The sequence below is a fragment of the Anas platyrhynchos genome, chromosome 1 (genome assembly GCF_047663525.1).
Source record: "Anas platyrhynchos isolate ZD024472 breed Pekin duck chromosome 1, IASCAAS_PekinDuck_T2T, whole genome shotgun sequence".
NCBI lineage: Eukaryota > Metazoa > Chordata > Aves > Anseriformes > Anatidae > Anas > Anas platyrhynchos.
The window spans coordinates 115,238,530-115,756,328 of NC_092587.1; the positions used below are offsets into that span (position 1 = coordinate 115,238,530).

A 517,799-nucleotide genomic window follows, 5' to 3' on the forward strand; every position below is an offset into this window, starting at 1 on the left:
GTTGCGTGCTGTTGACAAATGAAAAAGACACCCACAGGCTAACTGCATAGAAAGTTAAAATACAATATTGAACTACTGGGAAAAATTGTGCCTTTTCAAGTATGTGCTGCCACTTCAGCAGTGTTTGTTCAAAAGTCATTACTAACCTTTGGCATCTCATCTGGGCTACTGAACACTTGCCACTAGGGTTGCATTAATATTTGAACAATGGCAGAATATTAAAAAAGAGCCAAGGAGTCATGATCATGAAATGGAAAAAACAGCCGAAATCTATGGTAGTCATCAGCAAAATCAGTAGCATATTTCAGACAGGTATGAAAAATAATGTGTTTACTAGTATGTTGCAAAAACTAATTTTATGACACTATCTTAACATCAAATTAATCCTTGTGCTAAAGTTCTTTTAACTTTTAGCTTAACTTTTCTTTTGAAAAGCTGTTTTGTTTCTCAAGAGATGAATAGCGTAGAAGATTATTTTTTTTCCAACAGGAAAAATCAGTTTTTTTCTTGAAAGATGATTTATTTATCTGTAAAAGCAGAGAAGTCTACATTGTAGGCCACTAATCTGACATCACTGTGTACGTTTCCCATTAGAACCAGTGGAAAGAAATGGACGCTTTTGCTGTAGGATTATCCAAATATATTTCAGAGCCCCATCCTTAGGATGGAGGGATCAGACCCTCAGTGTGTTTGTCTTTCTCCGTGGGCCATAAAGGAGTCCAGTCAGCTAGCTCTGAGGTAAATGTTCACAGTGTAGATATTTCCCTTTAGAAGAATAAATACTTCCCTTATCTTCTAACCATTTATAAGTAATGGGGAACTATTTGCAAAAATGTGGCTGGAACATGTTCCCAAGTTAGGTATCAAATTTTAGAATTGCCAAAGAAAGCCATATTGCTAAAAGGGTGTTTTTCACTTATGTTTCCTTGCTTGTTTGCCTTCAATGACTGTCATTCAGGCTGGATCACAGAGATCCCCTTTCCCTGTTCAGTTCACATTAAGTCACTAAGCATAACTGTCTGTTTGAGACTAATCAGTATTTTTTTAAAACTGCCCCAAATGCTTCCTGTGTCCTAGAAAGGTGTGGGTAGAGAAGAGCCTCAGTAAAGCAGCTGGGGCCCTTCCCACACAGGGAGGCAGTCCAAGACATGGTATGGGCTGAGCCTTCAGCACATCAGCCATGGAAACAACCAGACTTACAGGGGCAAAAAGTTTACACTTCCTTTAAGATTATTTATTTTTAGAAGCACAAAAGAGACAGGAAAGACTTCAAAGGAGCTTTGTCTTACAGTCCAATGTTTAATTAATGGCAATTAGAGTTGATAGAAGGCAGGACTTACAAATTACACTAAATGAAGTTAGGATGAACTGGATCCTACCACTGGCCATAATCCAGCAGGGAAAGAGTCTGAGTTGGCCCAAAAGTCAGGGTGCATTTTTGCCTTGTATTTCCAAACAGAGGTATGGTTAGAACAGAGGACCAGGAGGACCAAATCCCATTTCCCATTCCTGTGACTCAGGACAACAAAATTCCAGAATAAATATGGTCTGTACCTACAAAGGTGCCAGGACTAGAAGAACTGGTCTTACAAGGCTGAGATTCATTGTCAAAACTGGCTACCAAGGAGCCTGGTCCCCTTTTTCACTATAGCCTTCTGTCACAGTCCTTAAGGATTTTGTCAAACTCAAGTTAGCACAGAGACTCAGGGATCTGGCTTGTGTTTCCCTGTATAGGCTATGTCAAGAGTGTTGGTGTTCCCCATACAGCAGTGTTTGCTTGCATTTTAAAGCATAAGTAGGAAAAACCTTCTTTGCTATACCTGTAACAGAAAAATGACATTAACTTGTCAGTCATGTTATGAGGTCAGGTCAAACCCATAATTAAAGGTTGAATTTCACTACTGTAATTTGGAATTTTTCTACAGTACGTAGGCATATTTAGGATGGGTAGTCAAGACTAATTTAAATTGTATGTTATTTTAAGATGCTTCCTTTGGAGTTTATGAGTTTACTTCTGTTGAGTAATCCAGGACAGAGGCAGCAGGGCAAAGGAGAGGAGGGAAAAGAAGAGGAGAGGAAGGGGAGGGGAGGAGTTGCTATTCTTTCCCTGCTACCCCACTGAAATGAAAGCTGTTTTCCTTTCAGCACAAATGCTGAAGTTACTCCGTTGCTTGGGGACAAGAGGGTCCTTCTATGTCCATTAATCCTCTTCTACATTTGCAGACCCGCAGCTGAAAAAGAAGCTGGCTGTATACCCATCAAGTCTAGATTTGGGGTAAAAGTGAAGTTAAATCCAAATGCTAAATTAAAGGTTTAAGTCTTGAATTTGTCACCAAAGGAACTCTGATAAGTGGATCTTCCACTGGATCTGAAGAAGAAAAGCTAGTCTTGTTGTTTACCTTTGCTGGGGTCAGGGCTAGGAAAGTGTATTTACAAGTTGAAGTTATCCACTCTCTGCAAGTTCTGATCCTGCTTTGACCTATTTTCAATGTGGAAAGATTATGGTTTCATTTTTATCTATCTGAAGACACTCCTAGGAGGTATAAAGCACCACTGCAGCACTTGCAGCTTGAGATAGCCATGGAAACAGGAGACTGGGAGAGGCAGTTGCAGCAGGCAAGAAATGTGCCAGGGTAACAAGCGAGAGATTTCATTTCTCTGTATGTCCTTGCTCCTTGTGTAATGGGTTCAGCTTCAGGAACAGATTCTGACTCTGTTTGTATCCTAATGCTTCAAGAATTGCATATTTACAAACAAAGGAAAAATATGAAAAATATACACATGTAATCTTTACTTCATGTAGTAAAAAAAAAAAGTGATGGAAACCCCTTTTACTGATGATAAAAGTGATCGCAAATACTCCTTTTTGTGTCAATTATTGATATTTATGCAAATTAATGGTGCTTAAATATTACATTAAGTGAAACAGTTCATAGCAAAATACATTGATAAAAAATGTGTGTCTATGGTACATCTATGTGCCTCAGTGCAAACTCTATCTCATTTTTATACACGCAATTTGTAAATATGTTTTTATATATACATTATTCCACACAGCAAAAATCTGATTTCCAGTGATGAATTTCTCCCTAACTCTCACTTTTAGTTTTAAAACTTTGTGTTTTAATTGTTTTCAGAGTCAATATTACCTTAGCATTTAACATCTTACTGAAAACGTTTCTTTCATTATTGCTTGCCTTGTAATGTTACATATTTATTTAAAAAGCATATATCCTTAAAGGTCTTTAAATTCCTTTTTATGAAAAATAGGATTTTTGAAAATTGTCTTTAGAATTTTGTACCTACAGTAAAGCTTAGCTAGATAAATTTTTGCTATAAGTCCTGGAAATTTGACTAGTAAGAACAAAATATAAAGATGATCAGCATCTCAAAGTTTTTACATAACCCCCAGAATGAGTATGAATGTAGAGCATTTTGTAGCCCCATATGTAAAATGACTCAAAAGTCATGCTTCTATTTCTCTCCTAGCATAAACTATTCATGACAATTTTCTTAGTAACCCAACATTGTGATTAATGAATTGCACCTTATTTTGTTCCCATTTTACACGTTCTGTGTCATTCACATCTGAGGTTGGGAATGAAAAAGCACTTGGAAGATGCTAACTGCAGTGTTGGTGTCAGGGTGGCTGGCAGCATTCTGCAACAGGGAGCAGTCGGGTGAGGTACAAATGGCTGCTGCCGGGGCTGCTGCATCCTCCTGGTTTCCACAGGGAGAGGTGTCCCGTGTAGGTCATTGCATCTGCAAGCCTTAACTCTTCTGATCTGGATAAAGAAAAGTATTTGTGGTTGCACAACAGGTGTTTTGGGTGAAGCTCCAGTCCTACCACGATGACTTGCAGACCCCCTGCTCCTGCGTGGGCTCTTCTCCATGGGCTGCAGCTCTGGCCCGGGGCCTGCTCCTGCAGGGGCTCTCCATGGGCCACAGCCTCCTCCAGGCCACATCCTCCTGTTCCACCAGGGGCTCCTCCACCCACGGGGGGGCTGCAGCGTGGAGATCTGCTCCATGTGGGACCCATGGGCTGCAGGGGGACAGCCTGCTCCACCAGGGGCCTCTCCACAGGCTGCAGGGGAACCGCTGCTGTGTGCCTGGAGCACCTCCTGCCCTCCTGCTGCACTGACCTTGGCATCTTCAGGGCTGCTTCTCACTCCTCTCTCCCAGCTGCTGTCACACAGAAGGTTTTGTTGTTGTTGTTTGTTTGTTTGTTTCCATTTCTTAAATTTACTCTCACAGAGGCACGAACAGCATCGCTTATTTGGCTCTGTTCTGTGCAGAAGTGGGGCCTGTATCTAACACGGGGCAGCTTCTGGATTCTTCTTGAAGAATCACCCCTATGGCCTCTGCTACCAAAACCTTTCCACGTAAACCCACTACACTATGACAGGGGATGCAACACTGGCCACTGTTGGTCTGCATATGTTTGCTTCCTGGGGACACAGCAGTAGTTCAGAAAAAGACAGGCTTGTGCATTTTTTCTAGAGTTATGTGCTGATAGAAAGCTATGGAGGATTTTATACTATATCTAGCACAAAACACAAAGAGGTAGGGTGTCTAATACTGCATTTAAAGCTAGGGTGATATTTTTTCCAGGACCAAGAACTTAAAGGTTTTTTTTTTTTTTTTTTTTTTTTTTTCCTTTTCAGAAGCTGCAAATATTGGCTGATATTAGATGATATTTATTGAATACATATTAGGGATATTTCTATGCAGTTTATTCATGAAGGGAACTCATACCCTCTTCAGCTATGGAGAAAGAATGGCAGTGAGTTTTTCGAGCTACCTGTCCCTTGTTTCTGAACTATTCATCTACCTCTGTGTCTGGGCCAATTCTTCTGCCATGGCTGCAGATATAAATCTCTGCTGTCATTGAAGCTAGGCTGTTGTATAAAAGTAGCAAGAAGGGAGAGGAAATAAAGCCTGATCACTGGAGCTGAAACTGAGTCTCTTTCTTTCCCCTTATTCTATATTTGCAATCACAATTTTTAAATTCAGTGCAACAGACCACATTACAGAAGGGTCATGAAAAGATATTTTACGATTTCGAAATGATAAGTAACGAAATAGAGAAAATTACTCCTAGAAAAGATACTGTTAAGCTGGAACAAGCAGTTCTTGGTTCCCTTTCCAGTAGTCATTTCATGACTTGGACATCAATTTATAAGATTCATAGCTGTATTTTAGCACAGATGACAAGACCGTTCTAAATTTTTTTAGAGCATATAGGGAACTCTATAAGCAGAAGTACTTTCCCAGCATAAAAGGAAGGGACCTTGCACCTTGTAAGATTTGTGTCTGCATGTAGGCAGTTGCTATGTTGCCTTCCCCTCCGTGGAGCAGAGCCAGTGTTGGTGATGCAGGGAGGCCTTGTGGAAAGCACGACAGAGGCAGAAGGCCACGCACTCTCCGTGACTCAGCTTATCTTCTTGCTCACAGTGTCCTTGCACCACAGTCACACTCTTTAATTTTTTATTATTCATAGTGAGACCCCTCTTATGGAGAGAAATACAAAGAAGTAGGTTTTGATTAAAAAAAATCAGATAAACTTAAAAAGATAAGGAATAATAGAAGTCCATTGATAAAAGAGAAAAAGAACCATTATTTTACAGATTAATTCCAGGTCTCTCTGAGAGGATAAATGTTCCCCACTGTACATCTTCATTGCTCAAGCCATAAAATTAGGATAATTTCATAATACTTCAGCTAATAGATATTAGTGTTTCTCTCAGAAAACAGCAAGTAATACTGTCAAAATAATAAAGGTGCTTAGAAGGTCACGTAAACCAAGTGAGCTGTGCTTAACTTCAGCATTTTGTCTCCGGAGATTTTGTCAGACAGTCTTATTTCTCTTGTTATCATTTTGCTTAGATAGCTTCACAGGTATCCTATAATTCCCACTTGATCACACAAGATTACCTAGTGTGAAGCTGCATCCAGAAAGCCTTGCTGACAATCCAGCACAGGAGTCTTACGTACAGTGCATATCCCAGAGCTCATCCAGCAGCTTCTGGAGAGGGGTGTGCTCAGTGCTAGTCGGTGGGTTTGGTTAGGGAGGTGGTCCCGGAGAGTATAGGACATCCTGGGGCAAATATCCTAGGGCATCCTGGGGCAGGTCACAGGTTGAGGAGTGCCAAAAATGTATCAATTTATCTACTTATTAAGTATGAAAGAGAATATGTACAGACCTCAGTAAAATGTGCAAAAAGTTTTGTATTCAGTAACGGACACTTGAAAGATTTATAAAGCCTCACCCAGCCTTGAAGAGAGAATCTGAAGTACAGATTATTCAGTTTGGATGATAAGAAGTTCACAGTACCAGCAGGTTATAGCTTCAGTTTCAAGGAAGAAGATTATCTTCTTTTTGTCCATACTGAGAAATGATACTCAGTGGTAGCTAAACTCACGTCAGATTCCTTGTGATGTTCCTCTTGATTTCCCTTGGCTTCTTTGAATCTTCCCTCTCCTGTTTTTATTATGACTTCTCTCTGCTTTCCAGGGCATTATTTTATCTTTCCTCTGGCTCTTATGTAGGGGTCTCTCTATACTTTCTGTCTGCATCATACTCTCCAGAAAGGTTCCTGCAGATAAAGAATTGTCTTGGTTGTGTGGATGGACAGAAAGGTTTGTGTATTTAAGAGGCTAGGGCATATGACCTAGAAATTTAATTCTCTGTCCTAGATCTGGCCTGCCTCCCTGTCATCTCTTGGGAACTTTCCACTGACATTCCAAGCTCAGTATTTTAAAAACAAATTTCTTAGTTCTCTTCCTAACTCCTCTCCACTGCCACTTTCTAACTTTCTTTGGATGATCCCATTATCCTGCATGTCACTTAGCCTTGTTAACTGGCTGTTGCCTGAATTTTCTCTCAGCTCTCACATCAAGACTATGCAAGACTTCTCCCCACAACATGTCAGAGATATAGCCTTTTTTATCCATCCACGCAACTGAAATTCTTGTCTAGGGTCTAAGATGTCACTTCACATCTCTAGCAAAGGCAGCCTTTCTACCTCTCAACCATCCAGAATGCTGGTGTACACCTGATTTTCCCAACCTACCACCTTAACTCTAGTGCTCTTGTCTTTATAAGTCCATGTTAACCCTTTAGTGTACTCTTTTTCCACTTTTTTTTTTTTTCAAGGTTCCTTCTTGTGACTTCCCAACATCTAAAAGTCAACTTCTGATTGGTCCCACTATCACTCTCCATCACCTGTCTTTTACCTTTTCAAACAAATATTTTTGTATTATTTTTTCTTTCCTTCTTCTGGTCTTTGGAAAAGGCTGCCTCGTAAAGGTCCTTTTTATTCCCCTTCAATCCTTCCTCAACATTCTCCTTGGCTGAAACATCTATAAAAATTGACAATGAATACACTTCTACCATTCTTGTACCACTGCCTGTGTTAATTGTCTCCTGAAGTCCTTCCACACTTCCAACTAACTGCATTCATTTCCTCTCACATCTTAAATTGTAGATCCAACAGGTCAGAAATTATGGCTTTATTCTGTGTTTGTCCAGCACTGTAATGTGTGCTCAAAAAGTAATTGACCCTTGTGTCAGCATCTTATCAAGGCAATTTTAAAAAGGGCACTTTCAGTCCATCCCTTATCGCCAGGATTTTTGCTAAAATTAATAGCTGAGATAGACAACTGCTAAAGCAAGGACTGAAAATGGAGTTGGAGTTCTACAATGCAGGCTCAGACAGCATTGAGGAACAACAGATATGTCATTCAATTAATTTTCCTACTGGAAGCAAGCTAGGTATACCTAGGCCAGCACTAGAAGACAATTCTCCAATCAACATTAAAAGCTCCCAACAATGCCACCTACATCAATGAGGAGATTCCACAATACAGCTCTGAACTATCATCCATTCATTTCTATTAATATCATCTCTGAACATCTCTTTCTGCAGATTAAGCCAGCAGCAACTTTTCCTGTCTTCTTCAATTGGCAAAACAATCCCTTTGATTGTGGTTTTTGTAAAAAAAAACTTTGAAATATATTTTTAAATGATCTTTGTTTTCACAAAAGATCATATAGATTGCATTCTACAATTCCCTAATCTTTCTTGTTTCTTTCTTCTGGACTGTTTTTCACTAAATTTGTTGTCCAGGGAAGAATGCAGCAGTCCATCTGTGACCTGACCAGTACCAAGTAAACGAGAATAACATCTTCCTGTAATGACTTATATTAATACATCTGTGAATGTCATCAGCCTTTTTTTAAGGCAGGATCATATTGTTAATTCATATTCATCTCACGGTATACAATGCCCCCAGGGCCTCTTCTCACAGACCTGCTGCTTCACCAGTTATTCCTCATTTTGTATTTGTGCATTTGATTTCTCCTTGCTAAGTGTATCACTTTGCACTTGTCTTTATTTAATTTCATCTTATTGATTTCCATTCCTTCAATTTGCAAGACCATTTTGAATTCTTATCTCATCCTTCAAGGTGCTTACAACCCCTTCCATCTTGGTACCAAGCTCAGATTTTACAAGCATCCAGCCTATCCTATCACGCAAGACGTCACTGACAGCATTTCATAGAATCATATTCAGAACAGACCAGAAGCCACCGAATGGCCGAGGTTTGAAGGGACCTCTGAAGATCATCTAGTCCAACTCCCCTGCTGAGCAGAATCACCTAAAACACAATGCACAGGATGGCATCCAGGCAGGTTTTGAATATCTCCAGAGAAGGTGACTCCACAGTCTCTCTGGGCAACCTGTCCCAGTGCTCTGTCACCCTCACAGTAAAGAAGTGCCTCCAGGTATAACCTCACCAGGGCTGAGTAGAGGGAGAGGATCACTTCCCTTGACCTGCTTGCAACACTTCTGAGTGCAGCCCAGGATACTGTTGGCCTTCTTGGCCCCCAGGGCACATTGCTGACTTGTGGTCAGCCTGCTGTCCACCAGGCATCCTAGGTCTCTCTCTGCAGAGCTGCTCTCCAGCAGGTCAGACCCCAGCCAGTACTGGTGCTTGGGGTTATTCCTCCCTAGGAGCAGGACCCTGCACTTGCACTTGTTGAACTTTATGAGATTCCTCTTGGCCCAGCCCTCCACCCTGTCGAGGTTCCTCTGAATGGCAGCACAGTCCTCTGAGGTATCAGCCACTCTTCCCAGCTTTGTGTCATTAGCAAATGTACTGAGGGTGCACTCGGTTCCATTGTCCAGGTCATCGATGAATAAACTGAGCAACACTGGACCCAGTACTGACCCATGGGGGACACCGGTATCTACAGGCCTTCAGCTAGATACCACACCAGTAAGCACAACCCTCTGAGCTCTGCTACCTAGCCAGTTGCCAATCAACCTCACCATCCACTCATCTAGGTTGCACTTCCTGAGCTTGTGAATACCCTCCTATACTGACAGAGAAATATCCATGACTGCTCTTTCAAGAATGTTTTTCAACTAGTCTTGCATCCATTTTAAAATACTATTATCTAGACCATGTTTTCCATGAAAATATCATGTGAGACTGTCAAAAGCTTGAACAACTTCAATACTGCATTTGTGTTTTGCTTAGGACCCCCTTCAGGGAAGAAAGTTAAACCAGTCTGAAATTGTTTGTCCTCATGAAAATCCCCTGGCTCTATCCTGCCATCTTATTCTTCTCTAAAAAGAGAAATGGACAGTTTAAGAGTTCATTCAGAAACTTGTGTGAATGTTTTGGGTGTAGCATTGGTGTGAGGGCCAGTCCTTGCCAGGCAGCACTGTGTTACATGGACCACCAGTGAGGCAGCAGTCCAGGAGGCTACAGCATTGCTGATCCCATGTTGCAGGAACCCTGCTCTCAGAAGCCCTTCAGAGGCATGACACAGGACCAGAAATTTTAGCACATCAGTCCAAGGAAAATGAGACTCACCTTCATAGCACCAGAAAAGCTACCAAAAAAACCCCACCCAAAACCAAAAAACCCTACCCATTCAAAGATGCATTTCAAGAGTGACATTACAGCCATACTGCACTGGATTGATGCATTGGTTGTTGTGACACACGTGTACCGACTGTGTCACAGTTCCATCCTTGATGCAGACCTGCTTTCTTAACTACTGTTTGTGACTTGGTTTACTTTTTCCACAGGTATCAGACTGGCTGCTTTATCTAATAATGTGCAGAACAGGATAGAGTCAGGGCTTCCCTTATCCATCATTCCTTTCTAGAATTTCTATTGAGAGCAGCCCTGAGGAGAAGGACTTGGTGGATGTTAGTTGATGAGAAGCTCAACATGAGCCAGCAATGTGCGCTTACAGCCCAGAAGGCCACACGTATCCTGGTCTGCATCAAGAGACTACCTTCTAGAAGGTTAAAGAAAAAAAAAAAAAAGTTCTAAAATATAATTAGAAGGAAAATGTAAATAAATGGCAATGTCCATTTGCATGTGATGCGAAATTTCAGAAAAATAATATCCCAATTGAACTGAGATGAATTAGAAAGAAGAAAAGGTCAAGAAACTGTTTGAAGCTGCACCCTGTTGCAGCCTGTTGGGAAGAGTGTAGGGGTAATTAAACAGACAAGCAGATAGGCTGACCAGAGCATTAAAAATTTAAAGTAGTGAGATTAATGTATTTCTGAGATTTCATGTATTATCCAGCTTTGTGAGATGTATGAAAACAAGCAAGCAAACAAGAAAACAAAAAACCATCCAGCTTTGTTGTTAGACGTAAAGCAGAAATAATCTAGATATTAAACCAAGATAACTTTAAGTCATAAATAATATTTTTCAATTTAAACCAAGCACTTCTGAAAACACACAGTCACTTTATGATACACGTATTTAAAGGGAGGGGAGAGTTAGTCAAAAATAAGTAGAAGGAAATTCCTTCTAGACCTTGTCCTTGTGGACCCAGGAGTTGGACTTGATCCTTGTGAGTCCCTTCCAACTCAGGATATTCTTGGATTCTATAGTTCTGTAACATTTCACACAGACACAGAAATGGCCACAAGAAAGCTCTCAGGCAGATTCACAGAAAATAGACCTGTCAGGGCTACAGGAGGTCATCCAGAGCATCCTCTGTCTTGAGGCAGAATCTTCTACCAAAGCCCATTTTGAGACATATCAGCCTAACACCTTCTCAAGCCCCTCACCTCATTGTGGGGTCTCTTTTGGTTCCCCCAGCAATTGACTGCACTGTAACGTTATAGAGGTTTTCCTAATGAATAGCCCAAACTTTCCTGTCTGTGGTTTTCTACTGCTTTCAGTCACAGTCACAACAGACATTAAGAGCAATTTGGGCTGGATACAGCTGCTAGCCCCTACAGTAGCTGTCAGTGTTGTGCCTTTCACAGACACGCTGTCAGAAGGAGTGCTGAACGTGGAGTAGGTATAAAACCTATCATCACAGGCACACAAAGCTCAGTAGATCAGTGATAAATGCTGCAGTTGCTCCTATTCTGGATCACCCCAGTCTCAAATGCTGAAGCTAATTTGATGACATGGGAACAAAAACTCCTTTATTCTGGTCAAAATAAGAGACATGATACTACTGGGGTAGTGTGAGCTTTATTATTATTATTATTATTATTATTATTATTATTATTATTATTATTATTATTATTATTATTATTTATTAAGTGGAACATTTTGCCCTTGTGAAATCTCATTTTGCTCTGTCTTATCATTGATCCTTCTTCTTGTTTTTTCACCATGGTAACATTTTATCCCCATTACTGAGCATACAATTAAGATTTTAGATTTCTAATTTCAGACTGCAGATATACTGATGGATACAAAGCACCCACGCCTGAGATGTAGTATGTGTGTTACACAGGCAGATCCTCTGCATCAGAACAGTATATTTGCTTCCTAGGTGATTACACTGCCATGACAATATTTTCCTCAAACACTGAGAAAGCCAGAAGAGAAGTGGAGGGCAGTGAAGCAAGGAAGAGCACGGGAGTGGCAGCAGAAAGGAAAATGGGGTGGGAGGTCAGTTGTGGGTAGACGTAAGTTAGAGGTAAGTTAGAAAAGAGAAAGGCAAGCAAAGACAGGGAGAGTGGTAGAGGGTCCAGAGAGAGCAGGGCAGAAATGGAGCAAGGCAAAAAAACTGGGACACGAGATGGAATCTACTGGGAACACAGCAGGGTGGAAAGAAAATGGTGAGGGCAAGGTAAGAACAGTCTCTTTGAGTGATGGAAAAAAGGTGGCTTCAGAGAAGGAATGAGAAGAAGGAATGAGGCTGGGAGACTGGGCAGAGAAGAAGGTGGAGGGAACAGGCAGTTTGGAGGAAAAGAGGCTGTCAGGTATGGGAACAGAGCAGGGAGGTAAAGAGTGAGAGTTTTCTCCTCCCAGCTATAAGCAGAAATTAAATGCTACCAACATCTGAGTAGCCAGTATCTGCCTAGGCATCTGACTTTTCAACCTGAGATAATTGGATATGATGGTGGCAGGCTTCCTCAAATATCACAACACTTATGAAATATAACTCTTTGCAATTTAAAAATCAGCCACATGTCTTGAGGGACAAGCATTATCCTGGAAGTTTGAAAGATACGATGTTGGCAATAAGACTGTTGGCAGGGAAAGTATTTCTACCCTGCTTGAATTCTCCCTTAAAAAAAAAAAAAAAAAAAAAAAAAAAAAAGTAATAAAACGTACTAAAATGCATGAAACCTAATCACATAGCTACTTATTTGTATTCAGCAACCAAATCCTTCTGTGAGAGCCATTATTAAGTGCACAGAATCCCATAATGCTCTTTAAATATCATGTGCAGAAGAAGCAGCAAAGCGCAGAGGACGCAAAACTGCTGTCTCATGGTTCTCCCTCTTTTTATCAACCCACTGCCTGGTACAGATTGCAGTGGTGGTGTTTGAATTTTGCCTGTGGATTCTAAGCAGCAGGAGACTGCCTTCTTGCTGTCCTCACTGTCCATGGGGGAAGACAAGCAGACAATACAGGCAGCTCCAGGGGAAGTCTGGCTTGTCAACAGTGTGGTCACTTTCAGGCTACACTTTGGAAAGCAGTTTATTAGTAATTCAGTCACACCATAGCAGGATCACTGAGGGACAAGGAAGACTGGAGGCAGAAAAGAGGAAAGGAAAATTAAAAACAATAAAAAAATGGTGTTGGTTGTTGTTTGCTTGGTTTAGTTTGGTCATTTTTTAGTTTGTTTGCTTGTTTTTATCCCATACAAAAGCTCAGGTTTCTTAAGTCCAGAAAGGAAAGAAATATGGGAACCGTGGGGTAAACTGTGTCCATGAAAGCCTGAGTTCTAATTAGACAGGATTTCACTGAGTTTCACCCTGCATATTTTGCTAAGGCAGTCTATTTTACCATGAATCATTTTGATGCCATGACATTGCCATGATACATCCCAATACTTCATTTTTCATAGCCGTGTCTTAGACAGCAAGGAGCTTCCTGGGGTTATGCTGAGGCTGTCTCTGCACTGGGGGAAACGAGCCAGCTGTGGTCCAGCCACGACTTGGACCCCTGCTATGACTTGGGCCCAAACATCTGCACTGTGCTTAGGAGGACAGTGGGGCTGGCAAGGTCACGGTTGCCACTGCCCCTTTTCTCATGGCCTCTCTGATCTGCAGTTGAAAAACCACAACTGATGTGCTCTCCCTGTGGAGACCCATGGGGCATGCAAGAGACAGATCCTCATCCTGAAGGTGTTGGTGGGTCCTTGCTCTCCCAGGGTGCCCAGTGCACAGGTTTCTAAGTCACCAGAATCTCTGAACAGTGGAGCTGAAGGTAGAGAGAAATGTGCAGGGCCAGGACAGGGGATGTTCCCCATCCTGAGAAGCCTGGCTGTGCCTTAAGAAGTGCATGGGTGGGGGGCTTTGCCAGCTGCCCCTCTTGTGTCTGCTTTGTGAAAGGGAAGGATCAAGGGCAGTCAGCATCCCTGGGATAATCCCCGGTGCAGCTTGAGGGGGCTGGGACATGGCTCCTCATGTGTGCTGTGGGTAAGAAGCTGACAGCTGTCTACTTTGATAAAGCTGAATTTCATAAAGGAGCCATCTTTCTGCAGGTTACTGCTTTGTATATGAAAGTGTCAACAGCAGCTAAGAATGCTTTGCCTTCCAGACATAAGAAATGCTAGGGCTTCCACATTTACATGCTTTTAAAAAAATGGATTTTGATGCATAAAAGAAAGCTACAATCCATGAAAATTACTGCCCTGAATTTTGTGTCCCCATATCCTATTAAACTTAGAGATACACAAGAGCTTCTCTTGGGGAGGGTGGGGAAAACCCAAACAAACTCAGACTGCCTAGATGTGAATTGCATTTTCTTTCTTCTTTTTGACTTTGTGAAAGCCTGCTTGTCACTGGGAAGAGGAATAGTTTATCTTCAGCTGTCCTATTTATGTTACAAGAGTGTGACCAAGAAATCAATGCACTTAGCAGAAGAGAAAGGTACCAAACTGTAACTAGGTCATAAGCACACTATCTCTCTTTTGCCTTGAAGCCCTGCTCTTCTCTTTTCTATTTTGTTTTTCTGCACCAAAATGCATTGCTCTTTGAAAAACTCCATCCCAAACTTCTCACTGATGTGTACTTTTCATTTTCATTTTCATTTTCGTTTTCATTTTCATTTTCGTTTTTGTTTCTGAGCACTGGTGCATTGGCTATTACAGGTTGTATGTAAAATCCATCAGAAAATGAGAGAAATAGTGAGTATTAAGTCTGTGTCTTGCATGCCTCCTCTTATAATCCAAATAAAATATAATTCCCATGATTCTTGTTGAACATGTAGGCAAGGATCAGATAAGCCTTACTGTGGTAATCATAATCCTTATTGATACTTATATATAAATGTGCTTGTTGTTTTAAAGGGCTGAATACACATTCAAGTCGTACAATCTAAGGCATTGTTGATGAGGAGAAAGACAACTTGATCAGCAACAGAACAAGACACCTACCAATGCCCCCAAATTCTCCCTCTCCCAAGAGCTTTCACAGCTCCAGCACAAGGCAGTAGATGGGTATCAGTTCAGGCCCTGTCATACTGTTCCCCCCAAACCACCCCCATGATCATTCCCCCTTGTGTAACTGCCACTGCTGGACATAATGCAAGGTCCAAGGAAACCCTCTGTGGACAGTGAGATAGGCAAACAAAAATATTCAGTCATTCCATATATTTTGATTCTTCCAATCATTTCAAGCAAAGGTAGCGGTAAATAGTGTGATAATTAAATTCCCAGAATGTAGTAAGTCAAAAACTGCTGCAAAGGACTGCCATGGTATCAAAATGCCGCAGCAGTGAGATCAGAGATTAGATATTACTTCCAGAATGTAAAAAGTGAAATTCATTTTTGCAACAAGAAATCTAATATGTCTGAACAAAACTAATCACAAACAAGGATATTCAGTGCAAGGAGAGACCCATGTTTTGCAGCAGTAATGACAAAGGGGAATTGAAAGTTAATGGGCAGCTAATCAGATACGAATTTCTACTGTAAGACATCAGCAAGAAGGCTGCAGCTGAATTTAAAAATCCTTGCTTTTTTCCCACATAAAGTCTTACAAATTCCAACAGTAATTACAACTTTTCATGGGCACATGGCTTGGGTGGTGGGCACAGCACTTTGCATGAAGGGGTAAATCACATTGCTTACAGGAGATGTTTCAGATCTTAATGACCACAGCCTGATTTCTGCCAAAGGCAGGGTTTGGGGGGGGGGGGGGGGGGGGGCTAGCAGTTTAGATGATAAAGTCAGTATTTCCTAGCAAAAGGTCCAACACAGGAGTATCTGAGCACATGAGTATCAGAGAAGTCAGCAGGTGTGTAGGGAGGCCTGTTAGTGCTGGGGGACATGGAGGGGATAAGTGAGGGCAGGGCATGAAAGGCAGGAGAAGGGGGAAAAACGTGGTGCTTCTGACTGTTAGTCCTGGTGGTGAGCTGTTAGGCTGTGGCTTTTTTGGTTTATTCTAAAGAACGAAGAACTTCCTTTACCCGAACTGAAAGCTCAAAGGGAAAAGGGTTTCTTTCTCTTCCTGAATGCATGTACAACAACTTTGATGGAGAATATGTTTCTTCGTAGAAGTTCCCAGGCATGGAAAGAGGCAAACTGATGTACATGCACTCTTTCAGTCATTGCTCATTGCTACAGTTTATGATCAAGTGCACACAAGCTGTTCTTATTTTCACAGCGGAGGCCATCAATGAGTCCTGCAGTTCAGTGAGGGAAAATATATTTCCCTTCATGTGGCAAAGCTCTGAGGTATTTTGATACATTCTTATCTTGAAACTCTTCCTTCTTTCCTTCCTTCCTTCCTTCCTTCCTACAGAAGTATTTATTGCTGCAAAATTAATCATACTTGACAGGAATTTCTATAAACCTGCACAAAATAATTTTTTTCTCCTTGTTTATGTCTTTAATGGAAAAATTCCACTGAAAGCAATTAAGTAAATTTTTGTGGCTAAAAGTACTGGAGAAAGTAAATTCTGGCTTGATCTAATTTAACAGCACTACAATTATAAATGTTTAAATAAGGATCATTTTGAAAGATCTGTTTTGTCTACAGTAGCATTCATGCTGTCCTTGTACTACAGTGTTTTTTATGGTACAAGTGCTGTTCCTACCTCAAGTGTAGAGCAACTGTGTGCCAGATCACACAGCCTCTCCTCAGCTGGTAATGCCTCTGTCAGGTCAATAAAACTAGTGGTACAGGGGGAGGCAGCTAAAATTCCTGCTTGTCTGCCTTTGGCCCTGTACTTTCAATGTCCATTTATTAATTTACTGCAACTCAGTTATGGCTGGGCTTATTGGAACAGGGATTTCAAGCATGGGGACCCATAGCAAGAGGCTACTGTATACTTAAGATTAGAATAAAAAGAGAATGAAGTTTAATATACATATATTATAAAATTGCATAATTGAATTGGGCTATGTCTTAAAGCTTTTCCCAAGAAGTCTGTGAACTAGGAACCTGCTTTAAAAAGTGAGAGTCCTGCAGACCAGGGGCCTCTTGGAGCAGTGGCTTCAAAGAAACGCTGACCTTGGAAGAACCATATCACACATTACCTAAAGGATTACCCAATTCAGCTCATGTTTGATTATGTTCATGTAATTTTCTTGGTGCATATTTTCCTTTGAATGGGCAAAATGGTTAACTAAAGCTTTTCTTTTTGTTGTCTGTCTTAAAACCCAGGTGATGAATGCCCTTCAAAGGTGAGTGCTTCTAATTCACAGGCTCACTTTCATCATCTTCAAGGGCTTTCAGCTGTCCTTTGTCATTGCAAACCATGAAGGTGGAGATGGAGGTGCTGGGGCAGGAGGAAAGGCAAAGCTTAACCTTGCACATATGTAACCTAGAAATAACATTAAAAAAAAAAATCAAAACAGATGCATACCTTTTGAAACTACAGTTAAAGTGGATAAAGGACTTTTTACAAGGTACATATAATATTTTGCTGGCTGCTACAGATGGAAGCTGAAAGAGAAAAGAAAATAATGCTTGATAATAGAAAAAAATAATCTATATTCCATGCAAAGAAGGTGTCTGAAAGAAGCAGAGGACATCACACTGATAACAACAAAGCAGAGTTAAGAAGACCTGCCTATAAGGATCAAAGGAAAGATCCCAATCCTAAGTAGGTATCCTAGCGCTATCAGAATCTAACCTTTGCTTCCCACAGATTTTGTGTGAAAACATGACTGATACATCTGACCCTTTTGGATTTTAAATTGGAAAGCTGCCCTGAGTCAAGGTTATTTTGTCTAATTTTCAGGTTCCCCTGCTGGAGTATGTATAGAGGGTTTGTGAACTCCACTCTCACCTGTGTTTGAGCAGGGTGAGCATATGGTAAAGAGCTGCTGGCACCAGTCTGAAGCAGCCCTGGTCCCTTCTACATCAGATTCTTTGAACTTCCTAGGAAAGGAGGTAGGAGACCAGATTACAGCTGACTGATATTAAACTACAGATACTTAAGGAAAGGAAGTTTCTGAGATCATACTTAGTAGATGCGCATGCATGCACACTTCCACGTGTACCTTTCTCTTCTATGGCTTGGCTTCATATAAATCTGACATTGCAAAGAAGAAGCTCCCAGAACCTATTAATGAGCATAACAACAGAGGAGGAAGTGTCCCTTCTGAAGGAAAAATTACAGTTCCTCACATACTCACATCTCAAGCCCTTACCTACTGAACAATCTGCACAGGAAGAAAACTGTAGCAGTGCTGCAATAAACGATGGAACCCTGAGAACCTCTAGACCCTCTTTGACACTAGAGAAGTCACTCCAGCTATATGGCAGTCAGAAATGTCTCCTGTGGCTCTTATGTTCCATGCAGAAAAACCTGCTTTCCTCTGCAAAACAGGAAATGGTCCAGGACAGAAAAAAGTCTGTGAATGTTTCAGTTCTTTTGCTCTCCTCCAATGTCCTTTATTGCACAGCAGCAGCTCAGCAGCATCTCCATGGAGGACTGTCATGGCATGACAACCTTCCACTATGAGAACAGTAAGTCATGCTTGTACACTGGCCAAATACAATGAGATTTGTTCTCTCCAGAGATTTCACTTATGCTGTCTAATATGTTAAATAATTGCCCCAAACCTGCTGGAATTACAGCTTGTTTCTGCATAGTTTTGTTTTGTTTTGTTTTGTTTTGTTTTGTTTTTGGACAGTGAATTTGTACACATCCTCTCCTTGCTTTCAGGTGCCTTCACTTTAACACCTCCAAACTCGGAAAAATTAGACCAGTGTTTCCATAGCAACTTTAACTCTAATCCTTATTTGTATTACAATAAAATTATTCATTCAATGTTCACTAGGCCCTACAGTTAAGCTCAGCATAAAGACTCTTTGGTCTGTTGAAGTCCCAGTCCTTTACTCAGATCTCCAGACACGGTTAGGGATATTGCACATATATATATATTTCACAGAATCACAGAGTCATCTAGTTTGGAAGAGACCTCCAAGATCACCTAGTTCTGACCTAACACTAACCAGTCCTCCACTAACCCATATCATTAAGCTATATGTCTAAACATCTTTTGAAGACCTCCAGGGATGGTGACTCAACCACTTCCCTGGGCAGCCTGTTCCAGTGCCTAACAACCCTTTCAGTAAAGAAATTCTTCCTAACATCCAACCTAAACCTCCCATGGTGCAACTTTAGCCCATTCCCCCTCATCTTGTCACCAGGCACATGGGAGAATAGACCAACCCCCACCTCACTGCAGTCTCCTTTAAGGTACCTGTAGAGTGTGATAAAGTTGCCCCTGAGCCTTCTCTTTTCCAGGCTGAACAATCCCAGCTCCCTCAGCCACTCCTTGTAAGACTTGTTCTCCAGACCCCTCACCAGCTTTGTTGCCCTTCTCTGGACTCACTTGAGCACCTCAATCTCCTTCTTGTAGCAAGGGGCCCAAAACTGAACACAGTACTCGAGGTGCGGCCTCACCAGAGCTGAGTACAGGGGGACAATCACTTCCCTAGCCCTGCTGGCCACACTGTTTCTTATGTAAGCCAGGATGCTGGTGGCCTTCTTGGCCACCTGAGCACACTGCTGGCTCATATTCAGCCAACTGTCAACCATCACTCCCAGGTCCTTCTCCACCAGGCAGCTTTCCAATCACTCCTCTCCCAGCCTGTAACTCTGCTTGGGGTTGTTGTGCTCCAGGTGCAGGACCCGGCACTTGGCCTTGTTGAACCTCATACAATTGGCTTCAGCCCATTGGTGCAGCCTATCCAGATCCTCCTGCAGAGCCTTCCTGCCCTCAAGCAGACTGACACACGCACCTAACTTGGTGTTGTCTGCAAACTTACTGAGGGTGCACTCGATGCCCTCATCCAGATCATTGATAAAGATATTAAAGGGAACTGGCCCTAGTAGTGAGCCCTGGGGGACTCCACTAGTGAGCGGCCTCCAATTGGATTGAACTCCATTCACCACGACTCTGGGCCCAGCTATCCAGCCAGTTTCTAACCCAATGAAGCCTACACCAGTCCAAGCCATGAGCAGCCAGTTTCTTAAGGAGAATGCTGTGGGAGATGGTGTCAAAAGCCTTACTGAAGCCAAGGTAGACCACATGCACAGCCTTTCCCTCATCCACCAGGCATATCATCTAGTCATAGAAGGAGATCAGGTTCATCAAGCAGGACCTGCCTTTCATTAACCCATGCTGATTGGGCCTGATCACCTGCTTGTCCTGCAAGTGCTTCATGATGACACTCAAGATAATCTGCTCCATGAGCTTCCCTGGTACTGAGGTCAAACTAACAGGCTTATAGTTCCCCTGGTCTACTCTCAAGCCATTCTTGTATATGGGTGTCACATTTGCTAGCCGCCAGTCAGCTGGGACCTCCGCCGATAGCCGGGACTGCCGATAAATGATGGAAAGCGGCTTGGCCAGCTCCTCTGCCAGTTCTCTCAGTACCCTTGGGTAGATCCCATCCAACCCCATCGACTTGCATACATCGAAGTGCTGTAGCAGGTAGCTAACCATTTCCTCGTGGATTGTGAGGGCCACATCCTGCTTCCCATCCCCTTCCACCAGCTCAGGGTACAGGGTATCTAGAGAACAATGGGTATTGCTGCTAAAGACTGAGACAAAGAAGGCATTATGTACCTCAGCCTTTTCCTCATCTCTAAATTTCCCCCCGCATCCAGTAAAGGATGGAGATTTTCTTGTATTGTATTTCCAAGGGACAAAAATTGTCCCTTGGGCGAGTCAGGAATGAAATTGGTTCAATGTTTAAATAATTATAGTGAAAAGGTATGTTTTGTAGAGTTAGTTCTGCTTTTTAACCATTGAGGAGGAAAAGGAATTTGTTTAAAGCTGTAATTGCTGAGGAAGTCTCTGGAAAGAAAACAGATATTTCTATCAGATAATTGGTTTTCTTCATATACTGAGGTAGTTGGAAGTTTATTGGAGCTAGTAACTGTCTAATTTAGTCAATTGTCTCATATTACAACATGTATTAGTTTGATAGTTTAAGATTATTATTTTTTTTTTACTAACCACACTGTCTTCTCAATTGACTATATACCCATCCAACACATCCAGAAATATCTCCATTTTAAAAGTATGAACTGACTGAGCTGAAAAATGTGTGTTTTCAGAGGCAGTCTCTAAGCGTATAGTCAGACACTTCCAGAGAGATCTCTTTTTCAAAACATTTAGTGGCATTTTAGCTACCAAGCTGATGCTATTTGCTTCATTTGAGCTGATAGGTGTTTAGTGCTTTAGAAAATTAAGACAGTTATTTGAGTGCCTAGCAGGGAATAAACAGCATAATTTTAGACATCCATTTTTAGAATCTTGTATCTTGGTTTGAATCTTATACTGAATATAGGAGGGGATATTAAAATAAACTTGTAGCTTGCCAGGAAACTGACTTTTTAATGAGGACTTGTAAATTCAGAAATTACCTATGTCTTTCAGAAAATATATATATATTTAGATATTTATTAAAAACAAAAGTGATATCCTACAGAAACAGGAACACAAATTCTTATGTCTTAGAAAGCATCTTTGGCTGCAGAGGTGAAATCAGATCATAGCAAACTGCTGTTGCCTAAGAACTGAATAGCTGTTCATGGCAGGGACTCTCCTACTGATTGGTTGGTAGGTGCACAGAAAGAGGCAGCCTTCACATGTCCTGCAGAGGAAGTGTCCCTCATTTTGCTTGGCATTGGGGGTTGTTTCCACTGACACTCTCTTACTGGCTCCATCTGATGAAATGCTATGGCGGCCTGTGCTTTCAGCTTGTCAGGAAGGAATGTACACTAGACCCTGTCCATAGCCATCATGCCAGTTCCAAGGATAGATTTTAACCCATTCATTATTCACCTGTTTTAGCAGGTTGTCATGACAATGATGGTTGCTAAATGCAAGGCAAACAAAGCAGATAGTGCTGGAGGATGTGTGAATGATGAGATGCCTGTATGACTCATCTACAGTCATTCCAGTGGCCTAAAGTGTCCAGAGACATCGTTACCTGATGCTTTCTGCAATGTGTCTAGAAATATACAGTCTTGACTGCCTTGGTGGTTGGTCTTGAATCATGGCTGCTGAGGAATAGCTGCTTGATTGGTTTAGTTCTTGCTGTTTTGGTCAACTGCCACACAAAATCCTCTCTGAACCAAGCTATGACAACCTTCACAAATTTGTTGGCATTTTCCATGCCTTGGGCTCATCTTTCAAATGTAAAAATAAAAATGCTCTTCCCCCCAACCTCCCCAATTCAGAAAACAGCTTTATGCAGGAATATTGCCATGTACTAAGTGATCATGGGATTGCTAGGGATGCAGCAACAAAACTGCCAGCAGTCAATCTAATAACACATCCCAGCAGGCTATGGAACCTAAAGAGCCAGCTACAAATTGACAGGATAACATTCAGCTGGCGAGGAACCGAAATTGTTTTGGGGCTTGCCATGATGGTAGTGATTTATATCGTGTCTATGCAACTGCTATCAACTTTCCAGACAGAGCTGAAAATAAAACCCTCACAGGGAAAGATCCTGCTGAGAGCCACAAATGGGATAGGAGTGGGCTCTAGGGAAGGAAGAGAAATCAAATGCTACAGCATTTTAATTAAGTTTTATGCAAGTACTAAACAATGAGAATGTACCTTATTTTTTGCAATATTTATTACTGTACTTTCTGATACCGGAATGGGTTGGGTTGATCTTGGCCAGCTGCTGGGCACCCACCCAGCCACTCTCCCACTCCCCCTCCTCAGGAAACAGGCATAGAAAAGAAAATGAAAAGTCTTGTGTGTTGAGCTGAAGGCAGGGAGGCCACACCTCACTGCATTGCAGAGCCAACTGGAAGCAGCTGTGTCCAGCACAGGGCAGCCCCAACCTCCTCCCACAACGGCTATCCCTGCAGCCCACCTCTGCCAAAGCCTTGACAACAACACTCAATAAACAGTTGTTAAACTATTCCTTTTTAAATAATATTTTTGGCTTGGTATGCAGAAACCTAATTTACTTGCTATTACTTCTCCCTCTCAAATGCACTTAAAAATGCCAACCAGTGTATCATATCTTTAAGTACTTGTGCCAGCTACATTTCTGGAGGGTTGCACTGGCAAATGTTTTTTTGTTGTTGTTTGTTTGGTTGGTTGGTTGGTTTGGTTTGGTTTTTGACTACTTATGCCATGTGGTACACCAGTTTAATAAGATATATTTACATAGCAGTGCTGAAAACAAGGAAATTATCAGAAGTGTAGCTAGATAAAGGCCAATTTCTGAGTGCTATGCATGTAATCAGCTTTTAATGTTGCGTGGTGTCTTCTACTTGAACCTCCAGGACTTTGTCCTGATTTCTCTACTAACTTAAATGACAGGTGCTTTACACCATTTCTTAGTCAAATGAACCAGGTTGTACAAGCTGACACAGGTCTGTAAAGACCATAGATCAGGAAAGTGACTCTATAGAATTTTGTATCTTCTCTGCAATAGGAGTTTTCAGCATTTTTCCCTTTCCCTTTCCCCTTCATTTCTCCTTTTCCATTTTCCTTTTTCCTTTTGCTTTTCCTTTTCCCTTTTCCTTCCCATGATTTTGCAGGTTGCAGTTTTTCATGATTAACTTTAATGAAATGCAACATGGCAGGAGATGAAGAAATTCACTGCAGCATCCACATCAGTCACAGTATCTTGCTCCTCAGCCCTGTGGTGAATTTAGGCCAGGAATAAGACAGCAAGAGTAACCAGAACTCTCTCTAGTAGGCTGACTGCAGGCCTGCTCTGCAGAAAGTCTGCACTGGATAGGAATTTGAGCCGACAGTCACAGAAATTGAGTCATTCTGTATATCTTGTGATTTGTAGTGCAAGTGGCATTGAATATTTTGGTTTTTAGTTAATTGTAATGTCAAACTTAACTGGTCAGTGAACTAAACTATGACCTAAAACTGCCAAGCAATACCTTAATTGGACACCGACTTAATACAACCACATAAAAAAAAAAAAAAAAAAAAGGCTAAATGTGTAAGGGAAGTTCACTGAGGGAATATTCTTTTTAAGAAGACTATATGTATTCCATATACCTTAACAGTATTCATTTCTTCTAGCAAAATATCTCTCTATCAGAAAGCAGTGAAGTCGTCTTTAACTGCATAAGGCATCTTTCAAGCTGTGGTGGATTAGAGGAAGAGTTTATATGCTTGGTAACACTGACTAACCATTGAAGTAGGCTATCATTTGACATAGTAGCTATAGACCCCTGCCAGCAAAAATGCCTAAAACATCAGCAAGCTTCCAAGCGTGGTGTCCAGAAGTGGAAATCACCTCATGACTGCAAGCTGCATGTAGCACATTGCTATGAAAATACTGTTATAATTAACAAAACACAGCTGCCAGCTGATGTAGATCCAGTAGATCCAGCCTTTCAGAGCTTTATTTTTTTTATTTTTTTTTTCTTTGAGGATTAAAGTTTAAAGAACCAAACCTGGCTGTCAGAAGAATTATTGTTTTCTTCAACTTGTGTGGATGTTGTCTACCTAGACTTCAGTAAAGTTTTTGACACTGTTTCCCACAGTGTTCTTCTGGAGAAACTGGCTGCTCATGATTTTGGTGGGCATACACTCTAGTGGGTAAAAAAGTGGATGGGTGGCTAGGCCCAAAGAGTTATAGTGAATGGAGTTAAATCCAGCTGGAGACCAGTCAATAGTAGTGTACCCCCGGGCTCAGTACTGGGGCCGGTACTCTAATATTTTTATCAATGATCTGGATGAGGGGATCGAGTTCAACCTCAGTAAGTTTGCAGATGACACCAAGTTAGGTACAAGTGTTGATTTGCTTGAGGGTAGGACAGCTCTACAGAGAGATCTGGATAGGATGGATTGATGGGCCAAGGCTACATGTATGAGGTTCAACAAGGCCAAGTGCTGGGCACTTGGGGCACTACAGCCACATACAATGCTACATGCTGGGGGAAGAGTGACTGGAGAGCTGCCCAGTGGAAAGGGACCTGGGTGTTTGGTCAATAGCTGGCTGAATATGAGTCAGCAGTGTGCTCAGGTGGCCAAGAAGGCCAACAGCATCCTGGCTTCTATCAGAAATAGCACGGCCAGGAGGACTGATTGTTCCCCTGTACTTGGCTCTGATGAGGCTGCACCTCAAATACTGTGTTCAGCTTTGAGCCCCTCATTACAAGAAGAACATCATGGTGCTGGAGAATGTCCAAAGAAGAGCAACAAAACTGGTGAAGGGTCTAGAGAACAAGTCATATGAGGAGCAGCTGAGGGTAATGGAGTTGTTTAGCCTAGAGAAAAGGAGGCTCAGGGGAGACCTTATCGCTCTCTACACTAACTCAAAGGAGGTTGTAGCAGGGTGGGGGGGTCGGTCTCTTCTCCCAAATAAGAAACAATAAGACAAGAGGAAATGGCCTCAAGTTGCACCAGGAGAGGTTTAAGATGGATATTAGGAAAAATTTCTTCACTGAAAGGGTTGTGAGGTGTTAGAACAGGCTGTCCAGGGAAGTGTTTGAGTCACCATCCCTGGAGCTGTTTAAAGGATGTGTAGATGTGGTGCTTAGGGACATGGTTTAGTGCTGGACTGGGCAGTTATAGATTAACCACTGAACTCAATGATCTTAGAGGTCTTTTCCAACCTGAATGATTTTATGATTTGTGAAGAAAAGATGGACAATGCTTGTGCTACTAAAGCTGCAGCCTACAAAAGGGGGACTAATGAGTTACTGAGGCTTACAGCTTTCCATCTTTTAGCTTATAACTTGGCGAACAAGTTTTCTGCAGCTGCTCCTCAAGCCTCTCATGCAGTTACCATATGCATTACATGCATATCAATGTTGCTTCCACTACAACTCAAACTTAATTTATCCTGAAATTGAAGCAAGTGCTAAATTAATCCTTTCAATGATTTCACTGTGCTATAATGAAAGTGCTCATTAGTCCAATATTTGCAGATGAGAAAACACTTAGCACAAGCAAATGTTTTTACTTATGCCTTGCACAGGTAACAGTTAATGTGTGGTCATAATGTGCCCTAGTTTCATTTGCAAAAAGTAAACAAGACAAAAAAATATAATTTAACAAATATTAGAGTATTCTGTTTTCATTAAGGTATCCTTGAGTGCATTTTAAAGGGTTTAACCAACAGAAATATCCACAACTTTATTCCAGTGCTTTTGTACTGGATACTGGCCCATCTTGAGAAGCTCAACATGATCTCAAAATGACTTTTTGCCCAATGAGAAGCTCAGCATGAACCAGCAATGTGTGCTTGCAGCCCAGAAAACCAACTATATCCTGGGCTGCATCAAAAGAAATGTGGTCAGCAGGATGAAGGGAGGTGATTCTCCCCCTCTGCTCTGCTCTCATGAGACCCCACCTGGAGCACTGCATTCAGCTCTGGGGCCCCCAGCACAAGAAAAACATGAACCTGTTAGACTGTGACCAGTGAAGGACCATGAGGATGATCAGAGGGCTGGAGCACATCAGTGGGGACAGACTGTGGGGACAGTCTGAAGGAGTTGGGGTTGTTGATCCTGTAAATGAAAAGGTTCTTGTGAGACCTTATAGCGGCCTTCCAGTACCTCAAGGGGGCCTACAGGAAAGCTGGGAAGGGACTCTGTCAGGGAGTGTAGGGATAGGACAAGGAGCTATGATTTTAAACTAAAAAAGAGTAAATTTACATTAGATATTTGGAAGAAATTCTTTCCTCAGAGGCTGGTGAGGCACTGACACAGGTTGCCCAGAGAAGCTGTGGATGTCCCATCCCTGGAGGTGTTCAAGGCCAGGCTGGATGGGGCTTTGGGCAACCTGGTCTAGCAGGAGGTGTCCCTGCCCGGGACAAGGGGTTTGGAATTAGATGGTCTTTAAGTTCCCTTTCAATCCAGCCTGTTCTATGATTCTATGATCTTAACAATGAATAATTTTACCTTCCACAGTATCCAAACTAAATAAACAAAGAAACCTCAGAATCTCATTTTGTTAGTGGTTTTAATGATTTACCTTATTGCAACAGCAGACGTTACCTCATAAATAAGAAGTCAGTACAAAATTTCACTTTTAGACTTCATTTTACTCACAACTTCATGGAAGTTGTCAGTGATCTGTAGATAACCTTTCCACAGCAGGGCTAGGGGCTACTGTTATGCCTGATGCCAGTTAGGACATTTCATATATCACTGGATGACATGAAAGCGGCATGGTCTTGAGTGGAAAAATGAAGCAGACCATGGTGCTCTAAGATGTCCTGCAAAAGCCTGATTGTTCTCTAGGCATCCCCAGTGTCTCCATCAATGTGCTTCTTCCCTGGTCATCTCAGTGCACTGAGGTTAACTTTCCATTTATAGTGGCTCTCAAATGGAACCTTAGATAAATTTTTTCCAAGGCACCCCAGATGCAGGCTTCTCTACATTTCTTATATGCAATTAGAAGTTGGGCATTGTTCTCAGACCTCCAAAGAGATTCAGACATGTGCATGCTTACATCCCACCAAAAAAATAGAGATTGAGTGTGACTCAGTGTGACTGTGGTACTTTTCCATATTTTTTGACTTTTTTTTCCCATTTAAATGCTATTTTAAAATGTTAGAATGACCCCTGGATACTGATATATGATGAGAGATAGTGGTCTTGGGGTTTTCTGTAAGATACCTGGACTAGAAAGTTAAGGCCCATACATTTGTTTCACATGTAGATTAATGTTAATCATTCATTGCAGTTCTGAGAACAGAGTCCAGAAAGTCATCTGGCAAAGTGTTTCCAAGGCAAGGCACATTTCATGGGGTTATGGACTGTCTCTCCTAATGAATGGCTGAGTGGCTTCTAAGTTTCCCTTGAAGAGATCAAATTATATCTTCCTGACTGTGATGGAAATCAGAAGATTTCTTCCACTGGAGGAGAGAGTACAGCATATTTTAGCTTTCTTATTTTAATATACAATTATACAGCTTCACAGGAACAGGAATGACAGGATGAAGAGCCAAAGCAAGACAGGCTGCTTTTTAACATAAGGGAAAGTATGAATTCCCTTAATTGAGTGCTCCTTAAATATGAGGCTTTTAGGACTTTTGAAGAAAGCAAGTTTTATCACAAGTAAGACTTTTCCAAGGTCTTATTAAACAAATTAAGATTTCTTTAAGCCCAGAGCCGAGGTGAGTGGGCAAGTATTAGATATGACTACTAGAATAGCCAGGCTTCATTCAAATTTATTATGACTCAACCCCCTTTTGCATAATGGAAAAGTAAGGTAGTTGCAGTAGTAGAAAAATGTTTAATGATGTAATACTCTACAATTTAGAGCTTGGTCTATTCTTGGTTTTCATTCTGGAGTTGCAACACATTGGTGAAAATGGCAACATAAAGTCTTTTAAAAATGCTAATTTTCACAATATATTAACGTGCTTATGCAACTGAAAAGCATATTGATTCCCATGCCCTCTTCTTCTACTTCAACTACTGCTATTTAAAGTTTTGATTAAATGCAAAGCTTTTGCTTTGATTTCTTTAATGTTCTCTAGAAAAGGTGGAGCAATAAAGCAATTTATCATCTGCATTTGTGATAGAAAAGAAGCCATGGGTAGCCTTTCACAATGGAGGATCTTAAGAGGCGAGGAAATTAGGTTGATAAACTTTTCATACTTAGGTCTGTCATTTATAATTGTATCTGCAAGGTATTTAACATTCAGGGGTTTATATTCTTATTTGCTTCTGGGCTGTTGTTTCTCAGTCTTTTCTAATGAAGTTCTTCCTTTCTAGGGGAAAACCATGTCATTTGATGGGACAGTGGAAGTGTGCCAACATATATACCCACAGATAGAACCATGACTGTTGATGGTAAAAGATAAGGTAACTCGTTATCAGCTGGCAAACAGCCAACTGTATAGGAATTCCTGTTTTGTTGGTATGTGTGTGTGTTTGTTTGTTTGTTTTCCCTTTTATATGGGCTATCACCAGTTACTGGACCACAAGTGGGAAAACACTACCCTAGTGATGCCAAAGTGCAAGTATTTTTTTTATATAGAAATTGGAATGATGAAAAACTAACAGAAGAAACAGTGGAAGAAAAAGAGAAGATAAATTGTATTCTACATTTCTGTTCCCTTTCTAGTTGCAGTCAAATACCAGGTTGGGATGTGGTGCTGGTTTGTCACCAAAGACCAGCATTAGCTGGAAGAAATTGCTAAAACTAGTAGTTGGGAAATACTGTAAAAAAAATACTTGGCAGAACTATGCTCCAGAGTAAATGTATGTTGCTACAATGAATGTCTGTATCCAAACATGTTTTATCTGGCCTTTGTCCGAGATACAGGGAAAAAGCATTGCACTTAGCTTTGTTTAAAAGCTCTGTTTTTCTAGTATGAGCACTAGGAGCATAATTTATTTATTTATTTATTTATTTATTTATTTATTTTTAATAAAAAACAACCTTTCTGAGAAAATATCAGAGCATTCTATTGTCTATCAGTATTTGTGCAGGCTTCTGAAATTTACTCATTTAATTTCAGTGTAAAAAATGCCTGGAAAATGTTGCCACTTTCACATACAAATAAAAGAGTTCAGAGGCTGAATATAGTACTGTCCAGTTCCATAGCTTCTTTTAGTTTCTTTTAGACTTGTGTACAAATATCTCCACTAATATGTGTGGTTTTTTTTTCTTTCTTTCCTTATGATCATTCTTCAAAGTTAGACCAGACCATATTGATATGTTTCACAAAGCTTATTTTCTCAGGCTCCAGGTCATGTTTTTTCCTTAGTAAATAGTAAAAATCATAAGGTGGCAGTCCCTGCAACAGCACAGAGAGAATATCCTTTGCTTTGCAGTATGTCTTCATCTAAATTCATTTCAGGAAAAAATCAAATAAACGTGTATGAATGATAAAACAGACTCTTAGTTTTGTATGTAAGCACACAAAAAAAAAGAACTGCAGTGTTCTCAGTAATCTGTTCCACAAACTACTCATTGGAATTGGAAGCAGGTATCTTCATGTAGTTATATGAACTGATAAGATACAGGGGCTGTCAGGGCTCTGACAAGTAAATCTTAATTTCTTGGAGGAACCTGGAAAAAGAAGGTTATGCCTATACAGGGGTGGTGGAATCAGCAGCCTGGGTAGTAAACCCACTGTACTGGGAGGCTGATGCTTCCGACTGACATTGGAATGATCCTATGGCTTAGCCAGGATGGTGGTTGGGCAGCTGGTGGGCATGGCTGGATGGGGCTGTGACGACCCTGAGCAATCCCAGAAGGAAAAGGGAAAGAGACAGAGGCAGTGGATTTCTTCATTTCTGCTCCCCTGGTCCTGTCCCAGCAAAGTGGGTGCCGAGAAAGTCTGAAGAAGGAACATTTTACAAAATAAAAGTCTGAAAATATTCCTTTTCAAAGTGTCAGTGGTGTATGATTGACTGACTATCCACTTTGGAGATTTTGATGAGTTTTGTTACAACAATTTTTATGCTTTTTGAAGAGCAGAGAAGAGAGGGGAAATCAAGAAGATGGAAACACTTTGTCAGTATATGTTGGTTTTCACTATACGCATCCTCTGTCATGAATTAACCAGAAGATCACAAAAGCATCATGCAAAAAAACCTGTCACATATATTTTTTTTAATTAAAATGAAATTTTCAAAAGATGTTTTAAAAATCTGAAGCCCACGGTCTCACCCAGAAAAGTTTGTTGTAGGATTTCCTTTTCAAGTACATATTTAGTACTGTGACCAAAAGTAAAGTATTTCTGCACTGAAGAGTCAGCATTCTCCAGTCTCCAGGAATTAAATTGAAAGTGAAAAGGCATTTCAGGCAAAAGGAAGCAAAGGAACAAATATCTTAATAGGTTTTCTCTTGCTTTTTTTTTTTTTTTTTTTTTTTTTTTTTTTTCAGAGTCAATAAAATGATTAGGAAACTCGGAATTTATCAGTTACAATTAAAGTCAAAAAGAAAAGAAATAATATATGGATGGGGTATTGGAAAACTCATTCTTGATACCACTTACCATGAACTGATGAAACTGAGGAGTATATTGGAAGAATATCAACCCCCTTTTTGAAATTCCGCATCCAGATCATTACCACAAACTATGAGGTTTATTAAAAAAGTATTTTAAAAAGTTGTGTAGGTTTTTCTTTTCTGTAAGTCTTTCAGCCAAATATAAAAAACAAATGTCAAGTTTCCCACTTACTAATTATGAATGAGTGGTATTCACCTGTTGCCCTGCCCTGCAAAATCCTACGTCTGTATCTGCAAGGAGACAACTGCAGCCCAAGGAGCAGTGGCCTCTGTGAGAAAAGTTCAGCAGCTACCCCATGTTAGATAAAAGCCCAATTCAGCCAGCTCCAAAAGGGACCCACTGCTGGACAGAGCCAAGTCAGGGAGTGACAGTGGTTGGGCCTCTGGGAGAACAGACTTAAATAAGGGGAAAAACTGCTGTGCAACATCAGCTGGGAGAGTGAGGAGTGAGAAGCAGCTCTGCAGATGCCAAGGTCAGTGCAGCAGGAGGGCAGGAGGTGCTCCAGGCAGGCAGCAGCAGTTCCCCTGCAGCCTGTGGAGAGGCCCCTGGTGGAGCAGGCTGTCCCCCTGCAGCCCATGGGTCCCACATGGAGCAGATCTCCACGCTGCAGCCTGTGGAGGAGCCCCTGGTGGAGCAGGTGGCTGTGGCCTGGAGGAGGCTGCGGCCCATGGAGAGCCCTGGCAGGAGCAGGCCCTGGGCCGGAGCTGCAGCCTGTGGAGAGGAGCCCACGCAGGAGTAGGGGGTCTAGGGGCAGCTGCCACCCACCCGTGGGGAACCCATGCTGGAGCAGTTTGCTCCTGGGGGATGGATGGACCCCGTGGGACGGAGCCATGTGGGAGCAGTGCTTGAAGAGCTGCTGCCTGTGGGCACCCCTGCAGGCTCAGTTCGGGAAGGACGGCATCTCAAGGGAGGGACCCCACGGGGAGCAGGGGCAGGGAGTTACCATGAAGGAGCAGCGGAGATGATTGTCAGGGAGTGACCCACAGCTGCCATTCCCCATTCTCCTGCGCTGCTTGGTGGGAGGAGGTGGAAGAGGGTGGATGGATGGAAGGTGTTTTTAGTTTCTTACTGTTCTGTTCCACTAGTGATAGGCAATAAATTATATTAATCTTCCTATACTGAGTCTGTTTTGCCCATGATGGTAATTGGTGAGTGATTTCCATGTCCTTATCTCAGCCCCTGGGACTTTTTCATTGTATTTTCTCCCCAGTTCCTTTTGAGAAGGGAGAGGTGAGAGTGCGGTTGTGGTAGAATTCAGGTGCATAGCAGGGAAAAACCACCAACAATCTACTTTATAGAAAGTGCAATGCCTTTGTTTGTGAGGCTGAAATGACAAATTTGGATTATTGTACCTCACTTGTATTCAATATGAGATTGTTTTTATCTTCTTAAAGTATTTGAGTTTCAAAGAACATGCATGAAATGAAGGATACGATGGAGGACCAAGAGGACTAATACAGAACAATACAATTCAGTACTTTTGGATTTAATTTTTATTTTATGTAATTCACTAAAAAACAACTAGACAACTAGTAATAGCTAGATAGCTATAGAAATATATGAATACTCTCAAGGAGGTACTCATTACTTGATACTTGAAGGGAGAGGGACTGAAGGAAAGACGATCAATAAGAAAAGTGCATAAAAGCATTCCTGTTCTCAAAATCAGACCTCTTCTTGGTGTGTCAAGCTGTATACTCACACACTTGTCATGAAAAAAAATACAGTTTATTTTCTGAAAACCAAAGCCACAAAAATCTCAGTCTGGATATAAGTCTTTTAGAAAGACTTAGAAATCCTGCCTTCTCTAAAATCTGTGCCATTAGTGAAAATGTGCCATTACACCTCTGAAACTATGATTTTGGTCATGATGTTATTTGCATTTTACGGGAACCCATTTTGATGATATGTACTAATTGTTTCTCTTTGCTGAATGTTTGATGGCAGGGAAAAGCAATTTACCTTTACTCTGAAAATATGCTTCTGTGCTTTAATGGCATGCTTACCAGTGGGGTTTTTGTTTGTGTGATAGCTGACTGCAGTGCTGTTTGGTTTGGGGAAGGGGTGACAGAAGAGGGGCTACTAAGTGGGACTGGTAGGGAAAGAAATTTGGCGTGTTCTGAAGGTTGAACATTGAGGTTAAAAAGTGGAAGGTCATTCACTACTGCATACAGTAATGATGGAGGGCCTACATCTCATGTTTTGCATTGGAGAGTTCAGTGGAAGATACCTCAGTCAATTACAGATACTACTGAAGCTGTATGGACTGCTTTTTTCGTGTGTAAAAATAGAGCTGCTCTACAACACATAGAGGATGGTGGGCCTGGATACCTTACGTGTGGTTTATGAGATGGCAAAAGTCTTATGACAGACACAATCATTGTGAACATTGTTTTAACCCTTCTGACACTTCTGGCTTAAGGGAAATCCCCTATCTCTTTTTGCTCACATCAGTTATTCTAAACTCATTTTATTTTTTGGATCCTTTCTCCTTGGAAAAATACAGTATTTTTTATGTTACATCAAACCTTTTTTCTCCTGTAACCTTTTCCCGTAAGGAATCAGGTGTGGATGTATTTTGCTTTTCACAAAGCTAAGGCATGCACATGCCTTTTGTGATTACCTTATGGAAATGTGAGATGACAACAATTAAATTTTAATCTGACCCCAGCATATACTAAGACAATAACTGCTTCTTTATTTTTCTAATTAGGATATTTTGTAAAAGGCTACATTAGAAAAGAAAAGCTTTTAAATGCTCAATCAAATCCAGGTCTCTACTTCTCTAGCTCCACAAACTCATTGCTCTCTCTTCAAGAAACTCCTGCACCAATAACTCAGCTTTGATATTTTTATGTGTCTCTGGTCATGCACAAAACAGTCTGACCTGGTCAAGATGATCAATCATATAGTGTAATAAAAAATCTAATGCAAAAAATGGCCACAGTCTATGAACAGCCTCAAAGCTAAGAGCAGTTTATAAGACTTCAGCATCACTGAATTCAGCAGAAGGAACTAAATACCTTCTGCTGGGAGAAGGTGAGGAAATGGGATAATTAAATTATCTAAATACACTGACTGCAGATTCTTTCTTCACTCAGTAAATTAGCTGATGATAAAACATTCATGATAAAATTTATCTATGAGGTACCTAACAGTGCATAGTTTATTTCTCAGAGATTTGCTTATCATGGAGGCAATCTGTAAACCTGGTCACATTAAAAAAAACAGGTTATCTGTCTAGTTCCTGATTTTATTGCAGTAATTACTGTAGCCAAAGACACTTTCCATTTTCATGATACTTCCTGTAGCAGGATTACATTTGAAATCTTAACAACATTCTATTTATCTGTAAAATTGTTAAGCAGCATCTATCCTAATAGGTGAAATCTGTCTGCTTTCCAGAAACCAGATACTGAAAAAAGAAATCTGCCTGGGGCAAAGAGTCTCAAGCAGGGTCTAGTTTTGTAACTCTGTGAACTCAGGCAGTGCTCCCTAGGGCAAATTGTGTTTGTGTTAAAATAACGCTATATCCAAGCTCATTTGTTCTTCAACAGGTTTGCTGTATTCCATCTGGAATCACTAGCTGGGGTCAGCAATGTCTGTATATAATTGTGTGGTCTTTTGAACAGCTCAGAGCATGAAGTTCACTTGTGTTCAGGATGTATTGACAAAATCTTATCCTTACATAAAAATGAAACAAAGCAAAACAACAACAACAACAAAACTTGTACAAGGGCTTGGAAATAGCATTGTAGTTAACTTGGCTGCAGGGTTCAGTTGTCTGTCTAGGAAAACACACCTGAAGATTATCAGTTGACATTTTGTACAAAACACAATCTGTCCTATCTTTGGACATATGTTTTCCTACTGGTAGATACTGGTATATGTGATGAAATTGTATGAGAATGTGAGTGTAGAGAGTGATCTGGATTGTTGCAGTTGGTGTCCTCAGGATTTCAGCAGTGAAGGATGTATTCAAATCAGTGTTTTTAATATTCAGTGATAGTTATTCTCCAGTTTGGCCCCTGCTTGGTCCTGTGGGAATGTGCAATTAAGCACTCTGGGAAGTGTGTGAGTGGAGGAAATCTTTTGATTTGTTTTAAACCTGTGGCCTGAAGATATTAATTTTTGTACTGTGAGAAATACTTCATAATCATTCCCTTTTCACCTTCTTGTTCACAGAGATATGTGTGTAGCTACTACACCATCCTCCTCCCTATACAGTCCTCTCATTCAAGTAGAAGAATCTTTTTATTTTTATTTATTTCCTGTCAACATGTTTGACTTCTTCAGCGGGACCTTTCACTGTAGTAAATCCACAGAATGACACCTTGCCCAGGTAAGAATCATTACTTATGCCTCATGAAATGCGAAGATCAGTTCTCCTTAAACCTGGCTTGAAGACGTGGGTGCCACAGGAGGCACACAGAGGCATCCTTTCTAGGTTTTTTCCCAATTCTTTTTTCCTACTGTTCTTTTTCAGTCTTGACCCCTGCTGACTACCAACTCAATGTTTTCATTGAGCTGACCTCAGTGATTCCTCCCTCTCTGCAGTTGTAATTGCTTATTTAGAGTTCTTAATTACGCATGTGAACTTATTTTTCACAGGTACATCTCACTTATCAACACAAAATTTAACTAAACATTTTATTGCTCACCAATGAAATCTTGCTTTCATTCTTTACAACCAGCTTTAGTTTTTTATTACCCTACATAATTTTATAGCACCAACAACTATTTGTCACTTCACTAGCTGCCCATGCTTTCAGATCTCTCAGGAATATGTTGCAAAGCACTGATGTTATCACGTATTGCTGTAGGATCCCATCCCTGACACTGACAACAGAAAGGCTGACCACTAGTGCTACCCTTCCTTCTCTACCTTCCTATCAGTTAATAATCAAAGTAAAATAAGCTCTTTCAGAAACCTTGCCAAAAGCATTCTGAAAATACAGGGGTGTTGTGGTGGTTTTACCATGCTGGGCAGCTGAACTCCACCAAAACTGCTCTCTCATTCCCCCTCCTCAAAGGGAAAGGGGGAGAAAATGCAGCAAAAAGGGGTCAAGGGCTGGGATAAGGACAGGGAGATCACTCATAAATTATCATCATGGGCAAAGCAGACTCAGCATAGGAAGATTAATATAATTGATTGCTTACTGATAACAGATTAGAGCAGTGAAAACTGAAAGGAAACTAAAAACACCTTCCTAGCCATCTTCCACCTCTTCCCCCCAAGTGGTGCAGGAGAACAGAGAATGGGGGCTGTGGTCAGTCCCTGACGCTTCGTCTCTGCCACTCCTTCAGGGTCACTCCCTGCTCCTGCTCCCCATGGGGTCCCTCCCACGGGATGCCGTCCTTCCCAAACTGAGCCTACGGGGGCTGCCCACAGGCAGCAGCTCTTCAAGCACTGCTCCCACATGGCTCCGTCCCACGGGGTCCATCCATCCCCCAGGAGCAAACTGCTCCAGCACGGGTCCCCCACGGGTGGGTGGCAGCTGCCCCCAGACCCCCTGCTCCTGCGTGGGCTCCTCTCCACAGGCTGCAGCTCCGGCCCAGGGCCTGCTCCTGCGGTGGCTCTCCATGGGCTGCAGCCTCCTCCAGGCCACATCCACCTGCTCCACGGGGGCTCCTCCACAGGCTGCAGCGTGGAGATCTGCTCCATGTGGGACCCATGGGCTGCAGGTGGACAGCCTGCTCCACCAGGGGCCTCTCCACAGGCTGCAGGGGAACTGCTGCTGCCTGCCTGGAGCACCTCCTGCCCTCCTGCGGCACTGACCTTGGCATCTGCAGAGCTGCTTCTCACTCCTCACTCTCCCAGCTGATGTTGCACAGCAGTTTTTCCCGTTATTTAAATCTGTTCTCCCAGAGGCCCAACCACTGTTGCTCCCTGACTTGGCTCTGTCCAGCAGTGGGTCCCTTTTGGAGCTGGCTGAATTGGGCTTTTATCTAACATGGGGCAGCTGCTGAACTTTTCTCACAGAGGCCACCCCTGCATCCCCCCACTACCAAAACTTAGCCACATAAACCCAATACAGGTGTGTCTTGACAACATTATAACTCTCTCAGTCCCTGATTTGTCTAAAGAGCTTTGACAGGTTTGTGCAGCACAACTTCATTTCACAAAGCCATGAAGCTTCTTCTGTCAAAGAGAAAGATTTTCCCATGCTTTCTCTATTTCTCTTGTTTATTGTAGATTTGCCCAGGACAGCCATCACATTTGCTGCACAAGTAATAATAAGCCTAGCAGTAGTAGTATTTTTCAGCTATGGATTTTAAAGCATTTCTTAAAGCAGCCAGCACTCATTACAGATGAGGAAAATAGAGGGCAAAAAAATTAAAAGTGTTACAAGACTGGCAGAAATTAACTGTTGGGGGTGGACCTGGAAACAAGGCTCCCTTTTTTCCCTGTGTTGGTCCTGCATTTTGTTGCAGTGTAGCTAAAGAAGGAGCTTTTCAGCCCCGCAGAGCTAATACTATGGGATTCGTACTCATTCCTATTAAAAATACTTTAAGAGTTGAGCTCTAATTTTTGCTTGGGAAGCGGTATCTACTCAGGGCTATTTTGCTCTTCTTTTAAATGTTGGTTCTTTGTTTGTTTTCTGCCAACACTGTACCTCCCTAAAAAAGCAATATCCAGCGCAGTTTCCCCACCCATAAAATTTGACCTTTGTCCAGCATAGATTTCATGTATGACTTGCTGCTTGTTCCTGATGGTTCCACTATCTGACTGCAAAAAACAAGCTGAATTATTTCATACTTTTGTCCTGAATGTCTTTCCCCCCTAGCAGGGGTATTGACATTTCACTCATTTATCGTCATGACTAGTATGAGACTGATGAAATGATGCATTAAGGTGACAGGCAAGTTTTATATTAATAAATTTAGGAGAGCATGTTACCAAATGTAGAAAGCTGAAAATAGACAATACCAAATGGATGCCTGTAAATTTTATGCTGCCATGATGTTATATACTCAAGATATGTCAGAGGTCACAGTGAAACTGGAAATATTTCGTAATTGTAGAATAGATTGATGATATTTCTCATGTCTTGTCTGGCTTACCTACCAGAGTTCAAATGTACAAAAAGCAAATAATTTTTAGAATTTTATTCTGTAATCATATTCTGTAATCAAAAAGAAAAAAAAAAAAAGAAAAAAAAAAAAAAAGAAAAAAAAAAAAAGCTTTTCCATAGGCTCCAAAAATTTGGGACCCAAAAATCCCAGAAGAAAAATGTAGCATATATAACTAGAATTATAGGAACCTTCTTTTATTTCTACATACATGCTAACCAGAAGAATAAATGTTATGAAAATTTCAGATGACATTTGAGAGAGAACAGAATATTTTCTGTCCTAAAATGATGTCTGTGAATTTGTTAAAAACACTGAAGACTATTTCCTATAAAATAAGCAATCTCTTCTGATATCATTTCAGACTTCAGACATTTCAAACTGAAATGATAGTCGCCTTTTTATTTTCCAGTTTCTTCAGTTTCTTAACAGTTTTTAATGTGAGCTATTGGAACGAGGAAAGAGGAGCAGCTTTCATCATGTTTTCTTTGTTTTGATTTCGAGAGAACAATGGAAAGAAAATCACATATCCAAAACCTTTTATGAAAAGAAAGATAAAAAATTATAACTGCCTACATAAATACACACCTACACACACATAAGTACACCAGAGCCACTGCATTAGAAAAGAAAACAAATCATTTTTGTTTTGTCCTCCCTCTGAGACATGGAGTTCAAAACCTGCTCCCAATTTTTTTTTCACATCATCACTCTGTAGTTGTGGCCACTCAGGAGCCTTCAGGGGTTTGGCAGGTGCTGCAGCCAGGGCTGCTGCAGCTCTGGAAAGACACCTGGGCAGGCAGGGCAGTGCTGAGATGGAAAAGCAGAGTATGAAGGAAGACGACACAGAAGAGAAGTCTCTTGAGTGCAAACTGGATGTGCCTCTGAGATCAGGTCCTTGCCCTCCAGACCTCAACCCACCCTGGAAAACTACTTAATACACAGTGCTGACCTAGAAGTCCTCCTGGGCTATATTTAAGAATTTTCTAGCTTTTTTTATTTATTTATTTTTTTGTCTTTACTACTAAATCTGGTGGATCACATGCATAACTTCAGTAATTCATCACAAATCCATTTACTTTGCTAGCTCTGCATGTCTTCACCTCTGCAGCAACTTTTACTCATTGCTTTTCAAAGGTGCCTTCATTTGTATGCTTGTGCTTCAGAAACAAATGCAAGCTGATTTTCGTATGGACTTGAGAGAGTTGGATTTCCAACACAGGAGCTCTTTCATAACATAAAATAAGAAAAACATAAATGTATCTGACAGAAAGTCTAGCTGACAAAATGTGAGAGGGAAATGAAAGGAAAATGAACCAAAAGTACCTACTACCAGGGGGTAAGAAAATCCCAGGTTTCACAAGGGAAGTTTATTAAGAAACAGATTTAGATCCCATTGAAAGCAATGGAAAGACTCCTACAGACGTTTGTGGTCTTTTGGTGAGGTTTTAAACCCTTAAACTCTCAGTATCCTGTCAGCTTCCCTGTCACATCAAAATGTACTGAAAAATCTATCATAAGAGTAGAAAATACTTCAAAGAAAGTATGCACAGAACCCCATAGGAAAAGGTATGTTATAAATGTGAATGCTCAGTCTGATTTACTCCTTTCTTTGATATTAGAAATATACTGTAGCTGAAGACCTCCATTAGCATACCCAAATATGGAAAAAAAATTCCTTTAGTGGTCTCCATGTCCTTTGGCTGCTAGTATCCATTGCATAAAGGAATTCTGCTAATCACACAGTTAGAAATTTACTATCGTCTTTGTGCTTAAGATGGAAAGAAAAAGCCATTATGATGTTTTGCTTTCATTCTCCTAAAGAAAGCAGGCTTAATCTAGAAGGTCAAGCTTCCACTAGATTGGAAGGAAAAGCTGTAAAGCAGAGGTAAATTTCAGTAATCAGTTTCCCATACCTGAGGGACATTATTAAAACACTTTCATGTGGAAGATCTAGTTCATTTGCAGCATTTGGACACATTCTCAGGGCTTGTAATAGAAGCCATGGCACGCTTCACTAGCTGTACACAGGAAGGTATAAGGCACACAGAAAGTTACACATGGAACAGACTGGAGATGGAATTAATGATGGAAGACGTTCCTTGTCGTCACATAAAAAAAATGAAAAACACACCAGAAAGTCAGCAAAACAAGTAAATGTATTGCATAGACAATGATTTTTCATGTGTTCACAAATAAATACTAAAGAAATGGGGGAATCTCTACAACATGAAAACACCACTGAATGAAAACGTCACTGAAAGCTATAAAAGTGAATATCTCCTTGTTATGGAAAAGCTAACCTGTAAGAAGAGAATAAAGGCATGTGTGTATTTAGCTCAGCAAGATGATTTTTTTTTTTCTGTGCTCAGAGATTATTATTATTATTATTATTATTATTATTATTATTGAATAATTTAGTAGACATTGGATAACATGATCTGGGATAATACGACCAGTCTCTTTGATTTCTCATGTTTATCCAAACAGTGCTGTTTAATCCATTGTTAAACTGTAGTAATTTTGAAAAGAATAAAATTTAAGACAATTTCCCCAAATAACTATACCCTCTCTTAATTCAAAATTGTTAAATAACTTTAAGGTACTACTACAAATACAAAATAGTATTAGTGATTCACTGATATAATTCCTTATTTCCTTAGAAAATTTATGAGTCTTATCAAAGTTTCTGACTATTTTGAAGGAAAAAGTATCAATTCTGTCAGTAATAAGGTATTTCATTTCAAAGTTCCATGACTTGCCAAAAATCTTTCTTCACTTCTCTAAATAAAAAGAATTATTTATATTTCATGGCAGGGTTATGCAACACAAAACATGTTAAGAATAGCTAACATTTATGGGAGGGGTAATATATGGTGAACACCACTATCAGTGGATCAAAGCCTCTGCAACATTTCTAACATGCCAGAGGTCCTCTTGTAAAGTTACTGTTCTATGTGTATAATGCAAGCAAATCGTTGAGGTTTTGAACGCAGAAATGTTTGAGAAGCTCCATACAAAAGAGGGGAAAAGTAATGATAAAAGGCAAACACAAACAGGATAAGCTCTTTCAGCCTTGTTCTTGTGGACAGCCAAAAGCTATTGTGATACAAAAGACCAAGAACAATGACAATATACATAAAATAAGTTAATCTGAACAATTTTAAAGTGTTTGCAAATGGTAAAGGAGATTGAGGCTGGCTGAACAGCAGCCTATCTCCAGCTCCACAGGTTTCAGAAAGCTCAGCAAAACCAACATTTTCAGAAATATGAAGCATGGCAAGATTCTGGGAACTTTGCAACTAGATTGGTAACTCTATACCTTGCCTCACCACAGGCTTCCTGTACACTGAAGGCACTGAAGAAGGCTTTGTTTCTGAAGGTAGCCCAGGTAGAGAACAGCACACAGATAAACACATATATCTATGTATACATACGTACATGTATGCATGTATAATATGCACCTATGCATACAGCCTGCCATAGTGTGAGCAATTTGACTTTGCAGTGAGAGAAATTAATGGCTTGCTTTCAGAATTGCTTGCTCCTTAGAAATAAGAACATGTGAAATTAGTTATTTATCATTAGCAAGATTTGTAGACTATCTTGTAGAACCTAAACTGTAATGTTTTGAATAATGGTTTATGCATACCCATTGACAAGATAAACATGTTTTGTGAACCCATTGCTGAAGTCTTGTTGCACTCCAAATTGCTCACCTCCACACAGTCATGGTAAGTACCATGATGTGAAGCAGAATGCCTCATTCTGTTATGAAATTTTATTTTCCTCCTTTCCTTAGAGGATATATGAGGCCTTTTGGATTTCTGTCAACAGCTCATTGGTGCCACAAGAGACTAATGATCTCTCACAAGTAGTCTGAAACAGAGAAGAATTTTTCTTCCTTTGATAAAGCCTGTAGCCTTAATTTTTCAAAGTTGCTAGTGTGAGGTTTCTTTTTCAAAGTAAGCAAACTGTTTCAGGTTATTATTATTTTTTTAGTCAAACTGGAAACAGGAAAGAACTCTGAAAAATATTTTAAGAAAGTTTTATTTTATTTTATTTTATTTTATTTTATTTTATTTTATTTTGTTTTGTTTTGTTTTATTTTATATTTTCCAGCTTAGTTGTTAAGATTTACAAAGTTTGACTGGACAAGACAAAAGTCTTCACTCACCATCAAGTTTATCAGATTAATATTTTGTGCTCTAACCTCCCCTTCTAATGACCACAGAGTTGTAAAATGGTTTATTCACTGTGCATCTTAAAAATATTTATACTTCAGTGAGCTCTAGAAAAGGCTCTGTGTAAATAATTTGTGATAATAATTAAACTACACTTCTTCCTTTCTATGAAAATACGGACACATTTCAATTATGAAGCAAAAGTTATATGTAACATTTACATATAACTAGCAAGGTGCTGGGTACACATTGCAAAACAAATGGAATGGAAATGGGTTTGCCAACCAGTTTCCTCACCCTGAAATCCTTTTCAGTCTTCCTGAATAACAAGTAGAGCATTCAATAGGGAGTACAGTCATTTTAAAGCTAGGATTTAATGCATAACTTTCAAGTGATTGCTTTTTTGAAAGTGTATCTTGAATATTCAAAGGCATTTTTCTCTGCAGAGCAATTTTTAAAAAGATTAGTATGCCAGACACACTTATGTTGTCCTTATCTTTATTTAAACAAATTCCCGACTTGGTGTTCTAAAGCATCAAACTAAAATTTTCTCAGCTGAGCCATGCCACAAAAAGATCTGTTTGTACATACAAATAGCATCATTGTAGCAAACACAACAAGAAACAGCTTACTTGTAAATATATTCAACCATAAAGTAGGATTTTTTTGGCAAAAAGTGATCTACATCTAGGAATGTTTTGTCCAGAAGAGTCCAGTTTAATTAGCACTACCTAAAGAAATCAATCCTGTAAAGAATATCAGTTTGATAGCATGCTCATTTTGGGGGAAAAATGAGATTGACAAAAAAATGAAATCTGAATATAATAGATCCAACTCAGACATATGGTGACTAACTAAGGAGTTGTACATTAACTTACAGAAAAAAATCTGGAGCACAAGACAACACCTTTAAACTCCAATAAGCCAAACAGGAAATTATTTAGGTGCTTAACTCTGCACTTCTTTGATTAAAAACTTAGGGAAGAATATTAAACATATACTGATCAAGTCTGTAAGTAGGTCATAGGAGAGCTTAAATCTAAGCTTAAAAAAAAAGAAAAAAAAGAAAAAAAAAAAGAAAACCATACCATTTCAATATGCCTACAGTAATTCTAAAATTACATTTTGTATTTTATTTAATGAGGGTAATAAAAAGCAGATTCCTTTCCAAGATTTCTTTTGATCAACATACAATAATACCATAAATAGGAAACAGCGCAACTGATAGTGACGGATATAGAGTACCTTGAATTCTACATGTTCATGCTGAATAGTGACTATAACATACAGGCTTTGATCTAAGACCTGGTATTAGGGGAAAGACTCCCACTAATTTTAGTGAATTTTGAAACTACTTCAGAGTGCTTTTTGTCTCTCTTTTTGTTAAAATTGGATCAAGGTGATCCTTGTGATTGCCTATCATTGGCACTGGTTAGTTGACATATTCCTATAGATCCACATGCAGGGCAGGGCAGGGCAGGGCAGGGCAGGGAAGGGCAGGGCAGGGAAGGGCAGGGCAGGGCAGGGCAGGGCAGGGCAGGGAAGGGAAGGGAAGGGCAGGGAAGGGAAGGGAAGGGCAGGGAAGGGAAGGGAAGGGCAGGGAAGGGAAGGGCAGGGAAGGGCAGGGAAGGGCAGGGAAGGGCAGGGAAGGGCAGGGAAGGGCAGGGCAGGGCAGGGCAGGGCAGGGCAGGGCAGGGCAGGGAAGGGAAGGGAAGGGAAGGGAAGGGAAGGGAAGGGAAGGGAAGGGAAGGGAAGGGAAGGGAAGGGAAGGGAAGGGAAGGGAAGGGAAGGGAAGGGAAGGGAAGGGAAGGGAAGGGAAGGGAAGGGAAGGGAAGGGAAGGGAAGGGAAGGGAAGGGAAGGGAAGGGAAGGGAAGGGAAGGGAAGGGAAGGGAAGCTGACTGAATGTACAATTAAATTCTTGCTTTAAACCAGTGTTTATAGAGATTAAGTCTGCAGATTAAATGATATTCTGTAAAGTCATAAAAACCATAGTGGATTATAAAATTTACTTAACTGGTTCTCTGCATCTCATAGTCTGCAAGGCATCTTGAGTGTATAACTTGCTTGTTCTTAAGCTTCAGAGACAGCAGGCTAAATAAGGTAAAATATATTTGAAGTTTACTCAGCTGAATTTAAGTCATCTCTGTGTGTGTTTATTGCATTTCTGTGTAGGAATGGTGAGATAGATCTGGAAAATGCACTCCAGATCACCCAACGTGTGAACTCCTCAGGAACTATGTTTATCATGTAGTTTGGGGAATTCAAAAGAAGAAAAAGATACAATAAGAGTAATACTACCCATGGCTACCCAGATGCTATTGTAAATGATATTATGAATTGTTAAACCATACTGGCATATGACAATAAGAATGAATCCACCAAAAAGACATTAAATTATTTTAGCAATCTTTGACCTGTAGCACCATATACTATTTTATCACCAAGCCCTTCTTAATCTTTTTTTTTTTTTCTTCCCCAATTGTCAGAATGGGATAAAAAATGAATCTTCCTTTTACATACCCTAGAAAAAACAGCACTTTCTCATCCAACATACAATACATTTTAAGACCTATAGTTGTTGTATAACGAGCAAATTATTACCATATTTAAGCAGATGTCAGCAGCTATTATGCTGTGAAGATTCTCCTGGAAATGCTGAATGAGATGCTTAGTGCTTTCTAGGAAGAACACAATTATGCAAGACACATGACAATAAAGACACTAAAAATAGTTTTGTTTCAGATTCAAACGTTAATTTTCAATTGTTTACTAAATTCCAACCAAAATAGGGTCCTCACTGTGCTATGTGTTTGTACAAATAACTAGCATATAACAGCCCTTGACTGAAAGAGCTCAGTGACATGAAAAAATTAACTTATTTTCATTGTTTAACAGAGAAAAAATCAAATCATTATATGGAGGCATCAAACTTGCATAAGAAGTACATAGTGAAGTTAAGGGCAGAATTTGAATCATCATAGATTCAGAATGGCTCAGGTTGGAAAGGATCTTAAAGATCATCTAGTTCCAATCCCCTTTCCATAGGCAGGGACACCCTATATTGGCTTGGGCTTTTTAACCATAAAGCAATCCTCATTCTGAAATAAGAAACTAAATGATACAATATCAAGGGAGACTCTAAAATGTTGGGGGGGGAGGGAAGACGAGGAGGGAGGAGGAGTGTGTGTTTGTTTCTTTTAGATTTGACGCTGAAATTTTCATAATAATAGTAATATACCTGGCAAAAACTAATGGAAGCTGAAAGAATGATCAGAAGGCCAGAAGGCCTCAAAAACCAAGACTAACAAATTTTGGGCATACATACAGTAACAGAAAAATAATTTTTAAAAAAAAAAAAAAAAAAAGATTAACAAAATTCATCAGAAAAGCTAGTATCAGGATGCATATACAGTTAGGGGAAAAGTTTAATTTTCATTTAAGAGAATAAAACCTTCAGAATGATTTCATTCATATTTAGTCTCAAGAACACCTTGATGTAGTTAGCATGCTAGAAATAGTAAATGCAATCTTGTTTCCATAGAGGCTAGTGAGTGGCTTTCCCATTGACTTCAAAGGCAACAGGATTGAGCAGTAGATTATTGCAGAAGATGAAGCAAAGATAGATGCTACTTTACTAAAACAAAATGTTTGTTTTGTGCCAGTGCCAAAGATAATGCCAACGTTAAAGATGATACAATATTGATCAAAACTTCATTATATCCTCTACCGCCTGATTCAAATTTTGCTTAAAATTAAATAGCATCTAGACAAATTCTTCTAGCACGGCAGTATCAATAGATTTATCACAGATGATTTTGCTTCTTTGATATTGACTACTTCTTTTATACTGCCAACTAAGATGGTGTTCCCCTGACCAAAAAAAAGAAAAAAACAAACCATGGAAGAAACAGTAAAAAATGCACAAAAATCCATTTTTCTTGCATCATATTATTCTTATGATGGCTAATTTTCCTTGGGACTCCATTGTCTGTACTACCCAGCAAGCAGCATGAGTCAAAAAACCTTCAGCATTAGAGGTGACTGTAAAGGACTGGATTTATAGAAGCAAAACCTGTAGCAATCTATCAAAAATGTTTCATTTTCTTAGGTCCTAGACATTAGACTCATGACATTTTAGTGCTATGCTCTGAGGTACGGGTATCTGTAATGTCACAAACAAGGGAAATGAATGACTTGTTGAAGAAAGTCTATGATATATCTGAAAGCTCCCCTTTCTAGAGCAAGTAACAGTTGTAAAAAGAGTCATGTTCCATGTAGTCAATGTTCTAAAGTAATCATCACACAAAGTATTTTACTGTGAAGGAGACAACACACACAGGAGTCAAGCTTCTGTATAATAGCAACATAGCTGTTGCAGTCAACAATATTTGACACAAGTTGCCATATTCAACCCCAAGTCTGCTGCTGGCCCCATCCAGCACTGTTGTAAGCTGGCAAATCCATCCTTCCCATCTCCTGAATAAACAACACCCCTCCAAAAAACACAGACCTTAAGCTGTACATGAGGATGCTGTGTCCTAAGAATTTTCTTATCAGTTCAGAAAAATGCCACATGATCTCTCTCCTAGCCAAGAGGTCTTTTCATGACTCTTCTCCCTGCAACTAACTGCAGTTGGAGCATGGCAGACAGGACAGCAGTCTTTTTGATTCTCAGTCCAAAGACTATCTTTGCATTGGATGGCTTGACAATATGGAGTGGAGAATTTACAGAGGCAGTTTTATGAGCATGTACACTCTTTCTCTGTCTGACAAATGAGTTTTAGTTTGTCACTTGACTTGGGAGACTGAGTGCTTCTAGACTGAGCTTCTAGCTCAGTGCATATCAAAGCTCTGTATAGAAAACCAAGAGGGCAGAAATTTAGGAATGGACCAGCTCTCTTTCTGCCCATCTGTAACCTAGCTCAGTTTCTTTGTACCTTGATTTCTGCAGAAAATAAACCTGGACAGGACCCGCAGCTGTGGAGTTCTCCAATTTTATATATGGTGTTGGAATTCAAGCAAGATGAACTCTATAGTATTCCTCTGTGTATTACCATAGAAACGGTTTCAGTATTAACTGGTATGAAAGCTGTTTTGGTGTTTTTAAAGGCTTTTGTATTCTTAAAGTATTGTCTTGTACCTTGACATCTCTTCTCTGTGCACTTAGGAACCTAGCTCTTAAAAACATATTTTCTAGGAAGTTTGTTAAAGTTTGACACCTCTTTTACATTACCATAATGTTTAATCAAAGATGTTTCTGTATTGTTCTCTCATAAACTGTTCTCTCATAATGCTGTATTTGATGCCAAGACAAGCAAACTCATCTTTGTGAAAAGTTTATACTCTGTATTAAGAGAATATCCCACTGTTTCCTGTACATCTTTTGAAATACCTGCAGTCCCCAAATCCATTTGAACAAATATATATATTTATAATATCATACTTTATTTCTTTATTATGGAATGATAAAGAACAATTGTAGAGAATGGTTAGAAAAGTAAAATCTGTGTTTGAAATCTCCTTTGGAGACATCACATGCATAAGCAGAGCACTTCTCTGTGTTACAATGAAACATGGTTCAACACTGCCATATTCCACTTTCTGCAGAGTTGAAAGCATTTTCTAGCATACTTTCTTTCTGACTTGCCCAATGCAAGCCATCAGAAAGAATTAAGGGTATTATAACAGCCTTAACTCAAGATCACTAACTTAATAACCTACCTCAGTAACTCAATCATCTGCCTCGTTTACAGTTACTCATTTTCACTTATTCATTAAGTGAACTTATATTTTACTTATTCATTAAATTTACTCATTTTTGGTGTAATTTCACTAACTTAATTTCCGATGTATGTGTTTCTGATATATGAGGATATTGGCAGCTCAAAATGGTGGTTCAGAAAGTGCCAGTGCTCATCTTAAGAATGTTCCTTCTCCATAAATTCAATATTGCAGTTCATTTTGTCAATACCTAGTCAAGTCCCCTTGATCAATGTACTGGCCTTTTTATAGACTCCTTAGTTCATTCAGGTTATTTCCCTCAAGAAATGTAGAGCAATAGTTGATTCTTCTCTTTGTTTCCTTTTAGTGTTGTCACGTTAAGGGGTGTAACTGATTAACCGTTATGGGCCCAGTCAGATTCAGGGTACTGAACCAGTCGCACATTCACCAACAACACGTTAACCGTCTGGGGGTCCGTTCAGGCATTCACCAACAATGCATTAACCGTCTGGGGGTCTGGTTGGATTCAGAACACTGAACTATCACGGATAACCACCCTTACCCTAGTTGCATTAATGAGAGCTATCACAATGCAATCAAGTATGGTTTATTACAGCAACAGATAATCAGGTTCTTTTGGATTGCCGGCGATAGTGACTGTCTGCAAAAGCAAGCCAGCATGCATGAAACACACAGGTGTTACAGGTGTTACAGGCGTTACAGGTGCACGGCCTAGAAATAAACACGTTAAAAAGATCAAAGACTCTAGAGAGATTTATAAGCAAGTAATCAGATCTCACCCAAAGGCGTCCCAATGGGGGGGGAAGAGAGCCTCAACCCATCGACTGATCCCAGGAGTCAGGAGGTCCTAAGGATGTTGTATTTCCTCGGGATGGTATCTCCCCTGACGGTGGTATCTTTCCTGACATCCCCTCTCTCTTGGGCCAATTTATATTATTTTCTATCTTTTAGGTGGATCTTGAGTGGCTCTAGACAAGCATATCTTAGTTATGATTGGTGAAAAGTTCTCCCGTCTCTGTTTAAAGTAATAGGCTCCGAGAAATTCAGAGCGCATGCTCGGTGAGGGGTGGTCGCACCTTGGAGGTGGGTAGCTTTTGGGATGGAGGTGTGTTTTGGTATTATAATGATATTATAATGAGCAAAAAGTACACTAGGGTACAGCATTTGTCAAAACATGACAGGTCTTTGGCTCAGGGTGGCAAAAAGTGCAGCTTTGTGCACAAAAACAATCGATTCCCACCTGGTCACAGAGCCTAGCCGTGGTGTCTCCACTCCACTCTATGCTCTGTGCTGTTCCTTAGGGCTAGCACACCAAGTTTCCCCAGCGCGATAGCATCTAAGGTTGGGAGCCTAGGGAATGCTGAGGTAATGCAGTTATGCCCTACCCTGAAAGCCTCTTCAATGCTGTACCTTTTCCTTAAAAATGTGAATGTTAGTTTTATTTTCCTAGTTACTTCAGGCAATTACACCATAAGTGTCAATGTAGGTAGACTGTATGTCAGCCAAAGTAAGCAATACATTCAAGGTATCCCGAGCTGTTCTCAAAGAAATGTTTTGCTGCAAATACAATTTGTGAGCTCCATCTCATCTCCTGCTATATTTGAGCTTACACTAATTTAGAATATAAACATTTCATTGTTTTCCTTCTCACCCTGTGCTGTCTGCCTCTAGTGAATGCCAGTCTCACCAAAGAGCTGGTATTATCGGCATAAAGCTCTTCAATGGGGTAGGAAGTTTTATGGGAGTTAAAGGAAGGCTCACAGCATGGTTTCTCCTGTTTCTGCAATCACGTGGCACCACGCTACCATTTTTTCATCATAATTTCTTTCCAGTTGTTTGCTGATGGGGAAGATACATTCGCAGATAACATTAGCTCAAGGATGGCTATTTTTCTTGGGAATATAGACCTTCTTTATGGCAATTTTTTTTGCTGATTTTCCTGGACAATAAATAAGGCATACTACTCTGTTTATTGATTAAGACAAAAATAAGCATCTTAATTGCCTAGCATTAATCTGATAATTTCAGATTATAATCTCTTCTATTTAAATGTACACAAATGTGATATAGCTGACTGAAGATGAAATACAAAATCCTTATGGAGGTATTGATGATGCTGTTTAAATGATGTGCAGACTTCTATGGGACCAGATATTCTTAAACATCAAGAATAAGGTGGATTTTTTTGGTTTTTTTTGTTTGTTTGTTTGTTTGTTTTTTGACAAGGAAGAAGATTTGGATAAGGTCTATCTTCTTGTTATTTTGTTTACTGATTAGGCTTAATCTACCACACAATGATTTTTGCTCATTGCTCATTGATCATTTGCTCATTGATCACACACTTCTCATATTTAAGTCCAACACTGTGCTTGTTCTGTATCAGTTGCCTTCTTTTTTTTTTTTTGACCAATTGAATCTCTCCATCTTTAATTTTGTATGATTAACAAAATAATTAACAACATTAGATGGCTTCTGTTAATTTGGATAGCTTCAAACACAAGTTTCACAGATGATGTGAATAGATAAGTATGAAATGCTGCTTTTTTTTTCAAGCAGCCTTTTGACTGTGCTGAATGAGAAATGAGTCCACACTGGGATGGATAAGGTCACTCAGCTATGTAAGACAGCATTGTTGGCACAGAAATCTAAGGCCTTGCTAAAGAAAAAAGAGAGTAAAAAATCTCGGTCCATACTATTTTAAAGTTATTTAGACTATTACCCTATTTTACCGATGTACAAAAGAGACAATCTCCCTTTTCCCTCTTTCCCTGTTTAAGCCTAGATCTCAAATGAGACCCATTCTTCTAAATGTTATGTTTTATGTGTTAGTTTCCCAAGCCATCCAAAGATACTTTTGATATCTGCTTTTCCTTCATTTAGGAAGTAAGGATCAGGATCATTGAAAAATTGATATTTATTTATATAAGTGCTTCCCATAGAATTTGAGATTTGCTAGTTTTATAATTTCTATTTAGCCTATGTTTGGCATTTTTACTTTTTGTATCATTTAGGTCTTGGCATGTGGGCATCATATGACAGGTTAGATTGTGCTGAGATATATTTCAGTCATGGTAGAAATAGTATGTTCAGAGGGAATGGGATAGCGAACAGCTTTGGCCAAAAATTTGTCCAGTCTGGGTTTAGTTTTGGGTCCCCAGTCCTTCTGCTTGTCACTAGTCCCACTTGGCACTGTCAGGTAGAAGCAGCTTTTGCATCCAGACCAATTTCTCATCTTCAGCAATAGTTTTTTTTTTTTTTTTTTTTTTTTATAGTCATTTTTGGCACCCTCATTCTCCATTTCTCACAAAATTCCTCTCTGACAAGAATATGCTACTTATTTATTTGTTTGTTTGTTTGTTTGTTTTTTATTGGCCACAACGATGGGGAGAAGACTACTTAGAGATTTTTGCTGCCCACCTGTTTCTGGGTGAAACTAGAGGTGTTGATTTAGCAAGTGCAGTCCCACGTGGTTGAGGTCCCAACTCTTTTGCAGACTGCTTCTTTCTCTAAAACCCATACAAATAATGTAGATTGTCTGAGGTATTTTGGTGAATAACCCCTCACATTGTATAGCAAGGGAGGCAGGGGGCCACAAGGGCTAAGGGGTGGCTACCCTCCATTGGAATTTGATCCCTTCGTTGTTCTTTCCCAGCCAGAGTCTTTTGCCCTTGAGGGCACATTATAAATCTCTGTTATTTGCTCAGGCTTTTGCTCTGGAACATTCAGTGTGGAGAATGCAGCGGATTCTGTGCAGTTTGATGAAGTTACTCAACCTTCTTTAATTTTTCACAAATGAGTATAAAGTTTATCACATGAAAATATTTTATTCACTGGCAATACTGTACAAACAGTACATTCTGATGGTTTTAAAGGTGCAAATGGGTTCTTATGGGGTCTTATCCCCATTTGCACAATTCATAGAAGCACAGCTAAGTACCCAAATTAAAATCATTTAATTAGCATACTGGGTGTCATTCCTAATTTTTGCTGCGAGACGCTTTCCTATTTTTTATCTAACTAGAACTAGAGGCAGACACATAGTTTGAGTCAATCTCTCAGACCTTTTCTGTTTGTACTTCTTTCTTTCTTTGCCTCTCTGTTTCTCATAAGGACACACACACATACATATATGCATGCAGAGCTTGAAGCTCTGTGAATTTGAGTCTTTTTATTTTTTAAATTCCTCTCTGTGTTGTTATTAAACTAGAAAAGCGTATATACCTTTTTTTTTTTTTTCTCCCTGTTTTTCTGCATTATTCTGTTTGTATTAAGGGGTTAATGGAAAGTACACTGAATGCTGAAAGAAAGAATGCATACTATTGTATAATAATGCGTGGTTAAAAGGCCACCTGCAGGCTTACAACAGCTGGAATGACTATAAAACAATATTAAAAGTAGTGTTTTATATAATTCATGAAAGCTACCTCTGTGAAGTCAGGAAGATTTACCTCACTAGGGGCCAGATCTGCCATGTTTCTCATGGCTGACCTTAGTCCATAGTGTCCTACTGAAGACCACAGAGAGGATTCTTAGATGATGTTATTGTTTAAACAGGAAAACAAAAACAAACAAAAAAAAAAATAAAAGAATTTGTCCCTATACCGACAAATTTAAAGTTTTAGAAACATGGTTTACTGAGACTGTTCATGGTTTCTGGAGGTTTTATGGAATAACCTGAATTTAATAAATGCAGCAGTTAATCAATAGCTACTACAGTGACTTTGCAAGCAGTTCATCACTTCTGCGAACACGTTTTGTAACAGTAGGAGTTCATAGAAAGCATTATCAGGGATGCTAACCTGCAAAGAGTTTGAATAGTCTAATCCTGAAGTAACATAAGCATGGATAACGATTTCAGGCTCTGGATAAAATACAACTGGCTGAAAAATGGTGATTTTTTTTATGCGCACCCAACAGGATTTTGATTAAACCCAGAGAATAAACAAAAACCCTAGGCAAATTACTATTAAAATACAGACAACATCAAAGACAATAGAAGGGAAATAAAAAGATTGAAATGAATGTTTTGGTGTAAGGATTGTTTATATTCATTTTATTAACCTCTTCATGTAACATTTTTTAGGTTTTAGGAGTGCACATTTGACAGAATGGATTTTATTAGTATTAAAATGGCAGTCTGTTTTTTTAATTTTCATTGATCCTAATTTCCTTCTGTTTGCAGATCAATTAGATGCTTCTCCACTAGAAGGGAAAAAAAAAAGATATTCTCCCACACAAGTTAGAAGACAACCAGAAAAGCAGAAAGATAAAATTTATTTTGGGCATTTACCAAGAGAGAAAAGATAAGTGAAATAATTAATTTTTTTTCATCCAGGGAGAAATACAGATGGTTAAAAGTAGATTTTGCCTCTTTATATAATGGTTCTCTCAAAGGATATTTGAGAGCACCTTGAAGTCAATCACACCATATCTTAACTATGAGCAAATACAAACAGATCAGCTCCAGATTTGAAGGTCCAGATCTTCTATAGAAAATTACCAGTGACACAGAGCCTCATGAGGGTATCTTGAGTTAATATTTATACAAAGATGATCAGAAATCACACTATGTTGACAGTAGCGCTGATGCAAGAAAAGAACAAAGTCTGATAGATCAAATACCAAAGTAGCCAGTAGGATCATAACTAACTGAAATAAAGGATTTTAAAAATATAGGTCACTCTGGGATACCATAGTTAAAAATGAATTGTCTAATCATTGTTAAGTTTATTCCAATGCTCTAATGAAATCTAAGGGTATTTCATACTTTCATACTCTCTAGTTACTAGCTGCAACTTTTAAAGACAACTAACCAACAGATAATGGACTAGATGACTAGTAACCACACATCTGTAGAGAAGTACTAGTTTTTAATTTTAGTCACAATTGCTTAAATGAAGTTTTGAGTTTTGATGAAACTAAAAATACGAACACTCCGCTAGCTCTTTTTATGGGCCAAGTATTTATACAGTTGATGTACAAGTAAAAGGTTCTCATGCGGTTAAGGTGGTAAAACATTGCTCTATCACTTTGAAAAAAAAAAAAAAAAAAAAAAAGTAAAATCTGAGCTCCATGGTATTTGGTGACAGAATTCCCATCATCTTAAAAAGAACCAAATCTCACTTGATTTTTTTTTTACATTTAAATTGATGACGTCCCAAGAGTTTCTCCACTCCTCTTACTGGCAGGCAAGTATTGTTAGGATATTTTGTGGGAAAGGTTTAATTTTGGCATGCAGAGCTCCAGACTAAGGGCTGGCTGTACTGCTAAACAGGTCTTACAGAAACTGAGAGACATCATGTTGTCAATACCCTATTCCTCCTTCTTCCCACCCTGTCCTATGCATTTAGTGTAACAGTTCTTCAAGATGTGAAACACTTTCCTTTATATCTGTCCAGTTCTTGGCACAAGTGAGACCCAGATAGTCATACAATCTTTTAATTGCCACTGTGAAACAAATAATTCATAAGACAAGCATACTTTTAGTTTAGCAGTCCAGTAAGTTATAGTAAGCTATAATACTCTTTCCTGAAAAATAAAGAAATAAATCAATAAATAAAATGAAATAAATAAAATAAAAAAGCAGTTCAGACATGTAGTAAAGGGTTTTCACATGCAAGGCTCCAGTATGGTTACATGACCACACAGAATAAAAAAAATAAGGGTTTTATATATAAAAGGTTAATAATTTATCATTAAACTAAGGCAAGCATGGTATCAGTTAGAACTGGGGAAATCTGTTTGAAATCTCTGGTTGCTAATTCTTGTCAGAAATGACAATATCATTTTTATTGCAAAAACCCTAATTTTTATTTTCACTGAAATACACACTGGGGGTTTGGCTAAATGCTGACTGTCAGAACAAAGGGTCAAAGCTTAATGCATATGCATAAATATGATGTTCTAATACTTTTAATTTAATTTGCTATGCAGCTACCTTCTTCCATCTGTCTCACATCTGCCATTCAACAAAAGTGTCAGAGTAAAGTAGGGAATCCCCTTTCTTCACGCTGTTGCCAGTATGCCCTCCTTAGTCTAACTTCTAGTAAGGAAACTGTAAGATTCTTTTATTGATTTTCTGTTGGCATTTTTTGAGCAGAGGAAATAGACTAACTTCATTAGCATGTGTTTGCTGACACCAGAGTTAAGTTGTGGGAACTATCATCCACATCATCCTGTAAATCTATTTCTGAAGTAAATTTTAGTTTTTATGTTTCTGGAGAAAAAAAAAAAAAAAAGACATTTTTTTTTTTTTTTTCATGGTAGAAAATAGGTTGGATGCAAGAGGAAACAAATTCCTTATCCTTAAGAGTTTAAGCCCCCCAAAAATAAACCAAGGTTTAGGAACCCACTGTCTAACACGAGGTCCCATTGCTTTCAAATCCAACAATTGCTTCATGCTAAAACAGATTAGCTAAATCTTCACAGTGACCTATGCTATGTAACTTTCTGTGACAAATCAACAGAAGACCTGTGAATAAACACTGGTTTGACAGGAAGTTAGACAAATCCACTGCAACATCTTTGGCATTTCAAACAAAGGCAATTATTTAGAGAAAATTTTGAAAAACAAAAGCAAAAAACAATTGTGCAGAGTTCAAACAGACACAAATCTTTACTGTAAGGGACCTAGTGCAATGGAGTTTTTAAGATGTACGGGACTGAATCCTAACACAAGCAGTGGGCTTTAGAAGGGCTAGAGGGGCAGTCTCCTGAACACTGACATCAGTGGGTGACTGTCATGCAAACCTATCTGTTTTCCACAGCCATCCATTGCACTTTACTGAATAGTACTTACAGACCACTCTGCTTCTTTGAAGCTACAATATGAATAGCTTTTATTTATTTATTTTTCCCCCAATGTATTTTCTTGGTCCTGTTTTGTTTGTGTAAAGGAAACAGAAATATTTTGGCAGTTCTTAGGAGATACTTGGGTATCTTCTAAATGTGCTTATATTTACCCAGACATCCAGCCTGTGCCCACAGCATATGCTTTTCTGCCCAGTGAAGGAGTGTTAGCCTGAATTCTAGATGTTCCCCCAGTGCTAATTCAGATGGCTCCACATAGCACGGCATTCTGCAATTCACCATTGCCCTAATCTCCTATTCTTAAGTACTACAGAGCTCCATCAGGCAAAAAGGGCTAGGCCAAGGGCAAGCCAGACAGTTCACAATAAAAATATCCTCCTGGGACCCATCCTTCCCCAGTTCCATCTGTGCTACCGACCTGAAATTCCAAATTGTGAATGTGATGTATATAAAAAATAAAGGATATCTTGTTCTTTATAAAAGTACTGATTAGATGATTTCCTTTTATTAATTAGAAAATAAATAAATATTTGAAGTGAACAGAGGGAAATGGTACCCTTAAACTGGTTCACATAGGCTAATCAGTTGCACATAAAAAAAAGTGTATGCAAATTAAGTTTTTGCATGAACACATCTCTTCAGTGACATACTCATGAGGTCATTTGTCTCAGATTAATAAATCAGGCAGTTCTAGTAGCACCATACTTGCCAACATTAACCTCTTTAATCAACAGTTCATTTGTTTCATGGAGTAAAGCTATCCTCCACATGATTGCTATTTCCTGATTAAGAATATGCTGAAGACATTGAGAATAGGATATAGAAGGGTTTCAAGAAGAGCTGGTGTTTATTCTGCCCAGTGGAGCATGCTGAAACCCTTCCCTTATGCCCGTAAATACTGTGATTTTTTGAAGTAATTTAGTGATAAAATATAGGTAAAATACTCTCTAGTCTAGGTATATATATACTAGGTATATATATACATGTATACTACGTATATATATACTAGTATACTAGGTGTACTAGGAAGTAAATGATCAGGACCAGCAAGCGAATGTGGGCATGTGTTCCTCTATGCTAGAAAGTCATGAAGATGAAATGAATATATCTTCATTGATATGTGAGAGAAATTAAGTTTCTTATTTTATTTGTGTACTGATTTGTGTACTCTATTTGTGATAACCACTGATCTAGTAGATCTAATCATACAGATATTTTATATGTTAATTACATCCTTGAAATTTTAGAGATTTTGTGGATGGTAATATTCAAAATAACAGTAAGAAAAGAGGATGGAAGTTGGAAGTCTGCATTTTCCTACTGAAGTCAGTGATGAGGCTGATATGGGTTTCAATACTGTGGCCTCAGATTTTCAGTGATGCTCAGAAAGCATGAATAACCTGTAAGATATTGCTTTTCAGCCAAGCCGATCATATGACAGAGAGTTTCATTATTACTGGAAAGATCTCATCCTATGGTAAAAATTCTTACAGCCTTTTTATACTTGAGGGTCTCAGTATGTGTGACTTGATTGTATCCTGAACATCCCAGGCTGAAACGCATGTGTTCCATACCAGCCTGCCCCTCACACACAGATGTCCGTCTAGAGTGTGGTAGTACAGCGGTTTAATCATTATGTATGTACCCCTGTTTCCTTTGGCTAGTAGGGGAGACATATTTCAAAGTTAGTTAGAGGCTGTCTTCCTTCTTTAGTCAGTTCCTAAACACGGGAGACAATCATCTGTTTATGTGGTCTATTTTGGTCTACTTTAATTGTGTGGGTTCTTTACATGTAAGCACCAAGAGGTCTATCACAAGTTGAACTCTTCATTTTCAAAGTTGCTACAAAATGAGTTGTAAAAGCAGTCCTCAGAGAGGGAGTTTATAATTGTACTGCATAGTTCTGAGCTCAACTTTTAATTCAGTATGCAAACAACCCCAATTAAAGAGGACATCCAAAGAGGAAAAGAACAAGTTTCTTTTAATTTCCATTGCCTTGACATGTGCAGCTCAAGCACTTTCCATAGTGTGTCATAAAAAATTATAACTGCGTGTATAGCCTTCAAAGCAAAATACATGCTTTCATTTAGCCCTGATCCCAATTACCTGGTCTGTATCACCAGGTAAATGATAGGTATTTGTGCACATTCTGTCACTCATTCCTTTGTGGCTTTTGAGAAGGTAAGAAAGTCTCTTTCTAAAATGTCTTTCAAAACTTAACATCTTGTATGTCTTACACTTTTTAACCATTTAGTTACTGTGAAATTCAAAAGAAAAATTCAGAAAGTTCCTGTGATGCAATGGATTAATACCTGAAGATTTCCTCTACTAGGAGGAGCAAAAAAAGGATAAATCCAATGAATTATTACTTATGCTTAGGCAAATGTTAGAAATCAGAGGAATGCATTATAAATCTTGTAACTGGACACTATTAAAACTGCCTAAGAAAAATAATAATAATTTAAAAAAAATCAAAATCAAAACAAAACAAAAACAACAACAAAGAAACATTATTTTGTCTCTAAGTGTTAAATTCTGATTTATAGGTAAACTGCAGTGAAGGCAATTCCAGTTTAACTTTGGTAAGCTTTGAGTCTTCTGTTGCTCTGAACACTCCACTTAAACACAAACAAGCAAAAAACAGTTCGTGCTCTAGAGAACATATGTACATTTTAGTGCTGTAAACATAGATGGAAAATATTATAAAATAGAATGGAAAAGGAAGAATGAAAAGGGAGAGGGGGTAGTTAAATACACTAAAAAGAACATATAGCTAAAATTGATGGCATCAATAATTTCAGCTCACCTCACACTGAATTCTTTAGTCTTTCATTTCCCGTTTCATGAAGGAAAAGGAAATAATGAGAATGCAATGAATAATGCATATTCATATGTCAGCCTGAGAGTACAGACTAGCATTTTTGCTAATTTGTAATTTAACAATATTCTGTGGAATGAACAATGAAATTCTCTTAGTCAGGAGTCTGGCTCTGAGTCATTATGAGAGATGCAAGCTCACAAGTCAGCTTTCTGTTCAATATTTAGGAAAGTCCTTCTGTTCTCAGACGTTAGATGCTCTAGTACCAGGCAATTAAGAACACTGCTGAGCTTTCACAGAAGTCAGTTCCTGATTATTTCTTGGCTTTTTTGGCAGAGCTCTTCATGCAGAAGTATTCTTAATGGAAGGCTACAATGAACTGGCTGTTTAAGAGAGATTATAATGGACAAAAGGAAAATATGCAGGTAAACAGCAGCAATAATAAAAAACAAGACTGTCATGCAAGTGATTTTTATTTAAAAGTTTCCGTTTCAGTCAAAATTGATCAAAACTTCAGAACAAGTTTTAATATTTTTATTTATTTATTTATTTATTTTTGTCTCAGTGCAATAACTAGAACTACAGGTGAATTTTTTTTGCCTTTTAATTTACGTTTATTCCCTTTCTCCGGTGAAATATTTTTTTCAAATTATAATGTTGAAGATCTTCAACAGCAAAAAGAACCCAAATTTTCCCATCAAAACAAACAGTCAAAACACATTTTTTTTTCTTTTTTTTTTTTTTTTGGCAAATTCCTTGTCTTGACTAAATCAGTGATCTTTAATAAATCTCTGTAATCCTGAGTATGAAATGCCAAGCTCTCCTGTGTGTTGGGAAGAATTACACAACAGGTAGCAACCTATGCAACTACACATAGTCAAAGAGAGTTAGATCAGGAGTTGGAGGGAGACTGCAGCGTGTTTGTAATTCATGTGTACCATTTTAAACAACATCAAAAACAAAAACCAACAACAACAACAAAACAATGACCTTTTATTTGTTGGTCAAGCATTACAAAACTGGGTAATATTCTTGAACCATGTAGCATGGTATCTTTGCAGGATGAAGAACTAAGGGCCCCTCGGCCAATTTTATTGTCCTCCTCTTTCCTTCAGGCTGATAGAAACCTCTACAGCTGAAAGTTATCTCCCCAGAGCTGGCTTCTGAGATTAATTAATGCCTGTGCTCACTTCTTGCAGTCTCTAACATAGAAAAAAAAAAAAGTGTGGGGATCATAAAAGTGACAAGCCAGAGAGCATGGCCCAAAGCGTCTCTGTGTTTTGTGCCTCCCTTTGATCCTATACCCAAGACAGATTAGCTAGATTCAAGGACTGGCACCTTGCCTGTAGCACAATAGAAAAAATGATTTGCAGATAAGAACATGAAGGACAAGATCTCCAGTTAGTGGAAACCATCACTGCTCCACTGTTTCATTTTGATTCACGCCTGCCTATGATCCAGATTTTCAGTTTTAGGAAAGGTAGTCTAACCATGTAATACCAATATTTGTATTGACAGGCTTTTAATTTACAATACTCAAACAAGAATGCATGTAGTTTCCACATATGTCTTTTCAGTGTTTTGGTTCTGACAGAGGAAAATGTGCTATTGCAAATGCAAAGGCCCTTTTTGATACATTGCAAAAATTCAGGGGGCATCACCATTCATGAGCTACTGCACCTCAGATCTGATATAACTTTGACAGTCCTTGTTCTCTGGATCCTACAATTTCCATTTCAAAATGGATGCTGTCTTTTTATCTGTGAAAATACTACCTGTGGATTGTAAACTGCTGTTCAGTTTCAAAAAAAAAATCCATACTGTAATACCTGGGCACAGTTTCATAGTAGCGGTGTTGCTATCCTGATGATCTCAGGCTCCGAGGAAGAACTCGTATCCCTTGTGAGACACAGACACCTGGCAAGAGCTGACAGGCTTTCTGTCTTGGACTTTAATGCCTTTTGGCAGAATCATGAAAGGATTCTTGGCCCCACAGCTTCCTTCTATACATTACATAGCTTCCTACTGTCCTCACAGTGTCATGTACATTTTTTAGGTCCAAGGCATGCCCTGGAAGGAAAAATGTTGCTTTCCCCTCAGTTAAAACTCCCTTTCCATCCTTTAATTCAAAGCTTCTGACTGAGCTGTCTGAAATTGTACTACAACACCAATTTAAAACCATTGAACTTAAAAGCTGATTACCACCTCTATTGAGTAACATCCCCCAGCTCTCAGATTTCAGCCCTTTGTTCCCTCCACACTGCAACTGCTTGGCTGGGAAGAAGAAAGAGTCGGGGTTAATGTTTGAGGAATGCAGGACTGGGATTAATGCTTGTGGCAATTAGTCACTCAGGGGAGTTGCATGTGCACACCAATTTTCCTGAGGCTTGACGCAGCCAGTACTTAGGCATAAAGGGAGTTTTACCTACTTGGAAATTCTCCTCTTCCCTGGGTAGGACTCCAAACTTCCATAAGGTTGGCCACATTTATAAGGAGCTGACGTCTCTAACCCTAACATGGTAAAATGAACTCCATTAAGGAAACCTCACTTTGAAATGTAATCCTGAAACGTTGCTGAAATAAACCAAGTAGAGCACAATCTTGCTTTGAGCTTGAGAGAAGTCAAAACCCCAAATCCCTCACTACAGACCTAATTGCCATGCAATGGTAGGTCCATCATGACATAAGTAATCTGATACAAAAGATGATATTGCAACATGCACAAGGAGTATTTCTGGAATGTTAACACACAGAGAACTTTCAATATCCGTTTTATGCCTCCTTCATGCAAAAGTAAACTGTATTTAAAGGCATTATACATGCTTGCGATGTAATTACATTAATCAGAGAAAGCTTCTTCTCTGTGTTCCTCTGGTGTTGCCATGGCAGCATCCCCATGTTTGCAAAGTGCAGAGCACCCATTCTTAATTATACTTACAAAGCAGCTACATTTCAAAGGAATACAATAAATACAAAGTTAAAGTGAGGATGCTGTACAGAAGTGATATGAACAAACACGTTTTTATCACGTCTCAATCTCGTGCACACTTCACACCTGCTATTAGAAGGTTCTGCTTAATTCCTATCTTCCTTTTGTGCACTTATGAAAAACTCCAGATTTCTGCCTGCCAGAAAATGCAGTATTTGTTGCAGGCCCCAGAGCTAACTCTGCTTCTAACCTGGGAGCTGATCTTTATGAAACTGTAACAGTTTAGAGTTTGCACCGAACAACATATGGCAGTAAGGAGTGTGTGCTCTTGTTTTCCAATAACCAACACAAACACTAGTGCTGCTCTTCATTCCCACCACTGCCCCAATCACCCACACAGCACACACCTGGGGAGCTGCTCCTTACCCATCTCAGTGCCACCACATCGTTTTTGGTGACAGATTGAAGGCTTCACCACAACAGGTCTGAGATGTCAGCATGAGGTTAATCGAGCAGAGTGCATTTCCTATAGCACACACAAACCACTGGCTTGGTGCATCACACACTACTTACACAGCCCTTGCTTCATTGTGGATGAATAACATGGAAATTGCAGTTTGCATGGAAATTTGCATTTTTACCCTTGTAAAGAAACAAGGGATTCCCTCATTCTGAAATTAATGTTCCCCCCTGAAGATGAACAGAGCTTATACAGATACTGGATTGCAGATATGAATTATGTATTTTCTGGGGGTGGAATGTCATGCAATTTCAGTGTTATTAAAGCCACAAAGATCCATTGGGGGAGAAGTAATTAGAATATTTCAGAGCCCCAGATTTACATTTCTTAAGCTTATGAGCGAAATGAAATTGGCTGCCTCCAATTTACATGTCTGCAATCACAGCATGAAAAACCTGTCAGATCTCAGCTTTTGGATCTGAAACCTCTGGGGAAAAAACAGGTGTTCTGGCAAATGGTGGTGTTGGTTTGATGTCACTTGCACACAGCTAATTCTGAGATAATTCTGTACTGAGGTCTAGGGGGCACTGTGTTACTGCACGTATATGAGTGTGGATGGTAAAAGCCATTGGATCTGACTTACAAGGCAGAAGCTTTATATTTTCAGCTTATTTATTTCTATTCTGTCTTGCTTTCCCCATAGATATTTATTTTTCACCTTGTATGTAGGAAATTGTGCTGTTTTCACCTAGGTGTATGCACTCAGCCATAGAAAAGGGAAGCACTTCTGCCTTCTTAATGAACCATTCTCTGACTTAATTAACTGGGTAACCAGCATGGCTTGGACATGGCTGGCATATAAGGATGTGTGTGCAGTGATGTTTCCTTTATTTTAAAAGTGAAAATCATTATACATGTTAGCCTGTGAGCTGTAGCCAGATATTGTGTTCTTGCTGTCTCTGTTTGCCCTGTCCAAATAGATGCTGTAGTTCTCTTAAAATTGCAGTGAATTCTAGATTCCCTTTCCATCTCATCCAATTCCAGCCTGACCAGATGGGTTGCAGAAACCCTTAGGTTGCCCTGGCTGGGGCTGGGAACTGGACAGGAGGCCACAAGGTCATTGCAAGGCAGAAGCCAGTTGTTTCTTGCGGCATGTGCTGATTCCCAGCACTGGGCTCTGCAAAGGTATTTGCTTTGTTTACTCTGCCCAGAGAACAAGAATAATGCCAGGGTGGTTAGGACTACTTACAAGAGGACTTTCCTTTTGCTCTGACTTGTGCAGGCTCACATTTCCAGAGCTTTTGGTCTGTGATAAATTTTCCCTGTAGATTTGAGTAATGTACTGCTGGAAACAGAGACTACATAATGAAGATTGATTATTCTCTATAAACATTTGAGAAAATGCACACACACACATGTATATGTATATAAGTATAGGTATACATATATATACGTCTGTTCATATGCATATATGAAGGCTGTTAAGCTACTGTCCTTATGTAGAGCACAGCTGTTATATAATGCTCCCAGCCGGGAACAGAGAAGCAACTATATGACTAAGCAACAGAGTGTGACTTATGAATAACAAATTGTGCATATTCCCGAAGATATTCCTCTAGCTGATCTCCAAAGAAAGAAATCTGCAAAATGAATACATCTGAGAATTCTCCCATCTCCTAGAGGACTATGAGGAGACACCCGAGGACAACAAGCTAATAGAAAAGTAGACAGAATTTATTCCATATATTTACATTGTTCCTTGTAGATTACTCACTTGGCTGTGGCAATGACTTCATATATTGACTCAGATGATTAACATGTGGGTCAAGAGTTTTCACCCCCTGTGCCACAGTGAGCTTGGTGCTGTTGAACTCAGATTTGCAGCTGAAAGCAGAAAGCGAACCACAACATGCAGCAGAGGACAGTGTGAGGCAGGTTCAAGGCTCAGCAGGGTGAGATTTGGGGAATTCGCTCTTCTCCTCCTGCTTGACCAGAAGCCTGCATGTAGACACCTACACCTCTGTCACCTTGTGGAGTTAAAAAACCTCTGGCGTTGCCTGTTTGTCAGTACTTGCTATATGAACTCGCTTTTGAAGAGGCCTTTGAACATATCGGGCTGCACAGCAAAGACCCTGTGAAGCAATGGCATCAGCAAGGCAGACACTCCTAAAATCTTTTAGCCAGGTCCTCGTCTAAAAGAAATGGGCAGAGATACAGTGCCACCAATAAAGCTGTGCCAGCTGACTCCTGCTGGGGCTCTCAGCCTCCTAATTCTCAAGGAAAAAAAATCTAATTGATAAAATAAGAGGGGAGGAGGGAAAGCTTTTAAATGTCTCAAAGATGATTTGGAGACAGAAAAGGAAGGGCCGGGGGCAAAGAAACAAGAGTGCGTTTGAAATAATTCAATAAGCAAATGGGGGAAAAGATGAAAGAAATATCAGAGATAATGAGAGAAAAGGGTGATCATTTTCTATCTCCTCTCTGAATCCACATTTTGTCAAAGCTATCATGTTTTTTCCATGGAGACAACATGACCGCCTGATCCAAGGCCCTGTGATTTAGATAAGACATCTGCCTGCAGTATCATCCTCCCAGCCCCAGGTTTCTTGCTTGGCTTAGAGCTGATCGGGTGATTATACAATGCCCTTATCTGCTGAATTTCTAAAATGCTCCCCTTAGAGCGGGTGTGCCTACACAAGCACCTCAGGACAAAAGGGACTGCTGAGCCCCAGCTCTCCTTTCCTGGTCAAAGCTGAGTCAGTAGAAAACACTTTCCAGTTTATTGCTGTCCTTACTCAGCAAAGGGGAGCACCCAGGGAACGATGCCATCAGGGACTGGCTCTGGAGCACTACATCTCTCTGGACAGAACTCTTAAAATCCTGTTCTTCTCAAAGGTGCATCGAGGCCAATTTTTTCTGCTGACCTTTTCATACGCTCACCAGCAGGGCTGCTCTGTATTTCCAGATCAGCTCTCTTGTCCACACTGGCTCAGTCTGCCATTCCTTTGTATTCTCCCTGGGACAATGCTGTATGAGCAATTTTAGGGTGGCTGAACACTTTTGACCTAAAAAAATACCTTCCCCCAACCCAGCTTGCTAATGAGGGTTTATTCTTTTATTTTTTTTCCCATTCCTTTTTGCGCTTCCTCTTCTTTTAATTCTAAAGTTTGTTTCAGCCTGTCAATTTCATAACTTGCTATGGCCTTCCCCCTTTACCCCCCATCAACACACCCACATCCACAGCCACGTGGAAGGGACCACTCCTGGACATGGACAGACTTGTTTTCGGGGAACCAGAATTGACCCCTCCGTAAGAGCAAGCTTGGTACAGTGCAATGGCCTGCCCAGTCCAGTATGATGCTGCTCTGAACAATGAGGGCAGAGTAACTGCTGCTGATGATAATTTTGTGGCTGATTGCAATCTGGGTGGACAGGTTTTGACCAAATCATTTGGCTATACTTAATGTATGCTAATAGTTTTCACAGTATGGATACAACTTTGATTGTCATATTAAGCCTGAATGTAAAAAAATGGAAATCAAATGAAAGCCTATAGTTTGCCCAGTAATATTTCAAAGGTGTACCAAGTATTTGAGGTCCACCATCAAGGGGGAAAGGATGCATGTACAGGCAGGCTACTGAAATCATCAGTTACCAAACATCTACTACCTGATTTGGAAGGACTTCAAATATCTGGAAGATGAGCTCTGTGTGCATTCAGCATCCAATTATCCGAAGAACTAAAATGAGTGCACCCCATAAATCTTTCCTCAATGATATTTTTGTCAAAACTGATGATAAGGCAACAGTACAGAGACAACAATTTGGACAACTCTTCTTTTTTATGCCTCGTTTCATGTCTCAGACCAACTCTTCGAGCTTCCCTGCAGCTGTCAGCTCTGGTGAGATTTATTCACCAGCAATAAAGATTCCAGGCATTCCCAAGAAAGGAACACGTTCAAACATTTACAATGACCTGTTCCCCTCTTCACATTAACATTCTCTTCTCATCTATGCCCATGGCCTCTCTTCCCAGATCCATTCTTCTGTGACTTCTCCCTTCCTTAGGCAGAGTTGTGATTCCACTTTCCTTCCATCAAATATTTTCGAATGTGACCAGTCTCAGAGTTAGCAGTGATGAAAATGTGTCATATCAGAGACAGCAGAGTTTTTTCCTTCGGACTAATTTATTTTTCTCAAAGTGTGATTGCACTTTGTGGCAGAACACAGTTAAATTAGCTAACATGGAGCATAACTAATACCAGCTGAAGGAGCACCCTAAGTGGCACAGCAGTGTTAGCCTGGTGCTGCCACAAGATAATGAGCCTTAAGAAGAGGACTGCACAAATGTGGCTGTCTCGAAGACTAAAATACTTCTGTGTGGCTCTGTATAATACTTACTAACTGCAGGGGCTCTGAACACACATCTCCTGCATGGTATGGGGATATGCTTCCCACCTGAGAGCAAAAGTGAAAAGCCACCTTTTTCCCCTGAACAACCAATCAAGCAGTGGGTGCTGCAATGCAATGAAACAAGTCAGTTGCTCGTTATTGGTGAAAACCAATTACCTAAGCATTTCTCTCTGACAGGTGGAACCCACCAGGCACCTCTGCCATCTGAACCCCCAACATACGGCAGTGCTTTCCCTTCTGCAAAGCAGTGGTAGGTTCTCTGTCCTCTATCCAAAGCCTGTAGAAGTTAACCTCTAGCACATCTGTTAGGTTTGATTCAAAAGGGTCAGCAAAAGCTGTCAGAGGACAGACTGGTAGACATGTGTATGCACACATACATGCTGATTCCAGCAGACTACGATAAACTCTAACCAGGATAAAATATCAACATAGAAATACATTGCATGTTCTGTTCATGTTTAGTATAGTTCAAAGCAGAAGAAGTTGTCCAAATATCCATTTAATAATGCTAACCAAGAAAACAAGTATAATGACAAAGGACATGTAAGCTCTAAGGAACCACAAGATCTTGCACATACGGTATTCTTCTCCCTTCTGTTGCAATCGTAATTTCACAAAATTCATGCAGTAAACATGTTTTGGGGAGGGATTTCAAGTAGTTCACCATATTATGAACTGAGCAATGAAATGCAGCCATGTGCTGGAGTTCTATTAAAGAAAAACAGGTTGTAACACTGCAATTTCCTTCCTACATGGAATTTGTTTCCTCTTTCCTCCTTCTTATATCCAGGTCTATAGGAAGTTAGCCTCTTGGGTTTGGTCATTTTTAATGAAAACATAAAAATTATCATCAAACACTCCAATTGCCATTTGTGTCCCAGTCTCATCTGTGACTCTTTATGTACTCTTTATGTCAGTTAGTTTTAGCCAGGACTGTTCACCCTAGGGCAACTAACAAGTTGCAGCTTTTCTGCTATTGAATTTTTGGCTTTTTGGTAGAAATACGAGCATTTCCTAGATCTTGTACATGCTACTAAATGCACTGATATTTTATGACCTTTCTGTGCACTAGCATTCTTGTTTAGCCTGTGTCTTATACTTTGAAGAGTCATTTTAATGAAGAACTACACGTGAGAATATTTTTCTTTAGTTTCAAGCACTGTAACGCATTGCTAGTTTTAAGGCAGGTTGTACAACTTCAGATGTTTGCTTTCTTAAAGTAAACAGGCACTTCTGGTTCTACTGTTTAGTTTGGTCCCAAAGTATTACCAGCCTTCCCCAGCATGATATTTACACAGAAGGAATGCAAACTCTCACCCAGCTCAAGTGATTTTTATGGTCCAGTGAGTAACAAGATATTAGTCACCAGAAGGTCTTTTGACCTCATTCATTTTTACCTTCTTTTCTGCTAATAAATATATTCTTGTTGTTATGAACTGCCCCATTTTTATGCAGGAAAAGTCATCTTCCTGGAAAAGTCTGCCAAACACAAGTCTCTTTCAGGTCATTACCTTGGAAGTTAAGACAAATGTATTGTGTGTTAACTCAGATACAAAGTTTTCAGAGAAACAAACAACAACAACCCAAAAGCCTGCAGTATAGGAATATGGAAGAAAGGGCATTGTACATACTGGCCACAAGAAATGCTTTAACTCTTGTATCCTTAATCTGTGGATTTGGGATCTCCAGGCTGCTTGCAGGAATCACCTCAGACCTTTTCCAGCTGAAATACAAAGAGAGCCATCTGGCCCGGACATCCCTGGCAATTGGAGGAACCCTGCAATGTTTCCACAATATGAACAAAGTGTAAAGATAGGCAGGTTGCAAACTCCTTGGAGCTGGCATGGGGGAAGACCTTTTTTACTTGTGAGACACTGTTAAACAGGCTACTTGTATAATCCCAGCTTCTCCCAAGGCCTCTGCTGGAGCAAAGGTCCAATCTGGAAGCAGCGTCCTGCTATGTTAACAGATGGACATGAGTAAGGCAGCCAAAAGACCAGAGAAAAATAGATTCTTGCAGAGAAGTTACAGAAAAGGAGTTCATCAAAACTGAAGGATGTAGACAGCTGTTAACAAGTTTGTAGACTGCAGTGAAGAGACGTAATTATAACATAACTGCACATAAACAGGGAACTAGGATTAAGATTTCAACAACAGAAAAGCAGGTTGTTGTTGTGTTTTTTTTTTCTAATGTGAGTCACCAACAGGCATCTACTGTTTTTTGTGAAAGCAGGTTCATTACCCTCCATGGACAACACTGTGTCTTGTCGCAAGAAGAGTCTAGGGTGAGATGCTTTTCTCTCCAAACTGGTGTATTATCCTTGCAGAGACCATATGCAGCTCTGTGCTACTACTCAGCGTGAGCACAGCCATCAAAATCTTTCTCAAAAACAGCAGAAAATGCCTGAAAAGATTCAGCTCCAAAAGCTTAGCTCTGCAGCCTCTGCAGTGCAACAGAATATTGTTGAGAGCCTCTAGCTATATGTTATACAGGAAAAATGGTAGAATTAGTTTGTTTGCCAACTGGTAGGGCCCAATCTGCCAATTTAGCACTCAGCTGCTATCTATAGATAATATAAGTTGCTCTCCTGCTGCAGTAATTGTACATTCTAATAAAATTGTAAGCTCCACTCCTGAAACATGCTATTTTGTATTTTTATATGTTTATTAGGAACTGTGATATTTAATTAGATGTAGTACAAGCATTTCATCTTGTCACTTTTGCTGACAGAGATTGGAGATGCATAACTTCATTGTGTATAGGTGCTCTTCCCAAAGAATCTCTTTTTTGCCATCTGTTAATCTTGCCACTTTTCCTCTAGTTTTTGGTATACTTATGTTTAGCTGGAAATGAAGACTTTATGAGAGTGCTTGTTATGGCATATCAGCATGCAGTGTATTCTGAAGCCTTCTTGTACATGTATGGCAATAGAGGCTTTGCCACAAGCAGCTGGTAATCTGTGAAGGAAATGAGAACTTTGATTTAAGTGCAAGTTTGTGTTTCAGGAACTAAGGCAGACAGGTTACACAAAATTGTTGTGTGCAATCCTCTTCAAGAAGATGATATGCAAGCTTACAGAATTACCAGGGGAAGGCCAACAGCATCCCGGCTTGCATAAGAAACAGTGTGTCCAGCAGGACTAGAGAAATTATTTTCCCCCTGTACTCGGCTCTGGTGAGGCCGCACCTCGAGTACTGTGTTCAGTTTTGGGCCCCTTGCTACAAGAAGGATATCGAGGTACTCGAGCGAGTCCAGAGAAGGACAATGAAGCTGGTGAGAGGTCTGGAGATCAAGTCTTACAAGAAGCAGCTGAGGGAGCCAGGATTGTTCAGCCTAGAGAAGAGGGGGCTCAGGGGCGACCTTATCACACTCCACGGGTACCTTAAAGGAGACTGTAGCAAGGTGGAGGTTGGTCTATTCTCCCATGTATGTGGTGACAGGATGAGGGGGGATGGGCTAAAGTTGCACCATGGGAGGTTTAGGTTGGATGTTAGGAAGAACTTTACTGGAAGTGTTGTTAGGCATTGGAATGGGCTGCCCAGGGAAGTGGTTGAGTCACCATCGCTGGAGGTCTTCAAAAGATGTTTAGATGTAGAGCTAAGTGATATGGTTTAGTGGAGGACTTGTTAGTGTTAGGTCAGAAGTTGGACTAGGTGATCTTGGAGGTCTCTTCCAACCTAGATGATTCTGTCATTCTGTGATTAAAGATGCTCCATTTCAATGTCTTGATAAAGCCCAATTTATTTAGGGTGGTTGACTTTCATTTTCTGGTGATCCAGATTTACCAAGATGTTCCGAAACAGATCCCAGACAAGCAGAAGAATCCAAGCACTAACATCTCTTTTGTAAGTTTGAACTATATATGTTATCTTACTATAATATCTTGCCCACTTTTGAGCCTTTTCTGCCTCCACTGCTAAATAAGCTACAGTAAACATTTCCTATTCTGCCTTTGTTTAATAGGTCCCATTATTTTAAAAAAGAAAGAGATTCAATCTAAAAAAGTTTATGCACACAGGCAAACATATAAGCAATGCTGTTGAGGTGAAGGAGGAATACCAGAAACTTACAGTCAAAGTGGAGTGGAGTGTTTTGGTAGAACAGGCCTCACGAGGGCTGCTGGTGAGGTAGGCTGGGAGATGACTGGATTTGCTCAGATACATCCCACCACTGCCTCTGCAGTGGGAAGGTGCAGCTGGAGCTGCTGGTGCTGGGGCAGTTCTCTCTGCAGAGCCAGAATGTGCAGAGGTCAGCCAGCAAAGGGCTTGTGCCGGTGCGCAGGCTGAGCTGGTGGGTGAAATACTCTTAAAGATGCCAAGCTGTGATATATGGAAACTCATGATTATTTACATTTTAGACTGGCTCCACAGAGGGATTAAGACACAGCACAGCAATGCTGCAATGCTACCCTTAGCCTGAAAGCAGCAGTCATACTGTGGCACCTCTGTCCCCTCCACAGCGCAGGGCAGGACACGCACATCCAGAGGGCTCACTGCTAAGCTGCTGAGGGTCTGGGCACCTAAAGCAGGGTTCAGAAGACACTGGAGCCACCAGAATTTCCAAAGTTACATGCTTCAATGCCTACATCCTCTCCAGATAGATCCAGCCTTAATATAAGTGGCTGTTGGTTGTTTGCTGCAAATTCATGTGGGTGTTTCAGTATTCACCTGAAATGACTGCTTCCAAAACAAGGCAATAATTCAATCTCTGTGTCAAGCCTCTCACTGCTGATCCCACCAAGAGAGGGTGGCAGCTGTGTTTTGTTTGTTTGTTTGTTTGTTTTTCAGTTTGTGCTGTTCTAGAAATTGAGATGTAATTGCTGGCTGACAGGTAGGAACTATTTTTACTTGTGATAAACCTCAGTTAATTTAAAGAGAGAACATTCATAAAAGTTTCTATTGTCCAACACACTATTTTCTGAGATATTCAGACACCTCATAACTATATTGTTAGTTACTTTTCCCTTCCCCAAACAGCTCACATCCACTCTTTTAACCAGCAGTATCATTTATCGAATGATGCAAGACACCCACCCTTAACGGGTAATAGCCTAGAAAAAAACATGTTGCTAATAATAGTACCCTGAGACCTTGCTTCACTTTTTGTTGTCATGGTTGCTGTTTGGGGAGTCCCACTGAAAATGAAGCAGAGTCAGAGCATCCTTGTCAGGGATGGGATTACAGAGGAGCTCTGGGAGTGTACTGCTGGCATGGGGACACCCCCAGACTGGTAATAAAGTACTATGGTTATAGTCACTGATGAAGAGGAGAGCAAAGAAAAATAATAAAAAAAAGAAAAATCAAAGAGAAATATTAAGCCACTGTAAGCAAACTGAATTATGCAGGAGTCATAGGGATAAGACCAAGAGACCTGGATGGGAAAATTACTGAAAAATGTATAGCAACATCTGTCTTGTGTCTGTAGCAGAAATGAGATTGAGCTGGGAAACCTGTTTTGATGACATGCTGGGTGAGACTAAACCCTTCCCTATCCCTCAAGGAAAATACATACGTAAAACACCGCTCACTCTCTCTCTACGCTTTCAGCCTTGCCTGTGTGTTTCTGCAGGTCCTGCAGTTTCAGAGGGGGCAGCACCCCGCAGTGCTGATCCACCGGGACCCCAAGCACCATGTTGCCAAGGAACAGGCATCCTGGTGCCGAAACGGGAGCAGCTGCCCTCACACCAAAATGTTCCCGACTCACGGCGAACACCAAGGCCCCGTGCTGAAGCAGCAACTGGTGGGCACAGAAAGGAATGGCTGTGGCCATGGCTATCTTCCCCCAGCTGTGGGGTTGGAAGGGCTGGGCCAGAAAATTTCATCCTTCAGCCCACAGAAAGTCCTCATAGGAAGCACAAAGATTACAGAGAAGTTTTGCTTATTCTGCATCTCCTTTTTTTTTTTTTTTTTTTTTTTTTTCTGGAAATTCATGGAGGAGGGACACAGAAATGCCTCCTCAGGTGGCTCTGCTTTTCTCATTAGCAACACAATTCATATCATGAAGGGTGAGGCTTAGTCCCCCAACAGGAGCTGTGTCAGGCCCTCTGTGAGCTCCCCGCACACCTCTAAAGGTGGTGTCATATGTGTGTCATATGGCTGCATGGCATTCACACCATTTGTGATGATGTCAGGAACCAGAACACTATCCAGATCACATTATTAAGCAGAAATGCAGAGCAACATAAGTAAGGTAATAGTTTAGTTGTCCAGGACACTGGTATTACTGTCAACTAATTATAATTTTGAAAAGACACCATATAAAAGGCTGGAGGGAACATCTTTTGAGGGCTCCTGAGCAATGCTGAAGGGTTTTGAGGAAGAAGTGAGAAGATTTGGTGCCCTTTCTTTTATTTTTAACCTTTTCCTTTTTAAATAATTTTATAAATCTCATTCCATTTTTTCTGCCTGAAGTACATTAGTTTCTATGGAAACATTGTAGTCCCTTATGTTCATGGTGTTTTCTGACATCCATATGTGGAGTATAAGGACAAGCTATGTCACTCTTGTGAAATGTAGGCATTTATGTGATGCTTATCAAGACTTTATGTGCAAGAGAGAGGATACCTTTACACTGGCATATAATAGATGCAGAAGTCCGGATACAGGGAGGCAGCAGTGACCTGTGATGCAGAATTTAAAACACTCAATGCATCAATAAACACACTGAAGAAAAATGAAGGATTCGCTGAATATTTTGATTTTGCCTATTGGTGCGGCTATGTCTGTCTTCACCATATAGTGCGACACTGCAACCTCAGTGAATTAATCACTGCAGAGTCCAGTGATGTAACTCATTCTTCCTGTGACAACATGCAATACTGCTGAAGGAAAGATAAATAGATGAATCATGTTGTTTCTGTCTTCATGAAAAATAGAAAATTATGTTATGACAAAATGTGTAAATAAACCAAAGCCATTGGTTTTCCAAGTATCTCATTCAGTAACATAAAACAAGCTTCTAGTGAATGATTTTTTGTTGTTGCTGGTGGTGGTTATTTTTATGTTTTAATGAGGCTTTTATGAATCTATATTTCGTGTCTGCTGAAGGATTAGTGAAATCCTTCCTATTTGAAGTACATTTTAAAAAGCACTGCTATGACAGTTTAGGAAATTTAGAGAATATAATCATTGCTGCACCTTGGGCATACTGTAGAGTGAGAGTGCATCTACAGAAACCCTCTGGTTGCTGTGCATGAAGAATGCAGTTTGCAAGGTGGCACTCTGCTCACTGAAATTAACATAAAGTAGCTTCTTCCACAGTTTTTATTTTTTATTCATAATATTCAGAACCATAGTTTGACAATTTCATATCATTTCTACCATTAATTTCCTCTATCAAGACATGGAAATCAGCTTCCTTGCACATGCCTGTGCAATGCAAATTAAACTATCACAGGAACATTAACCTCTGACGTACAAATCAGTTGTGCTACATATGATACCTCCATACTAACTATCAGCAAAAAGATGTAGCAATATGGCAGATAGGATGAATTAACCCTAGAAAGCAACTGAAACCATGGATATTTCTTTGCTAAGAAGATATAACTTTGGTAATACTATCACTTGTTACAGACAACACAAATAAAAAATTGTTTTCTCATACTCCTCCCATTGATGCATAGGATTCTGCGTACTCATTCTTTTTGAAACATATATAGACTTCACATTTATTTGATTCATCCTGCCACACAGCAAGAAGCAATATTTCCTCTAAGAACAGAGCTGGGAGTGACATAAGGTTTGCTGTTATCCACATTTCCCTGTCAGACCACCTTCGAGTGCCCTTCTAGTGGATTTAGTAAGGGTGGCCAACTCTGACAAGAGCTTGGGATGAGGAGACACAAAGAAATATCCTGATGGCATGTGGCGTGACAGCTCAGCCTCTCCCAAAGTATCCAGCCCTCCTCGGCAGAGCTGGGCGGAGCAAGGCAGAGTGGAGATCTTGTTTAGCCAGATGAGAAGGTAGGGGCAGGGCTGAGTTCCCAGGTGGTCTGATGCCATCAGGACCACTTGTGCTGAAACAATGCCTTGCTGTCAGTGTAATGAGGAAAAAAGGGAAAACACCATACAGGAAAATCCATTAGCACTCTGCAGTTCCAGCTTACTTTTTGCCATATCCTCATTAGGAGTGCTTTAATGCACAGATTTTCAGCATAAAACCAAGGAATCCCGCAGTACAAACAGGCCCTTGCTATTTAAGGTCAATGTTAACGGAAAATAAATAAATAAATAACAAGTCTTTTAATACGGTGCTAAATGAATCTAAATGGCTAAAGATATGGGGTCGAGATACTAACAGGAACAAGACTTATTTTCTTTCAAGTTTTGATGTCATTAGGAAAACAAAGACCCTGGTCTGACTCCCAGGATAAAGCAGACTGGGCTGGTGCTGGCAGCTGGGTAGTAAGCTGAATACGCATTTTTAACTAACAAGATATAACATTACCAGCTAGCCTTGGTTCATGAGAGCACTGGCACCCAAGCTGTGGTCAGCCAGGAAAGAACAGTACTGCGAATCCCTTTAAAATCTTCAAAGACTTTATATTGCCCTTACTTTGCCCTGAATCTCTCCACTAGGCAAGTTCTCACTTACATGCCAGACTTAATACCACTCTTCATTAAGGTTTTTCTGGGATATATCATAAAGTGGATGTTGATGGAGCACTGACCTACCATGGTTGTAGGGAAGAATATGATGAAGAAGCCATTATGTTGTATCTGTACTGCCCAACATTGCATCTGCAGTGGGGTAAACCTACTGTAAATGCATCTTAGGTTGAGAAGCTATTTTTCAAGGGGAATGGTAAAATAGCTGTCCTGATGAAGGGAAATCCAGCCCTGAAGTATGGGGCTTGCAGTGCTATGGGATATAACTATTGCTGAAAGTAGGAGTTATTTTTGCAATACTTGGTACAGTAAGCTTCAACCTCACCTTTTTTTTTCTTTGTTTTGACCTTCCAAGTAGAGCAGTTTCTCAGTGGTGCAATGGGTCAGCTAGGAAATAAAAACAAACAAACAAAATAAAAGAGAAATGAGAAATACAGAAGGAAAGGAAATGCTGAATATTTATCTTGGTGTTGTCTTTGGGAACCGTTCCAGATCTCAGCTACATGACGTTACATCAGTAGGGGAGATAGATGATGCATCTACAGTCTTTCTGAACTATTCCTATTATCATTGCCTTCCACTTTCAACCTAGGAATGATAACTAAAAAATTTCTGGGGGGTGTGACTTTATCAACATCTGCCCTGAATGAATTCCATAAAATGCCATAGGTAACGTTACCAGATGTTCCATAATATCCCAGAGCAAGGAAGGTCAAGTATATTTGTGTTTATGAAACAGTGGGTTGTCCCTCAAGATCATCCTGTTAACACTCGTTGCTTATGGCTATAGAAAACAAACCACATCTCTGTCAGAACTGAGGATAATTCATCCTATTTAGTTTACATTTATTCAACTATCTGTAAATAAGTCATTTTCAATTTATTTACTTTTAAAGGTAGGTACCAATTTATCCTATCTTAGAGCTTTATTCTGTCACTTACTGCTATAACATATGCAAGCGCTTCATGCAAAATCTGTAGCAACAGCAAATTCCCTGGTGGACTTCAGGGAATCTCTCACACATTTTAAAGCTAGATCTGTGCCTGAGGAAGCTACTTTGGCTGGTGATTTTGCTCTGTTTCATCCTGGGAGAAGTGAAAGGAGCTGAGGACTAAATGGGGCATTTTATTTGCTAGCACTACAACTGGAACAGAGGTTTTTCCTTGGAGGATGGCTTCTTAACATCAGGCTCAGCTCTCTGCACTGAGACATGGCTCTGGCAGCAAACACCCTTACACAAGGCTGGGGTTCATCCCACATTTCCTCTCCAGCCCTCTCACCCCTTTTATCCCCCAGGGCTAGATCTGTCAGCACAAATTATGGCATAGTTGGGGCTTAGTAGATTCATTAACTGATTCGAAAACTGAAGTCTAGGCATATCAGTCTTGGTGCTGGGCATTGACTGAAACCAGAGCCAGGCTGGGGTGTTCACAGCAGCTGCAGGCAGGAGGTAAGTGGGCAGCAGGCTCCCAGCTGGAGGCAGCCTGTGGAGTTGGTTTGGTTTTGGCAAGTTATTCTGTGTCAGCAGGGGTGAGGCAAATGACATGTCCAAACCCTTCTCAAGATTACTAGCAATGAGGACATTCAAGAAAGCATTTTTTATGGTTTATTCAACCTCATAACCCATGCTTTGTGGAGAACCAGATGGAAACCTTGCACCAGGTAGCCAAGTAAGAGCCTGGTGCTATAGGTAGCAACTAAGAACAAAGCCTTGCTCTTTTAAAAACATCTCTTTCTCACCAGTATCACCTGAATCTTGCCTAGGGTCAGCTTCAGCTAATTGTTCTTTTGATGTTTTAATAGCTTTTGTGGTATCAAATATTATCTATATATCTATGTATGTCTATATATCTGTGTCATCACCAGATTATATATATACATATCATCACCACCATCCCAAGGTACTACAGTATGTTGTCATTTCCTAAGGATTTCTATAGCTTATGATGGGAAGACAGATTACTATAAGTATTTTTCGGATTTTTAATTCTAAGTACAACTGTTTTTCAGTAGTGTGTTTTCTTTTCTTTTTTTTTTTTTTTTTTTTTTTTTTTTTTCCCCAAAGTCTCTGTTCTAGAGGGTATAGCTCTAATGTTTTTCTCAGAGTTTTGCAGGTGTGCTCGAAGCAATCTCAGAGAGAGCCAATGTGGCACAGAATAAAATCGAAGCAGAAAACTTCTTTTCTCACTCCTTTTATATTATGCTAATATTTAACCATAATTTATCAACAAGCTTGCACAGACTGACATGTTCTTGGAAATGTGATTGTTTTACAATATCCTTTCAAAGTAAGGAATAATGTTGATCAGCTAACAGCTGGGGATTAGTCCCTCAGAGAAGGCAAGTGCCATCATGACCACACTGGAAGAAGCTTCAGACAATAGTAGTAGAAGGTTGTGCCCTAACTATCCCTAAATCCTTTTTCTTCTAAATGCAAGAGATTTGCAGGGTCACTTTCTGAGAGATGTCTGAGCTACTGTGCAAGCAGGTGCGTATAAATGACAAACACTTAGCCCTATCCGTGCCTCTCACCACATAGGTTCTTAAAGAAGAACCCTCACCAGTCAGTGCTGCAAAACATACAAAGAACAAAGGAGCCACTGAGAACCCAAATATCTCCAGTACCAAGTGTTATTTTGTATTGATTCAGCCAAATAGCCTTACATTGACTTAACAGGATTTCAAATATGGGATGAGCTTCTCTAGAATATAGGGTAGAATTCTGGGCATAGAAATACTATTTTTACAAGCAGCTATTTGTTGCTTTCAAAAGGCAGCAATATGTGTTTTTTCTTTGCTGGACAACTGTATTTTAGGCACAATATTATGAAAGCATCAATTTTTACTGCTTTGTGGTATATGGGAATTTTCATCTCCTTGTCAACATAAACCTGAATACTTTGCTCAAGAATTTTGAAATATCAAAGAGCCTGGCCTTTACTACCAGGTGCTATATGAATATGATGACTGCTTTCTAGCAAGTATATGCTTCAGTTGACTTGATTTTCAGCTATTTTTTTTTCTGTCTCATGGTAAGGCAAAATGTATATAAGAATATGGGTTTCAGCCTATGTGCTTAGAATTTCTTTTAGTGGTAATAGATGCAAAAACCCAGCATCTCTAGTAGAGAATCAGTAAGCAATACTCAGAGAAGTCCAATACCCACAGCCCACCTAAAAAAGAAAATAGCATCTAAATCAGTATTCTCCTCAAAACAGACTTGATTTTTTTTCCAGTTCTATTTAACTACACTTCAAACCCAAAATGCTAGCTGTTAAGTTTGCTCTAATGCCACAGTCTGTGAGTAGGAGATGGATCCTTTTGCAGTCTCCAGCATAAGCCTCCTTCAAGCATGAGGCCAATGCTGCCACTTGTGTTGTGCATGTGCCCTCCGCTTTCTATTTCACACATCAGTGCCAGCTGTGAAACTAAATTGACCAAAGGTCTGCTTAGGAGCATGGCTTGGCTGGCTACAAAGCAATGTACTGCAGTAAATACATCTATGCATGCAGTCCTGCCTATGCTTGTTACTTCCTGAAGCCCCTGAGTAGCAGCAGCTTCTTGTTGGTGCCCTCCCCTCATGGAGGAGCAAGTCAGGGCATGATGGTTAAAGCATTCTGGCTTCCCACCAGCCACTGGTAGCTTCCTCCCTGCCCCACTTTCCGCAGGGCAAATCTTTTGGCTTGCTGCTGCCTTTTGATTTCCAACTTGGAAAACATCTTGTCATGCAGCTGAGCACAAGGTGTGTCTTCCACATGGCTCTAACATATGTTGCTTAGTCTGAGGGTTTTAGGGAGGATCCTTACCAAGATATTGTGCTTCTTGCTTGTATGGTGACCTTATATACATCTTTCCCTGAGTCTATGCTAAGTAACACCAGAATAATCATCCACACATCCTCCATACTCATAAGTATATTGTAGACTTTTTTCCAAGTTATAAATTCTGTGCTCTGTGAGGATACCAATTTCAAATAGAGAGCATATACACAGTCACTAGCTCTATAAACTGATTTCTACCATGGCCTAACAAGCACCTTAATAAGATGACACAGGAGGGCAAAGAAAGAATGGCAACATCCCGAAAAGAATACACTTCTACAGGAAAGTAAATGTTGTTCATTGCACTGTATATGAAATATTGATGAAAAAATTGGATAACTTTTTTATATGGTGCTGTTCAGACAAATGTAGTGCTTCAGGTACTTAAAGGATTTAAAACACAAAAATGCTCTCAAGACTTCTAGCACCTGGACATGTCAGATATAAGCAAGACAATCTTGGCAGGTAGCTGAGATCCAGGACTGGGGGTAATACGTGGTACATTTTTGGAAGTGCATGAACATTTAGCTAGAACTTTGCATCTTTCTCCATATATTGTTCCTTCTGAAAAATGTCCTGTTTTCCAGGGCAGGTAGAATAGAATAGAATAGAACAGAACAGAACAGAACAGAACAGAACAGAACAGAACAGAATAATTGGAAAGGACCTACAAAGATCATTGAGTTTGACTGCCTGGACACTTCAGGGCTTACCAAAAGACAAAGTATATGATTGAAGGAATTGTCCAAATGCCTCTTGAGCACCAAAAGGATTGGAAAACAATCACCTCAACAGTGCATCAAACAGTGGAATGAGGTGGGCATATTCCAACAGATGAGCAGAACCTTATAAAAATACATTATTGCAAAGAGAGTTTAAAGAGAGAAATCCTTCTCTTGACTACAACAGATCTTTGCACTCTCCTTGCTCTGATGCAGACTCCCACTGATTTCAGCAGGGGTAGAATCAGGCGCTCCCTGTACTTTTTTTTTTTTTTTTTCAATCATTTGCTCATCTTCAAACACCTCAGTGAATTTAGACAGCTTTAGTGGTACAATGGTCACCAGCCGTGAAAGAAGTCCAGGCAGCATCTTGCAGGTGAAGGTCCTCCCCAGCAGCTGCCAACCCCACAGCACAATAGTGCAATAATGTAATCATCTGCCCCACAGCATAATGTTGGGTAGGAAGCAGAAAGTACTGCAGCCTACTAGAGAAACCTAGTTAGGTAGAAGGAAGTGTTCTGGCCAAAATTAGGTCAGAAAACTTTTCTTAATTGCTCTTGCTGTGAATTGTATGTGAAGTGTGTGGTATTTCAAATGCCTTACTATTCAAAATGTCATGAGATTTGTGCTGACCAGTAGCAGCTAGAAACTCAATTTTACATTTTTACTGATTCCTGCATTATTGCTGTTGTCCTTAATTACTTGCAGTTAAAAAGCACTGAAGATCAGCAGTTTATTATATAAATGTACATGACCTATTGTTCCAAGGGGCCATCGTGTCCAAGTATCCAACATCCTCTGCACCAGTCTCTGCACTGCTACCAGTGGCAGTTGCATGACTGTGAAGAGGATTCACCTGCACATGCCTCTGCGTCTTCTGGCCACACAGCAGCTTACACTTACCTTTGGGGTGGGATTCACCTCATCCAAAGCTGGCTGTATCAGCAGGGCATCTAGCCTGAGCTTGTCCCTCTGCAGTCCATGAAGACAGAGGGACATTCAGAGGGCAGTTTACCTCATCTGTCTTAAACGCTGTTTCCAGATGATGAGTCATTCTCCAAAGGACTTTTTTTTTTTTTTTTTCTCTATAGACCACAGGAGTCTAAGGGACTGCCCATCAACCCTCTGTGTCTTTAGAAGTACAAAAACAAAACAAACAAACAAAACAAAACAAAACAAAACAAAACAAAACAAAACAAAAAAACCATAACAGAAAGATCTATTGGTAAAGAAAACAGCTAGATCTCTTACTTTTCTCTTGCTTTCAGGCAAGAATGAGATCTTACAAACTTGTTTCATACATGAAGCCAAAGCCTGTATTTAGCCAATGGCTTTTGGAGCTTTGGTTAAAACATAGCAAAATTGCAGTAGAGAGGAACTGAAAGATAGCATTTTGTAATGTTAAAGGGACATATTAAACACTGAGGAAATTTTGGCACAGTCCGGTAATGTAATTTTCTATATGCTAAGTAATTACATAAATGGCTCGTTTTGTGACTTACACCTGTTGAGAGATACAAATGTACTTGTGTGTGGAATTGGGGTTGTCTGTCATTTTGTTCATGTCCTTTGGTTTTCTGGCAGCTCTCAGGCATTGCATTGATAATATGTCCCATTAGACTCAAGATCGTTTTCTGCTCTGAACAAAATCATACTCATTGTGTTTACACAGAAGAATCGAGGTATAATATTTTTGTTTGAATAAACAAATAACAAATGCATGCACAGCACAGACTTTTGATGAATGACACTCTAAAGGGCTCTGTTACTGACTACAACACTTCAGTTGTGATTTTCATTGCTTTCCACAGCTGGAACTGTACATATTAAGTGTTTCAAACAGGACATCTTAGTAAGAAGGTATACCTCCTCCAGTGAGTTTCTAAGTGAGCTGTGATGCAGACACATTTGCAGAAAAATGCACGTGGACATCTGGAGAATCAGAGATGCTCCATGTGTCCAGGCCAGCAATCAAACTACTGAAAAATGTGTCCTGTTAATCTTTTGCAAATCACTACTAATCTTCCTCCTGCTGTTTTTGAATAATCTCTCTGTCTTTCAGATTCCTTTGCAGCATTTGCTATCTTGTTAACCATTTGATCAAGCAAAGGTAATTTTGCTTGGTCATCACAGCTATTTCTTCATACTTCAAAGAGATGGACGTGTATTTTTTCAGGAAAATTATTTTCCAGCACTTCACGGTGTGATTTATTTTTCATTAATGAGTGGGTGAATAGAATGTTCTGTCCTAGCTACAGACTGCAGGAGTTTCCTTTTTGTTTTATCAAATAAGAAAAAATGTTTATTAAGGGGGTTGTTTTTCACATTTTCCTGAGATAAGAACACAGATTGTTGAACTGTAGTTTCCGCATAGGTAGATAGAAAGTTGGTCTTTTTCTCTTTGCAACAGAGTACAAAGAAAGTACATGGCCACATCTAAAATATTCTAGTATCAGAAACTTAAAAAGTATACTAGTTATTGTTCCTTAAATAACAAAAACAACAATATAATATTATTTTGCTTCAAAGACTGTATACCTATGGGTGTTTAAGGAATGGAAACTAGTCTGTATGTGATATTTGATGGAATGGATTCCTTCTGCATAGCACTCAGTGACAGGGAAACAAATTGCAAACATGCCTATAGCTTCTGAATTACCTCTTGGGTTACACAATGAAAAAGTACTGTGAGATGAAGTATCACTGTCTTACATTATGAATAAGTATCAGAACATAAAGCATGCAGTCTATTCTTTAAAACAGTGGCAGCAATCCAGCAGTACAGCTATGCCTGTGCTCAAAGTTATATACATGAGCATTTCTTGTGATTTACAGCAAGAGTATGCTTAAGTGTTTTTCCAGGTTGGGGCCATAACCTCTGCTCATTCGTATTGCAGCAGAGTTGCTACCTCGCCATGTTCTGTGCTCCCATGCAAGAATTCATGCCAGATGTCACACATTCGTGTCTTTCAAGTTCTGAAGATGGGAGGTTAACCAAAATTAAATTGTGCAAATTAGCTCAGATAGAAAGGAGAGAATGTTATTTGAAGCTGACAGACAATGTGGCTGCACTTTGGGAATGAAATACAAGTTTAAATAGGAAGCAGTAAGAGGAGATAAGAGAACACAGGTGTGTTGTATGTTACCTAGCAATGAAAGACCTCTGTGGTATGGGAATAGAGAATTTATTTGGAAAGGGTGAAAATATGTAGAGAGGCATGTACTGAACAGTGGCAAAAAAAGTCATTGCTTTTCATCACAAATAATCCTGGAGTTCCTTGAACATTCAACTGATGATAACTGGACAGCTCAGAACTGCAGTCTGGCCATGGAAGAAGAGATTAACACAACAATCTATGCAAAACGGCATGGCATCTTCAGAACAATAAAGCTGGGGTTGAAGTCCTGATTCTGCTGAAAATATGTAAGTCTATGACTTTGACTGGGCCAAGACCTTCCCTGGGACTGTATGTATGGACTGAAGGTCTGGAGACAATGTCGGGCAGCAGCCCCAAATCTGCAGGAGTGTGCTGAGCAGCAAGGCTCTGGTGCAGACCCACATGACCAGGCTGCATGGTCCCCCATTTCCATCCACATATTTCATGCAGGAGAGCCCATCCTGGGCAAGACTGCCCAAGTGCATCCTTGGTGGATGTACGTATGGATATCCGCTGTAGCCCTGGCCAAGCTTGAAGCCACAGAGGGTGGAGTTCACTTTCCAGGTGTCTGATTCATGTGCTGGCCTCATCCCAGGCAGGGTGTTGAAGTGAACTTCATGGGGAGTCTCTGGGGAAGGGACCAGTTCAGGCAAACAGAGTGGAAATGCTGCATGGCATTATCCCCAAATTTACCACCAGTAAATTCTCCTTGGCTTCTTTGGGACATCTGGGAAAGGCCAACCACAGACTATCTTTGAAAATTTCATTACTGTGAGCTGAATGGTTCATTAATCACGTGGTGCATTTTTTCTTTGCAAATCTGAGACATGTAAAGTGGTACTGAAAAGGTCACGCTATTTAATGTAGGATAAATAAATATGATCTTATTTTAGTAGGAGTCAATCATATTTTGGTGTTTTTAAGGCAAAGACTGTGTCAAGTGCCAGAATCTTGTGATCAAATAAACAGAAGTGAGCACTTCTGTTTATTGTTTTATGTATCACAAGGAGAGTAGAGAATGACTTCACTGAAAAGAAAAGTACCAATAATATGTCAAAATAATATTCACGTCTTTCTCAGATATACCAGTTTTTCTTTTTCGAAGTAAGTGAGTTTATAAAAACCAACCCAAAGAAATCAATAAAAGAGAGCTTGATGTTATGAAGTCTGAGACAGAAGCAAAATACTCAAAGAGAAGTAATACAGCTTGGAAATAATATAAATATATATTTATTTACAGAAATCCTTTATGCTATTATACCATGAGTTAAAATGTGCATAACAGGTAACCAAAAAGGAGAATTTATTAATACATTTATGAATTCATTCCTTCCCCTCTTTCAAAGTCTAATTATATAACTGACTATTCAAGTTGGAATATTCAAGGCGCATGTGGTACAAACTTTTTAATAAGGTATTAAGAGACTTTATTCAAAATGCCCAGCCTAATTATCAGACTGGTCAGCTCAATAAACCAGATACAAATTGCTTTTGAAAGGAAGTTGTCAAACTAAACAACTCTGGAAAACCAGAACAGATGCTCTCTGGGATAAACAATCTGGGTCATTTTTGTAATTACACATTTGCATGAGAATCAAATCATTGTGCAGAATAAAATATTTTTCAGACTGTATACTTTGTTAGTTATTAAGTCCAGTGACCCAAGTGGCTCTAACAATGGGCTTTTTGGCCTTTCTCTTCCACAATGTTTCTTCAGTGAAGTGTTTAATTATTCAGTTAACCTGCAAAAGATAAAAAGGGCAAACAAGGCCTATATGGTTAGCATGTAAGTAACATGCTAGCTTAGTAAATAATGAATAATATGATTTTTTTTAAGAACCCAGGAAACTTAATGTTCACCTCCACAGGTTAGAAATTGCTCATCTAAACATTTTATGAGAGTTATTTTCTCTCAAAATCTACCAAAGGAAAGTAAATAATATATGTGAAAATTTAGATTGCCCCATAAGCAAAATCACACTAAGAAAATACTCTGGCTACTTTTCCTTCCCCAATCCTATCAATAACACAAATAACCACAATTTTTCCATATTTTCTATGCACATATCATTCTATATTTTTGTCCATATGGGTAAATCACTGTAAGGCGGACAAGTAAATTACTAGTGTGCCTTGTATTGACTAGCAGTAACTTTCCTTTCCACAAAGTATCTTTGGTATTCCAATATCTGATAGATAGGGACAGAAGGGAGAGGAAAGGTGGAGAGAGAAGAAAAAGGAGATGGGTAAAGAGAAAATATATAGCTGAAAGAGACGGGGCAAAGATCTGAATCTAGTGAGGCTTAATATTCACTTGAGTTTCACCTTATGATTGCAGACTAAAAAAAAAAAGTATTCTAAATGTTAATATTTAGTCCATTCCTACAGTACTGTAGTATTTAATTGGTGAGAAGATGTAATGTTCTTCTGCTTTCTATCAAAAACTTATGTGCTTTGCCCCTATGGGACACATTCAGACATTCATTCTTTTATAGAAATGCTTGCTTTCATGTTTAGTCAATATGGCATCAAAAAAAAAAATGCTCAAATGTTGTGGGTGTTTAGTTTGAGTTAGTTTTCAAAAAGGTCAGTATGCAAAAGTGCTAAGAATATGCACTGTGTTTGACTGAAAATACTGAAAATGTGGTGGAAGCTCAAAAAAAAAAAAAAACCCACAACACAACAACTTAAAACTGCTTCTGTTGTAGAAGTTATAACAACTTAAGAGTTTGAAGAAATAAAGTATTTTAAAATTCTATATCTAACATTCAAAAAAAAAGTAAAATTTAGTAAAAAATTTGCAGTCATTGATTCATTCTATAAAATTTTTTTTGAAAAAAAAAAAAAAGTAGGACTTTTGAAAAGTACTACTTTTCATTTGCATTTCCATCCAGGTAGAAGAGGGGAGGAGGGCAGAGGAACATAAATTCCCCTAACTTCAAAGTTAATATGTCAAACATATCAAAAAGCATTTTCATGATTTTTCTAAAAGCAGTATTTCCCCATAAAACTCTGATATCAAGATATTTTCAAAATATTCAAATTTAAGATGCCAGATCTTTCAACTAACATTTTTAATGTTGTGAGAAGAGTTCACTTGCATGCCTACCACTGAACTATCACACCTCAAGATTAGAGACTCCAGGGATTTAAAATGAGAATAAGATTCCAGCTGAACCCCTGTGAGCAGTAGTATGGTCATGAAGCTGCCTTGGTAGCCATCACCTGTCCAGAGGTAGCCATTTCCCCAGCAGCACTTCCCTGAGATGGGGTACCACTGGCTACATAGGTGCAGGGCAGCTCTTCTTGCTGGGGCTGAACATTGAAATCTTCCCAAGTTCAAACTGCACCAAGCTGGTTTAGTTTGTGGCGCCAGTCTTACATGCTGGGCAATGCTGCAGCCTTGGCTGGCCCTTCAGTGGTGGTGGTAATGGCAGCACAGCCCTACTGCTGCATTGGCTGCTTTTAATACATTCTGGTCATCTCTCCTCTTTCTGCTCAGTCCTTAAGCAATTTGTTGGGGTCAGTGGCAGAAGTAATGCCTGCTAGGGAAGGAGACTCCATCACATTGCTTCTGTTGGTTTAGTCCTAAAACAAATTTAAACAGGATTTTTAATGATGTGAAAGACCTCTGTTAGAAATACATTATGATAATACAGTATGATGAACTGCCTCCACCATGCATACAAGTCAGAGTGTGAAGTATTTTATGAGCTCTGCCACTTTTAGGTCTGTGTGAAAATACAGTGATCTGTATGCATGCATGATGATCTGGGCTGCGTAAATAACCAAACTGATTCTTCAGGGAAAAGTCTGAAGGTACAAGTAAAAAGAAGGCTGAGAATATAAAAGCCATATGAAAATATGGGATATACTGTTTTAGCATCACCTGTATCTAAAGTAACTACAATAAAGAAATAAATACAGCTGTGGCAAAAAGATACTTGGAAGAAGATTTCTGCATGAAAAAAAAAAAAAAATTAGTAAACATATATCTGAGGAGATATTTAGATATAACTTCTATCCTTAAAGAAATTGAATTCTTCCAGTAAGTACCCTCAACATCTTCTATACATTTGATAGAAACATCCCATCTCTCCCTAGATTAAGTAGTACACTGAAAAAATTTCTCTTTTCTTCATCAGAGCTAAAAAAAAAATCATTTCCGAGATGTGCCAAAAATCCCATTCTTCCATAGATTTTCTTTTCACCTACCATCAGTATTGACCCACTCCGGGGGGGGGGGGGCTCTCTCTGCATACCCATGCAGCCCTGTGGCAGGACACAGTCTTGGTGCTCAGTTGGCAAAGGCTGGCAACTAAAGCCTGTTGATCCTGCTTGTTCTGTACTCTGACCAGCCCACTGGCCAGCCCACAACTTTACTTTACCTCATTTTAGCAGGCTTTTTCTCTGGCCAGGTAACTGTGGCTTATTTGCCTGATGTTGCTTGTCACTGTACAGTGCCAGCATAACTGTATGGCTGCAGCACAAGGAGACAGGGAGAGAAGCATCCAGTGGGACAGCCAAGAGTGCAACACGAGGGGTACCTTGGGGGACAGGAGGTGGTGCACAGGTTTGGCACTGGAGACCACACAACTGTAAACAACCCACCAGTGAGCAGCTTAAAAAATGCAGACCTGGAGCTGAACCAAAAGGGCTTTAGAGATAAGATATGGTTTAGTGGAGGACTTTTATTGTTAGGTCAGAGGTTGGACTCAGTGATCTTGGAGGTCTCTTCCAGCCTAGATGATTCTGTGATTCTGTAACATAAAGGACAAAGAAATGGTATCTAATATAGGTAAAAGTCTCCATGCATAGCATATTTGGAAGTGATGGAGAGCTCAGACCAATTAAGAAAAAGCAAAGGTGTAAAAGCATGTTAGCAAACATACATGTATAAAAATGAAAGCAAATAGTTCCTAGAGCGAGGAAGACAAAACTATCAACAGGAAAAACAGATTCCTCCCATGAAGGATTCCAGATGCCAACAGCATACATAGGCATATTCTTCCTTTTTCTGTAACAGCTATATCTGGTGTAACAACAATTCCTGGATTGGTCTACTAAGATTTCAGTTATACTAACAGTAACTTCCTGTTCTTATATATAAGATGTGTTACACCTTTGCCTGTAGAACAAGATACTGAGTATAACAAGTAGCTTCGCTAGACCTGAGCTAAGCCATTAAAATGTCACTTGTTAGCAAGACTGAAACCATTTCTCTTCCTTGTTAGTTTAGTAGGAAAGACTAAACATTTACAGCTTTTAACCTAAAACTCGTATCAGCTGACATTTCTTTTGCATGTGACAAAACTGAAAGGAAATCAAGGGCTCAGATTGTCAGGGGAGCAAGTGGGTGTTGCTTTTTAATTATGTGAAAAACACAGAGCCCTGATTTCAGGCCCTGTCTCTAAGACACGCAACTGCCTTAAAAGCCTGGAGTCTGGCAGGGTGACAACACTTACCCTGAGGGTAGAACCATGCTGCTTCTGAAGTCAGTGGGAATTTTGCCACTCATTAATGCTGAGGTTTCATTCAAGAAAATTTCACTCCAAAAGATACATTTAACCCTCAAGAAAATGGGGAGGAGATGAGGATGAGGCACAGCTACCCACTCAGGCTGGAACACCCAGCCCACCATTGGGACTGAGCATCCCTATTGTCCTCTGATCAGGAGGAAAACACACAAGCACCAACCAGGGAGGTGTTACAGCAACACGTAGCAAGCTTGAGCTGTTGTCAGGATTTTCCAGCCTCATTATAGTGACACATCTGGGTGCGTTAGATCAGCTGATGCTACAAAGCCCACTTTAAATAGAAATGGGAAAAAAAGAAAAATAACAACTGCAACAACAGCAACAATAAAACCAACCTCGAAACAAGCAAAATATATCACATGCAGCTGTGATAAAGGAGAGTGAGATTTGATGTTCCAAAATAATGTTAAATCTGTGGAAGTGCCTGCAGGAAAAAGTAGAGATAGTTGTGTCACAGAAGGAAAAAAATCCACTAGGTATGTATGTACACGTACACATCTGCCTGATTAATTTCCTTTAGATAATGTGATATGCAGGAGTAACTTTAATTAAGCTTCAGATTAAAACACATATACGAGTACATATACATAAAGACATTTTCTATCTATTTACCATTAGCAAAGCATTTTAGCTCTCTATGGACCATGAACATAGTATTTTAGTTCCCATTAAAAATATATTTTTTAAAAAGGGGAGGTTGCTGGCCAACTTCAGTCAAGCTACATCATCCAAAGATATAGAGAAGAATGAAGGGAACATGGTTGACCTCCTCAAAAAGGCACACTTCATACTGCAAGGGAAAGTTCTCACATGGTTCTGGGGATAACTCTAGTGATTGTGGGGTCCCAAAGCATGCAGCTCCATACTGTACTTTTCTACATTCTACTCAAGCACACACAAGCCCAGAATTACTTTTGTTGCTTTGTCACATGAGACTCTGTTTATGGTCATGGAGTATTGACTCCATCTACCCAAGCTTAAATTTTCACAGAAATTAAATGCCTGAGTCTGAGTTATTCACAAGTGCATCCCTTTACAGTCTGTTGAAATAATAAGTCATTTTCAGAGATCGGTTCCTCTTCCTTTAAAACAGGTCTTTAAAGCTAACCACCCTCCACCAGAAATGCTTGCTTCTCTTAACTGGAAATTGAAGGTGACCAGCTCAGACTGTGATGTCAGGAGGTTGTTTCCTTAAAGCTAGGTGAGACGGGGGCACACAACACAAGCTTGCCTACAGCGTTGCATGGGGTTGTTGTGCTCCAAATGCAGGACCTGGCACTTGGCTTTGTTGAACTTCATACAGTTGGCCTCGACCTATCAGTCCAGCCTATCCAGATCCCTCTGCAGAGCCCTCCTACCCTTGAGCAGATCTACACTCTTGCCCAAGTTGGTTTCATCTGCACACTTACTGAGAGTGCACACAATCCCCTTGTCCAGATCATTGATAAAGATATTAGAGAGAACTTGCCCCAGTACTGAGCCCTGGGGGGCACCACTTGAAATATCATGGGTTGTGTACAACTGCGATGACGGCTGTGTATTGGACTGTTTAGCATCCTCTAGCTATGAAGTTTTGAATTTATAGACATACTGCTGTAGTCAGTTAATGATTTTGGAAACTCAAATTATTTTTATACATAAGACGTTCTGAATACGTTTTTTATTTCCTAATGATAAAACTTCCAATTTTCTGTGAAATTTTCCAAATTTATTTTAAAACATTTGTGTGATAATTACAAGAAGTTCAATTCTAAACAAGTTATGTGACATGTTGCAGCTATTTCACACTTACTATTAAAAACCCTCCAGCATCTGAGCCTTTCAGTGGAAAATAAATCTGCACGATCAGTTAGAATTTTTAATGATAATTTTAGTTTCCATTGATTTTTATTATTATCATTATTTTTTTTTGGTAAAAAATTGCCTTTTGTTTTTTAAACAAACATAAGAATGCTTTCATACTACTACTAATAACAATAATAAACAACTTATTAGCTGTACTATGAAAAGCATAGAAGAGACTCAAACCAGATTACAGCTCCTGCCTTCCCACCAGAGGACAGGTTGTTGCAGCAATGGGTGGTAAAGAGGAAGAAATACCAGTGCTGTGTTTGTGTGTAAGAGGAAAGCAATGGACAAAGTAAGGAGCAGCTGAATGTGGCAGGTTCTGACAGAGGCAAGGCTGCCACAGAACCTCAGGTCCAGCCAGTTGTAAGGCCAAGCAGACGATCCCCACAGCACACACATATATACCAGGCACATATGCATATAAACATGGACAGACACACAGATCAACATGGACTGGAATGTTCACCATTAGTGCAAAGAGCACCAATAGCCTCATCCCGTTTTCCTGTGGCAAATCAGTATGGAAATCCATCAGGGGAAAATTTATATACACAGAATCACAGAATCATAGAATGGTTTGGTTTAGAAGGGACATTACGGATCACCTGGTTTGAACCCCCCACACACCATGGACAGGGATAAGTCCCACCACACCAGGTTGTTCAAAGCCCCATCCATCCTGGCCTTGAACATTTTAAGGATGGAGCATCCACAGCTTCCCTGGGCGTCCTGTCCTGGTGCCTCACCATCTTCACTGAATAATTTATTCCTTTCATCTAAATCTACCTTCTTTCAGTTTAAAATAATTATACCTTGTCCTATCACTGCATGCCCTTATAAAAAGTGTCTCTCCATCTTTCTTAAAGGTCCACTTGAAGTATTAAAAGACCACAATAAGGTCTCCCCAGAGCATTCTGTCCTCCAGGCTAAATAACCCCATCTCTCTCAGCATTTCTGCATAGGAGAGGTGTTCCATCCCCCTGATACTGTTTGTGGACCTCCTCCAGATACTCTAGCAGTTCCGTATCTCACACAAGGACACCTCCAGTACTCAGATCTTCACAGACACATGTAGGCACACACATGCACTATGGATCCCCCCAGTAATGGACCTTAGATACCTGGTGCATTCAGTTGCTGATTCCTGGCTCCCTTGGTCCCCCTGTTGCCTCAAGCCCAGACACACATGCACACACACACACAACAATGGATCTTTCTAGTGGCTGGCCCAGGCTTAGATCTACCAGTAGCAATCCCCCAAACACCACCATTTCTCCAGTAACCATCCTGTATCCCCTGGTCCCTCCAGTAGCCAATGCACAGACCCTCTAGTCTCTCCAATATCCAACCCAGGCCCATGACTGCTCCTATACTTGGCTACCAAGTCACTGGAAGCCACTGCCCATCCCACTGGATAGTCTAGCCTGATGTTCGCTAGCAATCACACATTGACATGCTCAGCCTCACATACCCCACTTGTGACACCACAGACACACATGGTCTCTCTGTCCTATGATTCTGCTCCAGTTGCTGGAATTCAGACCCCCCCATACACACACACATGTATGCATGCAGAACAGAGAGTCCCTCACCCAGAAAAATAATCATAAGTTGAGTTTAATAAGGAGATAGGACAGACTAATTTGATTAGGTGCAGGGCATGGACAGACAAAATAACATGTAACCAGCCTCATTTATCCCTCTTCCCTCTTCTCTCCTACATCTGTTCCCTAAACAGTGGACCTTCCATTCCCCTCCTTTGGTTGCTCCCTTAAGGATCCCATAATAAGTCTTGCACAGTCCCCAGATGCTCCTCCCCTGAATCCCATGAGAGGTCACACCCAACCACAGGCAGTGACCACCTCAGTCTCTGAGGGGCTCTGAAGAGCCTCCCCCAGGTCCCATGCCCATGGCTGTCCCCTCAGTCATGGGGCCGGTCACGTCCTGTGGCAGCCTGGGGAGCGGTGGGGACTGGGGTCTTTTCTCTGGTGAGATTTCTGGGGATCTCCTGTGTTCCTGCATGCTTATGTGTGCGTTTGTGTGTGGGGAGACAAGCGTTTAGCTACATAAGCTATCAAACATGCCAAATTAATTCAAGATAAGTGAAACCACTGGGAGCAACTCTCTAAAGAAGGAGAAAATACCAACACAGTACCTTCTTCACTTTTCAATTAGATGAAATTAAACTGGAATGTGGTCTTTAATTGTAAACAAAAAGGAAAAGGTATATAGAGCATGGCATTTGGCACACAGGAACAGAATGCATTCCTAATGCTAGAGTTAGTCCAAAGAAAACCTAAAATTTGTATAGTATGCAAAATTTGTATACACTGCAGTGTAAAAGCTGGCACACCACACTAACTGCTAACACCAACATATCCCACATAAGGCAGAGGGAGACAAACCTGCTCCAGGCTGATCCATACTGCCTTCCTAAAGAGCTCCCCAGAGCAAAGCATCCTCAGAATCACAGAATGGTTTGGGTTGGAAGGGATCTTACAGATCATCCAACTCCAACCCCAAGAAAGTATGCACACATCCTGTTTTGGAGAGACCTAGCAGGGTCATACCAAAAGAGAGTGTGAGACTGGGCTAACAGGGATGGTATGAAGCAATAATCTGGAAATAAGTTTTGAAATTAGGTTGTTTGACACCATAGATGTGCCTGATGGAGTTTGTACAGTTTGGAACAGAAAAAAAAAAAAAAAAATACAGAAGTACTTAGCTACATTCCAATAAAAGCTCATTTCTATTGGAGAACTAGTCGTAGTATGGTAAGTCTTTTTATTCTTTTTATTTTTTTATTTTTTTACTTTGAAAGCAGAAATATTTAATCTTGTATATTTATTAAGCAACAATTATAGTAATTATAGTGTAATTACAGTTTGCAGTAGATTCCATATTAGTTTATTAAAAAGGAAAGTTATTTGTAAAAGTAGCATACTGTAGGCTTCCTGAACTAAATGAAAAACTGTAGGCCATGCCTATTATGAAGGCATGCAGGAGAGTTAATCAAATAAAGGTGGAAAGTAAGCAGGTCTAAACTGAAGGCTGATAAATGCCATATGGGTGCTGTTATGCAGGAGTAAAGTGGCTTTCATTTTCTGTACTTTAATTCTGTTTAAATTGCTGCAAACTCTGGCCTCTTTATCCTGAATGAAAACACATGTCCAAGGAGTTTAACATGCTTGACCTTATGCCTGTTAACTTCACCACTTCATTACCCATACCTTTCCCCAGTCTCCCCACCCAATCTTGCCATTAAAACAACTTCTTGCTCTTACTAACATGCAAGTAGCGTGCTCCAAGCAACGCACAAGCCATGCACTAGTCACACAGCATTCTTCTGATGTGCACCTTCTCCCATGTTTGCACATGTTTTAAGAAGTTTAACTCCCAAAGAGAGCAATAGAACAGAGAAAATGTGTTCAAATGATTCTGGCCCCTTTCTGTTCACCTTCTCTGAATTTGTCCCTACTGACTTTTTCTGTTACATAAAAAAAGATTCCATATTGGCAATGCACATCAAAAAACACCATGACATCCTTTAAGATGATGTCAAACAGCACTAAGTTCACTGTTTTCTGGCCCTTACCTATAACAAACTCCTCAGGAAGACAAGCTGCATGTTGTTCTGTTCCCCATACAGGACTGCTGCACCACCTGGTCTTTTTTTTTTTTTTTTTTTTTCCCTGGAGATGCAACAATAGGACCCAAGGGAACAGCATGGAGCTGGGGCAGGGGAGGGTCAGGCTGGGTGTTAGGAAAAGGTTCTGCACCCAAAGGGTGGTCAGGCACTGGGACAGGCTGCCCAGGGAAATGGTCACGGCACTGAGCCTGCTGGAGTTCAAAGAGCATTTGGACAAAGCTCTCAGACACACAGTCTGATTTTTGGTGATCCTGATTGGAGCCGGGATTTGAATTCAATGATCCTTGTGGGTCCCTTTCAACTCAGGGCAGTCCATGTGATCTTACCTGCACAATGCCCTTCAATGTTCAGAGGGGAAACACTTTGTGATACACTGCTTCTCATTTAATTTTCGTGTTTAACATTGTATCATACTTCTCACCATTTAAAAGTATAGGAAGTAATAAAAAGAAAAAAAAAAAAAAAAAAAAAAAAAAGAATTAAAAAGGAAGAGCAGTAAACACAAACTGATTCATAGCTGAGGTACCAGCATATTGCCCAAACTGTCTGGCATGTGTTTGATGTACAGGATGATGAAAAAAACTCATAACAGCCATTTCATTTGCGTGCCTTTAAATAGGGCAAGAATATTCAGAGAATGTGCATCACCACTAAATAATTCACTCACTGCAGGTCTTGTTCCCTGGAGTACAAAGGTAATACTGCCTTGATCTATTTTGGTGCAGGACCAGCCATAGTTCCCCACCCATGGCAGGAATGCCAATGGCATCACAAAAACCACTTCCAAAGCCGTAGCCAGGCGGCCTCCCTCTTCCTATATGGGTGCTAATTTGAATTGCTGAGGGAATTGCCTGCTCAGAGGCAGGCACCAGGAGCTGTTTATGCAGGCATCCACCCCCTGGCTCAGCTCCAGCCATTTCTGCCTGCGGCTTGACCCTACATGTGGACAGCTGCTTTGGGAGATGGGGTGGTAGGCGGGGTGGGCTGGGAGGCTGGTTCTACAGTGATGCATCCAGGCTGATACCACAGTCTGCTCCAGAGGGCAGGTACTGGGAGAGGATGTGGACAGAAGGGGTAGAGCCAGAATTCGGTGTCAACACCAGCAGCACCTACCCCCATCTGAATGTGAGCACCCCATACTACGCAGCAAAGATTTCACAGCACCTTTGAGTGACTACTTAGAAAAAAAAAATGTAAAGATGAATGATAAAATCTCTTCCTCTGTGTGACTCTGGTTGCTACACAGCTCCATATTTTCATTGCCTTTAAGGAAGTTTTACATTTGCTATGTAACCTAGAGGGGAAAAAATCCAATCCTGCCTTGTTCGGATGGAAAAGTCTGAGCTCCATGGATACTGTTGCTATAATACATCTTCATAACTCCATAGCTGGACTCTAGCCTCCCTTTGAAAAGCCAGAAAATCTGGCTTTTTTGGAAGCTCCAGAATTATATCAGAAGAAGCACAGAGTTTCAATTTCTCTCAATAATCCCTTGGGTTACATTACCACACCTTGCATCTCATAGCAAGTTTAGATTATTTAATATAAATACATAAAATATCTTAAGCTGTGCCAAACTGTTGTAGGTGACCTCAAATTCAATCTCTAAGGAAACAGAAGCATGCAGGGAATTTATGAAAGAAAGCAAGCATCCAGCGTCCAAGCATCTTACAATCAAGAGGCTGGAAGAGAAGAAAAAAGTATAAAAATGAGATGGAAGAAAGCATTAAGAGTTAAAAATGTTTGCAGTGACACCAAATATTTGGAAAAAAATGAAGACTTGGAGGAGTTCAGAAGTGTTGCATATCTTATGTCTTTAGTTTTAGATTTTTTTTTTTTACACTTCTACAGATAGAAACTGTAAAAAATGAAGACATACTTATGAACTACTTAGTGTATACTTGCTGCACATTGTAGCTGATATATGGGTCAAATAGGCACACAGTTTCTGGTGGAATGAAAATTTGTCTGTGTGTGTGTGTGGTAGGGAGGGCTAAGCCACTGTACCTTCATTTCACACAGAGTAGAGGTAACTGCAAGCACCCCTCTCCCACTTCTTTGTTCCCTGTGCACCATGGTGACATTTTTAGGGGCAATTGGCCTGCAAAGGCAAGAAGCAGTCAGCTACAGGGCTGAGAGCCAGGGCATGGGTGCTCCCAGCTGTGCGTACTGCACAGCTTGCTTAGCCTGTGTGTGCCATATTTTCCTCCTGCACAAGAAGAGGATTATAAATATTTCAGATGAATATCATACATTTTCTTGTATTAATGCTCATACTGCCTGAGATCCCAGGATGAGAGGTACTACATAAATATGAAGACAGTGACAGGTGGTTGTGTCAAGCACAAGGACAAATAGAGTAAAAAAGCTTTTAAAGGCTGATTCCAAATATGCATACGTGCGTGCATGCAGAAAAAGAAAACCTCAAGTTGCTCAAGACATCAGTGTACCTCTAAAGAGTCGATGGGAATTAAACAAGTTATTCACATGAATACCATGAAGGAATGCAGACTGGAAACAGTTAAATGAGTCTGCCTACTCTGTTCTGTGGCAGGAGCATAAACTATGTGCTCCCTGCATTCAAATGTCAGGTTAAAAGATCTGGTGCATAAATTTGGATACGCAGTTATGGAAATATGCTTCTGGAGTCCAGAAATGGTAATTCACTGGTCAATCCTTCCCCAACGCAGCACTGAAAAAAAATAACCTGCCCCCAACGCTAACTTGCTATTGAATATGTGATTGATAAATGCCAGCTTTATGGAATTTTTAACTCCTGTGAACTACTGTGAGTGCCTTGAATTGGGTGGAAATGCACACAATCCTTTTTTACAGTCTGACATAATTTTCTCTGATGCTTTGAGCTCCTTTAAGTTGCCACTTGACTACAAATTATAATACACTTGACTTTTCGTATATAAAGGGTAAATACCTTGAGATATTTCGAAACTTTATTCAAAATGCAAGCAGTGCATGGCATTAATATCAGTGGAAAAATAATTGAAAAAAATCCAGTATTTTTGTATCATAAATGTTTTCTTTCCTCTTTTTACTCTCTGAAAACATAAAGTAAGAGGATAATATATAATATTGTTGTTATACTACTGGATTTGCACAATGTTTTCATACATATTTTTTTGTTGAAGTTGTTACTTTAGAAAGACCTGATCTGACTGACAGTGGCTTCTGACGCATTATGACGAAACTAATTGACTTTTAGGAGAAAAAGAGCAGAACAATTTATCCTTCTACTATATATCTTTTTCTGGGCAGAAAGGTCATGATGACAAAGTAAAAAAAATAATAATAATAAATAAAATAAATGAAAAATGATATAACTTTCAAAAACATGCAAAACCCACATTACTCTTCCCTATGACAACCTTGTGGCAAAGATGAGACTAAAACAAACCTCAAGATACTCAATATTAATAGGCAGTGATGAACGATGGGGTTGCAGCTCTCCACGCAGGTGTAAGGTTGTTCTGGGGAAGGCAGGGCTGCTGAAGCCAACACACTAGATTCCATCATCCATAAACTTAATGCTCACTTGCGTGGTGCTTTGAAGTTAATGGAGTTATTCTGGAGTTAATTAGGTTTAACTCAGAGGACAATTGGACTCACTAGAATGAGTGCTAATGCAAAAGGCTCTGGAGTCAGGCCTGCATTGCTTTTCAGAGAGATTAATAGCTCAGAGGAAAAGGACCTCGCAAGAAGAGAGAAGGACAGAAGGTGATGCAGAGGAAACATGCCCCCTCTTTTGAATTGGCAGCTGTATCACACACGGTGATGAGAACAGGAGGCACTCAGCACCCCTAATCCACTGGTGCCAACCAAATATTTCCTCAGTCTTTCATCACAGAAGCGATGAGTATAAGCTAGGATGAATAAAAGAGAACAATCTAAGTGCTTAGCACAAGTTACCATCTGAGCAGATGTGGGATAATGGTTACAGAGATCAGAAATAGTCCTGTCTGATGCCTAGAATTTATATGTGCTACTTTGCTAAAATAGTAGACCAGAAAAACAACAACGACAACAACAAAAAACACATTTTATTATATGTTGTTTAAAAATCTCTCTCTAAGTTAAAAGTTCACATCAATTGTAACTTCTCGTAGTAATACCAAATCAGTTGGTCAAAATTATTTCTATGATCTCAAATCAAGAACAATGCCATCAGCTATACAATAAATTCTTTCTGCGGTTACTGCATGCATTTACATAGTAATTGTATTTACAGTACAGTATGCAAGCCATATAAAGTACTCTGAATAAAATTCATCCCTAAGAATTTGATATCCTTCGAATACATGCATATTAACCAGCAAGGTTTTATCTTTCACATACTGACTCATTTCCTCCCTCAGTAAATGATCACTGTGTAGCCCATTGAGTTTCTCCATGATTATTGGCAGCTATAAGAAAGATTTCTTGCACTAACAATGAGACAGGTGCCATGGAAATTGGGATACATTCATATTGCTTTATCCATTTGTGAAGAATTTAGCCTGTAATTACTGGAGATGGTTATGGAAATTTTCTGTAGAGTGCAGAAGGACATGTCAGATGTAAAACCTGTTCAACATCCTCCCCTTTTTAGCTATTACTTTTCCTCTTCTGGACAGAAAGAAAGAAAAAATCCCATGTGATTGGTAATTTTTCACATACAGCACATTGAGTTCATCTTATATTCATTGTTAGCATTACCAGCAGGGAATACGTTTCCTCTTGGTCTGAACTGTGGACAAAGGCCATACTTTTGTTTGTTTAAGGCACACTGTATGCTCTTGATTAGCAAATACTGCTGCTGACTGCCAAAACTCGTTCATCAAAACAAAGATGCATCTTGGTCATTCAGGTCATGATGACCATCTAAGTCATTCTAAAATTATCTCTGAAGGCTGGAGAAGCCAGCCTTTTCTACAGAAACCTGTACCTCATTCTCTAAATCTTCAGTCAAATTGCACAGCTTTCCTCTGTTGTTCGACACCTGAGTATAATACAGCGTGTTGCAGCCACAGACTGGGTATAAGTACCTGTAGTGTGAGGGTGGCGCAGGTGGGATGGGGGGATGTAAAACAAGCAGGGGGTTCAGTGGGCAGGCAAAGACTATGAAGACTTTTGACCCTCCCAGAATCACTGCCTGGCACAATATGTTACCCCTGTCAAACAATTGGATCTGGGGGCAGGTGGCCATGGGGCTCCTGTAGAGAGACTCCACATGGTCCTAAAATGTTACTTTCAGATAAAGGTTTCAGGGAGGATTTTTAGCTGTGGAATCATTGTGGACTTTTCATCGCTATTGGATTTTCCAAAAGTCAAGATTGATAGAAATGTATTTTTTTATCTAGGGACAGTAGACCAAGCCCATTTCTGCCATACGCTGACTTAGTTCTGAGATTGCTGACTTCCAGAGTTGACAGATACAGTCCACTGAATTTACAAATAATCTCAGCTCCAGAGAGAAAAATGTAAAATTCTGGCAGGTTCAAGAGACAGCAGGTGACTTGCAAGGAAAGGGAAAGTATACAAATAAATTACTGTGGTGCTTCCAGACTCTGACCTGACTTTCAGCAGTCCCAGTAGGCTCATTCCAGACTATAGGCAGAATGACCTCTTTCTAAAAAGCCATATAACCACATTTGCACAACTGGAATTTGCATCAGTATAATGCACTATGCAAGCTCTGATGTCAGCCTGATCACAGATACAAAGCATGTCTTAGATATGATGCAACTCCATTTGGGTATACAACCATGTACGTTGCAGCAGTGCAAACATAAATATTCACCTGTGCTACACATCTACTGTTGGAAAGCTGTTTGAACAAATCTGGATGTGCTAGTGCAGTTTTCCAGTGTAGTCTGATAACATGAGAGGAAAGCTTTCTTTGGAAAACCCTCCTTCAAGAGACTGAAAGAGCCACAGATATTGATGACATCTGGCTAAAACACAAGACTATTTTCTATCATTGCTTTCTCACAGTAATAGCTTTAATATTAATAATAAAACTAGATGACTTATGTGCTTTCTTCTGCCTGTGTTGAGCAAGAAGAGAACCTAAAATCAATATTAATTAGATTATGTGGTAGACTCATTTAATTCTCTAAAATGCTCAGAATACTACACAGAAGAGCACAATGGAAATGCCTTATAAGATTAGATTAGATAGGTGAGATACCCAGCTGACAGTGGGATTAATAGAGTTTTTAAAATTGGGATGGTTGGAGGATTCTGAAATGAGTCTGTGGTTTACATTTTTGCTGAGCAATTATTCTAACAATGCTTGAGAGCTCTGCCAAAGTTTCCAATCTGTGACTCCTATTTCCTGACTTCCCAGTGCTCTTCTTCGCTGACTATAGACAAAAGCTTCAGGAGATCTCAAGGCTGGGGCAGCACTCAGGATCAACAACGGTCTGTCTGGGCAGAAGGATGGCCAGATTTCAGGTGGAAATTTTACGCTGTGAAGCTGGAGGCAGCTAAGAAACGAAAGAAAATGATTTTGCCTGTAGTGTGGTGCTATTTGTCCTCCTACTTTGTGAAGTACAAGTGTGTAGAGGTACCTTGTGGGAAAATGAGCTGTTGTGATATTTCTAGTTGATTATAAACCCTTTCTCTGAGCCTGTGCTTAGATCACCTCCTGAGGTTTGGGATTTATGACACCTTCATGACATCCTTAGGTGTTGGTTGCCAAAGTATAGGGATTGGGAGACCACTAAAAACTGCCCAAGCCCCTGCCCAGCCCTGGTTCCACTGCTGAAGCACCATAACAGGTGTTCCCTGCCCCAGTACAACATTGACTCTCCAGTCAGAGCATAGCAGAGCATGAATCTAGGCCCAGCAGTGCCAGAGCATGCGGTATGAGTTTAGTCTCTGTCACCATGTCCCCAGTAGCAGATATATCAAGGTTTTGGAACATTTCCAGGCATGAGAATGGCTGTACTACCAAACTGTTCAATTGATCCCTGGCACAGCTTGGGTATTAGCATGGCCAGGAATCATTCAAAGTTTGCATGCTGCATAAAACCACTTGGTTTTGGAGGCAAAGACTGTGTAAGGCTATGAGCATGAGCCATTCTGCAGTAGTTGATACTAGTGCTAGAGAACGAGACATGTTTAGTTTAGCAGAGTTCAATTCAGTACCCCTAGTCCACCAAGGAGCAAGAAAAATAGCATCAAGCAAGCTTTTGTTTAGCATTTGATCCAGAAGTGTTCTGTGAGGAGCTTTCTTGCCTCACTGATTAATTAAAGTTATTTTGACTTCCTCTCTATGGCTTAAGTTCTGTTGAGACACCTCAGGTATTTCAAATCCACCCTGTCCAATCTATCTGCCTTCTTAAAATCCTTTTCTTCTAAAGCCTGTCCATGTTTTAGGTTTCTTGGCTTTGATGATAATATACTTACATTTTCTCACTTATTTCCTTGCAATTTCAATATACTTTCATATCTTCCCACTTCTCCAGTTTCTCACTCTTTTCAACACTGTTTTAAAATGTCCTAGTCTTAATTTCAGCTCTATCTACAGATTGATCCATATATACATTTCCTCTTATGCTCCCTGTTTTTCCCAATTTATTGTAATTCCTTGTGATTATTGTCTTGCTTTCTGTAGCCTATTCCCTCTCATTCTGCTTCATACCTTTTATAATACCACCCATTCACCTTGACCTATAAGTTCTATGTGGTTACTTTTCCTTCATTACTACAATTCTTTGACACTAGAAATGTTCCTTCCCATTCAAAAATAGTCCCTATACTTCCTTTTCAGAAAACAATATTACTTTGCACTTTTATTTGTTTCTTACATTTTAATCATGTCCAGTTGTAAACAGCAGTACAAAAAGAAAGCTAATGGCATAGTGGTATAGAAAATTCCAAATTTCAACACTACCATGATATCTAAACATTTCACATATATAAGTAAGTCTAACACATACTCTGGTTAATACAAATCTCCAGAAGTCCTTTAGATTTGACCACCAGCCTCCCTAATTTCCCTTTGGTTTCAATGTCACACCCTGATGGATAGGCTTTATGTACAGGCCCAGAATAGTTCCAGTGTGGATGTGGGGAAGGATAGGATGTTTCATAGGAGTAGAACTTTAGGTCACAAATTTCTGAAGTTGCAAGCATGAAGCTTTATGTAAATGTATGAAATCTCAAATAATGTCTAATCATAACAATATCAGGGCACGTCAGACCATATTCAGTTGTAGCCTAGATATGCTGCTTTATGCCAGGAAAAATTGAAAATAGGTGTCCTTTTTTTTTTTTTCCCTTCCTTTCCCCTGAAACACATTTGCAAGTAGTAAATGCTTCTTAAGGCTGGGAAATTCGGGACTATTTCCATAACAATGGGTTTTAGAGAAAGTTGTCAGGTCTGAGAAATAAAGCAAACCTGTCAAGTTTCCCTGGTCATTAACAGCCAAATTGTTCCTGCCCACTTCATCTACAAAAGCTGAGTGATATGAAGTCTTGTGACACTGGAAGATTTATACTCTCTTTAATTTATTCAGAATAAATACTGTCCATGCAGGATAGAAGCCATACAGTATGAACAAAGAACATGCTATATTTAAGAGGACATTACTGACTTGCAAGACATATGGCAATGCTTCCTGAAGTCAGAAATAAAATGTAATACTTGTAATACAGCATGTAATACTTTCTGTACTCCACCAAATTACCAGGGAGACAGATTGTGCTTTTCTGAGTATACTGACAAATGTCCCTTCTCATTATGGTTTTGCCCTTTTTATATTACCATATCATTATTCTTTTTCTTTTGTATTACAGTGTGCAATTTAGATAACTGCATTCTTAGGCAATTCCAGAACATTGTTTTATTTTCAGAATTGTTGAGAAAGTGATCAGATATTTATTATTCTTTTGCTAATACAAATTCATCACTAAAAACATACACGTTAAGGGGAGCAGCCCATTGCATTTAGCCAAGGGTCACAAAATAGCATTTATAACCAGAAATATGGTGTGACATTTCTTTCTAATAAGATTTCAGAGCTGACTCTTATTGGCAGCCATTTTACATTTGTGATGCTAATAATGAGTGGGAACCTGATGTTAGTAATTAGTAGTTGTTTTCTTTTATAATCTTTTCTAACAAGTTTAGCACAGAATCATGCTTTCCTCAGGTTTCTTGTTGTTTCAGACAGGTGCTTGTGTGGCGGTGGCATAAAAGCAACTGTAGTCTGGCAAGGTAGCGGAACGAGAAAACAGCCTCCTCTAGTTTGTGCCTAAAAAAAGAAAGCAGTGAGGTCCACATAATACCTGTGTGTGTTTATTTCCACAAAGGACCAGAGAATGCTCTGAGCTCCAAGCTGTTCTTCTGAAGTGGCAGCATCCCCCCACCTTTACCCAAAATGCTCCCTCAAAGACTCTACACCCACAGGAGACACATCCATTGCCCCCCTTCTTCAGGTGCGCACCTTCCCTACTCTGCTCCTCAATGGAGCTTCATGGACTGCTCCACCATGAAGCTGCCCACAGGGCCACAGCCCTGCACTCAGGGGCACAGAGTGAGGATATCTGAGGTTGTGGGATGACCAAACCCATCCTTTCTCTCAATGGGTGCCACATGGGGCTCAAAGGTGTGTTTGCTTCTGGGGTGGGCTAGTGAGCTTGAGCCTGGAAAAGATGCAATGTCTCTTCCCTCAGAGCAGATGGACATGGCCTGGCTTATTGTCAAAGTACCTTCCCCAAAAACCTGCAGTTAAACCTGCCTGGCGTCATGCTCACCTCAGCTGGGAGCAACCACAAGATGCAGATAGAAATACAAGAGTCTGCACCATTGACAAAAATTCCCATTTTTTCAGCCACAAAGAGAAACAGCCATTTTACTCTGTATGGGAGGAAATGAGGAATGTATACAATTTGGTACAAAGGAGAGATATGATCAGAGAAAAGATATTTCTCTTTACCACGAGAAATGCTGGGTGAAAATCTTTGGCAAGCATCAATGTAAGAGACAAGTCAGATGATCAGGGTGGTTCCTCCTAATCTTAAAAATCTATAAATCTTTTGTATGTCCCCAAAAACCTGGGGAAGCAAGGAGTCTCAGCAGGTAATTACTTGAGTCCACTGCTTAAGAAAGGCAGTAGGGCTCAAATTATGTACAGAAAGGTTTCTTCTTTTTTATTATTATTATTATTATTTTTTATTTATTTTAAATGAAGAAATCTAATTAAAATGATAGAAATTTCCTGAGGAAATTCTCAGCCTGCTCATTTTTTAAGATCCTTTGTATTAAAAAGGTGTTTGAAGTCCTTGAGTTTCTACCCTTTAGACACCTTTAATCTAATTTCTAATCTCTTAATAGCCTTAATTGAGTTCTGAATACTTTATTAAACATCTTTGGGGGATTATGATTTGTATTTCTGGTTATACAAAAACAATATCAATTGCACAACACCCACCCTCCAATATTTATGTCAAATTAAACCATCAGGGATGTAAAGCATATACTCTAAGGGTAAGACATTTGCCTTTGAAATCCTATTTTGCTTGTGCTTTCAAACTGGTTGAAGGAGATGAGTAATGAGAAACGAGGAAAGAGAGATCTAAATGTGGGCCTAAAATTAAGCATGCACCATTGTCTTGTTGGCCTCTTCACCCCGTGGGCAGCGCCAACGCTGCGTGCCAGCCAGCTGCAGGGCCTGCAAGGGTAGGGGTTGAAGGCCCCAGGCAGCCCCTACAGCTCTGAGTGAGCCGGAGATGGGACTCCGCACTGCCGTCATGCCTCCGTGCTCCTCTAGCACTGAAAGGGTTTGTTAAGAGGTTTTGCTAAGCCCTGCCCACATCCTCAACCTCCAGAGAGGGACTTATCACAGCCAGTGGTGGGGTTCTTCCTGCAACCCCGATCCCAGATGCCCTGGAGTCCCCCTTCTCTCCTAGACCCCATTGTCTCTTCACATTCACATGGTCCCAGAGCTGCACCGTCCTGAAGGTCTCACACCCAGGGACCCTCTCCCACCCCACTGTCACTTGCCTACCTGCATCCACAGAGCCCAACGGACAGCCCTTCAAGCTGGCTTGGGTCTCCAACTACATCTGAGCCCTCTTGTTCCTCCAAATTTTCCTGATCTGCCCTGCTTCTACAATCCTCCTTTTTCAGAAGCTTATTACCTTTCCGCACCTGGACCTTCCTCCTCCTCTTCTTCCTCTATTTGCCTATAGATCCTGGCATGAAGGCCATTTGTTATTTCCCCTACACCTTGTCATTCCAACTTTTCCTTGGGAGACATCTGCCCTGGCAGGAAGAGAAAATCTTGCACATGTTGGGGTCAGCCCTGACAGCATTCTGAAGATGAAAGGATTTGGGAAAAGAGGACAGAAGGCAGTCCTACCAGCTACAGGACAAACCCAGTGCCCATATTCAAGGAGAATAGCAACTTGCCACTCTTTAGTGATGTGGGTACAGCATCCAAGCCAGATATTTGCAGCGTAAGCTAATACTAATGGAAGAGTTCAAATCTTACCAAGTAGAAAAAAAAAAGCTTCCCAAAATGTGCATCTTGTAAAAAAAAAGTTTTTTTGTTTTTTTTTTTTTTCTGATCAAAACACAAAAGAGCTTTCTTAACCTACATAAAGTATTAGTTTTGTTTGTTTGTTTGTTTGTTTTCTGTTTGCTTGTTTGTTTTAATTTGAGTGAGTTTATTAGATCTCAGCTTTAGTTATTGTTAGGTTACCTGCCACTTGTTTTCATCTTCCTTCCTCTAGAAGAACTTGTTTTTACATCCAGCATCAGATACAATCGTTTGAAAGATGAATTCTTTTCCCTAAATTCAGGGTAGGATTTCAACTTGTCATTGCTAAGCATCTTGTATGTTTTCTAGAGACACTAGCAGAAAATCCATGAAATTTCTGAGAAATCCAAAGTTATGCTTATATCCATTGCTTGTAGCCACTGTTGAGTCTATCTTCTTCCAAATAAAACAAATGCCATTTACTATGCCATTGTTAGAGCTCAGATCTAATTTTGTCACCTTTATTCAGGCTGAGTTGTCCTATTAAAAAAATAGGAACAAAAATAGATTATTGGTCATATCTGGACTATTACCTGACATTATTTACAGTCTGTATTACCATAGCAGCTATGTTTGCTGGCCAAACTCTAGGGAGCTGTGTTTTTGACAGTGCACCATAACAAAAAGGCAACACCTTCTCCTGTGAGCTTGTGAGCTGAGGTGGTGATCCAGAAGGTGTGTGTGTCCAAACTTACCTGCTGGGGCTGTCCATCCATGCCCAAGGACATTCAGAGAAATGAATTCTAAGCAGATTTATATAGTCCATACATCCAGGTTTAGGCTTGTACTTCAATTGTAAACTCACGCTTTTTATTTTTATTTTTCGTTGATTATTGAATTTTACTGTCTACCTCTACATTTACTACATATTAAAGTTACCTAATAAAGACACATATATCTAGATTAAAATAACAACAATGATGACAACAACAAAAACAGTCCTTTTTAATGCACTATGTGTACCAGAGTAATTATAAAATATGAGTTAGGACAATTCTGCAGTTCAGCATCTGTGCAGAAGCATGCCCCATATGCTTTACATAAAAGGCCTGACTCATGCAGGTGTGACTGCAAGGTGAGGGCCACTAAAATAAAAAATGAAAATAGCTGAAAGACTTTGGTTAAGGCACATTGGCTGAGATACTTTAGTTTAAGAAGGTCAGTGTGAAAAGTCATTCAACTCTCCTTTGGACTTCTTACCCTAGAAAGAGAGAACAATAATAAAATCAGGCAGTAATAAATTTAGAGCAAATTAAAAAAAAATACTTTTATGTAGTGCATGTCCTGACTATAGAATTCATTGCAGTAATAGGTCATTGAGTTAAACACTACAGCTGGATAATTTTATCATCACTCATACTGATCCAAATCCTCCTCTCCATGGTCAAGCCAATGGTCTTCAGTGAGACTGAAACAAGAACATTTGCCCGAGTAAAAGCAGGATTTACCCTAGTACTTATGAGATTGCTATGCTCAATGAAAAGAACAATAAAGGTAATTAGAGCCTGTGCTCTACACATCCTCTATGTACTGAAGCGGGGGAGTAAGCTCCCTTTTACTGTTCCATAATTTGCCAGAACAACTACAGAGGGGATTTAAAGTAATAGGTGCTGACCACTGGTACAGTACTGGGTCACAGATGCTTTACTGAAAAAAACAGCTCTAGCTCCAGATTACTCTGCCAATCTGTAGGGATCATTATGCATTCTGTAATTATGAAGTATAGGATCTGGTACACATGCTCTGAGAACTTACTTCCTCTCTCCTCACCCATAAAGGACTTTTCATCACAATGAGAATTGCACAACGGTGTTATAAATTATATGCCAGGTTTCAGTCTGATCTTAGGTATTCATTTCTAAACCTTTCAAAACACAGGTTTCTAATTAAAATTATGACACGCTCTTTCAACAACAATAACCCAGTATGCAAGGACCTGCATACCTTTCAAGCCTTTCATAAGGAAAAAAAAGTCAGCCCTAATTTGCAAGAGAAGTTTATTGTTTCAGTGGCTCTGGGTAATGAAACCTTAGAAGCAGACTGCCATGTCAGTGTGCTGGCAGGGGTATGACACAAGAGACACATGGCTAAGGCCAAATCTGAGGAAAGTTATACTGTCAAAGCCTCGTTTCTCCGTAGAAGGAACTTTCTTCTCAACTATAAATGCAGTCTTTAATGTGTAAATAATGCTGCCACAGGTGACGTTAGGGAACCCCTTCCGTTGTCTCCAGGGGGAGGTTACCATCCCTGCTGGCCCTCGCTGCCTCAGTCCCACCTAATGAAATGAGAGAACTCGTGTCGTTGCCCATGCTATGCAGAGGGATGCCTTTACCATTGCTTCAGGGCTGAGGGAATCCTCATTTTTCCCCACGTACGGATATTAAATGTCAGCGTCAGCAGCTGGCATTCTGCAGCCGACGCCGGCAGAGGGGACATCTCGATGGCTGTCGCCTCGGCGGGAGAAGCAGGGGGAATACAAATGTAGGCAGAGCTCTGCACTGACCAAGTCACAAAGAGAATACCCTTTGGCGGTGTTCCTGCTCCTCCTGGAGCTCTCTGGGAGGGGAGAGGCTCCTGGAAAGGGTGCCTGAGAAGCACCCACGGCCATCCTAGGAGGAATCCCCCTGTGCTTGGGAGCGGCTCCTACAGCCAGGCGCTGTGGCACGGGGGCTGTGGGAACTGCCTTTCTTGAGGGGGGGGGACACAGGCCAAGCCCTCGTTCCTCCGGGACGACACAGCCCATGGGGGGGTGGACGGGACACAAGGAGGAGAAGGCAGCTCTGAAGCTCCCAGGCACTGCGACTGTTTTTTCGCACCTGCAGCCACCACCCCTCGGTGCTGCACCTCAGGGGCCGCTGCTGCGGGCTGAGCAGCCCCATTACCTCACCCTGGGGGCGAGGCAGGCAAAGTTAGGACCTCTCCTCCTCTTTCTCCTCCCCGAGCAGCCAGCCACCCCCCATCATCCGCACCCACCCGCCAGCGGGCCCATCACAGGCATTTTAATAGCCGGGCTTTCCTTAAAAAAAAAAAAAAAAAAGAAAAAAGAAAAAACCCTTCACCACCCACGCGGAGATGCTTTTTTTCAAGGGGAAAAATAAATAAATAACCCCCAAAGAGCATCACCGCCATCCTGCAGCAGGTGCTCGGCGCTGCCACCGCCCCCCCCCCGCACCTTGCGAGTCATCCCGGCCTCCCCCCCCCCCGCCGCTCCCCCGCCCCGGGCGGCCGTCGGGTGCCGCTTGCCATCGCGCTGGGAGATATTTTCGGGTGGCAGGAGCCGCCTCGTCATTTCCGCCAGGAGGAGAAAAAGACACCGGTGCGGGCAGAGCCGCAGAGCCGCAGTCCCCCGCTCGCCGGGGAGCGACCCCTCGGCGGGGCCGGGCCGTGCCGAGCCGGGCCGGGAGCTGCCGCCGCCGCCCGCGGGTCCACGGGGGCGGGAGGCGTCGGAGCGCGCTGCTGCTGCCGCCTCCTCCCCTTCCTCCTCCTCCACCTCCTCCTCCTCCTCCTCCTCCTCCCCCTGCTGCCGAGCCGGCAACATGAACTGAAATCCCCAGAGAGGCACAGAGGCGGCGAGCGAGCGGAGCGGAGCGGAGGCAAGCGGGGATTTAGCGGCTTTCTTCATCCTCCTCTTCATCATCCTTCTCCTCCGGGGGCAGCCCCGGCTCCGCGCAGCGCGGTCCCGGCGCCCCGCACAACCTCGCCCCTCGCCCGGAGAGCGGCGGCCGCTCGAGCCCCGCGCCGCCCAAGCCCCCCATGGCCCTCATTATGGAGCCCGTCAGCAAGTGGTCGCCGAGCCAGGTCGTCGACTGGATGAAAGGTGAGCGGCACTGCCCCCCGGTGTCCCCCCCGTGTCCCCCCATCCCCGCAGGTGCGGGGGGCTCCGCGGCTTCCCCCGTGCCGGGGTCCCGCCCCCCAGCCCCGCCGGCTCCCCCCGCGGTTTTGGGGAAGGGGCTGCCTTGGGGTGTGGGGGCAGCGCACCCCCCCCCCCCCCCCCGGCCCTTGGGCGCGGAGATGGGGGCCGCAGAGACGGAGGGTGAGCCCCGGGAGCATCCCCGCCGGGAGCGGTGCGAAACGGCTCCCCAAATGTAAAAGTTTAACCTCGTCCGTGGGGATGTGGGGTACGGCGGCCGCCGTCAGTGCTACTGGGGGGGCTCCGGGCCGGCTGTGCCTTGCCCCCGGCGGAGGGCACCCGGGTCGGGGTGCCTGGGGTCGGGGGTCGGCTCCCAGCGATGCCCGGTTGACGTTGACCTGGGTGCCCTGGGCTGCCTTTGTCGGGCTGGGACTGCTCCTCTGCCTTCTCCCGCTCCCTCACCTGTCCTCCCATCTCTCCCCCCAAATAAAGTCTCTGGAGAATAAAACTCGGACTTTCTGGAAATGCTTTTCTCGCATTCTGCGTATGCTGCTTTGAAACTGTAATTTAAAAGGGTTTTCTTTCCTTCTTTTTTTTTTTTTTCTCCTCATTTTTACATTCAACTTAGTCCACAGCTGTGTTTTGGATAAATCACCATCTAGTATTATATATCTTTTTATAAAGATAGAATGACCGGATGGGTACAACTTTTGAACAACTGCTACATTGTGGGAGTTCTTTATAACATGCTGCGTGCTACTAATGTGACAGTTTCACCATCCTTAAAATTTCAGGCACATAGCATATGTTTTCAGTTATTCCATCCTGGCATTTATAGCTGTTGAGTTATAATTACGTTAAGTAACGCACATAGTTCTGCTCTTTCTGAAGTGCTCTAATCCACAGAGTTATAAAAACAGAATAATGCGATGCTTCATATTCAAAGAAATTAGCAAACATCAATAAAAAAAATTGAAGGAGCTACACATGATCAGCATTAAAAGCAAGCCCCTTTCAACTTCAAACTGTTTTATTACAGCCATTTAACTTCCAACATTTTTCCTTCTAAAAAAAGACTGCGTAGGAGTTTTTTTCAAATCAATGTCTGAGATACCTCCCCCATATTGTGTGAACACACACGAAAAATAATGAATTTGCAGATACACTTCTGAAGTGTTTGCAAAATGCAGTAACACATCAAATGCTTTTCATAAATGACAGGTGAAGTGCATTACATGCTCTGTTTCTATATTGCATCAATATAAAAATCAGTTATTTAAAAGCAGGAGGCTGAGTAAACGAAATCCAATATTAAAAATTTGTGGGGCTGGAGGAAGGCTTGTAGTTAAAAGCCTGTAAATAATGCATAGAGCTGTAGGTCTGTTTTTAAAAATAATTAAGTAAACTTCACTTAAAAAAAAAAAGTTAATGTAATCACACCTACAGTTTGGATTACGAAGCTTGCGTTTAAATGTTTAATCTGTTTATTTTGGTGCAAATGCTCTGTTGTTTCTCTGAAGCACTTTCATTCTTACTGAGCAAGCAAATAGATCTTACTTCAAGCTTTCATTTCTTTATTTTGTATTCTGAATGGCAGATGAAACTTCATCTAGAATGACGTGCATAGAGATAAACCACCTGCCTTTGGCTAGAGCTCTTTGAGAAAAAAACGCCTAGATATGTGATGCAATTTCAGAAACTGAGCCTAGAAATGAGTAAGACCAGCAGCTGTGTGCAGGTCCTGTTCTGCCTGGTGGGCAAGACCTCCCAAAGTTTGGGGGAAGGACTGTTAAGGGCTGCAGCAACTTCGTCTTCCTCAGTTATCATTTGAAGTTTTGCAGAACATTGTTGCTGAAATCCAGGTGAAAAGAGGTTCTTCTACCTCTTCAAACACATCATCTCCAACAAATTACGTTTCAGAAAGTCTCAAAAATAGCTTATTTATGTTTGTAATTTGAAGAGATATCCAAGACAGGTAAATGTGTGAAGTGTGAATGGATATATCTTTCTCTTGAGAACTTTGGGGTGAGTGCATTAGTGGTTTGCATTAATGGCAGTCAGTTCTGGTCTGCATAAATTACATTCAGCTTCAAGACACGAGGATATTTTGCTGAGTTACTAGGGTTATTTTACAGAATTATAAATGCTGAACTTGGTTTTAACCTCTTTCTTTAAATAAGTGCCCCTTTATGTAATATGCCTGCTAAAAGCAGCTCTTTAAAGAGCGTTCTTCAAAACAGATTTCAGTGTTCAAAGCACAATCCTTCCTGCAAAAGGAAAATCCTACTGTTTAACATTGTTTACAGTTATCTGAAAGCAAGGGGAAATGAAACACTTTAGATTTTATTGCTCTCAGTGCTTTTGTGATGGTCTTGCTGGTATGACCTGAACATTTGCAATGAATTCCCTGTCTGGAATTCTTTATTTAGGCAAAACAGCCATTACATCAGTGGCATTTTGTTCAGAGCAGTGATAAAGCATTGGAACTAATACTGAAGATGTGAGAAACGAAGACAGGGAAAGTACTCCAACCCTGAGGCGTTACATAAAAGTGCCGAGCTCCCGGCCGGATGGCTGGATGGGGAGTCAGCTCAAGACGGTGGATGTTCTCTGAATAAATACAGCCTCCCCAGTGTGCTTTCATTTTTTAATTCCTTAGTATCCACAGTTGTTTTCTGAATCCGTTATTGCTCTTTGGACTCTTGCTCTGCTTCGTAGGTGGAGTTGGGCATGGAGTTGGTTAGGTGCACAAGTAAGCAACTATCTCAATTTTAACCTATGAAAACATGTATGATAGAAGTTGTGGATTAAGTATGTGAGCTAGTTGGTGTTAACTAGTTAAAACTTCACAACTGAAAATGGCAAAACAAATGGAGCTTGTGTTAGCAGGCGAGTTTCTGTATATTTTTGAGGTGAACCCACAGACTCTGCATTAACTGTCATAGAGCTGGAAAAAGAGCAGATGAATTAGCTCATCGCTCCCACAGGATGGCATATTATATGTGGAGGGTAAAATTAATATTTAAGTTAATTCAAGATGTGCATTATTTTGCTTTTCCATATATTTAGTACTAATTATAAAGGCCCTGCATGGATCAGTGAGCTGCAGCTTTGTCAATCAACTCCTCTGCCTCTCCTTTTGAGGACATACGTGGCTTCCACTCCACCGTTGCAAGACGTTGACAAGTTGCATAGGCGAGTGCCGTTGAACGTCATGGCTTTCACTGAGTTGTGAAAGGAACGTGTCAATGTGCTTTGGATTGCTAAGGCTCTGAGGAAACTCAAAGGCAAGACACGCAATTACTTCCCAACCATCATGAGGTTTTTAACTGGGTTTTGTAATTTTGCTTCTTTTGTTTGAGGCTATTTATAATGGCTGTAGTTCAATAAGGGCTAGCAGCTTTTAACAACATTCTAGTTTTAATTCAACACTGTTTTTGAATGGCAGAAACTGTTCAAAAAGCCAATCCACCTGGAAAAGTCAAAATTACTTTATCTAACAAAGCTTAAATATTTATTTTTTGTTTGTTGAATGATGGCTCATAGACATTATACTAAGCTCATAGAGCTTAATCTGTTATAATGGTAGTCATACTGAAGAAACTGAGATCTGAGGCAAGGAGGTGCTTTAAAGGCTCTTAATGCTAAAGAATTTGGCCTTTTTACCTATGTGAAGTCTACTTTATCAGCATTGAGAAGAATGTAAATCTTTAGGAGGACTGGGGAAAGAGAGAGTGGTGTGAATGTGTTAGCGAAGTAAAAGTGGAGTGCAGAAGTCCCCCATTTGGATGATGAAACATTACATGGACTTAAGAACTGAGCTTCTGTCTACTCTTTATGTACAAAGGTTCACGTCCATTTTCAGCAGCATGTGTTTGCCCGGAGTTGTTGTGGGCTGCTGACAAATGTGCACCAGTTGGTGTAATGGGAATTACAAATTCTTCAAGAAAATGCAAGAGTTTGTGGAAATGCTCTGAAACAAGACTCTAACACTTTAAAAAAAAAAAAAAAAAAAAAAGTGTTGCTGTGGGGACCCTTTCAGTCCTCTTTCTGTGTGTGCACAGCCCTAGGACTTCTGTGGCAGTACCCAGGTCCTGCTGCAGTCTCTGAACTATTAGGGTAGCAACAGGGAAGCTCATCAGTGAAGGCACATAACCTTTCACAGCACTGGGGTCTAGAAAGTGGATTTAAGCTTTATAAATGATAAAAGTGACCACTATATCCAGGGTTGCTGTCAGGCCTACTTTAAAAGATGTTTTTTTGTTGTTATTGCTGTCTTTTGTTTTCTTTAGCTTCTTTTGAAGAACACTGTTATGGACAGAGGTTAGGGGAGAGCTTTTTCTGGAGTGTGGGATGGACTGTGGTACCACAAAGGTCTATGAGCATCTGCCTTACGCTACCATGCACACCAGAGGTGGTATGCTTGCCCATAGTTATGGGCCCTCATTTTCGGCTTTCAATTTTATCTCCATTTTTATTGGTTTACCGAGTTAGAGGTTCTGTTATATGCTACTTCCCTTCATGTTGCTTTTGATAGCAAATGCAAATATAAGAAATAATACGAAAATTGTAGAGTTGTATCAGGGAAACAAAAATTGAAGAATTGAGTATGAAAAATACTTGCATTCTGAAACTTTAGTTCATTCTAAGGGTTGTGGTAGATGACTGATGAGCTGCAGAAGAGTCATCAGCTCGAATAGTCATTGCTTATTGCCATATGTAGAATACATCGGGTGTTTTACATTTTGTCAGAATTAAAACTTTTTTTTTCCTTCCAAGAAAAACAAACTGAAATTCTGCTGTATCAGAAAGTACATATAGTACTCCATTAGCTTTGAAGCGATGCTATTAAATGGAGCCATGAATTTCACTGTAATGTCTAGCAAGAAAAGCTTTGGAAAAGCTGTGGAATAATATGAAGTAGTGCCATAGTTGGAGCTTAGTTTTGATGGACTCCTGAACTTGTTAACTTGCATGTAGTTACTCTGTTCATAAGAAAGTAATAATAATTTCAGTAAGATAAGGCCTTTGTGGAGTTTTTACAAAGACTGATCATCTCCATCAAGGGTTAAACTGCTATTCCAAACTTAAGTTTTAAGGACCCCAGTTTTAAAACTGCAGTGAAAGCACCAATGAAAAATCTCTCTCTAGCTTTTTTTTTTCTTTCTTTCTTTCTTTTTTTTTTTTTTTCCTGTGAATCTTTTACTTCTTACTTGCCCTTACGACATTAGGAATTTTAATAGCATCAGTGGCTACCACACCAGTCACAGCGATATGTTTTAGAGCATTCTGGTTTGTGATTAGAAAACCTCTCCTGTCATTGTTTATCAACAGAAAATAAAACTGAAATTGAAACTCCTGTGTGACAATGCCTAACAGCCCTGGTGTTGCCATAGCAAAGGCAACGTTACATAAGCAGCCGCTCTGCAAATAATTCACACAGCCAAATTTTAAGCATAACAAGAACATCCATTTCTAAATTAATGATATCTCAGAAGGGAGCTTTCCTAGATGAGGTGATCTCACTCATTGCCAAAATTAATGTGCTAGTTGGGAAGCTCTTTCAACACTGCCCCTTTACACCTTTATTTTGTTTGAACATATTGTTCTGTTTCTGAAACATCTGTTAGTTTAAATATGGCCTCACAATATGTTTTCTCAAGTGTTGTTTTTTTTTTCTTCCAACAGTTCAGTGAAGTTCTGTATTCTGATCTTATTCAGATTTATTTGCATGTTGCTGAATTAATCCAAACAATTTACAAATGCCTTTTCTGGTTAAAGGCTGTCAAGCAAGGCAGTGATATAAACCAGATCATTTCTCAAATGAGAGTTTTGAAATATGTTTACATATGTATTTTTAGAATCGTTGGAAGTAGTCTTCGAGCACTCTGATAATAATGAAGGAGGCAGTTTTATTTTCTAAAACCCAAACTGGCAAAGGATCTGTTCTTCCTGACTGATCCTGCAAAGGGTCAGCTAACCATTTAATCTCAGTAAAGTTACTGTAGCATTTGATTGTACTGCATTTCTCAGAGTCAGGTAGTAGTATTTGTTACTGATTTCCAAAGGAATATGGCAAAGCTGTTTCCTGAGAAAATTCTTCGTGTATAGGCTTGCATTCAGGGGTATGCTACTAGGAGAAAGAGGAAGCCTTTTCCTCAGGCTCTCGTTCTATGTGGCTTCTGTTTCTTTTTCAAGAGGTTAGTATTTCCTAATTAAATCATAGGATAACCGGAATGGTGGTCATCTGCAGCAAGCACCCTTAGCAGAATAGCTTTAGATTCCTTGATCCAAATAAAACAAATTTGTACTACTGTCACACTTATTGTTTAAATAATTCATTTAATGAAACATTTAAACATTCAGTTTAGAAGCTGAATGGTTATCAAAACAAATGCTGTTGGGTATGGACTTCCATGTATATTACTGAACAATTACAATTCTGGAAGGTCTGTGTTGTGAAACTATGAATACCATATTTTCTTCATTCTAGTCTCCCAGCTTTTCAAATGTATCTCCTTTTTTTTTTTTTTTTTTTTTCCCTGAAAAGGTGAAGAAGTATGGAGATGGAGTTCAGCTGTTTTTCTCAAGAAGAAAAATTGGGGCTGGGGGGCTAATATTTGACCCATGTTACAGACAAAATACAGAGGAAAGGAACTGCCGTATGAACGTCCTTGCAGCACTGAGCGGGGTATTTATTTTCTTATTGTGGGACAGTTGGACATATCAGGACACTTACTCTTAAATTTAAGATAACTTCCTCTCCTGGAACAAGCATCTGCTGCTTCTGACAGTATTCTTGCAAGTGAAGTGTTGGAAGACACAGCTCCATCAATCTGTGGCACCCAGGATGAGCATCATTCACACATACATTTCTCCCTCATTGTATATATATGGGGGTTAGAAGTGATAGAAGATAACAGGTAGATGAAGTGACTTTTTTTTTCTACTTTATGTGCAGGGATCTCTCAAGTCATTTTAAAGCACTAGAGGCTTGAAAATCTAGTGGTGGTGTTTGTTTTTTTTTTTTTTTTTTTTTTTTTTTTTTTTGTTCTGCCTATCTGCCAAATAATGTCATCTCTGAGAAAATAGCTGTGGATGTGATCTTTTAGGGTATTTGGCTTTTTTTTTTTTTAAGTAGAAATTTAGGGCACTTGATACCTCAGATGAAGTGCCTAGAACAGTAATTTCAAAGTGTTTGGCCTTACATGATTAACATCTGCTACGGTGCCATATGGTAGGAATTTCCAAGTAAACTGTTAATTAATATATGAGTGTACCAGAGTAAGCTGTAATTAAACTATATTCAACTGAAGTGTATTATTTTAATATAGTGGGAAGCAAAGTGCTGTACTTCTGTATTATATCTTTTCTATTGTGTGAAAAAGAGGGCAAAAACTTGATGAGAATGAACTGAGTCTTTAAATCAAAGGTTCAAGTGCTTTTTTTTTTTTTTTTTTTTTTTTATTAAATGGTTTAAGACTTGCATCAGCATCAAACGTCCACTGATTTAAGTGGAACACGGTCTTCCTCTTGGTAATGATGAATTTTAGATTGCTAATGCTGTGGAGACTCCTCTGCTAGGGTTTTACTGGTGTTTGGACTCTAACACATGGGGCCCCCGTACTTTCATTTGGTGAAGCCAGTATGTTAAACGTGGCAGTGTGTGCTGTGTGGGTAGTCAGTGGATGTACAGCTGAGCTGTGCAAGCATGTGAGCCATGTTGATATCACTTTAGATATTAAACCATCAGGCTTTTATGAATTCCAGAAATGGCCAAAAACATACCATTTTTCTGTTCTTTTAAAAAGGTACAGACCTGGCTGCTGGGTGACACTGACTGAGTCATGCCTATGCCACCTGCACTAGTACCTCCAGTGGGACAAAGTCATGTTTGAGCTGGCCAAAATGATCTGGAGAAGTGTTGGGTGGGAGCTAAGGATGAACATGAGCAGGGACTCCTTGTCCCTCTTCTGTAGAGCAGGATGTAGATACTACCGCTGAGGAGCTGGCTAGGTCACCTCTTGCTTCCCTCAGAGGATGGCTGTTGGTCCTATAGAAGTTTATAACTGTTTTTGTTAAACTGTAGAATTTATTTTTAGTTTGGCCAGATCCACCAGTTGCCAATAGCTACAGCTATAAATGACCTATTTTAAAATAGACTCTTCTTCTCTGGCCTCCATTCTTTTTCTCTTTTCCTTCTCTCCTGATAAACTTCATGTCAGTAGGAAGGTAAAGAAAATCTTCCTCTCCATAATGAGGCCAGGTAAATATAGGTGGACATTTCTGTGTTGAGTAATTCACTAGATGGCATTCTTTCCTCTGAGTCAAGGCTGAAACCATTCCTGGGGGTGCCAAGAGTGCTCAGTGTTTTTTAGTGACATTTGAACCTGAAGTCTTGACCAGGAGTGGTTCCTGAAGGTCCAGTGGCATTCTTCATTTATTGGGGTATTTAAGTCTAGAGCCCTGATTAAATTCCATTTTAGTAATTGAAATTTTTATAACTGGATCCCCCTCACTGGTATCCATGACTAAGCTGTATCTTCCTTACTTTCTTTAATTGCTCTGTGGTTTTGCTGGGTGCTTTCACACAGGTGATATTTTGACTAGATATAAGGCTCAGTGCAATTCTTGTCCTTGTTTTGTTTCAGCTTTTCAGGAAACTGTAGTGGAATAACCTGTTGAATGTGATGGAGAAGTTGCTCTCAGAAAAAAAAAAACTAACTTATATTCACAATCATATACAATATACATTTGTCTTGCATGTGTAAACCTCCTTTAAAAAAAAAAAAAAAAGGCAATTTTCTTCTTGTTTTTGTCTTACTAAAGCACAACTGAATTGTGGGATGAAATATCAGAAAACACCTTCCTGAGCATATAGCACTGACTGACTTCTAGCTGACTTGTTTAGTGTTCCTTTATTGTCATGGACAGAACCGTAATAACTTTGTCTACATTTCTCTGTAGAGATCAAGTATGACTCTTTTTGGTTTGTTTCATTAGAGACAATCTAATCTTTAAAAATAAAAATAAAAATAAAAATGCCAGGGTGTTTTTATTTTTGTAGTCTGCTTGTACTTGTTTCCAAAACTTTCTGTAAGTGCACTGTGATGAAGTGATCATTACTGCTTTTCAGAGAGGTGCTTATTGCCTTTTTTCAAATATTGTGGTCTTACTGTTAGTTTAACCTCAAATGTGGAGGCTTATTGTTTCTTAAATTTCTCTTTATGTCTTTTAGTACAGTGCTGAGTGTTGTGTCCCATAAGTCCTCTTGAAAATATCTGTGGTCAGTAATTTCACTGCTGGGTACTGGGCTTTAAATTAGATGTAATTTTCATTACTTTAGCCATTATTTCATTGTATGTTTTAAGCCATATGGATCTTAGCTGTTTAATGCAGTCTGTGGTCAGAAGCCTATTTCTGGAGCCCTGATAATTGAGTCCAAGAGCACAATGTAGTGTGAATAATTTGTCATGCTCTGTATGTGGATTTGAGAAAGGTTCAGCCTGGAAGGATAATCATTGCACATAAGAAATTTCCATATAAGTGTCAGTCTGAACATTTGAAGGAAGAAGTACCATTTATTATGAGAAAAATAAGAGAGTTAGGTGTATGACAGTACTCTTAAAGAGGGGGAAAACAAACAAACAAACAAACAAAAAACTTTTTTTAATAGGGCTGTTTACTTCATAGCCTTCAAAGTATTGTTTTAAATATCTGCTCTAGCAAATTATATTGATAGCATAGCATTTGAATGCCTGTGTGTGTTATGAGGCTACCCTCAGCAGCTGAAGAAAGCAAAATGGTGCATCATTAAACTTCTGTATTCCTGATTAGTGTTTCTTAACTTTTTTGTTTTGTTTTGTTTCATTGTAAATAATGGATTTGGTGTCCTAATAACTATCTTGGCTTGAAGAAGATATCTGAAGATTCATAGTAAAGCTAATGAAGGTGCACTATCTGTTTCCTTAACGGAAATGTCAGCACTTGAAAGTGGTTTTACAAGCTCAGCCATCCAAGGCCTTGGGAAAGACAAAATCACTTCTCTACAAAAATATACCCCATATACTATTCAGTAGATGAATAAAAGATACAATTTGTTGTGGAAGGCTAAAAGTAGTTTCTTTTTAGTAACTGAAAGTTTTCAAAGTTTAGAGGGAGCTCACTGATTTTTTTTTTTTTATTTTTTATTTTTTGCTTGTTCACTTTTGGTCAATAAACCCCTTTTCAGTCGCTTTTTTGGGCATGGTTTACTTTATCTCCTTCATTGTAGCCTATTGTCCTTCAGATCCCTCAAGGTCACACTGAACTATTCAGTTATGAACAGGAGGTAACTAGTGCTAATGAGACATGGATGAGTAAACCTGAACAGACTGGACAATTAGTTACTGCTTCTGGTGCTGTTATCTGATCATGGGATTTTATCTGTGTTCCTAAGATGATGCCTTCTGAAGGAAGGTGTGGTGGTACACTCTAGGTGGCTGCCTGAGCACCTGAATGCAAGGGGTTGTGGAACAGGGACTTGAATTTGCAAGATACCTTGCCCTGAATAATTTTCATTAATGCAGAGCAGTGCAAACTCCTGTTTAGGAGTGTGAGTGCTGTTTGTGTAATAGAATAACTGAAAATATAACTTCAGTGGGTGGAGTTCCTTCAAAACAAACAAACAAAAATTAACTGAGAACTTGCCTTCTAACTGAAAAGAAGGTAAAGCAGAATAAAAATAAAATAAAAATTCTGCCCAGTCACTTATAAGAAAAAAAAATGAAAGAACCTCACCTTAGAAAATGTTTCTTTTTCAGTTGATAGTATATCACAGGCTGTGGTGAGAGTAGTGACATTGTAGAGCCAAAGGAAAAATGAACACGCTCATAACTCTTCAATTGCATATATATGAAATTAATTCAACTAACAGGCAGAATTAAATAACATCTAGAAATTGTAAAACCATCTTGTCATTTCATTAGATTTCTTCACTTCATATATCTTCAGTAATGTGGTCTATCTTTTACAAGGTAATTGACTTAAAAGCAGACAGTTCTATTTATCCGAAGCATTAAAACTGTAAATCCTAAGCCTGTACCCCCTCTTTTGTTGTGCTAAAATACTGGAAGCAATTTCTTAACAGATTGATTAAAAAATAAAATTTTACCTCAAGAAAGAATTAAAATGAGACTGTGGTTTCTGAAGGGAAAGATCAATGCATAAGAATTTAGTTAAAATTAGTAATAGATTTGCAATTTTCCAAACAATTTTATCTAATTTACTTCTCTTTTAATAGATGGAAGGAATCTTTGGAAGTATTAAGGTAGTTCATAAATTTGTGGCTCAAAGTTTTTAAATTCAAAACATTTCAGTAATGTACAATGTCATAGACTGTATTTCCTGGAAAGAAAATGGCTTCCAGACTACAGTAATCTAAAAATGAGTAAATATATAGAAAGAGCCTATAAGTGTTATGATTAGGTATTCAGATCTTAAGAGATCATTTGTTTCTGTTTATACTGCTAACTATTGTAGGATTTTTGTGCCCCTGTGAAACAGCACAAATTGATTAAAAATCAGCCTTCGGTGTTGAGATAAGTTAATACATGTGGATCATCTAGAAGAATACACCCTTTCATGTAATAAAACACCATCAGAACAATTGACTTGAATGAACTTGTGATGAGTACTTAAATGTGCTGCTTATAAAGTTATCATCATATAGCAGATGGGAAGTAAACAAGATAGGAGTTCAGAGAGGTCAGATAAGGCCAGCTATAAAGAGTTATCTGACTGCTTTTTTTTAACCTTTTTTCCCCCTTCTTTTAATGATTTTTTTTTTGCTGTGGCATATGTGACTTATATTTAAGTTTTCTCTGTGCTCTTTAATCCAATTGCCTTGTTTAATAAAATTAATTTGTTTGTTTGTTTGTTTTTTAACTTTGTTTTGAATTTTGGCTTTTGTTTTTAGCATTAAATGTGCATATGTAATTAGGATATGTATTAAAGATTAGATTCTTACAATGGGATGTGTGCCAGCTCTTGAAATGAAGTCATGCTTGTCGGGAGATAGTAAATAATAAGCTTAGTAGGGTTTAAAAGATGTGTCTTGCAAAATATTAGCCCCTGTAATGAGCACAAAGTGACAACAGCACATAAATATCAATTGTTTTTCTCCAATGGATCTGTCTGAATACGAGTTTTCTTAATTTGAATTAAATTTTCTTTTGCCAGCTTAATGAAACAAGCAAGAAGGGATGTTTGTCTTTTTAGAAACCACAATTTCCCATCCCACAACAATGACTTGTTTTGAACTGAGGGGGAACAATCCAACATTCATACAACATCTTGTAATCTTTGTTCACTAGACCACATTAAAATAAGAAACTGCTGTCCAGCAAGTCCCTGTTTAGCTGCAAGGGGGAGTCATGGATTCCTAGCTTTGCTTTTGGCATGCTTCATATTTTGTTTTTCATTTTATTTAACATCATTTCATATTCCTGGGAACAGGGGTTTGAAGCTTAAGGTTCTCCATGCTCTTAAATATCTTGAGCTCTATGGCATGTGAGCATCATGGTGTGTGAGTACATGTGGTGCTGGTGCACAGGTGATCATCGAAGGTGGCATTGACTGGAACAGGATCTGGAGACAAGGATGGATCTGTCTCCATGCTAATTTGATCAGCCAAAAGTATGCAATCGTAAGAGTTAGTGTTTTTTGATGACTGCAGTTTTAAATTCAGGCAATTAATTTCTGTCTTTCAGTGCATGAATCTTTCTATAGGTCAAGGCAAAGTAACTCTTCTGCTTGTAATCTGGGCAGTTGTGTTTCTGATGTGTTCCCTGACACCTGTGGGAGAAGGGGAGCTGGTGTAGCCCTTCTTTGTGTGAGTGTTTCTAACCCAAAGAAGGGAGAAAGTGGTAATAGTACATTGGGGCATTGTATGACAGAGAAAGTGGAGTAATTTAAGTGTAGAGGAGGAAAAAAAGGGCACAGAGCACACGTTCTCAATCATTTTGCCTTTATGTTAAATTCATTTTTCATTTTTCAAGTTATGTTCATAACTTTTTATTTATACATGCAAATTTTTTTAAAATGTTTGCTTTGGGAGACATGGTATGAAATGGAACTGTGAAAGAGAGAACTGCCTGTTCTAATGGGCAAATATTTCACATAGATTAATAAAAGAAAAACAAAATCAGGTAATGGAGAAAATGTTATCTAATTAGTAATATGGCTATGCTTACCAAGGAACCAAACCTCTAGTATCTGGTGCTGAAATTAAGTAGCCATTATACAAAGTAACAGTATACTGCAATGGGTGTCTAGATCTTAGATGCACCATTTTTATTTTTTATTTTTATGGTTTGTTTTTTTTTTCTTTCTTTGTTTTGTTTTGGTTTTGGCTAACACATAAAACTTATGTATTCAGTGCTGGAAAGCCTTAAAAATCCTACACTGCCTTTTGTAAGAAACCATTATCTCATCTGTCTGTCTCAACCAAATTAGAGAAAAGAGTTCGTTATCACACACAGAATCACACAGAATTTCTAGGTTGGAAGAGACCTCAAGATCATTGAGTCCAACCTCTAACCTAACACTAACAGTCCCCACTAAACCATATCCCTAAGCTCTACATCTAAACGTCTTTTAAAGACTTCCAGGGATGGTGACTCCACCACCTCCCTGGGCAGCCTGTTCCAGTGCCTCACAACCCTTTCAGTAAATAAGTTCTTCCTAACATCTGACCTAAAACTCCCCTGGCGCAACTTTAGCCCATTCCCCCTCGTCCTGTCACCAGGCACGTGGGAGAACAGACCAACCTCCACCTCACTACAGCCTCCTTCAGGGCATTGAGTGCACCCTCAGTAAGTTTGCAGATGACACCAAGTTAGGTGCGTGTGTCGATCTGCTCGAGGGTAGGAAGGCTCTGCAGGAGGATCTGGATAGGCTACACCGATGGGCTGAGGTCAACTGTATGAAGTTCAACAAGGCCAAGTGCCGGGTCCTGCACCTGGGGCGCAATAACCCCAAACAGAGCTACAGGCTGGGAGATGAGTGGTTGGAGAGCAGCCAGGCAGAGAAGGACCTGGGAGTGATGGTGGACAGTCGGCTGAATATGAGCCAGCAGTGTGCTCAGGTGGCCAAGAAGGCCAACGGCATCCTGGCTTGTATCAGAAACAGCGTGACCAGCAGGGCTAGGGAGGTGATCGTCCCCCTGTACTCGGCTCTGGTGAGGCCGCACCTCGAGTACTGTGTTCAGTTTTGGGCCCCTCGCTACAAGAAGGACATCGAGGTGCTTGAGCGGGTCCAAAGAAGGGCGATGAAGCTGGTGAGGGGCCTGGAGAACAAGTCCTACGAGGAGCGGCTGAGGGAGCTGGGCTTGTTCAGCCTGGAGAAGAGGAGGCTCAGGGGCGACCTTATCGCTCTCTACAGATACCTTAAAGGAGGCTGTAGAGAGGTGGGGGTTGGCCTGTTCTCCCACGTGCCTGGTGACAGGACGAGGGGGAACGGGCTAAAGTTGCGCCAGGGGAGCTTTAGGTTAGATGTTAGGAAGAGCTTCTTTACTGAAAGGGTTGTGAGGCATTGGAACAGGCTGCCCAGGGAGGTGGTGGAGTCACACTGTTAATACTGTTACACTGTCACACTGTTATACCACAGTTTGTTTTTATTTGTTCCATTTTTTCCCATGTGCTGCTACCCTCTGCATTGTTTGCATTTCTTTGGTATTAGCGATATTTCAGTGGCAGGTAAAGAGGCTGCTCATCACCCACTGTACTGCAGGTCCTCCGGGTCCTCCTCATTACAGGGGAGGGAGGAGGTTAAATGCATCGTGTGATCTCTACTTTAAGTGCACTAAAGCATTTCTAACTGACTGGCTTATTTTTTTAATGAAAGAAATTTGTCTTGTAACAGCTTTATATGCCCAGCTAATTAAAACCACTCCATTATATTGCTCTCTATATATCCTGTTTGGTAGGCAGAAAACGTTTGCTCTTTGACAGATTCATTTCTTGCTGGTGTTGGTTTTGTAGAACAGCACTGTCTTGGCCTTTTATAACTTAGAAATAATAAGGCATTAAGGCACTTTATGTATTTGAAAATACAACGATTTGTTAATCATTAATACAGAAAGCATGTTTGGTCTTGTTTAGCACCATAAGATACAATTTGTTCACCATGTATAAATGCCTCAACATTATGGCAAGACTAAGTTGAGGGACATTTAGTTTGATCCATTAGGCTTGGGAATGTATTTTAAAATAAAAATAATAATAATAATTACAACACATAGTATGCCTTTGTGAGCAATCTTTTTAAAAGCTGTCAGGCAGGAAAAATGCCTTGTTTTAGTGAAGAGGTGGAATTGTCTGAACTTAGGCACTTAGTTTTGGTTGATACCCTTCAAATTATGTGAAGACGTGTATATTTTTCCAGTGGTCTTGTTGCAGTGCTTTGTCTTCTGTACAGATCTGAGCATGCACATGTGGGATTTGAAGGCTTCCACACCACCTGTCACTCCTGATCCTAGATCTGGAGGCCTGGGGAACTGCACCCAGCTGGAGAGCTGGATTGCTGTAGAGATAGAGCCACCTACTAAACAAATCAAATATAGCCAGCTTTTCCTCCTATCTTTTACTTGTGCTAAAAGCTCTGGGATAGTCTGAGGATTAACAACCTTTTGTTCCAGATGTCAAGCAGTCCCTTGACAAATTCTTTGGTGGTAATGTTGGTGCAGATTCTGTAGAATGGTGAAAGAGGAAAAAAGTCATTATTCATTGCTAAAAAAATTCACAAATGAGATTTCTCTGTAGTGTATTGCTGCTGATCCAGTTGACCAAGTCAGCTGGATTCTTTTTGCAAATCCTGCAGTTATAAAAATGAAAGCCAACTACCCAATGCAACATCCCCTCACCTTCCAACAAGGAAGGGCTGGAGAGGGGCTTGAGTAGACACCTTCATATCTGAGTAGAGAGTCCCCTTGCAACAAGGACACCACAGCATGAATGGCACAACAGAGGTGAAGTGAATAGGAGCCCAGGTTATTCAGAGGGAAAGATCTAGCAGCCAAATGATAATTGTGCATGCTTGTGGCCAAGCAGTAGAAGCCATCACAGTTTGCCATCTGCTTCCCTGTTATTCTTCTGACTGAACATAGAATGGGAGAGAGTTTGTAATTCATAATATGGTATTTTGGGAGAAGTTTGGTGCAAGAAACCAACTGGATGGAGGCCAGTTGTCTTAGGCTCTGTAGAATGTAAGGCCTTGGAGCTTAACTTGTCATACATGGAAAGGGAGAGGAAATGTATGAAAAGGACAAAGAAGAGTAATGCAAGCTTTTGTTTTATATAGTTTATCTGGTTAAATGATTTTTGAGCAATAGAAAACCCTCCTGTCTGCTATAAACTATAGGTCCACTTTGATATAGTACAATGCTTATCATTTTTACAGTGATAAGCAAGATGCTACAAAATAAATTTCTACTGAAGATAACTAAAGTGCACCATCAAGATCTATATCAGAAGTTTCTTGAAGCTTTCTGAGAAACATCGGTGCTTTGACAAAAGTACTAATATGCTGTGTTGCTGTGGATAGGAGCTGGATTTGCTTCCTATTTGTTACAAGGGCAGGTGGGGTTTCAATGCATATTGCTCAGTAAGTTATGAATTATGAGTCAGGTCATAATAGGACTGTAAAGATTTTTAACAGGGCTCTATAGATAAGGTAAATAGATCGTTTGGGGAATCTGTGCTAAAACAAGTTCAAAATGTCAGTTGGGGTCCTGAAGAATACTCATTATTAATAAAAGCATAGGAAGTGTTAACACTCATGTAAACTCTAGCTTTTATTTTCACCAAAATTTGTGATGGCTTTTAAAGGATTGTTTTCAAGGCTATTTACCGACATTCACAAGAAAAAAAAATAAAATGCCATCATCTTACAGCTGGAGACTAAGCCTCTTCTGTTTTAAAGTTTACATAAAAGAAATGGTACTAAAATGTCAAGGAAAATAAGCCAACCAACTCTAACATAAAAATAACAGAAAAAAAGAAGTAATTAATGTAATGTGTATTAAATATATAAATGGTACATAGTATATATATATATATATATATATATAATTATTATTTTTTTTTGGAATGGTAATATATCATGAAAAATGTTTATGGCATTTTGCCATGCTCTCAGTAGAAGGTCTTTCCTGACTCTTGTTGTGGCCCATGGCAGTGTGGTTGTGCACTGGCTTGTGTGGGCAGTTAGCAGATGTGCAGCAGGTTAATGCTGGCGGCTCTGCGGTCTGAGGCATCTCTTACATTAGCCCTGTGCCTTCCTGTGGCATTAATGGATTATTCATGTGCTCACCACAAGTGACATTACCTGGCTTGTGAGAGAGGCCTGAATCTAGAAAAAGCATGTGGTGTCGTGTGGTAAACTCATGCTAACAAAGAAATCTCTCTCGGGTTGGGTTATCTGTAAAAGGCAAGGGGGGGCTAATACTGTCTTTTTAATTACATTTCTTAAATTGGCAGCTGCCTGTGGACTGAAGTATGGGCTGTGTGGAGCAGAGGGAGGTCAGAAAGCCTCCTCTGTGGGCAGGCAGGCTGAAGGAAGTGCCTGTGAAGTCCTACGCAGCTGTCATGTAATGAGTAATGCCGTGTGGCCTGAGCTTCAGCTACCAGCCCTGTAAGGCTCTGCTTCTGACTCCAGCAAAACAAAACAAAAAAAAAGTCAAGTGCATTAGTTGCTTTACAGTGTAGCAAGAAACTTTTTAACAATTGATGTTTTTGTCATGTTTTGAATACTCATTAGCACTTAAGATTAGCTATTAAAGGACATGAAACGTTTAATCACCATGTCTTTTCTTATTAGCAGTAGTCACTAGTGCAAAGCTTGTTTAAAAGAATTGTAATTAAGCGGGGGGGGAAACCCTGCCATTTAACTGTTTTACTTGGATTGCTGCAATTTCAAGTGTTTGGATTACTGGCCCAAGCAAGCTACATTTTCTTCTCCATGAAATAATATTTTTAAACCCTTAAAATCTCAAAGTAGCAATAAAATAATCCTAAATGTCAAGCAAAAGTCTGGAAGATCCACTTACCACCTCTAAATGTTTAGGCGTTTTTAGTGTTTAGTGCAAAAGTGAATAATTTTACTCATGACTGAAATTAATGATTTCTCATTTTCTAAAGGTCAGCTATTTCATTGAATACTATGCATGTAAGTATGATACAACATTGGCTGTATAAGAGCTGCACGTTTGTTGAATTGCTTTTTCTTCCCCGGTAGTAGCTGGAGACTTAAAAAGCTGATTGGAGTAAACTGTTGACTGACTTGAACAAGATCTTTCAATTATAAATTTAAGGAAGATTTATCAGCCTTAGACCTCCTCAAAATACTGAAACACAGCCTTTGCTTGTGTTTTCAGCCAGATACACACACACACACAAAAAAAAAAACAAAAACAAACAAACAAACAAACAAAAAAAAAACAATAAAATAGCTAATATTATCGGGGTCTGTAATTGTAGGACCTTTTTTCTTAGGTAGAAATCTAATCCCTTGGACAAAATGGGCATCTAATCAAAATAATTTTTGTGTCACTATATTCTAAAAATACAAAATGTGTAAAGGATTCAAAGAAAACACTCATATTTAATGGCATATTCTGGGGAACTCTGACTGGAAAACATTAGTGAAACTTTGCTAATCAACCTGTAGCCTTCCATGTGCTATTGCAAAGACCTGCTAAATTACAAAGACCTGCTTCCGTCTGTGGTGGGAGAAGTCTTCATAGCAATCTCAAGCTCTGGGGATTTCTGCTAGCATTGGCAATAATGAGCACACTGACAGCTCTGTACCTGTGGAGATGCCTCAGATTAAATATTGAGTGAAAGCCAGAAGAAGGGAGACATGGATGCTTGCAGCTTCTCCCCCAGCCTGGTGGAAGCATGGAGAAGCTCAGGTGCTGGATAGACACTGGGGACAGCCCCACTAAAGTCTTCCCCAGCTGGAAGCAGCGTGATGAAGGGCCCCAAGCACCCAGTCTGCAAGACGGGTGGGGAAGGTGTTGTCTGGGAACAGCAGTGGATTAGCACAGGGGAATTAAGGATGAGAGAGAGGTGACTTTTGTGCTTCAATGAGGGCTGTTGTTCCCCCTTGCACTGATAAAGTCGGGACCAAGATGAGACACACTTCTTTCTCCTTGCCTCAGCCACCTGTGGAGAAAGGCAGTGGACCCCAGGGGATGAGTGTTGCTTTTAAAGGTCCTGGGAGAAACAGAGATGCAGGAAAATAGACTTTTGCTTCCTACAACCGCTGGAGGGTGAAGTTTTCTTTGAGAGGTAACTGTGGAAACCTGACCAGGAAAAACAATACCTTATTTTGTTTTTCCTGCATGCTGATGGAGTAAATTTTTCTGTTAGCATTTAGAGGATGCTGAATGATGACAGCTTTGTTTGCAGAAGAAAATCTTCTGCTCTATGCTGGAGCTTAGCTTCTTTTGTACAGTGAAGAAAAAAACAGCTTCTGCAGGCCTGGCTGAAGTGCAACCTTGGTGCTAGGCAGTGGGGAAGGAAAAATTGAAGAGTAAGATACAAATAAAAAAGGTCAGCTAGAACTAAATAGAGTGGAGGGGGCCTGACAAAAAATTTTATTGAAAAAGAAAAGAAGGATAGTATGTGCCTCCTAAAAAGATTTCTAAACTTTTTTATTTTTCATAGAAAAAATATTAGAATCCTAAAAAATATATTTGATCTTGGCAAAGTATCTGAAGGTCTCAGAAACCTTTCAGATACTACAAGCATCTCATGGGTAGGTATCTGGGACCCTCTTTGCCTGTTGAAAAGAATTTGGGCTGGAAAGCTTCTTCTTGTGGGTAGCATGTTAGATCTTGAAGTTCTGTGCAGAGATTAACTCCTTGAAATTTAAGTGCCAGTTGTTGCATGTTCAAAACACTAGCTGATATTGTTTTTTTTTGTTGTTGTTGTTTTTTTTTGTTTGTTTGTTTTCTAACGTATAATGTAGGAAAATCATTAGACGAAATTCATAAATAATGGGAACTGAGTTATTCTACCAACATTAAAGAATTTAATGATAAATACCAAAGTAATGATAAATACCAAAGTAATGATAAATACCAAAGTAATGAAAGGCATCAATTAAAATCAATAAATCAATAAAAATGGTTAGGTCTTATGGTTGTATAAAGCTGTTAGAATTACTTTTGGAACATGTTCATATATATTGTGCTAGATAATACAATGTGTATAAAGGAAAAGCTTTTTTTAAAATCTCCAAATGGTGACAGTTTTTGACATTTTCACATTATTCTAATGTAATTACTTTAACTTCTGAGAGACACTGTATAGTGCATGCTTAGGTTTGAGGTTTCCAAAATATCAATTAAACTATTTAGTCTCTGCCTACTAACAGGAGAATAGACATAAGTAACATCAGCTTTCTGCAGCTTTTCTGCAGCTTTCCAGTAGAATTAGAGCTTCATTGCCTAGCACATGTGCAAACTCACACATATATGAAGCATGAGTGAGCTGCTCATTCACATCTGTTGTATTCACATGCTTGAAGTTAAAAATCATGCATAGTCTCAGAAATGAGGCCCATATTTGTGAACTACAATATAGCTCAGATATGTATACCTTGGAAATCTTACTCTGGGGATTTTCTGAATTTGACTTTTCTATTTTTGCAGTGTAAATATTGCATTTTTGATAGTATCTAGCATTAAATTGAAGTGTAGTTAGTCCTCAGTTACTCTATTGATTGTGGTATGTTTTTGGGTTGCCAATGGCTGTGAAAATAGTATAATAATGAATAGTCTGCAAAACTGCTTTTATACTGACACCGTTCATCTGTTTTATCTGGGATGAAAGGTTGACTCTCAGAAGCTAAGAAAAGCAATTTATGTTTTTTTTTTTTTTGTCTGTGCATTCAGAAATTTGTTCTATTTGTTCTAATCAAAAAATGTTTTTAAATAGTTACTTTTTCATTGGTTTTCTTTCTTTGATTGCTTTTATTTGTTTTTAAAATTTTGGACACTCGGTGCTTTCCTCCCTACCCCCTCCCCCCCCCCCCCCCCCAAGATGGGTGTAGGCCTTCTTGAGATGGTTTAGAAAGTACTGCTGCTACCAGCTGTCTTAAGTATAAATTTAAACCTGCTAGTTTACTTTGTACAATACTTTCAAAAATGTTAGTATCTACAGATTTAAGTTTGACTAGTGAAAGCCTATAATCCTCTGTGTCCAAATTAGCCTTCTTCATCCTATGTGTAAAAAGGAAGGGAGAGACGTTTTGGGATGGATTTCAATAGCATCAGGCCAAACACTGAGAGATTGTTTGCACAGCTGTGTCTAAGCAGGGACCAAACTGTTAAACAACCTAGTGGGGGGAAAATGAATAGAAACTCCTGTTGGCCAGAGCACTGAATTTCCTGGACAGTGCTCAGGATGTTATGAAGTCATTGCACATGCTGGGTCAAGGCTTTTACCCATATTTTCCCCTTGCACTTGGGAATAACTCCTGTTTTGCTTTTTCATAATTATATAATTGGGTTCAAGCATCTAAACAAAATTCTGTATTGATGAATGATACACTGTAGTGTACTTACCTATAATTTCAATTAGGGGACCTTTCCCTGACAGTGAGCTGCTTCACTGATGTGAGAGGAGACAGTGTCTGTGTATCTGTCTTGCTTCCTTGCAAATTGTAGATTATGAAACTGGACTACTGAGCAATAATTTAATCAGTGGCATCAGAAGAGCATTAAGCTCCATTAAACATTGGGTCACCATCAATGTCAGATGAGTATTAAATTATGGCTTGCAACTTAGCAATACTCATCCAAAAGGCAGTGCTTAGGTTCTTGGCAAGCATGTAACAGTTTATTATGGAACAGATGCTTCAGAGCTTAACATATGACTGAAGTGTCAAGTTGTGTCAGAGAAGATGGGCCCAACACTAATGTGGTGCTCAGACTTTGTGGGACACATGTTAAGGGATCGCTCTCTACCTGAACAATGTTGGTTAAAAGAGTTTCATTAACAGGATCTCCTGTTGAACGCTTGGAAGTCAAAGCGTGGCTCAACTGCCAAGGACTGGCTTTATGATGTGAACATAATAAAATTTCTTTGCAAATGATGGAGAAGCAGCTCTCCTCCTGATGCAGAGGGAGGATCCCTGCAGGCTGCTCAGAGGTTGAATTTGTATATATGTATATATATGTAAAAGAAATGTGGGTTTCTGGGGCACCACAATATTGCCAGCCTGATTCTTGGAGGATGACTTTGAAACATCTGCTGCTAGTCACGGATTTTCCTGGTAGCAGCAGTAAGGTGGAAGTAGTAACACACTCTTCAGGTGGCTTCACTGATGTTAACAGCAGCTCTCTTGCAGCAGTTAAATCCTCAAGGGTCTTGTCAGTCCGCTCTGTGGCTCCTGCCATTTATGAAACTGGTGTGCTGCAGGAGACTCTGACCTTGGCTCATGCACGGGGAAGGAGGAGGGTGAAAAATGGCTCCTAGAATAATATTGTTTTTCCCATTTACTGTGTAGCTGCAAAGAGAATAAGTAGATGAGGAAGAAAGGGAGAAGGTTGAGCTGGTAATGTAACAGATGTGCTGACGAAAATTTTTGCTGGTGGTGGCACTAGAAAAAGAAGAAAAGAGAGCTGTTTTGATACAGGCAAAAAATACCTGGTCTTTATGCAGCCTCTAGCTTGGTGGTAAGACAGATTGTCCTATTGAGAATTCTAACAAGATTTCCCTTCCCATCTGCTGAAGATGGTGGCTAGTGTTCTCACCAAATCTTGCCTGTGGCTAAGATTTTTTTGTCATTCTGTAATCGCAGGTTGGCCATGTGGCCTTCCTGACAGAGTATTGTGGCAGGGTATTTTGAGCCATGTGAGAGGTTTTCATTTGTTAAGGGTTGCATCACTGGTTCACAGGAGTTGCCAGCTAAATTCTTGCTGCTGTGCAAAGCTCCCAGTACTTCTGCTCCTCAGGGAGTGGGCTGCAGGTGGGGATGCTGTACCTTCAGGTGAAGGAGCCTGGGCAGCTGGGCAGAAGGCCATGGTCTTCAGGGAGGAGTTGAATCATCTGGCCGCCAGCTGACGTGCTGGGGCAGTGTGTTGTGCAGAACCACTCCAGTGAAGGGAGCTGCCTTCTGCCCATGACTCTCAACTTTAAAGTGCTGCCTGAGAAACTGGCGTGTCCTAAGTTGTCATGCTGTTATTTTTCTTTTCAAAAATATAACAGCAGTTTGCCTGAATTTTAATGTGAAGATATTAAAGCTTCAGAAGCCTCTTCCATTTTCCACTTTTCTCTGTTTACAGTCATGAAACTGGCCATTATGCAGAGAACCAGCTCTTTAGCAGTGCAGAACCTGTCATGAGAAGCAGAATGGCACTGTACCTTTATAGATATGAGATTTTTTTCAGTCCCTGCCTACCAGTGCTTAACTGTGTATGCTTTATTATTAAAAGGCCTGTTATTTATGAAATAGTTGAAGTTAGCAAAAAGATCCTAAAAGAACTGAAGAGTGCTAAGGAATTATAGGAGGCTGAAATAATATTTAAGCATGAGGGTGCCAGTGCAAGATCAGAATATAGCTGATAGATACATGTCCAACAGACTACTTGGCATTTGGAAACAATGGTCAAATGGTACACTTGATACCTTAGAACAGGTACTTGGAAATAAATGTGTCCTCTGTCTCTCAAAAATGCCTCCCTTCAAGTCTCACTGAGGCTCAGAAATTTTATTTTTAATGAGACGGGAGAATTCTGGGGCAGGTAACAGGGACAATTGTTTCCTTTACTCTTTAGTGACAAGGAGGAAGGCATGTGAAGTTAGACAGAATTTTTATGATCAAAAGGCTATTAATTTATTCAGCTTTTATGACTACTTGAAATATCATCTAACCTATATTTCAGGTATGCTTTTAAGAGTAAATATGGAATAAGGGATCTCATGCAGTAAAACAAACAAACAAACAAAACCCCAGAGCGTATAACAAGTTCTTTTAAACTCTGCAGGGTGAAAATTCTGATTTTTTTTTTGGTACTTTTTTTTCCAGCTTTAGATTAGGTCTTGATCATTTATTAGCACAATACTTGGTATTTTATACTGAGTACCCTTTCTAGTACTTTTCAACATAAAGTGAACAATGCTTGAATGGGCAGGAGATACTCAACAAGAACAAGTGTACTACCACTGGCTACATATTGCTAACACAGGAAGCATTTAAACACCATTTACCTCTTGGTGATGTTTTGGGGAAATAGGTAGGGATATCCACAACTGAGAAACTTTATCCCATATTGACTGATACGAGTATTTAGTTCTGCTGGCTGGGGATGTTGCAGAAGAAAGGATGAAGATCACTCAAAGAAAACCAAGGTCAGAATGCATTCATGACAAAACTCCTTATTTAATAAGCTATGGCAACAATATATGAGAGCATGTGGAACTGCAGTCTCTCTAAATATGTTCTTGGGTTTAGTTTGCCATACATCCCATGTGGCTTGGTGCCAGGCTGTTTGCAAGTACATCTAAGCAAAATGTGCAAAAGCATCACTTTATCTTGCATTGCCTTCTGTATGGCTCCATACAAGTAGGGGTCTAGGAACCTTCATTGATGACTCATTTTCTGTGATGCTTCTGGCCTCTTTCTACATTAATTGCTTGGGAGGTTGAGAGTGGCGTTCATCCTCCACCTTCCCATCAAAGGTTCTGAATGTTCCCTGCAACAGTATCAAAGTGTGGGAGTCTCAATATTTTTCCTGAGGTTTTCCCAGCATTAGGCCTCTACACTGGCTAGGTAAATGTGTGCATGTATATTTAGCAGCACTAAACTGCAGTATTTTTCACAAATGTATATACCATGTAACATTAACATTTAATGAAATACCTCATCTTGTCTTTGCACAAATCTTTGGGGACAGAGGTCTCATGCCATTGATTTAGTGCTATGTGGTTAATAGTTAAAAACAAACTGTTATTAATTTTGTGTGACGCATGCACACATTACTTTCCACGTGTACATTCATTTCTCTTTCCTGGGGATATAACATTGATGAGACTTGAAAGAGACTAAAATGTCACTGTAGATAAATTCAGTCTGAAGGATCTAATTCCTGCTTACTGCTTTTTTCTCATGGATAAATCGTATGAGCAATTAATGTGTGATTATGCAAAATGAGAAACTAGAAAAAGTGTAGCTTACAATGTCACTATAACAGATTTTGGTTGAGTTTTTATGTATTTACAATTTATGCAAAGATGATGACATTATTTTAAGTGTATTGCCAAATAAAATAGAAAACCAGCAAATGTATTTTCCCATGATCGAGTTATATGGGTTGCACTCCCAATTTGCAGGTTTACAGTTCCTATTATAAATTTTACATTATGGTATATGTTATTCTCTTTTAATGAGAGAAAGAGAGTTGGGAAGAGCAGGCACTCCAAGCTGTCCTTGCATGTATTTTTATATAGAGGTTTCTGCTTTGGATATAATTTGTAGCAGGTTGTCTTAGCCAAGAAGCTCAAAACTGAAATAGTTTTTGACTTCTTAACATAGATGGGATTTGTGCGTATCAGCATGTAATAAAGTTGTAAGGCTGTTTGTGAAGTTATTTGTACACGTTCTGTCCAGTTACAGGTAATGTCACTAGGGTTCTGTCTTAATCCTGAAATCCCTTCTGGGGTAAAGCAGACAGAGCCTATGTACACTGGATGGTCTTGCTTCTGTTGGAAGGCAGATCAAATGTTGGGAGAGGTTCCCTTGGAGCGTGGATGGAAGCCATCCTGTAAGCATTCCCAGTCAAGCCTAGTATCTTATCTACCACTGCTCTGGAGAGAGGTTGAGTGTCAGCAGGACAAAGTTGAGGCATCGCTTGCGTTGCAAAATTAATTGCTTTGCTTTTAGCCAAACTGCTGTGCTTTATGAAATCCGTAGACTGTCTGACAGCATCACCAAATAAATCTTGAAGGCTTATCTAAACTAGTAACTGATTTCTGCAATGGTGGGAAGCAGTCTACAATATTGAGGTAAAGTATAGCTCTGACAACTGTTGTGCTATTTCTTCAGGGACATGATGTTCCAGCTCGCTCCAAAAAGATGCATTGTAGCTTAACAAATTCTTGGCAGCAAAGGTGGCTTTCATGGTGAAGAACTATAATAAAGGCTGTGGCAGAGCTTATTTGACTATTTTGCGTAATAGCATATATTAGCCCATGTGAGGGAGGGAGAAAAGGAGGGCCCTTCTTGTGACAACAACAGTGTGTTTAATGTGGCTGCTCCAGAGCACTCTGTAAAGATGCAAACATGCAAAGGCATTTGAAAGAACAACCAGTACTTATTTACTTACTCGGTTAATGTCAGGGGTGTGCTTGGCTTAAATAAACATCTTTTGACTGTCTTACTTGTTATACTTTTTTTTTTTTTGCCCTTTAATATATGATTCATTTATATTTTGTGGAGATGTAGGATGCTTGCTGAGACATCTAAAGTATTGCTGTAAGGAAGTGATGAATATTAGAAGTATAGCTTTCTCTTTTCTTCCTTAAGGCACTCCTACGCATATCAAAGTATTCGACCAGTGATTTTAAGTTACAGATGTTTCTTTGTCATGTGGAGGGGGATGTACAGCTTTTCTGCCCACAACCCTAAAACCGTCCCAAATCTCACACTGTGCTGAATTGTGCGAACTTCTGCTCAAGAAAGCTTCAAGCCTGGGAATTGCATGGGCGTTGCAAGAGTTCACTCGGAGTTTGGAGAGACTTTCACTCCTGCGTGCCTGCTGTAGGCTTGGACACTTGACGGATTTGCACTTCCTATAGTTGTATGTGATCATGTAAAGCACAGCTGCAAATAATCATGAGAGATGGTGAAAAAGCTACGGAAAATTGGACTTTCATATCTCAAGTCCTGAGGGGGTGTTTGAGCCCCACAGTCCCTTCGAGCTGCTGGAGAAGCCAGTACCACACCTATTTAGACAAAGCCTTCCATCCTTGGGGGACACGGTGGTTGCATTTCAATACTTGCAGTCATGTTTGGGAATTTGTTAATTTATCACCCCTGCATGGTGCAGAATTCTTCATTGGGCAGGGGCTGTGAATTAGCGTAAGTGTGGTCGCAGCTGCAGCCTTGGGGCTAGACCAGATGGAGTGTGAGTTTGCCTTGGGCAGACTGCGCCCTCGCCCTCAGCCGCTCTGGCACCAACATGCTGGTGCTGGGCTTGAACCAGGTGGTACTGCCTTCAGTGTATTTTAATATCATTACTCTTATTGCATCCTTGAGAGATGTACTGAAGAAGTAATAAAGGCACATGCTGTCATTGGATGGACAGTTGCTCTCTTTGTAAACTTTAATCTTGCAAAGTTGCTTTGCACCAGTGTAAACAGAAACCTCTAGGAAGTCTAAAGTCAGAACACATACTGAGAAACTTTGTTGTGCTCTTTCAAAAATTGCTTTGTATTTTAGGGGAAACCAATTAGCAAGGAGGTTACTCTTTAGAGTTTGATGTATGGTAGCAAGTTCTTAGAAAACATCGAATCCCTGCAGGGCTAGGGATACAGGCAGATGTACAGGGAATCATGGGGGCAAAAATGGGAACATTTGAGGGTAAAAATAAAAATTCTTATGAAACACAAATAGATAAAGTAGATTTTAGTGAATGGTATTTAGGACCATAATTTTATAATGCTGACTGAAAAAAATGCCAGAACAGTTGCAATATATTTTAGTTTGCATGTGAAATTTAGAAGAGAAAAGTGGTACTTTGAGGAAGAAGTTAAAGATTGATTGGGCCCAAAAATACTTCCCTTTTTGAGGTTATCTGCAAACTGGAGTACACATGATGAAAGGGGAGTAGAGAGATTGTGTGAGAGTGAAAACTGCCAAGTGAAACAATAGAAATAAAGCTAGCTGTTCAGGGATCTGAGTTCATTAGTAAAACAGCTTGAATTTCATGGAGGGAAAAAAACAGTTTATCAAGGGCCTTGTGTCAGAACAATGTCTCCTTGAGATGATGGGATTTCCTCTGAGAAATTTCATGGAAGTATTTCATTTACTGTTTCTAATTTCATAATATTGATGATTCTTGGATAACTTGTTGGAGAACTTCTGGTTCTGGTACAGTACAGTATTCAAACAACCTCCCTGTCCTCAGTCAGCCTAGCTCCTCTTTGTTCTGAATACAAGTGGGATTCCTTCATAAAGAAAAAGAAAGATTCCTTACAGTTCAGATGTTTCTAGCTTATCCCTAGATGCCTCCGAAATTGCACTGAACTTCTAAGTCTGAATTTAAAATCTGTCATTTTATACATTCAATTATGAGGATGAATGCACACTTTCTACTATCCTCATTATGCCTGCCCTATGCCCCTGCAGTTGGATGTAGTAGTGTTTATCAGGAGTAATGCATGCTTTCCTTTGATTAGCTTCATTTGAGGGATTCCTGATTTTTAATGATGCTGTGGGTTGTTTGGCAAGCTCCTCTCCCTTCCACTAGCAAAGAGATTTCCGCTACCATTATGAGCCACACTAACTTTTCAGCACACTTCAGCATTTCTGGTGTGCAAAGGCCACAGCTGGAGTTGAACAATGTAATCGTTGTAATCCAATAATAAGAGTCCTAAATATAACAATAATTATAACCTCTTACATGGAGAACAATATTGATAATCAGGGATACTAATCCTTGAATTTCATAAAAATATAGCCCAATGTTGGATGTTGCACTATTATCCACGTTTTAAGATTTCAGATATTTAGCAAAACTCATATGTGCTTGTGTAAAGATTTGGCTTTGGTATACAGATGGTCAGAATGAAAACAAAAACCACCCAGAGAAATATGAATGATTACATTTATCAACAGATAAACACAATGCTGGATATTGTTCTCATAATTAACAAGCCTAACTTTCCATAATAAGCCCTGATTGTAAGTAGTCTAACAGCAAGGACCAGTTTTATTGAAAACTTGGCCTATTAGACACTTGTGGTCATTGCACACTGAAGGGCAGCTGAACTCCACCACAACTGCTCTCTCACTCCCCCTCCTCAAAGGAAGAGGAGGGGGAGAAAATATGATGGGGGTGAAAAAAAAGCTCACAGGTTGAGATAAGGACAGTGTAAGTAAAGAGAAAAGAAAGAAAAACAAGCAAAGGCAGTGCAGAGCAAAGAGAGAGAAAACAAACATTCTCTACTTCCCATTAGCAAGCAATGTTCAGCAGGGCCTCGATACGCAGAGTGATTGCTTGGGAAGACCAGTGCTTCCCTAACAAGAGCCCCCCCTTCTCCTTCTCCTTCCCCTTGCCCATTCATAGCTTGCTACCCTTTGGCTATGGCCTGGAGGGGGCCTGGATGCCGTGCGTGTGCTGATCGGCTATAGCTGGACATGGGTGGCAGTAGTCAGGACATGGGCATGATGCCAGCACTGTGCTAGCCGCAGATGCAGAGCACAGCGCTGTGTGGGCTGCTCTAGGGAAGGTTAATGCCATCCCAGACAGACCCAGTTCAACACTGCACCCAGTTCGGTCTTGTATATCTTTAAATCATGCTTGTAGTCAGTCTATATATATAGTTTCTGCTTCTCCTCCTCCTTGTTTTAATTTACTTTTTTTTTTTTTTTTTTTACTCCAATAAAACCCTTTAAAAGTTGTTCAGCACACGTTTTTTTAAAGCAGAGCTATTGATGAGCCAGGTACGATCTGTTCAGTTTTGATGTTTCTGCAGTTTTTTGATGAACAAAATTGCCATTTATTACCAACACTCTCATATAATGAATATTTATCCAGGTCTCATAAGAGCTCACGATTGTGAAATGAGACTGTATCTGTAGGCACAGAAACTGCAGACATTTAAGAGTTAGATTACTAGAACTGGATTTGTTTTTTTAATTACAGAATTAGTACTGGCTTGGGACAGTAATTCTCTCACCCCAAATTGGGTTTCAACCCAGCACCTTCATGAATGCTCTCTTTGGCTTCCCAGTTCTCGCCTGGCATAACTTTCTCCTTGTTTACTGGCACCTTTTCACCCTTCTCCTGACAATAACCTTAAATGCAGAGTACAGTGCAAGATCTAAAAAATAATTCAACTTCCACTTGATATTTTGTGCATCTCTTCAGGAGCCCAGTGCAATGCCTTCTGTGTTTACCTCAGTGCTGTATGCAGTACCTCTTCTCTGCTAGCCAGGATCTTAGCATTTATAATACCCTCAGGAGAGGCTACATTATGGTTGCTTGTTTTCATGTCCACATATTCTGCCTAAAAGTTCACATCTGAACTAAAAGTTCTTCATTGCTTATTATTTAAATTTAAATAATTAACAAATTGAACATGCTTTTCTGGCGAGAGTGGTATATGTCTAGTGGATATAGTGTTTTTTTCTTACTGTTTTCCTTTTGTTACTTAAAATAAATTGTATATATTTCAGTTAGCAGCATCTTTTAGCTACTGCTTTGACTATCAACAGTTAGCTCCTAGTTTATAAAAATAAATAAATAAAAAATCAACCCAACCCTAAGCTGCACATGACGAACATATACTGTATTCCATGAATAAGTATGTTATGTTGGAAATGATCCCAATAATCACTCCTTCAGTCACTTTTAATGTTTGTTTAAAATGCTTTTTGAGTTTTCTTTGACTAATGTAGGGAGAGGGAGTGAATAATTCTTTGCAGTAATGGACAAATACATCTTACAGTTAGAGGATTTTTGCCTGAAATTGCAGATAACCAGTACACAAAGTAATTGGCCTGCTGTTTTGTAAATATTCTTGTAATTCAGCAACTTGGCATTTTTTTCATTAATAAATCCAGTGCCTGCAATTATTATTTTTTTTTTTCAGTTTTAAAAATAAGATACTTTTTCCTCAATCCAGAATGAAAGCTGCTTCTCTTGTTTCTTTTGCCATTCTACTTGCAGTGCTTCTCTGGGACGGGACATTACCTTTTTGCTACTATACAATCCTCCAATTTACCATCTATAGCACTTAAATGGATTCTGGTCTCTGCTTTGTCATTTGACACTGACAGCTGTGACATCTGCTTGTCACACATGAGACCTGGGAGGTGCTGCAGACCCTAATGCAGGAAACATCCCTGAGGTGGGGAGTAAACATCTCCCATCTACAAACTGTGGTGAAACCTGCCGTTTTTAATCACTTTCCTTATGCTGTGGTTCCCCTGTGGAGGACACCTGAGTGTGTATCCCAGGTAAGAGCTGCTGGAGAAAGGATAACTGCCTGCTCCAGGCTGCTGGCCGTACCCAGGAGCAGATCTGTTCTTGACCTGGAAGACAGGAAGAAATTTTGGTTTACTGTCTTGCTCCTTGGCATGAGGAAAGCCTCTTTTTGTATAAAGAAAGCAAATACATTAGTAGCTCACCAGCCTTAGATTGATAAAGCCTAGTTGCAAACCTGTGAGTGATAGCACAGTTTTAACTTATCAGGAACTCAATTGGACATTTAAGTTAAAATGGTGTGTGACATGAGTGAACCCACATGGAGTCAATCCTTACGAGTAGTTCATGTTTTGGCAGTTCCTTCCATCACACTAGTTTGAGTAAAAAGGTAAAACTGTAAATGTAGTTTACAATCTGAAAAGGCATTGTATCTAAACTATCTAAATGCTCAGTTTACCTTTAACTCCATTTTAAACTTTTTTCTCCTAATGACTTGTTAAATTCTGTGCTACAGTCCATTGCCTGAATTTACATTTGTTAAGGTGTGAAACTAATGGAGTTCAGGTAGGGCACAGTCTTCCTGTTACCAGATTGAAAGATGAATTTGTTTGCTTCAAATTAAAAGCAAAGAAAGTCTCCAAACCCATCACTTTAAGAAAGCTGAGTGTTTTCCCCTCCCATGCAAAATATGTATTGTCTGCACATTATTGCTGGGATTACAGAACAAGGACATACCAAGGGAAGTTGTCAGTTTACATCCTCATTCTGATTTACCAAGGGAGCATAAAAATATACTCCTCTGTCAAAGTTTCAGGCATGATGGCTACACCTGTAATGTTCATAATATTTCCCTTAACCCCAAACTGGAAAGAAGACTAATAAGTACACATACTCTGTCATTTCATTGTATTTTTCCAATCCTAAGAAAAAATTCCTTTGTCACCAATTTGGGGAAAAATATTCTACCTAGTTGCCACTATTTTTACAGCTGTATTTTCTCATGTATATCTGAGTAGCTGGTTAGAGTAGGAATCTAGTCGTAGAAAATGATGACTATTTTTTATCATACTTTGAAATACTTTTTTTAAGAGTGCACTGATCTCTTAAAGAGCCACTTACACACATTATGGGTAATTTAAATTGGTTGGATTTTCAGAAGAAACAAATTTGCGCTTTTGCTGTAACTAAGATGCACTGCCACTGTGCTTGTGTACATCTAATCCACATTTTAGACTGTCAGAGTCCTTACCCTTGCTTCTGTTACAGGTTCGGCAAATAGCTCAGTTTTTACAGAAACAGTCCCAGAGAGGAGGGAGGAAAGACTTCTTGCAGAGTAGATAGTGGGATTAGAATTGGAGGATGTATTTAATGGAGAGGGTCATTTAACTGACTTACTACAGATGTGCATAACCTGTTCTGGTGCTGAATTACAGGGTTGTTTGTTGGCTTGCTTGTTTCAAAAGGTAACCTATTACACACATGGAAAATAATACCTCAGGGGGATTGTGAAGTGTGCAATTGTGTTATTAGTTAGAAGACTGCAAGTATGGAAGATTTCCCCTGAGGGTAGCACTGCATCATGCAATCTTATTCCAGAAAATCATATGAGTTATAATAAAAAAGAGTTAAATAAATAAATAAACATTTTCTTATCAGTTTCTATTGTGCCATTGTAAAAATGGGAATTCACTGCATAGAAATCTGCACAATTTCACATCAATGAGCCATTAAAAACTGTTAATGACTTGGTGAACTCTGGCCTGGCTCACAGAAGGCAGAACTCAATGACAGAGTAGGGAAGAAAACATCTATGTTGTGTTCTACTTGAAAGAGAAACTTTTCTAGGGAAGTTTTTTCTTTTGATATTAAAAGCACAGACTTCTTAGCAGTTTCCTCTGGAGTGGCTTTTTTATTTTATTTTTACCTTTGTTGTTGCTTGTTATTTGTTTAGTTACACAAGATAGAGCTTTCTTTAAACTTAATGAAGAGAGTGCTTCTTCTCTGTTAATGCAGAGAACAGTATATCTGCACACAGAATACCTCAGTGGGATGCTGGTTGACAAAAAGTGCAATGTATTAGTTTCCCACCTTAATTGCTCTCCTAGACCCCCGTCAAACTGTCTGGGTAATGAGAGTGCAGTAGTGGGATCTAGGTAGCATTGCCAAGCTCCCTGGCTGGAAAGCTCAGGTGGGAAGCATCCCACATGGGGGATTGGTTCTTGAAGAGCTGGACTCCTGGGAAGTCTGTCATATTGCTGGAGCATGAGACTTGAGGACTCTTTCAAAACAAAAACAAAAACTCAATAACTCAATACTCAATATCTTAGGGTTAGTTTGATGAGGAGGGGGGCTGTTGTATATGAGACTGTTACTTGTTCATTGATGTCACAAAACCTCTCCGATATCCTATGGGACCTTATACATCCATAATAAAATAATGAACCCAATTTTTGTAGAAAAACTGTTGTTCTTGAAATATCCAGGACTGTTAAGTATTTGGCAACCTCAGTTGCACCCATGGCTAGGAACAGGGAATAGTCCATCAAACTGAGTTATTTGCTGGGATTCCTGTGGTATGTGAGTCGTATGATATCCTTGAATATGAGAGCATCTGGGCATAGAAGAGGAGCAGAGCATGACAGAATAATTTCTATTACACTGAAGTTGGGTGGATGCGGTTAAGACAGTATTGCAAAAGAGAAATCTGTGCTTTCCACGCTGGCTTCCAGGGTGTCTTGATGGAGCCCAGGTGCTTGATGTTTTTTTGGTATCTCTTGTCCTGCCCCAAGTCAAATGGCATCATAAGCCAGGAATGCCAGTTCCCTGCAGTTTACTTGCTGCTGGAAAATAAGGCTGTCTGCCGTGGCTCTGGGAGGATGAAAGATGCGGGTGAGCAGCACTGACTGCCCTTTTGTATTGTTAGTATCTCCTATCAGTGTGCAGTTTTGTTTACAGAAAGAATTAGTGGTCTTTAATTAAGAAATAAAGCGACAGAAATGACTTTTTATAAGAATATTCTATTTAGGGAGTGAGGGGAAGTAATTGTGGCAAGCTATTCTGAAAATGTCATGCAATCTACAGTTAAATTATTTTGTTCTTTCCTGGATCTGTTTTTTATGAAATTGGTGAGTCAAGCAATTGTCAGTAATATTTTTGTTTTCTTTAATTTTTTCTTACCTTATATGAACTATATGCATCTGTCTATATTACATCTGAATGACAAAAATACACAGATAGCAGGCAGAGGAAGAATACAGGCTTTATTTAGAATTAATTTTCCGTAAGTGTTTATTAAGTGCATCTGTCATGTCTTATTCTGGATTTGTGCTGCTAGTCTCTTACTGGGAAGTCATTATTTTTTTTTTATTTTTTTTTTTTTTGAAACCTGATGACGTTGAATACTCTAATTGCATTATTCTCATTCAGAAGTCTATGTAAGCAGTGTGGGACTTATGTTGAGGCATATCTTACTTACTGCTGTCTTTTTTTAGTCATTTAGCAAAAGCACATCTACAGTCTATTTTTAATATATTTTAGATGAACCATTTTGTTCATTGTCAAGAATATTCAATTTCTTTCAAAAAATAAATGTCATTGTACAAGAGACGGTGCTTGTAACATAGGTCATGCAATTAATTTCCCAAATGGAAAACTTGCACTTAAGAGTGCTTTTGAAGAAAATAGGTACAAATATGAATAAATCAAGAAACCTCTTATCATATACTTCATGATGGTGGTATCCTGTGTATGCGTGTAAGGGAGAACAAGTCAAATGGATTTAAAAAGGCTTGAAAGAAAATTATTTTCTTTTGAAAGTTAAATGTTTAAGTGAGTTCTTATAGAACTGGGACTTGGTAAATAGCCTTTCTTCCAGGTGTCAGGCAGAAAAGAATAACTGATCTGTATTGCCACTTACCTGTTTGCTAATAGTAGTGCACATTACCTAGTGCGTAAAATAAATGGCAGCATACGGATGAGTTGAGGGTGCCCATTGAAATGCTTTTGGACTCATACTCTTTGACATGTTCAGAAGCAGTGGTGTCTTAGACATTAAGGTCTTCGTTGTACACCACACGGTGTTTGTGTGTATTGTGGTGTTTTACAATGAAACAGTAGTTTCATTTAAAAGCAGTTCTAAGGGCCAAAGCCTGAGTATTTATTAGTTAAGTACAAAGTGGGGAAAGGCACTTCACAAAGCATTAGTGTTCCTGTCTTCTGTTCTGTGCATATGTTTGGTGGCAAAGTCCTTTTATGGATCAAAGTTGGTGGTTCTGGTAATTCATAGCCAAGTTTGTAGGGGGATGAAACTAAAGAGAATAAAAGCTTTTGTATGTCATTGCTCTTAATGAGAATTTAACTACTGGTATTTCTCATTATTGGTGACTTACGGAACAATTTTTAGCTTCTCTCAAGCTGGTCAAGCACATTTGAGAGCTGCGTGGTAAGGTGTAACCTGATCATAGAATCGCAGAATGGCGCGGGTTGGAAGGGACCTTACAGACCATCTAATTCCAACCCCTCTGCTGTAGGCTGGCACACCTACCACTAGACCAGGTTGCTCAAAGCCCCATACAACCTGGCCTTGAACATTTCCAGGGATGTGGCATGCACAGCTTATAGAGGCAACCTGTTCCAGTGTCTCACCACCCTCTGAGTAAAGAATTTCCTCCTTATATCTAACCTAAATCTACTCTCTTTCAGTTTAAAGCCATTCCCTCTTGTCCTATCAGTTCAGGAAAGTCCCAGGAAAGGGCAGGTTCCTAGGAGAGGGCACCTCCAGTACTGCCTCTTCATCATGCAGCCTGCAATGGCAGAGGTAGGCTGGGAGAGAGGTTAAGAGGCACTGACAGCTTGTTACTCCTGGATGCATTGCATTAAATGTATTCACACTTCTATTTCCTCTTAGAATTTTTTCTCTGGCATAAATGTTTTCCCTCGTTTCTGGACTCTTATAGTACTCTAATAACTAATGCAATAGCTTCTGCAGCACTCAGAAAAGTCTTCCTGTCCTGTGTTCCCACTTCTCCTCTCCCCTTCCTGATAGAGCCATTGCTAATATACCTGTTATTAGAGACTGTCAGATATGCATTCATAATGCAGTATACTGTAAGAATTCAGGGCTCTGTTTGGGTTTCAGGAGTGATTGGTGTTGTTCAGAGGTAGAGAAGCCACAGCTGCCACAGCTCTCCAAATGTTATGATTTATGGGCAGCATAACATTATATTACTCGTGTTAGTAACATTTACATATTTATTTTGAAGATAGGACAAATATCCTCTGTTGGCTTGATTTTCGGTTCCAGTCCATTTTGATTTGATTTGCTATGGCAGGATAAGATGTTGCTAACTTTTCTTTCCTTCTTCCTTTCTGTTATTGCAGGTCTTGATGACTGCCTGCAGCAATATATTAAGAACTTTGAGAGAGAGAAGATTAGTGGCGACCAACTACTACGTATTACACATCAAGAACTGGAAGATCTTGGAGTCACGCGAATTGGCCACCAGGAACTTATCTTAGAAGCAGTAGACTTGCTCTGCGCACTGGTAAACTTCTTGGGGCAAAAGGGGAGGGAGCGAATAGTACTTGCATATTGATCACTTGTATATTCAGATTTCTAGACCTAAAAACTATAAAAAATAGTTCAAGAAACTCCTGACATGCAATGTATGAACAATTTAACATTTTAAAATACAGGAAAGATAAAGAACAATATCTATTGCTAAGGTAGTCCTTGTTAAATAACTTGGTACCAAAGATTTAAGAGTTCCATATCTGTCTTTATAGGAAGAAAAAAAAAAAAAAAAAAGCCTGAAATCACAAGACTAGACTGTGTTTGGTTTGGAATGTAGAATAATTGTATATTTTAAAGCAGTAATTGAGTGCCGGTTGCCCTTTACAAACAAAATGTCCTGATATTAACCATGTCATTTTTCACTGATCCTTCATGCAGTCCCTCAGAGTATAGCAAATTATTTTTTAGATGATTATTCAAGCTTGCTGAAACATAGCTGCTTGTATTTCACAGTAGAAAGGATTAAATACTGAAATAATTATCTTATGTGTAAATAATACATACATCTATGATGCAGTATACAGAGGGATTTTGCAAATGGTCTTTTCAGTCACATTGTGTCACGCAAAATTTGGATTATCCCCTCAGTGATGGGTGTGGTGCTGGCTTTACCATTCTTATAAATTTTTCGTGTGTGATTGTAAAGATCAATGATAGATTGGGTACACTGTCTGCATTCTCTGCTGTAGGAAGGATTGTGAACAGCTCTGCTAAGATCTACTTGACTGCCTGAAGTGGTATTCTGTAGATTTTTAATGCATACTACTTCTCCAAGCTTCAGAAGCAGCTTTAAGGAAGCTGAATCCCAGTAGAGGAAATCAAAGATGGTACTCTGAAAGGCTCTTCAGAAGGCCTTGTGGGTTCTCAATATGCAGCAGCTTTTCTGAATATCCTATTATTGCAACTTTGGGAGATAGATGTGAGGAGTAATGAAGAGAGTGAAAAGAAAAATTAAAAATGTAAAAGGAAAAGTAAAGAAGGGGAGAAAAGACTTTCTGTGCAGGAAGATATTATGTTTTAAACATTCCTTAGACTTTCTTCTTTAGAGTAGTATTCGTAATACATGTATGTGTTATGAAGTAGCTCAGTGTGATAAGTTAACTCATTTATTTTGTTTGTGTGTTGTTGATTCTTTAAATAATGGAAAGGCTGCAATCCATCATTTAAAAAAAAATGTACAGACACACAAGGAAACAGAGTTAGTCACAAAGTACTTTTCTCATCAGAAAATGCAATGGAAAACAAGAAAATAAATACTTAATTAACGGTAGGGTGAACACTGAGGACAATTCCTTCTAAGCACACAAGGGAGACAGATTGTGGCTTTTTCAAATATATCCTATTTTCACAGAAATAACTTTGTTTGTTAGCTGAAATTTCCTTTTGTTTTTCTGGTTACATAATTAGAGATGTTATCTTTAGACAAACAAACACATCTTGTATTTGAAGCTGCCTTATCATAGACAGTGTATGGAACTAAGTTGTATATCAAATAAGGAATTTGTAGTGAAGACTAACACTGCCTTCTTAATTCACGCAATAAGTCTCTACCTTCCTGGTCCATGTTGTATATAGTGTATGCTTTTCTGAGTTGGTCTTAAAGAAAACTCCATCACTGAAACATGATAACAGGCATTCAGATCTCAACTTCTAATTTAAGTTGAGGCTTTTTCAGTCTCACAGTTGGCTGCTGATGGCTCCTCAGGGACACAAAATGTGATTGTTAAATTGATTTTGGTGGACTTAATTTGAATTTATTGTTCACCAAACAGATAAACCTCTTAGGAAATTTAATTCAGAGGCAATCCTTTTGGCTATACTACTCCTATACTTACAGCCTTTCTTTTTTTTTATTGCATCAGTAAGTATCTGTCCTGGTCAGTGCTTGCCTGTTCTTCTGATTAGCCTCTGAAATGGGCTGTATGTTCAGGAGAACTGTAAGCCCATGAGTGTTCAGCATAGAACAACTGCTCATGCAGGTAGTCAATGTGCGAGTTTTTGAAATGAAAGTTTTCTGCTTATTTCTTGTTACACTGGAGTTTAACAGGATTCATGATACAATTTGCATGAGTTACAGGTGTTGGATCCAACTGAATTAAGGTCTAATTGGATGCTGGAAATTATCAGTGGTAAGATGAGATAGGAATAATAATATTAATTTTGCCTTGCATACATAATCTCTGATTTTAAGCTAATCGTTAAAAGCCAAAGGGATTGCAGCTTCTCGTTCATCTCCCCATTCTCTCTGAGTCAGTGAGTGACCACCTAAAGAGTTTTTTTGGTGTTGAGGACAAAACCACTTCCCACCATTTATTCCTTCTCCCACTCTGCAAAGAGAGGTTTCTAAGGCAGAGGGGCTATCAGTGAGGAAAGCTGCTGTGATAGTTGATATGCTTTAGGAGATTCCTTCTTTCTATCCCTTTCCAGCAGTTTTTTGGGGAAGACTTCTGGTGATTTCTGCTTTTTAGCTGTGTTTATGGCAAATAGCAAACTATATTGTTGTATTACATGTCTGTAGCTCATGGGCCAGTATTTTCTTCCTGGAGGGAAGTGGAGGACCTGAATAAACCATGTTTGACAGGTATGGAGAATGCCTGGGACCTCCTTAGCAAGCAGGCTGTGAACAGTGCTGAAAAGGCAAACTGCTTGGTGCATTAACAGTGGGAACCACTTATGATTGATAGCCTTATTTAAAGGAATTGGTTTGCTGACATTTGACAGAAGGTGGGTGGCTATGGTCTCTCACAGTATTTCCATCGTGTCATAAGCACTTGCAACAAATGGATTCTCCAGTGTTTGCTAGCTGTTTGGAGGACAAATGGTGGCCTGTGTCACTTTCTCAATTGAGTCTCTCTTGGCTGCCAGCTGCCATACTGTGCTGTTGACAGGACAGCAAGTACACGGGCTGAGATTCACAGGTTTTCTTTTCCTGTGCTGCTACAGAGAAGGTGGGATAAAGATTTTGCCCAGCTGCTACTGCTGTTACAGGTCATTCCTGGTGATGATAGTGGGGGTGGACATGTATCATACCATCACTGAAGCTGAACGTGCTCCAGGAGAGAGCGAGTACTGTAACCAATGTGGTATGAGTCTTCACTCTCTCCTTCAGTCTGTGAAGGTGGGAGTATGTTCAGTAGATTATCTTGCCATTATGTTTTTGTTTGTTTGTTTGCTTGTTTTGTTTTATTTTTATTTTTTTTAACAACTTTGTCAGAAAGGGCAAGATAAATGAAATGCACTCTGTGCTTAAAAATGCTTAAAAGCAGGAATTAAGGAGGTATGTGATGGTATTTAATTGCTAGAGTTTGGTGCATGGTTTTGGACGAGTTCTTGAGAAAACACCATGATGGAGCTACTCCTGTAGAGTTTCTCTGTTTCCAGTAAGACATGTCTTACTTTCCCTTTCTGTTCAAATTGGTACGTGAAACCAAGACCATGCTGTTGAAACCAACAGATAGATTCCTGCTTGATGTAGAAATGCATGTTGATTCATGCTGACAAAATCTCAGAACTGGCTGAAAACTGATAAACCAAGAAACTGCATGCCCAGTTGTGGAGAGATGGGAGAACTTCTACTGAGTTAACTATCACGGTATTTTTTTTACCCGAACTACTCCCAGTTAATAAAAGATACACTTGCTCATCACTTATAAAAATTATCACCTAGAACCAGCCCTAACTTCATCCTTTCCTGATGCTCATTATAGTGAAGCTAGTGTAAGACTACTTTACATTCCATAAGTAAACAAACCAGAGCAGCAGACCTTCATCCACACAGAAAATGCCAGGAGCCTTGCTTCTCAGATGGCTGCTTTAAGAACCCAAGCTTACTGAACAATGCCAACTGAAAATGAATTGAGGAAAGACAGAGGTGATGCTTACAAGAGGAATGTATATTGAAGAACAGATTACTTAGGTAATGCCATCAAATTGCTGTAGCAATCTTCAGTTTTGAAATGCATCAGAAGGTCTTGTACCTCCTGAAATACCTAACTTTGCAGGAGGAAAAAAAGAAGTCCATAATTCTTGTTCCATCTTCTGTTTGTCAGGAGATGATGTTTCAATTTATCAAACTGGGTATGACCATATTTTGTGGAGTGTCCTTGGCCTCTGATCTTTGTCTCCTTGGCATCAACTTTTTCCCAGAAAATGTTACTTTCTGCCTTGCTGTCTGGAGAATAGAAAGATTGCACAGCCAAAGATTTCTTCTTCCATCTTTAAGAAAATGATCCAATGTTCCTGACATATCACCACAATATATTGATGCTTAAGGGTGGTTTTTTTTGGTAGTGGTGTTTGTTTGTTTGTTTGTTGTTTTGTTTTTTTTTTTGCTTTGCTTTTCCAAATTATAATGTACATTTTGTTTGAATGAAGAATATTAAGTTATCTTCATTTCATCGTTAACACTTTTTTTAAAAAATGAGAACTTGAAGTGGAAATTATTTTATCTTGAGATGATAAGAATATTTAGAAAACTTCACAAATCACATTTGAATGCTTTAAAATTTTATTTAAGCAGATGTGTTAAAGCCCTATGAATTTACAAAATATTTTTCAGGGAACCTGCATTTGTGTAGAAGAGATTTTTGTTTAAAAGAAAAAAATGTTTTTGCTTTGTACAGAATACTGATTTTAGTACTGGTTTCATGCAGGTTACTTAAATTTGCTGTGGCTGTGCAGGAATTTATTATACACTGTACATTTGAATCTGTAAAGCTAGAAGACTACAGCAGATGAAATAGCATTATTATTTGGCAGACAAAATGTTGGTGTGTGTGCTAACAACATGAAATTACTTATCATTTACCACTAACACACATTCATTTGCATATAAATGTTTTAAAAAGTGGATCTACTTTACCCACGAATGATTCAATTCCTCTTAAGAATTATGCCTTTTATCTTAATTTCATCTTCTTGCCATTTCTCACACACATACTTTCCTTTGCCCTTATGACTACTCAGATCTTAAAAATACTTTTGTCAGTAATAGTGAATATTACACTTAATCACTGTAGGCTGTGAGGAAATGAGGAAGGCTTTCATTCTAGAATGGAAATGTGTGTACTGAAGTTACAATTTATTGTTAATATTCTGCATGCTCACAACAGAAAAAAATACTTACCCTTTTTACTCTTGCCCTTTGCAAGTTAAAATTCTACTTATATATCATCTGCCTTCCTGTCTTCAGCCTGAGCTAACTTACTGCAAAGAAGGAAATCCTCAATCAAAAGACCATAACCGGATCAATAAAACCAGAGACCTAAAGGGTGTGTGTTAGCTGATCACATTGAAAATGTTTGTTGCTATTAGTAGATCTTTTCTACAGAACTGCAGTAAAGCCTGTGGTATGCCAAAGGCAGTAAATATGTCCATATGCAAAGGGTGAATGTGAATGCCCTTCCTCTGACCTATCTCAAAAATTGGCTATGTAGATAGATACTTTTCTTAGTTGCTTTTTTCTTTGGGCTGTTCTGAGTTGCGGGCAAGTGCAAAATATATGCCCTGATTAAAAGCAGACCAATTAAAAAAGGCTGTTGCAATGTAAAATGTTTTAAAAGTGGTAGTATGTTCATAACAATCTGTTGTTGTTGAAACTGCTGATAAGCTGCTTAAGAATCTGTGAAATGCACTTACCTGACTATATAACTGGTATTTTGAATTCTGGAGAAATAACAGGACCTGGCTGACAAAGGCCAAAATTACATGAGGGAGTAGAATAAATAAATAAATAAATAAATAAATAAATAATGAGCACTTGGTCTTGCAGAATCTGCTGCTTGAATAAGAGTAAGATGAATAGTTATATAATTGCTCTATTAGTACTACAAAGCATAACTAGGGCTTGGCTTTTTGATGTGTTACTTGATTGTGCTGTGGAAAAAGAGCTGTTTTTTTTTTTTTTCAGGAAAGGGGAGGACGATGATTATTATTAATCATTACCAGGCTCTGCAGGACTGTAGCCGTCATGCACCTGATTTTTTTCTGACTGCAAATGTTTAGGACAAATATATTATTTGAAACCATCTGTCATTTAATCAGTATATATTTAATAATAACTACAATAAATTATAAGTGCAATTTGAACTATCTGTCTTTATTTCTTATTGACTAACTCTGTATTTATGAAACAGATATGTAAGGATCATATGTTGTGAACTTCTAAATTATCCCATATGTCAGTGCTATTTGAAGGAGAGAGAACCCTAGCGTTGGCATTTCATGATGCTGGAAGAAGGGCTGTTAGGACTATATGTTGTAGGCAGAACTGATGAGTTATAAAGTTACATAAGGCACCTTCCATATGACAAGCTGTGTTCTCAAGCCGCTCACAACTTTAAACTGGTAACCTGGTTTGCCTCATTCTTTGTGGGATGTGTTCAGACAAATGTTTTTGAGAATGAGATTCAGAACAGGATGCATTTTGTTTATTTCAAAAACAATGCTGGAGAAAAAGGTTGGAATTTTTCAGAAGAAATTTTTAGCGACCCCAGATTTTGAGGCATGGTTTTGAAATGGCTGCTAAGCACCATAGTATCCACATGATGCTGTTTTGATAATAAATTAAAAAACTTCCTCAGGCTTCCCAAGAACTGAGGGCTCTAATCTTTACTGTTTCCAGTTTGCTTTTTTAAAAGCAACAAATATTACATACAGAAATACTGCTTAAGAATGAAATTTGGAAGATGAAAGCACTGAAAAACAGTGAGGAGCAAAATTAAGCTTGCGTGAGATTATCTTAAGTCCACTGCTTTGCAGGCATATGCTCTTCTCACAGCAGTCTGTGAACAGGTGGAAAAAAAGCCACAACTTTTTGAAAAAATGCTAGAAAGAAAACTTGATTTCATTCTTGTGATTATCTGTATTTCTGTGAGATATCAGGCATAACTGAGAAGTTATATTTCTTTACACAGATATTACTACACAATGCACATAATTTATTACACAGTACAGCTGTCTCAACTATGATATTTGTCTTTGCAAAAGGTTGCCACTTTTTTCTTCCATTAAAAAATACTGTTTGTGAGTGTGGTGTCAAATATTTGCCAAAGAAAAATAATCCTTTACCTTCTGTAGCTGATACAGTCATAGTAGCCTTCTCCTCAGGGGCAGCAAAATTAATCGATGTAAGCACTGATATCTGCTGTGCCTGCCTGGAGAAGCTGTTCTTATTTTTCTTTTACCCCCAAGCACCAGTGTTGCAGCAGTAGTGTCAGTTCTCATCTTGTGTTGCTTCAGTGAGAGTCAGCACTGGTCACGGCATGCCTTTTGCTCCACATGGTTTCCAGCAGATTTGTGGGCTGAATGAGAAGAAACAGTTGTCTAGGGAGATAGGCAAAGGGGTCCATATGCTTATTTCTTCATCTTGGGTTATTTGTAGGAGTCATATGATGTCCTTGAACTTAATGTGCCTCTGTGCTTGGAGATGTATAGGCATTTGTGGTTATATAAAAAGTTGTGATAAGGATATATGTTTTAAGGGATTTATGGATTTGTTAATGGGACTGCGCATGTCTGTCTTCCGCATTGTGGTGTATTTAGATTTGGACTTCTTTTAGTGCCTGAGCTTGGCTTTTTAAGATAGATGTGTTGCATGGAACAGGTAGTGTAGACATACCCTATAGATGTCAGCAGCCTCCTTTGACTTGAGCAGTATATGACTTTCCTTTCTAACCCATGCTAGTAGTGTGAGATGCACTTGCTTACTAGCAAGGGCTAAGTGAATTTAACACAGAAAATTTTGAAAAGAACTCTGATTTATTTTTTTTTGATAATTTTTATTTGTGTGGTGAAGGGTAACTAATATTCACCAAACTAGTCCAGAAAGGTTCACTTCACTCCCAGTTTGGTGACTGAAGTCTTTTCCTACACTATGGTGCTTATGCAAGGATGGGCTGGCAGATGGCCTGTCTCCCCCCACCAAAAAAAAAATAGATATCAAAACTCATCAGTGATGATTAGACCTGCTGCTTGTCAGCACGTGAAGAAAAGAGCTACAATTCATCACTCACACTGTCATGTGAAGCCACAGAAAAGTAATTAGCAGGTAAAATGTCTATTAATAGCTTCCACCACCTTTTGCTCAAGCACCTGCTGACAAGCTATTACTCCGTGTAGCTTAGCTTCATCAAGTTCTTGTTTTGTGATTGCTAGAAAAGATGCCATTAGAGCCATTTCTGTTGAGGTGGGGTGTCTCTGAAGAGACTCTTCCTCTGTGGCCCCTTGTTGATAAAGCAGATGTGAAGACTTGCCTTGCTGCTAGTAATCTCTACAAGCACGCAGAGACTTCTTTGTGCTTCTTTCAGTGACTGTAAATTTATTTGGCTAATGACAGCACAACTTGTGTTAGTGCAGGCTAAATGCAGAGTAGGGAAAAACAAAGAATTGTCGTCTTTGCCTGCAATTATCTTTTTACGTTGCTTGGAAATAAATGCAGCGTATTTCTAAGAAAACAATATTGTTAATAGTATACTATCACGTATAAAGTATGATTGAACTTGGCAGTTATTATTTGAGCAAGCTTTTTTCCAATATTAAAACATGCAACTCTTTGTTTCGTTTTTAATGTGGGCCAGAAATATTAGTGATAAACAAAGTGGGAATTTTGTTAGGTTGGCTGCTGTTGGATCCCTTCTGCTTGGAGGCTTTGATAAACACAGCTGCCCCAAAATATATTCTGCCTGAAATTTCTCTGTATTTTACATTTCTGGCTATATCTGTCTCATTACAGGTAGAGGCTTTATCAAAATCAGTGCCATTCCTAATGTATGACTGAATTGTATGTAGCTTGGACATCAAGTAGGCCCCTTCATTTTTTTTATGTTAAAGAAAATGCACACAGTTGACAAATGTACCTGGAAACAGACTGTGTCCCTTCCTTTCCACTTATCTGGCAGTGAAAAAAGGCATCTGAAAAAGAATATGTATGTAGTCGTCACTTGAATTCACAGAATCACAGAATTAAAGGGGTTGGAAGGGACCTCAAAAGATCATTGGGTTCAACCCCCCTGCCAAAGCAGGTTCTTTAGAGCAGGCTGTCCAATGTTAACAAGATTCCACTAAGGATGGATAGGAGATGCTTTTCTAAAGAAGCATATATGCACCCTGTTATTCAGTCACAGAATACTGTTCTGATGATCTTCTTGCTCAGCATTTCCTTTTTACTGATGATTTGCTTTCTGGTGGGACTTGAGGCCTATGTGTTATCAGCATAGGCTTCCACTGCAAGGAGGCTCATTGCAGGCTACTATCTGCTACCTGCCTCTCTGAATGGGCAAGGTATGGGCCAAGTAAGTGATGGAGAGGAGGATGAAGGAAGAGGTAAAGTACTTTGGAGCTGTCAAGGGAGAGCCTTGGGATGGAGGTTGGGCCTTGGCATGGGTCCCAGTCATGGGTCTTGTGTGTGGCCTGGCTGGCAGGATGGAGGGTGCCCTGGCTCATCTGGATGCCTGGTGATCCTGCTGGTGCCTTCCCTTGTGTTGAGGAAGGAGAATGGGTTTGGTGCTGAGGGATTTAGCAACTTGAAACACAGGCCCCATTGTGGAAGCGTTAGTAACACTGAGACACCTGGGGTGTGAGAAGATTGAGAGTTGCTTATATGAGTAAACTGACTCTGCTGAGAATGAGCAAAGGATTTAGATAACCACATTCAGCTTCTCACTGACAGCCTTCTTGATTAAAAAATTCAGCATTGCTGTATATTGGAAAGAAGAAGGAAGTCTCATGAGGAGATGTGGCGGAGCTGCAGTTTGTGGTCGTTCCCCTTGGTGTTTGGAGACGTGAGCACCATGGTAAAAGTGTGTTGTTATGGGTGTCCCTTGCACTGTGTTTTGGTTTGCTTGACTGCTTGAGACTCCTCTCCTGAATTTGCTCAGGGCAAACTGATTTATAAGAAAATTCCCATGATAAATCTTTTGTCTGGAGTATCCTTTGTTTGTTTCTTTCCTTTTTTTTTTTTTTTTCTTTCCCCCAAATAAGCTAGATGCTCAAGAAGTAGAATGAAATAAGAACAAGCCTGATTTTTTTTTTTTCTAGCTTATTCCTATGGAGTTGTAGATCTCCATCAAGCTCTCTTAACCACAACAACCACAGGGGAGAAAAAAAAAAAAAAAAAGATAAAATTATTTGATGTTTATCTCTTTAATTTGGACAGATTTAATAAGTTATTAGTTATGAGCTGCTTAACTGCATAATAAAGTATGTTTTACTTTTCCATCTGAATTTGTTGTTTTCATCTTGTAATTTTTTATTTATAGCCTATCTGTTGTATAATTGCTATAGAATATTTACATGGTGAAAAAGTCATTGCCCAAATGTACTAACTGTCTAATTGTGAATTGAGCAAAGTGGCAGCACACAGACCGCACCTACGCAGAAACCATGTGGTTGATAAACATGTCACAAAGTCTTTGCTGGCCAGAATAAAGATGTTCTCAGAAGTTGCTGTAGAGGTTTTAAAAATGCAACCTTAGCATATGTTCATTTCCCCTTAAGCTGAGTCCCACATCTTCCGCTGTGGAAAGACAACTGTCATGTTAGTGACTCCTCATTAAGTGTATTCAGTTTACAGGTGTGAAGAAGATCTGGCTGGGAGATGGCAGGCAAGCCATATGCTGAACTCTCTCCTTTCTGTAATATTCCAGCATTTTCTCAGGATTAGAAATTGTGGGAGGGCTAGGGGCTGTGTGTTTACTCAGGTTTACATCAGCGGAATCTTCCTGGAGTCCCTGTATAATTAAAGAGGAGATAAGTTCTTTTAGTAAATGCAGTAGCTGGTTTGGATTAGGAGAATGACAACTGCTGTAAATCTCTCTTTTTTTTTTCCCCCTCTCCCTCCATCACCAATTTAAAAAAATAAAATAAAATAAAATACAGTAAGTACGCTTCAGCAGTCTCAATCTTGATTGGTGAATGTATTCTTTCTCCTCATGGACCAATTAGCATGGTGAGCAAATTTTGGGTAGTTTGGGATGAGACATATTTTTAAGAAGTGGATTGTTCTGTATGCAGATGAGGTGCTTTCTGCACCCTGCTTTGTCGTTTGTGGTAGGAAATGGTCCATGCTGGATAGTAAGCAGCCCTTTACATCATCCTCAGAACAAGTTGTGGCCATGACCCTACGATGTGGTTAAGGCAAGGAGTAGTTTTAGCAGTCTCATCTCTCCTATGGAAATTATAAGCGCAAGCCTCTGAAATCCCTTATCTCTTTAAAATGGGAAGAAAAAAATCTGTTGAAATAACTCTATTATTCTTTGAATTTGTGAGGAAAACAAATCTATTCCAGAAGCAACAAATTCACAGAATCACAGAATCATCTAGGTTGGAATTACAGATATTACTATAATATATTGTAATTAAACGTGAAATTATGGTATTCTCTAGTGCCATTTCATCACCATTTGTATATTTGAAGGATTTTCAAGTACTATTTGTTAATATTTCTGCATGATTATTTCTGTCTCTGGTGCATAGCAGAGGACCATATTTAAAGCTTAAGGGACTGACTCTTAAATGGAAGCAAAGTTTATAACTTGACTTTAAAAGGGCAGCACAGACACTGTGCAGACTAGCACTGTGTTCTCTGGTCTGTGAATCTGCTGGTCCTTTGCTGCTAAAAAGAATAAAAAGATAATGGACATGCTTCCAACAAAAGCAATCTGGTATTATACCGTGTCCATACTGTGTAATTCTACTAGTTGTAAGGCCTCTTTGCTTAAGAGATTTTAGGAATCAGGGTGACAATGGGCACAAGGGACTGATCTGTAAGCATCAGATCTACAGAGAGAACCATTGGATCTTCTGGAAGTGATATACTGCTTTGAAAATCGATCTGCCAGATTAGGGTTTCTCTTCATTTTGAGGTGTTTTTCTCAGTGCACTTAAAAACAGCTAAAAGATCACTCATAATTTTTCTCTTCTTTTGTTCTATTTTTATGCACTTTAGAAACAGAACATGCCATCCATTTAAAATCTAATGAGTGGGTGTATTTCTACCTTAATTATTAGGAATGGTTAAGTTTTGAAGCAGAAGAGCAGTCTTGCTGTTCTCAGTACTTCATGTTCAGCAGCAGAGCTAACTTTGTCTTCTTTGTCTCTTTTTATTTCAGAACTATGGTTTGGAAACAGAAAATTTGAAAACCCTTTCTCACAAACTGAATGCATCTGCCAAAAATCTGCAGAACTTCATCACTGGGAGGAGGAGAAGCGGTCACTATGATGGAAGAACCAGCCGCAAATTACCGAATGATTTTCTGACATCAGTAGTGGATCTCATTGGAGCAGCTAAAAGTCTGCTGGCTTGGTTGGACAGGTAAAATCTCCCAAATGTGTTACAGGTAACCAGTTCATACTCATGCACAAAACCCAACCTCTTTACAAAATCTAACATAGACATGGAAATTGAAGCAGAATTCATTTACAAATCTGAGGGAGAAGCTTGTAGCATTGTGGTTTTTTTTCTTGTTAATTGGCTGTCATCATGAAATTCAGATAGCATCCAATAAAATACATCTAAATTCACTGCAGCCTTACGCATATCTGGAAATACAACACAGCGACAGGCTGACATCATTAGGTTGTATATATATTTTATTAACAATATAGAACAATTTGACCTGCGTAAATCAAATTTCTTGCTCTGATAGTATAAAATTGACAAACCTGTGAACATTCTATTCATGATATAGGTGTTAGTATATACTTCTGTGTGTGTGTGAACATGCATTTTGCAGGTTAGTTTTTTTAATTGCAATGTAATAACTCTGAAACTATAGATGCAGCTGGAACTGGCACATACTCTTATCTCTGTGTATACGTGTCAAGGTTGGGGGGCAGTGGGGGTGCTGCAGGGGTGGCCTCTGTGAGAAGAGTACAGCAGCAGCTGCCCAGCAGCTGCCCCGTGTCAGATAAGGGACAGTTTCAGCCAGCTCCAAAAGGGACCCACTGCTGGGCAGAGCCAAGTCAGGGAGTGACACTGGCTGGGCCTCTGTGAGAACAGGTGTAAGGAAAGGGGAGGGAAAAAAACAACAAAAAAAAAACAAACCAAAACAAACAAACAAACAAAAAAACTCCTGGGAGAGAGGAGTGAGAAACAGCCCTGCAGACCCCAAGGTCAGTGCAGCAGGAGGGCAGGAGGTGCTCCAGGCACACAGCAGCAGTTCCCCTGCAGCCTGTGAAGAGGCCCCTGGTGGAGCAGGCTGTCCCCCTGCAGCCCATGGGTCCCCCATGGAGCAGATCTCCATGCTGCAGCCCCCCCGTGGGTGGAGGAGCCCCCGGTGGAGCAGGTGGATGTGGCCTGGAGGAGGCTGCGGCCCATGGAGAGCCCCCGCAGGAGCAGACCCCGGGCCGGAGCTGCAGCCCATGGAGAGGAGCCCACGCAGGAGCAGGGGGTCTGCGGGGAGCCGCCGTCCACCCGTGGGGGACCCGTGCTGGAGCAGTTTGCTCCTGGAGGATGGATGGACCTCGTGTCACAGAGCCATGTGGGAGCAGTGCTTGAAGAGCTGCTGCCTATGGGCAGCCCCCGTAGGCTCAGTTTGGGAAGGATGGCATCCCATGGGAGGGACCCCACGGGGAGCAGAGGCAGGGAGTGACTGTGAGGGAGCAGCGGAGACAAAGTCTCAGGGACTGACCACAGCCCCATTCCCCTTTGCTGTTCAAGGTGTGGAGGTGGAGGAGGATGGATGGGAGGGAAGGTGTTATTTGTTGGCTTTTAAATTCTCACTCCTCTTGCTTGTTACTAATAGACAACAAACTATATTTATCTCCCTATGCTGAGTCTGTTTTGCCCATGACAATAATTGTTGAGTGATGTCCCTGTTCTCATCTCAACCCTTGAGACCTTTCCATTGTATTTGCTCACCCTTTCCATTTGAGGAGGGGAAGTGAGAGAGCGGTTGTGGTGAAGTTCAGCTGCCCAGTTGGGTGACCACACTGTCACCTAGGAAATATGTGGGATCAGGACATAAGTGCTCTCCTTTACTTCTAATGATAGCAATAGCAATGTGCAGGTATTTAAGATGATCACTGAAACTCTTGAAGTGGTTAAAATGAATCTACCTGTATGTCTTTTTAAAATATATTGCAGTGTATTTTTATCAGCAAAAATAAAATCCTTATCTTTATTTTTAAGGTTTAGCTGATCATGCATCTTATTTTGTATCCAGAAGCTGAAGTTTTTTCAAAGTATGATTTTTGTGTAATTCTTAAAATCGAACACAATTGTTTGGGTTTACTGCTCTGGGTTATGTTGTGTTTCATTTTCCTGAGGAAAACTGGCTTCTGTCCCATAAATGATTTCCATATGAAAGGTTTAGGTGAAGCACGAATCTTTTCCATTTCTTCAGCTGAAGTGTAAGCTCTTTCTTTTGTTCAATAGACTGCAGCTACCACTGCTTCTTCTTTTCTTCCCTCTTTCAAGCCCTTCCAGAGATTTTGAAACTGAAGTTGGGCTCCTGAATTTCTATTTAGACAATTAACATTAGACACACGGAGAAGTGATTAAGTTTAATGGAAAGAGCTTAATGTTGAAACTTGAAAAATTGGGAGTATGTTTTTAGCTCTGTCTCTAACATACTGCTGTGACTTGGAAGAACTATAGGCCTCAGTTTTTCTCCCTGCAAATCTTTTTTTGGCAGAGAACATCATATCCTTCTGCATCTTAAAACAGAAAAATTAGCGTGAAAGCATGTTACACCTAGGTGGATCAGTATCTGGAACTTCCTTCTATTTAGAAATAATCTTGATTATTTTATCACTGGAATTGGGCATAATGGATAAAGACTGTTAGTTAATAAGTGGAGATAGTATTTTGCAAAAAATAGTTTGAAATTTAAAGAGTAAGCTTTCACATGTATGTATATTTAGCACCGAAGAACAAGCTATGGTTTTGGCATCTTAATGTGAATTTAGTGGTTGAACTTTAGAAAGAAAGTAATCATTGGTATTAGGAAATATACAATTATATATCTTTGAAATATATATATGTGTAACACTACTGGCATATGTTCTTACAGAGAAGTATTAAAATGGTGTTGTCTGTCTACTGACACTTTTGTTTTCCTGCAGTATTGAGTTGTAGTGGAGAACTGCAAACCTTTCACACTTTTTTTCCCTCCAATTAATTGAATAGTAAAATCTTTAAATAAATAAATTTGAAGTGCCTGCATCACAGCACCAATGTGTCAGTCTATTACTGCAAACTGGGCCAAAATTATGTACTTCTAGTATTAAAAGACAAACCCAATCTCTAAAACTTGTTTGTAGCTCAGAAGTCTGTGGAGAATTACCTTAGTAAAATTATACTTAGACAGTTATACTGTGTTTATCAGAGAGAATTCTGTTAGTAGGTTAAAGTGTTGGTCAGGGAAGATTTATTTTTTAAAATAACTTTTAAAAATGTGTATGTCAGTTCTACTCTCAAGTAAAATGCAAAATGACTTTTACATTTATCTGAAGTGTGAGCTGATCAAGTGCAGGAGCTCCAAGAAATTAAAAATGAGAGCAGCCATGGTGGGAGCTCTCTTTTAGCAGTGTTGTTGTTAGCATCCAAATAAGGCTTCCTTGAAGCGATATGTTAATTTCATTCAGATTTCTGGAAAAGCACTTTTGAAGATCTGCGTAGCTTAAACATGTAGTTCTGGCAAATGTTTTCTGTAATGTTTTAAGAGTTTTCTGATTTATGAGGGTGTGGAATTTTTTGATTAGGTTTGTTCTTCCTTCTTTGTGAAGCCCCCAAAGTGGGGTGAAAGCAGGCCAATGAATGTATTTTTCTCAGGAAGTCGGAACATCTGGAATGCAATAGGATTATGCTTATTATATTTATTCTAAGCAACTATTGGGGCCACTAGAGGGAGATAGAAAGATTTTAAATATTAAATATTTAAAGTCAGGAACATGGATTTAGTTTTATTCTGCACAGCTGTTACTGTTAAATCTGGGCCCCAAATCTTAATTCTTTTGGTTGGTTCCTAATACTAGTTCCATCTCTGGGGTGTGAGAATGGGGAGAGAAAACCATTAGGAGGAATATAGGCTGCCCCTATGTTGCCTTACAACCCACGCTGGGGAAAAAAACCAGTTAGCAGCAGCTACAGCTTGCCTAGAAATGCCATGATGTGCGCTTTTTTTTTTTTTTTTTTTTTAATGTATAGAGAATGGCGATGTATCCACAGGACTTGGGCTTCACTTGCTGCTCTAGAAAGTTCTCTCTTTGCAATATTTCCATAGTATGATTACTGTCTGTAAAGACCTCATCAGGCCAGGCATAATTATCAAATGGAGTGTAAGAGTTGTGATTTGCTGAGTTACTGTCATTGTGGCTCTTGTAGTGGCATTGTGCAGGGCTGGTCCAAGGACGCTCTTTGTTCCAGGTCTCTGCCTGGAGCAGTCCTACTTCCAGATGTATGCCAGAGATTGACGTTTTTATTGAAAATTAGAATAGCTTTTATTGCTGGGGCTTGAAAGTCATTAAGGAACTGGAAATTTTAGCAGAAAATTCTAGCTGTTTTCAAAGGAGGTTGGCTGAAGATTTTTAGGAGCATAAAATAGCTCTCCAGTAATTAAGTCCTGCAAAGAAACTGTCATCACCCAAATAGATTATGTCCTTAAACTTTTAGACTAATTTTAACTTCCTGTTACTTTTTCAACCTACAAAATCTTCCAAAAATGTTTCGTCTTAACAGTGTTTTATTTAATGGCCTTTCCCTAATCTTCAACTTTTTGCAAGCCATTTTGTTGGCAAACTTTCTTCAAAACCTGAATCTTTTGTGAAAGCACGGTGCATCTCCACTTGAGATATAATTTAGATCTTAATCTGATAGAAAGACATGCTTTACACTGTTGCAACAAAATAGTCATTTGATGTTCAAATCAACTTGGCATCTAAATGTCTCCACTGAGAAGTGATGCTTCTCAGGAATTAGAAAATAATATATACAGTCATCCAGGTGTTCTGGACTTCCACTTAGATTGTAGTTGTTACTTTCAGTCTTTATTCCTGTAATTTTTGAAGCTTGTATATTTTGGAGTAGTAATTGATGCCATCGTTCTGAATCTTTCTTCTTCACTGATGTGCTGGGTTCCTGGAAATTATTCTGTCTTTTACAGGGCTGATAAACTACTCCTGAAGAGGAAACCTCATTGCTTTTTGTGCAATGTGCTCCTTTGCTTGTGATTATGTACAACAGTTCTTCTGGGTTTATTGCTCAATGTATCCTCTGAATGATAGTGAAAATACACATGCCTTACCATTAAAATTCATGCAACTCATTTTTTACAAATTCATTATTTGTTATAAATTCAGGAGGGAGACAAATACTGTTAAGCAGCATTGTTATCAAACAAGGAAAACTCTCTGCCTTGTATTCCTGATCACAAAGTATGTTACAGTCTGGAAATCAAGCATCAAAGGTATAATGAGTACAGATCTCCTTCCCTCTCTCTTGTTTTTTTCTTTTTTAATTGCTGTGTTCAAAAATATCAAGTAGTCATAAATCTGGGAAAACTGGTATGCTGACAATTCAAAACAATTAAACCATAGTTGAAAGAAAAATAACAAATAGTTAAAGAAAACCATTAGAGGGCACACAAAGAAAAAACGCAATTGAAAAATGCATGCAGGTTATCTAAAAATAAAATTTGAGGTAAAAGTCGTATGTCCCTCAAGCCAAACATAACCTTAAGGTATACCAGAGATAATTTTTAATGTATGATTAAAATAGATTTACTGTTGCAAGTCCATTACCGTGAGTTTACAGCATAAATACACTGCAATTGTATGGCATAAAGCTATCTCCAACCTCATAAACAGTATATTTTTCTGTACGGTAGTGTGTCCAGTAATAGCTGCACACTTAAATGGAAATTAGATATATTTACTTCTGTTATTCCCAGGTAAGGTTTTATTCTTAGGTATTTACAGTCCTATGAAAACAATTTTCTAGAAGTGTTGCTTTGTTTGTGAGTGTGTTAGTGTTCTCTGCCTCTCTGAGATTTCTGAATTAAGTATGTATCATTCATCCATGGCTTTCTTGAAGTGAAAGCACTATGAGCTCACGCAATGTTGAGAATCAAAGTACTTTTTTCATAGTTAACAAAATCATGTTAGTATTTCACCATGTTACTTAAATCTTTAGTGACATCAATGAAAAAATCATAGTTTTTGCCCAGAAGCAAAGATGATCTGAAAAGCCATTAAATCATAGGAATCCAAGAAAATTTATCTGATCTCTTCTGAGTTGGGAGTGTTAAACACAATTTATAAATAAATTTATTTCTTCATAAGACACAGCTCTTGTGCTGTACTTGCATCTCATTTCTTTTCTATTAATTTGCTACAACCTGTTAATTGTGCTACTGAATTTGTGGTGAGTCCTGTTAGTGAAGGGCACTCAGATTCATCAAACACTTTTTCTTAGAAAAAGTGCAGAACTTACCAAGCCAGACAGACCGAAAGCTGTATTTTCCTCAGAATCTGGTCTCTCCTCGAGTGACAACCTTGAGTGGTGTTTATTGACTCTCTAATGAGTCAGAGGCTGCTGCAAAATGAAGGCAACCTTGTGAGCAAAAGTGCCTTTCACACATCCTTTAAGCACTCAATTTTTTCCCTTCAGATCCTACTGTACATCGTACACTTTTTTTTTCCCATGAGACAGCTAGATTTAACAGGTAGGACTCATTAATTTAGTCTGAACTAGGAAAGACTATAAAGCTCATCATGGAAGTTGAAGGATCCTGAGGGAACCTCGCCTGGAGTCATGTTTGGTGACAGATTCATAAGCTTTCTTGTCTCCTTGCTCTGCCAGCACAGAGCTTAATGTATTCCTTGCTTCTACTGCTGCCTTCTTCCATGTTGATCTTGGTTTGGTATGCTCTTTTCATGGTTTTCATGGTATGCTTTTTTCATGGCCCACCATGGTTTTATCTTCTTTGGAAACAAATGCTCTGGATGTTCCGAATGAGAAATAGTTCATAGTTGTGCTTCTGGGCATCCTGCACATGCCTGCTATTTAATATTTGTGTTGTGTTCTCAGAAGCAAAGACTCCTCATACTATACATCTCATGCATCAAGAAGAGCGATATTGGCTCCCTCCTTACAGTTTATACAGATATTGCTAATATTTGCAAATGTGGAATTAGAGACTAGGATTGGAGGAGAGCTGGTTGTTCTTAAAACTTTCAGTCTTTATTAAAGACACATTCAAGATATCATGGTAGTTTATTTTTCAATTGAGAAATTAACAAAATATCTCATAGGAAGTTGTTATAACTACCACAACATTTTATGTCTGTTACCATGTCATAGATTTTAATGGTCATGAATTAGGATTTGTCAGGGAATACTGGATTTTCTTAGTATTTTCTTTGACTCAGTCATCTGTGTGGGCAACGATTCAATATGTCTTTCACAGCAATACTCTTGTATCCCTTGTTTTTCACTGCAGTTCCTTATCCCCATTTTGGAAATAAAAAATTGCTGCATGGATTAGACTGAGGTCTAAGTAGTAGGAACAAAGAGGTCTTGTGGAAATAGCTTTTGTATTCCAGGCTTTTAGAGCTGTGGCCAGAGAAAAATTAGCAGGCTGACAAGTGTGTCCCAGTTTGATTAATTTACCATTCTTACCTGTAGTCTGATACATGAGCAAAATGGCACAAGATGAACAACAAGCCGTACTGTAAATAGAAATTTTTGGTCTTCTAAAAGATGTGGGTCAAATTGCTGACAGTAGTAATGGAACTTAAAATTTCAGATTAAAAGGACTTTCTGGCAGGTTTAGATTTGCTTTTCAGGCCAGTCACAGAATTCTTTTCACTTTGAATCCCAGGTAAGCAAGTCATTTTGGCATGGTCTTAAATGTGCTAATATTCAGCAAAGCATGTGCATGTATACTTCAATTCTATTGAGTAAGGCTCAGATCTGTGCCTAAAGTTAAGGATGTTTGGATGCTTCAGTCTGGACAGCACAACAGGACCCCCAAGCCTTCCTGTGGGTTCCGTGAACTTGTTAAATGATGGTCTGTTGTGCACAAAGAGCAGCCTGCAGTGATGTAAACACTCTTGTTTATATTTGAACAATTCAGGTGTTCAGATTCAGCACATTTTTTAAATGTGCTTTGTATGAACATACTGTGGTAGCAGAATGCATTTTCCACTCAAATATGGATCTCCCTCTCTTCACCATGGTGACATACACAATGCATGCATTTTCTTACACTGTAGGTAAAATGTGGCCAGCTGGATTTCTTTGTCTCATTGTCTCCAGTGAATGAGCCTTGGTGATGTTTATTGTGTGACTGTTTTGTAGTTTGAAGTAAAGTGGAGCCATTCGTTGGGAGAATTATGCCTGAATGTTTGCAAGCCCATAACTTCTTACTTACCAAAAATGTTACTAGTTTGAAGTCTCCTTTACAGGGGACTTAATACAGTCCTGTTAGCTGTGCTTGGTTGTTGCTTGTTCTGACAGGGTAGTCCTGGTTTGCATGTAGGATGGTGGGGGAAAACAAAAGGGGGGGGAGGAGGAGCGGAGCTAAAGATGGGAAGAGTTCAGTGATTCACCACACAAATAAAGTACTTTCTGTTCTTCACTCATAAACCTGTGAATCTTGTTTCCTTTATATATTTCCCTATATGCTTATTTCAGTGGTATGCCAAACCTGTCAGTAAATGCTGCCGAAGAATGCTATGGTACTTAACAATATTGTGCTACTGGAACATCCGTAAATGTTTAACTGAGCACTCATTTAAAGAATCCCTTTATTCAGTGCAAATTTTACTGCATTCATCCCTGTTTTTACATAAAACAGTTTCATTACAGTAATACATACTTTTTCATGAAACAAACCTCTTACTTGTATGTAAAGCCTCAGAATTATGAATCTTATAAGGATTCTAGCACAAATACATATGCAATAAGATTGTATATTCAGATTTTTATTTGAGCTTAATGTGTACTTTTGAAGACTGGGTTATTACTGATTTGTTTAGCTATCTCTCTAAAGATTTTGGACTTTTGTGTTTACACAAACTGCCCTGAGTATGTTTTCCCTTTTGGGGATGCTAAAGTAAGGATAATATGGGCTTTAAAACCCTCACTTTGTCTATTGTTATAAAATATCTCAGTACTACAAGCAGTGGTGAAATATGATTAACTTTTGTTTTGGGGCAATGCTTTTACTAACAGCCCATTGGGCCAGATCATAACTCTTTTCAAATGAAATATCAATTTCTATATTTTAGAATCATTTCTCTCATATCAAATGTAAGATGAAGATAAATGAGGCTAAACTATATGAGGCCGTAAACACTGATAACCTAAAAATAGCAAATGTATGCATCTTCTTCACAATGTACATCTTTTAATTGTTTAGGAAGGATTTTCCCTCACATGCAGTAATTGTGAGCATGAATAACTGTTGAATAATATTGTTTCTTAATAGAAGAACAGTTACATGTGAAGGAAGTAGCTCTACTGTACTGTTGTAGCTACTTGTCTAACAGAAAACCTTCAGAGAGGCTGTATGAATTAATGTTACCTGATTGATTTTTTTTTTCTTTCCAAGAGATGCTGATACTGCTGATAATTTTAATTAGGTCTCGATTCCTAAAAGGGTGTGTACATACATCCATATGTATGTGTGTTACAGACACATTGCACACACATAAATATAGTCATGTTTCAGACTTTAATATTTATCTCAAAACAACACTTTCAAAGTATGAAAGGAACCAGTAGCTCCATGTTGTTTGGCTTTAGGAAAACCTTATTTTCTGGAAACCAGTCTATAAACCAGTGTTTTGAAGTTGATTGACTGCAATGTTAAAAAAAAATTAAGACCGGTTGTAAGGTGGCTGTTTTTTATTATTATTTTTTTCCTCCTTTGAATTAAATATATAGAAGCTCTTCATTTCACTGGAATATGTGGTGTCTAATAAGATGCAGGTTCACACAGTGGAAAAATTAAAAGGCTCCCTAGTCTCCAGCTGCATGCATGATCACAAAACATACATGAATTTAATTATTCTTGGAACTTTTTACCCACCCATTTGTGAAAATAGTTTGCAAATGGGTTCAAATGTTGGAAAGAAGGTAGAAAAAAGGGGGAAAACAAGGGGAAAAACAAACAAACAAACAAAACACCATGCATAAGTTTGCAAAAGCATTGGCATGATTGCATAAATCTCCTTCACTTAAGATGCACAGCTAGAAAGGGTAGATGAAGAGTGGAAAGGAGAAATCAGCAGAGGTCTGGAAGAGGAAATGAATGGAAAGGGTATGTGGTCAGATAGGTGCACTGTGGAGTTCTAAGGGTGTTCCATGTGGGTGTTGCAAAGGAAAAGAATCACTGGTTTTGAAGGAAGAAATAATGAATTCCAAGAGGAACTGAATAAAAGAGGTTCCAAGAATATGGAAATATATGTGGAAAAGATCTTGGACTGAGAGGTGAGACCATGGAATGTATAGGTCTGTGTCATAGCAGGAAGTGGGGCAACATATGGCTTCAGCCCAAAGTTGTTTTTAGTTCTTTAAAGAATGTTGAATTAGGCAATGCACATGTCAAAACTTCACAGAAACTTTGCTTCTCTGGAATCAGAGGATGAATCTGAGATTTGAAGGTCCAAGGCTGAGAAAGATTCAGCTCTGAAAGAAAATAATAGAAACTGGAAGATAATAGAAATGGTTCAGGCAAGTCAAGGAAATACCTTTTAATTAGACCACTTCTCTCTACTTTTCAAGCTATTCCTATTACTTGGTATGTTTTTGGTGACTTGACAAGAAAGGTGTTGCCAAATGAGAAGATGCATGTAGGGTTTATTTGCATCTCATTTTTTTTCATCTGTTTTCAGTCAATTATTCTGTTCTGTATTAAAATTATACATTCTGCAATCAGTGGATATGTTAATGAAGAGGATTTTTTGTCAGATGATTGTTTCACAGAGTGTCTATTATGAAATCCAATTAACGATCCTATAATGATGTTTCTATTGACATTTATATTGAAATTGCTGGCATGTTGTTATACCAAGTGTTGCTGTACATTCACTGTTGAAATTGAGGCTCAGGATGTAATACCAAAATGTGTTTCCTTGGGCAGTAAATATATAGAGAAGCTTTTGTCCTCGCTGCTTCCCCAGCTGCCCATTGCAGTAGTCCATGTGTGTGGAGATTGCCTCCAGTGACATGGGCTGAACTGGGGAGGAGGAGAAAAGGGAATTTCAGTTTTAGTGGTCCAGTTTGTAACAGCACCTTCATGGAGGCACTGGCAGAAACTGTGATGTGAGGGAATCAGTTTATAAGCTACAGAGGAGGTAGCTTGAGCACCCTTTACATTTTCTGCAGGAAACATCTTCTTATCCCTCCAAGTAATGAAGCACTTCTCAAAATATCAGATATTCCTTATTGATTTTTACGAGTCTTCTCCCTCTTGTTGCCACCCATGCTGCCTGCTTCCCATGCTGTTTTCAGTAAATCTTCACAGTGTAAACAGTAAAAGAGTAATGTCTCAGTCCCTTTGCCTGTTCTTAATGTCAACAAAGTTTATTTGGGGCATTTCTAACGTTCTTCACTAAGAGCAATGATGGTAAAAATGTCATTATTTTCCCCGTGAACTGTGAAACCAAAATAAATTGTGAAAGTATGAGAGAAGATCATGCAGTATTAGAAGCCAAAGCCTACCATGCGATTTTGTTTAGAGAAATGCTGGAGGCTTTGAAATGTCAAATAGATTCCAGTTGTATAATTTGAGGATCAAATTGTATTAACATCCATACTTAAAGTAAAAGAATACCATTTGCTGGCTTGATTTCATTCATTTTAAATAGAAATTAGTTCATAAATGAACATGACCTTTTAAAATAAAGGTTTCAGGTAGATTTCAGAACCTCAACAGTCATAATTTTAAAAGAGTAATAACAATATTTTTGTACATTGTGGCTAATGTACTATTTTTTTAAACACACTAGCTGTTAATAACCAGGTAGTTGAACTGACTTTTATCCTTTAATATGCTCACACATCCCCTGAACTTTGCTAATACTGTATGCGTATGTCTGCAGGTAGGTCTACTATAGTTTGTATACATAGTGCAATTGCTGTACACAGCATAAAACTTAAACTGTGATTTTTGATTATAGCTTTTGTCAGGCTCCTTTAGAACTTACCAATGTTCTATCTACTAAGTCCTCACTGTCTACTTGTTTCTGCATTTCTTAAACTCCGCCTTGCTTCCAATTTCTGTAGTTTTATTTTATAATTCCCTGGAAGACACAGGCAGAAAAATATGTTTTCATTGTATGATGTATTACATCAAATTAAAGCTGCTAGATTTGAGAATGCACTTCACAATTCATGTCTTCTCGTGAACCATCACGACTGGATTGAGAATACTGGAGAAGAAGGAGGGCATTAGAAGAAGAATACAGAGAAGTCCACATGAGCATATTAATAGATGGTTCCAAATCTACCTATACTGAAATTTCACTAATTCTGCATGCAGAAAAGAATTTTAGAAACCTATTAAGATTCAGTAAAACTATATTTGTTGTTATCATTTGGACATGCATATAGCAGAGTTCTTTGTACTGACCACTTGTCTTTAGGCTTAGATGAGGAAGGTACAATATCAAGTGCAAAAATTTACAGGTGTATACAAATATACGCTCCAAGATTTGATGGCAGTTGGGGGAGGAATGAGCGACCCAGCTTAATTTAAATCCACTACTCTTAAAACCGTATAGAGATCTTAGCACATTGCATGATATGTTAGGGTTTTTTTTAGATGTTGTAACCCTTGCAGTGATTTGCCAACTTTTTTGGTGTAAATGTTTGAAGCAAGTATATTAGGGAGAAATGGCATATTTGTGATGCTAATAATGTCCATAAAAACCTCATTTGCAATACTGATGAACAAAAAATCTTTGCTGATCCTGAAGAAAATATGCCAAGTGTTTGGCTACTTCTTGAATATAGAAAATAGACCATGTTGAATTTATACTTTGATAGATTTGTAAAACAGAAATCAGATGACTGACACCCTCACTAACCAAATACATGTATGTTTTAGCAGTGCCTCTAGATAACAAGCAAGCTTCTAGGTAGCCAAGCATTTAAAGCCTTCTGACAGGTTTTAAGGTGTAGGATGTATGTAGGTGACTTCTTTAATTGCTGGATTATACTTTTCATCCCACTAATTACTTCTGACTGTAGCACAATGTGGGGAGATGTTAGGTTGTGCCTCTAGCTTACCCTTTGCATCTGTTTCTGAATATTTATCCATCCCTGATTCTAAACGCCATTCTTCCCATTGGATAAAGTTTTTACTTCTTCTAAGTTTCTCCAATAATTTTACCAGATATTAGATCAGGTCCCAGGAATTCCAGTGAATCAGGCAAATGCTATTCTAATGTGGCTCACAGCTGGACACCATACTTAACACAGGTGGAAGGGGTACATTTGTAAGGATGTTCTCAATTCCAAAGGAAAAGTTGTGGGGGTTTTTTGTTTGTTTGTTTGTTTTTCTTTTTCTGGGAGAGGAAAAGTAGTCCCTAAATAAACTGGAAGACTGTGAGAAATAATACTTCAATAAATGGAACTGCCTAAAGAAGAACTTAAACATATGAAACCAAGGAGAGTTGAACATTTTCCATGGATACATACCCTATGTTTTACAATGTTAATAGTAGATTTTAGATACTCTCTGTGCTTTTAATATCACTAGTGAAGAAAAACATTTTAAAAAGCCCTATGCGTATTAAGTGCATTGTGAACCAATAAAGCAAGTGGATATATGCCAGTGCTGTTCAACACTTTTTTCTTTTTCATTTTTTTCTATTTTTTAGATCACCTTTTGCTGCTGTGACAGATTACTCAGTAACAAGAAATAATGTCATACAGCTCTGTCTGGAACTAACGACAATCGTACAACAGGTATGAGACAATCTACCTAGCAATTTGTTTTTTCCTAAGAGTAAGTGGCCATTACCTTGTTCACACTGTTTTGCGTTACTCTCTGTCTATATCATTGACAAATTAAGGGAACAGTAGTGCTTAGTCAAGGCTTTATAAAAGTCCTGCTTCCTAGTTTTATAATAGTAGTTGGTCTATGCTGTACATATGTTTCTGCATATCTCAGTAGAGGAATCCATCTTGGTTTCTCTAGTTGAATAACATCACTATAAATTTGTGAAATCTACTTGATAATTTGCATATCCAATTTCATATATTTTGTCTTTGAATTAACTCTTTGGTTCAAAAGGTGTGTATATATTGGAGCTTTGTCATATGTTCTAAACAGCAGTAAAGATGACACGTCCCCATGAGGCTAGAATACTTTGTTTTGGTGTGTCCTACCTGCAAGAAATTCAAAAGTAAACACTGAGAAGCACTTGCTTAATGGGCTTCATTTTGGAGTGCAATTTAGAGAACCTTTCTCACTGTTTTGTTTCTTCTCTGTAAAGTGGTTTGGATCTGTCCCTATCCTTGTCTGTTGGAAAGTGAAAAGTCTTTTGCTACAAATTCAAACTGATGTTGATAACACAGAATCATTTAGGTCAGAAAATATCTCTAAGATCATCAGGACCAACCATTAAGCTAGCACTGCCAAGTCTACCACTAAACCGTGTCCCTAAGCACATCTACATTTTGTTTTAATACCTTTAGGAATGATGAGTCAACTGCTTCCCTGGGCAGCCTGTTCCAATGCCTCACGACCCTTTCAATGAAGGAATTTTTCCTAATCCAACCTAAACCTGCTCTGGCACAACTCAAGTTCATCTTGTCTTATCGCTTGTTGCTTGGCAGAACAGACTGACCCCTGACCCCACTACAACCTCCTTAGAGGTAGTTGTGTAGAGCAATTGCTCCAAGCCTCCTTTTCTCTAGGCTTAATAACCTCAGCTCCGTCAGTGAATCCTCATAAGACTTTTCTCTAGATCATTCACTGTATAGTAGAAATAACCCAGGAAGTTAACATAGTTCTATTCTGTTGAACATCATCCTGTACCCTGGTGCAAGCCTTTCTGAGGTTACTATTCATCTGTCTACCACTGATAACTGTGAAAGGACATAGCACCCTGATGAAGAAGGGCATATATCATCACTTGACCATTTTTTTGGTCTTCCATTTTCAGCAGAATCAGAAATGTTTATTGGCACCAAATCCTTCGGCTTCAGCTGAGGTTGTGCAGCAGCCTGTTGGCTTCATATTCCTTTCCTCTAGAAAAAGGTCAGGAAAATTTCTTCTGTGCTGGCTGTTGCAGGGCCAGGTCACAGCCATCTGTTGTGAGATGCTGGCCCTCCTCAGTGTGTGTGCCTGCTCGCTTTGGGCTGCAGTCTGGTGCTGAGGCAGGCAGTGCTTTAGGGGAAGAGGAGATACATGCGGTGTAGTTCCCATCATGGAGAGGGATGAGGCTCCAGAGAAGGTTGTCTGTCCTGGTGGTTCAGCAAACACAGAAGGAATATGTTGCTGCCAACAAGGAGAATTTTGAGGGAGTATTCACAAATGAGAAGGTGGAACAGATTAAAGGGAAGAGGGTAGGCAATGTAGGAGAGCAGGGGGGATTTTTTTTTTGTAGATTTCAGAAGTACCAGTCTACCTTGACTGAATTGAGCAATGCTACATTTTTCCTATGGTCCCTTGGCATGACTTTGTTTGATGATGCTCTCCCTTTTGTAAAAGAACTGCATTTTTCTCTGATGGTTTCATAAATGCATACAGTACCAAAGATTAATTGGGTTTGCGTTCTTCCTGAGTTAGAAAAGAGCAATATTGCTAGTTCTGCGTGTTCAAGTATTGGAAACAAAAGTTTCTCACTTGCAGAGAGGAAAAAAAAAAAAAAAGAAAAACTTATTCCTGTTCATTATTTTTCTTCTTCATTATTATTGTTTTTATTTTGCTGTGGAAATGGAGCATGGGATGTTCCCTCCCCATGGGCTACACAGTTAGGGTGCATTTTTGCCACCTAGGGCCATCCTGCACTCCGTGCCACACTTCTTGCCTTCACTCTGCCTCAGACTGCACAGAGGTGTCAGCTGTAGTGGCTGTGGAAGAAGAGCACAGACCTGTGGTTTTGTGGCAGGCTTTTGTGCAACTGTGTCTTAATCTGTTGACCCATGGTGTGTTGTGCCCTTGTTTGGCTGTGAAAAGGGGTTGGTACCTCAGGAAAAAGAAGCACACAGGACCTCCCTTCTCCTTGACCAAGCAGCTCATTTTTCATTGATGTAGCAGTGAGTTGCTGTCTAACTTTCTAAGTGTGGGGGGGAAAGAGGCACCTGATCCATTTTCATGTGTCCACTATTAATAAAAAGGTGGGTAAAATATCAACTACTGCAGTATTTCTCAGGAAGTAGATCAATATCAGATCACTTTCTTCTGGATTCATCCTTATTCATGGTACTACTAATTTCCTATGGTCTTAGCTCAACTATTTTAAAGATTTTTCAGTGTGCAGTGAAATAGACCAAACATTACTTTTAATACTTTAAAAAAAAAAAAAAGTATTTTCGCCAAAACTGACATGATTTCCCAACCAGGAAGCAGTTCAGCATATGAATCCATACTTTGAAGTCAGAAGGAGCATTTATGTGCCCCAGTGTAAGCACACTCTGGAACTGAACTGGGCTGTAGTCAGAAGAATGATAATGAAAAATTCCATTACTAGTCCCAAACACATGTGGATTGATCTCTGCTTAAAACAAATGCATTCCAGTACAGCATTTCAAAATGGCTTCACTGGGCTTTTATTTTATATGATCACTGAACACACTGAAAATCCCCATTGTGCTTTCTAAAGTCTGTAAATTGAATGTTTCAGTATCACCTTATCAAGTGTTTTTTGCTGTCTTAGAACCCGTTTTATTTTGTATGTGAAGTATCTCATAGTACTTCACTACCTTATAGTAATGTAGTTTATTTTTTTTTCAGTTTACGAAAGACCTGCAAAAGGCAACACTGCAATTTTTTTTTAACACTAGTTAACAGATGATGTAAAGCCTAATGGTGTATTAAGAAAAAACATACAGTTAGTACATTTTCTTATAAATTTGACTTTTTTTCAAGTCATTCATACAATATAAAAATAGAACTCTAGTATTCACTTCAGTAGCTGAGTACTGGGAAGATTCAGAACTGATTTTTATGTTGTTTACGCGCAGCCAACATTCAGAAGTTTTAACCAAAAATGATTCCTTAGTCAAGAGATGGGAAGAAAGCTAAAAATTAGGCTGACTTGCTTGTATTATTTTGCATGCTTTAAGGCTAATTGTTAGTATTTCTCCATTGGATGAAGGTGATTTGTTCTGTCCCCTCCCATCAGCACTAAATGGATAATGAAGGAAAAAAGGCAGAAATACTGTTCTGTTCTCTCATCTAAGTATGAAGTCTAAGAAAATCTATTGAGTGTCTTTGCTTTAACCTTTAAATAATTAGAGAAGTTGGATTTATAATACCTGCTTGGAGACCGACTTTGGAATAAAAAGCAAAATGGCACATACTTGGGTTTAACCATTTCATTTTCTCTGTGCAATGCACATTGCCCAGGACCCAACTAACAGGCCAGTGCGCAATGGATATTTGCCTTTGGAAACAGATCCCTCAAAGCGCTGCAAGTTATTATCATAACCTGTTTTGCAGTCACACTAATCATATGCTTCTATGCATCTGCTTTATTTTGGTTTAAGGTTTTCTCCCCTCCTGCCCCACCCCTTAGGACTGTAGGATATTGTTTCATAGGCACTTCCTGCAGGTTTTCAACCTTCATACCATCCTCCTTGCTGATGGTTTATTTAATTCAGAGTTTACATTCTTGTTTTATTTTTATAACCAACTCTTTTCCTTGCAGCAGAACACTGGGGAAGAAAGAAAAAAAAAAAAGCCCATGAGACTATCATGGTATTTTCTACCATCCCTTTGCACTCTCTCCCTTTCTTCCCTATGCCTGGCTGTCTATTCAGAGCATCCCCGTAGGAACTGAAGGGTGTGCTGTACTCAGTTTATACTGCAACAAGTAAAAGAGCCTTTTTTCTTGATAGTAAAAGATTAAAGGGATAAGAGCATACAGGTGAGTATACACATACATGTAAGGAAGGACATAAGTGACCACTTGTCTTGTCTTCTATGTAAGTCAGATTGCTATTGATGGTTAGGCAGGGAGTCCATCTTCAGAAGATGCTGGAATGTGTTCCTTTCCAGTCTTTTAAGAAAGTAACATTAGCTACAAAGCTAACTGTAAGAAGCAGGTTTATTTATTTGTTTTAAGCAATCTGTAGGCAGCTTTTATTGTAATTTTAATGCTCTTATTCCTCAGGAATCCATTGGAATTTCACTTTAAAAAAAAAAAAAAAGCTTTCTTCTTTGGGATTAAAATTCTGGTAATTTTGGGAATATCTGAGAAGTATAACTTTGTTTTGTAAGTTATCAGGCATTTAAAGAAAATATTACTGCCAAACACCATATTTCCTATTATTGCTGTACAGTAGCAGTCATGAGTTTTTTCACTTTCCTTTATCAGCTTTCACAATGATTTGCTGTGTTTATCTAGTTTTAAGACCACTGGTGTTTGTCTCCCAGCTTTCATGTTTTGTAGGATTTACTTAGCAAGATGTTCTAGTTCAAGCGCAGCTGTAGGCCTATAAACCCTAATTTTCAAGAGCTTCACTGCAATTACTTCTCTGCCTAAATACTTTTTTTCTGAAAAGAGCCTGGCTCTGTCCTCTTGTACTCTCCCTTCGGGTATTTATAGACCTTCAGGTCCTTTACTGCAGGGCTGCTTTCCAGCCTGGTGCTCCTCTCCCCCCGCCCCGCCCCAGCACATACTGGTGCCTGAGGTTGTTCCTCCCTAGGTGCAGGTCTTTGCACTTCTTGTTGAACTTCATGAGATTCTTGTTAGCCCACCTCTCCAGCCTGTCCAGGTCCCTCTGGTTGGCTGTGTGGCTCTCTCAGCCACTCCTCCCAGTTTTGTGCTATCCACAAATTTAATGGACGGTACACTCTACCCAGTCATCTGGATTATCTATCATCTGCAGATATTCTACAGGGCTGGAATCACTGTTGACCCCTGGAATACTCTGCTTGTTTCTGGTCTCCAGCAAGACTTTGTGCCACTGACCACTATCCTCTGGAGACAATCATTCAGGCAGTTTTTGATCCACCTCACTGTCTGCTCATCCAGCCTACATTTCAACAGCTTCTTTATGAGGATCTTTTTGCGGACAGTGTCAAAGACCTTACCTGTTCAGGAAGACAATATCTGCTGCTCCTCTCCCTTATTGATCAGGATGGTGATTTCATTACTTGGCAGTCAGGGACCTGGATTGTCCCAGGGTTGTTCCAGGATATACTTCTGACTTCATCTGTCCCACGGCAATATTTTGTGGTAAACTCAGATTTCAGATAACATGGAGCGAGAATTTGAGTGATGCAGTTTGGAAAGTGGTGGCCAGAGTGACCGATAGCTAGGAAAGACCAAGACAGCCATCAACAAAAACTTGTACCTATAGGCCCCTAGGACTTTGAGCTAAAAGCCCTAACATAGAGCACAGACAAAAGTGCCCTGTTCACTGACTCAGCCAAATGATTTTGAGCTTATTCAACATCTAAAGATGTCTGCGATCCTAAAATGTACGTGTCCATGTACTCCTTGCCCCAGTGGAGTCACTTCCTGTGCTAGGGGGTAATCCGTGTTAGGCTTCTAGCCATTGTTATTTTTCAGATGAAAGGTAATGAAAATGATCATAAATGATTTCTTGAGTTATGAAGTATTTATCTATGTCATTACATCTTTTATGATCAAATGGCTGTAACTTACATGTTTAATGTTTCAAATACTAAGCCATGCTGAGGAAATACAGGCTTATTTTTGCATCTGAAGGTTAAAAAGGGAATTTACTGTTTAGGCCCTCACTTCCCTGAATCATAGAGATATTATTCTATTAAATTTGTTAGCACAATACCAAATATGTGAATTGTGAAGAATAATTAATATAATTGCTAGTAGTAATATTGTTACAAAGTATCACTCTTCTATTTTCTATTACAATTTCTCAGTTGTTTTTTTTTTTGAAGTCCTAGTTATTAAGGACTTTAAGGACTTGCTAAATATAGCTTTAAAACTTCAAATTTAAGGTCATACTAAGTAGCTAATTACCTCAGGTATCTTTACCTAATAAATGGTTTTCAGTAGTTTAGTGGCATGAATGTTTGAGTGGTTCCTCATTAAAGCTGCTTTTCATTCCAGATTGTTGGGATTTTCAAAGCAAGAGGTGTTTAATGGAAACAAATTTGTGCATCAAAATGTATATTTTTTAATTTAAAATTTTGAAGATCTTCCTTCTGCCCCAGCGTTATCATATACCTGTGCTTGCAGCATTTATTAGTCTCTTTATTAGTCTACTACTTGTAATTCTCGCTGTTCCCACCCCTTTTTTTATGTGAACGTATAAAGTTAAATGTTAACTAGATGTGAAAGAAATTATTGGAAATAAGAAACTGTTTTTCTTTACTAGAAGTTATCAAAGCAATTATCAAATTATCAAAAGCAGTTATCAAATTAATTTATGCTCTTTAGCAATGTTTTCCTTTTTTTCGCAGTAGAGTAGATTATTTCTCCATAGTACACTTTTATTGAAAATTTCATATATAGCAATGTAATGTAAAAACTGCTTAATGTGCACGGATGCCCTTTTCTGATTACGGTAGCTTTTCTGTTATTTTCCTGTACCATTTTTTTTTTCCTTGAAGTATCTTACTTGTAGAGATACTGTTGTCTTTTGATTTAATTTTTGGGGTAATTTTTGGAATAGTATTAGGCATGGAGTACCTCAAATGATAAAACATTAATAACAGTCTAGATGTATGTGAGCTGCTACCAGAAATAACTTGATGCCTCATTAATTGTTATTGAGATATACGCTGTAAAGAGTAATTTTTTACTTAAACTTGAGAAGTCCATGATGTGGCATTTTTAAAATAGCTTATGAAGTCACTCCATGTTTTAAAAACCCACCCTGAAAAGTCCTGTGAATTTGTTGCCTTTGTTTTCTTCTCCATTATTGGAGAAAGTAATTTCTTTTCACCATAGTTGGAGGGGGATTAAAAAAAAAAAAAAAAAAAAAAAAAAAAAGAAAAAAAAAAAAGATTGCTGAGTACATAAGAAGTTACCAGAAAGCAAAAATGGGCTGGTGTTGGTTTGTTGTTGTTGGAGCTTTGGTTTGGTTTGTTTTTCTTTAAGATGTTTTTCTTCCAGATTAATGATTGACAGCCTCTCACAATGGGGAAAATGAAATACAAAGCAGAATAATTTGAACGGAAAAAAGAGTACACTTTTTGATTCAATATATAATGGTAAACCAATGCAGCTGTTGGGTTTTTCTAAGAAATGGAACCTGAGTGGGTCAAGGTGATGGTGAAAGAGTGTCAGGGACAGCTTAGTTTAATTCACACACTGAATGGAAAATAATTATAGGAAGTAGCAGAAAGTCCATGGAAACTGAGACCAAGTGTAGGCAGAGGGGAAAAATGTGTTTCATACATTTCCTTTAAATAAAACATGTATTCTTTTCTTAGACTGGTTTATATGGGCACTGTGTCAGTGCTTGTTCAGGGGCATCATGATTTCCATTTGACTAGAGACAGACAGTGGATATGCCACACTTTTGTAATTCTTTATAAATGTTAAATTTAATCATTAATATAATCTTAACCCATCATCATTAATCATTATCAGCAGAAGTTAAAAATGAGACTCTGAATTTCTTTTACATAAGAAATTCAGATTTCCCTTTCTAGAGTCAGTGTAGTCAGTATAATCAGGTGCAGTGAAGCAGGATTTCACTTCAGTGTGGTGAATTACAGAAATTGTGTGTTGCTAGGTAGCTAGTGGAAGCTTTGATCATGAGAAAGTGTAGGGTCAAGCGTTATTGCAATTGTGTTTGATAAACAGGATTTCTTTTTAATGACAATGCAGAAGGAAAAACAGAAGGTAAAAACTAAGAGGTTACTTACCTCCAAATGATGTTAGAGGCAACTTTGGAAACTTAAGAACTGCACAACACCTTGCACTGCAAACTACATTTTGCATGTCAGTAATAAAAGATTGTGAATGCCTGACAGTATTTATTATGGGTTAGAAGTGTGGAAAAAGGTGTACTTTATTGTTTCTTTTTCCCTTTAAATGAAATATTTTTACTTCATTTCCAGCCTCTCATCTGTTGATAGTTTCAGTGGATTAGTTTTTTTTTTTATCTGCTGCATGTCTCTGCATAGAAAAATTATCTGAAGTATTGAAATTCAGTTTAGATTGTGTAAGCACTTGGAATCTAGCAAGATATCTGAGCAAGTATTGATGTGCTTTTAGCCAATGCTGAAATACTTGCTGGGGTTTCTAACGAAATAGTGCACCATCTCATTTTAGAAAGAGTGTATTGGAAGAAGTGTGACTCTCTGTATGCAAATTAAGAACTAATATGTGACCAGATCCCAAAGGAAAGCAAAACGATGTCTTTCACACAAAGGAGGGTAGAAATAATTGGAAATGGAAAATGACTTCAGAAAGAAGAAAAGAGCTTAGTGCCCACATTGCATCTCTATTGATCCAGAGAGCAATTTTTCCCAGTAGTTGCTTGATCTGTGGGTGATTCATGTAAGTTATGTTAAATTTTTACATGAAGCATTCTGTTACTATGGTGATAGGTGCCACTCCACGCAAATTGTTTAAATAATATTAAGGCAATTCTTTGTACGCAGTAAGCTGGATAATTGGTATTAGTTTGTACACAAGGGTTGTGAACTTAAAAAGTAAAATAAAATAAAAAATTATGGTTTCATTAAATGATCATGGAAAGGCTCTAGGTTTTTAGACGTATTTGTGTAGGTTGCATAGGAAATGTCTTTTTGTGTAGCATTTATTTAATAGCTTGCATTATATTTTTTACAATAGGGATATTTTTCTCTTCCTTTAGTATCTTAAATGGCGTGTGTTCACCATTCTGTTTTCTCCCATCTCCGTCGTTTCTTACGTATGTTTCCGATGGGGGAGGACAGAGTGGGTTGCTGCAGATACAGATGAGTTCTGGCTTAAAAGTGGAGGGGCAGGGAATAATAACAGAGTGAGGATGCTATAGACCCAGAATCAAGAAACTGCAGGAACTGAATAATTGTAGCATAAGTGAAAAAGAAAAAATATTTCTGAACGGCAGTGGGAAGAAAATCGACAGGATTTGTGTGGGAAGTGAAGAGTAGTTGGAAATGGCACCCAGGTTGTGAGCTTGTGGGACATAAGGTGGTGGAGTTGTTGACAGAGATAGGGAAAGAAGGGGGAAGTGGGGAGGGTTTGGGAAGAAACGTGATTTCAGCTTTTCAGCATACTGTGTTAGGGCTGGTGGCAAATATCCAGGAGGAGACTAAACTGTGAATGCGAACAGAAGGGACGAGAGATCTGTGACTCATCTGCACAGAGATGATAATTAAAGCAGCATGATTTCAGGAGGCTGCTGAGCAATAAGGAAGAGGTTGCAGAAGAGGGGAGAGCTGAGGATAGAGCTTCCAGGGACTGTGGCAGTCTGGAGGAGGAACAGCCACAATGGGAGACTTCTTTGGAGCAACTCAGTGGGAAGAAACTCAAAGAAAGCATATATGCTAGGAAGTCCACTTATAAATAAAATACAGATTTTTAACAATGACTGTGTAACTTTAAAAATTAATTTTGTATGGCAGCAGCCAAGGACAACCTATGCAAATGCGGGATTCTTGCATAGCTTAAGAGCTTTCTATTGCATTTAGGTAGTGCAACAAGGGAAAGGTATCTTCCTTTCCCCTGCAGCCCTGTCTTTATTCCAGACATTTATAATTGCCAGTGTCCCAAAGTCCACATCTTTTTCATCCAAATCCCTGCTAGACCTCTTAAAATCAAAGATGCGGTAAGGCATCACACTAGGAAAGCTCTAACTGTGTCATGTTCCTAATTCTTTGCCTGTTGGCAGAGGAGAATGTTATTTGCTTGCCAGCTTCTGTAGGCTTGGGGGTATTTAAAAGTTTTATATTCTTGGTTTTTTTTTTGTTTTTTTTTTTTTTTTTTTTTTTTTTTTATGTGGAGAGAGGTTTGGAGGGAAAGGTTTTGAATAGATCTGTATATCTGCCAATTTGTATTTTCTTATGACCATAATTACTCAGACATACCTGTAAATCACATATCAGGAGTTCTCTAATATCCTTCAGTTTCTAATCATCTTGCTCACAACACACAGCGACATTTTGCCGTATAGCCTGTGCTATATTGATAAAGTTTACTGTTTCAAAGCTGGCATTGCTTAATCCTACAATCAGCTGTATTAGATATATTGTCCATGCATTTTCTACCTTAAGTAGCAAAAAAAAGTAACTTGATTACATCTACCTTATCCCTGCATCAATTTCAAAATTAGGTACTAATGTCTGAGCCTAAGAAAAGTGATGAAGGGTAATAATAAATAAATCTACTATGAAAATTGTGAAGCTTTTTTGTCTTCATGTGTTGGCAGAGCTTTACACTTTGTCATCATTAAGAACTTTTGTGAGAACCTCCAGTGAAAATTCCAGAAAACCTCACTCTTGTGTGGCTCTCTTGCCATAGCTGAACTGGGCAGAATTCAAACAAAATGAGCCTTCCTCAAGCCAATGACATAAATTTTCTGGAGCTGGGGATACTTGAAGAGACTTAAAGAGGGCTTCTTGAAGACAGAACAACTTATTTTTGAAGGTGTTGGGTGGGGGGAGGGCTGAAGAGCCTGGGAGTTCTGATATGAGCATTCTCCAGTTAATTATTTTTTATTGTTGCTAAGTAGCAGGGCTGACAGACCATCCATTTGACATAGACTGGTATTAAAGGATTCAGTTACAGTTGTAATCAATTTGAGAAGCAAAGGGATTTAGAGGGTGGCTTGGCTTACTTCCAGCCAATGGCTGCACTGCTCAAAGAAGGTTTTATACCAAAGGTTTGGCAATGCATGAGAGTCTGAACCCTCTTTTAGCAATCATGTAATTCATTATTTTTGTTACAAATAGAGAACTGGAGTTACATACTTTAGAACATTTTGCGTGACTTCAAAATAATAGTGATAGCAATTCTATCAGACATCTGTTTTTAAGTAGTACATAAAATCTAGCTGTTGCCCTCTTAAAACTAGACATAGAAGATGTGGAGAATTGCTCATGAAAGATGCATTTCCCAAGCGATTTCACCACCATTTTAAAGATTACGTTCCTAATCTTGCCTCTATTTTATCAACAAAAGACTGGTTAAAAAGTGCAATGCAAGCACATGAGCACACACAGACACGCACACACAGACACACACACACACAATTGCCTTCCTGTAGATTCAGTTGGATTGCAGAGAAAAACACGTGAAAAAACAGTGAAGAAACTCTGCCAGAAGCAGCTCAAAAGCTCCCTGGAGAATGAATGCTCTCATGAGAAGTCCTTGTTTTTCACTGGTTTCTACAGTTGACTCCACCTCTGTAGCACCACACGGCTTCTTTTGATCAATGCTACAATAGTATGAATTCACAAAGGATGTGTTTGGGCTAACATGTTACCTGAGAATCAGGAGGTTTGTTTTTTGTCCTTGGCAAGAATGTAACCTGCTGATGTACCAACCCTACCTAGGAACTTTCTCTGCCGTGGAGGAAAAAAATAAATCAGGATGACTAAATACATGAACAACCAAGACATTCTTCTGGGCAACAGTGAAATACAATGAAACAACAACAACATAGTGAAAGAAGTCCTTGCTTTCTCTTGAGCACTCTCATCTACAGATTACTAGGAATGCTGAGCTGTGGCTGAGTTGTTGCTGGAAGAATCAACAAACATTTTTTCTGCAATTCTCCATTTTCTTATTACTTGAATATTTGCATGTATATTATATTTTCTGAACTAGTGTATCTTTATTCTCAAACTAAGTTGTGGGGTTAAGAGGAACTTGAGGCTTCCAAAAAGAATACAGTACTGTAGATGCCCAGAATGTGGCCAAACCAATAATAATAATAGTAGTAATAAGAAGAATGATGGCGGTTTCTGGATGGTATTTTGCAATTGCCCTGGGAAGTGTTTGACAGGTAATTGCAATAGATACTTTGACAGGCTGCTGACTCAGATGTGTAATCCACATGATATATATGCAAAAATAGAAGTGTTTTCTGCTGAATATTATCCTATAGTTATAGTACTGGAGAACTGGATGCTCTTTTTCTTTTTCCCCTATAGGATCTGTGATCATTATGTTGATTTGGCATGTCTTCTAGACCTCAATATTTCACATTTTGAGTTGAGATTTAATCAACTTGGGTGGAAAGAAAAGAACCAAAGCATAAGGAAAGTGTTGGTGTAATTAGCTGACCCAATTCCCCACTTCTGTGACATACTAAAATAGAGGTTTAGAAATACAGTAATAAGAAAATAAGAAATACAGTAATAAGTAAATAAGAGGAGAAGAAAATAAATTAGAAAAACAAAGCAGCGTAAGCATTGCTTTTGAAAATAAAAATCTACAAATATTTGTATTTTATATATGTTACTTCAAGGGTGAATTGTTCTAGCAAAGTGGGGGAACAGGGTGACTTTGGCAGCATTGTCACCAGTCAGTGCTGTTGAATTCAGTAGATCTAATTCTAAGTGTATTCAGTAATTCTTATTAAGGGGAATTATGACAGGATATTTGCAGATAAAATTTTTAATTTTTATAGAAACAACACAGAATTATGCTTATGAATCTGACTTCTGGAAGAAACACACTATAAATAATGCATTTCAGTTGGAGTGTAACGTCAGTCTTGCTAGTCTTACAAATAGATTTTAAAATTATACTTTTTTTTTTTTTCTGAAAGTACAGGAGACCTCTCTCCTTGATTACTGAGGTTTATTCTTGCTCTTTTTAACTTCTCCTACTACATTTTTTTTTCTTTCTCTTCTAATTTTGGACTTTATTCTTCCCTTTTTATTAAGATCTTAGCTTAGTCCCATCTGCATCTACAAAGGAAAGGACCAAAAGGACCTTTTGCCTGTTTTAATACACGAGGTAGAGCTGCAAATAGTGACCAAGAAAAGCTGATGTTAGTAGTGAAGTTGTGCCACTGTATTGCCCTTTTAGTTCTCTTTCTTTGTGGACAGTACTGTCTCATGTTTGTCTCTGAAACTACTGTTGGCCAATATTTGACTACATCTTTAGAAAATATAAATTAACACAGAGTTTGGAGTACAAGAAGAAGAACTGCATTTATTGCTTTATTAGCAACCTGCTCTATTAACATTTTAGGAAACAATATACATTGAGAATACAACCTAAAGCTGACTGAGCTCAGGTTTTGGTCAGTTGGGTATATAGAGATAAATATCCTGGCTTTTTTTTTTTTTTTTTAATTTGTTGGTGAATATTCATGTGAAGTTCAGACAACAAACAGATAAAAGCAGAACTCTTCTTAACGATATATGCATATTTCAGTTCAGGGGTAATCATAGTATTCTTTCACTAAATGAATAGCCAATTTTTATCTTGTGTTGGAGGAAAGCTTGGTTGCAGGTTTTTTGCATATTTCCTGGTTTCCTGAAGCAGAAAAATAGTTGAAGTTAGATTTGTGTATTATCTGTTTCTTACCTTAATTGTAATGTCTTGGTACTGTGGGTAAACAGATACTTAAGATTTTTCAGAAGTAAGATGTATGTTTATAGTCTAGGTATGGAAGGAAGAGATGTTTTCCAGCTGTAGATGGTATGTTATTAAGAACAAAAAAATGTTCCTAATTGCATAAGTAGTGACTCTCTTTGTGCTCTCAAGTGCTTTAAATTCTTTTAAGCTCTTTTATTTGAAATGAAATAGGTATGTAATAGTAGTGGTGAAAGTCCACAGTAAAAAGCATTCAGTTTATCATTGTACATAAAGCATATCTGAAGAGCGTGGGCTCAATTATCCTCAAAGTAGTGGAGTGACTTAAAAGATCTAAGGGGAAATAAACTGTTGACTCTGAAGAAAAGTGACATGTAGGTTTTGCTCTAGGGATCATTCAAAAGCATTCTCAGCCCCTATCTCCAGGGATGGCTGCGGGAAGTTAAAACAAGCTTGCTACAATGCAGGGATTGGCTTTGGTGACCTTTTGTAGGTTTCTTTTGAGTCCTAGACTTCAGGGCTGCTCTAGGCTATGCTCGCATGTGTCTCTGCACTCCTTCACATCTCCCTCAGTTGAGGTTTGAATAGTTGCATATCATTCCTGTATGGAAAAAGTATATTTTGGATTTTTTTTTTTTTAACCTAAGCATTGTTTGCTTTCTTCCAATTTCTGTCTTTTATTTAGTAAACTGTTTTTCTCTTGCCTGAATAGAAAATGCAGCATCAACCTTTCCTGTGTGTGAGGATCTCATATAGCAATTCCTCTTTCCAGACACTTAATTTGTAGGTAGTTGTGTGATGAGGAGAGAATTGGAGGGTAAAGTCACCTGTACCAATACACAGAGGGTGTATAGTTTTCTACTTGCTTTACTGTCTTTGGTAGATTCAGAAATGTATTTTTAATTATACTCTGAGTTTGTCAGAAATAAGCTTGTTTCTTTAGCTTCCTTCATGATTGTGTCAAAGAGTTTCGTTTCAAGGATGTAGCTGTGTTTCTTCCTTACTCATTTTTTTTCCTGGCTGTAACGAACCTCTATAGTATTTAAAAACCCAGAATCCCCTATCCCTTAGCAGTGAGAATTCTCAGTGTCCTCTGTAAGCCGAATGTTAAACTTATAGTAAACTCCTCATTATAAATGAAATAATTATGTCTGCTTAGAAGCATATTTTTTTCAATATAAATGTTGAAATCCCTTCCTGATATTTTTGCAGAATGATTCATAAGAAACCGTGCAGAACATAGATGTACCCAGATTGAAAATGTTATATGCCTTCCCACATATAAAAATGAAATGTGTGTTTTGCTACTAAGATTGCAAATACTTCATTGATGTCTGCATATAATTAAACGTGTTAAATTTTCTTTCCGGCTGTACATACTTGCAAATGTTTCCTGAATGCCAACAGCTGTTATTAGGAAAATACTCCCTGATAAACCTGCTGCTTCTGCAGAGGTTGTTTTATATAAAGCTTAAGAACACAGTGGCTGTTCTTGCCCAAGTAACGCTAGAAATATTTCATGATCTAAAATTTCATTTTTTAAAAAACAGTTGCATATAACAAAGTTGTTTTCAAAGAGGATAAACCAATTAAAAAATGAAAGGACCTAAAATGTGAAAATTTAGTCATGTTTTTCAAGTGAGTTATTTAGTAGGTTATAAAACATCTATTCCAAACTGAACTTGTGCTAATTATCATACAACTACAGCATTTGGTGAACTTAGGGAAGAGTGGCTCTTTCACCAGTGTTGGTTGCATTTCACATGCTCTCTACCTTACTAATTCCTGTACTTCTAGTTCTCTATATCAACTGAGATTTTAGCCTGTCAGGAAGAACTTTCACAGTCCCCAGCTTCCCATCTGATAGTCTGTCTTATAGAGACTGCCTCACATTCCAGGTAAGGTGGTGATGATGTCCATACGGTCTCCACCAGGCTTCATGGAATAAGATGGTCCAACTCAAGTTTCCTGTGTGTTTTTTATTCCATGTTTCTCTTCCCTCCTATTCTGTGGAGTGCTCTAGACAACCAACATTTCGCTTTTTTTCTTCTTCTCAAGGTTTTCCTTCTCTTCTTTGGTGGGGTGTGCAAAAATGACAGTGCAGCTCACTAGGAATTGTTCAGCGTAGTTTTCTGACTCTCTTGCACAGCTTTAAATGGAGGAAAAATTAGGAAATCAGATTAGTTAACCACAAGTAAAGTTGAAACAGTGAGGGAGGGAGACAGTCTTGTACAGTGGCTTCAACCCTTTTTGTTTTGCAGCCTTGCAAACTTTTCAAGGGGAGTGTCTCCAGGAGAGTGTATTTAAAACAATTCTGATTTTCAAGGTGACCAGTAGAAGGAGGCCATACTTTTCCCCAGTCAGGTCCTGCTGGTTGAAGCCACTCAGCTGACGTGTTTGACTAGCTGGTGTGTACCAAAATGATGTAATGTGGAGGAAGATCATTACCTATCTCAAGGAAGGAAGCAACAACAACAAGTAGTGAATGGACATAGGCATTTACCAGTAGTTCCTTTTGGTGCTAGATTCACACTTTGTTTACATAAATCTATCCATTCTAGTTGAGACTTTGAAATCTATTGCTTTATTCCAAAAACTTTGATTATATTTAATTATTTTTAAGGATAAATCTCAGAAAGTTGATTGATTAGATCAATTTAGATCAATTTTGTCTTTTCTGCTTTACTTTTTCAGGATTGCACAGTATATGAAACAGAGAATAAAATTCTTCATGTGGTAAGTAGTTTTTTGATTTTTATTAATATATTTATATCGAATTCATAGGATTCTATCTCTGTGTGTTTTTGGCTTTTTCTGTGCAATACCAATGTAATAATGAACTAATCTGGGTATGACTGACTGCTGAATATATGGAAATAAGTATGAGTAGTAATGACTGTTAGGAAAGCCAAACTTGGCATGTGAGAAGTCTGAAACTTCACAAGGGCTTGTGTTTTACTCTAGTTCACACCCATCTGTTATTTGTAAAACATGGTTAAAAGAATGATTTTGAAAAATGGGATTTTCTTCTAGAGAACTGTTTGCTCGGCTTTTATGAAATCGTATATATTTGTCAGTAATATAGCTTCATTTATACAGCTTTATTTCTCTTAGGATTGTGGAGCTAGTCCAGTGATATGATTAATGCAATACTTTCCTGCTGAATTCACAGAATAAATACAACTGTTTATTCCCAGAATCCATACTGTTATCTGTAGATAGCAAATAAAACAGGTGAAATTCATGAGAACTTAACACCAGAACATAGGATGCGTTGGAAGGGCTGATACTTTGGGGGATGGAGAGTCAGAAGCTTGACCACAACTTGTCTGACACAGTACCTAACTTTCAGATGTTAAATTGTCTTTCATGTTGTGGCTATGGTTTAGTGAGTATTTAGTTAACCCTGACCCTGCTTCTAAACTTTCAATATGAAGTTGTTCTTCATAAGAGTAAATAATGAAATTAATCATATTTTATATCTCACTTTGCTTCACTTTTAGGTAGGTTTTCATATCTTATTTTTCTTGTTATAGTTTAAGCAAGAAAAAAAAAAAACACTTTAAAATATGATCTTCCCAATTACTTTTGCTGTACTTTTTTATTCAGTTCTCCCATATCAAATGCATGGCAAACTGAGTTCTGTAATCTTTTGACACTTAGATTTCACAGTGATGTGCAATAAAAAGTCTCCTTGTATTTTTAAGTTACACTGACATTTTTTCCCCCGTGGGACACAAGGAATTTGCATTTTTAGTCAGATTGACATCATCGTCTTTGCTAGGCTGAGCTCTGCAAGCATTTAAGTAATGAAGTTTTTAATTACATAATCTTGGCAAAAGTTGAAGTGCTGTAAGTTTGAAATCATTATATAAAGCCTGGTTTTCAATACATGCTTGTTTTGTGCTGTAAGAGCCAAGAGTTTTGACATCTGCTATATACAGCATTTATCATTTACAAATTAGCAAACAGGATTGGAAAGAGAGCTGGCAATGTTTAGAGCTGATAAAGCATCAGTTAATGTAGTCTTCAATGGACAATTTTGAGGAAACCAAGGGATTCATTTAAGATATGTGAATGGAAAAATTTGAGACAGGTTTCATTATAGTTACATGAAAACTAGCTGTACATGATGAAGTTATATTACCTTACATCATTCAGATTCACACAGGCTTATTTCTTTAATCTACAATAACCACTTTGTGGTGACAGGTGGACATATAAATTATTGTTGAGAGTTTAATTAGGGTCTATGATTAGCGCTCAAGCTTGCAAGGAAACATGAACAAACTGTTGAACTGATTGCAAAAGCTTAGGATTAAAGACGACTGTAGGTGTTGTACATAACTTGGATCATTTCTGAATGTTTCTGAACATGTTGCATTTCAATTGATGGATGGGATTTCATGAAGCAAAAGCAAACAAGGAAAGAAATCTGTGGCTGAATAATTAAAAGATGGGATTTGAAATCATATTTTGAATTTGAAAGGGAATATTTTAAAAGTGCAAATTAAAAGCTTGAGGAAAGAACTGAAATTGGAAGTAGTCTCTGTTCCCTGTAACTCCTCTCCTGGGAAGACAGGAAAAAACGTGCTGTGGCCTTAGCTAAATAGACAGTTAAAAATAAAAATTAAAAAAAAAAAAAAAAAAGAAAAGAAAAAAAGAAAAAAAAGAAGAAGAAAGGAAAAAACAAAAGGATATCTCAAGATCTTGAGTGAGCATGGTATGTTTTATGCCAGTGTAAAACAAGACCAAGGGCCACGTCCTGCACCTGGGGCATGACAACCCCAAGCAGCACTACAGGCTGGGAGATGAGTGGTTAGAAAGCTGCTTGGCAGAAAAGGACCTGGGAGTATTGTTTGATAGTCAGCTGAATATGAGCCAGCAGTGTGCTCAGGTGGCCAAGAAGACCACCAGCATCCTGGCTTGCATAAGAAACAGTGTGGCCAACAGGGCTAGGGAAGTGATTGTCCCCATTTACTCGGCTCTGGTGAGGCTGCACCTCGAGTACTGTGTTCGATTTGGGGCCCCTCGCTACAGGAAGGACATCGAGGTGCTCAAGTGAGTCCAGAGAAGGGCAACAAAGCTGGTGAGGGTTCTGGAGAAGAAGTCTTACAAGGAGCGGCTGAGGGAGCTGGGATTGTTCAGCCTGGAAAAGATGAGACTCAGGGGCAACCTTATCCAGTCACCATCCCTGGAGGTCTTTAAAAAACGTTTAAATGTAGAGCTTGGTGATACGGTTTAGGGGAGGACTTGTTAGTGTTAGGTCAGAGGTTGGACTCGGTGTTCTTGGAGGTCTCTTCGAACCTAGATGATTCTGTGATTCTGTGATATTAGTTGCCTTTTTAGATATCAAACTGGACTGTGCATCCTAGAGGTGAATGTTACTAAGAAGGTTCTCTGATATGAAAAGAATAGTAGTAAATTTTAGTAAAGGCATAGAAAGAATCTTAAGTGAGAAATGTGGAAAAACTAGCAGATACTGGGGGGAGAGGCCACACAAACAAGTAGTATCTACAGAGAAAGTAAGTTTTCTCTACTTAAATTAAAAGATGAAACTATTTTAAGTCTGTTCTCTGAATACATTTCCCATTAGCAATCCGTGCACTCTCGTTTGGGTAACAGAAATATATCTGGCTAGCATTGGATCCAGCTACCTCTGAGTGATCAAATACCAACGTATAGCTGTGTTAGCTGGGGTGACTTACAGAGGAACTTGAATTCAAAGCCATGGGCTCTTCCTTTCATGTACCACGTTCTCTTCATGACAGAAGAAACCACAGTTCCTCATGAAAGCAAAAGGCAGTGACTTACAACTGATTGGCAATTAATGTAATTAATCTGTGGAAGTTATTGTTGCAAGGTATTGTTCTCACTAAGGACTGAAGTAAAATTTTAAAAGCTCCTTTTTACTAAAAAATAAAAATAAAAATAAAATCCTACAACTATGGCAATAAAAATAATCTAAATGGCAAGTACATACTCTTATTCTTTCGGATACCAAGACATTTTCCACCTTAGGATCATTGGATCCAAGTAGTTGATTTTTATCCACATCACCTATTGGTGGTCCAGCAATTTTACTTCAGAGCAGGTGTTCTGAAGGTTCTGGGTTGAACATCCCCATCATGATGGGGATAACCCATCACAAAAGTGTTGTTTTGGACTGGTTCAGGGGCTGGAGCTGAGCAGGCACACGTCTTCTGTGGGGATGCTGCCCCATGCTCAGCAGAATGAGCCTACTTTGTGTTCACCCAACCTGCCATCTGGGCCAAATCAGGGGGCAAGAGGGTGTGTGGGCACAGCCGGGGGATGTGAGACCACTTTGCTGCTATCACAATGCATCTATGGATACCGCCAACGTTAGCGAGTCACTCATTCTTCACACTTCCCTCTAAAGCATGGTGAAGGTGGCAACATCCCGCACCAAAGGCAAGATCCTCAGTTAAATGACAGCTTGGTTTGCTTTAATTAGGTAGGGTCAAAAAATAGTTAATGTGCTCAGATTCTAATGGCAGTAATTTCTTTTGAATGCCCTATTTTTTCTGAGATCACAGTGTAGGAGTTCATGTGGAGAGACTGCTGAATCACCTTATCCATAGATAGTATGTTTTAATGTCAACAAACATATTCTGAAGTCAGCTTTTTGATGAAGACACGATATTCTGTGGAGACAGAACTGAATAGCTTCAGCCCTGTATTCAAGAAAGAAATGTTTTCGTTTACTCTTCAAGCAAGTGGAGCTTCAAATGCTTTATAAAAGCATTTTGGATGCCTCTCACAATGTTAGTAGTAAAGTAGTAAACTAGTTTGTGTTATTCAACCAAACATAAAATGTAACTAAAGGAAAAAGGTCTTATAGAAAGATGATAAAATTTTAAGAAGAAATTGCTAACTTAAATTTTGTTTATTTCTTCTAAATGGAACTTGCAGATTGTGTCTTTGGGGAAGAAAAAATGTCTCAACTATAATTTTCTGCCCTAGAATTGTAGGTGTTTTGAAACAATTACTTTAAAGTATATTTCTTAATGTTAAAATGTATTTCTTAATGTTATTTTCACTGTGAATTCATTCATAGAAACACTTGGTTTCTGTGCAATAAGAAGCGTAAAACCACACAAGAATAATGTGTTTTGCTCATTAAAATGTTGATGCTTCTGAAATAGTCATGAAAACAGAGAAATGCTTCATATTTCTATCGTATTCTCAGTATGTTTTCTACCATATTTCTCAGTGTGTTTTTTCCAGGTTACTTTTTGCTTATGTCATAAATAAATAAGTAAATAGTAAAATTGTAATAATTTATTAATATCATCAGAAAATAAATATAATCAGAAAATAATACCAGCAGAAGTAGATGACAATATAAAAAAGAACAGGTTAAATATAGTTGGCCTAAATATGAAGTGATAAACCATGTCTTGGTGTCTACTTTAAAACTGAAAAGTAGTATCTTCTTGCTAGCTTATATTTAGAATCTTTATATAAATTTAACCCGAGATGATAAAGTGCATGGAAAACTGCTCAACTTGAAAGGGCATCAGTTCTGCTTATGTGGGGAGTTAAGCTAATGGTTGCAAAAGTCTGAATGGAGATTTAAAATTGTTCAAAAATAATTCATTGATTCCTTCTAGCTGTTCCAGGCTGCATGTGATGGAAGTATCTAGTTCAGATTAATCCAAGTGAAGCAGTATAGTATTAAAGTGAGAGCAAAGCAAGAATGACTAATTATAGAAAGCAGAAGCCAGGCTTCAGTCAGATTAATAAGTTTTTTTGTTTGTTTTTGTGTTTTGTTTTTTTTTTTTAGTTTAACTTTCTTAAAATTATGTTGCTTTTCCTGAAAAAAGTGGGTTTCTTTGTTGTTTGTTTTGTTTTTAGAGTTGGAAAACTGTAGAAAGTAGAACTGTAGAGTGCAGTTAATATTTGGAAGCTTCTAAAAATGTGAGCTTTTTTTTTTTTTTTAAATTACTAGATTGAAAAAGAAAAGAACAAGTAATGGATCAGGATGTTCTCTTTTTACCAAGAGCCTTTCAGAGAAACCACAATGATAATAATTCAATCCTTCTCACTTTACTTGAATATTTGTTACAGAGCTATAATGGACTAAGAATGCATTGTCTAAAGTATCATTTTGATAATCTTATTAAAGAAAAAAAGTAATCACCTGCTTCTTTTCAAGAGTCTATACCTTGCAAAGGTACCTATACCTAGCAAACTCCACTCCAACAGAAACCTTTCTGACTTTGGATGTCTTTGCATCCAAAATAAGATTGAGTTCACTGATTAAACTTTTATGTACATAAAAACACTAGTCCAGGCCCAGTCAGTTCTAAGATTGCTGCAGTTTCTGTGGTATTCCTTACAATACAAGGAATTTTTTGGACCAAAATTAATTGATTAATAGTTATTCCATGTGACTTAAGCTAAGTGGTTAGACTTTATAACTAGTTAGACTTATCTGAATGCTCATGCAGCAAGTTGCTTTGTCTGTCAGTTGTAACTAAGCTTTTTATTTTTTTTTTGTTTTTTTTTTTTAAATCCCAAACATTAAACTTAACATCACAAATACATTTTTCTGACTTCTCTTCCCCTCAGCCCCAGGAATGTGTTTAAGCCAGGGTGCTTCCATATTGCAAACACTTGGCAAAATGGATTTAAGCTTGTTCACTACCCTGGGTAAAATTAAGGGCAGGATTGAATAGAAGTCTGTTTGTTTTACCCTAGAGCTGCCTGAAATGAACAAGTCTCTTTGAAGGCAGCCATGTCCATGACTACCTCCAGTATGCTGCAGAAGGCATATCATTTTGCCAGTACAAAGTAAATTACCCACAGAGAATCAGGAAAGATGCAAGTAAAATGTAGATACCCTGATGTCCTCATCCCCTTAGCTGAGAGAAGGAGCAATTGTGGAAAACCGGTTAGAAATCAGTGCACTACAGTCCAAAAGCATGGGTAAAAACAGTATGATCTTTCATTCTTCATGCTTTGGGACATGAGCTGGCTGCCTACAGAGTAAAATAAAACATTTCCCCTTGAATTTCTACCACACAACTAGATGCTTTTTAGTGATATTTTTCATCCTCCTTTAAATCATTTAGTTTTGTACATAAAGACTGTGGTGTAGGTACAATATGCAATTATGAGTTTGTCACTGAATAGAGAGGAAAATTTATTATTTAAATTGCAGTGATTAGTTACTGCAAAAGAGAACTGTAGGCAACAGCGTAAAGCTAATACTGAGAACAGGGGCTGCATAACAAAAGGAGAAAATGTTATCATCTGCTGATTTCTCTCAGTTAATCTTTTGTAACTTGCCTTTTTTTTTTGGCTTTGCCAAACCCTTTTCCTTTGTCCAGATGGCCTGCATGCTGAAAGCTAAGTGCGGCTTGAGAAAGGCCAGGCATTTTTAATGCCTGCTGATATTTATGGGAGCAATTGGATGCTCATTTTCCTGTGCATCTTAATGTATCTAGTAACTCATACTTGCTTATCATTTTCATATCTGCTTCTGCAAATGTATAAATGTAGCACATGAACACATGGAGATACTTAGAAAAGTTATTCTTCAGTGGACTTTCACTGCATATCAGAGAACACCCAACCCTATTATTTTACTGGAATATTTCTTTATGAATTGCTTAAAGATGTACAGTATTTAACTTTACCACTGAAATGGCATTGTTCACACAAAGTTATTTCGTAGAATTATATCTTAATCATTGAGTAGATTCTCCTCTTATCTGCAGTACAAGTAACAGCAGCTGTGCATGTTATTTTGACAAGGATAATGAGCAGTGGGCATGCTAACATACTCTTTATTATGCGGTTGTTTCCTCTGCAGTATTAAAATATGATATCTGAATTGCAGACTGGTTGAGGTTGGAAGGCACTTCCCCCCACATCTCCTTTTCTCCAGGATGATCTGTCCCAGCCCTCTCAGTCTCTCCTAGTAGGAGAGGTGCTCCAGTCTCTTAATCACCTTGGTGTCTCTCTGTTGTACAGCCCCTAGTATGTCCATGTCTCTTTTTTACTGAGGGACCTGGAACTGGAGGCAGTACTCTAGGTGCAGCCTCACCAATGCTGAATAGAGTGGAAGGAGCACCTCTCTTGCCCAGCTGGCAATACTTTGCCTAATGCAACCCAGAGTATCATTAGGCTTCTTAGCAGCAAGGGCACATTCAGCTTGGTGTCCAGGAGGACCCCCAGATCCTTTTCTGCAGAGCAGCTTACCAGCTGGGTGCTACATCCTCCATAAAGTTCTGAGACAGTTCTCCTTGGCCTTTTGCTCATCACCATCTGTTGAGAAGTACAGCCACTGCATACGAGTGTGCATCTTCTCTGCTGAAGTCAAAAAATGGCAAAGGGACAAGTGCTAGATTAATTTGGGTAACATTCCTATTTGTACCTTGCAAAGGTGAAAGAAAAGATGTCCAGCCCAGGGCAGAAGAAAAGCTATAGCCTCCAAATTAATTTGCTATATTTACAAATCTATAAGGTACTGAAGGACCACACAGGTGTTTTTAAATTGCATTACAGTAGGGAATCAGCAGTTACAAAAGTATGGTAAAGCATCCTGATCCTGTTAACAACATTTTCATAATCAGAAATGTAGTTCTACAAAGTAACAAAAGGTAACTGCCATTTGAGAGAGAAGGTGAACTGTACTGTCATCACATTTTAGTGAAACTAAAATACATGTCTCTGATACAGCTTGTGCTGGATAGTTATGATGAAAAAACAGTCTTTGTAAATTGTTTGGAACAAAATGAGTAACACATGTGCACTGTTGGTGTGCTTTTCTTCCACTTAAATTAATTGGGTAGCGTATGTGCAAAATACTATGTCAGTCCATTACTTTCCATCAAAGGAAATATTAAAAATATTAATAACAAAAAACAAGGTATTTCTGTCACCTGCATAATTTGTTCCATTTGCATCTGCCAAGGTGAAAGCTCCAGTGAAGTCTGGAGAGCTTAGGGGAAAATTTAGTAAAGCACTGAATGTGATGGTGGATCTAGACATTTAGAAGTTGCTTGAATGATGAGCTCCCAAGCAATGCATATGGAACAAACCTGATGAGCTGCTGTGAAATGTTTAGGAAAGCCACAAACCAGGACTGAGATATTTCTGCACTGACTACAGTGCTTTACACTGCATGGTGCAGGTCTATCTAAATCTATACTGTGCATCTACAAATTTCAATATTCCAGGCTTGGGCTTAGTAAATGTGGGCAAGTTTTCAAAAGGAAAAAGTATTATATCTTCAGCCTGTACTTGCTGAACTTCAGATCCTTCACTCTGATGTATGATAGTATTAGAACTTCTATTTTAAAAGCTGAAGTGAAATAGCATCCCCAGTATAGGTAGAAGGCTGAACCTCTCTTGCTAATTTCCTCCCCTCTCTCACAAAAATGGAGAGGAAATAATTGTTTCAAAGTGGTTATCCAGATTGAAAAAATAATATACAAATGACATGTGTACTTCAAGATACAAAAGCTGTGCACACCACCTTAAACTGAGAAATTCAATTCAGCAGAAAAGGACTTGAGGTAAATGCATTCTGCATTAGTCAGTGTACTGTCCTTTTATGTCTATGGACTCTTGGCTAATAACTAAACTAAGCCTCACAATACCTTCTATAATCCATTCTGGAATTATTTGTGCTACTTGCATTTGTGTCAGGAAATGTATAGTTTTGGCAGTGTCAGCCTCTGGTCATGTTTTCAGTGACAGCCTGTGTACCCTTTCCTTGCACTGGGGTGAAGACAGCTACTGCGTGCCAGTGTGCCCCATGCTGTTCTTGTTCTTTAACCATAGAGTGATAATGAAAAATATTTGAATGTATAACAGTTAAGGGAGACTTTTGAGATTCTATAGGTATTCCAACACAGGCAAGCTTATATATTCAGAAGAAAACTGGAGGAGTTGCTAGATATTTGCTTATGGCAGCCAGAAGTTTTGGGTGGTTGATCCATCATCCAAAGTTGCTTTTTCTTCCCAAAGTCTTGAAATTATCTTGGATCAAGAAAACAGAAAGAAAATGCATGCTATTCTGAAATTAGGTGAGCAGCTTAATTAAAAACAAATCATCTACTCATTCATTTGGTGCTATGCAAATATATGTGAAATATAGTAAATTCAGGCAACACAAATATGCCAGTTTATTATGTAATAGCAGTGAGTCTTACATTCAAAATCTTCCTACAATAAGCTTCCTTTTCCCTCTAAAGAAAAGGGCAGTTCTCATAAGTACTAAACATATTTTAATGAAGTTAGGTTGCTGGACAGGGCTCTTCCATAATTACTAAGCAAACAATGTAGTGATTAGGTCTCATTATCTGAATTGACCATTTCTTAAGAAAGTCTCTGTGGGTTCAATTAGTTGTCTTACTGAATCACTCAGGTCCTTTAGTGCTCTTTCAGACGGAAAAGAGTTAATTCTGTTGGTCAGAAACTGAGAGAAGCAATTCAAGAATTTTCTTGTTTGCTTTTCTGTACCTTCCATTTTCTTTTGCTGTTTCCTGTCACCTATGATACTAACGAATGGTAATAAACCTGGTAACATTTAATGAAATTTTAGAAACTCTCTGTCTTCAACCTGGTCAGATCTGGATATTCATGAAGTGGAAAAGATTTTATAACAGTGCATCAGACTTTTGCCCCTTAATTTCATTCTTTTGGGAAGGTAGATATTCATGCATCCTCACATGTTGAATGAGAGCTTTCATTTTGGGAGGGTCATAGAACTGGAAGCCTTAATCTGAAAGTATGGTCTCTAACTCTAGGGTCTCCACTAGGGACTTTGCTGTGGTTCATGTACTGTGCTTGGTATGTGTACCCTGTTGGACACCAGAATGATATCTAAGGTAGAAATATCTAGATAGATAGAATAGAGAACAGAGATAGAAATATCTGAGATAGAAAGTTACAAGATCTGAAAGAGAATAATCTTTAAGGAATGCATAGAAGAACATTGCTTTTTTTTGTTTTGTTTTTTATCATAGTGACATGGTAATTTTTGCATCCAGTTTTCCCAGAGCTCCTTTTGGTGAAAATTCATACCACCTTGTTCCACAGTTGTACCTTATAGAGACATATTGGGATGCTGACCTCCTCAGGCTTACAGTACAGACCGTCTGTGCCCCCTCTGACAAAGAAGCAGAGGGAGAGCAGCTGCCCCAGCAAGCTATGTAATGCCTCCCAGACAGGCTTCTATTCAGAGTCACATCATGGACTTGCCTAACTCTTCTCCGTCATCTGCCAAGGCAGCCAAGGTCTCTTGTTTGAACAAGGAGCCACATCTCCAATCTCTAAATTGGCATACCTCCTGTTAGGTGGTAGGAACACTCCTAGGCATTTTGGCTATGTGACAGTAAGGAATAGGAGACAAAATCATATATTAATTCTTTATAAATGGAAGTTGATCTGAAGCTGCTAGGGACTCAAAAATGTAGTAGTTTTTGAAGAGACTGACAGGAAGACTAGGTGGGTGAATACAAGTGTGCAGGTATATGAAAAATTCAGTTTTAATCATCAGAATGTAATTTATAGTGTAGGCCTCTTCTTTGCATGTGGGGAGCAGAGTGTTCTGTAAGTCTCTAGAAGTGATATTTTTCAGTAATTCTCAGTACAATTACAAGAGAGATGAAAATACAAATAACAAAACAGTATTGTATTTAAAAATAGAACATAAGCAAAAATACCTATGTTTACATTTTTAATAATGGAATTTTATATCATTTTTACCTTTTTAAAAATTTCAGCTCAAAGTACTTGTTTAGTATCCCAAAAGCCACAAAAATAACATTGTGATCAAGTTCATTTTTATCACTTTTTCACTTCTCCCTAATTCAAACAAAGCACAAAGCATTCTTAACCTCATTTTAAATGTCCCTTGACTTCCTTTTTTTCAATAATGATTCTGCATCATGAAATAAAGATAAAGCAGAAAGGATTTGTGTGTGTGTGTCCATGCTTAAAAGTAATATCTCTAGAAGAAGGTCATGTTGGTTATATACATTTTGTTATTTTCCTTTTGATTTTAATTTGTTTATTCATTTTCAACATCATTCAGTAAATATATGCCATCTATATCCTATCACAATTTATTGTTCACAAGTAATTTAAAGAGGAGAAAGTTCCAGTGTGATGGTCTGTAACAGGATCAAGGCACTTTTTTTTTTTTGGCCACTGGGGTTTTTTTACTTTCTTTTCTACATATATGCAGTTTGGCACTAAGAATTCTAATGGTGATTTGGCAAGGGCATTATATCCATTTTCATGTTTTATTTCCATATGTTGTTGTAGACACTTTTACTTGAAAAAGTATGCTTTGCAGTCTTGGAAGAGCTATGGGCGCAGCAGTTGGATGTAGTTGTGTTTCAGTCATTTGAGGAGACTGGTGAGCTTTAATCTTTTAAATGTGAGGGCAATTAAGCTGGTTCTTAATTGCTTTTGCAGTTACCCACGGTTGTGAGACCAAACGAATGTTCTGATCCCTGAATTTGCTGACAAAACACACATTTGGAAACCTGAACTGAGAAATCAGTTTTAGCTGCTGAAAGAGGATTCCACAGAAAATACTGAAACTCAAAAAATGCTAGCATACAGAAATATGAGAGAACGCAAGAAAATAAATTATCACTCTGCCGCTGACAAGAGGGAGTTAGTGAGGAGAAGATACTAAGTCCCCATTTGACAGCCCCAGCCCTTTTAGAAACTTTTTTATTTCTGTCTTGCTACAAAGGCTGCCAAGGATAATAGGTTTAAGAATTATTCCATCATGAAGGGGTTATTTATTGTAATCTTCATGCCTGCAATGGTAAATCATACTTGGCACCAGCAGAGCATGTGAAATTCAGACCAAGATCAATTAGCATGTTTTATTAGCACAGAATAAACTTCAGAGTTAATGGGAGTTGCCTGTTGTTAAGAGCCTGATTTTCATCTGTGCTGAACATCTGCCCTTTCAACTGAAATTAATGGTGGCATGGGGGCACTTAAAGTCTGCAAAGGATTTGGAAAGTGGGGGTCTTGGGGGTTCCCTGTGCTCCCCACATGCCTGAGCTCATGGGTAGGGCACCTACTTGTGAGAGTGCATTGGATCAATACGTGTGGTCTCTTCCTGTCTTTACTGAGAAGCAAAAGCTTTGCTCCTTTTTCTCCTCTGATCTGACAGCGTGTCAGTTTGGTGTCATCACAAAAAGCATATCTTGTGTTGCATTGCTGACTAATGAGGTCTTTCCTTCTTATTCCCCTTTGCCTTGTAGATTCAACAATGTGAGCGAGTATGTACTTACATGTAAAAATGCGATGTTTTAAGTTGTAGGCTGATACACAGTTAGCAATGGTATGTTTATTATATTTTGTTTTGTTTTTTCCTTCCTAGTGTAAAACGCTCTCTGGCGTCTGTGATCACATTATTTCACTCTCTTCTGATCCACTGGTTTCCCAGTCAGCTCACCTTGAAGTGATCCAGCTTACAAACATCAAGCCAAGTGAAGGGCTGGTAAGAAGTACGCAGTTAATCAAACCCATCATCCAGGATGAGAAAGTGTTGTTGTTTGTTTTTGTTTTGTTTTGTTTTCTTAAATAATTTGTATATATGGAAAGGAATAGGACCTTTCAGCCATTTGTTTTTTAAAGTCTGAAATAGTTCAATTTCTTGTGCTAGTTTGATTTCTTATGCAGCTGGGCCAACTGGGAAGTATTTTGTATGGCTGACCAATGTATGCAAAAAAGTTTAGTGAACAGGAAGAAATGAACAAGAAGTTCTTGCAATTTATACCAGCTCCTGAGAAATGGTTCAGATTGTTCTAGCATCTTGAAGTCTGAAGGGATTTAAATTACTAAAATCAACTCAACCAAGAAGTTTGCGTGGGCTTATGCACAAAAACTGTCAAATGCTGGAATATGCTTCATAGTATCTCAGGGATATAAAGCTGTTTTATAAGTTTTTCATATGCTATGCAGCACTGCTGAGAATCAGCTTATTGAATTTTATTGCAAGAACTCTGCATGCTTAATCAGGTGGTTGTAAAGTCCCAGTGCAGCCAGTCTGTGTTTGCTGCTCAAGGGTTGACCACAGATCTTTTGTTTGCTCAAATATCCAATTTCCACTGCAATACAAAACAGACAACAATTACAGCTCTATTAATTTACATCAATACTAGAATCTCTTCCCACAAGCCTTGGAGAGAGCAGAAGGTGATCAGAATGCAGTTAACCATTTTTTGCCTAATGAAAACATTTGCAACCCATGCATAAGTTTACTGCTACTCCATTTCCTTGAATAAGAAGGACTATTGCTGTGCTGCTCTCTGCAGCAGGTTTCTAAAGTTGTTTGGATGCTGTAGTTTTGGAGAGTATTTTGGCTTGTGGGTAGGTTGTTGTTGGGTTTGGGGTTTTATTAGTTTTTTTTTGTTTGTTTGTTTTTTGTTGTTTTTTTTTTCTTTCCATCTTTTTTGACAAATTCAGTATGTCAAGGTATTTAATTATGTACTAAGTTAATTTTCTGTTCTTCTGGTAAATCACAATTACAGTACGAGGGGAAAAATCTTTTGGAGAACTACATAGTGCCTCATATTTTGGTCTACTATTTGTTTTCTCCTCCACCACTGGCTTTTTTTCCCTCTTTGAATACATTTCAGACTATTCCTCAAGGATTTCATCTTTCTACAGGTTCTCTCCTCTCTCTCTTTTCTCCTGTAAATTTCTCACTCTTCTGCCAGCCCACTGCAGTAAATTTCTAAATACTGGCTTCTGCTGTAATGAAGAAATTTTCCCCCTTTCTCTCAGACACCACTTTTGGAGTTTTGTCCAATTTTAATCTTAGCTTTTCCTTTGTCTTGTGACTGTTATTTTTTCTTTTTCTTTTCTTTTTCCTTTTTTTACTCTCCTCATTTAAGTCTTTCTGTAGGGTGGTGTTAATACCCACTGACTGAAAAATTAAGACCATTATTTTTGTAAACAAGAACATGTTTTGTGGGTCTGTTCCTGCTTGCTAGATAATCAGATAAAAAACCTCTTCCTCCTGTGTGCCTCTGTTTTCTACCCTCTGTCTGTCTTGTTTGTTTAAACTGGAAGTTCTTGAGATAGCACTTTCTCTTTTAATATGTATTTGTGAACCAAATGAACAGGGTCTTGTTCCTGACTGAGAAGTATCATGTCATTGTAATGAAAAAATAATTATATTTATTTTTGAAAAATGGATAATACCCACTATGCAGTATATAAGCCTTAGAAGGACTCTATGATGCTTTGATACCATGATATTTTTTCCACTTTGTCCTTGCCTGTTTATCACCATTTCTTTTGCTTCTGTATCAAGCTGGCTCCATTAGATTGTGAGCTCTCTGGAGCAGGAACCCAGGACTATGTATTTGCACCTCATGGTGCATATTGTACCTTCCAGTTTTTACAATGCCAGTCTTACTAACAGATCATCTTTGTCAGGTTGTCCTTGGTATTTTGTATAAAAGCTTTGATTCTAGGCTGCTGGGATTTTTTTCTATTTATTCTTTTTAAACTAATATTTTCAGCTGAATATATAGTGAATGTGATTCAGTAAGTGTGTTGGTTTAAGAAGTGAAGGTGGAGCTTGGAGCTTTGAATAGCATCATCAGGAGCACTTGGATGAATGTGAAGCTCAAAAACTTCTGGACCTTCTTCTGGGATTCATGCAACATTGGAGGCAGAAAATGGATTATTGTCAACTTTCTTCTACATTTTGGACCCACATGACAGTTCCATGCTGGCTTTAGCAGTCACTAAATAAAATCCCCTGTAAAGATGGAAAGACTTCAAGCAGAAAGGAAAAGGGCATAGTTGGCTGCTGACTCGGAAGATGTCTTTTCACCTAGCTTAAACAACATATTTTAAGTGTCTCAAATTCAGTATCTAAGAAGCGGAAGTAGATCAGGGAGAGAAAAAAAAAAAAAAAGAAAGAAGAAAAGGGAATGTAAAACATGGTAAATATATGATAAACATATGGTGGATGGAATTGAGAAAATGATTGGAGCTTTTACAACATAAAACAGATGGAAGCACTACCAAGATGTTTTAATTAACATGCATAATTTCTTCACTATATTTGACTTTTTTTTTTTTTTTTTGGAGGGGGAACGTAAGTATCACTCAGAGGTAGATGTAAATGGTCAGACTAATACCTTCATGCAGAATGAGTAGACATATTTTACAGGGATTGCAATGTCTTATTAAAAGTAGCTATTGCTTATCAAAAAAAAAAAAAAGCTAAATAATCTGGTAAGGAATTTGATAAGGTGCAATGTGGAGAAACTCCTATGTACTGGGTAAAGCTGGAATGCAACATCATGGGTGAGTCTTGGTTTTTCTTTTTCTTCTTTTTTATCTCTAGTGTAGCCCATGTGGGTATTACTACAGAGAGAGACATCCTGCAGCAGTTGTGAAGTAAGGGTGAAAAAGGAGCTCTCAGAGTAGAGAATTATTCTAAAAAGCTATAAATTAATTAATGTGGTCATTTTTGCAATCACGAGCATGCAAATCGTAATAATTCCAACCTCCCCCCCCTTTTTTTTTTGAGGGCTTGATAAGAGTTTCATCCATCTCACTAAGTAGAATTTAATTTTGTGTGTTTTTCCACTATTGATGTTATAGAAAGAGACAAAACTGGTTAGCTTAAATAGCATCTTTTGCCAGGGGACAGGCTTAAAAATACTACAGTTTGAAAACAGAGAGTGTATTTAACAAAGAAGCAGAATACTGTATGCCTCTTAGATAAAAAGCAGGTTACTAAGTTATAGCTGCCCTTTTTCCTTGGGAAGTTTTTCTAAACAGTATCTTTCTACTTATTCATATTTTTTTAATATAGAACAGAATATCAGAGAACTGTGGAATTTCAATTTCTCCTGTTTATATTTTCATTTAATGCTATTTCATGTATATGATGGCTATAGTTGTCGTATAGTGAACCTAGTCAGTTCTGTGATAGGATTTCAAGTTCAAGCTATTCACTTAGCTTGCTAGATTCAGAAATGCAAAGGTGAATATGTTTGAACATTAGACTGATTGTTCTTGGTTCCTCTTTTCCTGCTGAAGTGAACATAAAATGAGCCTGTCACAAGAAAAAGTACTCATAAAATACAAGTTGTAGATAGAGCACAATGTGGCAGCTACTTAAAGGGGCACTGCTGAATGCCTAGCCTAGCTAGAAAGTAATTTCCATGAATCTAGTATTAGGAAAAGTATTCCTAATACTTTTCCTTTGTTACTTGGCTTGAAATGCTGGAGAAACTGAGGAAAAAATGTTAACATTGTTTTGAGACCTTGGACCATGGACTTTGGTCATCTTAGTCCTGTCTGAGCTCTAAGGCTAAGTTGAAGAGACACTCAAGTTTACTTTTGAGCTGTTTTGCAATTTTGGAGCACATTCATGGCTAAAGAGGCAAGTGCAACTTTGGGGGACTGCATCAAGATGTCACAATGAAAGAGTAAAAATTCAGTAAGTATGTGATAAAATGGAATTAGTATCTTCTTGTATTTTCCACCCAACATTGCGTAAATTATATTAAATGTATATCAGATCCTGTTCTTGCATTTTTTTTAAATGTCCAAGGTCTCTTTTCTAACCCTTAACTCAATAATGTTTCAAACCAATCAATGCACTTTATTTTTGTTTAAACTTAAACTTCTGCCCATAACTAATCAGAACAATCTGTGGTGTAATGAAGCATGAGTTACTTGGTCTTTAATCTAGACTTTTTTTTTCTTGATTCCCAGGGTGGTTACTGTATGGTTATTCTAGTCATATTAAGTGCATTATCTTTCCTTTTCCTTGACCTCATAGGGACTTTGGCATTATATTTTGATATTTAAGATGTGTATCTTCCAATTTGTTTTAGTACAAAGGAACAGCACACCCTAATCTCTGTTCTTGATCACTAAATATAGTGTTGATATTGTGCAGCCACAAGGCGGCAATGAGGGGAAAAATTGTAAATATTTGTGGTATTCTTATTTTCATTACAGGGGAAACAGTGTACCCTAAAACATGTTTTGTATATACCATTTATGATATATAATTCACAACAAGCAGTGGAGAAAAGCATGTGGAGGGATAGCTCATCTTTCTGTTGCATTTTTATTTGTAAATGGCAAAATGTTACATCTGCTTATTTAACAATTGCTTTATAAACAAAATGGTGTTGGCTCTTACAAAACTTACGCTTACTGTGTAGTATCAGTGTAGCATTTGTTAATTTTGCAGGTGTGGAATAAATATATCTTTTTTTTTTTCAGCTTCCCTCTTTGATCTCTTTCCCAATGTGTGCAAAATCTTGATTTTTGGCTTTAAAAGATTTTTTTTTTTTTCCAGAAATTTTCTCCTCTTTTGCATCTGGAAATTGTTTTAAATTTTCTAGAAAACACTAGATTGGATGCAAACTGTACTCCACAATAGTATATTTGGATTCTCTTACTATCCTTCAGAATAATGCTTTGCACAAATCTAAACACTGAATAGCTATTAAGTAACTATTTTTCCTATGCTTTCTCCCTTACATTTAAGTTGGAAACAGTAGCCCATTGTCAATAAAAGCAAAGCTGTGACTTTCTTCAGAAAGTATTCTATGTGGACCTGACTCATAATTCCTGCCACCACGAAGTCACTATGGTTTCAGCTCTTGCCACAGTGCAGGTTGTGTGGTCGGGTCACTTAGATTTAAACAGTAAGAAGGATTTATGCCCTGGTTTTTGTTGGTTTCAGGTAGTTATTAGGTGCCAAAAAAAGATATCAACGTGTCTCAGCCTCTTGTGTGGCTCATTATTCTGTCTGTAAAATGTGTATATATTAGTGTTTCCCTACCTCACAGGGGTGTTGTGAGGATAAATGTACAAGAAATTGTCATTCTATATCTGAGGTAAATGAGCCAAGCAGAAAACTGTATTCATAGAGCCAATCAATTGAAAAATTATTTAAGGTGGATAGAGGAGCTGGAAGTGAAAGGATAATGTTAGCGGGTTCCTATCTTCTTCCTATGTCTGTGTAAGAATGAGTAAATCCTTGCTTTGTGCTCTTCAAGCTGTGGCAGCCCAACATGATAACTGCATTTGATGCTGCATGCTATGCAGGGCAAAATAGAAGCCTAGTTTTGAGTCCCCTTTCCTAGGAAACTCATGAACTCTCCCCACTACCAAAATGTCAGAGTTCTGGTCCCAAATTAGATTAGTGCAACTGGGTAAGTCTTCTTTGCCTCTTTACTGTACTTCAGTAGTTCCTCAGCTAGTAACAGACTTTTTTTGTAACACTCTGATTAAAAAGAGAAAAAGGAGGTAACATTACTCAAGATAATTAAAAGAATGTTTACTCAAGTTTCATTATTTACCTGCTTTCTATTAACTGAATGGAGGAAGGGAGATTCCTCAAAAGTTGCTTAAATGTGCAGTATATATCAACTATCTCTCTTTTTTCCTTCTTTTTCTACCTTAGTGGTTGCTATTAAAATGTTTGTATTTTGACTTGATGAAGAAACAGATTTGAGGTACCGAAGTTTTTCCCCCCTTTTCCACACTTTTTGAAAAAAGTTGCAGATCTAAAAAAGTTGATGTTTAAGTTGTCATAATTGAGTTTTGTAACTGAGCTGTTCACTGAGATGAGTGAGACAGTCAGAAAGTCTTTGGGCCATTTTACAGGCATGCTTCAGAGCATTGGTTATCAGTTTGGATGTCATGTCTCTGCTAGAGATTCCAGGTCGTTTAAAGCCTTCTGTTTCTTCCAAAACAAAATGGAAGTATTGATCATCCTAAGGCAATTCATAATTTTTTATTATTTTTTTTTTGTCGCCTTAATCAGATGCTACTGTTGTTACATTTGTAGTTGAAGCAGTATATAAGAAAACTGGGAAGCATTTGTGGAGGTGGCTATGGTAAAAGTTTTAGGTTACTATTGCTAATTACGGCCAGAATCATTTGGTCTGTTGTTCTCTAGGTATGTCAAAGAGCATTGTTCTATCCAGATACAAGTTCCTCATGACGTATATTAAAAGTTTGCAAAATTTGGGGAAAAAAAAAAAGAAAACATGCTTTTCTTTTAGAGATATGCAAGTTATGTTTGGTTGGTGATCGTTTGTGAAACACTTTAAAAATTCTTTCCCATGATGTCTTTTTCTTAGGGTATGTACATTAAATCAACATATGATGGTCTCCATGTAATTACTGGAACAACAGAAAATGTAAGTATTGTTAATACTGTATGTTCAGGCCTGGAAGCCTTTTTGACCTTACCTGTGGTTTATGCTTTCCCTTTGCTATAGACTACGTTTTGCTTGCAGAAGTGTGCTAGTTGGCTGTTGAGGACCAATAGCATGTTGGACGGCAGAAACGCTTGTGCTTGTTTATTTCAGAATTGAAACAGTTGTTCCCAGTTGAGAACTAGGAGAATCAGTTTTGATTTGCTCTTGCTAGACACCTAAAATGATTCAATTGATCAAGATAGGGGGTAGCTATCTTGGAGTTACCTTGCTGTATGAATAAAAGATAAATCTTGGTTATGTATAGACTGACACAGTGATGTTTGCAGCAGTATTAGAAAAACGGCTTTCATATTTGCCATCTATTGAGCTTTATTTAGTAATAAATAAGTGCATGAAAATGAGGACATCCCTTCACGTTGACAAGTAAGCATATGTTTCTGCATGAACTGAGCAATGCCTTTAGAAAGGAACACATTACTGTTGTACTAATTCTCATTGAAAGTATTAAACAGCAAGCAAACCGTAATAGACCACTTTTCAATGACCCTTGAAATACAACCTCCTTTCCTTGTACACCATATACAGAGAACTATCTGTATGTTAGGAAATGAGCAAGATGATCAATTTGGGAGAAAAAGTCTTCTATCCATAATTTTCAATGAACACAGAATAACCTACTGAACAATACTGAACCATTTCACAATGGCTTAAGCAATTCCTTTTGAAGATTTTGATGTCAGTTTCCTAAGATGAAGCTGTCAGAAATGTTTGTTTTATTCTGCTACTGTGTCATACTGTGCAAAGTACAAACTACCTACATGGTATTTACAGCTGCTGCATCTAATCTGCAGTGAGGTTCTGTTAACCTCTCAATAAAATAGGAATACTTTTTTGTCCCTTCACAAGAACTGCAGTCTGATAATCTTTCTTTTTTCTTTTTTTCTTTTGCTGCGGGCAGGATATCCATGTGTTATACACAATAGATGATATCTGTTGCAGAACTTCTGTCTCAGAATGCTGCCTTTCTCAGAATAAGGAAAGCATAAGGAATTCCACCCTTGAAATCAAAATCTTAGGGAGCCTACAGCTCAAAATATCTTGAGTAAAATTAGCAAAACTAAACAAAGACAACAGAACCATTGTTGAGCCAACTGTAGAAAAAATATGAAAGAAGATATTTTTTACAGTTGAATTTCTCTCAGATTGTAAAAGGAACCATTTCTTTCCATGAATTACTAATATTGGATTTAATTTCCCAGGGGCAAAGATAAAAATAAAATCTTAATGCATTCCCTCAAAATGCTTATCTTTTGTGATTCATGAATATAATTTAAACCCATGTCAGGAAGCTTCAGTCATTATGACTTTTCTGCTTTTGTTACTGATGCTTTCAGTCACTGTAACAGCCTTAAGGTTCTCACAGCAGGCTGAGAAACTGCAGTCTGCTATCTAGGGAAAATCCTGTTGTGTGCTAAAATATTTGTGAAAATGAGTAGTGCCTTAGAGAAAGTAAGGTGTCTTCTGGATTTAAACACACAGTAGCTAGCCATTTCCTTTGATAGATGGGAAGAGAAACATCTAAGCAGCATGGTCAGAGTAAGGTCGTGGTGGTGCAAATGTGATCTGACCCATTGCTGTTTACCACTTACGGGACAGCTAAACTTCTAGGAAACGGCAAGAATCCAGATTATCTTCCCTTTGAACAAAAGTTTATAGCCTTTTTCTTTCCAATTCTGCTCCAGAAGAGAAGAAATTGGCACAACATTTTATCTGACACCTTCCTGAGAGATCACAGAGAAGCGCTTCTATTTTTAATAAACACAGTAGCATAGCAATGCTAGACACCTAATCTACAGTTCTGCTTTATCTGTTGGCAATTTGAAGTGCTTTGGCTAGCTCCAAAATCTATTAGTCTTCACCTTGTAGTTTGGTATTAGGAGCCATCTTTCCCAACACATGAGTTCTGCAGTTCAGATTATCTGAGCACTGAACCTTGAAGTGTGAGAGAGCAGGTTTCATCACAGGTCACTTCCCTGGAAGATCTTCTCTCTGGTGGTCCTGTAGCGTTAGAGGAACTTGAGCTTTCTGGTTCATGTCTTCCCTCTCTTGATTGAAAGCAATAATTATAAAGGATGCATTGTTCCAGCAGGAGATTACAGCTTTCTTATTGAGTAGCCCTTTTAGACCATGTTGGAGAGAGGCTTTTCATTCACAAAACAAATGTATTCTTCAGATAAGGTCATTTTGTAATTTGGTTTTCCAAATGAAAAAGGTATTTTCTGAATAATGTTTTGGGCTGCATATACAGCAGGACTGTAACTTTAAAGGAATTGTTCCCAGTGTTCCCACTTAATGTGCACTAGTCAAGTTTGCAGGTATCCTTAGAGCTCAGGGAGGAGAGACCTTAGAAGAAATAATACCCAAATCTGTACATGCAGATTTATATGCATGCATTTATATGCTCCATCCCTTAATGAGGGCAGGGTGGTATAAATTGATCTTTTAGACAGTTTGGGTATACTGAGAAAATGGGACAAAGACAACGTTTAACCTAAAGGACAAAACTAAATCTATTCTGAAGAATAAAATCTGAACACATTTTGTTTACCTTGTACAATATGAATGTGTGAACCTCAGGAACAGGTACTTCCATCTGTTGTTTAAATCCCTTTTAATTACCCCTCAAATTACCAGCTAATGAAGATACAGACATGACAGGACTTTGTTCATAGAATCATAGAATGGCCTCATTTGGAAGGACCTCAAGTATCACCTAGTTCCAACTCCCCTGTCATAGGCAGGGACACCACCCTGAAGATCAGGTTGCTCAGGAACTCATCTAACCTGGTCTTGAACACCTCCAGGGATGGGGCATCCACAGCCTCTCTGGGCAACCTGTGCCAGTCCCTCACCTCCCTCTGAGTGAAAAACTTCCTTCTAACCTCTAATCTAAGTCTCCCCTCTTTTATTTTAAAACCTTTTCCCCTTTTCCTATCATTATCTACCTGAGTAAAGAGTCCTTCTCCATCCTTTATATAAGATACCCCCTACTCCCCCCCACAGTATTGAAAAGCTGCAGTGAGGTCACCCCGGAGCCTTCTCTTCTATAGGCTGAACATTCTCTGCTCTCTCAGCCTTTTTTCATAGGAGAGGTGCTCTGATAATTTTCATGGCTCTCGTTTGGACCCACTCTAACAGCCCCACATCCTTCTTGAGCTGGGGGCCCCAGACCTGAATGCAGCATTCCAAGAGGGGCCTCAGCCAGGGTTGAATAGAGGGGGACAGACACCTTCTTTGACCTGCTTGTCACATGCAGCCTAGGATGTAGTTGGCCTCCTGGGCTGCAAGTGCACACTGCTGGCTAATGTAGAGCTTTTCATCCATCAGAACCCTTTGTTCCTCCTAGCAGAGCTTCGCAAGTGGATGTTTTGCTTAAATATCATCATATGCATCTTAAAAAAAAAAAAAAAAAAAAGAAGAGTTGCAACTTCTTCACAAGACCACAGCCTTGAGACTCCTGTATAAATGATTTTTACATCATCTTGCAGAGTATTCCAAGCATAATTTGAATTATTATTTTTTTTACAATATACTTTTCCAATTTGAAGATTCCCAGACCCTGCTTTACTTTGCCAAGTGCTACACAAAAATACCTGTTTTGTCAAGAAAAATTTAAGCTGTAAATGCTGAAGTCTGTACAGGATAAAATTTTATATTATAATAAAGACCCATTATGTTAAATGGTGGCAACATGGGATTCACTTGCATAGACGTTTTGAAAGTCTTGGTTGTAATAACATCTGAGCTAAAACAGCAATGCTACATAGCAAGACTATGAAGATTTTTAGAGGGATGAATGAAGAGATGTGAGTAGTGAAATGTCAGAAGGTAGATCACTGGAACGTCATTTTTCCCAAAGTCAACACCTTTAATGCTGAATAGTGCCAAATAGTCAAGGCAGCTTTTCTTATCTAACTAAAATTACACTTTTACCAGCCCAGCTTGATTTAAAATGTTCTGAGCAATGCCTCCTAGAACTGAGTTGTGAGTGACCCTTCTGTTAAACTCACGTTTCTCTTGGATATCTTCCATTTAAACACTGTTTTTAGGTTAAGCCATGACATGTGGAACTGCACTGGAAAGTCATAGCACAGCTATGGGACACACATTTTTGGATAGGGATATAGTACATAGGTTATCACAAAGAATCCACACTGCAGTCCTGGAGCATGTTCTCAAGACTGCATGTTATCTCACCTGAAAATTAATTAAACTTAATTCCATCATTTCTGTAAAATTCATGGCAGCTTTTTGGAAAGCTGATCCTGAGCAACTTGTTGATTTTTTTCTTCTTTTTTTTTTTTTTCTTCAAACTGTCAGTCTCAACTTCTAACTTTAAGTTGACTTAAGTGACTTCATAGAGTGGCAGCCACAGTATTGAGAGAGAAATCATAAATTGTCACTCTATGAAAAGCTTAATGAACTTTAACTCCTTTAAACGTAGGTGTTTTGTTTTTGGTTTTTTCCCCCTATAAAACAGTTGGTCTACTGTAAATATAGGTGACCAAAGAGGAGAATTTTTTTGTTGTTGTGTGCATATGTGGGTGTGTGTTTTTTGAGGCAAAAACAAAGAACAAAACTACTTTGCTTTTTGAAAGTGTGATCTCAGTAGGATTTTGATACTGATTGCAATACTTTTGCCCTAATAATGACCTAGAAACTAAGTTACCATGTAACTTGTATGATCTTCCTAGCCTAGTCCTCTCTCCTTATGTAGTCTTCGAAGAACGTTGATTTACTGAAGTTCTCTGGAACCAATTGAAATATTAGAAAATAACTAAAAAGACAATGTTATGATTTTTGTTTATGAAGCAATTTCAAATGAGTCTTGATAGGTTCAACATTCAGGCAAAGATGGGTTTAAGAGATGTCAGGTGGCTTAAAGCAGTCCTTTGGGGGAATGAAATTAAAAATAAATCCTTAAGATTTGGTTACCCTCTCTAAATACATATATTCATACCATTCTTACCAGTTTATTGCATTGTATACCATAACACAGATTATTTTTCTCCAACAACAATGAATTAATTTACCAAATATTTCTTAAATTCTTCATTTCACAGTGGAATGTAATTATCAGTCTAACCTGATTTACATACCTTAGCAACCATACTGCTGAAAGAGAGATGATGACCAGTAAGAACTGTATTCTTTATCATCTCTTTTATTTTAAATTCAGTCACCTGCAGATCGGTGCAAGAAAATCCATGCTGGGGATGAAGTGATTCAAGTTAACCACCAAACTGTGGTATGTATAACTATGTTCTGTGTCAATTGGAGATAGAGATTTCATGGCACATCAGCATATGTAGAGAAGAAATGTGTAGAAAAATGTGTTGTTTATAAATCTTTTTTTTTTTTTTTCTAACATCTACATTTTCCTATTCTCTTCTGATAACTCATAATTCTCAAGCTCTTAAATAAGCCCTGAGCATCTGAGTATCATTGGAGATACGAAGTCGGGTAAATAACAGCAGCCTGGGAGATATGTTAGGGTGTTTTCTGTTTATCTGTGCTCTACTAATAAACGGTTGTTTTCAGTGTGATAGATGGGTTGGGTTGAAGGCATGCAGGGAAGATGAACTGTTGCACCCTTGCGGGTTTAAGATCAAGACTGCTTCCTAAAAACTGGAAGCCTTGTTACTTTCTAAATCTAATGGAATATTTAGAACATGTTTTTCAAGAACAAAAACAGTTAAAATTCCTGAGAGTATATAAATACTCTCATGCTGAGAGTATTTAGCCTAACATGAATATAGGTTTTTAAACTTGGAAAGTTAAGATGAGACAAATCTTTTAGATATGATAGGCAAGCACATCTAATACCATGCAAATTGCTCTCTCTGTTAGCAGATACGCGGTAGTTCATGATGACTTATTTAGGACTGGTGAACTGTTAAAGTAAAGCTACTTTTTCTAAGAAAAGGTAAACAGAAAAGAGTAGACCGTCAGTATAGAAAGCAACTATTCTTTTTCCAAAGCATAAGCTTTCTTAAGACTGGTGAAAGTCAATACGTGGTATTAATTACATATGTCCTCACAAGCAATTTAAATGACAGAAAATGATCCTAGATTTCCATTATTAATGCAGCAATCATTTGATAAAAGTGTTTCATCATTCCCCATAGGGTTCCACTTAGAGCTTTAGGCCACTGTACATCATGTCAACTCCTCTGCACAAATTAGTATAATATTTCAGCTTACCCTCCAGCTAAGTTTGATATCAAATATACTGTATATGTGTGGAACTTAACTGATGAGAAGGTATCTTTTGAGCTAGGCAATGTAAATTGATAAATCAAACCCAATCATTATGAATTTTTTCCCCATATGGATTCTTCATAAGTCCTGTATCCCATAATTACTTACTTTTATGGTTGAAGACTGATTTTTTCTTCTGCATTAAGAAAGCTTTTGATGTCAATTTAGTATGGCAAAAAGTTATAAAAACACTGTTACCTAGGCTATCGAAATGTGTATGCATCTGAGGAAGCCATCAACGAGCGCTCTGTCCTTATGATAGCTAGTTTTTCCAGCCAATTTTGATGGTGCTATATAATGAAGCTTACTTGTCAATTTGAAGATTTTCAGTCAACCAGGTATTCTAGTTTTTTTGACACTTCTGTACTGCATTTGGAAAGATCAGGTTCTTACTCTTAACAGTACTAATAAAAATGTTCTGACATGTCTTAATATGAGCTTTCTTATGTGGTTAGATAGAATTTTGAATGTAGGGATTGGGTGTATTGGTTCTTGTATCAGTTCAACTATGAATTTTGAGAGGAAAAAAAATATAGGAAAAAAAAAGTTGATTGTGGTGCTAGAAGAAAGGAACACGGGAAGTTTAGACAACCTTAATTTTATATTTCAGCAGTAACATTTGGTGTAAAGGATATGTATAGAAATAGGCTAAATTATACATTTGCATATTTTCTTGCTTTGTTGTATCAAAAATCTAATTAAAATAATTGGCATATTTGATGCTATATCATCCTTGTATTTTAGTGTTCCATTTCCACAGTGAAGTCGACTAGCATTTTCTTAGAAACTTAATGGAACCTTCCATATTACCTTTGCAAAAGTACTCAGCATTCTCTTTCCAATTTATAGAGCCTAAATATTCAACCTTTTCTACAAGTATCGAAGCACTTTTTAATTTTTTTTCATCTATTTATTTCTTTTGGCAAGTGTCTTAGTCAGTTCTTTTGTACTCTGGCCCCTATCATGAGAAATTTACTGTCCAGTTCTAGGAATCTATTTTTCTGGGAAGAAGTTTAAATATTCTTACTTAAAGTGTTTCTTTCTTTGGAGATAAAGGATTCTGAAGATGTTTCTTTATACCTCTTCTGTTTATTAAATTATTTTTTTGAATTTCATACACTGCTCAGCAGTTGAAATCATAGGATCTGTTTTTCAGTTTGCTTCTTATAACTTATCATTCACTATCACTTACAGAGTTCATAGAAATAACTATGGCTAAATCTAATGAAGATTTAACTCTCAACTGTAAAGTATTGTTCACATATAACTGTTATTTGGGTCATCTCTTGTAAGTGGAAAATCAAACTAAAAAAAAAAAAATCTTAAAAAATATTTTGAAGTACTCTTTTTCCATATTCAGTTATTTCAGTGTATTCTGTCTGTCAAAATTAAGTTAATACCTGGATTTTGGTGCTATGTATTTCAAAGAATGAATATAGAAAAGAGAAACTCCCATGTAATTCTTTTAAAAATCCAACTTGTTTACTAGCACCTTTTACCAGAATCACATTTTAATCATGAAAAGTTTGAAATTAGGAGAGTAGTTAAGTGACTTAAATTGATTCTTAGTATAGAAGTTCTAATATTGGATGTCAAATAATTTTTAATTCATGATTGACAACCGCTCTTAGCTTATGGTGGTGCTCTATATTTATGTTATTTCATCTGGCAGTGAAGTCAAAGGATTTCAAATGATTGCCTTGATCTTATGCTATGTTAGTAGAAAACATGTAACAGTATTTATTCCACTTGTTGCTGGCAGGAAGTCTGGAATGTAAAAATATTCTGAATTTTTTAAAATAAATAAAATTCAATAAAACTAAAGTAAATTTAAAGATAATGTTCAGAAAAATGTTCCTTTTAAGTTGTAATTTATTGATGTTAGATAGCTATGTGAATCTTCTGTCAGTTTTGTCTTAAAGATGACGTGTGGGGTTTTTGTTTGGTTGGTTGTTTTTTTTTAAATAACTACGTAACTAGAGGCATGACTCCCCCCTTTGAATTCAAAGGTTTTAGTCCCTCCATTCCCATAAACTTCCAGGTAAATTTCATCCTTAATCTCCTCTAAGAGTCTGCCTGTCCAAAACAGTTCCAATGTAAACAAAAAGGGCGATACAGAATTTGCACTGTATTTCAGGGCTCATGTTTATTCCCATACATAATTCAGGAGTGTATTTTGCCTCAAGATAGTATTCCTTTTAGCCAACTGAAGGTGCAGGAAAAATATTATTGTGCACATGAGTCATTAATGCTTGCAGTATTCTTTCTGGTTTCATCAGTGCTGAAACTGTGGAGAAAACACTCAGAGCAGAAGTGAGGTATACACTGAGGAAGCAGGATTCTTGAAAAGCAGGTTGTTGTTGTGTAATCTCCTGTGAATAGTTTGTTTTGGAGGAATTTTTGGCACACTGCATACATTTCTAATGCAAGTATGATTGCATACATTTCTAATGCAAGTATGATATGACATGGATTTCATACATGTATGATTTTGTGTCTGTTAGCTAAAACTCATTAGAGCATATGTAAGTGTAGATAATGAAAAAAATGGCTTAGTTTGGTGAATATACTAAGTGAATATAAACAGTTATTGATCTGTTTCATGTAGAAGCTGGTATGCTTTACAAGTATTGTGTTTTTGGACTCCTGCAGGTAACACCTAACTTCTGTATGCCATATTCCTTTAAAGTGGTCCTTTGGTCTCTTGTGAGATAAGCCAGGTCCACAGAAGTTAGTTGTTTTTTTTATGTATATATATTTTTTATTATTTACAGTACAAAAACTGTGAGGAAGTGTTGCTAAAATTAATCTGAGACACAATGTATATACTTACCTTTCATTTCTGTAAAGTCACAAATTTAGAAAGGGCACGATGCCTTTCTGAATCTTACTCTAATTTAATTCTTGCTTAGAAAAAGAAAGGAAGAGGTTTTTAAGATTCATTGTGCATGAGTGAGAAGAATTCAAATTTCATCGGATCTCTCAGGCTTTCTGGGGAGCTGGCAAATTCCAGCTGATGGGGAATGCTGAATTTGAGGTGCATATGAATCTCTGCAGTGCATGCATCTGAAATTGAGTTTGCTGTAAATATCTTTTCATTTTGGGAGAAACAAACCAAAAAACTATATTGGAATTTTACAAAAATATTGGAGATATTTCTTTTTGTTCTGGTTTTCTACATTGTTTTGCTAAGATCTGGGATGGATTTTTCTGAATATGGATATTTCATTTAAGGCCTTATTCAATTGGTTTTGAAGAAAACTATATCTAAAAGTGAAAAAAGTAAAAAATTATAAAAGTTCAAAAAAAAATATGCCTTGTCTTCAGCTCCCTTCTGTTGTTCTTAAAAGCTATGTGCTTTTAAGGAAGATGAGCTAGAATAATATCTACTGGATCATGATTTTAATCCTTTCCAAATCCTTGAGCTTCCTCTGTTTATAGTGATTTATTAAATGTTAACAGGAATACTTGATTTTAAGGGTAGGTGGGATTTACAGCTAAAAGCCTTTTAAGTACACTTAGATATGTCAATGACAGTCTTCATGGAAGTAATCTAGTTCTCTGCAGGTCCCTGTCCTAGGCTCTCTATAGTTTGTCAGGATATGAGGACCATACTGTGACTTTGGCAAATGTAATATCTCCTCCAAATTCTCTCTCAAAATTTCAGTTCAATTCTTTATTCTTACTTCACAGTCTCCATAACTATTGCATAATACTGATAAAGGAACTAAATTGTCACGTTCCTCTCAAATAGAAAAATCCGTTTTGCAAATTTGCAGTTCACTTTAATATGGAATTTATACCAGATTATGTGATGTTATTTATGATGTCCTTTTTTTTTTACATAGTTTTTTTGTTTGTTTCTTTATTTTTTAAACATAGATATGCAAATACACACAAATGTTTTAGTTTGTCCCATATCTCAGAGACGTATGATATTGAAGAAATGGAATGTATGAGGGAAGACGATCTTTTGTTTTCTCATTGTGAGTGCAAATGTTTTTACATGAGTGTAAGTGAGAAAGAGAAACAACTTGACAAATTTGACAAATGCAGATGAATTATGTTGGCTTTCCAAGAAATACTCTCCAGGGAGAAAAGAAAGGATGCTCAGGTATTCTGAAGAGGAGGTAGGAGTGAAAATCTTTTAAGGAGTTAGGAAAGTGTGTGTGTGTGTATGTAGATAGATTTCATTTTAGTTTTCAGCAAACAAATTTTCAAATGCATTAGATATTTGGGAAAATAAAATTGGTGCAGGTGATTGGCAGCAGCTCCATGAATAAAGCATCTCTGCTTTCAGAACTTCCCCATGCTTGTTTTGAAATTGGTGGATTGGAGCAGTGAGGGCTTTCCTGTCAGTTCAGCAGCACAAATGCAGGATGTCCAGCAAATCCATCTTCAATTTATCCCCAGGGCTTGTTCGAAGCTAATGTCTGAGACACTTTGAGTGCATACTACTTTGAGTGCAGGCTCATTTTTATGTAAGCAGTGTGCTGTGTCACTGTGGGCATCCACTTGCACTTCTGACTCTTGCATGACAAATCAGCTAACAAACAAGTCACAGTCACATCTGTTAGACAGAGCACTGTAAGCTTGGCCAGCCCACGCTGCTTCATGTTTCTGCCAAACTTTAAATAATTTCCCTTTGTTCTTTCCACATGAAATTTTCATGCTTAACTGCACACCTGTGTCACCAGCCAGTGCAATTAGTTCAGTTGCAGCAGAAAGCCACACTCTGCTGCCTTTCAGCAGCTACCTGTCTCCTGGATGATAACAAAGCTGAACTATGTGAGCACTTCTGCCTTACTTAAAAGTCAAACTGCCTAGCTTAGCTGAAAGCATTAAAACTGTGCCCTGAAATGGAAAGGGAACACGGGCAGAGTTAGTCTTAAGCATTGTGGAAATTGCTCCTTACTGCTTCAGGCTTTGTGAGTGACAAGTTTGATCCTGTGACCTGGGCACCAACATCCCACTCTGTGTGCTCTTTGATCCATGCTCCAGAGTACCTGGTCAGTACCCTCTGCCATGTAGTCACAACACATGAAGAATGTATGCTGGGCATGTTAGGCATCAGCTATGGGACCAGGATGCTTTCGATTTAGCTGTGCAGCATTCCAGCTGCAAGAAGCTGAAATTACTTGGATTACTGGAGGAGGTTTTTGAGGAAGTAATCGAAGAAATTGGTGCAAAGAGAGATGCCTGTCCTCACAGAGGACTGGAGCATGGTTCAGTGCCAATGCATGGTGTTTGTAGAAGTTTTTTTCTGCCAGATGAATTGCAGTCATGGACAACTGTAGCCATTTGCTGTATCCCAGAGCTCACTTGAAAACATAGCTTTCTTTCTGTCCTGGTTGTACCCTGGAATGGACTGAATTATCAATGGGACCTGGTAATTTACTCAGGTGATTAGATGAACAAGTACAAATAGCCATTCAGCAGACTATTGATTTTTTTTCCATTATTTTTCTGTGGGGAAAAAAAAAAATGTTCTTTTGTAGTTGATAGCACAGATTGACCTGTATGGCACTGACTACAATTCAGGAATATGCACCTGAGATGACTTTGAAAGCACCAATGTCTATTTTAGAAACAGTGTAACTGTAGTAAGAATTCTGCTGCAATAGCAGTTGACTTTTTCTGTAGATGCTTTTGGTAGGCCTTCAGAGTTTCACCACTGATGATAACCAAGTTATTGAGTCTATAGTGAAGTTAAGTCTTTTTGTGTAAGCTATCTTTATGACCATACCAGTAAGGGTATATCTAATAAGAATGGGCGTGGTATTCTGTGGAGTATTCTTGTGTTCTAATTGCTAAATTCATCTTTCAGTACATAACTTACTGGAGGAATATGCATTTTAATTATTTCATTTTGTACAGTTGTTTTATGTTTTGCTTTTTTCCCCCATATGACACTAATAGTATTTATATTTAAAAAACAACAAACAAACAAAAACCCCTTCTTCTAATGTTGCTACAAGTTATATTTCCAGGAGATTTAAACTACGATGTAAATAGTATGTTCTCAATAGTGAAAATAACATAAATTCTGCAGTTAAAATAATACTTCCAAAATTTCTTAGTCTCTGGTGTGTGAAATATATGATAACAGCATAGGTTTTATGTCCAGGTAGCAGATATGTACAATCAGATTTTCCTGTGATAGCTATGTTGATGCCTATAAAACAGAACACAGATTATACTACACTTTCTGTCCCATTAGAACAAATTAAAAGGTTTACTGTTAGTATAGCTTCTGGTACGTGAATTTGGAAAGAAGGGTAGGGATTATTCTGCTGCTGATAATCTTCATTTTAATTACGATTGCTGAAAATTGAAATACACTGTAGAAAAGCAAATGAAGGATACAGAGACGTGTCTTCAAAGTTGTACAGTTTACTTGGCTGATACTACAGCTGTGCACAGCCTGCACCAAGTATGCATTAGGGAATACCTCTGTGCAAGTAGCATCTGTGTAAGTTACACAGCTGATTTTCAGGTTCCAGCCCAATCTTCCATTGCATTATTCATTATCTTATTCTGATGAAGTTGGGAGGTGATTGTGAGAAAGTGCTGAGATGGTGATTGTTCTAAAAGTGGATGTCTAAGTAAGAAAAGCAAGTTAAGGCTGTCATGAGGAAGGGAAAATTAAAGTGGAGAAATCCTGTGCCTGATTTCAATTGATGTACTCTGAATATGAAAAATTTTCAGAAAAAAAGTCAGTACTGGCTTAGAACACCTCGATGACTTGAACACTGCACTTTGTCTATGACTGATTATTTTAATAGCAGTAAAATGTAACAAAAACACGAAGAACTCTCATGGCTAAATAATTACTGCTCTGTTCTGACATTTTCTTTTAACTCCTCCTCCCTGTCCTTCCCTCCTTCCTTTAGTTTAGCTAAATAATGCTACATGATTTTTCAGCATCATTTAAATTCTTTTTTTCATTTTGCTTGATTATTAGTAACCTTTAAAAATTAACTTTTTAATTACAATTTCTTCATAAACATGTTTATTTTCATTATATGAATTCTGTTTCAAGCACTACTTATCCGAGGATCTTACGGACTTTATTTTTACATTAAAAAGAATGGAGGCCAAGGACTTTTGGAGTTAGTGACTCAGTGGTAGTGGTATCATCCTAAATTATTAAGTTGTGATAATGTGTATTTAATCTGAAAAAATATTTGTGTGTGTAAGCATGTATGTTTATATGCATTTCTTATTTTAATTCCAGGACAACCATTTGGGTAGTTTAAATATGAGAACATGTAATGCATATGCACATATCTGAAATTCCCATTATGATATGTAAGCATAAAGCAGCATGAACAAGTTACCATAAGTGTGGTGTATATATATATACATACATATATATATATATATATATGTATGTATATATATAGTATACGATATACCCTATCTTGAGGAGCACCTTCCATATGCCACAAGAAACAGAGAACTTAACTCTCCCCTCCATGAGGGGTGAGACCACCAACATACCTACTTCACCTTAACATATGAGAAAGTGGGGTGTGGTGCAGTCTGTCTAAATCCTTCCTTCAGCTCATACCACTAACCGTATGCACCTGCTTAGGCATTTATCAACACTTCCCTTCTCAGCCTTAAAATTTCTTTAGCCCTCACCTGTGGCTACCATGGATGTCTCTTCTCAGGGTGTGATGGCCTGTCTCTCACGAGGAGACCCTCTGAAATGGAGTTAGACACCTGGGCTCTCCACACATTCCCTGGAAGCATCTGGAAATGAGGCCAAGTGAGGATTCTGGTGGCAGCATCTTTATTCATAATAGTTTAATGTCTGTGCCCTTGCTGAAGAGAGGTAGGGCCCGTAGATCACAGGCTAGATTTCAGACCCTGTTCCCTGCAGTATGTGTGTAGCACTTATATTGCACAAAAGTGGTCATCGGGAATTGGAACCAGAATCCTCATTTCCCTGCTCCCAAGGAATGGCACTGATAGTTTCTTGCCACTTGTATGACTGGGCTTCTTACCCATGTATTCCCATCAACACAGTGCTCCCTCGCCTATGGGGAAGGCCTTTAACCTGTCACTGTGTACATGATGCTTGATGCTTGAGACACTCCTCTAGTGTTTCAAAGACCACGTTTATCCCCCCAGGGTTAAATAATGCCAAGATCAACATTACCCAAGTGGGTGGAAGATGGGATGAAAACACTCTGAATTGCCAGTACCCATGTGTCGCTACTGGTTGTCCATACTGCTGGTTGAAGAGAGAGGTGCCTTACGGCCATTACTCCAGGGTGTAGCCCATGTATCCAAGTGAGGGTGGGTGCTTCAGACTTCAGAGAGACACTAAAACTGAGACAACTGAAATCTGCCCCAATTTATAGAGTCATACCCTGAAACAATGAAAAGAGACCCTTTTTCCTCAAAAATCATACCTAGTCATTGACCTTACATCTGTAAAATACATCATATTCAAACTCATAAAGTTGGGGTCTTTGCTATTCCCGACAAATATCCTCATTTATTTTGTTCTAGGATGCTGTTAGCAATGGCTCAAAAGCAAAACAGTGAGGTAATTTTGAACTGAAAGGTAAGCATTATTATATAAATGTCCAAGCTTCGATACCAAACTGTTTTTATGTTCCTTGATAATTCAAGTTTCAGTTCCCCCGTGAGTAAAACACTTGCTTGTCTCCATAACAGAGGTGCTCTATAGTCATGTTACTAGAATTTGTGAAGTTTGTTGAATTACGGTGGAGCTGAGATTAACAAATACTTTAAAAGATCAAGATAATAAAATTAGTCAGAAGCTATGCTGTGCATCAGATATGTTTTCTGAAGGAGAAATGTGATTAGAGCAGCTTAATAAGAGTTTATTAGGACAGAAAAGAAGGAATTATAAAAATAGTAGTAGTAATAAAGTATACAAAACAAGTGAAGCACAATGCAATTGCTCACCATCTACTGGCCAATTCCCATACCATTCCCAAGCAGCACCTCCCCTCTGCTTCCCAGTCAGCACCCCATATTAATTGCTCAGCACGATGCCGTATGGTATGGGGATACCCCTTTGGCCAGTCTGGGTCAGCTGTCCTGGGTCTGTCCCCTCCCAGCCTCCTCGTTGGCAGGGCAGTGTGAGAAGCTGCAAAAATCCTTGGCTTAGCATAAGCACTGCTCTGCAACAATGAAAACAGTATGTTATCAACATTATTCTCATCCTATTTCCCAAACAGAGCACCATACCAGCTACTAGGAGGAAAATTAGCTCTATCCCAGCCAAAACCAGGACAATGACTTATTTCATAGTTTAGTGATAGCAAGAAAAAGTTTTAATGAAACTTCAGGATCTTCTCAAGTAAAAGATGTGATTTTCTTTAAGGTAATTTATATACAAACTCGGTTGTTGTGACTTTGGACAATGACACAGTGTGGTGTGACCAATAGCAATCTAAGAATGCACAGAACTGACTTTCATAACAATGGATAAAAGATAAATATATATATATATTCAAATAATAGTATAGCAGAGATGCTCCTTAATTACTATTACAGTAAATGCAATCACAATATTATGAATCTCTCCTCTCTGGGAGAAAACTGTTACATAAGCATGGATGTTCATTACTATGCTAGCCTAAGAAGCTGGATTAATCCCTGAAAGGCATCTGCTGCTCTCCTGACCCTGCTTCTCTTACCGCAGACAGATATAGCTTTCATCTCTGTGGTAGTCCACACTGTAAACAGCCTTCTCTGGTCTCCTCACCCCATGTTTTCTGGAAGTGGAAGACCTATGGCCTTCCATTATTTTCTAACCTTTTCAGGCATCCACAGCTGGGAGAAGGGGAGGAGATGCTTGCTACTAACATATTTGTTTCACAGGGCTGCCAGCTGACCATCCTCACTTCTGGCCAGTGTTCACGAAAATCAATCTGTTAATTTAACAGCAAGATGCCAGATAGTTTATTGTCATTTTTCTGACTTGCTTAACAGCAGGCTAGGTTTGATGGACAGTGATTTGAAGTGCAGTGTTTTTTGTTGTGTGATTTTTTGTTGTTGTTTTTATGTTCAGATTTTTATTTATAAAATGCAAGATATGTGACAGGGAATTCCTTAAAAGATAACAACCATTTCTTAAGGTGAATATGCGTTCCTCATAGAAATTCTATTTTTATTAGCTCAAAAAATTATTAAAAGCTTGAATATTTTAATGGTTGATAAGTCAAAGAGCTCTGGCTGCAATCCACTTACAACAAGCAACACTGAAAGAATAATAAGTTTGATTATCTCCCTGTTTCAGTAACTTTTTAAAATTAAATACTAGAGTGGATTTTGCATATTTATTTAGCAAGAAAATAGCTGACTGCTTTACAGTTTATATTAAGCAGAAAAATATTACTTTTCCTTCAAGAGTGCAAAGGTATTTGTACTTTTACCAAAGATATTAGCGTTTTACCATAATTGTGGGTATTTATAACAATTTTCATAGAAACAGAAAGTCCATCGTTAACTTTCATGGGACTCTGGTGACCCTTTGAACAGGAATATGCCTCTAAAAGTGGCATATGAAAGTGGCATATAAAGGTATGGACTCTGTTCTATTTATCATTTGACTATAACTCCACCCCTTAGATGATATAGTTTTGTCGTGTATTATACTTGTATACTGCTTTTAAATGCTGCTGCTGCTCTGTAATTTCATTGAGAAATCTGCACTGAATTTCTCAGACTGTAGGTTATTTAGTAAGGCATCTTGTAGCATCCTAAAAATACTTGATTTGAGTCCATCCAATTGTATTTCAGATGCCTGCATGTTAATATTTAAATGAGTTCTTTTGTTGCTTATAACATATATTAGTGCTCGTAGAAATCAGGAATGAACCATGGAATTTTCGAACACTGCCATGGGTGCGGCTAATAAATAAATAAAAGCAAGCAATGCTTGGTCATGCTTTCTCCTGTCTGTCAGGCAGAAATAGAGTAGATGGCTACAGTTTTCCAAGATTGTCATAAAGGGAGTGATAGATTCACCTGGAGGAAAAAAAAAAATTACTTTAGGATACTTTAGGAGTAACTTTTTAACATTTATATGTTAATATTCTTGGCAACTTGGGATAGGAATTCAGAATAAAAGTTCTATGTCAGGCTGCTGTAGTATTATTATCCACTTGTACTTGCTGCAAGCCAAAGGAAAGTTGGAGTATTTTAAAATATGTCTTATCTTGTTCAAAGGCATCTTCTTTTCCCAGCCAATTGTTCAGGGAGCAGACCTCTGTAACAGCACCCTTCTGCTAAAGGTTTCTATTAGTAGGGGTAATGGGTGAGGAGATATCCTAAGATTCAGAAAAAACAGGCAGAAGGTTGTGGAGAGATGTAAGGGAGATGAGGAGGATGTGTCAGAGTAGAGAGCAGTGGTACAGGTCTCCTACGTGCCCATCTTGTCCCACTGAAGCAACCTGTGTGGCCCCAAATGTCTCCGGAGCTCACTGGTGAGCCTCTGGTCATGTGGTGCTGGGATGAGATGAGAAATTTGGAGATGGCCTAATGCTGATGTTGAAGATACTCTACCTGCAAGCTTGCTTCCCCCAGAGCTTCCCTTTGGAAGGCTGGTGTCCCATCTCCTACCTTCCCCCAGTGGTGGTGTTATTCTGGCCTAGGTGTATCGATCTTCTGGTGGCATGGGCATGAACTACACTTTTTATCCTTCCTTTATCTTGGTAGCAGACTCCTCCATCACAGGTTCTGTAATCTTCTTGTCAGGAACTGCTCAGCACAACCCCACCACCACCCCAGGTCACCTACTCTCAGGTCCCCCCACAGTGCTCATTCCTCTCCTTCTTCTCCTAGTTCCCCCATCTTTGCGTGCTTACTTTCCCTTGCTGTTCCTTGAGTCCATATTCCTTCTCTTTCCTTTCCAAAGCCCTGCACTGAGAGCTGAGCTGTTCTGATGGCTTGGGGGATACTTAGGCTCTGTGTAGCAAAACCCAAGGCTGGGTTTAGGCTCTGCCACTACAGAGACTTCTCCTGATCACAGCTGGTTAAAGCAAGCAGCAGGGACTTTCTTGGCCCTTAAAAATGGGTACCTGGCCAGTATTGTGTACTGATTTAAAACTTAATTGCTTGGGTTGGTTTAATGCATGTAAAGTAGATTTTTGTAGTAGTTGTCTTACTTTTCAACTTCAAAACCAGTAAGGAAACTTTCTTATTACTGTCTGTGTTTGCAGTGCATGGAACAATTGATATGGCAGAGACTTTAAAAGCTCTGCCAAAAATCTTGATGGATAGAAGTTGACAGTAGACAACTGTGATGGTAATGAGAAAGGGGAAGATCCTGAAGAAGAGGCTAGAGAGAATAAATTCAGATAATACTTAGCAGAAATTTAGATTACATATCTCTGAAGCAGATTTCTGGAAAATCATTTTCAGTTCCAGATACATGCACTGCAATTTTTTTCTTTAATCCCCCTAACTCTCATAATGAGACTAGATAATCTTCCATTTATTGCAGTGTAAGGCATAGTTGAAATACACAATTCAGTTTATCTCTGCAAAGTATGAACGTGTATTTAAAATAATTTCAAAGCTGCTAGTGTAACCAAGAGAAACCAATTTTATTTATATCACTCTGCCTATTTCAGTGATAAACAGATGCTTTAAAGCACAACTTTTCCATGCAGCATCCTACCAACTTAAATGGCAAGAACCTTGCAGCCTGACTCTGTAGCTAGGGCCACATCATGTTCTCCTCCAAGCTCCATGTGCTCCATTATTTAGTAGAAAGATTCCTTTCCATAAGTTTGTCTTCAGTTATTACATTAGACAATTAGTGTACAGTAGCTTACATGGAGAGATACCTTACATGAACTGTAGGCATCCCTCTTTCCAGTAACACAGAGCAGTTGAAAACCTATGTATGCCTAAGGTAACATTATGGAACTATGGGGAATACATTGTTTCTTATAGTGGTGGAAGTCTCTTTGAGTAGGAAAGCAGTATTGTGAATAGCATGGTATGTTTTTTTATAAAATTGTGATGTTAAGACTTAAAGCTTGTACTTACAGAGACTTGGTTTTGATACTGTTGAAAAATAATGGAGACTTCAGGAGGATGTGGGTATGAAGCTTAAGTTGACTGTGTTCATATTTCATTTTATTCAAAGTATAACGGACGTACTCAAAATACATGGGACTGAAAATAAGAATATGAGCATGTTGGGAAATCTTCTGTGGAAGCTGGAAAATATTCAATAAAGATAACCATTGTCAACATCCTCTGACTTTGTTTACAATAATATTGCTGTAGAAGTACATCCTTGATATAATCAAGTTTGCTTTGGTAGAAAGGACAGGTAGGTTTACAGTAGATGAGGAAGAGTGGTGAAGTTGAAACCATGTCTGTGTACAGGATTGTTGATGCAAGCATTGTTGTTGGCTAACGTGGCATGGTTATATGGAGAGTATCAGCTATTAAAATCAGTGATGTTAAGCAAAGTGAGTTTTGATGTAACAGTGAAAAAGGTAAAAAGTAAGTAGCATCAACCTATGTGTGAGTACCTTGTTAAAAAATAGGTAACAAATATACACTTGTTTCATATAATGCCATGCTACTAATAGGGAACATCTGCATTTTGTTTGTTCATATTGCTTATTTGATTATTTTCAAATACAGGGACATGACATAGACTAACCTTTTGACAATGACGTCACAATTTCATGCTTCTGGAAGTTCTTTCAAAAACTTCCACATCTCAATTTGATAATTTTCTTTTTAATGCTTTTCTTGTATAAATTGTGAAAGAAGGAAAATATTTGCAACTGTGATCCTTTAAACAACAGGAAAACACGCTTGTTAATTAGGGGGACAGAGAAAGGTAGAAAAGCTGTCAAGTTTACTGAAATAATAATTTTCTAAGTATGCAGGCCAACATTTTCAAGGGATATGTGATTGTTTCTTGCCAGTGTAGGTGCCAAACTTGAAAATGCAGGGATACAATATATTAAATAATTTCAAGATGCCAAAAATCAATCTTTATTTAGACATAAACCTTTTTCATTAGTTGTACTGTTTTAATATTTTAAGTACTTTTGTTCAAAAACACAAACTGAATGATTCAGAAAGTTTTAGTTTCTGCTTGGAAATAAAGACTTACTTTCCACGTTAGTCAAGTTGGTAATTTTAGAATATTTCAAAATGCTATAATTCAATTAGGAAATTTTACTTTGGGCTAATACTCAAGTAGAGGAGAGACTATTTCTGTCATTAATTTGCTGTCTTTTGGTTTTTGAAATCATCATGGAAGAAATACTATTTTAAAAAGGCCTTGTGATTCTGGTTTTATTTTTATAGTGGTGTGAAGTGTAGAAGATTGTCTTGAGCATCTTTGTGCTTGCATAAGCTGCTAGGAATAGAAGTAGTGTGAGTACATGTGGTTAGTGGATTTTATATAGTAACCATGGAGTATAAAGTGCTCAGTTTTGAATTGAACAATAGAGGTAGGAGCCAGGGCTTTTTAACCTTCTAGTCTCTAAGGTCTATGTAACAGAGCTTATTTTAAACCACTTTGAAGTTTTACTGTGTATTTACAGTGGAGTAACAATAGTTTATTAATTCTAAAACCTGAAGTGACACATATCCATCTTAATGCATTATAGTAATTATTTTAGTTGACATGATTTTTATGCAGTAATTTATTTTTGCCATTTCTAGAGTTAATCTCCTTTAAAATATATATACACTCCTATTGTGTTATTTTACTAATCATGTTTAAAAAGGGAACATTACATATTGAATATTGTACCTCAATTTTATTGTAATGATTTTACTGGTTACCAGGTGGGGTGGCAGTTGAAAAATTTGGTGAATGCACTACGAGAGGATCCGAGTGGTGTTATCTTAACTTTGAAAAAGCGACCTCAGAGCATGCTTACCTCAGCACCAGCTTTACTGAAAAATATGAGATGGAAGCCCCTTGCTCTGCAGGTAATGAAGCTTAATCATAAGTCATACACCATCATTTTACCTATAAATTATCTCAGTGATGCTTTATTGTGCTTCATCTCAGCAGCATATGGATTTACTCTTGTATGCTTTGAAAAATTGTTTCTGAAATGATTTCTCTGTAGTTTGTTCTCATAGGATCAACTGAAATTAAACCTGTTACTAGAACTTCTCAAAGTTAGGAAGTAATCAGCACAATGTTTTGCAAAGCAAAAATAGTAGCCCCAAAGAACTTTTCTAACCATGGGAAAGCCATCATACCTAAGAAAGTTATAAATTTTAGTTTGACTTCTTATTAAGCTCTCCATGCAGTATAAGCTCAAAGAAAGAGAGGAGGAAAAGATCTGTAGTTCTCAGTTTGATCATGGCACTATAGGAAAATTTATACTGTGATTTTAATCCACAAAGCATGTGACAATCAATATTTGCTCATGTAAATAAAGTTGTATCTATGTTGACGTTTTACTTGAGATTGAACCATTGCACATAAGAAGGTGTAGGACAGGATGTCCAGCTGGATCTTTAATTTTAGGATGCCTGTAATGGTTTGAATGGTTTCATTAAAGCTTTCATATTTCACTCCAGGACAAAATGTCAGTGTGATGGATTACTCTGGGAAATAAAAGTTATCTCCAGACTGATGAAAGCGTGTAACCAACAGATGGAACTGAAAAATACTTTTATTTTTTTATTCAGTTCAGATAGAATAATGTTTAGAATTCTATTTTCTTTGCATAATGAGTGCATTCTTCAGTACATTTTTATTACCACAATAAAAAGTCTAATTTAAAATTAACTACATTTGAGAGAGAAAATACTTGCATAGTTTGTGCAAAAGGAAAATGAGATGTAGAAATGCTACTGCTAATGGCTGTGGTCTTGTCCGTTTAAAATATTAACAGGTTCATAAAAAGTATTAACAACTTGAAGAATCTCTCTCAACTATATATATTTTTATATATAAAAATATGTTATAATGGTTAAATGCCTCATTGTCTTTCAATCTGAGTAAGTTCCTAAATGACTGAGGTATCTTGGTCTTTCAGATACAAATTACTGACAATAGATGCAACATAAACTTTCAACCAAAAATATCGTATTAGTGTCTGAACATAAAATTTCAAATCTGTGTGCATGATAAGAGTGCATAAATGTCCATACTTGAAGGCTGTGAAAATATAAGTACAAATTAAAAATGCATATATATGCTTCATTGTTTTAAATGGGGACAAATGCTTTCACTCTAAATCCTTTTTGTGTGAGTTTTTTATTCCTTTGGTGAGTTGGGTTCATTCCCCTAAATATTCCTTTTTGTTTCACTTTATCATTTGTCACTAGAATAATTCAACTGGAGAATGCACAAGAGAAGTTTCTGAGACAGGCCGTTGATGTAGATTATAGCAAATAGGTGATAAATTTAAGAGGGTGGGAAAGAGTGGGAAGAAATGGGATAGAAACCCATTTCCACTGTCTAAAATGAAGTCCAGTAAGAAAGTGAGGATATCTGTGGTCCTGTTACAGAGAATGCAGTCATGAGAAGAAAATGTGAGGATGTTTGAAACTCCATGCTCAGTTCCAGAAACAAAAATCCAGTTGTCTTTTAGCATGTTCTATTTCACTCTGATTTACATATCAGCATCCTTAGTTCAATACAGATACTAAGGAGTGCAATTCATATGACTTTATATATCTGCTGTGTGTATATCTACATTCGGGTTTGTCATTTTTACCTTTGACCAATGGTCATACAGAACATTTATGATTTCATACATCTTGACCTATTTTAGACTGATTGACCTTAGGTAGAGGTGAAATGAACCATATGTATGCCTCTTTCTCTCCATTTGGTGATAAAGCAAGTGTGGACATCTAGCTTGAATATAAATTATGTCTGTAAAATGAGATTGATCTGACAATATTTAGAGGTTTTCTGTAATCTTACAGGTTTGGGTGGAATGGTAACACTTTTGTTTATTTTTTTCCTGATAGCATAGAAAATACGTTTCTATGATAGACTAATGTGAGTACAAATAGAGACATTGTTAAACATGAGAGATATAATTCCAGTATCATGATGATATTGTTCTGATTTTTATCAATCATAACATCCAGAAAAGGCCAGAACCTCATTCAACACTTGGGTGCAGTGCACATATGTGCATCTGTTATAATTTGTGATGTCACAAATTGTGAGAAGCAACAGTTTTCCTAAATAGACTGAGTGACAAAAAACCTTCAAGATGACATAAAGACGAACTTCCGAGGCTGCATAATGTGGAGATTTCTGTTGTTAATTTACGCAGATCAGTGGTGAACAGATGTTAAAGTCCACTGGTGTTAAAGTTGAAATGCAGACTAAATGTGAAAATGGTGCTGTACATTTGATAAATAAAAAGCAGCAAAAGCAGAGTGTAATTTTATAGCTATCAAAATATGAGATAATGTTTATTTTTTAGTTGTTCCATTTCTTTCTATATTCCAGTATTTATCCATTATAAAAGACAGAATGTGCTTTTTTTTTCTTCACATTTTCTGGGGAAAAAAAATAATAAAAACACTTCTGAAAATCTTTTTGTTCCAAATTCACATAAAAGTGCTTTTCTGTAATAGGATCATGGGAGTTAGTGAGAGAGAATGGGGTAAAGTGATAGTAAATAAGAAAAAACATAAAGGAAAAGCAGTACTTCCATCACCTTTGGAAGTAAGGGAAATTACAATACAATGTTTTTCTGTATCAGGATATCATGAAATAACTAAGAATGTTATAACTGTGCTGTCATCCCAGAGCTAAGTTAATTGAAACATATGTATTATTCAACAGACACAAGCTATGAAGATATTATGACTCAGTAATAATTCTGTTAAACTACAAGATATGAGCAAAAGCCTCAAAAGACTTTGGAATAAGATATAGGGATGATGTTCTAATAAAATGTGAATCAGGATCTGCAAACTGGCTGATGTTTTTTTCTTTGGTTCTGCAAATGGTGTGAACTAAGGAAAAACATGGTGTCACAAATTGCAATGAATGAGGTGGGAAAGTGGAAGTTTACCCTAATGTAAGGAGGCTGGCAAATGGATGATATCAATGAGGATTTTTAATAGCTGTTGTAGGAAATTCAGAGGGTAAATATTTCAGTTATTAAAATAAGAGAGTAATTTACATTGAGATTTACGTTGGGATGTTTTAACTGAAAAAAAAAAAAAGATTTTAGTTCAAAGTGAGTAGTGTTGAGGCACTGATAAAATGCATTCTGCTTGTTTTGTTGATAATTCTATTTAAAAACAAAAGTTTGGCATTTGCAGCTACATGAAAAACTAGGCTTCATGGAAAAACAGTAAGTATACCTGTAGGTTGGGATAATGCTAGATAAGTCTTCCGGTTCAGGCAGTAGGCAGGTGCTATCAATCAATTCAGTGTGTGACTTTTACATGGTATCCTGGTCATTGAACTATGCCTCCCATGCATCCTGTGTAGCAGTCCCGAAACTGATATCCAATGGCTTGATGTAGAAGAAAATAAAACTAACTATGGCTATACTTTATATATATATTTGTGCACCATTACATAATGACTTTGTATTTACAATTAATTGCATTAATTCCAGGTATAAGGTCAATCTGTACTGAAAGAAAAACATCTATTTTCCCCCCTCTTGTGTCCCAATTAAAAGTGCTTTGGATTTTTTTGTTTGTTTGTTTTGTTTTGTTTTCAGTCACTTGATGCTTGTCTGTTTTAATATCCATCAGTATCCAACTTCTTGCAGATAATCAAAGTCCTCCCTTAACACATTCTGGAATTATATCAATTTGGAATTTGTGAAGTCAAAGGATTTTCAGCCTGAGTTTTTTGTTATTGCTTTTATAAAATTTGAATTAAGCAGCTATGGCCTTGGGGGTTTTTTTGCTTGCCTTTGCAGTTGAAGGTATTCATTAATATGGTATTGTGTCACAAATATTAAGATTTCATGCCTGCAAGAGGAATCTTACTATATTTGCCTTTCAGTTACTTCCTCTGATACTCTGATCCATTGTGTGAAAGCTTAGAATGATATTTCAGATTGCAATGTTGTAACTGAACATGTTGAACAAAACAAATATGATTAATCTCTTTTTTCCTCTATTGACATAGAAGTGATTTAATTATCTTAGAACTCTCCTAATTTTTGTCTGTCCTCAAAGCAATCAACTGGTGGTTCAAAACCTAATAGAAATAAACATAATCTACTCTATTTTGTCTGTTTCTCCTTGCCATTTTATATTACTTTTGGGAGTTTTCAAACAAAAGCTCCCTAAAGTGCAGTTTGAACCAGGGTGGAAATTTTGCTAAAGAAGATTCTTGGAGCATAGGAAACCTTAAGTAAGTCACTATCATCATGTTAGCAAGAAACTAGCTGAAAAGTCCTCCTTTGTTTCTGGAAAATGCTTTGTTAATTAGTCAAAAAGAAACTGACTACAGTGTGAAGACTCTTCATCCAGTGCATTTAACGTACAGAAAAGGAATGGTAGAGCAACATGTTGCCAGGCTTCAGCTAATTTAGAAAGCCATTCTGGTATCAGTGAAAAGGCTGTTACTAATAGTGTGATTTGGGGCAAGTCCACCTGCTAGCCACATCTTGTCTTGACTTGGAAAAAGCCTTCTGACCCCTCTACATACTTGACATTCTTCACCAAGCTTATTTAAATGTAATCTTTTGTATATTTAAAATAGTTCACTGTACTGTTTTTTATGTGATTAAATTTTACTGTTAAAATCACCAAGACCTCAGTATCTGTAGTTTTTTTTTGTTTGTTTGTTTGTGTTTTTTTTAATAGACTTTATTTTAGATTAGATATTCATCATATCTCCACTATGCTACATTCAACTTTTCAGACAAAACAGCAACAATAACAGCAGAGTTTTACAGAAAATACTATTATTTATATTGTTATTTTTCTTTACTTGACTATATTGCCTCCTTCATTCTTCTAGAGACAATGTTATATTCTGTTTTCATAATTTATGATTAGAATTAATGACCTTACACTTTTTAATCATTGCATTTGAATAAAATACTTGGTTCTTCAGTTGATTATTTGTCTTTTAACTACATGGGAACTGGGCATTTTTTGCAGCATTGTTAAAATGAATTCTGACTGGGTTTTCCTACAGTGTCTGAAATAGTTATAGTACGTCATAACTTCATGTCATGGTTCATCTTATAAAAGGTTTATTTTATTGAAAACATTTTGTTCAATAAATTGTGATAATCTTGGTTCGATATGAAAATATATTAACAGTAAAATATGTTTAGTAAACAGTTAAAAATGTTTATTTATGCAAATACTGTGTAAAGATATTACCAGTTAAAAATCATGTATTGTTTTTTTCTTATATTTTTAAAAATCGTATGCCTTTGTCTGGAGTAATGTTTCTCAAACTATATATTGCAACTGCCAAGGGATCTATCTAAAGGTTCACAGAGCTTTTAAAAACATTAAGCAAAACTTCAGATGGTACATAATTATTAATTATATTAATTGCTTGGGGCGGGGAGGGAAGCCGATTTACTGGGAGCACAATCTCAGTTTCCAGGATTGGCAATGAGTACTTATAGGAACTTCTGATTTCCCTGTCCTGGAGAACCTAAGGCTGCTGTGAGTAAAGCCAATTGTCTCTTGTCTGGTCAACTGACAATTTAGAAAAGGGTCCCTAAACACTAATGATTCTGAAGGAGGATGGTGCACCCAGGTCATTTGAGAAACAGTACTTCCAAATGTATTGAAACATGAATTTTTTGACTGACATTGTGTGTTAACATTGATGCAGAGCTTTATGTGAGATATTTTTGAGGCTATTCCAGTTTTAATATATAACTTCTAAACTTTCTTTGTCAGACTATTCCCATGGGATAAGTATTTAAATCTCTGGACCTGAAAACTTTTTATTTCAGTTTCAGCATTCCCAATTGCCTATGACAGCCTACTAAAAGGGACTGCAGCAGAAGAAAGTTCTAGTCCTTGGAAGAGAATTAACTTGGTGATAACACTGATCTCCAAGGCATCTAGATCAGGAATACCTGAATTGGAGTTCCATGTAATTTTCTGTTCAATGTACCCGCATGGTATAATATGGTCCACCGAATGGCCTGTAGTATGAACGTGATCAGATTTACTTGCAGAAGCACAGATTGACTTGAACTGAATGGTTGAGAAGCCTCTAAATTGCAATTCAAAATGCCTTGAGGGTGCACCTTGCCTGCAGGTCATATTCTGAAGGCTCTCTTTCCAACAAGGAGAGCCTGAAGACTTTGATTCCTTACAAAATGAAAGTCGAACTCCTGTAGCACAAGGTGGTAGTTACTGCAGTGCTCTCTCCATGCCTCACTAACAGGAGAGCTCATTTGAATGCTTTAACCATGTTGCAGTTCTTTTAAAAGAACTCGCTGATTCATCAGATGAAGTGGTGATAACTATCAAAAATAGCAGTGATATATTTATACCACAAAATTTATAAATATATAAATTTATATTTATAAATTTGATACATATATAAATTTATATATTTATAAATTTGAAACTTTTGTTCCAGTTATGCAGCTTTTCTGCTTTTGTACAAATGAGCCAAAGAGTTGAGTCTGGCAATGTGACCCAGGTATACTAAAGACATGAGACATCCTAGTATATTTTGGGACAGTCCCAAAGGATTGTGCTTCCTCTTGTATGAGATTGTATTACAGCTCCTTTTGGGAGCTCCCGGGTGCTGGGAAGATTACCTGCATCGCCATCCTGTGAGATACCACAGTCATTTGGACTCCTACCAGTTACACTGTGATTCTCACTGCTGAAAATGCTCTGTAATTTAACATGGGAACAGTCTGAGGGAAACATTTTACTTCCAGAGCTCTGTGTTAACTAGATAACTTGTGTATTTCTCTAGTAGACTGAATGTCATTTCTTCTTGTGGCACCTAGTGTTTTAACCACCTCACCTAGCCAAATATAAAAAACAAATATAAACCAAAGTTTGCATTTCTCAAAGACATGCAAAATCCACTGATTTCCACAGTCTCCCAGCAGACTCCTCTGAAGGAAAAGCTAACCTCCTTGTTGTCTATTCAGTAAACAGCCTCCTGGCTGTCTATTCTCAGGGCCTCACAAAGTTACCTGGTAGAATCCTCAGACTTGAGAAAAATCATTTTCTAGAAATTAAGCCCATTTTCTAGAAATCATTTTCTAGAAATTAAGCTCATTGTAAGCCCAGATCACGGTTATGCTTGGGCACGATTTTCCTTATGTGACAGAAAACATAAAATTTTGATTGCCATGGGCCTTAGGGCCCCATTTCCTCTTATCAGCCTATTCATTCAGGTAAAGTAAAGGGCTGTCTTCCTCCTCAAAGTGGAGAAGAGAAATCCATCTGCCCAGCTTATATTCCTCTCAGTGTTCCTGCAAGTATGAGCCGTGAGCAACAGCTTGGGCTTAACAAGTGTAAACATGGTCTAGGTCACAAAATTCTTTTGTCTTAGAAGGAAAATTAATTCTACAAGCCATTCAGCAAGCTGCAAAGTGCACTTGTAATAAAAATGCAAGGTATCACAAAGGAAAAACAGCATTGCTTTAGTAAGTGTTTCAAGAACATCTGTGGCTATGGTGTCACAGATGAAAATTTAAAAGATAAGGATTCTGTTCCTCTGAAAGAGTTTTCTTTGAGTTATTTCTGTTTGTTTTCTTTTTCTTCCCTCAGTTTTGCTACCAACTTTAATCTTACTTTTTCAGACTTCAGCCTTCTGCTTGTTTTTTAGTGGTTGTAATGTCTTTTACCTGTCTGGCTTTGTGTGTGTGTGTGTGTTTCTCCCTCTCTTCCTGTAAGTAATAGCTGTCTTTCATTGGCCTGGTTACAGAATGTTAACTCTAATGAGCAAGAAAATAATTTAGCAGTATCATTGTTTACAGGTGATGGATTTCTACATTCAAAAAGAATGAATTTGTTTCAGTTTATAGCAGTAGTTGTAAAGGTGGACTTGAAAAGTTTTAACAAGAAAATGTTGAGCCTACAGTTTATCATGTTTGAGATGACTAACATCTAACACAGCTCTGTTCCTAAAATACAGTAGTAATTGATTAAAGGATGCCTGAGGTGTCCTAGGTGGGATGTGTTCTTAAGATACAGATTGAAAGAAAGTAATGCAATGGTGGGGACTTTGTGTGAGAAGCATAAATTTAGAAGGGCTCATCACGAGCTTGTGAAAGGCCAACATTTTGAAAAAAAGTTCCTGTTCTTGAACTCTGTTTTTTTGTTTTGTTTTTTTCAGTGTAGGTATACTACTAGAGTGTCAAGATTAATATCTAGAAGATGAGAACTGTGGGTTTTGTTGTTGTTGTTGTTTGTTTTTGCACAGGAATGCCCACAGTTCTGTCATAAAGTATTTTTAAGAGTACTGGCAGAAGGATCTTTCTCCACACCTATTTAGTTAGTATTCAGACCTTCTCTGCCATAAATACAATGTGAAATATGTGTCCTCCAGTAGTTACTTAGTTCAGAAATTATAGGTGTGTTGCACAGTATGTCTTCCCCAAACCTTTTTCTTCAAGGAGTTCACTTCCAACAAGATAGAGAGGAAAGAACTCTTTCGAAGCAAAACTCAGTATTTCTTGAATATTAGATCCAGATTTTAGATGGTGTATGGAGATATTGTTAATTGCTGTTTTGCTAGTTTTCTGTTTATCTATCAGACAAGCCAAGAAGCACAAGACCAACATATTATTAACCACACTAGAGCAATCTAAGTTTGCTTCTCATTTCATTTTCCTGTATCTGCATCTATATAGAGACTATTAGCAAATCTTGCTATAATTTATAGTCCTGCAATGATTTAATAATGTCTTCAAATGGTTGGTCGTTTTTTAGCTAGCCAAGGTAGTTAAGTTAAAGAAGAAAAACACATATTTAATTTGAAAGAGAGATAAAGATGTGATTAAGATGGAGGATCATTTTTGGATGGGAATAATAGCTAGAATGCATGATCATTCTATGAGAAGGGTACAATTTATTTACCTGTGAGTAAACGTTACTTTGTGAGGAAGTATTCCCAGGGGAGTGAATAATAATAATAATAATCTACAATTTATTCTGTCTCATAGCACGTGTACTCCAAGTATGCAGTACCTGAATTTACAGCATCTGCAGACATAAATTGAAGCTCTTACAGTTACTCCTTAAACTGTAGAGCAGATGGGGGAAGATGACATTCAATTTAATGCCTACTTATGTAGCTTTTAGTGTAAACACTAGACTTTTTTCTTTATAATGTTAGTTTAATTAAGGAATTCATTGGATTCTGTATGTTATTTACTCATAAAGATTTCACCAGTGGCTCTACTGATTACTGTTTTTATGGGCATTGGCAATACTTTTGCTTTGCAAGGGGGAAAAGGGAAAGATGTTATCAGAGACAATTTTATAAGCACAATACATGTCCATTCATAGTTGTATCTCCTTAAGTATGTGTTGTGTTTTTTTTTTTCAACCAGTTTAAAATCACACAAAATATTAGAAATGTTAACTATTTCTTCAACTTTATGAAATGTAGAATGTTTGTAGCTTTTTCAACTAGAAGTAGATAGTATTTAAGAATAATCATGATTTTCCTCTCTCTCTTTTGTACCAGCCTCTTATTCCCAGAAGTCCTACAAGCAGTGTTGCTACACCATCCAGCACTATCAGCACACCTACAAAAAGAGACAGCTCTGCCCTCCAGGATCTCTACATACCCCCTCCTCCATCAGAACCTTATGTTCCCAGGTAAAAAAAAATAATAATAATAAAATAAAATAAAAATTTAGGGCACTATTCATTGTCAAAAATACCTGTAAAATAACTGGCCATTCCGTTCCTATATGATCATTGGTATGCCCTGCAGGGTTAGGCTGCTAATATTTCATTTTACAGGGAAACTGGTTGTTAACAGTTGGTATGCTGAATCACACCCACAATAACCTGAAAAGGTGTCTTGTCCGAAAAACAGTCAGTAGCCTTTAGAAAGACAGGTTCAATTCCCTGTTTTCTCAAATGTGGGATAATTTCCATATACAGGATGTCCAGTCAATGTATTTTTAAATTACTTCTTGCTTTTCTTTTAGTTAATTTTCTTGCAAAAGTTGTAAGAGCAGTGTGTCCTTTCTTGTACCTTTCTTGTACAGTTTCCTGTACCTGAAGTTCTGATTTTTTCTTAGGCTCTCATACCAGTAACTGCTAGCCAGTTAATAAGATGTGTATGACCTGATGATGACAAGACTTTCCTGGGGGCTATCCAAGAGTTAGGTAGATAGTAAATTAAATTGCCTGGTGGGGAGGAGAAGTTGTGATTCTTTGATAAATTCTTGCTCTTCAGAGATACAAAAAACTTTCCAGGGCAAAAAGGTGACTTTCCACTTCATGATTTAGATGATGCCATATGCCTTCCATAAAGCCATAAGCTGAGTCTTGAGTTCCTTTTTCATCCTTGCTTTGTCTGCTGCTTGGTCTGCTTTTATTTCTAAGGAAATTTATATATATATAAACTATATGCTAGTATATATATATATATGCTAGTATATATATATAAAATATTAAATAAATATATATATTAAATAAATAAATATATATATACAGAAAGCAACCCAAACCAAAACACAGTCTTTGATTTCTCTTTGAACAAAGTAGTTATATAGTCAAGACCTGTCACTCTTCAAACTGGAACTGTACTGTCCTAAAAAATAATTAGTGCTTTTATACTGCTATTGATCATGTTTACTGCCACAAAAATACTTTTGTTATTTGAGATCTTCATTACGCATTTTAACTATTTATTAATAATATGTCTTAACTCATGATGGTTAATGCAGTAGTTTGGATGAATTCTGATTAAATATTGTAATACATATTAATATAAGGTGCAATCATACAGAGAGAATATGTAGTTTTGAACTATTTTTGCCAGCTTAATCTTAATGGACTACGGTTCGTTTCACAAACCTGTCACATACAGTACAGAGTTTCTGAATGATCTGTTTTGGCATTTTATCTGTTCTATCAGTCCATGATTTACTGTATTTAAGCATATCTGTATTTTGGGTATTATCAGCTGTTCGATATCTGTTTTTCAGTTTGTTGTTGCTGTTCCAACGGGGAATGAGGAAAAAAAAAAAAGCCATCCACAAACCCTTCTCTTGTTTCTGGAAGAGTAAAGGATTTGATACTTTGATGTAAATTGTAAAACACTAAAGCCTTTTTACACTGATAATACAGTATACAGATATTACACCCACAGACACTACAGCTGCCAGCATAACCACACAAAAATGGCATGAGAAAGTGGAACCTACCCTTTCTTTGTGCCAATTACTGACAAGTACAGGTCATAAATTAGTGCCTGGCTAAGTCTGTTGAGTGTCTTTGTGGGGAGAGAGCTAAATCCCACATCTCCAGTAGGCTACAGTCAAGATTATTTGCCTGGGGGCTCTGCACTTCCCTTAACGCTGACAGTGAAGGTCTCTCCAGAGCTGTCTGTCTGTCCTAATTGTCATGGAGATCTCTTTGTACCAGTCCATGAGTGTTGACAGGAGACGGTGCCCATAGAGGTCGTATGTATGCATCCTGCTTCTTCCTCATGGTAGCTGCAGCATGGATTAACATCTGGCTGTTCTGCATCAGTCTCCATCATTTTACCTGCTGGCATCAGCACCATCACCAGGCAGGTCTTCCCATGACAAGCTTACAGCCCTAGTGGGGCTGTGCCAGTCCCACTCCCTAAGACAGCACCATCCCTACTCTGGGAAAGGCTGGCAAAGAGAGCATAGTGGCTGGTGGGGTTTTCTGTTGCTCTGGTGTCACTCCCAAGCCAGGTTGGCCCTGTGTCATCCTGTGGGTCTGCCTGGATCCCAAGAGGGGTCTTTTCTATGTCCTCACGCAGAGTCTCAGGGAGCCAAGGGAAATATGGGTTAGCATGGTGGTCAGCTTGGCACTCACACAGCAGTCCAGAGGGGCAGAAGCTCTCCAACAAGGCCATGAGGCCCCAGCTACTCTCTTAGCAGCCTCCCTTGCATTTCTCTTCTCAAAAATTATTTTCTGATTAGGCCTTTTGCAGCCATTTTCAACCCTACCAGCAGTTTGGAAGTGAAACAGTGGGAAGGAAACAGTGATCTGGTTGGTGAAGGGAGTGCCTTGCAATGCATTGCTGTCCTAGGACAACAGCTCATGATAGGTTCCACACACCATTTCTGGCACTGCATGGACATACCTGTACAACTCCGAGGCCTCAGTGGGCTTGTTCAGGACTTTGTCAAATGTCTGTACATCATTGGTCCCTGATTATTTTTGTTTTGGGGTTAATTTGTTAGGAACCAGATTGAATTTGTCTGTGCTTATCATTTAACCATGTTTTAAAACTATCTGATGCAAAATGAAAGCATGAAAGAGTAAGATCAACATTATTTCCTTGCCCTAAATCAAAAAATGCTAGTAGCTTCTGAAAAAAATCAACATAGAAAGAGTAGCTGCAATTCACCTTTATTTGAATTATTCTTTTCAAGAGAAACTGTTAAGATTCAGTTCCATTACAGCAAATAAGCAAAGATGTGTGAGATAACTAGCATAGACATACATATATGTGCATATGCAATGTATGATCCTAATTTTGACGATAACTGTTTGCAACTTATATGAAATCTTGACATATTCCCATTTTTTACTGACATATTCACATTTTAAAAAGAAAACAAAGTCTTATTCCAATCTATTAAAAAACACTTTCTTGTTTATTAAAGGGACGAAAAGGGAAATCTCCCATGTGATGATGTTGGCAGACATATTGTAGGCAAACCGGTTCATACAGGATCCGAATCTCCAAACTCATTCCTTGACCAGGAATATCGAAAGCGCTTTAATGTGGTTGAAGAAGATGCAGTTTTATACTGCTATGAGTATGACAAAGGAAGAACAAGTGGTCCTGGAAGGAGAGAGAGCACACCAACATATGGTATGGCGTTGATCTGATAACAATAATCACCATTTGTTTATTTTACAATTTCTTCATGCATCTGCTTTTGTATTTAGGCATGAAAATAATTTCAGTGGCTATTAAATTTGCTAAGAATTCTGTACAACTTCAGTTTAATTTCAACCAAAGAGCTTATTCAAATCTTTACTCTCCAGGTTATTTTCCCTTTGAATCTACTGGAACTCTTGCTTTACCTAGCAACTTATTTCATCTTTCGACTAGGAAAATTGGTTTTCTGTTGCCAAATACAGAACTGTGCAATGGTAGAATTGTTAGAATATAGAAGAAAATGAAGAGGCAATCTCATTTTTAAAAGAGTTATTTTGACTACCGTGGTGTTAACTCAGCACACAGTTGAATGTTCTTTCACCTCATTTGCTATGTTATTTCAATTATTAAACTGAGTATAAACTGCATGTTGGAGTTATTATAGTAATCCAGACATCCCTTTGAGAAGAAGACAGAGTTAATTTATGAGGAAGCATATATTTGGTACATTGTACAGTCAAGCTCCAAAATCACTTGGGAACCTTGATACAAATTGAGCTTGAGCTCTGTAAATTATCCTCAGGACTTCAAGCAATATGCTTGCACAATCTTAAAGGATGTGGTTTCATAAAATGCACCTGTTCCACACAGCCATACAATTGTGCTGCAAAATCCTCAGTATCTTTTTGAGTTTGAAGTGTTTTCAGGTGTTTTCTAACCATGCCTATACTGTATGAAATAAATGCTAAATGTTAAAGTTGATATATTAATTTTATTACTCCTGTATCTCAACTATTATACTTGGTGTATGTAGTCAGTTCCGTTAACAGAGAGGTTATCTGTTCCAGATGTTAAATTTAATACTAGTGGTCTAGAGGGAAGAAGAACACATTCTTTGTTCAAGGACTGCTGAATCCATTATTTTATTACAGGATAGTTTTTGTAGCCTTTTTCCCAATTAACTGAAAAGGTTAGAATACATAGATCAAAGACTGTACTGAAAATCAGACATTATTTAACACTTTTATTATACAGCATTTCACTTTTGATCTCACTTCTTTTTTAATGATTTCACACCACACAGTCCATTTTCACTTAAGTATATTTTCTAAAAATATTACCATTTCAACATTAAATTCTGAAGTTCCCCACATGGCATTTGTTAGCACAAGATTTGTGGCTAGACATGACCTTAGAATTTCACAGAAGTCTGGAAAATGAAAATAACACCATTCTGGCTTATGGTGGCCCATTAAAGAAGGTCAAATGGAGTTCCAAGGCCTAGAGAAAAAATTGTTTTCAACATGTACTTATTAATTATATTGTGGCATTAATTTTTTTTTTATTTAATGCTTCTTAGCCCGCTTTCATGAGGGCCCTCTATGATTTCTTTTTTATGTATCTATGGGCTTTTTAACACTGTTAACCAATAGACTTCTTTCATATTCTTATGGGCTTTCAGCTGTTGTATAATTGTTTCTAGTTGGCCTCAGAAAGCTTAAGTTCACATCCTAGTGATGAAATTTTCCTGAATGTAGTCATCAGGGAAAACAGATTTAGGGGGAGGCAAGTGGAGATTACTAGTGGTAGCAGACAAATGAAACTCAGTTTTGAGGAAAGAAACAAATTTGGTCATTGCAGTTTTATTGCCAGATACAAAAAGCATGCACTTTGAACACCTGGAGATATTATGGAAATTTTGTTATGGCTATAGCTTTTGATAACAGTCACTCTTTATGTGATTTTTTTAGTTTTGTATCTGTTTAATTTTACAAGTGCTTTCCGTAGGATACTGTGAATTCAGACTTACATAGAAGAGAAGATTTCTAGAAAAAGCGGCCATTAAGTTACTTCTAATTGAGGATACATGAGCCTAATATATCCACCCTCATGAAATGACTTCTTAATGATGTGCTTTAAATCTCATTCAGACTTAAAAATGTGCCCATAAATAATAAAATAAATGATAAAAAGTTAAACGTATACATGTTTTTCCCAAGTAATTATGTATATGTGAACTGATCTTGTGGTCTGTACACGTTTTTAAACGTGTAAAACGGCCTTTTACCATTATTCTGCATGCATGGTATGTTTCCAATGGATGCCATACTTAAATACATAGATTGACATGTATAAATATTTGTTTTCATTATAACCAATTGTCCTTTTCATTGTATCGTGTGTTTAACATAAACGTGGAATAAGAATGATCACCTTTATGTAGTGGGATTTCTTTTAAATAACTAACAGGACTTATGAGTTTCATTTATTCTTTTTTTTTTTTCTTTTTTGTTAAGCTCTGATACTTTTCAAAATAATAATATTTTTCCAAATTTTATTTTCTGTGACCAGCAGATTGATTTTAGAAAAAAGCAAAAGCTGGCCTTGTTTCTGAAAACATTTTGTTTTCAGTCTGCCAGATATTGTTCCATACTCTATTTTTCTTTTTTAACATGCTGTTTAACTTGCTAAAAACTACAGATCACTTTAAGCAACCCCACTAACTTGCATGGCACATTTTCACTGAATTTCTAACGGTATTTGTAGAATTCTTAGGCAGAAATTATAGTTCATAGCATTTTTAAAAATCAATTCTGCAGCTTCCAAATCAAAACATAAAAGATACAGTAGTTGTATCTTTTCTGTCACTTGCTGACATCTGAAATCAATGTGAATTTTCCAATAGTAACGCACTTTGCTTTCTGAAGAGGAGATGCCACAAAAGAAACTATAGAGGTTTTCTCTTTCCTTTCTTATTCAGTCACTAACAGATCTTTTAAACCTCCCAGCAAACATGCTATTTGAGAAGATACTTTAGCGACGTGGACATATTTATTTTGCCAACAATTCATTCCATATATGCATTAAAACAGTTCTCTATATGTGTGTGCCAGGGGCTTCTAGCATAATAAATAGATATTGTTCAGTGAAAACTAAACTAAGTAATTTCAGTGTGTTTCTCAGTCTCAAACATCAATCTGCTGATGATTTTGTAGGGCACTGGATTTCTTCTCTGAATTTTAAAAATCAATTAAAAAGTCCATGATGTACTTTTAGCTGCTTCTTCTTCTGTTAAAGAAAACAGAACTCCTATCTCAATCTCTTGTTCAGAGGCTATGCTCTTTCATAAGCAGCACTGTAGAATAGCATCTTAACACAATTTCTTCTTTCTCTCAAAGAATGTTAGTTTAATACTGCATTATGGTGCATGATCTCAATTTTTTCCTCTGTTTCCAGGGAAACTAAGGCCTATTTCTATGCCAGTAGAATATAACTGGGTGGGGGATTATGAAGACCCCAATAAAATAAAAAGAGATAGTAGGAGAGGTAAGTGATCTGGACACACATCTTGTACAAGGCATTATGGGTTTTATCATGCTTTAAGACATGATAATATATAGTTCAAGCTCTCATTTTGCTGCTTGCTTAGATAATTGTTTAAGTGGACCTGTTTTAGGTTCTTCCATTATGTGTGCTTATTTTTTCTCAGTGCCTCTATTAGGACTGAGGACTGCTCAACCAAACAAAAGAAAGTCATGATTGCAAAATCATGCAGTTTGGCTTAACTTCATATTGGCATTTCATTGTTTCAACTGTTCATTTTGAAATTGGCCTTATTTTTTTGTAATACCAGAGGACAAAAATTCATGGTTATTACTGTTATGCTTAAATGGGAATTATATTAAACTTCTGTCTTCATGAGTTTTTTCTTGTTGGCAGTGGTGCTTATTTTTGGATAAAAAACATTCTAGAGAAATACAGTATTCACTTCAAAACCATAGAGGATAAGTTTTTCAAACTCTTTTTTATGAGACTCAACTGTGCAATTTCACATACAAAATGATAACCTCTAAGCTAACCATTATTTCTTGGGAGCAAGACGTTACAGTGATGGTAGATATTTCCATAAGCACATTAACGCATAATTTCAGTAGGGATCAGGAAAGGAAAGTGTTAGGAATTAGTAGGAAAAGAATACAAGACAAATCAAGAAGTATTCTTGTGCTGCTGTGTAAGTTCTTGTACATGCAGGATACATGTATGTGTGCAGTTCTGGTCTCTCCATCTCTCAAGAAAACAAAACAAAACAACAGTAGAATTGAAGAAGGTTCAGGGAAGGACAACAGAAATGATCGGATGTATAGAGTGGCTTCCAAACAAGGTTAGGTTCAGTAGGCTGGACATCAGCAGTTTAGGAGAGTGTAGGAAGGATACAATAAGGATTTATAAAATCTAGTATAGAATCAAGTAGATAGATAGGTTTGTCACTTCTTGTTCCGAAATGACGTGAGAGGCATCAAAAGGTTCCATCAGGTGCTGGTTAAAAAGAAGAAGAGCTGGCTCCTCATGCAGTTTTGTTTCAAGCTAAGGAACCTAGTGGTGGGAGCCTGTGAATACACTGATGTTTACATGAATACATGGGAAGATCAGACAAATTCTTGAAAGGCGTATCTGCTAAGGTTTCCTAAATTCATAAACATTGCTTCTGTCTGAGAAGAGCCCTCAGCTAGAAGCTGATACATGCTGGGAGAATATTCAGGGAACATATGGATGATTCAGTGAACAAGCTCAAGTTACGTGTAAATGTATGGCACTGTAAGACTTTAACTGTTCATTTAAAACCTTTTTTTTTTTTTTTTTAAGATAACAGAGATAATAATGTGTGCCGTTGTTGATTTTTGAAAACTTCAAGACATTTATTCTTTATCTTCTTTTCCTTTCATTGCCAAAGAAACCAGAAACCTGTAAGAATCATGAATTTTCCCTACCAAAAGATTCATCATTTTCTTCTTATATACAGACCAAAGAAGCAAATAGATTTTGTTAATGAAGTGGTCTTGAAGACTTAAAATTGACAGTAGATTTTAGCAAGAGTATTATGTGTTTTGTAAGGGGGATTGTGATACATAAAAATTCATAGTAATGTTTTGCATTACTTTTCTTCCAACAGAAAATTCATTGCTTCGCTATATGAGCAATGAGAAAATAGGCCAAGAAGACTACATGTTCCAAAGGAATAGCAAAAAGGATACTGGGAAAAAATCGAAAAAGAAGGGAGACAAGGGTAATAGTCCAAGCCATTACTCATTGTTGCCTAGTTTACAAATGGACTCATTGAGACAAGACGTCATGGGCACACCTGGACCAGAGACCACTTTGTACCACGTGAGTAAAAATAACATTAACAAAAGTTGTTGCTCTGTTTGTGATGAGAGACTGCCTTGTTTTTATAGTTGCATTGAAGCCTTTTTTAGATTGCTGCTCTTGCACTGATTTTTGTTCTTCTGACAAAAACTTTATGCCAGTGAAATACTTTAAAATACTTAAAGTTGCTGTTACAAATGTAGGATGGAGATCTATAGTTTTATCTAGTTTCATCTACAGGAGATCTAGTTTTATCTCCTGTAAGTAGAAGATGATGTGTTTGAAATGGAGTGTGGTATCTCTGTGTTGACTGGTTTACCGCTGATGGAAAGGGAAGAAGCAGAAGTCTGACAGGCTGGAAAGCTTCTTTCTGGTATCTATGTCACTGTAATATGCAAAGTTGCATTAGATAACCCCTTTGCTACAGGTATTCAAAAGGCAGTAAGACTTGTGAGAGGTCTTTGTTTTTCCTTTGAAGGAAGAGACTCTCTAACATGTGTAATTGCTCTTAACATATAGATCTTATTAACTCAGATTTGAAGAAAGAGATTCTCCTGAATATGATGTGAAAGGAAAATACCAGTACCTTGCTAGTTTTTGAATGTGTTGAGAAAATGGGGATTGAAGGTTACAGCATGTTTTAGATATGCTATTTTGTTCATCCCATAAAAGCGTTTACGTTTTCATAGCTCAATAAAAGTTGTCATTGTAGAGTAATACGTGCATTGTAGTTGTACACCAAAACAATAGAAATAATCAGAGCTACCTTCATAGAGCTACCTTAATTCTCTCCAAAGAGAATGTTATTTAGATTGCCAGTGTCTAAGGGAGGCAGCAGTGTGGGCTTGTCAGGGACTTTGCTGTGAAAAACAGGCAGGTGTAGCTTCACTCTGAACTTGTAAGAGACAGGTTCGCTCTTCAAAGCAATATAAAACTGCTATTATATTATAGTTGCTGTAGGTTAACTGAAAGTAATAGAGCTTTTACATTCCTTTAGATTTTTTCAATGGTTGGTCCACTGGCTTCTAAAACTCCTTTTTGCACTATAGTGTATAAGTCTGATAAATTTCAGAGATGCCACTTAGTATTAAAAGTAGATGCTTGTGGTGTACTTCAATTAAATCAGATTCCCAGATTCCAGAATGCTATTGGCTTTCTTTTTTTATTTATTGTAATTTATAGTGATAAGCATTTTTTCTCACATTATTATTTTCAATAGTTTTACACTCTTTTTGTAAGTTGAAAATTTGGTAGTGGGGAGATGTCTATTTGCAAAGGCAAACTGATATATAGTTGCCTAATACATGAGGCAAAGTAGTTTTCAAATGTCACAAAACTGCCATCCTTGCAATGCCTGATGTCCTTTCTATAAGGAATCTAATCTAATCAGTCCAAGAAGCCTTGAAATCAAATATTTACAGAGGAAAATGGAAAAGTTATTTGTGTAACAGTTCTTCCACTCTGTAAAGAACAGTGTGGTAAGTTCGGAATACTTTTCACTTTTTGAGAGAATACTTTCCTCCAACAGCATTTATTTGTTAGTATCTGTTAAATTTCTCACACTGCAATGAGAGAAATCTTTTTTTAAGGTGTCATCTTGTTTTTTTTCCTTGCTCACCTCTATTACCTCAGATTCCATATTTGTATAAATAAATGATATACAAATGAACTGTAAAAATCTTCAAAATTCTTGTGTGAAATTTACTTAAGAGTAGCAAATATAGAATTAAGAACCAATATTTTTCATGTAGATTAGATACCCATGTGCAAAACACACCTTAAGGCTTAACCCCACAATTTCCACCGGCATCCAATTCCACCAATAATTTTTGTGTACTGTTGCAATTAATGGATGGCTCTATGATGCCATTAAATCTTTAGCATCATTAACGGGAGTTTATCTACTTGTAAAAATAAATAAAGGCTGTTCGTTCTTCAAAATGCAAATTGGTATTGATCTGCTAACTGGGTTTGAAGTGAAATGTATAAAGTAAATAGAAAGAGGAAGCTTGGGCCATTGATTTGTCCCCAAAAGAAATGGGAAGGAGCTCTTCGCAAAGCATTCACAACCCTATAATATCCTATCACTGGAAGCCAGCTGGCTGCTGCCATGCAGTGCAATACGGTTACTTTTTTTATGGTAGTAGCACCCAAGCGTACTGGCTTGAGAAACCCTAATCTAGTTTGCAGAAGGGACTACATGTCTTTGCCACAAAGCAGAGCCTATTTACACTCTGGTCTGAAATAAGCAAACATAGAAGGGATTGCTGAATATACTGTAAAAGCATAGAGCATAAAAATTTGCTTTTCAGAATTTCTGTTACTAATGATGAAAAAAAGAATAGGAGATAAATACGGAGAGAACTAATAATTTCTGCAGATGAGCTGAGAAACAAGAGTATATAAGGGGTCCACACCAACAAACAGGGGTTTTGTAATAAATTGTGCAGATTATTTATTTTTTTTTAAATTCAAATGCACAGTTCAATGAGCAGATAAGGAATGAATTAATACAGATAAAACCCAAGGAGCTCATGTCTGACTGTAATATAATTTTATTAAATTATAAACAACAAATAGGAGAAGGGAAACGTATTTAATATTTAAATTCAAAATAGTATCTTGGAGACTGATAAACATTTTCCTATTAGAATTTGGTTTTTGTTTTTAAAATCAGCTACCTAGTTTTCACAAAATAAAAAATGATTACCTGGAAATGGGAGCTTCTGAATGAGCATGAGTTCAGTGCAAAAGGAATGGTGGTAACTGTAAAAACTGCATTAATAGCAGTGAAAGAGTAGCTGTAGATGAACTTGAACCTCTTGCAGTGCCTAAGTCATTAGTATTAGGTCCGACTACTACAGAATACTCCACCGTGCATATTAAGTGGCTACAATCCCTGGTGTCTCTTTATGTTAAAAGTTTTCACCTGTTAGTCTGTGTTTACCTGACTTCTATGTCCAATCTTAGATATAGCTGTGCTTTTGTCCTCTAGGTTTACAGGCCTTTTGTTGCCAAATTTTATCTCCCAATGTAGAAACTGACAAGTTGCAATCAAATTACTTTGTAGCCTTCTTTTGCTTAAAAGAAATAGAATACCCACCCTGGATTTGTTATCAGAGTGTTTTCACATCCTTTCATTATTCTCATAATTCTTTCAACTCCTCTTTTTTTTCATCCCAATGCATCCTAAGTATCTTAAATGTCCTTCCTAAAGTTTGTATGCCAGAACAGGACATAAAATTCCAGGAGCAAACCAGATAGAAAGATAATGTGTCCTTTCTATTCACACTTGCTGCCTCTTTAAAATAAATAAATAAATAAATAAAGGACTGCTTACCCATTTTAACCATAGACTTGGAATAGGAGCATATTTATTACCTGGTTTTATTTTTTACTATTATATCACTTATCCAAATCACTGATTTGCAAGATTGGTAGTCCCAATCCAGTTATTTAAGTCTTGCATTCTTTGTTCTTGTATGTTTGGTATGTCGAAACATAGAACTTCTTGGATGCTCTGGCTGAATAATCTGTGGCTCTGAAGCAGCCCCAAGCATGAAATACTAGAGAGAGTAAGGGCTCTGGGTCCCCAGGTGTGTCCCTGTGATTCCCCAGTCTGTAGCATGGAGTACTGAAGGTATAGCAGTCTGGGGTCTGCTGTGGAATGGAGCTTCTGAAACCTTTGATTTGAAGTGATGGAAATTCTGTGTGAAATTAAACACATACACATACTTCATTGTTTTTTTCTCTATTTTCTTTTCTCTTTCTCTCTCTTTCTTTTTCTGAATTCCCTGGAATAGAAACCATACAGCTCACTCAGCATTCAGATATCATCCATGTATTTCACCAGTCTACAGTTGTGTGTTATCTTTATTTTATAAAGACTTCATTCTTCTTGAGTCTCTTAATATAGATGTTAAATAATTTTGGATTATTCAGTTAATTATGAATTCCCATTTACAATTCCAGGTCTCCTTCCTTTTGAGTTTTGTAGCCATTATTTACATGTGCAGGCTGATTACCTTTTTAGCTGTGGCAGTTTTCTGCAGAAAAGCAGCTTTTACAATTACTCTGACTTCAACTCCTTGCTTCTACTACTTTTATAAATGGCTCTGAAAGGAAAAAATTTTGATCAAAAAACTACCCTGGTGAATTAAATTACCACAACAGAAGTGGTATTTTTTTTTGTCTTATAAACAAAGTGAAGGGCGTTAAAATTTTTGCCATAGTAATTTAGAAGTGTGTGGTTGTTGTTTATTTGCTGAAAGTTGTCATCTGAAAGATGCCAGCTGATTCAAAGTGTGTTTGTTATATTAAGTGATCACAAGAATATGGTAGTCTAGCATTTTCTTGAATGTCAGTATACTAAATTTGCATAAAATTACTGGTTTTAGTAATTTTGTGTATGTCATTGACCTGCCTTGACAATCAAAAACTCTGGTCAAGGGAGCATTTCAGTTACGACCTTGAAAAGTGAACTGCATCTAACTATGTCCACTGAATATAACTGATATAAACAGTATAAAAGCAAAATAAAAACTAAATTGTATTCTTGTATCTACTTACAGCATTTTAAATCCTCGTTTACAAAATCTCTTCACCACTTTGCTTTGTTTTGTTTTCCATTCCAGAAAACACTTCCAGCATACATTGGTATCTTGCCAAGTTGTTGTTTTTGCATTATATTTTTCCTCCTCAGTACTGCTGAAGAAATACCAACACAGAGAGTTAATGTTTTTTATTAAGCCAAGACAAACAGTTTGAGCTGCTGCTAATCTAGTGTGCAAGCAGGTGTTCAAAGTGATCTGTTGTTGTAGATACAAAATGGTGCAGTTAAAATTGTCTTGGACCTTTGAGGCACAAGAGATGAAATCTCTGACACATGATTATAGCTTTTTTAAGTTCATTATATTATTCTGTATAGGTATTTCCTTAGTGCATTGTGCTTTGTTTTTGTTACAGAAAAATAATATAGTTATTTAGGAGGGAGATTGTGTCATGAGTCAGAAGAAGTTCTGCATTGAGTTAATAATAATAAGCTCCTTTCTAGATTCATACACCTTTCTGTTAATCTAGAAACAACACTGCTATGGGAAGAGCAGGTTGCAGCCTATAGCATGGGGTTATACAAGAAAAAGCAACCTTGCTTATAAACTTTTTCCCAACATATGCCATATTATTGCCCTTCTCCCCTGAGCCTTCCTACCTGCTCACTCCTTTGTATGTATTAAACAATACCTGATGACTTACTTGTCACAGGAAAAGTAAACCAAAAGGGTTTTAAAGCTTCTCATTTTGCAGATAACCAGTTTATTTAAAATTGTTTAACCCAGGAACTACAGTAATTTTCATAGTCATTTTAATTGTATTTGAAAACAAAGTTAGTTTAGTAGCAAGATGTACAATTTAAAGATCACACATCTGGAACCAGGTGGTTCAGGAGCAGGTGCAGGAAAGAAATTAAGTATTTGTTTGAGAGGAATTTTGCTGAAGATACTTTTCATAATCATGTCCATATGTACTCATGCATTATCTTTAATATTTCAGTTTTAAATGAAGAAAAAAATTAATCAGTTTTTTGTTTGTTTGTTTGTTTTTTCCCTGCAAATCAGTTTTGTTTTGTTTTGTTTTTTTCCCTGCAAATTCAATGAAATTTATACATATTCAGCAACCTTACTTTCCTCCTCTTTAGGAATTTACAATTATCCACATGGTTGGATTGCAGCTCAGTGGCAATGCATGTGAGGGATTTAGCCAGGGTCATAATTTTAGGCTCTTTTTCTCATGAGGTTGCTGTAACAGCTCAGCCCAGTGGGTTTGCTCAGCAGAGTTGGTGGGTCAACTTCTGTCTGAACTCATAGAATTCAATTGGTTGCAACAGTGATCTTGTTGAACCTACCGTAACTGAAGAACATTTGTTTATGAACCTGTTGTAAAAATCAGTTTTTAGCTGATAATAAATTGGAAAGGAGACAGCTACTTTTAAGAAAAATAACATCTTTCTACTTAAAGGATGCATATTTCCAGGTATTTTAGTTTCTCACCCACCCCTCCAGAGTAAAATACAGAAAAATGTTTTTAAAAGTTCAATTCAAAATGTATGTGTTTGGATGTTCTCAATACAGAGAACAATTTACCAGAAGTTCCTAATTTTGAAAACTTTAAAAGCTATCTCTTCCTAGGTGGTTGATTTTCTCTTAATCTTCCTACTCCTCCTAGCCAAAAGCAAAATGAGAAGGTACTTGAAGTCCCTCTGTTTCTTTTAATAAAAAATATTGAATCCAACAGGCATGTATTTATGAAACCTTTTAATTGTAGTATACAGTAGCTAGCACTTAAGAGACTGCAGAACATGCGTGCATGAGTTCCCTAATAAAATTTTGCACAAGCTGTCCATCAATTTATTGCAGAAGTCTTCTGAATAGAAATGGCATCTAATAAGCACTATATAACAGAAGGCAGTTTACAATAGATAAATAGAATCACAAAACAGAAAAACTAGCAGTTAATTACAATTGTATGCATTACAGTATTTAAAGATTTTCTGTCTTATGACTTTTTGTTATGGATATTTATAATTAAACAAAAATAAGTTTACAGAGGAAAAAAAATGAAAATGCAATTGCACAGATTTTAAGGAGGTGTCAGAAATCTAGAGTGTCTGTGTACCACTACAACAGATGGGGTTGGTACATTTTCTCCTTCACAGTGTTTGAAGTCCAACTATGGTTGTGTTTAAAAATGAAGGCTCCCTCTTCCTTTTTATTCTCCATTTTCACAATGGTGTATAGTTTGACTAACAATTACTATAGAATAAAAGTCTAGGAGTTGCTATCCAAGTCCAGTTTAACTTAAGTGCATAGTGAAAAATATTTTCCATACGTGTTTGCAGGATTTTTCTTAGCATTCAAATGATCATCACTTCTCCATGGTCTTTCATCTTCCTTCAAATACTTATAATATAAAAATTCTGAAAGTTGCATAATTTGACTCTGGTCAAAATTAAACACTGGGATATCCCTCTTTGAAAGTGACTGGAGCATTTACTACATTTGTATCTTCTTCTGTAGGTAATGCTGGTCATATTTCACCTTATTTTTTGCCGTCTTATGAGGACATACAAGAGCACTTTGGCCTGTCCTACAGCTTCAAGTCCTTGTTCATTTTCCCATCAATGAACATGGAACCAGGAAATAAAGCCATGCCAATGTCTAAATCCATATATGTGGAAGTGGAAAGAGCTCATCATTCTGCAATAGAAATAGAGCTGCGTAAGCATATGCAGTTATAGAATAATCTGGTTTGGAATTCTTTTAAAAGTCTCCATGGCTATTCAGAGGCAAAGGTGCTCATAAAATGCTTCATGTAGTACAATGCAGGGTAGAATACCCAATTTTGCTGTGGCATCATGAGCACCTAGCTTGTATCCGTTTCTCATGTCAGCTTCCTCTAGTATAAATCAGCTGTAGAAGGCCTTCTGCTCTGAAAAGCAACTGGAAAGAACATCAAGTATCACTAAGGGGATAATGAGTAAAACAAACAGAATGGAAAGTTCTTATCTAGTGTCTTCATGAATGTGAAGCACTGTCATGTGTCAAAGCCACAAATGTGCTATTAGCTGTAGGCAGATATGAATGCCTAGGCACATGTTCAGTTTCTTCCAGTTGAAGACTCATGGTTTTGTGCATCTGATTCAGACTGAAGAGCAGAATTTCTCATGTTCTTAAGCTAGAACAGTGGTTCCAGCCTTTGGCTAGCTTCTGCACTCCTAAAATAAAGTATTTAAATGTTGCTGTATGGCTTCCTTTTTTCTGAATGCAGCACTTTATAACTTCCTTTGTGTTTATTACATTAAATACTGTGGCCAGCAGGCCTAGAGCAAGGATCACGCCATTGTCCTTGACAATGATGAGACCATAGATCCACTATTGTGTTCAGTTTGGGGCCTCTCACTACATGAAGGATATTGAGTTGCTTGACCGTGACCAGAGAAGAGCAATGAAGCTGGTAAAGGGACTAGAAAACATGTCTTACATTGAGTGGTTAGGAGAACTGGGGATGTTTTGTCTGGAGAAAAAGGGGCTGAGGGGAGACCTTATTGCTCTCTACAACTACCTGAAAGGAGGTTCCAGTAAAGAGGGTATCAGTCTCTTACTTGATGAGTGATAACACACGATTTAATGGTCTCAAGTTGTGCCAGGGGAGAATTAGATTAGGTATCAGGAAGAATTTATTCATGGAGAGGGTGGTCAAGCATTTGACCACGCTGCCCAGAGAAGTGGTGGAGTCCCTATCCCTGGAAATATGTAAGAGACCTGTGGATGTGATACTAAAGGACATGGTTTGGTGATGGGACACACTAGGTCTGGCTGATGGTTAGACTTTGTGATCTTGAAGGTCTTTTCCAAACAAAATGATTCTATGATTCAGAAAAGTAGTAATTATGTCACTGCAACTAATTCAGTAACTTCATCTAGACCATGAGTGAACTGTGTGGCATATAAAACGAACAAAAATGGTGAAACAGTTAAGCAATAAGAAGTACATGCCTTACTGCATAAGGCAGTTGAGACAGTTGGAAGTGATTGGGCTAGCCATAAGACTAAAAAGTAAAGCTAGGTATTCCAGCTAGTTTGGTAAAAATCCTAAATAAAACTTCTTTAATATTTCTGAGGCAAAAGGTAAGAGAGAAACAGCATATAATTTTTTTGCTAATAGAAGATGGCATTGTATTATTTTTAGACTAGCATAATCAATATAGAGGGATAGAGGAGCCTCCTGGGTTTAGTCCTCTACTATTGCAGTTAATCACTTTCATTTAATCCTATTCAGAAATTTATAAAACTCCATATTCCAATAGGGCATGAATTGCTGATGATAGGATAAGTGAAAGGTGGTAAACTGTGTGAATGACTGTCTGGTTGTCTTAATTCCAAGAAAAAATGTTGGACAAAGGAGAGGAAAGAGAATAAAATTACAATTAGTCTGCCAGCAGGAGAAAGTCATCACTCCTAGTGACTTTGCCACAGAAAACACACGTATCTCAGAAAGCACTATAAAGTGCATTAGGATAACATTCAGGCTGGGAGGGACTTCAGGAGGTCTCTACTCGTCTTCATTTTAAAGCAGAGCTGAGGTCTGACCTCAGCTCTGAGGTCAGACCAGGCCATTCAAAGATTTGCCGAGTCAGGGCTTGAAAACTAATAAAGATGGAATTTGCATGAACTCATGGCCAACCTGTTCCACTGTTTGGCTATCCTCATGGCCAAAAAAGTTGGAGGTGAGTGATAATACAGAGATTTCAGCAACGACTGAAAGAATAGTAACTTGTCCAGATTTAAGGCATAGTTTCTGTTGTAATATCACTATTAAACTAAATTCGTCTTGTGAAAGTGTCTCAGTAATCTCACGTTTGTTTTTTCAGTTCTAGATTCTCGCTCCTTTGAACTCAAGAAAGTACAGCTTCTATACTGACTTCTGTTTAAGCATATTGTTTGTCAAATAGTAATATTTTGTATCCTCAGGAAGGAGTGCTAAATTATTTTAATTATACGGAATAATACCTGTATTCTTCCCAAGGAATATTATCCTTGTCACAGATGAGAGAATATTTTCTGATCTGTACATTTTTTCTCTTTGAAAGAATTAGTTAATACCATGAGTTTTCTCTTCTTGTGGAACTGGTTGCCCAAAATGAAATTTGAAGGTGTTGGATATGGGAGATTTTATATCTATTTCCATATACTCTGTAATTTTTATTAAAATTCAGAATTGCTATTGCAGCAAAGCAAAACACTGTAGAGATCAGTTTATAGGTCATCATCATGAAGCACAATTGAACTCCTCTGTGGAAAAAAAATAATAATTAAATTTTATCTGTTATCTTCTTTTGCATCTGAGCATGAGGGAAAAAATGGCCTGTTATAATTCCTTTCCATGATGAAGCTGGGGAATTCTTCAAAAGTGAGAGAATTACTGTAAAGGTCATCTAGTCCAGCTCTGCCAGCATAGATTTATCCCCTATTTCATATGATATAATGCTCTGAAAGTGTAATTTTACATTGTCAGGAGATGTAAATCTATTGACTAATAAATCTCCCAGCTCAGTACATTTCCTAATTTCCTTTCACATCCCCATTCTGTATTTTTTCTGTTATCTGTTTCATTTAATCATTCCTTGTTGCATCCTACTTTTATTATGTGATAGAAGACTTCTACCTTTGTATGTATTAACATTGTTTGTACACCAGTAATTTATATTAACTGTAGTTGATATAATCACAATAGCACAGTTGAGAGATTTTTTAATGCAGAAAAAGTGATTTAGTCCGTTGGTTATTCTCCTTTGATAAAGAGATTAAGCATGGTATGTTGTAGCAAAAAAGTGGCAAAAAAGTTAGGCATTGTACAGAGTGGACTCAGCATGAGTTATTACTGCAATATGGTGGGGAATGTTACATGTATGACAAGTTAGATCTGGGTCTTGACTTCTCTGTGCTCCTTTTTTGCAAAAGGGAAATATCAGGATTATGAAAGCAGTGGATCAAGGACGTTGACTGGTGTGTGCCATGAAATTTGACATTATAGAAATCTTATACTCTGAACAGTGAAAATGTTGTTTGAATTAAGGGTGAGCAGATTCCCATTTCAGAATACCATTTGATCAAAATGCTTTGACAAGCAGCACAATTGTCTCCAAACCAGTGATTTTTCAAAGTAGTGGTTTTGACTCAGCAGGAATCTCTGCCCTATTCCTCTGCCCCACTTACATTACAGTGGCCCCTTCAAGCCTAATACTGACAGAAAACGTGGGAAGTTGTATGGTTCTACCTAGTAGGAGAATTGATCTTTGCAGCAGTGTGGCTCCTGAACAGAAGCTATTTTATAAGATGTTTCTGTTTTACTGGAAAGAAGTACTTGTTGCTTAGTGCCTGATCTGTTAGTCAGTCAATCCATCTGTTACTGTACTGTGGAGGAAAAAACCCTCATATTCTTCATATAACAGTGACTGCTTTTTGTTCACTTGTGAAGTATTGTCCGATTGTCCCTAGTAAATAATATTTCTAACACTAATGACTGCTGACTTCAGAATGAAGTGTAAAACTAATTTTTTAAGTTGTTTTGTACCCATAAGGTCACAATGGCCAGCATAGAATTAAAAAGACCTAATGTTACCTTTCCCTACCTTCCAAGAAGTGCTGTTTCATCTTATGTTCAGAGGAAATCTCACTAAATTCCAGCAAGTTATGTGACTTTTATCCTGCAATGGACTGTTATTTTTCTACCTTAATTCATAGATGCAACCAACTGTTGGGCATGAGTTTTAACAGAATGTGCAATGGCTACAGTACAAATTACTCTTTCCCTCATTTCCTCATGGAAACTTCCACTCTGTTAAATATTATGTTATTTCTAGGTAGTCAAGAGCTACCTGGATTCAGTACTGATGTGTAATTATTACTACAGTTAATACTGCAAGCTATTCCTGGTAGCATGGTGCCACAGATAAAGAGGCTGAAAGCACTACTTTCTGGAAATGTCATTTTAGTCCTGAAGGGTACAAATTGCAGGGATATCTCCAAGCCTTGAAAATTATTATAATGACTTGTCCTTAACAGTAATGTAACCAATAGATAATGTTTTCTCCTGATGAACAGTACAAATACTTCATTACTGAATAAGAGCAAATTTGGCCTTGTATGCTTTGTCTTCTAAAGATGATCAAAAAAGCATTTCAGTGACTGTCTTGCGTATCTTCTTTGCTAATGCTGCTTCTTTCACACACACCTATGCACCCATTTCCTGTTCCACTAAAGTCTTTGTAACCTCCTAGTTCCAGAAATGTACAATTTTGTTTTATTGACTTTTTTTCACCAAAAACGTAATACTATTGAAAGTCAAAATGAGTTTTCAGTTTCTTTTACTGGAAGAATATTATGCCTGAGTGCTAACAGAGACTTGTAAGAGTTTATATTCCTTGAAGCAGTTCTGCCCTCGTTCATTACAAGGTACCTCCATCCCCTGCACCTTTCTCTGTCGCACAGCCAGACCGAGCAATAGGAAAGAGAGATCATGCATAAGGACATACTCAGAAGTGTTTCTAACAGCTCCTGCAGAAGCATCTGTGCATGTACTCCTTCCACAAAAAGCATCTAGGTGTAGGGGGCAATCAAGGTTTGTTTGACTGATGTCTGCTGGAGGAACAACACTGCAGGGCACAAGCAGTCCATGAGGTTTTTGGAGTACGCATGTGGTGGGCTCTTCTCACTGATGCTTCGTGAAAGGACAAGAGGCAATGGACAAAAACTGAATTACAGGAAATTCCATATAAACATAAGAAAAGCTGTTTTTACTGTGAGGATGCGTCAGCACTGGAGCAGGTTGCCCAGAGAGTTTGTGAAGTCTCTGTCCTTAGAGATATTCAAAACCCATCAGGACACAGCCCTCAGCAACCTGCTCTGGATGACCATGCTTTGGTCAACAGGAGATGATCTTCACAGGTGCCTCCTTCCTCAAGCATTTTGTGATTCTCTGACTGGTCCTTTCAATTCAAAAAAAGATTAATCTGGGAATTACTGGGGAGTAGAAATAAAAATAAAGGGTTCAGTACTATTCTGTAATGGGTTATGATTAAGTTTCTTTTTCCTGCTTAAATGAATGCAACAACGAACACAGAATGGACGCAAAATGGAACAACTGATGCAACTTGGACATTTGCCATTAAAGAATATATTTTTTCTGAAGTCTTCCTAGATTACTTACTGGATTACTTCCTAGATTGATTACTTCCACTAGTGTGGGAGGTACGAAACTTACATGTTTCAGAGTAGATGCAAAGCAGAAGAATGATCTCAGAATAAATTATTCTAATTAACAGCACTTGTCTAGCTGAACTTTTTATTCTCATTTGCTTCAGGCAGCTATGACAGTGCCTTAGTCCTTGTTCTGTTGGTATAAAATACAGTGGAGGAAAATGTTTGATCATATCAAAATCATTTAAATTTTATTATTGTCCAGAAGTTTTACTGCTGCTTTATTTCAGTTAGAGAGTCCTATGGCTTCATGGCTAAAAGGAAAAATTTTTCCTGGTGGTAGAAATTAGGACAACGATATTTTCTTGCAATGGCCTGAAGATTTAAAAACAAAATAAAAATAAATAAAGTTTAATTTGCATAAGTTTTGCATGTGTTGTGCTAACAACTTTGTCAGGCTAGTGCAAAATATCCCTTAAATGCAACATTTACCACAGAATACACCAATATTACATTAAAAAAATTTGGAATGGGAGAATGAATAAGAATCCTTCAACAGAGAAATCTGTGCTTACTATCAGATTTCAGACAACCACAGTTCTGTCCTTAGCTAGAATATTCTTCTTGGAGAGGTGGCTATAATAAAAGTTATATGAAAGGATTAGATGTCTTTGATTTTATCAGCCTTTGTAGACTCAGTAATAAGGAGAGATTCCTGCACAGGCGATATAACCGTATCAGGACAGACATCAAGAAACTGGGCAGCTTCAGTGTTGATGGCCATGTTTAACAGTAAAAAACTCTTTAGCATGTTTCTGTCAAGACACATACTGTTTATCCTTGCAGTCACTAATAAATTGCACGTGTTATGATGTAATGGATGGAGCTCCAAAAATACAGGAAGCCAGTCAGAACTGTAACTATGCATGATAAATGGTATAGCCGTGTACTGTAGCTCTTATACTTCTTAGATGCCTTTCAAAAGCTTCTGTGTGAAAGGGGTAGAACTATGAATAGGAATAGGAACATGAGTTGTAGGTTAAATGTAAAAAAATCTTGTTGGCAATGGGCTTTTTGGCTGCTGCCACAAAAACTAATGCTTTACCAACTTTTTCAAATATGCATTCATTTGGTCTTAACATTGAAAGACCTTGCAAAGCAGCACAATTCTTATTATGTTATATGTTATTATAGTAATTATTTTTCTTATTCTTATTTTCTTACTGAAAAAGTAGAGGAGGAGGAGGAAAATAGGAAAACATACCAAGCCCATTCTGGGATCTGTTCTCCCACTGACTGTTCGTATGTCTGAGCCTCACAACCCATTTGACAGGACCAGTGATTCATGCTTCTCTCTGAAGTACCTGCCATTTAAAAGAAATATCCACAGGATATTTAGTAAAAGGATTCTGGCTTTTTGACATTTTGTTTGTACTACAAAACTTCAAATTTAAAAGTCTGTTCATATATAATGTTCATATTGTGTTTTAGTATTAAATGTCTTAGCTAGAACCTCAGTGAATGCTCAGTGCATGTCCTTTTAAATCCAGCCATGATATTTTATTATAGAGTGTGCTCAAGAGCACAGAGCTGTGAAGGGAAAGAAAAAGTATGTATTACCAAAGCGCCAAAAGATCAAGATTTGATCCAATAAATTTTCCTTTGGGGAGGTGAGACTGAAGGTTTTGGGGCATTGTTAATCCAATGTGATGTCTTTTGCCTGTAAATCACTTTTGATTCCAACTTGCTACAGATTTATGAATTACTCATGTATGATGACTGTTTTGTGATCAGCTTGTGACTTGAATTTAGGAAATATTTCTGGCTTTCCTTTCATAAATTCACCACTATGCTTTTGTATTAGATTTTCTCTCATATTGGCCATCCTATTTACTGTATTTGCATTTTACCTATCCCTCCTTTTAAAGGCATTTTGTAAACTAGAGCTCTTGTAATGTATTAAAATACTTTATTTGCAACTTAGTGCTACTAGATGCCATTTTTGGCATCTAAATAGTTTGTAGCCACAGATAAGTTAGACCATGTTGAATATATGAGAAGTTCAAAATCCAGAATGCAAATGAAAAATGAACAAATAAGCAGCAAAATGCAAGATGAAAACAGAATACAATAGGATTTGTACAGTCAGATACAGTTAGTGAATACAGGAATAGTAGCATATCCTAAAACATCCCCCATGACCGGACATGATTAGATTTGCCAAACTCAAATATACTTTTTTTTTTCAGATGTTCTTTCTTTTAGCAGTCCCTGAAGTCCAGTCAACACACAAAAAAATCCTAGATAGGATCATAAAATTATTAAGGTTGGAAAAGACCTCCAAGATCATCTGGTCCAACTGTCCCCCTACCACCAATATTACTGCTAAACCATGACCCTAAGGACCACATCCAGCCTTTCCTTTAACACCCCCAGGGTGTTAAATAACTCCACCACCTCATCAGTAAAGGTATTAAAGAAGATGGTTCCCAACACCAACCCCTGGGGAACACCACTCATGACCAGATAGATTTCACTCCATTCACCACCACTCTCTGGGCCTGGCTGTCCAGCCAGTTTTTAACCCAGCAAAGAGTGTACCTGTACAAGCCATGGGCTGCCAGCTTTTCCAGGAGAATACTGTGGGAGATCATGTCAAAGGCTTTGCTGAAGTCTAGGCAGACTACATCAACAGGCTTTCTCTCATCCACCAGGCAGGTCACCCAGTCGTAGAAGAAGATGAGGTTGGTCAGACAGGACTTGCCTTTCATGAACCCACGCTGACTGGGCCTGATCCCCAGACTGTCCTGCATACATTGCATGATTGCATTCAAGATGACCTGTTCCATCACCTTTCCTGGCACTGAGGGCAGCCTGACAGGCCTGTAGTTCCCTGGGTCCTCCTTACGACCCTTCTTATAGATAGGTATCACATTAGCAAGTCTCCAGTTGTCTGGGACACCTCCAGTTGACCATTTCCACTGATAGGTGATGGAAAGTGGCTCAACAATCACATCATAACTTGGAGCACAGACTTTCCCCATCCCACTTTTTAGTAGGTTCTCTGTATTATTTCAGCTGTAGGTGATAGAATCACAGAATGGTTGAGGTTGGAAGGGACTTCTGGAGATCTCCAGAGAAGGAGACTCCACACATTCCCTGGGCAACCTGTTCCAGTGCTCTGTCACCCTCACAGTAAGCTGTGTAGTAAGCATGTTTCATCTGACCCTTAGCCTTGATAACTGATTCCTTCAGAACATTAACTCATGCCTCATCTTCTCTCTCCTATGCTAATAAATTCCTCTCTGGGCTCAGCTGTAGCTCTTGTTCTAAAAAAAAGAAAAAAATCCTTGCAGGTGCCCTGTTTGGACTCAGATAGCTTAAAGACCTAGCTGACTATAATCGTTTTGCTTGTTTTGAGAGCTAAACTTAAGAGGTCAGTACTTGGCCTTGCTGCAAATGAGTTATCTATTGTGAATGCAATTCTATTGCTAACTGGCAGCAGGTTTCAAGTTTCATGAAATCCCAGAGGTCTTCTGTCATGATACCTTTGTAACAAAGTCCTTGAAAACTATGTTTTGCATAAACATACTTGAAAATGTTTAATACTACCTATCTTTAGCTCTTAATGGAGACTAAACAAGATGATGAACAAAAAGATTTAGCAAAATGCCATTGTTGGGAATACATGACTCTTAAGTATGAGTTGTTAACAGTGATGGGTAGTATGACAATAAGTAGACTTGAATTTTTCCCCTTTTTCACTTTTCATCTCCAAAAATTTTGGATCTCAACCTACCAAGTACAGAGAAACTTATATGTAGTGCATCAACACTGCGAAAACAGAACATTGTCAATGTAGTCAAATTATTGAGTGTGAGAGATTGATCAAATTGGTAGCACCAACTGCCTTTTTTTTTTCCAGATACTGACTTTTCTATCTGCAGCAGAAAGTTGCAATAATCAGAAATGTTGCAAGCTACTCTGCTCAAACTAGAGCAAGTTATCTTAGAGTGACAGAGAGGAACCGTATGACTGTAAATAGTTCCTTAATGCCTAAATTTGCAGCTTGAGAAAAATTGGTTTTGACTTGAGCCTAAAAAAAAAAAAAAAACACTAATAAAGACACCTGCTGTTTTCCTTCTCAAACATAATGAGCTTAGATGTAGGTAAGAGTTGGAGACTGTTATTGCCATAACCTGGTACTCTCTTCCAACTTTCCAAAAATGACTAAGTGGAGAATCCCTGAGAAAAATGTGAAGAAAGAAATAACTAAAAGAAGTTTTTATGATCCATCAGATTGAGCACTATGCTCTGTGGACAATACAGATCTTCAAATAAATTTCATTTGATGTCTTTTGTAGTAAAGCTACATATTCCATAACCATGAAAGGGTCCATGTAATTATTAGAATATATCTATTTTTTGAACATGGATGTCATATTCTATTGGTCACAGATACACATATTAGCTCTTAGAGAAGCTTTTATATAAGTATTAGAGGAATAGTTTGACCCCAAGTATTTGGACTTCTTCCTCAGATTCTTGAAGTTTGGTGAAATAACCAGTTCCTTCAAATCAATTGTTTTGATAACCATTTGTTTTCCATTTGTCTTCTACTTTTATTTTAGGTTCAACTGTAATAGAAATTTTCTGTCATCACAGTTTATCATATATCCATCTCTATAGATAGCAGTTTTGCTCTGATTTAATATTGATATTGGAAGATCAGTTGATTAACTTTCCTATTTGTCATGAAACCAATAAACCAATTGAAATTTAAATTATTTAACACTTTTATTTAAATAAGTTTTCCAAATAGAGAGCTATCAAATTACTGCTAAGTAGTCTATAATAAGTATTCATATTTTCAGGCTTCTGAATGTTAATGACTTGCTTTCAGTTTTGCTTCCCTTCTGATCAGATATGCAAGTGTCTTGGTACTAATCAAGAAACTGAAAGCAGATTTTGAGAATGAGAGAAAAACCTGATATTCTCATTTCTTGAAAGCTTTCTGCTGTACGTAGTATGATGCTGATGTGTGATTATGTACCTGCTGATTTTGCTACGACATCTATAAGTGATTTTTTTTTTTTTTTTGCTAAAGGAATAAACACAGTTACAGGTTGCTGGTAACCTCTTTTTAAGAGTGTGAACCTCCACCTGGAAATTTTTGACTCTACAGTTACATTACTATGCTATAATCCTAACAGCATGGAGAGGTATACCTTAGGGCAGATTGCTATTTACACCGGTGCAGTTTTCTGATGGGCTTTCAGAACTCTGTCAATCATTTTGAAAAGTGTGAAAGTAAATATAACCCACATAGCAAGTTTGGTAATGAAGAGTTGCAGGAACAGAGTAGCTGTTATGACTCTTGAGTGCATAATGAAATCTCCAATGGCTGATGGGATATGCAGCCAAGCCCTTGGAACAGGTCAGACAAATACCATCTAGAAGTAGGCTAGCACCTTTGTCAAAAAAAAAAATAAAATCTGTTTTCCTCTTGAAATATGTATGCTTTAGAGTCTGCTCATATTGCAAGCAAATATATATGTATATAAATAAGATTTTCTTATACTCTTCTTAGTGTTCATTTGTCAGAGAGTTTAGTTTTGGTATATTATTAAGTACAACAGGCTCAAACAACACATATTACAGCATAAAATTATTACATTCAAATAACTGAGGCTCAGGGTAATCAAGGGTGTTTTCCATCAAGTGTTATCTTGCTTTTGGGTAACGGAAAGTATTTGTATTTTTGGGCAACTGAAAACATGTCATTCAGAATATGAATAAACAGTTGTCAATTTTCTTCAGGAATGAAAGTTTCCATTTGGGTTAAGAATCTATTTCATCTTTTCAGTGGTAGTTTTTTTTTTTCCATATTATTTGTTATTTTGAGTTACTAACAACTTTCTTTAGTATAGAACACTGTTTCCATTTAATTTTATTCTTGCTTTCAGAATTAGTATGCGAGATGAATTCTTGGAAACTGGGACAAGATGCATGTGAAAACAGTTGCTCAAAGCTCAGGTTTCAGAATCAAAATGCAGTTTACATACATTGTAATCCAGCTTTGTGGGTGGGTGACTGAGCAGTATCTTGCAGCAAACTTTCTTTAGTACAGCTAAATTTATAGTTTTGGGGTGAATCCATATTTTTTAGAGTTTGTGGCATTAAAAATAATTATTTATGCTATTTCCATACTTGTCACATCACAGAACTAATCTGTAAAAAAGGAACTATTATGGTAGCCAACATCAGGACAGGTGACTTAAAGAGATTGTGGAGTCTTCCTACTTGCAGATAGTTGGATCCAGGCTGGAAATGATCCTGAAGAACATGAACCATCATTGGCACCAACTGAAAAATAAGCCTTGCTCTTAGCAAGTTGTAGGATAAAAGCTCCAGAAGTCCCATCCATTCTGTGATTATAAATGGTATTGAGAAGGTAGCCTTATTCACTGTCTAGTAACTAGGGAGAGACTGTAGATAAGTATGTTGCATTTGGTGACTTTCCAGAATAAGCATTTTTAGATTTCACCTTCACTTGGTGTGTTGGTATTTTGGTTTGTTTTGGTTGGTTGGTTGTTGGTTGTTTTTTTTTGGGGGGGGGGGGGAGGTTAAAGGGGAGTTACATATCATATCAGTTTGAAAGTGAAATGTATTAACTAATGCATACTGCTTATAAATTTTTCGTTTTAAAAAAATAAAAAAGCTGGTGCTGGTTTTCTTCGTAAGAAACCAACATGAAGCCTGAAGCCTATATAAAATAAGCTAAGTCTAATCCAGAAGCCAAAATCACTGAAGCCATTTGCACAGCTCACAGGAATTTTGCTCAGTTGGAGATTGTGTCCTTATCATTTTATTTAATGAGCTAATGTAGAATAGTAACTGAATTTAATAAAATCTTTGTTTTGCAATATGATGTAATGCATGGAAAAATGGCTGGATGTCTAAATTATGTGCTGTCTTCCTATAAAAAAAAAGATACCCTTTCATTACCCTTTCTTCCCGAAAACTGTGTCAGGAGTTGAGCAATACAAGCTCACTTTTGCAGGTTCAGTTTGCAGACAAAATGTTTAAAGAGAAGATAATGTTCTCATATGCTTTCAGAATCACTTTTAAGAAAAACAAGCAGAAGTTTGCATTTTTCTCCTTTGGCACAGTGAAAACATTAGCACAGAATAGTCAAGCAGCAGAATAAACCTGGTCTGCTTTTTTAAAGGAGGAGTGCCGAAGTTTTGGTTTCGTGCATGCATGCGTGTGTGTTTTAGCAACTTTCAGTTAGGTAAGACTTTTGAAGCATCTAGGAAAAATTGAATTATTTACTCACTTCTGCCCCGTAACTCTGTTATCCCTCAATGAGCCATAAAAGTACCTCTTAGTCCTACATGGTATAGAAATATTTCGTGTGACATAAGCTGGGACAACATTGCTGTCTCAGCTTATTGAGAGATGCGTTGAGTGAACTGTTACCAGTAGCAGAAGAAAAGGACAAGAGCCAGGGAAGAAAACAATTGCTCTCTTTTTTTTTTTTCTTCCCAGTGGAGGCCTATTTTGATCATCTGAGGTGGCAATAAGTTGTGTAGCTCTCCTCAGATGCAGCTAACCAGGGTTCAGCATGTCTACTGAGCCAGTTAATTTCTTGATATTACACTTAATTATCGTTGTATTGCTGGTAATTTATCACCATTAACATGTTAGTATCTGCTGCTTGGGAATGCTGCAGCTGTGCGATTAGAGACATCCCTTGGAAGCTCAGCCTCATACTGCTGCATGTGAGCTTAGGTGCTCAGGAAATGGGGAGGAGAAAATGAAAAGAAAAACAGCTCTTTAAATTGAAAAGAGTCTTGTAAGGTGAGCTGAGGGTTTGTCTTACCAGTTAGGAACAGGATTCAGGCTTATGGGACTCTCAGTGCTATTGCTTAGATTTATTTTTTAACAAATGGCAGAAAAGCTTTGATATTTGTATTGATTCGTGGTAAGCTGAAAGGTTTTAATGCTTAGTCACTATAATGTGGTCTTTTCTTAGTTTCAGCACAAATACATTTGTCTAACTATATACAAAATTAAAATTCAGAACAACTAAAATGGTGTCATTAAATGTCCAAAGTGATTAATTACAGATTTTTTTTTTAATTCACTGGAGCGATAGTGATTATCTGCCTTTGTACTTTTTAACAGAAACAAACATGAAATGTGTTAATATGCATTGCCATTTTTAATGTTACAATCTTAAAGAAATAATTTCCATCCTATCTTATTTCCAAGTCAATGAGTTAGTTCACAGAAGTGGATCAACTGGAGTGAAATACTTTTAGTCAAAACCTGGTAAAAAAAGTATAATATATATATGCATTTTCTATTTCAAAATATTGTTTTGGAAGACACCTTCCCAGTTGTGATTAACCAGAATTTTATTGTTATCTTTGAAAATACTAGACTTGCTTCTGACCTAAATATCTGATGTCCCAAAGACCATCATACCACTTCCTTCAAACCTACATTAGGCAGTGAACTAAAGCAATTATATCAGGAAGACCACAATTAGGCCATCTATTAGAAATGCAAGAGCTACATAGCTTCACTGTCATAGGAAACAAAAAAAAAAATCTATTCTTATTAACAGAATGAGAGATGACTTACCATTTTATAGAGAAATTTCAGTTGTTAATGGCAAACTAATTTGTGGCCTATTTTAATATTCTTCACTGTGTGCTTTTGCTTTACAACTGTAAGAATGTTACCTTTTTATGACCAAAGTTGCCAGGTTTCTTAAGCCTAGAAGGCTGTTGGTTGAAAGTGTTAAACAGTGATGGCTTTAGTGTTTGCAACATTGCACTGCTTTTATAATAATCATATGGTTGAATATAAGCACTCTATTATCACTTCTTTTGTTTTGATTTTCTTGTAGACATTTCAGCAGTCTTCTCTACAGCAGAAAAGTAAAAAGAAGAACAAAGGTAAAAATTAAAATTTTGATTATAGTTTTGATGTTATTGGTTGGAAGGGAATTGAAAGCATGAGTGTGTACATATGCCAATACTTCAGAACTATATTAGAACAACTAGAACTTGTTAGCTCCAATCAAAAGTATAGTTCAGTTGAACACATATTGACTTAATTGAACATCATATTGAGAAGCTGTTGTCCATTACCAATGTCTCATAATATCCCCTTACCTTATAAGCATATAACTACTGATTTTTTAAATTTTTTTTAACATGTAGACTGTAGTATATTTTGGGGCCAGGGCTGTTTTTGCAGCTGTGTGAGGATAATGTGTCAGTGCAGCCATTGCTCATTACCTTATCTGTCTGGTAATTATATCTCAGTAAACTGTTTTCCTTTGATGTAGAAGTACAAAGGCCTTAGCAAATGTTTAGTTGCAAAAGGAGGTACAAAGAGAGATTTCTGAATATCCATCAAGTATTTACATAGTTTTATTTTACAAGACTATTAAACAATTAGTAGCTAGGTGTGAAATTACATGAATTTATATGTTGTGTGCTTTGATGTGACATGAGGTATTAATTTGTTGAAAATTATAAATAACCATTTTTCTTAACTTAAATATCTTGCCTTTCTTTCCTCTACATCATCTCTTTCTGTATTGCTTTTTCTCTTTTTGTCTCATCTATAGAATATGAGCTCTCTGGGTTGCTGAACCTGCTTTGTTTGGGTTTGCTTTGTTGTTTCTTGTGTTGTTTTTTTTGTTTGTATGTTTGTTTGTTTGTTTGTTTTGTTTGTTTGTTTGTTTTTTAAGGTATCTTTGTGGCCCAAATGAAAGGTTTGTTGTAATTTAATGATGGCATATCGAAGTTGAAAATTTTAATTAATTTTCTGAACCAAGTATGTAGTGCTTTATGGCTACCTGGCTTGTTGATTTAGTGGACAAGCCAAACACTTTCACATCAACTCATTGTTATTTTCAGCTCCTATTCCTGGTAAAAGCAAAAGACGGATCTCTTGTAAAGATCTTGGCCGAGGAGACTGTGAAGGCTGGCTTTGGAAGAAGAAAGATGCCAAGAGTTATTTCTCCCAGAAATGGAAAAAATATTGGTTCGTCCTGAAAGATACATCTCTGTATTGGTATATCAATGAAGAGGTAAGCCTATATGCTCAATGCTTCATCAAATCCCCTGTGCAGTGCTATTGACATGGTTTTGTGGAAAGCCAGTGCTTTGAGTTCTTATACATGCAAAAAAACTTTATTCACCCAAATAATTATACTGATATTAATTAAATTACCATTAAAATCTAAGGAGATTTGGTCCTTCAAATTTATCTTTTACTACGAGGAGAAAAAGCATACTTTTCAGTGTCCTGCTCTCACCATTTTAGAATAAATCTATCCTCAGACCATTGAAAGGGAAAAGGTAGTTATTTAATCTTGTCATTCAAGCTTAGTCATGAGAGTATAAACTTTAATGATGTGCTGCCTAGTGTTCCTTGTTTATGTGTGCCAGTGAAATCATCAAAAGCTCTGGCAATTACAGATGCTTTTGTTTTTTCAGTTGTGTTCTCCTGTTGTTCCTTCTTTGTGTATTTGTTATGATTTCAGTGCTCATGTACATTGAACTTAGGATCTCCAGAGCAGCCCAACTGAATTGTGTACAGCTTTGATTGTACAACATGTTTTGCTTTGTACATGCTTATCTATATCAGCTTTAGTAGAAAAGTCTTTTGCCAGTCAGGTAGAAAACTTTAATTTTAAACCCTGCTAGTCTCATTAGTAAGTATCCTGAGATAAAATCATTGCCAACCTGTGAATGCACTTAGTCTTGGACTGCCCTACTTGTTATTTTAATCATTTGTTATTTTAATTTTGCTTTTGTGTAATTTTTTAAAGCATTTTGATCACAGACTTCTCCCTATGTAGATAGAAAGCAAGTTGTACCACAAGTTGCTACTGAAGCCTGTTTTCCCGCACACTCATTGCATTTGTGCCTTCATCCCAGCTTCAGATCAGTAACCCTAACTCCCTCCTCCTCATCTTCCCTCCTACAAGGTCTTCATCAGAGCAGAAATTCATAGCTACAAGAACATTGACTGACCAGTCTGAGGCCAATGGGTCTAGGGAACCATTGAGTTGCATGCTGCTGTCCATTGGAGAAGGCAGTAGTTTAAATTCCACTGTCTTCCTCCTGCCTCAGGTTCCCTTGACTTTCTGGGACTGTTACTTTTGAAACTTCATCTACCTCACCAATGGATTTTTTTCTTTCCTTAGGCAACCATGCAAGAAAAAAGAAATAACAAATTTTTTCTTTTTCCTTTTGTTTTTAAGTACCTGCGAACTCAGTAATTCTTACAACCTTGTACCTCCCACAGAACAACTCCAGTTCCGGTGTTATATGCTAATATGTGTCATTTATTTATTTTTTAGAAAGCAAATAGTCATATAGACTGCATATGTAACATATATTACTGTGAAGATTCTGAGAGCACAAGACGTAATTCTGCGGAATTCATTAAAATACAGTTGTGTTTTCTGCAGCTCCACTCTCATGATCTTGTATTAATTTCTTATGCAAAGTTATCAACAGTCAAATAAGAGAGTCTGTGGTATTGATGTATTAGTGGCATAAAATAATTCTCTCAAATTGTGAAGAGTCAAGAAAGATTGAGTATCTGATAAAATAAACTGTGTGCAAGCCTTGAAAGAGGAGGAAGGTCAGATTTCTTCTTTATGTGCTGGAGAGAGATAACAGTAGCTGAAGAGATGTCATATATCCTAGCTGTGATATTGAATAAAGATAGTAAACTGCACATATTTAAGTCACTTTTTCCCCCTATTTCTTACAGTACACTGCATTTCTGCTTACTAATTAGTCCATCCTCCCCTGAAATTAACTAATTACAGTAACTAATTGCCTGAATATGTTTGGTCATTTTGTATATTTTCAAATGTTGGTTCAGCTGTGAAATTGTTTGAGAAAACCAAGTATTTAAAATTGTATTTTATACCAAGGGATCTATCTTACTACTTTGGCAAAAGTCCCAGTGAATTCTGTGGGAGGTTTGCCAGAGCAGAGCATACATTGGTATTCCTTATGTAAGAAGCAGGCAAGTGAAAATATCCTTAAGTTTTCAGTATGTATTTTTCTTTTCTGACACCTTAACAACAGTACTATTTAGAACTATCTTTGCAGGATGAAAAAGCAGAAGGATTCATCAGTCTACCTGAATTTAAAATTGACAGAGCTAGTGAATGCCGAAAGAAATAGTAAGTATGCTCAAAAGTAATGCAGTGATACAATAGGAACAATGATACAATAGAAAAAGTGGAACAAAGAACAAGGTTCTCCCTTTAAACAGTGACATAATGGACTTTGTTACAAAGATTATTTGGCTAGATCACAAAATGAAATCATACAGAACAGTCAAATACAGTATTTGTATTTGGGGTTGTAGGTTTTTTTCTGAAACCTTTAAGCTCAAGAAACCATCCACACACACACACAAAAAAAAAAAAAAAAAGTCTCCACATTCATGTCCAAGCATCCATCTTTTTAAATTAGTTTGCATAATCTCACACTGTGCTGGCACAGTATGTCAGTCCCAAGGCAGAGTAAAACAAGAGAATGACAGTTATTTTCTCTTTCTGGGGTATGAACTAAAGCTTTAAAGTAACTTTTCTTCTCACCTAGCTGTATTTGCTGGTGTCTGGGTTTGCACCATTGCATGAACCCATTTTTGATTTAGATGCATGTTCAAGCATATGTAGTTATGTGATAGGTGCATTCTCACACAAATGTATTTTTAGAGTGAAAAACTTTTTAAGTTGCCTTCTAATGGTTCTTACTGTTATTTGACTGAAGTTTGTCGAGCCTGTAGAATTACTGAAAATTGTACAGAAAAGCCATTGCAAAAGTAAAACAATATGACTTATAGTACACGCAGTTATAAAGAAGAGACTGACCTTGTATCAGTTGGTCTACATAGCTCTTCAGGATGATCTCTGATCTTCGTGATGATTTCATATGGCAGTAAATAAAATTGCCTTTAAAAAAAAAATGAAATATCAGCTTGTGTTTATTGTATTGTGCCCCATGTCCTTGGGCTATGTTGCTGAAATGCTTCATTTTTATGCTTTTTGGGGCAGCAACATAAACTCTACCTATTTCTCAGAACTGCACCCTGCTTGAATTGTTTTTTGTTTTTGTTTTTAACTTGGTAGTATTTGCTAGATGGTAGTATACAAAATGTGGTTGTTAACATTCCTTGGGTGGCAGATGAAGTGAAAAAAAAAACACTCTAAGAATTCAGATGACAAGTGCTGTAACAACTTTAAGCCAAATTTTGGGTCTCAGTAACTTGATGTGTTTCTAAATTGAGCAGAGGTCACTGCTTATCTGCTTTCACTTCTATAACATTGTGTAATGGTCTATAGTGTAGGAGTCCTTTTTGCCTCGTTTTTAGATGCTACTTTCACTAATACTACCTTTTGTGGATTTCAATTTCACATACCTGGTTTATATATATATACACATATATATGTACATACACATACAAACATATATTAAAAACTGCAAGCATGATACATGAAGAACATCATTACCATTTTCCTAAAAACAACAACAACAATGGTCTAGAAAGGGAATTATTATATATATGATATATACATATATATAATCCATTGTAGTTCAGAAAAATGATACTGTTGCTTTTCATATACCATGCTTTCAGTTTTCCTTATTTTCTTCAGGACTGTTAGGCATTTTTTTCATTTTCTTATTTTAAGGGAGACCATCAGGGTATTCACAAAAATGATTCTTCTGTACTGTAAATTATTAATTACTTTCTGATGCATTTTCTAGATCTTCAAGAACTTCACCATAAATCTTTATCCAACATAGTTACAAAATTCTTTCAAGTAATTTATTTCATATTATGTATGAAATGCAGTAATTCTCTCAGCCTAGTCATGTTGATTAGTTTGGTGGAAAGAAAAGATGAGATGTAATTGCCCGTTGCTTAGAATGACCTCAAGAACACGTTGTTGATTTATAACAGCTTTTCAAAAGTCAATCAGTGCATCACATTTTTCTGTTTGAAATGCAGTCATTAGAGCTAAAGGTAATGTCAAGGTCATTAGGATGTCAGAAATCACCAGGACTTAGAGTTTTTCTGTTGTGTTAAATAAATTGTTTGGTCAATTTTCTGTTCAGAAAAAATTGGACACCTACAGTATATCTGTAAAATTGCCTAGTAAATAAAACTGTATCCTTAACTGGTTAACTTTGTCCAAATGTACTACGCTGTAGGTATACAATCTACTTATACACATATGATTCAAGTGTTGTTTAGAAAGGGGTACTTCAGTCAGTGAAAACTGGAACAATCCTAAATGTTAGAATCAAAGAATTATAGAATATTCTGTGTTAGAAGGGATCCACAAGGATCAAGGATGTTATATTTGTATAACATGTTGGGGGGCTTCTACCAAATCAGGAAATCTGAACTCATTGCTTGGTGACCGTGCTAACTTATAAAAAAAAAAATGTTGTACCATTACTTTTTTTATAATTATTTTTTTCCTCTACAGTGCATTCAAAGCCTGCCATCCTAAGATCAAAAGTTTTTATTTTGCTGCTGAACATCTAGATGATATGAACAGGTAAGAAAGTCAAGCAAAAGTCAAGGAATCATTCTTTAAACATGGCACTTCCTTGAAGTTAGTGATAATAAATTACATGTTTATTGCATGTTAATTGCAGAGTAGCATTTTTTTTGTCTGCATATGCTAAATATTCTATTCATGAAAAAAAACAGTTTTTTTGAAAATAAGATTTGAAGATTTTTAGAAACAAGATTCTATCTTTCTACTAAGAAGCAAAAAACAGTTTTTGAAAATAACCCATAAACACAATTTCAGAATTCAAGGTTTCTGTAAAGCTGTTCTTAGCTGTGTGACACCTGAAAACATGCAACATCTCCAACTCTGCTTCCTAGCATCCCTCCGTGGGCATGTGATGCTTGCTCTGGGAACACTTCTATTTCTGGCTCTTGAAGGAGTGATAAGTTGGAAAAGGATTTATAACAGTAACTGATTATTCTTTTGCCAAACTTGATAAAGGAGATTACAAGCAATTTGTTGTGCAGATTCTCTCCACCAACGTGAATTTAACCTACACGTTGACGTGAACTTTTGACTTTAAGGAAGTTAGTGGGGATAATCTCAGCAACTTGAAAAGAGTGAGGGTTTAAGTCTCAGCTCTTAGTGTGTTGAGCTTAACTGTACCTATAGTAAGCCAATTTTTCAGAAAAACTATTAAGATTTCAGCATAAAATAAACACAATTACACTTATTTCATGTAAAAGACAAATTAAAATCATGGATCCAATGCCTATTCAAATATTTGGAGGATCATTTCATTTATTTTCACAACATAAATTAAAACTAATTCAGCTCAAAATAATATGTAATTTTCATCATACGATAGGACAAAAACAAAAATCTATGATTGTAACCTGATAATTGTTCTGACTTACATAATGTCTGTGGACATGGTAGCTGAGTAAAATTGCTTTTAAAACAGGAGAAAAAGGTGATAAAACTCAACTCATAAAACTCATTAGTTAGTGCTATGGTCATGGTTTAATCTCTCCTGTGTGTACTAGATTCAGGTACCTGGCTGATCAGCTTCAGGGTACTGCCAGTTCTTTACTGATAATGTGTGACTGAAAAAGTATACTAGTACTATTCTGTGTTTGCTTTTATTTAGAAATAGCTGTCTGGTAACATTTTCAAAGGTTCATGCATGACTGAAACTCATTTCAAAAGTCTCTCATCATTTAGAAAACTTAAAACCTTTTTATTTGTTTGTAAAATTTTAGGCTTGCCTTTACTAGATAACTCTGTCAAGCCAGTCACTCAAACAGCACAGCAAACAGAATAATGGCACGGTCTATTCAGCATGTCCCAAACTACAGCAGCAGATAAATCATTTCTGTCAGTAAGTCCTCAGTCAGTATGACAAGGTGACTTGTTTCTGAGGATAAAAATTTATATAACTCTTCAGTAATCAGAAATCAGCAGGAAATGTGCATCAATATGTTAAAAATGTATTGCACATCTAAAACTAACGTAAGATCTAGAAGGTTATAACTATGCAGCATGAATCGCTTTTTTATCATATTTTGAAATACCTGCTTATCAGTTTTTTCAAAAGGAGATAGACCAAATATTGATCTGAATTATGCAGATGTAAATTTAAAATAACTCCATCGATGTCTATGGAATTTCTTGAAATTCTTATGTCTGAATCACAGTCTCACCATATATTTTTATTTGATCCACTTTGTTTAATATATGATATAAAGTAGTTCACCTTCACAAGGTTAATATACAAATTAACTCTATTGAACAAAAACGTGTTACTGAAAAACTAATCTTTCAAATGCAGAGGTAATAAATACAATACTTCCTGCCTAAAAGCATGTCCTAGCCTAACCAAAGTGAAACAGAATCAATATATTAAAAGTTAAATTAAAACTGTTTTGATCAATTTATGTTCTTCATTAGCTTTCACAGGTATATTTTTGTCAGGTGTAATGCAGTCACTGCAGTTCTATTATATGTGAGGCACAAGAAATAAAGGAAATTAGAAAACTGCTCAAGCAGTCTAACAAAGTTAGAATTGGTTGCATTCCTTCATCCCTTGAATAAAATAACTTAGTAAAAAATAAATAAATTTTTAAAAAGTATATACAGGACATGAAGTTTTATTTGGGGATGAAGGTTTTTTTGGGGTATGGGTATGTGTATACTCACATAAAACGTGTTTTAGTTTTAGGTAACTTTGTTCCTATTCAATTTTTCCTACTACTTTTGTGACTGAGCCACACTGCTATGTTGGTAGAAGCTGGGAGAGCTCCAATCACTGAGCTTTATTGTTGTGGCATCTGAAGTCCCTCTCCTTTGCATGATTACACCAGCACAAGGATTCTTTCTACCCATACAACACATTTACTTTGGGTGAAAAGAAGGATGGAGTATCCTTCATTGATGCAAAGTACGGTTTTGATAATATAGGTTTATATTCATAGAAATACCTTGTTTTGAAATTTCTTGTTATTCCTATTCCAAGAAAATATTATGATGTACAAGGCAGTCCACATATTTCTACGTAATGATGCTATGTGTAACTTTATTTTGATTGTTAACTGTACCTGCTACTTTATAGACTAAATATCTGTTTTTTCCTCAAAGATGCCAATCATCAGTTCAAAGGCAAATGCAGCCTTTTCAATGTTGGCTGGTTTAAATACTTTGCAAACTCTTATTGATCCTTTTTATTCCGAATACGGTAAGCTATGTAATCTATGCAGGAAAATGCAGTCTGCAGCTTCACATAGAATGATTGTCTGAGAAATTCCTTGAACCTATTGTAACCGAACTCTCCTCTGTATCTTGTTGTGTATAGGCAAAGTATTGAAATTTATAATTTCTTCCTCAATGTAGCTTTATAGTTAAGAGTAAAGATGACAAATCAGCTTGTATTATTAGCATGTGAGAATGTGTCTGGAAGATTTCAGTAAAGATGGCCTATAAAATATTTCCAGCATCGTCTACAGGCCTCTTCATTCTGGTTAAACTGCAGCAGTTTACTTATAGACACTATATGGTATCCATACTCCTATTGCTATATAGCGGGTTCATCCTAATCCTTGAGCTTTATGGTTAAGGACAATTAGACACCCTGCTTTGACTAAAAGCTTTGCACCTACCTGGAGTCTGAGATAAGATAGAAAAAATGTTTCCTACTCTTCTGTTTGAGTGACAGTACTGTGCATTCTTCTTTATAGGAGTTCTAAGTATATAGAAAGATATATATATATATATTTAATTTGGTTCTGAGTGAGTCATAAAATTGTTTTAATTACATACTGACAAGAAATGTGTATGCTATTCTTGAAAAGAAAAAGAAAACAAAAGCAAAACCTAGATGACTGCTGCAAGTACCAGTGTTACTTATTGTAACTATTATTGTCATAGCTAACAATAGGATAATTCTCACAAGAAAACTAAAGCTGCATTTGCAGTAAGGAAGGAATATTTTCTTGGCCTTTTGCCCTCTAAAAATTACAGCACACCACAGGTTTAAATCTTCCCATATACAAGGGCTTTGCAGATTACTTTTAAGTAGGTTTTAATATTCATAGTAAAGAGTTCTTGTATAACTGTACACTTGATACTTCTGTCCATTATGTTGTGTAAAGCAGGAATGTTTTATTCTTCCTCCACTCTTCTAAAGATCATTGCATTTCCCTGTGATATAACCCCAGTGTGATGGATTTCTCATACTCTAGCCTGAATGAACCTAACTCTAGCCATGATTTATTAAAATAATACTAATTGTCTAACCACAGATGTCTAGCCATATCTAATGAAGCTTTAGTGGCCATATACCAGAAAACATGCAGAAGTCAATACCATTCTTTTCATTTCTGAACTAGAAAACCACTCAAAAGACATAGTTATTAACTGTTTACAACCAGATCAGTGCCTTGTCACTCATCCCACAGGCACTTGTTCCAAACCATGACGTAAATCATGAACTACAGAAAATCATTAAATGTGAAGTCAGTCTGTTGTCTCTCTTTTAGACTGGTATACAGTTCCTGGGTTATTGTTAGATTATACTTTTCAGGATTTTTTTTTTCTGGAATAATCTACTATAGCTGTAACCACTGTCACTTAACTCTTTGGTAATTTAATTGGTTACCTCACTCTCAGGCATACAAAATACTATCTCATGTTTAGGATGGAATGAAATTTCCCAAATGGAGAACTCTTATAGCTGTATAATTTAATATTTTGTGGTGAACAGGCCTATTCAAAGGGATACAGTAGGCAGTTGTTTTATGTCGACTGCACTGGGTGGTGTTAAGCCCTGAGCTGATCTGGGAATGTGAGATCCAAACTGGGTGAGAGGCCAGTGAAGCCCACCTCTGCTGTATGCCACACCATGCGACAGAGCAGGTGCTTGCCTGATTGTGCTCTTTGCCCTCTGTACATGGACAGGTCTGTGGCCTTTGCTCATCACAGGGCACCACAGGCCTGGAGTAGTGTGGGTGAGGTTCCCACATCAATACCTCTGATTTGGGCTGGCAGAACTGTCGAGATGGGTGAGCTTCACCCCCTAAAGAAAGACTTCACATATCAGAAATGTGAACTTAAAAGAGAGTTTTGGAGAGGGATGACTTTTTTCTTCTGTGAAGATATGCAATAGTTGTCTGAAGCATGATTTGTTGGATTTCTGTCTCTGTGTGCCAGTGATTTTTTCAAGTGTATGGCACTTTCTAACAATTACAGAAGAAATTTTAAGTCTTTTCTTCAGCTCCCCTATTCTTCTGGCAGAAACTTTGATTGTAAATTAATATGCAGTACACTGTAATCACTTCAGTAGATCCCTAGCATCCTTCCCAATGTACAATGACTTATAGACCATTAATGTAATTTACAGATAACATGTGATCAGTTTGTGTAGGGGCAGCAGCAGAAGTTTGTTTCAAGGAGAGCAACTGTATTTTATGATCTAATGTCTGTTTATCTTGAACTGAAGTGTCTTAAAGGTTGGCATCCAGGACTGATTGCAAAGGTCTCACCAAAGATCTCTCTTGCTGATGAAATATTACATGCTGTTTCCCTATTGCAATATGCAAATAACAGCCATCAGGCCAGTTTTCTGAAACAGGAGATTCACATTTCTGAAGGCAATGCAGAACTGACTCCAGCTGACCTTCCATATGCACTAGCAGTAAAATTGCAAGCCGCTGACTGGCTTGGCAAACCAGGTACATCATCCTGTAGTCAGGATGACGTGTGTAAGGAATTCCAGGTTTAACATGGAATGGACTACCATAGGAGGTTGTCATGGTCATTTAAAGCATCATTGGTGGAAGAACTGATTTAGTCTGTTTGGATAATGAATACACTGAGAGCCCTTTGGGGGAAGAGGGCAGGCTGAATTAGAGCATTGCTACAGGCAGTCAAGTGTATGCTTTTCAATGACAGTCCTGCTAGAAGAGAATAGCAATAGTTTATTTTCAATTCATGTAGCTTATGGAAGCATTTTTTCAAGTCTAAGTTGAGGTGAAAGCCTTAGGTATGAATTGCATTGAGGCAACTGTCTTTTCTCCCTCTGCTTCCCTGACACAAACACAAAGGCGAATTCTGATATGCGGCCTCCTCTTTGTATTTGGCAATGTAGGTAAGCCCTAAAACACATAATGGCATAATTAAGCCTCACTGTCTGTTTAGGAGTAAACCTTGTTTTTTTGACTGGTGGTTTCTGCTCTGTTCCTCTACTAAGTTGCCAAATCAGGTCTTGAAATATTTCTTAAATCTCTGAAAAGTCGTGTTTATTCTCAAGAAATCAGAACAGCAGGAGTATCGGTGTGATGGCATATCTATGAACAGCAGACTTAATAGCCCTTTGATTATCTCCAAATCCTTTATTTTACAGATGTTTGACATCATACATGATTTTCCATTTGAAACAAGATCTTTACTGTGAAAACAATTTGTTCAACAGCAAAATTATAGATCTTTGGAGGCTCCCAGAGTATCAAAAAAAAACAGCTGTTTAATATGAAAAATAACGTTGTCTTGAATCTGTCAGATGCTCATACCTTTGTTGTTCTGTAGAAGTACACTAAAAATTAACATGCTGTATTGGTATCACTGCTTTTTTAATATTATTTCAGATGGCTAAACAGAATTAACATGCTTGCTGCTGGCTATGCAGAAAGGGAGAGGATCAAACAAGAGCAAGGTAATATTATTTTAGTTTCTTCTGTCAGCTCCTATAACAAGTTCATCTGTTCTTTTTTTTCCCAGCTGTGTATCAGGCCTCATTCTCATCATCTAACAGCAATTCGCATATAAGCATCCCTGTTGTTGCTTTAGAGAATTGCTTCTTTCTTAGGGGTTTTTGATTAGTTTCTTCAGACTCTGGTCCACATACCCTTGGATTATTTATGAGAAAGCCACAGAAGGTAGCTAAAAGCAGCACATTTTCTGCCAGTAATCTCAGGTATGTAGTACTAAGGAGTCTGTGTTCTCCATTAAAATAAGCTTAAGAATCTGCAAACTAAAAAATAATTTAAAATATTACATTTGGTGTTTTAATTCACAGGGAGGAGGAATGCATGAAATAGGTCTCAGGAACAAAACCATTCCTCTAAAGCCTGCTGACATAACTGGATTCTTAAAAACCTAAAAAAAAAATTAAAAACTTTAAAACTATAATTTTAAGGACATGTAATGTTTTATAATTTCTGCTGGTTTTCCTGTTTTGAGGTGTGTACTTGAGCCTTGTTGGCTGTTTCAGTGATGAAGCCTTTCATTTGGAGTCATAGGTTTACATCATTTTACGAATATTTTTTATGTCTAGTATTTTCTACATTTATAAAAGCAGCACACATAAAACAATGAGTCACTTTGCTTTGGTTTGCTGCAGTAGAAATTCTGTTTGCAGATAAGAAAAAGAAAGGGTCAGTCGTCCATTGCGTTGGGCAGATTGTTCCCTCAAATTGCCAGTGACATGGAAGTGTTCCTATCCAACTGACTACTCTGGCAAGCAGCTGGCTCGTGAATCCATACTCTATTTTACAAATGTAACTGGCAGCAAATACCAGAAAATTTCAGTGGTCATGATGATCCAGAGTTTATCCAGATGACTGTCTACCTGCTGCCTGCTGAGTCAGAACATCACTTTATAATTTTGTGGCTTCTCCCCCTTCATCAGTGAAGTTCTGACTTCTGTCCCAAAAAGCTTACAGCTCAGAGCTGCAGCAGCAATGTATTGCATGTAATCTTTTAGTTATGAAAACTGTACTTCTAGCCATTTTTCAGGGAGAGTTTGTATTCAAAAGACTATCACTAGGCTTCAAAATTAGCCACGTAGTGTCCTGCACACCACTCAAAGTCCTGGTTCTGTACCAACCTATGTGACAGCAGCCTTAGTTATGTCCATCTGGTCAGATATTGCGAAGAAGAAGATGTTTGCGGTCTGTGTCTGTAATGCATTTCTGTGGTGTGTTGCCCCTTTCCTGGGAGACACTGCAAAAAAAATCCTTTCCCTGATGAGAAGCAAACGTAGCTTTGGCAGCCAGGTGGAAACATTGTGAGAGTACAATATTCTATAAGGGCTGAAGACTAACAGACAGCATCATAAAATGATGTCTGCATTGATTCATACCCTGTCTCACCACAGAGCACCCTAGAGAGATCAGCCTGCTGTTGAAGAGCACTGGCTAACGGCATACAGCTGTAATTTGATGGTAATAGCATGGGTGGGAAGGTTTGTGGGTGTTCTGTCTTTCTCTCAGACAACTAGGTTGTATCTGCTATTGCCTCATTTCTAATTTTACCTTCCAGTAAGTGCAGCTGCTTATCCCGGTTGCATTGCCCACCTGGCTTCATCCCATATGGTCCTTGCACATCATGTCATTCATAGTACTAGGCCCTCTTCATTCACACAGTCCATTCACACCATGATCTCTGTTCCTCCAGGCAAGTTCTCAATGCTTCACCAAACTTCAAAATCAGTTTGGGAGTCTGTATTTCCCAGGCTATATTGCAGTAGCCAGGTTGGAGGGACCTGTATACCATCCATCACTACCTGAAGAGGCTGTAAACAAGTTCTTAGTCTTGGAGTCTTCAGGGAAATCCTCCATGTTAGCATCCAAAGCCAAATTGAGGCCATGTTAGCATCCAAAGCCAAATTGAAGCATTTATTGACAGCAGGTTGGCACTGGAATTACAATAACGTGGGATGGTAAAGGAAAAGGTGTAAGAACTGTTATGCTAACACTGTACGTACAAGTGCACAATTGCAGACATGATGCACCTTTATAAATCCAGATAGATTTGGAAAAAATATTTTTCCTACCAAGCAATCACTGAATAATAAAATAGTAGATGATCCTATTCTTAGACATGAGATCATGTGCATTCAGGCCTCCTGTTGCCTATTATTAAAATGGCTCCCTGTTGAAGATCATCAGTGAGACCCCACTTACCACTGAAATTATATCCAAGGCACTAAGGGAGCTCTTTATTACCACCCTAATGCCGTTTACTCAAATTGATTTATCATATGGAGGTAGGGAGAGCTATATCCACTGTGTTGCATATATGTGTTCAGTGAGGGTATCACATTCCCCATTCGCTGCAGTACAGTGTTTTTATGCCTCTGGTGATTACCCTTGGCTCCCAGCACAAGGGCTGTTAAACAGATGAGTAGTGCCCCTAATTAGCAGAGGCATTCAGTTAGCAAAGTAAAACCTCTCCATCACTTCAAGCATTTTTGATATTATAAAAATTGTGAAGCTGAAATTTTCTATATTCACTTACTGTACCAATTGTCATCTACATATTTGATTTTACAAAAGGTCTTTTATTTCTGTTCAGTTCATCCCCTTGCAGGAAAGCTTTATAATACCTCTGAAACAATTCAACACTAGTTGTCAAACCTGTTTCAATTAAGAGCTGAACGGTTCTGAATCTAAAGTGCATAAACATATTTCAAGTGCTTCAGAGATGCACGAATCACCAAACTGTGGGTGTATTGCTGAAGAAAATGTCACATTCTGTACAGAACAGTTTTATAAAAATACCATCAACTTTCCATATTAAATACAATGAATGCTAGCAATACGGCAAGGGACTTTCTTCGATGGAGATATTATATACCTTCCAGTCGTAGAAAATCACAGAAAAAAAAATACTTGCTTATCTAAATAGAAAACATTTAACTGGCAAATGGCTGGCCAGTGTTAGCTTATATATAATAGATGCAGTCTCTTGCTCATTCAGAAAGCTTTCAACATATGCCTGCTGCTTTGAGCTCATCTGGAACTGAATTGGACAAAATCTGCAGAGAGAAATATGGCAACTGTTCGATAGCATCACACACATTTTGGATAGATTATAATGTCTCAGTAGCCAAAAGCAGAACATTTTTAAAAACTGATGGGAGGCTGTTTTCATTCATTTCACCTGAAAGTTGACCCCTGGAACTGCAGAATTTTTTTAGACAAACACAGTAGGTTGCCAACAGAATTTCCTATCTGAGGTAAGGTGCACAAAAGCATAATCATATAGTGTTTTATTGTATGTGGATTTGACAGGAAGAACTTTTTTGTATTTCTAGCCAAGATCAAAACCTGCACCGAGAATGATAGATTTAATTCCAGAATAAATAGTTGAGCTCTAAGCCTACAAAAATCACAGTGAGTGATACAGTTCTGACAGGTTTCTCACCAGAAGTAGCTCCATTAGGCTTTGCTACAAAATAGGAACAAACATACTTATATGCCAATATTTTCAGGTTTTTTGAGCTGCCGGAAACAAATTTTCTCAAACTGAGAATGACTTAGATGACAGTTTTCTCTTATTTAGTATTTTACTCAACAAAATTAAATTACTTGGAGATTTCCAGAGACACTGTTTGGATTTTTTTATTCCATCATCATGAAAATAAAAATATATTTATGCTATTTATTTATTACACTGTTTTAGGAGAACCTTTCAGCTCAAAGCTTGCAGGAAGCAATTTAAGAGACCGAAAGAGTTATTATTGCTTGTAAAAAATAAACAGATAAATATGGCTGCCTGTCCCCAACTACCACAGCTTGGGAAAATACAGAATTTTAGGGTAGACTATTCCAAGACACTGTCATCTTAAGATTAGTAATTTTTGTTTTATATATTGAATAATACTGAATGAATATTGAATAACAGTAGATTTTTAATTGTGAAATACAATAACCATAATGGTAACAAAAATCATTAAAGCCAAATTATATACTGTACAAACCTGGAAAATTTCAACCTCTTTGTTATTTAGATAGTTTATGAAGCAACAATTAATCTTTGTCTCCTCGTCTATTAAAGACAGAATAGTAAATCACCCAGTTCATTGAACATGAACTTCACGTGGAGATTGCCTGTGGTTAGTCTGTGAATGGTATGAACTACACTTGTGCAGTTGTACAGTGGCTTACCCAAATACCAGAAGGTAATACAGTCAGAAACAAAGTGACAACATAAATGTTTGCATCAGTCTTACAATATATAGAAATATTAAGGTTGTCTATCTGGAGCTGGGTCAGCAGTTAAGTTGTTTTCTTTTGAAAGGAATATTAAGGTCTGGTATCTATTTAATTGCATGCTGTTGTGCTTCAAAAATACTTGCACCGGAATAAATGGGAAATACCATGTGATACATTCATCCAAGTGTTTTCCCCTTTGATCAAACTACCATAAATACGAAATGGGCATGGCTAAGACTTGATATCATGACAAAATAAGACCTCGTGTCCCATGAAATTTACACCACAGGCCCTGTGTCCTTTGTACTTTCTCTTATCCACCTTTTGGAATTCTATGCTTAAATATAACTGTCGTCTTCTTCCTTAGCAAATCACCTTTAGCAAATCACCTTTTTCATTCTTGGGTAACAGGACAACAAGCAACTGTTTTATAAAGAAGACGTGATTTAAATTTTTCTGCCTTATCTTAAGTACATCTGTTTGTTATTAGAAATGTAATTGAAAAGTTTGGGTAACTAGTAGGATAAAATGGAGAAAAAAGGTAGAAAATAACTTTGATTATTCACATGTGCAATAACCACTACGTATTTGATATGCCAGTTGGTGTTGGTTACATTACATTACAAGTTACATTTTTCATCTTTTCTGTTCAAAAAAATAAAAAATACTTTCAGTAATTTCCAGCCAATATGCAATCATAATTATTTTGATGATTTTCTAAAAATTTGAAAATATGATCATTATTGCATTGAGTACTATCTATGCATGTAGTATTTATAAGGTCTGTACAAGAATTAAACGTGTGGGGTTGTTTAATATCTTTGCAGTTATGTTTAATATACCTCATAATGTTGTTTTTTTGTTTGTTTGTTTGTTTGTTTGTTTCCCTCTTTACACTAAAACATTTCCAAATTACAGAAGCTATCATTTAGATTGCCAGCATTCAACTCATATATAACTTCCAGTATTTGCTAGGATGGAATTTCTACTTGCTGTTGTGAAAACAAGTCTCTGTTATACAAACATATCAAAATATGTTGAAAGTTTTTGATCTGATATGTATGTAATTTGTAGATTACTGGAGTGAGAGCGATAAGGAGGAAGCTGACACTCCATCGACACCCAAGCAAGACAGCCCCCCACCCCCGTACGACACATACCCACGGCCTCCTTCGGTAAGTCACCTGCCTAATCAGGAATGACTACATAAAGTGACTTTTCTGTTTAGAAGTGACTCTTCTGTTTAGAAGCATGTGCATGCACGTATTAGGGCAATCTTCAGTATATTTTTGGAGCCAGTACTTGACTTAAGGTATTTTTAAAGTATGAGCTTAAAATATGAGCATGTAAAACATACATGTACATGAGTATGTTTTAGCTTCAACAACCATCATTGCTATTTCCACTGGTGTGTAGAGAATACATTTATAATCCCACTCATGTACAGAAAGGGATTAAGTTACAGAATTCCTTTTTCCTCTTCTTAATTCATGATAGATCCCTACTCAGCCATGCAATCCCTCACCTCCCCCTTATCTTCGTCTTTGACAAAATGTAATACTTCAGTAACAACAGAGATTCTTTAAGGTACAACAGGTTTGCTGTAAAGATTTACTGTAACAAATTACACTTGAATTTCCAGAGAAATTCCAACATGAAAATGTTCTTTTATATAGCCAACAGTGATATTGGTTGTTCTATTGTCTGTGAAAAAGTAGGCTTATCTATAAATTATAACAAAAGGAGATTGTTTTTTATTTTATTTAAGCAGTTATTGGTGTAAAACTAGTAGACAGTCTTCACATTTATTCTTCACAGGGAATTTTAATTTTCATGTCTATACATGCAGACAATGTTAACTAAAGCATCTTACTTGAATATATTTTTAAAAATGCAAAATTTTTGGTTGAGAAATTGGGAGTCTGGGGAAAGACAGTATTCTTGAGGTTTAATCTGAATGCAATACTTTATTTTCTAAAACCATAAACCTTTGAAACATACTGAAGCTCTGCCAACATGATTCCAAAGGAATTATTAGCAAGATAAGATGACAGTAGGCATTTGGATGGTGTTTTTAAGGTAGTATTAATGGACTAGGTATATCTCTCCTATGTCTTTCACAGAGCCATATTCTACAAAGTTTTCTGCAAATAATTGCATTGGCTTCTTTTATTGATTAAGGAACATTTTGTAGGAATAAGTATTAGGATTAACTATTAGTAGCAGTGTGGGAATAAGTTTGTTGCCTTCAGTAACAATGAAAAGTATGTGGTCATTACTAGCACTATGTCTTGGTCTACACTGATCTGAAGGTTGCTCCATTGCTGACCTTCCAGATGAGTTGCGCAAGCCCTTACGTGGAGCCCAAGCACAGCCGGCTGTCCTCCACGGAGACCTCCCAGTCGCAGTCGTCGCACGAGGAGTTCCGCCCGGAGGCGGCGGGGAGCGCCACCGACTCGCCGGTGCGCAAGACGGCGAGCCAGCGGCGCTCCTGGCAGGACCTCATAGAGACGCCGCTGACGAGCTCAGGACTCCACTACCTGCAGACGCTGCCACTGGAGGACTCGGTGTTCTCCGAGGCTGCCGTGGTCTCCCCCGAGCACCGGCGGCAATCCACCTTGCCCACCCAGAAGTGCCACCTGCAAGACCACTACGGCCCCTTCCCGCTCGTGGAGGGTGAGCGGATGCAAGTGCTGAATGGCAACGGGGGAAAGCCCCGAAGTTTCACGCTGCCTCGGGATAGCGGCTTCAACCACTGCTGCCAGAGCCTTTCAGTTGGTGCTGCTGATCACCAAGAAGAAGCGCAGCAGAAGGAGGTGGAGGAGGAGGAGGAGGAGGAAGAGGAGGGCAAAGCAGCAGAAGAAAACCAGGAAGATAAAAGTAAGTATGGGATATTTCTGTGGCTTTTCAACAGTCCTGTTCGTGTGATGTAGAAGTTGTCTTTTCCTTTCAACTATTAATAAAATTAAAAAAGAACAGTCTTCCAACATCTCCCGTATTTCACCAGGTCCTCTGTTTCACACCTCTTTAATCAGCCTTATGTATTAAGGCCTAGTAAGCTGCCAGAGTGCTGCATGATCTGTCATGATCACCAGACACTTCCCCATTGGCTGGTCACCAGCTTTGTCCTACTAGTAATTCCTAGTTCTAAGTTGATTTTTCTTCCATGCTTTCTTCCCACTTTTACTTGCACAGTATTGTCCCCCACTGACATGTGTACGTGTCAGGACATACTCAGTAAAGTTTCCAGCCAGCCCCCGTCTGGATTTTAGAAACACTCAGTAAATCCTGGAGTGCAGGGTCTGGCTGTCATTGTGTAATATCTAGGCAGACAGGTCACAGGACAGCCCAGAACCTGAAAGAAGTTGAAAAAGAGAGTGTGTTTTCCCCTGTTCCTTACCTTGTGATTTGTAGTGACAGAAGTTCAAAAAATATTTCAAAACAAATTATAAAAATATTAGAAAACAACTATGTGACCAGCAGGGTTTAAAATACAACATAACCCTGTGTAACTGTCTCTTACGTAGCACAGTAACTCCATAGATATTAGTGCTACTTGTCAAAGGTAATCCAAATAAACAGGGTATGAGGATGGTCCCTGCTCCTCTTGAACATGTAAAAACATTTCTGTGTCTGTTTCATGCTCTGTCTTTCACTGTCATTTATGGAGCTTCTCAGCATGTGTTGCTAGCAAAGTTCAGTTCATGCCCAAGTTGTTGGGTCTGTCAACAAAGCCTGCATCCATGAACTGTGGGGTTATGCTATGATTAAGCTGCCTGGAGTGGCAAGGAAGGCAGGATGGACCTGAAGCTCTCAAAGGGTTTGTGCTATTTGGTTCCTTCAAAATCTTTTTTTTTCTTTTCACTACAGTAAAGAAGTATAAAAATGGTAGAGAGATAGGAGAGGGTAGTGAAAGCTTTGGATAATTAACTATCTGCATAAGTTAATTCTTTAAATTAGTACATTTGTTGAGCATTATAATTCATATGGACGTTACTTAGTCTACATGGGAGAGATCAAGAGTTTTCCATTTTCCTTATGCTTTTGTCAATAGGTTCTAGACTTCTCAAATTCTTGCCTTTGATAAAACAGTGATTTCCTTTGCAGATATTAAATCTGATGCCATTAAAAGCAGAAAAGGCATGATTTGAGTTGCATTCATGCATGGCTCTTGCCAAAAAGCTCATACATTCATTAGGGTAATATTAGACTCTTACTGACTGTGAAATGAAGCTCTTTAATTAACAGGGTTAAGTTTCATCAGCTGGGCAGAATGTGTTATCCTATTTTTAGCCTTCAATTTTGATTTTCAAATGGGTTTTTACTGATAGCTATAAAACAATATAAAAAAAATGCCCTCAGTCACTGGAGCAAAAGTAGCAAGGAGACTTCCCAGTGGAGTATCTGGGCTGTTTGGGATCCTACACACAGGGATCCTGCTGGAGGGCTTAAGATGCTAGTTGTTTTAAACAACACTTTTAAGGCCTTTAGAGGTCGTGGTAACACTTTATGGTGTACAATCCAAATTAAGGGCTATTGCTTGGACTAACAAGCCAGAACTTGGGCTCTTCTCTGCCTTTACCTACCATTTTGCAAAAAGGGAGAAAAACGTTTAATTTTCAAGTGGTCTGCCTTTATACACATACTTTTATTATTCTTTAGGTGAGGAGGTTTTCTTGCTTGAAGCATTAATAAGAGATTGTTTTTGAGACATTAATGACCAGCTAGACACGTAAAGTGTTCATGGTGAATTATTGACCATGAAATTATAAAAACAGAAAGAAAATTCTGTTTAATCTGTTGAAAAGTTTAAGTGCTGAATTGCTTGTTGCTATGGCTACAATGTTCTGTTTGCAACACTGGCTTTTCCCAGTTTGGTTACCAGTAAAAAAAAAAAAGGCAGAACGGATTGTGTGCAAGGGGTGTTCTCAGTTGCAAAATCCCAACTTCTGAGCAGAGAGGAATGAGAATTGGTTGTAACCCTGCTGTCAGGATGGGTGCCTGTGTGTGTGTGCTACCTCATTGCCTCTGCAGCTCCGTTGATCTGGGAACATAAAAGCTTGCAGCTGGAGGGAGAGGTGGGATCTTCCCCCTTTGAGAGAGGTTTTAACTTCTCCTTGAGCCTCCCCTGCAGTGGTATCAGATGAACCATCTAAATGCATTTATCTGCCTCTTACACATTTGTGATGCTGACATAGTTCTATACTCTTGGATGATTCTATGTGTTCCCGTGTGTACATGTACATGTATGTGTTTCAAAGCTTGATCATTTCTATTGCTGTTTGTGCAGGACAGGGAATACAGCTCCTTCGTGCTTGTGGCTGTACAAGTCAAAAGTCATTGCCAAAAGTTTGTTTTTTCAGCTTTTTGTTTTTATGTCCTCAATTTTAAAGCCTCCTGAGTTCAAATCGTGAAATGCAGTCCTGTTTCTTCCAACTTCTTTTGTGAAAATGTTTTGAAATAGCCACGCCACAAATGAGGAACTCTATGCTTTACTTCAGATGCTATCCTCAGCTGCTATAATTTACATAGTTCTGTTGACTTTCTACAACGGCTACACTGATTTGCAGCAACTAAGAATCTGCTCTCTGTTAATCACTACTCTATGCCTGAAATAGATATTGCAAGAATTTCCTGACACTGCAAATAGTTCTGTGTATCAGTTCTCCTGTAATGCCTAGATATCTCATGGTAAACTAAAAATCTGGGTTGTCCTTTCCTGTCTTGATCCATTAGGACCTAACTTTGTTGTGTGTTCAGTTGCTTCTTTTTTGTCTCATTATATCACATTAACACTGCACGGCTAACTTTTGATTATTTTACTTCCCTAATTGGATGACTTTTGTGTAAATCATTTAGATGTTTTGTATTGGCACTGTAATGGTCAGTCTCTTGCTTTTTAATGGAAGAGAATTCTCTTGTGAGGTATTTGTGTTTGTCTGTGACTCGTGTTTGCTCCTGAGACTATGAAAACAGCAAGAGCTATGGCACCAAGCATCCCTTCTTGCCATGATTCTGTGAAGCAGCCACACACAAAGAGCATGGGAGTGGCATGGCACAGCATGTTGTATGTCAGTGGTTCAGTTGTGAAGGACATGTTGTGCCTTTTCAGATCTGTTTTCTGTTAGTTGGAGGTAGCAGAATGAGAGAGCTGTGTGTCATGAGCTTCACTGCCATCCCCTTCCCCTTGGGCCTCCCTGTTGTCCATGCTCACTGTGTTTTGACATATTTCACCACTTAACACCAAAGAGAACCTAGGATCTTCTTGGCAGACAGTTATTACTTCCAAGTATTTTTGGTGGTTGTTTTTTTTTTTCATTTTCTTTGGCTTCTTTGGTCTGTGGGAAAGGAACAGGAACGACTCCAGGGTCAGCATTTAAGAGAAGCAGGTACTAGTGCTCTGCAGAGTGTAACTGGAGTGGACCCCACTGACCTCCTTGCAGAGAAACCTGCACCTTTTGTGCTTACTCCTGAAACAGTCTGTGGAGAGCAATAGCACCAGTGGGAGTCCCTGCACTACCACCAGTGAGGGAGTAGTAAAAGACACTGAAAGTACTGTCTCCCACACCAGCCACCAGTTGAAGAATGACATTCAAGGTGTCAGTGCTTTCACAAAATAGCACAGATGGTTTTAAGGGCTCTCTTCACTAGCAATACGCACAGTTTTGCATGCGGTGCCAAAGAAAATACGTCTGTGGTTCATCCCAGGTGGGGACATCCTTGACTCCTTCAAGGAGGAGTTTGTACTAGTAAAAATATGCTCTGAATAAGGTCAGGTATTTCAAATTCTGACATACAGGTACAGGGAGGCTTGCCTCTTTTAAAAAGAGGACTGTACTATGCAATAGAAATGCCATCTCAGAAAGATGGATGTTTGATAATTAAATGCTACATTGTGAAGTAGTACACAATGTAACACTTCTCAGTTTTGCTCCTCTGCCTTTTGGATAGGGTATCTTCTAAGTTTGGCAGGGTTTAAGCAACAGTGAAATGTGGGAGTTAGGATGAATAATGTACAAAGCCTGGATTGTGCACGCTGGAGCTGATGGTGATGTGTGTCTGAAATTAATAAGACGGTTTGCTTTTCTGACAGCCTCTTTCCATTTGAGAGAGAGGATTAGTGGTGTCCTGTCATCTGACCACCTAGTTAGTTTTACCTGCACCAGGAGGCAAGGGAGAGGCCATTAAGATTTTCCCCTCTGGAATTTCTCAGGTTAGCAAAGGTGTGCACGCCTGCTAGTGTCTTAAATAAGCAGAGCTATGAGAAATGACAGGTCATGTTTCACGTTAGAAATACTCCTTATGAGGCTGACGAATCACACAAAGTACAGCACCCTCTGGGACGCTAAGGAGGACGTTATTCTAACTTAATACATCCAGCATCAATCATGTACAAACCAAAGTATTTGCCAGGGTTGGGTTGTTGGGGGGGGGGGGGGGTAAGGGGGATTGTAGGTTTTTTGTGTTTTTTTTTTTTCTGTTCACCATCCTTCTGGGTGGCACAGCCTGTGCATACACTGAAACAGAGTGATGAAAAGGCTGTTATGTTTTTCTTTTCTGAGCCTTGTGTTCACAACCTGGCTTTTAATTTGTAATTCCATTGTGAGCCATCCCATGGCATTTGGGCCCCTCCCCGCTGAGGCCTACCAGCGCCAGGCACCCAGCTGGTAGCTGTGCTGGTCACTCAGAATGAGCCTGGTGAAAAATTCAAGTTATCTTAAAAAATGCAACCTTATGGTTGTTGGCTTATACTGTAGATGACAAGCCAGTGGTGCTTTGGTACAGATAGTTTGTGTCTCCAGAAGAAATTTTCATCAGTGGCCTGCTGTTTCAGGGAGGAAGGAAAGAGAAGAAGCAGGACAAGACAGCGGCTGACATCGACATACTGCCTGACCTGCTTTCCAAAGCAAACACACGACATGTTTGGAGGAACAGCATGCGTCTTCTGTACATACTTTTTTCTTACTTTTAACTAGACCTTTTGGTTCTTCATTCATCATAGGGTCCAGTGAAACATGAGAGAAATGTTGTATTTAAAAATTCATAGGTGGGGAAAGAGCATCATTGATAATCTAGCTTATATCTCAAGCTAAAGCTTTTATAGTTGTGAAATTTTAAGATACATGTTTATCTGAGTAGGAATTCCTATAAGGATCCAGAAGCAAGTACATATTTTGGAAAATTTTCAGCCCAAACAAGAGCTGCTTGATCATTTTCTTGCTGCCATATAAATGTCTACATTCAGTTTTGTTTACAAAAGTATGTTTTAGACTATTGTAAATACCAGGATGAATAGACAAGTACTGGGACTAGGCTTCATATGTCCTGAGCCTCTTCTTTAATTCAAAATTTAAAATTTAATAATAATAATAATAAAAAAGCTCTTCCCATCCTCACGAGCAAAATAAACTGTATTATGCAAGTGTTTTTGTATTCTAAGTAAAAATGACGGGATACAAAATTTCTGTATTCTGATTTTAAATTTCAATTGGAGGGGAAAAAATTGCCTGCGGTACTTGAAAGCCAAATATTGAATCATTTACTGAGTAGCAATTCAGAAAGCAATATGGGCTGTCAACAAAAATAAAAGTAGTTTAGTTTTATGCCTCTTAGTGTTTTTAAATGTGAATGCATTTTACCCACAAATATGCTGTTGCCACATTTAAATTTTAATTGATTTCCATTGCTCATGCTGCTAAAAATGCAAAGGAGAGGTGAAATTCAAAAACATACATTTTATAAGGTGTTTTCCTACTCTTATTTTGGTTTTAATAGCTTTGGGTGTCATTGCCAACAAAGGTCATCTGTTTTTTCCTGAGATGTGGATTAAATGGTCTTTTTACAAGCAAAAGAAATAGAGATGAGAATTTCTTACATGACCATTCTTTTAGTGTACTTTTCTTAGAGAGTATCCTCAGCTGCATTACTAAGCTGGTAGTTATCAGTGGAGCCATGCTACCAGAGGCACCTTCAGGTCGTGGAGCAAGGGATGTATGGACTTGATAATATATATCTGCCCTTTTTTTTTCCTCCTGTGTTCTGCATTAATTCTCTTGTTAGGTGTCATTTAACCATCTCTAGTTTGTGTTTAATTTTTCTGTTTCTTGGGATAAATGAGCTCTGTAACTGCCTCTGCTCTGTCTCAGGCTGACCTTACAAAAAGACAGCCAGTAAGTGGCAGAACACTTCACATGCTGTACAGGGAAGGCAGTCCAAACCCTCTAGGACTCCCTGCTTGTCATACAGAAGGGTATGTGATAGTTTCCTAATTTTTTCTCAATAGCAATATAAAAAAAACTTTTTTTTGAGCTTGTAAATACTCCCCCCAATTACAAATGTGCTTTCATTTTAAAAAGCATAAGATACATTTCTTAAATGGGGATATATAGCTTTTTTTTTTAATTATTTTGTGTATGAAAAGGAAAAACTGAAAAAAGAAAAAACGGAAAAATTACCACGTAGATTCCCATTAAAAAGAAGGCATCCTATCCTAAATTTGATACCTACTTTACCTGAAAAATATATAATATTTACTTATTTACATGAATCTTATTGCAAGCTCTCTGAAAATTAGGTTAAAGACACACTCAGATTCGACCACTGCAGAAAACACGAGGAAGCATTTTTTCACTGGGATTTTTTTTTGAATTGTCATAGTTCCTCTCTGAAATGCAAGAGGCACTTGGTCCAACCCAAAAGTTTTGAAATGCAAGGGAAACATGTACCTATAATGAAGCAATTTAGCCAGATACTGTGTGCAAAAGAATGTTCTTTTTAAATTAATAATTTTTAAATACTTTTCTCCAAGCTGGGAAAAAAAAAAAAAAAAAAAAAAGAAACTTTTTCCATAATCTATTACAATTAAATCAGAAGAACATGACACAGTACCAGTAGGACTGGGAGAACAGACGAGGACTGCGGTCTTTTTGGATTATATCTATTTCCTTGCCAGGTGTTACCATCTGCTAGCTGTGGCTCTCAGGTTCTTTCAAGGTAACTATTAAACATAGGCAGAGAAGGACCTGAGTCATTAGTGCCTCAGAGAACATAGGAGACATGTAGTTTTATTAAGCTATTAGCATGCTGAACTTCTGTAGTGTCACCATGTAAACATGCTTTCTTGTTTAATTACTGTCAGTAGTGGGAAGCAAGATGAGATATTAAAACCTGCAGGGATGGGATTCTCAGTGCAAGCAGTCAGCATCTTGCTAGAATTTTTTTGTTGTTGTTGGAAAGGACACTCTAGGGGAAAAAAATGTTACAAAGCAGTTTTGTTTGCTTAAATCTATTTTTAAAAGAGTTCTGGGTTCATGGAGTGAAATGAAGTTAAAGGAAGATTGTCTTGGAAGCCTATGAAATAAATGTTGAGGGGCAATTTTTCATGAATTTTGCTAGGGCCTCAGCCTAGTATTTGGCTGATTATCCTTTCCTTTTAGACTCCAGCTGCTGCTCCAGAGTGTCCCAGATCTCATGAAGGTCTACCTGCCAGCCTTATGCAACTTTATTGAATGTTCTTGGACTACTAAAATGGCATTAGATCCTTGTGTTTTAATTTCTACTTACTTTTTTCCTAATTTTTTTCACTGAAAGAAGGCAGCATATGTAGGCTAAAATCTCAGCCTCTTTATAGGTTCTGGTGAAACTGTAAGTGTGCTGTGCAAGTCTTATTTGCAAGTTTGTGTATTTATATGTGGAATTGACTTCAAGAGGTTATCCAGTGTAGTTCTGTCTTCTAAATCTGGAGCTGTGACGTCTACTGAATCTGTCCTTACGTACCCTCAGTGGTGGGCATTCATCAGTCCCTCCAGACAGTACTTTTCCTCTTCGCTGTATTGAAAAGGAATTTACTTTTTCTTCTAATGGATATTGAATTTTTCCCTCTGCATTTTAAGCCTAGTATTTCCTGTCCATTGCAGCATGGAGAAAAAAAACAACCCGCTCCATTACAGCAGCTCTTTTTTAAGCTGAAAGTTTGTTATGAAGGTTGTTCTAGTTTTTCACATACCTACTGTTTTCTAGACTTCTGACTGTTCTTTTTGAACTTCCCTTGGTTTTCCAGCTAGTTCCTGCCTCACCCAGGGCAGCAACATCCAAATCTGGGTGTAGCACACCTGGCTGACACCAGGAAGATTGCTTCACCTGTGTTTTATACAGTCCTAATTTGCAGCCATACAGTACTTCACATTTCACTTTGTGCTGTACAGTATGTTAGGTAAGCTTTCCTGCTTAACTGTTATTTTTCTTGCCTTAACGAAGTTGATTAGTCCTGTGCTTCCCACAAATCCACATTAAGTAGCTCAAGTTGATAAAAACCTCAGGTGATTTAAAATATATAACTGATTGGGCTAAAACCGACAAACAAACAAATACGACAGCTTGTAAACTAACAGCATGACTAGACAAAAAAAAAATGCCTTGCAGACTAGCCTGATGTTTGCCAAGTTCTGTCTCTGTTAGCATAGCATTTACCATATTGTTATATGAAACTTGGCAAGGGGATTTCATCCCTCCAAATCATTCCCACTTCTATGGTACCAGCAAGCCTCTGGTACCTCCTCTGCCTGGGCTTCACTTTTGCTACCAGATGACACCTTGGTTACCTGAGGTGACTAACGCTGCTTGCTTTTGGGAGATGAACTTCTGGAAGGAAAAGACTGTGCCCTTGTCTTATACCCATTCTGCATCTAAACAGCAAAGGAAGATGTTATCTGGAGATAAGCGGGAAGTGGAGGCTCATCCTTCTGTCAGTTGGAAATTTCATTGGTCCTCAAGCGCTTATTAAAGCTCAAAGCTTACACTAATCACATAGGTTTCATTTGTAAGCTTTTCCATTGTTTTTCAACATCAAGCATTGCTAGTTCTTATGAAACAAATATCACAAGAATACAGGTTTTGTTTGTTTGATTCTTTTTAAAAATGATAAGCCCCATAATCAGGCAATTTTGCAAGGATCTTAGTTCTCATTAAATAAAAAACAGGTTTCTAGTTTTGTTTTGAAAAATTGTTCAAAAGCTGGAATATAAACAGTTTGTCTCCTTTTCTGGCCCCAGTTTGTGAGTTCTGGATCTAGTTGATAAGTGAGCACTCCCAAATCATTGTACCAAGTGCAATGCCATTGAGTAGTATGATGTCATGGACAAAGTGTGAAACAAGTTCTCTGCAGGATTTTACTGTATTTACATGAAGAAAATGACTACATTTTAAGTTGGATGGCTTTCTGGCTTCACATTTTGAGCATTTCTAGCCCAAAATAATAACAGCTAATTATTTCTTCTCTCCTGGGTTACAGAAGCATAAAGTTTGCCCTTTCAGAATATAAAATATCATGACTGATTTGTTTGGAAGTATTTGATTTATCATCATTAGAAAATGAGGAGAGAGACTGCCAAAAAAAACCTTTGATTTGAAAACAGTTTTCAGGCATAATTTAATCATACAAAGATTTATAGTAATACAAGAGGAGGTGAGATTAAACAAACCTCACCTGGGAGATTTTTCCTGTCTGTAAACTCAGGGGTAGGCAGATATCAGTGGTAGTGCAAGACCTGTCCACAGGGTATGATTTTTCTGCTCCTTACCTATCTAAACATTTCATGTCCATGTCTGAGCTGGTCTGCTTGGGTTCCCATCGTGGGGAGAAACTCTACTTGCACAGACGGGTATGACCTCAGGCTGCATGAGGAGAAATTTCCTATAATGGGAAGTGGGGCGTGCAAGGCTGAGGGGAAACACTTCCTGCTGCTCCAAGGTTATAAAGGAGGTGAGTGTTTGGGTGGGTAGGAAGTTTACCTTGATGGCTTTTCCCAACAAGGCTAGTGAGAGTGCCCATGCCCAGTGATAGGATGAGGGGGAATGGCCTAAGGTTGTGCCAGGGGAGGTTTAGGTTAGTGTTAGGTCAGAGGTTGGAGTAGGTGATCTTGGAGGTCTCTTCCAACCTAGATGATTCTGTGAGTACATAATAGAAATTACTGGGGATAATCACAAATTTATTTCTGTGTTAAATGAAAATGAGATTTTGGGTGCAGTTGGCTGGCTCAAGGGGGCTCAGTGATATGCTTGCATGCAGCAGCGACAGACGTGGCTTGGCCATGTGAGGGGCTGGTTTCAGCTATCACAGCATTTCCTATAAATGCAAAGTAGTTGTTATAGAGCACTTAAGAACGGGTGACTACAAGACATAGAGAATTAGGGAGTATTTTCCTGGGGTAAAAATAGCAAAATCTGTTTTAGAATTCACATAAAAGTATTTTAATAGCCTCTACATTTGGCATGAAAGTGTTATTTTTACAATTGTACAATGTGAATGCTTGAAGTCCAATATGAAAATCATACTTAATCTATAAAAAGCTTGAAGATACTTATTCAGAGAATTCTTCTGCTTCTTTACTCCCTACTAGAATATACCTTACTATTTGTTTTCAACTTTTAATTAAGAAAATAAATTTCATTTTCAAGAGATTTTCTTTTTTTCTTCTTTTTTTTTTTTATTCACCTATGTGTATGCACAGACTTTTATAGTAGAAAAGCTATATTTTTAACTGTAATGTGATGGTTTTAGGGACTCTGCAGTCCAATTTACAAGTTCTGCTCACAGATGTGGCCACCTTCTAGTGGCCATCTGAATTTCATATTATACACAGGCTCTCCTTGCATCTTGACAAAATCAAGAAATTTGATTCTACGAGCAAGAAGCCAATTTTCTCAGCTTGTACATGTTGTAGCTAAACAAGACTATAGGGTTTGTATTGAGAATACAAAATTCACTCAAAAGAAAAGGCAGGCTCTTAAGTCACTTTTGGAAATAGCACTTGGGCTCTTGATCGATTTTACTACTCCTGACCTTTAGGGGAGGCTGAATGTGGGAGGCCGAGGCCACAGTCAGAAGGCCACGAGCAGCCAGCACCATCTCTTGGAGCCAGGGGACACCTGCAGTCTTTGGACTTCTCCTCAGAGGAGATCAGGAGCAGGGCAGGGAGATTTCATATTCCACCCGGGTTTGGCACTTCTGCCACGGCTGCCAGGAGGCTGTGCATTTTGCTGAGCATCACTGCTCCCCAGGACACTGGGGAATAGGAGGTTATTGAGTGTAACCAAATAAACAAAGAAAGGAAAGCAGACCCCACCAAGACAGTGGAGCCTTAACTTACCTGGATACTAGGACAGGAAACAGCTACTTTCCATGGGTCATGATCTGTAGTGCTTGTTGGAACAGACAAGAAGCATCAGGGTAGCTGGGGAAGAGAAGGTGAAATGCAGTGGGGTGAGACAGAGGCAGGATGCTGAAGACTAGAAATACATCTGTAACAGTGAGGATAAGCTGTAGAACAAGTTCCTTGAGTTATGATTGGTTTTACAAATGAAAATCCACTCAGACTTATCACCGTGCCATGATTGAGAATGGTGGTGTTTTAAATCTTTCTCCCTGTTAGAAAACCTGTTTTAAGAACGTTTTGTCTACAGAATGGCATATTTCTCTTACAAGAAAACGTAGTGTAAATGCATTCACGCTGTGTTTGCATTTGTTTCACAGAATAGTACAGCTTAGCATGCTGTGCAGGTGAGTCAAGTGGATATATTTTGTGTTGGGGCCACATTCAGGTGGGCTGCACTAGCACACCAAACCATTTCCTCACCCCAAGTTATCCTCCAAGGAGGAGAATCCAGCATAACCTCATGATTATGTCATAAACCCTGCAATATTTCTGCCCATAATTAGCTGAAGTGACTGCTACTTTTGCTGAATAAAACCTTCTCACAGTACCCCCTTAACTCATGTCTTCCATAACCATCACCAGAAGCCTTTGGTGAGACTTTTTTTTCAGATAACTTACTCATTTGTACCATACTGAAATGGAGTAGATATTTTAAAAGACTAAGTCATAAGCCTATTTCTTATTTTGTTCTTCTATTTTTTGTATTCAGCTTGTGATTGCTTATCTTTTGCAGTGGCCATAGCTAGCTCCATTATAAATGACCAGAAGCATGTAGGCAGATCTTCATCTCTGTTTCCTGGGATTTATTAACGTCTCTTCCTTTCAGGGCAAATATAATTTTAGTAATAATTCCACACTGGGCAGGGGAGGTTGGTGTCTGCACTTAGGCCTTTAACTATGGCATTCCAATTCTGAAACTCCCACATGCTTATGCACACACCTGCTGATCCCATAGGCCTTGCCATTGCAAGGGGTTGGTTAAACGACCTTCGGATTAAGCTGATCATGTGCATGCTGTATTTTGTAGTACATAGACAAGTGTTTCTGAGCCCCATTATGTAAACTGTAGTCACCAACTCTTTTTCATCACCAGTAGTTGTGCTGATATATATAGTGCCTCACACCATATTGTAACCAGAAAAAAAAAATCAATCCTTGCCCATTCCTACCTTGTATACTTTCTCATAAGAAACTTGAATTGAGAAAGTTCTTGTTTTTCCACACAGTTGTTATATAAATGTATCACACAGTACACACTGAACTTTGTTATCTGTGTAACCACAGTAAAATCTTTAATATATCAGATAAAAGCAAGGACACTATAAAAGGTAGCACGATTTCTATGTATTTCTGAATGATTTTCCTTGGTTCTCTTTTCCAGAAGCAGTCTTTTTTTCTGTGCTTCTTTTATGTTAGTTATGAAAGACGTGATATAAATCAAAGATCAGTTCATAGCCTAATTCTATGTGGTTGCACCAGGATAATTCCACTAGAACATCTCCACCTATATTTCTGGAATATATATATTTTATTTTTTTTTTATGAAGATGAACATAAATTCAAGTCACTGCAAATTACATAGGCATCAGTGAGAAGTCTATTTGGTAAAGCCTATTTGGAATATCGATGTGTAATGAATGGTAGCAATTCCTGATGTTATACAATAAAATTAGTGAGCTTTTTGCCATCAAATATGCAGCTTCTTTAAGAGAGTATTCCTTGCAGAATTAAAGATTCACTAAGCTTGTGTTTTTAACTATTTTGTCTTTTTGTCTTGAAGCCTAACTTTTTGATTCTGCACAGCAGATGTAGGCTTAGTAAATATTTCCAAAAATGTTGAATTGTGTAGTTCTGTATCAGGTCTCAGGCTCTTAGCTATTTGCAGTTAAAAAAAAGAAAAAAAAAAAGAAAAAAAAAAGAAAAAAGAAAACAACAAAAAACTGGAAGTGCAAGTGATTGCATCTGGAGAGCATGTGGAGAGCATTGAGCCTGAAGTTTCAGCTAACAGCCTGCCTTCAATAGAGCTTAAAAACACATTTATAGGGAAGAGTTAGAGATCTCTTTGTGGAAGAGAAGATTCTTCTAAAATGTAATTTTATTGCTTTTGAATTTGGGTGTACTTCTAGGCATATCATGTGGCAACAAGGAGTTGCATGTTTTACAGGCTGGAAAGAAAAGCATGTCCTTTGGTTAGTTTTGAAACTATCACCCAAACTTTCGGATGTTCCTTGTAATAGAAGAGGCAATATCAACCTTTTTCTCTGCTTACTTGGTGCATGTATAACTTGTAATTGTACAGACCGCTTATTATCTCCCTTGCTCATAGGGGTGACCAAGTCTTGAATGGCTCTAGACTGTGCAATCACATTTTGCAGGAAAAGCCTTTCACAACACCAATAATAGCTGTCCATATATGTACCTATTTACGGCTTTTTTTATGCAAGAAGGCATATACTCTTCAGCGTGTGACACATCAGAGGTTTATCCTATAGCTTTTTAATGTTTTCTGCCTAATCTTTCTGTATTTACTCAGAAGTAAAAGCCAGTCCTCCCACGTTCTCTGGTTTTGAGGATGCTGATTTGATATTATTAACAAATATTCTGCAGTCATGGCTTTGCAATCCAGAAGGAAAACTAATGGAACTGTTAAGGTGGTTCTGCCTTACAGAGAAAAAAATAAAGGCATCATTTTGATGTAGGTGATACATAAAAAGATAAATGTAATGCTTGTTCAGATAAAAGACTGTGAAGGAGAAGGAAGCTAAAGAGACAATATAATTACTAAAAGAAATGAATAGTGGGCATAGGTAATTGAGTGGCTTGAGAAATTACTCAATGAGGAGGGAGGTTGCTACAGTGGGATAGGAACAGAATTTAGGTAGATGTTATTCCGTGTTTTCCAGGCTGTAGTGGAGCTAATATTTTCTTGGTTAGTGACAATGTTTTGATTGAGCAATCTGAAGTGGAAGTGAGTAGCCAGTTGCTGAGAATATTTCCCCTGTAGAACAGCCCAGGCTCGTACAAGAGCTTACCTAAGGCACAGAGGACAGCACAGGTGACTGGTCAGAGAAGACACTTGGACAAAAGAAGCCCCTCAGAACCAGCCTCTTTGGGCTGACCACCCTCTTGGGCCAGGCAGGCTTAACTGACAGTTTCCAAGGCTATCTGTTTTTGTAGGTGAACCCCCAACAGCGTTAAGGAGTGCTTGGTCATTTCTCCCTTGGGCAAAGCAGGACCCCCCCCTGCACCTTTTTTGCAGAGCAGCAGCACTGCTTGCTCACCTGGGGATTGCAGGGGAGTGGGCTCCTGTGTGTTCAATGCCATCACCTGGTTTGATGTGTCTTTTTTTTTTTTTTTGGTATTAATTACCTTTGAAATGCATCTCCAGTTCTCAGCAGATTGCTATGGCAACTCTGGGGGTAGGTTGCAGCAACAAAGCTGCAGGATTCAGCCACCACGCTCCCTCCTGCCCAGGGCTGGCCTTCGTCCTGCTCCTCTTCCTCACCAAGGTGATGGGCTCAGGTCAACCAGTTGCCATCTTGTGCTACAGTGCCCCTTCTACCTGCAGCTGGACTGTGCTCTGGGGAAGGGTTCCTCTCCTTTTCATCAGTCTTCATACATTAAGACTTGAGGAAAGAAAAGGGGATTTTTCTGGTCTTCTGCTCTAAAACCCCAGATGGAATACCAAGAGTAACAAGCATAGTCATTCAGTTGCGAAAACAGCCCTCTCATTTCCAATTAAAAGCCATGAAGATCCTGTTTTCACACCCTTGCAAAAGAAGAACACTTTTGGCATCTCTGAAGGTTTTGTGAAGTGCCGTGTGAAGGCGATTGAGCAGGAAAAGCAAAATTGGTACTCGGGAGCCCACGTGGCCATGCTGGCGGGCCCTTTGCACTGCTCCATCACCCCCAGAAGGGTGATGTCTCCTCTTACAGCCCCACAGGTCAGGGCACCAAGACAGCAGCAGGACTCTGCCCTCCCACGCCAAGCACACCTCATCCTCTCCTGTCAAGAGAGTCTTTGGTGGGTGTCTGGATTTCATGGGGCAGCCAGTTAGCAGGGCTGAGATCTCCCCCATCACGGGGCATCGCACAGCCATGAAACCCTGGCCTATAATCCCTAAGCAGCATTTGGGCTTCCCAAACAGCCTGACAAGTACATTTTACCTTCCCCCAATCACCACCACCTTAGCATGAAGAGAGACTCCTTGTGTTTTTTTGAATGGGTGTTTAACAAGGAGCTTGAATGCAAAGGTGATATGACAAAAGGCTCCTTTGATTAGTTTGCTGCTTTCTGCTTCCTAAATTGTGCACAGAATTACTTTCTTAGCAAGCTTGGAGAAATGCTATCCAATTAAAGAGATAATATTCACTCTGGCATGTTCAGGGATTTGAAATAATTTTAAAATTTGTTATTTGTTGCTATCTTTAAAGTTGAAATACACTGGGGAACTTCTGACATTTTCAACATTTGACTCCTGTAAGAGGAGCCTTTAGCCTAATGAAATCCCTGTTCAACTCTGATTTTCTCTAATTACACTGGTGAGTGCATTTTTGGAATATAATAGTCTTAGGATATACTTTTAGAAAAATTTTGGAGAACCTTTGGAAACAGCTCTTGCATGTTAAAAATATACAAGCAATTATACACTAAAAACATAGCAATGTTTGGCTTTCTAGAAGGATACCTTACATAAAAACCTTATGTATAAGCTTTTTATGTAGAGATAATTTTCTTTAAAAAAGAATTAAAAAAAATCACTAGATGAAGATATATTCTTTCAGTATCTACCAGACATGAAATGTTTTATCATTAATCCTTCATTTTGTATTCCCAAGGAGGTACTGAATTCACTGTAGCAAAACAAGCAGCTAACTGCTGCATTTGTCTGATGGGCTTTCGGGACACCTGAGAAAGCAGCTGAATCATTGTTTTAAAACATGCGGGGAGATTTCTACATTGTAGTTGCAGAAACCAAGCAAATTAGAAACAAGCTTTCTAAAAGCAGTTTCTTTATATGTCAATTTTGTGCCGTGTATTTTCAGTTTGATGATCAGAGGGAAGGGTTTCAAGTCTGATAACATTTGTATTGCTGAATATGGTCCTCCTCAAGCCTGGAAGAGACCTGTCTGAATCAAAAGCAGAGTTGGAGCAGAACCATATGACTTGCCTGGGAACAATCAGGCAAGCTGGTTTAACTGATCCCACACAGGCTAATTAATGTGTGAGGAGAGAGAACAGGTTGCCTTTGTTACATGGAGTACAACCAGGTAGGAGTGGGGGAGTTATCAAAATTTGAGTTGATGGCAGTGCCAGATGAGTAATCACATACTCCTTCTTTTGTGTGTGCTCATCTCCAGGGAGTTCCAAATTTGATTAAAATATCTCAATGTGAGCTGAATAATGAATAATCTGCCCTCCCAACTTTCCCTACCTGGCCAGGTCTTCACAATATCCATGCTGAGCATTGCAGCAAAAGCCACTCAAGAGCCTCAGCAGAACACATGCACAAGGAGGGAGATGCCACTTTTTGCTCAGTCAAAATAGCATCAGTTATTTTCTCTCTTGGGGTATTTCCTCTCTGGGGTATGAAAGTGTTCTTAGTGCTCTTTATCTAAAGTGGTCTCTACTGTTCAAGGTTAAAAATTTAAATTTGTTGTGTTATAATTCTATACATTTCTGTTTCCTGTGAAAGCCCCAAATGAGTAAATGCATAAAAATTCCAAGAAATATGCTGCTTATAAAGGTGATGTAGAGAATAGTCTGTTGCAATAATAAAACTAGTTCTCTTTGAATATTTCATACTGAAAAAATTGGGTGATACAAATGCAAAAAGGTAGTGCATTACTTATGCTTTTCTTTTTCTTTTTTTTTCTTTTTTCTTTTTTTTTCCAAGATTGAAGTTCAAAGCATTAGTCAGGAGGCACAACTCTCATTTTTCTACTGTATTGTAATTGTTTCACTAGGAAACAAACTGGAACTACAGTTCCTGCTTCGTGATCAGGAAATAAAGACGTCTTTTCATGCTGTTCTCAGTATAAACCATGCAGGAGATTTGGTAGATTAAATTCAGCTTTATATGCCTTTGCAGCCATTGCCTAACTTTAACTTATGATGGTACTAAGAACTGGGTTGAAAGGAACCTCAGCTTTAAATGTATACCTAACATTGCATGTATTTTGAATATAACATTGACTTCTCTTAGATGGGGCATATCCTGTAGAAATATGTGACCTAGTTCCAGTGTAATCCAGCAATTGTAGTGCCAATATACAGAAATTTGAATAACATTCACAGAATTCATGAATCGTGCATTGGGACATTAAATCTTAATTATATCTTGTGCCTTCTGAACTTATATAAAACTGTATAAATAACTATATGCTGTAAAAAATTTAGCCTGTTTCTTTCTTTCTTTTTTTTTTTTCTTTTTTTTTTTTTGCCTGACCAGGGTTTTCCAAGCACATGCTTTTTTCTCCACTCTAAAAGAATGATGCACTTTTTTTTATATACCAATAACAATGGATGTTTTTCAGATTTTCTATAGTCTCACTGTTTTTGTCCTAAATTAGGCAATGTCCTCAGTCTGGGAGCAACAATTTGTACTGGTTTACAATGGTAATGACACAAAGTGCTTTACAAAAATAATTGCTGACTTCTGACAGAGCCACAACTCAGACTGCTCAGCCTTGGAGCTGTGGACTGTCACACCAGTAACAACTCTACGTGAGGTGAACTAGATACAGGTCAGCGTATGTGTGCACAGGTTATGACAGGATCATGTATAGAATAATGCTATTCTGCGTATTAATGCATATGTTAGTGGTGTGGTGCTGTAATGTATGAGACAACCTTAACTACAATTTTTCATTTCTCCAAGTGCTTTTTAGTTTAAATCTAGTAGATTTTTTACTTACTTTTTTTTTATTATTTTATTTAATTAATTAAGGTATAGGTTTATTTAGCTATAACTGTAGTGTCTGAAGTCCACATAGGGAGAGCAAGGGCACATCTGCACCTTTAGAAATATCATGTTAAAAGGGAGAACCCCTGCTGTAGATGACAACCCTGTCATTTCTGTGCTGCCTTCTGCTCACACAGCTGAGTGCAGCCCTCAGGCAGGAACCGCTACAGGGGACTGTTTGTGTTCTGGCATCCCACCCATCTTCTTCACTCCCCAAGTCCTGCTTTCTTGTTGTGCTGCTTTCTTGTACAGTATTTGTGCTCCTGGTGTTCTTTTGCTGTCGCTTTTAGCTCAGCAGGGGTGCATGGGACACTAAAGAACATACAGTAGTGTTGGAAAAAATGGAACTTGCCATTTGGAGACAGCATATTCCTGTATGTCATTTTGCTCTCGTCACTGTAGTGACTCAAGTCTCCAGCTGAGTACTGAGTGCCTACTGTCACAGCTTCCCCATCTAACCAGCTTCTCACAGGTGACCTGCAGATATGTTACTCAGGAGCATAGTGTCAGGACGCTGCACTGGATGTGTCATCCAAACCCTCTGTGTGGCACCTGTCCGTGACCCAAACAGTCCCGAAGGCTGTAGTCACCTTCCACTGTTGAGCAACGAGCAGTTTATGAACCTGCCAGCATTCCTCCAGGGGAGTCTGTGCCAAGCAGCATTTAGCCACGTTCCTAAACCATACCCCACCACTAGCTGCCACTAGATTTACTACAGAAGCAACTAAGCATGTTTCATTATTGGTCTAGACAATAGTTAGGAGCTTCTCGACAATGTTCATCTGCATCTCTTATGCATGTATACACAGATGTAGAAGTATTTACATAAAATAAGGTAAAAATGAAGGAAAGCAAAGAGATTCAAAATGCAGTTACAATTTTACTGATTGGCACTATAGAAGGAAGGTATGAAATTTCCTTTTCTAAAGCTTCAGTAAGCCTGCTAACCTGCTATGATACAACCTGGAAAGCAAATTTACCATGAAGTTGCCATGTAGTAAGTAGGCACCTTGTACTGAGCTTAGACAAAACATATAATTTAAACATTCATAAGAAAGTTAATACTCTCAAGTGGCAGCAGTAAAATGCTATGCACTTTCTTAAAAGAAAAAGTAAAAAAAAAAAAAAGGCAAAAACCCTAACTTTAATTAACTGTCATTAGTAATTACTGGTGTGTGCCTTTGTTACTTATAAATAGGTCTCAAAAAGAGGAAAAAGTTGCTTCACCTTCCATACCCCCCCCCCCTTTTTTTGTTGCTTTTTAAGACCTTAATGGTTGTGACTCAGACATTTCTCTCAGGTGAGAACTTTCTCCTCTCCCTTGCTTATATTTTTGTTGGGTTTTGAGATATGTTGGCATGGCTGGAAGGGCCTGCGGAACATCCCTTTGCACTTGGGTTGGTCACAGCCATGATGCAATTTCACACAACTTTTGATGGGCAAAGGACCTCCCATTGCTACAGGTTTGCTCAGACATACAAGTCCTCACATCTTGCACGACTGTATTTGCTGAAGAAATATGTAGCAATTATAGCAAGCAGTTTTGTTTCTGTAACCTCTCTGGGGAAGTCATTTGCTGTAAAGCTATTCTCATAAGACAAACGTAACTTGGTTGATAAATGCAGTAAATTCACTTCATTTTTTTCATAGGGTTGCATTCAGTTTTGTATGTGAATGAGACTTTGTTTATTTTTCAAAATGTTTGTGAGTCTCATGAGTTTCATAAATTGTAGTGTCAATAAGTATCCATTTAAAAAAACACATTGCTTGTTCTTTGTTATTTGTATTTGTTCTCCTTTAAAACAAATATAAAAGCCCTATTCTGGAAAAGGAAATGTGCTGGAGATATTTCCACATAAATCATTTTGCTAATGCTAGTGATACCAAAAAAAAAAAAAACAAAAAAAAAAACGAATGATTAGAAAATATAATCTTACTACCAAAAGCAGAATTTCTAAACTCTTAGTGTGCATCTACCCTAAATACTGAACAGTTGGTTATTATCAGTAAGTGTTATAGTAAAATAATAAAATCTATTTAGAAAACCCCCCAAAGTGTGCCAGTTAATTATATTCACCCTCAGATAAATAGGACTGTGTATAGTAGTACTTATCTTAAGAGGTCCTAATGAAAGGTGGTTAATGTACATTGTGACTAATCCAAACTGGGACACAGCAGAATTACTGGTGTTTGGTGATAGTGACACAAAGGCCTTAGCAATACTACTGAATAGCCTTTTCAGAAGTATGTCTTATCAGGAAGTCTTTTTTTCAGAATCTTCTAATAAAAAATTTAGTTGCATTTTAGGTACATAAAAAACATCCTGTCCTACAGCCCTCAAAGGTAGCACAGTTCTTCCCCATATTCTCCCCACCAGACATGGGGTGCATTACCCAGCTGGCCTCAGTAGGCTGTGTGGAAGAGTAGGGTTTAGGTATCTGTTAGGTAAAACCCTTGCCCTAATGAAAATACCCCTCCTTTATTTCATAGCCACTTTCTTTCATGACAAGGAGTTTCTTTCATCCATGCCTAACCTCCTGTGTGAAACCAAACCTCCTAAATTATTAGCAATAAAATTATAGGAACAGCATTTGTGAGACAGCTGGATCTCCTGAAGCTGCAGAATGGACACCTACAAGGCAGCAGGAGCCTCTTTCACTTAGTGCCTTTTTCCAAGCAAATCCAAGAACATTATTTCTAATGCTGTGGCTATTAGTAGGATAAAACAGGCTGAAATGTGAAAAGCGTTCAGCCCAGTGAGTCTCCTTTCCCTCTAACCCAATGAGTCCTGCAATATGCTAGTTTGGGCTTTTGTTCTTTGAGGGTTTGTGTTCTGTTTGGTTTTATTTTATTTTCTTCTGGTTTTATTTGCTTAGGTTTTGGGGTTTTGTTTTCCTTTGTTTTCTTTCATTTTGGCTGTAGAATCAAATGTTCCTTATTTTAAGCCATAAGTTACATAAAAGCTTCTCTTGACTGCTATTCTTAGGACACAGTTACATAAACTGTTTTTCTCTCCCTTTTTTCCTCTTCTCCCTTTTGACATGTAGAATTCCTGGGAAAACTCGGAAGTTAAGGAGAGACTGCACTCTCTTTAAGCTTCAAAGTATTGCTCACACTGTAACTCTTCGGAAACTCATTTTGCAATTGCTGCCATGAGTGGACCAAATGGCACCACTGTTTCTATCTGGAATTCTCTCCCCCTTGAGCCTTCTGTCACTGAGACATTGCTTTTTTTGCTATCCCAGACCTTTCCTGGTATCCTCAAGAGTAAAAATGGCAATGCTTGGTATTTTCCTTCCTTTTTCATCCTGCCTTTAAAAAAACAAAACAAAACACACAAATAAAACCAACAAACCTCTTCAAATAGGCATAAACAAGTCTAACCAATCAAATAGGATGTAATATTTACATCTTTATGCTTTACCTAGATGAACTTTTTTTCTAAAGTGAGGATTACTTTATTATTATTATTATTAAACAAATCATCCCACAGCTTTTTCTATCTGGGATCTAAAAACACAGTGAATTTGGAAAATCATGGAAAATTTCATTTTATATTACAAATAAGTGTAGTAGACAGCAAGGTAGGGTAGGTAGTGAAACCATCTGGGCTTTTGTAGCTGCCCTTTGTGCAAAGACTGCACAAACAGGCAGAAACTCTTCAGCAAACAACTTAGTTACACGCTGCTTATTCCACCTCTCTCTTTCTCTTTTCTTTGCTACCATAGGTCAGCAAAAATTGGTGGGTTCTCAAGTCCTAGTTTTTGGGTGCTTGTAGTGTCGGGATAGTTTCAAAATCATGTGTAGCTCTGTATCTTACCCTTCACCCAAAATGTCACAGTACTGGATTGACAGCTAGAATAACGAAAGGAGCCTGGTTGCATTGTGCCACCTCTTACTCTATTTCATACATAGGCTGTTGTCAGGGTACTTTTCTTTGTTTATAGCATGTTTGATGGATTTGGGGCACACTCTTTGCTTCCTTTCTCCTCATTCATGTGACCCTTTTCCAGAGTTTCCAAATGAGCTCATGTCTTTTAAGCATGGAGGAAACCAACCCACACTGGTTAGGACGCGTATTGTTCTCGTTTTATTGTGTTGTTTCTTTTTTTAGTCTTTGTTCTGTTCTGTTTGTTTGGTTTGTGTTTTGTTTGTTTGCTTTTTCCTTTTTTTTTTTTTTTTCCAAAGCATATCCACAAAGAGAATATAAAGCTTTCTGCCCTGAATACCTCCTTTGCATCAGGGATGGATATTTCTGATAGAGCAAGATGTCACACCGAAACAGTGCCATGTCTCTGTCCTCGTGAGCATACCTGCATGCAGATTAGAAAAGCTTGGTAGTGCTGCAACTGTATGCCAGATTTGCTATTTGCTCTTGTTTGCATGATAGTATTTCTAATATACTAATATTATATGGAAATAATGGCACATCACCGTTCTCTCAACATATTGTATCACTGCTTTATCGTATTAGGCTAATACACTGCGAGAGTTGATAGCACCTCTCCATGTCAAATCGGATCCACTTCTCTTGGCACTGAACCGATTGGACTCAAAGGTTGATAAACTTATCATTAGTGAATTGGCACGACGGAGACTCAACTTCAGCCTCTTGCAAGCAACCTAATGGCCTCTGTTCAGAAAGTCAATTCTTCTTGAATAACTTTGGTGTTTATAAAAGAGAACAGACCTGTTAAAGCGTAGACAACCACATGCCTGGATATGAGGCCTCCAGGAAGGCGTCAAAGGGCATGGCCAGTCTTTTGAAGAATGCACCCTTTCCACAATGGGACTAGGCACAAGGTCAGATCCAGTCTACACGGAGCACATTTGCAGAAAATACTGCCCCGCATGGGAGAACGGAAGGGGAAGAGGGTCTTGGCAGGGGAAGGGCTTTGATGTCACTCAGTTTTGTTCTGCAGACCTCGAGGAATTAAAGAGGGATTCAGCCGTGGTAACGCTAAAATCATGTTGCTTTTGCTGAACTGCAGTGAATCCATTCAGGCCAACCAGACAGATTGTGCCATTTAAGCGTCCTTCACTAATGTGAAGGACTTTACCTTCCTGTATCATGCTAAACTAAGTGTATTCTGTCAAGTGAAGGTGTGCACAAACCTTTCAGAGACTTTTATTTCTCTAATGATTTGTAATGCATTACCAGAGGGTACACTGACACTGGTTTGGATGATGATGGAGAAGATACCTCACGCTGAGATTTATTAGACTCTGCAGATAAACTCTTCAGTTCCTCTTTATCTTCTAGGACTTAACCATGTGAGTGATGCTGCCTGGCGAAGCAGGCACAAAGTATTCTCTGTATAACACCCAGATTCCAGAGGGCTCTTTTGGGGCCAGTATTTGTCTGGATGTCACTCAAAGTAGATTCAGATATTGTATTTATCATTATGTTCTGGGTCCCCTATGGGTTGATGTTTGCCTCTATCTCTGTGGTTAGAATGTGGATTTTCCTTAATATATTTGGCTAAGGGTGTATTGTAATAATGTTAATGCTAATTACTTGATATTTCATACTATCTTATGGGGAGATACTTTTAAAAATGTATTTTGAAATGTTTTCTTTCTGTTTGCTCAATGTATGGTATTGCATTATGTTAATACCAATAAAATTATATATATATATAGTTATATATATTTCCCTTTTATAAAGAAGTAAATTATGCTTTTTTGCCTCACAAACAAGAAATGTGCAGTGAATAAAATTACATCATTCTGCCTTACAGCAGGTGACAAAGCTTATAATAGTTTTAATATTCTTTTTTTGAAAAATAAAAAGTATAGTATAACAAACTAGTTGGAAATTCATCAAAATGCATGTTGTGTTTCTGCTTAATGGGACTGTCACGAATCAGCCTAAGTATTTAACAATGTTGTTTTGGCATCTTTAATTTTTTCCAATCAAAAACATACACTGTATTGCTATTATTGATTACAAAATTGTACTTTCATAAATTTTTGCCTGTTGGCCAAATAGACAAACCCACTGAGTTTTTATGACTCTCTTGTCTGTAGGAATTGATTTTTAAATTTAATTCAGTGCTCTTTCCAATGCTTGGCAAAGGCAGAATTTATTTTTTATATAAGGTTGCCTTTGAAGTACCTGCCTCTGCCAGGGCTGATAAATCACTGCTAAGTACATAAAGGTTCTGCAACCTGAAGGATGTATCATTAAAACCACGCTGGAATGGCCTGAAACCTGAGCCAGTCCTTTCCGTTCTGTCATTAAACTCCATAATTAGTTAGAGATGAAATGTTTTGGAAATGAATTAGAGAAGCAGAAGCAAAGATGTGAATCTTAAATGTCCTTTGGCTGCCATTCTGGGTTACGCTGATGGCTTATTTGCCGCCTGTAGCCAAAGGCCAGCATATATCTGCGCTATCATGAATTAGATTGTCTTCAGCTTCCTCTCTTTCTTTTCCCCACCCTTTCTAACATATTGTATTGAGTATCATTGTTTTGCAGAGGCATTCAGAAGGGCTGTAATTAGCAGTCCCTGGCATTTAATTGCATACACATTTGTTAAATATTTTTCTGTATGCCTTAAAATAAAGTATAGAAAATGGCAGTAATGTTTCTTTAATGAAGGCATTTGATTTATTCATGAAGTCAGGATTTTTGAAGGTGTTATTTTGGGCTTAATAAAGGAAATAAGCCAGCAAATTTTCAGCTTTGCCATTGTCTGTAAGGGCTGATGTTCACTTCCTTCCTTCTTTCGTTTCTTTTGTGTGCAAACACATTCTTCCCAATGGATGGGGAACGGACCTTTCTTCTGTGACGACTGTCCTGCCAGTTTTGAGAGAAAGCTTGATGCTAAGGTGCATGTATGTGCACAAGCTTATTGGGCGTTATGACACCTGATGACATGAGCAATGACTAGAAAAGTGACGTGGCATTAAATTTCTCTTGCTATGGTAATAGCATTTGTTCTCAAAGGTACGGGCGGGGACTGAACTCTGTTCACTGCTTACAGACCATGGTGTTGTGATGGGCATTCAGCAGCTGACAGGGGGTGCTGAATATCTGGCAGTGGCGTGCCCTAAATAAATGATGTGTAAATCAGGGTGCAGATTAATTAGTCTGGGATCTAATCAGTGCAGCTATCATAACATGTGCAATTATAAATCCAATAATAAATCTGAATGTCTGAATAAATAAGACATCTTCTGGGACAACATTTTCAGAAGTATTTCGGGCCCCTTTCATAAATGCCTCAGGAGATGTTTCCCCAGCCAGTTATCGTGCATTACAGAGGTAACCGAGATGGCTGTTAAATGACTCTAGCTCCTGCCCACGCTGATTTACCACATTTCTTTCATGTTGAAATTGTGATTTAGACTCCTGAGTGATGCAAGTGCTTTTGAAAATGTCACTTGGTGTTACATTTTCATCCACATAGGCAAAATTGGGAGGTAGCCTGATCTGGAGTTCATTTTCTCAGTGGATGCTGCTCACCGGGAGCACTTCCCCCTTCTGTTCAGGCTGGCTTTCAGGTATCAAGCCCATCAACCCTGACAGGCATTGCTGTTGTGCAAGCGTGACTGTCGCTTGATTCTGAGTGGTGAGTAATGTCGCTGGGCCGATATCATTTGTCACTTAACCTTTCACAACTTCGTATGCTGTAACAGCATAGGTTTGTGAAAAAATATTTTCCTGAAGCAGTAATTGCTTCCATGTATTGCTTGTGGGATGGACTCATAGGGACAGCCTCATCCTGTTCAAAAGACACAACATCCCCAGAAGTACAGCAGTTTACCCAGTCCTCTTCAGATCCTGGCTTACCTCGTAAATAAAAAATAAATTAAAAAAAAATAATAAAAGTTTTTCCTTGTTTTTGAACTGAGGGGACTAAGGGGAAGTGTACCATCAAAATGTAATTGCCTTGTTTATTTCACTTCAACATCGGTAGCTTGTGGTAAAATTAAGCAGCACTTGTATCAATGTGTGGCACAGAAAAATGTCAAGATATCCTATTCTGTTGTGTTAAAATTCTCCCAAAGAGTCGCTAAAATCTGTTCTGTGGATGAAAGTTAAACTGATTTCTTCATAGGCAACTTAATGAGCAGAGCACTGTGTCCAAATACCAAAGGATGCAATTATAACACTGCTGCCAAAAAGTTCTGCCGCTGATTGTAGTTCCTGTTACTTTGGGAAACCTCTGAGTTATTTCAGCCTCATTCTTATGCCCTCTCTGAAATCACAACCCACTGATACAACCTCATGAAACAGTAGGGCTGGAAGCAAATGAGGAGTTTTTCCCGATGCCCATTTGAGGTGTGTAAGAGCCATCAAGAGGCCACACGAACAGTGAGCTAATTATTCCCTCTGACTGTGTTTTCCCTTTCCACTAACATATTAACCCATTTGCTGGCACCTGTACTTCACTGCTAAGTGGATGTTGAAAATGCCTGAATGTTTCTGTCAATATAACAATGCCGGTCTGCAGGGAGAAACCTCGTGGCTTGTGTTTTTTCTTTTTCTTTTTTTTTAATTTAATTTTATTTTTTTTAATGCTGGGTTTACTGTCAGCCAATTTTAATACCCAATTCCACTTGCATGGAAAACTGAAGAGCTGTGACTGACATGGGCCTGAGATTTCCAGTAAGGCCAGCCCAAGTGTCCCATGGGGCCTGGTGCTCCAGCCCACCAGGCCACAGACCGCCATCTGCCAGCCCCTCTGCTGTTGGCTCCAAGGGACGTGATGTGGAGCAGGCAGCTTTTCATCCTGATATCACCAGAGAGGTGACCTGAGAGGAAAAGAGACTTGCCGGGATCTACTGATCCAAAAAAGAAAACCACTAGTGCCGTAAATGTTTCACAAAAATAATTAGACCCTTGGTGCCACAGCAATAGCATCTCTCGGGCCTTACAAAGGCTGGGGTCAGATCCTTTAAAAGTGATTATGGTACCTAACTACTACTGATTGAACCAGGCTGCAGTGGAAAAGGCCTGAAATACCTTCTAAAATCTGTCCTATGGGAGATGGGTTTTCCACTTGCCTGCACAGTTCACTTTGTTTGATGAGACCAATCTGTGCTCGTGCAGGTGAGAGGAGAGGCAGGTTCGTACACCAGGTGGGAAACGCCAGCGCATGGCAGAGCTCGCATCGGTGCTTTCAGTGAGGCACCTCTCTGGGGATACTTTTTTCCTGCAGGCTTAGCAAATAGGAGAGGATAGAAACCATGTACAGCTATCCTGGTAACCAAGAAACACTTCCTCTTTAGAGGAAAGGGGGGTATATAATGCAACTTTAATACTAGTTTTCTGATCCTCCACTTTGCTAAACACAGGTATCAAAGTCTGTTTCTAAACACTGCCTTCCTCAACTCAAGGTATTGGGGAAAATCCTGCACTTTCAGCCATGTGGGTCAGTATTTTGAAGGGCCAAAAGGATGGAGGATTGCACAAGTCAGAAAAGGGCAGATAAAGGGAAGGGATAACAGAAGGACTGCAAAGGCCAGGTATTGCACAAGAAGCCCCCAGCTTTTCTTAAGCTTTTCTTAAGCTTGCTTAATCTTTTCTTCATTTATGGAAAGTTCTCATTAAAAGGTTTATGTGTATATGCTTATATATATGTATATACACCTATGTATACATGTATATATACTCATACATCTATATACTCACATGCCCATACAGGCCTTGATTTTGCCATAATGTGGAGTAAGAGAAGACAGTTTTCTCTTTGTGCTTTAATGGGGAAATCTGCTCCTTGTTACCCAGAGCAGATGACTAGTCGCTGGCCTCCATGTAGACCTGAAGGATGTCTCCTTGTATGCCACACCGCCTGCACCTTGCCACGCTCAAACACTGCACTATGTAGCTTGTGGTGCTCTCCTAACAGGGGCCAATCTCCCATGTCACTGAGGCTCCCTACATATGTGTGCAGGGCTGACTCGATATGCAGCACACAGCTGTCTCCTGCTATTGGTTTTGACATTTCTTTCCTTTTGTCTTGTAGACCAGGAGAAAGGAAATAGCTAGCTTTGTCTGCCTGCCGTCCACCCAAATAGTGTAAAAAATGACTGTAATTCCTGTTTCTTTGCATCATAAGCATTTGGATATGTCTCCCTCTTGTGCAGTTTGGAATCTAATCATTAACCTGAACAGAAGCAAAGGTACATTTAAGCCGTGCACTGAGAAAACAGAAACTGCTTCTTTGGAGGCTCTCTTATCTCCCTTCCAACACAGCTAAAACCCACATCCACTATCCTCCTATCCTTTTGCTTTCTTGCCTTAAATTTGGGTGCATCATTTCTGTCTTTCCCTGACCACCTGAAGCTCACCACCCCAACCCAGCTGTTGGCCACCTTGGCCACATTACATGCCCTGCCCCTGCCTGCATGATGGCACTCATGGTTGGAGAGACAGAGTTTGGGGCTCGAAGACAGAAGGTATTTGCATGCTGCATGACTGGGCAGCGGCATTGCTGCAGGATCCAGTGGTTTTTGACTGACCTGTTGGTTGGATGTGGCATACCCAACCTGCTGTGGCATAGGAAAAGTGCAAAATGCTGCATCAGCCCTAGGATTATATCACTTACTAGTTAGCTGGTGGCAGGTGTTATATGGCTTCTCTTGTTCCAATGCGGATGCAACGGGGTCAAGAAATCACAAACAAACAAAAATCACAACAAACAAACAAACAAACAAACAAAAAAACACAGCAATTTCAGTGTGAGATGATGTCAGGGCTTGTTTATTCTTAGGACCACGTCCTAAGCCTAGGACCATGTCCCAGAGGCCAACAATGCTTTCAGTTTTAGTGGAGCATTTACTGACAGTCCCCAAAAGTCTCCAGGAGGCTTCAGACAGGTGCCTCCCCTGTGCAAAAGGTGAAGTGGAAAGGTGTGATTTTAAAACTGGAAGCAAACCCTGAGAGATTTTTAGAAGGAAAATAAGATACGGCAGTGGCTTAATAATGTGACTGGCACTGTGTTCTAACCTCCTTAATATCCTGAGAGAGCTGAGCTGAGCAGGTTCCTCTGCCAGAGACAGTGAGCTCACCAAAAAGAATGAAAACGGGAGTATGGATTTCAGTGGAGCCAGGGGATTTCAGTCTGTTTGTGCATTGTTTGCTCTCTGTTGCAGACTTTGCGGCAGCTCAGCTTTCTCACAATTTGGAGAGGGTGGTAACGTTGTTGAAATGCAGGGCTAATTGCAACTGGAGTAGTAGGCGTGCATGCAAGGAGTTGCACAGAGCGTGTCACTAAGCTATGAAGTTGGCAGAAAAGATAGCAGAAAAAATGGAGAAAACCATCAGAGTAGCAATTGTATCCATCAGTCAGGATGAGGAGCCTGAAGATGACGGGACATGCTTGGGTGGCTTTAGGAGGCACGTGCAAAGTACAGAGGGGCCTTAAAGGAGAGCTTCATCCCTTGAAAAATCTGACTTTGTCAGCACAGCAGGTGACAAGGCTTGTGATCAGTGTTGTGTGGTCCTTGTGTGGGCAGTTGTGTGCACTCATAGCCCCAGGGTGCAATCACTGGTTCATCTGGTACCTCAACGAAACGGAGAAACTGTGCAAGCTTTCAGTAGCTTGAGTTTTTACAGGGAAAGTGAGTCACAGAGTGCAGAAACTTCCACTACATTATGCCATTTAGAGAAGATTTGTTAGAAATACATACCTAGAGATTATTGTGTCCGTATGTATTATCCAGCTGACTTGCAGCGGTGACCTACATGTGCCTAGTTCAGTACCATCTTCCTGAATCATCGGTTTGCACAGACCACTCAGCTCTCAGTCCATGTAAATAGCAGGGCTGGCTGTTTCTCTCTGATCACTTTTCACTCAAGCACATGATGTTCTTATTTATTGCACTTTGAATATTGTTTTTTAAGAGGGAAATAATGGAAAGGTTAATAGCCCAATGGAACCAGGAGGTAGTTACACACTACTTCATGGAGTTCAGGGCCTAGCCATTTTAAACACAAACAAGAGTGTGAAAAACAAACAAACAACAAAAAACCATCAGGCTTTGTATAGTTTCACCCACAATCTGCAGCTTCCTCTCCTGAGAAAATGTAAAGGTAGATACAGATATTTATGGCATTTAAGAAGTGAGAGCAAAGTACAAGAAGTTCAGAAACTATTCCCAGTGGAAAGCAAAATAGTAAAAAATAATAACATATCATTTACTAGACTGTAATAGTCTAATAGCCTAGAGCTATCTTACAGCTCCTAAATTTAATGCAAATGGTTCTTCCTTCACTTGAAGACACAGCAGAAGCTTTGTTGTTACAAAATTCGGTACCTGTATGTTCCTGTATTTGGAAGCTATGGTTCTGAATTTAGATCCGTGTGCTGCAGAGTTTATGCAACTTCATTTCTGCCCCAAAATTACAGAGTTCTCTGAGGCTTACATGAGGCAGGGGACAATGTTATTGTTTCAGAAAGAGACTATCCTTTCTGTCAGTGTGTGGAAACGAGTACCTGATGATGTATTCAGAGGAATGAAGTGGCCAGGGAGGTGCAGCCCATGACTCAGCAGCCAAGTGAAGGTGAATTGCAACTTGCTGCATTGGCTGCTCGTCTGAGGTCATCTGCAAATCCCGTTAGGCCATATTTTCTTCATAAAGAATGCATTACCTGAGGCCTTATCTTTCCTTAAAAAGACAGCTTTGCTGTAATAGTATATCACTTGCATGAAAATACACCATTTTTAAAAAATTACATTTATATATATTTTTATAGCTCAGCTTTATATTTCATCAAGTATCTCAGATCCTTTATGGCACCAAGGTTTGCACCAACGCCCACATGAAATCAATCAAAGCCTTTAGCAGAAGGGTGAGGGAGGGGAGATTTGTGTGTAATTTCATTCCCGCCTACTGAGAGCCTACTCCAGCCATTGAGAGAGTAAGTACCAGCACTTTCAGTGTTTCTCTGGAAAACCTCAAGTGCTTGGGATGTGTTAGCATGACATGTGCCACCCTCGCCCCAGCTGTGGGTGGAAAGAGGTGGCCTCTTGTCCTGCTTGTGCTTCCCGAGTGTCATCAGCAGTGAGGCACTTCAAGGAAGGGACATGCTCTTTGTCTTCCCTGCTCTTGCCTTCCTAGCAGATCCTGTTCCCTCTTCCACATGTCTCCCATAAGTATAGCACAGCGGTGACAGCTCCCGGGGGAAGGCAGCCCCAGCTGGGTAGAGGCGATGCACTGAGGCGTTTCAAAGACCTGCCAGCCAGTGCTGCTCGAGGGCAGCCAGGTTGAGGCCTAATGCTGCCCATGTTGTGTCCCGGTAGTGCTCTGCATCTTTCCACGCAGTCCTGGAGCCAGTCCCACCACCTGTCCATAACCCCTCTTGCACCCACACTGGGGTGCATGCCTGAGAGGATGACGGGTGAGCCCCAGGAGGTTGGTGGCACAGGGCTGGTGGCACAGGCAGGGAGGCCTGCACTAGCCCCACGACCTGGCATTTGAAGCTACAGGGGCCATGCTGCCTCCCAGGTTTGCTATAGGCACTTCTCACTCCAGGTGCAACCTCGGGGTTGAACCCAAACTTTGTCTGTGGCCATGGTGGGAACCTTTCATGTTTGGGGATGTTGCAGGTTTTCAGTGGCAAGCCTGGATGTGGTGGCTGGGTGCTGGTCCAGGCTCTTGCTCACCCTAGCAGAATAAATTACAGTGACATGGAGTCAAAGCACTGGCTCTCTCCTTCGGCAGACTTTCCCTGTATTAACCCCTGAGGATACAAAGCAGTTATGCTGCTGAAGAAGAAACATGAGGAAGGATCTTTTTTGCTTTGTGTAGCAAGGGAGAATAGGAGAGAAGCAGATGTAAAACACTCCTGTTAGATGTTGGTGTTTTTTTCTTTTTGCCTTTTAGAAAATCTCTCCCATTCCCCAGCTTCAGACTAGTGGAATTCAATGTTGAGAAAAAACTGATAGAAATACTCCAAACATCCAATTTCTTATTGCTGCAGGGAATTTTAAAGAACACATAAAAATCAAGATTATGGAGAATTTTAACCAAGTATTTGGCTATTGAATGTGTTGCCCTTTAACGCATTAGAAGTCTTAATAGGAAAGAATTTGAAAAGAAAGAGCTGCATCTCATTTATATTTTTCTTCAAGTTCTGCTTGGCCATGTAGTGATGAATTCAGTTCTCCAAGCAGTGTACCACATGACAGGAGGATTTAACGAGTGAATATATATCAACCAAGGGAACCCAACAGCTCTGTACAGACCCAAAACACCTCCATCAATAAAAGGCTTCTAACCTTTCTTCATGTCTTCATGACTCTTAAAAACAAAAACAAAAAAAATGAATGCTTTAAAAACTGCCCTCCAGAAAAGGGCAGAGGAATAAACTGATGAGAGATCTATCAAGATTAGTTGCTGTTCACAAATTTCTTTAACTGTGTAAAGAACTATAAAAATGCAAACCCTTTTTGTGATGGGATGTGGAGATCTTGATCTCTGGAGTTCTTGCGTGAGCCTGAGGTGAGTAGTTGCTGTGCTGCATGGTAGGGGTTTCAACAGGAGGTTGCTTCAGGTAGCTCCTCGTGGACGTGTGTTCACAGAATAGCAATGTCTCTTTTAAACATTAGCTATCCTTCCTGTTTGTGCTACATTAAAAATAAATAAATAAATAAACCTCTAAACACCTGAGGATGCTGAGGTTCACAACATGTGGGGACCTCACCATGTGTTGAGCTTTCAGCCAGTGGAAATGTCTCTGTCTTGGTGCAGGGTCAGTCATGGGATAAAAGTAATGCTCGAAACCAAACATTAGGCAAGGCACATCAGGGCAGGAAAACACACACAATTATGAAATCCAAGACCGGGTGGGAGGGTCCAGAGGGCTCTGGATCTGTACAGAAGGTTGTGCACAGGCAGTGGCCAGCTGTTGTGTGCACAGGAGTGTCAGTGTGTGAGGGACAGCAGGGATGGAGCTGGCTGCTCCCCCAGGGCTGCCATGGTACCTACTGGTCACCACTCAGCTCAGCTCATCGTGGCACTTCACTGGCACTTTCTCTTCACTTCTTGAAACTTAGGAGGTGTGAAATATTCTCCCTATGGTCTGGTTAAGCCTGTTAAACATTTTGCAAAGGGCTTGGGTAGATTGTCATATAATCACATTAATGATACACTGATCCTTTCTCTATTTTTTCCTCCTCTTCTTCCCCCTTCCTCATTACAGTTGAAACTATAGAAGAAAAAGCAGCAGACTCCTTGCAGGATTTGTACAGAGCCTTGGAGCAGGCCAGCCTGTCTCCTTTAGGAGACCGCCGGATTTCCACTAAGCTGGAGTATAAGAAATCTTTTATAAAGAGATGTAGCGATCCAGTAGTCAATGAAAAACTACACCAGCTGCGAATTCTGAAAAGCACTTTAAAGGTGAGATAACAGGGAGGAAAGTCCAGCCCGAGGGTTGGACCTGACTGTATTGTATCTGAATACAGATTAATTGTGTGTGGCTGGAGTCCAGGCTGAATGTGGGGTGTGAAACAAGCAAGGAAGACATAGTTAACTCCTGTTCTCACAGCAGACAAAAATGTGCCTTGGGAGAGTAGTCAAAGTGAGGGGATTGGTTTTTATTTGTGCACAGATAAAATCTCAATGAGCTGCTCCTCCCCTAGCTAGTATAACATCATTTGACACTAAATTATCAGAGGAGACCTTAATCTCTTCTTTGTCCCTGAACATTTTCATTTATCAAAACACATTTACTCTGCATTTGCCAAAGTATAAAGTGAAGCAAAGTCAGCCCTTCAGAAGGGAGCAGTACCTTTTAAAACATTTGATTATTTCCTGATTGCTGAGCTTGCCTGGGAATGAACAGTGTGCTTGGTTTCTGCATAGACTGGTATCATTGTATTTAATCAGTAGGACTGATTAAATAAATAGATAGTGGTAATGATAGATTTGAAGATTTTTATCATTATTGTAAGTGTACCGCAGCTAATTTAACCTCCCTGTCAGCTTCTTTATTTGTTACAGCAGTTTCAAATCTGTACTGTTAGAGATTTCAGCAAACAATATGCTGGATTTCCCCAGGGACCCTGTTAACTATATTAAATTACCACATTTTAAGTCACTAGATAATTGTGCAGTGGATTTTGTAACAGCTTTCATCAAAGAGGGCTTTATCAACATTAATTAATTTAGTTTTCCATCACCTAGAGAAGCACTTTAGCAATATTACTTTCATGCTGTGGGGCTCCCATCCTGAAAAAAAAAATATATCTTACCCATGCTTAACTTTTTGCACTGTATCATCTCATTGAAGGCAACTGAAAGTATCTGAGTATGTGAGACTTTACAGGTTTGGAGGGTGGCAGAAAAAGTCTGTGCTTTCCATGTGACTTCTATAACATGAGAAACGGAGACAAAATCCCAGTAATCTCATGTTAATGTTTAGAGCAGGCAGGAGGCTCACACAGTACCTGTGCTTTTGCACCATGGTGGGATCACTCATACCAAAAGTGTGCAAGAGATGTTGGCACAAAACTTAAAAAACAAGCAAGCAAACACTTCATGATACTTTCAGTAATTACACAACCTAGAGGTTCAGTATCAGCAGCTTGTTGCCATGCTTAATTGCCTTTCTTGTTAGCATTTATTGATACCTGAGCTACCTTATACCAATGGTTTCCTACAGATTGAATTGCTTTCCTCCAGGAACTTCCCAAAGCAGCTCATCCCTTTGACCCAGCAGGTGCCTGTTTTCATGCTTCTCTGGGACCTCTGTCTTTTAGACCAATCGAACACATATCTCTTCCCACAAGACATATTTTCTAAAACAGTCACCATTTTTGTTTGGACAAGAATGACACAAATAATTGGCAACACAATGCCAGCAAGTACCAAAGACAGGTAATTTCTGTTTCTTGCATATGGCAACTGTACAGAGTATCACGTGTATGATGGTAACTCAAGAGTTTCTAGCTCCACCACTGCTATGCTACTGGTAGTAGTATAGGAGATACTGTTGTTATTTAATCAATTGTTCCTCATTTTTATCAATGCTATTGGTTTCTTCTTCCTGAATGCATCCATTTGCACCAGCCGGTTGGTTTTGGTGTTCTGAACTCTCCTTGAATTCATCCACTATTAGTAATCTGATACAGCCCTCCAAATTGCTTCTAGCTCTTACCATCCATCCTCTCTGTTCCATCACCCAAGTCCTCAGTGGAGAGACCCCTCTGCTCTCTTTGTCATGACTTAACCACAAAACCATTCTCCTGACAGCAATTATGAGCCACCTGACTGGCAGTACTGTGTGGTGGGTACAGGTCACGATCTGCGAGAAGCACGTTATGGTAGTTCCTGCAGAGATTTGGTAATGAGGAGATCCCAAAATTTCACTTCCACTGGTCAGCCTGAGCTGTACGTCCGTTTCTGAAAATTAATATTCTAGCATGTAGCATTAATTAGCTACTGATTGCAAAGCATGAAAAATACCTTTCAACATACTGCTTATTGGTGGCTTCTCTGACCTTTCTGATCCTCTCCCACCAGTGTAGGCTGACACCACTTAATCTTCCCTTAACATGCTCCCCAGAAAGATTTATCATACTCACAGTATGAACATGGCAAATACCAGTTAGCAATGAGGACCATGAAACCCATGTGGTATGGAGGATAGAGGGGAGGCTGCTGGTGACTGTACCATGTCTACACAGAGAAGTGCAGGAAGCCTGCATGTTTCCTGTGCTTCCCAGGCTCAAGGATGGTGCATCCAGCTTCCACTGCTTGCAACAACCTTGAGTGGCTTCATGTGTATCTGAGGCTTAATCTGACCCATGCTGTCTGTCTGTCATCTCTCGATAAACTAACCACCAGCCAGCGATTAGGATACAGCCACATTTCCTGCCCCCGTGATGGGTAAGGATGTGCTAGCAGCTGTGTTAGGTTTTACCCATTTCTGCCTTCTGTTTGCCACCGCAGTGGTAGGAGGAGGTAGCAACCAGCCAGCACATCACGTATACTGGAGTGCTGGTGAGGATGAGTTACCAAGGTAATGCCTCCCTGCACAGGCGTTTGCAGCACAGCGCTCAAATGTCCCCAAGACACGGCTGGTAAGAAAGGCTTAGCTCTGCTGGCGGCGAGAGGCCATCTGTCCGCATCCCACGCACAAACACGGTATTTCTCATGCTGATCAAGAGAGCAAACAGATGGCACTCAGCAGCACGAAACCAATCCTGAGAAACAAAGGCAGCTTGTAGTAAACAGCGCGGGGCTTGCTTCTCGCACGAGCTGAACAAGGGGTGAGGGGGGGAATAGGGCCCGTTTCTGGGGAACAGGGACAAGGTGAGGGAAGCCCCATCCCCACAGGGTGATGAGCAACACCCGGCAGGAGGGGCTGCTGCCTGCAGACAGTCTCATGACAGCCAGGCAGCTCCCTGCTTCCCAGACCTCCATGGCCTGCCTCCGTTCCCATCCCACCCACGCAGCCTGCTCATCGCCCGCTCTGACTCTGCTCGTCTCTCTTCCCTCACAGGCCAGGGAAGGAGAAGTAGCCATTATCGACAAAGTTCTGGATAATCCAGACCTGACGTCTAGAGACTTTCAAGAATGGAAGCAAATGTACCTCGATATCTTCTGGGACATCTGTCACAGCAGCACCCCGCGGGACTCTGTTAATGGCTCGTCCGAGGTCGATGCACTTCTAGCCTCCTTAGCGCACACGCACTCCTACATTGAAACGCATGTATAAGGGGCCCTCTTTTAGTCCACTTGCTACACTCCAGGCCTTTACTTAAGTGCATAAAGTAGTTTTTATATCAATCTGTGGGAGCTCTAGTAAATTATATTTTAATGTTACTCAGCTGTGTGAAGTAAACCTTCAATGGTCAGCGATACCATGTCTTTAATGAGGATTTGTACATTTTATACGCTACCAACACTCTGCTTGTGTTTACCTTCTGTGAAATAAAGAACGTGATCTTTACCTATTAAAGAAAAGTATTTAAAAGCATTTTTTGGAAGACTGTGGCCTTCACAGGGGAAGTTTGACAAGCTAAAGGTTTTGTTATCGAAGGTCGCTTTTACAATGATATTTTATATTATATAATTCCAGTAATGCATTGCATTTTTGGAGTGCAGGTACTATTTTGGTGATGGGAGAATTAAAAAAAAAAAAATCTATTTAATGAGAAACTCTAGGAGTTTTCTTACATAACAGGGAAAAAGTGTAATGCAGTGGTTTTGTTTCAGTTTTGTCAAACACATAAAGAGGTGAAAATCAGCAGACAAAATGACTGATGTAAATTTAAGTCTCAAATAGTTAGGTCTTATTTCTTTGTGCTTTTTTAAAGCCTGTTGCTAAGGCTTACCATCAGTGCAAAGGGATGCTGGTTTATATTCTAATTAAGACCAAATTATGTGTTACTTGTTTCTTAATCACATCTGGTTGTGTTTTTTTTTTGTTGTTGTTGTTGTTGTTGTTTGTTTTTTGTTTGTTTCTTTGTTTTAATTAGTCATGGTACTGTTATTTATGCTGTTTTTGTACTGAAGGCAATGGTATAATCTGCAGATTTTGCAAAAGAGAAAAGATAGACTTTGAACATCCTTGGTAACAGCGTTTCTCTTGCCCAGAAAAGCAGCAGTGAAAAAGGTTCCCAACAAACTGCTCTGAACCTGAGAGGCTTTGAAAATTCCTACAATAGAAAAGCAATGAATGCAGTTTTTCAAGTACTCTCCTATGTGTTTTCCGAGCTGTGAGATTTGGCCATATTGTACTTGGGGAAAATGTGTGATGGGAACAGATATGAGCACAAAACCTGAAAAATGACTGAGAACTCGAAAAGCCTCTGTTCTGTCTTTGAATGGGAAGGGATGTCTCTGGGTTCTGCTGAGTTTGCAAGCTAGCTGAAGTGTTTTAAACTTCCAGGAGAGTTGAGATGTGCTGGAGACAACCAGTGAATGTGGGCAGAAATATCTCCTTAGAGCTAGGCACCTGCCTGCAATAGGAAAGTGGGAGGTAAATCTTAAATCATCTATTTACTCTTCATGGGCTTGTTTTCAAAAGTGATCAGAGCATGACAAAACATTTGTGCTGCTTTTCAGTGTTTTGCTGCATAAGTTAGGACACATGACATGGCTTAATAATGCTCATGTGAAAAGGGACAGCCTCCTTTATTCTTTTTACAGTGAGTTGTACGCTTAACCAACTTTAGACTATTGCTTGTACAGCTCAGTGAATGTACTTAAAACTTTATGAGCTCTGATATTTCCTGGCAATTATATCCATGACAGGATGAAGGAAAGAATGGACAGATATTTTTTTTTCCTCTCTTTTTCTTTTTATTCCTTGCTCTTTCTTGTTACTTTATTGCATTTGGATTGCAAATGTTTTGCAGATTTTGCACAACTGTACAGAAGAGTGGCCTTTCTGTAGCCCATTTTCAGTAATCCTATATTCAAGTCCATATGGATGAAATATCACATATTAACATTTGTATAGAATTCTGGATCCAGTGTAATATTTGTACCATTTAGAAGAATATTGTTTGTATAAACTGGACATTTATTTACTGCATGGATACTGACTTGTATATTAAATTTGTGAGGTTTTGTACATTTCTCTTTAAAAATGCTTGACATGAAATGGGTTGTGCTATTGTTCCAAGCATTTAGATTCTCTTGCTATTGTTTTACTGGACCAAAAGTAAATATATTCATATAAAAACTCTTTATATCTGATGGATGTATATGCACATTGTGTAGTTGATTCCTTGTCAAAACCAAGGCAGTTCAGGAGACTTAGATCTGTTGCTATGCAACAGCTATTCTGCCTGCACTTTACATTAGTAAAGTCAGCTTGATTGCTTTAAAGGTGAAAATTAAACATTACAGTTTTTAAGCTAGTCTAGTGACAAAGAACATGTGTCCTATCCATTGTGCTGCCTTCTTTTAAGACTATTAAATGTTCTTCTATATATATTTTTATTGTATTAACTCTCAGCCTAGAAAGGGAACACTGTAAAATGAAGTACAATAAATTTAGCTTTTAAATGAATGGCTGTGATTCAAGTTTCAATTTACTGCATACAAAAGCAATTCTGTGGCATCTGACCATTTTACCTGCATTTCAGAGATCAGCATGCCTTCAAGTTCTTCCACAATCTGTTTCTTCAAACTGCCAACATGGCCAAAAAGAAGTAAGGCATTGCTGGTTTCAATGTAGGCAGACACTGAATAAAGACTGCTGGCAGCCTTCCATTGCCTTCCTCCCCTTTGCAATCTTTGATAAAATTAAACCTTTTTTTGACTGCAGGGTTCTCTCATGCACCAGTTCAACAATGAACAAGTTTACCATTATGACCTGGCATGATAAAGCAATGTATGCTATTGAGGTAAGTGCCAGGGGGATTAGATACAGCAGCTCCTGAAACATGTTTCACAGGGTCTTACAGAAAGTATACCCATTCAGCTCTAGCCATCTAAACTAACACAATGTTTGGATACAAAAGAAATGTACTGTACCAGGAATATGTGTGTTTAAAATAATACAAAATAAGCATCTGAAAGGCATGCTACAACAAAAGCCGCTCAGAGAGAAGTGGCTTCTAAGAAACAATCACTGTTTTAACATATGGCCATAACTGAGGCTAAATTTCAAAAAATCCATGGTTTCTGTCCAGTAATTTCATGCTGGTTAGCTAAGGCACTCTTGCCTAGTATGTAGCATATCAAATAATAGCTTTTTCTTGGCACTACTTGTTATTAGTTCTCATAGGCATCAATTTTCTAGTCTTTATACATCTCACTTTCATTTTGCTTAGCCATAGCACAAGCAATTTGATAGCACTTACCAACTGGGAAAATTACCTCTGATTAAGAAAACAGAAAAAATGGATTATATCTTTTTAACCTTTGAAAAATCTGACTTGCAACAGCTGTTAATTGCTGTCCAGGTATTATTCTTCAAATAAAAGTCCAGGTTTATGACCCTAGCTCATCTCCTCCAAACTGCGACTTGCTATATCCTTCCCCAGTGAGGCTGGCTTTCAGCTCTGTGAATCACATCACCTTTTCCCAGGCTGCAGCCAAACTTTCTTGCCTGTTTCCACCCAGCGTCTTGCTTATCAAAGCAGAACTTCAACTCTGTCACATCCAGTGCCACTGCAATTTTCTTCTTCTTCTCCAGGGCTGCCCTGCTGGCTCTTCTCCTGGGATGGTTATTCCGCAACACCTTAGTTCAGCAGTTCAGTGGCCTCTTTTGCAGGGTGTCAATGTCCTGTTCATCAGCCACTTCTGTGAGCTGCAGCACTGCACACTGCAGCCCGCTCCAGGGCAAGGGGGCTTTGCAGATCTCCTCCCAGCCATCATTGTCGATATCGTAGCCAACCACATCTTGCGTGGGGACTTCCCGTGAGTCTTGCCATTTCTTTCCTCCAATAAGAAGAGCCGTCTCCTCTACCACTGCCAGGCCATAGCAAAATCGGTCATAGATCAGTGGCCTTAAACGAGTCCATTGGTTTTGATCGGGGTCATACCTTTCTATTTCAGAGAATGGTTCATATAAACCTAAAAATGTGAATACAGCTTCTCTGATTGTCGCCATCTGATGCCCAAACCGAGCTATGCTCATGGGAGCTTGTTTCATCCACTGCCCCTCAAGCGAACTCAGAGAATAAACGTCCTTGCTCGTGCTGGCTGGGTCTGCATATTTGCCACCTGAAATGTATATAATACTCTTGCAAACAGCACTGGCATGGCCATGTATCTTGCATGGCAATTCCCTGGCCTTTGTCCATCTGTCCCTGCTGATGTTGTAGACTTCCACAGATGAATGCAGAGACCCATTCTCACCCCGTCCACCAATTGCGTAGATATCATTACCTAGGACACAGCAGGAAAACTGGCATCTCTTTTCCAGCATGCCTGTGATTTGGGTCCATGTGTTAAACCTTGGATCATAGCGATGGACCTTGTTCGTAACCGATAATATCTTGTCTCTGTCAGTGTCACCTGGAGTGCCACCCTCTATTTCCCCACCTAAAACGTAGAGGAAATTCCCCACCACACACACGCTATGGTTCTGCACCCTGTCCTGCACCTGTGTAAGAGGTCTCCATTTGTGATTGTAAACGTCAAAGGCCACCACTTCAGTGACAAGCCCATCACTTGCCGTCCCTCCCCCCAGCAGAATGATACGAGTTTTCTGGTTCCTCAGTGTGGTGGATTTATCCTGCAGGATGGGCTGTTTGAAAATAGATGTATGGTAATTTATTGCTTTAATGATCAGGCACTTAATACCTGCAGTGAGGGGCACTTCTGACTGTGTGTAGGTTTTCCTCAGCTCTTCCACAGGGATGAGACCATATCTAATGTGCTCCAAAAGGCTGCTTCCATGAATCAACCTGGATTTATCCTGCTTCAGCCACAGCAGCACAAGATTCAACAGGCGGGTTTCCTTCACCATGGGGAGATCTGGGGATTCCACTACCGCTAGCAAAGTCCTGAAGTTCAGCTCAAGCACTCCTGCCAAATCCAAGTCCAGCAGCTTCCAGAGATTGTTGACAATGTATTTTTCCGTTGCGACTAGGGCATCTGGCAGGTAGAACCTCCTGGCGATGTTGGCGGAGAAGCAGCAGTTTTCCAAGGTAAGGTTGTTAACTAAGTATTGATTGCACAAGCCAATAGCATCTGTCACTTGCAAGTAGCTTGCAGCCTCCAAGGTCTCCTCCAGGCTTTCAAAGGAAAGGGGCAGCAAAGAAGTGTAAATGAAATCCAGGACATGCTGGAGACCAGTGGGTGAAACGACTTGCAGCTGAATCACATTGGCTTTAGACTCCTGGGTGTAACTTTTGAACATTGCTCGGAAATAGTCGCTGGAGCATGCCAACAAGGACTTATGTGCAGGAAATTCATTTTCCTTCACTTTCAGCAAAATATCACACAGAAAGCCCTCTGATCTCAGTGTCTGGTACTGGGAGAGCACGGCAGTGCAGTGTGCTTTGCAGTAGGACAGGAAGTAGCTCATGGTAGGTAATGCAATGCTTTCTGCTCCAGTTTAAAGTTAACGTGCAATTAGATAGTGAAACAGCTGCCCTACTCAACAGCCATTGAATGAATGCCCACCAGACCTCCAGCTGTTAGAGAAAAGCCCAACTAAAAAAAATAAAAAAATAAAAGTCTCTTGCCCGGCATAGGGGAGTAGTTAGTACAGTTGTAGTGAATTCAATGCATTCCTTTATAGAGAAAACAGCTGAATGTTGTAACAGCCGTAGGATGCTTACTTTTCTCGCCTCTGTTGCTTGTGCAGGGATGAATGGTCCACGGCTGAGTGCTTGCTTGGCTGGCCATCAGGTGACAGATGAGGGAGCTAGACGACAATCCCAACCAGTGGCACTTTGTGTCTGCTCAGCCGTCGCCCTCGACCCTCCTTGCTCCTCAGGCAGCTCAAATAATAGCTCCTCTCTGGCTGCCAACGCATGGCTCTGGGCAGAAGCAGATGTGTTTCTCCTCCCTTGTTTGTGTTTCAGCCTCCGATAAGTTTAGACCCGACTGTGCCCAGCACAGCAGCCCCCTTTTCGTCGTCTTTTCACACTCACTCAGCTGAAGATCAGGTCAGCACCCAGGGATTATTACGTGAAGGTTTTCTCAGACAATAAATCTTTGCCCGGGAGGCACGGAGACAACCAAAATATCACGGTTAGTCACTGGCCCAATTTGACATGCATTTCTGGGCTCTTTGGTTCACATGACACCGGCGGGACTCACAGCTACCAGAATAGCTTCAGGCAGTGCCCCTTGGGCCCCCCCGCTAGGAAATGGCCGCCAAGGGGCTGGGCATGGGCTTGGGCCTGGGGCGACGGTGCAGGCATGGGCAGGAGCCGACCACGGGGCCACGGCCAGAGCAGCAGGCCTGGGGTGCTGGGATGGGAAGCACAAGGGTAACGCCTCTGCATGGTGGAGACTGAAATAGAGCCTCACTTCTGCCAGAGTGAACTCAGGGCTGTTTATAGAAGAGGCTTTGCATAACTGCGTCCTCGGGTGCTCGCTGGGAACAAACCCTGCGGAGGGGCTGTAGCTGACTCCTTCAGCTTTCTTGCTCTCAGCTTGTCCCAATTAGAAGCACGTATACAGGGATTATCTCCGATTTTCACCTGGGCCTTTCAGGATCTAATTTCTACCAGGAAAAGTAGCTCAGAGCAGGCTACACATTCTGATCTCTTACAGCTTTCTTTTCATTTTCTTTCACCTTTTGCTGAAGCCAAAGGTAAAACTTTTTTACTGCGTCTGTTTATATTTGTTTATGGGATTTCTGGTTCATTCCTGTAATCGGGGGGTGTTTGGGAGCTGACTGGATCCCAGTGCAGACCATGTATGTCGTGCTGCTCTTCTAGTGAGCAGAAACTGTTGGCAAGCAGACTGATACCTATACACGCTCTACTCAGTTTGTGGGGGACGATTCTAAAAGCGTTGTTCTTCATTGCAGCATACATCTGAAAATTCATTTCCTGCTTAAACCCACTTTCTATCATCACATTATAGACTATAAATCAGGATCTTGTTAATAAAATCACCCCCCCTTGCTAGCAAAATGACACATACAGACACTGGGGATGATGTAGGAAAGGGATGCTTTCTCTCTCTTTTCCAGTGGACTTGCCTGTGTCCATGTCAGACCCCTCTGAAGCATTTCAGACGTTACTAGCAAAGCTGTGCGGCTGAGGCCAAGCTTCTGGTTTGCTGCTATTCCCATTTTGCACAAAGCAGAGTCTGGACACCTCCATCACCCCCTCAGCGGTCACGCGCCAGGCGCGACACAGTGCTAACTGAACTGTTTTTCCCTCTCACAATGCGGACAGTAGTTCACATCGGTCAAGTGTCAGACGAAGGTGGTGCACTGCCAACACAGCCAGCTCTGATTTAACTGGGACCTGAGTTAACACCCATGCTAGATAAGCAGCTCCTGTAATTGCATGCAGATTTGCTTTGTGGTTCCCTCTCAGACCTCCTTCATCTTCATGGCAAGCTGGCTAATGGAAACAGTGACAATCACGATCCTTATAAAGTTGTTTATCTGACTGGAGGTTTTTTTTCTTTCAGTTATAATTGAAATAAAGTCAAACCCTTTCCCGTCCCCTGCTCTGGAATGACAAAAAAAGATTATCACTGTCAAAATGAGGCTTCTCCCTGCTCCACTTTTAGTCAGCTGGCTTTGTCTAATTGGGAGCCTTCCTTTAGACAACAGACAAATTATCTCCAGGCAGCAGATCAGATCTCCTGCACCTTTGGAGGAATATTTAATGTCCATTAGCAAAAGAGCAGTGACTGAACAGATAACTTATGAATCTCAGAAAACCACCCAGCACTCGGTGGGATGTAGTCAAGGCACGATCTTATTTTTCTCATCCATAATTTGGAGGATCAGATCTAATTTTTGACACACTAGATGCTGCTTAAAATTAGGGAAACATTAGTGTTTCAGTGATGTATGATTTGCTGGGAATAGATAATACATTTTTAATCATGAGCATCACTTAGGCTTTAAATTAGATTTAGTCTTCAGACTTTGAGTATATTTTATGTTGAAATCATTGCTGTACTGCAGCTGATAGTCTGCAATAACAAATATTCCGGGGGTGCACTGCAAAAAAATGTTGGCTTCCACTCTCATAGTTTTTTTCCTTCTTATAAAAGGCTGGAAAATTTCCTGAATTGCAATGCTGTATTCCATTTAATCTCGCAAGTAGGCCATCAGTTAGTAAACACTTCAATTACCATTGTAAATTTTCCCAATTATTTTTTGAGTAAAGGTTATAGAAAAGTTGTACAAGTAAAATTAGGATCATTAGTAACAAGTGGCTTGCTGCAAAACATTCACTGCAAAAATCCACAGTGGAGGATTTCTAAGCTACACTTTGTACCAGAAGAAATCAGTGTGGTCCAGAGGACAGCACAGCAAATGGTTCAGATGCTTGACAATGTGCTGCATCAACACATATAGCAAAAGTGAGCCAAATGACAAATGGAATAGGGATGCTGTAGAATATAGGCTTTCTAGAAACTGCTACTGAGAAGGACAATATTGTTTTAAGGTGTCCTGTAAAAATCACTGGACTGGAGTCTGTTCTTCATCCTTGAATAATCACATACAGTGGTATTTGGGTCACCCCATCTATTTAAACCCAAGGATGTTTAGCCTGGAAACGCAGTCCATAAGAACAAAATAGTAAGGGACATGAGGGAGAAATTTTCTTGCAGCTAAAAGCAATGTATGGTGAGATCATGTCTGTGTATAAAAGCACAGGAGAAAGTTTGACAGCTTGGGTGAGGCAGGGCTATGAGGTTTCCATTTTGGCAGAGGGAGATTGGGGATGCAGGTGGTTATACACTTCCTTTGCACCGTCTGTGTGCAGCAGGCAGAGGTGTGCCTAGGGCAGGTTGGCTGCCTGGGAGCAGAAAATCAGCATGGAGCCGTGCATCCCTACGCCTGTCATAGGAGCTTGCAAGTACTCTGACACCCTGAATTTCTCTGTGTACTATGTAGGAGAGGTCTGCAGCAAGGGACAGTGCTGGCAAGAAACCTGGGCTGAGTGCAAGTATTCAGCTCCCTCTGGGAAGAGACAGGGGTGTAGTGTGATCAGGGGTCAGAGTAAGGATCCCAGAAAAAACTTACTGCATGGAGATGTCTGCTAAGCCATGGCTATGTGGCTTGTAGCCATCTAAATTTCTCTGTGTTTTTTTTTTTGTTTGTTTGTTTTGGTTTGGTTTGTGGTTTTCTTTGTTTGTTTGTTTGTTTGTTGTGCTTTTTTTTTTTCAGTGTTAGGCTAGTACTGACTACATTGATCTAAGAATGCAGAATTGTGTCAAACAGTGAAAGACAAAAATGAAATACAAGTCCTTCAATCAACCTGTGCCTCATTTGTTTTCTCTCTCTTTTTGCAGGTTCCCTTTCATTTGCCTCCCATGATCACAGATGCAGTTATGGCTTCTATATTCTACCACTAGTTTAGAGGTGAGCTTCCCTGGTGAATAAAAAACAAGTTGGGAAAGTTTTTAACCTCAGCTGCTGCCTCAGAGCATCTGCAGTGGGATGAGTCAGACAACGCAGCTGCAGAATAATGAAGGTGATTGTGGATTTTAAACAGCCCGTTTTAGAGCAGATGCACTAACATCTATCTACACTACACTACACAGCGCTTCACGGTGGAGGGCGGTTTCCCCCTGCTGCATGGGGTCTGCTCCATTGGTGGCCTGATGGCACCAGGGTTGCTCTGCATCCAGCCTTTGCTATCCCCCTGGGGCAGGCAGCCATGCCCATGCTGCAGCTGGGGCAGAGAGGGACCTGCAGCCCCATCCTGCTCAGAGACCATGGTGGTTTCTGAGCTTATGCAGTGGGGACAAGAGTAACTCTCATGGAATCTGCCCTGCTCACAGAGCACTTCTGGATGAGTGGAGCCCCCCCGGCTACAAAAGCAATATTTCTGACACCCAAGAAATATGCCTGCCTCCCCAAGAACTTGCAGCTGATAGAACTGGGTTCCCAAACATTGTTTGCTTGGGTACTTCTAGTGGTAATGGGCAGCTTCTGGCTGTGTGACCACTAAGGGCAGGTCACCTGGATCTGGCCCTTCTGCCTGTGGCTGCAGGTAGCCCAGTTCACCCTGACATGGTTTCTGTGTTCCTAGGGATACATGTACCTAGTACAAAACCAGAGTAACTGTGGGCTCCTCACCTCAAGTCTAAGAAAATGATAAGGAAATGGGGACTGGCTACTTATGGTCTCTGAATGCATTTACTTGTGATTAAAACTAGGATTTATTTGTATAGGGACTGAAATGCAAGGAACAGCCAGTGCTCTGGGAACACAGAGGATAAAACACCAATGACCTTTTCCTCTACTAAAGCACCATGTAGATGAAGTAAAGGTAAAAGAGAGTCTTCACAGTTTGCTGCAGACTGCAGAGCTCTCTCTGAAATACAGGTGCTTTTGACATAAGTTGGTAGGGTTTCACCTCTTCTGCCCTCTTCCCTTCCTTAATTCATATTCAAGCAAATGTCCTGTAAGATACAGACTGTTGCTTAGCAAAGTAAAGGTCACAGCGTAATCAGCTGCTCTGTTACTCTATGAGATAATAAGAACCTGATGTCCACACTCAATTGATCACTAGAAGTGTTCCTAGAAACTGTACACTTCATCATCACCATCATCATCATCATCATCATTAACAACAGCAGCATGTTACTTGGTGACTCCAGACCCAGCTGCCTCCCTAGTCTGCAGCTCGGGCTTACCCTTGGGACTGAAGGGACTGCACCTGCTCCTGCTATTCCTATTTCACTTGCTCTCAAGCACTCATGTTTGAGAGACTAGAATATGGGTAAGAAATAGCACCCAAGCCCTCGCACCAAGCAAAGTGCAGCTGGAATGAATTGCATGTGCTGAAGGATGGATGATGGATGGCAAATCAACCAAGTCCGTAAAACATTTTTTGTCTTAATGATGTCTGGCTGAATAGAGCCATGCTAGAGTGTGGCAAAGGCATTGATGGGATGTGCTTTATTCCCCCTCATAATCCTCATGAGTTACTGAATGGTGTGTGACCAGCAAGCCTCACTGATCATTTGTCAGGCTGAGCTCAGAGCCAGTCAATAAGGGTAAAAGGTTCTGGTGGTCCTACTCACCAAGTGGAGATACATTTCCCTCCATTAGAAACAGTTCCTGAATTCCACTTCTGGAAAAAATTTCTGGGATAGCTACAGGAACAGAACTGCATACATCAAGTTTTCTTTTCCAGGCCAGAATCTGGGGAGCCCATAGCTTAAGTCACCTTCCCTTCTCCTCTGGTATGAGCTAGATGCAGACTGGGGCATGCGTACAAGCTGTGGATGGCAGTAAGCCAAACCCCTTATCCCCAAGACACCTCCCAAGAACTAATGTATGGTGAGCTCATTTTTATTAATTCTTTAGAGTTGTTGTGGCAGCAAGAATCCAAATACTGACTTCTTTGTAGCAGTGCAAGGATTATTCTACCCTGAAAAACAAACAAACAAACAAACAAACAAAAACTAGTCTAACTTAAGCCAGCTAGAAATGCTGCAGAGATACTGACTTCTCTTTCAGCAGGTTTACTTTCATCTCATCCTCCTGGGTAAGGACTGATACAAGTGGCTCCTGAAGAGAGTGAACATAGATAGTTTATGCTCTGAGCCTCAGCAGTGTGCACCTGGCATAGCAGTGCAACACCGTTTTCTTGATTCAGCAGCAGAGTTTTCAGGGGACCTTTGGATTTTTCCTAAAGTAGAAGAGTCTTCAATGTATGTTAGATCTTCTGTCATGCCAAAGAATGAAATTGTAGACAGTTAAAGAGAAGAGCATACAGCAGATGGACCTGAAACCTATGAAAAGCACAGGGGTAGGTGGAGGGGAACACAAACTTCAAAACAACCTAAGATCAAACTGCCTTTCCAATACTGCAAAAAGCCATCTGTCCATTGGTCTCCCCAGTAGCCTCTAGGTGTTTCTCAGCAAAACATTAGGATGTGTCTAACACTAAAAGTCAGCAGCCCTTGGATGGACTGCCCCAGCCTTTCTGACATACCAAGCAATGCGCCCAGGGTAAGAAGATGCTTAGATTAAACTAAATGCACATGTCAAATTCTTTAACTTGACAGGTAACCACATTACTAGTACTTCCTGGAGGTACTATTGTGCAATGACAACAATACAGTTGGTTATGCCAACACCGACCATCTGTACAGGGTAACACTATGGCTTTCGTAGGTTTTGGTCTCTTTCAGTCTTCCTCTTCTCTAAGTTATAGGTCATTAAGCAAGTTACCACCAAGAAAGTTTCCTTAATATAAACCATGGAAATGGCAAGTCTGATCAGAGGAAACCTGATTTATAAAAGGTAACTAGGTTTACATATGCAGAGGAGTAGATAATCTCATTACTTAGATTTTTATTTAGCTCATGGTAACATATGTGCCTACAGCCCTGGAAAAGAAAAAAAAAAAATCAAAATTAATATATTAACTTCAGAAACTAGGCTCGAGGCAGACTTCCAGCCCATCACTATGCACAGAGCTACTGCACGTTGCTATTATATAGCTTCATTACACTAGCTAAACCAAAGTTTTTAAAAACAAAGATTGCATTAAGTATTTTCTCCCATACACCATTAGCACCCCACAAGGAACCCTAACATCATTGCTAGGGCTGGGTAATTACATCCCCTTGAAAAGAAAACACTCAAGGTCAGGAGATGCCTTGACATGGCCATACCCACTCAGTTCTCATGCCCACCAGCTGTGCTTTTAAAATAATAAGTAATCTATACAAACAAACTGTACACCCTGGTATTTCTACTACTCGTAGCTATGGTTAAGAGGCTTTAAGTGGAAATAATAAAAAGAAAATAAAAGCAATCACCATTCAAACCACTTGTCCATTTTTCCCCAAGTGGGTTTATTTTCCTTTGACTAAACAAAGCACCTGTTAAAAGTCTGACAGATCATCTGCAGGGGGTTATATTTTGCAATTTTCTTAGAATAAGCCTTGTCATTTAATAAATATTTTCCACTTCAAAGTTTACAGAGTTTTAGGGAAATAGGGGCTGATTTTGGTTCCCCTTGAAACCAATAAGAATTTTGCCATCAACAGAACATACAGAACATCAACATACAGGCAGAAACAAAATATTCTCATCACAGAGAAATTTGGGGGACCATAGTATCTGTCCTAGCTTAATTTTTCAGCCTTATATACCAGATTTCCCACCTGATTTGAGACTATATTATCTCCAACTGGTCCTATTGGAATACAGGTTGTGTTCAAGATCAAATCCTTTACAGTTAAGCCTGCTATAAAGGGGGCTGATGAGTTTCGACATATCATTCTTCATGTGTTAATAGCTCTTGATATGTAGACACATCAGCAGCCTGCATGGGGTGAGCAGGCCCTAGTGAGCATGCTGTGCAGCAGGGGAAGGGCAGCAATTGTCTCTGGTCAGACGTTCCCATACTGCAGCTTCAATGATGTTTTGGGGAACAGTCCTCGGCATTGACATTGCACATCTACACTTGCTATTGCTACCACTGGTATCACTTGGTTTACTTTAGAAGTAGATAGGCTTGCAAGATTGCTTTTCAACTTCCTCACCTTCTAAAACTATTTTCATTAAGTGATAAAAAGGTGGGTTTGTGTTTTTTTAGGGGTGTGTTTTTGTTTGTTTGTTGTTTGGTTGTTTTTGTTGATGTTTTTTCAATTAGACAGGTAGAGGCTTCTCCTGATCTTTCAGAATAGAGTTACTGGAGAAAAATACGACATTTCTACAGCCTCCAGAATTACTGCACATTACCAAAACCTCCAGAAAACAGGTACTATAAGTTACTTAAGTTTCTATAGGCTGTTTGTGATTCCCCGTACATTAAAACTCTCAACTACAAAGATGAATGGAGAGGATAAATAGGCATCTCTAAACCATTAGGAACAAAAGTGTTCAGGGAATTTTGAAAAGCAGAAAGAGCAGTCAGAGGCCAAGGTCCCTTTGGGTAGTTAAACAATCCTAATGACTGTTCCCACTCATGACAATGCCCTTCCTACTTATTGAAATAAAGCAATTCTGTTATCAAGGTGACACCACAAAGTCTGCATTGGTTCAGGACAGCACCGTGTGTGATAGACACTTCAGAAACATTCAGAAAGTGCCAGCAACAGCCCTTCCATGAACCCGCTGTTATAAATCACTGCTGTCAATAAATCTGGTTGCTCTTAATTGTTTGGGTTTCTCTTGGAAACAAATATTTACCAGCTTCTGGCTTGCACAGTCTTCTAAAGGTCACAGATGTTAGCTCCAAGGGGAGCCAAACTGTTCAACCTTAAACTATTTAACAGTGGCTTCCTGTGCAAGCCTGTGCTGCCATAAAAGCAGGAGTCAGTATGGGACTTATGTGTAAGGATGGAGGAGTAAACTTCTCCTCCTCCTGGTCCATTTCAGCATGTTATTTTTAAAAGCTTATGTATTCAGTGATTGAAAAAGCCACCTTCATTCTGCCTGTCCTTTTGGATAGGGTGGATGTGTTGCATGCTAATAGAGTCTGCTGGGAAGTTAGAATTACTTTCTCATATAACAAGCCTGAATGCAGGGTAGAGAAAAGGATTTTAATTGGACCACTGTTAGTGGCAAAAGTTTGCATTAAGAAGAAAAAAAAAGTCCAGGTTTTCCAAAACTATAAAAAACCCTTCTATGTATGTCCATCGCACAACTATATGTAGTAACCTGTAGCTCCAGAAAAGCTTATCATCTTGGCTATTGGCCTCATCTCAACTTCCTAAGATCATTACAAAGATAAGAAACACTTCCCAGCAGTTATTTCTTACATCTACTTTTCATTTCATCATGACCAAAATTCCAACAAGGGGAATTGCTGGGGAAGCTATTACCAAATTTTGTGTCCTGACCCTTTTCATGCTGTTCATTTAAATTATGTAATTTCTAATGACACTGGTCACCTACATGCTCATCTGAACTACTTGTCTGTGATGGTCTCCAAAGCTAGATCCTCACCCTGCTTCTAAGGATGGTTTGGGGCCTGAGTCTCAAACTTTTAGTTCTTTCTCCTTTCCCTTTTCCATCTTGCTTTGGTTTTGGTCTTCAGAAAGAAGGCATCGGAGAAAGTGAAGCTTCACATGAGTGAGAGCTACATGGTTACTAATGCCAGTTCTCCTGACCAAGATCATTCAGCTCTTCATTGGGTTCAGCAAGAACCAGCTCATCTTTTTTTAAGAGCTATTATTTTTGTCATCTGACCTAGAAGAATCACAAGAGACCAAGGCCTTCACTTAGAACTGCTTGCATGCAGGTTAAGCATGCCTCAGGGAACGTAAGGTTTGCTTTCTCACCCCCAGCATGGAAATTTATAGGATTGACAAAATTTTCTAATATGATTGCTCAGTGTTACATATTCCCTGCACAGGTATCACTCTTAATATCACACATACATGTTACATTTATGTGAGCCCCTAATACCAGCTTTAAATTAGGAAACACTTGTTAACAGCAAGGGTAGTGAAATGCTAGAATAGGCTGTCTAGGGAGGTGGTAGGGTTGCTATCATGAATGGGTCCTTAAAATATGCTGTGACAAGTACACCTGGAATTAGGCAACTGTAGTTGTTTGGACTTGGAGGCAAAGATATGTATTGGATGGTCTTTTGATTCCCTCTGAGGGTTGTAGCATAAGATTTTCTGCTAATGATAGACCTTAAATCATGGAATCCTCTGAACTATGAGGAGTGGGTATTCACCACAGGCTATGGTGATTCACACAAGTGATTTTCTAAACAGATACGTTTTTCTCAAAAACAAGTACCTTAAACAGGAAAAAGTTTGGGATGAATGCTGAGGTGTAATGTTTTAGAGACACCACAATTGCTCCATGTGGAAAATTTAGTGAGCATGTTAGTAAGCTGAAAATGTACAGGACAAAGAGTATCTGTTTGCAAGCACCACCCCTCTGCACAGGGAGAGCCACTGAAAGGTCATTGCCCAACATCACTGCTACTTAAAAAGCTGCTCCCTGGGGATGTCACAACTTGAGCACTTCTGCTGAGATCAATCTGTAAAGAGCGTGTTTCTGACAGCTGACCGGAGTAGTACGGAAATGAGCTCCACCATGGCTGCAGTCAGATTTCTTTTCTTTTTTTTCAGCCTCACATCCAAAAAAAAAAAAAAAAAGTAAAAAAAAAAAAAAAAAAAAAAGTGGGTATTTTTCTATCATAGTTGATTTTTTTTTAGAGTAGAAGTAGAACTTGTTCTGGATGACAGGAATTTGAATTTCTGGATGTCACTTTCTTTCTGTTGTTTTTCCTTAAGAGAAGGAACAAAAAGTATGTAAAATATAACTAAGCCAAAAAAAATATATATATCAAGAAAAAAGCAAGAATCTAACAAATAGGCACAGGTGCAGGCGAGCGATGCCTCATAAAGCTGTAAGCTGATCTTGATAAAGATTGCTCCACAATGCAAAGCCAGTGTGCATGCTAGGACGAACTGAGGACACAACAAGCCAAATTCTTTAGGAATAATGCCTCTGCATTGACGTACCAGTGTGTTTCCTGAAATAACAGTGCCATCCTGCAATGCAAAATTATTCTCCAGTGTGCCAGTTCACTCGATTCTCAACCAAGCTAGAGTGACCTTGCAGTAAAAAAGCAGAAGCAATAAGTGTCTCCATGGGTGCAGGGAGCTCCTTCATGGTGCTGGGCTGGATGGAGTGGTGGTAGGAAAGGCCAGGCCTTGCTCCTGCTGAAGCAGAAAGCATGACTTCCAAGCACAGAAAAACTACCAAAGGGAAGGCAGCGTCCGCTGCTCCCCAAGGTGCCCCATGTGTCCATGTAGGCTGTCCAATCCCCGTGAGACACATTCTACTGACCTAAAGCACCACCATTAATTTGGCTATATCTTGTCCCAAGGCTGAGCTGTCCCGACTGGCTGAGGTTGGTGTTAGTCTGAGGGACCCATGTTTCTTGATACTGCTTAATTAGAGCTCAGACATCCAGTGCCGCAGCCCTTCATGGGAGGCTGTGCACAGCTCCGGGATTCCCTCCCTGCTGCCACCCCAGTGGGATGGGGTATGGGAGGTTGTGGTGCCACCTGATGCCTTTCTGGATCATGCTTTTCCCGGGATTCCTCCAGAACCCAGGCTCTGCTGCGGCCCTCGGCCGGGTGATGAGCCTTGGTGTGCCATGTGCTTCATAGATGAGGGAACAAGGCCTGCCTTCCCACAGGGTGGAGTGCTGTTCGTCTTCTTCACTCCCTAGAGATATCCTTTGCAGCAGATGCTGTTCTAAGAATTTCTCTCTAAATTTTCAAAGTCTTCAGTCAGAAGCAACTGCTGGTGCAAACCACTATGGCTTCAGCAACTCACGTGATGTGATGCCAAGCTACATTGACGTGTGACCTGGCCCTTGTTTTTAGCCAGCAACATGACTGTAGCACATTTTTCACTTGCCTTGCTGGACAAGAAATGTAGGTAAAGCACTTTCTTCTCAAGGGCTAGAGACAAGCACGAATGTCCCATTTGTGTCAAAACGACTATATGAATTTCATGCTGTTTGAATTTTCTCAGCCGTGTTGGTACCATCCAGTGTCATTTCCCTGACCTCCAGCTCTCAGAGACAGAACAGTCAGCAGCATTTTATTGGAGAAAGAGCCAAAGCAGGGAAGTAAGACACGGCCTCATTCAGAGACATTAGTTCCTGAGTCATTGGGATGTCATTCAGGCGTGAGGACAGCCTGTGAAGGCTTTCAGATCACATGCGTGCATGACATTTAGAAGAGGTGGGTGACCTCATGGGAGATTATCTGAGATCTAAACTGGCCATAGAAAGTGGCATTGGAGGCTTTCATTTATCCTCACTAACCTTCAGCAATAAAAAAGGAGGATGAGTGCACGGATGTGCATGCAGGAAGTATGTGAGAAGCGCTGAGAACATTGTGAAAGCCAGAGGACTGGTAAACCATACCCCAGCTCCAGCGACACATGGCTGTCATGGGAAGAGAGGAGAAGGGCACTATGTGTTTCATGGGGCAGAGCGTTTTATTTGAAACTTTTTTTCTTGTACATCTTCTACATGACTGTGCAGTAAAACAGTTAAAGTGTGCTCCTTTCCTGGTTTACATGGGAAACCATGAGTTTGGAAATGCTTCTGGCCATAATTCTAGATATGGCTACCAGGTCAGGCCAACCTTGGGAGCAACCATGAGGCCAACCAGTAAAACTGAAAAACAGAGCATGAATTATCCATTCCCCCCAACTTCTTCCTTTGCTCACCCTGTATCTCCAAATCAGCACTTCATCAAACACCAGGCTGTTGGTAGGGGGTAAGGAGCAATGTAGTTTCTCTGGGTTCAGTAATAGTAAGGATCCAAAGGGCCACAAGGTGTCTTCCTCTATTTATTCATCTATCATATGTCAGGCCAGCAAATACCTTTCTCCAGAGTTCCTGCCCTACTCTGGAGTTGCTGCTGAACTATAAGTTAAAAAATGTGAACAGCAGGAAAGAAGTGGTATGGGATTTTGGTCACCCTGAAATCACTCTTGGTCCCCAGCCTATTTCTTTATGCAGAAACCTGTACCTATGTCCTCTTCTGCCTCACATCCACTGCTTTCTCAATCTCTCCAAGTCCATCCCTCTTGTGAGTTCTCCGTCTGCACTTGATGAATCCATCTGCTCATCAAGTCCAAACAAGTATGTGAATCCTGCTCAAACTCATCCCACATGGTCAACACCAATGCTCTGAGAAGGACAGAAAAGGCTGTATTCTGCATCATTACAATGTCCAGTTCAACCGTATGCTGACTTCTGCATTTCCACTCAGGTCAGGGCTTGCATTATTAGTCTCCTGATGGAAGGGAGATCTGTTAAGACCCATTCCAACCCTGTAAATGATCAGCTAAGAAAATTATAAGTATTAGATGAAAATGAAGAACTACTATATTGGATGAAGAATCCTCTCAATAGAAACTATTGCTGTACCTGTAAGAAAAAAAAAAAAGAAAAAAAAAAAAACTACTAAGAACAACACATCTGTAAGGAACACAAAAGTAAAAGCAATGGTAGAAAAGTGCTCAGTTCTCCCAAGCTCCAGGTACATGTGATAGACAGTAGTCATTCATCCTCCGATGAAATCCCATGTAGATGCATTACAGTATGGTGGGTTTCACAGGGTAAATGATGGGATCCCACAGCAGCTCCACCTTCAGTAAAAGGGTTTAAATTGCTCCCAGGTATGGGGCCACCTATAATAGATATTTCCAACATTGTTAAAGGCATGATTTTAATAATAGATATTTCCAACATTGTTAAAGGCATTTTGGACATTTATTTTATCTTATATATATATATATATATATATATATAACAGGTTTTGTCTAAAACTACTATTAAATTGAATTTCAGTTTCAATAAAAATACAGCAAAGGATTCAGTAACCTTTCCAGATAAAATCAAATGTAATTAATTACCAGACCAGATTTAACAACCACCAGCATGTATGAAATCCACCATTCAGGGCCAGAACATTGCCACGTTGTTGTTACATTGCTGAGTATAAGACTTGCACTTAGTCATAAGTCTTCTGTATCTTTGAAAACATCTACTTCATAATTACTGCATAGTAGCATAGTGGGAAGTGAGTATAACATCTGAACAGGGCTGTTTATTTTATAAATGACTTTAGTCTGCTTCCAAGGACTTGGAAAAACTGAATTTTACCAGATTTAACTAATCTTACATCCAACCATTACTTTTTTGTCTCAAGAAAACTACTGGAGTAAAGTAATGAACAAAGCTGCAGTACTTTTTGAGGGCTGAAAAACTGGCATTAGTGGGAGTTTCCTTCATAGTTATTAATGCATTGTTAGTACTAGGCAGCTCATAAACCAAAATAAGGACTTTTTATTATTTATTTATTTATTTGCCAAGCATACCATTTAATCTGTTCCACCTATAAAGCTAAAACTCATTCAAATGAAATGTGCACACATTAGGGAAACCTGAATTTAGCCAGATGAGCAAAACAAATTTGTTTCAATATGTTGGCCCTAAAACTATTATCAAGAAAAATACAACTACTTTCCTCAGACAGCTCTCTCTGATCCCCTTCTCTCAACAACATCAATTTTTTATAATACAAAACGGCCAAAGTGCAGGATTTTTATTACATATTCCCATAAATAATTCACTGACAACATGGAACAAGAGATAAATGAAAGAGCCATCCTTACCATTGACGTGATCACACTGAGCACAGTCCCAGTAAGATGCCACTGAACTCAGTGAACTGTGTCTCAGGGCTTTGATTTTGGAAATTCACTCCACAAACACCGCTGCCTGTAGCTACAGATGTTTTACAGGTAGATCCCATTGTGAGAATATCCTCTCAGCATTTAGATGGGCCTCCCCATTTCTGTGTTTTGTCCAGGTGTGGCCTTTACTTTTTCATTAGTTGGTGCTTCTGCCTGGGAGTCAGCTCCCTGTCATGTACTCATAAATGGATGAGTAGAGCGGGGCCTTCCTTTTGCTACTAAATATAATAGCTTGTACCACCAGAGAAATACAAAACCATTCTATAATTCAAGAATGCATAAAGCAGAGCCTCCTGAGTTTTAAGAAAAGCAGCACTATTTGTCTTAGAAATACAGAAGCATTATAATCTTTTAATTGGAAATCATTAAACTAGAGTCATCACTTGAATTATATTCAAACTCATAAAAATTTTCCAGGTAGCAGTAATTACTACTTTTTCTCTACCTTTATCTTTACCTCCAAGTTAAATGTGTTTGGATTTTTCTGTGCAGATGATCAGAGGAACCATTAGAGCCCATTTTTGCTCAGTGACCAATGATTGAAAGTCTCTCCCATGATGTGCTGAGGTTGTGATGTCTCAGACTAAATCCTTTTCTGGAGGCACAGCAATAACTACTTCTGTTTTTCTAAGAGAACATATCTCCACCATATTATTGAATAGTCTGTCAGAAAAATACATTTGAGTAGATTAAAGAAGTCCCTCTTTCAAAATTTGTAAACAAACAAAAATTACAGTGTAGAGAACCAGGTAGAAAGTTAGCAAAGGAAACTCCTCCTCCACTGTATGTGAACTGAGCTTAGTGATGCCAGGTCAATACTGTCCCTTTGATTTACTGCTATGCTAGCACCATGCAGAGAACAGAGCAGAGGGATGATGTTTAAACCTCATTGAGTATGTTAGAGGATTTCGGGTGGAGGGAAGTTTCTCTCTGTGATTCATTTATGATAAATGTCTATTTTGCTGCAGCCATTTCTCTATCTTCACTGTATAGGTGGTCATGTATCATTTCATTAGTGAGATGTCAGATAGCTCTTAGTGAGTTTGGTTCATACCCATGAAGGCTCATTTAAAATACAAATCAAGCTAAGAAGAAGTAGTCTTTGCCTCGGATTAACCCCTTGCTGCCATTAAGGTGTTTCAATGGTCACCAGTAGTACTACTCCACTTTGGAGGAATAAGTTGAAATATGGCAAAAGAAGCACACTTCTGTGTCAGGGATGGATATTTTCTTTTACTTACTCATTCCAATGTGATGACTGTTACACAGTAGTGTCTAAATCTTAACAGTTCTGTAGGTTTTACAGGTCATCCTACAGGAAGATAGGCCATCCTCCACTAAGGCAAATATGAAACAGGACTTGTGCCCTTCCTGAGTAGAATGTGATTTCCCTTTCTCTGGTCTCTGACCGAATGTGATGTGGGACTAGCCTTTGAACCGTGGAGAGTGCCGGGCTAATGGGACATTTCCCACCCTTCCTTGTGTACTGCACTACTAACATATGGAAGGAAGCAATAGGCATCTACTAACCAAAGGACAATTCAGGGACAATGATAAGTAAAACCTTTTGTATGGGAAAGAAAATTCAGAGTGGATTGACAGGACTAAACAGTTACTCAGTTTAGTTTATTTTATTTTATTTAATGGGGCTTCCCCATCGCTCCCAATTCTCTCCATGCTCTGCAATTTCAGTTATGAATGTTCCTAGTTGTGAAAGGAGAGGGAAAATGTGGCTTTACCTTTCTGCAGTTCTTTGAAGTATTTTTAAAGGAAGTAAGGAATAATAAAAGCTGAGTCCCTGACTCATCTCGCCTTCAACATGCTTTTGGCTCAAAGGATTGTGTTTTCTGCTCTTTTTATCACTTCCATATTGACAGGAACACTGCAGTCCAATATCAGTGACTGATAGTGCAGTGTGTGGGAAAATTGTTCATTTTTGATTGAATAGACATGTTAATCTCATCAGTATGTAAATGAAAGGTGTTCCTGAGGCATTCTGCCTCTTGACACTTTCACTTCAACCTGTCTTTTGGGGATGTTTGCCTCCAAGGAACGCATTTAGAGAAATCAGCCATAAGCATATAAGGAATATGCTAAGAATGCTAAGCAATGTTGGTATTAAATATTGAAAGTAAAAAAAAAAAAAATACAAGAATGTCCTTTTAACTAAGCTGCAGTCAGTAAGACTCCTTTCTAATTTCCTGTACAAAGCCATGCAAGTATGTGTAAAAACTTAAAATATAAAAATATTGCCAGTCAATTTTTGTATTTGGTCATGTAGCAGACAAGAATTAAATGTATGTCATTGTTAGCAACATTCAACTTGAAACCTGTTTTCTAACCAGAATAATCTTCTTTATTTTAACTAAATAAACAAGAGCCAGGCAGAGTTTCAGAGCATGTAGAATATTTTCAATCAATGGTAGAAGAATATTATTACAAAACAGCTCCTCTCATCCCTTCACAGTAAACAACACAAGAGAGACCAAGGAGACACAGTGTATTAAATTTCTCTAACAATAAGATCTCATTTCCAAAAATAGAATCTGCATTGAACAGTCTTCATTTATGTACAGTTCCATATAAAACAAGTGTCAGGGACTATTCATTATATGTTGGTGTGATCATACATGATTTTCACTTAGCATCAGTACTTCAATGTCCCCCTTTTATTTGTGCTTTTGAAGATAGTGATCCTTGAGCTTGCATTCGGGAACATGTTCCTTCAAGGCTGGTTGACCTGTTTATTTGTATAAAGGTTGCAGGTTTTTTGTCAGCTAGTTCATGTCGTGTACCTTTATTGTACAATGTAAGGGTGAAGCATAAATATCAGAACATCAGCGCATTTTTGAATTCCCAGGAAAAAGAAATACTTCGGCTCTGCCATGAGAGAAGAGTTTAACTAAACTAACTATAAAGACCACCCCTTTTAATATTTTAACTTCCTATTACACAGGAGTCATGATTCCCATTCTAAAACCAGGAATACAAAACTGGAAATCAGACATTACATTCCTCACTCATTCTGCATTTTGTGAAATCATTTTTAAACTTTTTTTTTCCATGTTGATTTTTTTTCAAAAGGAAAGAAACCAAATTAATTGCAAATAATGATTTTCTTTTTTTAAAAAAAGTGTTTATTCCACTTTTGCTCAAACTTCTAATTACACTATTCCCTGTTCTCAGATTAAAATCATTCCTAAATATATACACATTCAGTATTAGTTACTGCGTTCTGTTTTATTTCATCATTACTTTTCTATATCAAACAAAATGGAGAAGAAGAAAGTGTTGACATAAATGTACAAAGAAGATGCTTCCTATGGGGTATTGCAGAGTTAGGAAGTTCATAGTCTTCATACAGATATATAAAACATTTCAGACGATCTCCATTCATTGGAATCTGTTCGGTTTCTCTTGTCAGACCTGTGTGACAAATACAAGACCAGAAATTAATAATTTATCAGGGAACTAACAGATGTTTTGAGAGAATGCAGAGAAGTACCCGTAAGTTGTGAGGGGGTGTACCAGCACCTGCAATTTTGCTTTCACTGAGTGTACTTGTTTACACCTGAGCTTGGGGAATACAGAGTGGGCGTGAAACAAATCGTTTTGATCCACTAGCTATTTCCACCCACTCTCCAAATCTCCATCTGATGAAACTTCATGATTCTCTTAAGAGCTCATGATCTCCTTACAGTTATGTTTTGTCCTCAGTACAGGGTATCTGCCACTCCTGCCCCATCCCATTGCCCTGCTGCCCCCAGCTGGCTGGTGGGCCATGGGGGACTCCTGAGCTCCTCCAGCTCCAGCCCCAGCCCCAGCCCTGCACCAACCCTGGGAGGCCCCTGCACTGCTTCTGCAAGTGCAAGCAGAAAATCCTGCAGCAAGGCACAGCAGGATTTAGGATTTAGTAGGGACATATCAGCTAGTTAGAAATCAAAGCAGTATTTACTTTTACCCTTGGCACATGCAAATATTTTAAGATGCATATAAATATATATATATATTTTTTTTTTTCAACTGCATTGATTATCCTCTTCCCTTGCTTTCTCTGTTCTGTCCATTTGACCCCTGAGTGGTAGCAAGTCTCCTTTGTCTCCTTTCCAAACTGGACAGTCACAGGGTTTTTCAACCTCTCTTCTGGAAATTATCTGTCCCTGTAACTATTTTTGTCACATCTTCAATCCTCCCCTCCTCCTTTAATTTCCAGGAGTTGCCAGCACTGAGCACAGTATTCTGGATGTGGCAGCACAGTATTTTCTGTCCTGATTTTATATATCCTATCAGTGTTCATTTATTTACTTATGTGAAGCAACATAGGGGGGTGTTTAGCTGCTGTCTGGAGAATGAGCAATTTCCATTGACCTGTCTGCAGTGACTCTTCCCGATGTTGCCACAGCTAATTTGAAACCCAGCATAGGGTCTATTCCTGTTCTCTTTGAAGTTAAGAGGTATCAGTGTTTGCTGTTGATATCGGTGGTTCCAGATGGTTCAATACTGAGGAAGAGAGGTTTTGAAAGTAACTGTGAAAAGTTCAAGACATTACCTTTCACAGAGTATATGTTTAATTAAATAGGATGTAAATATTTGGGGTGAAAGATTAGCTCTAATTTCTTATAAATTTTCTTGAACTCATGAACCTGTATGCTCAGAAAGTAAAGGAAAAGTCATAGGGCAGTGAAAAATTACAACCTTCTATATTTGATGATGTGTTACATAAATTGGAGTTTTGCCACTCCTGAACATGCTGGGAGCTGTACACATCTGAAGAAATATTGGAGGGACATTCAAAAGGCTGGGACTGCTAAGCTTTGATAAGAAACACTTCACTGGAGAAAAGAGGTGCTCTTCAGAAAAACTCATCATGGCTTATACAAACTCCTTGAAAAGTGTTGGTGACTTTTGAATAAAGAAGTTAAAAGTTAATTAACTGGGCTTGAGAAAAGTGAGGGGGTGTCGATGTCCTAAGGAAGGAGGTCAAAAAACAACACAGTGCTACTGGCACACTCCTGCCATTAGCAATCAAACTTAATCATCTCTTAACCTGACTCAGTGAGGCAATGTGCTAGTCTGCTTCAGCTGAAATTTCCTTCCAATCAGGTAATTTTATGTACTTATTCTTCAGATCTCAAAACCAAAATCAAACCTTAGAGCTGCATTTGATGGCTCCCCGGGATATGCACGCACGTGTAATCCCGTCCTGTATAATTACCGTCTGCCTACACACGTTCTCCTTGCGTTTCAATCCGGTATTCTCTTTCTCTTTCAAACTGTGCCGTGCCTGTTCCTGAATATCACAAGGTGACTGTTTTGCAGTGGTGGGTGGATAAAACATTACTAGCTATGATTAAACACAAGTGCTCGAGCCTGGTCTCAGAATAGAGGGTATCTATTAGCGCCGGTGTGCACAGCGCTGTGGGCACCCAGAAGCATAATTGGGCACTCGGTGTCACAAGGGTTTCCTGATTCTTCCACCAAAATAGGCCAATGCCATGCTCTATCTCTAAATATATTGTGGGCAGGTTCATGGAGTGAATGACAGCTGTAACTCAGCATTCTCTTTTATGGGGTTATGTAACATTTTTTACACCTTTCCAGCAGATTCATCGCCTCAGATGAAAAGGCTGTGTTTCCTGCAGGTGTTAACCTCTAGGACATGTGTGCCCTGCACAGGAGAGCACCGTGCTCATCTTCCCCTACCTTACTTTCCAAGTAGTTTAGCTTTTCCTTATTTCCTGAGCTTGTAGCACCAACTGTTCTGTGCCACGCACACCCAGGCACCAAACCCCAGAGATCTTGGGTATGAAGAAAACAGAGCCAGATTTTCCTCATTGGTGGCCACTGACAGGACAGGATATAACAGGCACAAACTGAAATACAAGGAGTTTAATATGGACAGGAAAATAAACTTGTTTTGGTTTGGTTTGGTTTGGTTTGGTTTGGTTTGGTTTGGTTTGGTTTGGTTTGGTTTGGTTTGGTTTGGTTTGGTTTGGTTTGGTTTGGTTTTTTTTCAACTGTAAGGGTGCTCAGGCACTGGAGTAGGTTGCCCTGAGAGGTTGGGTAGTCCTTGGAGAAACCCAGCATCTGGGACACAGCTTGGAGCAGCCTGCTGGAGCTGCCACGGCTCTGAACAGGGGCTGCACTAGGTGATCTCTACCCTCAGCTGGTCTGTGAATCTGGGCAGAGCCTCTGCTGGTCCCAAGAGAACTTGTTCTCTGCTCGTGAGGGTCAGGATGGTTTTGTGGGCAAGGTGCAAGGTCCCTGTTTGCCCCTGCTTCTCTGTGGGCTTGCCAGTGCTAACAGACTGAAACAAAAATGTGTTAAGTGCCATATTACTGAGTGGGGTTAACAATACAAGTAACCTGGCTGCTTAAATTACTTTTAGCCTCAGGCTCCATTACATCAAATACTCCCTTTTCCCTCCCCAGTTTTCAATCTTTTTTTTTTTCTTTTTTTTTTTTTTTTTCTTTTTCTCATGGCTCACAGACATTTGACACCCAGCTCCTGCTGATCTCGATATCACTTAATACTTTTTTGACCTCAAGCCTTAAGGTTCCCAGCTGGCACAACATCCCATACAGCTGAACAAGAACCTCTCTTCTTCCCCCTCCCATGGCACAGGACTCTCACTAGGCATTGGATCCCCTAAAAAGGTCTGATGTCTCTGGTCCTCTCAGTCACAACTAAGATATAGTGGCTCTCATCCAATGAAACCCAGTTTTCTTGGAGGCCATTCACCTGGAACACTAATTAACAGAAGGAGCAAAAAATACTACAGCCACCAGCACCTTGCCACTTGCCATCCACATGCAGGACCAAACAAATTGTCATGATAAGCCTTGCCTCAGAGCTCAGGTGCTGAGGAAAATCAAGCCCACTGTTCTCAAATTTTGTATGAAGCACACTGCTGGCAAGCAGTGCTATTTTAACATCTGCTAATAATATTATCTTTCTCTCAGGTGTACTTCCCGCTCTCTGGTTGCTTATAATTGCTACCTGAACTCCCTTGGCAGTCAGTGGACCCTCTATTATCTCCCCGTGATGCTCCAATCCATTCAGACCTCCCTCTGGCCAGCTACAATTCTCTCTCTCCCAGCTCCCAAAGGTGTGTTATTTTTAGAGCTCAAACTCCTCCAGAGATCAATGGGAGTCTGTAAACTCAAAAATAGGTTGCTTATGGTACATTAATAATCCTCACAGTTATGTTCCCTGGTTATTCTTTCAGCCGCTGCAGCTTATCTACCAGTGCCTCTCTTGCCACTCCAATCAACCTTATTCTACTGAACAACACTCTGCCATTTAAAGAAAACAGGAAAGTATGTACTTGACGGCAAATGCAAGCTTAAATGTTGTCGTGATTAAGGACAGACTTAAGCACATGCTTAGGAGCTTTCTTAAATCATGGAATGAGGCTTTTTTTCAGCCCTAGAGACTTTCGTCACTCCCATTTTGACAATCTGCAGGGCTCTGATTGCAGTTGATGAGATGCCAGTGCTAGCTTCTGTGGCAAAAATGTTGGGTCCCAGCATTTTCCAACCACGGGAAACTGTGCTACTATTTTTATGTAAGAAATCATTTAATTTATATGTTGTTCAACACAGATGCAACTTGAAAACAAATATCTAAATAAATTAATGAATTCTAAAAGCTCATTTTTTTCCAAAGGCATAGTTTTTCATGTTGCATCTCTTTTTCTTTTTTTCCCTGAAAATGTACCCAAACTACTTAACTTCAAACAGATAAAAGATTTCCTCTAAAAAAAAGTACCAGTAATTCCAAACTGTCGGTATTTTCTGCAACATGTTAGCTGAAAGTAGAAGAAATAAGAACTAAATCCAGATTTTGGATGTATCTCCATATATACAATAAATTGACCATGTTCAGTGCTAATATTATATAATTAAAGACTGAACATGAATCACCTGAAGGCTAAGTAAAGTGTCTTTATCTGAACAGTTTCCAGCCCTATGTGCTTAACCCTAAGATTCTGGTAATGCAGCTGGTTTTATAAGAAGTTCCCTTACAAAGGAGAAAACAGACATATACCATTAGCACTTCATAGAAAATCAGTGATTATAGCAAGTGCACAAAGGTTCAGTAAATGCCTCCCACTCAGCAAGCTTCCAAAGTGAACGACCACATGATGTTTACTCCTCACCAGAACCCATTTATAGATCTCTTACTCACCACTATCACAGTCATACATGCAATATTTAAGAAAAGACAGCAAGAAGTCTTCTATTTATTTGGGAGAGGATGGGGGGTTACAGTGGGAGAACTGGGTCTTTTCTTTAGAATACTATTTCACCAAGCAGCGAAACGTGATTTAAAACATATAAACTCTAAAGATTATAATAATCTGAAAGCATTCATTACATACCCTGGGCTATACATACTGTCAATAAGCATGACTACTTGGAGAAAATTTTGCACAGGAAAATTTTGATTAAAAGGATCAAAAATGTCTCTTCAAAAGTGCAAGTGGGAAATGAAGGTAACAGCTTCCTGGAGCCCAGGAAAGGCTTTCATTCCCACAACTTTTAAGTGACATCTGGGCATTCCTGGTGAATAAGCACCCTGGGAATGAAAAGGGTATTCATTTCAGTAAGGTAAGAAGGGGACAGAGGTCATGAACTTTTATTAGTGTGGAGCAGACTTAGCCTAGAATTCCCAACACACCACTCTTCAGAAGGAAAATTTTGTGAAAAGAAGGTAAATACACCAACATGCTTTCTCTGATTACTCTAGGGAATTTGGAATGTGAAATAAAGTTGGACTATCTTCTTTGACTCCCCAGTTCTATTACTCAGCTGATAAAAGCCTTGTCCTTCCTGAGATAGTAACCTGAAGTGCCAAAGGATCTTCTTTAATTCAACTGCCCTCACTTCCCGTCAGTGGGCACCACTTGCAAAGATCATCTTCTCCTGCACAACTGCTTCAATATTTATATCATGTCTGGGTCACTGTCTATATGGACAGCGGAAGAAGCAATAGGAAGTCAAATGTGCTCCAGGTGAACATACTTATACTGTGACGGGGCATCAGAAAGAGGGTTCAAAAGGGGGGGGTTGCAAAAAAAAGAGGTTGCAAAGGGGGGGTTCATCATTTGAATCCCTCTCAATGGTATCTGGTCAACTAAATTAAGAAGTCTACTTTAAATTAAAACATGTTTTGCTTTCTTGCATGCTTTTTGCAAATTATTTCAACACATTTGTTAGGTTTCTGTCAGGATAAAAGTAGTGATCTCACATATTTGAGCACCTCTCATACATCTCAAATATATTGTCTCTCATATGTATCTTTTCTTGATGTGGTCCTGGGCAACCAGCTCTAGCCGGCAGTGCTTGAGCAGGAGGGTCAGACCAGATGACCTTCAGAGATCCCTTCCAACCTCTGCCATGCTGACACTGTGTGATTCTGTGAAATACTGAAAACATTAAACAGTTTCTACCTTTTTTCTTCATTTTACCTACAGTAAAATGAAATCTATTGGAAGCAGCTAAAAAATAGAGATTCAGGTTACACACATACACACAGAGTTTCAATACAGAGGGTCAGATATTTTTTTTTTTTTTTTTTGAGATTTATTTGACAAAGAATGTTAGACACAAGTGTTGAAATATGAAAGTTTTTTTTTTTTTTTGCTTGTTTTTGATAATGAGCTTTTCTTATCTTTGTCATTAAAAAAATCCTAAAAGCCATATATGCTTTCTCACACATGTTGTTCCTCCAATTAATTTACATCTGTCTTCAGACAGTATAGGATGGGCAGCCAAAGGCAATGTTGACCCTTTGTACTCTCTGTAGTTCAGTATGTACACAAGGAAGCTGTAGCAGAGTATTGTGTAAGACCACGTTCAGTCAATAACAATAGACCTTTTCATTTAGGACAACAGCAAAAATAAATAAATAAATAAAAGCCAAGCAAAAGCATTCCACACATTATATCTTGTTACTTACACTGACACAAAGCTTAGTCAGCAAAGAAACTTGCAAAAGAGAGAAATTCAGTGTGGTGGCTCTGAAGTGACAGCTATTGAATGGAGGTCATTCAGATCAATATGTTATGGCAGCAAATTTATCTCCTGCCAAGTAAGGAACAAATCTCTGACATTTTTGAAAGGTATAAATTGGGCACTTAGCCAACATAACACAATTAAGAAGAATGGCATTGCACTGACCTAATGGCTGCCATAACAGTTTAAGTGATAAAAAAGACAGATTAGATAACAGTATGTGTTGGAAGCTCTTTGGAGGATTTTTGACTCAGCGCAGTTGTATTAAACTGCGCATGGTTTCCAGGCTGTTCCCTTAGTTATTTGGAGACTGCAACTACTTGGGCACAGTGGCTGTGTTATGCAAGTAGTTCACAGAGAGCTAATAAGCATGAACAAGAAACACAAAATCATAGACGTGAATATTTTTTTATGGTGAGGTTTGTGCATGGATTCCTGGTTTAAGTCAGATGAAGAAGCAGCTAGTCTTTTTTACCTTCTATACATCAGATATTTTTTAACTTTCTAAAGCAATCAAGTACTGTGTAAGCACAGAATCCTATCAGTTCCCTGAATGACCAATATTTTCAATGAGTTGTCAGTCAATTAATCATGTAACAAACGTAAAATCCGTGATTTTAGTTGAATACTAAGGAATCTTTCATGCTATCTTAGTCATACAGAAGATGGATTGGTTGTTCTTTGGGAACAGTTCTTATTCAGAAGGAAACAATCCATTATGAATTTTTCAGGTGGAAAATTTGTTCCTCACTAATTCAGCTGCAGGCATCTCATATCAAGTAGACAACAGTGCAGCTGGCTCACCCAGCGTGTAACATCTTGAAGTTTTCCTCAAGTTACTTTTTTTTTTTTTTTTTTTCTTTTTTTTCCTCAAGCCTTGATCCCTGCCATGGACTGGCAAGCCAAACTGAGATGGCAGCTCTTAGAGGGTCCAAGCCATGACAGGGTCCCAGAAACTTGGAAACTGAGGTCCTTCCTCTGTCTAGGGACTTTAGTGCTCTTACTTACATGTAGAGGTTCTGAATCACACAGAAATTCTGGGCTTATCCAGGTTTCTGGTATTTCCAAGCTCCCAGCCCAGCTGTGGATTTGCAGTAAGGAGCTGGGCAGCCCTCCAATCTGTAGGTGGAGCTGGAGCCCTCAGAGCTCCTTGGTTCTGTGTCCAGAGCAAGGAGCTTCAGGCCAGCCACCCCACACCTGGGAAGTGCCTCACATCCCAGGACATGCCCAAGAACAAAGACCGCTGAAGTCTTTGGGAAATATAAAACTGAAATACTTGTATTTTCTATGATCCTTAATGGAGTTACACTGATTTTCCTTTCTCTTGATTATTAGAACCAAGATGCAAATGATGCACATATCATACGCAGTTCCTAAAAGGCCAAGGACCAGATTTCAGCCTTTCCAGGGAAAAAAGACATTCTTCCCATAACAAATGACTAGTACTAATTTAGAAGGTTTAGTGTTTGTATCATGTCACAAACATTATACTCTCTAGATCATGGAAATATGCTCTGAACTTTTCTATAATCTACTCAGTTGCATCAGTAGTGTGTTTTGTTTTTTGTTTTCTTTTGCTTGGGCAGCTCTTGGCTCAGATCAGAAAGCCACCTAAAGCAATACATGGGCTGCTAGTTATCATCGTTTAAATGAAGTAGCACCTTACTGAACACATTTTTTAGCTTAATGATTCACAACAGCAAATTTGCTGCAATAAATATGTTGGTTTTCAGGATGAAAATCAACAGTTTCTTAAAATTGTGAAAGCATATCTTGAGGTTTATCATAGGCAAGCAGTTCATAGAAACTAACTTGATAAGGCCTGATTATGCATAACATTTCAAAATGGTATTACAAAGAAAACATACAAGCTCTGATACAGTTTTTATTATTGCCATTTCTACCTCTGCTGTGACTTTCACTGGAACTACCTTTCATGTTCTTTCTGCACAGTTTACATGTCTGAAAAAAAAAAAAAAAACAGTGCTTGTAGCATGTTTACATCATGTTAAATTCATTTTTTTGCTTCATTTTTTTGCTTCAATTTTATGATTTTCATTAATGTTTACCCTCTGACATCTTTTAACCTAAAATGTCATCCCTATAAAAAGATTTTCAGACTCAATTTCAATTGCTTTGTAAGTCCATGAGGTCATTTATGATTTTTAATGGGAATCAAATACTGAGCTGTATATACTAAATACTTTGATTAACATTGTTGATGAGAAGCTGCAATAGCTCTTTGTACCTCTGTCAATGAGAACTGTGCTGCAGTACTCACTACCTTTGAAATTAATACCTTCAGAATGGAAAAATACAGCTTTTCCTTTGTGGCACTTTACTAAGACCTGTTAGGTTCATGCAAGTGTGCGCCTATAATTACTATCCTTTGTAATTATTAATCAATATAGGGAGGAAATTGTTCTCTGAATGCATGTTAAGCTATTTTCATCCACCTATACCACCTCTGCTTTAAAAAAGCATTTGAGTTTTCTATGTAGGATTGCTCAAGGGCTTGTTCCCCTTTAAGGTATCATCCTGATTGCACGAGCAAGTATGTCCAAACAGCCTGTTAATGAAGCCATGTGACTTAAAGGGCTTAAGTAGTAAAAAATTTATAGCACTAAGATTAGAAAGGAATTTCCAGGGCAGTCTAGTTTTATTTTATTTTCATTCCCTGTAATAGCAATTTGGATTCTCAAGACAAAGCCTTACAGAGACAATAAAAGTACAGGAATTATTTTTGTAGCAAATTTAACAGAAAGAAAGTAAAGGTCTAAGAACAGAACCCACAAAATACTTATTACCTCCTTTGAGGTGCTACAAAGCCTATTGATTTCTCCAGTGATAGCCAAAAACACTTATCAGCTTTCAGGCACAGGTGAAAAACAGACAGTGGAAAAGCACCTGGGTGGTGGTGCACCATGAAAATAAAAAGAAGTTGCTAGGTCCCACTAAGAAATAATAAAATAAAAATAAAATTAAAAAAAAAAAAAAAGACTCATAACTGTGATGCTTTCAGATTGAAAATATACACAGGAGCCAGGCTAAGCACGATAAGGAATAAAATAATAATTGGCAAAGTATATAAAAAGCAGCAATAAAAACCAACTACTAAAAGAAAAAGTCCAAAAAAGCAGTGCTATTTGAAACAACGGGACATCTTTTTTTGTGTGTGCTGAAAATGATGAAGGCTCTGTAAGGAGGCACTCATTGATGCAATATGAAATGCACCTACTGAGAGTTAATTACATGACTGGGGTTTCTCAACCAGGATGTGTCTCTGAAAGCAAAGCTTCCAGCTAGGAGAAAATGTATACGGTGGTGACTACTCTCACTGTATGGACTCCCTACAGTCAGTTCTTGGTCACCCACCACAGAGATAACTGGGGGGAAATTCCTCACAGGTGTCTGCAGGTGAAGTACAGGAGGAGGAGGCAAGAACATAATGACTGATACTGTGCTATGCAAACTGGATTAACCACAGCCAAACTATTATAAAGCTAAAAAACAGAATTCACGGTTTTCAAAAGCAACTAATGATTGGGGGGCATAGCCTTTGGGAAAGGAGCATCATGAGATAACCCACCACAAGCACTACAGCTCTAAGGAGCCAACCTCTCTCATGGCCCACATAGGGCTGCACAAGCTGTAGGACCAAAGTCATTTTGCATTCCTCAAAACCTTGTCATCTGCTCTCATGGCATCCCTGCTCATGTCCGTCATAGCTTCACCTCTGAAAGTAAAGGGAGTGGTTGTCCCACTGAAGAAGGGCATTTGACAGCCTTGAAAAACCTCAGCCAGTAGCTCTGGCATTTTGCAACTATCTTAATGGCCCTTGTTTGCACCAAACCTATAATGTCATGGGCTTGAAGCCCCTGCATGACAAATGCCAATTCCAGCACAGCTGAAAGCTCATGCTGCCCTTCTATTGACTTTGACATGGAAAGTGTTGGAAGAACTTATTCTCCTTTTCTTCAGGGTGGGCAGGAAGCTGGAAATCTAACAAAACAAAGCTTCTAGTGGAAAGGGCCTGATTTATTTTAAAAATATGTATATTCTTTCTCAGGAAATTGAAAATCCTCAGATGTTCTGTGCTTTTCTTTGAAAATTCAGGCCACCTAGTTATGTTGTTTATTTTTTTAGAAAAAAAAAAAAAAAAAAGGTTGATTTGCAGGGGCTGAAATTTTGAGAAAGGTGACTGCATTTTTACTGACATTTTTATGGTTTTATAATGACTGTTCCAGTTAAATCCTTTCAGCAATCTTATCATAGTCAAACAGTGCAATAAAAGTTTTGTAGGGATGGGTTATCAGCCTCAAGAGTATGCTGTTTCATGCCATATGAACTCTAAAATGCATAACTGTGCTGTATAGTTAAATGGTGAACAATGGTTTGAGGCACTTGCCTCAGACTTCTTTTATGCTTGCACTTCATTTGGTCCTAGCTCTCCAATCAAATATTAAAACTTTAAATTATACACAAAACTTTCTCGCTACTCTAAATGCAATGTATCACCCAGCAAAATGCTGCTGCTGGAAAGGTTCTCCGATTTTACACCTGAATGCTCATGGAATTTGTTATTGTCACTCTGGCTGCCACTTGGTACCACATGTAAGCTGGCTGATTTTCTTCAGAGTGCATGCTCAGTGGTAAGGAACACTGTTTGGTATCTGCATGGTCTTCACATGCTGAGAAGGGTTATAAAATTAGTTGTATTTTTAAATACAAATTTGTAAGCAAGAGGTAATGTATTTTCATTTTGTGGGAGTGGTAGGATTGCGGGGGCAAAACTGTGGAAAGTGAAAAAACTGGCACACTGTGGATTGCCATAAAGTTCTCCAGCAGATCCTCTCACTAATGACATTTATAAAGTGCCACCGGCCTTTGTTGCCTACTCACATCTGTGGAGTTGGTGGCTTTTTCCTTTTCAAAAAAAAAAACCCTGAGAAAGTACTTAATAATAAGCACATATTAAAACAGTATTAAGTTGATAAATGACTCACACAAGCATCAGCTAATCAGTTAAGACTGAACACACAGCCTAATAGTGCTGATTTGTATTCAGAAATTAAGATATAGGTACCAAATTTTCTCTCATCTGCACTTCAAGTGTATAGTCAGTCATTTATTTCAGAGAAATACTGGTATGTACACAAGATGAATTTGCATTATTGCATTAGTTTCGTAGCCACACAAAATTTTGCAGATATGAGATGGTCAGAGGAAAATTGTTTTAAGCTGTAGTCTTCAGATAATTCTATATGAGGCTGTACAGGATGTTAACTCATCTGCACCAGTGAACACATAAACACGCACCCTTAGCTTCCTGACTTTTCAGTTCCTACCACACTTTAACATTGTCTGAACATCTTTATTTCATTGTTCTTCAGGACTCACATATCCTCCAGGATGCTAGTTCTGCCATTCATTTTTCATCACAGACACTTTCCATCTCTTATGGAACTTTAATGTTTGAGGGGAAAGGTCTAAGCATTAGATGTTAATTCATTAAGCTTTCAAAAGCCACATTTGAACCTTTGCATGGCAGACTTTGTCTTTCATATGTCCCTGAAGAAAATGTGCACTACATGCTGTTTTTAGAAAGCAACATTTCCAAGCAAACAAAAATGTTTTACAAAGCAAAGTCTGATCATGTGTGTCCTGAGAGTAATTGAATTTTAGTGCCATTTGTACATACATAATTTGGGATTAAAGCTGTATGTATTTATATCATGACTGTTCATGAATTTCAAATTCCTGGGCAATGAAACTAGAAGCAAACAGCATCTTGGTGTACTGCAAACACAACCTTTCTTCCTTCAGTGAAGCGAAAGGGGAAAATGGCAAGAGAATTATTAGGTTGGATAATTACAGGAGAAAAAGCGGAGTTTGCTTGATTTGTTGTTTGAGAGTTGGCATGATCTGAAGCTGTTGAAGTTTATTTAAAATGCAATGAGCTTTTGTACCTTAGAGTATGCCAAGAGTCAAACTGGTCCAATATTTTCTGATGGAACATTTCTCCACTGGGAAAGGTTTATGCTTTGGAAGTGTAACTTTTTATGGAAACATCTTGCTTTCAGCAATTCTCTTGATGCAGTGTGGAACATTGAGCATGACTGGGCTGGGCAGTTTCTTATCGGCCCCCATGTTGGCTCTCCGGCAACCTGCCAAGGTGCTGGCGCACCTCTTCGAGGTGGGCTTCCAAGGGCCGACAACTTCTGGCCTGCCAGACTCCCAAACCCTAATTCCTGCTCAGCACTCCTACTGCCCAGAATTTGCTGGAGACAGTTTAGTCTTGCTAATCAGGGGAGAAATAGTCTCTTTTTCAAAATCGCTGGTTTAACCCCAGCTGTTCTTGTGTTTGTGGTCCTGCTGAGGGCAGGGCCCAGCTCTGCAGAATAACATAAAATTGGCATTTCCAAACTGGCCCCGCAACCCCTGCCTCATCTCTGCTTCTCGCTACATTGATCTACAGCTTCATTCAGATGTGTGATGCAAAACATTTAAATGCTGCCCTTCAAGATTATTCATTTTGACAGCTCCAAGCTCTGAAAAATTACAGTGTATGCCCCATCTCCCCCAGACTGTGAGACTAGATCACCAGAAGTTAAAACCAGGGGTGGGTGGGGTGGGGCTCTGTTTGTTTAGTTTGCTTCTTGGTGATTCAGCCGCATGGGTTCACTTCTCTCCGTTTTCCTCTGCCACTGCGAGGGTCTTTGTAAACATCCCACAATGAATGGGTCATAAGCCAAGCCCCATTCAGATGCTAAGCAATACTGACACATGTAATAAAAATAAATAAATTAATTAATTTTTAAAAAAGCCTCTTCAGTCCAAAGTGATTTCCAGTACACAATAAAACACAATTGATGAAAATAACCACTTTGAGACATAGGGAGGGATAAGGAAACAGCAACTCAGATTTATTGGATATAATAATTAGCAGACTTAGAATACCAACTACTTGGCTGTTGACACATAACAATGAATATTTATTATTATTATTTATGAAATAGGCTTCCTGAGCCATATTAGGAAAGTATTTTGAAAGTATTTAGCCAGTTAAAGATGCAAAACCCCCACGAGTTAGACAATTCGCATGTTTTGGGGAAGACCATAAGGTACACCTAGCTGCTTCTTAGCTTGAACTGTTTTAGAAGTCTGCCCTCTAGTTGCCTATGAGAGTTACTGGTCACAATGCATTATTTACGTAACTGTTTTAACTGTGATTAACCTCTCACGAACAATGATTTCGTCTTCTCTACCAAGAATAAAATAAAACTAAAATTAAATTAAATTAAATTAAATTAATTTAAATTTAAATTTAATTTAATTTAATGATAAACTAAAAATAAAAAATACCGCCAGCAATACATGGTGTAAAGCACCTCGATTCAGCATTAACCCTTTGGGCAATGTTTTGCACTAGAATCACAACGTAGCACTGGTAAAAACACAACTTCACGTTTTGAAAAACAGCCTTTATTAATGACATAGCAAGCACAAACACAGAAACAACTGTCAGAAAAGAGCCTTTTGCATTTTAGCACTTCTGACTGCTGAAGGAGCAGCAGGGTATGCCTCTCATGTACATTACTACTGAGGGGGGGGGGGGGGGGATAGCATTTAGCTTGTACTAATCCCCTTCCCAGAAGGACAGAGAGAGATGGCAAGAAATGCCCGGCTGCCTGCGTTGATAAGCACAGAAAGCTCTCTGGCAGTTAAAAATCACCATAACAAAATAACAGCAATAAAAAGGAGCCCCGGAGTCAGTGCAGTGCCCAGCAGGGCTGTCACAGAGCAGTCCTGCTGTCCTCTGGCCTGCAGCCTCAGCCTGCTTGCCCAGCCAGGCCGCAGCAACAGATAGGGCTACAATGGGGTTGTTTCTGCTGGTGGATTGCTTTGTTTCAGAGGCAGACATCGGGGCAGCAAGTACTCTACCAAGATCCAGGTTTATTTTAAAGGGATTTCACCAGCACTCAGACAGGTGAAACCCGGCATGGCCCAACACACTGCACCATGCTGCACGACAACTAAATGGGAACATGTACCCAGCGACGGCAGGGCCAGACCTGTCAGCTAAAGCTCTTCCAGTGGCCCTTCCTGAGGCACCAGGGCAGAGTGGCCTCAAATGGGAGGCTGGTGTGGAGCTATGTGTCTCTCCCTGTCAATGTGGCAATGCTGCAGGGCCAAGGATGGGGAACGCGGGGGTGTCAGGGCTGGGGCAACACAAGTGCCACCACTTGTGAAGTAATACTCGTCACTGAGCTCTCTTTGATTTTGTTGCTGTTAATGCAAGAGCAGCAAGTTGTTTGATCTTGGAGACACTGAGAAGGGGCTCCTCTCCAAAAAAAGGGAATAGAAATCTCAGCCTTCTCTATCTCTGGGCAGCAATATCCAATTTATTCATCATGAATTCTGCCTCTTCTGTCACCTTACCCAAGGCTGTAATGCAGATAGCCCACATTTGACTATCTGTGCTACTTACAGTTACTAAAAATGCTGCTTTCTCCTGGTCATATGGCTTCTTCTCAACAGAATTCATAATGTGTCAGTGTCATTCTATATAAATATAGTGCACATCTGATATGTCTACAGATAATATCACAGCACGACTGAACTATGATTAATCATGGTACTATTCATCCACCTGTTTTACTTCAATATAATTCTAGCATGTGCAATAAAAAGGGGGCTGAGACAATGGTCCTATCCCTGCAAATATAGTTACAGAAGAAATGGAAGTTAGGTATGGTATTATCAAATATCAGATCAGGACTGGGAGGTTTCTGTGCACTTTGCAAATACTATTTTTTTATTTTTTTTTAATGCTCAGCACTTAGCATGAAGCAAAACACAATTAAAAAGTAGAGCAAACAGAAGGAAAAGGATGTGTGACAAGACAGTGATTGCTAGCTGCCAAAAAACAAGAAACAGTCTCTCTAACCCATATTCTCTGCACCCTCTTCTGAGTATGTAACGCTCTTGTTCTGAATTTTGTGGCCCCCTTGCCATAGGGAAGAGAGAGGTCTGAACAGGTTTGTGAACTTTAACAGCCATCTTAGACACAACTCACAGGATATCTTCAGAGATGGATAGGCATGAAGCCATGACATCATACTAATTATGCTAATTTAATTTGACATAAAACTGACTGTATTACAAAACTGTGTATTCTGACACTTGGTCTATGCAGTATATGCTTAATTCCTTGCATTATCTTGTTTCCTTAAAGTTACTGCAGGTCATGTGGTTATTATTTCTTCTTGCGAAAGCTTATAGTTAATATTTTATGCATACAGATACACTACATATGAAGCTCTTTCATGTCAGTAAGCTATATATATGCATGTTGTGTTTATAGTTTTTCATTATTTATTACAGATTCCAATATTACATGTTTTATTGGAAATATTACAAGTTTTATTGGAAATATTACAAGTTTTGGAAAATTTGAAATATTTGAAATATTTGAAATATTACATGTTGGAAATTGGAAATGTTGGAAATAGGAAGTATTGGAAATATTACATGTTTTCTTTTGTTTTCTACTCCAAAACATAAATGAAGGCATTGCAGCATGTTTTCTGTACAAGACTGTACTGACAATATGCCTCTTGATTTTGCCATCTATAACAGGCAAGCATTTAGAAATGAAGTATTAGGATTGACTGGAAGATATACAGTAAAACTAAACTTTTCTATGACATCCTGTTTCACAACACAAAATTTGTTTTTGGCTAAACAAAATGAAGAGAAAAAAAAAGTATGTTTTCCACAGGAAAATAAAAGGAAAAGACGAGAGGAATGAGCTGCTATTAAAAACAGGCTTCTAAGACCGATTAACTTTTGATTTTTAATTTTTACCAATGTGATCCACAGTTTCTGTGGAAAAGATTTATTTTGCTCAATTAGCTCTGCAGACAGGCTTTTCTCAGGATTTACATAAAACAGTTCCTTTTGGAGCATTCATGCAGCTGTATCAGTATGTGTCCTGGATCGGGTTGCAGAAAGACACAGAGGCGCATTCACTCTTAACAATGAACAATATGCAATTCGCACATACAAATTTGGAGTGGGATTTTGAGAAGCACACACTTAAGTGTTTTAAGAGCATAGCTCCCACTGAGTGGCAATGGGATTGTGCTCTTCATTAATGGGGGCCAGAACCCTAGTGGTTTAACTGCCTGTGGTGCAACAGGGACCTAGGTGCTTCCCTCCAAAACTGTGTTCCTCAAAACTGTGGTCTAACTATACCATAATCTCAAACTGTGCTCGAACTTGTCTACAGATACCTATTTTTTTTCATAAACCTGCTCAGCTGAGTAATGGGGAGACATGTAACACTGAGCAGCACCCAGAAGCGTGGTGGGTTCCCACAGAGACCTTCCTCTTCAACACCGACCCTGTTGCATCAGGCTTTGTACAAAACGCAGCAGCAGCCACCCTGGCTTCTTTTAAAGCACAGCTTGAGGAAACTGTTGCTACATGAATTAGCCTTAAGACAAGGCATACAGCAGTCCACATGCTAAGGCACAGGGAAGCAGGTTTCCCTACTGACAAATGAACTCCTTGTTAAGCTGCCGTCAGGCTCACAGTCTACAGATTAATTTTAATTCATTTCTGCACAGCAGTCTTGCTTTAGTTCAAAGTCTAGAAAAGGCTCCCCCTGCCAAGGTAGTCTCCAGTCTCCACGGAGGCAAGAAATGTGGGGTTTAATCCTTTTGAGGAAAAGAAGGAGTTGAACTGCTTTATTCCTTCATCCTGGGTGCATGTGATAATCGCTGAGCCAATGCAGAAGGGAGGGGCTACCAGCACATGCCTTCTCTCGCTGTGCTTTCAAATTGTTCTTCTGTTTATTTTAAAGAAAGTACTCAGGTACAAACCTGGAGGAGATGGTTCACACTCCAACCCAGTGTGAGGGTTAATGGCTCCTGACTCAGGATGTTGCTGAAGCCCCAGAAAAGAAGACAATATGACTGTTTTCAATTATTTTTCTATTAGCTGTATCTAAACAGCTCTCCCCTAAAGCCTCAAGATGCTGATTGCAGAAGTGGCTCAAGGATTCTTAACAGTGTATGCAGCAACATCTCCTTGAGTTGGCAGGGGAGTAGGCTTCTGCAGGGCAGGTTTCCGAGTGGACCTATGTGAACAGAGACACCAGGGGCTCTGGGTGAGAACTGGGGACTCTATCCTGTAACCTCTTATGTCTCCTTATGGCCACTTGCCTCTTGGGAGAGGCCAGGGCTTGGCCCTGAGCGATACCAGTGCACCTGGCAGCAGAAGACAAGGATGGCCTTCCCACAGGCCTTGAGACACAGCAGTCAAGGCAGGAGCGGCCTGGTTCTGCCAGGTCACTGCTGTAGGCTCTGGGACATCTACTCTCCACTCATATCTGCCCCATCACCTGTGTATGTCTGGGGCATTTGCTCCCCATTGGCTTCCCTATTTAATGGTGCAGGCAGCCAAGCAGTAGGTGTTAAACAGAGCGTAGGTAGCATCCAGGCAGTTTTGTCCACTTGACCATCATGCAAGAGAACCACCTCCATGGCAAAGAGAGACTTTGGGACATGAAGAGCTTTCAGTGCCTCTCTAAAGCAAATAGGTCCACAGTAGTGTGGTACATAGTTCTGCCATCCTCCATGGCTACCAGAAACTGCTGCCTACATAGATCACTGAAGGACATTGAAACTTCAGCTCGAGAATGAGGCCTTTAGCCTCAGGTCAGCCCAAGCTTCTCAGGGATCCAGTCTTCAGTCACCTCTGTAGCATCTATTAAGGTAAGGCATTTATGGTGTTGGGGCTAATTGGTCTACTTCTCATCTTGCCTTAGGGAAACAGATTTCTTTAATTTCAACCAAACTGCAAATGACTTCACACTTGGACATGTGATCATGTCACCCTGCAGCTCAGCAAGCTGACAAGCAACTGAGCAGTGCTGTTTGGCCAAGCTCAGCCTCATACACTGCACACATGAAGCTGAACATGTACATCCTCACCGAGGTTACATGCTCAACAGCGATTCAGGTGTTGTTTACTAATGCGTTTAACTGCAGTAAGTTGGCAGGCAACTGATTTGCCCCTGAAATAATTGTTCAAACATCTAAAACGAAATCCAAGACATGCATTTAGCACAGAAGTAAAATAAGAAAAGAATATAGAGAAATATAGAGAATGTAAGAAAGGATTACAAATGGTTCTATAATTCTATAAAATCTATGTCATTGCTTAATTTGGTACTTTTTGAATGATGGGCTTAAACTTTAAAAGAAATATGTGAGGTACACCCATGCAAATTAACTCTATTTTCAGCAAAGTGAGTTGAAAAACAAATAAACAAACAACAACAACAACAAAAACCTGCAAATATGCCCCTTGTCTTCAAAGGGAAAGCCTTTCTTGTCTTAAGGACAAGAGAGGAAGATTTCTCTCTCCCCCCCCCCTCCCAAAAAAAAAAAAAAAAAGAAGAAGCTTCTATTCAAACCCTGAAGAAACAGATCAATTCAACTATTTTCAGACAAAACCACAAAATCAAGGAAATTTAGAAATATGGAAGTGTAAGATCTGAGATCCTTAAGTAGATGCTCTGTACAACAGAGGACATACTCTATCCCAGTATTTGACAGTCTTTTGGAAGGGTTCTGCTCTCAAGAACAGCATGATTTGCAAACACAGAAACAAATAGAGGCTTGCTTTTCCCTGTGTTCTCCCTATCTAAGCTCAAATGTTCAGTTTCAAGTCTTCAGATTTGTATTATCTTCCATTTCAGCACACACTTTGTGTTGGTTTTGTCTCATACACAAAGGCTGTACCTTTCAGAGCCTTGAAATAACACCATCTAGCTACTGTCATCACGTCCTTCCCTTAGAACAAGAGCAGTTTGGCTTGGGGGAAGCTTTTTGTTCTTTGATGTTTCCTCAGCAAAAGCAATTTTGCCATCTGCTTGTGTACGCCAGTACTACTGCTACACTGCTGTCAAAATGCACTCATACAGCAGCTGACATGGGCCAGTTAGCCTGCTTCTCCCTGGGTTCATTTGTGAGCAAGCAAGGCTATTGCCCTGTACAGCTACTGCCCACTTCTTCCGTAAGTGCATTCAGTCGCAGCAATTGTTCATGCCAAGATTACATTTCTGTATGGTGAAAGGCTCTGTAAGGCCATGCAGGAGGAACAGCAATTTCAAGACAGGGTTTGCTCTGAGGCAGCAAACAGGAACAAAGACCCAGGAGAACTAATAGATGAAGGACTCGATTTATTTTTTTAACCAATTGAATAACTGCATTATTAAATTAAAAGCAATGCTATGACAACTCTACCAAAGTGGGGGCGTGAGGTCTGAGCACCAAGTCTGAGGGTTTTATTCTGCTTTTATTGAATTCATATCCCTATATGGAGCTCAGCCATTTGTGCAAGAAACAAGCACAGCCACACTAATTTAACCACTAAATGGAGAGACAAAATCCCAGAGTTTATACTTGTTCCCAAGTTTAAGTAGAGGTTAGTTCAGCAAAGTTTCATTTCAAGTAGCTACAAGCTGCAGCAACTCAAATGCGAGAAATAAAGTATGACTCATAGGAAATGTTTATTTATGTTGTGTAGTTTGTTCTCCTAGTGCATGGAAATACATTGTATTTCAGACTGCTGCAGCAGGTCGAGGGGGAATTAGGTGGTTAAAACCAGAGCAGATAGGGAGAGCAAAAACCAGATATCTACAGAATAATCTGCAGAATAATATTTCCTCAGTAGTGCTGCCCAATAGCCAACAGAGGTTAGAATTACTGTCATGGTGAGCTCTACCTCTTGCTGCCATTATATGATGCTATTTTTTCTCAGAAGGAATTTGCATCTGAGTGTGGAATTGAGATAGCCTTGACACTAAAAAGCTGTATTTTTTCAAAATAAGGCACTTGTAGATGTTCTGCTCCCCAACGCAGATGACAAGGCTCATGCAATATTGAGCCAAAATCCTGAATGAGATGCCAAAAATTCCAAAGCACGGTGATGCAGTAATTTATGTGGTTCTTGAGCACAAGGCTGTGAAAACATAATTAGGTAGTCTCTTATCAAATGAAACGAATAAAAGCTATAAAACAAAATGATGAGGCACTAAATTTAGGGGGAGAAAATTCATTTGATTATCACATCAGAGCCATGATGTTTCAGATCATACTGTCAGCTTAATTGGCTACAATTTATGTAGGTCTGATAAAACCAGCTGAGCTGTTAATAATGTAGGAAGTTGCACTTCAAGTATTCAAAAGCAGTTAGCCCTTTTACTCTGACGGAGGCCCTTTTACTCTGACGGGGCACCCTTGTGCCCAGTTTTAACCCGTAAGGTGAATGACTGGAATTATTTGTTATTTTGGGTTCCGGATGACACCTGTCATCACAATGTCTGAGGGCTCCACACATACCGAAAGCTGGCAGGACAGTTTCTAGGTGCAGAGAAAGAGCATTGCCTTCATCTCACTCATTCATAGTGCTCAGTACCATCTCTTTCCTGCTGTCCAAATGGTTTCTAACACCCGTGGTTCCTCATTAGCTCTGCGTGGTCTCCCGTGTGTGTGCTTCAGGGTAAGCTCCATCTAAGTCAGAGGGTGTACTCCAAATACTAGGGTCTGTTCTCCAATAACCCAAATTGAGGCCAAAGGCCTTAGGGATTTCTAAGATTTCCAAGTAGAATACATGCCAGTCATACTTATTTTTTAATTTTGTGATTAATTCATACTATCTCTTACTACATATAGCAGAGAGAAGCAAGAAAAAAAGCCTACTGACTGTAACCCATCTTCACCAGTCTCTCAATATCTGATAACTTCAGGGAGCTTCCTGCCTTTTTAAGTTTCATTTTAGGAGTGTGGAGCCAGCAATAGTGCCCAACTCGGGAATTCACTGAAAAGTTTAGTTCTTACAAAATCTGTCAGGAGCAGCACTGATGGAAACGGGATTATCTACAAGGGAGTGTGACAGCAGAAGTTCAGGGCTAACTGATCAACAGAGGGATCACACAAAAGCAAGTACTGACAGCAGAGACTCATTGAAAAAAAAATTAATTTCAGCTTTCCAACCAAATACTTGGACCTTTCTCCCACCCTGAAGACTGATGGTTCTCATCCGAGAAAGGAAAAGAGATTTGTGAGACCAGATTGCCAGTGTGGGAAGTATTTTGTTACTTTAAGAGCATTAATGTGTCAAAGTGAGAGGCTCAATGAAGAAATTTCTTCTGTGTATTTGTTGAGGCCTGTTGACCTCTACATGTCTGCAAACTCTCTGAGTGAGCCCTGAATATGGCAATGGCAGAGTAGTAAATAACACGATCATGTTGTAAAAATTAATAGAGGCTTTCTGTCACACTCGGGCTCCTGGGAAAAATGAGAGCACTTTGAGTTAATACTTTGTGCTTGTCTCTTCCAGTAATAAAAACACCGTGTTTGAAGACATAGCTTGGAAAAGAAATATACTTGTTTTGCATATTTAATGTTTTGGAAAAAAAAATCAATTTTTGTAGCTTGCTTTGGAGCAAAATGTTTTCTGATTCTACGGGGTTTTTTTTGAAGTTATTAGTTACTTTTCAAAACCACAAAATACATATTTTTTTTCTGTGTAACTACTTCACAGGGAAGCATTTGCTGTTCAGAAGAACATTCCCTGCTCTTTACTCACTAAAATCAGTCTCCAAATGCATACCTTTAAGCCCTGATAGGCATTTAGAAAGCAGTCTCTCCAGGAAGTGAGCAGGTAAGTCTCTCTTACCTGCTCACTTCCATCATTTAACAAGTGAATGTGAAGGCAAACTCTCCTTGATCTGCAAAGGCCCAGGGAACCACATGCTGGGGCTTACTGCAGCATTTCAGCAGTTGTAGAAAAGAGGCCCTCAGTTCATAATGGACATCTGCAGGCCATGTTAGAGACAGTGACCTAAATCCTTACTTTTAAACGCAGAAATTCTGGGAAATAAAACATAACTCTTCCTTTTTTTTTTCTCTCTCTCTCTCTCTTTTTTTTTTTTTCTTTTTTCTTGAGGAGATAACATGATTCCAAAGGCTCTTCTCATGTCACTGGGGATCCCAGTTTTCTCTTTTAACAGAAATTTCTAGCTCTTTTGTTTTAAAGTCCAGAAGGATGACATAAGTAGACTCAGGGGAGAAAAAAATAAAAATAAAAATAAAATAAAATAAAATAAAATAAAATAAAATAAAATAAAATAAAATAAAATAAAATAAAATAAAATAAAATAAATAAAATAAAATAAAATAAAATAAAATAAAATAAAATAAAATAAAATAAAATAAAAACTTGGAAACTTAGTTTCTTAAGAAAATTTTATAAATGGAAAGTTGCCTGGCAAAATTGATGACTGGCCATGAAATCCCCAAGCACTCCTAATCTGGAAATTCCACCACTGAAGAGCCTGGCTCTGACCTCTTTGCACCCTCCCTTCCGGTATTCACGGACAGTGATGAGATCCCCCTCCAAGCCTTCTCTGACTTTGAAAGAGAGAGGCTGGCACATTTTCTTGCAAACAGATTCTTTCTCTTCACCCTGTTGTTCCCACTTGTGGTAAGGAAGGAGATCTGAACTCCTCTGATTGGAACTTCCCAACACCCTCTGGATGAATTTACATTTCTCACACAAGCTTTGGCTAATTGGGCTTAATCACATGAACATAATTTCTTAAAATCGTGGGGTTGTTCCAAGAGCTTACAGTATGTCAGAGGTCCTCTACTAGTGAGACACTGGATATGTTTACTGGAGAAAACATCCGTAACTTTGCTTGTTACTGTACAGCAGCTTAGCCATGATCTTCTGGTCTACCTGAGCACAGGAATGAGACGCAATCATTGAAAAGTGTATCAAAACAGTGACATAAGGAGAGGTAGATGGCTACCATTCAAGTGAGATGCAGTTTAAAAGCAGTACATAGCATGAAACTGTTATTAACATCCACAGTACTCAGTGGGCAAAATTATAATGTGTATTTTTAGACCAGGGTAATTGACGTTTTTTGCACGTAATTAATAGTGACACCAAAGAACATCTTTTAGTATGGATATAAGAGCTCTATCCTCTAAGGGACTTCTGTTGTTTTCCCTTCCTCTCTCTTTTTTCTCCATGTGATGCCAATTTCAGAGGTTGCTCTGCTGACAAGACTCCTCTTTTTTTGTGAGACAGGATTCCCAATATGCTGTAAAGGAGGTAATGCTGCAAGTCTAAGCTGACCTGGGGAGCTGTTTGTTCTGATGCCCTCAAAACACAACTCCCATGCTGACAACAGAACTAACATTTGTTGAGCTGTTCTGCTCAGGAGAATTCCAGGTAAAGACCAGGGCTTACCTGTAAGTACTGTCTGTTTCTCATACCGTGAACAGGACATGCACCCTGTTAGTGGGCAACAGCCCAAGCATAGCTTAACAGCCTTGTCTGACCAAATTCTGAGTACGTTTGTAATTGGGATTGAAATGAGAGCTTTCTCCAAACATGTCCAGAAGACAATGCCAGAGTAAAGGATATTGAAAGAATCCAAATATTCTATGAGTTCCGGTACTAAGTGGATGCAATTAATATAAACTGTACTTAGGAGAAATGACAATTTTTGCTCAATCATTATTTTCTTGTGCAATCACCATGCTAGTGGTGATACACATAAGGTATCGCAACAATTGGTAACAAATCACAGCCATAGCAGGCTCCTTTTGTCAAATTAAATGCTTCCTACAATGGCTTCTCAAGAGGACATATACTTAGCTGATTAGTGTGTGATATTGTGTTGCTATTTTATTTTGTGTAGGTTTCATTCTTATGCATGTAGAAATGTGCATGTACAAAGGGAGCAGAAAAAAAATGTAGATAGAGAAAATGAAAATGAATCACAACTCATTTGTATACTAAAACTGACTCTATCAAACTCATCGTCTACAGCTCCGTGGAAGAAAAAAAAATCATTACAACAAAGCAGAATATGCTAATGAGTTAATTATAGATGATAGACCAGCAGTAAGGGATGACTACAGGAATATCTTAACTGATAAGCACTTTATGACCTTCACTGGATCCAGCTTTACGACATTTTACTAATTATATCCCTCCCACAAACTGTTAGACTCACAACTATGATCTTAATAAGTCTCTCGATATTCCCTAATTTGGTGAAAGAGAAAAACCAAAAATATTTAACAGAAGTTACTCTTTACTCTAAACTACAAATTATGCAGGAGTAGATTTGTAAATAATGGACCAACATGCTGTTATTCATTTTTTATTTTTGCTGATGGGCTTGCGCTCTAAAACCAAGCAGGAAAACATGGATCAACATTTAAACAAAATTGGCCATGATGACTTGCAATTTACTGAAACTATCCATTGGCAAATGATAATACTAAAAGGAAGTGTTAAAAATAATTGCTGTAGTTATAAAGCCTTTGATATTTTTGACATTTTATATTTTTGATACTTTTATGATATTTTATTATAGAATCACAGCATAATGGAAATTATCTAGAGAATTTGGAGTTATTCCATCAGTTTCAGTGGGTACCTACAGCATACCATGAGAAACATAAAAAATACCAACAAAGGGAAATCCCTCGACTGTGAATAGCTGAAGAGTTTATTGTACTGATGTGAGAGATAATTCATTTCCAAACAATGAACTCCAAAGAATGTACTCATTTATCAGTATGCACTCAGCACAGACATATTCTATTGACCAGTCAATGTAGCATTCTTTAGAGAGTATCACATTTAGAGGATGGTCAGTAACCCCTTCCTGGACATGAAGTGACATATCAGGCAGATGTGAGTATGGATTTGTTGCAAAAAAAGATTATCTTCACTGGCTTGGAATGGACAGTCATAAAACAACTCACTGACTACACCACATTTTATATAAGGCTGCAGGCCATGTCTAAAACAGCAGAACTGATGAACATCCTCTATGGGAGACAGTCCTTAGATTTAGTACCTTTCCAGGCTGCTGGATATGGCAAGTGATTGATTTACATTTCGATTTTATGTAGAATTCATGCATATGCTTAGTCCTGCACTGCAACTAAAGCTGAACTCCTAGTCTCTAGTGAGTACCGTGTCTGAAAATCTTCTAGAAATTAAGTTTTCAGATGTGATCTGTGACTGTACTACCCAAAATCTAGAAAGCAGTATTTCTCACATTAGCCAGATAAATAGGTAAATGGTGATCATGTTTAGCATCATTGCAGGAATATTTGGAATCAGAAACACTCCACTGTTTATCTCCTGGGGGAGACACCTCCAATCAATCACACGCACTTACTCTTAATGGCTGAATGTGTGTAACCTCTGACCACCTCCTGTTCCCAGCTGGACAATGTTATTTCACACAACCATTCCCTCTTGCCACCCTCCTGTATTTCAGAGTCCCCTCACCCTTTGCTCCTTTCTGCCCTTTCCATGAATGATGTGATCAGCCATCCCATCTGTGTCAGTGTTGGGACCTGATAATCAAATACAACATCACAAGAAGGACAGAGACAGAAATGACTTCATAATGACCTCATAGCTTTCACTTTCACTTTGCTGATCTTCCTGTAGAAACCTTTTCTTTACAGTGAATCTCTGCATGTGCCCTAAATGTTTTTGTCAGACTCTCAGTAAGCTAATTATAAAATAATAATTTTAAACATTGAAAATAGCAATCACCTGAGACTAACTATGGGGTAAAATTTCTATCTAAATATCTCCTACACAAAAAGAAAAAATAAATTTAAAAAAAGTCTTTAAAGCCTCACATTAAAAACTCATATTTCTCTGGGCACTGCTTTAGTGCAATGACTACAATGTTAGATTTTACGAAATGTTAATTTTCCTTTTCCCAAGTTTCCTGAAGAGAAAGATTCTGTTGTGCTTCAAAAATAACATGCACATTATGGCAGAGCTGGTTAAAAATAAGAAAAAAAATATATTTTCCTTCTAAATGGCATATTTATGCTGCACATAAAAAATAAATTAACGCACAGTGTGTATTGGGACAATTCACTCAGATTATATGCCATTTCTTTCAAGATTCCTGGACCGCAGCACTTCTGTGTTCACAGAATCCTTTTGCACTGCTTTTTATTTTCTCTTCTTTAATGTTTCTGTGCAGTAAATTCCAGACGATGTTCTTTTACTCAGCTTAGCTCCTCTGTCTCTCTTCATGATAAAAAGGACTTGTGTCAGGCACAACTGGCAATTCATATGACTACTCTGTGACACAAATATCTTTTTCTTACTGTAGTTGTTTGTGTTTCTTTTTTTGTTTGTTTTGTTTTGTATTGAAACTTCTCTATACAGCTGAACTTTCATTATAACTGCATCTTTACTGACTCAGGCTTTTCAAAGAAAATAAAATGATAATTTCATGGATGGAAAATATTATTAATTATTTTATGGCTCAGAATGTCAAACAACAGAGGTTTATTGGCCTTGACTGAAATCAGATTAAAATAATTCTAAAATTGGTGTTAACATGCAAGGCCCTGCGCTTAGGTCAGGGCAATCCCAAACATGATTACAGGCTGGATGACAAATGGATAGAGAGAAGCTCTGTGGAGTTGGGCTTGGTGGACAAAAAGCTCAACATGAACAAGGTATGCTTGGAGTCCAGAAAGCCAGCTTTATCTTGGGTTGCATCAAAAGTGTAGCTAGCAGGTTGAGAGAGGTGATCTTCAAAGATATGTTGCACGTCCTTGGGTGCCACAAGTAGTACTGGGTGCATTTGTGTGATCAAATGCATAGAGTCATTACTGTTTTAGCTTTGAATTACAGAAATAAAATAATATCCAATCTCTAGTGTTCTAAAGCAACTTTTTAAAAATACTGACCTACTTGTCCCTCACTGGAATAAAATTATTTGCATTGTAATATATTTATCTGTAGTTAGTGTACTGAAATACAAGTTCTGTATTCAGTAGAACTGGAACTTGTGCTTGTGAAGCAAGAAGATGGTAAGATGGTATTTGTTAGCTGGCTTCAATATAATAGCCAAATACACTTTTTGTCAGGTAGGTTAATGGGTGCCATGTATCATCAGATACAGTCGCCTGCATGCTCCTTTTTTGAAATAAAGCAGAATTACAAGGATTGTGAGATCTCTTCTACACATTATATTTTATCTTTGAAAGATGGAATGTGATTCCAGGTCCTTTTTAATTTTTGAAAAGACATCTTTTGACATAAAAATGTTTCTGGACCAGCCTGCTTTTCCTAGAGCGATGCAAAGAACCTCTCTTACTCACCTGCTTGTTCCAACTACTGTTCAGCTCTGGGGACAAATTTCAGCTCACTCTTTATGTTCTGAATCTCTGATAAGTTGACAGCAGGACCTGGAAGTTTCTTAGCTCCTGGGAGATGTTTCTTTTCTTTCTCCTCCTCTGTAGCAGGAACACTCTGCACGAAAGGATATCAGTGACCTTGCTGCTGCAATAGAAAGCTCTTGAGCATGAGCATAGGTCAGTTATTTGAGAAACAGAAAAGGATGTTTTTATACTAAATTCAATCACAATGGAAACCTCTGAGGGGAGGGGGGCAGGAAGAGATGGATAATTCTGTTGGTTGTTGTCTTGAATATCTAAACACTTTACAAAAATATTTAGAAGGTGCTCGGTGTAGAGGAATATGGATCTTTTCGTAAATGGGTAAGAATTTACAGTGTCAGATTGTTAGCATAAAATTAACTGAGTGATGTATTAAAGACAGCTGCCAGATCTTTCATTTTTTAGAGAAAAAAAAAAAAAAAAGCTGAAGAACCATTTTTATTATCCAATTTCTTACAGCCTCATAGGTGCTAGCCAAATGGGGAGGAAAAACATCACGCATTTCCCCAGCTCTGGAGAACAGCTACAGTAGGTTATGGACCCCAGAAGCTCCATCCAAGCTCAGCTTGAGTTTATGTTTAATTTTTCTTAACCTCATTGGTAAAAACAGAAAAAAAATTGTCACTATATTTCAATTAAGGTAGTCCCTAATGGCTATTTTGCTGACACTGTAAAAATAACAGCACTTAACACAACAGCAAGCATCTCAGCTAATTTCCTGATGGACCACAGTTTTTCACCCCTTGGTACTTCCTCTGATGTACTATTGCTCCTAGGTGAGGTAGAGCATATATTTTAGACTATTTCTGTCCTACACTGAGCAATGTTTTGAAGGAGTAGTTTTCTAGTAGGGAGTTTAAGGTCTAGCCAATCTATTCTGTATTTTGTACAGCTAACATACAGGGGGAGTCATGTAGAATTAGAGGTGAATGAATATTTAACTGCCAGTAATTTCACAATTATTTTATTTTATTTTATTTTATTTACTCTGTGAATGTCCTCTTGGGATAGGCTTTTTGAAGTTTGGAGTTAATTTAGTATTTAGATTTATTAGCCTGTGATCAGTCTGTTCGTAATATTTAACTTCATTTTTAAAATTTCCAAGTTATCTGTCAATTATTATTGGTCAGTAAAAACCCTTTTTGCTATTGACTAAAGGACTACATAGTAATAAGGAAGCAGACTTTTACAATGTCAAGTAGCAAATAAACAAAGAATTTTAGAAAACCGACTGTTTCTTTTTATTTGATCTTTCAGAACTTTCTATAGATAACATATAAAAGAAAACTGCAGCAACAGTTATGCTGCTTGGCTTATTAAGTTTGTATTATCTTTTCCCACTTTTTAGCTAATATGATGTTAGTTAATAAAAGCTACTATTAATTAACACCATTGTACTATTGTTTCTGTTTTGATAATTTAAGATCCCAGTCAGGAGTCCTGCCCCAGCCACCACACATACTGTTATCTAGCTTAATGATCTGACATCTGGGAATGGTAGCAAAGCACAACACGAGAATAATTAGACTGACACAAAAGGTGTTTAGACGGATGCACAAAATTGTATCAGTAGTTAGAGGTGTCATGAGCTTGTTTTGTTTCCATTTACAGTTTTCCTGCACAGCTTGCTAAAAACAAAACAAAACAATCCTAAACCATCCTAAAAAGAACACAGTTCTTACTAGTACATAGCAGACACCATGTTAAAAAGACTTTTTCAAGTCCTTTGCTGTAGTGTTCCTTCTCATAGAACAAACAGTGCAAACTTTGATGATGTTTTGGAGATTTTGCACTCCATAAATCCACGTTCGTTTTCTATCCCAGTCTCAGGTGTGTGCTATTTATGACTGCATCTCTCCCTAGATCACTCACTCTGTGCACAAGGAACTGCTGAGATCAAACCTCGGCCTTCAGTTTTATTGAAGGAAGTCTGCAGATTGATTTAGATGTATGACAAGAGTTAACAAATACATGCATGGAAATGCTCTGACTGAAGAAAAGTTATATTCTCAAATTCCTACCTCCCATTTCTTTTGCATGTTAACATGTCCTCTCCTTTGACCTTCAGAAATATGCAGTCCCCTCTGACCACACCAACCCATTGAGTAAGAGCCATATTTCCCTCATCTCTTTTGCCAGGGTTTTAAAATATGGAGAAGAATGCTAAGGACTGTTAGCAAAAGGTGTATTAGTCTAAGGCTGCTTTAAGGACTCACAAGCTTTATCTCAAAGCTTAACAAGGCGGTAGCATTTTTATTCTATTCATATGAGAAGATCTGTCTCTGTAGTCTCTGCTCCCACTGGTTTGGTTGAATATTGGCTATATAACTGGGACCAAGAACTTTTATTCCATAATATCTGTCTCATGGATAGCGTTCACATAATTGTAAAACAAAGCAATATTCAATTACCCAACCAAATCTAATTATCAGCACTTGTAATTTATTTTATTTCTCAAATACCACCAGAATTCACTCAAACATTAATTTCTGCTTAATAACATGCATTCCTTCACCAGTTTAATTACTGCAGAGAGAATGTGGCTTGATTTCTTTCAGGGGAACAGTATGTGTTTAAGGTCACGTTCTGTTTTGTTTTGTTTTCTTTTAAATCTTCTTCAAAAGGAGTTAAATTGGGCTGAGTTTGTTTTCTTCAGAGTAATTCCCTGTAAGCAGAGCACTATTTATATCAAATATGTTGAAATTCAGAAAACAAACCTGTCTGATTTAGACTGAAAAGGAAGAATTAGCTATTATGCAGCCAAAAACCGTCACTGGTAAGTGCCTGTACCAGGTTGGAAGAAGCTGATGATTTGTCCAAAGCAAACCTGACTGTTTCTAGTTTAGGGTTGCACCACCAGCACTGTCACTGTGTGCCTGGAGTGAAGTGGCTAGTTCCCTCCTTTCTGGCCCTCGGGGCTCTGCTCAAGGCTCCCTCTAACCACAGCAGCCCTGCTTCACCCAGAGCATGGCTCAGATTCCGCCCAGAAGAGTCCTCCAGAAGAGCCAGAGCCAGCCTGGTTGAATGGGTCGATCTAAGCTTCTCCTGCCCTTGGCTCCAAGGAGCATCAGCAGATCTGGCCCAGCAAGACCAGTTTTGAAATGGGGATTATGCAGCCAGACTAAGCCACCTGTCTAAGAAGCCATAAGCATCATCTTATGTCTTTTTCTTATTTGCACTATTCCTGTTTCTTCACTGTTGGTTTTAGTTCTTATTTGTTATGGAAGTTCTTAGTAGATAAGATGCTTTAATATCATCCAGAAACATGGTATCTGTGATCAATGTTGACTAAAGCATAAATTTAACTCCACATTCAAAACTCAATGTTAAATACTCCCTATAAACTACTGGCATCAGAGCACATAATTTAATCTCTCAGGAAGTATTTTCACCCTTCTGCAGGTTCACAATTTCTGGTTTTAATTTGCAAATGTATAGTCTTCATACTCAATCTCTACTTCTTGATAAATAATCTCAAAAGGTCTCCAAATGTTGGGTTTGAAAACCTGTCCAATATTGACAAGCTGAAACAATAAATTACACCACAGGGCAGCAGGTAGTAATAGACCCTTCCAAAGCCTTCCTATAGCTTTTCCTGCTGTATTTCACCACTTCCAGTCTAGATAAATACTGTTCATGAAATCCTGAGAGCAGATATCATCCTATTGCTTAGGTAGAACTACATACCCTTGAAACAGTTCCTATAGAGGCCTCAGCATCAAAAACAGAATGGTATATATAAGAAGTCATTGATAAATGGCCACTTACTCCCATAAATGATCACTGTATGTCAGCTGTGGTACCTAAGATCGGTAGGTAGTGCTCTAAGGTTGATTTAAAGGCTTTCTTACATCAGTGGTAAGGATTCCTTTAAAAATAAAAATCAAACCCCCCCTTTTCTTACCTCGTCCACTTCTTCAGGTGTTAGTTCTTTTCTTTTATGAGGGTGGCCTGCACCAGGTCGAAATGCTCCCATTGGGATGTTAATATTAGCCTGTGAAAAGGAAATGAGGATGCATATAACAGCAACTGATAGAGAGATGCACAATGGTCAGTGGCAAAACTCCAAAGGGGTGCAACGAGGGTACAGACATTATTGTGGTTTCTGAGCACTTATGGCATCATCACAATACTCCCATGATGAGAGCAGAAAACATTGCCTATGGAAGAACAGCTAAATTGTATCTGTTTCCTCATGTGACCCAGCCTGGCTTATTTTAAAAGTCAAATGGTGTGATCAACTAAATGCACAAATTATACCTATTCTTATCTCGTGATCTCAGAAGAGAAGCTGCTCATAGGAAATGTCATCAAAATATCATGACTCCCACTTGTAAAACCAGCGGGTGAATCGGTAATACTGCTGAGAGTAAACAGAGAACCTTCAAACAGCAACCTGCTTTATTGTCATTTACCATCTGACTGATTTGCACAAAATGAAGATGAACAATCCCCTCCTTCTGCTCAAATCCTGGCCCTGCAGATCATGCCCCAGGTTGGGTAGCCACAGGAACACAGCCCACTCTTCGTAGTACCAACAAATGTTCTGGCAGCAGCAATCCAGCATCAAACAAATTAACAATCCATTTGCCAAAAAATAAACACCTTTCGTTTTTTTTTTAATTTTTTTTTCACTTTTATTTATGCATGGTGATGTTACCCCTTCAGTGGGGCTGGCAGATGTCTGTAGAGCTGTGTATTTTATAGACAACTGGGCATTCATTTCATATGCTTTTTCACTGAGCTTTAGTTTATATATTGCAAAACCTTTCAGCTGCACTTATTAAGTTCCCAGGAGACAAGGCATTTTCAGCCTCACAGTACTTAACCCATTATTTCATTTATGAGTGGAAAAAAAACCTGCTCTGCTCTTTTTAATTTTAAGCATCTCCCCAGCCAGGCGCTGGTATCTCCAGTCAGCTGCTTTTTTTGGAATAGGAAACAGTTTAGTGCTTTACAGAGAACGTGGCCATACAGGTTTGCAGAGCTGAAATATCAGAACTATTCCCAAGACAGATCGTTCCTCCTGGTGCTTGTTTTGAACTCAGGCATCCATTCCCCTTGGAGTCAATAAAGCAGAAGTCAGCCTCCCACTGTTACCTGAGGCTGACCACAAAACCCTAATTCTGGTCCTTGCATTTCCTACTGTGACTAAAAATGGTTCAGGAATAAAAATGAACGAAGTGCCAGACTGCTAATTAAATTAAATAAGCCATTCTTTGCTCTGCTTCAGCATTTTCAGAGTGCTCTGTGTCACACTACAGTGGTTTGAACTATTTTATCTGCAAAGTGCGTTCACTTCTGAGTTTGGACAAGACATGAAATATTAACTTGGTAAAACAAGTAGCCTTTAAAACATAGTTTAACACTGTCTGGATCTGGTAACACCCCATACTATAACACACAATACATTAAAATATATATTTCTAGTACAAAATTAAAGTGTGCCTAATTTCCTAGCAGTTCCTGACCAGAGATACCAGAATCCTGAGCCATAAATCTCCCTCTTAATCCAAGGCCAGTCCATTCCTGTGGATAAGCAGCTGTGTTATGGGTGAGCGATAGACTAAGTCCTGTATGCCAGTGCGGCTCTGCAAGGACTGTGTTGTGCTGTGATCAGCACAAGTGTGCTGTTGTGTTTTTTAAATCCTCTTCAGGGCTCTTGCCATGTGGCTGTTGGGATGGAGATACAAGTCTTAGTGACCTCTTCCTTGCCCACTTCCCCATCTGGTAATAGCACATTTTTTGTTCCACACTCCTGAAACTGTAAATTATAATCACTGTAGACAGACTTTGTAGATATGGTTATTATTTTTAATCACACTGATTTTTATTGGGCTTGCATCTTTCTTTGTTTCTGGGAAGTGTCTACCATATTTTGGATGTCACTGTAGTTTTCATGAGTGGAAATGTGTACTCATCTACTCTGCTAAGATCTTTCTGAATGAACTTAAGGAAAAATATCTGTAAGCATGAAATACAATATAAATTTATAATTTGTCTTGATTAAACTGATACTTAGAGATTTGTTGGTTTGTCTCTCTTTTTATTTTATAGAGAAAAGGCATCCAGATTAGGAACTTCTGGATCTTATACTACTGGTAGCCAAGCATGAGCTTAGGGACTCTGATCTTCTGTTACCCCAAACTACCCTTGGGAACTAGCTGCCACCCTTAGCTCTCACGTCTGTATTTAGTGGCTGTGGGCATGTGAAACCTTTAGTGTATGTCCAGTACAGTCAGAAAGAAGCCAATTATAACACGGAGCAACATCGGATACTTCAGTCAGTAAGGTGGCATTACATTTCCATCACTGTAGCACTATGTTTATTCTCCAGGAGATGTTGGTCCTACTATACTAGCACCTAATAGCAAAGGATCCTAATATATGAATCACAATACAAAAAAGTAATGTGACATTTTGAGTTACAGTTCTCAAAGTGCTCAAAGAGAGATAGGTATCAACTCCAGGGCAAATCTCTCTGCTGGAGCAACCTTTGACACAATGTTTGATAGATTAAGTTTGTGCAGTAGTTTTCCTTGGGATTCAAATTATCTTTGCAAAAATTGAAGTTTCTTAAAATATTAAACTTAGTGCTTAAACTTGATGTCCTTTCTTAAGAGACAAACTAGAAGAATTTATTTACATTTAAAAGTTGGAAGGTCATCAGAAAACTAAAAAGGAGTTGCTACTTAAAGGAAAAGAGTAAACCGAATTCATTACTTAAAAACAGTTGTACATACCTATGGAGTTTAAATGGAAAATGTAAACACTTTTGAGCTAAAAATTATCTAAAATTTTTCATTAGTTACGCAAACATTTCCATAGTCTCTATATGAGGCACAACAATTTCAACTGAGTGAAATCAATGGCTTCTGCTAATTTCAACTGAATTAGTATGGTAGCTTGAATGTCTCTTCCAGTACTCTTGATGATGATGATGGTCAGAATTAGCATTTTTATGTTGTCTTGCCACTTCAGAATGCTGTCTAGCCACTGGGTAATTAGTCTTGATGCCCCAGTCCACTATTACCTTGGGGAAACAGAGCGTAGGTCAGAAATTCTGTTTTGTGTTTCTTACATATTTTCAAAGGAACCTGAACTCATGGGAAAAGTTGACTGCAAGTGCATTTTACAGAATACATGAAAATTCTGCACAATTCTGCAGCTCGCTAATTATATGTCTTTTAGAAAAGAATCAATGATAGCATGACTTCGATGCAGTTTAGCTACTTTATGATGATGCTAGGATAATTCTAAAGGTGTTTCTTTTATAAGCATGTAACAATGAACTTCACCTTATGAGCATATGCCATTTGAGGAGGTATGTGACACACAAGATTTTTTCTAATGAAAACATCAACTTTTCTCCCATTTCATTTTGGCTCTAAAATGTTTTTAAATAAATATTGGAGGTTTTTTTTTTTTCACTGATGAAATGCAGAAATGAAAAACTTTAATTAGCTATACCATCTTTTTAGCCTTCAGTTATTCCAAAATCACATAAATTCTGTGGAAAATCCAATAGTTGCAAGAATTAGTTTTACTCATAATGCTGATTGGTTTTGCAAAAGTATCACCATGTTTTACTTAGCTGATACACCAACAGACATAAGCTAACATTGGAAAGAACACAGAAGCAAGCAAGTAAGCAAACAGCCTGTCTGATCTGCCTTTTTTCTCAGCTTAGATCATAAGATGCTCCTCAGGTCAACATTTTTCAGTGCCTTCATAACTACCAAGCTTTTCACTTTGAAAGAATAATCCCCAGTTAGGACTTCTGCAGTGTTTTGTATGATCAAAATGCAGTTTGTCAAACAATGAAGGTTGAGATTTATTATTTTATTGTATTAGAAACATAAATACTGTCTCTTACCTGAATGGCTTTGACATGTGACGCTGGCTGCTTTGACATTTTTAAGACAGAGTCTTATCCCTGCAAGCAAAATGGGAAAGTGTTACAGGCTCTGACATTCTGATAGCTAGGGGAGATAAACTAGAACTTAACCCATGCTGCCTCTTGACAGGTGTCCATTTCACCTGCCCATCTCCTGTTTCTGTCTCAGTTTCAGGGTTGCTTAGGTATTCCTTCTGGCAGAACACCTGAGCTTCTCCAATTAATCTTTCATAGACACAAATGGAGCTCTCTCTTTCACATTAAAAACAATAATGAGTAGAGATAAGGAATCTCTCAAACCTTTAATGGCATCGTAAAATGAGCAAGAATTAAAGGAAGCATCTGAGGATAAACAATGCATGATTATCTCTGTCATGGTATGTACAACAAAATTATTAGAACTCTAAGTTTAAACCTTCCTTCAAATAAAACATAACTCGCCACAAAGTTTTGATAAATGAAGACATAACCATTTTCTGACTCACACATTATTGTAAGTCTTTAATACATATAGACTGAAAATGATCAAGATGGTTATACTATAAATTCTCTTTGAGAATTGCTAGGGCACAAAGTAATTTCTCTTCCAAGTTTTAGATTTATTATTTTTCTTAGCACTAATGCAAAAAAGGAAGAATTTTTCATATAACTTTATGCATGTGTAGAGATATGGACTGCTACAAAATTAATATGCAATAACAAAGAGAAACACACCAAAGTCAAAGGATTTTGTAAAGGTTAAAAAAAAAGGCAAGAAAGAAATTTAATATCCCTTTAACTTCAATATCGTCTCAGCCTTTTACTCTTCCACTAAGATTTACAACTTTAACTGGACTAGACCTTTATCAAAGTCTGATCATTTTAACCAGCTTATTTTAATGCAAAATAAGAAAGTAATACTAAAAGGTGGTAAGTAAGTATACATCCATCAGAGAATTCATTGATAACAACCAAATTATAACATTTTTTGGCTACAGTATTTTACCTGAGACTGTAAACAATATACTGAGAAAAGGAATAAATGATGTAAAAAAAGAAGAGTAGAAATATACCAAGAAGTCACAAGTGGGTCAGAGACTTTGGTATTCCAAAGAGCATAACTGTCCCGTGGAAGCAGTATCAGAGGAAAGTATAGATCACTTGTAGGTTGACTTCAGCCCAGAATATCAGTCTGAAACTGTATCCCTGGAGCTGCATGGAAGATTTGCTCTTGCCTACTCTCACATCAGCTTTAAATCTGTGCCTAATTCAGAGCAGAACTTAAAGTGCAAGTGACTTGCCATTAGAGGTCTCTCTCTGATTGCACACTCAGCTCTAAGAGTGCTGGCCAACCAAAACATACCCCATCAGAGGCAACATCAGAGGGCATAGGCTTCAGGGTTAAATTGGTTCAGCTACATAAGTAAATCAATTTAAAAAAAAAAATCCCACTGTGCAAAATGAAAACAGCACCGTTCCAGATAATTTTACATTGTGGCAATATTTTGTAGTCTGTGACAGAACAACCCCAGGATTCAGTTTATGGGATGAAATCTTGGCCATTGGAGTTCATGACAACACTTGCACAGATTTCAGTAAGCCAAAATTTCAGCCAAAGAATTGCACTCCTTCAAAATCTTTGCTATGAATGGAAATAAGCATTTCCTCAGGATTGCCACACAGCTTATACTGATGCATTGTGCTGTTAATCAGCAGTTGTACCCCAAAGACAAATGCAAAATAATCCACCAGTTTATTGGAAAGATAGGGCTTATAATACATAAAAGTTTAATTAATTTTTTTTCTTATCATCTTTTCCTTTTTCTAATCAGAATTAAAAATGGAAACAAAAGCATAGGAAATGAATATACAGCATTTAAAAACACTGTGTTTCTACTTTCTAAACATAGTCTCAATGAAATTCAGGCCAAGATGTACTGTTCTATATATTTTGCATTGCAAAAACACTGTTTTGTGCTTCTTTGGCCACCTTCAGCTAAATGGGCAGGGATTTACTTGGGATCTCTACTATCAAAAGAAGTAAGGCAATCGTGCTACTCAGTGAGGTGCTCTGGATTCACTAGAAGTCTGCACTTGCAATGACTGCAATCAGACACCGGTTCCTAAAGATGGACGTATGATACAATTGTGTAGGACTGCTTTTGGAGGAGGTGATTTTCCTTACCAGTTTGTGCTGTCCTCATTACTGCTGAAGAAATCAGGACAACAGCACATCACCGAGTAAAAATAGACAATCTTACCCAGCTCTGTCCCCTTCCTTCCCTTTCCTGAGCTTTCCTCCAGAACAATACTGACCATCAGCTCTAGGAAAATAAACCCCAGACTGTAGATGCACCTACTACTGAAGAGATTACTTAATTTTATAAATTTCTGTATTCTTTCACCAGGTGTATCAGAAAGTCCAGCGTGCTGCACTGATTGCGTTATTTCTGGCATCCCAACCAGATCTGCAAAGTTAAACAAATAGTCTCCTCCCCAGCCGAATCTCCCACGTGCATACCCAGAGAAGCACAGAGACATGCAGCCTTTATGCCCCGGTGTTTTTTTGGCCACCCCACACCTCACCTCTTACCTTTTATGGTCTGCATGCCGAGCCAAACTTAGGAAGCAATGGCAACAGGATTTCAAAGCTGTTTTATGCCAGGCTGCCCCTGCCAGTTCCCGTGCTCTCCTGACTTCCCAGTGAAAGTAACTGCTACTTTTTGCAGAGCGACATAAAGCCGGATTGTGAAAAGACCCTTTAAAAAACAAAGGACCTATCTACTGTCCATTGGCTAAAAATAATTTCTGACAGGGCTGCAGAAAGATAATAAGCTGCCTGATTCAATTTGCTTTAAAGACGATTTGATATCATAATGCCATCTTTTGTAATCTGTACAAGAGATGTACAGTAGCTGATACACACGAGGAGGGACACACACACACATGCACCCCAGCTGAAAGCTGCCCCTTTCTGCCCTGCACCAAGCACAAAGGGTGTATTGGGCACAGAACTGCAGTGTAATATCTTATTAAAAGGCTTTGACAGGAACTACACCACTGTGAAACCCAGCTAGCACAAATATAGAAGAGAAGCCCCCACTTCACAGCTTCCAGACTGTTACTACGTGCTGTAGGCAAACACTGTAATATTTCGTATAATGCAGTTGTTTCCACCACTGTTACCTGTTAAGCTTACAATAAAAGAGCACCATTCTTAACATCAAATCTCCCATGTAACATTTCACTAGCTCCAATAAACATATAGAAAACAATAAGCATGTACCTCTGTACATGCTCGAATTAACATTCAAGCTAATGCAGTTATGCTTCTTATGAGTCAGCAGGTATTTAAATGACTTTCTGTTTTAAATCTTTTAAGATCCCCATAGACTATGAAGCAATAACTATAACAATCTGCTCTGAATACACCGCTCAAGACATTAAAACAGGAAGAAAAACAGAACTACTGCAGTCACCTCGCAGCCAGCTATTACAGAGTTTTCACAAGTCTTTTGAGTTTTTAACTGACCCCTTCAAGATTATCTACTTATCTACTTATATAAGAAAAGTTCCAAACCGTCAAGTGAGTATATACACCTCCTTTTGATGCTGAAAGAGGTAGCCTCTTCCACCAGCTGAGATATTGACTGTGATCCTTTCAATGTGTCTGAAATAGCTCCGATGCTTTCAGCCTGGCCGGCACCGAGAGCTGCTCCAGGCTGCAGTGGAACTCGGTTGAGAAGCAAAGTGTAAAAGAGAATTCCTGTCATAGCTTCCAGTTGTTCTTCCTAAATATAGCGTTTGATTCACCCTGCAGCTCAGTCCCCTGTGACACTTGACCATCGTAAAAACAGGGCTCAAGTGTCAAGCAGTAGGTGTTGAAGGAACACACCTTTGGGTCCTTTTCCTGACCCCTCTCCCTGTCACCCAAGAGTGAGGCATACGATGGTGGGAGGTAATGCACACCTCCTCCACGGCATGTGGGGCTTCGCGTGCCTCCCTCCTGCCTCACTGGAGAAGGAAATAATTATGGAGACATAATTATGAAGAACTCACCTCGGTGGGACTGTCTAGGGGAGGTGAATGCCACACCAGTGCGACTGTATTGCTGCTGGGTTGGGAGCGAGCTCGCACGGCAGCTGCCTCAGGGTCTTGGTGTGGTGCTCCTGTGAGCAGGACAGTCATCATGGCAGGGAGGAGCAGTGCTCCTGAACCTGTAAGGCCATGGCTGCTAGCTGTTGGACAACAGGGGATGTGGATGAAGCTAAAGGGTGAGGGGAGTTGTTATAGTTAATAAAGAAGTGAAACGTTCTTATACAGTTGTGCTCATGCTACCCATGAGTGAAGGCTACTGAAGGAGACCTGACACAAGTCGCACGTGGGGCACAGCCCCATGTTTCCACTCCCAGAAATGCAGCCTCCCATTCACTGCAGCTTCAGAGGAGAGAACTTTCCTCTTGGGTCCCCTGCCTCAGCTGTGCCTGTTTACTACTGACCCACAACAATGCTGCACAGGCCTCTGCTGGAGAAGGACTAGAAAACCTTTAAGTTCAACAATTTTTAAGTTCAACAATTTCAAAATTGCTGCCACAGGCATTTCTAACACTAAATAATGATGATTGGGGTAGTGATTTCAGGGAGGATTTCCCCTGACTTTATTTCACCTACCACTCTTCATTTCAAGTACCTCCTCCAAGGGGAAGGTGACCTCCCAGACCACTGCAACAAGCCTGTGACTGACTCACTCTCTGCTTTCCTCCTTCCCAAGAGTGCTGCCATCTGGAAGCAGCTTATTAAGGTAGTGACTTGCTCCAGCAGCTTGCACCTACTCATGGCCACCCCCTTTCCAGCAGAGACACACCGGTAGGCATGCCACAGGCACATACATGTTCGCTAGGTCAACGCAAGTGAAGATACACATGGCAATCAGACCCTTCCTTAAAAAGGTTAGACATGACTGTTATAAAATGTCTCGAGGGGTGTAAGACTATGGCACTTGAAACACGGCAGAGTTTATAACAGAGCTCACAGTCCTATCTTTTGCCTAGAATGAAGGAATTTGCTCTGTCACAGTCTAAGGTCATGTTTTCTAAGTGGCTGAGACCATGTTAAAGTATTGTTGGTGCCAGATGAGTGACTTTACTTACCTTTTTGTGAAGGTTCATGTTTACAACAGAGGTTCTAGAAGGCGATGAAAGAGGTGGCATATTTTTGTAACATGGTCTTGTACATGAATTTATTTCAAATTGTATTATAAATAGTTATATTACAAATCAGCTCTGGGATACAAGAAGCATACGCAGTTCTTTTTCCCGTATGCCATTAAATTAACAAAGGTTTTGTAATACAAACCAGGCCATTGCTTCCATTTTATAATCCCATCGTTTTATAGATATGCTTGTAGAAGATCAAGTCAACACTGTTTCCTGCAGTATTTTCATAATTTAGTAATATAATAGGTAACCTTAGTGATGTGCAGATAGGAAGAGAATCTACCTATGTCACTCACCTAACACCCATAAACTATCACACCTAAACTGTACTAAATTTTGATGGACTTGAAGGAAAAGCCCATATTTTATCATTAAAATCAGAAAATGTAGCTCTGCATAGATTTTAAAGGGAAAAATATAAGTTTTACAATAATTTTGCAGAGTAACACTGGCTTTGAATAACCATTAGGATGCACAGCCCCATGACTTGCAGATTCATCTCCTAAATGCATGCAGCCGATGATTTAATAAGTAAATCATGAGACATATGTGCATTTCAGATGATAGACTAAAAGCATGGTGTTAGGTCCAGATAGCTGTACACTGTCACACAATGTATAAAATTATTGTCTTGTGTACAAAGATCCAAAAGAAATAGTACTGATATATTTAAAGTAGGAAAATCCCAATATAGTCCAAAATATACTTTTGCTGCATTTCTAGAGGCTTGTCTAATTAACATGCTTCCTGGAACAGCTTATTAGTTTAGAAAATGAAGTTGATGGTTAACAGGAACATGCATGTATCTTACTTCTTGACTGGGATATTTCACTGTATAATGTCAGAATTGTTTCTTTAGTCTGTCAATGCTTACTTAAATGTTTTCCTTTTTGAGAAACCTCATGAGCACAGATATAACTTCCCTGAGGCTCCTAAAAGAAAAATATTTTTTTATAATAGATCAAAATGCTTTAGCATAATGCAAGCAATGTAACGCAATTGAAACTGCAAGTCAACAAAGGAGTGGTTACAATCTCAGCTAGCTTGAAATAAGACCAGTTTTTACAGTAAGAAGTTAAAAAATGCATTCCTGGAGTTTTGCTTCAAATTACCAGGTAATAGCTACATATTGTAATATGTTTGGCAGTGCAAAATTTTGCATCCTTATGTTATGTTTAGCTCTATAAAATACAGTTTTTTACTGAAATTGTGAAATAGTGGGCTAAGGATACTAAGTATGTGGTTAATTAATTATCTTCATTTGAATTGTTTGGCAAAGAATATGAAAAGTTAGGCTGCAGTGCAAGATAAACTATTCTCCTCATTCAATACATTTAGGTTTGAAAGTTATTGATATTTTTTTAAAAATCACAGTTATGACTAAGGTTTAAAAATAAGAAACCTGCTATCAGACTGATTTATCTGAGGACTAACCTAGAGGATACTGGAGAAAAAAGAACACCATCTATCTTCTAACTTACATAAATTTTATTTGTATGTCTGGGCTCTTTTCCCTTAGCAAGGATGTGTCTACTGCAGGTAATAACTATTTGGTGCAGAGGCTTGATGAAAGAGAGAATTTTAGCAGTGGTCATATGAGGTTAGACAGAACGACAAAAGAAATTAAAATACTCCAGAGCTAGCAATCACTAGGCATTGGAGCCCATTCCCACTCTTGTTTTAAAATAAAAATACCTTTGCATCATAGATTTTAGAAAGACTGACAGACCTCAGCTGCTTTGTCAAAAGAAATATTGTCTGAGGAAGTATCATCTACTCTTTGATTGTTTCTCCCAGTTTTCCCCAATCTATACGTTTCTTAATATCAAGAAAAAAATTAAATCACTTTCTCTTGAGTTTCTACATGTACAGCAATAACATCAGTCTGTTTCAATAGGGAATAGCATGTAAAAATATTTGATATTATCTAATGCACAGGAAATCAACAAACATATCTAAATTAGCTGGTTTTGTTTCTGTGACATTTCTGAGCTGCTAAATATTAATTCAGCTTCTGCATGCTCTCTTTTCATATAAAAGCATAGTGATTATTATCACCGACTTTTCCATCAAGAAATAATTAGCCTTGTATTAGGAAGATGGTCTCACTAGAGGCTACCAGTGACCTTGTTCTAAATTTCAGAGTTCCAGCATCTTTTAATAGCTTTGTTAGCATCATAAGAATTTGTATTAAGTTCTAAAACCTGCATTATGAATATAACCCACACAAACATTAGAACATCATAGCTTTAACCGCTGAATTACCCAAAAGCCATATTCTCTGTTGCTTTGTATTCTGTAAAATTCTTACTTACATGCTTTGACTAAATAAAATGTGATGGTGACATAAAAATAACAAATTTGTTTCCACTTTCCTCCTGGGAAATTTTAACCACTACAGCTGGCAACGCTGGTATCATAATAAAGAGCACAAGTACTGGCAGATTTTGAAGGCAATATGAATTTTTAAGCAACATGTTGATTTTGTAAACATCCTGTCTGCTATAATGATTCAGCAAACTTTGGAAAAGATATGAAAAACATGACATCACACCATCAGATTTTGTTCTGGGCAGACAAGTGTGACAAAATAGGAACTAACCAAATCATTACTGAAATTCTATACAGAAGACCATCCATCTTTTTCACAAATCAGGGTAATTCAAATCGAGATCTATTATCTTTTTTACTCTCACAACAGGTTTCTTCTGATGAAGGCCATCCCCATCAGTAAATTACATCTGCTGAGCAATATTACATCTCGTCTTCAATGGTCAGATGAAGAGGCCTCACCAGACAAACAGTAAGGAATTTTGCCATTGTATCCACCTGGCCCAAAGATGAACAAGAATGAGGTGATATACCAGGGAATCTGGGGGCTTAGCACCAGACAAAGCAATGTATTTATCTCCTACAATAAAGCATGAAATTAAATTGCAGCTGTGCAGGTGTTCAGCTCACACACAGCTATGATCCCGCTATGGGAGCAAATGTAGTAGACTTGAGTACGGCAATTAGCCAAAGTCTAAAAAGAGAAGAAAGACTAATTTCTGATTATTCTTCATCTAAATGGCAGATTAACAGGAAAAAAGGTTTGGCTGGGACATGAAAAATCTGCCTGGCTAGAAAGATGGGCACAGAATGTAGGAGATAAGGCAATGGGTTGGGAGAAGCAGAACATCAAGGGCAAGTTAAAGAAATTAATACCGCTAGATTAAAACAATGACCAAATTCAAGGACAACTGCACCAACCTGCTGAGTCATACATAATTGATCAGTTGCTATCTTTGGTTTGTATCTGCTGAACAGAAAATAAAAGATGAAGATTTATAAACTGTGGGTGTGAAGAATTTTGAAGTTTGAATCAATATCAAGACACTTATCTTAGTTTCCATGAGTCATAAGGAAAAAAAAATCCTTAACTCTCATAGCTCCAATGTTCAGAAAAAAAAAAAAAAAAAAAAAAAAGGGGGGGGGAAGACAACTAAGAATGAATGCTTTCTACAGTGAAGATATGAATAAATCTACTAATCATACCTATCTATCAAGGAGTCAAATATGATCTATATCAAACCTTTTTTTTATTGAATCAGATCTACTATAGGAACATTTTTCAATCATCTGTGGTCTCCTGCAATGCAAATATTGGACCCATTCAGAGAGAAATTGTCAATAGAAATCAGTGCTGGCACAGGCAGACCACTAAAGTCCTCCAGCTGCTAACTTCTAAATGATGTTTCTCAACACAGTATCAAATCTCAAGTGTTAAAAATAGTATAAACAATTTCTGTTAGGAAATTACACAAAGTATTTTTAAAGCCTTCAGGTATTATTTTACATCCATATGAAGTAAGGTTGTGGACTAGCAATATCTTCTATCCAAGGGTAACAAAGAACCTCAAAAAAGAAACTATAAATATTAAGCTGCCTTATTCAATCAGATCAGGCTGAGCAACACAGGGGATAGCCCTTTGAAGTGCAGTTCAGTTCTCAAGAGCTGGAGGCTGAAGCTAACAGTGGTGCTTGAAAATCATCTGTCCTGAAAGTGACTTTTGAGAACTGCCAGCCGCCCTGCATCTCCTGTGCCCACCAACCATTGGTGAGGTGGTGGAACATAAATCTTTGTATTCTGATTAGAGTATACAGGAAGATGCTTGCAGCCAACTTGCAAACTGATCATTTATTTTTATTAGGAAAAAAAGAGATGTTCTTTATGTTCCTAACATAGATAAACATTAGGCAAAAAGAAATGTGGTTTTGTTATGGATAGTCCCCAGGCAGTCTGACTGACAAGGGGCAGGGGGGATTTGTAGCACTGGGACACCAGTGAGGATTCAGTTTATCTGCTGCCTGGAGGGCTAGGTGGACATGAAGCAGCTGCTCCTTACAGCCCAGTCCTGGAGGCAAAACAGAATGAGTGCTGGTGTAGCCCACTGCTATGCTGTATGCTGAAGCACCTCAGGAGCTGCTTCACCTTCTGTACTATCAGGGCAGACAGTTACAGCAATAACCTCACCTGCTCCTCCTGTGCAAACCATTCCTGTTAGAACAGCTAAATGCCGTATATGCAGAGGAGAATAAAAGTGCTACAGGCTGTAAGTCTGCTCAACAATAAACCAAAACCTGCTTTGTCTTCTTCAAAGTGTTATCTCACTGTGACTTACTCAAGCTAAGTGCACTTTTTTCTTAAGGGTTCAAAGCTGCCCTCCAGGTTTTGGGATTCAAAATAGATAGGTCTAATGCTATCATGTGCATTCATTTCAGGTTACGGTGAGCATGAAACAATACCCATTAGAAGGAAACTATTTATTTTGCATTCTGCTGTAGAATAGAGGTTTGTGTACCTAGGGACTTCACAGGTAATTTAAAGCGCAGAAAAGCAGAACAGCTGTTTGGCATCATCTTCCCTTGTGCGCTCCCCTCCTGCACTGACTGAGCTCTTTGTTTTCTGCAGTTTTGATAAATCCATTTGCAAGGACAGAATCCTAATGTTGTAAAAATATCCAAGCGCAGGAGCTAAGGCTGAATAGCTACTCTGCAGAAGATGCTTTTTCTCATGTATAAACAGTTGCAGAGGATGCAAAGCCAAACAGCCTAGCAAGCAAGACTATCAGCTAAAATGAGCAGCGGAAGAACAAAACTAATATTCCTACAGAATTGAATTCTAGAATAACATCTAAGCCATAGCTCTCAACTTTCTACATTTCCTTTTTTTTTTTTTTTTTTTTTTTTTTTTTCTTTTTTCTTTTCTTTCTGCTTGTTTCCTTGGAGTCCAACAGCTTCAGAGGACCTTTAGATGTAATTTCAGTTGTAATTTTCCTTATTGAATTGTGATAGATGACTAAATGCTGAGCATTGATAGCAAATAAGAAAGACCTGTAATTTGTTTTGTCATAGATCAAGCACTAGTAATCAAAAATTACTACAATTTTCAACAAAAAGCATGCACAGCTACTCTTTGCAGCAGATGAGTCTAATAAAGGCATATTTCTATGAACACTTGTGCTTTTATTTACATTGCTTATATGAACAGTGACTTAAGAACAAATTTCAGTTAAGAGTCAAAATCCCAACTTTTCAGCATATGTTTTTGGTAACCAGGTAAACTAATGCAAACAAATCGTGCAACTTAACAGAATACTTTGATCTCAGTTGTATTGAAATGAAGATTATTTCGTACTTTAACTGGAACACAGACTATCAAGAAAATTGTAAAACATGCTGCTATTGTTTTCTAGGCATAGCAAGCATCAAAGATTTTTTCTTTCTTTCTTTCTTTGGGTTTCACTTTAAAGCACCCTGTTTAAAACTCCATGTCTCCATAATTCTCATTACCTGAATTTTTTCCATATACTGAGATTTTTAGATAATAATTCTAGTAAGGTAACCGAAGAGATGGGCACTTGTTGTTCAAACACTCATTAAGCAACGCAATACACATGATACAGTGACTGTATCACTCTGAGTGATACAGTCTCTGTATCTCTCTTGAGCCTCAGATTTCTTCTTTAGTCTGATCTTTTTATTCTGTCCAGCAGCAATATCCAAGCCTGCATAAGTGCTTAATGGACCACCCATTTCATCTTTGCCTATCTGTTTCTTCTTTCATGCATCCTTCCCTGTGCTTGAAGTTCCAGCAAGACGTGGGTGCTCATTCTGCAAACATACATGTGCTCCATGAAAGCACCCCTTCATTTCATGCTACCGCATGAGCTTTTGTAGGATCAGGACCACATTTTGTTCCAGCCTTCCTTTCCTTTGCTTAGCTCATCTCAACACCCAACAACTTAATATCAAATACTTCTCAAAACATACCTAAAAACCCATTTGCTGTCCTCAACTCTTGCCCAACCAAGTCACATTCTGATTGTATTGTCTTCAAACTGTCAAATTCCACATCTTAGCTGGTTTTAGGTCTAAGCCTGAAATGAACAAATGAACTGTGAGAAGTTGCAATTTCCCTGGAGCCCAGCAAACCTCTCTAACATTAGAGCTTTTGAAATCATTAAGACTGATTTTATTTTTAGTTTGCGATGCATCATGTGTCTTGTATGGCAATATCTGAATAATCCCTTATAATCCCTTAGCTACTTCAGTAATAGGAGAAAGTTGAAGAAATCAACAATCAAACATGTTCATAATTAATTTTTTAGATGAAGATATTTGTTATTTCTATAAAAAGATGCTTATGATATTAATCCACTAACTTGACAGTGTCTTCACTCGTATTATTTAGACATTCTGTTTGGTATTTACTTGCCAAATTACATTTAATCAGTATTATTATGCTTACAAGGTTATTCTTTTTCTGTCTAAAGTTTTGGCATGGACTTAGATACACTTGCGTGATGACTGGTATCTATCCTTTTCCAACATTCTTAGATATCTGCCCTTTTGAGGCCCACCCATGCCCTCCCCTTAGCACACACCTCAGCTGTGAATTAAACTGTGATTTAGACTGCCTTGTCATAACCTCTGGATACTGTGCACTGACATGACTACAGTATGACGTTTTGCTTTAGTCAATACTTTATCACTGTATGTGTGTGTGAGGAAGAACAAATTGTAGTAAAAAGCATGTATCAGTATCTCTGCTACCTCCTGAACCCTTTTCAAGTGGGAATCTTTAATCATGAATATCATAAAATAGCAAAATGAATTGTCTCCCTTAACACTTAACAGTCTGCAACAGTTTTATTCTGTCAGAATATGTATTTTGCTTTTCAGACACCAGCAAAATATCAAGTGAAATTATGTGAGTAAAAACAGTGGGGCTGATAGTGCTGTAGTTCACTCAAAGTATCTTCCACATTCCAGAAAATTCTAATTTCTGTTTGCTTGCTTGTGATGAGCTTTCCAGTAATAAAATAGACTGGACACTGTAGTTGCATTCCTTTTTATCTGCACTGCCAATTTCTGTGCAAACTCAATAAAATTAATTTTTCTATTTTATATGGCATACTAAATAAGCACTGAAGAAAAATATAATAATGTTACAAAAACTGTTTATGGACTGGATCCATTAAACAGGAGGCACTGTGTCCATTTTACTATGCCTGCTCTCAGTGAGACTATGTCACTACTATAAGTACTCATGTTCTTAACTTATATTGCCCTCTATTTCTTCCAAAAATCACAATTAGAATATATATATTTTTTGTATATTTATATTAAATGCATGTTGGTCTTTGGAAAAACTTGACATTTTCAATCAATAAAGTGTAGAATTAACCATATTGGCATTGCTCCTCAATGATTTTCAGCTGAGTATAATAAATTCGGGACCATGGCAGAAGAGCCATAGCCAGATCTGATTATTCCAGGACTCTGTTGATGATTTCGTTTAGATGCAGGGGACACCCTAGAGTTGTCTATGTCATTGTACAAACTATATTTTGACTGCATGTAGGGCTGAATACATTTCATGTAATTCTGCTTTTACGTTGGAACAGAATCCTGTCCAAAGTTCTCATAAGGCATCAGTTAGCAGCTCCCACCAAAGTGTAATAATGGCTTAAGGACAATGGAAAATCTGGAGCTTGTAGGAAAAGCATCTCCAGGCTGAACAACAAAGAAATTCACCACACAGAGAATAAGAGAAGCCAGGTATGTATTACTAGCTTTCACTAGTATAGCAAGCCAGATATGCATTACTAGTTCTCACGCAATTGGCAGTCTAAGGGACTTTCCAGGGATGGACTCCCATCTTACAAATGTAACAAAATCTAGATTTTGTCTCCCCTTACTTGCTTGCTTGACCTACCCATGACCCTCAGCAATGCTATGCTATCAGTGAAAGTAGGGAAGCAAGAGAAGCAAGAATTTCAGAGCAGAGATGATTTTCTTCTTGCTGGTATTGGTAAATAAAGCTCCCAGCAGCAGTTTTGTTAAGGACAGGGTGAAGATGCATGTGCAGAACAAAAAAAGAGCTGAAAAAAAAATTAAAAAGTGACTGAAAAATGGCATTAAACACATTTAAATTCTAGCAAAGGGAAAGCTTGTCTTATATCTTGATTCAAAGCACAGACGCAGGCACAGTTCTTAAAAATACAACTTCTATAGAGCTTTCTGTGTCGAAGTGCAGGTTGTGGTTGGTTTTATGAACCTTCCTAAAAACAGCTGTCCCACAGCACAGTCTGTGAACCCACATATTAATGCACTAGAGCTGAAGAATGGATGGAATAAGCATTTGTAGCAGAGAGGCATAATCTTTGAGAGAGAGTAATCTTTGAGTAACTGAGGCCAGTGATACTTCATCTGGAGCATGCAGGGAAAGGCAGACTGGAAGACACCATCTGCAGAGGGCTCTCCCACCACTGGCGTCTTCATTCCTAAAAAAATCTTTAGAAATAATGGGAAAACTGAGGATATGTTTTGTTTTGTTTTGTTTTGGCGGGGGAGGTAGGTTTAATTTCACAGTTTGTATAGGCAAATAAATACATCTTTTCCTTATTGTTTGCCGAATCCATGTACTGTGCTTAAACTCAAGAGTATTTGAACTAGGGAAGGATTCAACCAAAGAATCCAACTTTTATGACGTGACCTCAGGGCACATCTCACTCCTAGTAAGAATGAAGGCATGCCTGAGAGTATCGAGGGATCGAGAGGGGCACAAAATGAGAGAATTTGCGTGATGGCAGGCAGGGAAGTAACATAATGGTCTGGAGGGTGTTTGGCTGAAAGGCACTCACAACCAGCCTCACACAAAGCTTTATTTGTGTCGTGAAATATGTGTTAAATGATTTCTGGAGGCACTTCAGCAGTTGAAATGAACTTTGTTCCTCCCTCATCAGGGAAACGCTTCCACGACCTCCTCGAACCCCCCCCACGGCGGAGCTCTGCTGTCCCCCCGCCATTTTCTTGATTTTCTACCCCCGCCCTTCAACAGGCAACGTGACGAGACCGTGCGAGCACATCACCCTACCCCTTCCCGGAAACAAATAAAGACAAGAAATAAAAAATAATAAATAAATAAATAAATAAATAAATAAATAAATAAATAAATAAATAAATAAATGAATAGCTGAGGTGAATTTCGAGTGGGCGGGACCGGCTGGGGCACAGCCCTCAGCGCTGGGGGGGAGGGGCGGGGGGACGCCCCCCCTCAGGCGGGGCGGGGCGGGGCTTCCGTGGCCCCGCCCACTCGAGAGCAGGCCACGCCCACAAAACGCATGGCACCGCCCCCCACACACACACACACCCCTCCCGCCTTGCGCAGGCGCCGTCAGGCCCGCGTCTGGCAGCGGCGGGAGGGGCTGGCCCTTACGCCTTCACCCGCCCTTCCTCCGTTGCCCGGAAGAGTCCGTGCGGGCGGCGCAGCCGGTGCGCGAAAGTTCCGGGACACCTTTAGTTCCGGGGGGGGGGTTCCTTCGTCCGAGCCGCCGCTGCCGCCTCCTCCTCCTCCTCGTCGGGTGCCGCCATGATCCCGATCCCGGTGGTGGTGTGCGTGCTGGGCGGCTGGTGCGCCGTGTACCTGGCGGACACGCTGCTCAAGGTGAGGGCTGCGGGCGCACGGCCGGGCGGGAGCCCCGGGCCTGGCGCAGAGGGTCCCCTCCTCCCCCCCCCGGGGACCCTCCCGCGTTTAACTGATAAATGTGCTCTGCTTGTATCTGACGGCATTTCTCGGAAATTTGGGTTAAAAGCAATGTACGTCTCCTTCTGGAGGCTCGTAGTGCACTGGAAAAACAATATCAGGGCCCTACGGAGCTGCCTTTCAAATAAATAAGTCATAGAGGGAACTGGCTGTCCTTCAAAGAAATAAATCCTAAAAGAGCGTTATCAGCCTCGTCTTCTTCCTCCACATGGAGTAGGAAAGGTTTAAAACCAAAATATGCCACTGATATTATATTTAGGAGCACATAAACCAAGATATGCCATCAGCGTGTCGTTCTATCCAGGAACGCGTGTGTGCACTGCATGAGTTTCGTTTATATATATTTTCATTTATATATATATATATATATATATATATATATATATATATATTATATATATGTTAACGATCGATAGATAACTTTGTATTCAAAACAGGACTTGTGGTAGTTAAATATGAGGAAACTACCAAAGGAAATGTTCCATCTCTAATTCCTTCGCTTTTTGAAGTTTGCATTGCTGCAAAGTAACAAATGTTCTTTTCGTCACCGGTGTAAAACACGGGGAAAAATTTTATAAGGAAAGCTGAGTTTTGGGTGATGAGGGAACTTGAAGGATACTTGGCTCCCCCTGCTGCTAATTGTTATGGAGCTCAGCAAATGTTGAAAGCTGTTCTTGTCAAACACTACTCTGTACATTTTAATGATGCAAATGACAACGACAATAATTTATCTGAAGATTTTTCAGGTTTTATTACACCAAGTGTAATACATGTTATGTTGAAAAAGGAAGGGGGATGCCTAGAATGCTCTAGCAGGCAGGAGAGTCCAGGAGTTAAATTTTAACTGTGACGTTTACCTAGAAGTTGACGAAGGTAATTAATCATCAGGAATGATGTGGAAGCTGCTGGGTTTCTGTGAATTTATTGATGGATCTGATGGCAATGCATCTCAGTGATAAGTTTCATTGTGAGTACCACTAACAAAATAGAACTTGGATTAAATAACCAGATTTATATAATCAGGAAACTCATGCTTGTTTTATTGCTAGTACTCTTCATCTCCCACCACACTCATAACCCTTGATTGCTTGCAACTGTAGCAAAAGTTAGTCCCTGCTTAGATCTCCCATTCCTTAAAATTTAAGTACACTGAAACAGCACACAGAACATGAATTAAAAATATTAGATTGTTTTAATCTATTTTTTTTAATATTTTTGGCAAGAAAAGGATGTGTGCTATAACTTGCAGTTGATGTTTATTCTGTGTAAATTTGTTCAGTGTTGAATGTCTCATGCTCAGTTTTCTCTTATACAGTTTTTCTGATTTCCAACGTTTTTGGGTGGCAGTCTCAACCCTTTCAAACTCATTAGTATGAAAGGAGGAACTGTGCGTATGTCTTTTTGCATAAATAAATTCACATAATATTGCTTGAATTACAAGATGTATTTGCATTAGCAAATCAGCAAGAAATCAGTGTGGGACTTGGAAATGTAAGCCCCTCTTGTTGCTCTTTACTGAAGCACTGATACGAAAGTTTCCCAGCGAAGTTTGGGTCATAAAAAAGGGAATCACGTAGGCAGACCCCTGAATTCCTGCTCCCCAGCATGCTAAATCATCCCATTTCATTCTGCCTGAAGGATCAGGGATGTGAAAAGGGTGGAAGGTTGTCCTTCCTTCTGCTATCAGAAATAAAAGATGCATTAGGCACATTCAGTCGAGGTTAGCCTTCAGCTTTTAAGGTCAGGAAGCTGAAATGGTTCGGGGCTCTCGAACAGACTTTGTCAGCGCGAAAGAATGTTAAGGGCTCCTGCTTGCTGGCAGATAGTTGTGGAGCTCCCGGAGTATTCAGCAGACATCCATTATTTTGAAAGCTTGCATAAATAAAAAGGGTATTGCTTTTATAGTGAAATTAATATAACAAAGATCACTTAGAGCTCAAGCTAAAGAAGTGGAGCCAAAGTCTGTGGAGGGAGCTTGAAATGAGACTTAAGGTACCAACATACTTCATACCAGAGCGTGAGGGTGCACCTGGTAACGTGGTGATCCTATTGGGGAAAAAAGGAATGCAGTCATTTACGCCTTTAAATTAAAGGGATGCCGTCATTTAATGGTTATGAACACCACTTACTCAACTTTTTTTGAGAAAAATCCCAAAGGAAAATTATTTTTGGTGTCTTTTGGCCAAAGTATTGGTCAGTAATCTTGTTATTTCTCATTAAAAAATGCGTATTTGTTTATGCCTTGCTGGTACAGTGGAGCTGTGGTGTGGTTGCAATAAATTGGTGGGATGCACTGGTGGAATTTCTAGGAGAGAAGTTTCTAGGTTGATTTTGTATATGATAAAGATAAGAGCTATTTTTGAAGTGCCAAATTTCTATTTCCAGTTATAACATTTGTGAGTTTTTTGTTGGTGGTGATTAGTTAGTTGTTGGTTTTTGGGATCCCGTGTGAATAGGATGTTTGTTTCCTTAAGTCCCAAAAGACGAATGTACTTAATGTTGTGCATATTTTTGCTCTTAATTATTCAAGATTATGCGAGGAGGCGTTTTCCTTGTTTCTCTGGCTTACGTATGCTTCGTAAAAATGGAATATTCCTTGTGGTCTCTTCTGTTACAGCTAGGCTAGCAAACCCTGATATGGTTGTGGACAACGTAGTGATGTTGTAGGGTAAGACCAGTGTTGACTAGGGGATGCATTATGATGAGAACATCTATGGTTGTCCTCAGCTGACTGAACAAAAATCTTAGTGAAACCAGTAAATTGAAGAAGGAATTTATGCATAAACACATGGGTAGGAAGGATAAAATGGTGTAATAGGTAATAAATGAACGACGAGCAAGTGGCTCTGGCATCGTGGAAGGCTTTTTTAGTGCTTGAATTTTAGTTAATTCAACAAAATGAGAAAGTCTATGGCTGTGCAAGATGAGCTGCTTATTCCCCACCGTTGCTGCGGAAGACAAGAAGGAATGCAAGGAACTTGGCGAGTTCTAAATTCGTTTCAGCAACAGCCAGAAAGTTGTGAAGTTCCTTCTGGGGGGGCAGAGGGGAGCACCTTGTGAACTGCGCATTCCTGATGTCTTCAGTAGGTGCTGCTGCTCACAGGGAAATTCGGGAACAATGCTGTAGTTCAGGCAGCTCTGAAGACTTGTCTGGATTATGTCAGACACACTCCTGCCCTGGGAACAGCCCAGAGTCAGAAGGCTCACAGCTCTGGTACGCTTTTCCTCAGCTATGGATTCCTCCTTCACCTCTAAGGAAAGCTGTCCTTCAGCAGGCTTTCTGATGCTAGCTTCCACGAAGCAGGTTGAGAGAAGACCAACACCACATACTATAAAATAACAATCGCAAAACTACTTCTCCTGGCCTATAATATTAGATACTGCTGTGGTAAACTATTAATTATATAGTCCACAGGTCGCAATCATTGCAAAGACAAGGTGTAAAGGAAATCTTTGGAATTAGCAGGAAGGAGTTCCAACGGTACCTCGAAATGCTGGAAAATGATCGTAGTGAATGAAATCATTGTTGCGATATATGGTGATACTTTTAAAGACTTTTTGGCTTTTTGACGGTGTGATCAAATATTTCAGTCTCTTCAGTCAGGGTGTTTGAAAAATAGACCTCATTTTGACCCTTGCTAAACAATACCCACGTTTCTGCTCCACATCTCACCAATGTTAGAAACAAGCTGATGCCAAATGAAAGCCAACAGATTGTGTTTTACTTTGTTGCAGTTTTAAAATCTTTTAACTTCTACGTTTACTAAAATGTAATTGCACATAGAAAAATACCATCAACACTTCATTCCTTAGCCTTCTGACCAGGCAGGTAAAAATTACGGAAAGTGATTTAATGCTAGGAAAGATGATACAAGGTTGCAATTGCCAAATAACACTGGATGGCTGATCTCTCTTCCAATCCTAAACTTGTGATTTGCATCATAACAGTGGTGTAGCCTTTTTGTATTACAGGTCACACCTATATATCAAAATATAAATAATGCACGGGACATGTACTTGAAGTTATACATCTGTCTTTATATAAATGAGTCTGATTTGCTGCTTGGCCACATGATACAGAATCTTCCTGAAAGTTTTGGGTTAAACTAACTTTCCATTGTTTTGCAGTCATCCAGCTCTTTGAAGGCATCTTACGAAGACTGGTTGCTGACATATGGCTTGAGCATCTCTCCTTTTCACATGCGATGGCAAACAGCTCTCTTCAACCACCAGTTCTACAACTGGGGGAGATGGAAACCCAGATTTCTCTATTTATGGTATAAATTCATGATTTTTCTTTTCTGTCAAATACAGAGGCAGCAACTATCACCACATCTGTGCTTTTCATCCTTACAAGTGGAATGCCTAGATGTGGTTATTTCTATAGGCTAAGGATAAAACCAACCAACCAGGGTTGCTGTAAAGGTATTGATTGTGCCAGCATAAGTCTATGCCCTCTGCTAAAAAATCTACAGCTAGATTACATATGGGGATGCTGTAGAACAAGACATCTATAAACTGCATTTTTGCCTGTGGTTTGAGCTATTCATAGCTTTTAAGTATAAAGCTATTATATGTAATACTCTATAGAGGTAGATCTGAAAGCAGCTTCTCATATCCCAGATCTGCCCATTACTGTACACCAAGCTCTCTCCTGATCACTAGAGTTTACAAATTATCCAGAGACAGTTGTGCCCCTGCTGCCAATGATTTCCCAGATATTCAGTGACTGTACCTACTCAGAAGGACATTGCTCTAGCTCTGTCTTTTACCTGCCTGCACCTTTCCTTGCCAAGATTGCACAGACTGCTGGTAACGGGTAAATAAGCTGGGTGTTCAATATGGATGCTTTTGGACTGATTTGGAAAATTATTGGTGAATTGCCTCCCTGGTGTTGTTTTATATCCACTCTGAAAATAAAAATAAGTAAGGCTTGAATTTCTTTTCATTTCCTGTATTGCTACCATTAGTGAGATAATTGTGAAAGAGAAGTCTGCTTCATATTGGTTTCTCTAGTATCTAATGGTTTTACTTTGCTTTTAAGTAGTTCTGTATCAATCACAATTTTTTAATGTGTATAATTTATTACAGTATAATGTTTCCATCGGTCTCTTTAATTAGCATTACAAGTGCATATTGCTTAAAATAAAATTGCTAATTTCCAGTGAGCCTTATTAAGGATGGTAAGAGAACAAGTACGTGATTGTGAGAGGAAGAAGGACTGGTAGTAAATTGAAATGTTGCAGCTAGAAAATAGACTTTATCACATCCTTCAACTATTGAATTGTGTAAAATAATAATAATAATGGTGAATAAAAATTCACCATTAGGTGAACTAAAGTAAATTGAAATGATTTTTGACACTGATTTAATGAAATATGAATGGGTGAGAAGAAAAATGTGTTTCAAGTAATTGATTTTCATCTGGTCTTGCATTTGTACCTTTTAATTTTTCTTCTTTAAAGAAGTTTGAGTCTCATTTATTGTTCTTTAGCACTTTTTATTGCTGGTGAGGAAGATGCAAAATTTATTGAAAAAGCTTATATAAATATGTATGCCACCCCATCACTTGATCCAGATTTCTAAATATGTGATGGTGTGGTGCAACATGGTAAATTATACATTGTAAAGTTATGTTTTTATTCATAGCTAATGGCAAGTTACATGTGTTGGGTAACTGAATAAAAAATAGAATGCATAAGAACAGCATAAAAATATTCGAAGATGAATCAGGATGTGATTTGGATGTCAAACACTAAACAAGGAAAATATAGTAGTAATGTATTTAATAATATATAATATGTTATTAGTGTCATTAGTTTCCCTTAGCTCGTATATATGTACTTCCTCGTTGATGAATGAATAGTAGTAGCCCTTGGTAAGTTTTGCCCTATGAGCTTTATGTGTGAAGTTAAATATCCAGAAAATATGCACGAGCTTCCTGTGCCCATGTATTGCTGAACTATTTGCCTGTCTTTGCAGGTTCAGCATGGGAATGGTGTTTGGTATAGTTGCCATGTTTGGCTCTGTTATTCTTCTTGGAAAGACACTGATGCAGACGCTGACACAGATGCTAACTGAGGCACCAAAAGCCCAGAATGATCGTATGCTGCAAGTTGTGGTAAGTGTTCTCTCCTCAGGTCTTCATTTGAGGGCTGTGAACGGGTACTAACCAACTTCTTAATGGGATATATGATACTTAAATCCTCCCATGCAAGAATAACCTAATTGCTAATATTAGTTTAAATAAAACGTTGCTGGTTTGTTACCAGCCTTAAAAATGGAGGGCGGAGGTAGTAAAGAGAGAGGAAGACAAACGATTGCAAATATGTGAAAGAATTTATATTAAATATTCTCAGAAGTGAGAACTGGTTGGTAATTTGGAAAGGTCTTAAATTATCCCAGTACTAAGAATACAAAACAGCAATAAGAATTTACCTTCTCTGAGCTGTGCAGTGTACAGACAGTGATGGCCTTGAAATCTGCAAAATGAAAAACCGTAGGAAGAGAAGAGTTCTCATTTATTACAATACAAAACATCAGTGGAGAAGGAGAGAAATGGAAAGAGCTTTGTGTGATTGTGGAAACAAAGATTCATTAGTGAGGAGATCGCGTGTTTTTGGATTGTTCAAGGACCTCTGCCTAATTTACAGTGTGAAATTGAGTGTTCTGTTTCTGGCAGTATCTAGTCAAAGGCCTAATAATTTATTTAATTGATTTCTGATGCTGGACAATAGATTGTGTTGTTTTAGGAAGAAATGTAGTTTATAGAATAGGAAAGATTGCAAATACTGTCTTTATATCTTGCATCAAAATACCTAAGGCAGTAATGGAAGTAACATTACCCTTACAACAGGTTTAACCTGGAAAGGTTCCTAGCTAACCTTATTTCACCAAGAATGCTGTCTGGCTAGAATGTGTGGTCATTTTCCAGGAAAGCAAAAAGTCCTGTAAGATTGCTCTGCCTTCTACCATATGGCTTAGAGCAGTGGTATCCAACCATTTTGCTCTATTCTATTGCTCAGCTAGTCTAGCAAACAGCAGTTGGGAATTGTGTGCTGCCTTGACAGACCTTCCCGTAAGTGCTAAACTGACCGTATGCCACTAGACTTAAATAAATTGCGTGAGCAGCCTGATCGTTAGCATGCGTTATAAGCTCGGTGTATTTGGGATGGTTTGGATTTGTTTCACACATGTAGGGTGAATGCAGCAAATGCAGTATGTGTTGGCAAAAGTGGTAACCTGGGAGAGAACTGCTGGTACTGCCACTGTGGTCACCTGGCCCACAGCCTGCTCCTGAATTATCTCCAGAAGCAGGCAGGAGGGAGTAGGAAGTCTTGGTGGTATGCTGTGTGTCTAGTAGAGCACAAATTGAACATGGGACTGAAAACTTCTTACCTGCCAACAGGGTCCGTGTTAAGCATGTGTGTCTTGCATTCCAGAATAAGATATAGCTCTCTTATATTTTCATTTTTTGAGATAACTGCATGAATCCATCCACTTTTGTGATGCCAAAATAAAGTAGTCGTTTGCAATACTCTGCTCTTCTGCAAAAGTGACATAAATAAAAGGTGAGCAAAGTGAAGATGAGCTTTAGCGAGTAATCTGGTGTGAACTATGAAAGCAGAAGTACTAACAGTTTCAATGTGGAATGGATTCCGCAATGACTGCTCATTGGCAGTATCACTGCACTCAAACCAAGAGCAGAGATCAGTACTGAAAAAGATAGATTGTATACAGATAATGTAATGTCATGTAAGGAGGTAAGGTTTCTTCTCCTAAGGTGACCTGTGTGGTTCTTTTCTTTTGTTTTGTTTCTCAACCATCACAGTTGTGTAATTCTGCCTTCAAAGAGTTTGAGTATTCTATTGACTGCAATGTGGTAGTGTAAGGTGACACTAAAAGTGACCCAGGTGTGGTTGCAAAGAAGTGAAGAACAAGTGAGGAGGACCTTCTAATCATTTAAATTAGACATCAATATGTTTAATAATTAATTGACTGCCTTGGAGGAGAGAGTGGTTTTTTTATTATTTTTATTTTATTTTTATTTTTAAGTGTGTTTTAGCCAGCCTTTGGCATAAATCTGCTTAGCCTTTATCCTTCCTCTTTGGAGAAAGGGAGTTACACTTATGTTTTATTGATTTAGATTTTTGGACCCATCCTTTTTTTTTTTTCAGCCATGTACTTTATCCAATATACCCATCTGTAGATAACTGGATTGTTTTTCTTTAGCTTCCTCCCCTTGTGTTGGTTGTCTATTAGCAACAGTGGGCAAGAAACAGATCAGTTTTTAGGAAAGGACCTTTTTTTTACTAAAGGCGTTTCCAGAAGACCGTGAAATATGAGGTGACAAAGCTTGTTAACAAAATACTGCGTGAATTCTTCACAAGACTTAGCTCCCTCTTTAGGTGTATCTTAACCTAGCTTCTTTGACATGATATGTGAAAGCACTCAGTGTTGTTTTCTAATGTGATATAGTCACGGTGGTATTGCAATGGGAACTTTTCCTATAGCTGTCTGTCCTCCCATGCTCCTGGAGCAAAGAGCCACTGAGAATGCCAGTTAACTGCTCCAGTAGTGCCACCAGCTAATGCTTTAATGCCAGCAATGGAAGCCTCACGAGTGAAGAGCAGCTGTCCTCGTACAGTGAGGCACAATCATGCCAGTTAAGATAAGTATCTTGGTCATGGTCACACTGAACGTTCTTTGTGCAATGATTCAGTGTAACACTAGTGAAGAGAGTTCTCCAAAGGATTTTAGCTAGATTGTCTCATCAAGCTGTTGCAGAGTTCTTCATGGATAGTTGAATGCACGTAATTGAGGAACAGGCAGGACTCAATGAAGGTAGGGTTGGATAGGGTCTGTTCCGTTGGATCTGATGCCTGGAGAACAGAAGCCAAGAGCTTCAGCCTTTTGTGTCACATGAGGTCGTTTTTAGAGGATCTTACAGGCAGGTCAGAAATGTTTGCCCATCGCATCTCTTTTCTGCCTTTGGATCACAATTCATGCCATGTGCACAGCAGCTGTTAGCTCTGGGGTGCTCCATGCCAGGAGCGTGGGGAGCAGCAGGGCAGACAGGGCAACTGTCCCTGAGTCAGCAGCCCGTCTTCCTACTGCAGCCACGGCAGCTGAGAGGAGGTGGGAATTGAGCAGTCCTCATCCCTGTCCCATGGAAAGAGGGGAGGCTTCCTCCTGACTGGCTTTGGAGCCTGGCTGGAAGGAGCTGTTATCTCATAACTAGTGCAGAGAAGAGCTTGGGAATGGTGGGAATCCACAGCCACAGGAAGAACTGGGGGGCTGCATGTTATGTCCTACATCAATTAAAATAACATCTTCATTGCAAGTGCTTTTTTTAGTGTTAATTTGCCATATGCAGGCTGCCAAAGCTTGAACAATAGACAGAAGTTACTCTTTTTTTTTTGATCTTTTCAATTTGGGGTGGTGTCATGTGAAAGAGACAAGAAGGTGAAAGAGAGAAGAGACACTGACAATTCCAGTTTTAAATGTATTACTTTTTTTATTTTGAAGGGTAGATCTCAAAGATCTCAATAACCGCATACAATATCTACAGGATATTGTAAACTATTGCTCACAGTGCCAAATCTGTCTCATTTTAGCTGAAGTCTGTGTGTTTTTATAAACTTCTGGAGCTTAATATAGAGTAGGGCACGCTCTGTCATGGTTGTGGGGACTGAGAAGGGGAGGGAGAAGGCTTTTTCACCTGCAGAGCTTTTCAACCTTCAACAAAAGAATGTATATTCAGTGTATTTTAAACTAGATTGAATAAACAGAGAGAAGAGGTACAAGCCAGTAGTGCTGTGTGTGTGGCTCCTGCTGTGTTGGTGGGCTGAGAAAGCTGAGTGAGAGCAGCAAGGTTAGAGGCAGGATGATTTGTCTTTGTACCTCTTGGTTTCCTAGTGTGTTTTGTTTTGTTGTCATGCCCACATGAACAGGTGCCTGGTGTAAATTTGCCTGTCAGCCAGCTGACCTATTTCTTCTCTGCAATCCTCATCAGTGGTGTGATACACGAAGTCGGCCATGGGGTGGCAGCTATTCGGTAATACAAACTACTTTTCTCTTACTATGTGCCAAGAAAGACTAATATTCCAATTACAGGTGAACATTGTTAGCATTTCTTCAGTTTATCTAGAGAGTCTGTGTATTCTGTATTTCATAGCTTCCTTAGATTTTAAGTCTGGAAGGATGTACAAGAAAGGACAGAGTTTTAATACAGTGCCTATTCTACTGATCATGAGACAAGACTTTTGCTTTGTAAATATGCCAGGTTTAGTAATTCTGCTCATAATTGATCTTGTTTTTCATACAGTAATTTCATTTCTGCAGCTGTGGCATTTGAAGAGGACCTGCATGCTATTGTAGAATGGTACTTTAAAATAGATTTTAAATTAGTTTGTTTAAACACAGCTCATGAAGTAGCATGTGAACAGCAGTAACTCAGTCAGATGTGATTTGCCCTTGTTAATGTCAGAGAAGTGTTAATTTTGATCACGGATGAATTTCTTAATGTCACTGTTAACTGTGATGATTATTTCACAAAGATGTTATTTGGTGATTAGTCAATTACTGTTAAATGACACTCCAACATAAGAGGGTTAAGTGGTGGTTATCAGAACTGGTATTTAGGTGTCCTCCACATTTCCTGGGGACATCATAGGCATTATTTGTCCCATGGGCATGAAGCCCTAAGTTGTTTCACTAATTTTCTTGAGAATAAGAAGTGATGACTGCATTTGGACCTGTTACAACCTGTTTTATAGCAATGAAAGTTCTCAGTCAAAGGAGTGATGTGGGACCCTGTGTGTTTCATATACTCCGTTTGTCTTTAAGCTTGGTTTCTGTAATATCCAGTGTTGTTTTTTTTTTTTTTTTTTTTGTGGAGGATGAAGCTCTTTGCTCTTGCTCATCCCATGACAGGAAGAGACAAGAAAATTTCCTTTCTCTTACAGTGCCTTCATGTGCTGCTGGCTAACTGCAGAGAATCCAGGAGTAACTATGGAGCTGTTTTTAACCAGAATTAATAATTCTTATACCTTAGTGGTATGATACTTTCACTCAAGATCTGGGGCAGTGGCTCTGAATATTCAGCTTTGGGTTATGTTTTTGTTAAAAATTGATTCCCATCTATTTCAAGGAGGAAAAAAATTGGATTGTCCATTGTAAATATACTATCCATTAAAATTTGGGAGATTATTTTTTTTTTTCCGTTTACAGCAACTTACTGCTGCTGTTTTCTCCTTGTCCTTTTGTTGTGTTGTGTTTTTATGTTTTTGTTTTTCTCCTAGTACAGATTGGGTCTATAGTGCTGTTAAGGTCCATCCTCAGGCTTTACTAAATAGCAGTGCTATGGGAGAATTGTATGACTACTGTATATAATAATAATATTTTATGGTACATCATTTTGACTCCCTACATACTTTTACCAGCTTCAGTTCAAGGTAGTATTGGCTATGAACTACAAAAGCATAAAATACTCAAGCCTTAGCTTTGTCAAGGCTTATATCAAAAAAGCCTTTTTCTCCTTCCCTTTATCCCTTCTACCCAAGTCATGAAATCTGGCATGTGCAGGAGATTATCCTTACTAATCTGTAGTAAGGGCAGTTTTTATGAGTTACTTGCAGAGAATTCATGTATTACTTTGTTCTGATTTGTTTTGTGTAATTTTATGTCTTCTCATAATTTTTTGTCTCCTTTTATTGTATATGTGCTTCATTCTTGCAGCTGGGATTGTATGAAAAGTGACTAAATATAATGCTTTGCCCAGTGTACCGTCACAGAAAAGATATGAGATTAGGTGATTTGTTTGCAATAATTGTCTTGAAACGTGGTTGTCATGCCCTTACAAGTCCCTTCTGAAATATCTAGCTTCGTAAAGTCTTCACATAGATATTCCAAAAAGTGCCCTTTAAAAGCAATTGTGAAAACTCTGAAACTGTTATCTGTATGACAGTGTCAGCTACTAACATATTTAAATAGCATTTGTCCTTTTACCCTATTGACTTTCAGATGACATTTCCCTCGCTTTTGTACTTTTACAGTTTACTCTGAATTTCGCTTAGGACAAAGAGAGAAATGATAAATTCCAGAAATCTCTAAGCATTGCTGTTAAAGGAAAGGCATTGCTTTTCCAGATTATTTTTCATGGACTATTTTGAAATTCAATAATAAAGGTTGCCATTTTTTACCTAATAGACTCCCCAAATGTTTAAATATATGCTAAAATAAATATTATTTGAAAGCAAATTTACTCCTTTTTTTTTTCTTTTTTTTTTTTTTTTTTTTTTTATATTTCATGTGTTATTGCCAGGAGGCAGAAAAAAAGTTGAAGTTGAGCATTTGTTTTTTACCAGCCAAATAAATGCATGTTGTTTAAAAGTGGCAATTACAGGAAAAAATATCCTCTAGTTTAATTATCTTTCCATCCTTCATGTTAGGAGGAATAAGTTAGTTTGATAATTGTAATTTTAATTACTCTCATAGTCAAAAATGTGTGCTATGCAAAACCTCCCAGTTTTTCATTTGCTGTGTGCAATAACTGCTCTTCATTTTTCTTTTCTTTTTCTTTCTTTTTTTTTTCCTCTTTTTTTTTTTTTTTTTTTTAAAGAGAACAAGTACGATTTAATGGATTTGGGATTTTTATCTTCATTGTCTATCCTGGAGCATTTGTGGACCTCTTCACAACCCACTTGCAGCTGATATCACCAGTACAGCAATTACGGATATTTTGTGCAGGTAATAGTTTGTGCTCTTATTAAATCTCTCCTTAGCACAGTTACATATTAGCACAGAAGCATAGAATATCCTGAGTTGGAAGGGACCCGTAAGGGTCAAGTCCAACTTAAGTCCAACTCAAGTCCAGCTATCCTACAGGTATCATTTATAAATCCTTGATAGAGTATTGAAGGTTTAAAATGAAGAAGCATAAAAGCTTCTCTTCACCTAAAGGTGATCCTTCTGCACTGAACATGAATTGTGATGTCAGAAAATCATTTTGATCACTGTCCATATTGTGCTGTCTTCTGGGGGAGATAATTCTGTTTCTAGGAACATAAATTAGTATGAATTTCCTGACTTGAAAAATGTTTTGTCCTCAATCAAGCTCAGAATAGTTGTTCATATGGTTGGGGAAAAAATGTGGTTTCTGACCACCTTTTCCCATTATTATAAGCTCTTATATCAGCTCAGGTGCAGAAGTTCCTTTAACTTTCTTTGCATATCATATGGCTTAAATAGTAAAACATTGGAGCACAATAAATAAATAAATACTCAGCCAGAAGACTGGTTGTATGAGAACATGACTTGCTGTCACAGGTGAATAACCTTGAGCGACCACTACCATCTTCTGCAATAGGAGCAATCTATTATGTGATTTTCAACAGTAGCTTGAGCGACTGTCAAAAAAGTCTGAGTTACGTTGTTCTGTAGGTGACTGTATTTTGACAATGCTATCAGAAGGAAATAAAAGATAAAATACAAACATCCAAAGAGAATTGCAGCTTACAGCTCCAAATAAACTTCCAAGTGGTTTTGATTTAATGCTTTTTGTACTAAAAAATCCTTGGCTATTGTGAAGCAGAGCTCAACTGCTGTGCAAAGCTAGACTGAGACTGTGTTATGCTTCCTCATTTGCTTGTATTACTGACTTCTAGAGAAAAAGGGGCTTCCCAACCTATTGAAATAAAGGCAAAAAAAATAACATTTTTGTTTAGTTCTTGATACAATTTTCTGTTGCAGGGCGCAATAGAAAGCAGCCAGCCTGCAGCACTGTGTATGTGGTAACACTGTTTATAAAGAGAAATTATAAAGAGTATTTTAGACTGGGCATACAGAAGCATTTAGCAAAGCTTATTTTCAGGTTTTCATAGATCAGGTAAATGAAGGTAAATGCTAGGTAAGTAAAGGTATCTATATTCCAAATACCATAATGTACCAAAATCATTTGCTGCAGTAGGCTAACTTTTATGAAGCCCTTTTTCTCAAATTAGTTAATTTCCATTTTCAGCTAGTGTGAACAAAACCAGAAGAGAAGACGTAATTTTCAAAATGAGTTGTTTACTTACATTCCTGGGAAATGATCTAGAAAAACGAGTTTATAAGCTGCAATAGAAAAGAATTGCTATCATGGCTTTGATGACAAGTAAACACCTATAATAATTTTTGGGAAACCTGACATAGGGAATGGAAGGTAGGAACAAGCACTTTGCAAGACTCTTTAGCGTTAATGGCTTGTGATCAATTTGGTATAACAAATACCTGCAGTTTTTATAGCTAGTGCTATGTGTAGTTTAGTACAAGGATGTTTGATGTCAATAAAATGTGATATTTGGTAAACTGTACTCATTTATTTTTTGCTAGAGCAGTTGAATGAACCTATTATCGGGTCTTCAGTCTTCTGAAGATCTGAATTTACAGGGCAAGGATTTAGATTTTTGTATTGTAGCTACACGAAAGAGCTAAAAGAACTAGAGTAGAGGACCACACTAAATATTCCTTTTATAGTCCACCTGTACTCTGGAGTTTAAACAGTATATTTGTTGTACAGCAGGTGGCATCATGAGTTCAAGAATAGCGAATGAGACTTGTGATATTTCTAGCCTTCATTGCATACCTAGTAACTAAAACGTGCTTCTGTGCAGCCCTTGCTTATAATTAGTTCAAATATATATGTTATTTTTGAGATTATTTTTCAGATAATTTATTTCAAAATGTTTTGTCGTTAACAGAAAAAAGAGCTAAAGATTTTCGAAGCATATTTTGAGGTGTTTTAAGGGCTGTGTGAAGTGTGCCTTTTTAAATATAAAGAATTAAGTTTCCAAGGATGAGGCTGTTCCAGCAAAATGAAATGGATGGTATACTCATCAGTGTGCCTCAATAGGTATTCTCATGTCAAGGCTGTTTATTTTCCTAGGGATCACCTGGGATGAATTTCAAGCCTTTCTATTTTAGATTTTCCTGCTGTATTCCACACAGCAAATTGTGTAGATTATTGTATTAAGGCCCATGTTTTCCTAGCTATTGGAATGCATTTTTGTCACCCTCCAGCAGTTCCATCACCTCTTTTTTATTTATTTATTTTTTTTCCTCCAGCTTACGCTCTCTAGTGGCTGCAATGTTGCAAGGCAATTTTGTTTCTGTCTTAGATTTTTATACTTTGTTAAGCTGGAACAAAAATAAAGTTTATTTTTAAGATAAAAAGGTTCAAACACCTAAGTTCAAATATTTACTTAATACTTGTGTTGTGTTTGTGTGCGCATGCATGCATTTGTGTGAGATAAAATTTTTCGGCATTCAATTTTCTTTATCTATCTAATTATCTTTCAGTGAGATACGATTAAAAACTTACAGAAAGAGAAATCACTTTAAGGAGTATCTATTAGTGGAAACAGCAACAAACTCTTATTTAAAGCACTCCAAAAATGTTTCTCATTTCTACAGCATCAGAAATGTAAAAGACTGGGTGGCATATAAAGATAAGCAGAGGAAATAAGAGTCTGTCATGGGTTATGACTGCTGTATTATATACAGTGCAAGAAAGATAGGCTTAATATGTTTTTAAATACATTTATTTCAGTTCCTGTCCTGTAAGTGTACTGTAAATATAGAATTGAATCAAACCATTTTAACAAGATGAAGCATTGTGAGAAGGAAATAAAGAGTCTTGGACACTGAAAAGTTTTCCTTCACAGGTCATAGAAAACGTTTGTCCAAGAGCACAGAAGGAATGAAAAAAATTGTATAGTACTAGATGTTGAAGGAAAGCAAGCCTGCCTTATGACAGAGGTTTGTTTCATCCTGTGGAGAACAGCATACTGTAAAGATTGCCATTAGAAATACATTGGCAAAAATAATGTTAGGAATTGCTGATTGGTGAACTTAGTTTCACGGTGTGGTTTTCCTGATTATCTTGTAAAAGAAGCCATTTTTCAAATAATTTTCTAATCTTGTTTGGCATATATACAAGTAATTATTGATACAACAGGAATAACGATGAAAAAGTATTGAATGTCAACTAAAGTTTAAGCTTCTTGCTGACAAACAGAAAAAAAGCGTTCATATACAAGCCCGTTTATTAAGATTCTTCAATTCGACAGTTTGTTGTGGTAGAAGGTGACAAGTAATACATTTTCTTTCCACTAGTTTTTTAATATTTATGGTTCTTGACAATTGTGTGGATAGAAGCTGTAGCTTAAAATTGATTAAAATTGACTCATATTTTCTTCAGGGTGCTCTGCCATGAATTAATTTTTCATCCATTCTTATAGTAATTATTTCAGAAAACTTAATTAGAAGTTAACTGTAAAATCCTGTATTTCAAAAAATACCTTTTTATTATTAATATTAATGTTTTATTTAGAAACCTTTTTCCTTTTCTTTTTAGGAGTGTGGCATAATTTTGTTCTTGGTGTTGCAAGTTTCATGGTTTTGTTTCTGCTGCCAGCCATTCTTTTCCCTTTCTATTACACGGGTGTTGGGGCACTTGTCACTGAGGTAACAGAGGTAAGAAAAGTTCTTTACTTATTTCATATTATATGGTTTGTGATTTGAAATGTACGTGAGTCTCTTATTTTCACAATTAAATTTGGTTGGTGCAGCACTCTTCAAAATCTAATATATTGCGCTTTTTGTCTGCTTGAAAGTTGCCTTCTCAATCGCATGTTTTTTAGCATTAGTAAATGAATGGACATGGCATGAATAATTACAGAGTACTAAGCATAGTATAAGACTATTTAGATATTTGAGATAACTTTGCAGGCTTATTTCTGTGGGGTTGTTTTGTTTGTTTGTTTTTGATTTTATTTGATTTGTTTAGTGCTGGCACCAGGTAAATCTACTCAAATGTGCCTTATGACTAGCTTATTGCTATCTGTTTTTAACGTTAAAGATTATTTTTATTTTCATGCATCTTTGATCAGCTGGAAGCAAAGCAGAAGTAGACTGAGTTTCTGGAAAGGACTGATTTTTTTCCAACTTAATCAAATACGGAACTGTTGAAGAAGAGCAGAGCTGAAAGGTCTCAGTCTTTCTTCGGTTTAAAATCAAACTGTTATAACTCAGGAAAAGAATGACATTTACTGGGCTTTGTACTTATGACAGTATAGGTACACCCTGCTTTGTTGGAACGTTTAGGGTACTAATTCATGTTTCTTCAATTTGAAATGATAGGAGAAAACACATTAACTTGTATGAAAATAATTGCTCAGATTTGACGAGATCCCTTGAAAACACTTGGAAACTTGCCCTTTTTTTCCCTTTATGCACTAAATAAATTATTCTTCATGGAGTATGTTGTTTTTGTGATACTCTGATCATTAGTGAAAATAATCAGTTCTAGTGGAGCCTAAATTTTTCTGTTTCTCTGAAAATAATGTCCTAACCTAAACATTTCATGGATGTTCAGCATCCATTCAACTGTAAGCAGATTCTTATAGTTTCAACTATAGCAACATGACTGACCTCAGTGTTTCTTCTCAGGATTCTCCTGCCAATGGACCAAGAGGTCTCTTTGTGGGGGATATTGTCACTAATCTACAGGACTGCCCAATCTATACTGTAGAAGACTGGAATTCGTGTCTGGGAGATATTTCACAGAAGTCACAGATTGGCTACTGTATAAAAACAGCCACCCTACAACAATTAAGCTTTCCAGCTAGAGGTATGATTTTAGTTGTTCTCTTTGTTATTTGTTATAATTTTATCACATCTTACAGACTACTTTGGATTTAGGATTTGTTAGTGGGGACAGACTTCCCATTAAGTTGAGTCTGCAGTCTCCTCTTAAACAGTGACCAATATGCCATTCCTTATTTATGAAATAAAAGGCAGGGAAGGGATGGATAGAAGAAGTTCTCTTGTCTTCCAGTCATCCTATACAAATATTCTATATGATCTGAATAATGGAACTTGCCTCTTTTGAGTATTGTATAACTTGGTTATTAGCAGTAATACAGTTATCTTCTCTATTTTTCGTTCAGTTCCACAGATCAAGTCAGTGATCTTCTGCAGCTGTAAATTCACACATCACCTTACTGCTTTGATTAGTGTGACATTACAAATTGTGTGGCTTAACTCAATGATGTGCTTTATTATGGCCACTTCTTGTGATGTTTCGCACTAAAGAGGTTTTATGTTTCATTTGCTTCTTCAACTTCACAATGTCTTTGCCAGTTAACTTAGCTTTGTCTGGACCTCACATATTGCTTCTAGAAATCAGTCCGTTTCCTTCTGTTTTCATTTATACATTAGAGTGCTGTTGTTGTAACAACTTACCCCTGAGAAACAACAAAAAAAAAAGTGAACAAAGCTATAACAATAAACAAAAATTAAATAGAAAAAAAAATGAACAGTCAAGTTAAATTGGCTGAATGTCTTGCAACATGCCCTACAGCTCTCCAGAGTTTGGTTCATGCAAGCATCCATGGAGACTGAATTCCAAAACAAAGGGACTGCAGCTGAGCAAAACCTATATGATTCTTGGAGCTTGAAAATTGACAATGCAGTTTTTTTCATCATACTGGGACAGATGGGTCGGGCAGCTCAAATACCTATATTTTTGATGCATTATAATTGTCATGTGAGACTGAAAAGGTAGTATTTTGATTTTTTTTTAATATGTAAGGAAAGTAATCTTATAGCTGGAACTAAGATAAATACTTAAACTGGAAGCTAGTGGAGTATGGGTAAGAGCCTTTTAGGTATTTAAGAGTTTGGATAATCCTGAAAATGAGGGCAACTCTGGAAATGTTTACAGCTGGGCTGGGATGGCAAGTAAGAACCTATTCTTAGATGCCATAGCTATATATTCTGAGATTCTGCTGTTCTCTGATATGTAATTTCAGAGTCATAGGTAATAAAACTTCAGATTCTGCAACTGAACCAGTCCTATTTAGATTGGAATACCAGGGACTTAGTACGGGAGACTTAATGTTTCATCCAAGCTTGGTTTGCTGTATTGTGTTAGCAGCCCATTGTCCCACTGCTGCATTCTAATCAGACCAGTCTGCCTGCATTTTCAGAGCCATAAGCCTCCAGCAGTGAGAAATATTCCTCTGAAATTAAATGACTCTTTTCAGTCTCTAGCAGCTGTTATTTGTCAAAATCTTGACAGTTCACAACTGACATAAATGCAGAGTATCAATAAAAATATATATAGCAAATGGACCTTATCTACTTGACAATAAAATAAATGGAGAATAAAATATTTGAGTATGAAGCTAGACAAAAAAAAAAAAAAAAAACAATGCCCCGGGGATCTTCTTGAAATTAAAAAAAAAAAAAAAAAAAGTTTTCAGTGTAGCTCATAAGGGAACTAATCTCATGGTCATTCACTATTCAAAAATATATGTTGGCTGCTTTAGGGTACTTGAAGGAAGGATTATATGGCACAGTGCTTACACCTGTAAGCCCCAGGCATAAAGCTCCATGTTAGTGGACTGCAGTTTATGCAGTGATAAATCAGCAACCAATATGTCAAGCATGATCTAACGAAGGAAGGTACTGCAATATTGCCATGACACAGATTCTTACAGTGACTGTTCTTTTGAATTGTCCTTTTGTTTGTTTGTTTTAAAAAGCTGTTGCTGTAGTTAGTATTAACTAACAGTATCCATAGAAGGATTCTGCACCACACTACTTAACTGGGTTTTAAAACATCATTTATTCACTGCTGCAGCTTCCAGTGCTTGGAAATCTTTCAAAAACTGAATCTTGTAAAGGCTTTTGTGTTTTAAAGAGGACATCTTCAGTCTTAGTTATCTCAATAGTCAGCCAGTGAAGTCAGTACAACAGTAAATTTCTATGCTAGTGCTTAATGCAAGTTGGAGGCAACAGCAATTTTTTTTTTTTTTTTTTTTTTTGTAATTCATAATGCTCATAACATGGAAGTAATAGATCTGCCAGATCTCAAGGAGATTGTAAAGATGAAAAAATCAGCATGTGACATGCTTGAAATCTGTGTTCTTAAAGTGGTGAAGTTTATTTTTAGTTCTGACTGAACCACAAGTAGAGTCTGTGAATCACTGTAATTCTTGAAAGCTACAGAATGGTTGGTCTCTTTTATTCAGAGACTAATTCAGGAAGTTACTATGCTATAATATCATTCTTTTTATCTATGCCTATGTTCTTTAGTTTATAGAAGACTCGACGGCACAGTTGAATGTTGTAGTAACAACAGCCTCACAGACATTTGCTTTTCATACAGCAATAACTTGGACAGCCATCTGGTAAGTTACTTAAAGTGCTAATGCTGTTTGGTAAATATGAAATTGTTTAAATGAAACTAGAAATATTTACCAACATTTATGCAGCATGCTCAAGTGCTTAAGAATATCTACAGTTTGTATTAAAGGTCAGTATGTACATTACTTTTCCCATTTACAGCTTACAAGCCAAAATATTAGTTATAATTTTTCCCATGATTAGTCAAGGAGTCTCTCGAAGAACCAGATAAGACTTTATACCCCTCATTCTTTAGGCAGGAAGATAAACTTCCTCATCTTCACTATTTAATGCAGAATATTGGTGAGGAAAAAAAAAAACACTTTTCAGAAGACATTAAAATGGCTTATTTTCCTTATTTCAATCTTTAAAGGTAATGAACACTACAAGCAAAGTAAAGTACTGGATTATCTGTTCAGTTATTTTTTGTGAAGTCAGCAGTGCTGTGCTGCTCACTAGATAAAACTTAAACCATGCAAGACAAGTTCCTAGAGAATGCCTTTTTTTTTTTTTTCAGTAAAGCCTCTATTTGATTCCTTTTTCACCACACTGGTTTTCTTTAGCATGTAGAAACATACAAAGTTATAGAGTAGGATTGTGTGTTACTCTCTTGAAAATATAGAAATGTTTCTTAAAACACATGATCTGTATTGACAGTGATGGAGTATTTTTAATAGTTCTGTTTAGAAGAACAAAGAGCACAAGTTTGAACTGTGTAAACTTTTCTACACCTGCCAGTTTGTTACTGTTTTAACCTATAGGATAGATACCTAAAGAAATAGAAACGTGTGTTACTACATCTGCTATATTTACAGATTCTCTGTAACAAATAATCCCAACAAAAAACGACCAAAAAAAGCAATATCCAGTTTGTGGTATTTAGTCGCTGAAAACTGAGCACAGACCAGCAGTTCATTTGAAATATGACAGTGACTGGTAACATCCTGGAGCTCAGCAAGGTTTAATAAACACTGCCCTACTGAGCTTTAACATTCTTAAGCTCATAGCTGGTACTTAGGAACAGCAAAGAAATAAAAGCATCCAGAAGCCTGTGACCTTCAAATGTCCTTGGCATGGCTGTGAGTTTTTGGACAATTATTTTAAATAGTTTATGCAGTGCTACACAGCAATTTTTGAAAATGTGCCCCCTCCCACTAATTAGAATAGAAGATCTTGTATTGAGGTTAATGGAGTGTATGACACCCATGCAGCTATCAGGCAGCATAACTGTCAGGCTAAGAAGCAAGAAGATCCTCTTTTTTCTTTCCTAAGGCAAACAACAGATGAAGAACTTCCCTTGCTTGTGTTTAAGAACAAAATGAAAATTGTCATGGAACTTTTACGAGAGACACGAGGGGGAAAACAATTTCCTGTTCCTTTATGCTGTTCTCTGCTTGGCCTGTGGGGAGCAAGAAAGATCTGGTCTTTCAGCCTGCAGAGAGTGAATGAGTGTTACATAGGTAGGACCTGGGACATAGCACTGCACCAGATGCTGTATTTGTCTAGTTCAAAATGGTCATTTCACAACCACTCAGTCAGTGCAGAGTGGTTGATTGCTTTCCTGAGCGATGAAAGCAATCTGATCTTCAGCCTAATCAATGAAAGCTGAAATTTCTTAAACAGATAAGTCAGTTGTACGTTGATGAAGGCCCTATTTATTAGAAATCACTGACATACATATAGATGCCTTATAACACTTGTTGTGTGTGTCTGTAGCTCTTTAAAAAGTTACCTTTTATTGTGGTACATGCGCTATCTTTTCTACATTCCACTAAAAATTGAATGACAGGTTGAGTGTATATCAGGTAGAGGTTCCGTAGGATCTAGAAAAAAATAATCAGATTCCAGCTCCTTGTGGGCTAGTAACGTATCAGTGAGCTCTTTGCTTTAAAAAGGAATGAATAGTACTTTTATTTCTGATCTGTTGGAAAATACCTTTACATTTGACAATCTTTTTAAACACCCTTTGCAGTATGCCTGTCTACCAGCACGAAAAGTTATCGAGGCCAGCAAAGTTTGTCGAACCAACATGGACTGCCAGAAGGACTTTGTTCCAAGCTTTTGTGTGACTCCTTCTTTAGAAAATCAAACAAGGTTAATCAGGGTAAAACATCCACCCCATATTGACATGCTGTTTGTAGGACACCCTATGCACCTACAGTACACAGGTTCGTATTACTTATTAAAGCAGTCCAACAAAAAAGTTCTAATATGGTTTACTTTTCCTGGCTGCTTGAACAAGGTCTTGGAGCGCTCATCAGTTAACTTATTTAATGCAGAATCCATTTCTTGTTACAGCCAGTGGAGAGACATGGACTACTCAGGCCTAAAATGAAATGTGCACAGTGCAATGAGTTACAAAGGTAATAGAAACAATATGTGATATGAGATAGTTGTTTATTCAGAAAAGTATAAAAGGGCTGTTTCTATAAGAGATACCATTCAGCTTAGTCATGGGAAACAGGCACCTGCATTTTGCTAACACATACACTTCTCGAAATGCTGTTGCAAAATCTCCAGGGCATCTTGCTCCAACGCCTTTCCTGTAGTATTAGCACAACCGCTTAAATCACTCCTAATATCCAAGGACCTATGACAGATTCCCATGACTACTAAACCACAATTACAATCGCAACGTAGTTTTTTCCAATTTTTTTTTTTTAAGTGCCCTAAATTAAATAGCATATAGCAGTTTAGTTCCTTATTTTGAAATGGATTATGGCTTTCCTTTAGACAAAATTTTATCCTTGAGTCAGATATACAAGGAAAAAGTAATTCTTTTGGAGCAAGTACAGGAAGAATTAACAAACTTGTCTTCATGCCTACTTAGTAGCTTGAGTGGCAGGGTGAAAATGAGCTTCAGAAGGGCTTAAAAAAGTATTAAGTGTTAACATACTGTCCCTTTCTGTAAAGAACTTGTCTGTTACTCAGACAACTGTACCTCACAGGGAGAGGTTTTGCTTCAGGCATCCTGAAGTACCTCTTTAGCAAGGCATTATGCTTTTCTGAATTAGCATTGGAATTTAGTACAAAAGAGCTTTAGAAACAGTGATGAAATCTGGTTGTGTAAATCCTCTAGTGTTCTTGCATAAACGTATCTTTTGTTAATCTGCCAATCTTTATCTTTCTGTGCTGGTCTTGTTTTGATACTCCTTGAAAAATCAGGTTATCTATTTGTACTTCTTTGCACCATAAGGCCATTTATAAGTGCAAAACAGGATTTCTTTACTTGTTATTTCTGCCCTTTTGCCATTCAGGAAGAAAAACATTGGTCAACTGTGTGATATTAACACACGGTTCTATATTTGGTGACATCTATTCCATATGCAAGAATAATTTGTAAAAATAGTATTTGTTTCAATACTTGTTTTAAGTTCCTTTTCTCAGCCCTCTAGTTTAACAATACATACTCTAGGTATTCAAGAACAATTGATACTGTTCTCTTTTTCAGTATGTAGGAATTTTAGTCAGTGTTTCCTACTACGTGGTAATTCTGCAAAGCAGTCAGACCTGTCTGTCATTCCTTTAGATATGAGGAAATAATATTATTGGATTTATCTAGAGAGGTAGTTCTAAATTAAGAGATCACTGTGTGAAAATAAATAAATAAAAGCATATATACAGGGATATAATTTTAAAATGATTTACTGTACCCTGGGAACTGCATAACAAATGTGTTAGTTTGAAAGCTAAAAGCTGACTTTATTACAGAATTTGCTGACATGCAACTAATGCTCTCTGTTCCCCTTGGAAAAACACCAGAGCTAAAGTTAGTTACAGGAGCCTGGCCTGGGCAGCAGGTAGTCCAGCTGCACTGTTCCTTGCATTCCAGTGAAACAACTTTGATGCATTTCAGACTTAATTTGCACTGTACAATACTGGTTTGGGGCTAGCAGATTTTTGTTGTTGTTTTTTGTTTTTTTTTTTTTTTTCAGATGTGACAATCAGAATGTGGTAACTACATATATATATATATATTAAAACAGGGAAAATATTTTTTCTCTACTGTGTGAATTTTGAAATACAAATAACTGGAAATAATGCCTTATTCTTTAGCATAGCCTTCCTGCTTGCAGGAAACATTACTTTTTAGAGAAGCACTACATTTATCATGCAACGTGACAAGGGAGTTGCACGAGTGTGTACTTGCTCTAGTAGTGCCACTTAAGTTATGTCTGAAAAACATTCTGAGTTTATGCATGTATTATTTTCTGCTTAGGCTTGCATTGCTGCCATGGTAGTCTTGGTTTATGGAGGAACAGAGATTATTTCATATTTTCATTTGAAGCCAATTTCAGGATACGATATTTAAAATATAGATAGATAGATACACACACATACTAGCTATTTATAAGAAATAGGCTGTGCGGCTAACTGTTTGAGATTCCCTGAATCTGTTAGTCCCTGAAGTAAAATATTATATCAAAAATGATTTTTGTTAATGTGGATTAACATCTATATTTAGCTCTTGTTTTCTGTCTAAAATAACTGTAAAGAATTACACTACTAAATGAAATTACACTGCTGGAGATATGGCTGAAACTGAAGCAGAAGAAATGATTAGGAATGTACATTGTTAAGTATGGACAAATTGATTAATCTTTTTAATTGCATCCTCTCTGTGAAAAGTCTCTAATGTATTGTAATATAAATTCATACTGTGGGTTTAATTCATGTGGTATTACTCAAGACGTTCAGACTTTTCTCACTACAGGCCTGTTATACTCTAGAAGCTCTCCTTATGTTGGACAGATGGTATGTAAGGTTGAAATGGAGTGCCCTGTTATTACTGTTATGCAACTTTGCAGTATTTCTTAGTTATTTTGATTTTTTTTTTGGTTGTCAGTTTTTATTATTATTCCTTCATGCAATTTCTAGTATTGCAAAATCTTGACTTCCCTTCTTAAGTGGTTGAGAAAATCTGGTGACTAACATTCACATTTGGAATTCACACTCTTTGAGGGAAGATCATATCCCTCAATGTTATTGTACTTCCATCACCCATCAGAAGAGGGATCAAAAAGTTGCACGATTTTCTTCGTGAAAAGAGATGGAACTTACCTAGTACAAAACTGGACCAGCATCCTATCTCTGTTTTATCAAAATCTTTCCCAAAAAAGGCACTTTCTAGCTCTGGGGAGTTTGTTGGTCAAGAGTCATAATCTCTGATGAAGGTCTGTCTGGCAGAGTCAGGTTTCTCATTCTTTTAACACTTGTTTCCCGTTATTGTTGAGGACCATAATTCTTTCTATACAAATGTAAAAGATCTGTTTGTTTTCTTCTGGAGACCATACAGAAATATCTCATGCCACACTTTCTTTCTCCTCCGTAGCATATATTGTCTTTTCCTCCATTAAGAGATTTTAAAAATCTTGTTGGTCAACCTAGTCTCTAAATCATTTTATCAACCCTTCTGATTAAAATTGTGTCTGATGTGCACTCTTCTTCATATTTGCAAATGCCATCTAGCATTAGCCAACAAAGTAAATGTTAATTCCACGTCAAATAATTATTCACTTTGAGTGGGGAAAACAATGACTGTTTTTTCTCACTCAGCTTCATTGCTGTTCACCTCTTCTCAGCAGTGTCTTTTGAAGACATGTATGAAGAACATTATTTCTATAATCCTTATCCCTCAAAGGGCAGGCTTGCCTCGTGCCATTAGGTTTGATCCATTACAGCCACTAGATTCATTGCCTCATATTTCAGTCTAGACAGCATTCCAGCAACTTCCAGAAGAGTTCTGTGGTGCTTTGGAGAGATTGCTTCAGCAGCCAGGTTTGGAGTTTTGATCCAGGTCTGGAGGCTCTTAGGGACAGGTAGTTGGTCGTATCAAAGAGGGAGGGAGATTGGTGAACAATTCTGAATGTAGGCACAGCTTCGGAATGGTGACGTGTTAGTAGCCATTAGGTGTTTGTCAAGAAGCAATCAGGTTTTGCAATTACAATATATTGCAGTGTATGTCTTTTGAAACCTTTGAATACAATGGCTGTCTCAGCCATTTTGCTGTTTTAGCTCATGAACAAGATGTTTGATCAGATGTTCTGATACCAACCTTCAGCTTAATGAGTTGTTTGTCTTGGATATCATTTGACTTCGATGCCTCTGGCTTTCTGAGCTGGATTGTGTCCAGGATTTCTGACTGTATGTTCTTCACTCAGTAGTCCAACAGACTTACTTATTTGCTCTCAGACCTCTAAAGTAAAGGTCTTTCTTCAGCTAAGGTAAGAGAGAACATGGTTTTCAAACTATCTTAGCCTTGCTGAGGCACTTCTGGTATTGGGAAGTTCTGTGCTTGTTGCCACACCAAAACCACTCTTATTTTTGGGACCCCTTGCTTTCCAGGTTTCTCCTTCCCACGGTGTGCTTACTTGCTGTACTGTTTCACTTTTTTGATTATTCATCACAAGGGCCTCAAAAAACAGAAGTAACGTTAATGCAGCTGAGCGGACCAGTTCTTAGCCTCATGTTCCTTTGGAAGTGTTCTTTCTCCTCTGTTCTGTTGTTCTTCAGTTCATTGAACCTGAAGAAATCTGATCTGCTAACAAAGATACATGAAGTAGCAATAATGGTGTGTTACGTATTAATGCTGCAATTTCCAATGTTCTCTTAGCCTATGGTTTTAGAATTTCTGAGCGGGTAGGTTAATCTGTTCCTTTCCCAAGGGATGTTACTGTTAAAGTGGGATTGTAACTCTTCTGCTCAGAACTCTAGTCAATCTGTTCTTTGAACTCTTGCTTTCATGTATCTCTGAGGAAACGGTGTTTCTTATGGATGTATTTTTTTCCTCATGTTAGCAGGGAAAATTCAAACCATTGTGGCTTGCCTCAACTCTGTTCAAAGTTGTTCTTCATGGACAGAGCGACTACTGCATTTGCTGTTCAAGCTTGTTCTTAAGGTGATTTTCCGATTCTACCTGAAATTACCTGAGCCTCTTTACTCTGGGGATAAGAGTCTACCGTGCTCGGAGTGGAGCTTTATGGTAGGAAAGGAGCCTCTCTTTCAGTTATCACAGAACTAAGGGTTTCAAACAGTCCTTGAAGCTGACAGACTCAGACAACCCAGGTAGAGCATCCCTGTAGTAACAGGATGGGAGATCTCAAGCTAACTTAGTTTTCTTTAAGGATAAAGTCTCTCATAAACATTTGACATGTGGTCAGCTGAAATTTCATCTATACCTTCGAAGAAGTTACAGTACCAAAGAGTGTTCCAAGGTTGTGTGGAGTTGACAGTTCAGTCTCCCAGTGCAGAAGGAAGGTATTTATTTATACAAAGGGTACTAAGTCTCATCTCCCAGGCTTTTTTGTTGCACTAAGTTACATCTTGGTGTCACCTAAGGTATCATCTGAAGATAAAAGAGGCTGTTTAACTACTGGCTAACTGGTGTTAAGAAGTGTAATGTACCTGCGTATCATTTCCCAGCCTTTGCTTTCTTAGAGTTACTCTGGTGTTCTCCTCCCTATTTGTCCCCTTTCCATGCAACGTGAGCTAAACTTCAGAACATAGTAATCTTCTGTAGGTAGTGCAAGAGAAAAAATTTGGGGCCCTGAGAGAAAGTACACATGTGCACCCACAGTATGAATGTATACATGTGGACAACATATGTTGAAAAAGCCTGGTAACTATAATCTCTTTTTATATGATTTTTTTGGGGAAAGGACTTGAATTACACCATATGGTCTTTATGACTACAGATGTCCAGTTGTCTCTGAAAATATACATCTACATTTACTAAAATCATACTAGTTGTATTTTGCGGTATGATTTTACTATGTTAGCATGTTGAAGAGAGATTTAATGGCTGCACTGTGTCTTTTGAAAACAAGCCAAGCAAAACCATATTTAGATGGGCTATTCATGCTCGAAGAACTGTCATATAAAATGTGTTGGTTTTTTTTTTCTGTAAAATAAAAAACTCAAATTCGTAATATTATATTTCTGCAACAGCTATTGATTTTTTTGTGTTACCTTTATGTTTTCATTTCAGTAAGTCTCAGCAGTTTTGTACCACGACATAACTTTCTAAGCATCGATCTGCCTGTGGTGATAGAGACATTCTGCAAGTATCCTTTGAAGTACGTTTGTTCTTTTAAGACAAGAAGGAGACTGTTTAGAATTTAGTGAGCCAGCAAAATTTCAGTTGGATATCATTTTAGACAGGATGCTCAAAAACATTTCTGTAGAGTTTTGACATCTTTATCCCGTCTCTGCATTGATTATTGTCCATGTGCCAAGCCAGGAATGAAATCTCCCACTTCCTTGTGCTTAGCAGGATATTTTTGGTCATCTTTTTTTGACCAAAAAAAAAAAACGCTTTCTTGATGGTGATTTTTAGCAGCTCTGACAAGAAAGTCAAAGTAATCCTGAATTTATGGCAGGACAAATGTTACTGCTAGCTTTGATATGTCAGAGTTTTATTAACACCATTTCTGAGCCATTATGCTGAACTAAATAACACTGTGTGGATGTTCACTTCCATTCTTATTTGCTGTTGTTGTTGTAGTTTGTTTTTGCTTGTTTTGTTTTTGTATGTTTTTATCTTCAACAGAGAACTTGTCCTATTCAAAAGCTAGGATGGTAATGCATTTAAATGTGTTTATTAATGAGTGAGATCGTATATATACTTGGTCTCGTATATGGCTAATCTAAGACCTTTAACCTTAGAAACTGAAATGTTTATGGGTAGTTAAAATACAGTTAAGTAGATTTGTCCATAATAGTATAGTAAAGATGCTACCTATAAACTTCCCTTTTCTGGGAACATTCCAAGGTTCACACTGGTCCAGCTTCTTTCTGAATCGTGTCTTTTTGTCCAGCCGGTATAGGATGAAAGTAAGTAGTAATGTTAGCAAGGCTTTACTAGCAATAGAAATGATCTACCTTTGTCTCATTCTCACATGCACATGCATGCACAGAAATGCACTCCAGTTCCTGGCTAACAGGTAGGTAGGAGAAGAGGCCAGATTTCAAATCATATTTCAGCCGTGTGCCTACACCAGTAAGGGAGTGTTTGGAAAATATTCCTAATCATTATTGCATACTTAGGTCATAGGTCTAGAATACCTTCTTACTTCAGGTGTGGTGTCAGAGCTGTAACCTTGCTCCAAAACCGTACGAGGCAAGGGAGGAAGATGGGCAGTATTAATTGTGGTTTTGCTGTCTCCTGCTTTTATCTGAGTTATGAAGAGCACAGATTGTTGAAGTATCAAATGCTAGTGCTTTTTTATTACTTTAAAGCAAATGAACCCATAAGGGCAGTTCTGTGGGCATTTATGTTAAGGTTATATTATATATAATTTATAAGAAACAGAATGGCACCTAAAAATAACCCTCATGTTTCTCTCTGCATACTAGAAATAAGAAGTACATTTTATATTAAATTTGGATTTATATTTTCTTGGATTTTATTCTTGATCCTTAACTAATGTCAATCAGATACCTAATTTCACTGTCAGGAGCATTGGCAGTTATCAATGCTGTACCCTGCTTTGCTTTGGATGGCCAATGGATATTAAATTCTTTCCTGGAAGCCACTCTGAGCTCCTTGATTGTAGAAAAACAAAAGAGAGAGCTTGTTGGCTTTTTAGTTTTGCTTTCTGGTAGTACACTTTTGGCTGCCAATGTTGCACTGGGACTTTGGATGGTGACAGCACGATAGAGCATTGGTTATCCATCAATTCTCACAGTACACGGAGAGAATGAATCCATTGCCTTTTAAAACTTGTTCGTACAGAGATTGAAATGATTCCCTTAAAATGACACTGAAAGAAAATCACTGGTCGCCGCTGTTGTAACTTAAATCTGTACAACGTTGTGTCTGTCATCATAGGAAGACTAAGAAAAAGCAGTATGAATCTTGTGTACTCTTTAAGCACTGCACTAATTTTAAAGAAGTTGCATTTTAAAGCTTCACAGGAAGAAGCCTAATTTATTAACTTAAATCTCAGAATAAGGGAATTATTTGGCCTCAAACATTTGTAAAGTGGGAGGAAAAATACGCTTAGGTTTTATTTTAAATCTGAACAATTAAAAAAAAATCTGTGTGGCCTCTGATCATTTTTCAGTCAGCATAATCTTCATTGTCTTTGTTCTGTATTTTGATCTGATGTTGTAGCAAACTGGACTCTAGGAAGCCCTTAAGTCTCATCTCAAAATGGTGTAAAGCTAAGCAAATGATTACCATGTGTTAACGAGGGGAGACAGGCCATATGGATTAGTGTCTTTTTCAGCTGGCCAAAAGACGAAGCATCCTCAGGATGTAGATTGGAAGTGCCAATGTCTGTTGAGAATGAGGTATGTGGGAGGATAACAAAGCCCACATGTTTCTTACACATTCTCACACACTGCTGAAGATATTTTCAATATCTCAAGTCAATATTTCAAGTTTCAATATTGAAATATTTCAAGTCAATATTTCTCAGCAATAGTGAGACAATAAATGAAACTTAGTTTCTGAGTGCTGAAAAATGCTGTGCACAGTTATTGCTAAGTGGTAAATGTACTGGTTCATGTACTCAAAAAATAATACTGTATTATACCTGTTTACAGTGAAAAGTGAAGCCTGTTCTGACAGTGTCCATCTTCTGATTCTGTGCATGCAATATGCCCAGTAACTCACTGACATGTCTCTGTCTTTCAAAGGTTTGTTTTCATTATAATTCATAATAATAAGTTCATAGAAGATTTTTTAGTTTATAGAAGATTCATTATAATTGAAGAAGCTTAGTTGAAGCTGGTCTTGTATCAGAATCATTTAGAGGAAGAATATGATTGTGAATCTAACTATTTTAACATTTGGCTTTGCTTTAATATGGACCTTGTACTTGTTTTTAAAAAAACAATGGAAGAATGACCAGTGTTTTGCTGACTGAAGTATGTCTGACTTATTCTGAGACCCTTTAAGTCTGTAATAGTCTCAATATGATTATACACTTTAAAGAGAAAAAAAAAAAAAAAAAAAAACTCTGGTTTGGAATCCCGTATAATTGAGTCAGGGAAACTTTGAAAAATACTCTGCAACTTGTAAACTGTATAATGCTCCCACCAGGAGCTGCAGCAGCTCAGAGTTCCTTTAATGAGGTGGCCTTTCCATTCAAGAAGGTAGAAGCTAAGCTAATGGATACAGGCCTGCAAAGAGCCATGAAACTGGTGCTTCATGACTGGGTTGATCGTGACCAATTCACAATCATCTAAAACAGATTCTCTTGGCAGTAGAGGTAGAAGCCTGGGTAATTTCAACAGCAGGGTTAGGTGCTATTCCTGGTGCTACTGCGTGGATTCCTAACTCCCATGTTTGCATTTGGCCACTGATGCATTACTGTATTTTTGCACAGGAGCCTTCACACTTACTTAAGATGTATTCTTTTCTCTTAAGATGACACAAACAGTAATGAGAGACGTACTTGCTTGTTTGTTGCTGTGTTAGTTTCCTTCTCTCCAGTGCTGTCAGAGGCTCAGCTTTCTGAAGTTCACCTCTGTGGGGTGGCAGGCCTGTGCCTCTGAGTTTCAATCATTTCAACCCAGGCTTCTCAGCACAGATCCTGGTAAGAGAGAGTAGAGTAAATCCTTCAGCTAATCAAGCAGGAATGCATCCCCATGGGGACTATTAAAAGTCACAAAGTGCAAGAAAGGAAAAATAAACTAGCAGACACTGCCAACAGGCATCTCTTTCTTCAGGAGTCACATGGTATAGTATAGCTCAGCTCATCGTCACTCTTACTAACTTGCAGAAGTTTCAGAGTACCCATTCTGATATGCTATTCTTCCCTCTCTCCTTGGACAGCAGTGACATGAGTGGCCTGGCCTGGTTCTTACTCAAAGCTTGGCTCTGAAGGGATGCTCTAGAAATCTGTTCGCTCACCTAAGTAACTACTTACTAATCTGAGCTCTTCCTTTCCAGGCACCGTGCCACTTTCCTCTGCCTCTGCATCTCGTCCAGTTGACGGTGCACAAAATTAATTTGCACTTTAGGAGTTTAAGTGCAAGTTAGTAAGAGAGGTTATTTACTTTTCAAAAAAGCTACTATTTATGTATCAGAGTTGCAGTGCTGTCTTAATCTCTAAAGGAACAACAAATGCATCTAGGATGATTTAAAAAGTGTTCTGTGGAAAACTTTTCAAGTTAGATGCTTTATATATTCATGTTGACTCCAACTGCTTGGGACAATCTGTTTAACATTGTACTCCTCCTGGCAATGGGGAAAAAAAATAAGTAACATACACAAGATACAGCTACTATACAGAAGCTGGCAGGTTGTTCCTCGTTATTTAATGTGCTATCAAAACATAATGTTTTACCAAAAGAATTTATTTTACTTCAGATAATCACAGAAAGTCATTTACGCTAACTAAAACTTCAATCTGTGTTTGACCTCATAATCAAAACAAGGGTGGAGAAGACACATTGGTCATGGCTTCACCAAAACAGACACGTTAGCACACTGTAAAGACCCTAGATGACATCTGTGGTAGAGGTAGTACAATAAAGATTTAAAAATATTCATGGGTCCATTTCTCCATATACTGGAATTCTACTGAATAAGGGTTTATGTACATATAGGTGCTTTGAATCAAGGCTTTAAGCAAACTGGGATCACTTTGTATGAAGGGTGACCCAGCACATATCTTGGATTACCTATGGGCAACAGGAATAGTTAAGTTGGACCACTCTCTGCAGAAAAAGTTGTTGGTTTCAGTGGTTCCATTTTATTTTTTATATTTTCCAATTTATATTCTGATAAACAAGTGCTGTTTTTTGCTTACATCCAGTTATTGGGAGTTTTATTGCTGTTTTGTTTTACAGAAGGGCACAGAATGTTTTTTGTGTGGTTTTGATTTTTACTCTGGGATATTTGCGACCTTTCTTCTATTTATATTTTTGTAAAAATTAAAAAGAAATCTTTCCTTAAAAATAAAATATTTTCAATTCTTATTCTAATTAGCCCCTCAGAATATACCTTACTCTTTAATACAGAATCTATCAATGTCATTATAGAGGATAATGACTGAAGTGTAAAACAGAGTGCTCTTAAAAGATTGGATTGATACTACTATATATGTATATACTATGCTTTTTAAATCTGTATCAGATGGAAAAAATAATGTGTAACATTAGGAAGTGTTGTATGCTTTTACTTGATAATTGTCAGAATTCCTTAAGTGTAATCACTTGTTCTGATTTGTTTGTTTTATATTATTTTTATATCAGCAAAGACTTCCACAGCATGTTCTGATAATGCGTGATGTGATGTGATAATGGGTAACTTAGCATGTATGATGTTACACGGTCATTGTTAATTTAGGAAATGAAAGCCAGCTTGATTCATTACATGTTAAATGAAAGAGACTTCACTAGAAAAATTGCAGATAACTTCAGACTGACTAATCTGCTAGCTTATGAGTCAGAGTGAAAAAAATCTATTAACTCATCCTTTTGAATTTAGAATGAAACAACCAACTGTACTGACATTTATCAGTGTGATGATTCTGATTTTTTGTGTGTATATACGTACGTATACATCTATACACACACACAAAGGTATATATGAGTGTGTGTGCATATACATATATACATACACAGCCACAGCCTATACTGCAGCTTTTTTAGGGATAACTTCTGGCAGTCCTCTATATTCTGCAGTGTTGGCATTTTTCTTTCTCTGTATGAATTCCTTGGCTTTCTCTACATTTTAAAATCGCAGCTGTGTTCTCCTGTAACCAATCTATAGGGATTTCTTATTAGAAGATGTGGAATGGACATAATGTAACCACAGCTGCATGAGTCCTGTTCTGCTGATGTTCAGAATACATTTCCTGCCTTCTGAGAGGCCTCAGCTATAGGCACAGTAAACAAAGATTTCCAGGGCACTTAAAAGAGGTTGACTTCAGAATCTATCAATCTAAATATTGCTGGTTTTGCTGATTTTGCATGGCAACTGGGATGAGTGAGACTGTGTAGAGTATACTGATGAAACCTTCCCATGGCAGCCCAGGTGTTCCAGCTTTCTTGAATACCTTGCTATAAGATAGATTTTTGTTCAATCCAAGTTTCCCAGTAGTTTCCTATACACTTTACAGGATGACAAAGAGTGCCCTGTAACAAATAGATTTGATTTTTTTTTTAAATAAATTCTGTTTATCTTCTTTCTATCTGAAAGATCTGCATTTGTGTCTGTATATTATTTATGACAAAAGAAATGACAGATGAAGAAGGGGTTGAAAGGGTTATGTAGCCTAGACAGTATTTAATTGTTTTTAGAAGCTGTGATTTTAACTCTGGAAATCCATAGTTCTTTGCAGAATACTTATTGTGTACACTTGCATTCAGATCAGTTCCCACAGCTTTTGTCTTGCGTTATCTTTGTTCTTGTGACCTTGTGAGTAAGGAAGCTCAATCTAACTCAGGTAAGATGTAGTATTAGAAGTTTTTATACCCTTTTTATCCTGAACTGCATGTAATGCTACGTACAAATGTTGTTTAATGTAGCTGTATGTACCTGTGGTACATATGCTATATCAATGAAGCATGTGTGGAGCATTGTACTAGGGACTGCCGGCAAACAGAAGCTCTGGGAGTCCTTCTTGTTCCTTGGATTCATCAACTATGATCATTTGAAGAGCAGATGGCAAGGACTAAGGGAGTGAAGAACCTCAGTTTATGGCAGCTTTATGAAACCTTCATACTGCTGACCTAGTGTGAAAAGATAGGGACAAAGAGCAGGATATGACACTGCAATTCCAGACATTCCATTTACATCAGCATGAAATGTGAAAAGAACTTGTAATTAACTTTTCAGAGCATGCAGATACATTTTCCAGCCCTTCGCTGAATCATTCAGGGAGATGCTCAAAGTTTTTTTTCTTTTTTTTTTTTTTTTTTTTAACTTTGTTGTTCCACTGATGAATGTGTACTGAACAAGTGGTTGGGGTAGTTGTAGTTTACATATTAAAACGGACTTGGATATTTCTCACTTGTAGGTGTTTATCCTGAATTTGTTTTGTGGCATACCATAACTGGCCTTCACTTAGTAGTTTGAAAGTTCAAAGTCTATTTCCAAACCATCGTAGGAGAAATCTGATTTTGTCCTTCCCCAGTTGGAATATTGTTAGTATTTTAATTCCTCTTTTCCTTATATAATTTAATGTTTAGATTTTATTTGCTTGGATAATCTTATCTGAAGCCTGTCAATAGATTATGTATTGTTTTGAAATTCTTTTTTTTTTCCCCTCTACGTAGCCTTATTTTTCACACTGACTCACAGCTGTGGAATGTTAGATTTCTAGACCGTTTGTTCCCACTATGTATTGTTCACGATCATGTTTTTTAAAAAAGAAAAAAGGGGGGGGGGAAGAAAGCTTCATTTTGAAAATGTCAGTTAACAAATATATGGAACGCTTTGAATAATGTATTGTGTTTTTGTTGTGCTCTTTTTCTCTATTTAATCAACCAAACAATAAGAATTGTTTTCTATGTATGATAAGTATATCCTGCAAATAAATTCATTGTTTGATTGTTCATGTGTTTAAATCTGTTTTTAAAAATAAGGTAAAATGACATAATCCTGTGTTTATAGCAATTACTATATTCCATCTCGTTTTCTCACGCTCCTCATATGTAATTTATATCATCTATCTAGGTGCCTACAAGCTTACCACTACCCTTTTTATTATCTGACCACCTCCTAAAATTAATAATAACTGTCAAATTGCTTTCTCTTATTTACCAGCTTATCACAGTAATTGTTTGATTTATAATAGAAGTACATCCAGACAGACACCTACATGCTGTTCCTGAGCAAAGTAGAAGTCAAAGTAGTCACTGTAATGTGACAAAGGTACATAGTGACTGCCATACAGGAGCACAACCTTCTTGGAGTATCTCATGTGTGAATCTCTTTTGGCATTGTGGACTTTTTTGGCATATTTTGCAGTGAAATATTTGCCATTGGATTCCACAGTCAAGGTAAGTGAAACCACTTCTCCAGGTGTTAAGTTCCTCCTATGGGAGGAACTTAAAGTTTGGATTGTTGAATGACATTAAAATGATGCTGCGTGTTACAACCTTTGATGTGTGTGTACAGGCCAGCACAAAGCTGGGCATATATTCTAGGTAGTTCTAAACAGTTTTCCTTAGGTATCTAGATGCAATTTGTGGCTGTTAGTATGGTGTAACCATTTGAGAATGAGGCTTTATTGCTACGTTTCTTGAGCAAACTCATCTGAAGTTATCCAGGTTATTTGCACTGAGAACTAAATTGTCCTTTGTTGCTTATTGGACAAGCTGTTACTTTATACCAGCAGAGCTGTTTCAGCAAGCATGGCTTTGTTTCCAGATAAAAGATTACTGTGAGAAGTAGGCACAAAGCACAGACCACAGACAAATTGGGAGAATTTCCCAGGTAGGTCTGCATGCATGCATTCTTCTGAATCCTTGCATGAGGAGATGGCTTTCATATTTTTCTTACCCGTGTTAAAGGTAGAGACAATAGTTTATTTATTTATTTTCATTAAGCTTCTAAGAGGGTCCTGAAATTTTTCAGTTGATTTGGAAAATGTTATCCCTTATTCTAATTATGTATGTTCTGTAGTCTAGACTAAAAAAGTCAGTAATGTGCTCATGTTGTCATGAGGAATTATGACTTAATCACTCATATAATTTAAGGGTAACATTTAAAAAGGTAGACTGTATTAATGTGTCTCATTGCTGGCTTTGCTTTGCTGAGCATGCCAGTTTGAATTACCAAACAGAAACATTCCTAAACATCTTTATTAGGTTTGTATGCAGCGAACTCATTTATATCTTAAGATTTTTGTGACCGTTTGATTTGAACTACGCAATGAAGTGGTGCAATTTAAGATTTCATTCTATTTTTATGGTAAACTAAGAATCTACAATATTCATGAAGCATAAGCAGCAGAGTCACTTAGGCCTCTAATAATTTCTTTGTCTCTCTTTCAACTCAAACAGATGTGGGTCTGGTGCTTACTTTGATACTTTTAAGGCAGCAGTGTTGTTGAAATACAGTTGGATGTACCTACAAATTATGCAACTCATTTTCTGTATTACTGATTAATTATTGGCATCTGCCTTTTTTTCTTGTTTGCAAATGTAGTGGTGGCTGAGTACCATCTAACCACCACTTCTGGCATTCTTGAAAATATATGGTTGTACATCCTTTTTCATTTCCCCTGAAAGGAATCCTTTAAACAATAAAGGAAGACTTCTCATTTATTAATTGTCACCCTTTTTACTTGCTATTATATTGGGAAAGTAAGTCTCTGTGTCTTTGTCCATTTCGTAGCTCTGTGAGGATCTCTGTTAAAATATTACCTGACTATTTATTTATTTATTAAGCATAAATTCCTCTAAACCTTCTGCATTTGCTGCAGTTACCCACACAGGCATCTAATGTGGTATGAGATATCCTAAGGTGTCCTTAGGTTAGTAATTTGACTTGGAACAATGTTTAAGTTTTGAAACACATCCCCCGCTTGTCTCCATTTGCCTTATGTTGGTTTAGGTCTTAGGGCTTCTGAAACCTACCCATGGGGCTGGCAGATGAGGCTCTGCTGGAGATCAAAGACATTCTGGACCAGCAGCTGGATACTAGGAGGGACTACCTGAGGGCATTTCCTATCATGCCAGATACTTACATGTGGGCAACAAATCAACTCTTACTCTACCCTAGAATTTCTTTTTGTCTCATGAATTAAAATGAAATATAGGGCTTTTGGGGTGAATTTTATTCAGCATAAAAGTACATCCAAGCTTTCTGGTTTCGCACAGAATAACTCTATAAAAGTTATGGCAGCAGGTAACACACACTCTCTTCCTGGTCTGGACCTTAGGACTGGAAGCAGCAGAAATGAATACAAGTACTGCAATGAGTACTACATCAAAAAAAAAAAAAGAAAAAAAAAAAAAAGAAAAAAAAAAGAGGGTTTATTTCAAAAGAAATACCATGTTTCTCCAGGTGTGGAGTGATGGTAGCAGAAGTGCACAGATTTATGGGAGGCAATGGAGAGATGGAGAGGCACCAGGTGGAGACAAGGCTGCCCAAGGGGGAATATGATGATCCAAGTGCCACAGTGGTGCACCTGGCTTCTTTTTCTCCCTTGCAGATCCAAGGAGGTGGAGATTCAGTTAGGAATGGGATAAAATTGGGGAACAGGTGTAGCAGAGAGAGGTTGTTTATTTACAGAATCCGGTTCAGAAAGAGCACATATAGAGCATGGTATCAAGCATTTTTAGAGCTAAACTGCAAATAACACTGACAAACTTCCGTTACTGATAGTTACTCTACACAAAATAAGATCAGAGACAGAATGAAAGTCTGTAATTTCATACGGCAGTTCAGGGCATTTATATTGGCAAGACAGTGCCCTGCTTGCTGTGCACAGACCAGGCCTGATCACACTTCTAGTAGCTTGTGTGTGAAGTCAGAACTTTTCTTTTGTTTCCCCATTCCTTCTCCTATATGACTTGACCTCACAGATGCAGTTACTAAGAAAAAATAATCCACTTTTATAATGTTTTGCCCATTGGCTTTGTTTCCATTCCTGCAGCTATTTGAATAGCTAGCATAAACATGGCCAAACCACCTGTATCTCTATCACTGCTGCAAAATCAGCAAAGTCAGATTGTGAACATGCATTGCAAACCACACATTCCTCAGTACTTACCTCTTTTATTACCAACAAACTTTTTTTTTTTTTTTTTTTTTTTTTTTTTTTTTACGACGACCATTTACTGTTCTTCATTAGATGTCTGAGTTTATTCCCTCTAAATGTTCTGTGGGGCATTTATTATCACACAGAATCACAGAATCACACAGAATTTCTAGGTTGGAAGAGACCTCAAGATCATCGAGTCCAACCTCTAACCTAACACTAACAGTACCCACTAAACCATATCCCTAAGTTCTACATCTAAATGTCTTTTGAAGACTTCCAGGGATGGTGACTCCACCACCTCCCTGGGCAGCCCGTTCCAGTGCCTAACAACCCTTTCAGTAAAGAAGTTCTTCCTAACATCTAACCTAAAACTCCCCTGGCGCAACTTTAGCCCATTCCCCCTCGTCCTGTCACCAGGCACATGGGAGAACAGGCCAACCCCCACCTCGCTACAGCCTCCTTTAATGAACTTATACAGAGCAATAAGGTCACCCCTGAGCCTCCTCTTCTCTAGGCTGAACAGGCCCAGCTCCTTCAGCCGCTCCTCATAGGACTTGCTCTCCAGGCCCCTCACCAGCTTTGTCGCCCTTATGCTCAATGCTGTTGAAGGTAGAAACACACAAAACAGAATAAAACACGTATATTCTTTGGAAGTAGACAAAATTCTCCATTTCATTTACTGGAGTGATATGGATGAGTTAGGCATATATCTTCAGCATTTATCTTCAAACTAGAGAGAGTACTTCAGTAGTTAACCTAACTGGCCTCTGCAGACCACTTTAACTACAATTAAATGCAACTGAGGCAGAAGTTAAAATATCACTGAAATAGTTGTGAACGCTTTGGCATATTACCAACCAGTATTTTTTCATAGATGTGCAGAAGCCCATTGTTAACTTGAGACTTCACTTAACTAGGAACTGTACAATCTTTTTAACTTCCATCTTGTATCTTGACATGAAAATACCAAAAGCAGTTCTGAAGAAAACATCTCAGCTTTCACTTACAGGGTTACTTAGAAGGAGGTTACTTTTAGCATGTGCAAATTTTTTTTTTTTTTTAAATAGTGATAGTAAATGTGATAAGTTACTCTGTTTGCATATATGTGATTCTTTCAGTTCCTCTCCTGTACTCCATCCTAAGTCAAATGCCAGTTCAATGCAAGTTATTTGCATGAGCTTTTATAGCTGTGCAGTGTAGTTGAAGACATTAATGCTGCAGCCACATTGGGAGTCCAGGTTTGGTGAGCTTCGTTCATCATAGGTACAGGGGAAAAAAGCCAGAAAGTGAATATAGCTCATTAAGAAGGGAAAATCATGAAACCAAATTTGTTATATAATGAGGTAAAATAGCAAGAAAAGAATGCAGGAAACGAGTGATCATAAGGGTTTTTAAAATGATTTTTATTATTAATTGCAAACTAATAAGCAAATAATGAAAATTTGTCCTGTAAATGAAGGTCTACTTCTAGATCAAAAGGGTGCTTTGAAATGCAAAACAAATCTCTTCTGCCATAGATTTCCATATACAAACAGATGTTAATTTGATAAGCATTCAGTTAACTTTTGCTGACCTGAACTTATCATCAGCTTAGATAAAAATAATGATTGTTGGTGGCCTTAGAAAGCTGTGAAATACATAGGCTGTAGCCGCAGGGAAGAAAACTGAAATGGCTTCGTCATATCGACAAATAAGAACTTGCAGTGAAGAGAAGTGGTTCAGCAGCTATGTGTGGGCCTAGGGCTTGAAAGCCTCCAGCTGGGCAGTCTGCTGTGCTGCACAAACGCTGTGTGACCTTGAAGGTCTCTTCCAACCTTAATGATTCCATGGTTCTATGGTTCTATGACCTGGAACAGAGGGAGGTAGAAAAGAGAGAGGTAAGCCAGTGGAGCTCACTAGGCCCTACGGTGAGGACCTTGCTTGCCCTGAGGTGGAACCCTCGTGCTGAGGCTAGGGGTTGAGGGTGAAGCAGGAGGCACTTCTTGACTGCACTGGTGAGGGAGAGGTGGTGGAGTCCCCATCCTTGGAGATGGCTGCCCTGGGCAGTCTGCTTTGGGTGTCCCTGCTTGGGCAGGGGTTGGAGCAGGTGGCCTCCAGAGCTCCCTGCCAGCCCCAGCCATGCTGAGAAGCACACCACTCCTCTCACCTCAGAGGCTCAATCAAGCGGTTGGCTTCAGTGGGGAAGCTTTAAATTGAGCATCCCACAAAATGCAGCAGTGGTTACATCCATGTTTTTAAATGCTGTCTGCACAGGTAGGAACAGGATATGTCATTAGGAAAACACTCTGGATACCATCCAATGACTATCCGATGACCTACTGTCCAGACTGTTTGTATAAAACCATAGGTGAATTTGAGGTCTTGGCTCCAGGACAGAGCCGGGATGTTTTCTGGAATGTTTTAAATTCAGTGTGGTTTTTGCTTGTTGCTTGCTTTTTAATCTTTGCTGTATTTGTTTTGGAGCATACAGAGTTTGGTATCCAGGGCCTTTACTTCTAATATCACACAGCAGCGTGTGTGGGGAAGCTTCCTCTAAAGGTACGTATGGGCCACATAAGAATGAGCTTGTTGGAATGTTGAAGAGATATTGTGATTTAAAAGAAAAGGATTGCTATTATTTTAAAGAATAAAAGCTCTTTAATATTTGACTAGCCATTTTGCTTTTTTCCAATGTCCACTGAGATACTTTTTCGACCTTTAAAATACCATAAATTAAACTTTATTCACAGCCTAGAGAAGATTTTGCTTTAGATATGGAATATATGAACAAAGGAGCTTTGAGATGGGCTTCAGCTACTCTAAATGTTTGACCTTGATGTATCAGTGAGAAGAAATTGTGGCAAGTTCAGTGCTGATAAAAACTTGCTGTTCTCCAGTCATAAGGAAAACCATCTGTCTTAAGAACAGCCTAAATAATTAACCAGTCAGGCATCTGAAATTAGAAATTTCTGCTGGTGCATCCCAGGCTTTGGAATGCTTTGCTGTGAAATCCGACAGTGCAGTAAGCCAATTATACCTGCTATCAGAGGACTGTAGGTCCAAATCAAACCGAACCTGTGAAGTAAGCCCTGACTATGATGCTCACATGAAAGTTTAACCAAATTATGCATGAGTAGTAGGGCTGTTATCAATTTGAAAATAAAAAGGGCTCCTTTCTTCCATCCATGCTCACCACAGGGATGATCTGGTTACACCGAAGTCAGTGGGAAACATTCAGTCCCTACATGAAGTGCAATGTAAAGTAATGGTGGAATAAGGTGACTAACAGACTAAAGAACAGTGACAAAATGGGACCTATAAGGGCAGGAAAACACTTTTCTTTCCTGCTTTCTCAACCTGCAGACTGAAGCAGAGGTTTTTCCTTGCTTTAGTTAAACAGTTTGGCAAAACCCCTTACTTTGCGTGCTATAAAACATTGGTCTGTATTTCTAAGCACATTTGTAAAAGTTATTTAGTCTTGAAGCATGAAGATGAAGCAACCAAAGCAGTTTTCTCTGCTTTGGACTCTAGCAAGTTTTCAGGGCTACTGGTCTTCTGAACAGGGTGCTGCAACAAGAGAAGAATTCAGGGATTCACCCGCACCTGGCTTGAGTCACTTGCTTTAGGCATTTGGATAGTCATCTTCTCCTCCCTCTGCAGCCAATAGAGAAAGAGATGCCACCATAGATAAGCCATCTGAGGAGCAATCATGTGGGAATGCTTCTCACCCAACATACTATAGATGCACCCTGAGTACACAGCCCAGGTGCAGCCTGCTCTGCTGTGATGCTGAAAAAAGAATACATTAACAAATGTGACTGCTCACAGCACCCAGACCAGTAGTATGTAGTATAATGGGATAAAATACTACCCACTAAAACTATACAAACAACTTGGAACCAATGAGTATTAGCCTGTCTTATTTCTTCTGTGGTCTGTGGCGTGTGAATGAATAGATGTTCACATAAATAATCACTGGTTTGTGCTTGATTGCCTTACTCAAAAGGTCTTCATTCATGCTCACCACATTCCTCTACAGAACATTTTAGAACATGTTCTAAAAATGGTAAGTATCTGAATCATTCCTGATTTGAAATACTTCTGTCTAGCAAAAGAATATTAAATTTTATATATGTCATTAAGACCACTGAAACACAATGATGAGCAACTTAGAATTGCTAGGTATCTGGCATTATCAGTCTCTTTTATTCTTAATGTAAAAAATGCAACAAAATGACCCAGAAAAGTAGACAATAATGCTTAAAAATATTGGTGATGAAGATAGTGGTTTAGAAATCAACATAGCTAGGATAGATTTAGAAATAAGTGAAATATATGCCTAAAGACAAGGACTCTTTGTTAAAAGTGTGGCATCAAATGGCCACTCTCCACATTCTACAACTCCGTTGTAGTTGTGAATAGTTGGATTTTTGTCTACAGAACAGTGCACAAGCCTTTTAGCCATCTTTCTGCAAAGATCATGACTGTGGAAGGGAAAGTCACTCAGAAATACATCTTCCCTGCCAACACGGATTACCACTACCACATTCATTACAAGTTTGACACTGAATTCACAACCTGTATTTCTTCTACCTCCTGCCTTTTCCAGCAACGCCTCCACCTCCCCATCTTGACTTCATCATCTCACTAACAAATCCTGAACCACTTCACAGAGTTATTAGTATCTGACTGGCTTTGTTTAGTCAGTAAAAACACATTTTTTTTTAATAAAAAAGTGAGAATTTATCAGCAACCCCTGAAGTCAGGGAGGAAGGAAAGGAGAGAGAAGGCATCTGTGTGTTTTGATTTTTAGGAGTTTTACTTGTCGATCTTTCTGTTCTTTATATCTCTTTAAAAGATGTGACTGTGAGGATATTATTTTGACGGAGTGTTTACAGAATTATGACTCCCTGACTAAATATGCTTAGTTTGCCAGATGTGGCATCTATTTGAACAGCTGCACTTCCGGTTGGGGTTTATCAGCAGCTTATATAAACCAGTATATATATTTTAATGCTATACATTCCTTAATGCTTTACCTCCCTAGAGGATATTTGGGATGCTAGAGTAAGAACTGGATTCATCTTGAAAGGTTATTTGCTTTAGGGAGAAGGAGATTTTGCAGTGAATAAGCATTAGATGCATCATATAAAGATTTGGTCAAGATTCTGGGAAGTGACTGTTGAATCTGAAGAAATTTTTAAGGTTTTCATTCTAAAGGATTTACTTTTCCAACACAACACAGCAGAAGATCAGTGCCTTTAAAAAGAGCCAACTTGCACACCAGAAACTTTCCTTACTACATATTCACTTTTCTGTTTATTTCTGTGAATGTCTGGGATTTACTACTCCCTGAAAGGAAAATGAAAAAGGATGGAAAACCTGAGAAAGGTTGCCAATAAGGGCACTGACCATATTGTTACCATCAGCTTCCTGGACAGCTGAAATAACAGCAGCCTGTTTTAACGTTCTTGAACCAGTTTCTCCAGGTTGATTGCACTTCACAGTAAAGACTGCAATGAAACCATCACCAAAAACAGCAGCACCTTAATTTTGATGCAGAATAGCTATGGTAGATGTTGAGAAAATCTCCTTATCCACCCAGCCTTGGTTTGGCTTCTAGGAGAACCAGTGAGATGAGAGTCCATACAATAGAGTAGTTCTACCATTAACAACTGACACTACATTTTACAAGGTCTGAATTAAACTCTCAGCTCAGAGAACTGTAATACAGGAGCAATAATGTCTTGCTGATCCTTTTATTGCCGTATTTGGACTGTAAATTCTCCAGGGAGAAAGGCTTTCTTCCAATGTGAGGGTGTAACTCAGTTTGGAGAGTGGGCCCTCCAGGTACTGGAGCAAGGATGGTTTGAGAGTGGTGTGCACTGGAAAGAGAGGCTTCTGGAAAAGAGATGCTACCTCTTAAACATGTTCTCTGTCACATAGTCCAAACCCAAACAGCAGTTACACATTTTGAAAACTGATTCAGTCAAGAAGTCAGCAAGAGTGCAGGCAAAGCTGGAAAAAGGGTTGCAAACAGCAGGGAAATCAAATTGCTGGGATGAAAAAGGACAAGCAGCAGGAGGGATGCAAATGGCTGGTATCAAAAAATAAAATAAATAAATAAATAAATAAATAAATGAAGTGTAGCTTGGGAAAAGGAGAAGAAAGGAAAAAGATCTGAGAACAAACAGTGCATCACACAAACCAGCTTGGCAAGTGACTGAAGTTTGTATAGGAAAATCAAGATAGCTCCACTAATTTCTAAATAATGATTCAAGATGCTAAGATGAACAAAAGATAATAAGGTGAATTAGGTATCAAAGAGCTACAGACAGAAGCAGGGCTGGAAGAACATATGGCACATGAAAAGCCAAGATGGTGGAGAGAAAATAAATGGGAGAGCATTAAAGAAGGAGGTATCCAGTCAGTAAATATGTGAAATGGAGATTGTGCAGAAGAAAGGAGAATGGACTTGAAAAGACACGATATTCAGAGGAGAAATGGGAGAGATGACTGGGGCTTGGAACTGCAGAAGGTGTATAAGGATTAAAGAAAGGTCATACAGATTTCCGTTGCTTTTCCTTCATGCAGAGGTACCTCATCTTATTTTGTCTTTTCACCTCCTATGTTAGCTAGCACTTTTGTATTTACACCACAGGTGTGTGACTTGTTTTTAACAGATGTTATTTCAAGCAGCTTGAAACATGACCTTAGGTTTTATAGCAACCTTTTACCAAACCAACACCTCTTCTCAAGCAATTTCCAGTTCAATCCTGCCATGACCAAAATGCTGCAAGATAACATCTTTGCAAATCCTACAGAAGAAGCACAGGGCCAAAACAATATGTATGCATCTTATTGCTTCTCAGTTTATGTTTTCTTAAAGTCAGTTTAATCCCACATATTTAGTTGTGTAAGCAAGTAATTTTAGAAAATTAAGTAGGAATTTCCCTGTGTGTTTATGACATGCCCATAATGATAGATTTTTGTTTGCAGTTGAATATTTCCCTGAAGTGTTTACTGATTAAACATTCAAGGCACTCAGGAAATGTGATTGTGGGCTTGACTGCAAGCTAGATGAAGAGAGAAAATGTCATTGATTTAGTGGGTTTCTAGGATTGATAAAAACGGTCCAGAGTCTGGATTGTGAATAAATGTGTACATGTCTGTATTACTTTTGAAGTGGGAACTCTTGCTTTCATGGACAGCAACATTTACAAGACATCTAACTTCTAAACAACTTATAAATAGAACTCTGAACAGCTGCAATCTACAGAAGGATATACTGTAAATGTGTTACTTGGGGTCACCATTCAAACAGCCTGCATGTAATCCAGGCAATGAAATATGCCATGCACGATGTGTTTTGTATGAACAGGACTAGTCTGTAGATAACACATGCACTGACATTTGTTTCCAGAAACCAGTCCCTAAGAGTTAGGCTTCATGAATTATTATGAAGGTAGAAATGAGGCTTACTACCAGAAGTATGCCTAAAGCTAATGCTACTAACAATATAAATTTGACTAGAAATGTTGTCTACAAGCACAAAAGCAGGGGCTCTTCCCCATCAAAAAGTATCTTTTTTGTTTTGAACAAAGCACATGCAAACTTTTTAAAAATGTAATTTTAGCTTTGCACTGTCCATGAAAGAACAATAAAACTCATTCAAAACAAAGCCACTTTGTTGCCGAGTGGTCAGTAGTTTAAACAGTCCTATATGCTTAGTAATAATAGACTTGTCAAGAAATTTAAGAAAGAAAGACACTGCCTTAGGTTCACCCTGCAAAATCATAATGACGCGGTCTCGCTACTGGCAGGAAAGATCCAGGAGTAGGAAGGTTGACCAGACTGTATTTTTGGATATTTCTGAATACTTAAAGAGTAAGGTGCCTGCTAGTATTTCTTCTGACAGCCTTGGCTTCCCCTGCAACTCTGCTGCGGATCCTCCCTGCTTTCCCCTATGGCACGTGTTTCAACACCATCAGAAAGTGCTGCCACGGATAGCTTTTCTGCAGATCAGACAGGCATGAGGCACTGATGCCATCATTCACGCTCACTTTATAACAGGATAAGCTTTTTTTTTTTTTTTTTTTTCTTTTGTCTTTTAGGGCCAGGTTCTTTAATCCTGCTGAATTGTGTCAACGCAAGGCAGCACATGGGAAAGCAGAGTGGCAAGCTGCTCCTTCCCTCCTGCAGGGCTGGAGCTGGGGAAGGCCTGGTTGCATTGGCTGCCCATAACGCAGAGGACAATTGGTCTCATCTTCCAGGAAAGCCCTGGGCTCCTCTTGTCATCAGCTCGCAGTGGCATAGCACAGCGATGTCAGAGTGCAATGAAATCTGTGGAAAAGATTTCTAAAAGAATGGAGTCAGGCAACTGCATAGTTTTGTTCCAAAAAATCTGTTTAATATATGGGCTAGAGTTATGTGGCTTTGTTTGACATAGTCAAACATGGCTATTACAGAGAGAATGCGTCTTGCCTTTTCCTGAACCACTTTCATTGCAAAATCTGTCATTCATCATACATTTGGTCAGAAAATGAATTAATACTCTTTCAGATTAGCTCCCACACATTTCCTAAGCAAACAGTAGAAGTTAAAGGCTGGCAGTTTGCTCCTGTTTATTGTTGCATGGGGCTATATTAGTGTGAGTATGTGATGAAGAGAAGTACAATAGTATATACTTTAAAATAGGAATCAAGAGGGAAATATAATCCAGAAGTTTCAGTTCAGCTGCCTCTAATGTCTTTTCAAATCAATGTCTTCTGGCATTGTGTGGATTTGGCGACACACCAACCTGAGCTCTTTAGGCATAACGAGAGCCAGTATTGTAGACTGTGACAGATGTAGCCCTTTAAAACAAGGCAAAGCAGAAAAAGAAGTAAGGAAAAAGTGAGCATTCAGAACAGAGCAGCTTGTTTCTTGAATTCATCAGCGTACAAACTCAATGCCGCTGTATCACTGCCTAGATCAGAAGGCAAAACTAACCACGATTTCTAATTCCCTGCAGGTGTGAACCAATAACATTCTTTCTGTCTTACAACTGAAACCCGGCACGGTAACAATTCCAACAAAACACAGGAGCCAGACCAACCTAATTTATTTCTGATGCCTGCCATTTGCTTTAAAAATAAAAGCAACCTCTTTGTCAAGTACAACTGAAAAATCGAGATGTTTCCACACCAGAAATTATAAGATTATCCGTTCCTGTACATTTGTAATTTTGCATGTCATGCTGGTAAAGCTGGACTTGTGGACTTACAGGAAATAAAATAGCTACGTGCTCTTTTCAGGATTCATACCCACACAAAGGAAGAGTCTAAATTAATAACCTTAAAAAAGAAAATACAATTGCATGCTATCATGTGAGATATTTGAAGTTATTAAATTACAAAACTGTAGAATTAGCCTTCCTTTACATAGCTGAGCAATCCTACACCTTTGTTTATTAAAGCAACTGACATCTTCATTGCCTGTACTTTGGCATACAATTCATCAAACAAGTTTTTATCTTTTAACTATGTCTGGACAGAGGAAATCAACAATGGTTTGATTTTTGTATAAGAAATTATTTTGCTCTCTCTACGTTGAAGTCTGCATTTCTCTCATCGTTTTCAGCCTAGAATTCCTGCCTTTGAAAATTCTACTTGGGGATTATCAGAATAGTGCAGCTGCAGTTTCTACTGGAAATCCCTTTAAGTATTTGACAATGTTGCTTGTTTCTCATCTCTTTGAAGAAAGCCTTCCAGAATTTTGAAGCTGAAGCAAAAACAAAACAAAACAAAAAAAACAATGCAAACCCAAAATATGTTGTGTTTGAACTTTGCATATGGTAAGCATTCCTATCGGGTTAATTTTCTGATTTTCTCGTATTTTAGGTTAACATTGACAGCACTGTATTCATTATATAAATTCTGCAGTCAAAACCTCTAAGCAAACTTCTTGTTCTCCTTTGAAAAACTACTCAGTCATTAAAAATAGCTACACATGCCATTCTGTGTTCTGCAGAAGTTCTTTCAGTTAAAAATTAAATGTCAGAATGGTGAAAAAAAAAAAAGGAAAAAAAAAAAAGATTTTTTAACATAGTGGTTAACTGACAGGAGAATATCATATAGAATGTCTGAGAAATTGTTCAGATAATATAGGGCAAGTATAGAAAATTCAGATGGACTATCAAATATATTCTTCACAAGTGAAATTTACAGTTAGCTGTTGAATTAGTATTTTTTTTATAGTCACTATTGAAACAGCTTGTGTCCTCATGGGTTTACAAACTAGTAGAGGAAGAAAGTAGTTAACACCATGTGTCAGAAAGACTCTAAATTATCCAAGGTGGAATAATCAGTAGCAGTTTAAGAATTAAGCATTGATCTGACTCTCCTCTCTAATTAGAAGACAGGATCATTCTCTTAAAGTTTCGACTGAGACATTTTATTAAATGCACCAGCAGGGACCAAACTCCACAATCAGTGACGTGTTACTTGACAAACTTCTAGGTTGCAAGAACACATAAGTTTTCTGATGTTGAAGACAATAGGCTGTTTTAGGCAGAATGTTTTTATGTTAATTCCAAAAGCCATTTTGCTTTAATTAGTGCAAACTATTACTTTATTGGGTTCTGGTGAAGTTTTGATATCAGACAACAAAACACCTTCTACTTTCATCTTTTACTTTATTAATAAATTTAGATCTTTTAATGCACATTTTGGAAGATTAACTACATTTCTCTGTGTTTCTCCAAATTTGGTCAATTCATTGTAGCTCTAATTGTGAAACTATTTAGGTGAGATATAGATCATTCACTTTCAATTATATTGCTGACTCTATCTTTTGATTTAATTACCTCGTATTTAAAAACACAGATTTATAATTAGATGCTACCTGGCAACATCTTAGAGGACCTGCCTGTGAATAACCATAGTCCTTCCAACTTCTTTCTGTGATGCCTTTAATAAACTCAAAAATGGTCTGGCAGCCAAGAGACTGAGATCATGGCCTTCTGAGTTGATTGGTATTATCTTACTGTATTGTTTTTCCCTTGGAAAATTCATCTCTCTTTCCTAAGCACATGCTGTTTCTCATTTACAATAGAAAGTGAATGGAGAAGTTTGTGCAAAAAGTTTCTGCTAAGGAGAAAACTTTTAAATCATCATTGCTCTAGCCTCTCACATGGCAATACTTATTTCATGTTAATAATATATTGGAATAGAAGGAAATAAATTTAGCCTGTGAAGAGCAGTGTCTGGATGTGGAATGCCAGACTGGCATTCACCTGAACTGTGAATAGAGAGAATACCATAATTTGGTCTGTTTTAGATATCTGATGCAGGATGAGATGAATCTGATCTTAAAAATGGCTCTGCTGGCTGTGAAGGCAGTCAAGACAACCAGATCCAATATAGACTTCTGCTCTGTAGACACCTGAAAATCTCTATAATGATGATCTTCACTCACAGAGCTCACAGGAGACTCTAATGTGGAACAGCCTTCCTGCACTACTCCTTTAGTCTTTTAGGCAGGTACCTTTAGTCTCGAGATCACTTTGAGGAAGAGACGATATTGTCACTTAGAACTTATATTGCACTTGCAATCAAAAGTGTGACAGGCAGGATGGTAATACTTCTGCTAATAATCAAATACCTGATCTAGTGAACACACACTAATACCCCTCATAGAGCTATGACAGTGTGCATGTGCTGTAATTGTAGCTAGTATGATTTGTCAATGTGTACTTGAGCTCTTTGTTCATTCTCCCTGGTCTTATATTTTGAATGCAGTTATGTACACTTCTGCCTAGAAAGTCAGATGGCCACGTAAAAGAGTATAACTTTAATCCTGCCTGCAGGGCACCAGGCAAAGACTGAAATTCTGTCTCTCTTGAAATCAGCAGTAAGTCTGTCTTTGGCAGCAACAGCTGTTCACACCTAGAGCTCCAAATCCAGTGCATAACACAGATATGATAAAAAAATGCACATTATCATTTACCAGCATTTCTTACAGACTGCACTTCATAGAATCACAGAATGGTTTGGGTTGGAAGGGACCTTAAAGATCACCTGGTGTCAACCCCACTGCCATAGGCAGGGACACCACCCATTTCATCAGGCCATCATGGCCTTGTCCAACCTGGCCTTGAACACTTCCAGGGATGAGGCACCCACAGCTTCTCTGGGCAACCTGTTCCAGTGTCACCACCCTCACAGTGAAGAATTTCCTCCAAAAATGTTATCTAAACCTCCCCTCTTTTAGTTTAAAACCATTCCCCCTTGTCCTATCATTATCTGACCAAGAAAAAGTTGTTCTCCGTGTTTTTTATAAGCCCTCTTTAAGTACTGAAAAGTTTCAATGAAGCCTCCTCTTCTTTAGGTTGAACATTCTCAGCTCTCTCTGTCTTTCTTCATAGGAGAGGTTCTCCAGCCCTCTGATCATCTTTGTGACCCTCCTCTGGACCCCCTCTAACAGCCCCACATCCTTCTTGTGCTGGGAACCCAGGCCTCGATGCAAGACTCCAGGTGAGGCCTCATGAGGACAGAGCAGAGGGGGACAATCACCTCCCTCAACCTGCTGGTCACTCTTCTGTTGCTGCAGTTGGCCTTCTGGGCTGCAAGCGCTCACTGCTGGCTCATGTCAAGCTTTTTGTCCACCAGAACCCCCAAGTCCTTCTTTGCAGAGCTGCTCTCAGTGAGCTCTTCCCCCAGTCTGTGCTCATGTCTGGGATTGCCCTGACCCAGGTGCAGCACCTTGCACTTGGCCTTGTTGAACCTCATTAGGTTCACGTAGGCCCACTTCTCCAGCCTGCCCTTTGGATGGCATCCCTTCCTTATGCTGTGTCAACTGCACCACTCAGATGGAGTCATCTGCAAAATCTCATTGAGGCATCACCACTCAAAAATGAATTAGAAAGCATAACTAGAAGGAACAATTTTCTGAGAAAGAGTATTGTACAACATGTATATAAAGTAAGTGTTACTGGTCTCTGTTGCAGGTAAAATACCTTTTCCACTGCCCTTTTCTTAAAATCTATCTCTCTTTTGGTCATCTATTTTACTGCCTCCTGTGCTGGCTGTGGATGAACAAATAATTCCTATTTTAATCAATCTGTCACCCGTTCTTTGTGCAGGACTCCCTTCCTTATAAACATTTTGATCCGAAAAAAATAATATTTCCCTCATATTATTCAAGGCTTGGGTTACAAATTATCAAGTTATGCATACTTTCCTGTAATTTAGTTTTTAAAGGTATAAAAGCTGTCAAGAAACTTTCTCTCCCTATTATTATATTAAGATTTCATTAGTCTGATTTCATTTTTACATAATTTCAGCTGTAGCTGCTCATCTAGATCAAAAGAAATGAGAAAGTCCTTCACCACAGAGTGCTGTGACAAAAACCGTAGGGGATTTACCTGTTCAGTGTGTTTTTTTGCAAACCAGGAGCTAACCTCTCACTAAAGTTACCTGCACAAAATAGGAAATGATAAAATGGTAGACAAGATGTGACTTGGCTGGATTAGGAAAACAGCATTACTGGTTTTGTGACTGTAATTATTAGGAAATGCAAGCCAGAACAGAACTGAAGGAACTAGCTTTCAGTAATAGAAAAATGACTTTATCACTGATGGAAACCAGTAGAGGACTATCCTAAAGTTGCAGCTGTAGCACACAGAGCCACCCTTAGCACTGCTTTGCTGCCCTCCCCTGAGCTTGCCATGAGCTTTACATGCAAGGAAACCAGGCATCAGAATCCATTTTTTTTCTGTGTTCTTTTTGCCTGTGAACCACAGGTAGCTGGGTCTACAAGTCACCAGCTTGGAGAGGTTAAGATACTTTAACTGATGCAGCTATCAAATGTAACTTAGGTCATAGAGGAAGACTAGCATTAGCAAGCCCTCCTGATGCCGGAAGAGCTATATCTGGAATATGTGACAGACAGGATGAAGAAGGTGGACAAGTCAAGAAAGCCCTTTTATTGCTGTCCGAGATAATGATCATCTGATGTGGAGTTGGGATCACTTGATGAGCTGACTATGGATCAGCTGATGACAGGGGATGCAGACAGAGTGGGGGATGTCATCTGATAGAAGTTATAAAAAGGTTTCTTGGGGTCTATTTTCAAACTACAAAAGGAACCGGTTATAGGATGTGGCAGTTCTGAGAGATGACACATCTTAAGGAAAAGCTTGATCCCATTTTGCTGTGACATGTGATGGTTTGGGGGCAAGACTGTGTTTGGGCTGGAAAAGCAGTGTTCATCCAGCCCTTCCTTGTGTTTGGTTTGGGGAGGGAAGAAATATTAGCTGGGATTCTGGTGAATTTTATTGTATAGTCAAGAGAAACATGGAAAGAAGCTGTGTCAGGCCTGTGGCATTTGGGGAGTTAGGAGAAAAAAAAACAAACATATTATGTGTGGGTGAGAGGCTGGACCTTGGGCTAAGGTAGAATCTACTGACAAGGAGGATGAGGGTGAGGAGATGAAGGTGAGGAAGCTCCATGGCTGCTTCTCAGTGTTATCAAAATAATTTGTTAGTATGTCAAGCTTGAACCTCAGTACTTGTTGCAGATAGAAATAATATGCATTTCACTTGGAAGAGAGAAGCAGCAATATGGTTTATTGATATAGAGATTACATAGAGTATCTTAACTGTTTGCCCTGTGAATTGCATGCTCAGCTTCTTGGCATCTTGGTTGTGTTAACATTAACATTTGTGCTTCCTTATTCATTATTTTTAATGAATTCTTTGTCAATTGGTTCTTAAGGACCAATTGGAATTTTATACTTATGTAATTTTATGTATATGTATATATAGATATAATTATATATATATTTAATATATTTATAGGCAGGCCCGATACCTTCTGGGCAGTACTTGTTCTTACTTCAGGCCTTGCAAGTACTTCCTGGGGTAAAGAGAGGGGTTGTTTTCCATATGCTCCTTCCTTTCATTGTTACCTCATTTCTGGAGTGCTACAATGAGACTCAAGATAATGCCAGTAAGCTGATCATCAATCGCAGCTCTGTGAATGCCTAGGGATAATGCTTTTCTCCATGATTCATCTCTCCATTTTTGAAATTCTCTTTGCATGGGTTTACATTTATTTTCCTTTAATTTATTTTCTGTTCCTTGTTTCACGGGTCTTACTTTATGATCTCCTCCCTGCGGCTTCTGTTTTCAGTTTTCAGCTGGCACATTGTCCCAGCCCATTTCACGGCTGTAGTTAACAATGCCACGTATTAATACTTCCCATGTAGGGAGCTGCTTGGGAGGCTTACTACCTTCTTTTTCATTATATTCCATCACTTCATGTTTTATCCTGTTTTGCAACTATATAGGGTTTAAGAATTGCTGGGGCTCCTCTAATCAGTGGTTTTAGTATTGTAAAATTTACAGTAGCAGACAGTGGGAAACTATGGGTTCTTCGTTCATGTGTGGCTTGTATGCAAGCAGCTTTTGTGATGGCTGTAGAGCTCACTAAAAGATTTAATGGGGATTATGGAGGGTTTTCTTTGCTCCCTGGTGTCTATTCCCCCAGCCTAATAAGCTACTAGGCTGGTGAGAGAATGGGGCACATCTATTGGGTTGAGTTCTAAATGTAAGACAGCTCCCGAGCCTGCAGCCATTTGCTTCATCCTCGCTTAGCATTATTTGGTCACCACCACTTAGCCAGACTTGCCATGAGTATTTAGACCCAGTTTTGCTTGGTTTTCTGCTATATTTTTCTTGTAGATTTGCCAATTGCAATGGATCCCAGGGGTGGTTTGCATAATATGTTGCAGAGCACCACCCTGAGATCCCTCAGTTCTTTCTGTTTTAACAATGGGTACTAGCTTCTAGTACTGTTTAATACCTTTATCAATGACAATGACAGTGGGACTGAGTGCACCCCCAACCAGTTCGAGGAGACTCGACAGCCTGGACATGGAGAGCAACTTTTTGCTCAATCAGATAATGATAGGACAAGGGGGAATGGTTTCAAACTAAAAGAGGGGAGTTTTAGATTAGATGTTAAGAGGAAATTCTTCACTCAGGGAGTGGTGAGGCACTGGGAGAGGTTACCCAGAAAGGCTGTGGATGTCCATCCCTGGAGGTGTTCAAGGCCAGGTTGGACAAGGCCCTGGGCAACTTGATCTAGTAGTGGGTGGTATCCCTGCCCATGGCAGCAGGGTTGGAACCAGGTGATCTTTAAGGTCCCTTCCAGCTGTTCTAAGGTATGATTGATTCATATTCAGGAGGATCTGAGGGGAACAAAGTGTCATCTTTTTCTGGCTTGCTATCACCAGGACCAGATGTCTCCATCCCACTCCTTAGGGGATACTATTAATTTTTTGATCTGTATGTCTTTTTTTCCCAATCTTTTTTTTTTTTCCTTTTTTTTTTTTTTTCTTTTTCCTCCTTTAACTGTTTCTGCAACTGTTCAATTCTTAAAGACAGTAAGAACTCAGTTATTTTCCTTCCTTCTCTTTCTCCCTTTACATTCTGCTCCTTTCTAGCTCTGTTCTCCCTTGCCTGATATGTAGCTTCTGAACAGGTACTCAGCATTTTGTCATGAGCCCGTTCTTCTGAGAAGTTGGGACTTGGGTTCACTCCACACTTTTGTACTTGTATCCTGCTGACTACACTGGTTTGTTGTGGATGGAAATAATATTTTTTCATTCAGAAGACAGCAATATAGTTTATTGATATAGAATAATGATTTAACAAAGGTTACATGACTTAAAGGTTCAATGATGGTAAGGTACGCCTGATTATAACTGGAAGATACATTTAATCACACACTACTTAAAAGACATTATATACTTCATAAAGACAATAAATAAAAGGAATTAAATATGATATAAAGACACTACATAAAAGACAATGTATACTACGCTAGGCAGGGTTGACAGTGTCATTAGTCATGAGGTTTAGGATGGAGCTCCTTTTCCCATTCCAAACTCTGAGGAGTCTAGATATGACTGGATTCTACCCTAATCCTGACCTAAAGGCTTATCACCAAGGAGACCCTCTTGTTGAATAATGAGAATCGGAGTGGAGTTTCTATTGATGCTCTGACGCTGAGGAGGGAGTCTAGGTATGATGGGATTCTGTCCCAATCCCAGACTTAGTGGTTTATGTCTATAAGATTAGATACATTACACAAATCTTTTAGTTATCTAAGATTATTAAGTGTGATCAGAAAGCACCATTACAATGTGTTAGCATGCTATTACACATGCCGACTGCAGCGATAAGGATCCCCTCAATACAAGGAAGTAACCTTGAGAGCCATCCTGACCTAGGAGAGAGACCCTGGCGTGCAGCCTGCTGTTTTGTCAGGAGAGCTCAAAGGGCTCTTGGGCTGCTTGCTATGTGTGGGGCAAGATGACTGACTTAAGGTTATACTGTTTACCAGCCGATCTTGGTGGGCGCGTTGCTCAAATTAGCCCTTGGCTGTTGAGCAAGATGTTTAAACATTAGTCTCTCCTGTTAGTTCCTCCAGTGTCTGTTCTGAGCCAGACAATAACCAGCGTTGTGGCCACTGAAAAAGGCTTTGCAATTATCCCTCAGATGCTGAGCAAGGTCTTTGGGTGAGGCAGTCAGACTGAAAGGAGGGGGGGAAGCAAGGGGAGCACACCGTCACAGTGCTAACTCAGGCCAGGTGTCCCTGAAGACAGAGGTGTGCAGGATGACCAGGACTGTGGGGCTGCTGAACGTGAGGTCTCACCTCCATAGTGAGCGGTCTCTGCCTTAAAGACTGGAGTCTGGATCAATGGAAATCCCACTGTAAGGGTCCAAATACAGCACTCTGGCTGGTCTCCAGAAGAGGGTTCTCAAAAGGCAGAGCATAATAGGTGTTACAATTTATGGTAGCATTCATTTAAGCAATTAACTCTTATCTGAATTTTTGAAAACTTCCTGAAATTGTTCTCTTATTCTATGAGGTGCCTTACGTCCTATGATATAATTTGACTACAAGGTCCTTGTTTGTAGAACTTAAAAAATAAAATAAAATAAAATAAATCTTTACTCATCTTGTAATCCACTTGAATGTGTTTCCTTGTTCAACTCATACTTGTTTTTCAAATTAGAAATTCTTTTTTTTTTTTTTTTCATGGTTTCTAGTAAGTTGTAGGCTCTGCAGTACCTCAATTTAATTTGAAAGAAATAGTTTGCTTTTTTTTTTCTTTCCTTTTAAGTCTAGAGCAATGCCCTAGCAAGTCTACATATTTGATTGTGAGCATCCAAGAAGAGGGAGATAAATTTTATTTGTTTTAGTAAACAGTAACATGCTCAGACACAAGAGTAGAAATACAAATGAAAGAAGAAAATTCATTAGAATAGTAAGTTGTAGTTTTCTTAGCCATATTAAACAGATGTTCACCTCCTGAAAGCATTGATTTGTCTTTATAATAAGATACACCGTTTTGCTAAGAGGTGAACTTCATCATTCATCATAATTCTTACCTCAAGCCATTTTCTAAGAACAGACACAAACTTACAAGACCCTTTTTTCCCCATTGTGCTTTTGTAAAAGGAAGTGTCCATCTAGTTTCTATTTTCCATCCCGCACTCTTGCAAATTCACTGTTACTTCTATCAATTACAAGCAAATACTAAATAATTAGAGCTGTGGCAGTGATTTTTTTTTTTCCTTTTTGTTTTGTTTTTGGTGTAAAGTCTGGGGTAAAAAGTGACACAATATGATGCATAAATAGTGAAAGCAATTAAACTGTTTCTAGAAGTCTACATCAAACTCTAGCTTCTTTTTGTTTCTAGTCCCTGCTTTTTCCATTTTGTTACTATTTTCTAACAGTCACTTCAGCATGGAGCTACACATTAGCATGTTACGCTGCTTATTTAATTGTACTGTATAAATTACTCTGCTTAGCATGAATTGATTAATGTTATTTTGAATATACAGAATCAGGTCTGGGGAGAGAAAAGAAGCACTAACAAAAAAAAAATGTGAACTATGTCAAACAACATGAGGAAAAAGGTCTTTTTAGAGGCTATTTCTTTGCTGTCTATGATGAAGAAGTTGTTTAACCTCATAATTATAGTTAAATTCCTGAAGTGAACTTGAGGTAGTGGTAGTTGTAGGTGAAATGTTTTCAGACCAATGAACACAGGTGGATGTAGCCAGGGAAGATGAACTGGTAGTCTGTGATTAAAAATAATATTACGTTCTGCTTTAAAAACTTGGGTTTTTCAGCTGGCGACGAACCTGGCAATGCAGGCTAAATGCACCTCTAGTGCAGGTTATTGCATACAATTTAAGGTCTTTGTCCCAGCTTTTTTCCACTGCAAGATTGTTCTCTTCAGCCAATGTGCCTTAGCTTATCTATCAAAGCTCCCTGCAAAGGGTAGGGCCTCTGCCATTGCTATTCAGAACAAAGCATTCCATAACTGGGCAAATACTGGTGCATGACCATTTTTTTTCCATGTTGCACTTGCTTTTGCAGTCTCTACGGGCTTCAAAATGTGCATGTAACCTTACACTGAATAAACTCTTTCCATATAGCCTGTGCTAATCTTAACACTATGATGTCATCCAATCTCCACAGTATTGGTGAAGCGTGTTTTAATATTCCAGCCCTTTTGATCTTGTCTCGTAAATCAATCCCTCAATCTCCTTAATTATTTTAATTGCTCTCCTTTAAATTCCCCTTCAGTGTAATTTTCTAATAGGAAGATTCCCCAAAATATCCCAGGCATGACCTAGTTAAGTAGTAGGCAAAGGTAAGTCATGCCAAAGGAGCGGAAGAGAAGTCTGTTAGTTCCTTCCTCGGTAATGGGATCTATCACCTGGAGGCTTAAATTCTGTGGTCTTTCTGATGCTGCTGCTCTGTAAGACCATATAAAACAAGTGGCTAATAACTGTCCTTTAAAAATAAGTTTAAGAAAGACTCTATACTATTCTCTGAAATAATTCATTAGCTTTTTCAGCTCTTCAGTTGAAGTCCAGTGATTACCAACCATAAAAAAAAAAAAAAAGGGAATATGGTAAGATGACAGGTTTTTTTTTTGTGTGTGTGTGTGTTTTTTTTTTTTTTTCCCACAGCAAATTTAATTAAAAAGATGAAAGATGATGCTCCACCTGTCTTCTAGTAGCAGTCCACAATGTTTGGCCTTAAACAGCAAAATTAATGCCAGGAAAAGATCTGTAAGACAAATTGGAAATTGGTGTTCTATTTTTTTTCCCCACAGAAACATGGTGAAGCTGCTCATGGTATATAAGGCCATAATTGAGCTAGGCTTCTGGCACGTATGAACAAATACTTGTAGGTACTTAGGTGACAACATCACTATTACCTTCTTCTGACTATTCCACAATGGAAAGATAATGTAATTAGTTCAGCTAAACAAAAGGCTTTGGTTATTTCTTCGTGGACACTGAAGTCTAAGAAAGGAAAAAAGAATTCAGTAAGCTTCTTTATGTAACAAGGTACTGACACAAGTACAGCCACTGTAAGTAAAAGTGAGAGACATAAGAGATCATAAAATACAGGAATCTTCCTGGCTGCTTTGTGGCAGCTGCATGTCTGAAAGAAAAATCAGCAGAAAGACCAGAGAAGGGAGCAAAGAAGAGCGATTTATTTATTTATTTATTTATTTATTTATTTATTTATTTATTTTAAGGCATGGCACTAAGAAAAAGCAGGAATCATGGTGGAATGTCAGCAAGTACACCCTATCCACTTGCATGTGGGGATGAGGGATTATATGATCCCCTGTAACATCCAGGATTGGATCAAAGATATTTAATGGGAACCCACAAAGCCCAGGTTTTTGGCTAACTTTGGCTATTTGGAGACAGAAAAAAAAAAAAAAAAAAAAAGAAAAAACACAACTTCTTATGGATTGGCCGAGTCAAATTAACACCACCTGACAAAGTTGTAGTTATTGCAGATCTGTACACATCCACGCTTCTTTTGATACAGGTCACCAGTGAATGTTTTTGCTTTGGTCAGGGTGCATGTGGAGTTGTACAGTTCTAAATGAGGACAATATATGCTTACGTTGAAAAAATGTAACTGCAACTTATGGAAATAACGATGGTAGTACAGTAGCTTGGGTGATAATGATTACTTGTAAACTTCTTTTGTTAAAGGTGTGGAATCACATGAAATCACTGATGCCACGGCATTGTTCAAATTACATCTCAGTCCTGCCAAAACCTCTACAAGAAAGGAACCACGAGCTGTAAAACGTGCAATAACTGATAACACTGAGCACTAATCCTATCATCAACTACATCTAGATGGTGCGTTTCTGGGTTTGTAACTACACGTGACTCGTATAATTTGTGGCTTCAATGTGCAATTTTACAGTTATCCTTCATTAAAAAATAAATAAGCAAGACTTGAAATGAAGGGTTTTAAGGATTCCCTGGTGCTTTTCGCCTGAAGCCAGCAGCACCCTGCCTGCTCAGCACGGGCCTTGGGCAAGGAGCAGCTCTGCAGCAGCTGCGTGGCCCCTGCGCTGTTGGAAGCTGATCCCTGGCCTCAGCGCTGGGAGACCACTCAGGGATTTGGGGAGCGAATTGAATCTGAAAGCAAATCGAGACTGGTCTTTATTTTTTATTTTATTTTGGTTTGGTTTTCCCCAGCCGTAACAGCTAGCCCCAGCAGCAAGCCCAGATCGGGAGCCTCACAGAGGGGCGGGCACGGCCACCGCTGAGGGGCCGCAGCCTCCGGCTCGGGGAGCCACGGGGGCTCCCGACAAGCCGCCGCCGCCGCCATCTCCCATCGCGGGGCCGCCATCTCGGCCAAGAGCCACCGCCTCCTCGCCTCTCCCCTCCTCTCTCCCCGTCCCGTCCCCTCCCTCCCTGCCTGCCGCTAACGGCCGCGGCGCCGCCATCTCGCCCCGTCCCGCCCCGCCCCGGCCTCCCGAGCCCCGCCCGGTGCGCGCCCACCCCCGCGGCGCCGCCGCAGCCCCCGCGCCCATATAGGCTGCCCCGCCGCGCTCGCCGCGCCGCCGCCTCCTCCTCCAGGCATGGCACAGGGCTCTACCTCACTATGGCAGCAGCAGCAGCGCGGCACAGCACCCTGGACTTCATGCTCGGCGCCACAGGTACCCGTGTGTGCTCCGAGGGGGCACCTTCCCGCACACCTCGCTCCCTCCCCCCCCCCCAGCCCCGGTGCCCCCGCTTCTCCCCCAGCCGCCCGCCCGCCGCCATCACCGCCCCCGGGCTGCCTGCGCGCTGCGGCCTCCCCCGGGCCCGCTCCCGCCTCGGTGTCGCTCGGGGCGGAGATGGGGGGCTGAGGGTGGCGGTGGAGCCCTGCATCTGTGGGAGAAGGGGTGGGTGAAAGGCACGGAGGGGGGGGGAGGTTGGAGCCTAATCCCGCAGCAGAGGCGTGAGGGGAGTCGTTGGAAACGCGGCTGGCCGTCTGTAGGGGGCACGGTGGAGCCAGGAGGAAGCCACCACGTTTCTCGGCAGGCAAAATGGGTGAAAAAAAGGCCTCCTCGGCCGGGGGGAGCCCTGCTGGGGGCCCAGCGCGGCGGTGAGACGCCCCCCCCTCCGGCCGCTTGCTGCCTGGTGTCCCCCACCCCACCCCCGCAACGCTTCCATTTATTGTGTGTTTTTTGTTTTGTTTTTGCAGGGAGGTAGGAGCGAAGGCAGCTCTCCGCATCTACAAAGGAAATCTGTCGATAGGTTGAGTGGGGAGAGGGGTTTCTCTGCCCCCAGGGCTTTGTGGCGCGCTGTGCCCTTCGTGGTGTGAGGCTGAGAGCAGAGAGGGGGGAAGATGTGAACGGAGCGGTTCTCAAAGCAGCTCGCTTTAGAGTATGCAAATGTGCTTCAAGGTGAAAGTCTTCTAAGTGGTTTTATGGTGAGGTCTTGCAGTGCAGCTTAGTCACTCATGATAAGCAGGCGCCAAGCACGCTGTACATAGTCCTGCCATTTTCTGTAGAATCATTAATGTTGAAGACCTTCAAGATCACTTGGTCCAACTATCCCCCTACCACCAATGTCACCCACTAAATCATGTCCCTAAGCACCATGTCCAACAGTATGAACAGAACCAAGAAGCTAAGGCAGTCTAAAATACAGTTTTGTGGAACCTCCTGTTCCTTCCCAGCCCCAATGCAGTGATCTCTTTGCCTGCTTGGTGCACAGAGCTCTCATGCATTGCAGTGCTGGCATCTGCAGAGTCAGAGATGTCAGGGGAAGGGGTAGGACTAGGTGTACTGAAAACAAACCAGCATTGTATTAACTGCTCTATGGTATTTAAAACTATACCATTAATTAGAGACTGTGATAATGATCTTAAACACTTCTTACTTCATTTTCTTTTGAAGACAATGCTTGCATCTTTCACCAGTTAGGATGGATGCATCTAAATGGGGGTGGGGACCTACTGCGGAAGTGTTGCTGTGCGGACCAGAGGAGGGAAGAAGCTTTTTCTCCTTGTGTTTCAGCATAATAGACATTTGCAGTGAGAGGCAAAGAACTTTTCAGAGCCCATGACAGCTCTGAAGTTGGCTGTAGTGTATTTTTTTGTGTGGCATTTTCCTTTTGTCTAATGCTTGTGGTCAAGCCATAAAGAGTTGTCTGTAGAGAAAGAATGGTGAATGTAAACTTGTGTTGAAGAACTTCAGTTCTAATGCAAAATCATGGAACATCAACTTTTTTTTCTAACTTAGTAAAACTTTTGAATGTTCTGACATGACTTACTATAATTAAATGTGTGGTTTTGAACCTTGTATTATCTTGTGAGGGTAATATTACCACTACCTCTCAGCTGCAGCTGTAGCATCTTTGTATTCTAGAAAAATGCATAATCTGTTAACTTCGTGATGCAGTCTTTATTCCTTGAGACGCTACCTGCCCTCAGTTCTTGACAAGTTATTTTTGGTAGGTTCTAATACAGCTGTTGACTCCTAGCTTGTGGAAAAGCAAGACTTTAGCCTCTGAGAGCAAGTATTTTTCAGTAGTTCATTCACGTTCCATTGTAATGCATCTTGCAGTAAGTATATGTGGTCATGGTCTTTTCTTCAAGTAATAACCTGTTATTGAACAGTTTGGGTTGGAAGGGACCTCAAAGATCACCCAGTTCCAGCCTGCCTGGCATGGGCAGGGATGCCACCCACTAGATCAGATTACCTGGAGCCCCACCCAGCCTGGCCTTGAACATCTCCAGGGGTTGGGCATCCACAGCTTCTCTGGGCAGCCTGTGCCAGGTTATAGACAAGAGTTATGTATGATAGTTGAAGTCATTTGAATATAGTGTTTTGAGTATTTGTTTAACACCCAATATAATATCTATCCAGTATTTTCCTATTCCTGAAAAGAAGAAGGCCTGCTGGTATTGTATCAGGATTGAACATGACAGTAAAGTAGGGGATAGTCTTTCTGAGATGTTAACACTTTCTAGGAGTCTCTCCTTATTAATCCTTTTGCATGTAACTTGTAGTAATCCTCAATCTTTTGAGGGTCATGAGGGAAGCTGTAGTTGGATGTCAGTGAAAGGATCTGGAGGTGATGCAGCTCTGTAGGATCTCAGGTAGGGTTTGGATCTCGGGTAGGATTTGATTGCATGCTAATACTTGTGCAGCTATTAGCTAGTGACTGCTTATGCTGCAGATTGGTGTGCGTTCTGATGGGTGATCCCTACAGGCTTATTTGTTTGTCATGTGCCAAAAACCTTCAATGGCAGCCCTGTTGTCTTTAGGCAGTTCAGTTTGCTCAGCATATTGGACTGTGGTCCATGTGCAGTTCATTCTTCAGAATAAAAGTGTGTACCCAACAAGTACCTTGAGAATGAATAATTGGAATACTAGGCTTTTTTAATGTTTGGTGTCATCACTTCTGTGAGGTTGGTAGTTGTTGGATGTATTGAGTGATGCCAGTAATGGAAACATGGCTATAGAAGTTAAAAAGGAGAAAGTGGGATTTCTGTTTGTGTTGGCTTCAGGTTGAGGGATGGTAGGGAGAACGAGGAAAAACACTGTCTTGGGGATAGGGTTGCTTGAATGAAAGCTTGTACCTCAATCCCCTGAAAGGTTAAAACAGCTAGTTATTAGTAATGTACTACAAAATCTACTAATTAGAAGAAAGACTGTATTGATTGTCTTCATAATTATACCTTGTCTAACGATGCATCTTCATGTCAAAAAAAAGTGTTAGGTATAAATAGGACTGAATCTTTGTCAGCAGGCTAACACAACCTGACTTTATGGTAGTCTCCTCAAACTCATTAAACTGTGGGGCTTGATCTGTTGGGCAGAAGTATCTTGTTTATTTGTGGCTCCCTGAGCAGATAAATAGACAACTTCAGCAGGCAGACAGTGTAGTGTTCCTTATCCTGAACTGCACAGAGACTGTTCTAACAAAACCCTCCTTTATGAAAAAGGACACTGTTCATTCACCTTCCTTAATTGGGGCAGAGAAGGCTTTAGTCATGCCTTTCACTTCTGGGCTAATGACATTCTTATTAATTGGCTGGTTCATCAGAAATAAGGAATTTGGGACTTGATTTACTTAGTTTAATGGCATCATTATGAAAGTATGTAATGCTTGAGGTCTTATACCTTTACTGAATCGAGTTTAGATTACTGCGTAATGTAAATCTGCTCATACATGGGAGTTTTCATCCATGCATGAAGGTGTCATAGAAGCTTAGTTTTCTGTGCTGTTGAATATAGAAGTCTTTAATGTTTTTCAAGATCCTCTAATGAGAGGGAAAGATATATGGAGACTCCATTCAGACGTATTCTTTGTTACTTGCATTGGGAAGGTGCTTTGAAAAGGTAAGAACTTGCTGGAAAACTAGCTTTAAGTGTTTTACGTTTTACTGTTTGGGATTATTGCTTGGGGCACAGGGGATTGTACAGTTCCTTCTACAGCTGCATGAACAGATGTGCTAGCAAGACTGAGGGCAGGGTGTAGGTGAGTGAGCTGTTGGGGGGAGAGCAGAGATTACTTGAGTTGATGCAGTTAATGAAAGAAACCAGTGAAACTGTTGTGTGGATTTGCTCACACTGGGAGTTCCAGGGCTGTAGTGCAGGGAAGGCAACACTTGGGCCTCTAAGAAGAGGGGTAAGGGGTATGTTTGTATGTGTCCTGATTTGTTTTATTTTTTTTCAAATTATTTTTTTTATGGAGATGGAAAGAAGAGGGTATGACCTGCAGGCTGAACCTCCTTTTTAGGTCTTCTGCCTGTCCATGGGGTCCATTGCTTAATTCTGAAAGTGTATGTTGAGAAGAAATCCCCTGAGGTGTAAGGCTGTCATCAGCAGGAATGCATTTAAATAATACTAGTAAAGGCTAATAGCTGCAGCAGTTCACATCCACTAATATTTTTAGATGTGGGTGATACATTAAGAGGTGAATTATTTACTAACAGCTTTCTTGTGGCACCTGAACTGGCACCATGGATATTGGATTTGACTTGCAAATTTTTTTCTTTAATTAGTGTTTTGCTCTGTAATTGTACTTACTGAAGATGAGCTTCATTTACAAAAAGGGTGGGTTGTGTGTGTTTTATTTTTGAGGCACTCTTTTAAAGCAGAGGCACTAACTGCTTTACAAATTAAAATATATGAAGCTGTCCTGGCTGAAACATCTTACAGTGTAAGAAGGTGCTGTTAACTCTGCTGGTAATGCTACATCATAGGCTTCTGGCCCATTTTTTTTATGCATGAAGAAATGCCATCAGGTGAAGCCTGAATGTATATGGTCTAGGGGGTGTAAAGATTCAACAGTCCTCGCATTCATTTTTTACAGCTGTTTGAATATACTGCTTTATGTACTCCAGTATTTAACATCCTTAATTGTATAAAAACTATTGGTAATATTGTCCTGAAAAAGTCCAGTTTATGAGATGTTTCAGGTAACTACAAAACATTCTTTCAGGCGTCTCAACAGGTGACAATATTGTTTAAAATGTGAACAGTCTTTCAACACCAGTTGATGGACTTGAGTTTACACAGGACTGGGAGAGACAAATGAAGCTAGCAGAGCTGAGGTGTTGAAACCACATTTGTTGATGTTAAGGTTCAAGCCATGTGACAGATGCAGGAAGTTCTCTGAGCATGTAAATAATGCTGTGTGCAAAGGTGGCGAGCCAGATGTAATGTGTGAGAATGTTTGCAAATGCCTTTTGGTTTCTGTCTTAAGGTACTGCTTGTCACTGAAGATCTGTTGGGATGCAGCATTACAAGAAGTTTAATGAAATGCAGCTTTCCCATGCAAAACTAAGCTTGAGCAAGCAGCCAGCCTTGAGAGAGGCTAGGTTGTGAGTCCTAAACATTTAAAAGATGAAAGATGCTTCCGATGTGTTGTCCAGAGCAGTGTGACAAATATTTCATCTAATGAATTTTGTATATTTCAAGTCTGTTGGTATGCAAAGGCTTCATCTGTGTTGAAAAATAGTGAATTTATACAAAGTGGAAAAACCTGTAATATCATTACAGGGTGAAATAACAGTGTAGGGGAAACTAAACAGAGCAGTGTGACTTTTCAGAATGTCAGATGCTGCTTGTAAGGCTTGTAATTTTTTTCTACAGCTACTATAGGGTTTTAGATGAACTGAATGTTGTTCCAGAAGATTAGTAATTAAAAAGTTACCAGTTAGATGTAATTAGACTCCAGGTATAGCAAAACCACTTTTAAAGTGTACATTTTTCTGAAAAATCCAGAAAGCTACTTGTCAATGTCAGAGTGAATTGAAGAGACTGTTTTTAGTATTCTTCAAATCTGCATGTGATCACTGTGTACCTGCCAAAGGTAGAGTGACCCAGCATTTCTTTGCTGCTTTTATCCTCCCCTTTTTTTCCTCTCTGGGGGGGCTGTGCTCAAATAGCTTTTGCTTTGGAGTTGTCCAGTCTTCCAGAATTTCGTGTCTTAAACTTTTTCCCCTAGTGGAATGTTCCTGTAGGACTCACCCTGCTGAAATGAAAGACGTTCCTCTAATAGCTGTCTCAGAATGTTCCCTCAAATGCTCCTAGCAGCAGTGAAGGCTTCTAGGAGCTAGCCAAAATCAAGTGAGGAAAAAGACATTGATATATTCACTGTGGTGGTCTCTTCTTAAAATTCATCACTACATTGTTGTGTGGGAGCCATCAGAAGTGAGCTCTTGGATGCTGATGAATCTACAAGCAGTGAGAAAGCCAGGAAAAGTTTATAATGCTTGATTTGCTGACTAACTCTTTCCTCAGTTATGTCAGATGATAATCAAATGCTTATGCAAATATAATCAAGGTATGTTCTGGAAGGTGGTGATTCTTTGTCTTCATTCTTCCCCTCAAGTAGTTCTGGTTTCGGACATTATGCAAGTGTGTTAACCTTGAGTTTCCTGGCTCTGTTGTAGGCAGCCATTGTTAGAGTGAAAGGTTTCTTTTCCTTTCTTTGGTATTTTACCAATGGTGACTGCGAAGACTGGTCTTTCTTGCAGACCAGTGTTTGTGGTGTTCGATTGCTTATTTTCCACTGGTACACATTTTTAAGGAGACTTGTGGACAAGTGGATACTTTCTCCTAGAGAACTCCACAGGAACATGCCATCATGCAGAGGCTGCGTGTACATGGTGGTCTTCTAAGCTCTAGCTGGTATTCATCAGGTGAGCAAGTGCATAGAGATTCTGGGGGACAAAATTGTGGGGACCAGCAAAATACAGTTAGTAAATGTTTTTAACAAAGCTGAGCTGCTTTGCTGGAGTGACCTGTTTTAAGCCTTCTTTGAGTCAGTCTGCAAGATCTAATCTCTGTTCAAGTGGGTGGCTGCATTTGTAACAATCCCCAAGATACTTACATCCTCAGCTGGTCAGTAGGATTCATCTTACCCTACCAGTGCGTGATCTTAAAAAGCAAAATCGCCTGCAGCAAGGCTCTGATCTCCTCTGAAAAGCCAAAAATATATTAATTGAGAAGTGCCTCTGGGCTGACTGGGTAGTGGTGGTGGGGAAATTAATATGTGGTACATGCTTATAAAAATTCATTAATAAGCACTTTTATGTCCACACCTAAAAATAGTTCTCAAGTGTGAGTAAGCTCTAAACTGATATAAAGTGTTTTCTTCCTGTTCTTTTCTGCAGTGACTAAATCTGTGCTTGGAAAGGCTTGGTAGTGCAGCTAAGAACTTCATGTGTGCTAGGTGCTTGCTTCATTTAAGTAAGAGAACAAACTTAGTTAATGCTTGTATTGGCTTAGTGACTATCTTTAAATTAAAGCGTTCTTTCATTGCTGTGATTGGATTCTTGCACTCCACATAAGCAGTTCTGTGAAACTCCCTCCTTCCCCCTTTATCTTTACTTCCATAGCATTTTAGTGTGGCACTAGCAAGAGCTTCTACTTAAGTTCTGGTCTTTGGCTGTCTCAAGTCACATTCATTTATGGCCAAGTAGGTCACTTCCAAGCTGCTGTGTGCAAACAGCCAGTTACGGAGCAGCTGGTAAAGAAACTAGAGAAAGAAGAATAAAAGAGTATGTTAAACCCAGCTACAGGCTAAAAGGTCACAGATTTGTTTTATCGATGTTAAGATGCTCTAACGTGGACTTGGATGCTCTGAGATCACTGCAACTCTGTAGTGTATTTGGACTTCTAAAACTTTAGGTTAATTTGGGATTAAGATATGCTTATATTCAGTTCTAAAACTGCAACAAATAATTACTAAGTTTGTCTTAATAGAAAAATGGTGTGCACTGTATAGGCAATTTTGGCTGCTTTTTAATAAAGATGCCTGTACCTATGAGAAGTTAATTTTATTTTGATGCTTGACTTTGCAGTTTGGCTCACCTGAAGGCTTGCTGTCCTAGTAAGAAGGGGGAGGGAGTAAAGCAGAAAAGTGTATTTCATGCAATGAGTGTGCTCTTCAGTGTTTCTTGGTCTTTTCATTCTGCCCCTTTACTTTGGTGTTCTCTCTAGTGAGAAGATGTAAAAAGACCTTTGTAGGGTAGTGGTGTATCCTCTATCTAGATTGTACGCTTCTAGTGTATTTTAAAAGCACTAAACAACATAATTACTAACACCAAACCATAAAATAGATATAGAATGGCCATTTCTACCTGAAATGTGATATTCAGTTGGAGTGACAAGAAGTAATTGTATATTAGGATCCTTTTTTACTTTAATGGTGCTCTGCTGCTGGTGCAGGTTTGCTATGCAGCAGAGGTCCTGTTATAGTAAGAAAATCTCCTTGATGGAAGGATTACTGTTCCTAGGAAAGCATTTGTAACAGATCTTGCATGATGAGGAATAAACAGTGCCATCTTGTTAGCATTCCTTACTTCCTCATTTAAATGATGTGTTTGAAATTTCATGGGAGTTTGAGGTAAAGGGTGGGAGTGCTGTGATACATAGTCCAATAAATCTTGTGTTCTGCTCTCACTAATTTAACTGTCACGGTGTTTTGTGTTTGAATGTACTGAAAAAAACTATTGTCCTTTGAAATCTGTCTGTCTAGCAGAGTTTTACTACTTTTCAAAAAAGTTTTGCCTTTTTAAGATCGGTGGAAATTAAACATTGACTCTCCAGTGCTACCACTGAAAGCATTCTGCCTTTTCACTTCTTGATTGTGGAGCCAACATACCATTCTCAGTGTTGAATTTCAAATGATTAAGATAAACAGTTGTGAAAGTGTTTAACATAAATGCCAAGATAGTGACTAAGGTCTGTTTTGCAAGGTATGTGCTTACTAGTGTTACTTTGAGATATGATGTTACTGTTATTCTGCAATTTGGTAATAGGTCATCCAATTAATACTGGATTAATTTTAATCCAGCCTACTAACATTGTCATCCAATAACTGAGATTTTATGCACCTGTGAAGCACAGACTTCAGGCTTAAGCCTTAGTGGTGATGTCCAAATGTATTTCTGAGACTGAGGCTACAGAAGCCTTCAGGAACTTCATATTCACAAAAAAAAACACACTGGGATATTTAATACACAAGATCTCTTTTAATCAACTATACATATAAAACTAAATTTTGGGTTATCCTAATACAAGATTCTTTGAATAGAAGAGAAGTGAAGGAGTGATTTTTGTAACTTTGCTGTTATTGAAGTGGCTGGAGCTCGTAGACCTGTTTTTGCTGAAATCTTAAAGACTTTTTGGAGTATCACCTTAAAGGAGGTTAGAAAAAGGAGAGTTTTTTAAAAAAAAAAAAGGAAAAGTCAAACCACTACTTAAAGGGTTTCAAAAGGGAGGGTGGGAAAAGATGTTATTGACCTTTGAATAACAGAAGGTCAACAGGCTGCATCTCTGGCAATGATGCTTCTGTTTCAATGATGTTTCTGTTTTCACTGCTTGCAGAAGTCAACAAACAGATGTTCATGATCATTGTGCTGTTGCTTCTGACTGAATTCTTGCTGAATGTGACTTTTTTTTAAATCACTGTGAGGTTGGTTGAACACTGGAACAGGTTTCCCATGGAGGCAGCAGAGTCTCAGTCTGTAGAGAGAGCCCAAACATGGCTGGTGTGACCCTGAGCAACCTGCTGCCATGGACCCTACTTTGAGCAGGGGCCTGGGTGAGATGATCATCAGCAGTACCTTCCTTCCAACCCCTGCCATTTGCTGCGCCCCAGTGGGGTGCTGTTTTGTTGTTCTTTTTGTGCAAAGCTCAGAAGTTTGTACTTACTCACTTTTCCCTGTCCCTTCTTCTTAGAAGCATTATCTATTAAATATGTTGAGTCTGGCGAATGAGATGACGCCAATATTAGTGTGAAGGAAGGTAGAAATGAGAGAGGCTGGGAGTGCCCTGTTTGGTGGCAGTGTAGTTTTAGATTGTTGCCAGTCAACAGAGGAAAAACATTTTGGGTTGAGTCCCTAACCAACTGGATGCTTTGGGGAAAAGGTGGTTAAGTAGCTCTGGGGTGTATGTGGGGAGGAGGGAGGGAGCAGAGTTGCTTTTTAACTTGCATAGAACAGGCTTAAAACTTAGCACTGTGAGACATGCTTCTTGCTAAAGCAGGTTGCTTTTTGTAAGTATCTGTTAACATGTCAAGCAAAAGCTAGCTGCTTTGTCCTGGGGGTTCATGAAAACTGTCTTTAGGGGGTTCTTTGGAGGGGGTCCTTTTACTTAAATGTGAGGGGTGGGTTTATTTCTGCCTTTTGGAGTCAAAAGGACCAATTTAGGCAACGGTTGTTCTGAACTCTTAGCTAAGCCGGTGATGGTTGTGTGTGAATCTCTCTGGGTAGCATATTTCAAGCATTAGTGTGCTCTGCACTCGTGTTTCCATGCACGAAGATGCTTTTAACCAGGATGAAACCATGAGTATGGCTTTTAATTAAAACTTGAAAACGTTAAAAAAAAAAATTGCCTTGTAGGGGTTGGTGACTAAGTGCTAACTAGTTTTCTGCAAACTATTAAGTACTGCTGTATATTCTCATGCTGAGGGTGGAGGAGTTCTAGTAGGGTGAGGCTGAGGATGAGAAATAAGGGAAGGGTTGGCACTCCAACTGTAATTTTTCTTCACTTTTTTTTTTTAGTATCTAAAAAAAAAAAACCAAAAACACTAAAACCTCTGAAATATAGGCACTGAAGCCTAAAGTTTCTCATGAGTTTTGGATTTCAAAAAAAACTTCAGACTTGCCCAGCACAATGACTTGAAATGGTGAGTTTACATGGCTCTGGACAGAAACAAGGTGCCAGTCAGTGAGGCTGCTCTACTGCTCTCAGCGTATTCACACATTTTGTATGTGTGTTAACTCTTAATGAATTCTTAATGAAGTACTTAATTTCATTTGATTTCTCTTCACCTTTCTCTATTAGAAGTGTAGCTACCAAGGGAAAAATGTAGCAGAAGTGCCAAGGCATATATAAGTGCTTTAATGCATCCTACTCTTCTGGTTGTGTTACATTCTTGCTAGAGGAAAGGGCTCAAAATCAGGGTTAGAAAAATTCAAAGCTGGAAATGGGGTGAATGTTCTCAAACGAGATCTAATCTGTTCCCATAACTTAAAGATTTTGTAAATACTTTGGTATGAGGATGTCTTAAAACAGAATATTTTTAGAGATAGTCTGGTCCAATAACATTACTGAGATCAGCATTGGAGTATCTGGATGAAACTGGTTGGTGTTAATGCATGAGGCCAGCCTGGATGCTTACAGGAACTGTGGACTTTGAGCTGCCCTCATGTTGACAGAGGGCTATCAGTTAATGGCTTTTTGGCTGCTAAAACTCCAGAGGAATGTCTGCAACTGTTCCGAAGCATCTTTCTTCTTGGAGTTCACTGGGTTGCCAAGACTGCATGGCTTGAACTGACTGGTCACTAGCTGTTTTGAGAAATATCTATATCAAGTCTTCTGCACAATGTTCTTGTTTCTGCTCCCTGGAGTTAAAACTCTGGGCCTTTTGCTTCTGGCAAATACCAAATACTTAAAATAATATTTCACACTTAGTAACTTCTTTGCTTTCTGAAAGGGTGGGAGAACAAACAAAACAACTAAAGCCATCTGACAACCTACTTGAATTAATGTTTTGGTGTAGATTCAAAGATACTCTGCTGTTTTTATCACCACTGTCCTTTTCATTTATCAACACTTCACACGGCATATCTGAGCTTGGAGTGAGGTGGTGGCTAGTGGATTTGGGTGAGAGATCTTGAGATTCCTGAAACTTCGTGGTGCCTTCAAGCAACCACTGAAGCCTTAAAAGGAGCCTCCCAACTTCAGAGAACTAATTAGCCCTCCGAGGCAAACCTTGTGTGGTATAATCAAAAGGAGACCTGATGAAAGTACGCATTGTTATTTTAATTTCCTGAAACTAATCGCATAATAGAAAGAGTGCAGTCAATCTTTTGCCTGGCTGCTTAGCAAAGAAATCTGTTGCAGAGTGATGAGCGATCAGCTAGTTCAGGGATTGGTATCTCCATGGAGCAGAAAAGTATCTGTGACTTATCCTACGGTCTCTGCCAAGGTGCACCCAACAGCAATCGCTGATGTTGTTGAAAGCTGGTAGGTTAAACGTGATGTGAACACTTTGGTTCTTCCAGGGAATTGCTTTTCCATATTTTCTTCAATGCCTTCCAGGAGCTGCAGAAATGAAGTGGTTTGGGAGTTAGTTGCATTCCAATTCAGATTGGGTTTCATACTATTTACTGGTCTGGAAGGGTATGACAAACATTGAACAGCATTATTGTCCAACAGCATTACTTTGGTATTGACATAAGAACTGAGGGAAGGAAAGGAGCATGGGTTTCTCAAAAGATGAGGCAGAAAATAAAGGAGTAGTGAGAGGAAGCAAATCGCAAGCAAGGAGAGGGGACCACATGTCTAAAGTGCCAAAAAGTTTTTGTGAATATATTAGCCTTGGGGCAGCTGCTCCTGTCTTTCTCAAAATAAGGGGGCTGATGAGTGCTGGAAGTTGAAAGTTTGAAGTTGGGTTGCACACGTACAAAAACTTGCTGGCACAAATAATGTGGATTTTACAGCAGCGTAGGGGAGAAAAACATTCATATTGATAGTGGACCTTGTGGGTGTTCTGTCCATGAGAGTCAAAATCATCCTCAGTGCTTCCTACTGAGGAAAAGGTGCTGCAGAGTGGCAGCAGTTGAATTATTCACAGCTGTTGAACAGAAATCATTTTTATTCTAATGAACAATAAATCGCAAAATTACAATGTAGAGAGTTAATGAGTGAGATGTAGAAGATGGAAGGTAAGTATCTTGGAATGTGAAGTTAGGTAATGTCAGCAGTAAGAAGCAGGGCCTTTCCCCAATTCATAAATGTTCTTCCCAAGATTTTGGGGAACATTAAAAGAAATGCTTTTTTTTCGCCCTGCCTCAGTCTTTCTGGTTTGAAACAGGGATAATTGCAGGCTTCACAAATGGGTAAACATATGCTTCAAGTTATCAAACTGAGTTCAGTTGACTGGAGTTGTCTGCTTATGCTAGATGAGAAACTTTACATGACTTGATATGTTTTCATTCTTTTGCTTGAAGGTTGTACAAATCAGAAACATCTTGGAAGCTATTGCTGATTGTGTCTGCAGGCTATGCTTACTGGTTTTCAGGGAATGTGCATTTGGGAGCAGGGAATAAAACAGTGATTACCATAGAATAGCTCTTGAATAGATGGGTGGGGGGAAATGTGTCATGACTGGAAGCATTTAGTTACAAACTGCATCCAAGTGGCTGTGCCAGGTGACTCCTGCGAGTAATTCTAGATCCTTACCAAATTGCATGACCGTAATAGCCTAGTCTTGTAAGTATGTGAAACAGAAATGATTATACTTGCCTCATCTTATAGCTTAATAGTGTGCTGGTGTGAGTGTCTTGCTAGTTTTGTTTTGATTCTGGAAGGTGCAGCTTTACCAGAATCGTTGATTAACTGGTAGTCAATTCCCCTATCAACTGACAAGTCTTATGACTTGTTCTTGGGATGCTTGTTTGAATGGAGCTTAAAATTTTCTTCCACATAATCTTTATTACAGCTAAAATTGTGCATACTAAACTTGATATTTGTGAAGTCAGTGTGTTCTGACTGAAGTATCTGCATGGACAAATTATCAGCTTGCTTTTGGAGATTTCTTTGGTTATTTCCAGTTGGATTTTTGTGCGCTTTCAGGCAAGAGTACTTTTCCATAGCATTGTGAAGACTTCATCTGGGAGTCTGCTTTGTCCTAGGTGTTAGAAAAAGGACTTTCCTTCTTGGGCTCCTGCTGACTCACAAACCCAATCCCTGCAATTGGTTATTAAGTTCAAGGCTGGTGTATGCTGAAGTAGGTGTTGTTGAAATGGCAGGATGAACTTTGTTCTCCTTCGTTCTGTAGCTTTTCTAAGTCACTGGTGGAAGCTAAGTTAACTTTCAAAGAAATGATCCCAGAAACACTTAAATTTAGCAGGCATTTAATATCCAGTAAATTCTGGAATTTTGTGTCTTACTGATCCTACTGTTCCCACACTAAAATGCAGTAAGGGTCTCCTTGGTCATTTTCACAGGAAAAAAATTTTATGCTTTGTGTGTCAAGGTGGAGACAAAAGCATCTTTGCTTCCATGTTACTGTGTACTAGCAGTTACTTTTAATACTACTTTGTGATGAGATTCAGCTGTGTATTGTATTGAGAACTCTTGACTTTTCTCTTCACTTGGAAATGAGTCTTCAGTAGACAAAGATGGAAGGGAAAATGACCACTATCTGGGCAGGGCAGCTTGCCCTGTCTAGTTTTCAGTGCTTTAAGCCAAGGAAATTACCAAGCGTCTTCTCAGTGTTGGGGTTTATTTGTGGGAATGTTGTTTATTTTTGGTTTTGGGGTGTGTGTTTTTTTTCTTCATAACAAAAGTAATTACATGAATAAGGCCTGGCTTGGATTGTGGTAAAGTTGGTGACCAATAACAGACATAGTAAAAATACTCATTACATCGGTTGTAGACCAATTGTAGATCTCTCTGCTCAGAGACAAAGACTGATTTAAAAATAATCTTGTTGGAATCTCCATGAACTGGAAAACAACTTCATGGGTTATGGGAGGTGGGGAGGCACAGGGGTTGAAAGGTACATCAGTTTTTTTTTTCCCCACCTTGCATGAGATCAACTGTAAACTTGAAAGCTGTTGTTCATACAACTCGAAGAAATAGTCCAGGCTGCCAGCGGAAAGATGGTTCCTTTAAAAAAAAAAAAATTGATATGGAAAATCTTCATTGACTTTTTTTCTATCTTGCAGCTGATTGCAATGCCGTTCTTAAAGCTCTACAGCCCGTTTTTCAGGAGCAGGGAATGACAGAAACAGTTCATAACTGGGAAGATCATGGTTATTTAGCAACTTACATCCAAAAAAATGGCAGGTGAGTGGATTTTACTCCCTATAAACTTCCTATCTATCCTCCTTACAAATATTTTTCTCCCTATATTATATCATGTTGTAGGGTTCTGGCAGGGCAAACTGTTTTTACCATCTTTGTGTATGAAGTGACTAAAATAGAGTACTGCTGAGAAACAAGATGACATAGGCAAGAGATACTGCTGTCAGAGCAGTTGAATTGGTCCAACCCCCTACCCAAGCAGGGGCACACTGAGCAGGCTGCCCAGTGCTATACCCAGGGGGCTTCTTAGTATTTCCAAAGAGGGAACCTCCACAACCTAGAACATCACCAGCCTCTCTGGGCAGCCTGTCCTTGTTTGGTGACCTTTACAGTCAAGTGCTTCCTGATTTGCAGAGGTAACTTCTTGTGCTTCAGCTTGTACCCATTGCCTCTAGTGACTCTGGCACAAGGTGCTACTGAAAAGAGCCTGGCTCCATCCTCTTTGTACCCTCCCTCCATGTATTTATAGACATTGAGTTTCCCTCTGTCCCCTGAGCCTCCTTGTCTCCAGGCTGAACAGTCCCAGTCCTCTCAGCTTCTCCTCACAGGTACTTCAGTCTCTTCTTCATCTTTGTTGCCCTTTGTCATCTGTTGTTGGATTTTTCAGTATGTCCGTGTCCCTCTTGTACTGAGTAGTCAAGAAGCGGAAGTAGTACTACAGGTGCATCCTCACCAATGCTGAGTAGAGTGGAAAGAGCACTTTTCCTGACCTGTTGGTGATACTTTACCTAATGCAGCTCAGGATACTGTTAGCCTTAGCAGCAAGGGTGCACTGCTGACTCATATTCAGCTTGGTGGCCAGCAGGGCCCCCAGGTTCTCTTCTGCAGGGCTGCTTTACAGCTGGGTGGCCCCCAGCGTGTACTGGTCCCTGTGGTTGTTCCTCCCTGGATGCAGGATTCTACACTTCTTGTTGAACTTCGTGAGATTGTCAGCCCATGTGTCCAGCCTGTCCAGGTCCCTCTGGAGAGTCAGCCACTCCCCTCAGTTTCATGCCATCTACAAATTTACTGAGGGTGTGCCCTACCTGCATTACCAAGATTGTTAATGAAGATGTTAAACTCAATGGGACCCAGTATTGACACTCCCCCCACCTGTGTGGTGGTACTCTTGTTACTGACAACCCCTGTGGTACTCCACTTGTTACTGGCCTCTAACTAGATGCCTTTAATTGTTCTGCCTTGTGTATAATGTGCTTCACTGTATGTATCACTAATACAAAATGTATATGGGTTCCCCAATGGAAATAATTGTCAGAACGTTTTAGTTGGGTTGGGTTTGGTTTGCATAACAAATGACTGTTATGAGCTTAATGTTAAATTGGGTACAAATGTCGGTTCAAAAGTGCATTTCCTAATGAAGATGCTTAACACTGATTTTTAGAACTTTGAGAGCTTTTTTCATATAGCACAGGTCTTAGAGGCTTGGCTATTTCCAGATGAGTAATCCAAGAGATCATCTTGAACGTAAGGTATTGCAGTTTGTGAGGCAGCCTCTTCAAAACTGAAGAAGGAAGAACAGCACTGTGCAGAAGAGAACTCCTAAGAGGAGATAGCTACTTGAAATGTGAAGTTTTTCTCTAGTGCAATGCTAAATGTAAACTAATAAAGAGTGGTTATTGCTTTTGGTATATTAAATGCAATCTGGACTATGCTGTATTCTAGACTACTTTCTCTAGAAGTTACACATTTTAGCTAGTTAACTCATTGTTTGTAGGGGTATGAAAGCACTTTTTCCCTACGCTTTGCCAGCCCTATTGAACAAACACTGACTTTCATACAGTAACACATGCAGGAGCACTCTGTTTTAGGACCTCAGCAGTTTTGTTTCCTTGAGTCCCGTGGTTTCACTTCCCTCATGGAAATGGTGTATACTTTTTCTATGGCAGCCTCAAACAGCTGATTTCTGTTAATGTCAGGTGATGCAGTTAGAGTTAACTGAAACAAGGGAGCATGTAAATACAAGCCAGGAGCCTTGGCAGGTCAAAAACACAAGCCAATTGACAGTTGCACAAAGGGCAAAATGAATTGGTACAGGTACACATACCAAAGCTTTGATGCTAACCAAATGAGCTTTGTTTCAATACTAGTGATTTTATGTCTGCTTTTTAATTTGGAAATCTAAAACTATGAGTTTTTTATGTTAATCAAAAACAAAAGAGAAAACAGTATCTGATACAACTAGTAAGAAATTAGCATGGGATTAGATACCTTCCTTCCTTTCAAAACAGAGTACTCCTGGAAATTGAGTTTGTAGTGGAAAAGAAAAATTACAAGGAGTAACCATGTCTCAAGTTGCACACTTTTCTGGTAGGCATGGTGGATATGGCTGGTTAGAAAATTTCCACAACAAGTGGAGGGGGACTAGCTAGCTCACGGGTGTATTAGTCAGTGCTGTATGGGAGTTGGGGTTTTGTGAGTACAGACACACAAGCACACTTTCAAGCCAGCTGAAGATGTCTGAGCCCCTGCAAGATAGATGCACAGCTGTTATAACAAGCTAGGTACTAATCCTAAGAAAAACAAATTGAGATTGTAGATGTTGCTTAGCCATATATTACTATCTGAAGCCTATGCAGATAACCCCAATAGCCTGTGGGGTGCCCTCTGTCACAGATTGTTGAATTGTAGGCCTGGCTGTTGACAAAACTTTGACAAAGATACTTTGTGTGAACAGCTCTGGAGGGCTGCAGTTGTTGAATGAGTTGGAGCTGATTTAGGGATTAAGCCATGCTTTCCTGTTGTCATTACCAGAGCAACAGCTCCATGTTGTTCTTTGTCTGAAGTAAGCAAAAGTCATGTTTGGCAACTTTACCTGGTCCATTAGCTTAGTGATACACTCTTGGGGAGGGAGAGGGAGGATGAAAACAGAGAGAGCAAACTAATCAAAAGAAGTTCAACTGAAAATATTTTACTAATCAGGTTGTCAAACAGAAGTATGAATGAAACATCCATTCATGCTCCAGAGCTGGGCAGGAAATCTCTCACTTCAGCCAATCAAGTCATTGTCTGCAGTGAATGAATGAGCTTTTCTGTGCTTTGCCAACTCCAGCGAGCAAGTGCTGCACTGGGGAATGGTAGCATGTGCTAGCTAGCTACTGTTCTGCAAGCTCTGGGACCTCAGCAGTTTTGTTTTCCTGAGCTGTATGCTTTCAGAATGCTTGTAAAAACTGCATACGCCTTTTCAGGGGCCCCTTAAATAGCCTGCTTTCATTGAGGTGTTGCTCTGCTTCGGACTGGGCAGTTTGTGGTACTTTGTATACAGTCATATGGCCTGTTACATCTTAAGGTTTAAAAAATAGAAGCCGAAGTAAGAAGATCATTGAAGCTGATACTGTACTGTGGTAGCCTCACTGCTCGTAAATGAGTACTCTTCTGTGTACATGTACAGCTATTAGGATTTTTCTCTTTATTGTTCTTCAGTCTTCTTCCTTCACATCCACTCTAATGCTTCCCTGATCCCTCTTATGTCAAGTTCTGCCTAAAAGCTCCTTAAAATGGAAAATCTCACAAAATGGGAAATCTAGAGCCAGTGTTTCTACAGTACAAGATAGTGTTTTTGGAGGCTTTTGACTTCCCGTATTTGTGCATCTATCTTAAGCTTCTCTGTTTTGTCTGAATTCTTGTGTAGAGAAATGTAATCCTACTGGCATTCGACTTCACTGTTTGCAGCAGTGCAAGATTTAGTCAGTTGAAGGTGTTGGTTTTTTTTTGTCACTGAGGTGACGATGTTGAATATGTTAACGCTGTGAGGGGAGGGATGAGCGTTTTCACTTTTGTTTCCCACCTTAGTGTTTTGCTAACCACTTTATGCTAGTCAGTGTATTTCAAAGGAGCAGGATGGGCATTCCTCAGTGCTGTGTCAGATGAAAATGGTGGGGTTGATTCATTGAATTAGTCAGAGTGCAAAAATGGGCTGAAGAGTCGGAAGCAGTTGCTGGGAATCAGCAACAATTTAGAACTATGAGAGCTTTCATTGCATTAATTTCCTTCTTTTGTAAGAAGAGAACAAGAATAGTCGTGCAGTGCAGTGAAAAACAGTTTGCTTAATTCCTTAAGGTCCCTTAAGTACTTAGTAATTAAAATGAAGAGCGTTTAACAACAATGAAAAAGTAGGCTTTATTAAGATAATGTCGTCATTATTTTTTTTTTTTTTGGAATTTCCTGGTATAAACAGGTTTTCATTTCCTTCTTCATGAGTAATTTGACAGGTGGCAACTTTCTTGGCAAGTTACTCTCCAAATACTTGCACTGTTACATCAGGACTCCAAGTTAGTCTTTCAGCAGATAAAAGCTTTGATGGAATGAAGAGGGCTGTTGTAGGTACCAGTCTGTTTATCCAGTTTTGATCCCTAGGGAAAAAAAAATCCTTAAATATGTAGGATTGCAACACATACTCCTCAATACAAGGAGCTAAGGCAGGGCATACATTTTGGCTTACAATAGTTTGATCTCCCTGCTTTTAGTCCTTTCTAAGTTCAGATGTTTATCCAAAACCTTGCTTGGTTTCAATTACTTCTTAATTTGTGCAAACATAATATTTCTTAACTCGTGATGTTCCCAGTTGTTCTGGGTGGCAAGATCCAGTGCTGTGAAGAACCTGTAAAAGTGTTTCTGTAATCACAATGCATTTGCAGGCAAGCACAAAAAGCCTGGCTGCTGCTGTAGATAATGTATGCAGGTATACAGATGCAACAGCAGGACCTTGTTACAGTGAGGACTGCTTCTCACGTGCAGATTTCCTTTCCCAACGGAAAGGAGAGGATCTCCTTATTTTTGAGCTTTTTCTTCACTGCTTTTATGACAGTACATGCAAGCACACACCAAAGGTGGTAGGTGTTTTATTTCCAAACTAGGAATTATTTTTTTCGGTGAGACAAAAAGCAGAAGGGAATTCTTGTGATGTAAAGTGAATTTTTGCAGCTCATTTATTATTTGGATTGTAAATTAATCTTTGCTATATTTTTATGGGTAGGAAACTGAAACTGTATTATCACGGTTCTTTGACATTATGTCCCCCAGTATTATTGTAAGAGTTGCTGCTGAAGGCCTTCATTCACACATTTCAGTAGATGCTTGTAACAAAAGCTAAAGTAGCCTTTGCTGTCTGCTGACTTAAGCTAGAAGTCTGTGGGTTCAGCCTTGGCCTGCTGGTATTGCCTTAATACCACTGATCTGGTCACGTTGCTGAATGCACGCCTGTACTATTTAATGATGGTGTGGTTTAGTCCTTACTGGATTTTGAACTTACTTTGGGCATTGGATTTCCAGCCAGGTGATTTTCAACAAATCTGTAACCAACCTGGATATGTATCAATTCCTTTGAGGGTTTTCAAATTTAAATCCAGGCTGTTCAACATAAATTTACTGTCTGAGGGCAGAGATTATCAACTCGACTTTCAGAACTTGAATTACTGACCACTGCACTGCTCCAGTCTGCTCTCCCCCTTCAAGGTGTCAGGACCCCATTATTTCAGTAGAAGTAACAGTTGGACCCAATGAGTGATGGTTCTGCAGCATTTTTGTCTCTGCACCCTAATGCTATCATACGGGATAAGTCAGAAGGCATGCAGATGTGCTTTTTAGGGCAACCCTCCTCTCAGCCTCCTACCCCCGAAAAAAGACCCCAAAACAGAGCCTACATACTGAGGGAAATTTTCACGCAGGCACAGGGGAAATGAAGACAATGCTAACTGTCAAATACTATGACACGTGATTTTTATTTTTATATTTTTTTAGGAAAGGGAACTCAAGTCATGGGACAAGAAATTTGTTACTGGCTTGTTGCTTTTGTTTGTGTAAATAGCAACCCCTGAAGTATGGGAATAGACTGGTAGAAAGATTTTTCCAGCAGTGTGAAGCTTTCTGGTACTGTGCCAGATTGAGAGGGCTTAATGGCAGTGCTATGTAATGAGCTATAAGGACTCATCTGTCCCTGGTGCCGCAGCTCTGAGGGCATGGAGCAACTCTCTTGGCTTCACCAGAAACGGAGTGGTTGTGTCCAGAACCCTCTGGAGTCGCCGGTGCTCTCTGCTCACTTCTCCAGTTTTGCTTAGCACCCTCTGTGTGTTGCAGGAAATAGACGTGAACTGTAACCTTATTCTTGCAAGGAGAACTCCTTCACTTGCTCTCAAAGGCTGAGCAAGGAGAATTCATAGCTCAGAAGTTGTCCCAGTTTTTTGTGGGCTCTTAGGTAGTAATTTTGAGGAGCACCTCTGGAAGGAGACTGAATTTACCAGATAGGAATGGATAGAATGGGAAGTGCAGTGGATGGACTAGGTAGATGGACTTCTCGAGGGAAGCATTAATTTAAAAAATTGTCCTGCTTCACTGAGACATACCAGCTGGATGCTTGCTTGCTGTGTGCATTGAGTATTGATGGTAGGATTTTCACCAGAGCTGTCCTCTGCAGCAGCTGGTCTGTACCAAGTACAAAGAGAAATTAGGAGAAGCAAGCAAGTAATTTGAATCCCTTTGGTTCAGTGGGGTGTAAAGTCATGGAGAGAAGTGCTTAAAAACTCAAAACACCAGTAGAAACTTAGGGGGAAGAAGGGGTGTTCCTGCCCTTTCTTTTTTAATCGTAGTAGCTGTGTCCTGTTGGTACTGATGAGAACACCAGCTTAAATTGCAGGATGTTGCAATTTCTCTGCGTGGCCTGAGGTGGCCCAGTGTGAAAAGTATTGAACTGTAAAAGCCACCAGTGGGTGGGACACAGTACAGGAGTACAGTAATACAGTCAGTACAGTAGAATGCATTTATCCAGTTTTCCCTGAACACTTTCATATGTAGCCTCTATGATAGGAATGAAAAGCTGCCCCAGGAGTGTTTGAATACTGAAAATACTTACGCTGCTGTTCTTCTGATTAGCTCATAAACCTGCTCTCTTTCGTGGCAGAACTCTAGCTGGTAGGTAGTTAAAAACAACAACAAAAAATACAACAGAAAGACCTGTTTACTCCTTGACTGTTTTCATTCTTTCATTAGGATAAACAGGATATTTTATTCTATGCAGGAGTAATTTCCTGGTAATGGTTTTGGGGGGAGTGCCTACTTCATGGTTGAGTTTAATGGCCATTGCAGAACAGGCGTTTTTCTAGTGCCTGATTAAAAATACTTGTAGGGAAGACACCTAGTGGACAAGCGCTGAAATGTAACTAGGGCCACTAAAACTTGGTGCCCCTATGCAGCTAGTTAGGTGGGGAAACCATGGTGGAAGTGCGTGTACTGTATAGAAATACCTTTCTGTAGGCAAGACCTATACATAAAATCTGGAGGAAAGTCAGAGACTTCTCAGGCTTGTCTTTTGAAGAGAAGTGTGTGGCCCCCTGGTTCGTCTGTTACCTTTGAACAAACCACAGCTACAGTTCGCTGATACCCAAAGCTGGTTGTGTCATTCAGCAGTGCAGTGAGTGTGTTTTCATTCTTGCGTCACTTGAAGCAGTTTCATCATTTGATCCCTTTGCAGTTACCAAAAAAATTGTAGTCTTCAGGTAACACTTACAGAATATTACGAATTTCTCATCTGGCTGCAGCTGTGGTTGTGTTTGCTGCCCAAAGCTCCCACTAACACATGAGAAGTGGCGTAGGCTTTGGGGCTCACAGTTTAATAAAGAAGCTGTGGGAAAGCCAAATAAAAGACAGGAATGGTGGAGAGAGGGGAGGAGGTCACCTGAACTTTTTGCCTTAACAGAAGGAGTTGGTTTGTTATTTGCCTTTGAGACTGAGTAGTAGGGTGATAGGAGCAGACAAGCAAATAAAGGGGCATTCAGAAAGTGTCCATAGCTTTACCTGGAGTTTCTCAGTGTTGTGCTAATGAGCCTCCATCCCTCAATGCCCTTCTTTCTTTGCTCCACTCTTAATGTTCCCATCCCCTCCTCTATCCTCTTCTACTTCAGTGTGTGCCTCCCTTTCCTTTACTTCCTTTGTGTACTTGTAGCCTTTCTGTTTCTTTTTGTCTTCTCCCCTCCCCAGGATGGAGGATATAGTTTCTGTTTCTGTTTTCGTGTGTCCTTCCTGTAAGTACTTATCTTTTGTTCGGTGCAAGTTCCAGAAGGGCTTCCAAGTTCTTGGTTGCTGTAAGGAGCAGAGCGTACAGCACTAGTGTTGTCTGTGCTTGCATCTGCACTCATCAATGAGGATTTGCTGCTGCAGTTTGTCAGTCGAAGCCATGCTTGCTTCAGGAGGTTTATTGTTTCTGGTGTGTATATTTTTATTCAGCTTTGAACGTCAACACTGCCTCTGTGAGCAATTGCTATACATTTTTAAAAAAGACACCAAAAAACAAGAAGGGAGATAGAGGGGAGGGAACATTCCCAGTTGTTTTCTTGAGCTTTGTTTTCAATTTTAAAGAAAGCCCCACTTGCCCAAGCAGGCCTTACTCAAAGAGCTGAGAGCAGTAGTCAGTGTACTGCCCCCTCATGCAGCGGCTGTTCTGGTTTAAACACGGTGTTCATTAACTTGCTGCCTGCTGCTTAGTTATGTAGTAACTGGCATGCCCTTGAAACTTTCAATTTATTGCTTAGTGACTTCTAGAGGAAGAACGGAGCCGACAAACTGCTGGAAAAAGAACTGGTCATTCTTAATTTAATACAAGTCATTTCAAACTTTCTTTGCTCTCTCTCATTTTTGTTATTAAACAAAATCATCATCATTGTCTCTCCTTGTCTTGTAGTTTTGCCAATTTGAGAATTTACCCTCATGGATTAGTGTTGGTGGATCTGCAGAGCTACAATGATCAAACAAAAGGAAAAGAGGAAACCGATCGGGTATGAACCTTACTGTGTTTACCAAACTGCATAGGCAGCCACTTCTTTATTCCAGGTCTATCAAAATCTATATCTAGATTAATAGATCTAATCTGTATCTTCTTAAAATGTTTTAAAATATCTAAGCTTGTTCAAACCTAGTGCTTACAGACAAGGAATAGTAGTGCTATATGAATATGACCACTCACGCACATGTGCATGTCCTGAGTCTCAAATTCTTTGCTGTAAAAGTTGTAAAGCCCTAACAAGCCTCAGTTGGGGCTCAGTTCCCTTCCTATATTCAGGGCAGTGAGAGAGAAGGGATGCTTAACCCACAACCTGGTGTACTAGCGTAGGATTTCCTTCTCTAATGTGGGAAATGGTGAGCCTTTATTTTAAAACTTCTTCCCCACGGAGAAATAATTTCTTCTCATCCAACGTGAAAGCTTCAGAGCTGAGATATTTGGGGATAATGAAACCTTCCAGGATTCTTGTGCTCCCCCTTTGGGTTGCAACTTAAAGGTCTGGCTGTTAACCTGGAGGACAGTTAAATATAATGATGACAGCTGCTACGGTATGCACATTCTTGCTAGTAATGAAGCTAAGGCAATTAGCTAAGGCTAATTATTCATGGACTTCATGTTATATTGCAAGATCTTTCACTGCAGGTGCTACTTTTTATTGCCTTCCAGCTAGTCTAATTTAACAGATGTTTTACATCAGGTGATCACTTCTATAAATTCCACCTCTCATTTGCTGTTTTTTCAGCTTCTAGACAAAGTAGAAGAAAGAATGAAAGAATTATTTCATGGCAACATAAAAAGGGTAAAACGGTAAGTTCACGCGTATATTTCCATATGCGTCTCTTGGTTGCTTAGTTGTTAAAGATAATAAACAAATTATACTGTATAATTTGCTACACAGCTGTGAATAAGGAGCCTGATGTAAGAATTTTTGTGTATTTTGCGTATATAGCCCAGCACAGGCAAGGGCCAGGGCCAGAGCTGAGGTGCAAGCCCCTGGCATGTGGAGGAGACCCTCCTGCAGCTCTGTCACACACAGGTCTGTTCCAGCAGCCAGAGCAGGGTTAGCCAGCATAACCCCACAGAGCTGGCCTTGAGTATGGGCAGCCAAAGCCCCAGTGGGAATGTATGTATGTGCTTGTGGCCCTCCAAGAAGATAGAAATGCTTTGTAGCAATTTTTTTATGTGTCACTGAAAGAAGATAATAACATGTTGTGCCTTGCAAATCTTCCCTCAGTTTGGTTTACTTAAATACAAGATTATATGTCAAACTGGGGGGATTGTTAACAGTGGGTTTTTGACTAGTGCGAAGAAAACATTCACCCCAGTTGTTCCCTGGGGGTCTGGAAAGGGCACAGCTCAATTCAGTGTTTTCACAGTGACTAGCACCTTGGAGCAGAGGGAGCATTTGCTGTGGACATGAACTTAACTAGGTGATGCAGCAGTGTAAAATCAACAAGATATACCTTAAAGACAAGAAGCAAACTACAAAATGGGAAAACAACTAAGCAGTGCTGCAGCAGAAGACTGAAGGTTATAGGAGACTACATTTAAAGTGATAGTGGTTTGAAAGTGTTGCTGTACATTGCATATTATATTTTGCATTGTGTGTAAAACAGAGAGGTAGTTAGTTGTTTTGCTTTCCTTTGTCCTGGTAAAGCCTTACCTGGAGTACAGTGTGCAAATGCAGATCATTTGGTGTATGTGTGTATGAAGGAAATGCTTTCTTGGAGGGCATTTTAATGCTGCAATATTATGTTGAGAGTTTGTGGAATCCCTGTGATAGGAACTTGTTAAGCATGGGTCAGGAAAAAGTCTGAGGTGATCTAGATTCATGTGGTTACCTTAGTATAGGAAGATGAACCTCTTAGAACAACGGATATGGTATGGATCTTGTAACACATGCCTCGACTTTTTTAAAGTTTGCTTTGCATCCTTCTGGTGTTTGCTTCACACATCAGCTCTATCGGAATTACTGCTGCTGCAAATCATTTCTGCCTTTTTTCTTGACCTTGTGAATAGAAGCTCTTGTTGTCAGCATGTGCTGCCATCGTGTGGTTCAGTGAGGGTACAAAATATTTCTGATATATTCATGGACAGTCACTAGTGAATTTGCAGGAAGATTGTCTGTCTGGTTTTCTCCTGCACCCTCACCTGAAAAAAAACCTAAATTTCTGGAGTGTAATGTACGGGAAATTTGATGAACTGCATGTTTTGCGTAAAATAGAATTCAATCAGTTTGGTCAGTCGCTTGCATTTCAAGTATATTTTGTCTTTTCAGGTGTAATACTGATTTGAATCATACTTGTATTGGAATTAAAAAGAAAAAACAAAACAGCCTTCTTGCCCAGGTGCTTAAACCACATTAAAAAAGTATTGCAAGCTATCAGTTTAGATTTTACATATGTGGATATCAAGGATTGTGCCTAAATACTGCAAACGTGGCTCAGTTTGAAGCACTGTAGTAGTTCACTTCTGTGTATGCATATGTGTTTAAAATATCTCTCAGTACAACTTTAGAAGGGTGAGACTCACTAATTTCAAAGAAATAGCATTCTTAGCTGAACAGAAGGTGGGAAGATGTTTTGTCATTGTTTTTTGTCATAAAAACAATTTTTGTATTGTATCAATTACTAGTCGTGAACTAATTATTCTGCAGAAGCTACTGTGTTAGGTAAATCCCTTCTCTTAGGGTAGAGGTACGCTCATATGCACATTGTGAACTTTGTTGTACATAAAGAATGACCACTGATACTTCATCGGTGCATTAGCAAGTATGTATATTCAACGTCTCATAGATTTCTTAAATTCCTTGAGCATTTGATCTTATAAATCCTCATTTACTCTGTAAATACTTTCTATTTATTAAGCATAGTCCACAGGTTGTTAACAAGAAATAGAAAAAATAAACTTTATCAAATGTTTAGTAATTCCTCCTTTTCCTTCTTATTTTTTTTCCAGATTGCCAGCCATTTTGAGAGGAGGTGCCATTGATAGGTATTGGCCCACAGCTGATGGACGCTTGGTGGAGTATGACATAGATGAAGTTGTTTATGATGAAGATTCACCTTTTCAGAATATTAAGATTCTACATTCAAAACAGTTTGGGAATATTCTTATCCTCAGTGGGGATGTTAGTAAGTACTGTCTCACTGGGGGGTCTTTGGCGTGAACTAATCAGAAATGTTTTCTCTGTTGCTTTGTCACAGTTTTAACAGATTACTAAGGGTCATGGTAATGATATATGAAGCTCCATATATGCATGTACATCTCTGCATTTAAATCAGAAATACTGACCAGACGTAAAATCCAGAGTACAAACAAGATTTTTTTCTTTTTCCAAAGTTCCTTTCTTGCTCTGGAAAGTAGTACAGGAGAATTAAAGTTAGTGTGTTCTCTACCACAGCGTGCTAACCCCTTCATTCATTTGATCTTTTACCTGTCTGTTGCAAGAGCAGCCTCTTGAGCAACCTCTCTTTGACAATAAACCAAACTACATTATCAGTCTTCAAAACACAGTGGAATTCTCAAGCAGCATCCAGAAGTGGAAACTGGTGGTGGTGGTGGGGATAATCCTGCTGCTCTTTTCTATCTGTGATGATGGAATTACCTCCTCAGTGAAATCAGCCATAACAGCTGTATCTTAACTCATTTAGCTGCTATGTTGTTGAACAACTTCTGCCTCTGTCTTCTCCAAAATACTCAGTTGAACTCTCAGTTAATAATAAAAGGTGACCCAACCTTTATGGGTGGTTCTTTATGTGTAGTACTTTGCTGACCTATGTATGATTGAAGGTGAACCTTGGAGAACATGTGTTACTGTTCTTGTAAACTGTGTAAGGATGCTATTTACTAGAAAACCTAGATGTAAAGGAATATGTTTTGTAAAGCCCCTTAATGTTTACGTTGAAAAGTACTGACTGAGGTAGATGGGGTTGTTGCTGTCTGAGGTTAGGATAGCTAATTTTGAGGCTAATAGCAGAGTAATTAAGAATTTTGCCTGTAGCTTTTTGAAATCACCAGAAATACCTCTAAGCATTCAATTTAGCTTTCTGCAGCTGTCAAGGGGACTTACGGAATTCTGTGCAGATGGCAGCTGTGAGTGTTAATACTTAAGTCATCAGCAAAGTATTCTCTAATTCAGTTAGTATTGTATCTGAATTGTCAAATTAGGTATCCAATACTTCTGGCCAGAAATTTTCATCTGAGCTTCATATGGAAATGAGGTTTTGTTTGAACACTGTCACAGCATGCCTCATAAAAAGGGACCTACGCCATTACTTATTTACCTTCCACAGGATTTGAAAATATTGCTCTATGTTATTCTTTTACTGTGCAATTAAGTGCTGATTGGCAGGCATAATATTAGGGTATGCTTTGTGCAGCAGCACATCATTGCTTTGTAGCTCAGACCTGTTATTACAGCTGAAGAAAGTTATTGCCTGGTCTGAAGCTAATGGCAAACAAGTCATCAGAAGTCATGCTTCGGGGCCCTTCAGCAGTTAGGTATTAATGGTCCTGCTTATGCTTCTGTGCAGGGATCCACAGGGGTGCATCTAGGTTGGTCTTTTTAGTTGGGGTCCAGAGTGTGCTTCCAAAAGTCTCCTGATTGTCCCTTGCTGCACTACTCTGAGGTAAAAATTCATGGAAGTGTGTCAAGCGTGGACATCGAGTCTTAAGTACCAACTGTTCTGCTCTGCTAATGTGCTTCTCTTGGCACATAGTATGTGCTAACGCGGATGTAGCCATTGTTGGGTTTTCATTGAGAACTGCAGAAATCCTGTATGGGATGCTTTCATTAGCTCTGGTAAATCACAGCCCTCCTTAGTACCTGACCTGTGTCTCGGAGAGCTGGGTTGTTTTTGTAGATGCTCTTGGTCTGTATGATATCACCTGTGGATTAATGAGAAGAATTAAAGATGCTTTTGTCCAACTCTTTTTCTCTTTCTCTTTCTTCCATTCAGATCTGGCAGAGAGTGACCTGGCATATACCCAAGCCATAATGGGCAGTGGAAAGGAAAACTATGCTGGCAAAGAAGTGCTAATCCTAGGAGGTGGTGATGGGGGTATACTATATGAGATAGTCAAACTGAAGCCAAAGATGGTTACTATGGTAGAGATATCCTTTGACAAATGACTGATTGTTCATTTCAACATTGTGCATTCTGCATTTTCTCTGACGTCTTAGTGTTAAGCACAACTATCAGGTTCTAATTTGCATGAGGAGATAGGGTTTAAATTGAAATTTATATTTTGTGTGCTTGGATAAGCCAATGACTACATCTTTTTGTATCTGTCGTGTGCTTTCAACTTCCCAACCAATACAATAATTATTGTGTAGCACTTTACACAGGACTGTGAAGGAACACTTCTCTCATCAGTCTGTGATGTTTTGTTACCACAGAAGATGAGTCCATCAAGTCAGTGGCTTTTCCTTTGTGTTTTTTTTTCTTATTTTTTTATAAAAAAAAATTCTTAGAAGCAAATCAAGTTAACAATAGGAATGTCATTGCTTGGTGAATTGTATTGTTGGTAGTATTACCAACTCTTTCCCTATCTTACAAATACTGATATAAATCAGGTATTTAACATTCTGTAGTTGAAATAGTTTGTAACATAAACCACTGTTAGCCATTTGAAATGTTGATCATCCTAGGTTTTGGGTTCCCCTTGCTAGAAACAAAAATGGTGGTTTTGAAAATGTAGTCCTAATCTACTTTTAGCTTTATGTTTTTTTGTTGTTGTTTTGTTTTTGTTTTTTTAATATGCTGTCCTATTGTTCAAATTTCAAACATGGACAGTAATAGTAACCTACAATGCCAGAAATACTGTTTAAAAAAAAAACAACAAAAAAACACACATCTCGAACCTTTAACTGAACTGGGGACAAATAACTAAGTTTGGCTACTGTGATGTGTAGCTAAAATTTACATATTATTATCCCTTTGTAAATTTCACCTTTTTGAGAATTTCTTTCTGAAGAAAAGGGAACTGTTACCCGTGTTATTTCTGGAATGTAGAATGCCTTAACTGTCTTCAAACATTGACCAAATGGTGATTGACGGGTGTAAAAAATACATGCGTAAAACATGCGGAGATGTCTTAGACAATCTGAAAGGAGAATGCTATCAGGTAATTTTTACTTCGCTTTCATCGAAAGTAATACTTCAAATGTAATTACCTCTGGGTTGGAAGTCTCGTGTGGGAAAGTTTTTTTTTTTTTTTTTTTTTTTGAGGAGAAGCCTTTTGATTTTTTTTTCTTAATTTTGGGAAGGATTTGTTTCCATTTGTAATGATAGTTGTAAACTTTAGTTGCTGTCAGTGGGGTTTGTTTTGGAAGTATACATTAGCTTCAAAATACTTTTAAGTTTCCACTTTTAAAATAATTATTTATATCCCGTAAGGAATATGAAATATGAGAATATTTGTTGCCATAACTTAACAAATGAAGAGGAAATAACAGTAAGGATGAAGTGTTAAACATAAATTCTTTAAATTGATAAAAAGGAGAAGAAATGTGTATTGTTAGGCTTCTTGCCGCTACTGAGAATATCTGAATTGGTAATACATTTTTTAAACATTGTTTTTAATTTGCAGACAAAATTTATTACCATTACATTCCTAGTGTACTAATAAATAGATAAATGCATGCAGCCCTGTGGTTAAGGATTTTACGTGTAAGATCTCACAGAGCTTTCAAACTGGCACAGGTGTGATCTGACATGTTTATTGGTAGCCCTTTTCCATTTTCATCACTGTGCCTTGAAGTTTTTGTAAATACTAGTTTACAGGTGTGAGTTTAAAAATGCTTGTAGAAAGTTAACAGAGAACTCACATGCTACTTTGCATGAGTCAGTGGCCCTTCATACAAATACCTCATTTTACTGGTGTGTTGGGAGACTGAAATGTCACTGTTTGTCAGAACAGTGGTCACCCAACAGTCAGAGCTAGGAAATTCAGTCCTGTGGTGCCTTGCACTTCTCACAATTCCAGTAGCTGTTTGTTTTCTTTATATGATGTGAAAAGTTGAAAATGGAGCCTGAAGTTAAATCCATGTTTCATATTGTACTTTTTTTTTTCCCTGCTTGGTCCATGTGAATCCGTGTTTGTTCCTTTTACCTGGTCAGTTCTAGGGTATTTTGAGGACTAAATACAATACTTCATTCTTTTAGGTTCTAATTGAAGACTGTATTCCCGTACTGAAGAGGTATGCCAAAGAAGGAAGGATGTTTGATTATGTAATTAATGATCTGACAGCTGTTCCAATCTCCACATCTCCAGAAGAAGGTTAATTTTCTAATTTATTTTCCTAAACTTCTAAGTATTTTCTCCATTTTCCTACTGCATAATAATTGGCAATTTGCATAAAAAGTACTTTGATTCTTGTCTTTTTTAATAGTAATCTGAGGAGCAGTGAACGACAATAACACATTTGTTCCTTTTGAATTTTTTAAGTATTAGAAAAAATTAACAATAGCATAGAATGTTTTTAAACTGTGCACTTACATGAACTTGTGTAACTCTTGGGGAGTTTACATTCCAGTAGCCCATCCTCCCCAACCCTCCAAGTTAATTAAAATTTTAATTAAAACAAAACAAAATTTAGGGAAATTATTCTCAAGAAAACCAGAGAATACTTGATTCCAGCATCATTACCATTGTGTATGGGGTGGGGTTTGATTGTTTTTCTTTTCATGGTGTTTTTTCTATGTTTTTTAAAACTGTAGGGTAGCTACTCTTTTGAAATGGTGGACATGTTGCAAGTCTTGACTGCGTAACAGTAAACAAGCCAGTGATGTTTTTTAATCATACTCTATACGCAGATTCCACGTGGGAATTCTTGCGGTTGATTCTTGACCTCTCAATGAAGGTCCTAAAGCAAGATGGAAAATATTTCACACAGGTATGATATCTGAATGTAAAGTATTGCTGTATATGTATTGCAATCAGGTACTTTAAAAAAGAAAAAGAAAAAAGCTAACTTAAAATCTAATAGCAAGCTGTTTTTTTTCCTTTTAATAATTTGTTTGGGATTTTTGCATGGGGGCCTTTCCAAACTAACCTTTCTTTTTTCATTTTCAACTGAAATTGTAAAGTATCTGTCTTTGAACTTAAAAACATAATTTCAAGAATCAGCAAGGCATACTTCATAATATTTTAGTTGTAAGCAGTTCTCAGAAAAGCAGAACACGTGTACTTCATAAAGATAGATGTGGTTTTTAAGCTAGTATCTTCAGTAGTATAGTGTAAGACATGAAAATCTGTGTCATTCATAAAGGTGTAAGAATTTCCCATAGGTACAATGGGACGAGAAGATGAGTCAGTTGAGAGTAATTACTCTCTTCTTGCTTACTATTCACTTCTAATGCAAATCACTGATTTGACTTCTGGGAAGCAGATTTTGTTTTAATCCACTTGTTATAATGGTTGGTGTTTTATGAAATGTTTTATACAGTTCAAAGTTTTTTTGTGTATCAAGTTTCTAATCCAATTCCATTTAAATATAATTTAAAACTTATACTTGCTACAGTATAGCCACCTCAGGTATAATGTAATTGTGGTAAAGCTTTCCTCTGAAGATATTTTCTATATGTAATTCTGAATATAGAGTGCCACAAAGCTGTGAGCAATTGTACAGAAACATGACAAGACCCAGCAGACGGATGACTGAAATGCCTCTGAAGCCGTATTTCTTTTGTGTCATGCCCATACTTTAACTAGTCTTCTGATGCGTGTAGCATCTAAGTGCAGCATTTTGAAATATCTCGTTAAGCTCTGAAATAACTCTGCTAAAATTATGCATTTGAACACTCATTTAATATTCCAGTCAGAGCTAGCTTTCGGAGGTGTGCAGAAGAATTGGTTTGCTCTTAAATTGGATGGGTTCTTGAGAAGTTTGAGTTACAGAACGAGGGGTGTTCTTTTGGTAACTTTACCGTGGTGCTTAATTTTGAAATGCAGTGGTTTTGTGGGCAAGGTAAATTATCTTGTGGTTGAAATGAGATACAGCTAAAACAGTCCTATCATGCTGTAAATCTTAGTGGCTTTTTTATTCTGTTAATAGTGGAAATACTCTGGACGGGTGTTGGCATTGAAAAGAGACTACATCTTTTAGACAGACCAAGCACTTGTGGTGCAGTGTTGCTACCTGTGACATATACAGTGAAACTGTTTTATTTCTTTATACATACGTCTTTAGTAGTGGATATGAAAATGGGTGTCTGTGGACTGCTATCTGTCAGATTTTGCAGAAGGACTCCTGGAGGAAGCTTATGCTGGAGTGATGGCCATGCTGCAGCCAGGGACCATGGAGGTAGTTTTTCTGCATCAAGGTGAAACCAGTAGAGGTTGGGACTGGTGCAGCCTTGGCTGGGCTAGACTGAGTGAGGCTGTGGGCAGAAGTTCAGACATGACTGATACTGACTTTAGTAGCCAACCACAGTGACACACGGAGAACATTGATGGGTTAGTTGTTATATTACAGGCATTTTTAGCTCCTTGTATGTTGTCTATTTAAGTTACTTTTGTTCCAACTGTTAACTTCCAGGATGCCTGTCCTAGGTAGTAGGCTGCATTTTACTGCTGAAGAAATCAGAAGCCTGTTGAGGAAGCTGTGTTTTTAAAACCCAAGACCTTGTGTGTCATTCCCCCACCTGCTTTCTTGAAGTGCTTGTTGGTTCTGTAAAACAGAAAATATGTTTAATATCATCAAGAAAAGTGACTAAGGGAATGTCCACCTAATTGTTACGGCCTGACCTTCACTGTGAGGAGGAGATGCCTGATAGGAAACATGCTGGAAAAGTCATTGTCTTACTGCTTACTGGCAAGTAGCTATGGTTCCTTTTTCTGTCTTGGCATTATGTTGTACTACCATTTGGATCTTGTCCTCTGTAGCCTGTCTTCTGACAGTTGTGCTTACAGAGGTTACCTTGTGTATCTCGTTAGAATGTTATTTATTTCAGTGCTCAAGAAATCCTATATCCAAAAGGACAACGCTGTTCATAAATTGACAGACTCGAGTATTGTGTTGCTGCCTGACTCTCTTAAATACCACTGCTAGCAAAAATAAATGGAAATGCTCATCACCTGTTCATTGAGCTGTGAACAAGTTTTGGAAAATGTTACCTTTCAAGCACATAAACTGATTTTGGGGTGTTTTACAGCAGATGACAAGAAGGTGTGTTTATGCTATCAGAAGGAGCAAACCACTGCAGGTATCACTCAAGAAAGCTATCAACAGGCAGAGTCTAGACATGTCTAACTACAGTGCTCTCCAGTCCACAAGTGCAGGCTGAAAAACAGTCTTCAGAATAGCTGGGGATGTTTGGGAAATGAAAACAATTGGTAGTAGGTTGGTAACATGGAAGCAATACAAGTAATATTGCAGGCTATAACTGCTAGAAGAAAATAGTTGTGCACTTTAGCCGTAGCTTTCTGTTCCCATTCAGTAATACTTTCCTCTAGAGTTCTGTGGACTGTTTGCAGTGTAAGTGAGAATTGAGTCTTTTGTTTAGGCCCTGTGATGTAGCTCTGAACTTCCAGATTTTTTTCCTGTTTTTTAATTGTTAAAATTTGATAATTTCATATGCATTAACTAGAAAAAATACTAATATACAAATAATTACTTAATGGTATTTTTGATTGACTTAAAATCCCAAATTCATCAGCGTTTGCACAGTGCACAAAAATACCTGGTTTTTACTTAATTGCATTGTGCAGATGGTGTGATGGCTTCTCTTTTCATCTGCAGATGACAAAATGGATGGTGCCATTGCTGTGCTCACTGGCTGTGAGTCTTCTGCAGAGTTTATTCAATAAAGAAAATTGGCAGGCTAATTTGATTTTGGTTAGATGTTGCAGGTCTTAATGCAGACAGTGTATTTTTTGCATGGTATGTGCATTATCAACAAACAAAAAAATTTGAGTAAATCTGCTGATGTTGACAGCTTCCTCTCATCCATATCATTTCCTCTAATTGAGACCAAAGTGCATTAAGAATGGGGCATGGACCCTGACCTCAGAGCTGAGAAGTGCTCCCGGACCCAGAATTTGCAGTTACCTGTTCAGTGTTTGTATGCAGAGGCAAAAAAAATTTAAATTTTTCCTTTTTTTTTTTAACATTTTTTACAAAATTTTTGCATTTTTACAAAAGCCTGCAAAAATTTTGAGGGATGCTCTGGTAATTCGAGGAGTGTGTCAGATTGGAGTTCTGAAAACAACAGTTACCGAAACATGATGTTACACAGTGTGGAGAAAATTGAGAAGACTTAATTTTAAGTACTTTTTTTTTTTTAAACTTTGGCAGAGGTTGATCTCAACAACTGTATAAAGGAGAAGTGGGATTTAAAAGTTCAGGTGTGGAGCTGTTTTTATTTTCAGCTACTTATTTCTGAGCAGGACACAGTTGGTGTTTCCATATGCTTGGCAATCAGCAGTGCAATACAGCAGTGTTCATGCACACTGTTTTTTGAGATTATTGAAATAAAGTTAGTTGCAGCTTTTTTTTTCTTTTATCCACATACTATTCTAACACATACAACCTGGGATGCCATGCTGATCCTCAAAGCAGTCTCCCAGTGGTAATTCAGAAAATCCTTTCACCACTAGGTGGAGACTGGTAACTAACATTGTCTAACACTTTATTAAGACTTACAGAGAGACCGTAGCTGTGGAAAGGCTTTTCAGATTATTTATTTGTATTCCTAGGGGATGCAAGAACAGATGTGTCCAATTTTAGGATGTAGGAGGCTCTTTTTAGCTTGTTTCTGCTCTGGAGAGGTAGAAAGTACAATTTATGGATTGCATTCTCTGTTGCTATAAGTCTGTGCTTAAATATGTTGGTGAAAAATGCCTGTGTAATTGTTGTACGCATCTGCCAATAGTAATAACAATGAGAGCACTTGTGCGGATAGTTGCCTTGCTTTTTAACCATGTCATCCACCTTAGGAGTCTTGCAGTCTGTGTAGGACCCAGGTTTTCCAGTGTACAAAGAGTCAGAGACCTTAACCTACAGAACTTGTAGCCCTGTGTCTGCATATAGACTTAATCCCACTACACTGATGCCTAAAAATCTCATGGCTTGCTACATTTCTGTTTTTCCTTCTCCTTCCGAAGCTCATGCTTCGAAGTATTCAGTGATCTAATACGGGTCTGTGAAGCCCTCGGCATTGTCTTCTCCAAGGGAAGCAAGTTCTCAAACTGCAGAAGGGAGAGAAGTCTGAGTCAGTGAGTGTATCAGAACTCGGTGTATCCCAAGGTCCAGTTTCATCCCTGCTGGACCTTCCCAGTGTCTTGTTTTTGAACGCATACATTTTGATGCTGTTACACCTTCTAAAAGCCAGTGTAACTTCTAGGTTGCCCAGGTGATTTCCTAACTTCCGTGAAATACCTACTTGTAAATACTAGTGTGTATGTTTTTTTGCTGAACCATCACTAATCCTATGCCCTCCGCATAGCACTCCAGGATTGTCCAGCCACTGTGACGCTGTGCTCTGCAAGGTGCTGAGACTGACTGTGAGTTGTCAATATGTGCCAGTGGAGTATACGTGGCTATGGAAATGCCTTTTTCTGTGCTAAATTTTTGCTCTGCTGATCTAATCCTTTGAGGTTGAGCAAGCTATCATTTTCTGCCTGTTTAAGAAGTGGAACCTTTAAAAATACCTCTGTATGGGAATTTACTCCTTCCTCTTCTGGGTTGTCTCTGCCAGACGAGGTGGAAATGTTCTCAGACCACTCACAGGTTTCATTCGAGCAAACAGCACTTACCACCGGTGCGAGAGATCAGATTTCCCCCACACGCCCAGTCACTCGCCAAGCTGTCGCACCTTGGGTCACTCTCTAACACAGTGTGGCCCTGCCCTCTGAGTGTGCGGACCATGGTTATGTTGCTCCATAGTTAAAATCCTTTTTTGGCTCCTGTGTGGGTTTTCTAATTATCACTTCCAAAGAGGGAGCAGGGTTCTCTGGTCTGAAACATGAAAGGAGACTGGAGGAACATGTACATGTCTCTGTGTGCGCCTGTGTGATTTCTTGGCAGTTTGGAAGTTTTTAAGGGGCAGGCTTTTCCTTGGGTTACTGAGAGTTTGGTTTTAAACTAATTGATCACTTGGTCAGTGGAGATACCTGCAGTCAGGTTTGCCTCTGTTATCTCTTTAAAAGCTGTCCCTGTTATCCAAAACTCGAGCCTAGGTTTGATGCTAGGACTTCAGTGCTCCATGTATCTCCTTGCTTCTTAGTCACTTTGAAGTGAGGAAGGAAAGAAACCTTGGCCATGTCCAGATCCATCCTTTGAAATTACAAAATAAAAATAGAAAACCATGTTAAATTAAAAGTAAAAATTAACCTTCTCTAGTGCACTGTGGCAGACAAAATTTCCAGTAACAATGGCATGTAGGGTAAGGTACATAAAAATGGTGTCAAAGAAATGGACAGGTATGGAGAGAGGGACCCTTCCATCTGTTTTCAAATCACTGGTTTACTGTCCAAGGTCAGAGGAAGCATAGTGGCCTAGATTGAGCTGAACTAGTTGATGAACACATCCCCTTTACAGGTAACATTTTAAAGTTAACCGGAATTAATAGGGCTAATTACTTTATTTTAAGGAATAGTTTTTAATTGTCTGCCCAGCACTGTATTTGTTATTTAAATTGTTTTGTGTTGTGTTGTAGAAACTCAAACTAAAACCATTGTGCTCCAGAATTTATACCTTGTGAAAGCGAAGAATAATTGGTGTTGGGAGACAGACACGAGCTGTCATAATGTGTACAAGCATCGAGCAGACTCTGAATGCAAAGACTGTGAAACAGTTCAGGGAATCATCAGTCATGAGCAAGTTAATGAGATCCGTTAATCTCAATGTTGAAAACTACCTCAAATACATCAGTGTCAAAGGGATACTTGTTAAGGATTAAAAAAATAAAAAGGCAACACCACTTGCATTCTCACATTTCTCCTCCGTCAAATTGTTTGATACGGGGGGGAAAAAAAAATAAAATTAACCAGGGGGGCAGGGAGTGGAATTTGGTAGTTTTTTTTTTTCTTTTTCTGTATGTTGAAAATGGAATGAACAATGTGGGAGGGAAAAGGCTGAATTTTGCTGATCTCCCTTTAAAAAAAAAGAATAGTCAGGGACTCATCAGTTTTGAATTTTATTAAACGCTGGTCAGTATTAGCTATTACTTGAGTGTATAGTGGCTGTTTAGAACATTAAATTAATTGGTCTACCATTTAACTATTTTTGTTAGGCGGGGAACTTTGTGGATTATCTGACTTACCTGACTGATCACTATGTTGCATTCTGGGCATGGTTCCCTGTGTCATATTTTAGTGATGCAAGACCATCTAAATGTGATCTACTGATCTTAAAACTGTAGTCTTAGTTGAAAGATGTTAATAAAAAGTGTTAATAATGGTGATCTTTTTTGATACTTTTTCTCATTACTGAAATAAGTTAATCGAAGTTTTATAGACTTTTTTTTTTAATTTCTATAGCTTTTTGTTGAGTTAAATTTGAATAATTACAAAAAAAACCACCTGACTCTGCAGAGTTACATTGTCCTGTGGTGTGTATTCTGAAAGATAAAGGTATCTTTAACTTTATGTAAGATCTTGATGAGGAGATTGGGAATCTGGGAATTGGGTTTGAAAAAGTAAAAACTGCTTATTGGCAAGTTTCATTGTTCCTGTAATTTGTTTGTCATGCTGTTTGTAGTGATTTGTCTGATGCTGAAGAAGGGAGAAAGGATGAAATACTGAAACAGCAGGCTGAGAAACTGAGTATAGATACTTATATCTCATTGTGTATCCTATTAAACTTCCTCCGTAATGGTGGTATGCTCCATAAATTACCTAGCAGTGGTTTCTATTTATGACTCAAATTGCACACACAGGTTGTTTTTTTTTTCCTTTCTTTTCCATTCAGTCTGGTGTTGAAACAAAATTATATGTTTGTAAAGGGAGGCTGAACAAAATAACTGCTGCAGTCCCCTGGATAATAATAGGTTACTAAATCAGCGTTTCAGTAGTCTGTTGTGCTTTGAGCAGTTGTGCTGAGTTAGTGCTCAAATCTTACCTTTTTACAAATCTCTTCTGTTCTCTGAAACGTTATGGAAATCATTAAACCTGTCCAAAACCAAGTGTTTTAAAGCAGGCCATCTTCCTTTAACAAATAACCACGTGGCACGTCATGCCCATAATTATGGTCAAAATTGGAATTAAATGCGTGTTTTATGCAAGTTATTTTTTTTAAAAAAGAGAACTTGCAAGAACATAATTAAAAGACACTATGCATAGTATATATTTTTAATTTTACGTTTTCTTTTTCCACTTGTGAAAATTTGAGCATGCTGAAAAAAAATCCAGAGGAAGAACAGTGAGATAAAGTGTCTTTCCATTTATTCTGGAAGTATGAAAGTTTAAATACATCATAGTGAAAAATAATACTGCAAGCAAAGAAGTAGAAAAAACAGCTTAAATCCCAAAGTCAGAATGTGCATTGCATGCTTTGCTTCTGGTTATTATCTGATGTTGTTATATGTAAAAAAAAAAAAAACAGTGTTGATGGGAGCTGTTTAGGCATATTGGTTTTAATAAGATCTTGGCTTGTTTCAGCCTCTGCCTCATTTGTAAGAGCACGTGTGTTTGTTCAACAAACTTATGTGAATTGCTCACTTCACGAAAATTAATTTCAGTTGTGTTTGTGTGCACTTAATTATTTTAGGACCATTTCTAAACATCTGTGAGCACTGAGAAACAGAAGTTAAAAAAAAATGCAGATTTCTTAAATAAAGACTGGTCTCTTGGAGCTAAGTTTTGCTGTGTGTTAGCAGAGTGACTTAGGCATGTGAGGTGCAAGCATTTTGGAAGTGTTGAATTAATCCTTTGTTCCTGGGATCCTCATAGAACTAGACCTTCGTTTCGAGTTACAGGTCTAGAAATACTGAATAAGCTGTGTCTGTAAGAGAAACAAAGTTGTCATATATATGTGTGTGTTTAAATATTCTGTTCATATGTTCAGCCAACTTTCAGTGAATCATAATGCTTAAATAATAATTCTCTCTGCTATGTGCTCTTGAATTAGTAGGCTCAAGTACAGATTCTAGTACTTGGTGTTGGAGGGGAGGCAAGAAACTTGATGAAGATTTTTAATAAAACGTGCATGACTGTTGTATTTCTTTGCCTAATGTGTGTTTGTTCAGTCTGTTGGTGTTCTGTGGGCTCACTCTTAGCTCTAAATCTTCAGCAACATTATGGATATGGATAATCACACCTCTGATTAAATGAGAGCTTTTTCTGTATCAGCATCACAGGTGTATGTTGTCATGACTTGCTTGTTAACACTTAGCCTCAGTCAAGTTTGTGCTTGTAACCAGGAGATCTTTTTTTCTGTTCCTTGCCATTTGTAGTCATTGAGATGTGTTTGTATTCCAAGAACTATTTGATTTGTTTACGTAATGTTTATTTGGCTGTCTGGGAAGGAATGCTGTGAGTTCGGTGTGTCTGATATTTCATAGTTGCACCATTAGAGAAAATCATGTAAGCGCTAATTTTTGTTTTGGTCAGAAAAAGATAATACTAACATTTTCTTACATGAGATACTACATGGTTCCAAGAAAAAAAAAAAAGATAGCAAGTGGTTCTATTTCAGAAGTGATATACAGCAGCTCAAGACAGCGTGACCTACAGCCACAGAACTTCTGCACAATTTGATTTGTTTTGTCATACTGCTCTTTGGAATAATTGGTTTAAAATGAATAGATTATGGGATTCTATACTGCCTTTTAATGTTTTAAAACCTACGCAATGTTAAATAATTGAGAAAATCTGGATGTTGTAATACTGTTTACGGATACATGTAAGCGATCACAAAGAAAGTAGTTATTGGGTAGATGTTAAAGGTAAACAACACATGGTGGTCTACTTTAACTGAAAGTGCTAATGTAATGGTTGCTTCTGCTAGTGAGAATATAGATAATCCCCTCTATATTTATTCTTTCTTGCAAAGTTACAAATTGTTGTTTGCTGCATGCAGAATGAAGACGAAATGTTCAATATTCATTTTAAATATTAAATGTTAAGAACTGTGTGTGTCTGGTTTTGAAGTATATGGGAGCCTTACATTGATGTCAGCATACATATTCATCTGCAATTTTGCTGCTTTTATTATAACCAGGACTTTTCTTTTTTCTTTAGGGAAACTGTATCAATCTGACCGATGCCTTGACTCTGTATGAAGAACAGCTTAGCAGGCTTTATTGTCCTGTGGAGTTTTCAAAAGAGATTGTGTGTGTTCCCTCCTACATGGAATTGTATCCTTAAAGACTGAAAAAGGGTAGAGAGTGTTTTAATAAATTGAGCAAGCTTAGACTTCTTGGAGGTAAAGAATTTGAATGCAAGAAAACACTTCTAACTTAAACACTATTAATATAGTTTATTTGCTATGAAAAAGCTGCAGTTTTATTTTTGAAGATTGTTGCAGAAATTATATTTTAAAGATGCCATAAATTCACAGGTAGAGAAATGATCAGCACCTTTCAAGAGCAAGCTATGTTTTTCATGTTTTGGAGTGTTGCTGAGTAGTTGCTTATGCAGTATAGAGTAAACTGTATGATGAGGGTAATGGTGCACAGGAGTTCTGATGAGACTGTGTTGTTTTGTTTTGGTTTCCCCCACAAAACCAAAACAAAATGACAACACCTATCTCTTCCTCTCTCTTCCACAGTTCCCTGCAAAACCCTTAATAAACTGACATCATACATATGTCTCAAAGTAGATCTTAATAGAAAAAAAATGGATTCCTAACAAACATTATTAATTAATGATATTGAAAAAGTATTCCAAGTGGTGGGAGGGAGGTATACACATTTCTCTGCAACATTCTCATTCCTAAAAATAACTCTTCAGAACTTCTTCATTTTGTGGGTGATGGGCAACCTATACAAGGAGCTGGAAGTTACAGCTTCAAGCCATGAGCTCCAAAGGGGCATTTTGATCTGCCCTCTTGTGTTTCAATTTGCTTTGGGTCTTGTGATCTCCCAGAAAATACTTCTGTGGAGTAATGCCTGCTGTGGCTGTCCATTTTGTAATACAAGAAGTCTTTCCAGGATCTGGTTATCCATAATATATTAAGTCAGTGAAACTCTGACACAGCCTTTCTTCTGTTTCATGTGTTCATTTTGCCTTCCTTCTCTGTCTAAGGTCTCAATACTGTTTAATACCATAGCTTGCTGTTCTGGATACCATACTGACTATAACAAGCTCCTGTTTCTCATTATTTTCATGTCTGCAGCGAAACTCAGATTTGATCTTAACATTTTCAAGACAAAAAGGAAACAGTGAAATAAACTATATATGAAGATACTTACCCATGTAATTTACAACCAGATAAATTGTTTAAGATCCTTTTGCCTTCACAACTGCAGGCCTTAAATATGCAAAGTGCCTGTAAATGAATTAAGTAGAAAATTGTACTTCTTTCCTTTGAAAAATGCACTTATTTCTAGTATGTAAGCTCACAGACAAGAAATATTTTTATCAGAAAAAATTAAAACTAACCATTAAATAGGTATAACAGAGCTTGAAAGTGAACAGTTCTTAGAGAAATGAGGCAAGCTCTTTTAGTTTGCTTTTTTTGACTAAATTAAGAACGTGATGATATAGTGGTGTAGATACAAGAATATTTAAAAAGTAATTTAATGACTTCAGATTAACCCAAAGGAAGATACATATTTAAAAAAAATATATATATATATATATGTATATAATACACCTTCTTAACTCTGACTATAAATTTGGTTTTGGACTTCTGATATCCCTTTATCTGCATTTTGAGTACAAGTTATCACCTTTTTTGAAACGTAGATTTTGAAACAGAAAGTATGAATCTCAATAGAAGATTATACCTACGTGATATTTCACGGATGACGGAGATGTGGTTGCTTACGGTAGAATTACTAGAACCAATTAAAAAATAAGGGTTTTATTTCTTTCTTCAGAAAGTCACTTATGTGATGTTCATTTAGTGCCTGAAATCTCTTGAGCAATTGTATGAGTCTTTTGACTTATGCAAATGCTTATTTTCATAATCTGACCAAAAATGCTAAAGCAATCTTATCATATTTTATAGTTGCTTGTTTTCCCTACTTCCAGAATAGTAGCTGTGTGTAACAGCTGCTTGAAATTCTGGTATTTACTCATGTTGCTTTGGGGTTCATCTGAAATTCAAGTAGCTATTGACATAAAAGTCAACTCTCTGTTTTAAGGAAAGCGTATTTGTCCCTGAGGTCTCCATCAGGACACTACGATGAACATGCAGGTTCCCATCTGAAGCATGTGTGACCTCATTGTGTAAACAGAGGAGCATATATCTTTATGTGAGTCTATATTGGTTATGCTAAATTTTAAATTCCAGAAATCTGTGACTAACTGCAGGCAGCAGTTGCCATAGCTCTAAAAAAGGTGATGTCCATGTCTCATCTTCCTGTCTGCTCCTTTGAAGCTGCTGGAATTAGGTACCTGCGGAAGGTCCATATGCTAGTGGAGGAGTAGCAAAGAGAGTAGTCATACAGCTGCTAGGTGCTCCGTGGTGTTTGCTTCTAGCTCAGTCTGGGTGACAAAGTTCTGCTTTTTGAAAAGTATTTGGGCACCTGAAGCCAACACCATAGAAGCTTACAGAGGAAAAACCGAGCCAAAATTTAGATTCATCTGTTAAGTGAGCATTCAGCAGAACCCCTGTTGAGGCAGTCAAGATCCAGTAGACAGTTAAATGATTGCCCAGTAAGATACTTGGACACCTAGTGTTCAGCTACTGAACATCTCAGTATTACTCGTGTGTCTGATCTTGTCGGTGTTAGGGCCTCACAAATCTGTCAGCTGGATGTCACTTTCCTATTCAAGATTGCTATCAAGTAAATGAGGAAGAGGTATCCCAGTTTGGTGAACTCCTGATTGAAGAGCTGCAGTTTTAATTGTTCTTCCTGAAGTAATTCTGTAGTTTGTTCAGCCGTTGCAATGCAAAATGTACAGCCTGAAAATCTGCAGCAGGGATGAGGAAACATGGGTTTGCAAAGGGTTTCTATTTCAGTGGAAATGGGGTCCTCTTTTAAACTGGTGAGCAAAAAAGAGGATCCAGAGAGATTTCACTTGAGATTTTTGCCTAACCCATCTTTATGACCTATGAGAAGTTTTCAGAATTAAAATATAAGTGGAAAAGAATTACTTCCACTTTAACTATGTACTACATACTTTTTTTTTTCCTTGACTGCTCGTTTTCTCCAGGTGGGTATTCTACACTATTTGGAAGAAATAAACTGAAGTCTGAACATCAAGATTATTCAAGATTATCCTAAATGTACATGCTGCATGGAGCATATAGGCCTGCCACGTGCTGCATATTGGCATCTTGAACCTTTAAATTATATGCTGTAGATGATCCTGAAACTTAGTCATGCTATTGATTGTGAATTCTTTAAATGTTTTTTATTATTATTTTAATTTAAAAGCAAATGGAAAATGTATATTTTGATGAGCTAGGGTGTTATTTTTGAAAGTCAACTTACAGATGAGTAAGCAGCAAAACTATGTGGCTGCTGAATGCACTGAACCTTTAGAATGTGATCCTTTTTAGTTTTTGTAGTTCTTCACAAACTGATTAAAAAAGACATCTTGAGCATTTCATCCCTGAGGGTGGTCCATGGAGTTTTTGTTTGTTTGATTGTTTTTCACCAGATACTTCTTTAATTGATGGTACTTTTCAAGGATTTTTTTTTTCTTTCATACTTAAAATTGAACACTGCAGTGCTTCCATATACAGAAGATGGGCGTAACATTAAAAAAAAAAAAAGTGGGGGTGGAGGAAAAACAAAAACAACTTCTGAAAGGATACCCCAAATCCTTCACTGCAAAGGGAAGAAAACTAATTTTAAATTTTATTTACTGTAGTTTCATTCATTCATGATATTTCTGTAATCTCTTCCATAGGAGAAAAGAGTCTTTGACCGTTCACCTCATGGACATCTTTAGCTGCTACCCTATCAATTACTTAAATTTTGAGATTTTGATGTGGATTTAACAGTAGTTTATAGAGGTACTTTGAACTCTTACAGCACGGTAATTAAAGCTGGGTTCTCATAAGCACTAGGTTCTTGAAGAAGGAAAGGTTGCTTAACAGGGAGGAGAAATGTGGATATGGTATAGATTCACGTGCACCAGTATTTCTTGAATGTTTTGGGGCAAATAGGTATACTTCAGTAGTGTATGGCCTGGTTGTATTGGTCTAGACCAAACATGTTATGAGAGGCTCTTGCTGAATTACCACTTGCAATTTAATTATCAGTGGAAGCTAGGTTACACGGTAGTTTTGTTCTGAAAGAGAAAACATTTTTCTTAAACTGTTTAACATGTTGTCTGAAAAGCTATATTTTTGTAAGAATGTGCTTATGTACTGACTAAAACATTGTTTTAACATTTAAAAGATTTCACATCAGAGGAGGTAGAGAAGGATATAACCATTCTGTACGCATCTGTACATTACCAAGGTAGAATAAAAAGTGCACTATCCCAAAGCACTCTAATCCTGAACTACAATGATGTTTTTTTTTTCCCTTCAACACTTAGTCTTCACATTTTCTTTGTTTTGTTGTAGAGAGTTGATTTATTTTTCCTCCCACAAAACTAAAATACTAGTGTTAATGAAAAAACAAAATTCACTACTAAGATCTGTATTCCTAAATCATACATAAAGAAGAGTTTTATGTGTCCCACATGTATAAACTGTTGATGAATTTTCAGTAATCCATACAGAATTTGAGTGATACTGGAAAACTTGTAAAAATTTGCCCTTCATTTGGAGTATAATTGTATAATTATTTTTGTATGTACAGTTGTGCTGTTAAACTGCTTTTAGTTTGGAGAGTCAAAGAGAAACGTTCTTCCCTCTTCTTCCCTCTTAATGGCTTGAAGTGATTCCTGTTAGTGCTGATTCCTTGATACACATGGGACACAGTTCTTCCATGGCCTAAGGCCCGTGTATCCCTGTGTACTCCCAAAGAGCAAAGCCTCCTTCTGAACAGGGCAGAGAAAAGTGTCTTGCATTTCCCTAAAAGTTTTAACTCTATTGTATCCATCCCAGAAAATACCTTGATATTACTGCCTATGATCAAATAGTAACCCATCATTTATGATACAGGACCACAATTGGTATATTTTACAGGTGCAAACAAACGCAGATGTCTTATGAGCAGTTACTTGTACCCTTAACTTTGCAAGCATGAATATTCCTGTTGATCCTTAGTGTGATAATGGTGTAGGTGGTATTAAGCACACAGGCATTCATAAGACGGGGCTTACAGCATATGTTTTCCTGAGTGAGCTTGATAGATCTAGAAGTCAGTCACAACACATGGGGGTGGTTGTTTTTAGCAAAGAAACTTGTGAACTGGAAGATGACTTAATACTCTGCTGGCTTGCTGTACCAAGGCTGGCACTTCAGCATAGATGCTGCCTGAACACAGAGCTGCTGGGCGTACAAGGACGTTCTGTAATCTGGAATGACCAGGGGACCTGAATTAAGTGTTGGCAGAGGCAGCAGTGCTTGCAAACCTTTCTTTTTCAACCGATACAGTATAAAAAGAGGCTTGGAGTATTCTTTTGTTTGTTTGTGTAAACTTTTTAATGTAGGATTTTAAAAGTAATAGAAGTAGTATAAAGCAATTCAGCAAACCCTGAACATTATATATATTTTTTATTTTTTTAAGATGCTGAATTAATTCTGAACAAGTACGTACACACTGTCAGTCTATTTATTTGTCGCTGTAGTGTTTTTTTGTTTTTTTTTTTTTTTTAAGGAAAACAAATTGCTTTGTGTTCAAGTTTTCAAATGCAAACTGCAATAGCTGATCAGTTTTCCATGTTTAAGGCCAGTTAGAAAACAGCTCTATGATTGCTGCACCTATGTATGCAAACATTTCCAAGATATAGTTAACATTAGGGTTTTCTTGATTATTCTTTGCACTAAATGCTGCTTCCACCTAGAAATGTGATTTAAATATTTTAAAATCGATTGATAGTATTTGTGCAAAGAGAAGACCTTCTGGCGTTGTATCTACTGCATCAGTGCAGCGCATGTGTTAAAATAAAGGTACACTGTTATTCCTTGTGTGTGAATTCTTAAATACATCGTGGATTCCATGTTAAAATGGCGGAGTTAATGGGTATGGTGCTTCCCACTGTACCTCCTTTTCTTCTCCATTTGTCACCTAACAAACATAAAGGTTCTTACTGGTCCTTTTATTGAGTATCTTTTCTGTCTCTCACAGACTAATAAATTAATTTTCCACATAATACATGTTCAGATAAGATTCTCTGTAGTGTGCACAGTGTTGTTTGCAGTGGGGGAGATCACTTGAGACTTCAGTAATCTTTGCCTAGAATAACTTAATTTTATTGTGGAATACTGTAGATGTGAATTCTTCGGAGGTCTGTAATATGCTCCCTAGTTTTTCTACTGAAGTGGCAAGTTGGCTTTGGGTAGCAGCTTGGTGTATTGTGTGGCACAAAGCAAAGACAGGTTGGTAAGAAAGGAGATGTGAGGAATGGTGCAAGCTTTGGAATGGAAGATTAGGAAGGGAGAGAAGAGCATGAACACGATGGGCAAATTGAAGTTACTCTGGGATGTGATTCAAAAAGATTAATAATGCCAGACAAAGTGACTTCAAATAAAGATTGTAGAGAAATACGCATAAATTCCAGGTAACTAGGAAGGAGAAATGTTTACATCTGCCTTAAGTACAGCAGTACCAAATAGCTTGGTAGTTAGGAAAAAGGGGAAGAAGTAACTTTTTAAGAAAAAGCCTCACGTACAGACTTTGAGAATAGGATAAAGAGTCATTTTAGGGTGCCTACATGTACAACAGGGAAGATGGTTAGGTGTCTCTTGCTTTTTTATTTTTACCATTTAAGGTTTGAGGTGTTGACAGCTCGCTAGAAGGAATAAGGCGTTGGGACAAGTGAGAGGGAGAAGAGCACTCGGTTTCTAATTTTAATGTAAGAATAGGAGATGCCATATGATGTTGCCTGAGGGTAATAGGAAGAGGTTGACAAACTTTACCTACAGAGGAAAAAAAGGGTGGTTGAATTGTTAAAGAAATGCTGAAGGAGCAAGGGAGAGAAGTAGCAGCAAAGTAACCGAGTGCAGGAGTGATTAATAGCACAGCGATATGGGGGTGTCTTTTTGAAACGTGGAACAGTTAATCTTTGCTTTAGGATTTCAGTGAACTTGAGCTTCAAAGAAAGAAATGGTGAAAGTAGAAAGGGAGGAAAAAGAGCGAAATGTGCTTCGTAATTGGAAGCATAAGAAGTATGCCTGTGCAGTGTTGCAGAAGCGGTTATGTCAAGAGAAGAAAGGATGCAGGAGCAAGAGCAGTTAAGATGGTTGGGGCAACGAGTGAGAAGGAGGAACCAGAAACAGGACAGGACGAGATATGTCTGGGGGCTGCGGAGCACGTGTGCAAGTTGCACTGCCTAGAGTATCATCTGTAGGTATCAGAGAAAGAAGAGAGATTTGAAATGTGGAATGTGGGTTATTTTTTTTAATTATTATTTTTAATGTATGTTTCTACTAAGGAACGATTACAAGATAGCTCCTAAGTACTGTGGGAGAAAGAGAATAATACTGCTGGAAATGGAGTGGTGATCAAAAGGAAACAACTCAGAAAAAGGGAGCATTCAGCATAGACTGAGCAAACAAATACAAAATTAATGAAGCTTGGAGGAAAGGGAACTGTGGGATGTAACTGTGTCATGGGTTGTCGTCATGGGTGTGGGAGGTAGAAGCTTACCAGTGGCATCTCCGCTGACTTAGCTTTGGAGTTGGAAAAACCAATCTGAACCAGTAAGGTTATGAAAAGAAAACAAACAATAAAAAAACACTGCTACCACAATTAAAGGGTTTTTCTTCTAACCTCACTGTATGTTATTTGAAATGATAATAGGTTTAATGACCTCAGTAACAAATCAACGACAGATTGTGCCATGTTGCCTGTGGAGCACTATTAGTACGGTTTACTTTGAAAGACCCAAAGACAAAAGTATTTTATTGATGTATAATAGAAGCATCTTAGTGTCTGAGTAATCTTTGTGTGTACAAAGATAAGCATCAGTGGGATTTTAAAACAATAGCCATAGGAGATGAGACTAACAAAGCTGAGTATATAAAGCTCAGTTTCGCTTCTGGTAGCTGCTAATGTTATCTAATGTTTCCCTGTTTAACTTTATTCTTCAGTTAATAATCAAAACTGCTGTTAATGCTTGTTTTATATGTATATATATTCCATGCCTCGTCCAAATTTTGTTCTCAGCTTTACATCCTGTGAAATTACTTCCAAATGATTGTCTTCTCTTGTAATGCCTATGTATTTTTGATGATGTATTTTTGACAGCCACTGGTTAGTTATTTGGGTTGAAAGGAGGACTGCAGATGAATTTTTCAGGCAACAAGTTTTTGATGGTTCATTTAAAAAAAAAAAAAGTGAAGACTGAGAGTAATTAAAGAAATGTGTTAACTTCTATTTTTAAAAGGATAACATCCTTTTTGAAGTTTTTACCTGTGATTAAAAAAAAAAAAAAACCTGCTACCTTTAAAATGTTCTTATTATATACATAACAGTTAAATACTAGGGAAAGGGAAGATATCTGCTCATTCTGTAGTTGGATTTGAGACAGTCCTGTGCCTTAAAAAGTTATCCTTAAAATACACCTCAAGTCTACTTTTTTTCTGATCTTGTCCTACGTAGTGCAGTCCTTTGTGCCTTTACATGGTAACATCTCTGGCTATGTGAAAAGAAGAAAGGGCTGAGCGCGCTTAAGACTGCAGTCAAGATTAAGCAGTGCTAAAGAAAGCAGAGCCAATCTGGCTCCAACATGCTGCCTCATAAGCAGAATAAATGAAATGACAAACACAGAATGGGTAGCTTGTGGCCATGCAGCTAATGTGCGACTACAGCTAGCAGGTGCTGCTGCATCCAGCACCAGCAATGGCTGCTGATCTGCTGGCCGTGAGCTTCGGGGACACTTGCCATGCTAACTGTCTGTCTCATCTGGGGCTTTGCCTCAGCAGCTACATCAGCTCAGGGAAGACATCCACGTTTCCTGGAGAGCTGATGATGGTAATGCACATGCAGCACGATCCTGTGCTGCTGTTGTATGTGCTTTTCTGTTGTTCAGACACCGTATGGAGTGTAGGCCAGGAACTGCTGAAGGTGCCTCAGAAGCAGAAGGCTGACCCCCGCTAGGCCCTAATCGTAGCGTGCACAGGAGGTGGGGGCTAGCAGGTGGAGGACTGCAGTGCACTCGGATACCAAGCAACTTGCTCATCCTCACACCTACACTGACTATCAACACTCCAGGCTGTCACTTGCACTTCTGATAGTGCCAACCAGCGGGTGGCAGCACCACATCCCCGCACCCCCCTTTCAGGATCCATACCACTTCTGACAGAAAGCAGTCTGACTAGAGGTGCCGTGCTGCTGGCGTAGAGCCCTGATTGTACGTGAGGTGTGGGGAGCTTGCCTCTGAGTGCGACCCAAAGCCACCAGCATGTAGAAGGGGTTGTCACTGTGCTTGTCCGTCCCTAGCCTGTGTGCATGCAGACCACGTGCTTTGCTTGCTGTGGGTGCTGTTTGCATTGTGTTTGGGCAGCAAGACCAGAGTACCCCAGGAGCACTTGGTAAATTGGACTACCACAACTTTCAGGTGCTGTGCTCACCCAGAAGCCTCCCTTCTAGGTGCTGGGTGGATTGCATGGGTACAGGGGACGGTCTTCAAGGTAGGTAGAGGAAGAGAGAATGTCATTAAAATTGAAGAGCCAACCATTTTTAAGGTGCTGGACCCGTGAAAATACTGACTTCTGGAAACTTAATTTGTCATCATGGAATTAGATGCAGCTCAAGAGGACAAACGAAGAGTTGAACTGCTGCCAATTCCTTTTATAGATTGTGTATCTTTATTCCATGGGTCGTGCTGTAACTATTGTAAGAGCTTGACCATGAGATGGACTCAACTGGGTTTGCTGAGGCTGAGAAGTACAGTCCTTGTTCCCATGAGTCTCTGAGCTCTTTCTAGTTGTGCTGCAAATGCACGGGAATGTGCAGAGATGTTTGAAAATTTACTTGGCCAGAACTTCTCAAAAGTATTTCAGACTTTTTTGACTGAAATTTCTATTATTTTTTTTTTTCTAAAATGTACTCGACCCGCTTTCCTCGAGGCTATGGCTCATGTGAAGGGGTTGCTGCGAAGGCATTACTTTGGTAGCTGTGCTCTGTGAATGGTCCCAGCCGTTTTCTCTCCGCTCTTCATTCTCACCCTGCATTAGCTCCTCTTCTGTGAGACTTGCAGCACTTCTTTAGATTAGAAAATGAGCCAGAAGAGACATTATAGGGAGATTGGGATCTCACTTCAGCTGCTCTGCTGAAATGAAAGGATGAAAAATCAATCTGTGTTAGAAGTAAACCTCTCTGGTTCATCGTGTTGCCAGACAAACACTTGTGCTGACAGACCTGTGTGCTGTGCAGGCGTGGGAACTGGTGATGGGGGTGGGTGGAAACAGGTCAGAGGAAGGCGGGGGACAAGGGAAAAATGTTCAAAATGAAGGCTGTAGCACCGTACTGTGTACCTGCTTTAGAAACATGGGGGAGGAATCGCTAAGGGAGCTGATCCAAGTTTTTCTTATTATTGTTTTCCTCTGTAATCACATCTACCAAATCATTTGTCATTCCAGAATATTCAAATAATTTAGATTTTGGGGGGCAGCTGAAAGGTAATCCAGCACAAACCACGTGCTGTTCTGGCCTAATTGAAATTATAGAGCTTTATCTGTAACTTGTGTCAATACTCTGTATGTAGCTTTTTTTTTTTTTTTTTTTTTTCAGGTGTGTGGATTGTTTTTAATTGCTTTTTAACATTCATACCTTCAAAACTTTCAAATAAATTTCTGTCTGTTAGTCGTTTAACTCTCCCACTTCATTTCAGGTAATTGGACTGATTTTTGCCCTGTTTTCTGAGGTTGGGTTGAAAATGGCAATGATAGCCCCACTCAAAGTCTAGGAGCACTTCCTTGCCAGCAGCTGCTTTTAGAGTGTAGCCAACACCCACTTCTTGCAGTGTCAGCTATTGATCTACATTGCTATGTTGTTAAATAAATACAAACTCTATTATTATTTTTTTTTTCTGGTAGCAAAAATTAAATAGCAATGTGGTTTTAGATCCATACCCAGAAGGAGTACTATGTGAAATGATTATTACAAAGACAAGCACCTATTTACTGCACAGTGAGCTCTGGCTGCAAGGAAGGTGGTGAGCTCCAGTGAAGCACGCCAAGGTGATTTCCTTTGTCTATCAGATGTGCTTCTCTGTACCTAATGTGTTATTTGTGAGAGTGGAGGAATGTAGGCTAGTTCTGGATGATGCTTGTGATCTGGCTTCTCGGCACCTGCTTGGCTGTCTAGTGATAGCAGGTGAATCATTTTTCCAGCGAGTGACAGAAATCTGGCCTTCCTCAAGCATCCAGTTTTGTGAACAAATGGTAATCAAGTACATCTGAACTTCAGACACACTAAGATATATTTTATGTCATACTGAACAAAATACATTTTAATAGCTTAAAATTGTTTAGTGTGCCTGTAGATTCATGCAACAGAGGATGTTTTCTATTCAATATTTTATGTAATTAAAAATATGGTTATATAGTTACTTTTATCTCCAGATAACAGTGAAGAAAATAGATGGCTAAAACAAAAACAGCAAGCCATGGAAGGTTTTTTGAAATTAATCTTAAAACATGTGATTTCTCTTAAGAGCGTGTTTTCTGAAGGCAAAGTCTCCAGTGTCATAAGAAAAAGCAATCACAGTATCATAGGATGAAAGCTTGGGAAGGGATCGTGAGTTTTTCTGACTGACCAAGGATGAAAAGAGCTCTGTTTAAATCGTTCTTGATAACCTGTTCTGGTTCTCTGAAAGGAGTGATTAGTGACTGCAAAGGAAATGAATTAACTCCAGCGAAGGCCAGCAGCTCAGTGGAAGCTGGAATGCCGCACTGCTTTTTTACAGACTGCTTTTCTATGGTAAGATTTGGTACCAGTGAAAGTCAGGGGATGCATGTGAAAGGGGAGCAGTTCTTAAATAGACTCTAAGAGGCTTAAAATGTGCTGCAAGGAAATGTAGGTCTTCTGCTTAAATTATTTAATTGATAGCCTGAGCTATGTGACCACGTCCCTGCATGCTGGCTACAGCACAGCCTGGGATCCTGGTCTCTTGTCCCACTGAGGTCTCACTGAGGTCTTGCATCAGTGTTCTTCTGGCCCAGAACACCTGAGTGCGGTACAGGTTGAGCCTAGGTACAGAGTCAAGTCATGCTTGAGAGATAGATAGAGGTTGGTACAAAATTCACACGTGTTCTTGCCCAGACATAGTCTGGACATGAGGACTTCTCTGGGTAGGGAAGATGGAATCACAGGATATCCTGAGTAGGAAGGGACCCGCAAGGATCATTGAGTACAACTCCTGGCTCCACACAGGACCACCCAAAAATCAGGCCCTATGTCTGAAGGGGTTTTCCAAACGGCTCCTTGAACTCCAGCAGGCTCAGTGCCATGACCACTTCCCCGGGCAGCCTGTCCCAATGCCTGAGCACCCTCTGGGTGCAGAACCTTTCCTAACACCCAGCCTGACCATCCTGTCACAGCCTCATGACATTCTGGAGGCTCATGTTTCCTCTCATGAACTGCTTCAAACCCCATTGTTTATTAAGGCTGTTACACCACTAGTTAGTTTTTGGGAATGCATTGCCCGGCTGTAGAGTTTTGCCTAGGGAAAGCAGATGCTATTAATACATTCTGGCCAATCTTACTGCCATACGTAGTGTGTATTGGAAGATACTTAATCTGACTGTCACTTTATATTAAAAGCATAATCTTGGTGAAAGGTTGACTCATTCATTGCTGTAAAATTAGGTACTGAATCTCATATTTCAGTCTACTAGTTGAACCCAGGAAGATGCTGATCATGTTTGCAGTAATTTCAAAGACCCGTGAGCAGAAATAGCATCAAATGTGTATACTATAGCATAAGTATGTTAAATATCAGAGAATTTATCAGTGTCTTGCTCTTCCTTTTTAGTGGAAAGAAACCACCTGTCATTTAGTTTAGAAGTTACCCCTTTAGAAGCTACCCCTTAGAAGAAGAGTGTGATCCTTCTTATAAGCTTAGAAAAGGATTTAGTTTTGGTCAATGTGGTTCTCCTTCCCTGTAAGCACGTTTTATCATGACTATTTTTGTCATTGTTACTAGCTTCACTAGCAGTATTGCTAATTTCATTGCACAGTTACTTCAGTATCTAAGAGTAGCTTAGAGCCATGCGGAGGCACGCTCATGAGGGTGTCCTTAATCCCACCCCGTGCTCTCAGGTTGTAGTGAAGGTTTGTTGGAGCATTATCACATAGTGATCCAGTTGTGATATCTAACAAGTAGTTTGGTTACATTTGATACAAAGCTCTGTACCAAAATCCTCATTCTAATTACAGTTTTGCCTTTCATTTTTACCTCCGGTGTAGATAAGGGCAACGACATTGTATTGCCAATGACTTTTTCAACCTGTAACAGAGCAGGCTCTCAGCAGCTGCAGATCCACACGTTTATTTGTTAGAGCTTCCCTTCAAATTTTCTTTATATTGCATTTGTACTTCTTTTGGCTGCTAAAGGCTAAGAGGGTGTCGTGGTTTAACCCGGCCGGCAGCTAAACACCACGCAGCCGTTCGCTCACCCTCCCCCCTCCCTCTCTGGGACGGGGGAGAGAAATGGAAAGTGAAGCCCGTGAGTTGAGATAAAGACAGTTTAATAAGACAGGAAAATAATAATAACAATAATAACAATAATAATACAATGGTGATAATACGAAAGTAATAGTATGTACAAACAAGTGATGCACAATGCAATTGCTCACCACCCGCTGACCGATGCCCAGCCTAACCCCGAGCAGTCAGGCCCCCTCCCCCCAGCTAGCCACCCCTATATATTGTTTAGCATGACGTCAGATGGTATGGAATACCCCTTTGGCTAGTTTGGGTCACCTGTCCTGGGTCTGTCCCCTCCCAGCTCTTACTGCACCCCCAGCCTGCCCGTTGGCAGGACAGAGCAAAAGGCTGAGATGTCCTTGGCTTAGTATAAGCACTGCTCTGCAACAATTAAAGCATCGGGGTGTTATCAGCACTCTTCTCATCCTAAGCCAAAACACAGCATTCCACCAGCTACTAGGAAGAAAATTAATTCTGTGCTAACTGAAACCAGGACAGAGGGCAAAATTGTGGGTGTCTTCAGCACTGCAACGTTCCCAAGTCTTTGGATTCCCTTATGAGCTTAAAACTCCTATTCTAATGTTATTTTAAATTTACTGCTAAATTTCTATTCCATTTTTGCCTTTTACATATGGAGGTATGAGTGTTTTTCTTAAGTTATTCTGCTCAGAGCAGAAATAACACATGACATTTTTGCTTATGCCCTTTCCAGAACTTTGCTCTCCTCATGGAAATTTGTTATGATACTAGAATTTGAAAAGCAGTAATCCAGAACACTCCAGTGTATACGCTCCTACTCCAGTGTATGCAGACGAGTCACAAAAGAAGAAATCCACCACGTGCTTTTCTTTGGCCCTAGATAAATCCTCTACCCAAGCCTTGCAATAAGCTTGAAGTTAGTACTCTTCATTTCAAATACAGTGGAAATATCAAGCACTAACTTTGAGAAGTATACACGAGTACAACAAAAGGTCCATGTGAGTGTCCACACATTTTACTTTTTTTTTTTTTTTTAAATCAGTTTCATATATAAATCCATAATAGTATAAAACAGTGAGAAATCTGTGTTTTATGGCCTTGTGTCAATAGGAAAAACACAAAACAAAACAACACCAAAGAAATAGCACAAAGCTTTATTTTAAATAGAGATGTTGGAAACTTCAGGAAAGGCTTGTCAGGAACATAGCAATTTGGTTTGTAAAAATAATTATATTTGGCTCCTAACTGTTTGGTTCTTGAGGATTTCTGTGACTTGAGGAAAACAAACATTTGGCCTTGATGGTTTTGTCCCATGGGGTCTTGTGCAGTGGTTTCAACCTGGGACAATTTTGGCCTCCCCTTTCACGAGAGCTTGATCAAATGCCCTGCTGAGTGCTGCTGAATGTCAGTACTGGACATGGATGAAATCAATGAAGTAACATCAAGACTGCTACAAGACCAGACAAATTGCTAGAATACTTCCACTGGGCAAGAGGCACGAAGTCTCATCATCATGGGATGTTGGATTTAGAACATCATATTTAATGTGGGATTTTCCTGGCACTTAACTCTGCACAAAGTTAACTGTAATCTCATTTTGAGATGAGAGAGAGGAAAAAGAATCCACTTAAGTAAAACACAGTAAAATAAAACTAATTTCAGGAAGCTTCTGAGCCTGGTTGTAGCAATGCCTGGAAGAACATTTTTTTTTTTTTTTAGCCAGCTGCTTTTCCTCTGAGAGCAGAGCCTATGCAGTTGTGCTTTCCCTGACTCTCTTTACCCTTCATTCCCCAGCCTTGCTCAGTAACCTTTGACCTTGCCAACCATTTCCAAACAAATTTGACAGAGGGGATTTAGTCTCAAAGAAGTTCAGTTCTGACAACTTTTTGCCCAGATAGAAAGACCTATTGTTTCTCCTACTAAGGCCTCAGAGTGAGTATGGCCCTTGGTCAGCACAGGGGAGTCTGTCCTGTGGAGGGATGTGACAGACATCTTCATGTGAGAAATGTTTCCACCAGAGCTGGTGCCTTACAAGACTGCTGAGCCCTACTGCCTTGGATAGTAAAACACTGAGAGGAGTTTTTGGTCTGTTTTTTCATGTTTTCTACAAAGGTTGGCACAAGCAATTGAGCAAATATTCTCCCACCACAACAGACTGCCCCCAGGTTCAGTGGTACTTTTGAGGAGCATTTGCTCTGCTGCTGGTTTCAGCTGTTGTTGAGCTGTTTCTTCTAATTTGTGCTGCTGTGGTAATACCTTTGAAGACCTAAGTGTGAGAGCAGGAAGGAGTGCTTTTACAGAAGCAGTCTTCTCCGAGAGGCAGGAAGGCACAGCTGGGGAATCTTCTGCGTACATGCTGAAAGCAGCCACATGTGGGTCTGCTGGCTCTCCTCTCTTTGTTGCAAATGTTGGTGAATGTACATGTATGTCCTATTACACATCTGAGGATTCACCCATGAGGCACAAACTTGTTGGAAGCCAAGCTTCCTTACTTTCACTGCTCATAGAAATAGTCTCTCTATTGAAGGCTGTGACCAAACATCTGGATTGAGCAAAGGAAATGGTTAAAGCTCTGGCAGTTCTGATGCAATATTTTAAAGAAACAATAGAAAGTCATGTCCTATCTACTGCCATGGCCATTAAAAGTATCACATTTCCCAGCAACGTTTTTTTAGGTGCTATACAGCCTATATTCACAGATAGTTCAGATGAACAAAGTAAAAAATTTGCTAAAAGGTGCTCCAGAATTATTTTAGATGTCTTTAATTCCCAACTACCATGCCTTTCTAAAATCCACGTCAGCATGAGCAGTGGATATGGCCCCATGTATAATCTGTACCAAAGAATGACAGATGAGCAGGAGAGTATGCAGAAATGATGGCCATCTGTAAACACACTTATAATGGTGTGAACATGGCCTCTAGGAGAAGTGGTGTTTTGTTTAGCTATACTTCGATCCACTTCCTGAAGAAAAATTGCCAGAAGACCTAAAGCAGTTCTCCTTTCTGTTTGAGAGCATATGCACTTTTTCATTAAAGTGCTTTTTCAAAAGCAGCTCTCAGAAGGCTTGCAAACTTGAGTAGTTTAACTCTAGTCATCCCAGATGTTGGCTTTCATGGTGAATTG

General features: G+C 38.8%; 5 protein-coding genes and 1 long non-coding RNA gene across 26 annotated transcripts; 4 read left to right on the top strand and 2 right to left on the bottom strand.

Moving 5' to 3' along the window:
- Positions 1–15,807: 15,807 nt before the first annotated feature.
- LOC110354537 (uncharacterized) lies at positions 15,808–18,557 on the top strand. The gene is made up of 3 exons (XR_002406633.4): positions 15,808–16,044; positions 16,122–16,192; positions 17,124–18,557. It is a non-coding gene; the product is annotated as an uncharacterized lncRNA (long non-coding RNA).
- Positions 18,558–108,431: 89,874 nt separating this feature from the next.
- On the top strand, positions 108,432–327,136 carry CNKSR2 (connector enhancer of kinase suppressor of Ras 2). Of its 11 annotated transcripts, XM_027449076.3 has the most exons (22): positions 108,434–109,038; positions 145,649–145,812; positions 157,949–158,151; positions 171,672–171,759; positions 188,160–188,201; positions 200,854–200,973; positions 207,614–207,673; positions 212,934–213,002; positions 228,833–228,979; positions 238,647–238,780; positions 241,783–241,994; positions 245,241–245,330; positions 246,955–247,169; positions 268,824–268,872; positions 269,845–270,017; positions 272,062–272,135; positions 274,458–274,529; positions 280,625–280,692; positions 286,052–286,152; positions 287,314–287,857; positions 321,314–321,510; positions 324,617–327,136. In XM_027449076.3, the coding sequence occupies exons 1-22, from the start codon at positions 108,975–108,977 to the stop codon at positions 324,830–324,832; spliced, it is 3,102 nt and encodes a 1,033-aa protein (XP_027304877.1). In that variant the 5' UTR covers positions 108,434–108,974; the 3' UTR covers positions 324,833–327,136. The 11 variants fall into 11 exon arrangements, with proteins under 11 accessions (XP_027304878.1, XP_027304881.1, XP_027304879.1 ...); XM_027449077.3 differs by lacking the exon at positions 245,241–245,330 and having other exon boundaries at positions 108,432–109,038; XM_027449078.3 differs by lacking the exon at positions 228,833–228,979 and having other exon boundaries at positions 108,433–109,038.
- A 91-nt stretch (positions 327,137–327,227) lies between these two features.
- On the bottom strand, positions 327,228–331,291 carry KLHL34 (kelch like family member 34). Its single transcript, XM_005010845.6, has one exon. It carries the CDS (start codon positions 330,104–330,106, stop codon positions 328,319–328,321), a length of 1,788 nt encoding a protein of 595 aa, XP_005010902.4. The 5' UTR covers positions 330,107–331,291; the 3' UTR covers positions 327,228–328,318.
- A 15,279-nt stretch (positions 331,292–346,570) lies between these two features.
- SMPX (small muscle protein X-linked) lies at positions 346,571–387,936 on the bottom strand. Of its 7 annotated transcripts, none has more exons than XM_005010840.6 (5): positions 387,778–387,935; positions 384,178–384,237; positions 380,206–380,295; positions 376,224–376,374; positions 346,571–348,376 (listed from the first exon to the last, which is right to left on the bottom strand). In XM_005010840.6, exons 2-4 carry the CDS (start codon positions 384,214–384,216, stop codon positions 376,237–376,239), a joined length of 267 nt encoding a protein of 88 aa, XP_005010897.1. In that variant the 5' UTR covers positions 384,217–384,237; positions 387,778–387,935; the 3' UTR covers positions 346,571–348,376; positions 376,224–376,236. The 7 variants fall into 7 exon arrangements, with proteins under 7 accessions (XP_005010897.1, XP_005010898.1, XP_005010899.1 ...); XM_005010841.6 differs by having other exon boundaries at positions 387,758–387,920; XM_005010842.6 differs by lacking the exon at positions 387,778–387,935 and adding an exon at positions 386,771–386,866.
- Positions 387,937–399,137: 11,201 nt separating this feature from the next.
- On the top strand, positions 399,138–435,231 carry MBTPS2 (membrane bound transcription factor peptidase, site 2). Of its 4 annotated transcripts, XR_011804749.1 has the most exons (12): positions 399,141–399,387; positions 403,615–403,763; positions 405,469–405,607; positions 409,440–409,543; positions 412,109–412,236; positions 415,883–416,001; positions 416,977–417,157; positions 419,629–419,723; positions 421,691–421,886; positions 422,017–422,081; positions 427,706–427,781; positions 429,154–435,231. XR_011804749.1 is itself a non-coding variant. In XM_072027243.1 (11 exons), the coding sequence occupies exons 1-11, from the start codon at positions 399,313–399,315 to the stop codon at positions 427,706–427,708; spliced, it is 1,290 nt and encodes a 429-aa protein (XP_071883344.1). In that variant the 5' UTR covers positions 399,138–399,312; the 3' UTR covers positions 427,709–427,779. The 4 variants fall into 4 exon arrangements, 3 of the variants coding, with proteins under 3 accessions (XP_071883344.1, XP_012964533.4, XP_071883346.1); XM_072027243.1 differs by lacking the exons at positions 422,017–422,081; positions 429,154–435,231 and adding an exon at positions 426,516–426,616 and having other exon boundaries at positions 399,138–399,387; positions 427,706–427,779; XM_013109079.5 differs by lacking the exon at positions 422,017–422,081 and having other exon boundaries at positions 399,140–399,387.
- Positions 435,232–460,237: 25,006 nt separating this feature from the next.
- Positions 460,238–504,528, top strand: SMS (spermine synthase). Of its 2 annotated transcripts, XM_027449066.3 has the most exons (11): positions 460,238–460,418; positions 474,953–475,073; positions 483,760–483,853; positions 484,601–484,665; positions 486,817–486,992; positions 488,820–488,974; positions 489,898–489,987; positions 491,028–491,142; positions 491,679–491,758; positions 501,046–501,161; positions 504,130–504,528. In XM_027449066.3, exons 1-11 carry the CDS (start codon positions 460,364–460,366, stop codon positions 504,158–504,160), a joined length of 1,098 nt encoding a protein of 365 aa, XP_027304867.1. In that variant the 5' UTR covers positions 460,238–460,363; the 3' UTR covers positions 504,161–504,528. The 2 variants fall into 2 exon arrangements, with proteins under 2 accessions (XP_027304867.1, XP_021134676.1); XM_021279001.4 differs by lacking the exons at positions 460,238–460,418; positions 474,953–475,073 and adding an exon at positions 483,565–483,659.
- Positions 504,529–517,799: the final 13,271 nt, after the last annotated feature.

What these genes read in the sequence shown, in the direction of transcription:
- MBTPS2 (XM_013109079.5), top strand. Translation starts at nt 399,313, where the DNA reads ATGATCCCGATCCCGGTGGTGGTGTGCGTGCTGGGCGGCTGGTGCGCC. An exon ending in CCCAGATTTCTCTATTTATG is followed by an intron (nt 403,764 to 405,468) that starts GTATAAATTCAT and finishes CTGTCTTTGCAG; the next exon opens with GTTCAGCATGGGAATGGTGT. An exon ending in ATCGTATGCTGCAAGTTGTG is followed by an intron (nt 405,608 to 409,439) that starts GTAAGTGTTCTC and finishes CCACATGAACAG; the next exon opens with GTGCCTGGTGTAAATTTGCC.
- SMPX (XM_005010840.6), bottom strand. Translation starts at nt 384,216, where the DNA reads ATGTCAAAGCAGCCAGCGTCACATGTCAAAGCCATTCAG. An exon ending in CACATGTCAAAGCCATTCAG is followed by an intron (nt 380,296 to 384,177) that starts GTAAGAGACAGT and finishes TCCTTTTCACAG; the next exon opens with GCTAATATTAACATCCCAAT. An exon ending in CACCTGAAGAAGTGGACGAG is followed by an intron (nt 376,375 to 380,205) that starts GTAAGAAAAGGG and finishes CCTTTCGTGCAG; the next exon opens with AGTGTTCCTGCTACAGAGGA.
- CNKSR2 (XM_027449076.3), top strand. Translation starts at nt 108,975, where the DNA reads ATGGCCCTCATTATGGAGCCCGTCAGCAAGTGGTCGCCGAGCCAGGTC. An exon ending in AAGTAAAAAGAAGAACAAAG is followed by an intron (nt 268,873 to 269,844) that starts GTAAAAATTAAA and finishes TGTTATTTTCAG; the next exon opens with CTCCTATTCCTGGTAAAAGC. An exon ending in CATCTAGATGATATGAACAG is followed by an intron (nt 274,530 to 280,624) that starts GTAAGAAAGTCA and finishes ATATTATTTCAG; the next exon opens with ATGGCTAAACAGAATTAACA.
- SMS (XM_027449066.3), top strand. Translation starts at nt 460,364, where the DNA reads ATGGCAGCAGCAGCAGCGCGGCACAGCACCCTGGACTTCATGCTCGGC. An exon ending in TACATCCAAAAAAATGGCAG is followed by an intron (nt 475,074 to 483,759) that starts GTGAGTGGATTT and finishes CTTGTCTTGTAG; the next exon opens with TTTTGCCAATTTGAGAATTT. An exon ending in ATGGAAAATATTTCACACAG is followed by an intron (nt 491,759 to 501,045) that starts GTATGATATCTG and finishes TTTTTTCTTTAG; the next exon opens with GGAAACTGTATCAATCTGAC.
- KLHL34 (XM_005010845.6), bottom strand. Translation starts at nt 330,106, where the DNA reads ATGAGCTACTTCCTGTCCTACTGCAAAGCACACTGCACTGCCGTGCTC.